The sequence below is a fragment of the Lemur catta genome, chromosome 10 (assembly GCF_020740605.2).
Source record: "Lemur catta isolate mLemCat1 chromosome 10, mLemCat1.pri, whole genome shotgun sequence".
Classification (NCBI taxonomy): Eukaryota; Metazoa; Chordata; class Mammalia; order Primates; family Lemuridae; genus Lemur; species Lemur catta.
In genome coordinates, this window is record NC_059137.1 from 5,957,895 (window position 1) to 6,525,971 (window position 568,077).

Genomic DNA, 568,077 nt, shown 5'->3' on the forward strand with positions numbered 1-568,077 from the left:
TGTCCATGCAGTGTTCACCTGGATGAACAGAGGGAAGTGGATTGGCCTGGGAGGGTCTAGACAAAGAGTCCAGTGTGGCCTTCCCTGGCATCCCATCTAAAATGTCAGCATATTTTGAGGCCTTTCCTGTCGTCCTTCCCAGCCAGATTTTTCTCTCCTAGGCTCTGTTGCAAGCTTGACCTAGGGTTTATTCCTGTGCTTTTGCCGTCTGCACTGGAGTACAATGTCCCCGAGGGTAGAGGTACCGCCAGCACCTAGAAGGCCGCCTGAGGTGCAGTAGCCACTCAGCAAACCTCTGTGAATAAGCAAGGGACTGGAGCAGGAATGACACCCATGCTGGGAGTCCTGGTGGGGGAGCAGGGGAGGGTGAGGCAGCAGTCCCTCTGGGCCAGCAGGGGTGAGGCGGTGCGCAGGATCTCTTTTTCTCTACTTTGCACAGTGGTCAGACCTCAGGAGGCCCAGGAAGCTCAGAGGAACTCTGGCCAGGGCTGAGAGTGCCTGTCAGCCCCCAGAGGTCTCTCCTATCCCCCCCAAACATACACTCTTCCTTCCCGCTTTCCCCCGAAGGCTTTGCCAGGCCGAGCCCTGGGCCCGAGGAAGTCTTCAGATGGGACATACTTGCTGGCCTGAGGGGGCCCATTCTGTAGGGGTATGGGGAGGGCATGGGTCCCAAGGACTTGGGCCGGGCCCACAGTCAGGGGGTCTGGTTTGGACTTGGGAGCAGGATGCCGCAACCTTGAGGACCAATTCAGAGTGGACACCGGTGAAGGACCCACAGAGAAGGGCTCAAAGTTGACCAAACTGGCCCGAGCAGTCTGGGAGGAGAGAGCCAGTACAGGGACCAGGACCCCAGCCTGGAAGACAGTGACAGCTTGGGACCAGCCAGCCCCTCTTTCTTGACCTGGTTTTCAGCCTAAAGGGTCCCCACCCACATCAGTGGAAAATGCCTAAGCTGGAGCCACCTGGGACAAAGGGCTCAATCCATTCTCTGATGTCCTGGTCGCTCTCTGAGAGCAGAGGTCAGTTCCTCCTGCCACAGGACTTTGGGTTTTGAGTGAAAAAAGTGTGCAGCCTATGTTTAGGTTGGAGCGTCATGACCAGATGCACAGGTTACAAGGATCCTCCTGGCTGCTGTGCAAACTGGAGGGCAGGGCGGAGGCAGGGACGCCGTTGAGGAGCCTGGAGCCAGGCAGGTTGGATTGCAGTGGGGGTGGTGCAGAAGGAGAGGGGAAGGCAGAAGAGTGTGTCCTGGGGTCACATGGCTCCCTGGTGGCAGCCTGGAGCACCTGATGGAGGGATGCATTCTCAAGGTGGGGTCACCTGAGGAGGACCAAGTTTGGAGAAGGGTCGCAGTTCAGATGTCAGATCTGAGATGTCTGTGACACGTCCAAGGGAGGATGTCAAGTTCTATGTTCAAAAAAAAAGTGAGTTATATCAGTCATCAGTAAAGGTGAGATTATATGTCATTTTTTTTTTTTTTTGAGACAGTCTGGCTCTGTTGCCTGGGCTAGAGTGCCATGGTGTCAGCCTAGCTCACTGCAGCCTCAAATTCCTGGGCTCAAGCGATCCTCCTGCCTCAGCCTCCTCAGGAGCTGGGACTACAGGTGCACCACCATGCCCTGCTAATTTTTTCTATTTTTAGTTGCCTGGCTAATTTTTGTCTTCTATTTTTAGTCGAGACGGGGTCTCACTCTTGCTCAGGCTGTTCTTGAACTCCTGACCTCAAGCCATCCTCCCACCTTGGCCTCTCAGAGTGCTGGGATTACAGGCGCGAGCCTCCGCGCCACAACGATAAGTCATTTTTATTTTCTTCTCTCAGCTGCATTTTTATTGAGATAGCTAATAATTCACATAAAATCCATCAGTCAGCAGTTTTAGTATATTTTCTATGATGTACAGCCATTACCACAGTCTAATTCAAGAATGTCCTCTGTATTTTATTCAGACTGTTTTCTACAATTAGACGGGTGGCTTGTGAATGCAGCCTGAGGGACAGGCCTTCCGGAATCACTGAGAGGCGCCCGGGAGCTTGTGACGACCCAGATCCCCAGGCCCCTGCGGTGGCTGAGTGTGAGGCAGCGGCAGGCGCCTGGCCATGTGCATTCCACCCAGCCTGTCCCGTCTCTTGTTTCATAAGCTCCCCCGAAGAGTGACCCCAGAAGCTTGCTCGGTAGTTCTTCCAGAAAGCCCATGGAGGAAAAACTACACACACAGGGTGGGCAGAGTCTGGGTAAGTGTTCCCCTAAATCGCAGCACCCTGAGCTGCAATTACCGCCCCGGGCCAGATGAATAGCCTGGCCCCCTCCCTCTTCCAAGGCTTAGCCCGTGTGCCCATCCAGTGCCTACTGGTGCGTCGTTTGGGTGTCCCGTAGGCACCTCACACCCAACAGCCCGAAACATAACTCTTCACAGTTCCCCCAACCAAAGAACCTTCCCCAAACAAACGGCCCCTCCCGCAACCAAAGGCTCCAGCCTGAAGTCTGACGCTTCCGGGGAAGGCCCGTCCTCCGTCTCCGATCAACCACAGCGAGTCCGGGGCATTTCACTCCCGAAATATCCCCACCGTCACCTCTGGGGCCCGCCCACCACCCCCTGCAAGGTCTCCCCAGAGTCTCTCTTGCCCCTTCTCGAATCCCCAGAGCACAGCCAGGGGGAGAGTTTCCAGTGCAACCCCCCGTAAGGATCCCCCAGCTCCGCTTCTCTTTGCTCACAGGTGGAGGCCTGTGTCAAGGGCCGCAGCAGCCCTGTGAGGTTGGGGGGCAGCCCAGGGCACCCCACCCCCACTGACAGCTGAGGCAACTGAGGCCCAGGGCCCACAGCCAGGGCTGGCACTCAGACTCCTGGGGCAGGGGCCTTTCCACAGAAAGTCTAATTAAATGATTTGTTTATCCTTTATCAATAATAATTATATATATGTATATATATATATATATTTTTTTTTTTTTTTTTAAGAGATGGGGTCTCACTCTGTCACCCAGGCTGGACTGCCGTGGTATAATCACAGCTCACTGCAACCTTGAACTCTGGCCTCAAGTGATCCTCCTGCCTTGGCCTCCCAAAGTCCTGGGATTACAGGTGTGAGCCACTATGGCCTATATTTTCATTTTGATTACATATTGAACTGAGAATGTTTGAGATATAATGAGTTAAATAAAATGTTATTAAAATTAATTTCACCTGTTTTTTGGGTTTTTTTTTTTTTTTTTATTTGTTTGTTTGTTTGTTTTTGGCTAATGCACCAACTAGGAAATTGAAAATTACAGATGTGGTCATACTCTGTCTCCACTGGACAGAGCTGCCTTGGCTCCCTTCGAGCCTCCGTTTAAACACCGCCTCCTCCACAGAGCCTTCCTGAACTCCCCAGGTGAACTCAACCCCCTGCCTCCATTTTACACCTGCCCACACAGCACCTGGCCCTTCAGTTTTGCAGCACTTCATGTGACTTAAAGAGGAGGGTGCTGCAGAAGTCTTCCTGTCCCTTGGGTCTGGGTGTGTACAGGGAGGCAGGTAGAGCAAGCCCAGGGGAGTCAGCCACCAGGGCTGGGCCAAGGGGCTTGTTGCAGTTTGGCCCATGGAGGGGGAGCAGGAGGGGTCCCGCCAAACCCTCAGCATGGAGCAAGACACCCTGAGGCCCAGGCCTAGTCCTGGGCCTGTCACTCATGTACTGTGTGGCTTTTGGCAAATAACCTCCCACCTCATAAACAAGTCTGATCTTATGGGGGAAGGGTTTATAAAGATCAAAAGTGCTTTGCACAAGCTCATGACAAAGAGTTAATATCTATAACCTACTAAGAGCTTTCTGAGCTAATAAAAAAAAGATGAACCCCTCCACAGAAAGCCCGGGAAAGGACGTGAGGGGGTGACAGACCAGGAGCAGATGCAAGTGGCCAGTCCACAGGAAAGCTGTCCCCCACAAGTCACCAAAGAGAAACAAAACAAACTGGCAAGAAAAAGTTAACGGTCACCCCAGTGTCGGCAAAGGAGCCAGAAAGTGGGGTCTGGACACGACCAGGCAGGGTGCGAGTCGGTCCAACCTCTCTGAAGAACGTTTCGCGATAAATACCCACTTTGACTCAGCAATCTCACTTCTAGGAATTTATCCTAAGGCAGAGACCTACACAACTGTTTAGCCTCAGAGACGTTATTGCAGCAGCGTTTATAACAGCAACAGAAAACTCTGAAAAGGAAGAAACCAACGTATCCAAATATAAAGGACTGGCCTATCCTTACCGTGGAATCCCGTGTAATAATATTAATTTACAGCATGGATGGACATTTATTCACATGCTATAGACCTGTTTACAGACATGAAGTACAGAAAGGTTTCAAAAACCCATAGAATGGTTTCAATGGCGTGAGGAAAAACATCCGGGTTCATCATTGCAGATTTTGGTTTTAATCATATTTTGTTCTCCAAATTAAAAAAGGAATGTCAGAAGTATGGAATCCAGTATCTCCTGAAGAAAAACCAGTTTCTATGGTATATACGTCCTGTGGGGAAAAGGGTTTCCTGGTCAAATAATGTTAGGGACCATCCCATACTGTCACCATCCTCTTGATAAGTCCCAGAGCGCACTAGCATAGCAAAGGCTAAAGTCCCGCGGGAAATAAAGCTGTTTTATCTAAGTAAGTATTTTACACGCTTATGGCTGTGGAACGTTTTTAAGCTCCTGTTAGCACTCTGAAGGACCAGCGTCCCGTGAGTCACCATGAGGAGCCCGTTATGTCACAAGTTCCTGCTACCCTGGGAGAAGATGCTGGGGATAAGGACAGCAGCCACTCACAGTGAGTGGGATGACCTTGAACCCCACCGTGAGGGCCGAATGGATGGAGTGAGCAGCTGGCCTTTGGCAGGTGCTGCGAGAGGTCAGGTATTCACAAGGTGGGCAGTGCTGGGGAGAGCCGACCCGGGCGCCAGCTCCTCGCCATCTCAGACGTCACATCCAGCAGGTGCCCACTGTGGGAGCTCAGCAGCCACCTGCTGGGGCCAGCCGAGCCGATTCTCCCTGTCCCCACAACATGCTTTAGTGGCTGCCAACTCCAGCCCGTGGGTAGTGGCTGCAGGACCCTTAGGTTTGGAGGGATACGAGGCAAGACGGGCTCAGCTGGAGAATGGCATGGTCCATGACACCATGGCCACGCTCACGGAGGAGGAGGAGTTGGCCTGGGCTGGGTGTCAGCGCTGCCTTCGGAAGAATCCCACAGCCTTTCCTACCCTCCTGCCTGCCAGGCAGCAGCTGCAATTCCCCTGGAGTAAATTACTCAGCGGACCAGCAGCTGGCCATCCCTCCACATCAGAGCAGTCCACCACAGTGGCCACACCCTCCCTGGGCCCTCTGGCCAATCCTTGTTTGTAGGAGGCTGTGTAAGTGGCCAGTCCCTTCCTCCCTGTGGAGGGGAGCGGTTGGAACAGCGGTTAGCACAGGTCCTGGAGCCTGACCGCACCTAGTGGTTGTGTGGCCTTGGGTAAGTTGCTTAGAGCCTCAGTTTTCTCATCTGGAAAGTGGGGATAATAAAAATACCCCCTCTTCCCGGGGTGGTTATGAGCATTAAGTGATGTATGTAGAATACTCAGCACAATCACCAAAGGTTGGCAATTATTATTATTACTGATAATATTTGAACAATATTATGATAATAATTGTTGACAAAGGAAAAAGAAATCATTTAATTAGACTTTCTGTGGAAAGGCCCCTGCACCAGGAGTCCGAGTGCCACCAGCATGTGGCCTCTGGGCCTCGGTTTCCTCAGCTATAAGTGGGGGTGGGGGTGCCCTGAGCTGCCGCTACCTCACCGGGTGGTCGCCGGAGGAGCTGTCCTCACCCAGAGCAGCGGAGCGAGTGGATCTGTGAACGCACATGCGGCCTGCTTGTCCTGAGACGGATGCAGAGCCCATCTGGCCTGGGGACCAAGCCCCCCAGCCCTCGTAGGCACCCTGCACACCAGAGGGGACCTCTTTGCTCACTCCCTTTCCAGGGAGCTCATGATCCTCAGGCCGTAGGACAACCATTAGCAGAAGCGTGTTCTGGTCCTCAAGGCCTCTCGGTGCCTGGGGAGGACGCACCCTCTGAACTTCACCTTCCCCAGTGGGCATCAGGCTGCACTGAGGCTCTTCTCACACGTGGACAGCTGCCCACGAGCCTCCTGGTGTCCCAGCACAGGGCAACGGTGAGCTGAGCGAAAGCCTGTCCCGGAGGCAGAGAGGAGCCGGCTGTGTTCCCCGGCGCTGCCGTTTCCAGCCTCACTCGCGGTTCTCATCTGTGTTTGGGGGGCAGGAAAGCTGTGCCTGCAAGGCTAGGCGCTCCCGAGCCAGGAGCAAAAAGGGGGACTTGTGAGAGGCAGGAGCGCCAACCCAGGCCCCTGTAGGTAAGGACAGCTGCTGGGTGGAAGCCAGGTTCTCTCTCCCGCTGCCCCGGCTCCAGGGTTGCCTGCAACAGAGACACAAGGCAGCTCGTGGCAGCAGAATTGGCAATATAGGTATGGAAGCACTCAGGGGACTGAAGGGACAGCTGGGGAAGAGGCTGAGGAGGGCAGGGCCTGGGAATCTCCAGGGTCTGGGTCTACATGGCAGGAGTAAGGACACTGTGTCTTCAGGCTGCCACTGTGGGACACAGCCGTCAGCTCTGGCCACTTTCCCTCTCTGCATGCAGCCTTTGCTCAAAATTCAGCCCTGGGAGAGACTGTCTGATGGGGCATGTGGGGGTCACAGGTCCACACCGGATGGGGGTGGCAGGGCAGCTTGCTGGATGGTTCCACCAAGGCTCCTCCAGTGGGGGAGGGGTAGTGTCCCTGAAAGTAACTTGGGTGCTTTGGTGCAGGGGAAGTCCCAGAACCCTGGCTGCCTGGGGCAGTTTCTGTCTGCAGACAGCTTCCCCAGCTCCTCTGCCCCGGCCTGGTCTCACCTGCCCACCTACAGACTGGGCAGTCATAAAGCCGAGGCTGGGAGGAAGGATCTGATTGGCCCACAGGAGCCAGGTGTTTGGCACGGTCCCATCAGCTATGGCCAGTGAGGGTGGGATCACGTAGTTACGGCTTCAGAAGTCCACCCTCGGCAAAGGGGGCTGGGAAGATGCCTCAAATACCATCTATCCCAGAATTGGAGAAGCATCCAAGCTGGGAGCCCCAAGGCCAATGCGCTCCTCTTATGGATGGGAAATGTGAGGACCGAGGCTCACTTCCCCTGTGGGGGAGGACGCTCGGGCCTTGTTCCTATTGATAGTTGAGCCTCCAGCAACCGGAGGGCTCTCTGAGGGCCAAGCTCAGAGACGCTCAGAGCAGGAGCTGGGAGGAGGGGCCCAGGCCCTGGAGCCCACCAGCACGCTGGGTGCCGGGGAGCTGCCCACCGCCTGGCCTGCCCCCAGCTCGTTATGTGATGCCTGCTGCTTTCCCCAGCCAGGAGAGCCCAAGCCAGGGCTGGGGCACGGACTCCCCTGGGCAGATCCAAGGGACAGGTCCTAGGAGAGCCCCAGAGGAGCTCTCCCAGGGTCTTGCCACATATGCCAGGTACCTCTGAGCCTACCCAGGAGCCCCGCCCCATGAGGGCCGGCTGCATGTGTCCCGTTGCTGCTGCTGCCCCTTGCCCAATCGAGGCAGAGGCCTGGGCAACACCGTTGAGTGGGTGGACGTTGACTCTTCAGCCTCCCACCCCCGACGCCTCCTTGGCTATGACATTAAGTCCATCCTTGAGGTCAGCCACACATTGAACCCAATAGTGCCCAGGCCGCTGTCCTGGGCTCCAGGCCCACAAACTTCTGGTACAGACTTGCACAATCACTCTTGCTCCCTGGGCCTCAGTTTCCCTATCTGTACAATGAGGGGCTTCACGGTTCCTTGAAGCTGAGACGCTGTGTGCTGTCACAGTTCTAAGTTGGGGTCCAGTCTTGAGGCAACAGACCAGACCAGGATGAAAGCAGGACCCTCTGCCTTCTCTGGAGTCCTTCAGCTTCCCTTGCTTTTGGACTTGAACTTGGGGTAGACTTGGTAAAGAGTTAGTCCAGTGGCAACAATGGCAGCTACTGCTTACTGCGCCTTGCAGTGCACCAGGCAGCATGAGGCAGTGCGTCAAGTGCTTCCCACGCACCAGTTTGCTGAGCCCTTGCAGGACCCTGTGAGTTGGGCAGCGAGGCCCAGAGAGGTTGAGGAGCTGGGGCCGGGCCACACAGCTGGTAGTCAGCCATAAGGGATAAAAGTCAGGCTCGCCTGCTCCCCCAGTCTGTGAGCGCTTGCCACTCGCTGGGCTCACAACATGGTGCAAAAAGAAATCCTGAAATCCAGCTACAAAGAGATGTGTGCCCTGCTGAGACCTCCAGTGTCACTCTGCCCAGTTTTGTGGGCACCTCACCAGGGCTGGCAGAAGGCAGGAGGGGTCCACGTGTCTGGGGCTACCAAGCACCTGGTGCATGGGTAAGTGAGCCTCCCCGTACCTGCCCTCCACCCCATACCCTCTTCTTTGGAGCAGCTCTGGGAGGACCTGGGCCCCCACCGGCTCCTGGAGTTTCCCCAATGGAGCCTGACAGCCCTTTCCTGGGGTCCAGCAACCAGTGACTGTCAGTGGCAGCTGATCTTTAAAACCCTCATTCTCAGTCGCCTCTGAGGCATCATTCGTTTGCTGTTGTGCCAGTGGTGATGCCCTGCTCCTGCCAGCCCTGGCTGGGGGACGTCCACGATAGATGGCAGCTGGCCGGCCGGGTGGCCCCGCCCAGGGCTCTGAGCTCAGCCCAGGACTCCTGCCTGGCCTCTGAAGACCGACCCGCTGCAGGCAGTCAGGGGGGCTGCATGTGGATTCTGCAGAGCAGAGAGGCAGAATATTTTAAATTACGATGTAGGAAAAGCTCCTCAGTTAGGTGGGAGGCACAGGGCTGAGAGTTCAGAGGCTGAGGTGGAGTCCTGGAACCTTCTCTTGCACTGGTAGCAGGGCAGGGGGCCTGGGACAGCCTCCCTGAGCTTCATTTGCAAAAGAATGCCATCTGCTCTCTGGGCTCTGAAATGCACCTGGGGCCTCTCCCTATGCCCCCCAGGGGTTAAATATGGGGGTAGGGGAGTGGAGAGGCCCCTCAGCCCCCACCCTTGTCCAGCAAGGCCAGCAATACCTGATTGTGGTTAGGGCAGGAAGGAGGAAGGGGCAGAAATGGGGGGGGCATCAGGGTTGGCCTCTCCCAGCCCTTGGCCCCCAGCCCTGCTCCACCTGAGGGAAATGTGCTGCAAAGGACTGAGTTTTTGGTGTCCCCCCAGAATTCCTATGTTAAAATCCCACCTCCCAAGATGATGGTTTTAGGAGGTGGGGTCTTTGGGAAATGGTTAGGCCATGAGGGTGGGGCCCTCATGAAAGGGATTAGAGCCCAGAGAGACCCGGCCACGTGAGGTCACAGCGAGAAGACGGCTATGAGGAACGCACTCACCAGACACAGACTCTGCCGGTGCCTTGATCTTGGACTTCCAGCCTCCAGAACTGTGAGCGATACATTTCTGCAGCAAACAGACTAAGACACCTGTCAACACCAAGCTGATTGCAGGCACTGCCAGCCACTGGGTGCCCTTCAGGGGGCCTGAGGACAGAAGGAAAATAGACTAGAGAGAAGGAAATGTGTAGGTTTTGGCTCCTTTATTTAGAGGAGCTGGCTGGTGGCTTGGGGGTGACTTAGGGGCCAGTTGTTCCCAACTTGTCTCTGATAGTCTGCAGGCTGGAGGGCGAGGCCTGGCCTTTGGCCTAAAGGCTGCGGGTGGAGAGGGCCCTGCACTCAGGCCCTTTGCGGCCTCAGCGGCCCGGGACCCCCCCGCCTTGCTGCGGGCGGAGGCTCCCAGCAGGCCCCTCCGGAGGGGTAAATACAGCCTTGTTAATAACCGTCTGAGCCGCCCGGCGCAGGGGCGCCCACGCTCCGTGTTAAGAGTGGTTCCAGAGGGCCCGGAGAGACTCAGCGCACGGGGGTAAAGCGTGATTAAAAAGCAACTGGCCACCTGCTGACAGAGTCTATGCGGCCTGGACAGCACGGAGGAAGAAGATACAGTCGAACTCACGGAAAAGCAGGGAGGGCAGAGGAGCCGGAGTGGGAATGCTGGATGGGACAAACGGGATTTTCCTCAAAACCAACAAAAGCGACCTCATTCCAGGCTCAGTCCTGGGAGGTTTGTGCCACAAAGCCCAGAGCGGTGGGCGGACAGGACTCGGCCAGGAGACAGTACCCCTGGGCTCCGGGGCCAGGACTTCTGGGGGTGCTGTCAGGGTGGGGCTGGGGGCACGGCCCTCTGTGACAGGCTGCTCTAGTGCCCCCATGTCTGTGGCCACTGACGGTGAAAGAGCATGTTATCTGCAGACTCTCAGGAAGGACACTGGTACCCTTCCTTCGCGAAAGCCCCCGCCCCCCTCAGAAGGCCGCCCTGACGTTTTCTGGGGAGCTTCCCGGATGCTCTAGGGACTGTGAAGTCGCCCCAGGTGCCCGGAGGCCTCCTGCATTCTTCTGTCGGAGCAGTTATTTGCAAAGCACTTCACAGCAGCAGAAAACCTGGCCGGCGCTGGCTAAGGTATTAATAAAAAGGGAACATTTGGAACGCTGGAGTCCGGCAGCACCTGCCTTTAGGCGAGGCTTGACCCAGGGCTCACGGGCTATGAGAATTGCTTTTCCTCGCTGTGGCTGTGCATCCTCAGTGCTGGGGCCACTCTGCTGCAGGCAGCCTTCGGGCTTCCTGCTGGGGGTTCACACCTCGCGGAAAGTGACCCACTTCTTCCCCTCCCCCAACCCTGCTCCAGAACTGGGTCTCATTGGCCCAGATTGGCCCGAATGGGGTCATTTGTCTATTCTTGGACCAATCAGTGTAGGGCATGGGGAGACGAGGGGTATGTGGATCAGCTTGAACCAATCAAGGTGCAAGCCCAGAGCTAGGAGGGGGCCAGTCCCACTGAAGCCACAAGCCTGAGGAATCTGAGGTCCAGTTGGGAGTAGGGAAGAGGGGATGAAGACCAGAGAGGCAGCAAACAGCTGTCCCCTGTGACACTCTCTCACCACTAGCCTTGGCACCTGCTGTTCTCCCTGCCTGAACATGATGCACTTTGTCAAGCCGATTCATCCTGCGCAGGAGGGAGGGATGGCGCTTTCTCCATGAAGTCCTCCTTGACCACACCCAGCCAGGGCACCTCTCAGCTTGGGTCACTGTATGTCTTATCTATTTTTTAAAACAGCTTTAGAGAGAGATAATTCACATACCATACAATTCACCCATTTAAAGTGTACATTTCAATGGTTCTTAGTATATTCACAGGGTTGTGCAACCATCACCACAATTTTAGAACATTTTCATCACTCCCCCCCAAAAGAAACCTCATACACCTTAGCATTTACCCCTCACAACCCCAGTCCCCCAGCTCTAAGCAACCACTAATCTGCTTTCTGTCTCTATAACTTGCCTATTCTGGACACCTATAAAATTAGATTGCTTTATGGACGAGTGGAAACTGGACATTGTATGGAATTGGAATCATACGGTATGTGGCCTTTCGTGTCTGGCTTCTTTCATTGAGCATCGTGTTTTCTAGTTTCATCCATGCTGTGGTGTGTAAAGTACCTTATTCCTTTTTATTGCGGAGTAATATTCCGTGGTATGGCTATGCCACGTTTTATTTAACTGCTTATTAGCTGATGGACAATTGAGTTGTTTCCACTTTTTGACTATTATGAATAATGCTGCCATGGACATGTGCACACAAGCTTTGCGTGGACATATGTTTTTATTTGTCCAGGCTGTCCACCTACCTACCAGTGGACACGTGGCAACGTTACACTTAATCTCTCGAGGAACTGCCAAACTTTTCCAAAGCAGAAGCCCCCCTTTACATTCCCACCAGTGGTGTGTGAGGGTTCCAATGTCTCAACATCCTCACCAACACTTGTCATTATCTGTCATTCTGATTCTAGCCCTCCCAGTGGGTGTAAGGGAGCATCTCACTGTGGTTTTGACTGACATTGCCCTGATGGCTAATGGCGTTGAGCCTCTCCTGCGTTTGCTGGCCATCTGCATAACCTCTTTGCAGAAAGGCCTACTTAGGGGCCCAGGCCAGTTGGTGGGGAAAGGACAGTTTTTGCAAACAAAGGTTGCTGGGAATACTTGATATCCACATGCGAAAGAATGAAGTTGGACCTTTGTTGTACAAAATGCAAAAACGCCTTACAAATGCAAAAATAACTCAAAATGGATCAAACCCCTAATATAACAGCTAAAAATATAAAAATCTTAGAAGAAAACACAGAAGAAAAGTTTCATGACACTGGATTTGGCAATGATTTCTTGGATATAATGCCAAAAGCATAGGGAACAAAAGAGAAAAACCAATAAATTGGACTTCATCAAAATGAAACACCTGTGTGCATGGAGGAACACTAGCAACGGTGTGAAAGGCAACCCACGTAATGGGGGAAAATATTTCTTTTGTTGCTCATGCTTTGGTAACACATCTAAGAAACCGTCGCCTCATACAAGGGCATGAAGATGTACCCCTATGTTTCCTTCTAAAAGTTTGGTAGTTTCAGCCCCTACATTTAGGTGGATGATGCATTCTGAGATAATTTTGAATACGGTCTGGGATAGGAGTACACATTTACTTTTCGTATGTGGATGTCCAGTTGTCTGAACACCATTGGTGGAAAAGACTGTCCTTTCCCCATTGAATTGTTTTGGCACCTTGGTTGAAACCAACTGACCATAAATGTATGGCTGTACTTTCACACTCTCAGTTCTATTTTATTGATCTGTATGTCTATCTGTCTGCCAGTCCCACACTCTCTTGATTACTGTAGCTTTGTAGTAAGTTTTAAAATTGAGAAGTGAGTTCATCAACTTGGTTCTTTTGCAACATTGTTTTCAGGATCCATAGCATTCGCATGCGCATGTTAGGATCAGCTTGTGAATTTATGCAAAGAAGCCAGGTTTACTGCATTCAATTTGTAGATCAATTTATATTGCCCTCTTAACAATATTGTCTTCTGATCCATGAATATGGATCTTTCCATTTATTTAGATGATCTTTAATTTCTTTCAATATTTTATAGTTTTCAGAGTATAAGCTTTGCACTTGTTAAATTTATTCCTAAGTATTTTTTTATGCTATTGTAAATGGAGTTGTTTTCTTAATTTTATTTTTGGACTGTTTATAACAAGTGTGTAGAAAAACAATTGATTTTGTATGTTGATCTTGCATCCTTGCTCACGTCTGTATCTCTGTGCTTTACACAGGGGCAGGCACTTCTAAAAGCTAACACAAGGCGAATAGGCTGGAAGCAGAGTGAGGCTGGGGGCCGGGCCACCATCCAGACAAGGGGTGGGCTGGCTGGCCGGGGTGGTAGCAGTGGGAGAGAGAAGTGGGTAGACCTGAACCACGGCCTGGGATGGGGATGGGGAAAGAGAAACAGCCAGGACAAGGGCTGGGTTTTTTCACCAGGATTGGGGAGGAGTGTGGTCATTCCATTTTCAAAGTGGGGCTTTGATGTGCCTTTAACACAGTTCAGGAAGCAGCTGAATGAGCCAACAGGAGCTCAGAGCAGCTCTCGGCGGAAATAAAATCCTGGATGTCAGAGAGGCAGAGAATGGGGGAGACTGCCCAGCACCCAGGAACGCAGCACTGAAGGGAGGGACACAGGAAGCCGAGCAGCTGGAGAGCCAGGAAATCCACAGGAAGTCGGACTGGGCTGGTGCAGAGTGTGAGGAGGGGGTGGAGAGCCTCTCAGAGGGAAAGGATGTCCCGCCGTGTCACAAGCTGCTAAAGTCAAGGAAACCATCAGAGGTGGTAAGTAACTTTAGCTAGATTGTGGCAGGGCGGAAAGCAGACCGCAGTGCATTGGGGTTAGCTGGAAGGTACAGAGGCAGACTGGGAAGTGTTTGGCCTAGAAGTGGGGGGAGGCTGCTGCTGTCCAGGGAGGCTTCTTTTTTAATGGGAAAAACTTGGACAAGCTTTACTGCCAAGAGACAGGGCCAGGCAATGTAGAGAGGGTGAAGACACAGAGTGGGGGGATTGAGCGACAGGAAGATTCCTGGAAAGGTGGGAGCCGGCTGAGTGCGGTGGCTCTTGCCTGTAGTCCCAGCACCTGGAAGGCCAAGGTGGAAGGATCACTTGAGCCCAGGAGTTCGAGGTTGCAGTGAGCTGTGATCTCACCACTGCACTCCAGCCTGGGCGACAGAGCAAGACCTTGTCTCAAAAGCCAAAATAAAACAAGACCCAGAAAGGTGGGAGTGCAGGAGGGAGTGTTACCAGCATGTGCTCTCCCTCAGTCCTTGTGTCCAGGAACAAAGAACTGAAACCCGATGCCAAAGTAGCGAAGCATGAGCAGAAAGTTTTATTTAGCAAACACACTCCCAAACAGACATGGAAGTGGGCTGTTAAAGTGATTGATAATCAGCAAAGTTATTTAAGCAAACATGACAGTACACTCGGAAGGGGTCGGAGCAGGAGCACATCCAAGCGGACAGTGGCTCTGGGGTCTCTCTGGGGTCCCCATTTCTTCCCTCCTTCCTGCACTGCTGTTTCCCTGACCCATGAAGATGCTGCCTCCTCCCCTCCAGCAGGCAGGAGAGGTTTTACTTTATTAGCTCGGGCCTGGGTGTGTCACAGTTTCCAAAGCCCATTCGAGGGGTAATAATTTATGGTAACGATGGTACAATGAAGTCGGAGTGACTTGAGGACACTTCTGTGCTCCATCTGCGTGGGCGCCCCGAGGGGCTTCCCCAAACTGGAGTGAACGAGGTGTTTTTGCAATGGTTACCATCTCAGCTGACCACAGCTTTTGTTTTCATTAATCTCTAGTCCAAACTTTGTTCCTATCATCCTGCGCACCTGTGTTCCGTACGTATTCTGAACTCCTGGCTCAGGTGTCGGGGGGAAGTGGAGGAAACGCCCCCGTCCCCATGCTGCCTCTCCTCCCCACTCTGCACCCTGATACTGTTCCCATCTCCTCATCCATCTGTGGCCCCCCCCAATACTAGGCGTGTTGAGAACGATGTTCAACCCTTGGTAGCAGGGCAGACTGGAACCACTGCCCTGATGATAGTTACCTCTACGGGGATCAGCTAGAATGGCTCACGAGGGGCCACAAGCTCAGTTCCTAAGGACATGTTTTAATGAGAAGATTCCTCCTTTTTACGGAGATCAGCATTTCCTTGCAAACTGGGAAGGAGCAGTCGAAGGCACAGTTCCCCGGGGTGTCACACTGACCCCCTAACAGCCAGTGCCCAAAGTGCTGAGCAAGCTTCTCTTCGCGGGCACAGGGGCAGTGCTGAAGGGCTCAGGCCAAATTCCCAGAAACGCCGGCCCTGCAGGAGAGCCCGGCCAGCGCAGGCCTGGGGAAGGCAGTCAGCACTTTTTCTCCTTACGGGAACCACTTCCCAGCCTCCTTGTACTTAGCCTGAGGGAGTGTGCAGCCCTCTATCTGCATCTGACAGATTCCTGGTGATGGGAAAGCCACCCAAAGGCAGGTGTGACAAGGGGCCTGAGGAGGGGCTGGGAAGACTCACCCAGAGTCCTGGCACCCAGGAGGCGGACATCTGCTCCGGACTTAGGCTCACTGCCTGTTTGATCAGAACCACCCAGAGCCCCCAGCCTCCTGGTACTCGGGACCCTGTTAGTTACTTCTCTGACTTCAAGATTTTGCCTACCAGACAGTATTTGTTGACAATGATGTTTTTCCATCAATGACAGCTGCTGATCAGAATGGACCAGCCTGAGATGACCCACACTGTGACAGGACTCCCGTACCATGGAAGAAGTGTCCACCCTCGGAATGTGTGTCCATGGTGGAGCTGGCTTCTAGATCTCCTGTTACAGAACTGCTCTTCCGGGGCTTTGGTGGCGATTTGAGTACCCAGTCAGTATTTCCGAAACACTTATTCTGCCCTGGCCTGGTACTTGTGAATACTACTCAGAGTAAGTGACTCAGTAAACTAGGTTGATGTGACCCCAGTCTTTGGGGCCAGCAGGTCAGGCTGGTCTTCTTGGCCTCACACTGGAGTTCTGGACGGGTTGGTGTCTATGCAGTCAAAGCCTCAGCGATGGAAACCTCAGCAAACCCCTGCCAAGAGGAAACATTCTGAAACTACCTCTCACCCTCAGCAGTGGGCTTGCTGAATGAAGTCCAGCCCAAGGGACAGGCACACACACTGAAGGGCTCTCATTTGCTGAGCACTCACTTTGTGCCAGGTGGCTCTTCATGACACGGAGCAAATGACGTGACGCTCAGCGGGTGAAGCTGTGGCCAGACTCACGGGCACAGGTTTTTCTAACGCCAAGCACGGGGGCTCCGAGGCTTCGAAAGCTGATCTTTCTTCAGCACCAACAGCTGTGGTTCTTACTGGGAAGCTCTGGCTGTGGGGGAGGAAGGAGTCCATGAGACCTGGAACACCAAGGGGCCCCTCATAAAATGGTTCGGGAGAGCAGGCCCTCCCAGCACCCTGCCTGCCATCTCTCACCTGGTTCCTGGTGACAGCAGCCGGCAGGCCTAGGGACGCTGACTTCAGGTCCAGGAGGGGTTCTGTGCAAGGTGAGCTCATACAGGTGCCAGCAGGAAGACTGACCAAAGACTCAACGGAGCTGGGTTGGGCCTGTTTCCAGGACAGCATCACCTGGAAACTTGTTAGCAATTCAAATTCTCAGGCCCCACAGAGGATTCGGATGCTGGCTACAGGGTTAAATGATCCCAAGGTCCTTTCCAAATCTTTTTTAGGCGACATAGGGTCTCGCTGTGTCACCCAGGCTGGAGTACAGTGGTGTGATAATAGCTCATTGCAACCTCCAACTCCTGGGCTCAGGCCATCCTCCTGCCTCAGCCTCCTGACTAACTGGGACTACAGGCGCACGCCATGACGCCCAGCTAACTTTTCTATATCCCAAGTTGTCCCTTTGCTGAGCTGCCTCAGCATCCCTCATCCTGGGCGCCCCACTCCTCACCGTTTGTTCCATGGGCGTCCTTGGAAGTCCAGGCCTCTGGAGAGCCGGGGCAAGAGCTGTGGGCGGGCCACGGAAAACGGTAGCACGGACATGGATTCTAAAGCTCATTTTCATTCTGAGGTTCTGTGACACGGTGACCTGAGGATCATCCTAACACTGTAATAAACACACGAGCAGTAATAGGGCTGCTTTCTGAGCCCTGACTGTGCCAGGCACCGGGCCAAGCCCCTGACTTAATCCTCACCACTCCAACAAGGCCGGGGCCGGGGGCCCTGGGTTCTCAGTCTCAGCTCTGACATTTATTAGCTGGGAGGCAGTGGTATAACCTTCTTTAGCCCCAATTTGTGTAGTTTTAAAGGCAGGGTTTTGGGTGGATGAATCACAAAACCAGTATGCTGCATGAAAGAAGCCAGATGCAAAAGAGGACATGCTGTACGGTTCCACACATAGAAGTTCCAGAACAGCAAACTAAACGATGGTGCAGTCAGAGCACTGATGTGGTAGTTTCGGAAAGTGGGCAAAAGAGAACGTTATGGGATGATGGAAATGTTCTGTCTTGACTGTGGTAGAGGCAATAGAACTGTATATACATTTGTCAAAACTCACTGAACTACACATTTAAAAAGGATGAATCTTATATGTGAAATACGCCTCTATTTAAACATTTCCAGTAAAATAAGAGGTTTGTGACTGAGTGAATTTTAAAAATGTTTTGAGTCTAGAATCCTGGATTTCTCTGCTTCCAATGTGGGATAACCCAGAGCTATTGACAACTGATGTCAGCAGGAGGGGCACTAAAGCCTGTCACAGTGTGCGCTTTGTCATCTCTCCCCAAGTGGCAGCAGTGCCCAGGGCCTGATTCTGAAGGCACCTGCCTGCCCCCAGGTAGGCAGGACATCAGTAACCTACAATTGGTTTCCGCTGTTTGCGTTTTAATAGTGGCGGCCATGGATCTGCCAAGATGCCTGGGACTTGTCTAGTAGGTGTCACTGTTTCCAGTGGGAGCAGGTGGGAGGCAGTTAACTAATTTAATGAACAAAAATCACGAGAGGGCGGTGGAGGAGAGAAAGCACAAGAGTCACTGACTCTCAGATTACAAACATAACTGCCGTCATAGAATCTTTATTTTACACATTTGCATCACAGCAAGAGAATTCATCTCATATAACGCCTTGACCTGATCCCCACCTATTATATGTGTACGTAAATACTCTTCAATGATCATTAGTGTTAAAAAACAATACTGAAAACCTGCATCCCAATCTGACCAGGAAAGCAAATGATATTTACAGACCTGCAAGCCTCCCTCCAATGAAATTTCTGGATTAAGTATGTCCGACTTCGAGGTCACATGACTATGCAAATGCAATTTGTCAAAGCTGCTTAAAGAGTCAAGAACCACCCGACTATGTGGACAGGATTTCTAGGTCCTGTAATAGGATCTCAAACGCTAAGGAGGCAGGCCCTGTGGCTCTGATTTGCCTGCCCACAAACATACATTTCTGCCCCAGAATCTTTATTTTACACATTTGCGTCATATTGAAATAAGCTGTCTTGGGGTGAGTTAGCTTTTCTGTTTCACACTGACCCTTACCGACTTCGCCCAGAACCACCCCCCGCCCCCCAGCCTGCAGACTTGCTGCCATCTGGGCCCCACAGGCCCCATCAGCACCTGCCCTCGCTCCCTCGCGCCCCTCCCCTCGGGGTGCTTTCTTCACACAGTATCTCAGGGACGGGCATGTCCCAGGCCCTAGCAGGGAGCTGTCTAAAAGCATTATCTGTTTTTTAAGCATAAACCACTCAGAGAGGGCACAAGTGCACCACCAGGCTACAAAAGCAGCCCCTGGGGAATTTGGACAATGTTCATCTTGCCGACCAATAACTACATTCCAGGTGGTGACAAGTTTTAGCATCAACTCAGGTGGATGTCTTTTAAAGACTCCTTGCCAGAAACACCCTAGGGAAAACTGGAGCAAAGAGCAGATCTTCTAGAACATTTGGTATGTTCCAGATGGATACCTCTTGATACAATGCGAGGTACTGAGTCAAAGTCTAATTCTGTTAGTGGGGAAGCCATTAACTTACTGAATCCCAATGGGAAAATAAAGCAGCGGGCCGCGGCACCCTGGACTTGGCACACTGTGTGCCTGCGTCCGAGAAGAGCACGGGGGAGAGGTGTGGAGTGTGGGAACAGGGGTGCAGGGGCGGGCGGGGGTCTGCTTCCTTTGAAATTCAGCGGCTTGGCAGTGTGAGGCATGAACCATTCGGCTGCTTTACTGGGTGTATGGAGCCGGGCCAAACACCTCATCAGACTGTCTGATGTTCTGAGAGCCTTCCTCGAAGCAAACGCTTCAGGATGGGGGAGACGGCCAGGGTGCCACTGGCAACTACCACAGCATCCTTCACACTCTCCTCGGCATGTAAGGACTGGTTCCTCATAGCAGACTCTTGCAAGTACTAAAATAAGACGTACATTTTAGTGTGAAGGAAGACCATCACATATAGCCCAAAGCAATAATATACGACATTAGTACGCACTCTCTTAATAAAATCCTCCTTAGCGTAGAAACTATATCCTGCTCACAGCTGCTGGGGGAAAACGCTGCAATGCACCAAAGCCTTTAGCCCGTATTCCTGGAGTGAGCCCTGCAGTGAGCCCGGGAGGCCTGGGCAGAAGGGGTGGAGGAGGGATGACGGAGGAGGGGAGGGAGGCGAGGGAGTCGGGGAGGGAAGGTTGCGGGACAAAGGGGGCAGAGGTTCTGATGAGATCACAATGCAGGAGTGGAAATTTCACCACAGCAGTCACATGAAGGGGACTTAGGAGGCTGTGTGCTGCCTCCGCTGGCTGGACATGTCGGGGCGGGGGGCGGGGGGAGAACTGAGTATTTTATTCAAAAGAGGTTTCTTGAGAGAAAACTGAACTGGCGCAGGCTCTGCTTGGAGCCTGTGCCTTTAACACTGGAGCAAGCGCCTCCTTATAAGATAGCAAGCCACCAAGTCACCAGAACCACATTCAACAGCACAAAATGCTTTTCTGCTTACATTTTAAAGCACTGAGAGACCAAGAAACAGGCTGAGCAAGTCCTTGGCCACTGTTAAGTGCCAGGATTAAGAGATCAATGATTATTCTTGCCCAAGAAATAATTTTCTAGCAAATACGCACCCTTTATTAAATTTCGCAGCCAGCAGCACTTTCAGTCCACAACAGATTTCTCAAAGGAAACATGGATATTCTGTGCAGGCAGGAACAGGGAGTAGGAGTACAAAGTGAAGCTATAAATACCACCAATGGCTCTGTGATGTGCACCCGATATTTTCTGCCCAATCCCTGACATACTGCACGGGCTTAACAGCTCAAACACCGTGTTACGATGAGCCTGAGCGCCCTGCGGGAAGCTGCAGGAAGGCAGCTTGTTAGCTGGTGAGGCTAGCTGGCTTTGGACCCCTGTAGGTCATCTTTACTGGAGGACAGCTAAATGCTGGGCACAGCTACTAAGTGATGGAGAAAGAAGACAAATTTATAGAACAGGATGGAGAGCTTAGATAATTTTTCAAAAGCCTGGAACCACCACCTGTTTTCCCAGTCCTGGGCTGGGGTTTTGATTTTTCTTATTATCAGCCTGACTTCAAACCTTCTACCAGTTGCTAGGACGTGGCCAGACAACCTGCCTGTTAGACAGGCTGTGGCCTTGACTTATAAAAGGCCACCCTGTCTTGTCTGTGCACTGCTGCTCCAGAAGGGTCAGGACAGTAAAGCTGCAGCCACGTGGCCCTGCTGGGGTTAGCCCAGAGGCGCCCATGGGATCTGAAGGATGCCCAGCGCCCAGGCTCACGGGCCGGCAGGATCACGCAGGCTCCAGTCTTGGCCACCCGGCCGGACAGTGCCCGTCCACACACATGCTCACCCTCCCTCTACTCCTCCACTCACGGGTTTCCTTGTTTCAAAACCCCAGCATGTGAATTTGGGACACCTCCATGGAGACCCTGTCTAGGAGGGAGGTCCCATCACACCTTTTGTTCCTGCCAAGGAGGCCGCTGCCCAGTCAACAACATCTGCTGGTAGGAGAAGCAGCAAACGTGTCCCTCTGAAGGAAGTACCCAGGAGGGTTTTGGTGGTCACGGCATGCGACACACGCCTGCAGCACTACTACTGTGTATGTGCACAGGAAAACAAAGTATTAAAAATACTCCCATCCTCCCTCCTTTATATAGCTCCAAGTTAATTTTTTAAGAAAGAATTCCCTTAAGTGAATCCTTTGGATGTATTTACCCTTCTCCGGAAGATGGGAAGTTACACAAACACTTCCCTAAAATCTCTGCCGGGAGGCAAGCAGTTGGGCCCGGGAAGAGGCTCACTCTGCCATGTGAGCCAGCAGGCGGGACCAGCCAGAGCACAGAATGCTGAGAAAAGTGCACAGAAAGAACACTTGCTTCCTCACGGGTCATTCAGGCAGTGAAAATGCCATGAGAGAGGGAAAACAACTGTTTGCTAAGCAGAGACTTTTCAGGTTCCCAACCCTGGGATAGCAAGTATGACCCTGAATCCCGTGGTTTCTGATTGGCCCTGCTGAGTCAGAGGTGACGGGTGACAGTCACCCCACCAGGAGGTCCCTGTCTCCTGCAGGGGCAGGCTCAACGACAAGTCCAGGCAGGAGTGGGCTCAAGCTTCTGGAAGCAGCCCTACCCAGCTGGCCCCCCAAGCAGCGTTCCTGACAGGGCCATGCTTGGGTCTCCTGGTAAGCTCATGGTCACAACGGACCTTCGGAGCTCGTCCCATTGATGAAGTGACTAATCTCTGAGTCATAACACTGCTCACTTCAGGCAACTGCTTGTGTTTAGCCCCAAGCTCTGAAGGTTTGGAAGGGAACTCCATTGAGTTTCTGTGAAAGATGTCACTCTCCCAAAATCCCTGAGTGTAAACAGTTTAATCACACTCATCTTCTTCATGTGCATACTCTTGGGACATGGGGACCAAGTCTGTTTAATTCCTGTACTCGAAAGTCATACCTAACCTATAGGAACAGCTTTTTAATGAGGATGATTTGCTTGTACTTATGTGTTTACTTAAACGCTGCCTTTCTGCCCCCAGCTGCCCTTAAGGAAAGTTCCTTCCCATTTTTCCCAAAATTCTTATCACATAAAATAGATAGAAGCCACAAGAGGAGAGGGGAAACAAGAGATGGGGGAGCCAGATGTTCAGGGAAGTCCTACAGGAAAATGCTTTTTGAGCTTAAAAATACATTTCTTTCCACCCACTAGGCAATACAGACTACACGCAATCAAGAAAACCATTTCCCATCCCCTGGTCCCATTTCCCAGGACCATGACCCTGACAGTGACATTGCAACCCTCAAATCTTTTGGAAAGAAGACCACTAGGCCTCTAGAGCTATCGGATCCTGGTCACTTTCAAAATCTGGAATAAAGGGCAACCTTCAGGGCCAGGAATGCTGGGGCAGGTGCCACAGACTAAACTGGGTTGGGACTTTGCTTTCTAAAATAACCAATTTCATTCATTTTTGTCCTCCCAAAAATGCAAGGACACTCTTGCTTTCCCTTCTTTGTAAGTCCTCAGTAGACACCTGACCACGTCCCACAGCCGGGCTTCTGTACCGTGACTGGCATCACTCATACCTCCCAGCCTCCCTGCCCTCCCACCAACACTCCTACGCTGCCACGCGTGGGGTCGCAACTGCACACACCCTAGAGCTCCCACCTGAAAAAAGAATTTAAATTAAGAACAAATTCTTGCTATTCTCTTCCTCCCCGCTCTCCCTCTATCCCTCCCCGCCACTCCTTCCTGCAGGAGAACTCTAGCTGCCCGTCACCAGCCACAGACACAGCTTCCATAGGAGAGTACAAGGTTAGGTTTCTGTGGCACTTTGCTCCCAGCCACGTGCTCTGTGGTGTCACTGTCGGAGATGCCAATAGTTCACTGTCAGGAACTGCTCTTGCTCACCAGTAGGACTATTAATAAATTAAAAGTTTTCTTTGACGGTGCGCCATCCTCAAAGTCAGCCCCATCACACGGCGCCTTCCCAGTCAGCCTGGGGCTCCACAGAGCCATTGGTCACCTTCTTGACTTTCTTCACGTTCTCCATCACCCCTGACGTTGTCACTCTGAACAAGGAAAAAAGAAGAAAACAATTAAGAAAATCTCACAGTCTGATAATAAAAGGCCACCTCCACACAGCACTGTGGTTAGTTAGGAGCAGTTACAGGTGTTGGCTCTAGAACCAGACGTACCTACGTTTGAATCCTGGCCTGCTCTTGCTAGGAGCTGTGTAACCTTGGCCAAGTCACCTGAGCTCTCTGTGCTTAGGTATAATAAATTTCACTTTCCAGAACTGTCATAAGGAAAAAATGAGATTCTCCAAAGTACCTAATCAATAAATACCAGCTGTCATTATGATCATCACCAATCTTTCTGCCATGACCTCCAGAATTTTTATGTTGCATACATACATGGTAGTTATCGTTATGAGATTGACATCTCTACCATAATTAACAATCGCAAAAGAAAGCTAATTAGCCACACAGACATTTATAATAACCAGCCACAATGGATCATTTCTGAGTCATGGGACAGAACCACAGGTTTAGAGGAATCTTCTGGGCCCAAAGATTCTTTGACCACTACAGACAGAGAACTAACAGCTTTCGGCAAATCCAGGCCCTGGTTCCTGCAGGCTGGGGCCTGGCCGTGCTGTCAGCATGTGGCCTCTGTCCCACTCCGAGCTCCCATTCTGTCTGCCAGCGCTTGGCACTGAGGAGGTGCCACAGAGCCGCTCGCTGAACACGAGATTTAAAGATGGAAGAACCCTGGCTTCACAAGGTGCGCGGAGCTAAGTAAGGCAGCCATTTCGGCAGACTGAATCACATCTCTCAAGAGGACACAATCTCCAAGAAGACAACCTCCTCCCTCACAAAAGGTGAGCTGGAAAGATTCTAAGGTGCTCTGCATCTATGAAGCAACTGGCAGCTCTGTAAGTAGCAGGAGAAACCAAGCGGACGTACTGAGTGTGAAAAACCACCTGGCCCAGGCCTGGAAACAATGAAGCACTTATGTTCCCCCATCATGGACCAACAGGAATTTCCTAATCAGTAAAATAAATTCCATCGATCAACTCAATCATCTGGAGTACATCCAGCTGGACTTCACAGTAGATGTTTTTATGGGTAAGAGAGGAAACCTTTCTCCCTTTCTTCCTCCTGCCATTCCTGCCCACACATTGCTGCTGTGACCAGGCTCAAAAGCCACCCAGCCCTCCCCAGAGTCAGGACCTTTCTCAAACAAAATCTTTCAGACTTGCAGGTTATTTGTATTTGTGGCAAAGTTGGGACAAGATATGTGGCCAGAATGTGGTTCTCATGGGAACTGAGGGAGTCCCGCAGATGCTGTGAGCGTGAAAACATCCCCCAAGACAAAGGAAAACACCTCAATTGACCACCCAGCATCACGTCCGGCCTGACCTCCCCCAGAGGTGACACTTCCCCCAGAGGGGCCGAGGCACACAGGGCTGCTCCAGGCTGGGCCACGGAGGCAGGGCCTCGCCAAAGCCCACAGCAGCCCCCACGCATCTCCATACCTCTTTATAGCAGAAACGAAATGCAACCTCAAGTCTTCCAGAAACACTCCTGGTAATAACGCAACTATCCTATGGTTACAGCACCTTGTTAAAAAAGGACAAGCAGTTCTCCACACATTGGCACTGAAAGGAACGTACACTCGCGGCAACCCAGGTACGGCTGACAGTGTGCTTGGCAGAGACATTTTGCACCTTTTTCTCCTTAAGAAAATATTCCTTTCCAGATGGTGGACCAAGTGAGAAAACAGCTTCTATTCTTTCAAGACAGGCCTGGTGCTAGGTCACAGAGGAAAAAATGGAATTGTTGCTCTTGGGGAGGCCACAGCCCAGTAAAACAGACAGTTTTCCCAAGCAACGACACAAAGCCACGTAAAGCACACACAGCAGAGCCAGGAACCAGGCTCAGCAGCGGCTCAGGATGAGAAGAATCCCCTCAGCCCGGGGAACTGGGGAAGCTGTGCTGCCTGTACTGAACGATGAGGAGCAACTGGTGAGGAAGGTCGGGGTGGGGGTGGACAGTTTCTGAACAGAAGAAACACAGCAGGCAAGAGGCATGGAGGAAAAAAGCCACCAAGTTTCCCAGAGCAGTCAGAGAATGCTGAGTGGCCGCAGTAGGATCCAGCCAGGCCACAAAGGAAAGGAGCAGAGGAGAGTCGGGGCGGACATGGGCAGGGCTGCGGGAGGCCCGGTCTGCCTTGTCTGGAGGACAGACGTGATTCTCGTTCCAGGGGTCTCAGCTCTCACTCTGGCTCAGGGTGCCCTGGGGAGTTCAGCACAGATACTGAGCCCTGGGCACTGAGAATCGGTCTCCAGGGCAGTGGCTGGGAACCTACACATTGAAAACACTCGCCACGTGACCCTGGCAGCCCAGGAGAACAGACAGGAAAGGGAGGCAACCAGAGGTGAGGAAACCAGCCCTCACGCTGGAAAGGGGAGAGGGGCTGAGAGACATGATGCTACCTACGCCCACGAGATGTGGCCACTCACCCACACTGGCTGAGGAAGAGGGAGGTGTTTCAGCCACCACCTGCCTTCTGCTATTGGCAACTGGGTAGATGGTGGTGGCCCTAAGGCCTGTGGGAAGACCAGGGAGAGACACACAGAGGGACTTGCTGCTCAGGAGGGCGACTGGGCTGGAGCTGGGGCGTGGCAGCGAGGAGATGGTTGGGGCACCTTGGGCTTGGGTGAGTATGAGGAATGAGAGGGAGAACAGGAGTAAGGGTGTGTGGGAGCACAGGAGGATGTCAGAGGTGGGGCAGGTGACAGTGAGGTTCAGTGTGTGGCCAGGACTGGGAACAGCTGAAGTGAACTTAAATAGATAAAGAAACCTGATGGCAGATGGGGTGGGGAGGAGACTGCATCCCACTCCCCCAGCAAACCTGGGAAGTTAAAGGGCCGCCTGGGGCCCCAGTGCCGCAGGTGAGCCTGGCCAGCCCCTGCAGACATGGCTCCAGCCGTCCCCCCTGAGCTCAGACACTGCAGCAGTGAGAAAGGACACCTAAAGCCTCCCCAGCAGGGACACACGGACGTAGGGCTTTAACAACTTCGCAGGAAGCTCCCTGGGTGCCCCAGTTTTGGTGCAAACACTTACAGGGCCAAACAGCTGAAGAGCCAACACCCAACCAGCAACCTGCGCCACAGATCAGCATCTCGAATGCCCTGTGGGGCAGCACAGGAAGGCGCTCTACGAAGGTCAGGTTAAGCAGGGAGCAGGGTGATTCGCAGTGTGAACTCCAACTCTGCAGATCTAGTTGACGGGCCTGGAGCAGCTCAGGTCACAGAACCAGAACCACCTCACTCTGCAGATGGAAGTGAGGCCTGCCCTTCTTGCTCTGTGTTCCTTCCTCTCACCCCAGGTGCACACCTGCATCACAGCACGGCGACATGACACTTGGCCACGCTGTCCCCACTCTGGAGAGCTGATGGAGCTGCTCACAGCCAGGTGCAAGCAGACTCAGTGCATGGGGACACGCTGGCTTCTCTACCTGCCAAACCCCACTGCCTGCTTCCGGCAGAAGCTGTTTGTTTCCTCTGGTGCTGCTCAGGTAAGCAGTTCTTTGAGCCACTACTGACTTCAGGAAGCTGCCTCAAGGGCCAGCAGCTCCTAAGCCAGCCAAAAGCGAGAGACCTCAGTGTCTACGCCAAGGGGAGGTGCTGCCTGAAGGCCCAGGACAGGTGAGTCTGCAGAGGATGCAGGGGAAGCTGAGCAGACAAACCCAGGCTGCCTCCTACTTTCTCTCCACATCTAAATGGTGACACTCTTCCCCTGCCCCCCACCACCATCTTTTCCTTGTAAAGCCCTAGTGTCTGTGCTTATGAGCAAAAGTGCCGAATGGAACACAGGCTCCTTCTGCCACACGAGACTGCCATCAGATGTGGCCTGAGTGGCCCGTGGATGCATGTGTTTCAATAAGTAAAAACTATTTTCTGGACTTGAAATGTGGAGAGGCCCAGTTAAGAGAGAATTCTATTAGTCTCCAATTCCTGTTTTCACTTTTGTTCCCACCCACCTGATAGAAGTAGTGATGGTTAACAGTAACCTTTAGGCCAGCATCCTGGAATGGGAATCCCAGGGAGACAACTTCCTTGCCTGCGAACCCACAGCAAATATTGCTTCCCACTCTCACTCCTCACGATCACAGAAGTAACTCAGATCACTAAGGATATGCATAGCAGAGGAGGCAGCTACCAAATCTGATCATTAAAACTGCATTCAGTACCTTTTAACGTGCTGATTATTTTAACAACAAATTCAGTAACCAAAATTGGTATGCCTAAGGAGAAATGTTCAAAGAAACAGAAGGAGAAAGAGACAGAAAGTTAGTCTGACTTCTGCTCGTGCCCTCATTCCCAGGCTCAGAGAGAAGCTGTGTTAGGCCTGGTGGGATATCGCTGTGTGGCCCTGCGGACTGCGTTGGGCCTGGGCTGGGGGCGGGGTGGAAGCAGCTAGCCTGGAAGCTCTCTGCCCTCAAGGGGAGCACGGCTCAGTCCTGGGCTCAGCCAGCAAGACACACTTCCCAACACGCTGCAGTCCCACAGCTCAGCTTCAAATAAAGGTGAGAACAGACGCAAAAGAAACTGCCAGAATCTCAGTCATAAGGTCAGTGAGTGACCCAGGTCAGAGTTCATGTCCTCCCACTGGCTAAGAGTCATTAGGAAGAGCGTGGATTTGTTTGGGGGTGTGTGTTGAGGGAAACAAGAGGGTGGAAGTCCTAAAAAATATTACGTCCCATAAAGAGGTACTTTGTTCGGTGGCAGGGATTGGACCTGGCTCCCCTTTTCAGAAAACACCTACCAATGTGGATGACACTTTACAGAGAGCTAATGACCTTCTAGAACACAGAGGCAAGGGCTCTGCTTGCCTCTGGCTTGGGTTATTTCTGGAGGACTGAAGTGGTGGCATCCAGGAACAGCACTTCCAAACAGAAGAGGGAGACGACAGCGTGGCCACCGCACCGCCCTGAGAAGCTGTAATTAGCCTTTGCGCTCGCTCACTGGCAGGTGAACGTGGATGGCAGGTGACGGCAGTGCCTCCATCTCAGGCCCCTTCTGCTCTGTCACATCTCCTACATCCACAGGACTTCCCTCTTATTCTTAGCTAGAGAAACTCCACAAGAACTTCCCCAGAACCATTTCCTTGTTGATTTAAAAGCACTTTGCCTCAGTGCCTCCTAGGTGACTTGTTTCATAGGCTAGCCTGAGCGAGCGCTCACTGGGGACACCACTGCCCTCAAGGAGCCCTCCCCTGGGTGGACTCTTTCTAGCTGTTCCACACGCAGCCGCTGCCGCTGAAGAGCTCACCTCACATTTATGGTACAGCTCACTCTGCATGACCGAGCGCTCTTCCCCTTGTCACACAGGAGTGTAAACTGAGGTATCCCTGACTCTACCACGCCAAGCTCTCCCAAGTCTTGCCAGAATAAAGAACACGCACTCTAGTTCCCACTAGGCTGGTGGTTGTGCATCTACGCCCTCCCCCACTCCTCCCCTGGTTTTGCCACACAGAGACCCCCCTGCTAAAATGACTGCCACTAGCATCAAATATCATCAGAGAGAAACAAACACTAAAGCAAAATTTTAAAAAGTTTTGCCATGAGACAAAATGCCTTCACAGTGCATGCAGGCTTCAAGATGCAATGGCTGAGGGAAAGGACGTGGGGGACGACTGAGAAAAGCAGAGATGCTACGACCCCACCGTTCAGCTTCCAGCCGCCTGCCTGAGAAACTGCAGACTGCTGCGGCTACCGGAAAAGCTAAAGGTCTCCCAGCAGGGGATGGAGAAACACACCGTGTTTAGGTTACTGACGCTGCTGCTTGCCAGACTGACTCTCATTTGTGTGTCTTCAACCAACAGTCACTTGCTCAGACCCTGCTACTTCTAGAAAAGGCACGTCTGATGGTCCTCTACTCTCCCCTCCACTGTCTATGAAAAGGTCTTTCTTCCTGTGCACAGGGACATGCTGTTTGGGGCCCACCAGCAGGCCCTGCCTTCTATCGTCCCAGCAGTGGAGCTGAGCACAGAGAGCCGCCCTGTGCTGCCTGACACCGAGCAGAGGCAGCAGGGGCTGAACCTCAGCCTCTGAACTGAGAAAAAGCAAAAGGCTGCCAGTGCTGGGGCGAACACTCCGTACCAGTGACACGAAAAGGGAAGACTCAGCCATAGGCTAATCACCACACACAACTGACTGGGCTTATCATACTGCAGAGTTCACACACAAACACACATAATCACTATTCACATTTCTAGAAAATGATTGCCCTTTCCCAGGAAATAGGGCCCTAGAGTCACTTACCCTTACTCAGAAAAGCCCATATGACAGGGCAAAGTCACTGTACTGGCTGTGAAAAGCCACTTAGTTATCTGATGACAAAGGATGTTTGAGCATCATTAGGAGACTCACACATGACTCAGAAGATTATATTTTCAGAGACAAGCCGAGGGTGAGGCCTGACAGGAAGTGCAGCTGCCTGTTCTCAGCAGTTCTGACCCAGCCGAGTACCCTCCCAAGTCCTTCCCACTGAGTTACTGAAGCGGCAGGTACCAGTGACGCTTAGGATGGCAAGTTCCATCCTCCCCAGCAATACTGAGCAATTGGCAAATACGGTACTTCAAACTGAATAAGAGAGCCTAGGGCTAGAGTGTCCATTTCCTGCTGCTAAAAATAGAAGAACCACCTCTGGAGCAACAAAATGCTGAGAACAGCTGGTCCAAATCACACTGTGCTGCCGTTTGGTTAGGTAAAGGGGTCAGGGCACCGGAAGAGAGGAAAGAAAGGGGATTTCTTACACAGATTCCATTTCCAAGTCATCTTCTTCCTGAGAAAGTTGCAGGTAGGGGTTATCTGATGCTGGACGGAATTTATACCCCGTTAGAACAAAGAATACCAGCGTGGCCATTTCATCCAGGAGCTGCAAGTTTAAAAACCACCCCAAAATAACGAGATTAGCAATGCTGTTCTTCAGAGAGCAGTATAACTAAACAAACGGACGTACTCCCCCACAACCCACCCCTGCTGACTACTCACTCGCATGTCAGAGTTTACGCTAGAGAGCATTTTCCTCAACTTGCTGAAGCCTAACCCAGGAGCATCCTGCTCAGAAACAGCAGTCGTGCTTTTCCTTGCTCGACCCAGTCTTCACTGGTAGCTTTTAAGAGCTCTTTATATACCCACATTTTCCTAAAGCACCCAAAGCACCAAGTTCTTCAAGAAAAAAGTCTCTAAATCATGTGGTGGCTTACTCACCAGTTAAACTAGTTCTAACATATTGCAAAGACACTTTAATACTGAAACAATGATAATCAGCAAAGAGGAAGGGAGGCTGACTTTAAACTGTCCTAAGCCCTGTGACTGAAGGCAAAGACCACGCCTCATCTAAATTCTAATTATACAGGGAAAGTCTTACTCCCTCTGCCTGAAGCTTTGCTCTTCAAAGACTTTTAAGATTGAAAACTAAAATCAATAATGCAATTATTTTCAGATTTCTCACATAATCCAGCAGTTTTCCTGGACAAACAGAAAATCCCAATTGTAGTCCAGAAGAGACAGATGTCTTACTGGTCGTTCCCAGATAAATTAATGACAACAGTAAGTTACAGATCCTCCGGCACTGTCCCCTGTGAACAGCATACCTGGTAGAGCCACTTCCACTGGAATGGAACAGCGAGTTTGAGGAGGAATGCAATAATCCTGGTGAAGTATATGTAACACACAATCTATATGAAGAGGAAAGAAACAGAAAATAAAATCAGCATAAAAATCAGGGCACCACTTTTACTTTCACAAATTAACTATGGAGTAAAAAAGACATCACCCAAAGAAAAGCATCTGACACTTACAGTGCTCAGCAATAAACGCAGTGATGCTGCTCTGCCACTTACACCTGCAAGGATTTCTTCACTGTCTCCAGGTGGCCGAGACATTGACAACAGCCACACCCACAGGGAGGACGGGACACTTTAGTATGGTTGTTGTTAACCTTTCCTCATCTTAATCACAGCCCCAGATTTCAGTCTCCAAAGGGTAGTATTTTTATTCCCAGGCTCTGAGGAATATTTATAGTAGTAACAGCTAAGTAGAGCCACACAGGGCAACACTAACTTCCAGTCTCGTCACCAGCACATGCTGCAAACGTTTGAGGAAGGACAAACACTATCAAGTACTCTAGCAAGGAGGGATGGCCTTCATTTCTTCTCACTGGGACGAGGACTCAACCTGCCCGCCAGTAGCGCACGGGCTGCTCACAGGGACTAAATTCGAGTGGCCAGCTTGCGGGCCGGGAGGCACACTTGGGTTTCAGGCACGAAGGCCGAATACCCAGGCCTGGCCGTTGAGGACTGCTCATCATTGTCCCCACATGCAACAAGAGAGGCTCTGTGGCAATGCCTACACCCATCACAAAAATCTACAGAAAAAAAAAACCGAGTGGGTGGTCTGCCCCTGCTTCTCTATTGCTGAAGTCTCTAACTCAGGCAAAAGAATTGCCCCAAGTGACAGTCAATGCCAAAACTACAGATGGAAGACATGGAAACTTTCTTTTAAGAGTCAGGAAGCAAACTAACTCTGGAAGACCCCTACTTTATATATTCTAAGAAATTATAACGCTAATGATTTACAGCAGGTGCAGTGTTTGGCACTATGCTGATAGGACTTTTCATGTCCCTCATAACCCTGTTTTTAGATTTTACAAAAACTGTCTCAATTTTTCTGTTCTTAAGGTAAATATTATTACCATAACATGCAACTAGTTTTCTGTAGGGAAATCTGAAAGAAGAGAGAGGTACATACTCTAATAATTTTTTAAATGGAAAAAAAAAAAGGCTGAAGAGCATGATGATTTGATCCCATTTTTCTAAATGAATAAAAATAGCAAGTCAAATGAGCAGCCATGTATGGCATATGCCTAAGAAGAAACCTAGAGGAATAACCACTCAACAGCTAACAGTAATTACCTTGGGGAGGGCAGGAAGAGGGAAGTGGAAGACCAGGCTCATACAGGCTCCACTGTGTTTCTGTCATCTCTGCATTTTTTATTTTTTTACATCAAGCTTGTATTACTTTTCTAACTACTTAAAGCCAAATTTAAAATTAAAAGGAAGTAATCCAGATATTTACTTCCCCATCTTAAGAGACATAGCTTGATTTTACGAAATAAAACCCACACAGCACCAAGTAGAACAACATCTTGTGTTCTCACCAATTCTTCAGAAGTTCATTTGCTCTACTCCTTGAATTAATCTCATTCACAGATTTAGTATTTTTTTTTACTCACCAAGACGTAATAATGTCTGAAAAGTTTCAGCTTTGCTAAGTTAATAGCAGCTAGGGAATGGAAAGAAAAAAATGAAAGGCTCATTAACTTTTCTCATTTTGAAAAGCAAGTCCCACTCAGGCACCCTCTCAGTGAGAGGCCACGTCCAGCGCGGACGAGCACCAGGCACAGGCACGTGCCTATAACTGGACACCAACTCCCTGGGCAGGCTCTCCCCAGTCACCAGGAGGAACAGGAAGTTGTGGGGCAGCACAGCCCCGGTGGTGAGCTGGAGCTGGCTTTGCACCAGCGACCCCTGCTCTGGGGTCAGCAGCTTGAACCTGGGAGCATATTTTCATCACAGGAATCAGCTCACGCTACACATCGGGACCCTTCCCACCTCCAGAGAACCAGCAGTAAACATTTCACCTCTGCACAGAGCTGTGCCCTCCACTAGGACCAGCCTCAGGTTGGTCACACAGTACCATCTGGGGGAGCCTCCCACTAGCTGAGGGTATAAATTCAATAAACCCACAGGTGCATTTTGCAAACTTCACTCCAGTTTTCAGTGACTTGTAATGAGTGAGCCCTTTGAACACAACCTCCCTGACTAGTCTTACCTTCACAATTGCTCAAGGTCAACCCCGCCAGGACAGCTGACTTCCTGACACTGCCTCAGGCTATGAAATATTGATGACCAGAGGGCAGCCTGGCTCCCTCCCAACAGCAACCCTTTCATTCACCAGATACCTTCCTGCAGGAGGCAAATTAATTTTGCTTAATAGCATTCAATTACTGACTCAGGTTAAGAATGGGACTGTGGGTGGTGAAGGTTCGAATTTCCTCTTCCTCCTCCTTCTGGCTCACGATTAGTGGCGGGCACTCAAGCTTAGGATGCCAAAAGAAATTCCTGGAATCCTAAATTATCTTCAAGACGATTATCAACTAACAGTATCTGCAAGAACCTCCTCTGAGAAACTGAATGCATTAATGAGGGGATGTTCAGAAAGTCTTTCAGGGAAATTCTGACTCTCACAGTTGAGAGGATAGAACACACCCACCCCTAGTGCTGCAGTGGCCCCATCTTCAGATGCACACATCTGAAGCAGCAAAATTACAGCAGGCAGATCACCAATGGCTTTCTTATCTAGCAACCTCTCTGGCAGTCTTGTTACTATTTTTATTATTATTATTAAATCTCTCTGGTTCTCCTCCCTTTTTTAATTCAGTCAATACAAACTTACCAGGCCCCAACCGAGCCAGGCCCTGGAATACAGCCGTGAATGTGGTAGCTGCAATCCCGTGGGGAGAGAGGGGCACTGAAGCACACGCTATCCCCTCCCTGAATGACATGCACACAGAGCATGTGCCGGAGCATGCAATCGGGTGCTCCTACTCGGCTGGGGGGATGGGAAAGGCTTCATTGAGGACAAGATGTGAAAACTGAGAAGTGTTGTTGGATAAAGAAGAGCTCCCGAAGACTTAAAACTTTCCCCATTTGTAGGAACCTTCTGTGTCCTTTTTGGATGCAGCTCTCCTGCTCACACTGGCAGAGGTCAGGGAAACGAGCAGCTCATGCTGCACCTGCCCCATTAAACCTGCTGTCCGACAAGAACTGCAGCCCCCCCCAAAACGAGCTAAATACTTCTAGAATGTGAACACTCAATTCTCTTTGTGAACAACTGAGAAAAATGGCACTAATAATTATAAAAATGCTTTAAAACTTTCTTCTAAATTTTGCTTGCTGAAGTAAGTCCTGACAAATGAAACTCGTACCTTGCTTCACTAAGAAGCATCAGCCAGACAGAGAAGTGTCATGTTTTTATTCCTGGATTTCCAAGTGCCATGACAGGGATAAGCCTGGGCTTCCAACCAGACTGGGGGAAGGGCGAGAGAATTTTCCAAAGGGCCTGGACACAGCTCAGGAGTGAGGCGGAGTCGGAGAATCCAAGTGGAGAGAATGCTCGGGAACAGCAGGTGTAAAGGCTCAGAGGCCAGACAGCTTCATGGATCAGGAAGGGAAGGTGGCTCAGTGCGGCAACCCTGTGACTACGCCACAAAGATGCTAGGAAATGGGCCTGGGCTAAGAGCAAAGCCAAAAATTAAGATGCAGAAGACCATGAGCTTGTTCTCCTTGTTGGTTTTGAGGGGCTCCAGGGAGCCTCTAAGTGGTTTTGTTTTTTTTTTTTTGGACTAGTCAAGCAAGAAGGTGATGAGGAAAGAGGAGAACAAGGAGTTCAATCTGTAACTGACTGTGAACCATCAATTGATTCAAGACGCCAAGTATTGAGTGTTCACATTCAAGAAGTACTAAGTGTTCTATCTTCGGACCATCCTGCAAAGGGTTTTAAGCAGGATAAAGCCATGATCATATCTACATTTTAGAACAATCTCTCTGTGGAGAAAGCATGGAGAGAAACAGGAGTGAGAGCCCAACTGAGGTCAAAGAACTTGAAGGTGTGGAGTCCTCTCTAGAAGGCAGGGAGATCTCTCTATCTGTGTGGAGCAATTGAGGTTCGGATGTGAACAAGCTGACTGCTCCGGGGGCTGGCTGGGGACGAGGACGCACAAGGCAATAAAGTTGAGGATCCCAGAAAGAGTACCAAGTCTGACGGTCCCTTCCTTTCACAGGGAAGGAAACAAGGTAGAGGACTGAAGGTACTGCAGGTAGAGGGGTAAGGAACGAGTGTGGGGGCTGAGAGCAGGGGGCGGCAGGCAGGCTGGCATCTCCCTGGCATCCTGTGCCATGGTCACAACCTCCAGGCTCCCTCCTGCAGAGAGGCAGGCTATGAATCGCTCCATGAATGGGCCTGTATGCCCCACATCCAGGCACTGATGAAGAAACATCACCACGTCACAGATGCCAGGACACATGCTAGTGTTGATGAACAGACCTTGGGAACAACCAGTGCTGTCTCTGAGAAACGCAGCCACAATAAACACAGTTTATGGTTATTTCCAAAACCCACCAGGCACGATGATGTCATTTCCAGTCACACATCAGACATTCGTTGACGAGACTGCTGCTGGCGGGGCAGGCTCTCAAGTCCCACTCTGGTGTGACTGGTGTGCCAGTCACAGCCGGGCCAGCAAGGGCAGGGAGTGAGCTTACTTAGTGGAAAGCAAACAGGAGAGCAGAGTGGTTAAGAGCACAGGCCCTGCATATCTGGACATCCTGGGCTCAAATTTCAGCTCTGCTGCTTACTGATCTGTGACCTCAGATGAGTCACCTAAACTCTCTGAGCCTCAGTTTCTTCATATCTTAAGGCAGGAATACCAACCCTTAGGGTTGTTGGGAGAATGAATGAGACAGCGCACAGAAAGCAAACAGCTCACAGTCAGCAGTCGAGTATCTGGTGTTACAGTATTAGTATTATATAGGATTAGGCCAATACCAAATGTGGCATATACTGTGTCACAGCAGCTGCCACATCTGGCAGGAATCCAATGAGTAAAACTGGAGCAAATGGGGACCTGGGGACTGCCAGAGCCCTGGCTCTCCTGGAAGCAGCGCTGCCATATGCACACAATGAGTAAGGATGTTAAGCAGGGCTGAACCAGTTCTAGGAGGCGAAACCTCACTCGCGTTATGCAAGGATCAGCAAGGCAGCAGGTCACAGCCTGGACTCCCAGGCCTCCCTTTGCTTTGCTTCCAAAGATTTCTCCAGAGTGAAGAAGGCTGACAGCTCGCTGCTCACTGGACTCTGGGGCGTAGGCTCCCCCAGGCTGGGCTATTCCTGACCCCACCACAAGGAGCAGCAAATATGGGGAAAGAACGAGCCTGGGGAGAGGACAAATGCCCAGGAAGGAGGCAGGAGACGTGCAACTCCATCCTGTACCATCAGGGCTCAGCATGCCTGCCCTGGCCTGCTTCCTTCTCCTGGCATCAGTCTCCGCATCTGGAGAAATTCTTTACGGTGGGTCAGAATTTCTTCATGGCAATGGCTCCTAATCAAGGCGAGCACCAGAATCACCTGGAGAGCTTTATTTAAGCACAGATGCCCAGGCTGCCCCCTAATTCTTACAGAATCTGGCCCGGCTATGATGATTTTGAAACACCTGCAGGGGAGTGGGGGAGGAGAGGGTATCGTGCCCACTTGCTCCACGAGATCCTACAAGATTGACCTCTCGTGCATTCCTCTTCCTCCCACTCACGCTGAGGAAAATGCCCATGACTCTTGATTTTGGCAAGTACTTACTGACAGGAATGGAACAAGTGCCCACTGAGGCAAGAGGTGCCACAAGAGCAAAAGAGCCAAAGTGCACCCTCTGTAGGATGCACTGGTCCTCCCCTAGATGGTCACCTGTCCTGTCTGTGTCACAGAGGAACTACGCAGGCCAGCAAAGAGACAGATCTCCCCCTCCTCACCCCTAGCTGACTTCCCTGGATGATCCTGAAACTGACAATGACCAAACAACAGCATTAGCCGTCACCACTGACTGACTGATCACCATGTGCCAGGCATTAGGCTGGGCACCGCCCCTGCTTCATCTCACAATAACCTCTCTGAGGGAAGCAGTCTGGTAAAGTTCAGGCCTGGAGAAGTTTAGCAAATTACCAAAGTCAGACAGCTTGCAGGTGGAGAATCCAATACTCAAACCCAAGTCTACCTCCGTCCAAGGACCAAGCTCTCAACACCTAAGAGCTTTGCACTAAGAGAAAGGCAATTCATAACTTTATAATTCACTGGTAGTTCAGGGAGAAGCAATCATGATTCAAACTGCCGGGCAATGCCCAGGAGCTGCCAGCCATCCATTCTAAGGAGTTAGTACCATATGATTTATGGGAGACACAGAAGCAAAGGCCCATGACAGCCTCTTAAAGGGTGAAAAATTTCCAAAACAATACTTCCCTGGATGTTAAGGAAAGCCTTAAGGCTTAAAAACATCTCCACCTACCCATCATCCTTTATTCCTGCTTCCTCTCTGCTGTGCTTCAGGGGAATTTTGAGTCAAACAGAAAAATTAAAGAACTAAAGATGACGGCAAAGCCTAGATGGCATTAGAGTCCCTCTGACTCACTCTGAATCTCAACGTTTCCACAATCTGCTTAAGCTCTGGGCTCCAGCTCACTCTGCATGGAGGACAGGCGTGCCTCCTCCACTTGTGGCCACACATGAGCTCAAAAGCCTGGCTGCATGGCTTTTCTCTGTCATTATAAAGATGCCAAAAGGACGCAGGCCACACGCTAACCCAGGACCACACTGGTTTGGGGGAGGGGGTAAGCTCATGTGGTGTCCTCTGGCCTCCGCTAAGAAAGGTCCCACTAACCCATCTCAGAGATGGTATCAGTATGTCAACAGAAAAGAAGCCAAGCTGTAAAATATTTTAAACAGGTTTATTCTGACCCAAATTTGAGGACTATGGTCCAGAGCCACACCCAAGAAGCCTTGAGCAAGTGGACTTGCTGTGGTTGGGTCACAGTTTGGTTTTATGTATTTTAGGGAGACAGGAATTACACATAAACTCATAATCAATACATGAAAGGCATACATTGGTTTGGCTCAAAAAGGTGGGACATCTCAAAGTGGGGGCTTATAGGTGGGTTATAGGTGGGTTTAAAGACTTTGATTTATAATTGGTTAAAGAAACGAAGCTTTGTCTAAAGGCTTGGAATGTTTTAAGATAAGGAAGTCTGTTAATCAGAGACAAGTCATCGGATTTATAGCCAGACTCAAGCGATCTGTTATATTTGAGGACCTGTAGCTTTGTCCTATGTAGCCTTAGGCCTATTAATGAGTTACAGAGGATATCTCCAAGAAGGGAGGGGGGCATGATGAGCCATGTCTGACCTCTCTACTCATGGCTAGTAACTCAGTTTTAGGGTATTCCTTGGCCAAGAAGGAGTCCATTCAGTCAGCCAGTGTCGGGGAGCCTTAAGATTTTATTTTAGCTCACAATTCCTCCCTTTTAGCCAAGATCTGCAGCATCGATGGCCAAATTCTTATTTTGTCTCATCTGTTGTCGGGGTGGTGTGGCTACCTGTCCTGAGTCCATCTAGGCCCTTGTGGCCAAGAGGACTGAAGAGTCAAAAGGGCTTACGGTCAATTAAATGTTTTAGGCCAGGTGGGACTGCAGGTCGACAGGTGCTCATAACCCTTGAAACCTTTTAGCCAACGAAAGGGTAAAGACCAAAATGTTAAAGGCAAGGCTATAAAAATTAATTTATCTATAAGTGGTGAGTTACTATATTTTTGGGTTTCGTTGTAGACTTGTAGTAAAAGTAAGTATTGTTCACCATTTAAGCTAAGGAATTTAGAGACTTTTGTTGTGTCACAATATTTTAGTCTCTGGTAATTTGTCTTAAGGTGGCTGATAAATTTATTATTTTTTTTTTATATAAACCCCACAACTGAGAATAATTCTATTCAGGAAGCTCTAAGTCTATGGGAAGCAAGAAATTTTTTATAGTGGGGATGGATGTTTGTACCACGTGGCCCAGAAAGGTAAAGTCTCTCATTTAGTATTTGTTTAGGCTTTCTGTGTCCATTCTTACTCTGGAGGGTCTAAATTAATTCCATTCCTCCGAATTGGCCCTTAGTCTCACATGCCCCACCCACTTTCGTGATAATCCCTGGGCCTAGAGGCAGGATGTTTGTAGTTGGCAGTGAATAACAGGTTGAGTCCAGTGAGATTTAATAATTTTAAATCTTGGAGATAGCAGGTAAACTTGTTATTTACTTAAAACTTGTCATGACTCTGGAAACCAAAGTAAGAGAATCAGTAATGTTTTAAATAAAAAGTCATAAAAAATATTTTAGTCTTTTATTTTTCTTTTCTTAACCAGTTATTTTAGGACAAAAAAAAATTCAGTGAAAACTTAAGTCGTAGGAAATCATGAACTGTCTGTCATGAAACAGGATCACAAGTTACTATAAAATTAGTCATTTATTTAGTCAAACTGATAATTAAAAGATTTTTAAAATTAAAAATCTCATTTTTTGATACAGAAGAGACTTAGTTTTTCAAACAATCATAAGACCTACTATAGAGAAACTGAAATACAAATTAATAAGACAAACTGAATTTGTCTCTCTCCCCCCTTTTTTGTAGTTTATTCAAAAGGTGAACAAAAATCTTGTTATTTCTATTAATCACATGAAAGGAAAATAATAATTGTCTGTAGATGATAAAATCTTATGATTAAAGATGCAAAGGAGATTTGGTTATTTTTGTGTCACACAACAATTTAACATATATAATTATTATTATTTTTTTTTTGAGACAGAGTCTCACTTTGTCGCCCGGGCTAGAGTGAGTGCCATGGCATCAGCCTAGCTCACAGCAACCTCAAACTCCTGGGCTTAAGCGATCCTACTGCCTCAGCCTCCCGAGTAGCTGGGACTACAGGCATGCGCCACCATGCCCGGCTAATTTTTTTTTCTATATAGATTTTTAGCTGTCCAAATCATTTCTTTCTATTTTTGGTAGAGACGGGGTCTCACTCTTGCTCAGGCTGGTCTCGAACTCCTGACCTCGAGCAATCCACCCGCCTCGGCCTCCCAGAGTGCTAGGATTACAGGCGTGAGCCACAGCGCCCAGCCAACATATATAATTATTATTAATACATTATCAAGGCATATTAGAATTTTAGAAATCTCATGAAAATTGTTTGAAAGAGAAAAGCAAAAAAAAAAAAAAAAAAAGAAAGAGAAAACCAAACTTTTCCTTTGTATTAGTGTATCACGGAAAAGCTAATTTTAATAAAATCTTATAAACAAATCTATTTAATTTTAATCAATTTTACTGTAAGATTTTTTATAAACCTTTTATAATCTTTATTTTTAACTTTTATATCTAATTTTACTCATTTATTTAATTTAAAAGTCTTTAAAACCTATAAATTAGATAAAATTATCTTTAACAAAACGATTTCTATGTCTTATAATCTTTATTAAAAAATTTTTTATATTGAATTGTTTTTCTTTTATTTAGTAGTTTTAATTACATATATTAATCATAATGTCAACTCTTGGAGAAACCTAAGAAATTAAAGTAACCTTGACCTGTTATCAGCCTCTAATTTTATTAGTACTCTTAAATATAAAAATAAGATATCAAGGTATGTAAACTTAAACTTATGTTTAATAATGTTTTAGTATTTTATCTTATAAATGACATTTTAGGATCATTCTCTTAACATGACTTTAAGATTTTAAATTACATGAAAATTTTATTTGTGTTTATCTCATTTATATTTATCTAATTTACCTATTTATCTGAACAGTTTACTTAGATTCTAGTTATCATTTTAAGTTATTTTTTTGTTAACCATTTTTACACCATGTAAATTAGGTATATAACACAGATCATGGATCAAAATATAGTTTTAATTATTATTTTTAAACTTATAAATCTTATCAAGAAAAACAAACGTGTTTTAGTGAGACTTATTTTAAATGATATAACATCATTTTTAAGTTTTATAAATATAGTAGATATTTTAGAATATACCCTGTTTAAAGGTGTTAACTAACTAGATCCATTTATTTATTTATTTATTTATTTATTTATTTATTTATTTATTTATTTATTTATTTATTTATTTATTTATTTATTTATTTATTTATTTATTTATTTATTTATTTATTTATTTATTTATTTATTTATTTATTTATTTATTTATTTATTTATTTATTTATTTATTTATTTATTTATTTATTTATTTATTTATTTATTTATTTATTTATTTATTTATTTTTGAGCTACAGTCTCACTCTGTTGTTGCCCAGGCTAGAGTGCCATGGTGTCAGCCTAGTTCACAGCAACCTCAAAGTCCTGGGCTCAAGCCATGCTACTGCCTCAGCCTCCCGAGTAGCTGGGACTACAGGCATGTGCTACCATGCCTGGCTAACTTTTTCTATATATTTTTAGTTGTCCAGCTAATTTCTATTTTTTTAGTAGGGACGGAGGTCTCGCTCTTGCTCAGGCTGGTCTTGAACTCCTGAGCTCAAACGATCCACCCGCCTTGGCCTCCCAGAGTGCTAGGATTACAGGCATGAGCCACCACACCCAGCCTAGATCCTTTTAAAACACCACATTTCTAGCACTCTGGGAGGCCAAGGCAGGAGGATTACTTGAGCTCAAGAGTTTGAAACTAGCTTGAGCAACGGTAAGACCCCATCTCTATTAAAAATAGAAAAAATTAGCCGGGCATGGTGGCACATGCCTATAGTCCCAGCTACTTGGGAGGCTGAGGCAGGAGGATTGCTTTAGTCCAGGAGTTTGAGGTTGCTGTGAGCTAGGCTGACACCATAGCACTCTAGCCCGGACAACAGAGCAAGATTCTGTCGCAAAAAAAAAAAACAAAAAAACAAAAAAATAATAAAACACTACATTTCAAAACAAAATCTACTGACACTATAGGGATCAAAGTGTCCCTGGCCTCTCACAGTTTAGCCAAACTGTAGGGAGTAGAGCAAAGCCCACTGTTTGCATAAAGATTTGTTGAAAATTTATTGATATGAGGCAGATTAATAGGAGGAAAAAAATTACAAACTTATACATGGGACTCTTTAGAATGAACACTCAAAAATATAAGGGAAATTGTCCATTTTTATGCTTAGAGTCAACAAAGCATAGACAGCTGTGTAGAAATATGATTGGACAAAAAGGGTGTGATCTACTGCTAACAGGCTGAGTAGGGAACCCAGTAAGGTCTTTTTATCTAGATCGTGTTTGGCCTCTCTGAGTGTGTATTCCTTTCTTTTAGGTGTGGGCCAGGCTCTTTCCAGAGTAGGGGTTTTACAGTAAAACAAAGTAGGTCAGATCATTACTTTATGGCAAGTTTTTACATAGAATAATTTTAGGTTTTATGAAAAAAGGGGTTCTGGCTTTTATGACCTATCTTGGGGAAGAGGGATTCTGATTTCTATGGCTAGCTTTAGGCAAGTATGGAACCAAAAGGTACGAAGACAAGGGAAAGTCAAAGAACTTTTGTTTTTGAGGCCTTTATTTTAAGGTAGTTTTTTGAGCCCCATCAACATATCACTTTGACTTCAGACTGAAAAAAAAGAAAAACCTTTGGCACCAATCCTTAGCACCTCAAATAATGACACAAAGTTGTAACACGTTTTTCTTACGTGAGGATCAAGATTAAGCTGTTTTAAAAACCATCTAAATTAGTCTCAAAACATTTTCCAACTTGGGTGTAAACTTGAGTACACGTACTATTTCCAAAGAGTAAGACTGTTTTGAGATTCTCTTTGGATTTTAACAATCTTTTTTTTAATCTTAAAATAAATTAATATAGGCCAGGCATGGTGGCTCACGCCTGTAATCCTAGCCCTCTGGGAGGCCGAGGCGGGTGGATTGGTCGAGGTCAGGAGTTCGAGATCAGCCTGAGCGAGACCCTGTCTCTACTAAAAAAATAGAAATAAATTATCTGGACAACTAAAAATATATATAGAAAAAATTAGCCGGGCATGGTGGCGCATGCCTGTAGTCCCAGCTACTCGGGAGGCTGAGGCAGTAGGATCGCTTAAGCCCAGGAGTTTGAGGTTGCTGTGAGCTAGGCTGATGCCATGGCACTCACTCCAGCCCGGGCAACAAAGTGAGACTCTATCTCAAAAAAATAAATTAATTAATTAATTCATTAATATATATAATTTAACAAGTAAGGATTTTTTTCCTAGGCAAAACCTTTGTTATAGCAACAAAACGTACATATAATCGGTTAGCAAATCAAGAGTGGACAAGACCAAGGGAAAACTAAAGCTTTTAAATTTAAGTTCCTGTAACTACAATTTTTAGGACAGCTTTGAATCCCTAACAGTACTGTTACTATCAGATGACAGAAAGAGTGAGTCAGAAACACGTCTTATGTGAACCTTTTCAGACACTGAAATTAGTGGAAGAAACTGTATCTGCAGCTAGGATTAAAAGACCAAAACCAATATATTTTTATAAACCTTTGACCATAAGTTTCTGTTTTTATGTTCTATATATTTGGTGTTTTATTTATTCTAATTTGTTGACACTTATTTTTCATTTAGACATGTCTACATTTTTACCTAATTAAGAACCTTAAGGTTAAAAATAGGCATTTTTGTTGATAACTCAAGAAGATTTAGCCATTATCATTAGACCAACAATATTAAACTTACTTTACTTATTAAAAATTATACAAACACAGATCATTTTGTCTTTGGCTGGGTTTATAGTTTTACAACCTTTGTGTCAAGCCCTGACACTTTTTTTTTTATTCTCGGCTAGACAGAACCTGTTTACCTGATACCTTAAGAAACATAAAAATGTTCAGTAAAACCCAGGCAAAAAATGTGTGTTGACAAAATTTTTATTTCTACTTCATCAATATTTTTAATAAACCAGCTTATTTATCAAATATTACTAAATTCAAGTGAACTAGAAAAGTCATTTGGGTTTAATTAATTTATGACCATTCTTTTATAAGCCAGCCCAGAACCAGGTAGGCACACAAACATATATTTTAGAGACAAACACAAAACACATCTAAACATATACATTCATCCATACACAAAGTTTCAACAGATTTTACCTCTGAATTCTAGCCATGAGATGGTAATACAAACTCACCAGTTTGTAAAAGATACTGGATCCAAATTTCTTCTGACAAAATTGGAACTTGTTCAGGTGGCTAAACTGTAGTTGCCCTAATAGGTAACCTAATTACATCTGAGGATCAAAGTTTTGGGTAAAGCAGTTTTTATGGCAGTTGGATTTTTTACCCCCCCCCCCCCCCCCCCGGCCGTTTAAAATGAGTTTTCAGTGTTTACATTTTAGCTAGAACTGGCTGTAAGATTTCCAGGTAGTCTTTCAATTGGAGATATATAAACAATGACTTTATTTCACCATCAGTAGAAAAAGTAAGTTTAGAATAGCCAGAAAAGAAAGAGAGAGCGCTTGAGAGACATTTTAACTCTATAGTGGCAGGTCCACCAACTGAGCTCTGAATTTCTTGATGTAATTTACCCTTCAGTAAAATCTTGTACACAGGAATTGGCCATAGGCTGGGCATGATGGCTCACGCCTATAATCCTAGCACTTTGGGAGGCTGAGGCGGGAGGATCACTTAGGCTGGGAGTCTGAGACCAGCCTGAACAAGAGTGAGACCCTGTCTCTACTAAAAATAGAAAAAATTAGCTGGGTGTGGTGGTGCACGCCTGTAGTCCCAGCTACTCAGGAGGCAGGAGGATCCCCTAAGCCCAGGATTTCGAGGTTGCTGAGAACTATGCTTAGGCCAACAGCACTCTGGCCCAGGTGACAGAGCAAGACTGTTTCAAAAAAAAAGAATTGGCCATAACTGGCTGAAGTCCTAGAAAACCCAGAAGGTCTTTGAACTTTTTCATTTACATAAATATGTGCAGCTAGAGGCGCCATTCACCAACTGGGGTGCCCAAAGGGGGTCGTTCTCCTTGTCTTTCCTCATTTTTACAAGATTTTTTTCCTATTTTTCTTTAGAAGAAGCAACTGAACTGTAGTCTAGGGTTTAGGGCCGGGCAGAGCGTGCTGACTGTGGGTTGGGGCTGCACAGTGTTTCACCACTGAGCCGCTCCTGCACTTTACCTGTCTCAGTTTCTCTCTTTGGGGGTCTACCACCTCTGAGAGGGCTCAAAATGCTGAGTGGTCAGCTCTTAAATGTGTTTCCTAGACAAGCCTGCTATTAATTAATTTTGATGGGGGGTTCCCTACAGGGCCTCGCAAGCTGTGGGCAATCACCCCAGGCAACTCCCACTCAGGTCCCCCGTCACCCAGGGGTGCCTTTCAGCCGGGAGGAATAAAATGCCCTTTCTCTTTAGAGCTGAGAACTCAGGCTCTCATTTATCTACAAACAAGACAGTTCGGTTTCCTCTTTCACAAATGCGCAGAAAAGCCAATTGAGATTAATTTTAGGAGGAAGAGACAATGGAGAAGACACCTTAGAATGTACCTCCAAATCAAAATTAGGATCCCAAACAACAAATTCCTAGGAAAAGAACCAACAGCTCAGAATAAACCAGGACCATCAACCAAGAACGGGAGGTCCGGAGCTCAGGAGGACTTACCAGTTCCGCCCAAGGAGAAGCTCGGAGTCGGGGGGCCCAAAAGGGCCATGTCGGTATCTGGTGCCGAGTTCGGGCTACTCCTTCGGGGAGTCCTGAGTCTTCTCTGAGCCTCACGTTATGCAACAGTCTTGTCAACGGAAAAGAAGTCAAGCTCTGTAAAATAATTTAAACAGGTTTATTCTGACCCAAATCTGAGGACTAGGGCCCAGAGCCACGCCCAAGGAGCCTTGAGCAAGTGGACTTGCTATGGTTGGGTTACAGTTCGGTTTTATACATTTCAGGGAGACAGGAATTACACATAAAGTCATAAATCAATACAAAGGCGGCCAAAAAAGGTGTGACAACTCAAAGTGGGAGCTTACAGGTTATAGGTGGGTTTAAAGACTCTTTGATTTGTAATTGGTTAAAGAAATGAAGTTTTGCCTAGAGGCTTAGAATGTTTTCAGTTAAGATAAGGAAGTCTGTTAATCAGAGACAAGCCAATGGATTTATACCCAGACTCAAGTGATTTGTTATGTATATTGAGGACCTGTAGCTTTGTCCTATGTAGCCTTAGGCCTGTTAGTGAGTTACAAAGGATATCTCCAAGAAGGGAGGGGGGCATGATGAGGCATGTCTGACCTCCTTTCTCATGGCTAGTAATTCAGTTTTAGGGTATCCCTTGGCCAAGAGGGGGCCCATTCAGTCAGCCAGTGTGGGGGAGCCTAAAGATTTTATTTCAGTTCACAAGGCACAAGCATGGGAAAGGCAGAGTGGTCAAGAACAACTATGCAGAAAATGAACTTCTTTGATCTTCAAACGGTTAAGGGTCATGTGAAAAATGATTCAAAATACATCCCCAATATATTTTGGTAGCAATGACTCAAAAGACATTAAAAGTCACCAAATTCAACAGTTAAGTTAGGGCTATGTATCTTATCACAAGCAAAACTGTATTTTGCATGATAAATCAAAAGCATCAAAGAAGCAAAAATGGCCCACAAGAGCAGAACTTGAGACCACATGACACCAGGAAAGATCAGCTCCGTAAAAGACTTCTGTGTCAAGTCTGTTAAGTTTCCAGCTTCCATTCCCTCCTCCCCCATTCTAGAACCACACTGAGATGAGGGGTGTGAGAAGGGCACGCCAATCTCAGACTCTGCTCCTGTCAGCCCCTCCTGCTCTCTGCCTGCTGCAGTCTGCAGCAGCAACACTGTGAGCTACATCAGCCAGACATGGCGCCTGTCACCTCTGCCCCACCCCCAGCTATTCACTGCACCGTCACAGTTGGCAGTGACCTAGGCCAGGACGAAGATCGGACTTCCCAATGCTTGATGACAAAGGCTGATTAACAGCTGGCAAAATCTTCTGAGGAAGAGAATCTGACCTTCCCCAAATACTGCAGTAATCAATTGAGATTTGGTTTCGGCAGTTGTCTGAAGACACACGGAAACCAAAGGCATGCCAACACCACTAGGCAAGAGAACCAAGCCCAGGCAGGCCTGGGGAAGGCACACCACCACGAATCACTAACCAGGTCCTCTGGGTGGCTGTGGGCCCCCTAAAGCACTAATACATTAAAATTCTAATAACAAAAATGGCCATGTGCCCATGACAAGGCTGTTTCTCAGCCTGGTGAGAGGAGAAGCCTCTTTGCTTTGGTTTGTAGCTTATATTAACTCAAGGTGGTATCTCTGGTTAATTGATTATTTTATAATGCTAATTAGAAGCTGTCATTAGGTTGATGAGATTACATGAATTCTGGGTGATCTGTTGAGGGAAAATAATGAAAGGAGGCTTTTGGTGATTAAAAGAAATTTAAAACCACAGTATTAAACCAGCCAAATAAAAAATGCACACACATACTTTCTCTCATTCTCTCTTTAAAACTGTTTATTTAGCAGTGGCTTTAAATCTTTCTAGGTTCACAAACTCTTCTGAAAATTTGCTATAATAAAAGCCACTAACCTTCTGCCCAGGTAAATGCACGCACAAAATCTCACCTACAGTTTTTGGCACCCACAAATCACTGTGTAATACATTCATGGATGCCATGCAAAAACCATCTGAATTAGAGGGTCACCCACTTAAGTGAGGTGGTCCTGAGTACAGGGCAGAAACATATGAGGGTTGTAGAGGTACCACTTCATCTCATGCAACACAAGAGATACAGGAGCTCTGTAAGTGCTCCCATCGCAGTGCATGAAGAGCAAGTGTCCTCTGACTGCCAGCCTGCCACTTGTCTGTAGGGAAGACAGCTGGCAATGCTCTGGAGGTGCAGCTTCAGACTTTTGGGACTGGAGTGAAATGACAAATGTATCCATAGGGACAAAAGGATGACAATTTTCAACCCGATCAAGGAAATCTTATTTCTTCTGCCTCCTTTCTCCTACATCATGAAACCCTGCTCCAGAGGGTGGGGTCTCAACAGACCGTCCCCAGTAGCAATGCAGATGACAGCATGCTGCAGTGCTATGGGAAATCAAATACTCACTCTTGACCAGGCGGCACCCAGTTCTAGAGCCATCCCCACATTCTAGGGAGGCAACATCACGGCAAACTGTGCAGCTGGGGGTTTGCCTCTCTCTCCTGACCTCCTCCTTGCTCTGGAGGCTTCTGAGCTGGAGTCTCCAAGTTTAGCCTTATAATAATCCCCCCTGCCAATAGCATCAGTGGCTTTAGGGCTACCTTAGTTTCTGCTTGGAAAGCAAAAACAAAAGTTAGACAAACCTATATAGCACAAAATGCTTCAAAATCTGAAACTTTTTGAACACCAACATGATGCTCAAAGAAAATGCACATTGGAGGATTTTGGATTTTCGGATTAGGGATGCTGAACCAGTTAAGTATAACGCAAATATTCCAAAATCTGAAAAAATCCGAAATCTAACACACTTCTGGTCTCCAGCATTTCAGATAAAGAATACCCAACTGTCACTGCACTGGGCACTTGATGGGAAGGGAAGGATTATAAACCTCCTGGGGGGAAATTTACAGCCCAAAGCTCTGCTGATGAATTTAGGGTAATCAATGGTAAAGCCAGCTTGTTAGAGGCAAATGCAGATTCCCATCAGAGGGACAAGTTAGGTAAAAGCTTAAACATAGCTCTGGAGCAAAGCTGAAGTTCTATTAATACTTAAAAGCAGTAATATCTTATATCTACGTAAGCTTTACGGTTTTTAAAGTACCTGAGTACAGAATAAAGAGCCAGTAATCACTATCCCTCTATAACATATATGATTTTACAAATGGTTTCCCTCAGATAGAACTTTTTCTGTAAAGGGCTGGACAGCAAATGTTTGCCTGTGTGGGCTGGACAATCTCTGTCCCAATTACTCAACTCTGCCTAGTAGTGAAAGCAGCTATGGGGCAGCATGTATACAAATGGCCATGGCTGCATTAGAAAAAAACTTCATTTATGAAAACAGGTGGGGGTGGGATTTGGTCCATGGGCCATAGTTGGCCAACACCTCCCCAACACCAGAATATTATAATCAAAAATTATCCTCCTTTTCTCAAAAAGAGATTATATTTTTATTTAGTAAAAAGTTAGATGACAATATCATGCAATACCCAAAGGCAGCCAATGGCTTATTTGTGAAGTATCCACCACTGAAATTCCTCTACAATAAGCAGACAAGGGCAAATCTTTTCATGCCAGGTAGAGTTTTCCAGAGTAGCAAGTCCCTGCACATTCATCTCTGCATTACATCTGTGCAAAGGGAGCAGGCTGCCCCGTAGGACCCCAGATAAATTCTCAACAGCTTCTTAAAGTAGTGAACTATCTAGGCAAACAAGAAGACCCCTGTGTAGCAAAACAAAAAATCCAATTAAAAAATGGGCAAAGAACTTGAATTGACATTTTTCCACAGAAGATATACAAATGGCCAATAAGCACATAAAAAGATGCTTAACGTGGCTAATCATTAGGGAAATGCAAATCAAAACCAAAATGAAATACCACTCCATATCCCTTAGGATGGCTATTATAAAAAAAAAAAAAAAAAACAACCCCAAACCAGAAAATAACAAGTATTGGTGAGGATGTGGATAAAATGAAATCCATGTGCACTGCTGGCAGGAATGTAAAATGGGACAGCCACCACAGGAAACATTATGGCAGTTTCTCAAAAAATTAAAGGTAGAATTACCCTGTGATCCAGCAACCGCACTTCTGGGCATATACCCAAAAGAACTGAAAGTAGAGACTTGAACAAATATATATTGTACACCAACGTTCACAGCAGCATTATTCACAATAACCAAAAGGTGGAAGCAACCCAGTGTCCACTGACACATGAATGGATAAACAAGTGTGGTACACACATACAGTGGAATATTATTCAGCCTTAAAAACAAAGGAAACTCTGATATAGGCTACAACATGGATGAACCTTGAAGACATCATGCTGCATGAAATAAGCCAGTCAAAAAGACAAACATTGCATGATTCCACTTACTTGAGGTCCCTAGAGTAGTAAAATTCATAGAGACAGAAAGTAGAATGGTGGTTGCCAGGGGCTGGGGGGAGGGGGAAATGGAGAGTTAGTGTTTAATGGGGACAAATTTCAGTTTGGGAAGATAAAAAATTCTGGAGATAGATGGTGGTGATGGTTGCAAAACAATGCAAATGTACTTATTACCAATGAACTGTATAATTACCAATGAACATAGTACATGAACCAGTACTATGAACTGTACACTTAAAAATGGTTAAACTGGTAACTTTTATGTTATGTATACTTTACCACAATATTAAGAAAAAGAAAAGAAAAAAATACCAGAGCAGAAATGCTCTTTGAGGTATATTCCAGTGGAAGGGGTAGGAAAGAAAAAGCAAGAAAAAAGCAAGCGGAAACTTGCCACAGAGTTCAATGCATTCTGTATTCTCTCCGATCTCTCCTGGGAATCTCACATCATAATTATGCTGATGTGTTTCCATCCAAATCACTGTACAAGAGTAATAAAATGATTTAAATTTATCTTAAAAAGGGGTTATTAAACCTGGGGTCCACAAATCCCATGAAATTGCACGAAAAACTTTACATATACATGGGGAGGGTTATATTCTAAGTTCTCAAATAGATCTAGCACCCCCAGAAAGGATAAGAACCACCAGTCTAAGGAGAGCAAGAATGAAAAAAAAAGGACTATATATACATGAGTTGCAACCAGGATGCACACAATGATTATTTCTCTTGTTCTCTCTCCAGTAGGTTTTTCATTAGGTCTTTTCATGTGGACGCACCCGAATAAAACATGTTCTTTGGCATGTGTTGTCCTGAGCTAACGGGCATCTTAAATAACCACAAGCATCTGGTCAAGGCTGAAATAAGCTCAATAGGAAGGAAGAAAATAACTAGGAAGACTTTCACTCATGTTCATGGTCGCCATGACCACAAGACACGTAAGGGACCTCATCTTTAATATGATGGTTCTTCATCTTTTGGTCTCAGGATCCCTTTATACTTTTAAAAATGACTGAAGATCTCAAAGAGTTTTTGTTTATGTGGTAACATTTATGTTTATTTATCATATTAGAAAGTGAAACAGAAGTTTCAAAAATATTTAATAATCCATTTAAAACAAACCCATTACATGTTAATATAAATAACATTTTTTGTTAAAAAAAAAAAAAACCCTCTTCCAAATAATTAATAATAAGAAGAGTGGAATTATTTTCCACCATTGTAACTCTCTTTAATGCCCAGCCTAATACAATGCGGCTGGGTGCTCGTGTTTGCTTCGGCATCCAGTCTGCTGTGAGGGAGCATTTTGGTTGAAGTATGTGAAGAAAATAAGGCCAAGTACAGGTGGACGTAGGCCTTTTTAGATAACTAAATAGTCTGATTCCACATTAAAAGTTGACAAGTGGTGGCTTCTAAACATTAGTGAGGTGGGGGAATCTAAAACCACATCAGTGAACTTTTCACTCTGTTACATTAGATTCCACTGCTCCATCCTGCACTCTGAATGGCTCTTTTACCCATGCATGACTGTGGAACATCATGCACTGGTCTGGCGGAAGATATTTTTCAGTGAGTTATGCAGCTCTCCCAAATATTTTATTATAAAATTTTTAAAAAATCACATTGTTAATATCACACCTCTGCTTACATCAGATGTCTTATAAGAACTGGGAAACTATCATGCTTATAGTGGTAGATACAAGTTTTCCTAAATTCTAATTTTCACTTGAAAGCACAAATTTTATCACTGGCAACAACTGTCAGTTATTTTTCTTAAAGTGTTATGTTCATTTCATTTATTTTTAAGAAAATCTCTGCAAGGCCGGGCGCGGTGGCTCACACCTGTAATCCTAGCACTCTGGGAGGCCGAGGCGGGAGGATAGCCTGAGGTCAGGAGTTCGAGATCAGCCTGAGCAAGAGTGAGACCCCATCTCTGCTAAAAATAGAAAGAAATTAACTGGACAACTAAAAATATATAGAAAAAAATTAGCCAGGCATGGTGGTGCATGCCTGTAGTTCCCAGCTACTCGGGAGGCTGAGGCAAAAGGATTGCTTGAGCCCAGGAATTTGAGATTGCTGTGAGCTAGGCTGACGCCACGGCACTCTACCAGGCAACAGAGTGAGACTCTGTCTCCAAAAAAAAAAAAAAAGAAAATGTCTGCCAAAAACCCAAGTCTGAGTAACCATAGCAGTCAGTCATTCTTTCAAATAAAAATGGTGTTCCATGAGAAAAGTGGCTAGTTTAGCTTGCAACTCAGATAATCGCACACAGACTTTTCCTCAAGACCATGACGATCATACTTCAAGGACTTCATGCATACTTCCCATTTTGTCACAAAGAATATCACAAGATATGGACGCAAGGGCTGAAATTTAATAACATTAACAGTTTTTATCATTTCATCAAGTCCATTCTTAAGTGAAACACGGCTTTTTCACCCCCTGTAAGTAGGTGGCAGTGAAGAATGCAATGGCTATTAGTAGAGTTCAGTGCCATAGCCCTGAATCATGTGAAGGTGCCAGCAGTTTTACCCACTGTTGCTTTTGCACCATCAGGCCAAACATCAACAGTAAAAAAGGCTAATAATGTATGATTATAAAAATAGGTTTGACCCTGAGGACCCCCTTGAGAATTGCTGCCCTAACAACACCTCTCGTGGCCACAGCTCCTTTTAGAACATGGCAGCAGCTAAGAATGAAGCCACTCCTCCGTAAACCCTGCAACTGGCCAACTGTCATTTGTTTAAATGTTTCTGAAGCTCCATAAAAGCTAAGATTCTTCAGAATACTTCTTCTGACTTTTCCTCCGAAACACAAGGCCAAAAAAAGGATGATCAGAAGCAGAGACTATAATTAAATTTATGGTGTATATCTCCAAGCCAGTCCTATATGGTAATGACAGAAAGGAGGGGAAACAGGGAAGCAACCTTAAGGGCAGGAACAGCCAGTAAATCTTGGCAGGAGAAACACTGTGGAATGGAGCTAGGTGTGCCTGTCCAAGACACAATGAAGCTCCCTCTCAGGGATGCAGTGCAGCAGTGAATCTAAATAACAGAGGATCTGAGAGAAGCCATAGCATGTGATATAAGAGACAAAGACATGGCCTAAGGATAGTGGGCAGCTTCAACCTTAATGTTTTATACTACCCTCAGGTTCAGTCAAAAGGAATCCAGAGACAAAGAAGTAAACAAGGCCAGTGCGGTGGCTCATGCCTGTAATCCCACCACTTTGGAAGGCCAAAGTGGGAGGATTGCTTGAGGTCAGGAGTTGGAGACCAGCCTGAGCAACATAGTGAGACCCTGTCTCTACAAAAAATAGAAAAATTAGCTGGGTGTGGCAGTGCACACCTATAGTCCCAGCTAGTCAGGAGGCTGAGGCAGGAGGATCACTTGAGCCCAGGAGTCTGAGGGTGCAGTGAGCTATGATCGTGCTACTGCACTCATGCCCGGGCAACAAAGTGAGACCCTGTCCAATAAAAAAAGTAAATAAAGTCCAAACAAATACCCTCTGAAAGCTATCTTCAACCCAAATGCAGGAAGAACAACAACAAATAGCATTTTGCTCACTTGCAATTACTCAGCCTGGACTGCACCTAAACTGAGATTCTTAAGCCCAGGTTACTGTCAAGGCCATGCAATGAGTCAGTGGAATAACGAAGCTAAGAACAGGAATCAGAATGTCAGACACTATCCAGCAAAATGCTTCTAAATCCAACAGGAGACGTTATTGCTCCTGGTCTTCGTGCTCTCAGGGCCTCTAGGATGAGCCAGATCTCAGGACGGGTGAACTGAGGAGCACAGTGGGTCAATGGGTCCACCGATCCCGGACCCAGTGGCTGGCAGTACGGTCATTCCACCTTTCCTGGCTGGGGCATACTGCGGCCACACCTGAGACCGGCCTGCCAGCACACAGGGCTACTCCTGAGACTTCTCTGCAGGGGGGACTTCAGCTGTGGACACATGGCTGCTCTCACTCTGGGAGTGTCACAGGCATAACCATTCAGTAATGCTCAAAAGCATCCCATGGCCCAAATCAAAATCAATTCAGAGAAAAGAACGTGAATTGAGAAGATACTCCCCTTCTAATCTACTCTGTCTCCCCTTCAAAGAGTTTATAGTATCTGCTGATGAGAAACGGGTGATTCCTTAACATACATCATCCTGAGAACAGGGGATATAAGCCCTGGTTTGCCTACATGATTTCCTTTTACATTCATTCCTCAGAAGAGGTCCCATGCTGTCACCTGGTGGAAAAAATGAGCAACTACCTAATGTGCCCCAGGCCAGGACAAAAGCATCCATTCTGGTTCTGTAAACTTTCTCTTTACTTCACACGCTGGAGGGCAATGCTGACCCCATCTTGGGCCTCACCTGCTGGGCTGTCTGTCCCAGGCAGGGCACTTTACTAAGATCCTCAGCTAAGGGCCAACCTCGGGTGGAGTCAGTGGTCACTGAGACAGTCACCACGGCACCCCCAGCCCACAAACACAAGACGAGAAGGTGAAGAGGCAGCAGGGTCAGAGGGACGAAGGCGGAAGGGAGCAGGAAGGAAGGGCCAGAGTTCACACAGGCGGCAGGGCGGAGCCAAGAAGAAAAATGCAGATAAACCTTAGCAACTTGGAAAACACTGCCCTTGGGATTTTTTAACATTTTCAGCCAAACAGCCAGGAAAACTATCTTGGAAATACTGAAGGGTATCAGACAAAAAAGTTAAAAGGTCTCATTGCATTATATTAATATAAGAAAAAAACCTATTCACTAAGTTACAAAAATAATAAAACCACTTTTTAATATAACATGGATACAAGTGGGGGAAAAAGACAAGAATATCTCTAATTATTTTCAGGAGGTAGATTTTTACATTTTTACCTTGGGTTTTTGTGTTTGTGGCAGGATGCTTTCTTAAAATTTTAATTGATATTTTGTTTTTTGTGTTTCCTTTACCCCATTCCAAGAAGGCAGGAGCCTCCAGGAAAGGCTATGTAGCCAATCTAAAAGCAGAGGCTTTCTGCAGACAACATTCCAGCTTAAACTCACTGAAAAGAATTTATCACAGAAGATATTCCAGAGGGAAAAGAAAGGAATCCAGTGCCTTTGAGGGAAAAAATGAGGAGAGAAGAGAGAAGGGCTATCTCCCAGGACTAGAAAGAAGACAAAAGCAGGCACAGGCCACACTCGAGAAGCTAGGTAGGCCTAGGGAGCCTGGCCGGGGCTCCCAGCCTGCACAAGACCCACGCACACAGGCCACCCAGCAGCAGGAGTTGCGTGAATCGAGACAGCAAGAATCATGACGTAAATATTCTGGGCCAAAACTAAAGAGATCTTCCAGAATACTGTGCTCTAAATAAGAACCCAGGATCTTACCTGACCCTGGGTGAAGCCCTGAGGTCATGTTTAATTCAATTTAAAGAAATAATGTGATATTAGTTATATACCAACTTTGTGAAATAAGATTTGTAACCACTATAATGCTTTCCAAATTTCTAAAGATAAATCCATATTACCTTTATAATCAGAAAAAAGGTCAGCAACAAAACTTTATTAACCAAAAAAACCTATTTCTTTTTATTATTGGTATTAAATAATCTACCTTAAAGAATGTTAATATCAGCATTAGGTGTGTGATTTCATGGATCCAGAGGCAGCTCCAGCCTTCCACAGAGCACTGCCGTCTGAAATTCCCATTTGAGCCATGGCAGCCTGTGGCAGACATTATTCAAATGGGCCCAGAAACATACAAAATATTTTCTTTGTAGCTTTTTTTCTGACTTAGGAGGAATGGTTGCAAAATCAAGGAGATACAAAAGGGTTATAATGGCAGGACTATTTAAATATCAAATAGTTTTAAAGGTTCTTTCTGGCATCAGAGACTCATTTTAAATTAATACCGACACATCTATTTTGAAAGTGTGTTAAGTCAGCAGGAAGGGCTGCTTTACACATAGCCATCTCCAATCCATTATACCTCCTGTTCTCACAGTAAAGTGTCATCTGGGCCTTCCAAGACAAGATTTTTTTTCTGACTCAGTTTTGAGAAGATGAAAATCACAATCACGGGTGGAAATGAAATGAATCATCTCAACAAGCAGCAGCTACCCCCAAGCCTTACACCCCCAGTCTCTGAAGTGTTCAACATCTGCTTTTCCACCCAACAGCCCCTGCTGCTCTTACAAAGTGGGCCCCCAGGACTCCCGCAGCCTGTCCCCCAGGAAGACGGTACCTTGAGACTCAATAGGCCTGCCCCCACCTCTCAGCCATGCCCCGCATGTGGGCTCAGGGAAAGCTGAGCAGCACAAAAAGAGCACGAGGGAACTTGCCTTTTCCATCTGTTGCTGACGCTTCTTGTAAATGTCTGATTGACCTAAAAATAAACATTTGCAGAACAAAAGGTTAGCTGACAAATTTGCATTCCTCTCTATTTCCAGCACTAGTAACTTGAGGCCTTGAATTCCTCAATTATAAACTGAAAGGTTGGACTAGATAATTTTAGAGCACTGTCCCTAAAAAAGGGATCTGGGATAATCAACACTTGGCCATGTATGGTGCTCAAGGCTGAGAGGTAAAGACGCCCTCTGCTGGCGAACATGTAAGTCTGCAGCCGCTAGAGTGTGAGGAGAAAACACACTTTTACACTCCCACCCTCTACTGAGCTTCTCATCCCCACAACCATCCCCCCACCCAACAGTCCTAAGACAATGAAGCATCTCTGAGCTCACCTGCCATGGGGAGAGAATCGACCCTAGAAGAAAGTCACAGGACAACTTCTAAAGTCTAAGTCCTGGACCTGGGAACACAAGGCTTCCTGCAAGCTCATTTCATTGAGTGGAGATTTATAACTCCACTGAAAAATGCCAGCCTCCAGGGAGTCTTTTTTTCGGCTATGATGTGCCAGTAATTAACTACCATCGTGATAGTTCAGGCAGGGGAACAATAACACTATTAAAGAAGCTGTAGGCCAGGTGCGCGGTGGCTCACGCCTATAATCCTAGCACTCTGGGAGGCCGAGGCGGGTGGATCGCTTGAGCTCAGGGGTTCGAGACCAGCCTGAGCAAGAGTGAGACCCCCGTCTCAACTAAAAGAACAGAAAGAAATTAGCTGGATAACTAAAAATATATGGAACAAATTAGCCAGGCATGGTGGCGCATGCCTGTAATCCCAGCTAATCTGGAGGCTGAGGCAGTAGAATTGCTTGAGCCCACGAGTTTGAGGTTGCTGTGAGATAGGCTGATGCCATGGTACTCTAGCCCAGCAACAGAGTAAGACTCTGTCTCAAAAAAAAAAAAAAAAAAAAAAAAAAGAAGCTGTAGATCAGAGTTCTAGGCATAGTCCAAAGCAACAAATGGAGAAACTGCCCTAAGGGGTGAGCAGGGTGTAGGCAGACAGGACTGCGCCAGGGAAGGAAGCCAGGGTCTGACACTGTCACTCTTGTTGGCAAAGAAATCACTTCTCCTAAAGCCTCAGTTTGCCCACCTGTGAGAGTGGGCTGTTTGAGAACCGAATGGAGCAGCATTGGGAAGTTAACCAGCACAGAGCTAGCCCTGAACCAACACTAGCTAAACAGGAATATTTAAAAATATTATAGATGCCATTTCTTAAATCACTTCTCTAGTACTTATTGATCTTTTTTCTATTTTACAGTAATTTTTAGGACTTTACCTTAAGGACTCTTGCCATTTGACATCTATTCATTAGTGCTATAATTAACAAGTGGCAGGAAAGGGCCACTTGTACTTCTATAGCTCATCTGGGTTCCTTATATTTGACTGTTCTAACAGTGGTGTATGTTAGAGTAGGGTCTCCAACTCTGTTCCCCAATAAGATGCTCTCTTCTATCTGGAGATGATGCTGGCCACCCCATATTACAGATGCCCGAGTTACTTATTCCCAGACAGGATGGCAGAAGGTTGTGGTGATTAAAAAGATGCTTCAGTATTTCCTCTTCTACGCTGGTAGCCGTCTGCTGAACTGACGCAGACCATGTGTGAAGTATGATGGAATTAGGGTGAAGAGTGAACCTAACTGGCTGGAATGAGGATTACGCCCCACTGGCACCATGTTCTAAATGATCAAAGTAACTGACAAACTCCAGGAGCCTAAAACATATTAATTTACTGCATGGGGCATTGCAATACGAAGCATCTCACTTCTAACAGAAGGCAGGCAAATCTATTTCTTTAAATTTTATTTCAAAAGAATTAATTACATTCAAATAGCCAAGGAACTACTAGATCACAGATAAAGGTGAACTAAGTGTTTTATTCTTGCTAGCCTTCTTTCCTCTACTAGGTTCTTACTGAACCAAGAAGGTCCATCACTTTGCATGTGATTTAACAAGGATATTCTTTCTCATCAACCACTGACTGGGCACCTACACTTCTTTCCACGTAATCAAAACACAATCTATGCATCTAAACTGCCATTTCCAGGAATGGAGCAAACTGTTCTGAAAATACTGAAAATGTTTACGTGCTGAGAACTATCACTAGTTTTGTTAATGTCCCTCCTCATTTCCATGTAACTTGGCAAGAAATGGCTACTTATGGGATTTCTCCAACTCTCTCTCCACCAAGTTCAGGCTGCCATTTTATATTGCTACTAAGTTCTCATTTCCTAACTCTTCCCTGTTGTCTTAGAACTGTGCTAAATGGCTCTGTGCTAAATGGCTCTGTCCTTTTTCGGCATTCAAGATGTAAAGTGAGGACATGATGAGTCCTCTGGTGCGAAATTCCAGATTTCCCTGGTTCTTCCGGTAGGAGCTGTGATCAATTGTGCTGACAATACAGGAGCTAAAAATCTGTATTATCATCTCTGTGAAGGGGACCAAGGGGCTGACTGAACAGACTTCCTGCTGCTGGTGTGGGTGACATAGTGATGACCATAGTCAGAAAGGTAAACCGCAGCTCAGAAAGGAGGTGCATCTGGCAGTGGTAATTTGACAACAAAAGTCATACGAGGGAAAAAATGGTGTCTTTATTTTGAAGATAACACAGGGGTCATAGTAAACAATGAAGGCAAGATGAAGGGTTCTGCCATCACAGGACCAGCTGCAAAGGAGTGTGCAGGCTTCTGGCCCAGGACTGTGGCCCACTCTGGCAGCACTGCCTGATTCTCCTCCAGTATATTATAAAAGACATTAAAAAGTAGTTGCTCCCCCTCCCCCTGCCTCAAAAAAAAAACTATACTACATGACCAGCCCATGGTGCCAGACTAGCTCTACCAGAATCCCCGGGGTAACTTGATAAAGACACAGGGGCCTGCCCCTAGAGACTGATGAAGGTCAGTCTGGGACCCAGGAAGTTCTACTTTCAAACACATATCCTGTATGATTCAGATCAATTTGGGAATGGCCAGTTCAGCTGTCAGGCTTGACAGCCAAGCTGTCACGTCATGAAACTCCCGCTCTGTGGGTTACTTACCACACCACTGGGAAGAGGATGGCTCCACAGCACAGCAGGTCAACTAGAAACAGAGAGTCCTTCCATAAGCCATACTCGGTCGTGCCCTCCTCAGTGGACTCTATGATGATGTAGGCTACGTTTGCCAGGACCTGCGAGACATAAGATGTTCCTGAGGCCCCTAAGCATGGGTGGATTGTTACAACGACAGCAGCCCCAATGTGGGGTGTACATGGGCCTACAGACCCCCAACCTGTGGCCACATCATTATTTCCAGTCCCGTGTGCTCTTGCAGAACTTTATCATTTTGCTATTAAGAAGCGGAGTCTCTGTGCTGTCCCCTTGAACCTGGGCAGGCTTGTGACTGCTCTAATATGTTAAGGAGGAAGTGATGCCATGCGATTTCCAAGGTAGATACAGCTTCTGCCCAGCTTTCTCTTGGGACCTGTGGAGCCCTGAGCTTGTAAGAAGACTAGCTACCTGAAAATGCCATGCTAGAGAGACCATGCAGAGGCAGAAAGACACCCCAGGAACCCCAGCTGTTCCCAGCCCAGGAGACAGATTCAAGTGAAGACTTCAAGGTGCTCCCAGCCGCTGTCTAACTATACCCACATGAGACCTCAAGCCAGACCTATTCAGTTAAGCCACTCCTGAATTCCTGGCCACAGAAACTGAGAGAAAAAGTTAATGCTATTACTGTGCTAAGTCACTAAGTTTTGGGGTGATATTTTTTATATAACAATAGATAACCAGGACACTTTGCCTTTTAGGCACCCTGACCCTCAGCAGTCACTCAGATGCTGGACAGGTGGCACTTTACATGCCATTTAGCCACGATCCCCACACTCCTTAGGCCCAACTTCTCCAATAACTCTTCTACATGCCAGATAATGGGACTGTTTTATCAGACACTCTGTATTTGAGCTTCCTCACTAAGAGCACTATTTTGTTATATGACAAACGGACGCAGAAGAGAAAGCAGTGTTATATGTCTCTCTAACTTTTCAGCAGCTCTCTATTCAAAGTTGAGGCATTCACAGGCCAGTTTAAAAGATACTAATGGTCAAATATCTCCCAGTCCAACAACCAGAAATCTAGGTCTGTCGGAATTCAGAAAGAGAATACCAGTCTTCAACCCCCAATGGCAGAGACTGGGGTTTCTGGGAGAGGAGACTCCCTGCTCCCACAGAGGCATAGAGCTGAGCCCTGCTAAGTGCCCAGAGAGGAAGTGACAAGCAGGATTAGGGTTCCTTTACCTGGAGTGGGATGACAATCATGAAGATCTTTTTGTCTTTATCAGAAAGGATGTGTTTAATGAAAGCCCAGCCAGTGCCGATGAGTGCGATAGTGATGAACAGTAGTGCTCCTTTCAAACTGGAAGAGAACAATGGATAAACACCAGTGGGTCTCATTAGACTCTCACTCTGCCAGTTACACTGTACAGCTCATTCTAAGACATGCTTCTTGTAAAAGACAGGCAGCCAAATTCAGGAAATGCATCATACGTGCGCAAAACTCCTTTCAGGGCACACAGTTAGCTCTGTACCCACTACCTGAACAGCTGATGGCTGCAGAGAGGCAGAAGCAAGCCAACAAGCCCAAATTCTCAAGTCTGGACAGCCACCTGTGCACTACACACCTTTAGTATGGCAAGGGCCCAGACGGCCTGCCACAGGGGGACAGGGCCAGTAAATGTGGGGCAGGATGCTGCCTAGCCCCACTTCTCTTGTATGTCATTCATAGTATGAGTATTTCACATGTACCTGCATACTTACAGGTGAGTTATGTAGTACACAACAGCCCAACCTTCAATAGGAAAGCCCTGGGAGGAGATGTAGTGGTAGTCAATCTGAAATCAAACAACTGCATTTCAGAAAGGTTGATGTACAACATGTCTTAGAGCACAGTGAAACATGAAATGACCTCGGAGGACCTCAGGAGAGGAGATGTCCTCCCCCACCACTGCCTAATGCCTCACTTCTCAATTCACAATTAAGCATGTGAGTGCACTAACAAATACCAGGTAGCTTAAGAAACTCGACACAAAATTTTAATGTCACTACCACCCAGCCCAGGTCTCTCTCTTGAAGGAAGTAATTCACTGTGGCAATGCTGTCTATTCTTTTCTTAAAAACCTCCAAGGTTCAAATGCCACAACTCTTGTCAATATCCTGGCCAAGAACTTTATGTTTCATACTCCTGCTGTGTACATAAATAAATAAGTCAATCAATTGGTAAAAAAAAATCTATGTGGAATCACCCAGTTTTAACTATTTTTTCTTTAAAAAAATCTGTAAATTTAGAGCTATTTAAAGCCACCAATGCATTTTAACTTAAGTGGCAAGTTTCAGTAGAGCATCCAAAATGCCTCTTGGCAGAACTCACAAAGCTGACGTCAATTTATACATCTTTCATTCTATCCAAATGGCTATCCAGATATTAAAGTGACTCAAGGGCTCTATCAGTCATTATCTATATGGCTCCAGAAAGCATCTTTTAACTTAGACTCAAATGGGAAATTATCCAAATAACTGTCAGTTCTTGACATTGTAACTGGATATATTATTGCTTTTTCCTATGAGGACACTTTCCAGTGGAGCAGGAGAGCGCATGCTTCGAGACTATCCTTACTAGTGCGGTTGGTGGGTACTGCGTAGGCCCAGACTGGGGAATTTGTGATCTTACCCCACTGGCAAGTTCATTTCAATTCACATCAGTCCTAAATATTCAAGCTGAAGCTCAATTCTTATGCCTCAATCTTTATATAATAGAATCAATTTTCTCTCAAATTAAGTATGCTAATGCTTAACTTCAAATCAAGTAGGTTCATGAGGGAATATTTGGAAACAAGGAAGTCATGGAAACATGGCAGGTGGCACTCTCATCTCAAGAAATGACAGGAGGATGTTGGTACTGTGAGACAGGAGTCTGCCAACCTTCTCTTTGCTGGCAGATTAATAAACTTCTCTTTCCTTCTCCTCAAACCTCTTATCCTCATTCTTCTGATGCGGCCTCGGGGACAAGCACCCAACTTTCAGTAATAATACCGAGGAGTGATCTGGCCCTTTGACAGGGGACCTAAGGTCTAAGGTCACCTTTTCTGGAAAAGGTAACTGATCTCCAGGTCTGTCTTCTATATGCAGCTATCTCATAATAACCCATACTGAAATGTTTGTTTAGCTGATTATTTAATACACCTCACTCATGGAAATGGAGGGTAAAAACAACAACAAAAAAGAAATGACAAAAATGACAAAAACAAAAAAATAAGAACAAGTATCCTAGAAAAATTGTGCGTCTGTAAGTAGTATCAGAAGATATCTTAAGTCACGTATTAGGAGAGGTGGTGAACATTTACTGCCATGGCCAGTCCCTCCCAGACAAAAGGGGGCTTTATGAGAAATGTACGCTTTCACCATGTTTCCCATCAATCTATTCCTTTTCTTCTAATTTAGTTTTCTTGCTCATATAGACATTGTACATCATGTCATGAATGACCCCTAAAATGCTAATACATACTGCATGGAACACCAAGGAAAGAGACTTGGTGAAAGGAAGAGCCGCCATCAACCAGTGAATTTTAAATACATCATTCCTATAAAAAAAGAGAGAAAAGAATTAAAAGACGATTCTATCCGCTCAAGGGACAGCCAAAGCTCTAGGCATCAGCTATGTTTATAAGGAGATGCAGTAAACATAATCTGGCCGAACCACAAACACGAAACCTTTTTTTAAAAAAGTAGTTTTTGCTGGTAGAAAAGGCCTCGAATGGAGTCGTACAATCATCTCTAACATCCAGCTGAATGTATGAATGGAACTGAGAGTTATGCTCTGAAGCCAGACAGGATGGTTCCGAGTCCTTAGAGGATGGAATTCTAGCACAGGCTGCCGGCATCCTCCCCAGAAACCACCCTGGGAAAGCCAAGAATGAGGCAGATGGATCTGGAATCCCTAGGAAAGCAGAAAGCGATCTGGTACAGCTACGGGGGAAGCCTGAAGCCCAGAGCAGAGGAGGGGTGGGAGTCAGCAGCAGGAGGGCAAAGGGAGGCACAGGGGTCATGCCCCTCCCCTCCAACGGCTGGTGCCTGCCAAACACCACAGGCCGGGGGATAAAGCACCCACTCACATCCCAGTGCCTCCATAGGGCCTAGTCTACCTTTGGGCTGCCAGGAACTAAATTCCTCTATTCCTTCCCACCTGCCCCTAAGACTTAACTTAATAGGACAGATAAGACCATTATGCAAGAAAAACGGAAAACTCTATTAATAAAGTATTAACATACAAAGACTTGAGTAAGAGCCACAGGGAGAGAACTCACACTCTCAGATATCAAGATGTTCTGAAAAGCCAGAGCAGTAAAAAATGTGTTAAGAGGTACAGTTTATTTGTTATTCAGACCAATGGAATAGACTAGAGAACTCAGAAATAGATTCATGCGTGTATGGAAGCTTGTTATATGATAAGCTGACAGCAAATTGGCGGGGAAAAGATAGATTGTGTAATAATTGACATGGGAAAAAATCAGCTCGAACTTATACGAAAGAACAAAGCTGGATGTCTACTCCACATTTACGTATAAGGGGATTCCATATGGATTTCAGCTCTAAATATAAAATATACATTTTGTGAATATAGATTAGAAAAGGGCTTCTTAAGATCCAAGAGGCACTGCCCAAAACACTAAAATTACAGCTTTGACTCTACTAAAATGAAAGATTTTTAGTCAGCGATGAATACCATAGACAAGTTTAACAGACTAGAAGAAGAAATCTGCAATATCTAAGACAGACAAAGGATTGATACCCAGAATATGCGAGAAACTCAAAGCAACAAGAAAAAGAAAACCCAACAGAAAAATATGCAAAGAATACAGGCAGTCACAAGAAGGAAAACTCAAATGTTTAACAAGTCCCTGAAATTATAATCCACATCACTAATATCAAGAAAAATGCAAAATAAAACAAGGTACCAGTTACACCATTAGACTGGCACAAATTAAGGCATCAGTACTGGGGAGTACATGGGGAAACAGGAACTCTCATGCACTGCTGACAGAAATACAAACTGGTGCGGCCATACTGCTGAGCAACCGGGCAGCACTTAGTGAAATTAAACGAGAGTCTACCTACGACCCAGCGTGCCTCCTTCTGGGACTGTAGTTCCTGGGCTGCACAGACCCACAGGGGATCTCAGGAGCAGGAGGGAGGTTCATGACAGCACTGCTGGCGTAGCAGGGAGATGGAAGCAACCTAGGCATGTGTCTATCACTAAAGGGACAGAGCAGTAAAATGTGGGGATGCAGGGTATGGCATGCTCTGGAGTAGGGTAAAATTCAATGAACTGGATGCACATGTAGCCAGGGGGCCAGATCTTAAAAAAGGTATTACTGAGTGAAAAATGTATAAGAACAGTACAGTTTATATATATCTAAAATACACACAACACCAATAAATATTCTCATTTATAAAAAAACACATATCCAAAAATGCATTTTAAACACATCTGAGTGGCTATCCATGCTGGGAAGGAGTGGGAGAGGGGACAGGAAGTGAACGGGAATAATAATAGGAAAGGGACCTTGCACAGAATGACAATGAGAGCATGCCACAAACTGATGCACATTCAGTTTCCAGGCTCATTTCCTCCTCAGTACTTTCCTGTCCCAGTGCCCACCTACTTGAAGGTCAAAAAAGAAGTTAAGGCCAGAGTAGTCTGTCACTACTGAATGGCAATGAGACTTACCCACGGGCAAAACCTGTGCTCATTCACACACCCTGGCAACCTTGACTTGCAGTCCATAGTTAAAATGTCGATGCTGGGGCAGTGCCGTGATTGAAAGAACAAAGCTCTGAAGCCACACCAACCTGGGCTCAAATACTAGTTCTACCTACACTCAGAGTTGAGACCTAGGTTTCAATTCCAGCTCTGTCAGATGACGCTGGCCATGTCTCTCACTTCCTCTCTCTGGCCCTCATTAAATGAAGCAAAGATCTCTCAGTTCCTTCCAGTTTAAGGGGCTACAGCCTGTGAAATGTACCTGGCATCCATGAAGCCACATGCCTTTATATCACCTGGATTTCCAACCTACCAGAACTGGCCGTTAAGACTCCTGGGAAAATGGGGGGTGGCGGGGTGAGGGGTTGGGGAGTGGGGAGGTCAGGTCTTAAATGAGATGTTCCTGTATATACTCTACACTCCAACAAAAGTTAGAGATGAGACTTGTACAAAGTAGGTCAGTTTCATTTAATGACAGATTTAAAACTGTTATCATAATTTTATATAAGGGAACCAGCACTACTGCCATCACTAACTAAAGGAAAATTAAAATACCACTGAACACCAGGCAACTGAACTATTTTATAAGCACCTCACATGTGCATAGCACCCTAACTTGCAAAGCTCTCTCATATATATTATTCTGGGGAGAATCACATAACCAATCTAAGAATCTAAGACTCCTAGAGGAAGGCAGAGCAATTATTATTGTCCCAGTTTTGCAGCCGGGGGGAAAAAAGAGACTTAGAGTGAAGCAAGGCACACAGGCAGTCACAGTCAAAGTTTACACTCGAAATCAGGTTTTCTGACTCCTTGTTCTGACTTTTCCAATAAAGGCAGAAGTAAAACTTTCTTTAAAAAAACAAAACCAAAAACCTTCTATGGGCTAAATTGGTAGGATACTTTCTTTCTTAGTAATGGCTGCCTGATAACCTAGTCTAAACATGATTGATTATGTAGGTCCTTCACAAGTAAACAAGAAACCCTTTCCATCTGGTGGGGATACAGGATAGCACAACAAATAGGTGCCAGCAACTGTACCCAGCTAGAGCTCATATACTAGATTCTGAGTATGTCCCTTAGAAGACAACGAGGCCACTAGGGATTAAAGAGGATTCAATTTCTGCCCCCAATGCTTCAGAGAAAGAGGTATTTGGCGATGATTATTTTATGAATTTAAATAAATCCATATCATATTATCATACCATATTCACATACCATTATGTACTGAGTTTACAGGCCTTATAACAAATACATTACACTATTCTCTAACTGAATAGTAATATTTCATTTTCAATTTTCTCAGAGAGAGACAGAGAATGCAGGGGTATGCAGCTGCTCCCTGAAGAACAAGAACAGGAAGTTAAAGCCTCGGGGGTTTCAGAAAAAAGGCCAAAAGGCAGGCAGATGCTTTGAAGATGTTTTCTCCAGTGGCAAGCATCTGGAAGTCAATACAGAGATTTATCCCCACCAGGCCTTGAGCCAATGCCTTCAGGACTAAGCAGTGAGTTGATGCTCTTGCCAAGCAGTGGGTCACAGTAACTAACTTTCTCTCAAGAATAAACAGCCCTTGAATGGAACCAATGTGCTCCCTCTCAGTCCTGGACTGTGGGGTTTCTACTATGGAAACACTTTGCTTATACATCTTATTTTGCTTGTATATTATTGAAATATTCAGATTTGCTTTTTAAACAAAAAAATGGGACATGAATAAACACCAAGGCTGGCAAAGCCCTCCCAAAAAGTAAGGCTCCTGGCACAGTCTCCCTGGTGTTCCAGGGAAGATGCCCTTGGAAGAGAAGGGAAAGAAAACAAGATTGCTTAGTGCCAACTCCTTCCAGGTTCAGAAGCCAGCAAATTACACAAATCTGAACACATTCTAAGTTGAAGGACTCGAAGAAGTAATAGTTTACCGTCGTTTTCGAAGGATGTGAATCCAGATGGTCCCAGAAAGGAAGAAGAAAAATGCCATAGAAATGTACAATTTGGGCAGAGGAATTTCTCCTGCTGAGAGGTAGCTATCAGGATTCTTCTCTGTGATATCAATCTGAAACCAATATAAAATTAATTTTTACTTTTCAGGAATAGATTGTCCCTTATTCAGCAATTTGGAATCTCAGCTATTTCACTTAAGCTTAAGAAAGCGAGGCCACGCCTGGTGGCTCATGCCTATAATCCCAGTACCTTGGGAGGCTGAGGAGGGATGATCTCTTGAGGCCAGGAGTTCAAGACCATCCTTGGCAACATAGCAAGACCCCATCTTTACATAAAACTTTGAAAAATTAGCCAGGCCTGGTGGTGTATGCCTATAGTCCCAGCTATTCCAGAGGTGGAGGCAGGATTGCTTGAACCCAGTAGTTCAAGGCCCGGTGAGCTATGATCATGCCATTGCACTCCAGCCTGGGGGTCAGAGGGAGACATTGTCTCAAAAAAAAAAAAAAAAAGAATGGAGTACCAGCAGATAACAAGCACATCACATTCTTAATGCATAGGTTGAAGTGTGTAAACTCATCTTAAATTGCTTTACATTTTCTTATTTACCAATCCTCTGCTGAAGCATCCTGCTCACTGGCAGGGATATGTGACTGGCCACATTTTACCCTTACTTACGTGCTCTTAAAACCAATTCTTATAGAAATATAAATGCCTCACATTTTACACTGAAAAAATCCACGTGGAACAGTATCCATATGGTACTCACATCAAGGCTGAATGAAAACTTGTCACCAGGCCGCAAGTCCTTTCCACGGCATTTATGAAAATAAAGACTGTACAGGCCTTCTTGCTCATCAGTGCTGATGTTAAAGAAAAACTGAAAGTAAAGGCAAAAAACATTTAAGGGTACCCAAATCCTTAGCTACATTTTTAAATTTTAGAAATAAACTGAACACACCCGATCTCGTCTGATCTCAGAAGCTAAGTAGGGTCAGGCCTGGTTAGTACTTGGATGGGAGAAATAAATTGTAAATTTTACTGGACAGAAGAAAATAGACAGCCTAAATTAAATAAATTCTCCCAGAGCAGAGTTTAAACATGTTTTCTTATTCTATGATCTCCCTGATATTTTGCTAAGATAGTTAGGCAAATTTGTTAGGCAAAATGATCTATGGTGAAAGAAATCAGAACAGTGGTTGCAGGGGTGAAGAGACTTTCTGAGAAGATAAAAACATAGAGAATCTTGATGGACAGTGGATTACATGGGTCAAAACTGATCAAACTGTACACTTCAGACCTGTACATTTCACTGTAAGCAAATTATACCTCAATTAGGATAATAAAAACTGGTTAGAAAAGAGGCAGTGATTCTTACAAGTTAATAATAAAACATTATGTGCATAATGTTTTACAAAGCACTATTACGAAAAAAAAAAAAGGCTCATAAGAATCCTATGAGATGGGTCTTACATTTTTTATTTTTGGATGATTACGCAGTGAAATTCAGAAATTAAGGGAATTGTCCAAAGTCACACAGCTAGTAAGTGGGTTCTGAGACCCAGTCCAATATCTTGTCCCCATATATAAGCAGTGATGCTTCCAAAAAACACTCGTGCAATTAGTAACTGTGACAGCTGAGCAGGTCACTCAAGGTCTCTGAGTCTCAGTGAACTCATCTCTAAAATACATCACCCTAAATCATCACCAACAGTCCTTTCTGGTATAGGATGCTATGCTTCTGGCACACTCTAAATGGGACATAGCATGGGCTCAAAGAGGCAGAGGGGTCACAGGAACAGCCTGGCAGAACTGGATTGGGACCTGGGCCTTGTCATTTATACTGGCCATTCACAAAGTTATTCATTCTCAGAGACTTATAATGTGATAAGTGGGTGGGTAATAAATAATATCTGCCTTGTAGGTTTGTACAGAGAAAGCTACTGCATTTAAGTGACTGATACATGGTATGCCTAAGTTATTATTCTTAAATTCAAAATTACTTCTAAAAATTACCCTTTTACATGATAGAGATAAATTCTACAAAAAGACGTACCTGAAATGAAACTGCCCCATCATTATTATGAATAGAAAAGGATTGCTCTCCCATTGCCTAAAATGACATAACAATCTGTTTAAGGATGGTACTGGCAAAAAAAAAAAGGTATGTTAATTAAAATTAAACTAATTTAAAAACCAAAACCACCCTGCTCTTTCTTAAACCCTAAACTTACTGACCTTCAAAAGCTCTCTGAAAATCAAATTCACTATTCTTTCAAGATATTTGAAATCCCCTTTTCACAGAGAATGGTAGTTCTTCACCTATTTCCTTTCTTCAGCTGTCTCTTCTGCCTCTCCAGGAACATTCTACCTCCAATCCCCTGCCCCAAAATCTTCCTGCTGGAGTGCTTCTTTGCTCTTGAAGCTTTAGCAAGACTAAGGATGCTAAGCCAGGCCACATTCTGACATCACTTGAACTCTATTCCTGACTTCAAATGATCAAAATATTGCCCTTTGTACAATGGACTAATTCTAAACAATGAAAAGAAACAAACTATTAATACATGCCACATTGTGGATGAACTCAAAGTAATTATGCTGAATAAAAGAAGAATAAAGAGTACTGCATAAATCATTTATACAAAGTTCTATAAAACTATACATACTATAGTGACAGATCAGTGGTTACTTGGAGATGAGAGGATTACAAAAAGGCAGGAGAAACTTGTGGGGCGATACATTCACTATCTTGACTGATAATCAAATATCAAATTGTCACTTTAAGCATGTGCAGTTCATTCTATGTCAATTACATCTCAACAAAGCTGTTAAAACAAAACATTGCCATTTAGATGCCCCCTTCACTGAAAAGTCAAGATATTTCAAACCAAAACTTTCCCAATTTTCCCACTTTTGCACTTCTACCACCCTTTCCTCTGCTCTTCTCTTCCCTCCCACCAGCCTAACTGGCCTTCGAGAGGGTGCCTTATTTTACATCCCAAGGCCTGGCACTAGGGCAAATCCTCATCACTTAAACCTGTATTATCCTGACAGTGTCCTGGTCCCTCTCATGTTACTCTCTCCCTCTTCAAGGCTACCCCCTACATTACTTTCAGAATGATGATCTTCAATAAACACTATTTGTATCACATTCTTTCCTGATCAAGAACTCATGACGACTTCCTATTCCCTAAGCATCAATTCCTTCTATTGACTGGCCCTATTGTCTGAGATCTCTCTTTCTGCTCCCAAATATGTAACTTTTACTTCAAACAGGCCAGTGCCCAACGTCTGTCATGCACATTCCCACTGTCTAGTCTTTCCTTACGATATTCTTCGACCCCTTCCTTCTTGCCTCTGAACAAACCCCAAGCCCAGCCCTGGTGACACCTTCCTCCAGAAGGCTCTCCAAATGACTTGGCTTCCCCCTCCCCAACCACCTGACTCTATAGCACATAAGTGCTGTGCAACTTGGTACTCAATTTTCCTCTGAGATTGCTTTAGTATGTCAACACTATCTTCCTAAACAGAAGACAACTCCCTGTAGATTAGGCATGTACGTATACACAGTTGGCCTTCTGTAACGAGGGCTCTGTATCTATTGATTGAACCAACTGTGGATCAAAAATGTTTTTTAAATAAATAATAATACAAATAAAAAATAATAGAATCTAACAACTATTTATATAGCATTTATATTGTATTAGGTATTATAAGTAATCTAGAGATGATTTAAAGTAAACAGGAGAATGGGAGTATACAAATACTATACCACTTTATATAAGGGACTTGAGCACTTGATTTCAGTATCCAGGAGAGTGAGAGTGGGTCCTAGAACCAAACCCTCATGAACACCAAGGGATGACTGTATATGTATGTGTGTGAGCGTGCATATCTGTAGATATATAAATACACACAACACACACACATATATAATGCATATCCAAAAGCACTGAGCACGGTGGGCGGTCAGTTCTTACCTTTGGATCCACCGTACTTCTTTTAGACTTTCCATTGTCTAGGAGCAGACATATTAAAAAGATATTACTACATAATTCAACAGTACATATATATATACACACACACATATTTACACACACATAGACTTTTATATATAATAGGATCATTTTATGAGGCTAAAGATTGTCTAATATCAAATAATTAAAACAAACAAAAAAAATCTTATGGACTGCCATATCCTCAGGTGCCAAGACATAATTCTTGAGCTGTAGGAGCAGTAAATCAGAACTTATTATTAATATATTTTAAATGGTATCTAGTAAATGATACTAGTACCAGCAGAGAAACTCATTTCTGAATAATGTCGTCTATGGCATTGCCAGAGATGCCACATGGAATGGCTTTCCTTCCTAAGTCATCACATTTGAAAACAGATAACTTATTAAAAACATATAGTGTGTGAGACTTATTTACACATGTGGAAAAATTAATAGCAAATAATATTAGCATAATGCATTTTTTACCCACAGCAAGGAGTGTTAAGATTGCTAATGGCTTCTTTCATGGAACAGAGTGGGTATCTATGCCTTATTTTTACATAAGATACTCTTCACAGAGAACACAGGATTTCAAGCTCCCTGCAGGAAAGGAGAGAGTTTCAGAATAAAAAGAAAAGACGAAGACTATTTTCTGCCCAGGAAATGGTTATGAGAGCACAAGGAACCTGGACAAGAAGGAGATGGTGCACAGACATTAAAATCCACACCATCACACAAATGTAATATTTCTGTATAACATTTAATTGATGTCAGGTTTTGACAAACTGAGAAGAAATTGTATAAATAATACAGTAAATGCAGTAAGTCATAAATTATCTTTAAAGAACCCATATAAATCATTAGATGAACCTGACAATTCATAAGAGATGATAAATATAAATTGATTAATCAACGTATAGCAAAAAAATGCAGCCTCAGTAATAAGAGTAAATATGAGAACAGGAATACCTTTTTTGCCTTTCATTTTAGATTTTTTTTTAGAAAAGAAAATACCCAGTATTGGCTAGGACCAAGGTGATGTGCACAATATTCCTATATATTTCTGATAGGAGTATAAATTCACACAACTCATTTGGAAAGGAATTTGAAAATATCAATATTCTCAAAAGCATTCACATCCTTTGAACCAGAAATTCTAATTCTGGGAGCCCATGCTAAAATAAGTTATCTATATGAAAAAGTTCTATGCATAAAGAAGTCCAATGCAGCAATATCCACAATAGTATAAAAATGGAAATGCGTCTCCTTAAGCAAATTGCAGTAGACACTTAACAGGATATTTGAGATGTATGAAATAGATTAAAGTTAAGTGAACAAGTATGCATATAAAATTATAAACATGACTACAAATTTTAAAAATCAAATGTTCTAGACTTATGAAATAAGCTTGTAAGAGAACATAAATTACCAAACTTCTAACACTGGGAATAAAGAGAAATGACTGTTCTCTTCCCATCTTCTCTGTATTTTCCACATTTTTCTTTAATGTTTACATGTTTTTGTATAGCATCCAAAATAAAATAATGCTAAGACACAGAACATGTCTGTTTTTACTTAGGAACAAAAAAGGATCTACAAAGCAGGGTATGAAAATTAAATGCCTGTTTCCACCTTATATAATAGTTTACCTTGTTTTTTCTGAGTCTGGTTGCCTGCTGAAACAGGGATAACATCGGGCTGCTGGCTCTGACCAAGGACTTTCTCATCCTTGCTGAAGATGATCTTTGGTAACTGGGTACCAGCTTCTGGTGGAGACTTTATTCTTACTCTGCATTCAAATAACATAGAAGGAAAAAAGTTCAAAGCAGTGATCCTGGCCGTTTATTAAGTGCTGCATGTTAGGTACTGTGTTAAGCTCTTTACAATGTCTTTACATGTTCTATAGTGTAGATTAGTCTTTACAATGTTCTATAGTGTAGATTCTATTATCCACATTTTACAGATGCTGAAACTGAGGCTCAGAAAAGGTAAAAACTTGCCCAGGGGCACCAAGCTAGGAAGCCGCTGGTAGAATATCCAGGCAGCCTCACTCTAAAGCCTAAGTTCTCAGCAACCACACAATTCTGCTGTACGTATTTTCCCCTAAGTATCTTTAAATGCTCAGCAAATTGATGCACAAAGTAAATGGAACAAGAAACAAGAAACCAGCAACAAGAGGCAAGAAACCAGTAAGACATTAAAGTGAAGTCTTGGGGAGCACGAGAAGGGCAGTGGGCCCCATCAGTTGCCTGCCTAACATCCATGTCTGCCTTTCCCCTTCTTAACAGACTGAACTTTGTTTACCCTATCTCACCCCAGGAGGGGCCAGTGACAGCTTCCACGCATGCGTGAACATGCGACCTAAACTGGCACATTCAGGCACACCTCATCCTGACTAGGGGAGGAGCCTTCTCCCTTTCCTTTGGCTGGATACGAACGATGAAGCAGAGCCATCTGGTGATGGCTGGTGAAACCCGCCTGAGGAAGAGGCTAACACGGAGGGCGGCAGAGCAGAGAAATGAAAGGCACCTGAGTCCCTCATAGCAGTAAGCCACTGCTGACCTGCCTCTCACCTGGAACCCTCCTGCCCCACCTCAGCTAGGTGAGGTGATCAATGTCTTCACTGTTGAAGCCAGTCTAAGTCTTTTGTTGCTTGGTGCCAAAAAAAGCATCTTATTAACTAACATAAGGCACTGTCAGATTAATTTTCCTAAATAAAAGAAGACATTATCACAAAGAACATAAAGTTAGAGTCTACAGCGGTTTTATGGCAAAGTACTTTTTTTTTAGATGCTTCTTCATCAGTCTTTCTACCACCAATCTTATTCTTCTCTCAAATCCATGCTCTTCTGGGCTGCTAGTGGTTCACCTTAAAACCAAGTCTGAGCACACTATTCCTAGTTTAAAACCTGTCAGGGACCTATCAAGTGGCCAGGTAAATGCCAGAAATCCTCATCAACAATCTCATGAGGCAGATACTATCATTATGAGGTAGGTAAGGACACTGAGGCCCAGAGTCAAACAGCTGCTGTGTGGCAGAAGCCATTGTTTGAACCCAGTCCTTTTTCTTATCATGTTCCCCTCCAACTGTATTCTCTATCGATAATGCACCCAGCTTATTGAGCAAACCATGCTATTTCATGCCACGCTGCCTTTGTAGGGACCGTTCCCTCTGCCTGCAATGCTCTTCCCTTTCTTATTCATCTGGTAAAAGCCTGCTCCATAGAAGGCTGCTTAGGCCAATTCTTTCCTGAAGCCTTCCCTTCCGTTCTACTAATACAATCCATGAATTTTCTTTCCCACTGCTTCTCTGCTCGGCTGTGATCAGTTGTATTACTGTCCTGTCTCCCTCACTCATCTATACAAACCCCTCAAAGATGAAACCTCTGTCTCCCTCACCTTGTTTTTTAGTCTCCAGCACTTATACAGTACTTGGCACATGGCAGACACCCAAGGAATGTTACTGTACAACAAATTCTCCCCAACTCTACTCTAGGACTGAACTGAAGGAACGTTAGAATTACTTACTCACTTCTGGAGATGTCTAGGATTAGAAGGGTGACAGAGGCAGACTCTTTCTTTAAAATACAGTAATTCACATCTTCATCCTGAGAAAGGAAGAACCAATCGTATATTATCTTATTCCTTCACATGAGAACAAGAACAGAAAAGTTTCAGGAACAAGGCAAATGAGTGGCTCAACCTCTATTCCAAACAGTAAACCAACTGTGGGTGCTCAGAAATGCTTGGCAGTCAAAGCAGCCACTACCTCCAGAAAGTGGCACTGCAAGAAGTTCCATGTAAGTGCTTCCACTCAATGGCTTGGGCTCAAGTAAACGGAGCGATCAGGTCATGCATTTAATACTTACCAGGTAAGAAGAAAAGCCATCATTCTTTGTACGGTCTAGGCTGAATCCAACCTAAGAGAGAGCAGAGAAGAGAAGTAACTTTCCTGCTCAGAGCAGAAAAGGTGATTCTTCTGGCCTGGCTTCCTCTCAGCTTTCTTAGAATTCATTTTGCATTTACCTGCTCAAGTAAAACCACTGATTACTAGAATTATTCAAGAATTGCAACTTAAGTGTTAAAAGTAAAACTATCTGATGTCTAATATATAATTTGGTACTCACAAGTTTACTTTTCCCCATATTCTGATACTTTATATTTAGGCACTGTGGTCAGAAGGTGACTCTTTCACCTAAACTAAAAGAGTAAACCCCTTTATCTAATTAAAAAGTACTTACAGTGGCATCCTTGCCTCCTTCAGGCTCCTTCAGTGACAGGCTGCTGACGTTAACAACCATGTACCCATCCTTGAAGAACCCAAAGGTGTTCAGATGAACCTTATGCCTCACATCATCCTAAAGAGATTTGTAGTGGTGAAATTAGCAATATGGAAAAATTAACTTTTGATTATTTAACCTATTCATTTGCTTGAAAAACTACGGTACCTGGTGTCCTGTTAGCCAGCCAGTATTTTCATAAGCTTAATTATATACATAGCTGTGATAATTATCTTTCTCTAAAAGCTGAAGACAATGCATCAGAAATTCAAAAGATATCAATATTTTTAGTGGAAGGAATCACAAAAATGGAGTCAATCCACTTGAGTGCATTTGTGTGGGTTCTAGGGGCAAACTAGGTGGTCAGCTGGAATGTGAACCCCAAAGCAGAAAGAACCATGATTCAGTCCTATCTGTAGCCTTCCTGACAGTACAATGCCTGGGATCCAGTAGGCACTCAAAACATGTTGGCGGTAGGGAGGAAGGAAAGGAGTGGCCAACACCGCTCCAAGAATATGTTCATTTATATAAATCTTCTTATCAGTTTGTGTGTATCTGACTCCTCCCTTCACCTTACAGGATGAAGAGTGGTACCTGCACAATAATTTTCTAACAATAATTTAATTGTTTAAAAGTTCATTTACAACTAAAAAGGATACAGTATACGATAGGTTTTCAAGGAACAAAGCCTTATGCAAGAGGAATCCCAGGAACCAGTCACAGGGAAACAGAAGCTTTTGGATACAAGATAATCATGAGCTTTTTTTTTTTGAGACATGGTCTCACTCTGTTGCCCAGGCTAAAGTGCTGTGGCATCAGCCTAGCTCACTGCAACTTCAAACTCCTGGGCTCAAGTCATCCTCCTGCCTCAACCTCCCGATTACCTGGGACTACAGGCATGAGCCATCACACACCCGGCTGCTGAGCTTTGATAAAATTGCATTATGTGGGCAGATGGCTATCCCAACTGTGTGATACTGTCTCAACATCAAGATTCCAATCTCAAGTATGTCAACACATTGTAAGGCCAATAGAACAATGGTGCTAATGAATACTTCTAAGACTGGAGTTCCACAAGGATACTTTTTATTGTGTAAAGTTGAGTTTTATATTGAGATTTATTTGCCTAAATTGCAACATCTTTAGTAAGTATGCAGTTTCTTTGTATGAAGGGTAATTTTTTATTTCTAGACTTGGGATTTCCTGGGCATCAGAAGTAGTTTAATGGCAAACACCAAAGGCCTGTGAGGAGAGGCTGCGGATCAGATCTTCAGCAGAAACAAAATAAACTTCATCCCTTCCTCTCACCCACAGAGTCACAACACATTGTATCGCCACTAGGAGGATTTTACTTCCTAGCCCTTTCTTCCTTCCATTCAAGGAACATAGCTTTTTGAGCATCCTAGATTATGGGCTGAGGAGGAGACGGACACAGTTCCAATGTGCCCCTCTGCTTGGGCCTAAGGCTTTGGTCTCGGTTTCCCCTCAACACCTGTTAAAAATCCAAGGCTCTAGGGTCCAAGTTCCTGCAATGCCTCAGGGCAGCCCTGGCTTCCCTGCTCTTTTGCCTGCTGGGGTTTCAGCTCCTTCTGCCCTTTTTTTGGCCCCTGGGAATTTCCCTTATTTTCTTAGGAACTCAGCTGTGCACTGAAGGCATGTTTGCCGGACTTGCACTGCCCAGTGGGACGGAGCAGTTTGCAGCAAACCAGCACTCTCACAGAGAACATCTAGAAAAGCCAGATAAGTGGACAAAGGTCATCTGCTGGAAGGCAACGGAGAGCTGGCAGATGGTAAAAACCAGAAAAGCTAAGGCTCACAGCCTTTCTTGGGATTCTCTGAGAAAGTTAAGCCCTACGGAAAATGATTTAACTATTTTCTCAATTCTCCCAGGGATGGTACGTGGCTATTACCATCCTAGATGCACAGGAAAGAAACTAATTCAGCTACGTACAGTGAGTTCCTTAGCATATGAGGGCTTAATTCTCTGGCAGACTCCCCAGCTGAGCAGGGCTGCAGAGAGAACGAAGAACAAACGTGTAACTCCTGCCACACATGATAACATGGGTGAATCACACAGATATAACACTGAGCAATCAAGTCATATTCATGCAGACCAAATTCAAATGCAGGAGGGAATCCTCTGTAGTGATAGAGGTCATGATAGTAATTACTCTTGGGAGAAAGGGACTTTCCTGTAGTTTGAGGGAATGGGAGGCTAAAGGAGCTTCCAGAGGGGCTTAGTAATGGTTTCCTGCTGGCTTTGAGAGTGTGTTTCCACCATAGAAATGCACTGAGTTGTATGTTCATGAGTAATTTTTAGAACGTACATTATACTTCAATAAAGTTTAAGTTTTAAAAGTATGCTTCTTTTAATTTTTCCAGCATGTAGATGCTTTGTAGCAGAATGGACTATACTCATTATGGTTTCTTTTTTTTTTTTTTAGAAAATGTTTAAATTGCAACCTTATAGCAGTTCTCTGCCCCCCCATATAAACAGTACATCCCTTTACTATTTTTTCTTACCTTCATATCATCATTTCATTTGACGAAACAATGTCATTAAAAACGGTTTTTGAATAATATTATAAACAATAAGGGCCGGGCCTGGTGGCTCTCACCTTTAAATCCCAGCACTTTGGGAGGCCGGGGCAGGAGGATCAATTGAGGCCAGGAGTTCGAGACCAGCCTGAGAACACAGCAACACCATCTCAACAAAAAAATTTTTTTTAAATTAGCTGGGCATAGTGGTGTGCACCTATAGTCCCAGCTGCTCAGGAGGCTGAGGTAGGAAGAAAACTTGAGCCCAGGAATTCAAGGTTACAGTGAGCTATGATCATGCCACTACACTCCAGCCCGGGGAACACAGCCAAGACCTTGTCTCAAAAACAAAACAAAACCAAAAACAATAATAATGGTATCACAACTCCCAGTTTTCAGCACTTTCTACTAACTGGGTTATGTGCCAAGGGCTTTACCTGTGATTTCTAATCCTGATTCAGCCTATTGCAGCTAAGAATTGTATCCTCATGACAGGAATGAGACACAAGTTCAGAGAAGTGACTACTCACGACTATGAAGACTATAAACAGTAAAGCTGGGATTTCAACACAGATCTGATATGAAAGCCATTTTCACACTATTGTCTCCTAACATGGGAACGTAATCATGATATAATATTAAATGCAAAGAGCAGAATCCAAACTATGTATAGTAAGATTTGAGTTCTTGAAAAAAAATTAAAAGGCATATACATTTACCCTTTTTTATTTATAAAAGACTTGAAAGAAACTCACCAAACTAAGAAAAGGTTAGTGCCAAAGGGATTGTGGAAAATAATTTTTCTTTACATTTTTCTACATTTTCTAAATTTCTAACAATGCTCACTTATTAATTTATAATTAGAAAAAAAAATCAAATGTTGTCTGTAAAGAAAGTATTACCATTTGCCAGTAATCTACCTGTAGGAATCTCACCTAACCTGACCCCTACCTCCATTTTAAGTTATAATATCACCATGTCAAATAAGATATGTATAGAAGTGACTCTGTAAACTAGCCTTTGCTATGCAAGTCATATAGACGTAGAAATCTCGAGACTAGAAGGGAGACACAAGCAAGGAGGGTTTGCCAAAGTAGTGTGAGGGTGACAACACCAGACACAGCAATGGAGATTTAGTTACATCTTCAATCATTTCCATTAGCACTGACACAGCAGTAAAGTTTGCTGGTTTCACCAAGGATTTCAGAGATTGCAGGCACTTGACTTTGTATCCAGTACTGAGCTAATAGCTTCACATATTAATGTGTATTCTTCTAACAACTCTATTAGGCAAGTGTAACTATGCCCATTTTACAGATGAGGAAACAGAGGGTCAGAGAGTTAAAACTTGTTTAAAATCAAAGGCTAGAAGGTTGCAGGGCCAGTATTCTAACTCATGATTACTTAAATCCCAAACCTATGCTTTTAACCACCTCGTACTTTTTACAACCAAACAAATGATATATCTTTTATTTGTTTTTTAAAACTATTTTAGTTTAGAAAATTTGGGGCCAGCATGGTGTGTCTCAAGCCTGTAATCCCAACACTTTGGGAGGCTGAGGCAGAAGGATTCTTGAGCCCAGGAGTTCAAGACCAGTCTGGACAACATGGTGAGACCCTATCTCTACAAAAAATTTAAAAATTAGCCTAGCATGGAGGTGTGTGCTCGCAGTCCCAGTTACTTAGGAGGCTGAGGCAAGAGGATGGCCTGAACTCAGGAGTTCGGAGTTACAGTGACCTATGATCGGGTCACTGCACTCCAGCCTGGGTAACAGCGAGACTCTGTCTCTGAAAAATAGAAATAAAATGAAAATTTGAAGCTATCAACTCATGGTTAATTTTGTTCCTCTATACTCTTCCCCACCTCCACTTTCAATTATTTAGAAACAAATCCCAGATAGCCTATCATTTCATCTACCAATATTTCAGGTATATCTCTGATAAGGGCTTTAAAAAAAAATCACGACAACATGGTATATTATCAATCATAATAAACTACTTATCAAGTTAATGAAACAAGATTTTTCACCCATGAGAAGTCAAGGTTACAGAACACAAACTATATTAATAGTACTATTCCCAGATACATACCTATAAAGTTGGTAGTAAAAACTTATGGTTATTTCTGGCTTTCCTCAAAAACATATCTGAAAGCAGTGGGAACACAATTGGCCCTGACACATTTATAATCTTGCAAGTACTGATCCAAATGAGGGAGCAGCCAGGCGCGGTGGTGCATGCCAGTAATCCCAGCTACTAGGGAGGCTGAGGAGGGAGAGCTGCTTGCGCCCAGGAGTTCAAGACCAACCTGGGCAACATAATGAGACCCTGTCTAAAAAATGGGGGATGGGGGTGGGGAGCAAGCATTAGTTTGATGGTGATGAAGCAGTGTGAATTAATGTATACTTAATTCACCATAGAGGCTCTCATTAGAAAATTCAGTACCAGCAGATTATTCTGGATAATTTCAGATTATTCTGAAAAGCTTCCTCTTATTTTCAATAAATTATTTTATAAAATTAAAGCTTCATTTTAGGATTTAAGTTTTAAAAATCAAATTTAACTTTTTAAAATTATAAAGGACATTAGAGAAAAGAACCAAAGGGGGAGAAACTCACCTTTTATTTCACCACTTTGTGTAAACCATTTAGAATTTGGAGATTTTCTTCTAATCTCTTATGTTTCATCTTAATATCATTTGCTTATTTTGAATTGTAAAACCTGTACATTTTCATATAAAATATAACTGAAAAAAATATAGAAAACTAGCTGTCACCTCACCGTTCAGAGATAACTACCAATAATAGTTTGGTGTTTTCTTTCTACATCTAATAAATATGAAATATTTTTTAGTCATTGTAGCTTACTTTTAAGTGATACTAAGCAAATAAAATATCACATTAGCTAGAAAACTATAAGCAGAGCCATAATTTATACTTTTGCTATCTGATGGTATCTACAGCAAGATCAGTCATGTATTGAGCACTCATGCTGTAGCAGAAGCTATACCAAGCCCACCACTCAGGTGTGGAGAATTTCTATTTTTATAAAACATGGCAACAATACCTTTTCCAGTAATAAGTGCTCATTTTAGAAAAACTAGAAAACAGAGATGCATCCATTCCCTCATGCAACATATACTTCCAGAGTCCCAGTATGTGCTGACACTGTGAGATCAACGGTCAGCAAGACATGCAAGCCCCTGCCCTCAGAAGGCTTGCAATCTCGGGGAAGACAAGCGGTATCTTTTTAAAATGTTTTCTAAATTTTAGAAAAGAGGAGTAACAACAAATACCCATTTTCCCACAATCCAGAATCATCAACTGTTTACAGTATAGTTGCTTCAGATCCACAGGGAGGGAGGGAGGGAAAGAAGGAAAAGAATAAAGCACTAGCAATAGTCTGAAGTGCTTTTGTACTTCCACGGAATCCTATTCCCTTTTCATCAATCTTCCTCATGCTCATGAATTGTTAGGTCCTTTTTTATTTTTAAAATAACTTTACCACATATATCCATATAGCCATCATGTAGTATCATTCTATGTTTCTAAATTTGGATAAACTGTGTCATAATGTTTAGGGACTTTCACAACTTGCATTTTCAGGCAACACTGTACTCTTTGAGGACTCTGTGTTGATACGTTTGGTATGTTCTATCTTCTCATTTTATGTGCTTTTATTCTATCACCCTTACATCACAGTATGTATATCCATTTCCCCTTCCACGTGTACTCAGGCTATATCCAATGTTTTGCTGTAACAATGCTGTTATAAACATTCCTGTACATTTTCTTACACATTTGTGTGCAGATTTCTAGGGTACATGTATCCAAGTATGAAAACCCCAGGTCATACAGTGTGTACATTTTCAATTTTACTAGAAATTGCCAAATTGATCTCCAAAGTATATGAGAGCTCCTGTTCCTTACAGCCTCACTGAATCCTGATGTTGTCAGACTTTTCATTTTTCCCAATCTTAGGAGAAATCAATGCTGATATAGACTCAATTTGCATTTCCTAATACTTTGTGAGTTTGAGCACCTCATCTGTTTTTTTAGCCACTGGATTTCTCTTTTGTGAAATACCTGTTTTTACATTCTATGCTCATTTTCCTATTGGATTTTTTTTAAAGTTCTTTATATATTATGGCTACTAATCTTTGATTTTTATGTTGCAAGTATCTTCTCAGTTTTTTTTTTTAACTGTGTGGTATCTTTTGCCATGTAAGTCTTTTTATTTTATTTATTTATTTTTTTGAGACAGAGTGTCGCTTTGTTGCCTGGGCTAGAGTGAGTGCCGTGGCGTCAGCCTAGCTCACAGCAACCTCAAACTCCTGGGCTTAAGTGATCCTACTGCCTCAGCCTCCCGAGTAGCTGGGACTACAGGCATGCGCCACCATGCCCGGCTAATTTTTTTTTTTTTTCTATATATATTTTTAGTTGGCCAGATAATTTCTTTCTATTTTTGGTAGAGACGGGGTCTCGCTCTTGCTCAGGCTGGTCTCAAACTCCTGAGCTCAAGTGATCCACCCGCCTCGGCCTCCCAGAGTGCTAGGATTACAGGCATGAGCCACCACGCCCGGCTATATGTAAGTCTTTTTAAATTTTGAAGGAGAAAGCCTATAAACTTTTATTCTTGATAGTATTTTTTAAATGTCTTTTCAAAAACATCTTTCTGTATTGCAAGGTCATAAAATATTCACTGATATTTTATTATAAAAGTTTTAGAGTTCTGCTTTCTCATTTTGGTCTTAATCCACCTGAAATATATTTTTTGTGTATGGTATGAGGCAGGCACCTATTTCCTTTTGGTCCACATGGAAAGCCACTTATCCAAAGACTACTTCAGAGCAATCTGCAATCTGCCCTAACCTCTACTGCTCTGTGATGCCACTTCGGTTGCACATTAAGCTCTCTTTAAGACCTAAGTCTCTATCTGTGCTTCCTATCCTGCCCTGTCAATCTGTTTGTTGACTCCCGCTCCAGTACCAAATGACACTGAGTAAGATAAGAACTCTCTCTTCCTCCTTGTTCAGATTTCTGTTGGCTACTTCAGGACTTTTGGTGACTGGGAGGAAGATCCAGGGAGCCTTCTGGGTACTAGTAATATCCTGTTCCCTGACCTGGGTGCTGGTTACATGGGTGTGTTCAGTCACAAAAAAATTTCATCAACTTGTAGTCCCAGCTACTTGGGAGGCTGAGGCGGAGGATCACTTGAGCCCATGAATTGGAGGCTGTAGTGCACTATGATAGCACCTGTGAATAGCCACTGCACTCCTACCTAGGCAACACAGGAAGACCCGAGCTCTAAAAAAGAAAAAGAAACTCAGATTATCCCTTTTTATTCCATTAATATGAATTAGAAAATGACTATTAAAGTAATATCAATGGCCATTTAAATATTACCATTTGTTAAAAGTTATGAGTAAAAATAAATGCTTATTGAATAAATGGAAATCATCCATCATCCAGAAATGGCTAAATTACATTCTACATCTTAACTCTAAGAAGTCAAGAAGTAATAAAATATTTAAGAAAAATTCTTGTCAACACAGGAAATTCTGTATTGTACTCAGAATATGGAAGACTATATCTATTTTCTTTGTTGCCCTAAGACCTCCATGGGGGTAAGGATTGTGCCTAATAACACCTAAAAAAGCTTCCTGAGCATATGAATGCCTAAGGAATGATACTTGTTTGCACTTTATATGCATTTCTTTTGTCTTAAATACCACACTGGAAAAATATTACAAGATCCACTACACAACAAAATATATAACTTAATCAACAGTCCTATCCTTTGACACTGAACAGCACAATTAAAGATCAGTGTAACTAATAAACAAAGGTAACCACTGGGCATCAACAGGGGCCAATATCACAAAAAGAAAGACAATCAGACACTGGCCTTTGACATGGTCTTGCTTTCAAACTTGACCATGACCAAGTTTCTGGATCCAATTTCCAACTTACAGAAAATACAGAGGTTAGATGAACATATTAAACTACACCATGAATTCAGCAAAATCTAGTATGCGGGACTGGGAGGAATGAGATTTCCTATATTAAGAGACTTAACAAACATTAATCAATCACAATGTGGGGATGCTATTTAGATCTTGATTTTTCAAAAATTTTTTAAATCCATTTGACCAATGGAAACTTGAACCTGATTTGATATTTGCTGATAGTAAGGATTTCTTTTTGTTATAATGGCATTGTAACTATGTTTTTAAAAGAGCCCTTATTTATTACAGGTATATACCAATATATTTATGGATGAAATTATATGATGCCTTTGATTTGCTCTAAAATAATACAGGAAGACAATGACAAATGCTGGCAACAATTTGGAGGAGAAAGGGAAACACTCATAAATTGCTGGTGGGATGTAAAATGGTAGAGCCACTTTGAAAAATCGTTTGGCAATTTCTTAAAACACTAAACATAAATCTACCATATGACCCAGCAATTTCATTCCACTCCTGGAATCACCGAAGAGAAATGAAAACATATGTCCCCACAAATACTTGCAAGTGAATATTTAAAGAACTGTCATTCACGATGGCCAAAAAGTGGAAACAACTCAAATGTCCATCCACTGGTGAATGGCTAAGCAAAATATAATGAAATCCAAAACAGTGGAATACTATTCAACAATAAAAAGGAACTCATTACTGATAGATGGTACAACATGAATGAGCCTAAAAAAAAAAAAAAAAAAGTAAAAAAGAAAGGAGCCAGACACAAAAGACTACCTGCTATGAGATTCCATTTATATGAAATATCCAGAAAGGACAAATCCATGAAGACAGAAAGAAGATTAGTGTCTGCCTGGGGCCAGGGGTAGGAATGGGAATTAACTGCAAACCAGCACAAGGGACCTTACAGGATGACAGAAATGTTCTATTGCTGGATTGTAGTGACAGTTGTACAACTCAATAAATATACTAACAATCATTGAATTATACACTTAAAATAGGTGAATTTTATGGTATGTAAATTATACTTCAAAAAAGTTGTTTTAAAAAGGCAAGGAATACAGATAAAGGTCAAAAGAAAAGAAACATGAGAAGATTGGAAAAACCAGAAGAATGATGTAAAATATAGCATATAATAAGTGAATAAAAAATGAAAGGATTCATTTCTAATTTTAAAAATAATGAAAAATAGGCCGGGCGTGGTGGCTCATGCCTGTAATCCTAGCACTCTGGGAGGCCGAGGCAGGTGGATCGCTCAAGGTCAGGAGTTCTAGACCAGCCTGAGCAAGAGTGAGACCCCGTCTCTACCAAAAATAGAAAGAAATGATTTGGAGAGCTAAAAATCTATATAGAAAAAATTAGCCGGGCATGGTGGCGCGTGCCTGTAGTCCCAGCTACTCGGGAGGCTGAGGCAGTAGGATCGCGGAAGCCGAGGAGTTTGAGGTTGCTGTGAGCTAGGCTGACACCACAGCACTCACTCTAGCCCAGGCAACAAAGCGAGACTCCATCTCAAAAAAAAAAAAAAAGAAAAGAAAAGAAAAAGAAAAACAGGGAAGTGATGTATATGGGCATGGTGCAGAATTAGCCACTGGGTGATGGTGATGGAAGTTGGGTAACAGGTACACGGGATTTCATTATACTATTTTGATTACCTTGTTAAATTTGAAATTCTCCACAGTAAAAAGTTTTTTAAAAGATCAATGCATATTCCTGGTACTCAGTGACTTCTTCATGTAATTCTGGCTAGCGTGGGTCTCCAACTCGATTTAGTCTCCTATTTCTCTCAGTCTAAAGCAAAGCAACACAATCTAATGTTGCTGCTCTAACAGGCTCTCTTCAGGTGATTTCCTTGCCCTCCTCGGGAAAGAAGTTAGAGTATTAAATGAAACAATTACAGTACTGATTATGGAATGAGCACCACAGCAGTTACTAAACATGTTACAAAGACAGAAAACCATTAAGTAATTTAGCACAACAGAGAGAAATCAATCACCAGGATTATACCAATTCAGTTTGCCCCTACACTAAGGTTGCTATACTTTTCCACTTATACCCATATTGCCAGCATTTACCTAATGATGCCACCTGGCATTTTAATTATAGAAATGTACAAAGAGCACTGGATTGGGAGCCATAAGACATGGTCCTAGTGTGTTCTATTACCAGCTTTGTCTCTAATTTGTAAGTTGTATGAACTCAGGCACATTACTTAATCTAAGACTCAGGATCTTAATCAGTTCTTAACCTGAGGTCATAAACCTGGGGCTGGGACCCATATGTAAGCTTCAGCAGGACTATAAGGCCTCAGAAATTCCAAGAAAGTTTCCTCTACCTATACTTCTCTGGGGGAAGGTTTTACAGCTCTCAGCAGATTCTCAAAAGGAGCCATGATTCACTTATCCTCCTGTGATTGAACCACTTTATTATTTATCATTTTTATTTACAAACAACAAACGCTAATACCCAAAAGTATGGTTGTATGGATCTACCTGGCCAGGCTTTTAAATTCAGATTCTGTATTCTTTAAATTCTACATTAACAAAATACAATGCTTCATAGTTTGCTAAAGCAATGTGGTTTTTACAAGATAAACTTTCTAAGGCCGGGCGAGGTGGCTCACGCCTGTAATCCTAGCACTCTGGGAGGCCGAGGCGGGTGGATCGCTCGAGGTCAGGAGTTCAAGACCAGCCTGAGCAACAGCGAGACCCCGTCTCTCCCAAAAATAGAAAGAAATTATCTGGCCAACTAAAAATATATATAGAAAAAATTAGCTGGGCATGGTGGTGCATGCCTGTAGTCCCAGCTACTCGGGAGGCTGAGGCAGTAGGATGGCTTGAGCCCAGGAGTTTGAGGTTGCCGTGAGCTAGGCTGACGCCATGGCACTCACTCCAACCCGGGCAACAGAGAGAGACTCTGTCTCAAAAAAAAAAAAAAAAAAAAAGATAAACTTTCTACAATCCCACAACTTCTTAGAAAACCATAGTAGGGAAATAATGTACAAGGCTTTGGGTACAACAATTTACTTTTCTATTCCCCAGATATATTAACCTGCTGAACCATCTAAAGGTACATGTAAGCCTTAGAGGACTTTTAACTGTGAGTTATAAAGCAAGATCCGGGGGATCATTCTAGGCCTATCCTAATTCTCTTCCCGAGACAGACAAGAAAGAAAAAGAAAGTTCCCTAGTTAGAAACACATTTTTAATGTTGGTTTTAAATTCTTAGTCACATATCTCAAATGACACTTGAAATTCCTCTTGCAGTTCCCGCTTTGGTCCACAGAAAGCCATAAACCAAACCGGGAAACTGAGTCTGAGGTTCCGCGTACCTTCAAAGTACCAGGTACAGTACAAGGACACGGAAGAGACCGCGGACAAAGGAAGTCAGGATAAAAGTTAGAAGTGAGAAGGGCGGTGGAAGAGCAGGTTGCTGTCGGCGAGGAAACCAGCGAAACCAGCAGGGATTGCAAGAGCGGCCTCCCGCGTCCCTCGGAGTTACGCCACAGTTCAGCCCCTTCCCCTCCCTCAGCTCGAATCTTCCTGATCCCACCAGGCGGCCTGAGGGCCCCCGCGCCGTCCAGCCCAGCCTTCCCCACAGACCCCGCCAGACCCCTGGAAGAAAAAGGCCGCAGCCAAATGAGTAGCCCAATAGCTCAGAGGGCCCCGCTGGGCCACAGTTGCCCTCCGCCCCGGGAGAGTGGCCTCGGCCTCCGCCCCCTGGCCCGGCCCTGGCCCGCCTTACCTTGAGTGCCAGATGGTGGACGCGGCCCAGGCTGGGCTCAGCCAGAAGCTGCAGCAGCCCCAGCATCGGGAGCAGCTGGAGTCCCGCGGCCAGCGGAAGACAGCCGGAGCCCGAGAGGCCCACTGGCGCCGGGGCGGCCATGTTTGCTCCAACATCACCAGCCGCTTCCTCTCCCACCCACTTCCGAGGTTAAAGGGCGGCGGCCGCCGGAAGGGCCTGGGGAGGGGCGCGGCGGCTAACTCTGCTAACCCTTTGGTGCATTTACTGGAGTGTGCGAGCCGAGAAGTCGCCGAGGGGCCTAAGCTGGCCACCGAAGGACCCTTCTGTCGGCCTACCCTGTGAGGACTTTCGGTTTAGCCGGAAGAGGTGAAGCCACCTCCCCCGTGGCAGTTGCTATGACAACGGTGGCCGAGAAGGAACAGCCCCGGCCTCACCTCTGCCTAGCGGAGCTTTGGAAGCGACCTTGGGCCCCAGGGACCCCTGACCTCAGGGTGGGGATATGCTGTGGCTGCAACACGGTGCTTGGCCGTTGATTGGACTTACTTCACTGAGGGTTGACTCGGCGGAAAATATCTTAAAATTCCTGGCTTGTCATAGGGTCCCTTGGTTTTTTTCCAGGCTCTTCACCCTCAAATTTCAGGCGAAATTGCAATAATACAATTTACTGAGCCGTTATGAGGCAATTTCTTAAGCGTTTTGTTGCATTTAATCCTGGAACAATCTGATTCGAGATAGGAGGTAGGTATTATCATTATCCCCACTTTACAGGTAAGCAAACTGAGGCTTTTGCGAAATTAAGTAATTTGTTCCAGGTTGAGCTGGGAATCACATGGAAGCTCTTAACTACTGTGTTACATTGCCTCATGCTATTTCGTCTGACCACTGAAGTCTGAGTCTTAACATTTTTCTCTTATTTCTGCGTGGAAATTGTCTTTGCTTCTAATTTTTACAACTTATAAGGACCTCTTTAATGGAAGGATTCAATAGTGGGTGGGTCCCCTCCTACTCATCATTCTTTATCAAGGAGTTGTAGAAGAATATGCTTATTAAAATTGCCAATAGACTAGCCAGGTTTATTTAGTTTTTAGAATCTATTTTAGCTTACGACACAAGTAATGCATGCTTTTTCCGTATAATCATTTAAGCAAAGGAGGAGAAAATAGAAACCACCAGGAATCCCAGAACCAATTAACTGTCAGTGTCCTAGTGTGTTTTATGACAGAAGCAGATTCTTAAAAGTTTTTAACTGGAACTAGGAACTGAAATTAACGTGATGTATTTTAATGGTGCTAATGTCCTACACTGAGTTTTAAAATCAATTGGAAAGTACAGAATGGGGAAGGGGGAGGGTCTTAGATTTATTTTAATTGTGTGCAACCTTAAAAGGCACAAATCTATGAATTCTTCTCTTGACTCAAAAGCCAGTACAAGTTCTGTCACACTCTCTGCAAGAGCAAAAGTAGGGCACCAAGATAAGCCAGCAAGATTGTAGTTTATCCTAAAATACCTGCGACGATCACTCAAGGGGAAAGCAATGATTACTAGGTGGTGGAGAATATCCTCTTTCTTCCCCAACCTCTGCCGTGTATTGCAAATATGTAATCTTACATGTTTAAACAGAATTTTCCTCTGATTCTGCTACCCCCTTTTACAGATAAAGAAACTGAGAATACGAAACTATAATTATTATTTTGTGAATCCACATAGAGAGATAATAGATTTATTTACTGAGCAATTAAAAATGTCACGTATTCTGTTAAGCATTTTATATATACATTATCTTATTTAAAATCACAAAGACCTTATTTATAAAAGCCCCAGCTGGAACCCGTATCCAGGGCCCTGCCCACAAAGCCAGCACATAATCTCTCTCTTGCATTGTTGTAAAGAAAAAGCATTTGTGTATTAGGCTGGCAGGATCCTTAGATAATCGTGAGATCCATCCACCTTATTTAACAGATAAAGAAACAAATCCAGGGAACTTAAACAACTTGCTCAGTATCACACACCTAGTTGGGTGATTTTCAGTAAGCATCTTTAAAACCAGAACTGGAACTTCAGCTGCTTCAGAATTGGATCTGTGCTTCTTGGACTATATAGCACATGGCTTTCTAATTCTTACCATTTTAATTTTTTAAAAAGATAAAAATCCAGAGTCTGAGTAACCAATGTGTTTCAAACAAAATGCTAGAGAAACTTTCAGAATGCCTTTTAAAAATTAGCAATATCAAAGAACATAGTAAGAATGTAAAATAAGTGATATTTCCTTTTAGGTATCAAGAGGAAATACTAAAGGCAGTGGATTCTCACTTCAGTATGAAACTAGATGTTAAAGAGAAAGGTGATTTTTAAGTGCAATTTCATTTTTTAAAAGCAGTTTGCAATGTTTGGGTTTTTTTTTTTTTTACTTTTTAAAGTTAGGTGCCTTTTGGAGTCTCTGGTTTTAAATTTGAATATAAGACTATACTAAAAACAGAAATGAGCAGGTAGAATCTTAATTCCATTTAATAATGCAATAGTGATCAAACATTTAAAATAGTTTAAAATAGAAGACTTTTTTAGTTTCTGGAAAACAACTTTACAAGGGCTTAAAGTTGGGTTCTTAGGATTCCTTGTTTCTTGATATTTGGGAATTATGATGTGTGACCTTCACAGGCTCATACCAGTGGTATATGCCCAGGGGGTAGAGAGGAATATATTCCTGAACATATTTGAGAGCTATATTGTACCAATCATTATTTTGCAATTGAAAGGAATAAGAATGAGGAAAAACTGGCTACAAAGACTTAATGTGGAACACTTTTTAGACAGTTACTTTTTAAATTCTGAGAAAACTGCTACTTTTGACAATTATATTAGTCATGTGACTTTATAGTTTCAAGAAAAGATTATTTGCATAATCATCATACTGTAACTGAAAGCAGACATGTTGAGTAACAGAACAAGTTATGCCTGCTTCTCCCTGGCAACATTTTCAAAGGGACCTTAAATTTTAGGTATTGACTGAAAAAGCCTGCAGAGGCTGGAAAGACTGATCTTCTAAACTTGGCTTTTAGCTTTACTCTCTTAGTCAAATGCATTTTATTTTCTATTTTCTCTAACTTTGCAGAGTCAACTAAAAGTTGCCACTAGTAGCAGAATGTGTAGCTTGAATCTAGTGCTATTAATAATTATTTGGTGTCAGTTTAGACATTTCCAGAAATCTTCTAAGTATTTAAAGTGCTAATATTCTCCAGTCTACCAAAAGCCCTGACTTAAGCATTATGCAAGATATCCATGTAACAAAAACACTTGTATTCCCCTAATTAATATTTTGAAATTAAAAAAAAAATTCTCCAGTTTAATGAGGTATAATTGCCATTTGTTTTTCTTATCAAAAGGGTTGTATTTCAGACCAAAATCCCCTATAAAAACAGTATAGGGAACTAGATGTCAAATTAGGGCCTGGAAATGCATTCAGAAGTCAAATGTCACTTTGACTTGAAACACCATTTCTTCCACAATTGCAGCTAAGGTTTTCAAGCATTTCTTGGGGTGTGGGGGAAGCCCTTGAGAGTATCTTTTTGCAGAAAGTGATCTTCATGGACAAGCCAGGTCCTGACAGGTAGGATGTCAGCCCAATGCCCCTAACCCTTGAATCCTGTGGGTTGGAGATGAACTTCAAAATCACTTTTCAACCTGGTGGCGCAGTGTGTATCTTCTTCAGCTACAGAGCAGCCAGTTTTTCTTGATTTTATGTACATCTTTACAGAGACCTTCAGGGGAATTTGATTATCCGTTGTAAAAATGGGTTGCAGTTTTAAGATTCTACTCACCACAAAGTTCCTAGTTTTATCCCATGCCAGCTGTTCCCACTTGAGTGCTTTCTTGGGCCCTTAGTAAGTAGTTTGCTAAAGAAATGGGAAATTTTAAGCTAAAAACAGTTAAATAAAAAAAATTTCTGATAATTTCATTAGGAGTAGTACTTAACCAATAGACAACCAATCAACTGTAGTTCAGGCAAGCTGTCCTGCTACATCAGAAATGCTTAAAGGATTATTTTCCTTCATATAAGAAGTAAAAATCCTCCAGAAAACAGGAGGAAACGGAATAGGGACAAAATAAAAAAAAAAAAGAAACGAGGAAAGGAAAGGGAACCGATACTTGTGCCCATATTATGTGTTAAGCATTTTACATATATTCTTTGAAGTAGCATTATTTCTGTTTTAAAGAGGAGGAAACTGAGGCTCAGAGAAGGAAAGTAATCAAGCCAAAGCTGTAGCGCTACCTGTATAGAGCTGTCCAAATCTAGCTAACATCAAAGCCTGTGCTCATCCCAACTCCTTCATTTCAGCCTGGTAACAACCTATAAGGTCCCTGTTTTGCCAATGAGGAAACTGAAGCTCAGTAAGGAACTTGCAGAAGGCCACATGCCTAATAAGGAGTGGAACACTGTGATCTCAATTTAACAATTATAAAAACTCTGCTTTAAAATCTCATACCTGTGTATAGCTATGTAGATATCTGTATATCCAAGTAGATGTTTATTAAATACAAGCAGGGTTAGAATTGCCAAAAATTGCTAATACAATTGTTTGCCTCTTAACACAGCAACCTATACAATGTCTGTTCTGTTTGTCCAGATACTTTATTTCAGTGCTAATATTGTCCGTGTGATCAGATTATTCAGTGGAAATATATATTTGAGTCCCCCACTGAGTGGAAAAAAACCTATATATAAACTTAAAGTATTTAAAAAAATTTTTTTCCTTAATAATAATTAACACAAAAGACTTTTTTTGTGACTAAATAAATGTGTGAGGATTTTCCCCTACCACCAAGTAAGTAAGTAATTTTGTAGTGGACAAATCTGAGTGTCTTCTAAATTAATTATATTTTCACACTACCTGGAGATAGCATAGTGTCAGGTTTCACAGGTTGAGGGCTCAGTCCCCAAGATTGTCCCCCCCTCCCCCACCATTTATGTATCAATCATAAGTTTTAGGTTGTTTTATCTGTGTTTTTGACTGGTTATAAATCAGGGATCACATGGCCTCCTTTTTGGGTTTGATTAATTTGTTAGAGTGGCTCACAGAACTTAGAGAAACATTTATGTTTACTGGTTTAGGATATAGATGAAGAGATGTACAGAAGGAAGTATATGAGAAGGGGTATGCCACCCTCTAGAAACTTTTATGTGTTTAGCTATCTGGAAGTTCTCCAAACTTTTTTTCCCTTTTTTCCAGGGGGCGGGTGTTATGAAGGCTGTATTACGTAGTCATAATTGATTAAACTGTGGGTCATTGGTGATCAACTTTACTTTTAGCACCTCTCCCCTCCCCAGAGGGTGGGGGGGGTGGGGGTAAGAATAAAAGTCCTGAGCCTCTAATCTGGTGACCAGCCCCCATCTTGAAGATACTTAGGGACTAACAGCCATCAGTCATCTCATTAGTGTGTAAAAAGATATCACTTTAGAGTTCTTAAGGATTTTAGGAGTTGTATGTCAGGTTGAAGATTAAATATGTATTTTATAATATCACATCCACCAAGGTCATAACTTTGTAAATCAGTGTTCTTTAGGTATTACTGAGAAGTGAAACCAGTGTACATAACCTAAACCAACCTTCTAGGCAATTCCAGCATTTACATAGAGAGGGTTTAGAATACCCCTAGTGAAAAGTGATTCCTAAGTAGGTCAGTAGTTTGTTAATAGTGAGACTTCCTTGTTTTAGAGTCACTCCCTCTTATTCTAAGGGAAACTGAAATGGATTTACTTCTTCCTAAAAAATGCTGTATTTTATCCTTTTTCCTGCTGGCTTATTTCATTTTATCTTGAACCTGTTGTTTCCATTGGTTTGAGATCATTCATTGGTGTCTTCTTTATTTTTTGAATATTCTGACATTTGCAAACATTTTTCAGTTACTACCAAAACTTAATGAAGTTACAGATATTTGCAGTGAGTATAATTAACTCAGTTCCACAAAGTTCTGCTGCTGTTACAATGGGTTCCTATAACTTAACAATTTCCTGCTTACTCATCTTAAAAGGTTTCATCTTCATGTGGTCTCTTTTCTTCTGCTGCTGTCTCTTCCTCTTTCTCGTCTGTGAAGCATCAAGTTGTTTTACCTCTTGATTAACATTTTCACAAGTGGTCGCTCTGTTTTTGAGAAGTCTCCAAGAACTCAAGTCAACTCAGATCATTGTATTTGAAAAAATATTCAAGCCTTGGCAGGAAGGGAAATTGAGGTGATTATCGAGGCAAGGAGGCAAGGTCTTGTAAGATAAACCTGCATTTAATTTACCATTTCCAAATTTTAGCATGCTAAATTGTGCAGCATTGTTTGAATTTCCATCTCCTCCAATTCATGCTGGCTATTAATCTGCCTTGGGTGGCTGGCGGTGGTGCTGTTTTTATTGTTATTTATCCAGCAGTCCCCGGAGTAAAGAGTACTCAGACCTGGTAACTGTGAGAGCAAAATATTAAACAGACACAAAAATGGCAGGGGGCGGTCAGGGGCTTGTAACTGAAAAAAGGCAGACCAAAACGGTTTTGACAGTTTAGATTTATTGTAACTGTCCGGCAAAGGAAGTAGACTTGGAGGTTTATCTACCAGGTTTTTTAGCTCCACCCTTCCATGGAGGAGAACGATAAACAGGTTAAGAATTGTGGGTGGGATTGGAGAAATGCATCATCGTAAAATATTTTTTTAAATATGGACCCATTTGGGAGTTCATGGCTACTCAGAAAAGGATCCAGCATTAGCATTAACTGAGGAAGAGAGGTAAGTTGTAGGGAAAGGGCCTAGTGATTACAAAGAAAGAGTTGGAATTCCAAAAATTCTCCATAGCCAGGAATGGCATTTGTGCAGACCTTTGGAATATAGAGAGAGGGAGTCAACATCTGCACATAAAAGGAGCTCTCAGTTTTCCAACCTAGGCCCTGGCCCCACCGCCGTGACCCTCACCGCCACACGGGGAGACTGGTGCCTTATTGCCTCCGTGTGGCAGACAGGACTCCACTTCTAGAGGTGGCGGCATTGTCCAAGGCCACCCAGCTGCTACGTGCTGGATTTGAATCAAACTAGTATGTGTGGCCAGCGCCTTTGCTTTTACCCACCGAGAGGTAGCATGATTTCACGTCTGAGAGTTTCTTGGCGAACAAGTTGGAAATCACTGGTTTCAGAGATTAGAAATCACTGGGAGTACGCCCCTGGATTCCTCCCCTAGCCGCATGGTGGCTGTTTGCCTCGACGTCCCCACGTGCGCAGCGCAGACACCACCGTCCCTAGCCCCAGCCCCCGACGCAAGGCTGCGGGGCTCTCGGGGCCTCGGCGGTCGCTGGTGGTGGGAAAAGCGCTCCCGAGCAGACTCGGCGTGCAAGGCTGCGGGGGAGGATGTTGTCCTTACACCTAAAGCGGCGCTCCGCGCGGTGGCAGCCTCGAGCCCAGCAGAGCGGCGGCAGCGCGAGGGCTGCTACGTTCGGGGGCGAGAGCCGTCCTGAAGCCGAGAGCGTGCTGCTAACCAGCAGAGCCGACAGCGGCGCGGAGGAGTCCTCGGGCGCAAGGCTTCGCCGTGCCCGCCTCCCTCCGCGTCCTTCCGGACTCCGGGGCGATCCGGACCGCAGAGGGGGCCTGGGGGGCCGGCCGGGGGCGGGGCTGGCGCGCGTGCGCGAGCTGTCAGGCAGGCCCCGCCCCTCCCCTCCCCTCCCCCTGCCCGCGCTCCGGTGTGGGGCGGGAGGGCGCTGCGGCGGCCGCGGCTGCTGCTTCCCCGGGCCATTTTGCTGTGGAGCGACGGGAGGAGGAGCTGCCGCGGAGACCCCGGGCGAGGAGCGGCGGCCGCGCGGGCACCGGGCTTTCAGCTATCGCGGGGATCTCGAGGGCGAGGGGATCGCCGGGGAGGGGGCCGAGAGCCGCGCCAGCCACGCGGAGCGCCCCTGCCCGCCCCCTGCACCATGAGCTGGGGCACCGAGCTCTGGGTGAGTGAGTGGGGCTGGGCCGCCGGCCGCCGCGGGGATGCCGGGCGCGGGCTGCGCTCCCCCGGCCTGGGGAGGGGGGGTCCCGGTGCCGCTCGTCGGCCTCGGCCCGAGCAGGGGGTGCGGCCAGCTCGGCCTTCGCGGGCGAGGGGCTCGGTGTGGCCCCGGCGGCCTGAGGGGAGGCGCGGTCGGGTCTGGCCCCGGCGGGCTGAGGGGAGGGCGGGCCGGCCCCTCGCGGCGCCCTGAGGCGGCGGTGCGTGGAGGGAAGAGCCTCGCTCCCGCGGGGCGAGCGGCAGATGCCCGGGGGCTCGGCTGGGGGCGTGGAGGCCCCGGCCCGACCCCCGCGGCTGCCTTTTCTCGGTTCGGATCCGGCGCTCCCCGGGGGCGGGGCGGCCGCGCGGGGCCGAGTCCCCGGTCTCGGGTTTGGGGGCGCCGGGGCGCCGAGTAGTGTCTCCCCTCCGGAGGCGGGGACTTGTGACCCGTGGGGGCTCCGGGCGCTTGTTCCTAAGGGCAGCTCAGCTCCCGAATTCGATGTGAGGACTGCGGCGTCTGGCCCGGAGGGGGAAGGTAGCAGGAGTTGTTGGAAATCGTAGGTTATCGCCCTCGCGAAGAGGCTTTCGAGGGTAAGCAGTTCTTTCCCCGCTGCTCAGAGGGGACAGTTCAGATGAGGGTGTCTGGCGACGCGGCGTCTGGCCGGGATCCTTGGGCCGCAGGGCGCGGGTGGTAAACAAGCCGTGCGGGTCGGGAAGCCCCCTCCGGGCCGAGCGGGGGATGCCAGGGCGGGTCGCGGCCGACGCTGGGAAGGAGAGGCTGCCGGCTGCGGACTGGAGCCTTCCCCTGGCTTCCCGGGGAAGTCACTGGGCAGGGAACGGGCAGTGCAGTGGCCAGGGGCAGGACTAGACGAAATCCAAATTACTGCCTTGAAATGCTCTCAAGATGAGCCGTTTCCCATGATGAACTCGAGCGTGCCTGCTCACTACCTTTCCTAAGTCCATTTGTAAAGGGTGTGGAGGAGAAAGTGTAGGGTGGTGGTGTTATCCGAGATGAGGCCAAGAAATCTCCTGTTGAAATAAAACAAGGTTAACAGCACTTACAGAAACAGAGCCCATCCTCCCTTAATTTGGGCGGAGGGGAGGTAATTGTTTTTACATAACCATTTGTTAGACTCAGAAACAACTACTGTTATTAGTACCAAAATCCTGAGAGCAGTAGCTCCCTTAAATTAAGATAATTCATTTTGTAAACATTCTCTGCCTGAGAGGAATTCATGACAAAATTTCCTCTGATGTTTACGAATATTCATTTTGAAAATAAAATGACAGTTTCAAAAATTTGCACACACCAATTTAAGTAAAACCCACCACGTTAAGTGCTATATTAAAGTTTCTTTCCTCTTCTCATCCTTTTCCACTCCCTTTAACTCTTTTTAGCCTATTTGTGGTGAGGGAACAAATCAGAAGTAATCTTTATCAAGAGAATAGAAATTTTGGCACAATTTTTTTCACTTTTTCAAACAGAATGGAATTATGGAGGGAAAACATACAATGCATTTCTGAGTGAAATAAGGACTGAACCCAGTGGTGGACATTTCATAGTGACGTTGGCGAATGTTATAGAAGATAATCCGGAAGACAGGAAGTGGCTATGAAAAGAACTGATAAAATTGCCTTCAGTTAGCCTGCATTATTTTGTACATTTCTTTTTGGGGGTGAAGAAGTGGGAAGGAAGGCAATGATAGGAGTTGTTGAAAATAAACCGGGACTGGAGTATGTATGAATGATTTGAAATCTTGGATTTGCTTCACAATAATTGGGGTGTTAGATGTGGGATAGTGAAACAAAACTGGTCTTGAATTAGTAATTGTTGAAGCCAGGTAATGGGTACAGAAGGGTTTATTATACTATTCTTTCTATTGCATATGCTTGAAATTTTCTACAATAAAAATAATTGGAAAATAATTTTACGGGAGAAGGGTGTGATCTATTTGAATTTTTTTTGACTTGGTAACTTATTGAGGAAGAATGAATCAGTTATCAACTCTATATTTGCAAGTATATGGCAGTGAAGAGTTAAAAAAAGACATTCTTACAAGTATTGGCCTTTGCTTTTGAGTAGCTTATAGTTTAATAGAAGAAAAAGAATGAAATGAACATATTAGTGCACTAAGATGTGCAAAATCCAAGTTTTAAGAGGAAATTCAAAGGCGTATAGGGCATACAAAATGTCTCTTTTCAGTTGCCTTATTTTATTAGGAGTTTTTGAGATTAAAAAAAAAAAAGCTAGAGTAATGAAGGATTCTAAAAAATAAACCCCACTTTCTCTGGCCGTCAGAGACTTGGTGATGTGTGGCATGTCGGGCAGCCAGCAAAGGGCAGTGATTCAGGGTTTTCCTTGAATGGTGGCTTTGGAATTGTGCACATGTGTAATGAGATAATGATGGAGCACTAAAGCCTAACTTGGCAGAATTATTCTTCTAGAAGGAGAGAGATGGAGCTATGGTTTGAGTGGCCATAAGTTATTTCTAACAGATGGCTACAGCTTTCTTGGACCTTCACAAATACTATCAGATTTTACACACATTTTAGGACTTTAGTCAAACTCCATATAGGTTTTTTAAAACTATAGGTTTCTAATGTGCATTTTACATTAAAAGCCTCTTAGCCACATCCTGCTTTGTGGAGGGAGTAAAACCTTTCTCTTCCTCTTCTTCTTTCTTTTTTAACCTTTTTATAAGAATAAACTTTCATGTTCTTTTTTTTTTTTAAAGACAGTCTCACTCTGTCACGCAGGCCAGTGCTATCATCGTAGCTCGCTTCATCCTTGAACTCCTGGGCTCAATCAGTCCTGCCTCAGCCTCCTGAGCAGCTGAGACAATAGGCACACACCACCAAACCCAGCTAATTTTATTTTTTGTAAAGACAGGGTCTGGCTGTTTCCCAGACTGGTCTTGAACTGTCCTCAAGTAATCCTCTTGTCTTGGCCTCCCAAAGTGCTGGAATTGCAGGCATGAGCCACCATGCCTTAGTCTAAACTTTCATATTCTAGGAAACTTTTGAGAAATTGTAACATGTGAGGAAGTTATCATACAGCTATGAAAATAAACTCAAAACTCATAATTTATAATAACTTTATTGGATTAGTCTGTATTTAAATTGGGGCTTTCTATTTTTTCATCAGAGAGTCATAACAAAGTATAAGTGGCTGTTATAAAGTGATTAGGTTATAATGCAGTTGTTTCTGTGCAGTTCTTCATAACATTTTCTTTTAGTCAGTTCTTAAATTTTTTATTGAACAACTGTGTGCAAGACACTGGTCTGAGGCTGGGCGTGGTGGCTCACACCTGTAATCCTAGCGCTCTGGGAGGCCAAAGTGGGCAGATTGTGCTCAGGAGGTCGAGACCAGCCTGAGCAAGAGCGAGACCCTGTCTCTACTAAAAAATAGAAAGAAATTAGCTGGACAACTAAAAATATATAGAAAAAATTAGCCGGGCATGGTGACGCATGCCTGTAGTAGTCCCAGCTACTTGGGAGGCTGAGGCAGAAAGATTGCTCAAGCCCAGGGGTTTGAGGTTGCCGTGAGCTAGGCTGACGCCACAGCACTCTAGCCAGGGTGACAGAGCGGGACTCTGCCTCAAAAAAAAAAAAAAAGACTGGTCTGAGTCTAAGTCACATTGTGTACATTGAAAGATATCTACATATTTCAGTGGAAACATCTAAAGTAGGTTTTACCTCCAGTCTGCAACATCAGAGTCAAAAGAGAAATTTATGTTTTTATGTAAGATTAACCAAAATGCATTTACTTAAGACTTTGTTAAAAAGGGAAGATTAATAAAGTAAATATGTTCACTGATTTGTTGATGTTGTGCCTGGTCATCAGAGAAATGTAAAAGCAAAAGTTGGTTACATTTGAGTGTTTTTTTCTTACCCACTCATTGAAGGAAGTCACAGGTTATCAAAGTGTTAGTTCAACTTTTTATTAGCTTGCTCATTAGTGTGAAATAAATCTACTGGAAACTTTAGCTTTCCTCATAATTGTTCCACTCTTTGCACCTAACAAATTACTCAGTGACAGAACCTGAGTCTGTTGTTTCCTAGTATCCTCTCTGCTATCTTTATTTCTTTGCTATGGTACTAATGAGAAATGAAGTAGCCCAGCATACAAGCAAGGGAACAGAGAGAGACCTGAATAATGCATATTAAGCATTAGCATAGTAAGAAGCTACCTGTGTTGTTTGTAATCTTGTTACCTGTGTTTTCAGGACAGTGCCAAGCATATAATGTCCATTCAACTATATTGAGTATGTTGACATTGATTGTGGTATGTACTTTTAAGAGGCAGCAATGTACCACCTGTACTGGCAACAATGCATCACTCAATATGCGTTCAGTCAATATTTATTAAATGAATTAATAAATCCCTTTTTTCTTTTTGTTTGAAAATTTGCTTTTTAAAAATAATAGGAAGGTTATTATAATACCTTTCTGCACTTTGGCAGTTGTAAAAAATTTTTATAATTCTAGATACCTTTTAAAAAAGTAGACTTTATTTCTTAGAGCAGTCTTAAGTTCACAGCAAAATTGAGTAGAAGGTACAAAGATTTCTTGTATACCTTCTACCCCCAAATATACACAGTCTAGGTACTTTTTTTTACCTTTAAATTAGGGTTTAAAACGTTATTCCTTCTCTGTTCATGCTACCTATCTTTGAAATATACATATGTGTATATATAAGAACACTTTATAGTGTGTTAAAATTTTAAATTAGTTTGTTTTTTAATCTTGAAGTAATTGACTATTAATAGTTTCAGGTTTTGGAGAATTATTACCTCTTATGGCCCTTAAATACTAAATTGGAGTACGGTATTAACAATAGTCCATAGCTCTTCTAGTATTCTTTTTTCTTAACCCTTCAGAGAATTCTGTTTGAGATAAACATAGCAAGACCAACAGGGGAGAAAATATTCCCAGAACTATGGACACTAGAGCAGAACTACCTACCTCAGAAGACAGAAGAAATCAACTTAATTCGGTCATCCTTCTCCATTAGAACAGACTTTGCACACAGCCATTTCTGCTTAGTAGATATTAAACAGAACGAAACATGGAAGGTCTGGTGGTTGATATTTACATATTAGCTGGTTGCCTTCACTTTATACATTAGACATAGTCCTGAAAATTTGTGTAAATTGCATTTTTGGTAGATAAAACATACTTTAAGCACCATAAGGGAGTTTTGTAAGTGTCCTTGCTTACTGTGTGAACACATTACAACTCATGTTTTACATTGGTGAGACGTGGAAAGTGCTTCTTTGAAGGACTGTTCAAGTATCACCCACTTCCCAGCTAAAGCTAATATTGTGTTTCCTGCAAGTATTACTCATACTTGTTTCATCAACACCACCCACATTTAAAAATAAGGCTTTATTTTGACACTTAAAAATTGCAAGCTACCAAGAATACATGAATGCCCTGGGAAATTAATTTAATTAGATTTTAGAATGTGGGTGTGAAGTCTTCTAGAATTAGTGTTTATAAAGAAATATTCGTTTCCTGTTTTAGTAATGTACATGCATACTAGCTTGAACCTAGTGACATGTCTAGTTCAAAAAATATAAAAAAAAGTCATGAGGCCAAATATATATTGAGAATAATTTGGGTATATACAAGTTTTAAGTATGGATTGATCATGAGCTTCCAGTTGGGACCAACTTTGAACTCAAAAACCTCATCCTATTTGTAAAATGCTATGTTAAATTTATGTACAGCTCAACAACCTCAATTGTTTAATACTAGAAATAGATTCAAACCACCACCAACAACAAAAAAGGTAGATGGAACTTCCATTTTCTCATTGCAAAAGTCATTCACATTTAAACTATAACATCATATAAACTCTTTTTTTAAACAGCATACCATTCTAGTAATTAGAGTTACATTTTTCATAAGAATTAGTTTTCAGACTAACAACACCTATGGTTTCCATGTATACAGTTCAGCAACTATAGTTTCCATTCATACTTTTCTGTTCTGTCTGTGAGTTCTAAAAATGTAAATAACTTACAATTGCATAAACTCTATAATTCTTCTAATATTTTCATGTGAACCATCCCCTACTGCCTTAAACACTGTTGAATAATTATGATCATCATTTGCCATTTATTGAGTACTTACCATGCCCCAGGTGTTATGCAAAGTGTTTTACATCCATCACCTCATTTATTCTTCACAAGAATCCAGTAAGGTGAGTACCCTTTGTTCCAGTATCCAGGCAGAAGATGCTGAGATGGAGTCTGGAGCAGAGAAGGTTCACTGGGGAGTGACACTCATGAAAGGAAAAGGAAGGAAGCCATCAGACTGTGAGGCCCACTTGACAAAGTCCCTGCCAGGCCAATGAGGAACTCTAGAGCAAAGATTACTCAGTCAAAAAGTCTTGCATTGGGCAGAAATGGCCAGGACCCTGTATCTCTGCTTTGCTCACTCTTTGGCCAACAGCTGCCCTGAGATGAGTGTGACCTTGGCTGCCATCTTGCAGGGCTATTGCCTAGGGCATGACCTCTGTTCAAAAGATGAGGTGGACCTTAAAAGAGGCTCTCTGCCGGCCATACTCCTTGCAGCTGGGCAGCAAGTCCTTTTTTTTTTTTTTTTTGGCACACCTTCATGTCAGCGACACCATTATTATTCCCTTTTATAAAAGAGGCAATTGAAGCTCAGAAGGGTAAAATAACTTGCCCAAGTTCACAGAGTACAAAACAGGGATTCAATCCCAGGGCTTTGAGAATTTAGAACTCTTCTTTTTGTCCTTTTTTAAGTTGGTACCTTTAAAAATTATTGATATTGTTTGAACTTTTTATTAAAGAAAATTTCAAACATACTTAGAAAAATAGTATTATGAACTGTCATGTACTTATCACCCAGCTTCAAGAATTACCAAATTTTGGCATTCTTATTTCATATTTTTGCCCCCATGTATTCCTTTAGAGTCTTCAGTCTTCTCTGCCACACATTGTCATGCTAGTCTGCTGCCTTGCTTTTGTGAGGAATCATGCATGGAACCAAAATTCTTCCCCTGTCTTTTACAATGTGAAAATGGAAGAGAACCAACATTTAAGTGCATAATGCACCTTTATTAGGAGATTTAAATATCCTTTCATAACCTAATAAGGACCCTGTGAGTTTCCTAGTTATTTCAATTTTACAGATAAATCTCAGAGAGATGAAGTTACTTACGGGGCTCACTCAAACATGCTACTGCTGGCATTTACATACAGTTTTGGGTTTTTTTTTCCTTCTGAAACCAAACAAAGCCCATGGTAGTTAAAAAAAAAACTACATGTTTTGTATTAGTGCACAGTTGCCTTTTATCCTCATATTTCTCATGTCCCTGCTGTAGGTTTTGCTGTATAAAACATTTGATGTTATTCATTTGAGAATCATTGAGAATCAATGACTCACGCTGCTAAATGCTGCAGACCCAGCAGAAGCAGTCATGAATGAAGTTTACATTCTAGCAGATGTTTCACAGATGTCTATTGATCTCTTCATTCTTTCAAATCCAAAGCTATTGTTTTTACTTTTGAATTTAAAGAAATTAATTTGTGTAGGGATTAATTAGTAGGAGTAGTATCAAGTTTTTGAATTTGTGTTTAATAGAAGTATGTCTTGGTGAAATGTATTTTTAATTAAATTGAGAAAGAACAGGAGGAATATAGGTATTGGCCACTTCAGGGGTACGCAGGATATCACATGCAGGGCTGTCATATGGAATAAGAAACTCAACATTTTCTCTATCTGTGGCAAAAGAAAACTTGGCACCTGTGAAGGAAGCTATTCCCCTTGTACTTCCATTTGCACACCCAAAATTGACAGTGAGTTCCTGAAATGCATTTTATTACCGAAGGGGTTCTTGGGATAAATGGGGTGGGTGCTCCCAGTTGCATGAGGCAGCACTGGAAGGCTCAGCCTGGGCTGCATTGCTTGCCTCATCTAATATTTATCAGTGTGGGGCAAGTCCTTGCATCTCTGTTCCTGCTTTCCGCATCTATAAAGCATGGTGTGATGATGCTTGCCTTTCGCTTCACAGGAAGGCATAAACATGAGTGCTTGTTTGTAAGGTACTTTGAGACTGTTGGATGAGAGGTGACGGGCAAATACAAATTACTACAATGATGGAGAGGGTTAAGGAAAAAACCCTGTTCCTTGGGAACAAATTGTAGAACTCTCTTGCTATAAGTAGAACTGTGAAAAATGAGCAATTTACTGTCCTAGACTTGTAGTTTTCAGTGAAGTTTCTGTATTTTAATGTAAATTCTGTGTCCCTGTTAATAAACTAAATAACCTAATATTAAGAAAATACTTGGAAATCATTGCTTTGAAAAGGAAATAAATCTGGATTTTAAGAGGTCATATCAACTTCATGTTTATCTTTTTCTTTTCTTTCTTTTTTAAGAAGTATAAAATGTACTCCAGAACACTAGCCATACTAATCTTTAGCAATATACTTGAGTTTACCTATGATATAATTTTAATTTGTGCCTAGGGGAAAATAGTTCTCTTTGGCCATTACTACCACTTTTTGAAAAAGTTCTACTGAAGTCACATTATTTCCCCCCCCAAAAGCTACTTGAGACATCTAATGAATTATACTACATATCAGCTTAGTTCACAATTTATTTCTTCTTGGCAAAGATAACTAAGAGGTTTAAAAAGATTTGCATTAGGACAGATATATATGGAAATTTCTGGCAATGTTTGGGCAAAGACATTTGGATTTCATGAGAGTGTATGTGTATGTAAAATATATTTCTCACCATGACTCTGAATTTTTAAATTTAAATTTTACTTAGCCTTAAAAATAGGCTATTTGCATGTTCGATTTTCCAAAAGATGGTAAGCTGTGCACGCAAAGTCTTCCTGTCATCCTGGGACCTATTTATTTCTCGTCATTGCCAATTTTGGCACAAGGTGTGGTGGTGGAAAATAATTATGACCTTGAATATAAAAGAGAAAACCAAATGAAATGATAAAACATTATACCAAATAAGAGATACAGATACGATGAGTGTAGTAAGACTTACATATTTTACCCACAGTATGTTTTTCTGAGCATCTAGTAAATGCCAAGACATGGTTCTTGCTCTCAAGTACTTTATAGTTTGATAGGGGTGCAGAGATTACAGTATGATGTGGTAAGGACTAAGATAGAGTAAGTACATGAAAACTTGTTCACAGGAGTGTAACTCAGTTGGGGAAGAAGTGGCATCCAAATGGAGTTCTGAAGGATTAGGGAGTTGTACAGGTGAAGGGGGGATCTCAACTGAGTCCTCCAGGAAGAGGGAGTAAATGGCATGTCCAAAGGCTCGGAAGTGTCAGAGGACACTAGCTCTCAAATGAGCAGAGCATGTGATGGGGTTTTCAGAGGAGCCTGAAAAGGTACACTGTCACTAAAAACCATGTGAGGACTGTGGCTTTACTTTGAGAGCAGACGAGAGATACCCTTGAACTACTGCAAGCAGGTAGCTATGGTGCCCGTGTTTCAGCATGGAGAAAGTTGGATAGGAGCTAGGTAGCTGTGAGCTGCGCTAGACTAATGGGCTGACTGGATAATTTGTGTGGGTTGGTGCAGAGAGCCTTTCTGTTTATCCCACCCCCCAACATTTTTATATGGGTGGAATTAGGTTAAAAGGAACTGCTAGGGAGCCTTGGATGCCTTAAGATGGCTTAGCAATGAACATCCTGAGAGGTGAGCCAGAGGGACAAGGCAGGTTCCCTGCTCTGGCCTGTGGGCTAAATAGTGTATCAGCTGCAGGTCCTTTTTCCAGCAGCTAGGCATAAAACCCAAGCCCACTGTCACTTCATTCTAGCCCTCTCTGTCTCTCTCAGCTGGCACAGCCTTGACAGGGGTATCAGGGTTTGCTCTTCAGCTCTTTCGAGCTAACAGATTTATTATTTTCAGTATGACTGGAGGTGGCTCACACTCACTAAATTCCCAAGACTGTTGAATAAAACAATGCAAATGTTAATAGTGAGAAGTATATTCATGAGGAGACTGGATTCATATTTGCTGATCTGTACATTCTCCCCCTGTAGGCTAATCTGTGTGGAAATCTAAATCCTCTACCAAGTTTCTTGGAGAGCATAAAATCAGAATAGAATTGAATGAGTTTAAGGGCTGATGACAGCAAGCTATAGGATTGTAAGGCATCTATCTCCTCTAGAGGGATAGAGCTACATTAAGAATAGGATAGGGGCTGGATGCAGTGGCTCACACCTGTAATCCTAGCACTCTGGGAGGCCAAGGTTGGCGGATTGTTTGAGCTCAGGAATTCGAGACCAGCCTGAGCAAGAGTGAGACTCCGTCACTACTAAAAATAGAAAGAAATTATATGGACAGCTAAAAATAAATACAGAAAAAATTAGCCGGGCTTGGTGGCACATGCCTGTAGTCCCAGCTACTCGGGAGGCTGAGGCAGGAGGATTGCTTGAGCCCTGGAGTTTGAGGTTGCTGTGAACTAGGCTGACGCCATGGCACTCTAGCCTGGGCAACAGAGTGAGACTCTGTCTCAAAAAAATATATATGTATATAGGATAGTATCTATTTTATAGATGCTACATAGATGATTCCTTTCCTGTTAACCCATTCTTTCTCTAGGCAGGCTATACTGTAGCAAGAGTAGTTATGTTTAGATCTTTTAAATTACAATTTCTATTCAATCCTGTATACCTGAGATTACATCCAGGGACCTAGATTGGATTTTGGGTGTTCATCATCTCATCCGTTTCAGCATTTCCCAAACTGGCAAGCCTGAGAATCTATAGTTTGTTTGTTTGTTTATAAGGATCTGTCATTTTAAAAGCTCTCCTGGACGGACAAGGTGGCTCATGCCTGTAGTCCCAGCTACGCGGGAAGCTGAGGTGGGAGGATCCTTTGAGCCCAGGAGTTCAGGGTTACAGTGAGCTATGATTGTATCACTGCACTCCAGCCCGGGTGACAGAGCAAGGCCCAATCTCTAACAAAAAATTTTAAAAGCTCTCCTAAGTAATTTTTTTTTTTTTTTTTTGAGACAGTCTCACTCTATTGCCCGGGCTAGAGTGAGTGCCGTGGCGTCAGCCTAGCTCACAGCAACCTCAAACTCCTGGGCTTAAGCGATCCTACTGCCTCAGCCTCCCGAGTAGCTGGGACTACAGGCACGTGCCACCATGCCTGGCTAATTTTTTCTATATATAGTTTTAGTTGGCCGGATAATTTCTTTCTATTTTTAGTAGAGACAGAGTCTCGCTCTTGCTCAGGCTGGTTTCAACTCCTGACAAGCGATCCTCCTGCCTCGGCCTCCCAGAGTGCTGGGATTACAGGCGTAAGCCACCACGCCTGGCCTCTCCTAAGTAATTTTGATATGGCTTAGGTAGCACTGTTCAACACTGATTCCTTCCCATGTATTCTCAGTTTCTGCTCTTTTATTCTTTATAACCAATTTTAAATCTAGCAATATTTTGGAGCTACTTTCTTACCCCACCAGCCACTGACAAACATTTATAACCATTTTAAGGTACTCTTTGTTCCTTATGGCTTTCTAGTCATGATTTACTCAGATACCCAGATAAGTCATCATTCATTAATTGATTTAAAAAATATCATTGACTACTTACTATGCGCCAGGCATTGTTCTAGGCAAAGGGAAATGGCAGTGACCCAAATAGTAAAAAATTTTTGCACATATATGTGATCTCCATTTATAGTGTGTCAGATAATGATAAATGCTATGGAGAAATATAAGAGAACGAGAGACTGAGAATAGTAGGACTGGGGTTGATGGGGAGAAGAACAGAAGTTTAGTGCTGGATATTTTACAAGATGCCTGTTACATATCTAAGTATCTGATGATATCTTTTTTTTTCTAATAATATCTTGTAGGTAGTTAAATGTATGTATCTGGAGCTCAGGGGAGAGATCCAAGCTGGAGGCATAAATTTGTTTATTTCTTTGTTTGGTTTTTTTTGAGACAGTCTCACTCTGTTGCCCAGGCTAGAGTGCATTAGTGTCATCATAACTCACTGCAACATCAAATTCCTGGGCTCAAGTGATCCTCCTGCCTCAGCTTCCCTAGTAGCTGGGACTTCAGGTATGTGCCACAACACCCAGCTAATTATTCTATTTTTGGTAGAGATAGGGTCTCGCTCTGTTGCCCAGGCTGGTCTTGGACTCCTGGCCTCAAGTGATCCTCCCACCTCAGCCTCCAAAAGTGCTAGGATTACAGGCATGAGCCACTGCACCTGGTCAGGAGATACAAATTTGAATAATCAGAAAAGCTAGAGTTAAGATGGTAACATTCTAAGCTCTTGTCATAGCTATAGTCTTTCAAGCACTGTTATTTAACTTTAGAACTCTGTTGCTTAGTACAACTGTCATACTATGTTGCCCTTTTGGACAGTAACTGTGCTTTCTATTTGCTGAAGTGTTTACCTCACTGAGAATCACTGTGTGAAACTTGTTTTAGATTGGGAAGGATATAGACTATTAAGAGTTGATTAGTTGAGTAAATTGTTATAAGAGCACAGTAAGTGGAGCTTGAAGCTTTGATAGGCTTAGAAGTAAAACTAATGTACTAAGTCATAAATGGAAAAATAAAAATAAATGGCCACTGATGGGCATTCAGTTTTTTATATTAATAGTAATCTGAAATGAATGTCATACATGCATCATTTTAATTGGCTTTTGCAGACAGTCTAATAGTATAGACTCTATTCCTTTGAAAGCTGCCTGTGAGCTTATTCTGACGTGGAGGTGAATAGAGAAAGTTTAGAATTGTTCAATTCACTAATCAACTAATCAACTCTTGTTGACTGAGATTTCTGTTGTACCTGATACTGTTTAATTTTCCTTTTTATCTTTGTCTGAGGAAGTTTCACATTGTTAATACTAGATCACCAAATAAATCAGATTTTGGAAGAACTCTATCTCACATGTGTGACAGCTTCATTTTGCAAAGATGTCCATAACATCTCCTATCCCAAATGCTCATCTTACAATGTGCCCTTAGGACTCCTCCCATTGAGTGGTGGGAGAGGGCTTATGTCCCTTCCCCTTGGACCTTGGGGTACCTTCGTGACTGCCTTGACCAATAGAGTATGGTGAAAGTGAGGCCATATGATTTCTGGGGCAGGATCATAAATATGCCATACACTTTTGCCTTGCATCTTTTGAGATGCTTACTTTTAGAACCCAGTCTCCATGTTGTTAGGAAGCCCAGACAGGACACATAGAGAGACCATATAGGGATGCCAGCTGTAGAGGTTCATGTTGACAGCCCGACAGTCATAATCTGCTGCCAGCCATGTGAGTGAAGGGCTTCCAGATGATTCTAGCCCTCAGAAGTTTAGTTCCCCCAGCCTTAAAGCCTTCTCAGCTGGGGCCCCAGCCATGACAGAGCAGAGACAGATTGTCCCTGTCCAAGTTCCTGACCCAGAGTGAAATGGTTGTTTCCCACTAAGTTTTGGGGCTGATTTATTGTACAACAACAGTAACTGGAACAATATCCCTGCATGTTGTAGTAGAGAGTAGTAACACTACTGCTTCTTCATTTATTAAAGGACAGGGCTACCATGCGTCCTTTTATTCTATATTAAAGATAAATAAGATCATTTTCTCTTTGAAGAAATCCTTACAATACAAAATTGAAGAGTTGAGGAACATTCAAGGAGTTTTTATACCTATTTTCTCTGAAGATGACAGAATAGGAAACTAAGCAGCTCTGACATGAAGACATTAAGATTTACTATAAAATAACAAATCCTTAAACGGTGTTTGTTCTAAGGTTCTTATCATAAGATTATACACTTTGAATATGGTGATTCTGTGTCACTCTTCATAAAATCTCAAGATTTTTACATTCTTTTTTCTTTTTTTCTTTTTTCTGTTTATTTTTACATTATTCTCATAACCATGGAGTCACAAAAGAGGAAATTTATTGCAATTTCTTTTGTAAGAAGTATTTTTGCCAGTTTCTTCCCTAAATTTCATTTCTTTTTCTTTAATGTGTAAGCCATGCAAATCTACTTCAGAAGGGTTGTTCTGAGGAATCTTAAATAAAATGCAAAACTTTCTATAGCTTTAGTTGTAAGATTGAATAACTGTTCTAGAGGCAATAGATCTGCCTGACTAAAGTTAGGCATATGGATCTATTGATAGTTCTCTCTGCTACTCATGCACTCTGTGTCTTCACTCACTGTCTGAGTAGAAGACTTAGGCTAGATAAGTCTCTGAAAGCTGTTTATTTTTAAATTCTTTTATTTGATTCTTATAAGATTTCTACAATTTGGTCAGTGTCATATTGTTCAAGAGCATGGATTTGGCCAGGCACGTTGGCTCACATGAGTAATCCTGGCACTTTGGGAAACTGAGGTCGGAAGATTGCTTGAGGCCAGGAGTTTGAGACCAGCCTTGGCAACATAATGAGACCCTGTCTCTACCAAAAAAAACAAAAACAAAAACAAAAAACAAAAATTAACCAGCCATAGTGGCATGCAGCTGTAGTCCTAGTTACTTGGGAGGCTGAGCCAGGAGGATCACTTGAGCCCAGCAGTTCAAGGTTACAGTGAGCTATGATTATGTTACTGCACTCCAGTCCAGCCTGAGCGACAGAGTGAGACCCTGTCTCAAAAAAAAAAAAAAAAAAAAAAAGAGTATGGGTCTGCAACCAGACTGTTTAGTTCATATCCTGATATTAACTGAATGATTTTAGACAAGTCATTTAACCTTAGTTCATTCGTCTGGAAAATGGGGATAATGTGATGACATTTTGTCCATGTCTTGCATTCCATGTCAAGAAGACACTGAATGAGCACTCCCTTGTTAGGGTTATTATAGAAGTGATCAATGAATTGGGTGTAAATTAGACTGCATGACCCCTGGTCCCTTCAACCCAAGTGTTCTAAAGTAATCTGAGTTCTAGGATCAACTGACACTGAAATGTTTGTCCCAGGAGTTCATAATGAACAGAGAATATATCAATGTCAATTACAGTAGCGTAACTACTTCTAAGGCTGGAAACTCTATTTAGACATTTTATATTTGGTTCCCACAGAGTAGCTCAAAGAAATACTAATAATGTTAATAGGAGGTTTGTAAAGAGTTTAACAATTCATAAAGTGACACATAAATAGAATCCTTAGGCACATTCCTTAAGTTGTTAGGCACTCTGTACGTAGACTGAATGTCTTGGGTGTGATTCCACAGGCAAAAATACCAGGGGCTATTGCTGAACAAAATCTTTTTGGCTAAGAAACCTGAAAATCTTATTGCTTAATTTATTTTATAAGATCAGCAAGTAAATAAGAGAGATAAATAATATCATTCCAGAAAAACTTTAGGTGGTCAAGTGCTTTATTTGATAAAAGCATTCAAGTGCCTGGTGGAACTGAAAAGCAGAATGATATGATGGCTTCTTTCTTCACTTTCTGGATTTACTTGGATTATGAAATACCAGTAATTGTCTGAGAAGGTGGGAAACAGCCAATTAGATGGAGGAAAAAAAACCCTAGAAAGAAGTCGGAGGCAGTTGGGTGGGATAAAGACTATTTGTGATAACTTCAAGCAGATCTGTAAATTGTCATTTGATAATTAAAGAAAGATTGAAAACATAAGAGGTTAATTGCACAAATGGGCAAAGGATACTCTCCATTAGCAGTGATCAGTTAGGTGTCACCAGTGTATGATAGTCTACAAAAAGATCTGTTTATTTAAAAATAGATAATATTTGCTTGAGGTATGGACCCTATCCAGCTGACATGCTTGGAGTGAAGGGGCTGGCTGTTCAATGACTGCAAGTATAAGCCAAGCTAAAGATTATTGTGTCTTGATTCTTCAGTGTGGCAGAGATCAGAGTAGCTTGAAAGGAGATTAGAGGATACTATATTATATACTATGTACTTGGTAGTCTTTAAATTGTGGGCCAGTTCTAGGGATGAGGCAATCACATGCAACAAAAATAAAAAAAGTAAAGGAAACAAGAAAGAGAGGGCATGTAAGATAGGCTATTGTGAGGGGAAGGGTAGGCTCAGGGAAGCTGAGTAAAATGCCAAATTCTCAGAATAAAAGGATGACCCATCTGAGGAATCCTATGGGCATCACTAAGGGGTTCTGTCAGGAGAACATTTAAGAACCTAGATTACCTAATACCGAGTGGGTGGGGCTCGAGCCTGAGCAGAAACCCAACAAGGCCTTCCCGTCTCAGGAGTAAAAGCTAAATTGAGACAGTGCTGGTCTGTCCTGCCACGTACTGGGTCTTCGAGCCACAATGCCTTCTCATCCTTTATACACACCAGCCTGTTTTCACCTCGGGATCTGATCTCCTTTGTCCTGGCTCTGCCTTGACCTCTGCCAAGAAGACTCTTGGCCCAGGCAGCTTCACGTCCTTCAACCAACCTAACTGAGTGTAGGTTTGCCCTCCTGAGACCTCTTCATGCAGCTGCACACTTAACTGAGCTCTGCCAGTACAGTCATAATAGAGGACAACTCTGTTAAGGAAGCAGAACACGAGAAAAGTCTTGATTTTAAAGGCATGATTTATTTCTTATTTGTTTATGTATTTTTGAATAAATAGACCACATTTGGCCATGGTGCCTAATCCCTCAGTTACCCCTTTTTCTTCCCTGGAGGCAACCACTGTTGGTAGTTTTTTGTGACTTCTTCCAGAGAGCTATCAAGCATTTATAAATAAATGTCCCCCATCCCATTACAAATGTTAGCATCGTATTCACACCTTTTGGTACCTTACTTTTACCACTTATAATTTCTTGGTGGGCTTTGTTTTCTTTGGTCACCTCATTCTTTTTTTTTTTTTTGAGATAGAGTCTTGCTCTGTTGCCCAGGCTAGAGTGCTGTGGCATCAGCCTAGCTCACAGCAGCCTCACACTCCTGGGCTTAAGCGATCTTCCTTCCTCAGCCTCCCGAGTGGCTGGGACTACAGGTGTTTGGGGCAGCCTCATTCTTAATGTAAATATTAATTCTTAATTAATGATTACATATAATTCTGTTGTACAGATAGACTGAAATTTATTCATGGTCATTTGGATTATTTTTGATATATTTTTCTATTAAAAATAGCACACTATAGAAGGAACGAGATTGAAGAGAAAACAAATAGTACAGGCCACCTGCGATGGTGAGTACCTATAATCCCGGTGCTTTGGGAGGCAGATGCATGAGGATCACTTGAGGCCAGGAGTTTGAGACCGGCCTGGGCAACATAATGAGACCCTGTCTCTACAAAAAAAATTAAAAATTATCTGAGTGTGATGGCATATGCCTGTAGTCCCAGGTATTTGGGAGGCTGAGGCAGGAGGGTCACTTGAGCCCAGGAGTTTGAGGTTGCTGTGAGTTACAAAGATTGCACCACTGCACTCCAGCCTGGGCAACAGAACAAGAAGACCCTGTCTCTAAAATAAATAAATAAAAATAGTACAGATTAATAGTTTGGCATGTATTATTTTGCATATGTGTAGGTACATTGGGAAGATCAATACTGAGAGCTTATGTGTTGCCAAACCACCCTCCAGAGAGGTTCTCATGGTTTAAGCTCATCTGTTAGAGTTCCTATGGTCCCATATTCTCCCCAACACAGTGTATAATCAGAGGTTTTGATATCTACTAATCAGGTGGAAAGTGGTATTTTGGTGTAGTTTCAATTTTCATTTCTCTTTTCAAAGTTTAAGAAACATTTTCTGTGAACTGTTCACATGCCCTATTCATTTTCTCTCAGGTAGTGATGCAGGGTATGAATGTCTAATGCAAAATGATTTCATTTTAGGTGTTGGCATAGTGATAACTTACAAAATAGAAGTTAGGTTAAATTTAATCTTCAAGAGTATTTTATTAGAAAACAATTAGACTTAGATAAAATGTCTCTTTTAATGCCATACCATTCTGAATTTAGATTGACTACCAAATGTGTGTCCCTTTTTATCATACTCTTACTGAAAAAGTATCTTTTAAAACAATAGTTTATAATCATATCAATTGGTATAAAATAGCAGTTATATTTCTAAAAATTTAGTTCTTGATATAAAAAGGAGAGTGCTATTTGTCTGACATTTTTATTCTTGGGAATATTAAGATAAAGTATATTTTTCTGTACTTTTAAACCTAAAGTCTTATAAACTCATAGTAAATTGTGTATTTCATAGTTGTTATTATGTAAAATGTGTCTAATTAGTATTCCAAAGAGTATGCTTTTTTGCTTTTAATATCACCTTTACTGGTTCGACCAAACAGTATTCTTAACAAAAGTAAGATATTTCTTCTATGCTATTTAATAACCATTCACAAGCACCATATGTGGGCTGTTTGTGGGTTCTATATTTTAAGATATTTCTATGAAAACTTCAACTTAGCCATTTTACTATGTCCATTTTCCAGGCTAATAGATTTAGTATTTATCGAACTTTCTTTGTGAAGTAGCTTCCATGAGGACAATGGTTTGTATTTGTTTTGTTCGATGCTGTATTAACAGCACCTAGAATAGTACCTTACACATAGCAGATACTCAGTAAATGAGACAGTGACCAAACTGAAAACCATCTTGGATTTTGCCCTTTGACAACACACCAGTTCAGTCTCTCATTTAATTCACGTGACTTCCAAGCATATTTAAGAGTATGCGTGTGATAGTAAGTGATAGAAAAGATTAAGATTATTTTCATTTATTGTCACGGAAGTGGTGAATAAAAGCAGATTGGCTCTCCAAAGAAAATGTGCAAATGGCTAACAAACACTTGAAAAGATGCTGAGCATCATTACTCATTTGGGAAATGCAAATCAAACCCACAATGAGATACAACTTCATACCCACTAGGATGACTAGAATCAGAAAAGTGTAGGGGAAATAGCAAGTGTTGGGGAGAATGTGGAGAAATTAGAATACTTGTACACTGCTGGTGAGGATAGAAAATGGCTCGGCCTCTGGGGAAAACTATTTGACAGTTAAGTTAAACATAGAATTTACCATATGATCCAGCAATTCTACTCCTTGGTGTAACTCCCCATCCCTGCCCCCAATTGGAAATAGGTATTCAAACAAATACTCGTACAGGAATGTTTATAGCAGGACTAATTACCGCAGCCAAAAGGTTGAAACAACTGAAACATCCATCAACAACAGATGAATGGATAAATAAAATGTCATATATGCATAAAATGGAATATTATTCAGCCATAAAATGAAATACTGATTCATGCTACACCTTGAATGAGCCTCAAAAACATTATGCTAAATGAAAGAAGCCAGACACAAAAGGTCACATATTATATGATTCCATTTAGATAGAATACCAGAATAGGTAAATCCAAAGAGACGGAAAACAGGTTGGTAGTTGTCAGGGGCTGGGGGAGGGAGGAGTGGGGAATAACTGCGAAACGGTACAGGTTTTTTACCTTGGATAGTGAAAATATTTTGTAAATAGATATAAGTGGTGGTTGCACAACATTGTGAATATACTAAATGTTACAGAATTGTTCACTTTAAAATGGTTAATTTTATGTTATGTGAATTTCACCTCAATTTTAAAAAAGAGAAAAAACCAGATTGGTACTGGGCATCTTAGTTAGCTCTAAGATGACAAAGAGCTAATTTGGGAAGCTCCTTGATCTTCAGAAATTTCAAAGGTAGTGTAAATGCTATATAAAGCAATTGATCTTTGACTATTCAGAGGGTTCTATGAATTTTCTCCAGAAAATTCAGAGTAATGAAAGGATTGTTGTGTTTGAAGTCTCCTTAATGATTGTCTAAGTACTTACTCTTGTTGCAAAATAGGTTATAAGGGTATATTAGGTGCCATTTAAAAATATACCCACAATATTAAACCAAACTCAAAGAATTAATTGGGAATTGTTCTCCCTGCAAATTAATTTCCGCCAAATCAGTTGTTAAGCTATCTACTGAAGCCAGTATTTAGTGGCTTTTAGTCAGGTCAGCTGATGGTAATCTCAGAGCATGTGGGAGAAGCGAGAATGGTATTTGCAGTGAGTGTTCAAGGTGGACTTTTTTAAATACCTTATTGTAATTACAGTATGTGGCTGAAAATAAGTATTTGGTTCTTTTTTAAACCACTATAGTTAGATTGTCTATAAACATCATTCAATTTATCTGTGTTGTAATTTACTTCCACAAACAGGTATTGTGCAAGGCACTGAGCTGGGTGCCATGGGGAATAGATATGAAGTGGCTTGACCAACTGTCATGAAGTTTAATAGGGCTGAGATTTCTAGAAATTGCTATAATAACTTCTCGTTACCTAAAACTCATCTGTTCTGAATGACCAGTTTTATATTCTCTTTCGGAAGTACTTTGAGCCAGGCATAGAGGCTCATGACTGTAGTCTCAGCTCCTCCAGAGGCTGAGGCAGGAGGATCGCTTGAACCCAGGGATTTGAGACCAGTCTGGGTAACACAGCAAGACAAATTTTAAAAAAAACAAGTACTTTTGAAAAAATAACCAGCAATTTGATTAGTTTAGAGAAGTGCTTTGTAGTAGAACTACCTGTGTCTAAAGAAAATAAAAGGGAGAAAAAAATAAAGAGAAGTACTTTGTCTTTTTCAGAACAGAAAAGGACATCTATGTGTATCTATTTAATAGTGATTTTAAGTAGTTTCAGTAATAGAGGATGTTAGAACTAAGTCTGCCTGTGTGCCAGCATCCATAATCTAAAAGGGCTGGTCTCATTTTATTTTATTTTATTTTTTATTTTTGAGAGACAGGTTCTCAGCTCTGTTGTCTAGGCTGAAGTGGAGTGGCATGATCACAGTTCACTGCAGCCTCCAACTCCACTAGGATTACAGGCGGGAGCCACTGTGTCCGCCCTGATCTCATTTTGTATTCTCTATTTCTGCAGTGGCGATGAAGGCCTGAAAGCTGCCTGCCACTTGAAAAAATGGCAGCTTTTCAAAGTTCTTGAGTGTTAACCTCCCTTGAGTCTGTTAAGGCATTCAGAGCAGAGTACAAGAAACTTACGGTTTGAATTGGACTCTATCTCTGCTGAGCTGGTGTTGCATATTAATTCTCTATTTCTATTGGTAACTTTTGGTGTTGTTACTAAATTCTTAGTACCTTTTGGTTTTATGTTGATATGAAGTAGTTTAAATGTTACAGAAATAGTAGTGTTAAAGTTATCATATTGTTATTTTCACATAGGCAACACTTAGTAAAACAAAAAGAAGAAAAATGCCCAACACAAGAAAAATTAAAAGGTAATTCTAGGGCTAGGTGTGGTGGCTCATGCCTGTAATCCCAGTATATTGGGAGGCCTCTGCAGGAGGATCCCTCGAGGCCAGGAGTTCCAGACCAGCCTGAGCAACATAGCAAGACCTCATCTCTATAAAAAAAATACAAAAATTTGCCGGGCATGGTGGTGCGTGCCTGTAGTCCCAGCTACTAAGGAGGCTGAGGCAGGAGGATCACTTGAGTTTAAGGTTACAGTGAGCTGTGATAATGCCACTGCACTGTAGCAATTTTAGAATATTTTGATTACATGAGAAAAGTACACATTTATGTATATTGTTTACATGAAAATGAATGTAAGTCACACTGTCTCCTAGACAGAATCACTACTATTGCTGCTATTTGTGGTAGGGTTTTGACAGCTAACAGAGATTTTCCTTAGTATTCTTAGAAATGTGATTAAAACATTGTTCTGTTACTTAAAAGGCACATCACTGGAACAGCTTTAAAGGGGACTGTTGAAGTCACTTTCAAGTTGTGTAGCCTTTTTTTGTTTTGTTTTTAATCTAGTGAGGTCCTATGAAAATAGTCACAGGACTATTTGTTTGTATAGACAAAATCAGCACTGTGCATTTGACCACTTGAAAAACTTGAGGTTTCTCTCTGGCTAGCCATCACTCCAAAGACCAAAACAAACAAAAGAACAAGCAGGAGTGGTATTATTTGTTTCTTTCCGGTTAATTATCACCAATTTTGAATTTGTGTGGCAGATTTTGGTTCCAGATGGAGCAGTCATGATGATCTGTTTTGAGAACTTTATTCATTGGTTTTTGTAAACATCAGAGCAAATTACAAAATTTATATTCCAAAATATTTTCTTAAATCACTGCATCAATCTATCTTTCATCTGACACCACTGTTAAATCCATAAAGACTTTTTATGAAATCAATGCCATCTAATTGTTAGTTTAATCCAAAAAATCAACCTGTCTGGTTTATACTGGCTTTTATCTGGGGAAAAATATAATGATTTGATCATCTTTTTTGAAGTATTATTTTACTATTTCTAGCTAGCAGAAGATGATTCTTGCTTGCTTGAAATGAAGTCCCCACTTCAGGTTTTCAGGGGACAGAATTTTCAGAGTTTGTAGAAATTCTCCTAGTAAAATTTAGCTACATTATATTCTTATTGTGTGAAAGTGGTAAGTAACTGTATAAAAGTGGACTGTTTTGACTGCATTTGAGGCAATCTAGGCATTCTGTATATGCTGTGTCAGGTATAAATATAAAATTTTGAGACAGTAATAATTACAGTAAAGCTTAGCGATTCTTTTGTCTCTTCCTTCTGCAGTGGTTTTTAATTAGCTAAGTATGAAATGTCATTTGAATCTTCTCAAAACTAGAAATGTGTTCATAAGTTTAAAACGTTTCTCACTTAACATTGACTCCTTAGACAAAATAGTCATTCTTCCTGTTCTTCACTGGGGGAGAAGAGGGGTGAGCACAAACAGACATGGTGTCTGCCCTTGTAGAGCTTATGGTCTGGTTGTGAAGACAGACATGAATCAAATAACTACCCACATAAATGTCGATTTATACTCTTATCAATTCCACAAAAGAAAGGAACATGATATTATGAGACCATCTTTGGGGATGTCGACTAAGGCCAGGGAGTTCTAAATGGCTTTCCTGGAGATGTGAATATTGTCTTTCTAAATCATACTATCTTTTACAAATAGTGCCTAAAAAAAATTACACAGCATGCCTATAATTTACCACACGTTAAACTATTCATAATTCTTAAACAAAGGCTACGTGTCCTTTTTCTTCATTAACTTTTTTTTTTTTAATTTGGAGACAGGGTCTTGCTCTGTTGCCCAGGCTGGAGTCAGTGATGCAGTTGTAGCTCACTGTAATCTCAAATTCCTGGGCTCAAGCAATCCTCCTTACTCAGCCTCCCAAGTATCTGGGACTATAGACGAGTGCCACTATGCCCAGCTAATTTTTTAATTTAGTTTTTGTAGAGAAGTTGTAGAGAAGCAGCTGTGTTTTTTAGGCTAATCTCAAACATTAACATTTGTTTTGAATGCTTGATGGCACCTAGAGAGCCATCCAAGAGAAAATTTCGTTAATTTGAAGAATTGTACTATAATTGTTTTGCTATCACTGTTTCTTTTAAAAATAAAGATATAAGAGAACAACCCCAGGAATGAAAAGGAATTTTTTTTAAAAATAAAATACAAGCACAGACCTGCACATGGATGTTTATAGCTGCTTTATTTATAACTGCCAGAACTCAGAAGCAACCAAGATGTCCTTCAGTAGGTAAATGGATAAACAAAGTTTAGTACATCCAGATGGTGGAATATTACTCAGCAATAAAATGAACAATCAAGCCATGAAAAGACATGGAAGAACCTTAAATGCATCCTGCTAAGTGAAAGAGCCAGTCTGAAAAGGCTATACACTGTCTGGTCCCAGTGGCATTCTAGGTCGGGTGAGGTGGCTCCCACCTGTAATCCTAGCACTCTGGGAGGCCAAAGTGGGAGGATCCCTTGAGCTCAGGAGTTTGAGACGAGCCTGAGCAAGAGCGAGACCCTATTCTGATAAGAATCAGGCACAGTGAAAGAGGTAACTCGTGTTAGAACTATCTGAACAGTGCTGAGAGCACTTCATGGTCAATAATACAGTATCATGAAGGTAGCAGCACTTGGCAGCAGATTGAAAAGCCAAAATGAAAAGGCAGTGGAATCCTGGGTTTCTATTTAATATTAAATGACATGTCAATAGAGACATTTTTACTTTTAGTAAAAATAGGTAGATGTATATGTCTCTACTAAAAGTAGAAAAATTAGCCAGGCGTTGTGGCACATGCCTATAGTCCCAGCTACTTGGGAGGCTGAGATAGGAGGATCACTTGAGCCCAGGAGTTTGAGGTTGCAGTGAGCTATGATGATGCCACGACACTCTACCCAGGGTGGCAGAGTGAGACTGTCTCAAAAAAAAATTGTTTATTAATTTAAAAAAGGAAATAAATCAGGCCAGGCGCGCTGGCTCACGCCTGTAATCCTAGCACTCTGGGAGGCCGAGGCGGGCGGATTGTTTGAGCTTAGGAGTTCGAGACCAGCCTGAGCAAGAGCAAGACCTCTTCTCTACTAAAAATAGAAAAGAAATTATACGGACAGCTAAAAACATATATATATATAGAAAAAATTAGCCGGGCATGGTGGTACATGCCTGTAGTCCCAGCTACTCGGGAGGCTGAGACAGGAGGATTGCTCGAGCCCAGGAATTTGAGGTTGCTGTGAGGTAGGCTGACGACACCATGGCACTCACTCTAGCCCGGGCAACAGAGTGAGACTCTGTCTCAAAAAAAAAAAAAAAAGGAAATAGTGCAGTAAATTGAGGTCTTTAAGTATAAAGCTCTTGCATCTCCTTGGATGTGTTGTTAGAGAAATTAGCTTATTGCCATGGAAAACAATTGTCTACAGGTTTTTATCTTTAAACTTAGAATCTGCATTGGTTCCCCCCCATCTTTTATGTATTTATTTGTTGTTATTTTTATAACCAGCTGGTCACTTGCTAAAAATCCTGCCTTTTAAAAATGACTTTTTTCCCTAGAGGATAATGTTTTGTTGATGTACAATTGCATAAAATAATTCTTTCTGATGATTCCACTGATGAGTTAAGTATTTTCTCTTTTTATAAAAGATAAAGTGAAGTTATATTTTCAGGAATATTAAAAATTTGAATTCATAATAGTGTTATATTACAATAATGAAGTTATGATTTACCCACTCAGTTGGGCTATATTTCTAATCTTTTGTAGAGACAGAGTCTTGCCGTGTTGCCCAGGTTGATCTCGAACTCCTGGCTTCAAGTGATTCCTCTCCTGCCTTGACCTCCTAAAGTGCTGGGATTAAAGGTGTGAGCCACCTCGCCCAGCCTTATTTTTAATAATAAGTAAACAAATTTTCAAGCAAAATTTTATGTTGGAGGCACTTTGGGTCACTGCAATGAGAACAAGAAAGTTAATAATGATTTGTTTTAAATCTTTCTTGAAGCAAACTTGAACTTGACTATTTTAATTGTTATTTATAGTATCATTTATTATTAAGATTATAAGGTAACAACTTCTTCTTGTATTGTTGGAATTTATTTCCTTTTCCTGGAATAAATGTTGGTTTAAAATGCCATGGAAATTTGCATTGTACTCCCTGAAGGACATGGGAAAATGTAATAATTTTGTTCCAATATCTCATAAGGTAACAACTATAGTAGACATTTAAAATTTTACATTTTGTATTAGCATTAAACTCTACAGTTGAATATTTGGGACTATTACTAATATCCTTATGATTGGGTTCCCTCCTCTTCATTTAAAAATTTTGAATACACACACATATTCAACCTATAATAATGGTTAGTGGATTTTTTCACTCTGGTGACCACCACAAAATACCCTCCAAACCCTCAACAAAACAGATGAGTCTTTCACTCTTACCAACTTTCACGAATGTTTCTCACCTTTTTTTTCATCTCTATAGAGGTTAAAATTATAGACTTTGGAATCATACCTGGGTTCAAATTCCAGTTCTGGTGCTTACATCTTGCTCTGTGACCCTACGTTAAAAATGTGCATAATACTGACTCTGCCACGGAATTGTTACGGGGGCAAAAAGAATAGCACAATGTAGGCAACCAATAGTAGAAGAAACCAAGAGCAAGGATCATTTTAAACAATCTAGAATATGTGTTAGGCACAGACTCTGGAGCTCTGGGTTCAAATCTCATCTCTTCCAGTTAATAGCTGTGTGACCTTGTGCATGTCCTTTAATCTTTCTATGCCTCATTTTACCCATCTGAAATAAGGTGACATTAACAGTGTCTCCCTCTTAGGATGGTTGTGAGGATTAAATGAGACATGTGAATTGCTTGGAGCAGAGCCTGGTACATAGCAAGGACAGTAGAAGTGGTAGCTATTAATTCTTATTATTGGCTGGGTGCCATGGCTCATGCCTGTAATCCTAACACTCTGGGAGGCCGAGGCGGGAGGATTGCTCGAGCTCAGGAGTTCGAGACCAACCTAAGCAAGAGCGAGACCCTGTCTCTACTAAAAATAGAAAGAAATTATCTGGCCAACTAAAAATATATATAGAAAAAATTAGCCGGGCACGGTGGCGCATGCCTGTAGTCCCAGCTACTTGGGAGGCTGAGGCAGAAGGATTGCTTGAGCCCAGGAGTTTGAGGTTGCTGTGAGCTAGGCTGTCACCACGGCACTCTAGCCCGGGCAACAGAGTGAGACTCTGTCTCAAAAAAATAAATAAATAAAAATCTTACTATTCATGACTTGAATAATCTACACTCGAAGAGACTGAGAGCCCAAGAAAGATGATGTCTATTTCAAATGATCTTACCAACTCTTTCCTGTATTTGGGGGAAAAAATGGGGAAAAGACTAGCCCAATTCATATTGATAACAAAATAAGATATGTTGGGATTAAACCATTAACACCCCTTCCAAAAACTGTGGGCAGTTACATTTATTATGCAGATTATTATCTCAAGTTGTCAGCACCTCCTGGACCAATAAAATCCCTTGCATTTGCATCATGGTTCAAGGAATTCCTGGAATACATTCACTTCCCTCTCAATTAGGGGTTTCCTATGGTGCTGTCAGAAATCCCTGGACCACAGGGATTTCTGTTTAACTTAGACTCAGGGCTATGGCCATAACTACTAGCTGTGTGGGATTCCTTACTGTAATTGCTTATGCTATGACTAGTTAAGGTGCAGAAAGTGGGAATGAAATCTAGTTATAAAGATGGTTTTACTTACTCTTTTATAGTCCAAATATTAATCATTTGGCCTCTGTTATGATAATACTATGATTCTTAATTTTTTAGTAATAATAGCTGTTTATGTACTTATTGCCAGTTTTAAGCACATGTATTAGCACATTTTATGTCCTAATAACATTACCATGTTGATACTTTTTTTCTTTCACTGCCTAATATTTGCTTTCCAGATCTCATTACAGTCCATCTTGCTTGTGAAACTTAAACCCACATCCTTACATGCAAGAAGTCTGGGAAATGTAGTTTTTAGTCTTTCAGCCCTCATGATAAAGGGGAAACATAGAAGGGGTGAGGATGGATACTGAGAGTTAATAAACCGTATTGATATAATTTCAGTATTCTCAAAGTAATTCAATGGCTTCCCAACTCCAAAATTCCTTTCAATGGCTATTGTGTGATCTTTCTGACCTCATCTAATACATTTCTTCCGATTTTTTCCTGTTTAAAAAATTGTGCCAAAATACATATAAAAGTTGTCATTTTAACCATTTTTAAGTGTACAGTTCAGTGGCATTAAGTATAGTACTGTTATTATTTCTGCTTGTGAATGAGGAAACTGTAACATAGAAGTGAAGTGACCTCCCACTACCAGTGAGGCAGGAGCGCTGAGACTGAGCACAGGCAGCCTATCGCTAGCGTCTCAGGCTGCAGAACTTGCAAACCTCCCCCTGCCCTGCAATACTTAGTATCACCAGCAGTGCTGTAGGATTTTAGTTTACTCATTTTGGTTTGTTTTTAAAACATAGTATTCATGTGTTGGTTACATTAGCATTTGCCCAGAAGAAATTTGTAACACAGAAAAAGGAGCTCAAAACACTGAAATGAGATGAAGCCAGAGATAATTTACAACCACTTAAAAATAGAGCCAAACATGGTGGGATTTCTTTGAAATATCTGTTAATGTTTATTTTTAAAACCTGAATAGCTTTCAGTTGTTGAGCAGAACTGACTACCCGTGTATAATTAATGAAACGAAAACACTTGTGCTAAGTTTATAGGTATATAAACACTTAGATATCTCACATCCTTTGGGAACAGCTTAGGGAAGACAAACATGTGCTAGAGATTTTTTTTTTTTTAACTTTTTTGTACCTGATCTCAGGGACTGGGAGAGCTCCTAATGGTAAAATCGAAGTTTTTTTTTTTTTTTAAGAAAAAGATTATCATTTTTTATATGTAAAATCCTCATATTATTACATGCTTTTCATAAATTACATTTTTAGTAGCTCCATGAGACCAGGGTACTCTTCAGCTGTTGTTCACACTTGCATCCCCAGCACCTTGCAGAGTGCCTGGCACACGTTATCCTGAAACCTAGGATGATAAACTATGTATGTGAACAAAACTGACTCTGACCATGGGCTAGAAGGAATTCAATAGCAGAAGTTTCCATTGACTCATTCATGCATCCAGCAAATATTTATCAAAGGACTCCTAGGTGGAAGTGCAGTGTTAGTCTTGCCTGATGGCACAGAATGTGGTGAATCAGGCACAGTGAAAGAGGTAACTCGTGTTAGAACTACCTGAACAGTGCTGAGAGCACCTCATGGTCAATAATACAGTATTATGAAGGTAGCAGCACTTGGCAGCAGATTGAAAAGCCAAAATGAAAAGGCAGTGGAATCCTGGGTTTCTATTTAATATTAAATGACATGTCAATAGAGACATTTTTACTTTTAGTAAAAGCATCAGACTTGAATAAAATGGTCATATTTATGCTACTTTGTCATATATTACTGCGTAGAAGGAAATGATGATACAGTAAAGGTAGAAATTATTTCCATATTAGGCATTTTTATTTCCTTATGTTATTTACTTAGGTGTCTTTAAAATAATAAGTCATGAGTTAAATTAGTATTGTACTAAATTGATAATCACAAAAAGCGGTCATTGAAGAAAATTTGGAACACATAGAAAAGTATAAAATGGGATATGGGAACCCTCATAATTCTAACTCACTGAGATCACCAAACATTTATATGTGTGTCAAAAAATATAATTTTCTTAGTCTGTTTGGGCTGCTATAATAGTACAATAAACTGAGTAGCTTATAAATAACAAACTTTTATTTCTAATAGTTCTGGAGGCTGAGAGGCCCAAGACCAAAACACCAACATGTTCAGTGTCTGGTGAGGGCACATTCCTGGTTCATAGATGTGTCTTCTCACTGTAACCTCACATGATGGAAGGGGGAAGGGTGTTCTCTGGGGTCTCTGTTAGCAGGGCACTAATCCCATTCATGAAGGCCCCGCCATCATGACATAATCACCTCCCAAAGGCCCCATATCCAAATATTACCACATTGTGAATTAGGTTTCAACATATGAATTTGGGGGACAGGAGGATGCACGTTCAGTCTCTAGCAATAATTTACAAAATTTTCAATCAAATTAGGAAAAACATTTATTCAAAATATGAGTTACCTTAATATATGAACAGCATATGCAAAACAATAAGATAAATACAAAGTTTCTAATACGTAAATGAACAAAGATTAAGAAGAGAACAGTTACAAGAGGAAATTCCACAGGCTAATGAACATATCTAAAATGATTAATTTCATGTAATCAGAGAAATACACATTAAATCAATTTGCATACTAAATAAGCAAAATGACCCCCCCCTTGGTTGTTTTTCATTTTGCACATGGTGGTATTCAGTTCTAGTCAGGGTTCAGCAAGATAGGGATCCTTGTACACTGTTGGTGGGTGTGTAATTGTCTCACCTTCTCTGGAAAAGCCTTGGCCAATGGACAAGGCTAGATTTTTAGCCAGGATGCCCCAGAACAGCTGGCCTCTGTTCTGCTTGGACAGGAAGTCTATTGATGACTGATAGATTTCAAGGGGCTTGAAAAATGTTCATATCCGGAGACCTAGTAGTTTTCCTCATGGAATTGTATACAAATTAATTTTGAATTAATATTTCTGAGGTTTCTTTATAGCTTTGTACACTAAAGATCTAGTATGTAAGCTCCATGAGAACAGAGAATTTGTGTCTTCTTTTTACTGCTATGCCTAGTTCCTGCAATAGTGTTTGACACATAGTAGGTGTTCAGTAAAACATTTGTTGGAAGAATGGATGGACAAATATGTTTTTGGCGTAGAGTAGAAACAGCATATGTTGCTTACTATAATGTTTTGTGTTCTCTTAACCTTCATGAACATTTTATTTGAGAGGGAAATAATCTATTAAAATTTTCCCCCAAGTGTAAAGTCTTTTTTCAATCAATCATCAATCCATACTTGGGTATTAAGTGATGCCCATTTTCTGAAGAACATTTTATATTATTTTATGGGAACAAAATAGAAAGCACATCAATCAGGGAAAAAGTAATAGTCCAATACTCTATGTAATAGATTTTTCTATCGACTTCAATTTCTGTTTCATAAATGTTTTATCTTCATTTTTGATTTCCAGTTGGCAGAGGCCCAGGTGATCTTGCCTCTTTTATCCTGAACATTTTCCCATCAACCCAATTGTAAATTAACAGTTAAATTATGGCATATTACAAAAGAATGTATGAAAATGTATATGTATAGAATGCTATGTACAAAAATAGCAGTAAAATGAACATCCACGTATATGCCACCCAGGCAAAGAAATAGACCATTACCTCGGAATCTCTGTGTGACCCCTCCCCAATCACATCCCTCTTTTAACCTCTCCCACCCTAATTGATTACTATCCAGAATTTTGTATTAGAGGTATTCTTTTGTTTTTCTTCATGCTTTTTTATCGCTTATGAATATTTTAGTAAAAATACATTGTTTAGTTTTACCTATTTTAGGACTTTATATAAATGGAATCAGATGGACAGTTGGATTGTGTCTTAGTCTGTTTTGTGTTGCTATAACAATACCACAAACTGGGTAATTTATAAATAATAGAAATTTATTTGGCTCACGGTTCTGGAGGTTGGGAAGTCCAAGAGCATGGTGCCAGCATCTGGTGAGGTTCTTGCTGCATCATGGTGTGGTGGAAGGCAGAAGGGCAGGAGAGCAAGAGGAGCCCAGACTTGCTATTATAACAGACCCACTTGCTCGATGATGACATTAATCCATTCCTGAGGGCAGAGTCCTCATGACCTGAGCACCTCTTATTAGGCCTCACCTCCCAACGCTGTTGGTATTTATGGATTAAGTTTCCAGCACATGAACTTTGGTGGCCACATTCAAACCATAGAAGGTTGTTTCTAGTATTTTGCTATTATGAATTGTGCTGCTATAAATATTCAGATGTATGTCTCTCGTTGCACACAAGAGTTTATTGTCTAGGTTCTAAATCTTAAGATATATACCTAGAAAATTGCCAGGTCACACAGGAGGATAAGTTCACCTTTACTAGGTAAAACCAATCTGTTTCCCAAGGTCTCCAGCAGTTTGTGAGCATTTCCATTGTACCACCTCCTTCTTAACACTTGGTGTTTTCTGACTTTAAATTTTTGCCAAACTGGTGGATATGAAAGGGTATTTCATTGTGGTCTTAATATGCATTTCCCTAATTACTAATGAAGCTAAATATCATTTTTTGCTTAAAAGTCTTCTGCATTATTTTTTGCCCCCTTTCCTATTAGGTTATTTGACTATTTTTAAAACAATTGAAGGAGGCTGGATGCAGTGGCTCATGTCTGTAATCTTAGCACTTTGGGAGGCCAAGGTGGGAGGATCATTTGAGGCCAGGAATTTGAGACCAGCCTGAACAACATAGCCAGGCCCTGTCTCTACAAGAAACAGAAAAATTAGCCTGGCATCCTGGCACGCACTCACAGTCTCAGTTACTCAGGAGGCCAAGGTGAGAGGATTGCTTGAGCCCAGGAATTTGAGGTTGCTGTGAGCTATGATGAGACCATTAACATTTATTGAAGGTTTACCATGTGCCAGACATATGCTAAGCATGAGATAACTTACTAATCCTTTTAATCCTTACAGTAACTCAATAAATAGGTTCTGTTTTTATCCCCATTTTTGAGATGAGAAACAAACACAGAGATGTTAAGTAACTTGCTCTATGTGACAAAGCTGGTACATCAAAGAGCCAGAATTCAAACCAACTCATTCTAGCTCCAGAGGCCAGATTTTTAGCTGTTAGACTCTGCATCTTTTCTGAATAGCTACCTCTATCCTAACTCGAGTCATTTTTGCAGGGACCTGATCTTGGCCTTTCTGTTCTTTGTATTGGCCAGTGTTTCTATCCCTGGTCAATCCCACACAGACTTTGAATTAACTTTCTAATATCTGGTATGGCTAATACTTCTACCTTGCTCTTCTTTAACAGTGTTTTAACTATTAGTTGACTTTTCCATCTCAATTTCAATTTTAGAATTATTTTCTTCAAAAAACTTGTTGGGGTTTTAATTAGAACTCCGTTGAATCTAGATAATTTGGGAGAGAACTGATATATTTATAATATATAGCTTTCCAATCCATGAGCATGGTGTATTTCTCCATTTATTCTGGTTTTCTTTAATGTTGTCTTAGTCTGTTTGTGCTGCTATAACAAAATACCAGAGATTGGGCAATTTATAAACGATAGAAATTTATTTCTCATAGTTCTGGAGCCTGGGAAGTTCAAGATCAAGCAAAGTGCCAGTAGGTGCAGTGACTAGTGAAGGCCCATTTCTCATAGATGATGCTGTCTGGGTCTCCTCACATGGTGGAAGGAACAGAAGGGCAAAGACAGCTCTCTGAAGCCTCTTTATCAGACATTAATCCCATCCATGAGGATGGTGCTCTCATGGTCTAATCACCTCCCAAGGGCTCTACCTCTTAATACCATAACACTGGGGGTTAAGTTCCAACATGAATTTTGGAGGGAAACATACATTGAAACCATAGCAAATTGTGTTTTAATAGTTTTACAATTTTCTCCACAAAGTTTTTACATATCTTTTATTAAGTTTGTTTCTGTCTACTTGTAACTTTTCATGCACTTATAAATGATATGGTTTTTACTATTTCATGTTCTGTTTGTTGCTGATGTGCTGATGTGCAAAAGCAGTTGTATTCTATATGTTAATTTTATATCCAGCAATCTTATTAAACTTTTTTTTACACACTTAAGTCTAATTATTTATCAGTGAATGTTTTGTCTGTGCTACATAATTTATTATATCATCTTGTCTTATTGAGCAACTAATTTTCCAAAATTAGGTCTACAATACATTATCCAAAACCTTCGGGGTCAAATGTGTTTTAGAATCCCAGGTATTTTAGAATTTAGAAGAAACTGTAATAAATATAATGTGTCATGAAACATTAATATTTTTGCCATGAAAGGTATGAATAATTACAGTAAATGGGATAAAGACTAAATAGCCTCAGTTGAGGTTTGTTAACAGATGTGTTAAAAAAAACTTTTGGTTTTCAGGGAGGTTTTGATTTTGGATTTGCAAATAAGGCTTACATTAAGAGAATCATATTTGCCCATGCGTAATCCTAGCACTTTGGGAGGCCAAGGTGGGAGGATTGCTTGGGGCCAGGAGTTCAAGACCAGCCTGAACAACATATTGAGACTCCATCTCTACAAAAAATAAAAAAAATAGCCAGACGTGGTGGTACGTGTCTGTATTCCCAGCTACTCGGGAGGCTGAGCCAGGAGGACCTCTTGAGCCCAGGAGTTTGTAGCCCAGCAACAGAGCTAGACTGTGTCTCAAAAAAAAAAAAAAAAGAAGAAGTCATATGACCCCTGTCCTAGTATTTACCCAATAATTTATTTTAAAATCCAGCCTTTGTGTCTGATTGTTCCTTCCTATCAATCCCATTCTCTCATTTTAGTTCCTCTTCTGAGAATGTCAGTGTCAGGACATTAGCAGTTTTGGGACTGCAGAACTAAAATAAATTATATGTCATAACATTAACAGCTCAAATAACAAAATCTTACATTTTGTGTATATTATATCATTGTATTTTATTTGAGACAGGGTCCGCTCTGTCACCCAGGCTGGTGTGCAATGCGTGCGTAGTCATAGCTCACTGCAGTCTTGAACTCCCGGGCTCGAGGGATCCTGCCACCTCAGCCTCCTGAGTAACTACGACTACAGGTCTTAGTTGGTTTTTTTCTTTTCTTTTCAGAGATGATCTCACTATGTTGTCCAAGCTAGTCTCAAACTCCTGGTCTCAAGTGATCCTCCCGCCTCAGCCTCCCTTAGTGCTGGGGTTACAGGCATGAGTCACCGCACCCGGCCTGTCATTTGATTTTTTAAAGAACTTATAGAGGGAGACTGTTCTCCCATTTTTTGGAAAACTGAGGCTTAAGAGAGAAAGGATCATGCCTAAAGTAATATGACTTGTAACTATTAGAATCAGAATTTGGACCCAAGTGTTCAGGCTCCAAGTCCAAATCTCTTATGTTACACTCTCCCAGTTAGGAATGTTTGAGAAGATGGAATTTAAAACTTCTCTGCTGAGTCTGGATTATTAGCCTAAGCAGAAGAAAATATTAGTCAATAAGGCTTTTGATTTTTCTCAAAAATTAGGTTTCTCTTCTTTTGGGATCATGGGCTTCATATAATAAAAAACTCTTCAGAATTGGTGTATCATAGCTTATATCTCTAAACCTCATTAAATTATAATCATAGACTATATCTCTAAACCTCATTAAATAATTTAAAACACAGGCTGTAAGTCAGAAAGAAGGCTTAGAGAGAAAAGAGATTGTATCAGTTGGCAAACACTCGTCGCCAGTCCTGTGAAGTCCTGTGGTCCCCAAGGCCTTGACTGATCTGGGCCCTCTCCCCACCACACTATTCCCTGTCTCTTCACATTCCAGGTACACTGGATATCCTCCTTTTCCTTCAACTTGCCATGTTCTGTCCTTCCTCCGGCCTCTCACTTTCCCTTCCCTCTGCCTGGAATGTCTTCCACTTTCCCACCTTCTGTCCCTCCTTCTCTCTGTTTTGCCTGGATGACTTTTACTTATTCTTCTCATTTCATCTTCGAAATCACTTCCTCCTGCCTAATCCCATATCTAACTTGGGTCTTACAGTTATGGGTTCCTACTGCTCTTTTATTTTATCCCCCCTCAAAACTCTACTGGTCTCCACTCTAATTCCAGTGCCTGGTACAGAGCTTGGCTCATGGGCAGCTCTCAATAAGACTGGTTGAATTATTGTAGTTTATTGAAAGGAGGCAGAGGTGTATGAGTTAGGCCAAAAAAGACCCAAATAAAAGTGGCTTAGACAATAAAGGCACATATTCTTTTTTTTTTTTTTTTTTATTTCAGCTCATCATGGGGGTACAAAAGCTCAGGTTATATACATTGTCCATGTCCTCCCCAGCCCCCTGAGTCAGAGCCTCAAGCGTGTCCATTCTCCAGACAGTGTGCCTGGAACTCACCATGTAGTCATACCTCTATCCCCTCCCCCCACCCCCCAAGGGCACATATTCTATCTCACATTACGAGGAGTCCAGAGGCAGGGAGTTTCCAGGTTGGTATTGCAGTTCAATACTAGTGTCACTGAAAGGCCAGGTGCTTTCCGTCTTTTGGCTCTGCCATTTCTCAGCATATCAATGGTGCTTCCTCCTCATGGTTGCAGGATGGTTCTGGCAATTCCAAGCATCACAGGTGGCTATGACCATATCAAAGAAGAGGAGGGGATTATTAGGGAGGAAAACCTTTCTCAGTACCTGCCTAGTAGATAACCCCTACATCTGGTTAGCCAGGGTGATGTCACATGTACGTGTCCTAGCTGCAAAGGAGATGGAGAAAGTGATCCTGTAATAAGACAGGTACTCTGCCAAGGGGAAGACAGGATGGGTGGGGGATAGAATAGCTGCTGGATTGTCAGCCAAGAGTGTCTGTCCCAAGGGATGTCTTACAGAAGAATCAGGGGCTGGATGAATAGGCCAGTCTCACAAAGGACTTGAATTGCCAGTGGAAAGCTCACAGGTACGTCCGTTTTGAATCCCCAGGGTAGTGTCTTGCATCTGCTTTACTCTTTGTCTCTGCAGAGTACTATTTTTTCCCCCGTTTGGCATGCACACGGACAAAAATTGCCTCTTAGCAATTTTTACCTTTTAGCTCCAACACCTATTCCCAGAAAGGTTTTTGCTTGGTCCAGTCTAGCCTGTCATGTAGGTCCTCGAGTCATACGCTCAACTGTGCCCGTGGGGTTCAGAGTTGGGATCCCTTCTCTTAGAAGGGGTCATCACCTATGTGTGCACTTAACCTTCTTTATTTAAAAGTGGAAATGAGTTCATTGATAAGTATTTTGGTGGAAAATCTCTTTCATTGGTGTTAACTAAGTTTCAAATGCCAGGGCCTGAGACATTTTTTCCTATGATGTTTTTGTAATAATTTGCATCCACTCTACCTCCCCTCCCCCCAACTTGGAAATTTTTATAGAATTTAGAAATATGTCAGGGCTTCAAAAATCTGCCTTTTCTTCTCAATAAAGACTTAGCTTGTATACTTGGCTCTTCTCAAGTCTTTGGATTGCCTTCAAAGTTCTTCCTGGTATTTAGAGTATGGTTTCTTCCTCTCTTTGTCTCCCCCTTTTCTTCCTTTCCTGGGTGGGTCTTGAACTTTCTCGGGGAGAGAGTATACTGTGGAGAATAGGGTGGGATGTTTGGGGGCACAGTTAGTTCTCTGGGGTTACAGGAATGTGGGACAGCTGGAGGAGGGAAAGCTGACCGAACCTTAGCACCTGCTGACTGAGCAGACTCAGGAAAGAGAGCAGTTCACGGTTAGACAGCCTTCATTGCCAGCCTCTGCGTAGGAACCAGGAAATAAATGGACAAGTAGATTCCATTCCCAGGTCAAAGCCAGATGCTGATATACTGAACGTTTGTGTTAAAAATGGGCATCTTACAATCATGACTTGACCAAGCCCCTCGAGTTCTGCCACAATGAAACAGCATTTTTATTATAAAGAACAAGATTTTGCTTTCAGCAATTAGCTTCTTTCGTTTATTAGAGTTGAGTCAGCCCACCACAATTGCAAGTTAGACCCATCTTTCTGAGACTAATTTTTTTTTTGAGGCAGGGTCTCACTATGTTCCCAGGCTGGTCTCTAACTCCTGGGCTCAAGTGATCCTCCCATCTCTGCCTCCCAAATAGCTGAGATCACAGGCACAGACCACCATGTCTGGCTCCTGAGACTAATGTTTGTAGCTTCATCATCCTTAATACTTTTCCTGTTCTACTTAATATATTTAACAATACCTATCTGGTGGAGTAATTTTTTTAATGTTTTAAAAATTAGTTTTTTTACATTAAAAAAGCACTTAAAAATTGTTTTCCTTGAAAATCTTTATTCTTCACAATCTCTTTCACTCAGCATGTTTGGAGTAGTTACAGATGTTTGTTTTTGTTTGTTTGTTGCTTTTACTGTATCTGAAGAAACAGAGAGAGGAACCAATAGTGACTAAGGTGTTCTAAGAACATTGAAATAGGCTAGAAGCTTATTTCTACTTCTTAAAGGAATATATTCTATAGCAGTTTCCCTTCCAAATTTCATCCATTCAGACTCCAGCACAGTAAAAATTCTGGTGTTTTTATACAGGTTATATTTCTTCCTCTCTCTTTTCCTTTCAGGGTGTAATGTAAAATTGCTTACGTTAGAGCATCTCTGCATTCATTAGCTCTGAGTCTCTACTTTCTGTGCCCTTGCATTTGTTGTGTATCCAACATCAGCCTCCTTATTGCCCTTTTACACAGTGTAATTATTGTTATAACAATACAAAAGTGTAACGTTTCATATTCTGTATATCTTTCCTCATTCTTTATATCATTAACTTCATCTATATGCTGTTGTTGTCCCTTAAACTTCAGCTAAGTTTTTCTGTTGGTTTTATTTTTTTAACCCATACATATATTTTCATCTTGTGTTTGTTTTTTTTTTGAGACAGAGTCTCACTGTGTTGCCCAGGCTAGAGTACCATGGCGTCAGCCTAGCTCACAGCAACCTCAAACTCTTGGGCTCAAGTAATACTTCTGCCTCAGTCTCCTGAGTAGCTGGGGTTACAGACATGCGCCACCATGTCCGGCTAATTTTTTCTATATATTTTTAGTTGTTCAGCTAATTTCTTTCTATTTTTAGTAGAGATGGGGTCTTGCTCTTGATCAGGCTGGTCTTGAACTTCTGAGCTCAAATGATCTACCTGCCTCGGCCTCCCAGAGTGCTAGGATTACAGGCATGAGCCACCGCACCCAGCCTTCATCTTGTGTTTGATTACATTCTTATCTCTTGTGTTTAGAATGCAATTACTAGAAAGAGCCATGGACACAGAATAATTTCCTTAATATTTTCATTTCTACAACAGAAACAGACGTGACTAATTAAAGCAAGTAAGCCTCAATTTTTACCTGTCTTAATGGCAACTTGTAGAATTGCATTTTAAAGAGATTCTGAATTCAGTAAGACCTTGCATTTTGTGTGCTTTCCCTTTCTATTTATAATTAAAATCTGTTGTATTAACTTAATTGTCTAACCATGGCACTGTGATGTTGAAACCTCTATTTTGTGACTTACAGCATAGGCCCCTGCTTTTGAAGGCATTTGCAACCCAGGGAGCACACCACCCTAATTCAAAAGCCAGTTTCAGAAATAGCAGATGAATATATGATTTTGTGAAATCTGCATCTACTTATATTGTCAAGACATTAATGAATCTGTGCTCCTTGAGATAAATCTTCTAATTCTGGCTTTTTTGAAGGCAAACAATGAAGTCACTTTGGGTAATGCTTTTTTTTTTTATCACTTCAATGTTTGACACTTTTATGTTGAGCAAACATACTTGGGTATTTCTGCTTTTAATATAGCATATAAGAAAAATCCGTAATTTGTCCATGGAAATTAATTTAAATCGTTGTTTAAAGCTTGAGAAGTGTAATTTCAGGTGTTATTTCTGATATCACATTTTTGTTTCTGTATATATAGCTTCTGTAATATTAAGAACCCAATTGATTTTTAAAAACATTTTAAATGGAGGTTTTCTTACAGTTACTCTTTGGGTAAATCTATACCTTCTGACACTTTCCCCTCCAAGTTAAGAGAAAACTAATGCCAGTAATATCATCCTAAGGGATTCCATTTAGATACAGTCATTTAAGATCTGCTTCTCAAACAGCCCAAGTCCTCAGGAAAGTGAATTTATCAAAAATTAGAGCATCCCCAAATAGTATTCTAGACAGCACAGACTGAAGTAGACTCAATAATATGAAGGGCATAATTCCCTTCACTGAGTGAATAATTTGAGCAAAGGGAGGAGTTTGCCTGTGGAGGGGGAGTCTGGCCTCAGGCTCCCCTTTCTTTGAGTGTATGCCACTTATATAGAGGAAATTTTAGCAACTTAGTCTCTTATTAGATTGGCTTATTCCCAGGGATTTTGAATTAATGTTGGTTTAGTACACTTTTCAACCACAGGCAGCATCATGTTAAAAGTCAACCTATATTTTGGAGGAAAACTTCCTTGACAACTGATTTGTGTTTCATCATCTCAAAGCAAATGACTTTTCTGAATGTAGTTCCTGGGTCAAATCTTTTGTATAATTTGAAAAAAAGTCAGATTCCAGAAGACGTCCTTTAACCATTAGATACTGACCTAGAGAGACCACTCTTACTATTGATTGATGGGTGTGTATTGTAGGTTTGTAAAGGCAACATTTGTCTCTACTGAACTTCATGATTGTGTAAGAATTCTGATGAAGATGTAATATAATGACCCAAACCAGTGCCACATTCACAAGTTATTCTGGTTCAATCTTCACCGTATAAAAGAACTTAATCATAGTATAGTACATAAAACCAAACCAGAAAGTAATCATAAATTTGCATATTGATTAACAAAATTGCACTTTCATCATTGATCTTTTCAGCTTATTCAGTTTTTCATAGCTGGAAATACCTGGCACAGACTTTAAACTGGTTTGAATTTAAGGAGCAGAGTTGTATACTACCTGACTTTCTTAATCTTCGGAAATGTGCAACTTTGAAATAGAAATTTTAGAGTATATATTATATGATAGTGGTTCTCAAAGTGTGGTCCTTGGCTTTCTGGAGGGTTCTGAAACCTTTGACAAGGTCAAGACTATATTCATAATAGCTGTGTTTCCCACTGGGTTGACATTTGCCCTGATGGTGCGAAAATCGACGGTGGGCAGAACTGCTGGCACCTTAGCATGAATCAAACCTGCGGCTCCAAATTGCACTGATAGTTACTATATTCTTCATCATTAGTGGTTAAAAAGTTTTTCAATTTTAGTTTTAAATGTCCTTGATGAAACAGCGAATATTATTAATTTTATCAAATCTCAACTCTTTTTCATAGTATGTGTGATAAGATGGGAAGTATGTGTAAAACACTTTAATGCATACCAAAATGCTTATGTGATTGTTTAAGTCATAAGCCAAATGAGTTACTTTTCTGGTGGGAGACCTTTTTTGTTTTAAGAGACAGGGTCTCACTCTATCACCCAGGCAAGACTCATCAGAAAAGATGAGATAGGTAGTGATGTAAACAACTGTGGGTTTTTTGATATTTTATAACAAAACGTGCCAACACTTGGAAGAATTGCATATATCAGTGAGATAATATTTTCTGAATAATCAATGAATAATGTTACACAGTCATGTACATGTAAAAGACCCATTCAAAGTGCACGATAGACCTGTGGATTTTATTGTAAATGAGCGTGAAAAGGTGATTGCTATGGTTTTAGATTTCACCTTGTAGCTAGCCTTTGAGAAACTACTATTTGTCAAGGTTTGGTGTGGTATTAAAGAGGAATATCCACAATTATCTAAAAAGGGTATTGACATACTCCTTTGTTTTCTAGCTACATACATATCTGTATGAAATTATATTTTTTCATATACTTCAACCACAGTAAGGAGTCATAATAGATTGAATGCAGAAGCATCTGTGAGAATCCAGCTGTCATCTACTAAGCCAGACATTAAAGAGATTTGCAAAAATGTAAAATAGTGCCACACTTCCTACTATTTTTTGTTTTGTTTTGGAAAGTACCATTTTTAAAAATAAAAAATATTCTATTTCTATTAATGTATAATGGATTTTGTCTTTTTAAATGAATTAATCAGTATTTTAAAAAATCTGTTTCTAATTTCTGATGGAGCAAATATTGATAAATATAACTCACTTAAACAAAGCTCTTTGGGGTTCTCAGTGATTTTAAGAGGGCAGAGGGGTCATCAGAACCACTGTCATGAGACATCCAGCAGGAAGGAATGCATTTTGGATAATGGCACCATCCCCAAAGTAGCAAAGAGTATTTTTTAAAGAACCATTTATAATATTTGCTCACAAAAGAGTCTTTTTAAGATTTGGAATTTTTTTCCATTAAGTTTTCCACATTTTAGTCAAGAATGTGAGTGGGTTGATTAGTTTTTCATCTGTTTTGAATTTTCTTTTAGCTGTTGTCAAAAAAGTCCATGCTGTGGCCGATCCATGTGATAGCAGGAGTAGGGTGTGGTATCATTAGAGATGTTTTAATACAGCATAAAAAGAACCATGCTGTAGTCACAAACAAGCACTAATTCATTTGTTACTGAGTCAGGTTTTTATTATTAAGATCTTCTATCTTATTTAGACCCCATCATTTTGGTAAGTGCTTTATTATAGCTTGCAGAATAGTCTTGAATACAGATAACTTTATGGAAAACATTGTTGGTGTGAGGCCAGTAATTTTTAAGGTGGACTCAATTCAAATGTAGATGGGTATTTTTGTTGTTGTTTTTGTTAGTAAAAGTTTTAGTATCAAAAGCTGTTGCTTTATATTGTACATATCAGGGCTGAAAAGAACTGCAAACTAATATTTTATAATAGGAAAAATATGTAATCAGATTGTTAATAGGACAAGAGTGAAATCTAAGAGCACATGCTCTTAGCAAGTTTTTAAGGTAGCACCTATGACTGCTGAAATTAAGGCTTTGGAGATGAGAGGAAGTAATATAGAGAGAGGGTTCATAAATAGAAAGAGGGGTCTTTATCATTTAAAAATAAAAAATATAATTGCTATGAGACTAGATCAACAAAGAGTTCTCAATTAGCAGAGGGCTTTAAAGAAGGCTTGCTGGCCCAGCGCGGTCATTCATGCCTATAATCCCAGCACTTTGGGAGGTCAAGGCAGGAAGATTGCTTGAGTTCAGGAGAGACCAGCCTGAGCAAGAGCGAGACCTCATCTCTACTATGATAAAAATAGAAAAAATTAGCCAAAATTAGCTGGGAGTGGTGGGGCATGCCTGTAGTCCCAGCTACTCGGAAGGCTGAGGCAGGAGGATTACTGGAGCCCAGGAGTTGGAGGCTACATTAAGCTGTGATGACACCACTGCACTCTAGCTAGGGGCAACAGAGCAAGACGGTCTCAAAGATATAAATAAATAAATAGAAATTATAAAAAATTAAAGAAAAGAAGCCTTGCTCTAAATTGCTAAGAGTGACTTGTAACCATTACTTGAATTGTTTGTATTTTTGTTCTCTCAAGTAGTTTAAAGAGACTTACCATCTTGTTTGTACTATTAATTTCCTTGACAACCCTTGTCTTTATAGATAACAAATAAATAATCTTCCTGAGCACTGTTTCTCAAAGTGAAGTCTAGGGGTTTGTGGAATATATATTATTGAGGACCAAGAATCAAAAAGAACTTTAAATATTTATCCCTTATTTTTATGATAATATTAAAAATTATTAGTTATAAAGACAAACATTTTACGGTGGTTTATTTTTAATTAGAGAAACATTTTAGTAAAGTAAGACCTTAGTTTGATAAATTGATGGTTCTTCAACAGTTCTGTGGGCCTGGGTGAGATTAAGATGGAGGAAATGATTTTTTTTCAGACCAGGATTTCTCAAGTTTGAGAAATGATGTTTTTGACTCCACCACCTGCCCACCTCGTACTCCACAAGTTTTAAGTAGATGGAAAATCTACTCATTTTACAGTTTGCACTGCTTTGAATGGAAAGTAGTGAAAGCACAATGACAGACTTAAAATTGATGCTGGACTTAAAAGACAAGCTCAATGGACAGCATAGTGCCTATACTTAGCTATACTGTATTGTATACTTAAAAATCTGCTAGGAGGGTAGACCTTAGGTTAAGGTCTTATCAAAAATAAAAAATAAATAAAAGGACAAGAGGAAACTTCTGGAGATGATACATATGAAAATGGGGTAGATCATGGTGATGGTTGCATGGGTGTTATACTTATCCCCAAATTCATCAAGTTGTGTACAGCTTTTTAAATATACACGGCTTTTAAAATGTCAATTATACCTTAATAAAATAGTTTTTTAAAAAGCTGAAGCTGACACTGAATGTGTACTGTTAGATTGCATGCGCCTGTGATAGAATTGAACAGCAGCTTTATAATTTTATATTTGAGGTGGCTTTTCCCCATTTGGCATGATCCTCATGACTGACTTATGAAATTAGGTAGGGATGCTATCTGCATCCTACAGGCAAATGACTACAACTGAGAGACATTTGGGGGCCTGTCTCTGTGCAGTCCCACTGCTGGGGCTAGAACCCTCATCCTCTATCACTGTTACCTCTCAGGAGGCAGCGAACTTCCCAGAGAATTTTCCACAGAGAATGCCATTTCTGCTGAAATTCTCCTTTCCCTGTGCTGTGCTAATGCTCTCTCTGGCTCACTCCCACAGTCCTTCCTGGGCTCTCCTTCCTGGGCCAGGCCCTCTGTCCTGATTCTGTGCAGAGTTGCAATGGTCTTTAGCATTCTGATGCTTGGCCACTGCTTCAGGTCCACCTACTCACTAGCCTCCCTTCTTGAGCTCTGAATGGTTCTGTGTTTCCTACTCTCTTCTCCTGGATGGACATATCAGTACCTCATTCAACATGTCAAAAATACATTTAATTGTCACCCCAGCTCCTCTTTCTCTGAACTCTCTAATCACCGAGAGCAGAACCTGAGAGTCACCCTGGAATCCTCCTTGCCCCTCATGTCCCTCCCAGCCTCCTCATCCAATCAGTCACTAACACTAGTTGATTCTATTTGTTAAATGTCCCTAAAATTCTTCTCTTCTTCCATTTCCTTTCTTCTGGACTATTGGAGCCATCTCCTGACTTCCATCTCTGATGATTCTAAATATCTGTGGTTATGCCACCCCTTTTGCAAGTCCTACTTGTGCCTACTGGAGAGTCTAAGCTCCTTAGCTTGGTGTTCAGGGCCTTGGGTGATCTGGCCCTGGACTGTCTGTAGTCTTACCACCCACTGCTACCAATTTCCTTGTGCCCCACCCTCCCCCTACCTTGCACTCAACTGGGACAAATCCACCGGATTCCTGAATATCCCCATGCCTTTGCATTAGCTGTTGCTGTCACACCTACCCCCTCTCGTTCTTACAGACTTGGAATCCCAAGGCACTCTGCAAGTTGGGGCTATATTTCTGTTCATTTTGGTTCCCCAGCGCCAAGCACTGTTCCTGGCACACAACGTGGGCTTGTTGTATGTTTGAGTGAATAAAGGCCCCGTGAGAATTTCTTTATCATTTGAAGAAGCAGAATTTTGTAACCCTTCTCCTCTCTGGTTTCCTTGCTCCAAATTTAATCAACTATTTTGAATGATTGCCCAGGAATAACAGTTAAGGTGCCAGTGGCATGTGTGGCTGAGCTAGTGTGTGTGTATGTGTATGTGTGCATGCATTTCACCTGTCAGTTTTTGGCATCTGGGAAAGACATTTTCCTTTTTACTGGGACATCAATTATATCCAAAAACTGTGTTTCTGAAAGGAATAGGAAACATGAATGAATGGGTCAGAGTTCAAAAAACTCCAGGCAGTTTTCAAACCAAATATGGTAATGTTGATTTAAAACTGCTCAACAAAAAAGCACCCAAGTATAATCATGGAAAATATTAGTGCTACTTTGTATGTAGCAGTATACTGTTAAGAGACTTGTTCGTTGAAATTATGTTAATCGCAGAGAAAGACTACAAACTTTCTCTTTGTTTGTTTTAACAGGATCAGTTTGACAACTTAGAAAAACACACACAGTGGGGAATTGATATTCTTGAGAAATACATCAAATTTGTAAAGGAAAGGACAGAGATTGAACTCAGCTATGCAAAGCAACTCAGGTAAGTTATTGATGTTGAAAAAAGGTTATTTGTTAACTGTAAAATGGATGTAAGGATAATAAATACATAGTCTTTAAAATATTTTTCCTTTTTATATAAGGAAGTATTTCAATAGAAACAATTGTTTTTAATACAGAAAATTAATTTTCATAGAACAGTAAAAATAAAAACTAAGTCATTGCTTTTAGGCTCAGTTTTTTTCAAAAGGATATTTGATGAATTTTGGGGCAGCTTGTTCTTCAGTAAACTCTTTATTGAAATATAACATCTGTACAGAAAAGTACACAAATCGTAAATGTACATCTCCATAAATTTTCACAGCATGAACACACCCATATATCCAGCACTCAGGTCAAGAAACAGAGACTAACTGGCCTGAGAGGCCACCCTGGCCCCTTCCAGGTCACTACCCTCCCCAGCAGGGTAATCATCTCCTGACTCTAACTACATGGATTAATGGGACCTGTTTCTGAATTTTATAGTGTAATCATTTGGTATGCATTCTTTTGTGTCTGGCTTCTTCTCATGCTTGTGAGATTCAGCCATGTTGTTGCATGTAGTGGTAGTTTGCTTATTTCACTGCTGTTTTTAGTATTTAGTATTTTGAACGTGTCACAATTCATCCATTCTACTGTCACTAGGTATTTGGTTGTTTCCAATATGGGGATATAATGAGTAGTGCTCCTAGAAGCATTATTGTATAAGGCTTTCTGTGCATATGTGACTGCATTTCCCAGAATATACCTAGCAGTGAAATTGCAGGGCCACAGGCTACATGCATGCTTAGTAGCTTCAGTAGATAAGGTCAAACCATTTTCCAAGGTGCTTGTACTAACTCACACTCCTTCCAGCAGTGTGTATGGAACAGTATTTTAAAAGTACTTAGGACCTCCTTAAATTTTTATATGTAATCTTTATAAATACAAATCTTTAAAGATTTAATGATTTTAAAAGTTGTTGGTAGACCTAACCTTGAACTTGAAATGACATCCAAAATCTTTAATGATTTCTTATTGTGTAGTTGAATTGGTTTGTGCATATTGCTTTAAGACTTGTTAAAGTGTTAGATGATTTTTGGTGTAGAGTTATTTAGTTTTAGTCCAAAGAACATCTACATAATGGATATGTCATGTGTCATTGAAAGAATATATGTTCTTACTGGATTTTTGTTGTTGTTTAAATAAGCACCTAAGTGGTACATATGCGATATTTTTAGGGATAACAGATTTTGTTTCCATTGAGTAAATAGTATGTAAAACATTGCTCAATGAAATCATTTTTATAGCCGGAGGATGCAGATCGTGTGCCTGTCAGCCTCATTAGCAGTTTAAGGCTTTTAGAACTGAAAGTAGAAATAGAACATAGTCTGCTTCACATTGATTATTTAAGTATTGCACTGTTAGTCATGAAATGTTGTCTTTCACGTGAAAATGGGCCACACAGCAGCGTTAGCACAGCCTCCAGGTGTCCTTCCTACCTCAGTCTCCCTTGCAGCGGGCCCCTGGTCTTCCTGCCTCTTCACATCGAGGTGCCCAGCGCCCAGTTCTCAGTCATTCTCCCTCCTCAGTCTGGATTCCCCTGATGACCTCATCTGTCTCATGGCTTTAGTCATGATCCATTTGCAACAGCTCACAGATACGGATCTTCAAGCCAGGCTTCCCTCCTGAGCACCAGAAACAGCTTGCTCAAAATCTCTGTTTGGATGCCTAAAGCACCTCTGAAACATAACTTGTCTGAAACTGAGCTCCTGATCTCCACTATGCAACATCTGCATTTCCTCGAGCCAGCTTTCCCCACTCACTTGAGGGCAGCTGCATCCTTCCTGGCTTAGGTCAAAAACCCTAGAGTCATCTCTGGCTCCCTCTTTCTCCCACACTCCCCCATCTAAGCCATCAGGAAATCCTGGTGACTCTATTTTCCAGATTTATCCGGGATTCATCCACTCCCTCTTGCCTGGATTGTAGCTCATTGTACATAAAGGGTGACTAGGTAGGAGTCATTTTATAAAACATATTGCATATTGTATGTATCAATGTATCATATATATAAAGAACTGAATTTAAATTTACTTTAACAGTAAAAAAGACAATAAAGTGAAACTGAGAGATTTGCTGAACTTTAAATATTAAACTCTGGTAAGATATATCAAAAAGAGTATGAAAAATTTCCATGTTGCAATTTTAAACAGGCTTAATCAATCAGCTCACTGCTATGAAACATAAAGAAAATAATATTTATGTGCCTTGTTTCTTCTTCCAATTGCATTATATGATTTGGTTCTGTAACACGAGTCCCCAGTTAATTTGTTTAATAGAGTTATGCTCAACACCATTCCCTCTACCATAGCTTTTCTGCTTGCTTCTGGGTATCAGAGAAAGATATTTTCCCCCAAGGAGAGCTTGTGTCATGTTCCTTTAGTTCTTTCTTGTTTGAGAATGCCATTACACAAACACTTTGACTTGATTGTTTGTTCTCTCGTCATACTTCCTCTCCAAATATTGTTGCTGCATCATCTTTTGATGGAAAAGTCTAGGGCCAGCCAGATTTTTTTTCTTTATAACTGTCTTGGCTTTTTCTGAGTAAAAAGAATTTTTTTTTCAGCTAAGTTTGTTAACTTCATCAAGCATGGTGTTGATCATTCTTTATCAGTTTTTCTTAGAACCATTTCCCATGCAGATTCTATTCTTCATTTATTTCAGGCAACTTTCTTCATTATATCTGAATGTTTTTTCTACTCTACTTCCTGGTTTATATAGTTTAGAGATATGAGTTATCCTTATATTACATCTTCTTATTCTTTAGATCCTCTTTTTTTTTCTGATTATGTTAGTTGTTTTCATACTATGACTATTTCAAACCTTTCTTCTATTAAATGTGATATCCAGCCTAATGTGTTAATTCTATAATGATATGTTTTGGTCCTTAGTTCATTTCCTCAGCTTTGCGTCTCCCTTTTCATCCCATTCTGTTTTATCCGGTAGTCTTGGGATTCTTGCTTTATTGGCTTTGTATTTTCATTAAGTTTGTCTATAGTGTAAAATAATCTGGAGGAGTCAGAGTTTGCTTATTTCCCTTATATGTTTTTTTTTTTTTTCAGTCTGAGTTTCTCTCTCTCTCTCTCTCTCTCTCTCTCTTTCTTCTGTATTATCTGTCATATCTCACCTCTTTTCACCTTGATTATATTTAGTAAGGGCACTTTAGTGAAGTGGCTGAGTTTCAGACTCTAGAGTCCCAATGCCTGGGATAGAATCCTGGTTCTTCCACTTTAGTAACAATAGGATTTGGGGCAAATTACTCTCTGTGCTTCATCTTTTTCATCTGTAAAACCTAAATCATCATCATAATAATCCCCACCTTACAAGGGTGTTGAGGGGACTTAATGAAATAAAGCATGTGATGTTCTTAAACTGACACCAGGCTGGTTTGTTTTTGTTGTTGTTGTTGTTGTTTTTTGTAGGCAATACCAGTGCCCGTTTGCTCTGATGGGGTGAGGGGTGTAGGCGACTGCTCCTTGCTCTGCTTCCTTCCTTCTCTGGTACTGGTGGCCTTTCCCTCTGAGTTCCATCTGAGGTTGGGGCACTGTAAGTTCTGCCCGACTTGCTGAAAGCTGAGGACAGGTGATTATAGAGTCAGGGTTCAGGAAAGGGCCTGGCTTTGAGACTCTGAGCTCTGCTGTCTCTTCTGAAACTTTGTTAGAGGTTCTGTTTTGGGGTTTACTCCGTTAGGCCATACATGTGCCCTAATGCTGTGGAATGAGGTTTGGAGTGAATCCCCCACATACTCAGTGTGGAGGCCTGGAATGTGGGGCCCCTGCTCCTGCCAGTCCCCAAATCCCTCTGGGTGGTCCCCATACTTTTGTCACTGTTCCCTGAGTGCTTATCATGCCTCAGTTTACTTCTGTTTGAATTGATTTTCAGGGTTTGTGGACTTACTTCCTTTCCTGTGCCTGTGAATGTGGGGTCCGAATCCCTCCAAACCTGCCCCAGAATTTTCTGTTCCTCTCCTTGGTCGCCACTTTCTAAAGTGTGTGGACTGAGTTTAGACTCCTTTTTTCATTTGTTTGTTTTCTGCCATTGAAATTTTTCCTGGCTTTTGTTTTTTACCTTTTGTGAATGGGAAAGCACAATTCTCTGACTGAATTTTATTCTGCCATCTTTATCCAGAAACCTTGTGGTAAGCTTTTACAAAAATAAAAGAAAGAGTGAAAAAAAACACAAAACATTCCTGGGCCCCACCCTGGAGTCCATTTCCAAGGGTCTGGAACAAGGCCCAAGCATCTCATTTTGAAAAGCCTCCCTGTGGTTCTTAGGTCAACCAGGTCCAAACCCAGCATCCTTATTAAAGGATGTCTATTTTTCTCTTACATTTTAGTCTACCTGAAGAGCAGGTTGAGTATAGAAAACAATTCAGATTTCAGAAAGACAATGTAAATGTAAAAGGCTATGTTTTTTATGGTTTATTTGCTGGTTTGTTTTTTAAATAACTTGCTACCAATAGAGGGGAGAAGCCTCTCCCAAGAGAATGGAAATGGAATGTTGATCTTTTTTTAGTAGTAGTTCTTGAGAGAAGTATCCTTAGAACTGAAGTTCACTTCTAGATCTCCTAGGCTTTTAGGTGTCTGGTGGTATTTATGGAGTGAATTATTCATTAGTGCCTTTAAGAAGCACTTTGAATGCTATATATGCTAACATTGTCAAAGTGATGTTCATCAGAACCTGATGGGCGTTACAGAATATCACCTGCAATGGGTCTTTAATTCTGTTTAGAATTTGAATGGTGAAAGGGAACTATAAAGAACGCTGGTTTTACCTGCATCTATTCAAGCTAGGCTTCTTCAACTAGATGTAAAATTTAAATAATTTTTATGGCTGCTAAGGACTGGAAGCTAAAAAGAAAATGTGGATTTACATAACCTCTAAAATAACAATTTTGAAAGAATTTTTTTATGAGGTGTGAATTTAGAAGTGGTATTTTAGATTTATAAGTTATAGGTAACAGCAGAAATGGTTAATATTTAAAACCATGCGCTCAAAACATCTCACACGCAGCCGCTGGACTTTTCCAGTACTCCAGTCTCCCATATGTGCTGCTTTCAATGTGTTTGGAAAAGAACCTATTGATCATGGGGTCATCTGCTTTGCATGCAGCTTCTCCTGTTCCTGGTCCTGTGGTGGCATTGTTTTTACTACACCTACCTTTTAGGGAGCAGCTGTGACACACCAACTCAAAAAACTATACTGTGCTTTTTTTTTTTTTTTCTTGAGACAGAGTCTCGTTTTGTTGCCTGGGCTGGAGTGAGCGCCGTGGCGTCAGCCTAGCTCACAGCAACCTCAAACTCCTGGGCTCAAGCAATCCTTCTGCCTCAGCCTCCCGAGTAGCTGGGACTACAGGCATGTGCCACCATGCCTGGCTCATTTTTTCTAGATATATTTTTAGTTGGCCAGATAATTTCTTTCTATTTTTAGTAGAGTCGGGGTCTCGCTCTTGCTCAGGCTGGTCTCGAACTCCTGAGCTCAAACAATCCACCCGCCTGGGCCTCCCAGAGTGCTAGGATTACAGGTGTGAGCAACCGCGCCTGGCCTATACTGTGCTTTTAACATAAAATATTTCTCCTTTTTGCGTTTTTTTCCTAAGGCACATCCTTTAAGAAAATAATGCTTTTCCTCATCCTTTTGGATCTAGATTTATTAAATAAACTCTGCTATGTACCCACAGTATCTGTAGATACTGAGAGAGCATGCTATAGTTTATATATTTAAATGTATGCTCATGTGATAGCAACCTTCAAGTAAGTACATTCTTCTTTCAGTTGGCCTAATTAAAGTTTTTAGTCTATTATATATTCACGTCTTAATTTTTAAAAAATAATTGCAACAGTTGATATTCCAATGGATGTTAGATATTAGATATTCCCTCAGAATTTCAAAACTAGAAGGGGCAATAGAGGTCATGTTGTCCAAGCCCCACCAACTTACACATGAGGAAGCACAGACTTGTTTATTTGTTGATGTCGTGCCGTCCAGGCACAGGTCTCTGGATTCCCAGCACAATGTCCTTTTGACTAAAGTCCATTGCCTCTCTCATCACCTGATAACGTTTGTGAGAGATGAAAACACATTTCACTCTATGTAAAATGTGCCATGATTAAAATTGTATAAGTTTATTATCACATATTTTTCTAGGCAAGTGTGTAGGTTTTGGGGAAATGAAAGAAATAGAAGTAAAATAGGAAATAATGACGGTCCTCCTATAAAAGAAGAATAGCAACAGAGAGTAAGGCAGGTGGTAAGTATGGAGATGCTGACGAAGGGAAGTCAGTGGGTCCTCGGCCAATGTCCTGTGGGCATTTCTCTGACTGCAGTGGCCCAAAGTCAGGACCCAGGAGAAACCAGCCAGTAGAACCAATGTCAGTGAGTCTTCTTTCTTCCTGATTACCTCTTAGTTTTTGTGTATATTTAAGCGTGCTGAGTGTAGACAAAAGTACTTGAGTTCTTAACCTGGAGATGGGATTAGGAAGGGAAACTAGAATGATTTTGACTAATCTGAGTGTGTTCAGTGCAAACCTGCTAGGCAGGTTAAAAGTCTTCCTAGTTTTATGTCTTAGTATGAACAAAATATCGTCTCTACTTCCTTCAGGAAGACTTGTTCACAGTTTTCATCAGCTCTTTGATGGAGCAGCCACACAGCCTTTGAAACATGCCCTGGGCACTTTGATTTTTAATTTAAACATGTGGACACAGTTTTCCTTGGATTTGGAGCAATAATGCCCCCACGAAGGATGATCATGGGGGAGGGAGTGGTAGCCTGGTAAGAAAAGCAGCTCAGTGCCACAAATGGAAGCCACTGCATATTTACACATGGTCAAGCCAGGTCTTACCATCCAGTTAAATGACCAGCTACTGATCATTTCTGGTTTGATTTGCTATACCCTTGAGGCAAAAGCTTAAAAGCTGCAAGTCCTTAATAATAGGGGCTTGCTCACACATGTTGACAGATCGAAGGAAATAAATGGATTTCAGCTATGAACATTTTATGATTTTTTTTTTAAACTTGTAAACAAAAGCACTAATTTCATCTTTCATTCCTGATTTCTCAATTATCTTTCTATATAAAAGTAACATGTCTGCATTTTTATTTTAGGAACCTTTCAAAGAAATACCAACCTAAAAAGAACTCGAAGGAGGAAGAAGAATACAAGTATGTTTATCATTGATAATTGTGTGGGACTATCTGTATGCCATTGGTGATGATTATTAAAGGAAAGAAGAAATACCTCTCTATAAAAATAAGTTGCAGTCCCCATTCATATCTGCGTTGGTTTTTAAATTGGGGGAGAGAACAATAATAACAAACTCAATTAGCTTTTCTTGTACTAAGTCCTTAGACCTATTCCAGATTGTTTCAATTAAAGTAATTAGGAAAAGTTTAGAATATAATCTAAACAAATACAAGAAGTATATTTGGATACTTCTTTTATGGAAGTAATATGGATTATACATTCTAGAGTCTAGATTTGGTTTGATAATATCAGGAGTCTCCTGAGTGTCATACCACTCATTCATCTAAGAAATGTGTCCATTTCAGTAAGCAATTAAGGCATTTTAACATGGACAGCCCAAAATATTATGTCTCTAATTTAGACCTAAATATCCTTTACGTTAGTACATATAGCATGTATATGAATTTTGGGTTATTTCTGGATTTAGTATTAACAAAGCCAAATATTGCATTACATAGAGCAATTCAGTTTCACAAAATGAAACGTGTTTTGATTGTAATTAATTCTGAGCCATTTTGATGAGAACACTTTATATGTAATGAATTGTCAGGATCCTATGGGAGGTTGATGCAAATTAACCCAATTTTAATTAATATTTCCTCGGCATTAAGCAGTGTTCGGACGGATGTGGCCTTGGTTGAAAAGGAATGGTGTTCTGTTCTACAGGTATACGTCATGTAAAGCTTTCATTTCCACCCTGAACGAAATGAATGATTACGCAGGGCAGCATGAAGTTATCTCCGAGAACATGACCTCACACATCGTTGGGGACTTAGCACGCTACATTCAGGAGCTGAAACAGGAGAGGAAATCGGTAATAAAAAATTTACTTTTTTCTTCCTAAAAGATGGACCAATGACAATGGGAATATCCTAGAACATTTCAAATTGAATGGAGACATATAAGATGATGGGTCTTAAACTGACTCCTTTGAGAATCATATAAAAGTTATAGGCCCTGTTGCTAGAAAGTATTTTTAGGTCTCTATGTATAATTTCAAGGGTGCCCCAGATACTCTGAAACATATCTGCAGACCCTAGAATATAAATCCCTTTGAGGAGTTAAAATATATTTGAGGATATCAGATGTTTAAAAAAGTACGCACTATGATATGCTATATGCTGTGTGGAATAAATAGTATTAAAATAAATGCTTATAAGAAAGTAAAAAAAAAAACAAACAGAAGGATGACCTCAGTGCATCCATTCTGTTCCTTGGCCCATTCATTGCCATCTAATGAAGGAGACCTCATGGTTCCTCCTGCTCCCATTGCATGCAGTCTTTTCATAGAGAGCTTTTATTGTTAACCAATGAGAAAAATGTACACTCAAAGTATAATCACAGTCAAGATTTTGCCTTAAGAAATTTATCTTTAAGTCATGGTCTATATCATTGTGCTTTGATTGCTTGTAAGGTGCATAGCAAATTATTATTAGTAACAAAGTACCAAAGTTGGGCAGTGATACACATTTTTATATAAACTTGGTTCTACAATAATTCTTTTAGTGCCCTGGAGATACACAGGTCAACAAGATAGATATGGTTCCTGCTGAAGTGGAGGAGGCATTAAGTAACAATGACAAACATGATTATTTAATTGCAATGATGGTTGCTACAAAATAGGAGTACAGATAGTGTGAGAGCATATAACAGGAACACCAGACATGCTTATGCTCTAAGATCAGGACAAAGCTTCCTGGGGCTTAGCAGTTAAGGCCTTGAAAACACTTGAGGGATGCATAGGAGTTGCCTGGGACAAGCATTCAATAGGAAGTAGGCAGTGCAAAGGCCCTGGGACAGGAAGGTGTTTGGAATAGCTGGATTGAGTTCTTTCTGAGCTATAAATATGCATATGGCTTTGGATATGTTTAAAGGTTAGGAAGAGAAGATAAATGCCTTAAGATTAACCCATTGTGTTAAAACAGCAACATGCCAGTAAACTGAGATGAAGAATTTTTATCCATGCTGCCTTTGAGCCCCTGTCATGCCTGTGAAGAACCTGGCCTCACATCACCACCTGAGCTCTGCTGCACACCTCCCAACCCCCATCCATGAACCATTCCCTAGTGGCAAAAAGGTTGAGGACCGCTGGTCAAGGGAATGATAGCTGGGGGATTGCTACAAATATCTAGTAAGTAGAGGCCCGCGAGGCTAGTAAACATCCTGCAATGTGCAGGATGGCCCTCAAAACAAAGAATTACATGGCCCAAAATGTCCATGTTGCTGAGGTTGAGAAACCCTGCACTGGAGCCCAGAATTAGATGACAACCTCTGCTAGACCATTCTTTAAAGAAGATTCTTTTCTAATGTGACAGAAAGGACACAGTGAAACGGAATACTAAGGTTCAGAATGAAGTACAAATATCTAATATCATGATAAAATAAACACAATAAATCTTAACACAGTGTTGGACTGCTTCCCTGGTTCCTGAACTGCCCTTGACCTTGCGAAGGTTTGTATCTTCATCCTGTTTGTTACTTTGGTCAATGCTTTGTGTATCTTGACCAACCTTCTCCACCCATGTAGTTTAGTGTATCAGCCAACTCCCTAAACAAAACCTCTGTGCATTTACCTTAGTAGGAGTATAAATTCTATTTCTGGAGTGAACCATGAGATATGAAGCTTGCATAATCTGGCCTCCTATGTCCTCTCTGAATCCCTCTCCCCCAACCAATGGCCTCCTTGCCACTTCTCACCCCTGTGCGGGATGTTCCTGCCTTCCGGCCTCTGCCCTGGCTTTTCCCTCCTCAAAAAGCCCTTTCCCCAGAAATCTGCGGAGTTTGCTCCCTATCAGGAATGTTACTTTCTCATTGAGGTCGTTCCTGTCCACCTTCTTTAAAACTACAGAGTCCGTCTGCTCCCCCTTCTCTGTCCTCACCACCTTCCCCTGATTTGCTCTTTCTGTAGCACTTACCGGCATCTAGCATTCTGTGTGTTTCCTCGCTGATTGTTCTCTTTCACCCCATGCTAGAATGTAAGGTCGATGAGGGCAGGAATTTTCTTATCCACTGTTGTACCCTGAATACCTAGGAAAGTGTCTGTGTGGCACAGAGCAGGCCATCAATCAGTACTGGTGGAGTGAAAGAAGTAATTGAGTAGTAGAAGCAGCATCTTAAACTCAGCTTAGGGCTCAGACTCTGGTGAGGATCCTTGTATTCCATTGTTGTGTTATGACTGGGTTGTTTTATTTGCTCACTGTTAATCATATCTTTTTTATAGTCAATCGTATCTGTATTTTGAATTCTGTCCCTTTTTTAAAATCAGAAATTATAGTAATTTATGGAGTAAATTATAGGTGGTAGAGATACACATTAAATAATATCTTGGAATACGTAGTGTTCCTTTTATTTTAAGGAGAATTACAAGTACAGGTCTCTGAGTCAGATGTTCTGTTGAGAGGAGCTGCAAACTCTCTTGAAACACTCCGTAATTAAATTAAAATGACATTTTAGAAGATCGTGAAACCTTTTGGAATACTAGAAAGCATCAGTAAACAAATGCATACTTGTGGTATTTTAATATAATGCCTCATGAACATTTTTCCTTTTTCTACATTATTTTGAATGACTGCATAATGTGGCATTATGTTGTATTCTAATCACTGTAATTTTCAAAATTATTCTGATAATATTGGATATTTAATTGTTTAGCCTCGAGTGTTCCTTTTTACAGATTAAAATAGCTAACCTCGATTGCACTTTACATTTAACCCTCACAATATCCTTTGGGGATGGGGACCATTATTTTACACATTTTACCCAAGACGAGGACCCTGGAGCACAGGAAAGTGAAGTGAGTCGGGCATGTTGCACCCAGGGTGGAGCTGGGCCCCGCTTCTCAGGGCAGTGTGTGTGTGCATACACGTTTCTGCTTCCATTGAGTTATTTCCTTTAACTTACATTCAAGGATGCTGGATTAAATAGTGTGAACATCTTCATCTGCCATTAGCTTTAGAAAAGGAGCTATTTGAGATCTTCTCATAGTAACCAGTATTTCTCCTTTAGAACTTTTACTTTTGGCTACTCTGACTTTTCTTAGTAAACTCTCATTTTTGTAAGGATGACTTTTAAAACAACAGTAGAATGCTATCATTTCCATTTTCTGGTGAGGTTAATTATCAGGAGAAATGGCATAATAGAGTGAAAACTCAGATTCAGGTCTCCTAATGCCAAATCCAGTCACCTTTCGCTGTGCTACTATGAAAAGCTGATAGGGAGCTTCAGGTCTTTCTTAGAGAAGGGGAAGCCAGCATCAGGGCGGTGTCCACAGAGCTGGAGCTCCCTGCTAGGTGGTGGGGAGAGGAGTGGAAAGGACACAGGCTTTCTAGCCAATGACCCCTCTCAGGACCAGCTGTGACATCTTCGGAAGGTTCTGAAAACTCTGAGCTCCCAATTCTGAATTTGTAAATTGAGGCCGATTATATCCACCTTAGAGAGTTGTAGGGAGGATTGCAGGAAGACAAGTACAAACCACCCAGCACAGCATTCAGGTATATCGCGATACAGGCACTGCATAACCGGTTTCACTTATAATAGGTCATTCTGTTTCTCAACACAGAATCTCATTTCCACCCCAGAGCTTCTTGATCAGGGTGTATTACAGAAAACAGGCTGCTTGTGACCATATGTCATAACAGTAGTTGTCCAGTCAATTTAAAATGACCTTTCTAAAAATGTTGAATTGGTTGATGGCATTGAAAACAAGCTGCTTTTAAAATTTTAGACCTAGCTACTATTTCTCATGGCTGACTAGAAATAATGCCTTGTTTAAGTCCCATTCTTAACAATCAGTATAATACAAATTGGGCCATTCAATATAGTGGCAGAATCCTGTCTGCCCATCCAAAGGGATGATTTAGAATTTACAAGATTACTGCTGGATCTCATTACTGCATGTAGAAAGAATGCCCAAGTGCAGTTGAGAATACTGGTAGAAAATTAGTTTTCATCTAGGTTTCGCTATGTTTGAACAGGTAAATCTCCAATAAGGGTCAGCATGATGAAGAATGAATGGTTCATTGTGCAAAAGGTGAAGTTTCATTCTCTTTTTGTACAAATTTGAAAGGAAGTACAAGAAAATAAGGTAGAAGGGGAGATTGACACTCTCCTTGCCTTTGTGGCCATATCAAGATAACAAGTGTGCTGTTTGATCTTTAAGTCTTCAAATCTCTAACTGTAAAATAGGATCAGTACTTCTATTTATGTTTCCAGGAGAAAAGATGCTTTTTATGAAGTACGTATGCTATATTCGTATATCACAATGCAGTTCACTCCCATAATATTATGAGTAACCAGTGTTTGTCCTGACACACAAATCTGTAGGCTCATTTTGGTGAAAACATGTTATATTTTTTAAAGCAATTTCTTTCTTTTTTCTTTGTTCTTAACAAGTTCCTAGGTGCCATTAAGAATGAAAGCAAATTCTTTAAAAAGAGAACCTTACCCTCTGCAAGAACTTAGCAGTTTAGTTTCTTTCCTGCCTGATGCCTGAGCCTGCACCAGTTCTCATTAGGAAAACATGACGCTCCTGAAAGCCCAGGACAAGGGGGCCTCCTGGTTTCTTACCTAATGGGCTGCATTTAAGGCAACTATTTTCAGCGAGATGGTCATGTTCTCTTTAGAGATAACGGAATCAGTGGCCCATCTTTGGGGGTGAATATAAATCAAAGTATACAGTGATGAGTCCTTTTCTTTGCCTTCAGTCCTTCATTCACAAGCGTAAATTATCAATAAATCTGTGCTCTGCAGCAATGCCTAGGATTTATTGGCATTTACTGGTGATGAGTAGAAATAACTGGAAAGTCTACAGTTCTTTATAAAACAGCATGATTAGTTTTAATGTAGTAAATCTGGAGATTTTATACTTGTCTGATTTTTCTAGATTTTTTTACAAATTTACAGCGAATGTTGTAGTTATCATCTTTTTTAACTGACTGCATACAAAACATTTTAAAAATTTACTCTCCTTTTTTGGGGGGACAAGAGAGATGGTACTATGATTCACTTACAAGTTACCAAAATTTTAAAAGAATATTACTAAAACTGAATTAAAGGATAAAAAACCCACAGTCCCTCATAAATCAAAATTCTTATTTTTCCAAGTTTTTTTCCTGATGTCATTTGCAGATATACATAATATTTAAGAGTATTAGTCCTAGTATAGATATAATTTATATTCTTCTTCATTCTTCATTTAATATCATAATCACTTTCCATGTTTTTACCTGAAAAGTATAGTTTTAATAATTAGAATTTTAATAGCTATGTTTTGTTCTAACACTATTATAATTCACTTAATTCTGGAACTGAGTGTGGTGGTGCACACCTGTAGTCCCAGCTACTCAGGAAGCTGAGGCACCAGGATCACTTGGGCCTCCGTGTTGGAGACTGGCCTGGGCAACATAGTGAGACCCTGTCCCCCCAAAAATTAATAGCCAATTCTTTGTTGTTTGATTTATAGGCTATTACCAGTTTTCGATTTATTTACTCATTTAGTTAGTTAGTCTATACAAATAATACGGCAGTGAGCTCTTTAGTTTATAGCTGTTTTTGTTTTTGGTTTTTTTTTTTTTTTTGAGACAGAGTCTCGCTGCATTGCTCGGGCAAGAGTGAGTGCCGTGGCATCAGCCCAGCTCACAGCTACCTCAAACTCCTGGGCTTAAGCGATCCTACTGCCTCAGCCTCCGCAGTAGCTGGGACTACAGGCACGCACCACCATGCCCGGCTAATTTTTTCTATGTATATATTTTAGTTGGCCAGATAATTTCTTTCTATTTTTAGTAGAGACGGGGTCTTGCTCTTGCTCAGGCTGGTCTTGAACTCCTGACCTCGAGCGATCCACCCGCCTCGGCCTCCCAGAGTGCTAGGATTACAGGCGTGAGCCACCGCACCCGGCCTATAGCTGTTTTCTTTGTGTGCGAGGTGAGATTATTTCCCCAAGCTAAACACCCAGAAGTGAGAATATGAGGTCAAACATACATGATTAAACATATGTTATTTATGGTTCCTGATAAAGCTCTGATCATTTATGAGATTAATGGTTTTTAATAGAATTATAGATGAGATTCCCAAAGGTTGCTGACATGATCAACTTGGTTGTGAATTGGCTTATCTGAGATGTGGGCAACTCAGAGTTGATAACAGATAGGTTCCTTGATAAGAACTACTATAATTGTACTCTTATTAGCAACTTCTGCACATTGAATCAAGTTATTAAACAATTTTAGAGATGGTTTGGTTGAGCTACAACTTTTGAGTCTGTCTAGGGTTACCCACAGTGATCACCACTAATCACATATGAGGAATTTATGGAGCTTTGTGGCTCTAGTAGGAGAACCAGGAGGTTTTCACCAGCATTTTCTGGAATTTCAAGAAAACTTCTCTTTGCAGGTGGAAAATGTGGTTCATTACTCACAAAATGTTGGCCAGAGGAGAATCAATTTTTGGCAGTAGTTATCTGCAGAGTTCTAGAGGAAACAATTATACAATGCTTTCAGTGACTCACTAAAATTTTTGTAAGCCTCAGACCCATATGCCTACAGACCCCACATTACTTAGAATTGACCGTTTAAAATTTTTCCCAAGGTTTCTGAAATATTTGAAAATTGATACTACATTAAAAGTTATAACATTCTTTTTAAAGTTAAGTATTGGATAGGTCCTATTTATGGACCTTTTGAAGGGGCTTAATTTCCTACAGGGCAGTTCTGAGGCATGGACTGACTCTAATATATTTAGGAAAAAAAATGTTTTTTTAAGAGATTACAGCAAAGAGATAAAACTTGGCATGAAGAAAAGCAAAAACTAAAAGGAGTTTATGTATATGATCTAGCTAATTACAAGTCCATTTCTGACTTATCACTCCTGTTGATTCAACTGTGGTACTTACTCTGTTATAAATCCAGGACCTGTAGAAAGAAAACATAAAACCAGTACTGACTTTAGGTTTCATGACTTGGGAAAAGGAGCAGTGGGTTTTCATAACATTTCTTCTGTACTGGTGTCATTACATCTGTTTAAATAAACCAAAAAGCAAGAAGCCCTTCTATCTTTTAGTTGTTGGTCTTTTCCATGGGTCTTACTAATACACTGGCCAGCCCAAAGAATTAGGAATTCTCTTTGTATCACCGCCTAGCAGACATTTAAAAATCTTTACTGTTTAGTTTCAGACTCCCTCTCTCCAACATGGGCAACATCCCCTGGCTTGATGTATCTCTAGAAGGTGTTTTGTTTTGTTATGTCTTCTTTGTTTTGAAAGAACATGCAAAAGTGGCGTTCTGTTCATTAACATGGGCCCTTTCACCACTGTGGTTCTGTCACCTGCAAAACCATTGATCTGGTGAACCAAAGAAATTTTATGTCATCATTCATGGGATAACATACTTAGTTAACAGGACACTTGATTCTCTTCCTGGACTTGAAATATGACTTTGGGTTTTGTGTTTCTCTCTTATAAGTTGGCATGATACATTCTTTTTCTTCTGAAAATTCTGAGAATTACTTGACTAATGTTTTGTGCCTCACCTGACTCTCCTATATCCAACCATCTGTTTGACACCTGTCCTTAGATGCCTGATGCAGAGTCACCCATTGCATCATTGTCAGCAGAGGCTTGAGGTCCAGCAACAGTATGAATGATGCCCCCAGAGTTGTGCAATGCAGTAGCCCTGTTAACTCTTCCAAAAATATACCTTCTTTCATAAAATAAACTTTTTAAAACTAAACCCCCCCAAAACCAAAAACATATCTTTGATCCCCCAAACTCCTTTACCATGCCCCATTCCAATGTACACTTCCTCCAGTTCTCAGTAAATGGCACCTTTTTTAACTTGGTTCCTCTGGCTAAAAACCTGGAGTCATCCAGGACTTTTCTTCTGCCTTACACTTCCCGTGTTACCTATTACCAAGTCCTGTTGTCTCTGCCCTCAGTGCTCTGAATCCAAATGCTTCTCCCTGCGTCCTCCACATCTACGCCTAGTTCAATTTATCATCATCTCTCAGCTGGAGGACTATGCTGAGCCTAATTCATCTCTCTGCCTTCATGCTTGCCCTAGGTCAGTGGTCAAGCTGTCCATCTCTGATCCACCACTGGCTCTCCCATCCTCCAAACCCTCACTACTCTCTCCCCGTTCGCTATGTTCCCCATGTAGCAGCCACCTCGACCTTGCAATAAGGCAGATCAGACCATGCCACTTCCCTTCCTAAATCTTCCATCAAGCTCACCATGGCTGGAGGGGCTGTCCGTGGTCAAGCCCCTGGCTGCTTCAACTGCCTTGTCCGTATCAGTCTAATGGCACTGGCATCTCACTGTTTTTGAAAAGGTCAAGCCCTTTCACACTCACAGCATCTGCATTTGTTCTTTCTGCTTCCCGGAAGGGTGTTTCCCCAGACCTTCGCAAGTTCACGTCTACATTTTATTCAAGTCTCTGCTAAATGTCATCCCAGATTGCCCTGTCTAAAATAGCCACTTTCACCCACAACCATCCCTCCTTATTCCCCTACCCTGTTTGTCTTACCACTGGATCTATTAAGTTTCACTAGGGCAGGGGACTTTGTTTTATTCACACTGCCTTCCTCATAACCTAGAGCAGCCCCATGCACATGTAAACATACAATTGACATGTGATGAATGGATTACTGAAGTAGACTCTAAGATCTCTCAGCCCCAGGAAGGATTATTGTACCTAAAGTTTTACCCATCGACCTGGCACTCCATCTAAAACTCTTGTTGATGGAGATTCTCCTTGTTTTGGTTTAGAAATAACAGCTTTATATCCTCGGAAGGGATCAGGTGAGAGACATGAGTCATTCCATGTTTAATATTGGTCATTTTAAGTTGATCCTTTCAAGAATCTGTAAGAATTAATCGAGATTCTACAGAGGAATTAGAATTTCAAGGAATGTGGCCAGGCGCGGCAGTGGCTCACACCTGTAATCCTAGCACTCTGGGAGGCTGAGGCGGGAGGATCACTTGAGGTCAGGAGTTTGAGACCAGCCTGAGCAAGAGTGAGACTCATCTCTACCAAAAATAGAAAACATTGGCGGGTGTGCTGGCTCAGGCCTGTAGTCACAGCTACTTGGGAGGCTGAGGCAGGAGGATTGCCCGGGAGTTTGAGGTTGCTGTGAGCTATGATTGTGCCACTGCACTCAAGTCAGGGCAACAGAGTGAGACTCTGTCTCAAAAAAAAAGAAAAGAAAAAGAAAATGAAAAGAATTTCAAGGAATGCAAAGACAGGATTATTTTGAAAAACGGATAAAAGATTACTGAAGTCTAGGTAAATTGCTGGCTGCAGAGTGTTCTAGGTGGCACAGGGCAGCCTGAGAACAACAGGAGCAGTGAGCAAAGGCCATGGGAGAAGGAGAGAAGGACACTTGGCCTCGTCTGCTGCTTAGGCCTGACCCAGGCTGTGTGTAGGTCTCCCGCCTGGTGCCTAGATGGTCAGTGTTAGGGAGGAAGTTAAGCAACTGAGTCTGACACTGGAGGGTAGGCATTTTAGGAAACTAAACAAATTCATTGAGAAGGTATTTTTATTATAAATGAATTTGGGGAAAATAGGCTTTACTGAATAAAAGCAGAATGCATGTCCTATCACGAATGTTTTGGTTTCTGTTTTAGGATTTAAGTAGGGTGTGAAGTGCTCACTTGAACAGGACTGGGGTGTTTCACCATAGTCCCACAGGGTCCATGGAAATGTCTGCACCATTTATATTTACAGTTAAATTAAAACTGGAAATCCCAAGTCAGGCTTGGCAGCTGCTAGTGTCCAAACCCACTACACTGTGGGTTTTGAGAAAATTACAGTATTTGTCACAGACATGTTTTTTGGAAGCGCCTTCCTTCTTTGCCCTTTTCAAGTCTTTATGTTCCTTTGTTTTCATCTGTGGAATCTGAGTTTTATTTAAAATTCCAGATGGTTGACTGTTCTCAGTTGAGTGTTTATTCTTTTTTTTCTACTTTTTATTCTGAAATAGCTGTTCTCACATCAGTGCCATATTTTGCCGTTTTAATTGTTAATGGTTGAATCTCTCTACATATAGTAAAAATGAGCAGCTGTTGTACTAATTGCGGAGTGTGAATAATAAACATTTTCATACTATTTGTGTGAGTTTGTCCAGCCTAAGTATGATTTCTTGTAGTGCAGTAAAATCTTCTCAAAAGCTTTGTCATTTTATTTTTCTTTACATTAATGCTTGGTTATTTTTGGTTCTCTGATTTTTTTTTCTATCTCAGCTGCCTCTGGTCACTGGGAAATTTCTAAAAAAATTTTGAAGGATGATTTTATCTGCCTGAAGTTCAGCTAACAAGCTGAAATGAAAATAAGTGCATGTAACTGTCACTCCAGATGCCATTAGGCATTTTCTTTAAGCCTATTATTATGTTTTAAAAGAAACTAAAAGCATCTTGTTACAGGAGAATTTCGCTGGGTCTCTAGAGATGGCATTTCCTGTCTCTGGTCTGATAGGAGAAAGGAGCTATGATGACTTCATTCCATGGCTCCAAAAGAAGTACTTATTATCTTTGTTCGGAGAACAATTCCTCCTTATTTAGAGATTGGAGGCACACTTTTTAGACACACATTTGCTCACTGTCCAGAGAAGAAATGTTCTGCCATTGTTTGTTGATAAACAACAAATACATCTGGCAAGCTGGTTTATTTGTTTAACTTTGTAACTGTTAACATAGCTTTTCCGGTGAAAAGAGGGAAGATAGAATTAGTAACAAGTGACCCCTGCTCTTCAGGTCACCCTGTGCACAGAGCGGGAAGGAGAGCTTTTGTTTCATCCTTAATTTCCTAAGAGATCACGCAGCGCAGGAAGTTTTTTCTGTTTTATAGCCAAATAAATGATGGAGGGACACACACTATGAAAGACTGAAAAGAAAATCAGTGTCACCTAGGTCTCAAGCCACATGAAATGGTAGGGTCGTAATTGCGTATTTCCGGTGATAGTTTAATCATGGAAGGAGAGTGTAACTGAGGCGTCCCTGTGGGAGAAGGCTCACCAGTACAGTCAAGGTGCACACTGTGCCTTAAAGATAAATGAATATTTATTAAACATTTACACTAAGGAGTGGCAAGAGGATTTACTATATGGATTTTTCAGTCAAAATCATTCCTAGTGCTTCCAAAATTAAGACCTTTTTTTTTTTTTTTTTTTTTTGACTCTGGTCTTCAGAGATGATTCCTTTTATAATAAAATCCAGTCAACCTGTTCTGGGCAGTGTCTGTCACCGTCTGCGTGTACTTCTGTGCGTTTCCTCTCTCCACCCACAGCGCTGCCCTAGGCTGGAAGGGAGCTTTCATTTTCTTAACATCCATTTTAAGAGTTGCTGTAGAGACAGAGCACAAACCTAGAGTACAGCTCTGAATTTGCTGCTGAGGTTTTCTTTGTCTTTTTGTGCCTGTCTTTGAATCTCAAAGTGAAATTTCTGGGAATGGTGGTAACCTTTCAGCAAACTGCAGAACTGTGGTCCTGCTTGGGAAATGGGGTTAGTTCTGTTGACAGAGAAGTCACCAGGTATGAACTGTCAGACCCAAGGGGCCTCCCTGGGAGGGCACAGTGTAGCCCAGGTGGTTTGAAATGGACACTCCTGTCTCTCCTGGGGACTCTCCCCAGCCTGTTCTGCCTCCCTGTCTGTCTCTTCCCCAGCCCCAACCCCCTCACTTTCCCTCCAGACTTTTTAAAAGTGATATATGTGGCTTCCTCCAAGTTGCAGAGTTTTCCTAACCCTGCTCTCATCTCTCCTTCTTAATTCTTCCACAGCCTTGGTCTTGTCTTTTCTGTTTTGTCTTTGTGTCCATTATGAGAGTTGAAAAATGAAGCCCCAAGGGGCTCCCCTTGGGCTTGTAGAAACCAAAAAAAATTGCTGGATAGATAAAACTTACTGCAAAGAGGTGCTTAAAACAGTGAAACTCGACCTCCAAAGAGAGGCAAGAAAACATTCCCTTATAAAGGAGCACTGTTCTTAAAAAAAAAAAAAATCTGATGTTGTCTCCTCCTCCCTTGCCTTCCCAGTAGTCAGCTATCTTTCCTGACTCTAAGCTATAGGTTCTGATGAGGTCAGGCAGACTCAGGGGACCTTCTGTCACCTGACCTTCTCCACAGTGCACCCTACCACCAGTGCCTGCCCTGTCAGCCAGAAAACAGGCAGCACATTCAAGCCAGGAACTGAAGGAAGGTCGCTTATTGAAAGGAGCATTTACAAGGTTGTAGGTTCAGGAAAAGCTGTAAGGGATGGTGCAGCACTCTGGGGCCAGTCACAGTGGGGAGCTGCTGTGGCCCCCAGGCCTCAGAGGGCAACTGGGGAGCCTGGCAGGAGCGTCATAGCTGAGCTGTGTGCAAGGTCTAGGGACCCAGCCAGCCTGTAACATCTCAGCTACGGGAGGCTGCAGGCACAGATTCCTGCCCTCCGACAGGCGGGAACCTCTCTGTAGCAAATCTAATCCAGCCAGAGGGCAAGGGAGCCCATGCGCAAGGTCCAAGCAAGTTAGCCTCTGGGGACACGGAACAGGGTGGAGAGCGGGTCTGGGAAATCCCCAGTACGTTGCCCAAGACAGTGAGGTCACAGTGGAAGGATGTTAAAGGATTTAGGGAACTGGTGATATTAGGTCACTGAATAAAAAGAAGACATAATTTTCTTAATATTTCTATATATTTCTAGTATTTCTTTCCTTAGGATCTTTGTCTTCCTTGGTGATCTCATCCCGTCTCCTGGCTTTAACTACCCATTTTATGCTCCCAAACATCTTTGGTGCTGACCCCTTGCTGAACTCAGACTCATGCATCCAAGTACGTGTTAGGCTTCCTACTTGGGAGTCTCATAGAAATATCAACCTTACCCCATCTAAAACTACGTGTCTGATCTTCCCTCCTCAGACCCATTTCTCTGAGACATCCCTCTCCTTCTAAAGCTCAGACCAACACCCTCATAGTCACTCTGGGCATCTCATTTTCTCATATCTGATTACATCCCCCAGAAAATCCTGGTGGTTTGATCAAAAGGCACCCAGAATCTGAACCTCCACCCCCACCCCCCAGCCCTGCACTACCACCACCTGGTTCGAGGCACTGTTATGTCCAGGATTGCTACAACAGCCTCCTTTCTGGAATCTTCCCTTCACAACACCTATACTCGGAGTCACCCATTGGCTCCAGCTCATTCAGACAGAAAGGCCTGTGAGACCCTGCACATCTCCCCCTTTCTTCTCTGGCCTCATATCCTAATATTTTCCATGTGACTCACCTGGATCTAGCTTCCTGATGTCCTTGCTGGCTAACACTACACCAGTGCCTGCCTCAGGGCCTTTGCAGATAGCAAGGAGGTGACTTTACATTTAAAAAAAACATTTAAGCCAGGTGCAGTGGTGCACGCCTGTGTTCCCAGAGGCTGAGGCAGGAGGTTCACTTGAGTCCAGGTGTTAGTTCTGGGCTGTAGTGTGTTATGCCAGTTGGTTGTCTGTACTAAGCTTGGCATCAAATGGTGACCTGGGAGCAGGGGACCACCTGGTTGCCTAAGGAGGCTGGGCTGGCCCAGGTTAGAAACAGAGCAGATCAAAATTCCCATGCTTATCAGGAATGGGATTGTGCCTGTGAATAGCCACTCCAGCCTGGGCAATGTAGCCAGACCCCATTTCTAGAAAAATAATAATAATAATAATAATAATAATAAAAGATCCAAGTAATGAAAACATCCATCCATTCAAAAGTCTTACACAAATGCAGCATTATTCATAATAACCAAACCTGGGAACAACCCAAATGTCCATCAGCTGATGAATGGATTAAAAAAGACATGGTATAGCCACATAATGGAATAATCATGTGGCAATAAAAAGGAATAAAGTACCGGTACATGTAACGGTGTGGATGAACCTTGAAAACATCATACTAAGTGAACATCATAGATAGCGAAAACATGCCAGTCACAGAAGTCGTCACGCTGCATGATTCCATTCATATGAAACTTCCCCAGTAAACAGATCCATAGAGACAGAGAGTAAATAAATGGTGGCTGCCTAGGACTGGGGGAGGCAGGGAATTGGAAGATAACAGCTAAGAGGTATAGAGTTTCTTTTGGGGGGTGATGAAAATATTCTAAAATTGGTTATGATGGTTGCACAGTTTTGCAACTCTATTAAAAACCACTGAATTGCACAATTTGAATAAGTGAATCATATGGTAGTGAATTATATCTCACAGCAATTAAAAAGATGATCAAAGTGATTGCTGTCTTAATAAAACATTCCTGTTTTTACAAGTGGTATGTATAAGCCTTCTAATTCAATATTATTGCATCTGAAGTTTTAAAGGGAACTCTGTGACTAATTTTTTTTCTCCAAGTAAAACCCATTTCATCTGTGATGACTATTCTTTTCATTTCCTCTTTATGCTTTTACTCTTAAATTTCTTTGGACTGCACATACTAGATGTTCAACATTTAAATGTTATTTAAGTGGATGAAAATTTGTTCTTTTGTGTTCGTATGAGGAAGAGGGGTACTCATCACTGGTGTGTTTTCCCTTCCCAGAACTTTCATGATGGGCGTAAAGCACAGCAGCACATAGAGACTTGCTGGAAGCAACTCGAATCCGTAAGTGAAGAACAAGCAGCTAAAGAAATGTCCTTATAGATTTTCTAATTTAGATTTAATTTAAGCTTGTATTGATCAGTAAGTAAAAAACATACAAAGAGAAACACTGAAGAGGCATCCTTGTGGATTTTTCCCATTTGAATTTAGTTTGTTTCCCGAACCATTATTTAAAATTTGAGCCAGAAGAGCTCAAGTAGAGTCTTTTTCTATAAGTCATACGGAAAGAACAACAATTAGACAGTTTTTTTTTTTTTGGAGACAGAGTCTCGATCTGTTGCCCGGGCTAGAGTGCCGTGGCGTCAGCCTAGCAATTAGACAGTTTTGATGGAAACAAATGCAGTTTTAAAAATCACTTTCAGAATATATGACATAAATCATTTCAGAGAAGAATTTTTTTTGGAGTTTAGGTAAAGTTATATCTTCTCATAGGAATCTCACGGTTTCATAAATAATTATTTTCTTCTGATTTTAGAGTAAAAGACGATTTGAACGAGATTGCAAAGAGGCTGACCGAGCACAGCAGTATTTTGAGAAAATGGATGCTGACATCAATGTCACAAAAGCAGATGTCGAAAAGGTGAGGTGAAAGCGGGAGTCTCTCTTTCATTTCCCTTGTGAGCATTTGACAAAGACAGCCCATCCCCAACTTCCCCTTTCTGATGTGGTCACAAAAGGGCACCCAACTGGGGCTGCGTGCAGCCATGTCTTCCCCAAGTAACCCACTCCTGTGATAACCGGAGTAGCTTTCATTTTGTGTTAACCATTGTGGGGACCAGAAGCTAAATTTGGGGGGAATTTTCAGTGTTAGGATTTGAGAAGTTTATCTGTTTAGTCACCAGGACGATAATGCGGAGACTTAGATCATGAGCAGGTGTGGGAAGGTGGTTTCAGGAGGTTGTGGCTCTTTCTTAATGGCTTTTCAAAGAGAAAGTCAGTTTCTTGAGAGCCGAGGAGACGGTTCAGGGCCATCTGGAAGAGCTTGGCTGTTGCTCATAATGTTTCCTTTAAAAAGATGAAGAGCCTCATACTGCCTGCCTGGCTTCTAATTGATTCCTGCAGGTTGCTAGCAGGGAGGGTGCAGCTGAAGGCATGCGTTTGAAAGTCCTCTCAAGCTTTTCTCTAAATGGACTTGCACAGGCAATTAGGGTATTATAAAGCTTGTACTGTATCTTCTTATGGCACAATATGTGTTTTTTCCCTAGAAGCTGAGATTTCTTTTTATAAAAGTCATCAATACAGTGTAAACAAAATTAGGCTGTTACATAACAGGATTCATTCATTACTGCCCAGGGCTGTCTTGTGCTGCATATGGGTGAAAGCCCTGTGTTTTCATAGATTTCTCTGCTTTTGCCAGATTAGTTGGAGATGAGTTTAGCTGGGTAATAGTGTGAATTAATATTTGCCCAATTCTGCCAAATACCTCACTTAAAGATTAGGTCTATGTTAGTATACCTTTCTGTAAAATTATTTAATATATTAAAATACATATTCTCACTAGGTATGGTGGCTCATGCCTGTAGTCCCACCTATTCAAGAGACTGAGACGGGATGGTTGTTTAAGCCAAAGAGTTCCAGTCTAGCCTGAGCAACATAGCGAGACATAATCTCTATATCTGTGTTTGAACTCAAAGTGGGGCTATTTATTTTACCAAAAGACATATTAATTTGCTGATAAAGTTACCATAATTATTATAAATTCACCATAAGTTCCCATTAAATGGCTAGCTCCCCAAATTATTTAAAATGTTATTCAACTAAAATAAGTTTGATTAATTCAAAGTTTATTTAAAAAATATTTTAGGTTAAATAAGGTAAAATCTGTATATGTGTCATATATATATTGTGCTGCATACGTTTGTGCAGAATATGTATTAATATATTTATAATTAGGAGAAAGATGAAGTAATCCTTCTCCTAATTTCCATCACAGAGGTAAAATTTATCCTGAATTTGTTGTTAATTATTATTCATAGCTTTAGCACCTGTGTATGAATCACCAATGGGTAAATTGTTATAATTTTGTCTCTGTTTCATGTTTATATAAACAAAATCATATTTTATTAATTTTTTTCTAACTTGATTTTGTTTCTTTCAACACTAGATTTTTGAGACTTAATTTATGTGGAGCATAGAACACATGACTTTTATATATGAATATATACTGGGGTTGCAGTGAACTATGACAATGCCCCTGCACTCCAGGCTGGGCAACAGAGCAGGACCCTGTCTCAAAGGAAAAAAAAAAAATTAGAGCCAGGTGCCTTCGTAAATGATCTTTTCACTTTTATTTTGATTTTTCTGTAGAAACAGTCATATCACCAGCAAATAATGATACTTTTATTTCTTCTTTTCCAATCTTTATGCCTTTTATTTATTTTGATTATCTTACTTTGCTGGCTGTGACCTCCAGTATGCTGAGGAGAGACAGTCATTGTGGACTTCCTTATCTTGTTCTCGATTACAAAGAGAGTGCTTCAGATACTTCCCCCTTCAGAATGATTTTAATATACCCTTTATTGGAGTAAAGAATTTTCTTTCTTTTCCTATTTTGCCAAGAGGCTTGTTTTTTTTTAAGCCTGACTTGATATAGAATATCATTAAATATTTTTTCTGCTTCCTTTAATTCATTAAGTGGTAAATTACATTAATCGATTTTCTTACATTGAACCAAATTGGCATTCCTGGGACAAACTCAACTAGATTATGATGTATTTTTTATACATAGCTGAATTTGTTTTGTTAATATTTTACTTAAGATTTTTCACAGAAATGGTCTATATTCATGAAATTGGTCTATAATTTTCCTTTCTTGTGTGTTCTACTTTGCCTTACTTATGAGTTTTGGTATGTTTGTTCTTTTTTCTGAAATAATATATATAATACAATTAACTATTTCTTAAATGTTTTATGATATTTCTTTGTGGGAAAGCTTCTAACTACTGATCTAATTTTTTATTGTCTACTTCTTCTGGGTTGATCCTAGTGGGTTATATTTCTGTAGAAATATATCTATTTCATCATAAGTTTTTAAACGTATTGGCAAAAAGTTACCCATAATATGCTCTCACTTTAATTTTTGCTGCATATGTTATATCCCCACTATTTATTCCTAATATTCCTAATATTGTTTATTTATACTTTTTTCTTTTTCCTGGATTAGTTTTTTAAATATCATTTTTATTAGTGTTTTCTAAGAACCTAAAAACCAAATTTTATCTTTATGGAGCCTCTCTTTTCTATTTTTATCTTCTATTTTTTTTTTAATTTCTTCTTCCCTTCCTCTTCCTGCCTCTCCTCCTCCCCTCTTCGCCTTCCCCTCTTCTTCCTCCTCCTCCTCTGTCATTGTCTTTGGTTTTATTCCATTGCCCTTTACTTTTTTTAACTTTATTTTTGTAGAGACAGAGTCACTCTCTCACCCAAGCTGGAGTGCAGTGGCGTAATTGTAGCTCAGCAGCCTTGAACTCCAGGATTCAAGTGATCCTTCCAACTCAGCCTTCCGAGTAGCTAGGACTATAGGTGTGTGCACCATGCCCGGCTAATTTTTAAAAATTTTTTGTAGATATGGGAGTCTCACTATGTTGCCCAGGCTGGTCTCAAACTCCTGGGCTCAAGTGATCCTCCCACCTCAGCTTCCCAAAGTGCTGGGATTAAAGGCGTGAGCCACCTCGCCTAGTCCATTACCCTTTAAAAAAGTTCTTTCTTTAGATGCTTACCTCAACCTTTCTTCTTTCCTAATACAAATATTAAGTTTACAAATGTCCTATTTGCCTGCATCCCACAAATTTTGATATGTAGTATTATTGTTGTTCATTTCTAGATATTATTCATTTCTTTTACTATTTAATCTCTTACTTATGATTTATTTAGAAACATGATTTTTAAATTTCCAAATGTATGACCTATTTACACTTAGCTTTGTGTTATTAATTTCTAATTAAATCACACTATGGTACTAGGAAGTCTATATGAGTTTGAGTCCTCTATATTTACTGAGACTATCTTATGGCCTGGTTGCATTTTTATAAATGTTGTATAAGTAGGTGAAAAAAATGTGTATTCTCCAGTTCTTAGTTGCAGAGTTCTACCTATTTTCATTAGGACAAATTTGTTGATTGCGTTATCCAGATGTTCCTATCATTAAGGGTTTTTTGTCAGCTTGTTTTAACATTTTCTGAGAGAAATGAACTCTGAGGAACAGGACTGATGCGAGTATTAATTGAGTTAATATGTAAACGGTACTCGGAACCATTTATAGGATGTGACCAGTGATCCATAAGTTAACTATTATGATGACAATGGTGGAGGATTTGTTGTTTTCTGTCAGCTTTGCTCTTTTATTATGAAGTTTTTCTATCAAACAAAGTTAAAAATTGTAATATCTTCAATATGATTTAATTTTTCATCAAGGTATAGCAATCCTCTTTCCCCAGTTATGCTTTATGCCCCAGAGTCTGTTTTACCTGATATAGACCAGATTTCTTTAGGTTGACACTACCTGGCAAATGTTTCCTATACTTTTTGACTTTACACTTTTCTTTGTCCTTGTATTTAGATGTGGCTCTTGCAAGTGGCATATGGCTGATTTCTGATAAGCTCTGTGTTTCCCCTGGAGAGTCTGGAGTCATGTATACCATCTTATTTCATGTCTTCCGTTAGTGTCACTTTTTCTGTTTCCTTCCCTCTTATCCTCACTGCACTGAGCATTAGCATCTTTGCCCTCGTTGCTTGGAGATGCAGGTCCATGAGAACACTTTGATAGAGACTCGTTTCATCAAAATTAAAAACTTGATCCAGGGTATAGCTGTCTGCATTCACCCATTGTTTTACTATAGGGGGAGATACTGTCTCAATTTTTGCATTCATACTCCCAACTTCACCAGGTAGTCCAACGTAACGGAGAAGCCACTAAGCCAGCCACCACTGGCAGCTCTATACATTTTTAGCCTTTTTCTTAAGATCTTCATGATATTGCTAAAGAGAAAACTTACTCATAATGTACTGTGAGAAATTACGTACAGACCAGCAAGACTTCTATGTTATGCTACATCATTCCCTATATTTCAGTCTTATAAGATGGTACAAGTCACAGCAGAGACGTGTGAGGTCCAGAGCAACTTGTGAGTGATTATGAAAGTGTGTTTCTTGGAAATTTATCTGTGGTGGTGGAGGCCTAGGTTGAAAGTGGGTTTTGCAGGAAGCAGGCGTACTTGGGGGCACTACCAAGCTGCATCAATGTAAATTTTCCACTTAGGGTTTAGAGTCCACACATGCTGTATGAATTCTGGCCCCTTTGTAGTCCAGAAATTTCCAGGATGACTTTTTTCCTCCATTTTTCTCCCTCAGGCCAGCTCTAAAGCAGTTAACGTAAAAAAAAAAAAGTACTCTTGCTGGATCCAAAGGCAATGTTAGGACTTTTGTTGTATACTTCCAAATTGAATTGCTATCCTCAACTATGTGAATATTTCCAAAGATCTAGTGTTTTTTTCTTATACCAAGAGCATCATTTTGTACTTTTTATGAAAGTACTACATACCTCCTCCCCAAGGATATGATAAGCTACTCAATTTTGGCATTACAAACATTGAAGCTGATAGAGCAGTGTCTAAACATTGAAATTCTTAAGTTATTTCATTTCGAATGTGACTTGAAACTACAATTTCCCAAAACATCCAGTAGTTTGTTCTATCAGTGTTTTGCTTTATTGCCTGTGAAGCCGTGTCTGTATCGAGATAAATGGAGGCAATGTTTCAGTTCTTATCATTGCTTACTGTCATTTCCCACCATGATTTCTGACAGTCCTTGAATCTAACATCAATGTCTTTCCCCCTAGTTTCTGAAAATGATTGAATTATCTAATTACTTGACATGGCTCATCCTCCTTTTTCTGGCAGCCAGCCACACTAGCCCTGGAATGATAAGCCTGCACTTACAAAGACATGTGGCTGTAGGGTAGACTTTTCTCAACTGTGTTTGGTGCCTGACTATACAGCTGATGTGAACTCCATGCAGGTGTGCATTTTCTAAATCTTTGAGGATCTGGGATGAGCCTGATCTTTTCTTTCTGAAGTTAAATGTCTCAACATATGGATTGAAACCACACTTTTTGCAAGTACTGTGTTCAAATCACCTAAACTTGTCCCTTACAAGAGTGTGTGTATCATCCTTGAGGCACCCAGTTTAACTAAAAGTAGACGCTGTTTATATGTATAAAGTATACAAGAAAAAACTGGCAGTTTTATCTCTGGGCAAGAGTGCATATTTGGATGTATGAGCATGCCATGTTCCTTAGAGCAGCAGTCCCCAGCCTTTTTGGTACCAGGGACTGGTTTCATGGAAGACAGTTTTTCCACGGGGGTGGGAGTGAGGGTGTAGGCAGAGCTCAAGTGGTGATGCAAGTGATGGGGAGCAGCTGTAAGCAGGCCCCTCCCCCTTTTCCAGAGTTTCATGGAAGACAATTTTTCCACAGGGGTGGGGATGAGAGTGGGGGGGGGTGGAGCTCTGTGGCTGGTCCCTAACAAGTCTCGGACCACTACAGGTCCTCGGCCCAGGGACTGGGGACGGCAGCCTTAGAGGAACAATGAAGGAAAGAAATATGCTTAATTGACTGGTCTTTATTGGCAATGAAAACTCAAGGAACTATGCAGTCTCTTCTTTGCCAAGATGCAGCCGTCATAGAGTTTTAAATTTGAAGACTTCCAGTGAGCTTGAAATGGTTTGGAATTAGTTAATCTGGGTTTGTAAATATGTTAACCGACATATGTTAAAGTAGGTCATCCCCTGGCTCGTGTCCCAGGTGTTTGAGCTGAAAGTGAGGTGGAAAGGAAGGTAACTTTACTGTCTGTTTTGCAATATTGAGAAGTTGAGGGACAGCAAGGGAACGTGGGAAACTTAAACCATGTGAATCTTACTCAAATGTAGGATTTTCTTGTAAAAATAAAAACTTAAAACACTGAGATAAAGCTAAAGCATGCTTTGTCATCCTCCTTAAGCGTAGGTACTCTTATTCCTTGGTTTGTATCCTTCTGGACCTTTTTAAAATAGGTTGTTATTGAGGTATGTTTTATATACAGTGAAGTGGCCACCTCTTATGTGGATATCTCAATGAATTTTTGTGTATGTATGAAATCGTGTGCCACCAACCAAGATAAGGGACTTTTTAGGGCCCCAGCAGGATCCAGTGAATACCCCAGGCCAGTGGTAACTGTTATTCTGACTTCTATCGCATATTGGTTTTGCCTGTTTCTGTACTTCATATAAATTATACAATATATATTTTGTATCTGACTTCTTTAACTCAACGTTTGGGAGAGTCATATTTTTGTTGCATATAATGGTGTTTTGTGTTGTCCATCTTTAATTGTCACATGGCTTTCCATTGTGTGGATATACTGTAATTTGTTTATCCACTCTTCTGTTGATGGGCATTTGAGTTCTTTCCAATTTGGGGGTATTAAGACTAAAGCTACTATGAAAATTCTTATACATGTCTCCCGTTTTTCTTGGGTATATACCTATGAGTGGAGTTGCTGGGTCATAGGTATGTTTAGCTTTGGTAGATCCTGTTGAAAAGCTTGACAAAGTGGTTATACCTATTGATGCTCCCTGCAGCAGTTGCTCCTCATCCTCATCAGCACTTGGTACTGTTAGTCTTTTTATTTTAGCCTTTTGATGGTCGTAGAATGGAATCTTGTGGTGGTTTTATTTATTTATTTTTTTTGACAGAGACAGGGTCTTGGTATTGCTCAGGCTGGTCTCGAACTCCTGGCCTCAAGCAATCCTCCTGTCTCAGCCTCCCAGAGTGCTAGGATTATAGGTGTGGGCAACTATGCTGTTCTGGTGGTTTTAATTTGCATTTATATTTCCTTCAAGAAAAATGATGTTGAACATCTTTTCATATGCCATTATCTGACATTTGAATAGCCTCTTTTGTGAAGAGCCCAAATCTTTTATTCATTTTCAAATAGATTTTTTTCTTTCTGACTTGTAAATGTTCTTCATATATTCTAAATATGAGTGTGTGTGCATATGTATAATACTGTTTGCTTTTGTTCTGCCTTCTTTTTATGAACAGAAGTTCTCAATTTTAATGAAGTCCAATATACCAGTCTTTCATTTTGTGTATAAAAAATACATGGAGGCCAGGCGCGGTGGCTCACGCCTATAATCCTAGCACTCTGGGAGGCCGAGGCAGGAGGATCACTCGAGGTGAGGAGTTCGAGACAGCCTGAGTAAGAGTGAAACCCCATCTCTACTAAAAATAGAAAGAAATGATCTGGACAGCTAAAAACATGTATAGAAAAAAATTAGCCAGGCACAGTGGCACATGCCTGTAGTCCCAGCTACTCGGGAGGCTGAGGCAGAAGGATTACTTAAGCCCAGGAGTTTTAGGTTGCTGTGAGCTAGGCTAACGCCATGGCATTCTACTCAGGGCAATAGAGTGAGACTCTATCTCAAAAAAAAAAAAAAGAGAGAAAAGAAAAGAAAAAATACATGGATGTATTTTTTTTTTAAATCTTACCCAATAAACTCTTTTGGTATGCCTTCAGTTGACATTTGGGTGATCATTTATTTGAAAATTTTCATCATTGCTATCAAAATATTGTTGTACAATTGGAAAAGGCCTAGACAACCAGAATGTGATAGTTTCCAAGTCACATGTTTATAACGATCATGCTCCAGGAGTATGGAGAGCCTGGCCTCTCTGCAGCCCCATTTCTCAGAAGCCCAGTGACATCAGAATTGACCTGGCACCAAAGGACATTGTTCATTGTCATCTTGTGCAATTGACTTTTCAGGTGTTCTTGATTATTTTTTGTGGATTTGGAGTGCAGTATGTGGAGAAATGGATAAGAGACTTTTTTTTAGTAGAGTCAACAGTTCAGGCTTTGTAGTTTGCAGATTTTTTTTGGAGATAAGAACCAGAATTCTAAGTAACCACTAATTTATTTTATAAAAGTGTTTCTTGGCCAGGTGTGGTGGCTCACGCCTGTAATCCTAGCACTCTTGGAGGCTGAGGCGGGCGGATTGTTTGAGCTCAGGAGTTCAACACTAGCCTGAGCAAGAGTGAGACCCCGTCTCTACTAAAAAAATAGAAAGAAATTAGCTGGACAACTAAAAATATATAGAAAAAAATTAGCTGGACATGGTGGCACATGCCTGTAGTCCCAGCTACTCGGGAGGCTGAGGCAGAAGGATCGCTTGAGCCCAGGAGTTTGAGGTTGCTGTGAGCTGATGCCACGACACTCTAGCCTGGGCAACAGAGTGAGACTCTGTCTCAAAAAAAAAAAAAATAGTTTCTAACAATTTTTTTTTCTGCTTACAGTTTGCTTCTGCTTGATACAGCTTTTTATCCAACTAAATTCTGAATTTGTCTGTTTCTGTTTTCACATAGCCCCCAAAATATTTTTCTTTAATTTAAGGGGCTTATAATAGAATCATGACTTCATAGTCTGCTTTTGATTTTTAAAAAAATACTTAGCTTGTTGATGGAATTCTTAAGTTGTGAGGTGTTCTCATTCATTCCCTTATTCATTGTTCATTGACTATCTGCTGAGGTGTGGAGGCAGCGTAGATACCAACGTATAATCACCTATAATCACCCAATCGCTGGCTTTGAGGAACTCACCTTTCCTTTTCTTCCTAATGCTTAGTTTACTGTGTTGTAAATTCTCCCATTTGCCCCACAGGGAACAGTTGAATGACATTTTCGGGACAAAGACATTAAAATCAAGGTTTGTCTGTCATTCTGTTTTGGAATAATACCATATTAGACAAACTTGGATGAGAGGCAGTACCTAATCTTTGTGTGCTGATAGTACTGTGGTTGGTTTAGTGTGGTATTGGGATGAAAAAGGAAAAGGTTATCAAAATGAATGGAATGTGAACTAATATTTCTGAACAGAGAGAACAGTGTTTTCTAAATGCATGCATTAAACTGAGTTCATCCATGTCAGGCAATGAATAATTCCCTTTCTCTAATTCACCCTTGCCTTGTGACTGTTGGCTCTTACATAATTTCTAAATGCAAAATAGGATATTGTTTAACAGAAACTGCAGTTAGTGGTTACAAACAGCTGCAGAAATTGTTAGTTGAGTTCAAGTTATATTTTTTAAACTCCAGTAGCAATTTCTTCCTTTTCTTGTAGGTCTAGTTTCATTTAACTTGGATGATTCTTTTACTGCTAGAGTCTCCATTTATGAGTGGCTGTTTTCCATGACAAGTTAACAGGACTTTTTCATTCAAATTCATTGCAATTCTGAGTGTCAAGTAACCAGAAGAGTTCTCTATACAATGTGAGAGGTTTCCTTATTTCTGGCTTAATTATGAATTTTTATTATATAACCCCATTTGAAGAAATTTTTTATGTTAAATTAAAATCCTGACCATACGTACTGAATAGCATGGTTTTTTGGGGAGTTTGCATTCCATTTTTTGTATAATGTTATGACCTCTAAAAATATCTGGCTTTGAATATTGGTAGCTTTTTAATTCTACATAGATGTTCGTATGGTGTAGTAAAATAGGAAATCTTGAGTGATTTATGAATTAAGGTAGAATTCTAAGAAGTATGTGATAAAAAATGAAATTTCATGTTTATAATTACATAAAATGTACTCTTTATGTGTCATATGTAGTAGAATCTTTTAAAGAGAAAAAGAAAATTGTATTAAGGAATCCTACTACAGTTTGCCAATTTTGGCAATTTTAAGCAAGAATTTACTTTGAATAATTATCAGTTTGATAATTATCTCAAGAAAACAAATGAAATTTAGTAGTCTAGGAAGTTTTCCTCAGTCAGAATCAGGCTTGCAGGCTCTGTGAAGCACAGGCAGGAGGGAGTTGATTCTATCCTAACTGAAGCCAGCTGAGTAGCAGAGTGTTAAATTTTTTTACCATTTGGGGAAACAGTCTCCAGCAAGATGACCACTTTAGTTATTGTACATATAAGGAATTGTACTATTAAATTCCTTGTGTGCGTTGCTGTAACTACTAGGTTAACATCTTTGTTGTACATGTTAATAACGCTAGTGCTTTCCCCAGATTTCTGTTTCATGTAAAATGTCTGACTCTAGTTAGCTGAAGGAATTGTTCACTGTAACAATTTAGAAAGCAAATTTTTTCAAAAAGAGGAAGTGGCAGTAATCCTAGCACTCTGGGAGGCCGAGGCGGGTGGATCGCTCGAAGTCAGGAGTTTGAGACCAGCCTGAGCAAGAGTGAGACCCCGTCTCTACTAAAAAATAGCAAGAAATTATCTGGCCAACTAAAAATATATATAGAAAAAATTAGCCGGGCATGGTGGCGCATGCCTGTAGTCCCAGCTACTCGGGAGGCTGAGGCAGTAGGATCGCTTAAGCCCAGGAGTTTGAGGTTGCTGTGAGCTAGGCTGACGCCATGGCACTCACTCTAGCCTGGGCAACAGAGCGAGACTCTGTCTCAAAAAAATAAAAAAAAAAGGAAGTGGTTAGTATGAATGCAGGAAATAAATTTTGCAACTGCAGCTTAACCTTTTAGGCTTAAAAAGTTTAAAATGCTTTTTATTTAAAACAAGAAAAAATATATAGAATTAAAAAGGTCCTATCAAAAATGAATATTGTTGCTATGACTGTTCTTTTATAAGTGTGTCAATGTTCAAATCAAAGATCCTAGAAAAGACACTTTTGTTGTTCTCTTGTTTATGGCTACCCTGTAAGCAGTCATATCTCTGGAATTTATATTTACTCATAACAGCATAATCATTAACAAACTTGTAAGTTAATGTGCAAAATAGCAATAGAGCAGAGGGAAATGATAGGTCATTCTCATACCCTAGATCTGAAGATAGATGTGAATTCGCTGAGACATTTATTTATTTGTGTGTGTGTTCGGCTGTCACACTTAGCACTTACTATGGCCCCAAACTGCTCTAAAGGCTTTTATATGGTAACTCATTTAATAAAGTGTTTTAATTTTCACTGATAGTAAAATGGCCTAGTCCTTGGCCAAGAGCTTTTTCCTAATCTTGATGTTACACAGAAGTGGGTTTAGATCTTGTTTCTACCACTTACTAAATGATATGATGAGGCAATTTATTTCATCTCTGAATCTGTTTCGTATTCTGTAAAACAGGAGTACAACGTTACACTTCGGGGCTGGTTGTGAGGTTTCCGTGGTATGTGATACATGTAAAGTGGTGCCCTATTTTTGGACTGCAGTTAATTGGTGGACACTGTTGTTGTCATCTGCATTTTGCCTGTTTGTGTCCTTCTCCTTGGGTTACCCCTGGCTCTCCCTCCTCAGTTCTTCCACTTCTGTTTACTGTTAACATTCTAGGCATTCAACAAGAATATTATTTAGACAAAGCGTGCAGAGCACCCATGGGATTATAATAGATACCTTTCATGAGGGCCCCAGTGAGCAAAAATGATGAGACGGAGAGGCAAGGAAAACATGAGTCAATGGAGAATAAGACAGAGCATCAAACGTAACATGCTAATTGTGGTGAAAATAATCAGAACGATAGCAGTTAAAAAATGATTAATGAGGTCCTTCATACATGCAATCACCTAGTCCCACGATGAGCAAACACTAGGAGCTCAAGAGTTGCTCATGGAGTCTGCATCTGAAAAAGGTCTGTGCGGATTATAGTCTGCTGGGAGAGGCCCGCAGGAGGGATTGGGACTTGAACAGAATGATGGGTGGAAATGGAAAAGACGGAGCAGGGAGAGCAGGTGAGGCGGGGAGCCCCTCGCTCAGGGCACATGTTGAGGGCGTTGACCTGCCCGCCAGGACGGGGCCTCCGTAGGGTCCAACTGGAGAAGTGAGATGGGAATGGTTTATGAAGGATGTCAAAAGCCAAATGGGATGAACGTGACCCTGATGAAACCTACTCCTCGAAAATCGTACACTAGAAAAGTGTTTTATATTTTCCAAAGGGTTTTTAATTCTCTACATAATTCTCTTATCCCTTTATAGATACAAAGGGTAAGGCTGTAAAATGATAAATTATCATTAGCCTAAAGTGGCCCTGCTGGGTATGTTACAGCCACGACTGAAACACGTTTCTGTGTCCAAGTGCAGTGTTCTTGACCACATGGCTTTGCTACCGGATTATATAAATAATTTTTTTTCTTTTTCTTTAAGCCTATATCTTGGTAGGATTATATTAATATTAAATGAGCTCCTTACTCTTAGCCATGGCTCCTGCCTACAGAATTAGGCAGGTTAATAGACATGTGTGAAACTGGTGGGTTGGGGTAAGGTGACAGCTATTAGCACGGGGCCTCAATATCAGGACCCAGTACGGACAGGTGTGGCCCTTACTAGACGAGGAAACACAGGTCCCATCTAAAGGGGGCAGCCATTATGCACCATCTTTACACAGCTGGAGCCATGTGATACTGCAGATCAAGTGGTGTTACTTCTGGTGTCTCATTCTTTCTGAGTTAAATTTCCTTCTTCCTGGATGATAGGTTGTTTTAATTTTTTTTCCAAGAGGGTTTGTGAGTGATAAATATTCTTTATTCATTTAAAATATCTTTATTTTGTCCTTAGTCTAATGTGATAGTTTAGCTAGATGTAGAATTCTTGCCTGGTACAGTGGCTTGCGCATGTAGTCGTAGCTACTTTGGAGGCTGAGGCAGGAAGATCACTTGAGCCCAGGAGTTTGAGGTTGCAGTGAGATATGATCACACCACTGTACTCCAGCCTGAGTGTCAGAGTGAGACCCTGTCTCTTGAAAAAAACAGAAAGAAAGAAAAAAAAGAAAAGAAATAGAATTCTAGACTGGCAATTATTTTCTCTAAATATTTTGAAAATATCATTCCATTGTCTTTCATTGTCAATTGTTCCTCTTGGAAAGTTGGCTTTCTATTTAATTGCATTTCTTTGTAGGCATTTGACTTTCTTCTCTAGTTGTTAAGACCTTGTATTTGCCTTTGGTGTTCCATGGTGTCACTATGATGTTTCAAAGTATAGACTTTTTTGTTTTTAATTTACTCTGCTTGGGGTTCCTGGAGGATTTGTTCCTTTCATAAATGTAGGAAAACTCTCAGGCATTGACACTTCAAATATTACCTGTTGTTAATAATATTGTTGGTTCTGGAGCTCATATTCGATGTGTTTGAAACTTCTCATTCTGTTCTCATGCCTCTTAAGACTCATCTGATGAATTGTTTTAAATTTCAGTGACTTCATTTTTCATTTCTAGAAGCTCCACTTGATTCTTTTGCAGATATGCCTGATCTTTATTTAGAGCATCTTATTATTTTCTTGTGATTTCTGTTGCTACTTTTATTTCCTTTATCCTTTTAAATGTTCTAGTTTTATATTTTCTTTCAAATTGTTTTTTTTAGCTCAAGTTCTAATTTTTTCTCTCTTATTGCATTAGTTCTCATGGTGGTTTATTTCCTTGTGCATTTATATTATTATTATCTTTTTTATATGAGCATAACTTCAACCAGAGATTGTTTTTTCCTCTGGGAATCCTATTAAGGCAGGATTATGGAAGTATTCTCCCAGCAAGGTCTTATATCGTTTCTGCCAGACAACCTGGAACTAATTTTTATGTTAATTTCTTGGCTTGGGGATTCTTGCACCATCTGTATAGTATGCACAGGCTTATGGTTTTGTTTTTCAGAGGACACTCTCCCCCTGTTCCACTCCATAGCCTGAGACCTAAACAAGCTTCCTTGTTATCTTCTCTGGTAACCAGGAAAAGTTTTGCCGGGCATTGCCCAGCTTAAAGAAAGCAGAAAAACTAACATGAAGGTTAAATGGAGGAAAGGCCTGTAGTCTTTATCTTGGCCTCATTGATAGCATATTACTGAATAACATGGGTAAGATTTTAATATTAAACATTCTTGATTAAATGTCTATTGTGACTTGGAGACTAAGGGTGAACAGCTGCTAACCTACCACCAAACACTTCAGATTTCTTCAGAAATGGAAGTATGGTATTTCATTTCTTTCCTTGGGTTGTGTAACATGACTAATATTTTTACTTTACTAAGGAACATATCTTTTCTAGAACTGCATTTTAAACAGTGCTTTAGGCATTTCTGTACTTCATGTAACTTCATGGCAATAGAGAATGGTGATCATATGGACATTAACTTTGAGCCAGAATCCAGGCTATTGTCTTCAGCTGTACATATATGAAACTTTGTGAGTGTCATATTCTGGGGTGAGGGAAAGGAATAAGCAGCTTCAAACCCACCATAACAGAAAAACTCAAAGTCTCTACAGCCAATGGCAATGCATTAGAAACTAGGGAGGAGGAGGGGCCGAGTCTTGGAAGTCATGATTTATATCTTAACCAAGAGCTGTGAGCTCATACTGAATTTGTTTTCACTGGCCTACCTTGGAGATTTGCCAACATCAAGATGAACGATATCAACGTTGGCTTCTTCTCCGTTAGTAGAAATTGTCACTCACCTTGAGTAGATAAATATTTCAAATTCTACTTTTCAAGTAAGGCAACCAGGGTATAGGGAAACAGAAGGGCTTTTCTTAACTGTTTAGCAAGTGAATGGCCCATGCAGGATTGAGATTCTGGTCTCATTTGCTATCTTTTCCGCATTCTCTCCTTCTGTTTCAGCCACTGACACCTACAACACAGGGGCTAGGAAGTTATAAGACTGTTAAAAAAAAGAGAGAGAGAAAGTCAGGAAATTGCTGGCATATTTCAAGCATATTTCTTTGGTTAACTTATTTTGAAGTTTTTCTCTGTTTTGTATTTTAGCTGCTCTTATAAATTTATCAAAGACAGACTCATTGTTTTGGCAAGCCCCTGGCCTGGAAGTCTCCAACAAAAACTCACAGCACTCTGTCTGAATAGGAATTTTTAACTGCATTCTTAGTCTTGAACTTGAAAATGTATTCTAGATGCTCCAATGTGCTGGGAAATTTAAACAATGCCATTTATCGTGTAACAACATTGCTCCAGACAAAGAGCTTTTTCATCTCTTCCTTTGTTAGTGTCCGTCCCACTCCATTAGCTTTTCAGAGCTTTTTTTTTCAACTGGACCTCAAAGGCAAGCCATACCTCCTCAGTCTTTCACCATTTCTGGGATTCAGCAATAGAAAATGTCTCTTTTACTAATATTTTTGGTAAAAGAAAATATTCCTTAATCACTCTTTTCAGAAGTGACCATTATTGATGTTTCATTTTTACAATAATGAGGTTAGGCCATAAATACTGTTTTGAAAACTGTAAAAATTTTTAAAAATTTCATATAGCTTTTACTTCCCCTTATCATTAAATATTCCTTTACATTGGCTATACGTTAGTCCATCGAGGGTATGATGTAATATTTAACCAATCATTTGTTTCAAATTATTATTTCAAATTAATAGCTATTATAAACAATACTATGATGGGTATCTTTTGTGATTATTTCATTAGGATAAATTCTTAGAAACAGAATTGCTGGGTCAAAGACTAGAGTAAAATTAATTTTACTCCTAACCATTAACAGATCCTGTAGAAATCTAATATACCAATTAGGGTTTTCAGGGATTCCCAACAGGTTGCTGTTTTTCTGATCTTAAAAATACCTAGCAAATATTCCTTCAGAGTAGAGGAGGGAAAGTAAAAAAAAAACAAACAAAAATACATAGAAAATAGGTAATAATATCCAGCACCCTCTACCTCGCTTATATGCTACAAAAATCCTGTGCTTTCTTCTCATTTATCTGGCCATGTCCAAAAGTCAGGATCCTCTCATTTTCAGGAAGTGGAATGTGCAGGAACCCTTACTTTTTAAACCATACAGTTCTGTAAGTTTGAATTATTTACAACAAACAGATTTTTGTAATCAGGAGAGAAAAGAACAAAAGATGGGGAAAGGCGGCCAGATAACCCAGTTTGTTGCATTAATAAGTTTAATTTTATCTACAGTGTGAAGTCAGTAGCTCAGGTAGTTTGAGGAGGAGTGAGGACGTGCAGTCAAGTGCTGTGCTGGATTCGTGCTGTGGCTCCAGCCTGTGGGTGGTGGCCAGGCCCATCTGCCAGCTAAGCAGAGTGGCTGCAGGTTGCTGGTTGTTGGATAACAATTCGGGCATCCTATCTGTGGTGCAAAATAGCACATTCTTAGATGAAAATGAATAAAATCTAGATTTAACCCCCTTTTCCATCCAGCCTAACATATAATCGGTCTCTTCTTATGATAATAATGAAATACAATACTGAAAGTGCAGCTGTTCCAGAGAACATTCACTGTTGTTTAGGCAACCAGTAATAACTGTAAAATATTCCTCATTGCTCTCCCCAAACTTTTCATAATAAAAGATGGCCATTTATAATGTGTTATATCCTTTAAAAAAAGAAAAGTGACTTTTAAAAAAGTTCTGGACACTGCTGCATTAAGTAGTTTACCGTTTAAGGAATATCAATATATAAAATTCTGAGAAGTCCAAGGCCATGTTCAAAAAATTAATAAATCTCATTATTTTATTTATTCAGTTGATATATAAATGGAACTAGTCCATATTTACTCATTTTGTTAGAAGGTCAAAAGCCATGAAAAAAGATGCAAGGGTATAACTTAAGAAGCAAACCTACCATGTTCCCACGTGAAAGTGTCGTAGTATACTGTGTGTACGCTGTCTGTGACAGTCGAGATTCAACCAGCAATGTTATTCTCCTTAATATTTTGAAATATTAAGGAAAAAGTAATATGGAATTAAGCCAAAAATAGCTATATACTTTGGCCATGCTAATAATCTAAATTTAGCTATTAGGTCATTAAATATTTAAATATTAAATTAAATATTTCAAATCAAAAGTGTAGTTTATTATATCATCAAAGGCATTTTCCCACAGCTTGTCGAGAATTGAATGTTTTTCTTTGCAAGAAGTGGTTCTAAGTCTGGAAGAAGTGCTAGTCAGCTGGTGCAAGGTCTGATGAACAAGGTGGGTAACAGAGAATTTCCAAGTCCAGTTTCTGTGGTTTGAGTAGCATTGTTTGTGCCACATGTATTGGAGCGTTGTCTTGCAAGAAGATAGGCCTGTCTCTATTTACCAGTCTCAGCTGCTTAATTATAAGCATCCTCATCATTTCATCTAACTGGTTGCAGTAGACATCCTCTGTAATTGGTTACATGAAGCTGTAGTGGATAATAACAGTGCTGGACCACCAAACAGACACCATTAGCTTTTTTTGATGAATATTCAGTTTTGGACTGTGTTTTGGCACTTCATCTTTATCCAACCATTGTGCTGAACACTTGTAATTGTCAAAAAGAATCCATTTTTCATGACACATAACAATACAGTGTAGAAACGGTTCACCTTTATATTGTGACAGCAAAGAAAGGCAAGCTTTGAGACGATTTCTCCTCTGATGCTCTTTTAATTCATGTAGTACCCATCTATCCAGCTTCTTTACCTTGCGGATTTGTTTCAAATGGTCCAATATTGTTGGAATAGTAACGTCAAACCTTGCTGCTAATTCATGCATAGGTTGCACGCGTAGGTTGAGATAGATTCGCTTCCACTACAGCTTTCAGCTTATTATCTACCTTGGTGTCAGGTCGCTCACGTGGCTCATTTTCAAGATTAAAATCACTAGAACAGAACTTCTCAAACCATCGATGTACTGTGTGTTCATTAGCCACATCCTTCCCAAACACTTTGTTGATATTTTGAGCTGTCTGCACTGCATTGATTCCACGACAGAACTCATATTTGAAAATAACACAAATTTTTTACTTAACCATGGTCCCACAAAATTTCACAAAAATTGCTCAGAGATACCAACTGTCAAACTTAGGACTTAACAAAATCAGACGTTTTATGCTTAATATAACCTAATAAATGGATTACAGTATTTTCATCTTTAAACCGTTAGGATTTTAAAGTATTGGGCTGCAGTTTAATTTCTAAAATATTGTTTTCTTTATTTAGAAACTGACCTTTTAGGCAGTACAGTTTTACTTCCACAAGGACATTGAGAATGGACTATGTAAAGGATTACCAAGAAGTGAAGTCATGTGTAAGCAGTACATACTTAAGACCTCTTTGGATTTATTTGGGGAGATTCCCAAGGGTTTGTCAAAGAAATTCTAAAGTTTAAATTCAGTCTTTCTGTTGAACATGAAAGTGGTCTAGATCTTATTCAAAGATGTTTGTGACTTACAGCTTCAGACAACTGTGGTCATTTTGCACTTTTTAGAACATTATCTCTAAATTTTGACTCTGACTCATTGAAAACAAGACGAAACAAACCAACCCTCTGTACGTCTTTCTGCCCTATAGTAATGTTGCTGTAAATTGCAGCATCTTTTATTTTTAGAATGGGAAATTTAATTAAAAGAAATAGCTTATGATCTGGTATAGAATGGAAATAGACTGACCTAAAAAGAGATGAGAAATCATGATGCTTATAATCTTTATTTAGCTTTAGATGTAGGCAATAGTCTCTAAAATATGTAGTTACTTAACGGTTACCCCAGATAAGTTTTTCAAAGTATTTTAAAAATATTTTTGTAATAATAAGTAATAACAGTTTCCTAATCAAAAATAGATTTTACATTGTGAAACTTGGTTAGAACAATGGCACATTCCTAGGCCAGAGATTCAAACGTGAATATTAATTCAAAGCAACTAGATGTAGGAGCTGAGAAAAAGACAGTCCTGTTGTCCTGCTGGGGCTTTGCAGAATTCGATGTACAACCATATTTTGCTGCTTAAGCATTTCCCTGTCCTTTGGTGGGGAGGGGAGAGAGACTGTGAAAATAGATGGGCTTTTGCAATCTTATGTACAAGCTTTTGCATTCAAGAAAAACTCCCAAAGAGATAATGCTTCTTTAACATGAAAAGTAGACCTGTTCCCTCTAAAGTTTTGTTTGTCTGGTTTATTTTCTGCTGCTCAGCTATCTTTCCAGGCTAGATTTTAGACCTGCCATTCTTTACTCATCTTTCACGGTTCACACCTAGTGGTCTCTAGTTATATTATATTTCAAGATTACTGCATATAAACAGGGTAAAGGGCAGCATGAAAGTATTAGGAGTTAATATGCTTACAAAAGCAACTATACAGCCAAAGCTAAAACATTATATGAGGGATTCTGTGGAGCCAAGAGGAAGAGGAATCACAGGCATTTCCAACCAGTGGGCGCTGGGGCACCTGTGACACCAGCTCTCATAAGTCAGATATCCCACTGTTGGTATAAGCAGGTTTATTGTCAGGAAGTGTTTATTTGCTCATGTGGTGGTGGTGTGTGTGTGCATGTGTGTGTACATACATGCATACGTATTATATATTACAATGACATTCCGATCTCTGTTTCAGATTCACTAAGAATCTCCAAAATACATAAGGGAGCTCTCTATCTTGTCACTGTTCTTTACATAAGAGATGAGGAAATCCCCTGCTGGATTTTTGTGAGACATTTTGAGGAAGGTTCGTGAATGAAATAGAGAATATTTTAGAAATTTGAGGTCTCTGTGGGAATTTCCTTGGTTTTTTGTTTTTTCATATTCATAACAAAGTGATAAATGATGAAACTGACAACACTGGAAGAGTTAATGGGGTTTTTGTGTTAGATGCCTTAGGGGAGCAGACGGAGTGCCCGCAGGTGGGAAGCTATGGTTTAAACAAGCGAGGGCTACTGTACACTGGGATGGATTTTTGAGGATAGCTGGGTACTTGACATTTTGGGGACTACAGTAATATATTTACTAATGGACACAGTAAGAAGCGGAAGCCAAAGCATATGTCAGGAAGGGAGTTAATAGGCTGCCAACAAAGAGAAGGAATGTGTCAGCTAAAATAAACCAAGGGTAGATGAAAAGTGGATAAAATGGTATTGAGATACTTAAAGGCCTTAAGAAACTAAAAAACCTCAGTAATGAGGAAATTAGGTTGGAGATATTGATATAGTTACCTTCATTTGGGAAGTGTTCATGTAAGAATAGGGAAGAAAATAAAGGAAGCAACTATGAATTACCACCTTAGGCTTTTGCCAATATGCACATGAGTGAAATGTGAAGTGAAAATCAGGTTAAGTCTTCAAGTCACATAGGCAGGAAGCCAATAAAGAATGTTGAGATGAAAAAAAGCCAATACTAGATGTTACCATCAGACAGAAAGTAGGACAAACGATTTCAGCATATCTTCTTTGTGTTTATACGAGAATGTTTCTATGTGCTTTCTTTCTTTAACTATTAGGTCCTAATTTTCTATAACATTGGTTCAGTAAAACAAAATGAAAACATGGAAGCAAACAAAAGGTTGCCTTGGTTATGTTGGAACACAGCCCTTTTCCTGTTGTGTTTTTGGCTCAATGCAGTGAGTTTGCCAAGTCACCTAAGGACCGAGCTGTATCTTCATCTGGCAGGGGGTAGTTTTGTGCCCTGTGGATCTCAGATTGTGTTAGAGATTCTTGAGATAGTATTTATCAAGACCCTACTAAACCAGCCTTAGCAAAGGTGAGACCCCATCTCTACAAAAAATAAAAAATTAGCTGGGTGTTGTGGCACATGCCTGTAGTCCCAAGATACTCAGGAGGCTGAGGCAGAAGGATCACTTGAACCCAGGAGTTTGAGGTCGCAGTGAGCTATGATGACACCACTGCACTCTAGCCGGGGCAACAAACTAAGACTCTGTCTCAAAAAAGAAAAAAAAAAGACCCTACCAAAGTGCTACATGAATCTAAGGTGGTTTTAACAGTGTAACAATCTCTTGTATTTGTGGATGACTTTAGAGTTTACAGATATTCTTGTTTGAGCTTTAAAATCTATTCTGCAACTTGTCAACAATTGCCCCTCTGCCTTTTTATAGGTATGTGATTAACCAAAATAAGAATTAGAAGAGAACATTTGTAAATTTTATTAGTGTTTTTTTTAGGAGAAAAGCAATGCAATAAAATGAAGTAGCACCCCCCAAAAACATAAAAGGCACAAAGAGGGTGCCATACTTAACTGCTTCTTTAAAGTATATACTAACAATAGACATAGTGGAGAGTTTCAAAAAGGTCTACTTAGTTCATGAGCCCATTGAGAATTGGATTTTAAAAAGTATGGGCTGGGCATGGTGGCTCACACCTGTAATCCTCGCACTTTGAGAGGCTGAGGTGGGAGGATTGCTTGAGCTCAGTTTCACACCAGCCTGAGCAAAAGCGAGACCCCGTCTTTACTAAAAACAGAAAGAAATTAGCCAAACAACTAAAAATAGAAAAAATTAGCCAGGCATGGTGGCGTGTGCCTGTAGTCCCAGCTACCCGGGAGGCTGAGACAGGAGGATCGCTTAAGCCCAGGAGTTTGAGGTTGCTATGAGCTAGGCTGATGCCATGGTACTCTAGCCCAGGCAACAGAGTGAGACTCGGTCTCAATAAATAAATAAACAGAAATAAATAAAATGTATGGATTTCCCCTCCCCTCCTCAAAAAAAAAAAAATATATATATATATAAAATATGTGAATAGAGGTTCCTACAGGGTCATCCAGGTAACATAAATGTGTGAATTGGCCAACGGGCTACATTAAGACAATAGAGGATGGTGAGGTTTGAGAAAACTAGGATATACATACCTTCCTTATCTAAGTAAATTCAAATACAAAACATTTTTTAAAAAGATAGCATCTGCAAAATACAATAATTTGAGGTAAATTTGGCCCCTAGGTGCTCCATTGTGCAGTTCCAGGCTTCTATTTATTATGCTCATGCTTTTATTTATGATGTATAAATGTGGGGGTATTTTCGTTTTTGCCCTAAGGCCCGACAACAAGCTCAAATACGTCACCAAATGGCAGAGGACAGCAAAGCAGATTACTCATCAATTCTTCAGAAATTCAACCATGAGCAGCATGAATATTACCATACTCATATACCTAACATCTTTCAGGTAAGCCATTCAAATCTTTCAGATTTCTTGTTTTGTTTTCCTTAGGAACACATTGCTTCTGAATCAAGATTGCTGGGTTTGTATTCTAAGTGTTTATATAATTCCAAATTTCCGCTAAATTTATTTTTAAAGAGACTGGGTCTCACTTTGTTGCCCAGGTTGAAGTATAGTGGCTATTCACAGACTCAATCATCAACAGCCTTAAACCTCTGGCTTCAAGGAGTCCTCCCTCCTCAGTCAGCCTCCCAAGTAGCTGGGATTATAGGTATCGTGGTGCCCAGCCTCTTCTAAATATTTTTTTTTTTTTTTTTTTTTACCCAGGCTGGTCTCAAAGTTCTGGCCTCAAGTGATCCTTCTGCCTTGGCCTGGGCATCCCAAAGTGTTGGGATTACAGGCATGAGCCACTGCACCCTGCCCACTAAGTCATTTTTTAGAGCATCTAGATCAAGCATTGACTATCAATAAGAATGAAATATAATATTAATCTCAAGGTTAATCAGGAGCCTTTGTAAACTTCCATGGTTTGTACCTGCAACTGTTTTTTTCGCCAGTCTTAATTAAACTGTGATTCTCCAATTAATGCTGTCTTTGCTAAAAGAATGATTCTGGTTATAAAAATGCCAATTTTAGGAGTCAAAGCTGCATTCATACAATAGGATTTGAACAAATGATAGTTCTTTCTTTTGGACTTTTTTCTTTTGGTTCCTTAGATTGTCAAAAGTGGTATGAGAAAAGATATACACATGTCCTCCCATTTAGGGAATCTTTTATGACTTTTAGTCCAGTTGTAGAAAAGAATATTTGTTTCTTGGTATCTACACACACAGCAAACAAGAACTTCCAAATTGTAGTAGAAGGTACGCTAGTTATATCTCAGCCTGTGCTGGGTTGAGACAGTTAACTGAATACTGTGTTTTTGGTGAAGGGTTAAGTGGATCAAAGGTGGAGAAGGTGTTTGAAGTATATTACCAAATAGTGTTAATGATAAAACTACCGAGTTTGGGGATTCTTACTGAAATTGAAATGGAGTCGTGTAAAGTGTATATTTGGCAGCCTAACAATTTATAAAATATGTGTACAGCTGGCTGATACAGAGGCACAATGAACTCAGGTTGCTCTAACCCTAACCGCTTTCTCTTCCTAGAAAATTTGTTAGAGGTAACAATGTTGCCGAAAAACAGCTTCCTTAAGTGACAGTGGACCACATTTATTTTATACAAAATCTAATGTTACAGAAAATACAGGAGATGGAGGAAAGGAGGATAGTGAAAATTGGCGAGTCGATGAAGACGTATGCAGAGGTGGATCGGCAGGTGATCCCAATCATCGGGAAATGCTTGGACGGCATAGTAAAGGCAGCTGAATCAATTGATCAGAAAAATGTAAGTATTGTTGTTTGGGCTTAATTTACGCTGCCCTCATTTAATTGTCTCGTGGGAGGAGGTGCAGTCGGTGCTCACAGTACTTTTCAATACAGGCCACACCACTTGAGAGTTCTTTGATTCAGCCCTCTGTGTTTTGGATTTAGCTCTCTAATTCCTTTTGTGGAAAACACATTTAAGTGCTAAATTGTCCAAGACGTTACAGAATTAAATTGAAGTGTTTTCTTGTCATTTGACTGAGTAACTCCACAACTTGGGATCTGATTGATTTCTAGAAAAAGGCAAAGCCTTTGTTTCCTCTAGGGCAGAGTTTCTTCAGGGCACTTTTGACATTTTAGGGCAGATATTCTTTATTGCGGGGAGCTGTCCTGTGCATCATAGGATGTTTAGCAGTGTCTCTGGCCTGTAACGTTCAGATTCTTCATTGCCCCAAGAGCATTTGATGTATAACAACATTTAAGACCATTTGTGTAAAAGTGTTTGTCAGTCCAGTGTGCACCAATGCTTCCAAACATGTTACATGGTAGAATAGATACCTGGTAGCAGTTTGTGGTTTTTGTTTTGTTTTGTTTCTATTTGATTTCAGGATTTCTTGCTCCTTATTTTGTTAATACCTATTAACCTAGAGCCTCCTACTTCAGTGATTTCAGCTAACTTTTTAGGGAAAAATTATTGATGCTCCTGAATTATTGGCACCCTCCCCCCAAACTATATTACACTAATAAGTTTTCTTCTAGAAGTGATCAAGCTATCCTTTTTATGAGCTGAAAATTTTTTATTTGATGGTTTCTTTATCTGTTTTAAGCATCTCAAAAGAAATAGTCTCAATGAGGCTTTCTCTCATCACCCTATTGAAAATTTCAGTAGTCATTAATAAATTAAATTGAGAGTGAATCTTTTAAAGGGTGAGACTAATAGTGGGTTTTATAGGTTATGCGTTGAAAGATGAGGTCATCTCTGTGTGATTCTTGACTTTTCTTTCAGCTTCATTGACTTAAAATATTACTTGATTAAAATCTGAAGAAGGCTGATATTAATTTCTTGTGTTAGAAGCTTGGAAATTTCTTTTCCCTTGAAACCTTGCAATTTCACAGCGTTATGTTTCAGTGATGGTTTCCCTCAATCAGTTTTATCTGGGAAATTATAAGTCACCTAGATTTATAGGATTTTACTTCCCATTATGGGAGCCTAGTTTTCTATCACATCACTGATAATTCTTCTTCACCCGTGATCCTTGGTGCTAAATGCAAGGGTCCATTCTAGGTAGTCTTCTTACCCAAGCTGTTGACAGCACTGCACCCCTTGCCCACCCTCTTACCTGCTTCTCCTCTTGGTTCCCAGGAAACCACTGCAGTGGCATTTCCTCTTCTCATGGGTCTTTATTTCCTTTGCATGTTCTTCTTCTTCCTTCCATTTAACTTTGTGGTGCTCCAGGGCTTAGATCTCAGGCCTCTTTACTCTCCACTTTCACTCCTTTAGGTGATCTGTAGACTCTTGGAGCATTAGGTCCCATCTCAACACTGACTTGCAGATTGTACGTTTCCAACCCCGACCTCTGCCGCACACTGCAGCTTCATATATTCAATTACCAGGTGGCCTTTGCATGTGGAGGTCTTAAGAGGTACCTCAGACTGAACATGTCCAAATGGAGCTCCTGCCCTGCCTTGCCCAACCCTCTCCTCCCACTCTTCACTGCCTCAGTTGATGGTACTTCCATCTTTCCAGTTGCTCAGTCTTGGAATCATCCTTGATACCTCCCTTTTTATCACACCCATATCAATTTGCAGCCAATTCTGTTGACTCTACCTTCAAAATACATTCAGAACCCAACCAGCTCTGGCCACAGCCACCGTTACCCTCCTAATCCAAGGCTCCTTCGTCTTGGATTATGCAGGAGGAGCCTGGGTCACTGAAGAGGCATCTGACTAGTCTCCCCACCTTTGCATTTATGCCTCCTCCCCCCGCCAGTACTTTCTTAACACAGAGGCCAGAGAGAGGCCTTTAAAATAAGTTGGTTCCATGTCCCTCCTCTGCTCAGAACCTTCCTAGAGTGTCCTTCTCACTCAAGGGAAAAGCCAAAGTCACCTGGGGCTGCAAAGCACTAAACCATCTGGAACCTTCCCACTACCCTGTTTATCTTTGCTCTGTTCTCCCAGATGCTGCAACCACAGTGGCCACCTTGGTATTCCTTGAAAACTGCAGGCATGCTCCTACCGTGCTCTTCCTCTGCCCAGGATGCTCCTCCCCTGGGTTTCTGTGTGGCTCACTCTTACCTGATATCTCCTTTGGGTCTTTACTTGAATGGACAAGTTTGATTTTGCTGTAACTTTGAGAATTCAAAGATGAGATCTTTCTTAATCCTTATAGGTCATCATTCCTTGTATATTCCCTTCCCCTTTCCAAATCCTCCTTTTATGTTTCAGATGGTTTTTCAAGTTTCTCTTCTTTTGCAGATTCCATTCTCGGCAAAGTTAATTATGGTCTTGCTGCTTTGATCTTAGGTATTTTTATTGTAGTTTTCATTTCATTGTACCCATTTTATCTCTGCCTATTCATTTAAATGCTGTTATTTGTATCCTTTTTAAAAAAAATTCATTTTGAGAAAAGTTGTCTTAGAAAGTGGTTCACTGCATATTTAGCAAACACCTGCTGTATTCTAGGCCTGTCGTCCTCACCATGACCTGCTGAGGAGAACCCTAAACTCAGAGCAGTCCCAACCTTGCCCAGAGTAGTGAATATGTCCATCTGGTTCCAAAGCCCAGGTTCTTTCCTCGAAGCCCTGCCACCTTGCTCTTTTTATTTCTAAAACAAGAGTTTTTGGCACATATTTGAATCTGCTCACTCACTCACAAGTGCCAGGCACTATTCTAAAGGGGGAGACAGACAATAATAAAATTAATGAGAACATTATTTAGAGTTGAAAACATGAGCATTTTAGAAAAGATAAAGCAGAAAAGGATGATAAGAAGTGCCTGCATGGAGTGGTGTTGGGAGTGGGGACATTAGACCAGGAAGTTACATTTGAGCAAAGACTTGAAGGAGGTGATTTAATAATTATTTAAATGGGCCAGGCATGGTTGCTCACTCCTGTAATCCCAGCGACCTGGGAAGCTGAGGCAGGAGGATCACTTGAGCCCAGGGATTGGTGTCTAGCCTGGCAACATAGTGAAACCAATCTCTAAAAAATAAAATGAAATAAATAACTGGTTTATTTATGTAAGGCTAGTTTCCATTTATATCAAATTATCATGTTTTTACTAGACTATGTTAATGTACTCATTGTAACATTTACAATGATTGTAGAACTGAATAATATAGATTTAGCTTCATGTAACAAGAATAATAGGTGGTTGTTTTTTTTTCTCTCATGTAAAAGATGTGTAGCGAGGTAGAGGGTCCAGCAATGGCAGGGATGGGCAGTCCATAAGCCCCATCCCAGGCTCCTTCCACTTTACCGATATTTGATGATGTGACCTTCAAACTCAGGGTTCAGAATGGCTTCTGGAGCACCAACTGTCACATCCAAATTCCAGAAAGCAGAATATGGAGGAGGGCCCCTGCCATCATTTTAGAGACTTCTAAAATTGTACACTGTGCTTCTGCCTACATCTCAGAGGTCAAAATTTAGGCATGTGGTCACCTCTTGCTATACAAAGGCAGGACAGTAAAGCCTTTTAGCTGGGTGGCAATGTGCCCAACTTAATATCCGTTGTTATTACTAAGAAGGAAGGGTAATTGGCATTCTGCAGCACATCTAAAAATTAAGTATTAGCTAAAATAGCTATGGCTAATTAAAATGTAGTCTCACAGTAAGAACCTGAATTTTTTTTTTTTTTTATCTATCTACAACACTATGGTTATAACTTCTGTATGATTTTGTCTCTACCAGATAACTCTGAGCTCGCTGGGAAGCTGTTGGACCCAAAGCTCCTAGCACAGTACACATCATAGAGCATTCAGCTCATTGATTTATTTGGCATTTATTGTGTGCCATTATCACATAGCACCATCTAGGTGTACTAGGTATATCTGGGTGTACTGTACTAGGAATACAGTAGAAAAAAACAGAAGAGAGCTTACATTTTAGTGGGGGAGAGACTGAACAAATACACAGTAAAGAAAAATTAAGCAAAAAATTAATATCTTTGAACCACAATGGTCTAAGAAATTAGAGAGCTTATTTCCTCTTTGATTTGACTTTGTATATGCTGAATTGCTTTAAGAACCTCTGATGGGAACCAAAGTTTTTATTACTATATTTTTCAAGGGAATTGCAAATCATGGCCCATTAATTCTTCTGCTTTTAATAAACTAGCTCTTAACTAATATTTATTTCTCCAATTGTAGAAAAATGATTATTGAAAGTATGTTCAAATCTTAACTAGAGATATTGATTTATGGTGATACTTATTCCTTCTCATGATAAAAGTGTTACTAGAAAAGATCTATTATTAATCAATATAGTTCCCTCAGAATATCGTCTGTATGAGCTCATCATAATTCATTGTGTAAAAAGTACTTGCATGCATTTGAATGTATATGTGTCTTCATGGGTATAATTTCAGGATTCACAGCTGGTGATAGAAGCTTATAAATCAGGGTTTGAGCCTCCCGGAGACATTGAATTTGAGGATTACACTCAGCCAATGAAGCGCACTGTGTCAGACAACAGCCTTTCAAATTCCAGAGGAGAAGGCAAACCGGAGCTCAAGTTTGGTGGCAAATCCAAAGGAAAGTTATGGCCGTTCATCAAGAAAAATAAGGTACTGATGGTTGGATCCTGTGTGAAATGACTTTTATAAGGTGTGGAGATTTTTACTTTATCTTTTAGTCTTAAAAAAAACTACGATCTTAAACCTGTAGTTTCAGAAAGGAAAAAAAAAAGCTAATGTGCTATTTTATCTTAAAAGTCTTTCTTTTTGGTGGTGGTATGTTTGCCATGGCCCTTTGTCTTATTTCAGATGCATTATCACTTGTACCGTGTCACCCACACTAACAGATTACTGACCTCTCAGCCGTTCTGCATCATGCTTATCACCCCAAAATCTCCTAGACTGCTGGGTACCTTGGCTGGGAGAGAGGATATGTCGCAAAATTTCTTTAACAATATATCAGTGCATCTAATTGAAATTGTTACCATGTTTATAACTTGGTTTTGAATTCATGTTAACATGTATTTCCATGAACATTTTTCATTTTCTTTTCATAGTGTGATAAACAGGTGCATGACAGCATTAACCTGGGGACATAAAATATGATCAAGGCAACATTACTGCTTTAACCTTAGGATGATTTAATACTTAATTTTAAGAGACTGTCTTGCAGTTTTCATAACCTTAGCATTTAAGGGCTTTCATTTTCTCCCATTGAGCTATGTTAGTTTAGGTGGTATAGAAATATTTACCCTCCTGGCTTAAACTGGTTAAGAATAACTAATTAGAGTTATAGTTTGCATGTGAAAGTCTGCATGAGCTTCTTGTCAACTATTTCTTGCTCTTCGTCTGTTGCATTACTTACTAAACCTCCCACTTTCATCACATTCTTCATTTAACATGTTCTACATGTTTTCTTTTGGACCATGGCCTAAATATTTAATTGTTTGTGTTTTTCTTGCTTTGGATTTCAAATATTATTTGATGCTTATTTTTGTTTTGTGTCTTATCTTCTTGTTTCTGATTTTCACTCTATCACTGCTCCATCTCTTACATGTAGCTTGTGTCCCTTTTAACATCCCCCCATCAGCCTCCCCCTCCTCCCCCTGCCTCTGCCTCACCCTCTGCTGTTCCCAACGGCCCCCAGTCTCCCAAGCAGCAAAAGGAACCCCTCTCCCACCGCTTCAACGAGTTCATGACCACCAAACCCAAAATCCACTGCTTCAGGAGCCTAAAGCGTGGGGTAAGTTCTGCTCTGGAATCCTGTCTCTCTTGAGCGCTTTGTGGCATGTTTTGTTCTGCATAACTTATTTTGTTTGTGAATGAATCCATTGTGTTTTCCCATAACATAAAAAAAAATAAGAACCTATGATTCTTTGTAGCTAGAAAGAAGAAGAAAGAAAGAGGAGGGAAGAAAGAGGGAAGCAGGATGGATGGAAGGAAAGAGAAAGCAAGCCAGCCAGCCCAGAGTTCTTTCTGTCTCTGGTACATTTTGAAAGGACTTTACCCCACTTCCCCTTTAAAGTGTCCAAGTCATTAATTTTTTACCTTGATTTTACCAAAAAAGGAAACTTAGATTCCATTCCCAAAACTAGCAACATATGAGATGAGGAATTGGAAGTGACTGTGTAGTCAGAAAGTATTTGCTTAATAATTACTACAGCAATGTGAGTGTAGCGCTTCCCTGAGCTATGCCCCAGGGTTCAAAGGGGAATGGTCACGGTGGTTTCATTTGCCATTTTGGTGAAATTATAAGAAGTTGATAAAATATCTGTTGACTGGAAAAGGCCTAATTCAGTATTTCCCTTTAAAGGGTGAAATAATAAAAGTGGCCGATATTTATCAAGCACTTATTATATGTCCTGCTCTGTTCTGTGTGCTCAGAACAGTTTTTCAACCACCCTATGAAGCCTAGGTGGCACTAATATTTCCTTATTTTGTTACTGCTAGGGAAATTGAAGTGTAAAAAGACAAAGTTAGGAAGGTGTAGAACCAGGATTTAAAGCCAGGGAGTCTGTTCATAGAGTCTGGGATTCTGTGGCATCCACATTCAGGGAAAAGGTATTATAATATAGTTGACTCATAAGTGGATCTTATTAAGACTCCAATTTGATGTCCTAATTAAGATTGATGTGCTTAAGGCACAGAGCTTGATGGACTTGATACAGCCAGCCAACATAGATACCAGTTTGGTTTACAGAAAAAGGTTGCAATAAAGTAACTTGTAGCCTCCTGAATCAATCTGAGTGGTCAGGCCAGCCTAAGCCTTCCCAAACTATCCTTTCTAATGAAGAATAATATTTGGCAGTCAAAAGTAAAGAGGTATTTAGTGCATTAACATATCCAGTAAGGTTGCTTTGTTTTAATCCTGTCCTGTGGGAGTTGTAATACAGTTGTAGTGGAATGCTTTCTTTTACAAACATGATTTTTATTTTTCCTGTTTACTGGGATCTACAGCCAACTGAGAGTTGGGTTACTTCTTTCCAAGCAGCACCTCATAGTTAAGTTATCCCTAAAGCCAGAGTTGCATGTCAGTCTTGAGGCTAAATAAGCTGCATTTGCAGGTAAAGGCAAGCCCAGCATTAATTCTAAACTAAAAATTCTTGAGTTTTGTTTTTTTTCTTTTTGAGTGTCAGCTAATACATGGATATAGGAAGAGATTCTAAACCATAACTTCTTAATTAGATGAAAGGTGTCCTTCTCAGATTTGGAACCAACAGCTGGTTACCAGTAAGAGAGAATAGTGGTAGTCATTGTTAACCTGACAATCACATTTCTTTGAGTCCACAAAAAGTACTTCATCTAAAAAAGAATATAAATATATAACAGATAAGTATAAGTGATAATAGATTGTTACCTTTTTAAAATAAGGGACAAAATATTTCTTTATAGGCAGAGTTCCTTTAATAAGAGAATCTCAAAGTTTACATACAGTTGGTGGAATTATCTTGTTTTAAGGCTATCCAGCAGATCAGATTAAGAATTAGAAATTTAGTTTCCTAAGATGTGAAAAGAGCCATTGTTAGAAGACAGAGCGTAGCTTCACAAGTGGATGATGGATTGTGCTGAGCTCTATTATTAGGACTTGCTGAGGAAGCTGCAGCTTCAGAGCTTGATTATGATGGCTTTTAGAACTCCACTCACTGTTCATCAAGGAATTTCCAACATAGGATAAGGGCGTTTTTGCTAGACTATAAGGTTTTTATGTTAACTGTAAATAAGCTAACCCACCTGTGCTACTTCCAAAACCTTTACAAAGCACTCATGTATTATATTTATGATAAATATCTTTGCATTTGTCTTTTGGACTCTCATGATGAGTTATGTTGAACGTTCATGATTGTTTAGCATTTGTTTATGTGTCTATTCTGGTCTTCTCTCAACATTGCACAGTCTGTTGATTGCAAATAGTTTCTGAATCCGTGTTTCACGATATTCTCAAAATGTTTAGGAAAAGACCAAAGAATTCAGTAATCAGTAAGTGTAAGAAAAAGACGGTTAGAAAAAATGTAACACTTAAAAAAACCGTGAGATGGGAAACTGGTTATTTTGATGATTTACAGAAGATCCTTTTTTTTTTTTTTTAACCATAATCAGCAATATGAATTTTATTTCCTAATCCTCAAATCTGTGCTCAGCAAATCTTTGTTAAGAAAAATTTCCTAAATGGTGATTTTGTTTTCCTGAGGGTAAACGATATACATATACCCATTAGCAGCATTAGTAAAGAGGTAGAAAAATATCATTCATTTCTGGTCAATCTGTTCTTACTTAGGGTAAGATTTGCTGTTCTTTCCTCCAGGAAGTAGCAGTGTAAAAGAAAAAAGTTCAAGAAACAAATCTATAGTTTGGAGAAATAGATTTGACTTTTAAGCAATCTCAACATAGAAAGTGCATGGTTTACAGGCCCATGACCAAAATGATACAATTCTTGCTACCATTTCATTTATTCCACTTTTTTACTTAAGACTATTATGTCTCATCACCAGGAAATGGAGGCAAATTAAAAAATATATTAAAAAAGACTATTATCCCAGAGATAATTTAGTTAGGAAAGTTCCTAAAAGAATAAAAAATCTGTGCCTTTTTAACTTATGTTTTGCAACTTTTGGATTCAGATTTCAATAATTTATTTCTATTATCAGAGTATATAAGTCCTATACAAACATTTCTCGGTATAGCTGATTTTGTTTCTAAATAATTAAACAAGGTGAAATATTTTTTATTGTAAGCTGTTGACATTTGTAAGAAAATTTTGTTTCACTGAACATCTTTAAAGATGCCACCAGAGCATTAACCATTATTTCATATTTACATACATCAAAGAAAAATGAAACTAAATAGTATGTTGCCAATTTGCAATCTGCAAAATGTAATTTTATTACCTTAAATTAAGATTTCATTTTCTGGCTTGTGTCAGAGATTTTTCTATATCTAAAATATGGACCTTTTTTTCCATATTTTAATTGTATGGAAAAATACCATCAAAGTTGATCAAAAGATTTTGAAAACCTTTACCAATTGTTTGTCAGATGTTAAAGTCTTATGCTTACTTTAATTTTATTTATCTTGTTCTCTTGCTGGTTATTGGCAGACTCAATCTTTCTGTTTTCACAAAGAACTCATGAAGAGGACAATAGGGAAACCCACGTATGCCTTTGAGGCTAGGGACTATGTTGTAAGTTTACCTGTGACGGCCAGGTCATGCAGTCACGGCACAGCCACTAACCCCATTCAGAGCACCAAGACTGGGGACCCAGGTGCACGCTGTTATGCTTCTAGAACAACGTGAAATGAAATTCTTAATTGAGAGAACTGGACAGCAGGGAAAAAAAGTCTAATTGTGTAAATTCAACCTTAGGCTACTTCATCTGAAAAACTTGCATGAAAAAAGGAACCAAACTTCCTAATAATAATCAAACTTTCCAAGAACATCAGTGAGTTGAGCTTGTTATTGTTTTTTTCCCTTTTCATTCTAGTGCTGGTAACGTCTTTAAAGGGATTGTGACTGCTGTCTGAGATGTTATTGGGTATGATTTTACAGCAATATCCCACCCATGAAAGGTGGCCGCAGAGCGTGGTCACAGGAGAATGACGCTCTTACAGATGGCAGTTGTATGGCACAATTATCCTCATCCATGTTTGTAACAAATGGATCCATAAGGGAGTTATGCGATAACACTTGGAGAACAACAAAAGAAAAAGAAAATCAATGAAGCATGAACAATTTCATAGAGTAGTAAAACGATTGTACTTAACTATATATACTTCTATATTTATTTTCACTGTCCCCTTTCTTTGTACTTGAGGTTAGTACCTGTGACTGTCCGATAACACATGGACTCGCTAGCTCTGTGTTCCCGCATGTGTTATTGATGCCTGTGGCTCCCAAGGCTCTTTGTCGCCTGAAACTGACAGCTTTTTAATTCTTCAGGTGTCTAGTAATGCACTTAATGGAATTTGCAAAATTATTCTTTTAGCCAATGATTAGCTTTCTAGTTTTAAGTTATCTAATTGGCTGGCTTACAACTGAAGACTGGAAACCAGTTTATAACTGTTAAAAAAGAACTGCCTATACCATGCTTCTTGTAGATGACTGCCACTGCCCACTTCAGAAAATTGCATTTGCCTGAGAATTTGGTATTTCCTATTTCTATTGGGATTTATGTTCAATCCTGAAGTGGTAATCTTCCTATACAATATTTTGATGTTAGAATTCTGTGTTTGGGATGCTTGAGAAAGAATATATAATTTCAAGTAACAAAAGTAGCCAAATAGCAAAATAGTGTACCTAGTTGAAATGTTGGTTATTTGAATTAGCAATGTTTAGACAATAATGCGTGAGAAAATATTTGTATATGTTAGTGTGCCTTGTAGGTAGGAAAGATATTTGGAAAGTTTTCTGCTGTGCGCCATAAGTGTTGTCTGTATGTGTGACAAACTCAAATTGCGATGAATAGACCTATGCTAAAGTTCACAGGAGGGCTTAAATAGTTGTAGACTGTCCACATCAAAGCAGTCAGGAATGTGACTGTATATACCTTTTTTTCCCCTCCAAAAGTTTGTCTTGCTACCTTTTTCCTTAAAAATCATGTTTTTCCTCATAGGGCCAATTTCTTTAAAAAAGTTATTCTCTACATACAAGGAAGTATCAACTTTTGAGTCGATCTTAAGAATTAAATTTTAAAAATCCAGTTAAGGAAGTTGTTTTTTGTTTTTTTGTTTTTTTGAGACAGAATCTCGCTGTGTTGCCCGGGCTAGAGTGAGTGCTGTGGCGTCAGTCTAGCTCACAGCAACCTCAAACTCCTAGGCTCAAGCAATCCTACTGCCTCAGCCTCCCCAGTAGCTAGGACTACAGGCATGCGCCACCATGCCCAGCTAATTTTTTCTATATATATATTTTTAGTTGACCAGATAATTTCTTTCTATTTTTAGTAGAGATGGGGTCTCACTCTTGCTCAGGCTGGTCTCGAACTCCTGACGTCGAGCAATCCACCCGCCTCGGCCTCCCAGAGTGCTAGGGTTACAGGCGTGAGCCACCGCGCCCGGCCCAGTTAAGGAAGTTTTAAATGCCCCTCCACCTACCCAATTCAAAATCAAAGGGCATGTTCTTTACTACTTTATCTCCGAAGTATTTTTGGATCCTACTACAAATTGCCCAAACTTTTAGGATTGATAGCAGCTACGTGAGTATCGTGCACTGAACTCTCAAACTACTGCTTTATAGCCATAGAGCAAGTCTCACCTGTTAATGAAGAGCCAGATGTTTCTTTTTCTAATTTTGAGATACCTTTTACTCTGTTTTGGGTCCAGTAATCATGATACCTTTACTCCTGATAATTCTCCAAATGCTGTGTAACCCCTGTGGAGAAGGTGCAGAGCTCCATTGGAGACGGTAGCTGGTTCTCAGATGGGAGGGAGCATTGTCTCTTCTTCCAGCCTGTGCTGAGAGGCTTTCTGGCACTGGCAGGTAGTTTCTTAGAGCACCTTCTAGTCTTTGGTTACCCATTCACCAATTTCGGAGTTTGCCTCATGCCTTTAAGAAATGTCAATGTTTAATTTATTAGAGTTCCTTAAGATAAAAATATTGCACGTATGTCATGGAAGTAATTGGTGTTCAGACTCTTTTTAGTCTGTGTAAAACTTTCCATGGGAAATCTGATGAACCGGGCTGTGTCATTATATTTGTCTTTTACAGTCATCACATAGCACCAACTGCACGCTTACTTTAGTTTACGTCAAGGCTGAGGTGAGCAATACAAAACTGTAGCAGAAGCTCTCCTTTGCTATCTTATCTTTACTCTGGCAATGTGGCAGCCTCAGAAACGTTTCATTGGGGACCAGCCTTTCTTGTGAACTTTTGCACAGATCTGCTACAAGTCATTTTCATAAGTCAACAGGTGAATTTGTCTTATTTTAATACGGTGGAACTGACCACATTCCTCTTATTCTGATGTGTTGTTGTTTTTTTTCTCTCTCTCTTTCTTTCTCTCTCTCTCGTTACTATTACCTCTTCAATTTTTCCATGAAGCTTTCTCTCAAGCTGGTAAGCACAATTACTCCCTGCATGTCCTGAGTCTAATCAGGGTTTTGGTGTGTGTTAGTGGATGCTATGCCATGTGCACCAGATCTCCCAAGTTAACTGCTAATTGTGTTTCTCTTATGTTTGCTTCTGTTGGTGTTTCTTTATCAGACCTTTGGAACACAAAGGTCTGGAATCTCATAGAGGTGATCTTAATCTTTTCAAGTTGCTAAGAAAATTAACACTTAACTCATGACTTGGTTTTCTTTATTATTGGGGCCTTAAGAGGATGACAAATGTTGGTAAACTGTCTATATAAATATGAACATAAATATTAAATCTTGAGGAGATATTTATGGGAACATTTTGAATAAAAGTAAATTTAATAGTTGAAAAATGTTCCCGTCTGGGAGCCATAGAAGTAGATGAAAAACTCTGGGAACCTGAAGGAGACAGGCAGTAATGGTACCAGCCTGCAGCAGCTGCTCAGCTGTAAGGCAGCCTGTGAGAAGGGAAGAATGTAGAATGTTTCAGGTGCTACATAGGTATGTTGGTACCTTGCACATAGCTGATTCAAGAGGCCACAGAATGATTCCACAGACAGTAAAAGGAGCCTCCTAGGCCTTTTTAGAATTATTTACTTAGTGTTTTGTGTTGTTTCTACTTAATTGTATAGTCCTAGTAGACAAACTAATCATTAAATTTATTAAAAGAAAACTTAACCAATATAACCATAACTATACTCCAAATATGTATAAGAGTTGCATAGTCTTCTCAAATGACACAGCTGAGAATATCCTAAAATAATGGACAATGATGAACTGTGACAATTGAACTAGGAGCGAGATCAGCACTGTATGCACTGCTGTTGATAGCCTAGGACATAGTATTTTATGGTGATTTTTATGTACACATTTATATGTGAGTAGGTATATACATACATGAATATACATAATTTTTTCAACCTGACTCAGTATTTGGCAACAGACCCAACCCTAATGAAAAAGAATATTTTATTAAACATTTCTTAGATGGTGAACTAAAATCCTGAGAAGAATCTTTGATTAAGGTCCCTACAAGAAGGAAAGAGATCTAGACAAATAAACTATAAATACATCCACAGTTTGAATTCAGGAGAAATTGGATCAATTAACTAGGAATCTCTCCCAGCTGCCGGAGTTTCTTTCTTACCCTTTATTCATTCTTTTGCTGGGTGCTAGCAGCAAAAGGTAATATTTTTAGACAATCTTTCTGTTTGAAATACAAATTATTTTACCAGTTTGGTATTGAATTGTTGCTTTGTACCATTACTTTGAAGCCAGTAAACAAGTGAAGTGTTTCCATAAAGACCGCTTGGGTGCTTAAAAAGAATCTCAGGAGGCAGTTTACACAGGGCTTGTGCTGTTTGAGGAGAGTTGCCTACAAGCAAGTGCTTTATTTTATGAGTATGTAAAACCAAATCATCTTACAGAACTCCAGCCATTTAAAATACATATATGTATATGACACACTCTTCCAATACCAATCCCACCTGGTATAACCAGTCTCTCTTTGGTTTCATTTTTTTCTTTTAAGTCATCAGTACAGTGTGCTTCACTTACAGATTTCTTTGCACCTGTTTGTAACAATGTAAATCTCATACCTGCACACAGGCTAGAGCCGTGACATCCGACATGGTAGCCACTTACCACATGTGCCTATTAAATTTTAATTCATTAAAATCAAATAAATTTTAAAAATTCAGTTCTGTGGTTGCACTAGCCACATTTCAAGTGCTCAGTAGCCACCTGTGGCTACTATATTGGACAGTGCAGCCGTAGAACATTTTCATCACCATAGAAAGTCGCTAGACTCACAGTACGTAGTAAAGCTCAGCAAGTGTTAATGAAATTAACATTGACTGCTCACTAGGTTTCCTGACTTCTGAAGCAGTGTCTCTTACATTGTGTTTTGTTGCATTACAGCTTTAAAAAAAAAAAAAATCTCAGTTCTAGAAAACATGCTTGTTTGGAAAAACTCAAACCACTTTTTCTCAGCTCTCACACCATAGCAACAGTCAACTCGGAAGACTTCCGTGACTAAGTGTGTGGGGACTTTTCCCCACATACCACGCAGCAGACACCACCAGCTAGGTGTCCTATAATTCAACTCAATTCTGAAGCTATCTATGTGGAGACAGGGTCAGATCCCACAGGTTGGGGGCTCAGTGCTACAAGACCACCCTCTCCTTCCCGCCAGTCACAAGTCTAGGCCTCCAGAATTTCTGACAAACCACCTCCAAATTGGGGTTTCCACAATCCACTCTTTGGGTTTGATCAATTTGCTAGAGCGGCTCACAGAACTCAGGGAAATACTTACCTACGTTACTGGTTTATTATAAAGGCTATGACAAAGGATACAGATGAAGAGATGCCCAGGGTGAGGGATGGGGATGGGGCGCCACCCTCCAGGAACCGCCACGTGTTCAGCTGTCCGGAGCTCCCCAGGTCCTGTCCTCTTGGACCTTTTAGAGAGATGTCATTGGGTAGGCATGGTTGAAGCATGGACAGCTGTGTTTCAAAGTGATTGGACAAAAAAGGTACAATCTACAGACAGACTGAGTGGGGAAGCCCAGCAAGGCCTGTCTGTGCAGCATCCTTCGTCCAGGGTACGGGGCAGGCCTCTCTCTGGAATGAGGGTCTCATGACCACAATCAGATTCACATCCTGCCTTGGGCAGGTGAAAGACGGGCAAGGGAAGGTCAGAGAGAGAGATTCTGCTTTCTGAGGCCTGCTTAAGCACCCCAGCATTCTAGCAGAAGACTGTAACCAGGGTTATGGGAGCCAGGAACTGGGGACAAAAACCCGTATATATGTCATACTATCACAGTGCTGATTTCTTTTTTTTTTTTTATTTCAGGATATTATGAGGGTACAGACATTTTGGTTACATTTTTTGTCTTTGCCTACAGTGCTGATTTCTTTTAAGTAAATTCAGCATGAGCACAAACTATTTTTTTACCTCAATGATTGAATTGAACAAACTGAAAAGCCAAATAATGTCTCAGGTTTCAAATATTATAACACCATTGTATATGGAAAAGAAAATAAATCTTATTTATTTTTATGTTGAAGATTAGTTTTGCTTAATATTAGAGTCAAATTAATCTCCTTCGTTTGGTATTAGAAGTAGGCTCTTCCATTCTGGTTACACTCAAATCCTATCTCCACACTCACGCGCACACACACTCACACACACACACACACACACACACTCAACGCACACAGGCATACACTAGAGTGAAAGCAACCAGTATGTCTTAACAGGTGCGTCTTTGAGAACATTAGCTGAAAGGTCTTTGTGTGGCCTTTGTATTCAACTATTTGCTGAATCACACACTTCCAGCACAGCAGCCTGGCATTTTATGATAATCAGCCTAGAGACTCAGTCACAAGCCCCCATGTAAGCTACTTGGCAAGTTCAGCTTGATTCTGGAATGACATTAACTGGGTCCCTTCTTTCTACCCAGCCCCAAGCCAATCTTGCCCTTGTTTTAAAAGAATTGAGGTTTTAAAGAAAAACGTTTTTTCTAAATTCCCTGGCTTATCCCTGGTTAGTTGAATAAATTTCTCTTTCTTTATGAAAATAGCTTCACTTAAGTAAAAGCACTTGATACCACAACTTAGCCACACCTAACAAGTAAGCATAGGCCAAAGTCAGGAGACTTGCTGTTGATATTTTCTGCTTAAAGCACTTGCACAGAGGAAGATAGCAATTGCTTTTGAAAAGGGAATTGAGATTTTGAAATACACTTCTTCTGACAGTTTGAAACCAGGAGAGGTCAGTTTTGCACACCGTGGGAAGTTGATTTTGAGGTTGGGAGGGCATTCTATCTGGATCCTCAGAGACTACCCTAAAGGTGTCAAAAAGAAGTGACCAGCCTTTCAGAGGTAGCCGAGGGAAGCGGGCATGGGGTTGGGGAAGGGAGATATATTTTCAAATGTTCTTCTCACCCACATTCTCTGAGGAACGTGGTGTCCCAGCTGTCACTTCACAGGGATGGAAACTTTTGGCCTCAGCCTCTTATGCAGAGACAGGAAGAAATACTCAGACTTGGGGAATAGCCGGACATGAAGCCCAGTGTTGATGGGATTGCATTAAGGAAACGTAAACTTCCCTAAAGCGTCAGTGTTGCCCCAGACACTGACGGTAACACTTTGTAAGGAAATGAAGAAGAATCTGGCTCAAAATTTGTTTTTCATGGATTCTCACTGGAGTCAGAAGTATTTCTTCTTCTCTCTCCTTCCTGTGGCATTGCCCCTGCCTTTTCAGAGGCATCTTGGCTAGTGTAAATGGAATATGCAATGGTTTGGGGGACTTCTGCAGGTTGCATGCATTGATTCTGGCATCTCAGCTGGGTGTAGTGGGAAAGAGCTTAATTTATTTTGTGAAGCCATATGCAGATGGCTGCATCTCCTGTGTCTGCAGGCTTTGCTTGGGATCTTCTATCCAGGAGTACCTTGGGGTCTTCTGGCTTCTCATATGTATTTGCATCTGCAGGGTGCGACGCCAGAGGATTTTAGCAACCTCCCGCCTGAACAAAGAAGGAAAAAGCTACAGCAGAAAGTCGATGAACTAAATAAAGAAATTCAAAAGGAGATGGATCAAAGGTATAGTGGATCGGCATGACTTACTAAGAAATTCACATTCAGTTTGGAGAGAGGGGAGATCTTTAATAGATTTAATAGAGGTTTTCATGGTATGTTTTGTCACAGATAGTTTACTGAATCCCTTTATTATGCTCTGTGAGATCCCCATTTACAAATAGGTTTTATTCAGAGTTTGAGGAGCAAAGTACATTTGGCCCTCTTTTATCATGAGTGAATAAGAAGCTTATTTACACAGATGAGGAGGAGAAAAGCAGCATGGCCCTCACCCTGTCCCTCACCCCATATCCTTGCTCTGGGTCCAAAAGTTCCTTCCTCTATTTGAGGACAAGTACACAACAGCTTCCTGGAGTAGGTTCTCCAGGCTTTTCCTAGAGTGTATTGATGGTGTCTAGAAAACAAATCACAGCACATCTTATCGGATGATCCGCTGCAGGAGGCTCCGGCTGCGGGGTTCCCAGATTTCTGAGCTGTTTTGCAAGTTTGCTCTTAGGGGTTGGTAGGTTGGTGCATGTGCCAAAAAAAAAAAAAAGGTACAACAGACTTACTGTCTCTTCTCACTTGAGTTCCTCTTCCCACATTTGTAACCTATAGTACTTTCACATCATTTTGGGGGTGTTTGCTAATAATTCTGATTGAAAAGCCACTTTATTGGCTCTTACCTTATGTGTTCTCACTGAGTGAATTAGGTGAGTCATTGATTTTTTTTGAGATTTGCACTTAAAAGATAACTTGATATTTTGTGCTCTCAATAAGTAGGTCAAATGGTGATCACACATACAATGTAGTTGCATTGAAGCTGGGTTAAAATTTGGTTATGCAAGAAATAAGCCTCCAACCAACATTGGTAAGGCAGTATAGTTTAAGTGCATGCAACAGAAAAGTCTGGGTTTTTTAAATTCTTTTACCCCAGTAGAGCAACTCCTTAAGAAATAGGTTATTTTATAAACAGTTTTCACAGCATATAAAATGTAGGAACACACATAATTGATTTTATTCTAGTTTTGTATTATAAATATATTTTAGAAAATGGATATTTTGCTTTGTACTTTTTATTACATGTGGAACCAAATATAAAAAGGGTTAATGTATTATAAACTGCATGCTTTTTAATAAATGAGCAGTTATATTTTCTACAGGAGTAAGAAGTTAGGATTTGAGTATTTGAAATGACATTTTAGAGGTTGTTAACAAACTTAAAACAAATCTACCCTTTCTCTCTAATAGTCCAATATCATGTAGAAAGTTTTCTCTGTCATTTGGGTTGTGGCCATGGAATCTGATTACCCTTTTAAACTCTGTGATAGCCCTCGCTGGTAATAAGGTAGATTGTTCAGCTGTTCACTTAACAACTGCTTATTGAACACTTACTGTGTGCAAGGAAATAGTCTAGGCACTGAGGGTAAAGCAATGAACAAAAGGTACAAAAACCTTTGTTCTTGTGCAACAAAGAACACAGGAAAAACAAATAAAAAGACTTTGAGCAGAAAATTAGCATGATCTGGGATTTTTTTTTTAAATCAATTATAAAAAGGCAAGAAAAGGATAGGAAAAGACATAGAACAGGCAGGACAAATTAAAAAAAAAACCTACTCAAAGTATAGAAGATTTGAATAATACAATTAGTAAAATGTACGTCTTATAACTGCAGCGTACACATTCTTTTCATGCCCACATAAGAACACTTCTAAAATTGAGCGTATCCTGGTTTCATAAAGTAAATCTCAACAAACATCAAAGGGTAGATATCATTCAAGGTGTATTATCTAAACTCTGCAATTAAGCTGGATACCAATAACAAAAATTTAGAAGTTAAGAAATATACTTTTTTATAATCTGTAGACTAAAGAAGAAATCATAATAGAAACTAGAAAGTTTATGAAACAGAATTGAACTTAAATATACATTCTACATATCAATTTCTGGGATGTCACTAAAGCCATGCTTATAAAGACAAATTTATAGTTCTAAATGCTTATTAAAAACAAAGAAAGTGGGGCCAGGTGCAGTGGGGTCATGCTTGTAATCCTAGCACTTTGGAGGCTGAGGCAGGAGGATCGCTTGAGCCCAGGAGTTCAAGGTTGCAGTGAGGTATGATGATGCCAATACACTCTAGCCTGGACGACAGAGTAAGACCCTGTCTCAAAAAAGAAAAATAAAAAGAGGCTGGGTGCCATGGCTCATGCCTGTAATCCTAAGGTCAGAGGATCATTTCAGGCCAGGAGTTCAAGACCAGCCTGAGCAAGAGCAAGACCCTGCCTCTACCAAAAAAATAAAAAATAGAAAAAATTAGCTAGGCTTGGTGTGGTACACCTGTAGTCTCCAGCTACTCGGGAGGCTGAGGCAGGAGGATCGCTTGAGCCCAAGAGCTTGAGGTTGCAATGAGGTATGATGATGCCACTGTACTCTAGCCAGAGCAACAGAGTGAGACTCTGTCTCAAAAAAAAGAAAAGAAAAGAAAAAAAAAAGAAAAGAATGCCAAAATCCAGTGAGCTAAGGATCCGTCTTAAGAAGTTAGGAAAAGGTGTGGTGGCTCACGCCTGTAGTTCTAGCACTCTGGGAGGCCGAGGTGGGAGGATTGCTTGAGCTGAGGAGTTTGAGACCAGCCTGAGCAAGAGCGAGACCCCATCTCTACTAAAAATATAAAAATTAGGCTGGCATTGTGGTACACACCTGCAGTCCCAGCTACTCGGGAGGCTGTGGCAGGAGGATCGCTTGAGTCCAGGAGTTGGAGGTTGCTGTCGTCTAGTCTGATGCCCCGACACTCTACTCAGGGCAACAAAGTGAGACTCTGTCTCAAGAAAAAAAAAAAAGTTATAAAAAGAACAGCAAATCAAACCCCAAAGGAAATAGAAGAGAGGAAATAACAAAAGAAACAGCATAAATGAACTAAATTTGAAAATGTACAATTCAACAGAGAGGACCAACAGATCCAATCAACTCTTTTGAGGAGTTTTGCTAACAAACAGGGAGGTAGCTGGAGGGAGGTGTCTGCCATGGAGTCAAGAGAGAGGTTTTGTAAAGTGCATAATAAGGATAGACAGCATCACAGTCTGCTTCTTGTTAAAATATTTGTTCATTCAACAAATATTTAATGAGAATCTACTATGTGCCAAGGACTGTCCTGACACTTGGGAACTCACAGAGTTTTCTCCCAGAGCTTCCATTCTTATGGGAGGAGACAGACAGTAAATAATAAACATAAAAATAAGCGAATCGTACAATGTTGGAAAGTGATGCATGCTATGGGCGGGAAGGGAGGAAGGGAGGAGGGGAGAGAGGAAGTCCAAGTGGATCTTGCATTCTTGTGGAGGGGTGACCCTGGGGAGGAGCTGACAGTTTGTCAGTGCCAGTGGATGGGAGCAGAATGTGTGGGCTCAGACACAAGTAGTCAGGGAGAAGGGTAGTGAGGACTTGTGGAAATTCTGTTCCTGTTATTTCTATATTTTCAGTTAAACTATTTCCCATGACCCAAAATGTATCTTTTGGTGTGTTTGAAGGCCTTGTATTGTATGATTGGTTTGAATTTTATTTTGCTGAAGTGCATTCAACTTGTCTCCTTACCTCTGCAAAGAGTCATTTGCTCTAAACCTTTAACAACTCAGAGCCTACTAGAAGTACCTTAAAGCTAAGGTTAAAGTTAGTAGAGCTCTTTGGTCCTAAAGGTAAACCCCAACATGCCTATAAACTTCTCTGGGGATGCCTGCTCGGGCTGCCGGGGGCAGCGTCCAAAACATGATTTCAGGAAAGGGCTGGAATCTTGCAATATGCAACTTTAAAGCTCTGTTGTCTGCCTATTGTAGATGCCAACTGTGGAGTCAGTTTCTTAACAGTTGCAATGGTGTGTAATAAAATTTCCAAGGCAATTCACTGTGCTTCTTTATGAGGCAAACATATTGCAACCCACAAGACCCAGGACGCCGGTTGTAGGTTTGGTTTGTGTGAAGAATGTGCACATGGAAATACTCGGGAGTTCTTTGTTTTTCTTGTTGTTTGGGGCAAAGGGAGGGGTAGGATTAATTTATGTTTCTCCTTTGCTGGAGATAATAGAGAAATACCATTCAGAAAAGGCAAATGAAATTTATTAATAAAAATCAGCCTCTGGAGTATGCGGACCTTGTAGCAGAATTCTTACAGAGAATTTCTAGAATGAAAGCTGGCCCGGTAGTCCCTTCAAATCCATGCTCAGATCCATTCTTCCCACATTCCTGTTCATGTGGCTGTCAGAGTGGTGGAATATAATTGGCTGACAACAGCAACGTTTACTGTTCTGCTCTTTCTTTTTTTCAGAGATGCCATAACAAAAATGAAAGATGTCTACCTAAAGAATCCTCAAATGGGAGACCCAGCCAGTTTGGATCACAAATTAGCCGAAGTCAGCCAAACTATTGAAAAGCTGAGACTAGAGACCCAGAAATTTGAGGTATGAAAACTCTGTTGTTGAAAAGCTTTGTTGGAAACAAAGAGACAGAAAAAGGAACAGGTGCCGCTCTGCGTGTATCGGTGCAGACACCAGCAGCTCTTTCACTGGGCAGGTGGCAGCTGGGACTGCCAGGCTGTTCCATGAGTTACAGTAAAAGAAAAAATACACTGTTACCTGCCCAGTGTTCTGCTTTTCAGCATATCCAGTTTTAATTGTGTCTCTTAAAAGTGACTGTGTTGAAAGTTGTATTTATATACAGTGTTGTCTTTTAAGTGTTTCACTTAAGTTTGGCCTGCTTCATCTCATGTTCATATAATTGGGAGTATCGAGCCATCCATCAGCATAGTGATTCAAAAAGACAATGAAAAAAATCACCTGAAATATGTTATTCTTTCAGAGGACCTACTCTGGAAAGGTTATATGTGTAAAAATAGGTAGGGTACACAAATAATAAATATGTTAAGGAAAGAGAGGTAAACTCAAAAGCTATAAGCCACTACCCCCACCAGATTTAAGGACTAGAGAGCCGCCGGAGGCAGTGGCTGATACCTATAACCCTAGCATTTTGGGAAGCAGAGCCAGGAGGATCACTTGAGCCCAGGACTTTGAGGTTGCTGTGAGCTGGGATGATGCCACTGCACTCTATCCTGGGTGACAGAGCAAGACCCTGTCTCCAAAAAAAAAAAAGAGAGAGAGAGAGACTAGAGAACATGAAAAAATAAATTAGCAACTGCTGATTCTAATCAGAATAGATTATTTCTAGCAATGAAGTGTCAAATACGGCCTTTTTTTGCATTCTTTTTAGAATTCGTTAATAAGTTATTAATGTTCCATTGAGCTTTTGCAACCTAGAAATATCCTTTTCTGATCATTTTTATTCCTTTGTCTTCTTTAAACTATTTCAAATAATGCTGAAGATAATTTTATCCACTTTGATTTCCTACATACAAGTTTCATCACTATTACAAAAAATTGCATTGCACTCCTGAAAAATGGGAGTTGTGGCTTTCAGATCGAGTCAGTGCATAAGTGTAGCTGTACCCTCATGTATCCCAGGGTAACCTCATGATCACAGAATTTTTGGAACCAGTAGGAACTGGAAAAGACTTATCCAAGATCATACAGATGCTTAAAGCACAAGGGTATAAAACAGAACAGTATTCTTTCTGCCACGTTGTGGGCAATTGCATAAATATGAGTTTGCTTCCACTTCTCCAACTTCGGGTGAAATCGAAGCAGCTACCTTTGAGTACATCTATACAGGCAAATGCGGGTGATGTAGACACCCTGTCCCCATGTGGACCTTCTTGCATCAGTTTAAATGACTGAAGAGCAGCCCCTGCATTTGGGGCATTAAGACTCCATGGTCTGGCCTTCAGATGAACTTAGGCCAGAGTCTTTCATTGCTTTGTTTCCAGGCCTGGCTGGCTGAGGTTGAAGGCCGACTCCCCGCACGCAGCGAGCAGGCCCGGCGGCAGAGTGGCCTGTACGACAGCCAGCACCCACCAACAGTCAACAACTGCGCACAAGACCGGGAGAGGTACAGTATCTGTGTAGCGCCTGTGCTCTGGCAGAGATTTGCTTTGCATTCATTGCTAAATTCCAGAATTTGGAAATGAGCATAAGGCACTTGTTAGATGCCAAATATCTGTTAGGATTGACCTCTGATTCTTCCTGTGGTGCAAATTTATAATTGAACATGGGTGGTGATCTAAGCATGTGGGGTGATTTAAAAGGGTCTTAATGACAACACTGGAGGGGGGTTGCATGCGGTCACAGGACTAAATTCAAGTCCTCCCTGGGGTCGGTCGCTATAGTGGCTGTGTGTTTTCCTCTCTTGAGCAGCCCAGATGGCAGTTATACAGAGGAGCAAAGCCAGGAGAGTGAGGTGAAGGTGCTGGCCACGGATTTCGATGATGAGTTTGATGATGAGGAACCCCTTCCTGCCATAGGGACTTGCAAAGCTCTCTACACATTTGAAGGTGACACTTCATGTCAGCTGGATTCCCCTGCCTTTTATAAACCATATCTGAGCCACTCTTCTCTTTCTGTGACCAGACCTTTCCTTAGAAGCCTTGCAGCTCTTTCTCTGCTACGCTTTTGTCCTACTGATAGTCGTAGTAGTTTTATAGAGACAGGGTCTTAGTTTGTCACCAGGCTGGAATGCAGCAGTGTGATCATAGCTCACTGCAGCCTCGAATTCCTGGGCTCAAGTCATCCGCCTGTCTCAGCCTCCTGAATAGCTGGGACTACAGGCATGTGCCACCCAGCTAACTTTTTTTACTTTTTGTAAAGATGGGGACTCACTATATTGCTCAGGCTGGTCTTGTCCTGGACTTCAAGTGATCCTCCCACCTCAGCCTCCTAAAAGTGCTGGGATAACAGGCGTGAGCTACCGCACCTGGCAGGGCCTCATCTTTTACTACACTCATTTCATCACAAAGATTGCTATTTGCTTTCTACCTGAATTTGACAAGACCCCTAAACTATTCTGATATTGCTTTTTCAGGTCAGAATGAAGGAACCATTTCTGTAGTTGAAGGAGAAACACTGTATGTCATAGAGGAAGACAAAGGTGACGGGTGGACCCGCATTCGGAGAAATGAAGATGAAGAGGGTTACGTCCCCACTTCATACGTCGAAGTCTATTTGGACAAAAATGCCAAAGGTGCTAAGACTTATATTTAATACCACTTAAAAAAAACTTTTAAAAAATTGGAGTTGTTTCTTCCCACAACTGTGGCTGTTACAGGCAGTTCTTCATGAGGCTGGACGGAGAACGCCACGTGCACGTTTCATGTAGTCTCCCGGTGGACTTGCAGGCACTGTGCACCTGAGCTGCCTTGTCTAGTTTGACTATGATCAAGCTTCTCGCTGATGAAATTTTATGTGGAAAGCTGCCAACTGCCAATTTACAACTATGTCATTCAAAATCCGATAAACGTTTCTTCCTTTGGCAGCATCTGTAGATAACAAAGTTTTATTCTAACTTCCAATCAATATCTCTGAATTAGAAAGTCCACACATGTCACTTGGCTGCAGAAGACATCAGTTCTCTCGTTTCTATCTGGTATCCACCATAAATTGAGTTACGTTAGGAGGTTACATTTTATAACTTAATAAATAAACTATGCTAGTTTGTTAAATTTTATAATCATTCACTTGGGAGGAAGTCATGATTAAAATAAAATTTCCCCCTTCTTGAGTACAGAAGTAAATAAGATTCTTATATTGGTACCAAAGTATGTATTTTTACTTAAACATGGTTAAATCATTGTTAGATCATCATGATTATCCGATAATGTCTATATGATCCCAAACAACCAATTCAAATGTGGAAAAATTTGGTCAATTAACCAGTTGATTTTCACAAGACGTTACTGATCTTCCACCAAATTGACTGTTGATCAGATATGCCGATGCCGTCTAGATCAGCTTATTTAAAAGCAGGTCATGGCTACACCTCAGCTCCCTTTGGCTGTGATTTTCTCACGCTTGGTCGTTGTTTCTGCTGGAGTTTTGCGGCAAGCAGAGGCATTCAGCTCAGACTCGCCGGGCGGGGCTGTCGGTGGAGCATGGTGCAGGAGCAGCTTCTCCACAGGCGCATTACTTTGCAAAGGGGGGAGTTTTTTTTTTTAAATCATGGGCAATATTTGAATTTCCTGGAAATTGTTTTAGAATGTCTGGCTCATTTTATATAATTAACTGTAGCCAGATTAAAATAAAATGTTTCATCATCTTTAAGGAATCTGGGCCACTTGGGAATTTACGTTTTTAAATTGGCACTAAGGCGGGAGGGTAGATATGAAATTGGTCACATGCATAGACGGTTACCAAGCCCAGAATTTTATTGTGCCCATTGCCAGAATCTATACTGAGATCACAGAGAACCAGTTATACATGGGTCAGAATGAAGGTGTTGGGTTAAGATTCTCTTTTTATTTGACTTTGAAAATTCTTTATGTGTGTCCTTCTTACTTTTAAGTAGGAAATTAGCTTCTTGCCTCTATGTTGTGGGCTCATTTTATAAGCTCAAGTCAATTTCAAGCTGATTTTCCAAAGCAATAGCTGCACATCCGGGCTCTAGAACCTGGCAGGAGTCATAGGTGCTTGTTGTTGTGTTTCAAGATTCCAGCAGCAAATTCCCTTAAATTTCACAAGAGCCACCAAAATGGAATTTAGTCATCTTTACTTAATGACAGCCTGATTTTTTTTAAAACACACTTTTCATTTGGAAATAAGGACAGACTCTCAGGCAGTTGCAAAGACAATACAGAGAGGTCCCACGTACCCTCCACTCTGTTTCCCCAGTGGCTGTATCTTACACAGCTACAGCCCAGTATCAAAAGCAGGAAGCTGTCGTTGGTCAGCATGATTTTTCAAATATATGTGAATTTTGTAGTTAAAATTTCTTTGGAATACTTTCCCTTACATAACATCCGTAAAGCCACTCCTCCTGACCTTGGGCCTCTTTGGGGGAAGTGTTTTCAGTTCTCCTTTGTAAGAATTGCAGCAAGAAAAGAAAATCAGCTGACCCTTTAACAACAGGGATTAGTTTTAATGAGCAGTAGGAAGTTTCCAGCTTTTTGTGTGTAACCAAGTGAATGGGGAACCTAAGATATTAAAATCTGACCTTTCTATCCAATCATGAACTCATTTCCAGCCTATGTACTACGGGAGAAAGCCAACTAGACACTGAAAAAGTCTAAAATGGGGTAAAACAACATTAGCCTTTCAAAAACCTGCTCTGAAAATAGGGCATTCTGTCAAGTTGTGTTTTTTTTTCTTTAGAGCTATGCAAATTTGATTCAGAAAATAGCCCAATTGGTTTGTGAGGAGGGGGTGTTGGTTTGGACACATAAATTTACAATTATTAAGGTGTATGCCTCAGTAACTAACCAGATGCACCTATATAATATTGACTAAACAGTGAAGATATTTTGTAGTTTCGGTTCCATTTAGTCCATGCGTGAAGTATTAGAAAACGTTGGAACAATTCCCAAAGAATCAGGAATCTCCATTTCCACCCCAAGTATACTAGTTTTCTTGCAACAGTTTTCTGTTAAAAATAAAAGAAGCAAAATCTCAGCTGTTGGTAAAGTTTTCACCTTTTACTTGACAGCTACACTGAGAGGTTAATAATGTGTATGTAGAAGCCTTTCCTCCCTACCTTCCTTAACGAGTCTGCGCGACTTCCCAGAAAACACCGCTCCCCTTAGACTCCTCCAGCCTGAGCAGGGCTGCTGCTTCCTGCTGCCTGTAGCCGGGGCGGTTGTTTTTTTTTAATAATGCCGGTGCACTGTGTGTGTGTGTGTGTGTGTGTGTGTGTGTGTGTGTGTGTGTGTGTCTCTACAACGTGCTTATTTAATAATTGCCAAACTATTTAGACTGGAGTAACTTCCAATTGGTCAACTGGATTGTGACTTTCTTCTTTTGTGGTTTTGTTTTTGTTTTTTCAAATTGCTTTCTGTTAAACATGTCCGTAATTCCCTCCACAGAATATATTTGTATATGCTGCAATTTAAAAACTAAAAGAAGTACTTGAATTAATTGATTTCACGTTTTACTCTTTTATCTGTTTGTTTTATTGGTGATTCTGCTGCCTAATGACCTTTCTGTTTTCGTAACTGCTGGGAAGCCTCCTGGCCTCCTGCGCTGGTAGCCAGGTCCCCTGCCGGCTGCTCTGCACTGAGTTTATTATAAACACTTGGGTTCTGAGTAAGTTTTGTTTTAATGTGGCCAAAATGATTGTTTCTTTCTATTCTTATCCTAAAAGAAAAGAATCTGTCTGGCATCTTTTAATTGTACCCTCGTATCTGCCTCTCTAATAAACGTTATGTTTTTCCTCATTGGTGTGTATTTTAAGTGATTTTTCACCTTTCCAAGAAAATTATCCTGTGTAATATGAATACTTAACTCTTTCATCTTTAGTAATGGGGAATTTTTCTGGCCAAATGCTTTTTAAAAATTCTGCCTTCCACCCCCTTTTCAATGATGACATCTTCCCTGTTTCTTACCCTGTGTGGACTCAAGGGCCTGAACAGTCTGTGTGTCGTGTTTCTCTCCTCCCACCCGAGGGTAAAGAACTTTCACTGTTTATTGCTGAGTGAACATAAGAGTGACCAGTTTTCCTTTTCTCCGAAGATTTTACACTGTGCAGCTAAAGAACCAGGAGTGTCAGTCAGAGAGGGAATCAGGCCTTCATCTTCCTTGCACCATTCTAAGAAACATCCATTTGTTTCCCTTGAAACTAAACTTATCAGAAACGAGAGTTGGGATGGACGGCTGCATCAGCCTCTGTTTTGGGCTTCTCTTAACCCTGAAGTACAGACTAGCTAAGGGTCCAAGCTAAACCGTGAAAGTTCCTTACCTGGGATGTACCCTGTAGTAACCCATTGCTCTAAAGCCCCTCCTCTCCCCCTCCCTCCCCTCCCTCCCCTCCCCTCTGCCCAGGGCGGAGCAGTTTGCAGCCCAGAGCAAAATGCCCGCCTCTAACCTGCTGCCTTCTCTAACAGAGGCTTTCTCTTTTTCTTTTTGTGTTCTAGATTCCTAAAGGTGGTGTACGCCTGTGCAAGCCTCGGGTGAGCCTTCCCAGGAGAAACCCCTCGGCCTGGCCTGCTTGTCTCCACAGCCCCCAGTGCCCCTGCGGCCACGGTGCCCTGCCCGTGCTGCTGGGATGCGGCCCCCACCTGCAGCCACATCCCCGCGTGTGGCGCTGGCCTTTCCCTGTCCTCTCTTTGCAGCTTGCTACTTGTGGCCCAGCTCCTCCCACGGCCTGTCTGGCTGCCTTGAGGGGGGCCAGGCCTCTCCCCCACGTTCCCCTCACAGCAGGGTCATCCCCATCGCTCCCCTCCCCACCCTCGCAGGCCACCAAGACGGTGGGACACACGCGCCCACCCCTCCCTTGCTCCCTCCTGGGCCCTCAGTCCACCCGGGCTCGTGCTGGCCGGTCCTTCCGCATTTCACACTGTGCCTTCTGTGGAAACTTCGCCGCCGCCGGTCTCCCGGGGAGACTGACAGGACAGGACCTGCAGGGTCAGACGTACACCAGGTAGACTGAGCTCCCAGCTGTCACTGACATGTCCGGGACGATCACCTTAGGAAATACTTCCTCCTTTCCCAAGACCGTTAAGTATTCAGTGGTCCTTCTCTGATGCTGGGCTCGTGCCTCGCGCTAAACATCGCCTGCTCGGCCTCGGCGCCCGGCGGGCTCGGGGAACAGGCACACGTTTTGTCGGGAGCCCTGTCTCCAGGGCCCGGCCTGCCGTCTTGCCTGTGTCCACCTCTCACGAGGAGCACCTCGGCCTGCCCTCCCTGGCTCCCTGTCCCCAAGGCCCGCGGGGGGTGGCCGTGAGCATCTCCCGTCTGCGCCCGCTCACTGCAGAGCGAACACCGCTCCTCCCTGAGCCCTCGGTGAGCATCTTAGCATTCCAGCGCAGCCATCACCAAAGACCCTGTGCCTCTGGTCCTTCAGTGTCCTGTGGCCACCGCTTCTGCATTTTATCACACGCTCTTCAGGTCGTGCAGAATTAACAGAGTTTGTGTCTGGAGCTAAGTTTCCTTCCCCTTATGGATCTTTGAGGAGAAACCAAGGTCCTGTAGCCTGTGGCCCCCACCTTAGAGCAGCTCAGCCTCTCTCCTCACTCGGTGCAGACACGGTCAAGGGCAAGAGTCGGCTGCGAGTTCCTGCGGACGGGCCGGCCGGCGGAAGCGGAAGGGTGAACTGGGCACCTCACTCTTCTGCTTGGCTTTGTAACTAGGCGGTCACCTCAAGCATCCTCAATTCTTCTTGACGTCTATGAATCTAAGACAAGGAAGTCCCACAGGAGCCAGAGGGACAGGGACGGAAGCGCCAGGCCCTGAGAGTCGGGCCTGTCTTTGTTCGTGGCTCATCCCGTGTGTAGAAACTGGGCAGTCGCTTGTCTCAGCAAAGCAGGGTGACCACACACCACCCTTCAGGAGCAGCTCGGTCGACCCTCGGGAACAGGCCTGCACCACAAGGACGTGCCAGGGTGAGTGGCTGGAGAGGAAGTGGCTTCAGGGTTAAGAAGTGAGCAAGCATGAGCCTTCTCTCGCTCTTTCTCCCCCAAATCGAGGCTAAGCCCGGGGCACTGACCACGGCCGGCTGGAGAGCCTCTGCGGCCTCAGAAGTCTCGAGGCTCCCGTCTCTGCAACAGGCAACCCTACTGTGGCACACTCCGCAGTCACAGGAGAGAGCGGGCTTGGCGGATGAGACGGAAGCTGGCAGCCGGGATACTGAAGGGCGAGAAGAGACAGGGCCTGACCTCCGTCCCTGCGAACCAGCCGGTGCGTGGCCGGCACGGCGGGCCCCGCGCTCCAAGAAGGGGCCCCTCCGCCAACAGGGTGCACAGGTGTCTCCAGGGACTTCGAACTCTGCCAAGTCAGGCTGACCACTCTCCACCCACAAGGATGCTCAATGAGTTTTTTAAATCTGATTTTAGAACCTCGGGAATGCATGTGCGTCGCATCTTTCCTGTTATGGGTCCAAATAGATTAGTTTCTTGCAGCATAGGGGAAAAGGTATAAGCTGTAGTGATTTGTTCTTTGAATGTCTGTCACATCCAATATAGGATATGCTTGTATCCTCGTGTCCCTGTGTCCTTTTTTAACCTTCTGTACCACCTGTGTCCAAAAAAGAATGGACGACGAGTGCGTTTAACTGTTTAACCTTGGCGTCTGCTTCTCTGCCAGTCTGCGTGGCTTCGTGGAGAGAGCACCGCTGTCCCAGCTGGGCTCATTAGAGTAAACGAGTTACTCCGTGGTAGTCGAGGTGCATCATTCACTCTGGGATCCTACTGTGAAATCCTGCACACGTGACTATGGAGCCGCTGCGCAGAGTAGGCACGGGCGCTTTCCCGCGAGCTTCCCCCCACCCCCGTCCACGGCCTGTCATTCCTCTGCCAATGCTAGAATAGTGTTGTGTTGTAAGATGACTAATTTTAAAAGAACCTGCCCTGAAAATGACTTAAAAACAAAATGAAAAGAGAGGAACTTGTCATTTACCCAGTTTTTCCATTGCAGGATGGGAGAAAATGAAAAGGCCTGGGAAGCGGTAGTGGGATTTCCCTTTGGGTTTTTATCACGCTCGTCTTGGAGATAAGCCTGTGGCTTGTCTAACCAGCATAGCACAAGGGCCTCTGATGCCTTTTGGTAACATCTGTGATTACAGAAGAAAGTTTACACAACATAAAAGAGTTATGTTAATACTAAATATTTTTCCAGAAATTTTGGTTTCATGTTTCTTATTGGCTCTGCCTGCTGGGCTTATGTCATCCAAAAACTTCTTTTTAAAAAAAGACCCAAAATTCTATTTTAACCTGATGTTGAGCACCTTTAAACTTTTTATGTGTGTTGCACTAACTCTGAACTTTGGAGGCATGCCACCGTTGTGAAGGCCCGTCGCCATTGTGAAGGTCCTGGGATTGCCCATTTGTCTCTGGAGATGGAATTAAACCAAATAAAGTGCTTCCATTGGAAGGCTTCTATTGACCTTGTAACTATATGTTCATCCTCTAAATGTTAAATAAAAGTATAACTTCTGGCACAGTGTCATGGGACTGTTTTGTTGCGTGAAGAGGCGACTAATTGTGCAAGCAGCCCAGTGTTGTCAGAAGCCCCTTGGGCTGGAGACCTAGCCAGCTCTAAATGCCAGCCCCAGCCACTGAGGGGAAGGCTGGCGGACACTGATGGGACATCCAGGTGCGAGGATTTAGGGAGGCTCTTTTTTTTGGCATAGAGATTCAGCTGGTGGCCACTCTAGCCTTTTGGGGGACACCGTTGCTTGGGCAGGGGCGGGGGGAGGTGGTGGCATGTGACCATGTCTGAGTTCCATGGATGACCTGGTGTCACCAGCACCCAAGCCCATGCTCTTGGTAGCTCGGCTGGAACCACTGGTGTCTGAAGCTGCAGGCAGCACGGAGCGGTTTCGGGACAACTATAAAGGGTGGGCTTGGCACCCGCAGGGCGTGTGCTACTAGCAGGAGGCTGTTTCCACAACCAGGTTTGAGAATTTCACCCCAGCCTTTTGGGGGAAGACATGATGGTTTGTGCCCACGCTTGTGTTTCCTAAGGTGTTTCAGAGCTGTTTTAGGAAGACAGTTCTCCAGGGAATGAAATATTAGCAGCTACAGCAAGCGTGGGCAGGGCAGCCCTGCTGGGCCAAGGTCAACACACGGAGGGTGGGGGCGGCGCCTCCTCCCGCAGGTGCAGGTAACCGGCTTCATGAGCACCTGGGGAGGATGGGCCGGGCCACAGCTGCTGGTCCTCAGCGAGAGCTTGTATGGTGCCCGGGCAAGGTCAATCTATCATCATACTAAGTGGAACGCGCCTGTCTGGGTTCTCAGCATGTTCTTTCTGGACGCTGACAGCCGTGGACAGGAGATGGGGTGCTCCCAACTGTCTCCCCGGGGCCTGCCTTCTGCGAAGGGCCTTGCCACCACACTGAGGCGCCTGGAGCTGCATTTGCTGATTTGGGGCCTCCGTTTCCTCCGGTGTAGACACCATTCCTCATAGCTTGGGAACAGTGGAAGCCACTAGGCGATGTGTTGCCACACGATTCCTTTTGGGGTGCACTGAGGAAGCCTCTTGAAGCCATAGTTTCAAACAGCAGGAAACTCCTGACTCAGAGGCTCCGGAGAGGCACAGACCTGTGGGCCAGGCTACTCCGGTAGGTCAGGAAATACCAGCCCGCCCGGCCGCCCCCGCCAACCCCACCTGCCCTGGGCGCGCCCGGGCATGGGCGGTGGTTTGTCCGCAGGGCCAGCGGCGCCCCCTCGTGGTAGCAGGAGGCAGAGCGTGGACAGGAGCCTGAGGAGGCCCCCAGGGATGACCAGGAATGAAATGGAAGGGGTCAGAGGCCGGGGGTTCAGGTATGCCCCTCCGTTTTGTTTTTATTAAAGCACCTCCCTTTTGTTTTTATTAAAGCAAGAGATTCTGAAACTTTGAAATCCATCCGACAGCCCGAAAATCGAACTCGGACCTGCTGCTGCCAAAGACGAACCGCGGAGGGAAAAAGCAGGGCCCAGGCAGCGACGCCCGCCTAGATGAGGCCTCGTCCCTGGCCCTGTGCCCTTTCCCGGGAAGGGCAGGGGTGAGCTGTGTGGCCAGCACCCTCTGAGACCCGGGAGTAAGGCGTGAGGGCTGCCAGCTGGCACCTGGCGCCCTCTGCACATGTCGGGAACTATTTCTCCAGAGTTGCACCAAGTGCTCATTAGGCATTGATATAAACACTTCTCCATCCAGACGGTATGTGAGTGACATCAGCTGGGGACATCTCTGGGCCACAAAAGGTACAGAAGCACAGAAAGGCCCCCATGTACCTTTGTCCTCAGTGCTAAGCGGCCAAAAGCTATGGGGCGAAACACTCACCGGGATCCACCCTCCCTGGCTGGGGAGCAAGAAGGATCCTCTCCACCCAGGCACCCGCGGGGCCCAGCCCCAGGGTGGCTCAGGGGTGTGGTCCTCCGGCTGCGCTGGGCAGCTGCGCTGGGTGGGCCCTGCCTGCATCCTTCAGGACCCCCTCCAGTTGCAGCTCTGGGCTGGTCGCTGGGATCTGATCAAAGGAAGGGCTGGAGGCTACATCCCTGAGACCGCTTTCCAGAGCATAATTTGCCCACAATGTTTGCTGCTTTTTCATAGCTTTCCCCACAGGCACTAATTTCTTCTGCACTTGAGCTGCCTGTAGTCCCAGCCACTCCAGAGGCCGAGGCGGGAGGATGGCTTGAGGCCAGGAGTTGGAGGCTGCAGCGAGCTCTGATCCCGCCACTGCACTCTAGCCTGGGCAACAGGGTAAGACTTAGTCCCTCTTAAACAAAAAAAAAAATTTCCTACGCACTTGTCTCGCCCTTGCTACAGCAAACAAGTTTGTGCGTCAGCAGGTAAAGTTGTAGCACGGAATAGCCAGAGGGAGGTGCCATTCCCAAAGCCCACTTACTACCCCCAGAATGAGGCAGCGTGAGATTCTGGGGATGGGGATAGTTTACGTTGGCACTGAATTTGCAATAGAACTAAGGTAGGAGACTACTCTTTCCAGGCGGCTGCACCTTGCAAATGTATTTTCTGGGGCAGGTTTGTGAGAAGAACCACAGGCAGGTGGAGAGGCCGGTGCCTAAGGCGACACCTCGCCTGTAGATGCCCCCACGCTGCAGGGTGGCTTCCCAGCCCCTCTAACAGGCCTGCTGGCGCCACGCCCAGGCACAGAGCAGCGCACGGAAGGAGCCAGGGCGCAGAGCGTTTCCTGCCCAGCTCGTCTGAGGTGAACCACCACAGACTCCGGAAACTAAGTCTGACTGAGCCCTAAAAGCCAGGTGTCTCAGTATGAAGGAAACATTGAGACAAACTGGTACCTATTTCTCTGTCACCTTCCCATAGTGCAAGAAATGTCTCCAAACCTGCAAAGTAAATCCTCCAGACAAAATTCATTCTCATCTTCCATGTTAAAGAAACGTCAGTCACAAAACATGGACCACGGCACTTCATAGCTATATAACCTTCAAATGTGAGCGAAGCTAAAAATATCGCAGAGCTACACGCATAATATAACTAAAAGAGGGTTGAGTGACATGCAAGCAAGGAGGGGTCAGCCCCGGGGGCAGGCCCTTGTCACCCATCTTTTCATTCTTTATGTTGAACATGTTTCTCTATATTCATATCTGATGGGATTTTACAAGTGTTTTTAAAGTAATATATAAAGTCTCAAATTCTTACCCGCCCCCAAAAAAAAAGCCCAAAAAGTGAAAACCCAGTGAAAAAGGCAGGACTGTAGAACAGCAGCACCGGGAGCCCCCAGCGCTGACAGCAGAGGCTGCAGTGAGGAAAGGGCCGCCCTCTCCAGGGGCCCAGGCCCTGGGAGGGAGGCAGCCACCTGTCTGGGTGGCCAGTGGCGGACCAGCCTATGGGATGTGCTGACTTCGCCCACTGCCCACACCTGGCTCTGCTTCTCTGGGCTACAAGAAAGGCAAGGCGCTGACGGGTGTCAAAAGTGGCCTGGCCTCCGCGTCCCCCAGCCTTGGCAGCCTCCATCCAGATGGGCCCTGGCTTCAGGAAGCCCTGCACAAAGACCCCGCCCACGCCAGTCACTTGTAACATGACCACCACGGCTGGACAGACCTGCGAGGACAGAAGACCCTCCACCCTGCCCCACAGGTGCGGGAGCGCCACCTTTCCCTCCAGGACAGAGTCAGCCGCAGGGAGTGCAGAGGCAACAGTGCGGGCTGCAGGGACGCATCTGTTTATTATGACATTCTGAGCACAAGCCGGACCTCGCAGACCTGGGGCAGTCACAACCTGCACAGTGGACTCCACGGCCGAAGTGCAGCAGCACCACAAGGGCTCTGCGGTGGCAGCTCTGAGAAGACCGTGGCCCATGTGAAGAAATTCCACCAGCGGCCGCCGACTTGGCGGGGAAGGAGCAGGCTCCGGTAAAGCAAAATCCCAGCAGTGAGGCTTGGGCCTGCTGGAATTCACCAGCGTCGGCTTCTCCACACATGAAGGCCACAGCAGTTTGGGGGCTTGGCCCCAGGACCCTTTCCCCACCCCCATCTGTTTCTCCCTCATGAGGTGAGGACCTCGCCCTGGGGGCTGGGATGCCACTGGGAACAAGCCTCAGCCTCGGCGCTTCCAAGGACCCACGTGTGGGAGCTGCCCCTGCGCTCAGTCCCCAGGGCGGGCAGGCCCGTGGGGCAGAAGGGAAGTGTCTTCTGCAGCATCAGCCCCAGGGAAGCTGCATCAGCAGCTGTGAGGTATTTCGGTGTCACCATCTGGGTCCTTGGTGGGGGCTTGGCACACAGTCCACGGGGAGGGTCTGCTGAACTGCAAGGCGAATGGCAGCCAATCAGGGGCAGGCTCAGCAGCACGGGGTGACTGGCCTGGCTCCTCCAAACATCCCCAACTGGCAAATCCAGCCACTCGCGTCCCAATCACCGAGTCCAGAGTCTTTAGTCTGCAGGAAGACGCGAGTGCCCAGGACTTCAGGAGCCTTTCTGGTAACAGGCAGGAGGTGCAGGGGTGAAGCGGGACCACCAGGAAGGACAAGCACGAGGCCCTCACTGCCCGGAGCTTTCAGCTGCTCCGTGCCGGCTCTGACCGCTCCCTCTGCACATCTTTGGGGACAACTCCTGCAAAGCAGCAGCAACTCTGTTCCAGGTCACAGCCTCAGAGAGTAGCATCGGGCTCCAGGAACAAAAGCTGGGCCCGAGCTAGCAAGAGGGCAGGTTTGGGGGACACAACAATGACAGTGACTGACGTGGGCACTGCCAGGACTAAGACCCAAATAAATGTCACTGGTCTTGGTCCTTTAGACAAGCCTGAAGTGAGCACGTTTCCTAGCGACAGCATCACTCGCTGAGCCAAACCAACCTGCCCGCGTGTCTACGCACCGGGCTGTCTACAGAGGCCGGCTCCGCTGCGAGCAGGCGCGCCCTGCACAGGGAGGGGCACACGTGGGGCCTGCAGGAGCGCCCGGCACGCAGCTGGCACACCCAGGGTTCCTCCCCAGCTGCCTGGAAGGTGTGTTCTGGGACGTGCTCTTTGGACATTCAAGGGGACAAAAGAGGGAGGAGAGGACCTGAGTCCCCTGGAGGGACGCGGCCAGGACAACTTACAGGCTGACCCGCAAGTTATATGGCCCGGGTCTCAGCTTCGATTTTTTGCTCCCCATGTAAGCTCTCCGGGTCCTGTAGCTGGGCCACGGTCTGCCGGATGGCGATCTCGGGGCCACCTCCATACAGGTTGTTCAGGTAGGTCCAGGTCTCCTCAGAAATCTGCCCGTAGTCAGCTCCTGCAGGGCACAGAGGCAGCACAGCTGGGCAGGGGGCTCCAGAGTGCCAGGCCCCAAAGGGGTGGGAGGGCAACCAAGGGCATCTATGCAAAGCTGTCAAAGTCTCAGAACTTTCCAGGAATATCCGTTTTGCCTCAGAGGCCCCAGAAGCCCCACTCCGGCTGTGTTCCTTGTTTCCCAGGGATGGGGCTGACAAAGGGCAGGGCAGGCAGCAGCTGGTGGGAAAGGCGGGGTGGGATGAGGGGTGAGGGGCCCGCACCCTCAGCCTGACTCTGGGACAGGCTGCGACGAGGCAGCTCCCTGACAGCCGGAAGGGCAGAGGGAGCCTGCGGGGCCAGGGCTGGGGCCATGAGACTCACCTGGCTTCAGCTGGACGTGGCCGCTGCCCTTGACCTGCGCGATCCTGCTGTTGTCAATGGGCCCGGGGGGCTCTGGAACAGACGGGCTCAGGCTCAGCGCCCCCGGGCCCCTCCACCCTCCAAAGGCGGAGCCATTCTCAGGTGAGACACCAGCACCCGCGACCACAGAGGGTGCCCAGGCACCCAGGTCGGCGTGAAGTCTTTAACGGGGTGGCGCCTGGGGCACCACACGCTCCTCTACGGGAGGTGGGAGCGGCTCGAGGCACCCTTGGACGCCCCCCCCACCCAGAAGGAATTTCTAGGACACACGTGACAGTTTTAGACTCCAGCGTGTTGCAGTGGGAGCCAGTGGCGCGTGACAACAACCTCATCTGACACAGCTGCCCTCGCTGAGCCCCTTCCCAGGCACCCACTGTCCCACTGGATCCTCAGCAACTGCATCCTGGTCGGTGCTCGTGCTCTGCGCAATGGCCAACACCCTGTGAGCGGAACCCGCTGGCTCTGCCCACCCTGCTGGGCCCCAGAAGGCTCAGCTCTGCTGCTCTTTCCTGGGGACTTGGGGAAGCCTGGGGTCCCTTGTGATGGGGCCTGTTTCCGCCTCTGTCCATCCAAGGGGTCAGACAACACAGTCCAAGTCACTCCCTGAGAGTCTGAAACCATCTGTCAACTAAAACCTATAATCTAGGCCAACGGAATCCCCTAAGGAAAGGGCCCCGAGATGACAGCAGCCTGCCCTGGGCACCTGCGGGGAGCAGAGAGGGAAGGGACAGGGCAGAGCAGGTACGGCCTACCGTCATCCCCTGCAGCAGGCTCTGCAGCGATGGGAGGTCCCACCTCGGGGCTGGAGGAGCACCCAAGCACTCTACTCCCCACTGCAGAGGGGCACAGGCCCCAGGCTCCCCGAGAGGATGGAAGAGCCCCCTCTCACCACCCCTCATCTTCCAGCACGCGGCCTCCCGGGGGTGGGCACCAGGCCCCGGCCAACTCACCACTGTCCTTGCCCTTGACGAAGGCCTCCCACTCCCGGAACCACTGCATGCTGATGCAGTAGATGACGCTGGGAGACTCCTCGGCCTGGAACGCCTTGTTCAGCTGCGCAGGGCCGGGTGGAAGGGGACAGGGGCGGGGTCAGCCCCTCCTTTCCCCTCAGCTTGCATTTCCCAAGGGCCCACCCCAATCCCTCACCTCTGGCTCCTACAGGAACATCCGACACTCAGAGTAGAAAACTTAGAGCTCCTGGACACGTTCAGAGAAAATGAAGTGTCCCACCACTACAGCACTGCTGGTAACACTCTGTGAATCTCTGGCAACTTGTAACCCAACTGAGGTCACGTGGTGGACGCCATCTCCCCCACTTACTAGAACGTGCCATTTGCTCACACCACTGACTGTTCTCACGGGATTTCCCGATACACACAGAGCGCGAGTCCCTCGGCCTCGACCCTCTGCTCTGCTTGTCTCGGGTAGGAGACACCGGCTTAGAGTCGGGCCGAGAGTCCAGGTCCAGGGGCTTGGCCACTGTGAAGGCCCCACAGGCCCCTCAGCCCACCCCCCCTTCCCCCTCCACTGTAGTGACAGGTCCCCCGAGAGAGCAGCACTGCAGGGAGGGTGTAAGCCTGGGAGCCGCGTGCTCAAACATGGCTTCTGTCACAAAAATCCCTCCTCTAACCGGGATCGCACTGAGTCCTGTTGCGTAACTTGCTGTCTTCACTTACAGCTTATCTTGGGCACCTTCCAACACCCGTCAGCAGAGCCCAGTGGTTCTCAACTAGGGGGGGACTCTACTACCCAGGGGACCCTTGGCAACGTCTAGAGGTCATTTTGGTTATCACCGGCACCTAGTGGCTAGAGGCCAGGGATGCTGCTAAACAACCTATAACACGGGACAGCCCCATAATAAAGAATTATTAGCCCAGAACAACAGAGCCGAGGTTGAGCACAGGACACATCGACTCTATTCTTTCCATAGGTGCCAAGTGATGGGCCTGCACTTGCTACACCCGGGAAAGGTCCTCTTAAACGTCTGACGGTGTACTCGCCTACAGAACTCGTCTTCCAAACAGTCTGACTGCTCAGGGCTCTTTTGTCCCCACGTCCCCATATGTCCCCCAGGCTGCCCTCCTGTGTGCACCTTGATGAAGGTGTCGATCTCTGTCCTCCTGCGCTTGGCCAGCGCCTCAATCTCCACCTGGCAGATGGAGCACACGTACAGGTGGTTCACAGCAGGGCCGCCCCCAAACCTGCACCCAGGGTGGGAGGAGAGAAACAAGCCCTGAAGGGAGGGCTCCGCGAGGGGGGCGGCGGGACCTGCCGGAGCAATTACCACCCTCCACTTGGCGGCTGCTCCTGCCCCACCCGTCAGCACCTTCCCGGCCTGTGTGCTGCTTATCTGTCATCCTCACTAGGCTGTGGCTCACAGAGCCAGCAGGGCACCTGTGTGTACACAGGGCCCAGAGCACCTGCTTCGTGGCTGGAGGGCAGACTGGCGCTCTCGCCGCATCTGCTGGCTCCTGGGCAGAGCAGTGCTGGCCAAGAGCTGCCCCAGCCAGACCCTCAGGACGACATCACAGGGAGGCTGCAGGTAGGAGAGTAAGTGTCCCAAGCATGGAGGACCCCACAGGATTTGGGGGCACATCCCCCAGAGTTCCTGACCCCCCCACTGGCAGCTGGGCAGGGAGAAGGCTGCTCCTGACTTGGCAACTGGGTACAGCAGGGCCGCTCCAGGGAGACGCAGTCGGCCCCTCCCAGCCCGTATGACCACATGCTCGGCTGTGACAGACCCCACCCCCTGGCTGCAGAGTGACCCAGGCCTGGGCTGGTGCGTGACGGGAGAGCCCTTGGTCTTGACAGACTTCAACGTGGAAGCCCCCAGGCTAGAGCAGCTGCCCCCACCCTGCAGCCCAAGCCAAAAGCCACCTGAGCCAGGCACAAGGCGGAGGAGAGAGGCCTGGCCCCCTGCCAGCCCCTGCCCTGCAGCCAGCGCCCCCAGGACTTTCCGTGCAATAGGCTAATATGCTCGCTTTTGCTTGGGCCAGTTTCCTGTCCCTTGTGACTAGAAGGATCCTACTGGATTCCCACAAGCAATGTGTCATTCTCACGAGACACCTGGAGGCAGGGGCTGCCTCTGCCCAGGTAGAGACCGCGTGGGGTCCTGGTGGCGTTCCTCCCCTGCCTCCTTCCCCGCGCAGCTGGGCCCCGGCCAGGCCTGAGGCAGGCTGGCCGTGCGAGCACCTTACCTGTTGTAGAGGTGTTCCCAGACGTTCTGGGGCAGGATGACGACCAGGTCGTCGATGTAGTGGTATTTGTTGGGAGGGATGCCTAGGGAAGGAGCACAGGAGGGGAGGGCTGGGGGCTTGGCCCGCCTGCCGTGCACCCTCCCACGGGAAGGGCGCCTCACCTCCATGCGAGCAGAGGAAGGTCTGGTTGGTGATGGGCCCCGGCTCAGCGAAGGTGTTGAACTTGTTGAGCCACTCTCGGGACACATAGAACCGCAGTAGGCTGGGCTCCCGCATGGCAGCCAGGGACACCACCTGCTGCCGCTCACGCACCGCCTCCTCGCTGCTCTTCCTGGGGAGGGGGGTGCCGCTGTGCCAAGGCCGCTGCCATGACCACCCCAGTGTACCCGCCCAGCTCTGCCCACCACCTCTTGAACCCCTTGGTGACTGTCCCCGCCCTGTGCCACAGGACCCTGCAGAAGGCTCAACCCTGCCTCCTTGGGCTCCCCACAGCAGCCAGAGGGCTCTTTCTTAAAAACCCGAATCCGTACTCCACCCTCAGCTCAAACCCTTCCAGGCTGCTCCCCCACCCACACCCAGGGGGGCACCCTAGGAGCAGTGGCAGGACGTCCAGGCCACAGGTCCCAGGGGACTGGGGCACCCGCAGACCCATGCGGACCTGCCCAGCGCCCACCTGTAAAAGAGCACGTAGCCCTCGGCGTTCTGCACCACCGTCTCGTGGACCTCGGTGACATACTGGTCGTCGAACTCGTACCACTGCCCATTGATCACGTTCTGGCAGTAGGCGATGTAGTGCCCACCTGCGGCGGCAGAGCAGGTGGGTTACAGGGACCCTGGGAGGTGGGAGGGTGGGGGAGGAGGTGCCACTCACTGCCTGCTGTGCCATGGTGGCAGATGACTGAGAGGAGGTCATAGGTGGTGATCTGGGACGTGCACTCCTTGGCCAGGAAGGGGCGCAGGTCGAGCCCCTCGAGGGGGAAGGAGACGTGGCTGTTGATCTTGAATGAGTACGTCACCTCATGCCGAAAGCGCTTCAGGTGGACGCACAGGATCTGCGGGGAGGAGGGGAGGGTGCCGGTCATGCTAGGGTCACCTGGTGGAAACAACAGGAACCCTGGCACAGAGGCCTCAGCCGGCTGATCCCACAACAACAAAAGCATTCCACATGGGAGCCACGCCAGGTTCACTCTAAACCACACGATCACTTTCGGGCTCCGCTGCTGAGAGGGACCATCCCCTGCTAGCAACGGGAATCCACACCTGTCTTACTTGAGGTGGCACCTCAGCACCCCCACGCCTGCCTCCCGCTGGGTCCTCACAGAACATGCTGAGCGATGAACGAGCTGAGGCCACGAAGTCACAAATTGAAAAACCGCCCTCTGCCACCCTTCCCAGGAGGTCACTCAGCCAAAGCAACGGACCCTCCTTGGGTCCCTTAGCGTGGCAGCTCTGGAGCAGTGAGACGTTGGCATGGAGGGGCCGGGCGAGCCCCCCACTCACCTCGGGCAGCCGCAGGACTCTGCAGTACTTCACCCCGTTCCGTAGCCTGGGGAGGGAGCGTGAGCAAGGCTCACTGTCAGTGCGGGGTGGGGGCGGGGAGCAGCCCTCCCACCGGGGGAACTTCTAGGAGGTCCGGATCTCGCTCTCTGGGGGAACCCCGAACGCACACTTACTTCTTGCACCGCTCACAGCTGTACATGTTGTCACCTGGGGTGGTAAAACAAATGGTCAGAAGTTAGCAGGGAAGGGAAATGAGGAGCAGAAAAAGCAAATATGATGATTTATGCTTAAGGAAGAAAACCCAAGAGGTATGGGAGGGAAGGCCTGGGCTGGAACCCCAAAGACAGAATCCATAAAAAGGAAAAAATGGATATATTTGATCCTACAAACACTTCAACACCTGTATAGATATCACCAAAACAAAATTAAAAGACAAAAGGCAAAATGGGAGGGAAATGCAACATTGAAGACAAAATGTATTGAAATCCTTTTTTTTTTTTTTTAAACAGGGTCTTGCACTGCCACCCAGGCTGGAGCACAATGGTACGATCATAGCTCACTGCAGCCTCAAACTCCTGGGCTCAACTGATCCTCCTGCCCAGGCCTCCCAAAGTGCTGAGATTACAGGTGTGGCCGCCACATCTGACCAAAATCTTACTGTATAAAGAGTTTCCCCTTACCTCTAGCTACAAAAATTAACTCAAAATGGATCAAAGATCTAAATTTAAGAGTTAAAACTATAAAATTCTTAGAACAAAACAGAGAAAAGCTTCATGACATTGGATTTGGCAATGATTTCTTGGATACAACACCAAAAGCTCAGGCCACATAAGCGAAAGTAGATAAACAGGACTCCATCAAAATCCAAAACTCTGTGACTCAAAGGAGACAACTGACAGCATGAAAAGCAACCTACAGAATGTGGGAGAATATTTACAAATCATATATCTGATAAGGCGTCAATATGTACACTATATAAACAACTCCTACAACCCAAACAACAAAATAACCTGATTACAGGTTATGTTCAGTCAAAGAAGTCATAAAAAGACAAGTATTGCATGATCCTACTCCCATGAGGCATCTAGGGTAGTCAAAGTCACAGAGACAGAACAGAATGGCGGGTGCCCAGGAAGAGGGGAGGGGAAACGAGGGAGCTATTTAACAGATACAAAGTTTCAGTTTTGTAAGATGAAAAAGTTCTGGAGATGGATGGTGGTGATGGTTGCACAACAATGTGCATGTAGTTAATGCCACAAACTATACACATTATATGTTAAAAATAACATGAAAAATGGTTATGGTGGTGGCTGGGTGCCGAGGCTCACACTGTGATCCCAACACTTTGGGAGGCTGAGGTAGGAGGATCGCTTGAGGCCAAGAGTGTGAGACCAGCCTGAGCAATATAGTGAGACTCCAACTCCACAAAAAAAAAAAGTTAAAAAAATTAGCAAGGCATGGTGGCTCACGCCTATAATCCCAGCTACTCAGGAGGCTGAGGCAAGAGGATCACTTGAGTCCAGGAGTGTGAGGCTGCAGTGAGCTATGATCATGCCACTCCAGCCAGCGTGACAGAGACCCTGTTTCTCAAAAAAAAAAAAAAAAGTTGTGGTGGTAAATTTTATGTTATGTGTATTTTATCACAATTAAAAGTTGAAAAAAAAAGTTTTCCCAATGGTTAAGATGACAAGTAGTACATAAAAACAGGAAAAGGATAGGAATGGGAAATTTCAAAATAAGAAATAAAAACAAGGCAGGGCATAATGGCTCACGCCTGTAATCCTAGCACTCTGGGGAAGCCGAGGTGGGAAGATCGCTTCAGGACAGGAGTTCGAGGCCAGCCTAAGAAAGAGCGAGACCCCGTCTCTACCAAAAATAAAAAAAATTAGCCAGGCGTGCTGGTGTGCACCTGTAGTCCCAGCTACTCGGGAGGTTGAGGCAGAAGGATTGCTTGAGCCCAGAAGTTGGAGGTTGCTGTGAGCTAGGCTGACATCACGGCACTCTAGCCCAGGTGACAGAGTGAGACTCTGTCTCAAAAAAAAGAAAAAAGAAAAGAAAAGAAATACAAACCGCCACTACACTTAACAAAAAGTGTTAAAACTCAGCAATAATCAAGAAAATGCAAAATTTAAGCACATAATTTTTACCCACCAAATTGGTAAAAAAATAAAAATAATTTAACACCAAGAATCACAAGGCGGTGGGACTGGGAGAACACAAAGCCCCAGCCTGGCAGGCAGCAGGAGTGGGAATCCAACTCTGGAAGCAAGTCCAGTGGAGCATCCTGCCAGCCCTGGGCTGCACACCTACCTGCACGTGACCCCCCAGGACCCGCCTCCGCCAGCCAGGCCACTCACCCTTCAGCTCATCAGCGGCGAAGAAGGCAGCGAGGCAGTCTTCCAGAGTGACGACAGGCCCCCAAAACCAGCTGGGGGTACAGGACACCACAAACCTACAGAGACAAAAAAGGGAGCCAGGCGTTGCCACGGCTGTTCAGGTCTGAGCCCCAAAAGGACCGTGAAGGCCCAGAAAGGTAGCCTGGCATGGCGGGTGGGGGCAGAGGTCTGGAGCGAGACAACTCCGTGCCCTTGGGCGAGTGACATCCCCTTTCCCTGAGCCTGGACTTCCCATCCGTGACAGCGGGTCTCTGGCATCAGGCAGGCAAGGCAGCCCCTAGAAAGCTGCAGCTGCCCTTCCCACTGGCCAGGGCCGCATCTCGCTGCTGCCCTCCCTTCTGCCCGCCACACAGTCACCTCCCTGCTGTCACTGCCCTTCAGCTCCGCAGGACCATCCAATCCTGGCCTCCCCAAAATGGCCAAGGAGCCCCACCCCTGCCATCTAGCAAACTCCCACACAGCTTCGCCTCCAGCTCCTCCAGACTCTCCCTGGTCCCTGAAAACGCTGGGACTTCACTGTGTAGTGTGTCTCCAGCCCAGGAAAGCCAGGACAGGGCCCAGCTCATGCCCCCAGCTGGCAGGAAGGTGTGCGCACCGTCGGATGTACTCCATGATGAAGGCCAGCCAGCCCTGGGCAGCATAGCTGTCCCCACAGGCACCCGCCTTGGCCGGCACATTCTGGTAGATGGCTGAGTGGAGCTTGGCCAGGTCCTCCTTGCCAGGAATGGGCAGTGACAGGTCCTGGAACGTCTCCACTGTGGTGGACACCTGTGGGGTTGAAGGTCAGCCCAGTGCCCACCTTCTGGCAGCGCCTGCACCCCAAACCCCTGCCGGCAGGTGAGGGACAGGAGGGCCTGCTCCCTAGGCCCCGGACACAGGAGCCCCACACCAGGGCCCTCCCTGGAGAAAGGTGGGAGAACCGACGGAGAGCCCAGCCCACCCCAAACGGAGTGACGGCTGCTGGGCCGCTGGCAGCCCGGTCTGGCCCTCCCCATCCTTGGGGCACCCACCCGGTCACAGGTGAGACACTGCACGAGGCTGAGGATGGAGCCGTCGAAGATGTCTGAGATGACACTGCGGTAGCACTGCTCCTTCCGCCTCCGGCTGCCAGAGCTCATGACCTGGGCTGGGGACACAGCACAGGACTAGGCCCAGCCTCCAGCCACCTGGCTGGGGTAAGGCACAGGCACTGGGGTATCTGTAAACAGGGCTCCCCGACTCATGTCCCAAAGTGCTGTAAGGGTTCAGAGATGACCCATGAGTACACGACAGAGCCCCTGGCAACAGGTGGTTAAAGACGGCAGCCACAGGCACGGCTTACACCCCCTGCCCCGATGGCCTCCCCTCCCAGTCGCCCCCGAACCTTTCTTCAGCACGTAAGACGGCCCCATCCTCACGGGGCTCGCGTGAGGAGGGCTGCTGGACAGCTTGGCATGGCCCTCGTGGTGGACGGGGCTGCAGGGGCGGGAGGAGCTGCGCAGGTGGGCATCGTTGTCCGGCTCTGGGGACAGACAGGGGACTGTGCTGCGCCAGGGCATCCAGGCCAGGGTCCCCCTGCAGCTCCATGGCCTTGGCAGGAAGGATACCTGCCAGCACCTCCTAACAGGATGAAGGCTGAACCCAGTGTGTCTCCTCTGTCCTGTGCCCACCCCTGACCCCAACGGACATTCCAGAACAGGGCTGTCCTTTCTGTTTCCAACTGATGGCTCAGGGTGCCAGGGCAGGGCTGTCCATCAGCTACGTGACCTGGTCACATCGGCCGCCCCGTGGCTGACTTCCCCCTGCAGGCTGGGTCTAGTGGAAGAAGCCACCCCCCAGGTGGGCTCCTGTGCGTCGGTGCGTGGCACACAGGAGGGACTAGGCAGACGGGGCTGTGATTTCTCCCAGCAGCCCTCGGCCACCTGATACCTGGCGTCCGGCAGGGGCTTGTGGGCGGTGGTGATGGTGGCCGCGCGTCTGTGGGCTGGTCATCAAGGGCAGCCATGGCCGTGTCCACATCAGCGTCCTCATCCACTTGCTCCGAGTTGGTGCGCTGCTGGCCCCAGGAGAACTTGCGGTCCTTCATCCGCTCCTTCTCGGAGATGGCGCGGCCCGCCTCGTCCGGGATCAGCAGCTCCGTCTCCTCCTGCGAGCCGCCCCCGCCACGACCCTGTCCGTCACCCTCACCCCGGTCGCTGCTCGAGTCACAGGACAGGAACTCGTCCTCTGACGGGCTCCGGTCGCCCTCCCGCTTCTCATCCATGTCGCTCGAGTCTGAGTCCCGAGCCTCTGTCAGTGTCACCGTGGCCACCGCCGGCTCTTTGAGCTCCTCGTGCAGCTGGTCCATCAGGCAGCGCAGGAACTCCTGGGTGTCCTAGAACCAGCAGCTGCGTCAACAGGCCTTGCCCGGGGCCCAGGAGGACCCAGCCTCTGCCTAGCAGGTGCTCACGGGGACGGGCTGCTCAACCCCCCACAGCAGCCTCCGAGGACAGTCTGTCCTAACGCCATTCTGCTGAGGACACTGAGGCTCAGAGAGGCTAAGGGACTCCTCCCAGGGCACACAGCTGTAAAACGGGAGGGACAGATGCGTACCTGGGTCCGTCCGACCCCCTGGCTCATTCTCTGAATCACCTACAATGGCCGTGAGCTCAGCGTAGGAGCAGAGAGGGAGGTATCACATTCAGCCCTAGAGTCACCCTGCTCCCTAAAGGTGGGGGGGCCCAGGGAAGGATGAGGGAGCATGACACTAACCGGGAAGGCTCAGCCAAGTCCCACACCAAGTGACACCACCCATAGGTCAGGCCAACCTCCATGATCCACCCTTCCTCTGCCTCCTGCTTCTCTCCCAGTCCCTCTGTCAGCCCCCATGTACCTCTCTTGTCCCCCTCAGCTTGTGTGCCTGAATCTTCCCTTGTGACACTGTGGCCTGAGTACAGGCCTGGAGGCAGCTCTCACCTTCCCACAGACCTGAGTATGACTTGGACTAAGCTGCCCCTGCAGGCTTGGCTGGGTCTCAAATCACAGCGGTGACAGTTTTATTCTGACCACTCTGTGACTGGGCCACCAGCCCAGCAGGAAGCCAGGGCAGCAGGAGGTGCTCTGCAAGGTCAGATGGCAGCGACAGCGCCAACCCGGATAACTGGAGGCACCCGTGGTGGTGGTGGCGGGCCATGAAGGAGGATCTTGGTTCCAAGGCCAGCTCCGCCCATGTCAGAAGCAGGCCCCAGCCCAAGTCCCGATGGGGGAGGGAGGGGTCGGGCAGCCCCCAGAGCCAGCCTCGAGCCTCGGCAGGGCTCCGGGTGCATTTCCTTGGGCAAAGTGTTGGGTGCCGAGCACCAGCTACGCTGCAGTAGGGAGAGGGACCCGTGTCCTGTGTCAGGCGTACTGAAAAGCCCTTTTAAGAACAAGGCTTTAATATGCCATCTACTTCTCTTTCTGGTTCTTCCTTTCAACAAAAGTACTGTGTTCCTTGCCAAAATTTCAATCCAAGCGGAAGCACGAAACCATCCTCTGGCCATCGAGAGAGGCCCGCAGCTGTGTCTCCGTTTCAGACTCAGAAAAGTCCCCTGCATTATGCCCAAGAACCAGAGAAAGGTACTTCTGCTGGAGCCCAGACAGATACCACGCGGCCCTACCTAACAGCATCCTCACCCAGGGCCGAGGGCCGGCACGATGCCTTGTGCAGACACGGGGCAGCGCTGTGGTGAGGGGTGGGCTCAGCCGGCCTGAATCCCATCCTTGCTACCGTGCGCTGTGTGACCTGAGTGAGGTGTAGAACCTCTCTGAGCCTCAGTTCCTTACCTGTAACACGCACGTGGGTGACAACAGTACCCACTTCATCAGTTCTGTGAGGATTAAAAGGGCTGCATTTGCATGGGACGTCACGACCACAGACCACAGTACATTTGGACCACTGTAGATGTTATTGTTCCACAAAAAGAGGTGTTTCAGGCAGCCCTGGGCTTCTCAGGCAGGAGCAAACGCCCAGCAGATCCCACCCTGGGACAGGACAGCAGGCAGGGTGATGGCGGCAGGAAAGGGCCGAAGGCACCCGCCACGTGACCACCTCTCCAGCCGTGGTCCCAGGTCAGGCAGCCGCAGAGGCAGCCCAGACAGGTCCGGCTCTGCTCGCAGGCCCAGCAGCCAAAGCCCCGGCCGTGGAGCAGCGCTGGGCGGGCACCCGCTTGTCTTGCTCTCGTAATTTTATTCAATAGAAAAACATGGTTGATTTCAAAGGCGTTTATCAGATTAAAAACTTTTTTTAATCAACGTTTTTATATTAGTAAAAGTGAAATTTTGCCTGTGGTTTGGGGAATAAGAAACCAGGTGCCATTCTGAGTGCAGCGCTGAGGGACATGGACTCAGGCTGGGCTGCCTGAGTTCAAACTTCCCCGTTGTATACCAGCGGTGAGACCTGGGCACGGGACTTGGTCCCCTGGGCCTCAGTCTCCCCACCTGTACGGTGGGGATAAACACCAGCAGGTTGCTGGGAGGCTCCAACGTCCTTGCACACATGACGGGTCAGACGTGAGAGCCCGGTCTGCGGGGCCTGCTGGCTGCTCAGCTCCTGCCGCCACTTCCACTCTGGCTTTGGCTTCACAGCCAGGCCTGGGAACAGCCCAGGTGTCCCCTTACCTGCTGGGCATAGCCTCGAAACATTGGGTTGACCAACTTGATCCCGTGAGACAGGCTGGTGGGGACCACGTAGCTCGGCCTGTGGGAAGACCACACCTCAGCACAGGAGGCCTCGCGGGGCCATCCGACCCTGAGAGAAGCAGGCAGCCGGACGCTGGACAGACTCAGAGGTGTGTCCTGAGGTTTGGGGAGGGGCCTCCCCGCCAGGGGCCCCAGCAGGCTCACACAACTCCATGGACAAGAGGGGAAACGTCAAGTCACGGTGGCCTTGCCCAAGCAGAGAACTCCTGACTGGGATGGCATCATTTCCCACTAGTCCGAGACAAGCCCACTCTAAACGCTGTTTTCATTCTAAAATATTTATTGTGGTTTTTCTCATTTCAAAAGTCTTATGTTCATTACTAAAAAATCTAAAATTTCAGAAAAACACAACAAAGAAACACTACCACTGATGGCACCATCCCAAGATAACGACCATTAAGATTTCTAGATTTTTCTGTGAAAACACAAACAAAAGTATATACAGGTAAACACTTAAACTTGGCTTCTGACATAATTGGAATTATATCGTATGTTTTTAATCTGCTTCTATACGTAATATATTTCTATGCACTCATTTTCAACTATGCCCAACTAAGACATTTCCTAGAGAAACAGACCTCGTCCAGGCTTCTGGTCTTTAATTCATTTCACACCAAGCCAGAAGCCCCGGCCCAGCTCCACACGTGCAGAGTCGGGTGGAGGCCCGGCACCGGCCACGCACCTCTCTTGGCACAGACGCCGAGCAGTGGCTGCCAGCCAGGGTCAGCACCAGGTTCAAATTCTAGCTTCCCTTTCGCAGGCTGAGTCACCTTGAGCAAGATACTTAAAGCTCTCTGCATCTTGGTTTCCCCATTTGTAAAACAGGGTTGGGGGCGGCCATAGCCCACAGGCTTGCAGGGGCAAGCATTTGCCAAACCATCACCTGGGGCAAAGTAAGGCCAAGTGCTGGACTCGGGGCCAAATCCATAGGAAGTGCTCGATCAAGGGTGCTGCCAGAAAACCCAGTCCCCGCATACTGCCCAAGGTCAGGGCCTGGGTCACTCACCGTTTCTTGTGCCAGACCTCAGAGACCAGCTTCTGGTAACTCTTGCACAGGGCTGGCTTCTTGTCTGTGCGCACCAGGCCTCCACACTCCAGGAAGAACTGGGTCAGCGGCGGGCTGTGGGCAGGGGAGAGGGAGCCGGGTCAGGAGGGGAAGAGGCGCGTGTGGCATTGTTTATGAGGAGCTGGGTACAGAAGAAGCAAGAGCCCGAGCACTTGTGCAGGCACACACAGCGGCCCCCTAGACCCAGAAACGCCTGCAGGTGACTAGAAGGATCCCACTTGTATAGGCTGGCTTGTGTCCCCCTAAAATCCCCAGGTTGAAGTCCTAACTCCCAGCATCTCAGCGTATTTGGAGACAGGGACTTTAAGGAGGTCACTAAGTTAAAAGGAGGCAGTTGGGGTGGATCCTGATCCAACATGACCGCTCTTCTAAGAAGAGGAAACTTGGACACACAAGGGAGACACCAGACACACGTGCACACAGAGGACCCAGGGAGAAGGTGGCCGTCTGTCTACAAGCCAAGGAAGAGGCCTCGGAAGGAACCAACCCTGCTGACACCTTGACGGCAGACTTCCAGCCTCCAGAACTCAGAGACAGTAAGTTTCTGTTGTTGAAGCCCCCCAGACTGTGGTGCTTTGCAGGGCTGCCCCAGGAAACGAAAACGCCCCCTTTCTCTCCTGGGTTAGCTGCAAATTTCCTGAGGGAGGCCCACAGGCCTAGGGACGGCTGTGGCATGAACAAGAGAGGAACCAGCTCCCCCTCCTCCCAATGGCCCATTCTGCAGAAGGCGTCTCCCCAGCTGAAGTCACCCCCCACTCCTCTTTTCCTTATTATGTATTTATTTATTTAAGAGACAGGGTCTCACTCTGTTGCCCGGGCTGGAGCGCAGGGGCTGTTCCCAGGTGTAATCATAGCGCACAACGGCCTCGAACTCCTGGGCTCAAGCAATCCTGCTTCATCCTCCCAAGTAGCAGGGACTACAGGTGTGCGCCACTGCACCCATGCCTTATGTTTTTAAAAGTTATCTTATTACATAAGAAAAATACATTTATTGTAAGAAAATTAGAAGATATAAATAAGCAAACAACAATAATTCACCTTTGTCCTTCCAGACTTTTCTACGCATACGTATCCATTCTCTCTCTCCTTCCTTTAACATATACAGGCTGAATGCTCGCTGGGTAGGAGACCAGGAGCTTGAGGCCATTGTGCGCTGCGATTACAGACACAGGAGACATCCCTGGCCTCACAGCTGCTGGCTCATCCTCGGAGGAAACTAACATGTCCCCCACGATGAGACTGTGCCACACAAAGCTTTATAGCCTTTGTCCCACACTCGCCAGCTTCTGAACCCCTTCCTGTTGGAGGGACTGCCGTCCTGCATTCACTGTGAGGCTGGGCCACAGTGAACCTATATCCCTGGCAGTTGGGCCTTTAAATTGTTTAGAGCAACGAGCATCCTGGAATAAACAACTTTCTTCGCATCTCTGGTAACATCCTTAGTATAAATTCCGACCAGAGGGACTGCTGGGTCAAAGGAGATGCCTGACTTCAGGGATTGATGCATCTGTGCGCAACACGGCAACACAGCTTGGGGGCTGCTGCTGCTCCCAGGGCTTTGGTAGGGTCAGTCCCCGGCGCCCACCCCCAGGCGACTGACACCTACCAATTGGACAGGGCCTGCAGGGCGGCATTCATGTAGCAGGAGTTCCCGAGGTTCTTCATGCCCGTGAGGCCTGGGGAACAAACATGACAAGGGAGAGGAGGTGAGCGCCCTGGAGGAGAGCCGCAAGTCACACTCGGCTGTGGCTCTCAACCCCGTCGGGACCCAAGCAGACGACACGGGTGCAGGTATTCCACCTCAGAAATCTTCCAAGTAAGTTAATGTGGTTCCTGCTCACACGGCTACAGTTACCTGAGTGTATTTAACAGAAAGGCTCCTTTGTCCTCCCAGCCCCGCCAGGCCCGCTGTCCATGCCATACGGACGAGGAGGCCGGGGGGCAAAGGGGCCATTTGCCCAGGGTCACACGGCTGAGAGAGGGCAAAGGTCAGGTCTCCAGGGCCTCAGCTAGGCTGGCTCTCCAAGGGAAGCCACCACGCTGTGCAGCTCACCCGCCACCCTGCCCTTCCCCTCGGGCAGCACGGCGTGAGCAGAGATGGAGACGAGACCCTGGTGCTTTCCCGCTTCTGGCTGAGGCCCCAGCCTGGCCCCACAGCCTCCCCTGCTCTGGGGGCCGTTACCTCGGGGTTTCAGGTCATCGTCCTCTGACTCAGACTCTCCTTCGTCAGCCACGGCGATGGGAACAGCTTTCAGAGGATGGGAGGGTGGTGGAGAGTCCTGTGTTAAAGACCCAGAGGAAAAACGGGAGGAAGAGGGAGAGGGGCGGGGTCAGAGGCCCATGTGCCCCGCGGCCCATGTGCCCTGCTCCCGAGGGAGGGAAGCCCCACAGCCCCACGCCGGCCGAGTCAGTCCATCTGAGCAGAGGACTCTGGGCTTGGTGGCCTCACCCTGGGAACTTCCTGACTTGTATTTTTTATTTGCGATAATGAAATAATAATTTATTTATAATTTGGGAAAAAAATAGAAACAGAAAAAACATGCAACCCCATTTTCCTGAGAACCACTGTTAATAGTCTGTATGCATATATGTAGACTTAGCTGTTAATACAGCCATAGATACATAAAAACAGGACATTGCATGTATTATTTTATAGCTTTTATAAAAACTCAGAAATATCCACCACGTTCACAAATGTATTCAGTAAGCACTTATCGAGCACCTCTCAGACCGTTCAAATGGGGCGGAGACAGCAGCGCATACGCGTACCACCCCGGCGTCCCAGCCTCCGCTGCTCCAGGGGCCATTCCCCAGGGGCCGGCCGGCCGGGGCCCTGCAGGGTGTGGCTTGCTGACCTGCCATCCCCAGGGGCTGCACAGCACCCTGCTGCTCTCTGGCCAACACGTCACCCAGGTTTTTCCAGTGTTTCCCACAGAGAAGGACACTGCGGTCACTACTCAGGATTCTCTCAGGAAATCTTTTGGATCTGGGATTGCCAGGGCTGTGACCTTGTTAGCCCTCTCCACAAGGTCTGGAAGGGTCTACACTCACGCCGTGGCCCTGAGCCCATCCCAACCCTGTACGTCCATGTGGCTGCCCCACAACCTCTGCGCTCCTTGAGGGAGGTGCCACCCTTAGTCACCTCTGCACCTCGCAGCCTCACACGAGCCTTGGCATATGGTCAGGCTCAGTGAGCAGTTGCTGACACGAGCTCCTGAAAGTCACCTGCACACACACCAACCCAGGAACAGGCTACGTCTGAGACCCACAGACCCACGTTCCACCAATGCACCGGTCACACTGCCCCGGTCCTTGACAGTGTCGCCAACAACCAAAGTGGCCCCACTGCATCTATTACCTGCTCTGAGAACTTGCATGCGCAGCTTGGTGGGGGTGCTGGCAGCCGCTGCTGCAGGAATACCTCCTTCTCACAGGCATAACACCACACGCGGAATGTGGTCAGGTTCACTGTCAAGTTATGCTTTTTTGCCTAGAGGGAAGGAACCTAGATAAGGGCAGGGTTACACAGGCCTACCAGGTGCCCCAGCGTGCACTGGGGCTGCCTCTGCTCCCCAGCCTCAGTAAGAGGCCCCGTCAAGACAGAGGCTGGAAGCTCAGTTTTTGCTCACCCTCCAGCCAGGAAACCAAAGGCTGCCATTTACCAAATAGGTACACATGCAAAATGCTTTCACCCTCACTCTCCTGCTTCTTTGCAGCACCCCTGCTACGATGACTCCATTTCGCAGCCCAGCCACTGAGGCCCAGAGCAGGCAGATGGAGCCGGGAGGTGGCTGGAGCTGGGATTTGAGCCCCAGGCAGTCTGGCTGCAGAGGCCATGCTCTCGACCACCACACTCACCTGTGCGTGGATGGTGCTGTGGTCGGCAAAGGACTCTCCGCAGCCAACATAGGGGCAGGCAACCTGGGAGAGGGAGGGAGAGTGAACTGGGATTGGCCAAGAGCACAGTGTCAAAGCAGTGTCTCTGACTCCACCCCAACGTCAGTCAGCGTCCCCCAATTCTACCAAACAGGACCCACAAGGGATTGAGGCTCTCCCACCCCAAAGGAACACAAGTCCCTACACCTGAAGCTCATACTGGGCAGGGACGGCCACCGTAAACATTGCCCCTGTGTCTTCTGCAAAGACTGACTGGATGTCTTCACCCCCTAGCTCTTTTTTGCTTCTATTTGTGAGGTTTTGTAAACAAGAAATTTTAAGTAATAGTCATTTTTAGTATGACTATAAAAATATGTATAGAAAAATCTTAAGATACTACAAAGAAAAAAAGAAAATTACCTGTAATTCTACCACCCAGAAAAACTTGTCATGTTTTGCCACATCTGCTGCTTATTAAAAAGAGTAAAAGGAATAAGGCCGGGCGCGGTGGCTCACGCCTGTAATCCTAGCACTCTGGGAGGCCGAGGCGGGTGGATCGCTCGAGGTCGGGAGTTTGAGACCAGCCTGAGCAAGAGCGAGAGCCCGTTTCTACTGAAAATAGAAATAAATTATCTGGCCAACTAAAATATATATAGAAAAAAATTAGCCGGGCATGGTGGCGCATGCCTGTAGTCCCAGCTACTCGGGAGGCTGAGGCAGTAGGATCACTTAAGCCCAGGAGTTTGAGGTTGCTGTGAGCTAGGCTGATGCCACGGCACTCACTCTAGCCCGGGCAACAAAGCGAGACTCTGTCTCAAAAAAAAAAAAAAAAAAAAGAGTAAAAGGAATCAAAGCATTTCCGGATTCTCTTGGACACTGTCTCCGGGCCACGCACCATGCTACGCCCATCACAGGTATCTGTCCTGTGAGTCACACCCCAACCCAGGAGACAGGGACAGCTGTCAGTGTGCCAGCGTGGGGACACGCGGAATCAAAGGCCCAGGGAAGAGACCAGACTGGCCCAGGGAGAGACTGCTAGGGCTCAAAGCCAAGACGTCCATGTCGCCTCTCACACGTGTGCCGGTACAGAATCTTGCCTCTTGTGAAGATGGACCATTCAGTCCAGAGTCTCCTCCAACTTGCTTTTATCCTGTCATTTCATCCTGTCAACGGCTTTCAGAGTGTCCAGCCCAGGCACTTGCTATCTCTGGAGCCCTGTGCCCCTGCCCAAGGTTTCTGGCAGTGCCCACGAGGGACAGACGTTCCCAACCCCAAGTCCAGAGTGAGCTCCATACCCGCAACAGCCACAAGGATCCTTTACCTGGAGACAGGCCCACAGGTTTGGTCCAGCGACACCACAGGACTGACAGGTTCCCTGTGTGAGTTAAGGTGAGAGAGAAAGAACAAGTGTGAGCGGCCCAGGGGGGCTGAGCGCAGGGGCTGCTCCCGCCGGAGGGTGCCCCGCCTGGCTCCACCCGGCTGACACACGCTGAAGGTCTCAGCTTCAAGGCCCTGCCTCAGAAAGGCCTTTGCTGCTTTGCCCATCTAAGTCGGGATCCCCGTGGGGGCACTTTATATCTTACTGTTTGAATTTTTATTATGTACCTATAAAAAATTTTCAAATAAAATTATTTATTTAAAACTTAAACAGACCCCTTCATATACTCTCTCATCACCCCTTCTACTCTGCCTTCATGAAACTTATTTATTTAAGCCTTTCTCCCCATTTAGACTCTAGGCTCCATGCAAGAGGGATGCTCTGTTTGACCTACCCCTGTGAATTCACAGGGCCTGGTACAAAGTAGGAGCTCAATATACCTGCTGACCCCTGCAAACACCCAGGTTTCTGGTGGTCTGGCTGATAGAAACTGCTCCTTGTCTGCCAAGATCCTTTCTCCCCATCCTGCTTTAATAGTAGAACACATGAATGTCAGCTGGGCACATAGCCAGCCAGCTACAGACTGTTTCCCAGCCTCTACTGTGATCATGTGGCTGTTCTAGTCAATGAAATGACAGCAAAAGTCATGCGCGCCATTTCTGAGCTGTGTGCCACCCTTGCTCTTTCTCCTCTTACATTGGCTGGAATATGATTGTGATGGCAGGAGCTGAAGCAACCACCTTGGACTCAGAGACGAAAGCCACATGTTAAGAACAGCAGTGCCACCCTGCCAGCCCTACCTACCTCTGGTCTGTTCTATGAGAGAGAAATAAACTTCTGTCTCATTTAAGCTACTGTATTTCAGGGTCTCTTTGCTACAGCAACTTAAACTGTGCCCCAGCTAGTTTTGTCTGTGCATGTCTAGAACAGCAGTTCCCAACTGAGATCGTATAGCGTCTGCCGTGCTCCCGTCAGTTGTGAGATGAATTCTATGTGACAGTCTCTGGGGCAGATACAGTGTTAGGCTCTCTCAGAGTGGGGACGGACACCTGGTGAGGGACTGCAATGAGCCGAGTCTCCAGCCAAGCTCCTTACACGTTGCTCACGTGATCCCCACCAGTCTGTCCAGAGGTCCCACCAAGATGCCCTTTGCACAGATGAGAAACTGAGGCTCAGAGAGGTCACACCTCGTTACAGAGCAAGGTCAGAAGGTGAAGCCCAGGATCCTGGGCCCCTGAGCAGCAAGGTCCCCAAAGCTCCCACCAGGAAAGGCCAGTATGCCCCTGCGGGTAGCCATGCTGGCCCCCAAGCCTCCAGGGAAACTCCTCCTCCTCACCAAACGCAGGTTCTGGCTGTGTTTGTGAAGAGCCTGCACACAGAACCCTCAGGAGGGTTGAGGAGAAGCAGCTCCTCCCACACAACGGGCCTGAGATCTGCAATCTGAGATTTAGGGTCTCACTGGGGATGCTGCAGGCAGGAGATGAGCTTGTCTGCTGAGCAGACTCAGAACAGCCCCTGACCTTCTGAACTGTAATCTCTTGTGAGTTTTTAATTTCACATTTCACTCCCATCTTCCCAGCTTTTTATTTTCACTCCAGTCATTTGATTTACGAAAGTATTACGTGCTTACTGTAGCAATTCAAACTGTATGCTATATATGATTTGAAGTATAGTATATAAAGTACATACATACTGTAATAATTGAAGTACATCCCTCTGTTCATTCTAATACAAACATATACACTTAGATCTTCAGGGGTGATTTTTAGTAAAAATAAGATCACACAACATATACTTCTTTGTAGCATGCATTTGTCATCCACTTATGGTCACTTTTCTAAGTCTGTACAGAGGCCACATCTCATTCTTTGCAATAACTGCACCGTGTCCCACACTACGGACACACCAGAATTTATTCACCCGTTCCTTTCTTGATGAGTATTCGGCTGCCACCAGTCTTTCCCTTTTACAAATAATGCTCAATAAATCCTGCTGTATCTGTCTCTTTATAACGATACTAATGTTTCTACTGGATAAATTCCCAGCAGCAGAACTGTTTCCCTAAAGGTCACAGTAATTCCCATCACAACATGAGTGGTCCATTTTCTCCAGCTGTGAATGTGCTCAGTCTGTTTTTGCCTATCTGAAAAATGGTATCATCCTGTTTCCATTAGCAATATCCTTGCCCACTGGTAAAGTTAAGCATCCTTTTCTAAAAGTTTCTTGTCCATTTGCATTTCACTGTGAGCTACCTGCTCATATCTTCCCCCTTCTGAGTATTTTAAAACAGTGATTTTGTTTTGTAATTTTCCAGATACTCAGAGAGGTACCAAAGATGTGCTTTCTGACACATAGGCACAGGGTGCCCCAGATACATTCAGTCTCTGGTCCAGAGGCACTAACATGCTTCTAAAAGGGTGCCAATCCCAGCCCAAACCCTGCCACATTCTACCTCCCTCCTCCCACCCACCTCACGTCCCCTCTGCTCTCAAATTCCCCTCAACTCAGAAAGAAACCCAGCATCAGACAATGATCACCCGAGCCTCACTCTGCTGCTCCTCCACACCAGGAGAGAAGCAAAATCACTTCAAAAGCAGCCATTGACATTTTGAAGAACTGCTCCCACACCCAGGCCCATGACTAACCAGCTCAGGCCAAAGGCCACCAAGAACCCGCTGGTGCAGTGAGGCCAAACGACCGGCATTAGGTGTCTGGAAAGACAACTTAGCAATATGTCTAGGAATCTGACCCAATTAGCCCACTCCTGGGAATGTGCCTGCACATAGCTCTCGTGGACATGATGACATTTCTACAAGGCCATTCATTGCAGCATCGTTTGTACTGGCAAGAGGCTGCAAAGAGTACAGTCATCAACCCATGGAGGATCAGTTATCATGTCCACACGATGAAATATGATGCAAGTTCTAGACAAAGAACGAGACAGCTGTCTCTGTACTGATGTCGAAAGAGCTCCAATACATCACTAGGTGAATAAATCAAGTTATAAAACAGCAACTATAGTACACTATCTTTTATGTAAGAAAGGGCAAAATTTAAAATAAGGTATACCTGCTTGTATTCACATAAAGAAACAGAAAAGATACAAAAGAAGCCAACGAATGTGATTACCTAAGGGTGGGACAAGGAGGGTGGGTGCTGGGATGGGGGGGAATTTCTTGACATTTATGTTCTTAAATTGTTTCATTTTTCTACCATGTGATAGTGTTACCTTTTCAAAAATTTTTAATTTAATAACAACAAAAAGAGACAATGACAACACATCCTCCTACACAGAGAAGAGGCCCAGCCTCCCACTCAGGCCTCCCTGAGCCCTCTTCAGGTCACATTTGTAACACACCCCTGGACTGTGAAAGCAGCATTCATTCCCTGCTTTGGCAAGGCTCTGGGCACCGCCCCCCAACAGCTAATGGACAGAGACCATTAGCGGCTCCCAAATGGCCTGGTCTAAACTATAATTAACGGCTGTGAGGACACAAGCCCCGGAACAAGGCCTCCCAGACAGACGCCAGTGTTTCCATTTGCACAAAAGCCTGAGCAGAGACTGTCAGAGAGCCAGTTCTGCTGTGTCAGAAACATCCACACCCCAGGAAAGCGGTGGCCCTAGGTGTAGGCCTCTGCCCCAGAAGATCTGACCTCTTACCTTAGATTTGAGCAGCAAGTCCTCTTTGGTCACCTCTCCTATGGAGTCAAGGTGAGGGCAAAGGTCCCTGGAGTCCCCCATTCTGGCCTGGACTCACCTACGGGAAGACACAAGCAGTCCTGCGTTAACGACAGCCACTGTTGGTGGGAGGCAGAGAGGCAGTGGTTAAGTGCACAATGTTGGCCTTGAGTCTGAGTCTGCCACAAACCAACCAGCGATCCAAGGAAATGGCTTAACCTCTCTGAGCCTCACTCTCCTTGTCTGGGAAGACAACAGCTACCCTAGTGGGTTTCTCTAAGAATTCACAGAAACAATGTATGCCAGGGCTAGGCACAGTGGCTCACGCCTGTAATCCTAGCACTCTGGGAGGCCGAGGTGGGAGGACTGCTTGGGCTCAGGAGTTTGAAACCAGCCTGAGCAAGAGTGAGATGCTGTCTATACTAAAAATAGAAAAATCAGCTGGGTGTGGTAGCTCGCGCCTGTAGTCCCAGCTACTTGGAAGGCTGAGGCAGGAGGATCGCTTGAGCCCAGGAGTTGGAGGCTGCAATGAGCTATGACGACACACTGCACTTTACCCAGGGTGACAGAGCAACACTTTGACTCAAAAAAACAAAAACAAAAAAAGTACGTCAGATGCCCAGCACAGGGAGATACCCAGTAAGCATCAGGTGTGATGATCAGAATTATTGGTAGGAAAGACGCAGGAGTCCAGCCTGAATTCACGGAGCTGTATGCCAGAGAATCCAAAACCATGGATGCTTTGTTAGAAGGAAGACAAACCCATGTCTGGGAGCTCACTCCATCCACTAAAAATAGAAAAACCAGCCAGGTGTCATGGCACATGCCTGTAGTCCCAGCTACTCGGGAGGAGGATCGCCTGAGCCCAGGAGTGTGAGGTTGCTGTGAGCTAGGCTGACACCATGGCACTTACTCTAGCTCAGGCAACAGAGTGAGACTCTGTCTCAAAAAAAAGATACATGTTCATGAAAAAACTAAGATGATATAAGAAAGAACAAAGTAATGTAAAATAAATTGCTGATGACATGGTGCAAGTATCTTGACATTCTACTGCATATAATTTCTCTTTTAAATCAGAAAAAAATGATTTCTATCTTGAAAAATAATGTTTCACTCAAGGGAGCTCCTCAGTGGTGGACAACTCTGTATCTTGACTGTCACAGTGGCTACGTGGATCTATGTGTGTACTAAAGTGCACAGAACTGAACACATGCACAACTCACACACCAGCCTGCAGAACTGGTCAAATGCGAACACGCTCTGCAGATTGTGCCAACGTCATTTTACTGGCTATACTACAGACACATCAAAGATGTGTTACAATTAGGTCAAACGAGGTGAAGGGTACAGGACCTCCTGGTAAATTTTTTGCAACTTTCTGTGAATCTTTAATTATTTTTTTAAAAAACATTTAAAAATAAATAACTAAACAAATGCTTCAGCTATTTGATATTTTAGCAGAATCATATCCAGGAATCTGACTGATTAAAGTTCCAAACTGCTGCCAAGTAAGTTCCAAACCAACTAAAAATGTAAATGGAACCACGAGTGGTTTAATCAAAGAAGCCACACTGTGCCCACCTGATACTCCTGTAATCCCCTTGCCCAACCCCAGATAGCCAGGGGTCCACCGGCCAGACACCGAGCTCAGCGCCTTCATGCGTTATTTCATTAACAACACTCCCAGCTATCTCCATGGCAGCCTGACTAGCCCCACTTCACAGACCAAGAAACGGGCTCCTTGTTTAAGATCTCGTGGATAGGAACGTCAGAGCGAAGGCCAAAACCCAAGCTGGTCGGGTTCTTAAGGCCTCACTCACTTGCTCTTTTGAACTTATAGAAAATGTAACACGCAAGAGTAGGCAGAAGTGTATGACGCGCTCTCACGTACTTAGATTCATCAATTAACACCCACAGCCAATCTTACTTCATCTCAACCTCCTACTTCCTCTTGCTTTTGTAGCAAGTCCCAGATGTGTGAAATTACATTCCATTCATATATATTTTTCTAACAAATAAGAACTTTAAAAAAAAAATCCATTCCATAACCACAATTCCATCATTTCACCTAAAGAGAAAAGCCCACACTTCCTCCTCAGTCCGTGTCTAGGGGTCCAGCTGAGGGGAGGGGTGGGCTTACCTCTGGGTGAAGCAGCCAGCCACCAGCACTCACATCCTCCTTGACAGCTGACAGGGACGGGCTGCAGTGGTCTGGAGCGAGTGGAAGCCTCTGCAAAGAACGTGGGGGACGAGCCAGTGCATATCACACCATTCTGTTATTTCAAAATCACTCTTAGCACCAACTAGAGGCTAAAAATAGCCCAGAATTCCTCCTGGGAGGGGCAAATGAGTTTCGTGCTAGAGACACTCCCCAGTGCATCCACAGGGACAGTAAAAACACACTACTGCTGGGACAGCTACGGAAGGCTTGGGAAGAGCTGGCAAACACGATCAGCCCCTCCTAGGGGGCACCAGACCTCTCTTAGTCACTGCCAGGACATTGCCTTTGTGATCCCCCAAGAGGAAACCTTCAAGGGTCTGTAAGAGGAGACTTGGGGCCTCTCCTATTGCCCCCTCAGGCTGCCATAGCCTGTCAACCCTCTGAACAGGAAGGCCTGGCCCCTTCCATGCATGACACTGGGCCCCTCGGATCATCCTTCGAGCCTCTCAAGGAGCCCATGCTGCTCAGAACCCCCAAACCCCAAGTCTTAAGCAACCCCAAGCTACAGGCCCAAGCAGGTTCATCCACATGTCACCACTACCCCTCTATCCTTGACGGGCCACAGTATCCCAGATGTGGGCAGTTCAAAGAGGGAGAGGCAGTTAGAAGCTAACATTCAAAATAGGCACATGACAATGATGGGTTCAAGATTCTAAAGTTCAAACCTCCTCACCTGAAGCTGGGCTTTTACTTTTTTTTCCTCGTTTCTGCTGAGGCCAAGTGCCCTGGGTTGGCACTAGTCCTGCACTATTTTAAGCTGCAGTGTGTGGGCTTGTTTGGTGTCTTTGGTATGTGCCCCACCTCTCCAGCTGGATGGCTGGGGAGGCAGAAGCCAGGTGGTGACCTTGGAGCCCAGACCAGGATGACAGTGACAGGCCCAATCTTGATTCACATGTATAATCAACTTAAGTTCCTGCAACACCCAAGAGGAGAAAAAAAGCCTTGTGGCTACCAACCCTCAATGCACTCTCACTACCTCCATTTTACAGATGAAGAAACAGACCTGGAGTTTTCAGTAATGAAGGAACCTCGCCAAGGTCAATCACCTGGCCAGTTAGCAACGGAGGTGGGGGTGGGGTGGGGGGGCGATCAGACCTGTGCCCTGCAAAGCCTGGCTCTAAATCTGAGATTGGCAATTTTCAAAGGACCAGATAATAAATATCTTAAGCTTTATGGGTCACATCAACCTTTGTCACACAATCTTTTTTTCCAAATCCTTAAAAATTCTTAATTTGAGGGCCATATAAAACAAGCCTAGCCAGCTGCCATAGTTTGCCAGCCCGTTCTAAATCACCATGCTGATGGGCCTCCTGAAAGCAAGCCTACATCACTGGTACTCCACATCCAACTACAACAAATTACCAACAGTTTAAGGCAGATAGCAAAGAACAGTCAAGAGGGTTAACTTGGCTCCAGACTTATTCCAATAATCAAGGCTGTGCGCAAAAACGGCATAAAGATATTCACTGTAGTACTGTTTATAATGGGGGGACAATGGATGTAATCTGGATGACCAACAGGCAATTAAATAAGTGACAAGACAACACACTATTGTACTAAACAGTGATTAAAAATGATGATTAATATTGAACATTCCTATCCATGAAATTAAATTAGATGTAAATAAATGGAGAGATATACAATATTCATGGATTAGCAGACTCAATATTGTTAAGATGTCCATTCTCCACAAATTGATCTACAGATTCAAGGCAATCTCAATCAAAACCCTGGCAGGCTTTTTTATAGAAATTGTCAAGCTGATTCTAAAATGTACATGGAAACACAAAAACCTTGAATAGCCAAAAAATTTTTGAAAAAGAACAAAGTTGGAAGACTAACAGCACCTGACTTCAAGACTTTCTATAAAGCTACAACAATCAACACAGTGTGGCATCAGCTCAATCACAGACATGCAGCTCAATGCAAAAGAATAGAGTCTAGAATTAGACCTGTTCACAGATGGCTAATTCATTTTCAACAATGCAAATTCAATGAGCAAAAGATGATCTTTTCAACAAATGGTACTGGAACAATGATATCCATATGGGAAAAAGTTAACTTTAACCCTTACTTCATATTATACATTAAAAATTAATTAGAGGCTGGGCGCGGTGGCTCACGCCTATAATCCTAGCACTCTGAGAGGCCAAGGCAGGTGGATCACTCAAGGTCAGGAGTTCGAGACCAGCCTGAGCAAGAGTAAGACCCCCGTCTCTACCAAAAAAAATAGAAAGAAATTAACCAGACAACTAAAAATATATAGAAAAACTTAGCCGGGCTTGGTGGCGCATGCCTGTAGTCCCAGTTACTCGGGAGGCTGAGGCAGTCAGATTGCTTGAGCCCAAGAGTCTGAGGTTGCTGTGAGCTAGGCTGATGCCATGGCACTCTAGCCTGGGCAACAGAGTGAGACTTTGTCTCAAAAATAAAATAAAATAAAATAAAATAATTAGAAATGGATCACAGACTTTAAAAAAGGTAAAACTCTAAAACTTCACAAGAAAAATATACAAAAAAAATCTTTGCAACTTTGGAGTAAGGACATAAAAGGCACTAATTATATAAGGAAACATTGATGAATTGGACTTCATCAAAATTAAAACTGTTTTCTTTTCACAAGACACTTAAGAAAATGAAACGGCAAGCCACAGACAGGGAGAAAATGTTCACAACACTTATATCTGGCAGAAAGCTTATATTCAAACTATAAATGTATAAAGAACTCTTATAACTCAAAAAAGAACAATCCAATTTTTTAAAATGGGCAAATGGTTGAACAGCTACTTCACCAGTTAAGAATGGCCAATAAGTTCATGTAAACATGCTTTACAACATCAGAGAAATGCAAGTTAAAACAATGAGGTAACATCTCACATCCCCTAGAAGATCTAAAACTAGAAGGATTTACTATACCAAGTGCTGCTGAAGACGTGACAAATTCTCACATATTCTGATGGAAGTTAAAAGAGTATGAAAAGCTTTGGGAAACCATTTGGCAGTTTCTCACAAAGTTAAACATACACTTGTGTGACCCTGCAATTCTGCTCTCAGATATCTGCTGAGAACTGAAAACACATGTCTGCGCACACATTCATAGCAGTTTTAGACATAAGAGCTAAAACCTGGAATCAACCCAAATGTCCAACAGGGGACTGAAGTAAATTATTGCTATATCATGGAACAGTACACAATAATAAAAAAGAACTACTATATACACAACATGGATAAATCTCAGAAACATTAAACTGAGCAAAAAAAATCAGACACAAAAGAATATATACTACACGATTCTATTCATATAAAATTTCAAAACAGACAAAAGTAATCTATGGTGATAGAAATTGGATCTGTGGTTGCCCGGGGGAAAGGGTGGGGCTACACTGCAAAGAAGCAAGAGGAACTGTACTGTGGTGCTGGAATGTTCTAGATCTTGAGTGGAGTGGGGTTTAATCAGGTCTATATATCTATCAAATTTTATGAACCATATTTTTAAAGTGTATGCATTTTATTGTATGTAAATTATATCTCAATAAAGTTGATTAAAAGGATTTTAAATCAAAAAAGATAAAAACTGAAAACAACCTAAATGTCCTAGCTGGTGAATGGACAAACGGCGCTATGTATGTACATGGATGGAACATGACTCGTCCATCAAAGGTCAGCTGCTGATAAGCACCACAGGGGGGAATTTCAGAACAGTAATGCTAAGTGAAAAAAGCCGGCACAGCCGACCAAAAAGAATATAGTGTATGACTCCATTTACCTAAAATTCTACACATGGTATGCACGTATCAAAATTTCACAGGTACCCTATAAATATGCACAATTACATATCAATTTTTTAAAATTCGAGAAAATACAAACTAATCTACAGTGACAGAAAGCAGTTCAGTGGTTGCCTGGAGGTAGGATGGAGAGAGGGAGATCGGCTGCAAAAATGCAACATTTGACAAAGAGTTGAAAGATATAGTATAATAACATCGAAAAGATTTGAAAAAGGGGGGATTATTATACAGTGAAATATTCAATGACCAGAGAAGATGCTGATCACTGTATCTCTGTCCTTTCTCATCCTGCAGGTTGCAGCTTGATTGTCCCCTGATCAGGCTGGCCACCCCATGGAACCCAGCCACACCTTATACTGCTACTCCCTCTCCCAAGGAAGGCCCTCTGTCCACCCTGGCCCATAGTTGACATGCTCTGTCATCATTCTGGTCATTTATCTATTTTCTTGTCTAATGTCTATTTCATCTCAACAACATAAGGCCCCTGAGGGCAGGTATCTGTTTTGTTCGTTGCTGTATCCCAAGTACCTGAAACAGCACCTGGAACACAGTAACTTCTTAAAAAATACTTGCTGAATGGATCAAAAGTAAAAAGTTATAAAACACTATTATAGTAAAATCCCATTTTGGTGAAATAATGTGTTTTACACCTAGAGAAAGGATACTATTATCATTCCTGTAAGGATAGAGTCAAGTGATTTTTATTTCCTCTTTTTGCTTGTCTGCATTTTCTACAATGAACTTGTGTTGCTTTTGTAATAAGTAACCGAATAGGTTACTTTTAATTATTTTTAACGTTTCTAAAATAAGAAAATAAGAAGAGTGCGCATCTGGCCTCCTTGGTAGGCTCCCTCTTCCCCAGGCCCCCCGAGGGCACTCTGGGGACAGAGCCTCCGTGCCCTGGAGCTCCCCAGTCCCCTGTACCAGGTACCGCCCTGGGCCTACACAGTGTGGTTTTCAGAGAAGGGGCAACAGTACCTGAGTGGTCCCAGAACCTGAAGGCTGCTACCTGGACATCTTAAAAGCACACCTTTCCGTCGGGCTTGGTGGCTCCCACCTGTAAGCCTAGCACTCTGAGAGGTCAAGGTAGGAGGATTGTTTGAGCTCAGGAGTTCAAGACCAGCCTGAGCAAAAGCGAGACCCTGTCTCTACTAAAAATAGAAAAATTAGCCAGGTGGCATCATGGTACACACCTGTAGTCCCAGCTACTCAGGAGGCTGAGGCAGGAGGATTGCTTGAGCCCAGGAGTTTGAGGTTGCAGTGGGCTATGATGACCCCACTGTACTCTACCTGGGGAGACAAAGCAAGACTCTGTCTCAAAAAAAAAAAAAAAAATTGAACCATGGATGGGGGCCAGGCAGAATGCCACAAAGAATATTATTGGGACAACTGGCAAATTTGAGTAAAGACTACATATTAGATGATAGTATTTGTTACGGACCGAATTATACCCCAACCCCAATTTGTATGTTGATGTCCTAAGCCCCAGAACCTCAGGATGCAATCATACTTGGAGATACACCTTTAAAGAGGTAATCAAGTTAAAACGAGATCTTTGGGGTAGGCCCTAATCTAATCTCACTGGCATCTTTATGAGAGGAGATCTGCAGACACACAGAGGCTGGGTGCAGACACACACAGAGGAAAGACCACGCGAGGACAGAGCTGGGAAGGCCAAGGACAGAGGCCTCAGAGGAAACCAAACCCACTGACGCCTTGACCTTAGACTTCCAGCCTCCAGAACTGTGAGAAAATAAATTTGTTGTTTAAGCCAGCCCGTCTGTGGTATTTTGTCATGGCAGCCCTGGAAAACAAATACAGTATTACACTGACGTTAAAGTTTCTGAAGATGAAAGTCATTCTCTAGTTATGTACGGTAACATCCATATTCTTGGATGATTTCCCTGAAATATTTAGGGGTAAAGGGCCGTGATGTCTGCAGCTGACTCTCACCTGCATCAGCAACAATAAGCCTGTAAATACAGAGTTACAGTAAATAAGACAAACATATTGATAATTGCCCTATTATTGAATCTAAGTGAGGGATAAATGACAATTCATTGCATTATTCTTTTCTTTTATTTTTTTAAGAGACAGGGCTATGTTGCCCAGGCTAGACTCGAACTCCTGGGCTAAGGGGATCCTCCCACCTCAGCCTCTTGAGTAGCTGGGACTACACAGTAGGCACATACTATACCACCCAGCTATTGTATTATTCTTATAACTATTCTGTAAATTCTTTTTCAAAATAGAAAGTTTTTAAAAGATTCCTTTTCTCTCATTTGAGGTGGGGGCAGGGAAGGAGTCTTCTGGAAAAGGCAACCCAATCACAGGATCCAGGACCTAGCCTGAGCCAGGCGCGGTGCCCAGCACTTCGTCCTCACGTCTTGTCAAATGCTCGCCCATCCCTCTCAGGCAAGGATGGCTGTTTCTCATCTCACAGAGGAAGAATGAAGCTCTGACACAGAAGCCACTGCCTGAGATCACATGGCGAGGAAGTGACACAGCTGGAACAGGGCCTTCACGCCCTTCCCACCTGTGCCTCTGTGCAAGGAAATGCAGTGTGCAGAGCAGGCACTGAATGAAGGCTGAAAGGGAAGGACACCTGCACTGCAGGGAGAACAAGGCCCCGGGTACAAGCCCCTTGAGAGCAGCCAGACTGGCTGTGCTGACGAGTCAGTGAGGCGCCTGTCCCACAGCCAGGGGCACCTCTCCCCTGGCCCACCAGACCCTGCGGGAAGACAGGAGGCAGGGCTGGTATCTCTGGCAAAGAGCCCACCACTCCTGGCCCTGGGTGAGACTTCCAGGATGTGTCACCCTGAATGAGGGCTGGCACTCTTCTCTCCCTGGGCCACCCCACAGGGGCAAAGCTGAGGGCAGGGCCTGAGAAGGGGCAGGCCTGCAGCGCATCTGCGCCTGGCTGCCACACGTGCCATTATTCATCACTTTCCAGGAGGTTCTGGCTCCATCCTCCTCCTCCCAGTGAGGACCAGTCCCTCAGGATGGGGAAGGGGATGCTGCTGAGCCTCCCACCCATGCAAGGATGCCCACCAGCCCTGCCCATGCAGATCCTCACCACATCAGCCATCCCGCACTCCACACACCCATCCCTGCACCCCTCCATGCTCCCCGGTGCCCCCAAGAACACACACCCTTTCTCTTCCTCCTGCTCTCTTCTCTCCATTCTAAGTCACAAACACACCTCACCCCTTCGCTTCACCCAGTCTCAACTCCCCAAGACTCCACCATCCTTCTGACTCCAAAAGCTGAACCCTCAGGCCTCCAAGCCTGGCCAAGCCTTGCTTCCCACATACCTCTAAATCTCATCTGCTCAGGACTTACCCACTTGCCACCTGCTTCGATGGCCTGAGTACTGGAACTGACACCAACAGCTCAGTCTTGAGCTCTCAGCTGTGACCTCACTGGAGCCCTACAACTACCCTGGGAGGCAGTAACATCCCAAGCCAAATCCATATCCATCACTAAAGATGGAGAAACTGAGGCCCAGAGGCAGAATAACTCGCTGAGGTCACCTAGCAACTGAGCTGCAAATCAGAACTCAAAGACTCCCTGCCCTGGAGCCAGCACTTAGAACTGTTGGCTCTACAACGTCCCAAACAGCCCCAGCCAGCCTGGCATGGGGATGATCTTCACCTCCCCAGATCCAAACACACACACTCCAAGGGGCGCCTGCTCATAGAGCTTCTTCTGAGTCATTTTTCTGCTCAACTTAACTTCCTTAAGCCTAGGATGGTTATCTCTGTGAGCCCAGAGCCTGATACTGCCTCTGCTCTGGGCTCCGTACGAGCCACTTAATTGGAGAGGACATGGATTTGGGGGCTACCTCAGGTTGGTAGCGGTGACTAGCTCAGGTCACAAGAAGACTCACACTCTGTAAGTAGAAGCAGAAACTGACGTTCAGACCTAGAAATGTTGGGAATAATCTAAACTCATAGATATGGAAACTAAGGGCCAGGAAAATCATGACTTCTAAGGCCTGAAATCAGAACTTCCCTTTTCAGGTATTGTGATCCGCAACCAGCTCCTGCCATGCAATCTTCAATAATTCATCTTCCTCACGAGGAAGGACTCTGCTCTGTAAAAGCCCTGTCGATCAGTTGTCCAAATCCAGTTTAAGCACAGTAATTGATGATAAAAATCACCCTTTTCCCAGACGGCAGCTCCGGTTGTTTCAAGCCAGTCTTTACAATAAATGGAAATTGGCTTTCCTGAAATTTCTATATATTGATCCATAGATCACTGGATCCATTGATCACTGGAACCAAAGAGAACTGTCAACTTTTCTATGTCTTTCAATATTTGTTGTCAATGTTCATGTCTTCTCTTTACACTAATGTGAACCAGCTGGATTTTTATTATCTTGATAAGTTGAAAAGCTAAGAAGGCCAGGAGCATGGCTCACACCTGTAATCCCAGCATTTTGAGAGGCTGAGGCAGGAGGATTACCTGAGGCCAGGAGCTCAAGACCAGCTCGGTCAATATAGTGAGACCCCCGTCTCTACCAAAAAAACAAAACCAAAAAACACTAGCCAAGTGTGGTGGTGGTGTACACCTGTAGTCCCAGCTGCTCGGGAGGATCACTTGAGCTTAAAAGTTTGAGGTGACAGTGAGCTATGATTGCACCACTGCACTTCAGCCTGGGCAAGAGAGCAAGACCCTGTCTCAAAAAAACAAAAACAAAAAAACACCAAGAGCTTGGCTCTTTCATCACTGTTATATATCCCACTATCAGGACTTGAGCTCTGTGAAAATACATACACGCTTTTGTAAAGTATTAATTAAAAAGTTCAGACCTAAAGACCCCTAAAACCACTGGCAGCTGAGGGTAGAGAGCTTCACACCAAGTGTCACATGGCCAGTAAATGGTAGAATAGGGATTGTGATAGAGAAGGAGGCTCAGAGAAAGGAAGGCTCCTGCCCAGAGTCACGTGGCAAGCTGGCAGAACTGGGACCCAGAGCCTATAATTCAGTCCACTGCTTCATCTGTCATGTTACCAACCAAATCGCAAACCAGAATACGCTAATTTAAATTTGTGACGCAATCCTCCCTCCCACTGCTGATTCCCTTGCCTTGCTCTATTTTTTCTCTTTTCCATAGCACTTATCACCTAACACATTTTACATACTTTAAGTTATTAGAAACGAACCTCCACTAAATCTTTTGTCTCTTTTGCTCACGGATACATTTCAAGCACCTACAACAGTGCCTGCTTATTATAGTAAATGCTCAGTAAATATCTGTTGAATAAATAAATCGGTCCAACAAGCATTTATGAAATACTGTCTATGGCTGGGCTATGAACTGTATCACTTTGCGTTAATCCTCCCAGACATTAATGCTCTCTAAACCCTGAAATAAGCCAGCATTTCATCTGGCTCCAGAAAGGAGCTAGCAAACCTACCCAAGCCTACACATTTCCTTAAGACAACTAAAGTCCCTAACAAAACTAAGAGTCATCTTTGAAATGCACAAAACCTGTATTTCCTGGAAGTTCCCTCTGAGAGGCAGTCTCATCCCACACCTAAAAGGGCCCAGCAAAACTTAGAGGGGCTGCAGTCTCTCCACACAGACACCCACCGCTAGATTCACCACTGCCGTGTTTTCAGCATTACTCTTCTAAACAACTCCATTGGGTATGCCACAGCACAGGTGGTGAGTTATCAGTGGGCACTCTGACCTCACAGAGTGGGCGGGAGGGCAGCTCATTTGTACCAGATGCTCCTCCCTGGGACTTCAAATAAGGAGCAGAAGAGTCCAGAAATGTCGTTGACCTTCTAGCCTTTCCTTAGTGGTGTCCAGTACTCCGTGGTGGGAGGGCTGCTGGGTGGGCAAAGCAGAGCCACCTCAGAGTGTGAAAGCTGCAAACATCGACTCCCTGGGCTCCTGAGCAACTCCAAGGAGGCTCTCCATCAGTTGACAGGGACATGGTGTCCAGTGAGTGCTATGTGCATCTGGGTTTGGCTGAACCGGTCTACTGAAAGCAAGACTTTGAGAAATTTTTTTTTTTTGAGACAAAGTCTCACTCTGTTGCCCGGGCTAGAGTGCCATGGCATCAGCCTAGCTCACAGCAACCTCAAACTCCTGGGCTCAAGTAATCCTCCTGCCTCAGCCTCCCGAGTAGCTGGGACTACAGGCACACAACATTGCACCCAGCTAATTTTTTCTAATTTTAGTACAGACAGGGTCTCACTCTTGCTCAGGATGGTCTCGAACTCCTGAGCTCAAGGGATCCTCCCGTCTTGGCCTCTCAGAGTGCTAGGATTACATGCCACCACCACACCTGGCCTGAGACTTTTAATATATGGCTTTTGACCAAAGACATAAAAGGCTGTTCTGAGAGAACAACAATCTCAGAGGAGACTGTTCCAGAGAAAGGCATTCCAGAAATGCTGCCCTGCTTCAGAATGGTCTTCCAGAAGAGGAAACCAAAAACTGCCTCCATCAGCCCCTCCCCACTAGCCAAAGAGCTGTAATAGTGGCTGCAGCAGCAAACATTTACTGAACTCCTACTGTGCCAGGTCCTGTGCTAACCGTGCAGCCCAGACAGCGCTGTGACTGATCCCTGCTCCACCTTCTAGCTGTGAAACTGGAGACACATACGCCCCTCTGGGCCTCCGCATCCTCATCTGTAAAATGAGAAACTAAATCTACCTCCTAGGATTGTTGGGAGAATCCAATGAAATAATGCTTAGCCCAGTGCCTGCTACATAATAGGTTCTTAATAAGAGGTAGTTATTTTCAAAGTAAAGGGCCGGCCCATATTAAAAAAAGGAAAACCGCTATTATTTAAAGGGTTCCTAAAAGTCCTATAAGCCACTATTTATGTATTTAGTTATTTTGTAAACGTTTGCTGATACTCGTTTTTCAAATAAACTTTATGCTCACAGCATCTTTGGGGTGGATTGGGGTGGAAGGGGCGGAAGGCAGAGTGACGAACCTCCTGACAAACGGAGGAAAACAAGACCCGAGGGGGTCCAGGGAGGCGGCCGGCAAGTACCGAGAAGGAGCCCTCCTGAGAGGCTGCAAAACATCAGACGCGCCTCTCCTTGGGAAGAAGCTGGAGGCCATTATTTGCGGGGCATTCGGCGTTGGGACTTTAATCCGCCACCGCAAAGAAGCGGTCATCTTTTGTTCCTAAAGAAAAAATGCACGTCAGGGCTCAGAAGCTCGAGGAGATAAAAGTCAGCGCCCGGAGACGCCACACGCATGCTTTCAACGCTGGGGCAGGCCCGGCAGAAATAAAAACGATGGGCGGCCCCTGTTCCCGAGAAACCGCGAGCCCCCAAGGGGCTCCAAGTGGGGTGCCGGGGCCCCAGAGGCCCCCTGAGCGCCGACTGGAGGAGGGGAGAGGGGCGGCGGCCAGGGGGTCCCGGGCTCCGCTCACCTTGCCGCGACGTTCGGCGCACCTAGCATGGCCAGGGCCCGCCACCTCGCAGTCGGGCTGGGGTCGTCCCTGCTCGGAAAGGCCCGGCCCCCAGAAGCCGCCGGCTGTGAGCCGGAACTCACCTGCCGTCGCAGCCGCGCCGCCGCCGCCTGTCAGTCAAGCGCACCCTCCGTGGCGCAGCGCAGGGCTGGGGGATCTGGCCGGCCGCGCCCCGCCTCCTCCTCTCGGCCGTCCAATCGGGAGACGTCGACGTCGTGGGGATGGGGGCGTGTCCACGTGGGCAGCTCGTTTGAGGGGCGGGACCGGGCGGGCGTGGGGCGGGGCCAGGCGGGACTGGCGCTCTGACCGCACTGCGGCGCGCCGGAAGCAGCGCGGGCCACAGTGCAGTGGAGTGGCGGCTGGACCGCGGGACCTGCGCCACCATGCCGGTCACCGGGAAGACTTTCCGTCGGCGCCGAGCCGACTCGGAGTCGGAGGAAGATGAGCAGGACTCAGAGGAGGTTCGGTGCGTATGGGGCAGGGTTTCCAGAGGCCAGGAAGAGAAAGACTGGGTTGGGGCACTCACCACCCCCCAGGTCCCTCGCTGACATTATTACTAAGTGTGAGCCGGGGTTGTTGTCCCTTCTGCGGACAAAGAAATTGAGACTTCTGGGGGATGAGGCCGCCACCCCGAGGCCGCACGGTTGGTAGAGATGCCCCCGGGATGCGCAGTGGATGTGACTCCCGGTGGGTCTAGGCGCAGGCTCGCCCTCTGGACCACTGTTCTGGCAGCTCAGCAGCGAGCGGGGCAGGGATGCCCTCAAAGCTGCCTGTTGGCTCTGGGTTCGCTCTTAGTCTATGCATTGCCATTTTCTTTTTAGATTAAAACTAGAAGAGACCAGAGAGGTTCAGAACTTGAGGAAAAGGCCCAACGGGGTGAGGTGGGTACTGCGGGGGACAGGGGGAGGGGGAGGAGGAAGTGGGGATGACGGACACGCCCCCGCCCGGATGGCTGTCACAAATACTTCCACAGACATAGCTTCTTCTGTTGACACACTATACACCTTCCACTGCTTGAAGAGGGAACCAGCGTTCTTTGCAGATGTTTAACCAGGCCATGCCCTGAGCCATGTGGTCTTGGGGTGTGCTCCAGAGGTACAGAAACAGGTCACTATCTCATGTTGTTATTGCATCCGATTAACTGTGAAATGCACGTTGATCTTTAAGAGTGAAAATTTTAGAAAGGTATAATCAAGAAAATAGACAGCATTTATAATTCTGCCATCCAGAAATAACCAGTGTTAACATTTAATACTCTTTGCAATCTGTTTCCCCTCTCTTTCGTTCTCTCTCTTTTGTAAAGATTGTGAGCAACTTAATATATACTTTTATTCCCTGCTATTTTCAACTCATGATGATATTGTGGGCATTCACCCGTATTGGGGAATATTTTTCAAAAATTTCCCCTTTTTTTCTATCTCACAAGGACAGCAGAATAACGGCCTTTTGAATAATATTCCACCAGATGTATGTACCATAATTTGTTAACAAATCCCCTATTTTGGGACATGTAGGTCGTTTTGCAAATTATCACCGTCAAATAAGGCTGCAGTAGATACTCTCTTACATTTGATTTGTCTTTAGCTGCATTTTCCCTGAAGGCAAAATCTTAGAAATGAGATTTCTAGGCCAAGATAATGCCAAGTGGCTTTGCAGGAAAGTGTAGCACTTCACTCACTGCCATCGCATCTCCCACCCCAACATCCGCAGTGCTTGTTGAGCCCCGTTTTATTCATACGGGCTTTTCCAGCTGGCTTTCTTGCCTACCCCTCATGTCCCCCCTTGCACTAACGTTGCAGCCTACAAACCTCCTGAGGGTTCCCCCTCCTCTCTGAATTGTGCCGTGTTTTTCTCTCTCTCCTCCTTGTTTGGTTTTGCTTAGTGCTGTGGCCCTGCTGGTGGGAGAGAAGGTACAAGAAGAGACCACGCTAGTGGTAAGTGACAGAGTCTTCTCTGGCAATTATGGAAGTCCTTCCTGTGGTTGCTCTTCAATTGGGTGATTGTGCTTTAAAAAAAAAAAAATTCCATTGCCATTTATATAGATACTTCCTCTAAGCTGGGTTTGTTTTCTGCAGGATGATCCCTTTCAAATGAAGACAGGTGGTATGGTGGATATGAAGAAACTGAAGGAAAGGGGCAAAGATAAGTAAGTGCAGAACAGGGTGAGATGCAAACTCACCTTGTCCCTGCCTGAGTCTGTTTGCCCTCCGAGAGCGGGGCCTGCAGCAGCAGAGTCCATGGGCCATCTTGAAGTAGCCTTTGTGTTTTGCAGAGTATCTTACTTAAAAACAAAAGAAGACAAAAACTCTTTAAAATTTAGCTTAGAGCTGAGTAGAAGGACTCCATCTATAAAAGTACATTGTTTATTGTCTTAGAAACCCATATGTAAGTTTTGTATAAAAACACAATTACAGACCAGGCGCTGTGGCTCACGCCTGTAATCCTAGCCCTCTGGGAGGCCGAGGCAGGTGGATCGCTCAAGGTCAGGAGTTCGAGACCAGCCTGAGTGAGACCCCGTCTCTAGTAAGAATAGAGATAAAAATTATCTGGACAACTAGGAATATATATAGAAAAAATTAGCCGGGCATGGTGGCGCATGCCTGTAGTCCCAGCTACTCGGGAGGCTGAGGGCAGTAGGATCGCTTAAGCCCAGGAGTTTGAGGTTGCTGTGAGCTAGGCTGACGCCACGGCTCTCACTCTAGCCCAGGCAACAAAGTGAGACTCTGTCTCAAAAAAAAAAAAAACAAACCACAATTACAAAGTTTTACAAACTAAAAGTACAGTCAGCCCTCCATTTCCACTGGTACTTCATTTGTGGATTCAACCAAATGCAAATTGAAAATATTCAGAAAAAATAAAAACAACAATACAACAGTGAAAAATAATACAAGTTAAAGAGTACAGTATGACAGTTACTTAACATACCATTTATATTTTATTAGGTATTATAGGTAACCTGGAGATGATTTAAAGTATATGGGAGTCAAGTCCTGATACTGTGGCTGCATAAGAAGAAAAAAAGAAGAATAAAAAATTGAAAAAAGAAAAAAGAAAGTATATGAGAGGATATGCATAGGTTATATGCAAATATTATACCGGTTTATATAAGGGACTTGACCATCCACAGAATTTGGCATTCTCAAGGAGTTCTAGAACAGATACCAAGAGACAGCTGTGTCCACTCATTCCTCAGAAGTATCACTGGAGGCCAACAGTTTGCTTGCATATATTTCTACAGCTGCTTCTATTTACATATCATACCATACCGTATATTTTCTCCCGGCCATAAACAGGATATTATAATTTTTGGTTGTGCCCTTGTTTTTTCCTTAGAAAATAAAACTCAGCCTCATTGAGTTGTGACTTGAAAGCTCTGCCTCATTTTTCTCTCGCTTCAGGATCAGTGAAGAGGAAGACCTACACCTGGGGACTTCATTTTCTGCAGAAACCAACCGAAGGGATGAGGATGCAGACATGTGAGTGTCAGTCTGTCTGGTTGTGAGTGATTGGAGCTGGGCTCCAGTCAGATAGGTCCAAGATATTTAATCACAGATGACATTTCTAGAATTTTCTAAAAGGTGTCAAGTTGGCCCCTCTCTCCCTACCTCCCAGGCCTGAGAACTTTGAAAACCTCTTAAAAGTTCTCTAAAAGGGGCTGAGCATGGTGGCTCACACCTGTAATCCCAACCCTTTACGAGGCTGAGGGGGAAGGATTGCCTGAGCCCAGGAGTTCAAGACCAGACTGGGCAACATAGTGAAACCCTATCTCCACAAAAAAGATTTTCTTTTTAAGTTTTTTAGAAGGGTAGTTCTTGGGATTTTAGATTCCATGGCTAGTAATATTTCCCCCAAACATTGCAGGGATAAATGTGGGCTCGCCCACTTGTTATTTTGCCAACAAGGCTGTTAAACAACTGCCATCTTTCTGTCTTCAAAGAAGCTTATATATGATAAAACCAATAGATTAGTAGGACATAATCTCATAGGTTGGTGTTTGAAGTTGAAAATTTCTAACTTAATGAAAAAACTTAAGTTGTTTTTATTTTTCTCATTTCTCCATGGACTGTCACCTGTCTGTGGGCCAGTGTCAGGGACCACTAATTTAGAAGACACCTGTTGTGAGCTTCCCATTCCTCCCTGAGACCTGTGGGTTTCTCATTTCAGGATGAAGTACATTGAGACAGAGCTAAAGAAGAGGAAAGGGATCGTGGAACATGAGGAGCAGAAAGTCAAGCCGAAGAATGCAGAGGACTGTCTTTATGAACTTCCAGAAAACATCCGTGTTTCCTCAGCAAAGAAGACTGAGGAGATGCTTTCCAACCAAATGCTGAGTGGCATCCCCGAGGTGGACCTCGGCATTGAGTATGTTTCAGACCCCATAGGCAGAAGGAAGAGCTCTCTGCTTTCCAGTTAAAAGTTATAGAGACACAGTTTCTTACCTGTGTCCTTGGGAACCTACAAATAAAAACTAGAATCTCTCTGGCAGATTGTCACCGGGAGTTACTCTGAAGGCTTGGTCAGAGGAGTTGAAGAGACTTAGGGGACCCTGACCACTGAAAGCAAAAGTGTGTCTTTAGCCTTTGTTCACAGCTGTTCAGTTGTTCTAGTCAGGCCCTTTATTCTGTTTTCTTCTAGCAGGAGCCATGTTAAAGGCTCGTCCACCCCTCCTGCCATGATCCTCCTTTCATTTAACTACAAAACATCTGTCAAGGGGGTTGTCGTGGGAGAAATACAACGGTCAGAATCATCTTTGGGTACAGTAGAAAGTTGGGAGACTTCTGGGTTCCCTCTTTTGTCACTAGCTTTAAGCCTTAGGCAGTTCACTTTACTTCTCTGAGGCTTCATTTCTTCTTGATCAGAAGAGGAAAAAAACTCCAGTTCTTCGATGGCTATGAGAGTGCCTTAAGAGTGCAACTTTACAGGTGCTTGGTAAACTGCAGAGAGCTGTGCCCTAGGACAGATGCTTTCCCTATGCAGCGGTGGGCCACCAGCCTCACCACTCAATTCCATCGAGTACTAAAGATGCCGTGATCTAATATGTGGTGTGGTTTCTTTCTCGCCATAGTGCTAAAATAAAAAATATCATTTCCACGGAGGATGCCAAGGCCCGTCTGCTGGCAGAGCAGCAAAACAAGAAGAAAGACAGTGAGACATCCTTCGTGCCTACCAACATGGCTGTGAATTATGTGCAGCACAACCGGTGTAAGCATCTCAGGAAATGCAACCCTGCCCTTCTTCCCCTGTTTGGATTGAGGTCCCCAGGAACTCCGTATTCTGTCTGATGTGTCCTCTGGTCTCTTGGTCCAGTTTATCATGAGGAGCTCAATGCTCCCATACGGAGAAACAAAGAAGAGCCCAAAGCCCGACCCTTGAGAGTGGGTGACACAGAGAAGCCAGAGCCTGAGCGTGAGTACACCTGAGGCCTCAGGGCTGCCCAGAGTGGTCAGTGCTCTGGGGGCCCATGGAGGCAGGGTGGGGCTGGGCAGGGGCGGAGCTTGAGCTTTGAAGCCAGGACATCTGGGTTCCAGTCCAAGCTCTAGATGCTGACTGTGCGCCTTCCCCTTTCCAAGCCTCAATTTTTTCATCTATAAAATGGGGATAGTAATAGAACCTACCTCTTGGGGTTGCCCTGAGGATCCATTGGGCTATCAAGCACAGCAGAGACCCAAGAAGTTAAAAATTTTTAATAAACAGAAATAAAATAAAAGTTACTCATAAATAAGAGTTATTTACTGAGGCCATACTGTGTTCCTGTGCACTGGGTTGGGCTTGGGGCTCCTGTCGGGAACAAGACAGGCATGGTCCTTGCCTGAGTGCAGTAGAGTCTAGCAGTGGGTTCCAGCAGGCCAACAGCCTTTGCTGTTCTTTTCCATTTAGGGTCCCCTCCTAACCGCAAGCGCCCTGCTAACGAGAAGGCCACTGACGACTATCACTATGAAAAGTTCAAGAAGATGAACAGGCGGTACTGAGGTGTGCAGACTGGCATGTAAATAGCACCTTTGTCTCCTTCCTCTCAGGAAAGGCTTCCTGGATAGAAGCCTGCTCATTTGCTAGCAGGCAGTTCCAAAAACAGACTGATGAGTCCGGCTGCTTACCTGCTGGATTTTCCAAGCACTAAATTTGTGACTTTTTGAAACAAAACAATGTGTAGTTTTCCTATTTGGGGGCAAACTCTGTGGTGAGAATTATTAAAACTTGTTTGTAAATATGTTGACTTTCTCTTAATATTCTGAGTCAGGAGGAAACAACTATGTGTACATAGTGTGATAATCCCCTTTAGATAGTGCTTTTATTGTTAAATATACAATCATGTCTTTCACTTTCGCATATTTGAAATGGGGGTCAGAAATGCATCCTTGATTGTTTAGGGTGGGTCCAGCTGATGGCAAAAAAATCTAGGATGGGATCAAAGGGATACTGGTATTTTCTGATTTTTAGAAAGTTACCTGTTTCTTTAAAAAAGTAAGCAAAAGCTACATTTCTTACCACTTTTAGAACTTAATTATTAAATATAGATGAATCTAACCTTATTGTTTGTATTGTGTTTCCTTATACCAACATCAGATGATGTTTTCAAAGCCCAGAGTTTGATTAGCTCAAATGTAGAACTGAATTACTGAGAGAGCTTTTCTCATTAAGTTCAAAAGTCATAGACATGCTCCAACCTGCTGGCTGTGAAGTCCAAGTCATTTTTCCTGAGGCATTTACATGGGCTGGGATGAGGAAAGAGCAGGTCGTTTGACTTCTGGGCTGACTTACAGCAGGTATTGTGGTTACAGAGGTTTGGCTCTGAAGTCAGATCTGAGTCCTGCTCACAATTGCGTATCTGGACAAATCCCTTTTCTTCTTAACCTCAGTTTTCTCATCTGTAAAATGAAGTATCTTTTTTTTCTCCACTAGAATGTAAGCGCAATAAAGCCAGGAACCAGGTGTGCCTCAATTTTTCTTTGAATCACCAGGCCATAGCACATAATGACACATAGGCAATCCTCAAAGCTATGGATGAATGAATGATCCCTATATGCAGCATCTGGCTTTTAATACGTGTGCAAAACTCCTTTAATATACAATATGAAAAAGTAGAGCATTAAGAATGTTTCCAGAATATTTCAACAAACATTTATCAGGTCCCTGAAACATGCAAGGGGAACCACAATGAATTTTAAAAAAATAGTAGTGTTGGGTTATTACTCAAAATATAAAGTCAATAACCATGGGTCCATACTGATATAAATGGTTTAATAAATAAATAAATGGGGGAGAAGAGACAAATCTCCCATGCTGAAGAATTCCAAATAATTTCTGGTGGAGCAAAACTCCCCACTCCTTAGGTGTGGGCTTTGCATATGACTTCCTTCCAAAAAGTACAGTATGGAAAGGAGGAGTGGGGAGAAGAGTAACTTTACAGTGGAGAAACATGACAAACACTACTTCAGTCCAGTGACCAAGGTCAACATTAGCAGTGCTAGGTCATGTTGATAGTGCCTATACTTGGTAAAATAGCACTTTACCTCTGTGATCATCCCTCCAAAAACCCATAGCCCTATTCTAATCCTGAGAAAAATGTCAAACAAGATCCAAAGAGGGGCATCCTGCAAAAGATTTGACCAGTACTCCTTGAATCAAGGTCATGGAAAATAAGCAAAGTCTGAGAACCTGTCACAATCGGGAGGAGTCTAAAGAGACATGACAACTAAATGTAACGTGGTATCCTGAATGGAAACCTGGAGCAGAAAATGACATTAAGTAAGGAAAACTGAATAAACTATGGACTTTAGTTAATAATAATATAGCAACAGTGTTTCATTAATTGTAACAAATGTAGCGTACTAGTAATGTACGATAAGATTTTAGTAATGGGGAAACTGTGCAGGGGTGGTATATGGGAACTCTCTGTACTATTCCCAACTTTTCTGTAAATCTAAAACTCTTCTTTTAAGAAATGTATTATTTAAAAAAAAAACCATTAAAAAAAACCCGTGGCCAACGGGGTTTCTGACAACCAACCGGCAGGAAATGGCCCGGAACAAAGATGGCGGCCTCGGATTCTGGAAATGGCCTGCCCCAAACAAAGATGGCCTCCGCGACGGGAGGAACCGGAAGCGCGAGTCTGGCTGCAGCGCGGGTGCGCGGTAAGCGCGAGAACGCGCAGGGCGGCGCGGTTCCGGGCATGAAGCTGGGCCGGGCCGCGCTGGGCCTGCTGCTGCTGGCGCCTTTGGTGGTGCGGGCGGTGGAGCCCATCAGCCTGGGCCTGGCGCTGGCCGGCGTCCTCACCGGCTACATCTACCCGCGCCTCTTCTGCCTCTTCACCGAGTGCTGCGGCCAGAAGCCGAGCCTCAGCCGGGAGGGTAGGTTGGGGCCGGGGCAGGGGGCTGGCATGAGGGCCGGGCTAGGGAGTAAGGTCCCAGGAGGGCCGGGCCTGGGCAGAGCCCAGCCCGGAGGGAGCCGGACCGAGGGAGCCGAGCGGCCCGGGCTACAGGATGGGGCCTGGCTTCTTGGCCACGACCACACACGGCCGGACTTTGGTCGGAGGCCTGGGGAGACGAGCTTCAGGTTGGGCTTCTCCACGCAGAACTGGGGGTGGACCAGTTGTAAACTTCCTCTGAAGACATTTCAGCCACGTCCTAGCTGGAGACAGGAAGGATGGTGGGGACCCTTCCGGAGCAGAGCAGAGGTTGTCAAGCTACGCCCTGTCCCTGCCCTGCCTTGGGGTGGGAGGAGCCACGCAGGAGTTAGGGGTGCAAACTGCAGGCAGCTGCAGTGGAGCCCCGAGGCCTTTTCAGGAAGGATGGGGCAGGGCTTTAGAACAGGTGGGACCAGCAAAGGGAGGGCTCCCTGGACCATGGTTCCCCTCTGGGCCAAATACTTACAGCCCACTGTACCTCAGCGTTTCACAAGGTGCATGAAGAGGGCTTACCTGGCTTTGCTGGCTTTCCCAAGGGCCTGTAAATGTGGCTACGTTTTGCCAGCTGTTTCTTTTCCCTCCTGACTGGCTTTGTCTTTCTCAGCGCTGCAGAAAGATCTGGACAGCAAGCTCTTTGGACAGCATCTTGCAAAGAAAATCATCTTAAATGCTGTGTCTGGTTTCATAAACAACCCGAAGCCCAAGAAACCTCTCACCCTCTCCCTACATGGGTGGACAGGCACTGGCAAAAATTTTGTCAGCAAGATCATCGCAGAGAATATTTATGAGGGTGGTCTGAACAGTGACTATGTCCACCTGTTTGTGGCCACGCTGCACTTTCCACATGCTTCGAATATCACCCTGTACAAGGCAAGGGCAGACATTTGGAATCCTTCCTGGATGATGCCAGGTTTGAGGTTCCTTTGCTGTGGGATGGGATTTGGGAATTCCGTGTTGAAATGAGTGAGCCCTGAAAATGGCTCCATGTGTCAGTTCTGCTTTGAAAGATGGGGAGGTGAAGTTACAGAAGGTTTGAGATGCACAGAGCAATCACACCATCAAAGCTCTGTGGAGGCTTCTGAAAATAGGTCCAGTGATACTCAGTTGAGTTAGTGGAGTCATAGAATTTTAGATATGGACATAATCGAAATTAAAGATCATCAAATCTAACTCATTTTGTGAAAGAGGAAGCACTTCTATAGAGGCCTAAATTCGTTTATCGTAACTGTTGCAAACTGCTTTGACAGTTTAACTCACTGGTTAATAGCCTGGGCTTTGGCAGCAGACACACCTGGATTTGAGTCCTAACTCTCCCCTAGCAGCTTTGTATCTTGGGAAAGTTGCCTGCCCTGGGACTCACATTCTTCATTATAAATTGGTGCTTGTGAGAATTCAATGAGCTCTGTTAGTCAGGCATGTAACATGGTGCCTGGCACATAAATGTTCAAATAAATTAATTGTTGCCTTTTAGGATCTGTGTAACAGATCAAGATGAGTTGGTCATCCTAGTTAGGATTGTGGCTCCACTAATTTAATAAATGTGTGACTTTGGGCAAGTTATTTAACCTCTCTGTGCTTCAATTTCCTCATCTATAAAAGAGGGTACACAATAGTATCTACCTTGATGGGTTTGAGGCGGTCACAGTAAAATGTTACATGAACAGTGCTTAGATTACATGTTCTCTGCTATTGCATGTAAAGCAGGGTAGCAGAGTGGGAAAAGCTTGGCTGTTGGAGCCCAGCCGGTGTGAGTGAATCCTTGTGTAAACAGTGACTCACCTCATGGCCTCAGCAACCACTTCAGCTCTCCTGAGTTTCCTCTGTAAATCCAGGCTAGTCCATACCTACAGAAAAAAATTGCTGCTTATGTTAGATACACACCTAGAACATTGTAACCATGTGCCCTAGTAGCCAAGTAAATCCCAAAGTAATAGTAGGCCCAGACCTACATTGTAACTTCCAGAGTCTTAGAAAACAAATAGCTAATTTCCCTGCCTCACTGTGAGGGGAAAAAAATATATATAGATTTTCTATTTTCTGATTAAAAGGCTTCCAAAAGTCTTTTCTCCTTACCTTGACTGCTTAGTATTATAAGAAATACCTAAATATGTTCTTATATCCAAGGACAGAAGAAGAAGAAGAAAAAAATATCTGTTTTTTTTTTTTTTTTTTTTTGAGACAGAGTCTCACTTTGTTGCCCAGGCTAGAGTGAGTGCCGTGGCATCAGCCTAGCTCACAGCAACCTCAAACTCCTGGGCTTTAAGCGATCCTACTGCCTCAGCCTCCCGAGTAGCTGGGATTACAAGCATGCGCCACCATGCCCGGCTAATTTTTTCTATATATATTTTAGTTGGCCAGATAATTTATTTCTATTTTTAGTAGAGACGGGGTCTCGCTCAGGCTGGTCTTGAACTCCTGACCTCGAGCGATCCACCCGCCTCGGCCTCCCAGAGGGCTAGGATTACAGGCGTGAGCCACCGCGCCCGGCCAAAAATATCTGTTCTTGTAGAATATTTCTGGTTGGACAAATTTATTTCAGAAACCTCCAGGCATTGTTCCAGGAACTCAAGTGTCACCTCACCAGGCTCATCCCAAAGCAGGAGAGCTCTCTAGTAAAGCTACCTGGCTTAAGTGAGCCTGTGTTCACTACTTTTCCCATCTGAGAGTTGGGGCACCTGCTCCAGGCTGTTCTGGGGATTGAATGAGAGAGTGGGTCACTTGGCCCCTGCCTTCTTCCAAGAAGACTGGTGTACACAGGATATGTGTTAACGTTGCCATTTTGATGACAAAAGGCCAGCAACTCTGACACAGCATCTATGTGGTATCTCCCAGCACATGAATTATAATCTAAGTGTGGGGCTTTGGAATCAGGCAGGGCTGGGTTCACATCCCAGCTCTGCCACATACTAATTTTATAATCTTGGGCAAGTCGAGTAAGCTCTCTCTGCCTCGTTTTCCTCATCTGTAAAACAGTATCATAATGCCCACGTATGGTTATTAGGGACAGAAGAGCTTGTGCATGTGAAGTTCTTAGCACTGAGCACCCAGCACTCTATAAGTGCAGCCATTGTATTTAGTGGTAGCAAGAGTTGTTTCGATGGCCCTTGCTGAGAACTTTGTGTTGGCTTTCCCCTTGTAATTCAGGATCAGTTACAGTTGTGGATTCGAGGCAACGTGAGTGCCTGTTCGAGGTCCATCTTCATATTTGATGAAATGGATAAGATGCACGCAGGCCTCATAGATGCCATCAAGCCTTTCCTAGACTATTACGACCTGGTGGACGGGGTCTCCTACCAGAAAGCCATCTTCATATTTCTCAGGTAAGATCAGGGTAGGACATGATTGAAGGGCTCTGAGGCTGAGGCTCCAGGAGAATCCCAGTCCTTACGGGAACTGTCTTGCAGCAATGCTGGAGCAGAAAGGATCACGGATGTGGCTTTGGACTTCTGGAGGAGTGGCAAGCAGAGGGAAGAAATCAAGCTCAAAGACATCGAGCATGCTTTGTCTGTGTCGGTCTTCAATAACAAGAACAGTAAGTAGGGCCACCTGCTACTCAACCCCATCTTGTTCATAATCCTGCACCCTAAATGTTAACATGTCAGTGTCACCGTCACCATCACCATCACTTGGCAGCTGAGTAGAAATTCAAATTCTCTGTCTCTTCCTGAGTCAGAATTCCTGAAGGGATTCTATGCTAACAAACTCCAGGTGGTTTTATGAACACTAAAGTTTGAGGAGCACTGTTTTAAATAGAGGAGATCATGATGGCTTATGCCCGTAATTCCAGCACTTTGAGAGGCCAAGGCAGGAGGATTTCTTGAAGCTGGGAGTTCGAGGGTGGCCTGGGAAAAATAGCAAGACCCTGACTCTATAATCGAAAAATTTAGTCTGGGTGTGGTGGCTCACACCTGTAATCCTAGCACTTTGGGAGGTCAAGGATCACTTGAGGTCGGGAGTTGAAGACCACCCTGAGCAAGATAGCTAGACCCCATCTCTACAAAAAATTTAAAAATTAGCTAGGCACGGTGGTATGCACCTGTAGTCTGAGCTAATTGGGAGGCTGAGGTGGGAGGATCACTTGAGCCTAGGAGTTTGAGGTTGCAGTGAGCTATGGTCACGCCACTGCCCTCATGCATGCCTGGGCCACAAAGTGAGAACCTGTCTCAAAACAAACAAACAAATGTAAATAGAGGGAAATTGTTCATCATCACGATCTTGAAAATTAGTTCCCCCATTTTCTTCAGCTAAATGATTTTCTTTATAGAAGAAAAGCAGGTAGTTGAACAGGGAAGGCTGCTGTGGGCAGCTCATTGAAGGAGATAACCTGTTAGGTCCCTCCCTTTCTTTGCATTGCCCAAGAACAACAGCCAGATGTGGCTGGGCACCATGTGAAGCACTCTCCCTGCATGTTTCATGTAATCGTCACAATAACCTGGCAGGGTAGAAACTGAGACTCCGGGACATGTCACAGCTGGCCCTGGGCCATTCAGCTGGTAGGTGTGTCTGATTCCAGAACCTGAGCTTTTAACTTTTAGCTCACTGCTTCTTCAGCGAACGTCACAGACTTTTGACCTGGAACCCTGGGAGGTGGAAAGCCATCGTGAGGGAGGCTAACTCACTGGCTAAAACCTGGGAATTGGGCAGGCTGGCCATGCACGCCTTTGCTCAGGTTCCTGAGGTGGCAAAACAAAAGGTCTCATTTAAAACAGACTAGTCAAGAAATTCATACTAGAGTCCAGTGAACAGTATGGGGTATTTTATGTAAACTCGTGCAATATGTTGAATAGTTTCTCAGCATGCCAAAAAATATGAACATATGAAACAGAAACCTTAGCCCAATACTGTGACAGGTGAGGCCAGTTGCCTGAAACCCACATTGTGGGAGGTTGCAAAGCGATTCAAGAGCACATGCTTGGGAGTTGGGCAGACCTGGCTCAGCAGCTCCCTGACCAAGGCCTCAGGTAGGTGGCTGAACATTCGTGCAACAAATATTTATTGAGCATCTACGGGGTGTCAGGGACTGGGGACACAACAGTACACAAAAACAGAAGTTCTTGCCCTTGTAGAGCTTACGTCCTGGCACAAGGGCCCTGAGGTGGGCATGTGCTTGGGCCCTGTGGCTGGTCCAGGATGAACAGGAGAGGAACGGGAGGTGAGATAAGAGGCAAGATTTGGGGTGGGTGCAGGTTGTGGAGAGCCTGGGGGCCGTGGTGAGCCACGGGTTGTACTCAGGTGGGAGAGCGAGCCTCTGTAGGGTTCTGAGCAGTAAGCGACACGATCTGAGGGGCATTAGCAGGACCTTGCTGGCTGCTGGGTGGGGAGTGGACTGAAGGGAGCTCAGCGTGTCAGTGGTGGGTGGTGAGACAAAGTGGATTCTGGATGTGTTTTGAAGGTGCAAACGGTAGGATTTCCTGCAGCATTGTATGTGGGAATGAGACAGAAGGAGCAAGAATCTGGCTTGAGTGACTGGGAAGGGCACTGCCATTGGGGGGAACGGAGGGCAGGACGGGCATGTTTGGGGACAGCCATGTTCAGTGAGGATGACGTGTTGGGGGCATCTGAGCAGGGATGGGGAGCCAGTGGTTGGACCTTCCAGTGGAGCTCCAGGGAGGCATTCAGGCTGAGGGGACAAATTTGGGAGTCAACAGTAGATGGTTTTTAAAGCAAGTCTGAGGTCCCTTGTCTTGCCAGAACACTCTGGCCGGGCCACCGCATGGCCTGGTCCTCCTCATCCAGGCTCTGCTCAGAGGCAGCCCCTCAGCCAGGCCTGGCCTGGCCACCCTGGCCCTTGTTCTTCTGCTGTCCTCACCTGTCTGCTTCATGGTGTTCACTGTCTGTGTCTCCTCACCTAGAATGGAAAACCCATGAGGGCAGTGTCCAGGCCCAAGGCCACCCAGCACAGAGTAGGCCTTCAGGACTGAGCTGTCCCGCTTGTTATGTTCACAGTCCACACACTCCACCCCATCCAGTCAGCCCAGCATTTACTGCGCACCAGTTGTGAGCGAAGCACTGTCGGGAATGAAAAGCATAAACCCCAGGCATCAAGGAGCTCGCATTAGGGAGCTGAGTCACAGAATTAAATGGCAAAGTGGAGGGGAAACGTTTCATGTGAAGACACATTGTGGCTCAGGGGTGACCCACTGGGTGCTGTGTCGTCTCAGGAGGGAGCAGGTCCTGGCTGGAGTTCCAGAAACCAGGAATAGTGGACCAGGCAGGTGCAAAGCCAGGCCTCACCTGGGGTGGCGGACACATGGCAAGGTCCACGCCCTGTGCTGAGCCGTGGTGTCGTCCCCACACACCGTCACTCGTGAGATGCCCTGCAGGGGAGTTGCCGGTGCGAAGGGACGTGGCTGGTAGAGGCCCTCCCTGGGAGCTCTTCTCACTTTTCGCTCTCTTGAGGCGCTGCCAGCTGGTGAATCTGTGCCCTTCCCCACCCTGCCTCTGCTGTGACCCCTCCCACCTGCCATCGCCAAGGCACACCTTGCGAGGCTTTCCCGCGCCCACAGTGTAAATGTGTCCCTTTCCACTCTGTTGAGTCACCCTGCCCTTTGCCATCACAGAGGTGTCACAACATGGAGGCGTTTGTTAGTGAGGTCCCCTGGCAACATCACCTTCCTCTCTGGATCAGGCACTCCCTGAGGGCCGAGTGCACTGCTCTACCTCCAGGGCTCAGCCCAGCCTGGGCCGGAGCGCACACCTAGCAGACTCGTGGTGGGTGGGTGACACTCAGTAGATGTGTGGTGGGCGGGGTGTGGATGCACGTGCATGACCAGCACCTTTTCTCTTTCCCCAGGTGGCTTCTGGCACAGCAGCTTAATTGACCGGAACCTCATCGATTATTTTGTCCCCTTCCTCCCGCTGGAATACAAGCACCTGAAAATGTGCATCCGAGTTGAAATGCAGTCCCGAGGCTATGAAATTGACGAGGACATTATAAGCAGAGTGGCTGAGGAGATGACATTTTTCCCCAAAGAGGAGAGAGTTTTCTCTGATAAAGGCTGCAAAACTGTGTTCACCAAGTTAGATTATTATTACGATGACTGACAGCCCAGGAGTCACTGCTTCGAGTTGAAGAAACAACACTCGGTCCTTCCCCACACCTCCCCGCTCCTGTCCCTGGGAGAGGAGCGAGATGGGTGTTCCCTGCCTTGTGTGGCAGGGCTACTCCTGGGCATTGTTTTCACCTGGAGCCTGCAGGCCATCACACCCTAGGGACCATGGGCAGGACACAAGCCTTCAGAGGAGGACAGAGCGGGCTCCCAGCACACCCATTGCGGGGCTCGTGATTTTTTTTTAATTATGTTTTAATTTCAAGTGTGTCTGTTTTGAGGAGGGACAAATAAGTTTTATTGAAAATGTGATACCTTTATTTAAAATGGTTTTTAACATTATGAGAAACTTCTTGGATTCTAAGTAATCGTTTTTTTGTGTTTTTTATGTTCCCGTCATTATAACATACACTGTGATATCTTTACTGCAAAAAAGCCCAAGCACGAGTCTCTGGCGTGGATTCCATAGAACAGCATTCCTGGGGACAAGGCTGGAGCACTGGCCGGATCTGCCCCAGAGTGACCAGGGGCAGCACGGTGCTTGGATAAACGGACAAGTAAGAGGACACGCTCAGCACCACAGATGAACCCGCAATGTCCTTTCCAAGGGAACGGTCTCAGCAATGCTGTGAGCATTTGTTAGAACCAGAGTCTTTTGGAAGAAAAGTATTTCCAGCTCGTCACTTGCCAGTGCTCGGCTTTGCAAGGGCAGGCCCGTCTCCACTCTCTGTTCCCGGGTGAGCCGTGAGCACTGCGAGTTCTCTGCTGGATGCAAATCATCACGCGGTGATTTTGCTGCATTAAAACATTTTTCCTCATTTATCACTAGTTTTTGTTACGTTGAATCAGAACCCCCTAAACCTAGGAAGGCTTAGCTGACCCTTCTGAGAACAGTGTTTTCATTTATAAATGCAAACAGATACCATTTTGCAATAAAATTTTGTGTGTGAAACTTCTGAATACATTTTTTAAGGGGGACACGCTCCCCCACCCCGAGCCCTGTGAGCTCAAGCCATGATCCCGACCGAGCAGGTGCAGTTCAGGTCGGAATGAAACGAAGTCTCGTGCAGGACTCTGAGGACCCTAGGACAGCTCTGGCCCCTCGCCCAGCTGCACTGGAATCGCTCTCCTGTTACCGGGGCTTGTGGAGCTCCGGACACCAGCTGTGGAGTTCAAGTCCAGCTGAGATGCCAGGAGTACAGAGCTGTAAGAGACTAAACCTGCTTTGTTTTATGCAGCATGCCTGTGTGCCTACAAATGGGCAGGGCTCCGTGATGTGGCTGCTGTGCGGAGTGCTGGCAGGGACAACTTTGCAGGCACAGAAGACAAGCTGGCAGCCCAGCAGGTCTAACGCAGGACCCCTCAGCCTCTTGGCCCCCCTGCCTGGATGGGGTTCTTCTAGGGCGGCCCAAGTTCCAAGTCTTACAAAGCTCTTGGTGTTGAGCTGAAGCTGGCCTGCTGTGTCCCCAGGGGTCAGATTAGGTTTAATCACTAATTCGAAAATTGCAGCCCCAGCACCTGGGAGCCCCTAATTAGGGAACATAGGGGTCCCCTGACAATTTTGTTAAGTTCAGTCTTTGTAGATGAGGCAGTGTGGGGTGGAGTAGAAACTGCATTAGGCTGAGAACCAGAGCTAGGAAGGTGGCCTCATGGGGCTCAAGAACCTTCAGATGAGAAATTAAGGGGGGTGGTGAGAAGGGTTTGAACTTCCTGTTTAATAAATCAGCTAATCCTTAGTCCTGAGAAGAGGGTTGGTGTTAACAATTCACTGATGAGATCAGGTTAGGTGTGATTGAGCTAAGACTAGACTAACGTGACTAGGATTCCACTATTTACCAGTTTGGGGCGGGAAGATGAGGCAGTTAGGTTTCCTTATCCAAGATCAGTTCAGCATGTCAGAGTGTCTACGGCCGAAAGACCCTGAATGCGCCCGATGTCTTCTGATCTCAGAAGCTAAGCAGAGTCAAGCCTGATTAGAACTTGGATGGGAGAATGTCAGGTGAGTCATATTTTCCCAGTGCCTCAATTTCCTTCCTACATTAATTTTAAAATATATTTTTTAGAAAGAAGTCCTTCACTTTGGTGAAAATATCTATCACCTAATCGAATTTAACTTCCTATTTGGGCATAACAGCCTTTAAGGTAAATACTGATTCTGTCCAATGTAAAGGCTGCCAACCTGCACATCCAGGGTACAGTAAATCTAACACCTGAGCTGCTGAAGTCTTTATTCCAAACTTTGTTACCAAATAAACTAGGGGAGAGAAGTTAGCGAAGGACATCTCATATCATAACATCTAGGCTTTATTATATTTTATATCCAGGTCAATTCAAACTCTTGTCCATGTTTTATGAAGGCTGGGGGAGGCCGGGCCGTGGCCTCTCAAGCTAGTCACAGCAGTCCAAAGGTGGCCAACACGTGTTGAGTTTATTGCATCACTGTAAACAGAAATCTTGTCTCTGCTTGACCAGAGATCCAAAAGGTTATAAAACAAATGTAACTTAGCTCCAATTTGAGCATACGTACTAAAAATTTTAAGCCTTACCTTGGCGTTTTTCAAAGACTGTGATACTCTATGAGGCAGTTCCATGTCAAAAATTCGCTCTTACCACACTTTATACATGAAAATGCTGCACTGTTCTAAGGGCGTGTCTGCAGCTGCACTAACTACAGGGGGACACAGAATGAGTCGCACTAGGTGGAACCTGAGTCTTACTTCCCAGTGATCGGGCCAGTCCAGCCTGGCACTGCCACATAGGGAGTCCTTATCAGATGACCTTGTTTGATCTATGATTGTGACCATACATTGCCACACATTCGACAACATTCATATCATTTAAGAATATCTGAGAAAGGAATAAGCAGTTATTCCATTTTATGTCCTTCCCATGTTTTATTATAAAATAAGCAATTTCCTATATTTCTATTATCTGAGGTTCAGAAGACATTATAAAAAAAATACATATCCTTGCAAACTCTAGCATTTCTCGTGTACAGTACTCCCACTTCTTTGGCAATGCAGAATCTGCAGCTGACTGCTCAGTGTGGGCACATGCCAGTCGTGGAGAATGAGCGTGTTGTACAGATTTCCAATGGTTCTGGGGAGTCAAGGGAGAGACTGACCCACATATAAAGTGTAAGAGACAAGGCTCACCATGGGAACCAAGGACCCAAACTCAAAGCCAGTGGTCTCACTCTGATTCACTCTATGATATGGCTGGGGAAATCTAGCAGCGAGTGAAGTTCAGGACAAGGTGTGGTCCAAGGCAGGCTGGGGCTGACTCGGTGAGATGGGTGAGGAATCCCACGCCCAGGGCTGGAATCAGTGGCCAGAGAACAGACAGGAGGAAGGGACCTGTCTGTCCCGCCTGCTGCAGAGGCCTCAGGTCGAACCCCTATCCCACATGGGGACAGTTCAGCACAGGTCAAGAGTGCTCAGCAGTCACTGCGCACACACTTTGATGTCTGCGATGGTCCAGTGGGCCCTGCTCCTCATCCGGAGCCTGCCAGCTAGAAGCCCCATGAGACTCTGGGCAGGGACACTGCCCATAGACCTGGAAAAGGCCAAAGAGGGGGTCAGAGAGGGTGGTTCTTTGCACAATTAGGGTTGAGTAAGTCTGCCCAGTGTCCACTGGGCCCTGATCCTGAAGTTCTTTACCCTTAGAAGGGCCTGTTCGCGTTTCCTGGGAAGGCTTGGGGCGCCCAGCTTGGGCTTCGCCTCTGCAGCTGCTCTCCCCTCGCTGGATGGTGTAGACTGGAGAAATGTAGAATTTCCCCCTCGGTCTGAAGAAGCCTTTACCAAAACATTTTGTCAAAAATAATGCAGCTGATTTTGCTTTCCAAGGTTAGGTGGTTTGGTAGATTTCAGGGTTGTGGTTCAGAATTTCTGGGAGCGTGTTCAGATGTCTCTCCCAGCTCCACCCCTCAAAATGCAATTCAGTAGAGAGCAGGAGTGGTACGGGGTAATCCGCATTCCAGCAAATTCAGCAGATGGCATGGCCACCTTAGGCCGTCTGTGTCATTACCTTATCTGCTTCTTTAACACGCAAATAGTTGACTCCTTGATAATGAATTGGCGTGGATTTGACGATTAGCAGTTCACAGCTGAACAAACTTTACCTTTCATAACTAATTCAGTCCAGGAAGAATTTGTGCCTAGTGTGTTGGGAGAAAGACTAGCTTGGGTTTGAGTTAAAATTGGCTAAATGCTAAAAGCTTTGAGGCAATCTTAAAACCACTGATGTTAAAAATGGCAATTTAAATAAGAATGCTATCTGATCAAAAGAAAGAGTGCTGGCCATCTGCACCTGCAGGCACCACAGACTCCAACTGAAAATCCTATAAGTCAGTGAAGGTTCCCTGTGTAAAGAAAAGGAAACGGCCGAAGAGTGTTTTCTGTAGGAGAAGACCGACTGCTCCTCAGCTGCCACCCACCCGGGAGCTGCTGAGCTGTGGGTCCCGTGGGTCACAAAGGATCCCTGGGCCTGCCTCGCACAGCTGTCTTCAGGCACTTTTGTTAAGGCAACCCTAAGTGTGAAGCTGGACTTCTGTCATGTCGTGAAACGACAAGTGGATGGGACAGATTAGCACATTGTCATATTTTAACTCTTAGAAACTTCTCTATCCCGAAAGTCCATAGGTGCAAATGTGCAAAACCCTGAAGAGGTTTCAAAGTGCTTCTGGAAGGCAGGGCCCTGGTGTGCTCAGCCTCCCCGTTGCCTCTTAACCCATCTGGGTAAGAGCTCAGTGGAAATCGAGCCGTGACTGCACAGTCTTGCAGCCCTTGTCTGAGTAGATCTTCTCGTCTTTGGGGAAAAACGTCATTTCCTCTGCCACTCTTGTGACAATGTCTTCATCTATGGCAGAACCTCGCGCCCTCATCTCAGCCCGCACACACATTTTCACGTGTCTGTACTCCAGGGGCAGGAAGGGGATAAAGTAATCAATGAGGTTCCTGTCGATCAGTCCACTGCGCCACAGGCCACCTGCGAAACAAGACACAGCTACGTTTCCTGCCCATCACTGCCGCTTGGCCAAGCTCTCACGGGGCCTCTCTGATCTTGACCCACAGTACATCCTTCATGTCCTTATCCCTTCAGAGATTCTTTTTTTCTTTTCTTTTTTTTGAGACAAAGTCTCACTCTGTCACCCACTTAGAGTGCTGTGGCATCAGCCTAGCTCACAGCAACCTCCTGGGCTTAAGCGATCCTCCTGCCTCAGCCTCCCAAGTAGCTGGGATTACAGGTGTGTGCCACCACACCTGGCTAATTTTTCTATTTTCAATAGAGATGGGGTCTTGATCTTGCTCAGGCTGGTCTCAAACTCCTGGCCTCAAGCAATCCTCCCTCCTTGGCATCCCAAAGTGCTAGGATTACAGGCGTGAGCCACCGTACCTGGCCCAGAGATTCTTTTTGTCAGTGCAAAAAGCTGACATAAGACTTGGCTAAACGCCTTGCTAACTGGTTTTTAGAATAAAATTGCCCTAAGAAAATTCCTTACTTTCTTTTAGCAAAGCCACTGAGGTGAGTGGGATTCTGTGGCTTTGGGAAACACTCAATGAGAGAGGAGACGGCTTTCTGCTGGCTGAGTTAAGGGCTCGTAATTCTTGTGGACTCACTGTGTTTATTATTGAAGACGCCAACAGACAGCACAGGTTCCAGGTCCTTCAGCTGAATGTCTTCCCTCTTTCTTCCTGCCCGCCAAAAGTCAAGAGCTGTCTTAGTTATAAGGTCCCCACCTGCGTTGCTGAATTTGCCAGAGAAACAAAAATTAAAATCACATATTAAGACTTCTGTGTCTTACCAGGAAATGAACCTGCTCTAAGGTTTATTCTTTTTTTTTTTTTTTTTTTTGAGACAGAGTCTCACTCTATCACCCTGGCTAGAGTGTCGTGGCATCAGCCTGGCTCACAGCAACCTCAAACTCCTGGGCTCAAGCAATCCTTCTGCCTCAGCCTCCCGAGTAGCTGGGACTACAGGCATGCGCCACCACGCCCAGCTAATTTTTTCTATATATGTTTTAGTTGTCCAGCTAATTTCTTTCTATTTTTAGTAGAGACGGGGGTCTTGCTCTTGCTCAGGCTGGTTTCGAACTCCTGACCTCGAGCGATCCTCCTGCCTCAGCCTCCCAGAATGCTAGGATTACAGGCGTGAGCCACCGCGCCTGGCCCTAAGGTTTATTCTTAATCAATGAATATCTACTATGTGCTACCAGACAAAAACATTTAAAAAAAATTAAAAAATAGTGTCTGCCCCAAAGGCATTTAAAAATCTGTTTCTTCCGAACTTGCTGGGATAAAGTTCTGGCTTTTTATAACCCTCAGAAACACACACGCAGTGAACAAAATTGCTTGTTATCAGCAATTATTTCTTTAGCTCATTTCTTTTGCCCACGTTCTGTGCCACGCTGAAACTGGCAACCAAAAAATAAAAAAGTGGGCAAGTGACTTTTGCCAAGCTGGCACTTTTGTCCTGGTAAACAAAATACTGGCGCTTGCCAGAACTTCATCCCAGCATTGGGAGAATGAGGGCTTATGTGCCCCCCAAGAAACCGCCGCCTGCTCACCTGAGAAAGATGAAGATGGCTTTGCGGTAAGACACTCCATCCACCTGCTCGTAGTAGTCTAGAAATGGCTTGATTGCATCGATGATCCCGGGGTGCAATTTATCCATCTCGTCAAATATGAAAACAGAGCTCGCACATGCACTCACATTACCACGAATCCACTTCTGCAACTTGTCCTAGACTCACCGTAAGAGAGACAGGATGCAGAGGCTCAAAGGATGCATTGAGAAGAGCAGAAGCACTACACTGCTGCTTGTGCCGAGGGCGAGATCAGAGCTCTCAAGGATTTAAGGAAGAGCTCTTAGAAACTGCACCCTACCTCCATTCATTAGCTTTTCCAAAACCTAATCTAGAAAAAGTAGAAATTGGCAGAGAGATCGGTGCTAAAATGCAAAGAAGTTTTTTCCTAATTCAAATGACATGCTAAATGTGATTTTTTAAAGGTATAAATGGTACAAGATCCATGATCATTCATTGTTAACCATCCCATAGTTTTCATCTCACTGTGGACTTCAATCTCAAATATTACCAGACATACTGAGGAATAGGGAACTAGATTAAGACCTGCACAGTGCCCAAGACCAACGCCTTGTACTGATGCAATGAAGAAAGGGGCTGACATAGATGACATTTTATGAAAAGCATTTGTTCCAATGCTTTCTTGAAACAAACACAAAAACACATAAGCAACAAGCCCTTACCCCTAAAATGTGAAAGGCCATGATCATGAAAGTCCCCCAGACCCACCCTCATCTACCTTATTATATTTCTAGAGATTTATGAAAGAATGTAGGAAATAAGAAAATTATTCCTTCCTTTTGGTAATCTGCCCTGCTTACACAGTTTGTATGGCAAACTCCCACTTCCACTTCCTTGTTCAGTTAAGTTTCTCTTTCTTTTTTCAGTCCCCACCTAACAGTAGGACTATTAACCTTGACAAGAATAACATTCACTTAAATGAGAATTAACCTTCCTAGACAACTTTATATAAATTAAATGTGGAAAGAATATCTCAAAAGGAGAAGCGGTCTGAAGGTTTAAGTTCTCTGAATCTTTCTTTGAAGAAAGCAGCATCAAGGACTTGAAAGATGGGAGAAACACAGGGAATAAAACTGTTTAGGAGAAAAAAATCCTCGAATCTATGTTGCAAAATGCAGAGACGACACTCTGTACCACAAGTGGGGAGCACTGAAGCCACACGCTAACACATCCCTGAGACTGCCCCACCTCACACAGCGCTCGGCTGGGAACGCTGAGTGCCTTCATTCACTGGAGAAGGTGGCTACCATGCAGCTGGGGGATTTGGGTTCCAGTTCTTGCTCTGCCACAAAGTCACAAAGATTATAAGGAGTAAATCACTTTGCCTCTCTTGGCTCCATCTTTTAATAGAAATAATATCCCCTATCCCACTGGATTATTTTGGAACCGAGTAAGAAAAAAGTTGTAGGAGAGCTTCATAACCACCCTGGACTAAGTGTGCCTTAACTCCGTGGAGCCTGGGGCTACTGCAATGCAAAGGAAAGAGAAGCAGAGCCAGAGTTAGTGAGCAGGTCGCCAGGCCAGTCCAAGTGGCCTGTGGACTAGGTAATAGTGGGTTCTCTTGCCTGGTACAGTTTTATCTTCTGCTCATGAGGGAAGTGCAGAGTCGATACAAACAGGTGGACAAAGTTACTCTTCAGGCCTTTCGGGTGAAGATTTTCAGCCACAATTTGGCTGACAAAATTCTTGCCTGTGCCAGCCCAGCCGTGTAAGGAAAGGGTCAGTGGTTTCTTGGCATTTTTGTTGTTCTTGAAGCCGGTCAGCGCCTTGAGAATCACTTCCGTGGCCACATGCTGTCCAAACAGTTTCTCCTCCAAATCCAGCTTCAGGGCTGCAGGAGCCACGCCAGAACAGAGAAAGAAACACACATTAAAAATGCACCGGAAAACCAGCACTTTCCCAAGTGGCCAAAGTGAGAGGCACAGATTAGGGAGGGATCCAGCCAGACCCCAGGGCCAACAGAGGCAGAGTCAAATGATGCCACTTCCAAGGAAATGCATTCTGTGGATGTTCTTAACACTTAAGTGTCTGATAAGGCAGCTAAATGTATTCATTCATCCAAGGATGAACTCTGTCTTGATTGAGCTGCATGCTATTTCCCCAGTCACCCCTGATGGCTCGTAAGAAAACCAAGGACCAAATGTGGGCTTCCTGGGCCATGCCCGCAGGTCTGAAACCTACTTAACGGAGTTGACCTGGCGCGGAAGGGCTGGCCACGCTACTTCGGTTTCTTCGCCCGGTGATCCCAAGGAACGCAAACGTTTAGAAAGGTACTTGGGCAGAGCCCCGCAATCTGGAGACTTTCTGAAGGCACTGCTGCCAGGGCTGGAGTACGGGCAGAGCTCCCGCGAACCACCCCCAGGCTGCCCCGTCCGTCCTCCCACCCTCGCGATTGGAATGACGGCCGGTCTGTGTGCCGCACGGCCGACGCGTCCGCGGGAGCCGCCCCCGAGCGCAGAGCCCCCGGCGCCCCCGCCGTACCCGAGGCGTTGAGCGGCTGCTCCTCGCGGCAGCACTCGGAGAAGTGGCAGTAGATGTCCTTGTAGGACAGGTAGGTAGTGAGGAGCGACGCGGCCCCGATGGCGATGCCCACGCTGATGGGCTCAAACGCCGCCACCACCCGGGCCGCCAGCAGCAGCTGCAGCACCGCCGCGCCCCAGAGCCGCTCCGTCCGCCTCATCCCCCGGCCTCGCAATCCGCTGCCGCCGCTGCGCTGGGTACCGCACGGCCGAGCGGCAGGCCGGACTTCCGGCTTGCGTCACTTCCGCCCTTAGGGCGGCCATGTCAGCGAGGAGCTGGGAGACGGGGCTGTGCGCCGCCATCTTTGTGAGTGACCCGGTCGTGTCTGGTGACTCAGGTTCAGTGTGTCCCCACCCTAGGATTTTTTTTTTTGAGACAGAGTGTCGCCCTGTTGCTGGGGCTGGAGTGCCATAGCATCACCCTAGCTCACAGCAACCTCAAACTCCTGGGCTCAAGCAGCCTCCTACCTCAGCCTCCCCAGTAGCTGGGACTATAGGCGCGAGCGACCACGTCCAGCTAATTTTTTTTTTTATATATATATATATTTTTTTAGTTGCCTGGCTAATTTCTTTCTATTTTTAGTAGAGATGGGGTCTCGTTCTTGCTCAGGCTGATCTCAAACTCCTGAGCTCACGTAGTCCTCCCGCCTCGGCCTCCCAGAGTACCGGGGTTACAGGCGTGAGCCACCGCACGGGGATTTTAGGGGTTTGTTTCATTAAGAGCTTCCCAGAGCCCCCAGACTTTGCTTTGTCATCCCTCCCTGCCGTCACTGCCCCGGAGCTATAATGAGCATTCCTCAGGTCAGCCCACCTGCCTGCCTTTTTCCGGAAACAATGAGTGCTCTAGGTGCTGGGCCTAGGCTGAGCATTGTGGACACAGCGGCCCCAAGACAGCCCTGCCAGGCGACCACACTCAAACCCAGAAGTTCCCGCACTCAGCATGCCACGTGGCAAGCCGCTTGCTGGATGCCGGCAAGACAGCAGGAGGGACCGAGTGGGGCTCTGCCCTCTCAGAGCCTGTGGGTTATGGGGGCAGCAGAGAAAGGAGCAAGGACCCATACTGTGAGAGTGGAGGAAGTGCAGGGAAGGTGGAGTAATACGCTCCATGAACAAATTTCAGTGACCCTTATATGTTTTTTTTATAATCCTCTACCATAACTAACTACTTGACTTTTTGACTTGCGAGTTCCATAACAGTGGGGAAGGGAAAGCTTTTGTCTAAGCTGGGAACTAAGGGTTTAGCCAGGCAAAAAGTGAGGAGTAGAGTGGTCTATACAGAGAACAGAACAGCCAGTTTGAAGAACTGAAAGTATTTCACATGGTGGAGGGTGGTGAGAGATGGGGATGGAGAAAGAGGCAGAGACTGGAAGGTGAAGACCATGCTAGTGCAGTAAGGAGTTTGGCTTCTGTTCTGGGGGATAATAGGGAGCCACAGAAAGTTTTACACAGGGAGTAAAATGGTCAGATCAGAGATCATTCTGGCTGCTGGGTTCACAAGGGATAGGCAGAGGACAGGGAACCAGCTAATTTTTCTATTTTTTGTAGAGATGAGGTTTCAACTATCTTGACCAGGCTGGTCTTGAACACTACTGCCCTCAAATGATCCTCCTGCCTCCCAGCCTCCTAGAGTGCTGGTATTACAGGAGGGAGACACCATGCCTGGTCCCTCTTTGGTGACTTTTATTCATTCTTTAGGACACTGCTGAGACATGGAGGAGGAGGGCTTTCCCCCCTCTGCTGGCCTTGTGTTTTTGCATCACAGCCCTGACCTCCCTGGGCATCAGCCTCCTGCTTGCCAGGCTGTGTCCCTGACTAGGCTGAGGACTCTGTGCGGGCAGGGACCATGTCTGTCCCATTCCCTGCTGTACTCCAGCATACAGCACTGGGGCTGACACAGAGCCAGGGTTCATTAAATGTTTGTTGACAGACTGGCTGATGGATGAACTCAACCAATTTGGGCAAAGCCTGGACCAAGGTTCCCTGGACCACCATAACAGAGGTAAGGATCAGAAAAAGGGCAACAATGTTTTACGAGTTGTCTCTTTACCCCGCGCCCCATTTGGGGAATTAAAACCTGCATTGCTTCCCAAGGCCAGTAACCAAAGGGGCAGAAAAATGTTCTTTGCTGTTTGTTTCCTAGCATCTTAAACCACAAGAGATGGCACAACGGAATTGTCACAAGATCATAGTCAAGGTCTATAGAAACTACCAATTATAGTTAAACAACAATAGCCCAAAGCCACAACATGTGACACTGGTCACACAGACCCGAACCCAACCTCCACTGCAAACCTCCCTTTAAAAAGCCCCATTTTTCTGCTTAAAAACAGGATGCTGGTCGGTTGAGATGACAGCCTGATGCTCTCCTCATTTGCCAGCAAATGAATAAACTTCTCTTTCCTTTTCCTCAAATGATTTTTCCTCATCTTGGTGCTCACTGGTTCGGCCTCGAGGACAAGTACCAAACTTTTGGTAATACCACCACAACCAGTAATACCACCACAACCGTCTCCCCACTGGTTCCCTGTCCTCTGCCTATCCCTTGTGAACCCAGCAGCCAGAGTGATCTCTGATCTGACCATGTGACTTGCCAGGCATCACACACACAAAGATGAAGTTATCTTTTATATACAAAGTCATCCCTGGTACCCCAGAAGCCAAAGAGATAGGAAACTCAATGCAAAAGCGAGCAGAGCTTTAAACCTGAGAGAAGTCTGCCCACAACTCTTGGGACTGTGTGAGGGAAACAGAAGACCCCACAAAGTGAGTGTGCGTATGTGTGCATGTGGCAGCTTTTTCTGTGTTCCTCAGGGGGTCTCAGGGCCACCCGAAGTTCCCTTTAGATTTCTATGTGTGGTATCAAAGATGACAAAAGGAAGCAGGAGTGGAAGTGGAAGGAAATAGAAGAAAAAGCCTCACTGGAGCCAATTTGGGGAGATTTTAAGCTTTTAAAAAGCCAATAAAGTTTTACACTTTTCTCACTAAAAATCTTGCCAACAAGATGGGAAGCAAACAGAAGGACTATACATTTTTTTTTTAAAAAAAGAGGTTTCACCAAAGGACAGTATTATATGTTTAACTGTGGATTCTCCTAACATTATGACTACCTTCAAGCGTGACAAAATGTACGCAGTTGTGTCTTTTGTTGATAGGAATATGCAGCCAGGCACACCCACAGCCAAGGCAAAACGGCTGAAGCTGGCAGCAGAATGCCTTCCATTAGATAAATATTTGCAATGGAACATGAGAACTAGTAAATAAAAGTCTCACCTTAGATCAAATGAATTGGATTTTTAATGTCTGAAAAACACTGGTCCTTGGGAGGAGGTTCTGAAGTCTGTTTCCAGGAGAAAGTGGTTGTCTGGAGATATCCCAGTGTTGTCAAGAGTCTGTCAATACATCGAAGAAGGCAAAGCCTTTGAGTTCATTTTCAGAAGGCTGTCTGCATGTACATACACAGAAAAGGAGGCTTGAATGAGAAAATCTGATAGCTTAAAAAGTAAATGGATTAAAAATACAAAAAAATAAAATTATAAAAAAATAAAAAGGGGTTTCAGTTGATTAAAAGAAATCCCAGAAACAGGATCCAAATGAGAAAAACCAGAAAAGCTTTTAAAAATATATAGAGAGAGCTTAAATATCAGCTTTTAATTAGGCTGACTTCTGACCATAGAGCTCCTTTTTATTTATTTATGTATTTATTTATGAGACAGGGTCTTTGTCACCTGGGGCTAGAGTGCAGTGCATAGTTGCAGCAACCCCAAACTCCTGGGCTCAAGCGAGCCTCCTGCCTCAGCCTCCTGAGTAGCTGGGACTACAGGCATGAGCCACCGCGCCCTGCCAGAGCTCTTTTAAAAAAAAATACTTTTGTTACCAAAAGCTCGGCCACTTGTCCTTGAGGGTACATCAGAAGAACAAGAACAAGTGGTTTGAGGAGAAGAAAAAAAGAAGTTTTATTACTTTGCCAGCAAAGGAGAAGGATGGAGACTGCTGTCTGAAATGCTATGTCTTACTAATCAGCAGAAATACAGAGCTTTTAAAGGATGGGCTCTCAGCTTCAGGCAATTACTGTTCAACTGCAGTGGATGATTCTGATCATCCATCTCTGCTGAAGACACTCTCGTGACCTCTGCCCAGGACCTCCCTTTACCAGGTCAGCTGGGCCATCTCCTGTTGCATAGATAACAAAAGATTTACCCTGCCCCTCCCAACCAGTGGCCTGGGAGAGGGATGCAGGCTCTAGTTCTCAAAAAGGGATGGAGGATGTTTTAAAGAGACAGAAAATATTTTCGCCGTTTTTTTTTTTTTTTCAGGCCATTCCATTCTCTCTGTTGCATATTCCCCACTGTCAGAATTTCTCTTCCATATCTATGGGAGGGGGATGACTGCTCTGCTCAAATCTCTTATTATCGGATTTCAGCCAGGACAAACAGAAGGTATGTTTCCCATTCAATTCGTCCCAGCTTTTTCCAGTTGTGCATATAAATGAATTATTTTAGGCATTTCAAAGGACCCCTGTTTGGGACATTGCTGCTTGTGACCATCTTGGTTCATGTGGGTCCATTTTCCTGGATATTTGTAAGAGGACATTCCAAAGTGTTGTACATGAAACCAGCTGGTGTTTCCAAAGGAGGTTGACCCTTAAAAGAGCGCTCAGATTTTGGAGCTTGATTTCCCATAATTTAGGAACTTCCCAAACGTGACCAAGGCTGGAAATGTGTTTTGGGTGGAAATGTGCTGCTTATGAGTTCCGCTCCTCAAGGTGTCACCCAAGAGCCGTGAATCACCCCTTACGCGGGTCAGACCTCCTCCGACCACCAGGTGGCAGCAGATACTCACGGTATGGGGTGAGCTGTCGCATACCTTTCCAGACCAGCAAGAGTCTCTAAAATGTTCTGGTGAGGAATCCCCTGTGAAGCCACTTTGTGTCCTAGACAGCAGTCCTGACACCTCTGCAGAGTCTAGTCACCTCCAGCACCCCAATGGGTCAGAGAACTCACATCATACACCTTTTGGTTTGGAATTAACAGGAATTGGTCATAAATGAAAAAAAAAAAAAAAAACAAGTCCGAATTACAAACAATGAAAAGCAGCTGCAATTTTGAAAGCGTGAATGTAATTGTAGGCCTACAGAGTGAAACCACCGGTGCCAGACTGCCCCGACCCTCACCTGAACCTTCGCCACGAGGCGGAGGCGAGAAGGTTCTTTGCTGAGCCTTTTACCCAAATCTCCTGCCCAGAGACAGAGACCAAAGCCCTAGATCTTAAAGGAAAGAGAGGGCTTGAAAAATAGTCCAAATAAAATCTAGACCTCAACAGAAAAGAGAAGGGAGGTCCCTATCCGGGAGGACACCTGTGCACCCAGAGAAATCTCTGGAGCGGGAGGAACACAGCGGGCTCGTGCTGGTACCGGGCCCCAAGTCTGAGAGGGAGCAACAGTGGCTGGAGGGCGTGTCACCCTCAATCCTGCCAATTTATACCGGAAATGTCAACCTAAAGGAAAAAACTGAGGTTATTTGGGCCAAGTTTGAGGACTATAACTTGGGAGCATAGATTCAACTTGCCCTGAATATATGCTTTGATTGGCAGCAGTTACAAGTGTAGGCAGTTCCTAAGTTGATTACCAAGCCTTTTTTTTTTTTTTTTTTTTTTTTTTTGTGGCAGGGCCTCACTCTGTAGCCCAGGATGGAGAGCAGTGGCACCATCATAGCTCACTGCAGTCTCAAAGTCCTAGGCTCAAGCCATCCTCCCACCTCAGCCTCCCCAGTAGCTGGGATTACAGGCACACTCCACCACACCTGGCTAGTTTTTAAATTTTTTTGTAGAGATGGATGTTGCTATATTGCCCAGGATGGTATTGAACTTCTGACCTCAAGTGACCCTCCTGCCTTGGCCTCCCAAAGTGTTAGGATTACAGAGGTGCCACTGAAGTAGCCACCAAGAATTTATTAATACATGAAAATGACATAAACTATTGATTGGCCATACGTTGTTCTTTGTATCACCAATTCCAGGAACATGAAGATACTGGGTGAGGATGCTACAGGGAGAAAAAGAAAGAACAAAATCCCTTTACTGAGAGGCTGAGGACAGTCTCTTCAATATTGGTGCTAGGAAAACTGGATATCCACATGCAAAAGAATGAAACTAGAGTCCCACCTCTCACTGTATACAAAAATCAACTTATGGCCTGGCGCAGTGGCTCATGCCTGTAATCCTAGCACTCTGGGAGACCGAGGCGGGAGGATCGCTTGAGGTCAGGAGTTTGAGACCAGCCTGAGCAAGACGGAGACCCCCATCTTTACTAAAAATAGAAAAATTAGCTGGGCACGGTGGCGCTCACCTATAGTCCAGCTACTTGGGAGGCTGAGGCAGGAGGATCCCTTGAGCCCAGGAATTGGAGGTTGCAGTGAGCTGTGATGATGCCACTGCACTCTACCCAGGGTGACAGAGCAAGACTGTGTCTCAAAAAAGAAAAAAAGGCAAATAATCTGAACAGACATTTCTCAAAAGAAGACATACAAATGGTCAAAAAATATATGAAAAAATGCTCAGCATCATTAATCATCAGGGAAAGGCAAATCAAAACCACAATGAGGTATCATCTCGTCCCAGTCAGGATGGCTATTATTAATCAAAAAGACAAAAAATGACTGGGTGCAGTGGCTCACACCTGTAATCCCAGTACTTTGGGAGCCTGAGGTGGAAGCATCATTTGAGGCCAGGAGTTTGAGACAAGTCTGGGCAACAGAGAAAGACCCCATCCATGAAAAAATTTTTTAATTAGCTGGGCGTGGTAGTGGAGCACACCTGTAGCCCCGCTTCTCGGGAGGCTGAGGCAGGAGGATCCTTGAGCTCAAGTTTGAGGTTGCAGTGAGCTATCATTACGCCACTGCACTCTGGCCTGGGCAACAGTGAGACTGTTTCTACATAAAACAAAACAAAACAAACAAAAAAACCAAAGCCTTGTAAAGGATGTGGAGAAAAGGGAACTCTTATACACTGTTGGTTGGGATGCAAACTATAGCCACTATGGAGAACAGTATGGAGGTCCCTCAAGAAACTATTAACACAAATAGAACTATCACTGGATCCAGCAATCCCACTACTGGGATATTTATGCAAAGGAAAAGAAATCATTATATTGGAGAGACACCTGCACCCCCACGTTTATTGCAGCACTGTTCACAATAGCCAAGATATAGAATCAACCCAGGTGTTCAACAACAGATGCATGGATAAAGAAAATGTGGTATATGTACACCACATAATACTACTCGACCATAAAAAAGAATGAAATCCTGTCATTCTTAGTAACATGGATGGAATTGGAGGGCATTAAGTGAAATTAGCTGGAAACAGAAAGTTAAACACTGCATGTTTTCACTCGTGTGAAAGCTAAAAACAGTTGATTTCATAGAAGTATTAATAGAAAGTAGCACAGAGGATACTAGAGGCTGGGAGAGGTAGGAGGAAGGGAGGGATAGGGAGAGATTTGTTAGGGGATACAAAATTACAGCTAGGTAGGAGGAATCAGTTCTAGTGTTCTATACTACTGTAGGATGATCCATAGTTAACAATAATACATAGTTGCAAATAGCTAGAAGGAGGATATTGAATGTTCCTAACACAAAGAAATGATAAATGTTTGAGATGATTGATATTCTAATTACTCTGATGTGATCACCATAAATTATATGTATTGAAACATCAGTCTATTCTCCATGAATATGTATAATTATTATTTGTCAATTAAAAAAATAAAGTAAAATTTTTAAAAATGTGTAAATTGCACTTGATGGGCAGAAATGCTCAAATGACTATATGTGAAGTGGATAAATTACTCTATATCCATGAAAATAAATATTTGAAGCAATAAAATAATTTTGAAGCAGCAATAATTATGAAGCAATAAAATAATGTCTCCGCAACAAAAGTAGAACTATAGAGTGAAATCTGATAGTGTACAAAAAGGTCCTATGATCATTATGCTAAGTGAAATAAGCCAGTCACAAAAAACAAATCCTGTATGGTCCACTTACATGAGGTCCCTAGGGTAGTCAAACCCAAAGAGACAGAAAGTAGAATGGTGGTTTCCAGGCGCTGGGGGGAGGGGAACTAGGGAGTCATGTTTAATGGGGACAGAGCTTCAGTTTTGCAGCATGGAAAGAGTTCTGGAGATGGAAAGGGTCCTGGTGGTGACGGGTGCGCAACAAGGCGAATGTTCATGCCACTGCACTGTACTCTTATGAATAGTTAAAAATGGTTAAGATGGTAACCTTTATGTTATCTATATTTTACCACAATTAAAAATTCAAAAAAAATTTTTTCAGTCCCTGTGACCATGCATCTGTGAGTGTTAAAATTCTGGATCATCATTCCAGTGATTATAATTTGCCCAGTCGTACTGATACGTTTTTTAAAACTTTGATTCTCACGTGCCCCAAAATGCAAAAAAAGGAAAAACTTTGATAAATGATCAGTATGTCTCTGGGTGAGGTGTCTGGGGGTGAGTAAGGGCTTGGTAGAAGGAGGCTCCGCTGATGCCCTCAGCTGCGATTTCCCCTGTTGTGGGGGTCAGCGCTGGGTGCTGAGAGCTGGCCTTTCTTCCCAAAGTGGGAGGTAGAAGGGGAAAGGCGAGGCGGTTCAGATCTAGGAAGGACTTTGGTGAGGACTAAGCATCTGGACGTGGGGTCCCCCCACCGTACTCATGCTGTGCACTTGGGGAGTCTGTGTGAACCCTGATTTCTTGCGGTGTCAGGCTCCTGCTCTGCTTATGCCAAGGGCCCTTGGATGTCCCAGGACAGGGCCGGTGTTTGGCCCCGGTGTGCATTAATCAACCTGAAACCCACCTGAGCCCCGGATGCTGGTCCCCTGAGCTGGCCCCTGCATGCAGAGTCTCCTGCATATCCCCACTCCCCTCAATCCCACCTGCCCTTGTTGGCCACGCAATAACCTTCAGAACCCATAGTTCTCACCTGCCATTGCCTGAGTGGACCCCCACAGTTTCTGCTGGAGCTGATGCATCTGTCCCACTCAGATCCTGCATTTCCCCCCCACCAGGCCACGCCAAGGCTGAGTCTGGGATCCGGAGGGACTGGGGCCGGGGTAGGAGGCAGGTTTGGAATTTTGCTCTCTGGGAAGGCATGATGGCGAGGGCATTTCCGAGCTCACTTGGACTTCTGGGTCTGCCACACCCTCCAGGTGCCCAGGGTATCCTGCCTCCAACCGTCCACATCCCGCTTCTTCTCTGCTAAGGGCCTGGGAAGTGGAATTAAACCGTGACGGAGTTCAGCATTCACAGGATCAGCCTCTGAACGTGTTTGCCAGAGGTCTCGGCCTTTGGGATGAGGTTGGAGATTTTTCCAGACAATTTTTCACGGAAAGCCCTGGGAGTCTCTTAGGCAAGATGTAGAGATTCGCAGGTACCTTCCACTGGCTTTCAACTTCCCTTGCTAGGAGCCCCTGCCCTACCCCGGTTGGGGGGAGGGGTCTCAGCCTCTCTCGCCCCCTTGCATTGGCCTGTGGGGGCAGCTTCCCAGGGCCCTGGAGCTCCCCCCTCAGGGGCCACATGTCCCCAGGGGAGTCCAGGTGGTACTTGCTTAGCTGCTTTGTCACCGGTCTGTGATACGCTCCTGTCCCAGAGGAGGGACAGTGGAGGAGGAGAGCACCTCCCTGCATTTGTCTCCACCTAGGCTCGGTGATCAATTCCAAATCCCCGCATTTCCCCAAGCACCTGCCCCCACCCCAGTCTCGTACCAGTTGCTCTACCAGTCGAGGTTCTTTGTTTCCAAGCAACAGGAGCTGACCCTGGCTTGGACTTTTCCAGGACTTGTTAGAGGCATACAGATGCCTCATGAAAATGTAAAAGATGCTGACTGACCACACCTTGGGAGGGGCAGGGTCCCAGGGGTGGGTGTGTAGAACTCGGTGACGGAAGCCTGGGGACCTGGCTGCTTGGGCGCTGCCCACGGGTGCATCAGGTTTGGCAACTTCCTGCACCTGTGCGCCTGGGTCCACGTTCAACTCGGTGGAGAGAGGATCCGATTGGCCCAACCTGGGTCAGGGGACCGTGGATCAGCCAGCCATGCGCTGGGGGATTGTGCCTGGGTACCCCCTGCCCCCAGTTTGTGCTACTCTACATGCTTGCATAACATTTTGTTTCCTTGAAAGTGTGAATATTTCCTGATTTTCACTTGATCATTTATCCCGAATTTGCCACTGAAATCCATGGAAGGTGAGAAGACAGCAGCAAGGGCAAAGGGCCCCCCAGACCCCTCATAAAGGGCTCTCTGGGCGACCTGGACACACCCGAACCCCCATTATACAATGATCCTGACACTGTCTTGTGACCCCTTCCCCCTCTTTTAAAAAAGTTAAATTTTTAAAATAAAACAACGTATATTTCAAATTGACAAAAATTAGTATCATCTGTAGTGCCTTAAGATAAACTGCCCTTGAATCGAGCGGAGGGAAGGGCCTGTGGTTCTTTTTGATGAACTGCAGTGACGCTGTCCTTCAGACGTCCCAGGGAGTTTCACAGCGTCCTTGGCCATCGTCGGGTGCTGGAGCTCTTGCCGGGCGCCGCTGCAGTCACGTGAATCTGCTGTCTTGCTAGTACCAGCGTGGCTCTCGGGTTCACTGCTACGTTAGAACAATTAACTCCATGTATGTTGATTTTTTTTACAAATCTTACAGAGGGTGGCAGTTCTGGGTATTTAGGTCCACATTCTATTTTAAGACTGTACATTTGTTTTTCCTAAATGGTCACAGCCCATGGTGGCTGCTGTCCTGTCACGGGGGCTGGAGGGCCAGCACCTCCCTCTCACCACCCCTTCCCCCCCTCCTTGACTCTTTCTGTAATTGCACTCGTGGAGCTCGGCCTGCATCGTTCAGCTGATGCTCCCAGAACTTTCACAGCTACCAGCTGGACTCCTGCAGGCCGTCATGAATTGAAGGAGGAGCCAGGACAGGGGTGGAAGGGTGATTCGGCTGCGGGCAGGGCTCTGCACTTTGCTTTCGCGGCTGAGACTTTCAGGACCAGAGACAGCGCCCCTGGCCACACCTGTATCCCGGGGAGCCTGGGGAATTGCAAGGAGAGGTGTCACCCCGCAGATAGGCTGGGAAACAGCCGGGGTGGGGAGACCTCATGTGCTTACACCAAGGAGCCTCAAGGGGGTGCTAGAGAGCTGCAGGTCTGAGGACTCAGATGGTTCAAATCCCAACTCTGTCACTATCTGTAACCTTCAGGTGGTCACAAAAAAATAATGACTTAGAAAAATCTCAAAATCCTACGTTATTATTTAAAATGCCAACTGTTTACATTAAGCCCTGTCCTCATCCAAATTTTAGTGTCTATATTATACAGAGGGGCTCTGGTGGGTTACATGGTATTTAGTGTTCTTGTCTTGTGTGCTGTGTATCAGTAATACACAGTTTATTTCTATAATTTTTTTTTAGACAGAGTCTCACTCTGTCACCCCCAGCTAGAGTGCAGTGGGATTATCATAGCTCACAGCAACCTCCAACTCCTGGGTTCAAGCAATCCTCCTGCCTCAGCCTCTTGAGTAGCTGGAACTATAGGCATACACCACCACACCTGGCTAATTTTTCTATTTTTCAGTAGAGACGGGGTCTCACTCGTGCTCGGGCTGGTCTCAAACTCCTGACCTGAAGCGATCCGCCCACCTCGGGCTCCCAGAGTGCTGGGATTACAGGTGTGAGCCACCGCGCCTGGCCTATGCAATCTTAATAGTTATATCACATGAGCTTTCAGGCAGTTTTATTGAGGTATAATTATTGTAGGACAAACTGTACATATTTAATGTGTGCAATTTGGTAAGTTTTGACGTGTCTATACCCACAAAACCATCTCCACAAAGGAGGCAGTGAGCACAATCCTCACCCCAAGAGATTCCTGGTGCCATTTTGTCATCGTTTGCCCTCATCTCTCCCCTCACCCATCTTCTGTCTGTCACTGTAATGTGCTTTTCCTAGACTATTATGCATATTAAAAATGCTATCACTATACACTATTTGATTTGCTAAGTGCTTGCCAAGAGCCTGGCTCTGGGTGCATCACAGTCGTCGTCTCATTTGATTGTAAAGCAAGGCTGCGAGGCGGCAGAGATCTCACCTTACTGCCAAGAAGGTGAGCTTCAGAGAGTAAGCAGCTTGCCCAAGCAAGTCCCCACAGTAGAAAGTGGCGGAGCCCAGAAGGACGCTTGGCCCGTGCGAGGCTCCACCTTGCCGTCCTGCCCCTTCCTCCCCCAGCAGAGAGACAGGCAGGAGGCTCACTGCTGGGTTCCATTCTGCCTCATGGACCATAAATATGACTCTGGGCAGGCTGCCCAACCTCTCTACACCTCAGTTTCCCCATCTGTAGTGTGGTTGCAACAGTAGTCCCTGCCCTGTAGGTTGCCTGAGGGTCCTGGGGTGACGAGTGTGGGGGCCCTTCAGCAGAGGGTTGGGCAGGACAGACCAGTGAACAGGCAGTCACGGTGTGGGACAGACATGCTGGGTGTGGGGAGGTCCGGGAGGTAATCAGGGGGACAGTTTCGGGAGGCAAGACTTCCAGAAAATTCTCTCCTTGAGCTCTGGACCACTATTGCCCGTCCTATGCATGCTGTGAATGCACTCACCCACCCACAAGTGGCCGAGGGCTTCCTTGCATCAGCACTGGGATTCCACAGTGAATACAGAGGACTTGGTGCCATCCAGCAGGGAGCCCCTCTGGTCAGGGGCAGGGGGAGTGGGGCAGGTCCCCAGGGAGGCCAGTGCTGTGGTTGCAGGGGGTACTGGTAAGCATTCTCCCACCTTATAATCCCTCCCAGCTTCCTTCCTCCAAGTTCTACCAACTTCATCCGAGACTCCCCCCTGCCCCATGGGGGATTCTTTATGAATCTGACAGTGTTGAAACGCACCCCGGGGATGTGGCTACTGCTGCTGTCAGCCTCCCAAACAAGTTCTGCCTCTCCTGTCTCCCACTACTGTTCCCTACCCAAGTGCCACCTCCAGAGCCCAAACCGATCACAGACTGGACGGCCAAGAGCTTGGGAATGACTGATTCGAAACCTGGCCACACCACTACAGGCCAAGGTGCCTTTGGCCACGGCCACCGTTTATTTTCAGTCGAGTCTCAGTTGTTCACTTGTGAATTCTCTGCAGAACATCATTAGCCCAAAGCTGGCTTCTCCCCTTGGGACCTGCCCACCCCCTTTGACCTACCAATGGGTATGGACTAAAGGGCTGTCGACCCACCTAACTAGCAAAATGTAACAGGGAAAGGAAATCTGCCCACACTGATCACATACCGCCAAGGTGCAAATCCAAGGTTGGAGAAGGAGATTAATGGGTTGTCGCCATAGGGACTTCAGGTTTCAAGTGAAAGAGCTGGATTCTTAGGCCCACGGGAGTCTCACAGTACCCAAGTGCTGGGGTGCCGGGGGACCAGGAAGGACCTGAGCCAGGACCGGAGGCCCCCTCCGCTGCCCTCCCCTCCCCTACCTCCTCCTCTCTCATCGCCTTCTCTCTGCGGATCTGCTCCAGCCTCTCTGCACAGCAGCAGGTGCTGCTTCTGCCAGGAAGCTGAGCAACAGCGTGAAATCTGGACAGAGACTGCTCACTCACTATCTCCTTCTCGCCATCCCCCCAACAATCCCAATTCCAAGGTCCCAGGGAAGAGATCTGGTTGGTCCTGCTTGGGTTTGGTGCCCACTGACCTGATCGTCTGTGGCCTGGGGTGGGAGCAGCATCCCACGGAATGAATGTGGCTGCCACTAGGTGAATGGGCAAAGGGCGGTTCCTGCAGAGGGAGCCTAATACGTACCCCCCACATGGCTTGGCTTCTGTGTGCCAGACTCCCCTTCTTCCGTCAGTGCAGGCAATGGCGTGATGACGGCTCCACAGGGACGTCCTCATGCTGAGGAGGTACCTCCCGCTCTCCTCTGTATAAAGTGTCCATGCCTGCCAGGTGATTCTTGCTTTGCACAGCAACCCTGCTCAGTCCTGGTTTCAACACCTACGTTTGTTCATTCACTCACTCAACTACTATTCTCAATGTGCGGGCACCATGTAAGTGTGAACAAGACCAGCCAGGGACCTCCGGACCTCCCCTCCTGGTACTGCGGTAGATAGACAATGAACAAAGGAACAACTACACTCCTATTAATATGACCATTTCAGATAGTAATGAACGCTAACAAGAAAAAACCAGGGTGCAGTGCCAAAGCGACTCCCTCAGCTACGACCCCCTCACAAGAGGCCATGGGTGAGCCTTTTCTTTTGCACCCTCCAGGGCTTAGGGCAGAGCTTTGCATGTGGCAGGAAAAGGGAGGTGTCTTGTCAAGAATTCAGAGGGTCTGAGATTTTGCCCTGCTTGCAAGCCAACAAGTTAGCCTGCCAGTCTCATAGTGGCTGACAAAGACACAACCCTCCTGGGCCAGAGACAAAGGACTTTATGACTTGTGGTATGGCAGATATCAACAGACCTTTATGCAATGAATAGATGGTTGGATGCTCTTCAGTCCTAAGCTACATACCCCGGAAATGGCAGTCCCCCAGATGTCTTGGGGGCAGCAAGAGCCCCTGAGCTCAGTTAAAGAGTTAAGGTGGAAGACAAGACCAGTTTGGCAGTGTCTGGTGAAATGAAGATGTGTGTGCCCCGCAACCCAGACGTTCCACTCTTCAGGTCTTTATTACATTATGGCACACGTAGAAAATATGAGTGCAGCCCACTGGGGCTGGGGGAGGAGGCTGCTGGTGCTGCTCCCTGGCCCACAGCTCTGGCTGCCTCGGGCCCTTCCTATCTGCCACCTGTAACCTTCATGCAAGGAGGGTGCAGAGCCCGCCCTGCCCTCTGGGAACCCATCCCTGTGCACAAGGAGACAGGTTCAAGGAGACTCGTTGCAGTGCCATTTATACTCATAACATTGAACACTGGAATCAAACCCAATTTTCCATCACTAGGGGGATGGATAAGCAAACCACTGTTTAGTCCTACAACGGAATATTATATGGCAGCTCAAAGTGGACGCATGAGAACTATGTGTACCAATATCTGTGACTCTCAGGAATCAAAGAAAAAGGCAAAAGTAGCAAGAGGATGTGCATGGCGCCTCGATTGTTTGCACGGCATGCTACAAATTTTATGGACGCACATATGTGTCAGTAAAGTAAGAACAAAACACAAAAAGGAGCTGCTATACTTCAACTTAGGACCGGAGATGACCTTTGAGGAGGAAGGCTGAAGCGATGGGGCTTGAAGCTTTAGTTTTATTAAAGATACACAGATCTGAAGCAAATATAGCAAAATATAACATCCGTTAAATCTGAGTGAAGAGTAAATGGAGAGTTTGTTATTTAGACACATCTGGAGAATCTGTCTCTGGTAACCTGAAGAGTGTTGCTATTTTTGTCCACCAAAAAAGGGCTAGAAAGCGTTCGTCTTCCCCAAGCCCAGCCTTGCCAGGGACTTGTCAGAGGGGGCCGGTGTACTTTCCAAGTGTGACCACTAGATGGAGCAAGAGCTCAAGGTTAGAAGCAGGGAGACCGCGGGAGGAGCTCAACCCAAGAAGGAATCAGTTTTTTTTTTTTTTTTCAGCATATTGTGGGGGTACAAAAGTTTAGGTTACATATATTGCCCTTGCCTCCTCCCCCCCAAGGAATCAGTTTTTGCAAGACAGAAGCAGAGACAGAGAATTTGAGTGAGAGGCCGGCAGAGGTAGAAAAACAGCGGCCAGGTAGCAAAAGCAGCCCAGGTTGAAGTAGAACTACCATTCACAGGTGTTGATAATGTACCTATTTTCTGGTCCTCAAAATTATACAAGGCGCAGTTGTTAAGCATTAAAGCAGATTCCAACAAGGGGTTCAGAGAACTTCCAGTTCCTATACCATCGTGTGATCCATGGATTTTTTTTTTTTTGAGACAGAGTCTTGCTCTATCACCCTGGCTAAAGTGCAGTGGTATCATCATAGCTCACTACAGCCTCCAACTCCTGAGCTCAAGCGATCCTCCTGCCTCAGCCTCCCAGAGTAGCTGGGGACTATAGGTGTGCACCACCACACCTGGCTAATTTTTCTATTTTTAGTAGAGACGGGGGTCTTACTGTTGCTCAGGCTGGTCTCGAACTCCTGGGGTCAAGTGATCCTCCCCCCTCGGCCTCCCAGACTGCTAGGATTACGGGCGTGAGCCACGGTACTGGCCCATTGTCTGAATGATATCTTTCCACACCTGTCCACTGAACGACCCAAAAGTGTGTGCACCTTCTGGAGGCTGGAATGATCCGTGTTAGTCCCAGGTGCCTGGGATTTGGCATAAAGGCCCCGAGTTCATGCTCTACCGCTGCTCTGCCCACTGCTGCCCTCAGGAACGTGCCAGCTGCCCTGGTGCTCGGCTAATCATCACGTTGCCTGGGCGGGGTCCTCACTGCGCCAAGCACCTGTGTGCATCATCTTGCTGGGTCAGGCCCACAGCCCAGATGAGGGGACGGGGAAGTGTGGGAGTCACCGGGCCATGGTGGCAAAGGCAGGGAGCGGTGGAGCTGGAACACACCCACGGGTTGTCTGACTCCTGAACCCAGATTTTAACCACTCGACGGCCTCTCCATGAATGAAGGCATGAAGGAATAAACAGGTGATCTATTGCCAGGCTTTCTTCTTCAGAAATATGGCTAATCTTTGGAAAAACCATACGTCCCATCCATCACTAACCAATTGAATTTGGTTATGAGGTCACTTTCTGGTCAGAGAAGAGGAAAAGGGAGGGGCAGGGGAGGGGAAGAGGAGAGAGGAGAAAGGAGCTCCGCGGGGCCAGCAGTGCGGGCAGGGGTGTCTCTGGACGGAGCTTTCCTTCACTGTGGCAATTTCCTGAGGGCTGGTCATGACCAGGGCAGAGGAGGGGGCCCCCCCAGGGCCTGCGGTTTGGGTGAGGAAAGCAATTGCTTAAAAGTGGAGTGCCTTGCCACAGTCCCTGCCTGAGTCACGTCTGGGAGAGGGAGGGGAAAGTAAGAGCCTGAAGCCCCTTGGATTTCAGGCTGGCCAAGGCCTCCGGAGTGACGTCACTGAGGTCAGCCGGAGGTGCCCGGGGGCAGGGTAAGAGGTGCAGGGGGGAGGGGGGGGAGGCTGGCGCAGAAGACTCCAGGCCTTGTCAGAGATGATCTCGGAGAGAGGTCGACGCCACCCCCCCCGGGCTGCGGTGCTCTCTGGCCTCCCACTCTCGTGGCTGTTCTTCTGGGGCGTCCCCTGGCTTTCTGGTCGCAGCCCCACCACTTTCACCTGCTCCAGGTGTGGAGCTCAATCTGTGCACAGCTCAATCTGGGAGCTGCTGATGACTGGGTACAAAATGGCTGTCAGCCAGGGGGAAGCATTTTTTTCCTGCTAGGATCATGTTGTGCAATTCAGAGGCCAAAACCCATGGTGTCCCCGGGGGCTGGGTGGGTCACGGATGATGACATGAGAGGGTCAGGGCCTCCCAGGACCGTCAAGCTTGGCTGCATTGGTCCCTGGCTGAAGCTTATGCCTGGGGCAGGGGTGTGGAGGGACGGCAAGAGACATATCTGGTCCCTTCCAGGCTCTAACCTCAGAATTCTTCAGGGACAACATTCCCCAGCCCTGTGCTCTGGTCTCAGCAGTCGACTCCAGAGCGCGTGCTCCTTAATCGTGGCTCCGACATAGTTTAGATTGGAAACTGAGGCCCTGGGTGAGGTCGGAGCACCCACACTGGGCCCAGCCTGGGGGATCAGCCAGCTGGTGTAACTCCGTGTCTGTCTGTCTGTCCCTCCATTTATCTTCCTGTATCTCTGTCTCACTGTGGTTCAGTACAGACATTGGTTGAGTCATGTCACTCCTTTGAACTTCAATTTCTTCATCTCTAGGATGGGATAATAATAGACCCACCTCCTAGGATTGCTACCAGAAGACAATGAGATAGTCCATCTCCAGCACTGGGCAGTGTCTGGCAGGTGGAGTTGGCTGGTATCATCGTTAATGTTGTTATGTAATAATTATCATCATTAGTTTTATGGCCCAGCCTGTGTCCCCAGACGGAGCAGAAGCTCTGTCTCCCAAACACCCTGTCCCGGAGGTCAGAGCCTGTTCTCTTTGGCCGAGTCTTGTGCTTTGGCCTGAAGCCACTTCGTGCCTGCTCAGCCTCCGAGTCTGGCCCTCCCCAGAGAGCTGCTGGACTCTTCTCGCAGCTGCCACCAGCAACATGCTTAACAGTGACACACCTGCAGCCACGTGGCCGGAATGGTTCCTGGAAACAGCCTGGCGGGAAACACGCAGTGAGGAGGGCGCACTGGCGGCCAGGAACTGCTCAGGGTCAATCCTGTGCTCTCTGTGCCGGGAGGACCAGGATCTGGGGCCAGGTGTGGTGCAGGTTGGGTGTGGGGGAAACAGGGAAGCAGGGAGGGGCTGGCACCAAAAATGTCCTCTTTCCCTGGGGTCCCTAGAGGACAAGTGAGACCTGAAATGGCTTTGGCAGGAGTGAGCTGGGGACTTGGCTTCTGGTGGACCCGAGCGTCTGACAGAGCAGGTGGCAGAACCTCGCAAACTGGGTCCGGTTTGTGGCAGTTGGTTGGTTTAGTTGCCGTGGCTGGGGCAGAGGCACACTGAGGACCCTGGATGAAGCAGTTCACAGGGAGGATGCCGGGGCCCACGGGAGCCAGGTGAAGACCCCATGGCCGGTCGGAGCCAAAGCGGATTTCCTGGGGGGCTTTCTGTGGTCAATGGGTGCACGCATTGCTTGGGCCGAGCCCCTGGACCCAGCTCAGCCCCGTTGGCTCATGCACAGGCGCCTGTCCGCCTCTCCCAGGCACCTGCAGTTCATACCTGGTGAGGACCTGTTTGGGCTGCTGTTGTCATTGGTTGTTGCTAGCCTCGTCATTGGCTGCCGTGGTCAGGTGCACCCGCTGCCCAGTCAGCTGTGGCCATGGTGGTGGGACCTCGGCGAGGAACATGTGGCCCATGCTGGGGAATTGCCGAGGGCTGCTTCTTTGGAGATGTGTCTACCTGTGTGGGGTGGGGCACCCCTTACAGTGGCCCTCGCGGTGGGGCCACATGCTGGGCCTTGTCCTCTACACACTCTGGCTTCCAACCAGCCAACCTGGCTCCTGGGGACTCACTAAAACCCCCCTTCTCCACTATGCTTCTCTCCTCAGCTGGTGCACACCTGTCCTTGTTATGGTTCTCATCCTGTCGGGGGGAAATTCTTTCCTCACCAGTCTCTACCCTCTTTGGACTGATAGTTCGTGGAGGGCGGGCCTTGGTCAGGGCTTGCTGGCTGTATGCCCGCTCAGCAGTTGTGGTGAAGGGGGCGCTAAAGTCACTGCGTGCGCGGGGAGGGCGTTGTGCAAAGCCCACTGAACTCCCTCCTCCCCGGGCGGTGCCGGCCAGACTGCGGCTGACCCATGTGCTGGCCCTGACTTGCGATTCAGAGTCATTCTGTGGATGAGTTAACTTCCTTGCGCGTCCTAAGTGGCTGCTATGTATTTGTTGAGTCTCCCAGAGTAAATACTGTTGGTGCACTCACTTCCTACCCCTTCTAGCTTGGGGGGGGGGTCTCAGTAACAGCTTGTCCTCTGCGTAAAAGCTTTGCCTCTGGAATGACACTGGCCTGGTTGAATCTCAGTTGTTTCGATACCAGCAGCAATCGCAGTAGCGGTGATAGTATACATTTAATCCCGGGCACAATCCATGCTGCCTGGATTATCTCAGGAAGGTCCCTTATCACACCCACTCTCGAGACAGAGGAAGTGCGGCTCAGTGCGGTGCTCAGATAGGAGGCAGCAGTGGCGGGCGGTAACCGGGTCCTGGCCCAGGGCTTGTCTCCTGTCTGCTCCTTGGCTGGTGGGCTGTCACGGGCGGTTATTTGGCCTCTCCAGAACTCAGCTTCTCCTTCTTCACACGTGGGATAAGAAGATTTAATGCATGAAGTAGTCACAGAAAATAAGCACTTTTCAAACTGTAAAACTCAACCACCAGTTTGGCATCATTATCTCAGATGAGAAGAGGAATGTTAGCTGGTCTTTCAGCATTAAAGGGTTGGCAGACTTGACCTCTGAGACCAGCTTGTTCAAAATTGGCACACGATTTGGCCACCTATCTCAAGGGCAGCTGCAACATCTTGTTTTGTTTTATTTTTTTGAGATGGAGTCTCACTGCATTGCCCAGGCTGGAGTGCAGTGGCTGTTCACAGGTGTAGTCATGGCGCACTGCAGCCGCAAACCCCTGGACTCAAGGGATCTCCTGCCTCAGCCCACCGAGTAGCTGGGACCACACGTGTACGACACCACGCCTGGACATGGCTTCAATTTCTTGGTTCACAGGTCTTGGGGTCCGAACCAACGGACACGTGCTTCATTTGAGATTCCAATTACATCTGTGATCTTTGTACCATGTTTCTTAAAAAAATAGAAAACCAGACAGACATATGAGTAAATCCTAGAACACTATTGCACAATGAAAAGCAAGTGACATTAGCCCATCTCTTTGAATAGGACTGTGCTGTCCAGTACGGCCACCAGACGTAGTCACTGAGCACCTGACAAATTGAGTCCAATTGACATGTTCTGTGGGTGTAAAGATCGTATCAGATTTCAAGATCTAATGTGGAAAAAATTTAAACTATCTAATTAATAATTTAAAAATATTGATTAAAATGTTAAAATGATAATATACAGATGTTGGTAAAAGAAAAGTTCTTTTCTTTTCTACTACTCACAACACTTCTGACAGCAAATGTGTAGGTTTTCCACACCAAGCAATTGTAACACTAACTGCGAAGTCAGCTCAGACCCACAGGCCTGTCCCTCATGCCAGGTGCCAGCCACAAGTCCACATTGTCACCTGTGCTTCTGACCAACTGGCTATACACCAGAGGTGCTTATGATACCCTCCTCAGGTTTAGGAGTGGGGAAGCGTGTTATGCTCCAGAACAACTATTGATACTTGGGTTTTCCAATTTATACAGATGGCAGCGTGGGGGACGTGCGTGGGAATGGATGTTAAGGGTGTGGGGTGATGGTGGAAGGATCATAAGGTGTGATCAGGCCAAACTTATCGATATGGACTTGCTAAGTAGAGATTCTACATTTCGTGTTGCCGCTCAGGGAGTGAGAAAGGGCTCTAACAGTTTGGTGGCCGGTTAGCTGAAACGTGGACCTAGAGGTGGTCCATTGTGATCAAACTAGAAATGTCAGATGTGCCTTGATTAAATGGAGAGGAAGGAGGCCGGGCACGGTGGCTCACGCCTGTAATCCTAGCACTCTGGGAGGCAGAGGCAGGAGGATTGCTTGAGGCCAAGAGTTTGAGACCAGCCTGAGCAAGAGCGAGACCCCATCTCTACTAAAAATAGAAAATTACCTGGTTATCATGGTGCATTCCTGTAGTCCCACCTACTTGGGAGGCTGAGGCAGGAGGATCCCTTGAGCCCAGGAATTTGAGGTTATAGTGACCTATGATGACACCACTGCACTCTACCCAGAGTGACAGACCAAGACTCTGTCTCAAAAATAAATAAATAAATAAATAAATAAAATAATGTAGAGGAAGGAATTCAAAGGCTTAGAGAGATTAGAATGTTAGAGTGGAGTCGTGATGTAAGACCCACTAACTGATCACGCCACTGCACTCCAGCCTGGGCCACAGAGCGAGAGCTCGTCTCAGAAATAAAGCAAAAGACCTACTCACCCACACTGGGAGGGTCCAGAAGATACAACTTTACAGATACTGTGAGGAGTGAATTCGTGGGGGGAGCCCAGACACCCTTGATCACTCTGTGAGCACTCTTCTCTGCAGGCCAGACCTCACGTGGGAACTGTGGTCACTGAACTGGGACACCCAAATGCAATGAAAGTGACGGGATCCCGGAGGCCAGCTGGTGGCACTGCACTGCCAGAGGCAAGGTGGGTGTGGCTACCGGGCTGGACGGGATCCCGGAGGCCAGCTGGTGGCACTGCACTGCCAGAGGCAAGGTGGGTGTGGCTACCGGGCTGGACGGCAGAGTCAGGCAGCAACCAGAATAGCCTGGCTTGCACGGACCATGGCATTGGTTAGTTGATCGCTAGCTCCTAGAAGTGAAGACAGACAGGAAGCCTACGGAATTCTTACTTGATCCATATGGGCAGAAAAGTTATAAACCAAATGAACACAAGTTCAACTTGAATCATAAAAACAGTCATGGCCCTCAATTAATTCTCAGACTTGAGCCATTTATAGACCCAGAACCCCTTAAATGAACAGAAGGCTGGGTGCCCTTGAGGAAGGACCCCGATACGCTGCTGACAATTTATACTACTCGTCTTTCTCCCAGCTGTCCCCAAAGGCCTTTAACTCGGGTAAGTGCACATTAGAGAAAGGACATGATCAGACCTTGCAGGGGTGACTGGACACTGGCTCTGAACTGACACCAATACCAGGAGACCTCACACGTCACTGTGAGCCGGGCACCGTGGCTCGCACCGTAATCCTGGCACTTTGGGAGGTCGAGGTGGGAGGATCACTTAAGGACTTAAGGCCAGGAGTTCGAGAACAGCCTGAGTGAGACCCCCTCTCTACAAAAAAATAGATAAATTAGCCAGGCGTGGTGGCGTATGTCTGTAGTTCCAGCTACTCAGGAGGCTGTCTCAAAGGAAAAAACAAAAATCATCACCATGGCCCTCCCGAGAGAACAGGGGCTTCTGAAAGTCAGGTGATTGATGGAGCTTTAGCTAAGGTCTGGCTCACAGTGGGTCCAGTGGGTCTCTGACCCCATCTGTGGTTATTTCCCCGGGTCCAGAATGCATGATTGGGATAGACACGCTTAGCAGCTGTCACGTCCCCGCACTGGTTTCCTGACCTGTGGAGTGAGGGCCGTTATGGTGGGAAAGACCACGTGGAAGCCACTGGAACCGCCTCTCCCTAGGACAATAGTAAATCAAAAGCAACACTATTCCTGGCGGGGTTGCAGAGATTAGCGCCACGACCAAGGACTGGAAAGATGCAGTGCTGGAGACTCCCGCCACATCCCCACTCACCTTTCCTGTTCGTCCTGTGTAGAAGACAGTGGATCCCGGACACTGACGGTGGATTACCATAGATTTAACCAGGTGGTGACTCCAGCTGCAGCTGCTGCACCAGCTGTGGCTTCATTGCTGGAGCAAATGGATACTTCCCCCGGTACCTGGAATGTAGCTGTTGATCTGGCAAATGCCTTTCTCCCACCCCTGTCCATGTGGCCCCGAGAAGCAGTTTGCTCCCATCTGGCACGGCCAGCCCTGCACCCCCACTGCCCTACCTCAGCCCTCCAGCCCTAGGTCATAATGCGGTTTGCAGACTCTTGACTGCCTTGCTCCCCGACAAGGTGCCACATCGGTCCGCTGCGTCACGCTGGCTGAGCTAGGGAGCAAGAAGTAGCAACTACCCTGGACTTACTGGTGAGACATTTGTGTGTCAAAGTTGGAAATAAATCTGATTAAAATTCGGAGGCCTTATACCTCAGTGACATTTCTAGGGGTCCAGCAGTGTGGGGCGTGTCAAGATGCTTCTTACAAGGTGAAGGACAAGTGATTGCACGTGACCTCTCCTACAACCAAGAAAGAGGCACAGTGCTTCGTGGGCCTCTTTGTGTGGTGGAGGGAACATATTCCTCATCTGAGTGTGTCCCTCCAGCCTGTTTACCAAGGGATCTAAAAAGCTGCTCGTTTGGGGTCGGGTCCAGAACAGGGCCTTAGTAAGACTGAGCACTTAACCAAGGGCCACCAAATTACCGCCGTTGTCTGCCCGCCGAGCCGCACAGTTGGTGGCGCAGCCGCACCGCTTCATCGAGCAGAAGTGGCGTAGACATGATTGGGCCCAAGCAGGCCCTGAGGGCACAAATAAGTTACGTGCCGTGGCCCAAAGGCCCCTGGTCCCCACTTCTACTGTTCTGCCGTCTCTCCTCCAGCCTGCACCTGTGGCCTCCTGGGGAGTTCCCTGCCACGGGGTGACAGAGGAAGGAAGATTTGGGCCTGGTTTACAGGTGGTTCTGCACAATACCTAGGCACCATCTGGAAGTGGACAGCTGCGACCCCACGTCCCATGTCCCGGACATCCCTGAGGACAGTGCTGATGAGAAGTCCTCCCAGTGGGCAGAAACTGGAGCCGTGCGCCTGGGTGTGCAGTTTGACTGGAGGGAGAAACAGCCGGATGTGCAATTGTGTCCTGATTCTTGGCTGTGGCCAGTGGCTTGGCTGGATGGCCGGGGCTTGGAGGGAACACGACTGGAACATCGGTGAAAGGAAGAGGCCCCATTCGGGGAGAGGTGTGTGGACAGGTCTCTCCAGATGGGAAAAGGGGGGGCGGTATTTGTGTCCCATGTGAATGCTCACCCGTGGGCGGCCTCAGCAGAGGAGGGTTTTAATAATCAAGTGACAAGATAACTTGTTCTGTGGATGCCAGTGAGCCTCTTTTTCCAGCCACCCTGTCCTTGTTCAATGGACTCATGGGCAAAGTGGCCGTGGTAGCAGGGGTGGAGGTTACGCTTGGGCTTAGCAACGTGGGCTCCCCCTCACCAAGGCCAGCCTGCGTACAGCCATTGCCGAATGCCCAGTCTCACAGTAACGGAGACCAACACTGCGCCCCCGGTGCGGCGCCGCTCCCCACGGTGGTCACCTGCTAGCTGGCGGCAGCTTGGTTACGCTGGACTGCTTCCGTCACGGAAGGGGCAGCGTTTGGTCCTCACTGGGACAGACGCTGACTCTGGATACAGAGTTGCCTTCCCCGCATGCAATGCCTTTGCCAAAACTACCACCCGTGGACTTACAGAACGCCACCGTCATGGCAGTGCCCACAGCGTGGCTTCTGAGCTGGGAACCCACTTCACAGCCGAGGAAGCACGGCAATGGCCTGTGCCCATGGGCCTCACTGGTCTTACCGCGCTCCCCACCGGCCTGAAGCCGCTGGCTTGGCAGACAGTGGAAGGGCCTTTTGAAGACTTGGTTGCAGCAGCAGCGAGGTAGCAGCACCTTGCAGGGCTGGGGCACCTTTCTCCAGCAGGCGTGTGTGCTCCGAGGCAGCGTCTGACACAGGCTGCTGTTTCTCCCGTAGCCAGGAGTCGCAGGTCCGGGAGGCAAGGCTGGGAACTGGAGTGGCACCATCACTGTTACCTCTAGTGACCCACGAGCAGGATTTTGCTTCCTGTTCCCGAGACTTTATGCTCTGCTGGCCTAGAGGTCTTAGCTGTGGAGGGAGGGGTGCTCCCACCAGGACACACGACAATGATTCCATTGAGCTGGAAGCCGCCCGGCGCTTGGGCTCCTCATGCCTCTGAGTCAGCAGGCTGAGAAGGGAGTCCCTGTGCCGGCTGGGTGACTGCTCCACAGGGAGGAAGGGAAGAGTATGTCTGGAATGCAGGAGGTCCCCCAGGCCATCTCTCAGTGTTATGTGCCCTGGGATTAAGGTCACTGGAAAATGACAACAATCCAATGTAGGTAGGACTATGAATGGTCCAGACCCTTTGGGAATGAAGGTTTGGGTCACCTGGCCAGGTAAGGGACCGTGACCAGCTGAGGTCTTGCTGGTGGCAGAAGGGATGCAGAGTGGGCAGCAGAAGGTGGTTGTAAACCCCAGCTACGACCACGCGACAAATTGCAACATGAGAACTGTAACTGTCATGCGTGTTTCCTCCTTATCTGGCTACAGATGTGGGTGTATCTGCTTTCTGTCCTCTCTTACTCCCTTATCACGGAACGTAAGATGTATTGACTTCACGTCACAGTGTCTAAGCTGTGGGATAGCAAGGGACAGAGCAAAAGCCACTCGAGGACTTCACCTCCTCTTCTGCGGAAGTGGTTCATGTGTTTTTGGTCGTCTGCAGGCCCGTTGTGTCATGTTAGGCGGAACTACGGCTTTGCTGCTCTCTCTGCTTGGAGATTAAGTGGCTTAGGAGCCGCGTGCGGACTTGGGATGGTTAATGTGATTGTCACCTTGGGCCATGGGTCTCTGGGCGTGTCTGTGACAGCACTTCCGAGTGGGTTGAGTCCACAGGCACAGCCGAGACCCCCTGTGCGGGCAGGCACCGTGCCACCTGCCCGGGCCTGCCTAGAGCAAAAGGCAGAGGAGGAAGGAGTTCGTCCCTGTGCTCCTGCTTGAGCTGCAACGTCTCACCCCATCTCCTGCCTGTGGCCTGGAATTCACACCAGGGCTGCCTCGTTTGCAGCCCTGGACTCAGGCCGAATTATGCCACTGGCTCTCCCGGGTCTCCAGCTTGCAGACGATGGTACTTCTCAGCCTCCATGGTCATGTGAGCCAATTATAAATCACAACAAATCTCCTTTTATATATTTTAATATAAAAGGATATATATATATATATATATATATATATAGCCATGTGCCACATAATGACATTTGGGTCAACAATGGACCACATATATGATGGTGGTCCCGTAAGATTATAATGGACCTGAAAAATTCTTATCACCTAATGACGTCTTAGCCATGATGCCATTGTAGGGTTTATATTAACATCTATATTTTTTTAAAAGTTAACTGTAAAACAGCCTCAAGCAGTCCCTCCAGAGCTGTTCCAGAGGCTGTGTGGTTACCACAGGAGACAACAGCTCTACGCATGTTCCTGCTCCCAAAGCCCTTCCGGTGGGACAGATGTGGAGGTGGAGGACGGTGACACTGGTGATCCTGACCCTGAGCAGGCCTAGGCTACTGTGGTTGTTTGTGTCTTAGTTTTCAAGAATAAAGTTTGAAAAGTAAGAAAAAAAAAAGTTTTTAAATAAAAAAGCTCATAGAATAAGAACATAAGGAAAGAAAATATTTTTGTATAGCCATACAATCTATTCGTGTTTTAAGCTAAGTGTTGTTACAAAAGGGTCAAAAAGTTAAGAAAGAATTAAGAAGTTTATAAAGTAAAAAAGTTATAGTAAGCTAAGGTTAATTTATTATCAAAGAAATAAAAAAATTTTAAACAAATTCCGTGTAGCCTAAGTGGACAGTGTTTGCAACGTCTGCATCAGTGTGGCGTCCTGGGCCTGCACATCCACTCACGGACTCGCCCAGAGCATCTTCCGGTCCCGCGAGCTCTATGCGTGGCAGGTGCCCTGTACAGGTGCACCACTTCTCATCTTTTATACTGTATTTTCATTGTGCCTTTTCTGTGCTTAGATACACGAGTACTTACCATTGTGTTACAATCGCCTACAGTATTCAGTACGGTAACATGCTGTACCCGTCTGTAGCCTCGGAGTGACAGGCCACACCATGCAGCCCAGCCCAGGTGTGCAGGAGGCTGTCCCATTGAGGCTGTGTGAGTACGGTCTGTGATGTTTGCACGACAGTAATGTAGGATGTACATTGGTTCTGTGTCTCTGGAGAGCCCTGCCTAATACAGACCCTGTTTCCAAATCAGGTCACAGTCACAGGGACCAGGGGCTAGGACCTGGACGTGTCTTCTGTGGGGACACACACAGCTTGCTACAAGCGTGTTACCCGGGTCCTTGGTGAGGGCTGATTGCCAAGGGGCTCAGAGCGGGCTCTGGATTGCAGTCCCGCCCTGGGTCCCTGCACTGCTGCCCATGTTCCCTCTGAACCTCAGGCGTCCTCTCTGAGAGCTGGTGGTGACCCTGCTGTGAGCATTGACCCCAAGTGGTGGTTGTGAGACCACTTATCAGCTATGTGCCTGGGTACGTTACTCAGCTGCCCCGTACCTCAGATTTCTCCTCTATAAAATGGGAACAATAATAGTACCTAACTCATCCTGTTGACATGAAACTTAAATAAGTTAAGGTTTCCCAGGCACATGGTATGCATTATATAAGTGTTGTTTTAAAAAAATATCGCACGTTGCTTGGCTCAGGGGAAGTACTACAAAATGCTAGTTGCTGTTATTACTCATGTTGCTATTCATAATGAAGTGTTTGGCGTTCATTATATAAGACAGAGATAACGAAAGGCCCTGTCAAGCTCTGATTGTGTCTTAGCTCTCTCCGATGTTATCCCTGTGTGGGTTTTGATTAGGACACGCCTGCCTTGCTCGCTCCGTGTTGAGTCACCCTGTGCTCGGAATCAGGGCCAGCTTCATGCAGTCACACAGGGCCCCCTGCTCGGATTAATGTTTTACTGCCCCCATCTTGAAATTCTTAATAATTTTCATACAAGGAACTTTGCATTTTCATTTTGTGCTGGGCTCCGAAAATTCCGTGGCCAGACTTGCTCGGAGTCGTGATTCTTCTTGTGCTTACAGCAGTGGGGGCCTCCAGCAGAGGACGGTGGTCCCTCTAAGAGGGATCTTTACAAACTGGGACGATCTGGGGGTCACAGGGGCTGGAAAACACGCGATCCAAGGGCGAGCTGATGGGGCGGCAGTTGTTTTGCCGGGAGGACGAGATTTAGGGTGGACCCAGTGGTGTCCTCCAACTTCTGAAGGGCAGTGGGGAGGGGAAGGGAGTGTGTGTGTGCTCTCTGGCCCCCAGGGGAAGATCTAGCTCAGCATAAGGAAGGAATTTTGAACAAGGAGAGTTGTGCAAGAAGGGAACGGCTGGCTTGAAGTCAAACCTCAGCTCTGCCTGGGGCTTGAGAGCACGGGCTCTGGCTGGAGATAGCTATGACTGTCCAGATCTGTGACCTTGGGTAAGGTCATTCGCAGCCCTGAGCCCATGTCTCCATCTGCAAAATGGGCCTGCTAGTGCTCTACAGTACAGGGCGATGACGCTGACTGACAAATCAGACAGCGTGTAAGGGCTCCCGGCTCACAGGAGGGGCCTCGTAGGTGACAGCTGCTGCTGCTGCTGCGAGTTCCCTGTGCCTGGCAGAGTCGAAGGTGAAATGGATCATTAGGGAGCTGCAGAGACGACCCTGGCACCGAAGTAAAGGGAGACGCACACGTTTTGCCCCTCGACAATCTCAGCATCTGGCATATTTGGATGATTAGTGAAAAACAGTCATATTAATAAAATACTGTCTCGTGACAAAGGCCCGGAGGGGGAGGGGTGGTGCTTCTTGTGGAGCCGAGGTTGTTTTGGGTTTGGGTTTGGAGGCTGCTGAAGTGGGAGCGGTTCCCATCGTTCCTGCGTTTGGAAACCCCAGCCAGCTGTCCCTGGAGCCAGCTCTGGCTGACCCCATCTGAGGAATGCAAACCTCCCCCGCAGGGCCTCCTAGGAAATGTGTCCCTGGTGTGCCTGGGAGCTGCACACCAGAGTCGCCTGTCTCCACCGAGGCCCCGGGAAGCAGCGTCCGCGCGGGGTACAGGGTGCGGGGTGCGTGCAAGCGTGAGACTGCATGTGCCTGGTCCACATGCGGGCAGCCTGGGCATGGGAGGGCCGTGGCTCCCCCCACTCTGGAAACGCTGCCTCGAGCCACATGCAGTGTGACAGCAGCTTCCCTGGGAATGTCTTGGCAGTGGTTTGTGCTGAGACAAACATTTCTCCTCCCCCTCCCCTGTCCACCTCTCCTGTCAGCTGGGTCCTGTCCCAGAGCTGCATGCAGGAAATGCTCCCTGTGTCACCACAGCTCTGCACACCAGCAACGGGATGGAACGAGAGGCCCAGAGTCCGAGGAGCAGCTGCTGGGCTCCATCAGGGCAGCCACGCGTGTGTGGGTCTCTCCTGAGACAGAGAGGAAGACACACCACGGCGGCTGCAGGGGTACCCCAGCATTCCGCACACACAAGACACTGCAAATCCAGCCGTGAACAAGATAGGGGCCTGGCTTTTCTTTCTTCTTCTTAACATAAAACTAAGCCTTTTAAAGCATGCAATTCAGTGTCATTAATACAGCTACAATATTGGCAACCGTCAGCACTATCCATCTCCAGAACTTTGTCATCATCCCAGAGGAAACCCTACATGCATTAAGCAGTCACTCGCACTCCCACTCTGCCCACGCCCTGGCTGCCAGCAGTCTGCTTTCTCTCCCCGTGGATTTGCCCTTTCTGGACATTTCATATAAATGGAATCAGACAGTAAGTGCCTTTTGTGTCTGGCTTCTCTCCCCTGGCGTGATGCTTCCCGGGTTCCTCCTGCTGGTTGTGTGCAGGGGTCAGGACTTCATGACTTTTGGTGGCTGAGGCATATTCCGTTGCATGGACATCTAGTCTAGCAAGAAAAGATCTAGTCTTTTCTTGCTGCTGGACTTTCCAGCCGAGCATCTCTGCTTTTCCTCATTCCCAAGAGAACGAAAGAGCTCCCTTGGAGTTTCCTGACCTAGGACGTCATGAAGTTAGTGAGGGGATCTGACATTGCACATCAAAGGCTGTCATCTCTTGAGAGCATACGACATACCAGGCATGAGCTCACAGCCCCACAGCTAGAACAGGGCTGCCTCTGGAACAAGCATGTCCACTTCTATGCAAGGCCAGCTGTGGGATCAGGGCAAGTACAACCACCAGCCTGGGCTTCAGGCTCCACATCTCTAAAATGGGTCTATTAGTCACACCTCCCTGGAATCCGATGATGTCTGTGATTAGCCCAGTGTTGGGTGAAAGGACAATGCCTGGTGACCTTGTGGCCATCACGCAATCTAGCTGCTGTTGTTAAGTGGGGTGGTGTCATCCCTGCAGGCCATCTTGGCTGTCTCAGGAATGGGCCTCAGGGGCCAGGCTGGGCTTGGGCGGCAGGCAAGCAGCCTGGCACACAGCCCCAATCAGCTGGGCTCACTGACAGGCAGCTTCCAGTCCTTCCATTTATTTAGACTTGTCAATAGATGCGGATGGGTGTGTGTGGCGTCTCCATGCAGCCAAAGGTAAAATGCACGGCCTTTTCCAGTCCTAACTGCATGGCTGTCCAAGGCAGTTGCACGGGGACAATGCCCCAGTGGGCCTGAGCTGGGCGGCCAGTCCCTCTCCAGACACACAGGCCTCTTTTCTGGGTCTTTCTTTTTCTGGGTCTCAGAGGACCAGCAGCCAGGCTCCCCAGGCCCTGCAGGAAATGGGCAGGTGGAGTCAGGACCTGGAACAAACTCCTGGAAGAGAAGTGGAGTTTTTCACTTGTCTTTGTCTAGACTCTTTTGGTTATAAGGGACAGAAATCCAGATCAAATGAGCTTAGTTCAGTTCAACAGATCGTGGTAGCGGCTGTATGTCAGGCTTGGTGCTGGTGCCCACAGTTCATCCATGAACGAAGACCCTGCCCGGGGAGGCTGGGTGTGGGCGGCGAGGACAAGAAACTACATGGCGTGTCATTGGGTGCATGTGCCATGGAGAGGAGAGAGGAGCAGAGGCAGGTGGTGGCCTTGGGCAGCCAGGGGTGGGGCAGACTGCAGAACTGACACGGGGGCCAGGCTGAGCCTCCGGAGAAGGTGAGATTTGAGCAAAGATTTGAAGGCGCTGAGACGTCATCCTGGAGGAAACCTGGGGGATAGGGCATGGCCATTGTCCTTGGCTTTTACTGTGAGGGAGCTGGAAGCCACTGCAGGGTTTGGAGAAAAGGAAGGATGTGATTTGACTGATTTTTTTTTTTTTAAGCAAAAACGAAAACTCCTGGATTTCTAGGCCTGTGTGAGTCAGAGGCGGGCATCATCCTCTTCCCCTGGCTTCAGGCTCCCTTTGCGTGGGGAGGGGCCGGCCGCACACGGCCTCAGGTCAACACCGTCCAGGCTGGATCCCAGAGCCAAGAGGGGTCTCTCTATTAGTGTCCTGCACTCCCAGGGAAGATGCCAGGGAATCCAATTGGCTGGCCTGGGTCACATGGCTGCTGCACACCAACAGGATGGGGTGCTCCCATGGGCAATCCCACCGCGATTACACTTACCAGGGTAAGGTCCTGGAAAAAGGCTCTGGTTTCCCAGAAGCTGGGAGGGAGAGGTGACTGGCAGACAAGAAGAATTGATCCCACCTGGTGTGCCTGTGTCCCAGGAGGGCTGCGGAGCCATTGGAAAGTGCCCACTGAGCTGTCTGCACAGCACCACGTCTGCACACCGCAGACCGCATTTTGCAGGCACTGCTTCTTAACGAGGGCTGATGCCACAGTGATGACGCTGTGCAAGTCTGACTTCAGAGGTCACTTCAGCTGGTCCTTTGTTATTCTTTTTAATCCCGTCACATTATTTCCCCATCACTGGCTACAGAAAGCCCAGCAACATTCCCAGAGGTCAGGAACCAGCTGAGGTGGGGCCGCTTCCTCCTCTCTGAGCCTCTTCTGATGTTACAGACAATTGGCCGTGTGAGGACGTGGGTTCCCATCCTCAGGAAATGCCAAGGAGGGGCTGGGATAAGCCCCATGGCAGCTTTGGACACAGCAGCTCCTCTGCTCAGGGCTGTAGAATTGCGATAGGGAGGACTTTCATGGTTGTAAAAAAATATGGAAAAGTAACAAGGTTTGAAGATTCATCTCAGTAACTTTTTCCACATATACCCACATGTGTAACCACCACCCAGGTCAAGATAGAAAATATTTCTAGGGGCTTCTCGTGCCCTCATTTTTGTGTGCACACTGCTGTAGTCCCCAGGGGCTCCCATTCCCCTGCACTGTGCACACCACATCCCCAGCCCCCCCCCACACACAAGGCACGGGGCACCAGTCCTATCTCACAGGCAAGGAAACTGAACTAGGCTGGGCAAGGTGGCACATGCCTGTAATCCTAGCACTCTGGGAGGCTGAGGCAGGAGGATCACTTGAGCCCAGGAGTTTGAGAGCACCCTGGGCAACATAGCAAGACCCCATCTCTACAAAGAAAGTACAAAAATTAGCCATGGTAGTGCACACCTGTAGTTCCAGCTACTTGGAAGGCTGAGGTGGGAGGATCGCTTGAGCCCGAGAGTTCAAGGCTGCAGCGAGCTGTGATCGGGCCACTGCACTCCAGCCTGGGCAACAGAGTGTGTCTGAAAAACAAAAAAAAAGACTAACATAGAAAAAACAAAACAAACAAAACAAAACAAAAAAATGAAACTGAAGCTCGGAGAGAAGCAACACCCACCCACCCCAAACCACAGCAGCGGCTCCCGTGGACTGAGGGCAGCTTTGGGGAAATTCTTGGCCAGAGATCAGAGAAGGTTTTGTCCTCCTTGCCAGGCTCTGGCTTAACTGGTTCATTTCAGCAGACAATGAGGAAAAGATTCCTACCTCGAAGTCACGTACGTCAGTCACAAGAGTTTCCCTACAAAGTCTCTTTTATTTTCAGCGCGGGGTAACAGCAGACAATCGCGTGCCCCTCACCCAGGCTCTGCTGGACAGGTTTCCCTCGTGTGGTTTCAGAAGACCAAGCAGGGCACAGCACTCCCTGTTGCCAAGAAGGACAACCAGGGGCCCTCCCAGGCTGTGTCTGGTCCCCGATTCTGGGGGTGGCACAGCCACCAGACCCCATCCTCACAACTGAGCTTTTCGACACAGAAGGCGGCTACTTCTAGGGGTTCCCCTGAGCTGGGGGCGTCCTATTCTCGCACAGAAAGACCAGCACGGGGCAAGCTTGCACAGCTCCTCAACACACGGCCAGAGACAAAACATGTTTCAGGACGTCTCATACTTTCCACGTCCCGTCCCTGACGGTCTGGTGACCTATCACTTATCTTGTGGGGCTGGGACGACTCGGCCTGGCAGTCCCCCATGCCCTAGAAACATGGAGTCCATTTATCAAGCACATATTTTGTCCGGATGAAGGAACGCTCTGCACGTGGCAGAGGGGTGAGAAGCCACCCGCCCGCTGCCCCTAGCAGCAGGGCAGGGTTTTCCGAGCATGTCCCTCCTGACAAGGTAGGATCATTACACCCGTTTTGAGGAGGAGGAAACTGAGGCTCAGGGGACTGCTGCAGGCCAGGTGCTTGGTAATTGTGACTTGTAGCCAAGACTCCTTTTAGTGTCCACGACTGCCGCGGGGAGTGACCAACAGCTGCGTTTAGACCAGTTCAGAGAGGGAAACGGCTTGCCCAAGGCCACATGGCAGGGCTGGCTTTGGGATTCCAGGCCAGCCCTCCCTTTGATCTCCAACACCCACTGCCCCCGGCCAGGTGTTGTCCCCAAGCACCTGGTCAGGCCCCAGAGGGGAGCAGGCAGGCACGGGATGTTGATTTTTCCCTCTTTACCACTGCCCCGGGGCCCGTCCCCGCAAAGCCAAAGTGTTGGCAAAATGAAACAAGCAAGAACCTGCCTTGGCTAAGGTCCTGCTCCAAATCCCGGGAGGGGGCAGGACACAGCATAGGGAGGATTTTGAGGTGAGAGATTCAAAGGATCTTAGGGCGGCAGCTGTCGGTGCACTCTGTTGAAGAGTTGAGGGGTCTTTCAGGAAGGTCTTGTAGTGAGCGATCAAACCATCTGCCTGGAAGGTCTCTGAGCAAAGTAGAGTGAGGCTGAGGAAGAGAGTGTGTTGGTTTCCTATCACTGCTGTGTCAACTTTCCGCAAAGTAGTGGCTTAAAATGACACAAAGTTATTATCTTACAGTTCTGGAGCACGGGAGTGCGAAGTGGGTCTCACCGGCCACCGTCACAGTGCTGGCCGGGCTGCGTCCCTCCCGGGGGCTCTCGGGGAGACTTCGTTTCCTCACTTTTTCCACCTTCTAGAGCTGCCCGTGACTCTCCCTCGTCTTCAAAGCCAGCCGTGCATCTTCTCTCCTCGCTGACCTCTGCCCTGTCCTGACATCTCCTCTCCTAATTCCGTCTCTGTTTCTATGTCTCCCCTAACCTACTGCCTGCCTCTCGGAGGGGCTGCTGCCACTAACTGGGCTCAGCCAGGGAACCTAGAACCATCTCTCCCATCTCAAGGTCCATACTAGATGCCATCTGCAACGTCCCTTTTGCCACCTCAAGTCATGTATTTGCAGGTTCTAGGGACTGGAACGTGGACATCTTTGGGGGCGTTTTTCAGCCCACCACAGACAGCGACGTCACATTGGTGCAGGTGTGGCTGTGGCTCCAGTGTCCAGGCTGACTGAGTGTGGGGCAGATGTCTCAGTTCTCAGCCCCTCCTGTCCTGAGCCCCCGGAGGTGGGCACGAATCAGTGACACCATTGCGTACAGAGGTGCCCAGCCTTGTCACACCCCCAGAAGGAGGGTCCCGCAGCACAGTTTCATACCATAGATGAGGAAACGGATTTGACAGTGTTGGAGGGTTTGCTAGGGAGGGGAGGGGCAGGGACAGCTCCCGGCTGTTTGCTTCTCCCAGCATCTGGGGCAGAAGTTGCTCTTCTCCCTCTTCCCAGCAGAAGGGGCCGGCGGCGACGGGGCGGGGGAGTGGGCGGGCGCTGACTGCGGAAGGACGGGCCTCCCCAGGCTCTCCCCGCCTCCTCCCTGCTCTCCTGCAGGCGCCGCTCTGCTGATCACACCTACAGTTGGGCCACAGCTGAGCCAGAGATGCCTCCCCACCGCCTGGCGATGGACAGCCAGGTGCTCCCGGCCTTCCTGCTCTGCAGCTCGCTGCTGGTCATCAAGATGTACGTGGTGGCCGTCATCACGGGCCAAGTGAGGCTACGGAAGAAGGTACGTGCCGCCCAGGGGCCCCCCATCCCGGCTGTGCTCGCTCGCTTCTCTCACTGCCCTGCCTGGAAAGTCCAGGGACCGGGAAGTGTGGCCAAGGTGTGCGCAGGGCTCGAGCCAGGCACCTCTCCCAGCCCTGCTGAGTGGCTCCCCGCTGGCCCCGGGTCTCGGCAGGGCTTCCACTCTCTTGTCTTCTGGTTTAAGAGCACTTACTCACTTGCTGTGCCACCAGGCTGGGCTCTTGGCGCCGGGTCTCCCAGAGGAGCAGGTCCTGGAGGGTGGAGCATGGGAGCGTGACAGCACACAGCCTCCGTCTGACCTGGTGGCTTCCTGGCATGGGAGAGCCGAGGCTTGGGTGGAGTGGGAACCGGTGAAACAGGAGCTCGAGAAACATTTGAGTGGAAATTCCCACTCCCTGGCCAGTGTCGCCTACAAATCCACTGCAGCCCCCAGAGGCCAGGTCTCAGCCAGGCCCCAGCAGGCTGTTCAGGGAGGAATTTCCCCCACCGAGAGTCCCTGAACCAAACAATAACGAGGCCAAGATCTGGGCCAGGGTGAGTGAGCGGGCAGGATGACCCGTTCCAGCAGGCTCTGCTGCACGGACGGCTCTGCTGCACCGGACAGCCCTGCAAGTCCACAAACTTTCAGGCCAAGCTCACAGCCGTCCTGCCAGAATGCAGAAAGGTCCAGGGTCACCTGCTGGTCATCTTCCCAGGTATCTGAACAGAGGAATCATTTCTCCCTCTTTGTCCCATTCGAAGGCCAGGCAAGGCTGGCTCTGGCACCGTGTGCGGGTGGATCCTGGGGAGCGAGGACCCTGCCCACGAGCAAGGCTCAGGCCCTGGTGCAGGTACAGGCAGGAATAAAGGCAGGGCAACTGCCCAGGTGACAGGACTGTGCCCAGAGGCCACAGCATACTGATTGCTTCTGACTTCTCCCCACCTCGGCTGGCCCTGGGATGTGGGAACCGGGGCTAACCAGCACAGCTGCATCCACTGGACTCCTTCCCGTGTGTGGCCTGGAGCTGAGCACTCAGTCCCCACCGCAGCCCCGGGGGAGGAGGAGGAGGAGCCACATGCACCTGGTTTTCTAGGTGAGGAGCCTGGGCTCAGAGAGGTGGCATCACTTGTGAAGGTCGCCAGCCGGGTTTGAGTTCAGGTGTCTGGCTCCAGAGCCCACGTGCTGCCTGGGGGCCTGGGGGCCTGGGGTTCCTAACAGCAGGGGCCAGTGACTTCCTTTTAACATGAGTCCAGGGAAGGGTATAGGTTCCCCGAGTGCCTTTCTGCCTGATCAGCCTGGAACTGGCAGGAGACCTTCTGTCCCCGGGCTGCCCTGGGGTGCTCATTGCGACCACGTGGCTCCCTCTCGTCTCTGCTTTGGGCACATGGTGCCACCCAGGAAGGACCTGGGAGAGCACGCAGTGTAGAGGTGACAGGCACAGGCCATGGCTCCTCCACCTGCCGGCCTGGGGACCTGGCAAGTCTGGGTGCTCAGTGTCCTCTGTGAACTGGGGATGGTGACAGCAGGGCCAGGAGAATCCAACACCCAGCACAGAGCAAACGCTCCGCCAACATCAGTCCTTGTGACTTATAGTAGCTGAAATGAATGTGAACAGCAGCAGCCATCGCTCACTTCCAGGAGTGCGTCAGGCCTGGGCCCTTGCCCCAGCTGGAGGTGGCACCTCAGCCTCTGACACCAGGGGCCTTCTGGTCTTCCGCTGCAGCGGGCTCCTGCAGGCTGACTTGTGTATTTGAGTTCTGTCTGCCGGCATGAGCAATGCGGGGACCGTTTACCTCAAAGCGGGTGCTGGCTGAATGCTGAGGCCCTTTGAAAGTTGTCACGGATTCAGGGACGTGGGGCAGGGCCGTCAGAGTCAGTGATTCGCTGACTTAGGGGCAGTGGAGAGGAATTCTGGTGCGGGGGTTCCAATCCCACCTATGACTGACACCAGGCACAGGCTGTGTTCACCTCTGGGGCAGGGCAGGGCAGGCCCACCAGGCTGGACAAACCAGCCGTGGGGGACAGTCGTGAGTCAGACGCACAGGGCTTGCGTTGGACGAGCCATTTGGAAAACCTGCTGCTGACATTCAGATTCCGCCGTGGGCTGGTCACCTTTGCCTGGATCCCCACAGGGGACAGAGTGGCAAGAGACATGGGTGTAGGCCTTCGGTGACCCGAGCTCAACCTCATGTCTTTGCTTTCCAATGAGAGAAAGTGACAATTCACTGAGTGTTGTCCTCATGCTTGGTGTTGTGACAAAGTCTCCTCCAGGACTCTCCCTCACTCTTTGCGTGGTCCGTGAGCTGCGTTATATCCCAAGTTTACAGACGAGGAAGTTGAGGCACAGGAAGTTCAGGAACCTGCAGTCAGAGCAGAGCTGGGTTTCCAGCCTGGGGCTCGCAGTAGCCTTTCTTTGCTTCTAACACAAAGTCCAAATTTTTTTTTAAGAGATGGGGAGTCGCTCTGTCGTCCAGGCTGGAGAGCAGTGGGGCCATCATAGCTCACTGCAACCTCAAACTCCTGGGCTCAAGTGATCCTCCCACCTTAGCCTCCCGAGTAGCTGGGACCACAGGTGCACCCCACCACTCCTGGATAACTTGTTTTTTGTTCTCTTTTTACTTAAAAAATTTGTTCATTTTTAGTTAAAAATATTTTTTAGAGATAGGATCTCACTGTGTTCCCCAAACTGGTCTCAAAATCCTGGGCTCAAGTGATCTCCCTCCTTCACCCTCCTGAGTAGCTGGGGCTATAGGTGTGTGCCACCATGTCCAGTTCAAATTCTTAAGGTGCCTCTGGCACCTCCCTGACCCCCATAACTTTATCTTGGGCCCCCTGCCTTCCTCTCTGTGCTCTAGCCATGCTGGTTTTCTGTTCTTCAAACATATCCAGCTTCAGGCCCCAGGGCCTTTGCTCGTGCTCTCTCTGCCAGGAATGTTGATGCCCCAGCCCTCGCTTCCTCTGGTTAAAGTCAACGCATCCTTCGAACCTCAGCTTTAATGTCACTGCCTCAGAGAAGCCTCCTTTGACCCCAGACTCAGTCATGTCTCCCATGAACATTCTCAAGGCCAACCCTGTCTTCTTTCTTACCAAGTGACACCACCTGATCTTCCCTGGTGCCCAGGCAATTCCCCCATCTGACTGTGAGCTTCACAAGGGCAGGGACAGGGAGCCTTTCTCGCAGTGAGGCCCCTGGCACAGAGAAGGAGCTCGTGGCTGCTAGTTCAGTGGCTGTGGCCGTGACAGCACCGCTGCCTTGTGAGCTCTGTCCATGGATGAAACACAGACCCAGGCAACCGGGCCACCATCTCCTGAGCAGTAATTCTCAGCGGATGTGTTGCAGGCTTTTGCCAACCCGGAGGATGCCATGAGACATGGAGGCCTGCAGTTCTGCCGGACCGACCCCGACGTGGAGCGCTGCCGCAGGTGAGTGCTGCCGGGCCGCTGGCCACAGACCTGGCCGTGGCCTGTTCTCTCAGACCTTCTGCTTCACGGAGCGCATGGAGGACTCCCAGGAGCTGAGGTTTGCTGTGTTCCTCATCCTCTTAGACTATTTCATTCATTGATTTAATTTCTAATTAATTTTGAAAAAGTAATACAAGGTCATGACTCAGAATTACAAAGTTAGGAAAGGATATTCCCTAAAAATTCAATCTCCCTCCAGGTTTTACCTGGGTCTCTCCAGGGGCAGATGCTGTGACCAGTGTCCTGTGCTGCTTTCCGGAGAGATCTTCTGCACTTGCAAACACACGTGCCATGCTTTCCCTTCTTGCCTCTGAAGAATCACCCTTTACCCACTGGCCTGTACTGTGCTGTTTTCACGTGACGACAGGGCTTGTTTCAGCACAGAGGAGCCTCGTTCCGTGTTGGTGCCGCAGCACTCAGGCTGCTACCTTGCTGCGTCGGTGGCTCACGCCTTACCTAACCTATTCCCCCTGATGGGCACTGTTCTCCGTCTTTCTCTGTTATGAACAGAGCACATCAACACCTCCCATCTGCCCTTGTGTGTCTGTGTGAGCAAACCTGCAGGACGCAACCGTGTGGTGAGACACATGGCCACATGTGCACGTCTCACCCCGCTGGCACATGGGCTGTCCCTCCCTGCCCCGGACAGCTCAGTCTACTGTCATACTTTTGGGTGGATCCCTGCCAACATGATACGTGAAAATTCACATCATGTTTTGGTTTTACTTTGCATTTCTTTCATTCTGTGAAGTTAAACATTTTTTCATGTGCTTAACATCCCCCAGCCAATTAAAATCAATTTTTCTTGCTATAAAAATCAGAACTACTCATTGCAGACAATCTGGATAATACTGTAAATACACAGACAAGAAGGAAAACCACTCACCATTCTAATCACTGTTCCCATTTTCACCTCTCTCCTCTTTTTCTTTTGTGTCTAAATGTTTTTTTCATAAAATTAGGCATGCATTAGGTATACCCAACTTGGAGCTCTGATTTTTTTTTTCGTTAACATTATTTCATGAGCACTTTTCATGTCAGTAAATATTTCTTAAAAATGGTTCTTAAAAAATGGCTGCATAAAATTCCATCAGAGACTGAATGTTAATTTCATGTCACCGGTGTCAATGTTGGATTTTTGGCGGTTTATGCTTCTGCCATTTTCCACCAGCAGGCTGGAGGGCAAGGAGGTGATGCCCCAGGGGTTGGGGGTCGTCTGAGGACAGTGATTGGGGGGAGGGGGGAGCTGGACAGGGTGAGACAGGAGACAAACCGTCAACACATTTCTATGCGTCACAGCCAGAAATGGGTGGGACGCTGTTATTTAAATAATAGAAATTCTTTTATTGAAAGACAGTCTGTGGGGTTTTTTGCTTATGTTTTTCTTGGCCATTGACAATAATATACACATCTGTGGTTTTAAAAAATTACAGAGATGTGTAATGTAGGAAGTGAAATTTCCTGCCATCCTACCGTTTCACGCCCTTCCCATGGAGCGCGTCCATCCACCCAGGTGTCCTCTGCTGAGCGCCCACTCAGTGCAATGCTTTCGTGAACAGCAGCCTTCCCCACCCATGCCCCACCTTGGTGACCCTTGTCCCTGGTCGTCTCGGCTCTTCTGGACAGCAGGGAAGGACATGACGAGCCACCGAGGCCGAGGGACCGCCAGCTCTCGGCAGCCACCGGGAGAACATGTTGGATGTAGCAGAGCTTTCATGTGGCACAGGGGTAGCCACGCGGGCTCACAAACACTGGGTTTATTTTTACTCGCTGTGACCAGGCCAGGGAGAGACCTTTCCACCCACCCAATCAAACTTTTTCCTCTCAACAGAATGACCCGTCATCTGTGGTACTGGTGCTTAAGGGGTTGAAATTCAACCCAGCCTGGCTGAGCTGCTCTTACCTACTAACGTTTTCTATCCATCGGTGCGGACTGATTGGGAACCTATTGTATACCGGGCTGTGCCGGACCTGGGGGGGCCCGGGTCCCTGACGCCCCTCCTCCACCACCTGGTTTCACAGAACACCGTGGAGACTTGAGGGGGCACAGTGAAGGGATTGTACGTCCTGCCGTCCGCTGCCCGAGAACTGGCCGGAACCTGAGTGGGGAGACCCCGGAAGAAAAGTTGGTTAAAGATTAGACCAGGGTTTATAGCGCAATCGGAGTTGCCCTCTGTCAGGTAGAAAAGCGCTTGGTTCTTGGAGTATGATCTGCCTTGCGGGTTAGCAGGTTAGCACAGGCACAAAACGTGAGCCCAGCCCGGGGGGAAGCGGGGCCCAGGTCTGAAGGGTGAACCCAGCCACCTTTTCCCGATCCCGACCCGAATTTCCTGGTGATGTGTGTTCTGACCCAAACCTGAGGCTGTGTGTCTGCACCTGCCGTGAGGGGCTCTCCGTGTGGTCCGGAAGAAGGAAGGCAAACACTTGCCCCAAGCTTTTGCATTTCTCACTATTTGGAGTGTGTAGACTTAAGCTGAGTGAACTGGTTTGTCAGGAAATTGGGTCCCAAAATGTCAGCCCCAGAAGTCCCTTAGACATCACCCAACATGTTTGTTTTGGAGACAGTGAACAGAGGCCCAGACAGAGAGGGAGACTGGCCTGAGGCCGTGGCACTAATTGGCACCACGGCTGAACTGGAGCACCCCTCCCCCCGCACCGTGAAGTGCTGTTTATTAACCTGCCCGGGCATCTGAGGGTGGTCGGCATCTGAGGGTGGTCGGCATCTGGCAAAGCCAGGAGGGTGAAATTAGCTTTAACAACGTGCCCAGGCCAGGGCTGGTGACGGTGGCGGTGACGATGGTGGTGATGATGATGAAGATGATGGCAGCTAACTTAAGATGCACCTACTCAGTGTTGGGAGTGTTCTAAGCACCATCCGGCTGCCAACTCTCTCAGCACTAGGAGGCATCCGGGGTTCCCGAGGGGTCTGCTCCGCACAGAGGCGACTTTGCGGTTTTACTCTGTCGTGTACTTGCCTTTACGAGTAAGCAGCTGCTGCGCGGTATCGATCCCGGATTCAAGGAACCCGCCAGTGGGGCTGCAGGCGGGAAGAGGAGCGGCCAGCGGCTGGCCCTGCCCCAATGCCTGGGGGCACCTGTTGCTACCTGTCACCTGCTGCAGTGAAATGCAGATGGAGTCGTAATGTCTGTTGAGGGCAAGGGGCAGGCCTGGTGCCGCAGGAGGCCGCAAGTCCAGTCTAGCAGGAATTTGCTTTGGGTGAGTTTTACCTTAAAAAAGTGGTTATTACTGGAATGACACATTTTGCCCAAGCATCTCCCTGGTACGTGACTCCCTCCACATCTCCCAGTTTGGATCCCGGAGGTGGGGAGGAGGGAGGTGAGTTTTCTTGCATCATTCCTTGATTTCCCCATTTCTCTCTGTCCCTGGCTCCACTGTGGCTTCGTGGGGGCCCCACTGTGGTTTGAGACAGACCAGATTGGGGAGGGAGGGCTGGGCCAGCCCCAGGGGCTGCGAGTCAGAGCTTTGGGCTCTTTTAGCTACTGGCCACCTCTCCTCCCACGCTGGTGACCTTGTGTGGTTGCCCGGTTGCTGCAGCAGGAGGTGAGGCCCAGTCCCTGCCATACGGTTTTGTGCGAGGCCCGCCTGTCCCCACCCTTCGCCCGCTCTCTGGGCTTTAGCCATGTTTGTGTTCTGCCTGTCCTGTGATTCTCTTAACAGCTCTCTAAAAGTTGACTCACTCTTAAAATGTAAACACATACTTTCAGGAGAAATGTCTGGATGAATGGCTTTCACGTGCTTGTTGTGCTTCTCCTGGGACTTTCAATACATTTTACCAAAACGTTCATCCAGGCGGCACCATCTTGTGCGTCCCCTGTGGTAGGCAGACCACATCTTGAGACATAACTTAATCTAAAATGGGCTTTCTGGCTGGGCGCTGTGGCTCGTGCCTATAATCCCGGCACTTTGGGAGGCTGAGGTGGGATGATCGCTTGAGCCCAGGACTTTGAGACCAGCCTGAGCAACATAGTGAGACCCTGACTCTACAAAAAAATAAAAACTTAGCTAGGCATAGTGGTGCGCGCCTGTAGTCTCAGCTATTTGGGAGGCTGAGACAGGAGGATTGCTTGAGCCTAGGAGTTTGAGGCTGCAGTGAGCTGTGATGACGCCACTGCACTCCAGCCTGGGTGACAGAGCAAGACCTTGTTTTAAAAAAGGGGGGGTGGTTTCCAAAGGTGTCCGTCTAATCTGCATATGGGGACTATCGGTTCCCGCAGCTCCATTTCCCCAGGATGGAGGGATTTTGGAGGAACACTTGCCTTTTCTGTCATGATTCCCACGTAAGGTGAGGGACTTACCTGACTGGGGCATTGGAGTGGCCCCGTCCTTGGTTTCTCCCTCTTCTTCTTCCCCGTGCTCAGCACCCTAGGATCCCCCAGGGCCTGCCTCTCTCAGGTGTGGGCAGCCTGCAGTCTTCCCCACAGCTGCTGAGACCTGGCCTGTTGCCGACTTGCGTTCCCTGTGGCTGGTTTGCAATGTCAAGATGTGGGGAAAAGGAGAAGGAAGCCTCACACTGGTGTCAGGGTATGGGACACAGATGCCAGGTGCCACGCCTTGAGTTTGGCCTGAGAAAGATCCAGGCCCTGCTGGGTTTATGGGAGTTTTTGTATGCTCAGATTGAATTCCAGTCCTGCTTCCTAAGTCCCCTCTCCCGCTCCTATTCTGCCTCACTCTCTCTTGTGCACCACATTCTAGCCACAAAGGTCACTTTTCTGCACTTCGAATATGCTATGCTTATTCCTACCTCAGGGCCTTTGCATGTGCCAGTCCTGCTCCTGGAAGGGTTTTCCTCTGCACGGCTGGCTTCTCCTCATTCAGGCTTCAGCACAAATGTCTCCTCCACTGACCACCCCCACCACAGTCACATGGCAGAGTCCCCTATGGTGTGGGGTTCCTGAGCACGCCAGGCCCCTCCCTGCCCTGCTCACTTTCTCTGGGTTGGGCTGGTACACCATGGCCCTTGCCTAAGACTCACCTTGCCAGTGGGAGGGAAGAGGAGGACTCCACAGCAGGTCACCACATGGGGGCTGGGCTGGCCACTGCCGCAGTGTGTTGGGGAAATGCATTCTAGCCAGAAGGCCTGGAGAGGGGCTTCTATTCCAGCATGGTCCCCTTGCCTCACACATGTGGCCTGTCCTTGGGGGAGGTCATGACCCGGGCACTGGATTCCTGTTTATTTGAACTTCCAACGTGGCCATCTATGGCTTTAGTCGCTCGCTCGGTCTCTAATTTACAAAGTCTTCCCTTTGTAAAGAAAGCTGACCATTAGTAGGAGTCATGGAAAATGTGAACCAACTCCTAGGAGAAGCGGGTGAGCTTTCTTTCTTGGTCATTTATTTATGGCAGGGTTATACACAACACCTCCCCACCCCTGCCACACAGACACACATATTTGATTACTTTAAACAAAAAAAGAGGCTGGAAACACGTATGAAATGGGAGCGTCCCAGAGGCTGGTGCTTGGCTTCAGCGGGTGGAAGCTGATCTTGTTATTGTTGTCCCTGAAACGACGGGTGGTGCTTATGTTTTGGGCAGAAGGAGACGGAGCCAGGCGTCGGTTTCAAGTGCACACTCTCAGGCTTCAGCCCCTCCTATTCGGGAGGGGTCCCGGAAGCTGCATGCCGGAGAGGCAGCCACAGGCCTGACTCAGAGAAGCCCTGCCCTGGTTCAAATCCCAGCTCCGCTACTTACTGGCTCTGCAAAGCACTCAACGCTTCCGAGCCCCACTTTCCTGCTTGGTGTCCGATGGCCAGAGGGGAAGATGGGGAGAGTGTGGCAGGGCCAGTCCCAGCAAGCCCTAGAGCCATGGTGAGAAAACCGTAAACCAGCAGCCCTGTGGGACCCCTGGCCCATTACTAGGGGCTTGGCTTTCTCAACTGCCTGCAGGCATAGCTTGGAGCTGCTGTCCCTCTGGACTCTGGGGCATCTCCTGTCCTGGAGTGTCTGGGACCCCTGCAACGATCCCCAGTGGGTCCAGGCCCTTCCAGGGCAGAGTGCCTGCTTCCATGGCATTCTCAGAAGAGTCCATGGCCCCAAGCTAACGCCTGGCTGACCGCAGCCCCTTGTCTCCCCAGAGCCCACCGGAACGACATGGAGACCATCTACCCCTTCCTCTTCCTGGGCTTCATCTACTCCTTCCTGGGTCCTGACCCTTTTGTCGCCTGGATGCACTTCCTGATCGTCCTCCTGGGCCGTGTGGTGCACACGGTGGCCTACCTGGGGAAGCTGCGGGCGCCCATCCGCTCCGTGGCCTACACCCTGGCCCAGCTGCCCTGCGCCTCCATGGCCTTGCAGATCCTCTGGGAAGCAGCCCGCCACCTGTGACCAACAGCCGGCGCTACCTTGGCCACCAGACCATGGGCCGAGAGCCACTGTAGCTGTATCTGGGGACTTGGTGTCCCTTCCAGATTGTGATAGGCCCTGGGTCCTGGTTTCCTGGCAACCTGCTGAGTGTGTGGATACCTGGGCCCAGTGGGCCTGTGTGTGTGCATGCGTGTGCTCGTGCACGTGTGTGTGTGTATGTGTGTGTGTGTGTGTTTCTTAGCCCCTAGGATTCCTGCATGAAGTGGTTGACTGGACCCATTTAGAGACAGGTTGTCAAGATCGACAGTCCTTCAACTCAAATAACAGAGCATTGAAAACATCGCGCCCTCCCTCCGTAAGGGTGGAAAGAGAGGGAGACTCCAGGGTCCCAAACCTAAGGACCATCCGAACCCAGGCTAAGAACATGGACCTCTCAGCCCACCTTGGAGGTTCCTGCCCAGCCATCTGCATTTGACAAAGGCTCCCACGTGAGTCCCTGCGATGGCCACGCCCGGGCACCACTGCCGGTTCCCTCGGAGGTGGGCTCGGGAACAGCCCAAGCTTCTCCCGGGGTGGCGTTGAGTGCAGTGAGGGCGGGATTGTGCTCCTGTGTTCCCTTTGACGCCTCCCCTGCCCTTTGCTCTGGATTCCTTTTCTGGAGCCTTCTCTCTGGCTCAGGAGCAGATGGGTCCACAGTAGGGTCGGCCTTCTCCTCCAGGGCTTTAGTCACTACAAAGGGCTGTCAGTCGAGGACAGTAGCTTTGAATGACCAATCACTAAAAGGAACTTTCTGGCTCCTTCAGTACCTCTGAGGTTTGAAAGCTGCGAATGTCCACCCCTATGGGGAATCCGCGCGCGCGTGTGTGTGTGTGTGTGTGTGTGAGAGAGAGACTGTGTGTGGCCTCTCCTAGACTCACATGTGATTTTTAGTCATTAAATGGAAGTGCCTGATCAGTCTGCCCACTCGGCCTTTTGGGCTGCTCGTTCCTGGTGTCACGGCTGCCGGGCTGGCCTGGCGCTCCGGCGTGCTGGGCATTTTTGCTGGTGTGTGTCTAGGGCCACGTTGGCAGGACACGGTCTCTGGCAGACACACAAATGCACCTGACTGGGTGTGAAGTCACACAGCCATCAGGGGCCTCCTGCTCCCTGCCTGGGACGGGTGAGATGGTATTTGGCAAGGGGACCGGGGACGCCCGAGTCCTGCCCTGGCCAGGTCCCCACTCCCCACAGCGTCCCCCCCACTCAGCCAGTCATGGCCGCCTTTCCCAGCTCCGTGCTTGCAGACGAGGACACCGGGGCCAGGAGGCGCCCACCTTGTAGGGCAGGGCAGGGCCGGCTCCCCAAGCCTGACTGCCAGGCTCCCAGAGCCCCCTGTTGGGAACCACTGTGACTGGGCCGTACTGCCTCACTTTTCCCAAACGCTCCCTCCCAGCAACCGGACGCCGCGTCCCCTCTGACTGCTGAGACCTGCATGTGAGGGCCTGGGGGGCTCAGGGACCCCAGGTCTCCCTAAAAAGCAGAGCCTGGAGCAGGCAGTGGGGAGCACTGCCCTCTGGTGGTGAGGTGGCGCCTCTGTCCGTGGGCCACTGCCGCCACCCAGCTGCAAGCAGGAAGGGCACAGTCAAGTATTGAGCACCTGCTGTTTGCTGAGCATTGTGCTGGACACAGAACTTACTTTTCTCCCCACTGAATCCTTAAAGCAATCCTAGGAGGGAGGCCCTTCAGCTTCTCAGGTGAGCAAGGCAAAGCTCAGAGGGGAGAGGTCACTGCCCGGCATCCCTGAGCGAGGGCGCGGAAAGGGAGAGGGAGGAGAAACCCCAGAGGGGACCGCCGGGAGGCGGACCCAGCGTACATTGGGACATTTTCCCTCCTGGAGAAAGAGGGGCTCTGTGGGCAAAGAGCCCTGCTCGGAACCTGCAGGACCACGAGCCGGGGTGCAGGCGACCTCCTGAGCCTGGGGCCGGGGGAGGGAGCCAGAGCCGCAGGGCAGAGCGGCTGAGCTCCCCGCCCCGTCACCGCTGTGCAGCCTCCTGCACTGTGCAGACACCAGGGCGGTGACAAGCCAGGCGCTCAGCACCCTGCTGGGGGAGGTGGGGCAGTGGGAGTGCAAAGGGGGCCCCTAACCCCTGCTGGGGGTGCTGCCTGGAAGGTAGGAACTCGCCTGGGATGGGGGTGAGTCAGACTGGTTTGGGGGGAATGTCCAAGCTGGGAAAATCAGGGTGCAAAGGTGAGAAGAGCTCAGCCCCTGGGGTCTTGAGGCTGGAAGCGGAGGGAAGGAGGGAGAGTGGGGGTAGAGCGGGCATGGGGGGAGTTGTGGGGGCTGGAGGGTGTGGAGGGGGTGTGGGGAATGGAGGTGTGGGGTGAGGTATGGGGGTGTAGAGGGGAGGTGCAGGGGTGGGTATGGAGGGGCTCATTGGAGGCCTTGGTTCTTGTGAGCGACTTTGGGGGGTCAGGCAGGGGCGGGCTTGGTGCGGTGCCTCTGTTTCCTGAGGGGACCTCTGAGGCAGCTGTGGGGACAGCAGGGAGGGGCTGGACAGCTGGCAGTGGACACAGTGGGCTATGGCCTGGCCCTTGCCCCTCAAGTGGCTTGGACAGTGCCCTGGCTGCCTGCCCAGGACCCAGGGGAGAGGGGCAGGTGTGACCGAGGGCAGGGGGGGCGGTGCCCAGGGTGTTGGCAGGAGCCCAGAAAATTTTCCTGGGGAGAGAAGGAGGCCCCGGGGGCCTACTCTCTCCCGCCCCTGGGGCAGACCCAACTCTCTGGGGTGGGAGGGGTGGGGAGAGGCCTCCTGGCTCCACAGAGCACGGCAGGCCAGCGAGGTAGGGAGGGTGCCTTGCAGCTGAGGGCACCTGCCCCCCAACCAGGGGCAGCAGCCACCCCGAGCCCTGAGTGCAAGTCGACCTCAGGCACTGGCGAGGTTCTTCCTGACCCCCCCTAGTCTGCAGCTCACGTCCCGCCCAAGCTCCACCCTGACGGGCCAACCCCAGCAGCTGCCCCCTCCTCCTGACCCTGCAGTCGGGGTGCTGGGAAGTCGGGCTTTGGCCGCCTGTGGTCCGGCGGGGTAGGAGCGACTGAGCGGCAGCCTGGGGAGGCAGGTGAGGATGGTTTGGCCTCTGGGGCAGTGAATGGTGCTGAGGCCCACGCCTGGGAAGTTGGTGCTGCCCCTGGTCGGGGCCTGGCGTTTCTCCGAGTGTGCAGGGGAGCCTAGGGCTGAGCTGGGGTTCACGCAGACGCAAGGGGTGGGGGCAGGGTTGCAACCTGAGGATCTCCCCTCAAAGTGTGCCAGTGTGATCTCATGTTAGGGAACCCTTCATTCCCACCCCGAGGCACATGCCTTCTTAGGAGGAAGCCCAAGACAGGGGACGGCTGGTGTGCCCTGCCCACCAGGGCTCCCCAATCTCCCATGATGGCCCCCCTGAACCCCCCCCGGCACGTGAGCAGTTTGGGGGCAATGGTGACAGTGGACAGAGGGGCCTGCATTTCAGAGTTCTGGGTGCCAGTCTGTGGAGCAGGGACAGCAGCCTGGGTCCCGGGAGGCAGAGCTCCGTCCCCACAGAGTGGAGCAGATTCTTGGGCCTCTGTGTGTGTCCCCGGGAGGCTGCGGCCATCGGGAAGGGGCACCCAGGCTGGCCAGGGCGGAAGCACCGACCCCTTCTAATCCCAGGCGGGCTGGGCCCTGGGCAGTCACCATCCTCGGGGCTGTGCGGAGGCAGGCAGCCTTCCTGAGAGAGGCATTGTTGGACTCGGACCCTGAAGGTGAATGGGGTTTTAAAAAATTGTTAGTGATATGTACGCACGAGTGATGGTAAATGTCCGGGGTTTAGAAACTACAGAAAGGCTCACGGAGGAAAACAAAGCTCCAGAGCTCCCAGCACGCAGAGGCTGCCTGGGTCAGGCTCCGGCGCCCTGGGACTCATGTTCATGCACGTTGCTGCAGGGTCCCATGTCACTGCAGTAGCTCCCAGCTGAACCCTGCGTCCCCCTGACCCCCACAGTATCACTCCCCACCCAGGGGTGGAGGCTCCTGTCACTTCTGTGTGCAAAGCCCTCCAGTGGCTTCTGTCCCACTGGGAGGGAGGCCAAGTTCCCATGAGGCCGGCGAGGCCGCACGAGATTCCGGTGGGCAGAACCCCTCTGTCTTCTCTCTCTTCACCTCCTTTGTCTGTCTCTCCCCCAAGGACGTGCGCCAAAGGGGGACAGAGATTCAGGTTGGTGCAGCTCCCTGCTGTGCCTGGCTCCTGGCCCGTTAGGTGAAGGAATGGACGTGTGCGGCGGATGTGTGTGCGTGTGTGTACACACACGCTAGAGACAGATTCACAGCGGTTCTTATTCCACAGCACAAACACTCAGGGAGGGGTTCTCAGCACCGGGGAGACGTGGGAAACACCTCCAACTTGCTCTTCTATCCTTGCTTGGGATTTTTCCTTTACTCACACATCTGCACGTCCTCCCAGGGCTCTCGAAGGCCAGTCACGCACCCTGGCGCTCCCTCATCCTGGCACCCTCACCTCTTACTTAGTCAGCCCTGTGGCTGGATAATTAGTTTTCCAGGCTGCATCCGCACACACCATGATTTCATGGGCATCTTTGCACACCCGTCTCTGTGCACGCCCGTTTCTTTACAGTACATTTCTAGAAGTAAAATTCCTGGGTCGAAAAGTCATGTCTGTTGCACGTCCTCCAAAAAGATGGTTCTAATTTGGATAGGATTTTTAAAAGATTTTTGTCAATTTTTAGCACTCAAGTAGAGAAGTTTATAAGTGTATATATAAAAAATGGAGACCACCCAGAATCCCACCTCCCCGAGAAAATCTCTGGTCGCATTGTGGTTTATGATCTTCCAGATTTTTTACTGTGCATATTAAATATATAATCTAATATACGTGTGTGTGCGTGCACATGTGTGTGTTTTCTCCAAAAGAGGGAGCGCCTGTGAGGGAGGCCGTGTTTCTTCACCTCTAAGGAACTGCTGGTGCTATTTTGACACTCCCTGGAGACTCTGCCTCAGGGCCACCCATGTGACAATGAGGCCACCCATGTGACAATGGTTGATCCTTTTGATATCTGCACCTTTGCTTTTTAAAGTTTGGATTATGAAAATAATAGGGTTTTTTCCACTTTCCAAATATAAAATTATGACATTGAGTTATATATACCTATTTTATTATATTTGCTGTCTAGAATTTAACTTGTTTTTTTAAGAAGTCGCCGCTCTATGGGAACCCCCACTGGAATGGATCTTCACTGGCAGAGAGGGGCTGGGTGGGATGAAGTCACGGTGGGCAGCAGGTGGGGGCACAATGGGACCAGGGCAGTGAGTTTCCGGGGCTGTCTGAGGACTCCGGGGTGGGGGACGAGGTGGGGCGAAGGCTGGATGGTGGAGCCGCAGACACCTGGCTGCGGGGACTGAACTTGTCTGGGGCCCTGAGGAGCCACAGGAGGCTCTACGCAGGGCAGGGATGCGATCAGGGCCGTGTCTGGGGACCATGAGCCTGCTGGCTGTGCAGAATGGCCTGGAAGGAGATAAGACAGGAGGCTGTGACTGTGGCCGGGCAGATAGTTGGAGCAGGGGCCTCATCACCTAGTCTGCTCTGCGGCAGGCCTGGGGGGTACCACGGCCCGAGGGCTGAGCTCCAGGGGGATGCGAGAGCTTCGTCCCCACCTGTGTTAGTTTTGCTGTGTAACAAGTTGCCACAAACTTAGCAACTTAAAACGGCATGTACTTATGGTCTTACAGTTTCCATGGCTCAGGAGTCTGGGCAGGGCTCCGCTGGCTCCTCTGCTTGGGATCTCACACGGCTGCGGTCAAGGTGTCATCCCAGGCAAGGCCCACCTGGAACTCAGTGTCCTCTTCCAAGCTGGTTCAGAGTGTCGGCAGAGTCTGGTTCCTTGCGGTTGCAAGACCGACGCGCTTAGCTCCTAGCGGCCGGCCCTGCACAGGCGGCTCACAGCACAGCTGTTTGCTTCTCCAAGGTCAGCACGGCAGCCCCTCTGCTTTGAATCTGTTTCTTTGTGGAAAATCCGGTCCGTTTTTAAAGGGCTCACCTGGTTAGGTCAGGCCCACCAGGGTACTCTTCCTTTTGAGTAAGTCAAAGCCAACTGATTAGGGACCTTAACTACATCTGAAAAGTCCCTTCACCTCTGCCATCTTCTGTCAGTTAGAAGCAAGTCACAGGTTTCACTCACACTCAAAAGGGATTATGCAAAGGTGGGGCTGGTGGGGTGGGGACCCCAGGGGCATCTTGCGTCAAGCCTACCGCACCACCTCTCCCCTGAGTCCCACTCTGATTTCAAGGTGTGCGTTCCTGACCTCCTTATAGCCCAAGCTCCATCCCGTCCCACTTCGTCTGAGGCATGAACTAAGAAGCGAGAAGTTCTCAAGTGCTTGCAGTGTGTAACTCAAGGGAACTTCTGAAGGTCACAGAGCTTCTCCACCCTGCCCAGCAGGTCTCCAGAGACACACTCAGGCCCCGAGAGGGACACAAAAGACGGAGAGCTCGTCATGTGTTTCAGACTATGACACTGGTCTGCTTTTTTGGGTAAGATTGTTTTGTTTTTCTTTTCAAAAAATAACGTTATTACAAAAAATATAGAGACTAGTAGAGTGTAGGCCACCCTAAAATTTAAGCTGTTTACATTTTGGTTTGTGTCTTCCCCCCGGACATTTTACATCGCACGTATAACATACATGATAAACATCTCTGTGCACGTTGCCTCCCCCCACCCGCTCAAGCCCCCGCTTTGTGTTATTTTTCAAAGTGGGGCTCAGGGATGGAATTGCTGGGTGAGAGCCTATGAACATTTCACGGCTGCTGGTGCATGTTGCGGAAGGCTGGTGTATATTTTTAGGCTGTGACCCGTGCTGGCAGTGTGGGATTTGTTTCTTTGTCTTTCAAGAGGAGGCTGGAGAGACCGGGACGGGTTTGTTCTGCCAGGACCAGGGAACCCAGCTCCGCCCTGCGGTGACCCCACAGCGCCCTCCCGGGCCGGCAGCAGAGGCGCAGGAGCTGGAGATACTGCTTTGGTTTCAGTTGCCAACCCGAGGAGTGTGGGCACCAAAGGAACGAGGGGGCAGAGCCCCCGAACCGGGTGTGCTAGGTTCTCCGGACAGAGACAGTGCCATTTCACCCCAGGACAGGGAGTAATCCGACTTCCTCAAAATCCACCCCACCCTCTGTGCCTCTCCACCAGCAACACCAAAGCACCCGTTTACACTGGCAACCCTGTTAGGTGGGTTCTGTTATTGTGCACCATTTCATAGAGGAGGAAACTGAGTCCCAGAAAGCACCTCGCCCAGGAAGGGTCCCAGAACCAGAAACTCCGGTCTTTATTTCTCTGGTTTTGGCTTTTGCAAGAGCCAGACTGCCTTTCCTTCACATTCCACCCCACCCCCACCCTCGAGCGCCTTCATTTCATATAAAACATAAAAGCAGACTCATGCAGTGCCCTCTCCCAAGCTCACTCGGCCAAATGGGCAAAGGCAGGCAGCGAGGGACGGGGCCCTGCATACCTCGTTCTCACAGAAAACTGATATCCCGGGAAGGGTGCCCGGGAAGCTGCCCACACAGCCCTGCAATTAGGGCGACAATGGCAACAGCAATGTTTGAATATTGTCTCTTTCATGGGGAGGGCACCCCCTTCAGCTTCCCGGAGCAGCATGTGTAAACGATTAAACCGGTTTGTTTTCTCTAGAGCACTCGGGAGGAAGTGACACTGACATCCCGGCGGTCTGATGGCAGCGCCAGTGCCTCCGTGGGAACGGCCCCGGCTGCTTCTAAAGCTGGTGTTCCTGGGACTGGCCTTCCAGGCCCCCGCCCGGTGTGACCCCATCTGCGGCAGGCGGCCCCCCGCCTCCCCGAGGCTCGGCATGGCGCCCTCCAACCAGCCTGGAGCCCTGGCCAGTGCCTGGGGGCCTGTCCACTCGCCCGCTCCCAGGTTAGCGCTTCTGGGGGGGGAAGAGGCCGCTCTTCCTGGCTGCCCATGAGGGCACCACTCTGGGCCCCCGTGGGCCGGCCTGTCACTGGCACAAATCCCTCAGGTGGGGGAAGGGGGCAGGCTTTGTGCCAGGGAGGACGCTGCTCAGGCCAGGATGTCCCTTAGCTCTTGTTCAGGTGGAAAGACAGGCCAGCATCTTCCGGAAGCTTCCATCAGAAAGGTCCCGTGTCCAGGGTCTCTTCCTCCTGGGCACTCCTGTGTGTCTAAGCCAAAAGCCCACCTCAAACCCCCCCTCCTCCTTCAGCCCATCACCCAGTCACCAACTCCTGCCCTTGCTGCCTCCCAGACAGCTCAGAGTCGGTGGCCCCAATCCACCCACTCTGTCCCTGTCATGCCACTGCCCCTCCCGGCTGGACACCTGCCCCAGCCTCCTCAGGGCCCCTCTGCGTCCACTCCCAGCCCACAGTTCCTCCTCCACATGGAGGCCAGGGGCTGTGTCCTTCCCCCAAGCAAATCCCTCCATGGCTCTCCACAGATGGGATGACGTCCGAGCTTGTAGTCCCAGCCACAAGCCCACTTCAGCCAGCTCCGTTTCTCTCCCCCTTCACCCTGCACCGGGAGATCCGGCCTGGGACCTGCTGCCCCGGCCCAAACAGACAGCCTCTCCCTTGCCCCGGACCGCACACGCTGCCCTCTGCCAGCAACACCGCTCCCTCCCTTCGTCTGGTGAACTCTTCAGCCCGCCAGGCACAGCTCCTCAGGAAGCCTGCCCAGATGCCTCAGGCTAGCTTTGGGCCCCCTCTGGGCCCCTGCACATCCCCTCAGTCATGTGGCGACTCCTTAGTGTTTTGCTTCCCTGGAAGATGGTGCATCCTTTGTGGCCGGGGACCCTGTGTCTCTCCCCAGGGCCAGGGCGGGGCCTGGGTGCACAGCAAGTGTTTCATAATATTCGTTCAGTGCGTGAGCAGCAAAGGAGGCCCCGAGAGAACTTACCCAAGGCAGAGGCCAGACTGTGCAAGAAAACACAGCTGTGACCACCAGCACCCCCGCCAGGGCCCCACGGTACCCACGTTCTCCTGCCGCCCGGGAAAAAGGCGTCCATCCACCAAACAAGGAAGTTACACGGCAACCAGGCTGTCACCCATCCCCAGGTGTGTTTGCACATCTGAAGGGGGCAGTGCTCACCCCCCAAGAACGAGGTTTCCACGGCGGGATTCCAGGTGGAGTGCGGGAGGACATTCGGGGATGTGCTGGGGGCGGTCCTCACTGCACTCTAGGTGCAGCTACTGTGCCCTCTAAATAAAACTGGGGCGTCCCTCATGGAAGGACAGACATTCATGTGGCTTCAGCCTGTTTGACGCCATCTAGAAGATGCGGCCACGGCTGGCACTTCGGGGCACTTTGAGGTGACGTGGGCAGGGTGGAACACGGGAAAATCAGCCAATCTCACGGACCCCGTCAAGGTATGATTGCTGTGCCACCTGCCACCAACTACCCCAAGGGCTGGGGTCTCACTCCCCACTCTCAGGGGCGGGTATCTGTGTGCTGTCCTCCCTCCTGGGGGCTGGACGTGGGGTTACTTTCAGCATTGGAGCTCTGCTGACTTCCCTGGCTGGTGTGCCCATCAGAAGGGGTGGCGTGGGGCTGACCTCAGACTACTCCCCCAACCCTCAGTTTTCTGCAGACCCCTCAAGAGTGATGTTGTTGGCTGGGGGCACACATATTTGCTGTCACCCAGTTACTGTCTGTGAATGGGTGGGTTAGGGGGACTTGGGAGGTCTCCTGGTGGTCCCAACTGTCAAGGATCACTCTGCTGAACTGTGAGCTGGACTGGGACCCCCAATCTGCACCCCAATTTTCTGGGCCATTTGCCCAGCCCCTCCAAGATCGAATGCCTAGAGGGCTCCCAGGCCTGCTGTGTGCCCGGAAGCAAGGTATTTAGTTCCCTGGCAGCTGCCCCACATGCCCTCCGGCCAGTCCAGGAACCCATGCCCACCCACCCTGCCTCCCCCAGTAGGGCAGGGGACATGCGCCCTGGCCAGGCTCACACAGCAAAGCTCTTCCCAAGCACCTGGATGTCCCCCGGGGGCTCAAGATAGAAGATGGGGTCTAGGACAGGTTTCTGTCCTCCCAGGCCACTCCCCACCCCCTGGGGCCCTGCAGGGTGACAGAGGACTTCCTTCTGAAGACGGGTGCATACAGCTGGGCAGCAGGCCCCACGTGGCTGCGGTTCTGAGCTGGGTCCACAATGGGTGCAGGGCAGAGAGGGGCCCCGGAAGTCCAGCTCCGAGGGGGCCCAGCTCCATCCCAATTGCCCTTATTCACCCTCCCACAACCTTTGGGGGCTTAAAAAATGGTTTTATTTCTTAAAGACAAAAAGCTTTTTGGTTTTAATACACGAAGTAAATGAAGTCCTTAGCGGGCACCTGGTCCGCCGTCCGGCCCAGCCCCTCTGAGGGTCATGGGCTGCAGTCCCCGGTGGCTGTGGACAGAGGGGCTGTGCCGGGCTGGGGGCGCCTCAGCAGCCCCTCGGGCTCAAGAGTCCGGGCTGGAGACAGGGGTCAGAGAGCCCAACCAGGAGAAGGTTGCCTCCTGGGCGTCTGCCCTCTTTGCTGCTGATGTCAGACCAGGGAGGTGGCTGGGCCGATGGGCTGGCCATCAGTTCACGGTGGGCACCTGGCTGTGGTGCAGGCTGAACTCCTTGGCCTTGAGACGGAGGCTGGCAATGCTGTTGGCCATGTTGACCCCCGGGGTCGCCGGGCCTGAGCCCCCAGGGCTGTAGGGCGGCACAGTGCTGGGGGCAACAGGAGACACAAGGACACGTGGGTGTGCTGGCCTGCTGCCTGGAGCCAGGTGCTTCTGGCTGTCCGTCCTTGACCCCAGCCTCTGGTCCCGCTGCCCCCCCTCCTCAGCTTGCTCTCCCAGGAAGCCTTTACCCAGGGCTGGGCCTGGTCTGGGGCTGCAGGATTTGGGGAGGGGTCAGAAGCAGCACCTAGGGTCAGCGCTGGGACAAAGGAGCCTCCCATGGGACCAGGGCTCCAGCAGAGCCACTGACACAGCCTAAGGGGCAGATGGCACTTTTGGAGTTGTGGGGTATGGTGGCCCAACCCCCTAGCACCTCCTAGCTCTTCCTTCCTGCTGGGTCACGTCAGACCCTTTCTCCAGCTTTGATCCAGACAAAACTGCCCCAGAACCTGGCTCTGGACCCCAGTGAGGCCCAGGGGACAGGGAGGGCATTCCTGAAGGCTTCCCACCCTGTTTCTCTCCTGGGGGGTAGACACAGGGTGCTGGGCTTCGGGTGTGCCTAGGACTCTTCCTGCAGTTTTTCAGCTTCCCCAGGGTGATGCCTGTACATTGCGCCCACTCCAGACAGGCCTGTCCTCTCCCCACTCCATGCATTCACGCACACACATGCATACACACACACATGTGCATGTGGACACATGCATGCACTCACAGTCATGTGTCCACATTGATGAGGGGACACACACACTCACACGCACATGCTCGTGAACACGCACTTGTGGGCACACGCATCCAAACATCACTTGGGGGACCCTAGATCCAAGGGGCACCCAGACACCATTCAAGCTCCTCTCAGACCCTCAGAGGAGTCTGGGCCCTAACAGACCCCATGGGATCCCTGGCTGCCCTCTCTGGACCTGAAAAGGTTCCTGCTCTCACCTGTAGGGTGACGAGGCTGTCCAGGAGAGATAATCTGGACTCAGGGCGGTGGGCCGGGGAGCCACAGGCTGCTCGATGGCGGCCTCCTGGCTGTAGGACTTGAGCAGCGAGGCGGAGCGGTTGGCCAGCAGGGCCCGCTCATTCCGGCGGAACTTGGCACGGCGGTTCTGAAACCAGACCTGGGGACGAGAGGGTGTGGTGAGCGGGGGCATCAGACGTGGAGGAGACCCAAGGCCCTTTGGACCTGGGTGTGTGCCTGCTCTGCCACCAATGCTGGGCTGGCAGCTTCATCTCTCTGAACCTCAGTTTCCTCATCTGTAAAATGAGGACGATAGATAGTGCCGGTTTCTAGGTAAGCGTGTGCTGGGGAATGGGCACACGAAGGAATGAACCAAGGGGCATGAGCTCAGAGCTGGCATGGAGTACGTGCTCAGAATTGTAAAAGGACTTATTTATCAAAACCCTTTGTGCCAGGCACTGTTCTAAGCACTTTACAAAAATATTAACTTTACCCCATAAAATAGACCCACGCGTGGCCAGGTGCAGTGGCTCAGGCCTGTAATTCCAGCTCTTTAGGAGGCCCAGGTGGGAGGATTGAGCCTGGGCGACAGAGGGAGATCTTGTCTCTCGTAGAAGAAAAAAGACCCATGTGATCCACATTTTACAGGGAGGCACGTACTGCATAGAGGAGTTAAGTAACTTGCTCAAGGTCACACAGTTAGAAGGCAGCGGGGCGTGGATGTGACTCCCAGCCTCAGACGCTCCTGCTCTTAAATTCCCCACCCAGCAAGTGCGCGACCGCGGGGACGGCGGCTGCCCGCTCCTGGGGCCACTCCCACGGGTGGCCCGGGACGGAGCGCTCACCTGGACGCGCGCCTCGCTGAGGTTGACGCGCCGGGCGAGCTCCTCGCGCACGAAGGCGTCGGGGTAGTGCGTGCGCTCGAACACGCGCTCCAGCGCCTGCAGCTGGCTGCTGTTGAACGTGGTGCGGTTCCGCCGCTGCTTCTTCTTGCGCTTGGCGGCGCCGCCGCGCCCGGGGCTGGGACACTCACCTGCAGAGGGGCGGGAGGGTCAGCGCACGGTACCTGCAGCGCCCGCAGCCCAGCCCGGGTACCCTCACGCCCGCCCCAGATCCAACACGGTCGCGATGCAGCCGCCAGCTCAGCAGTTTGCTCAGCGCGCTTTACTTGCGTCTGTCTCCCTCTGCACATGGATGGTCTAGACCCAGTGCAGGAACACCTCCCTTTAACTCGCGCCCTCGTTCATTCCTTTGTTCACCCTTCCATTCGTTCATTCTTCAAGACATATTTACTGAGCACCTACTATGTGGCAGGCACATTGCTGGACCCTGGTGATACAATGGTGAACAAAGGCAGCCAGACCCTTGTGCTGTGGAGCCCACAGTCTGAACAAACAAAGATGGGGGCCATGGTGAGAGCCCAGAGGACAGGCACCCACTCCATCAGGGACAACTGACCTGGTCAGGAGGGCCCAGGAGACATTTGTGTGTCCCCAGCGCCCAGCCCAGGCTCTGAGGCATGGTAAGCTCTCCATCAACATGTGTTGTTAAACACCAGTAATAATGTATAATCAGAGCAGTAGGAGTCACGGTTCTGAGGACCCACAGATCAAAGGATGCTCACGGGAACCCTAAACACGGGTGCTGTGGTCCTCATCACTCCTAATTTACAGAAGTGGGAGGGAAGATTCAGAGAGGCCAAGGTCTCAAGTTCAAGGTGCCAGTGAAGTCACTGGTGGAAGATGGCTTTGAGCCCCTCAGTCTGGCTCCAGACCAAACCAGGCAGCTGTTGAAAACAGCCTTCCAGAGGGCCCCACTCTGCAAGGGGCTTCTTCCAGCATCCTCAGCACCTGTGAAGGCAGGGGCTATGCTGGGGGTGGGGATAGACGAATCAGACGAATTCGTCAACGGGGGAGGCAGCCCCCAAATGAGACTTCACAGTGCCACGGGGCAAGGTGTGGGCCAGGGCTCCAGAGGATGCTCCACCCCGGTGGGCAACAAGGAGACAGTCAGGGGAGGCCCCCAGGGGAGGTGGTACATGCACTGGGTTTGAAGGATGTGCAGGAGTTCTCCAATCAGACCAGGGCAGGGAGGGCAGGCATCCCAGGCAAAGCCCAAGAGGGTGAGGTGGAAACAGCTGGGTGGTGAATCCCACTAGGGATTCCAGCAGGGGACTTGGCCAAGGGTCAGTGCTGGCCTGGGGTGGGGGGCGTGTCCAGCTATTGTTTCCACATTTAAATTTCATCCAGGGGCAAAACCACCTACCCTTCATCCCCCAGGACCCAGCCCATTGCCCACTCCTCCAGGGAGCCCTCCCTGAGCACCTGTGTCCCTGTGGAACCCCCTTGGCTCTGCTGTGCTCACCTGGCATTTAGAACCAATGCTGCCCAGTTCCACACTTCCTTGGGCATATAATTTTTTAATCAAAAATGTATATTTTAATAACAAAGTAATATCTCTGTTTGTCACAGTAACAGATTCAAACAACACAGAAGGGTACAAAGTCAATGCTCTCCTCTCCCCAGTCCCTCCCACGGTTTACAAGATTACAAATAGAAACTGACAACATTTGCAAGCATGAGGTCATGTTGCACACGCTGGTGCTTCAACTTGCTTGTTTATTTAATAACATTCTGGGTCCCTTTCCATCTCAGCACAACAAACAACCTTCTCTCCTGGGGTTGTTTTCCCCAAATGTATTTTCCCTCTGGTTCCCTTCCCTCCACCTGTAGGAACCATTTTTAAATTAGTTTTTGCTTTCTCTCTCCAGCACTGCTCCTTGCAAATATAATAAAATACGTGTAATATTTTCTCCCCCTCTTCTATCAGAAGAAAGCATAGCATGTACCATTCAGCTTTTTCCCCAGTAATCAGTATATCCCAGATTCCTCCACGTCCCTTTTCCCAGCTGCATAGCGCTCCACCCGCGACTGCTGTTCATTCAACAAGAGCCCTGCTCACCGGCACTTGGCGTGTTTCCGGTGAGTAACCTCGTGCAAACATCATCTTCTATTTTTTGCCAATGCATGCTTGGGACAGATTCCTAGAAGTGGAATTTCTGGGGCAATGAGTAAATGCTAGATGTGGCCAAATTCCCCCTAAGGCCTGTACTCTGCATTCCCACCAGCAGTGTATGGGCCTGTTTTGCCCCCAATTGGGCCAACAGAGCACATCATCGATGTTTTGGATTTTAGTCCATACCTTGTATTTTTGTTTCCCTGGTTACATATTCCCTTTTTATATCCTATGCACAGTGTTGGGCAATTGTTCAGTTAACTGTTACAGAGCTTCCAGAACATGCCGGGCCCAGCAGGCCCAGTAATGGATGCCATTCAATCCCTGCTTTTATTTTTTAAGTTATGTATCCTTGATGTACTAAATCCCTGCTTTTTTCAAAGAGACATTGTCCACCCAGGCTGGGGTGCAGTGGAACAATTACAGCTCACTGTAACCTTGAGCAACTGGGCTCAGGTGATCCTCCTGCCTCAGCCTCCCCAGTAGCTGGGACTACAGCTGTGCACCATCATGCCCAGCTAACTTGTTTTTTAATTTTGTAGAGACAGCGGGGGAGGGGTGTGTGTGGAGGGGTTTGTCTCACTACATTGCCCAGGCTGGTCTTGAACTCCCGGCCTCAAGCGATCCTCCTGCCTCTGCCCCCCAGAGTGCTGGGATGAGAGGTGCAAAGCCACCATACCCGGTCTAACCCCCTTTTAAACAGCTCCCAGGTTAGCAGGGTTTACTGACTCTTAAGCATCTCTTAAGTAACCAACTGGTTTGATTTAAGGTTAAATTGTTCTGAGACTGGTAAATGATTGTGCATGTGGGCGGGGGCGGGGGCAGGGGTATCAGGCAGGAATGGGGGGGTGCCCAGGAAAGATGACCTTGAATCTGAGTTTGGACCAGTGATTCTCAACTGAGGGCAGTTTTAACCCCGAAGACATCTGACAATGTCTGGAGACCATTTGGATTGTCAGGACGGGGAGGGAGATGCTACTAGGATCTAACGGTGGAGCCAGGATGCTGCCGGGTACTCTTCACACAGGACAGCCGCACGGCAAGGGATTGTCTGCCCAAAATGTCAGTGGCTCTGAGGTTGAGAAGCTCTGGTCGAGAGGGGTGACTAGGAGTTTATGTTCAATATTTTCCCCCTCGGGGGAAAAACTTGCAAACACCCGAGACAACGCGGGGAAGGGCAGGCAGGGCAGGAACTCGCCATGCCCCCCCCCTCCCCGTGAGCTGGCCTCGTGGCCTGGTCAGCTTCGCTCTTCACTCCTCACCCCTTTTCTCCTAGAAAAGGCAAAGACAGATGAGAACGCCTGGTGCCTGTGACTGTCTCTCTGTCCCCCACCCCCTTGGTGGAGAAGAAACCTTAAACTGAACCAGGGGCCTCTCGCTGAACACCCGGTGGTGATCGATGAGAGCAGGGATGGAAGCTTCTGGAAAGCCAGCCATCGCAGCGCTGGTTTCCACCCCCCTTCAGGCAATGCCGCTTGGGCACACACCCAATGCAGGAGGCATTTCAACCAAAAAAGGAGACTTTTTCAGGAGGTTTCTGAGCAATGCAAAACTGGGGGTGTTTAAATGAAAACCATTTTGCAGCCTTCGCCTCGCCGAGTGGGCGCCGGAAGAAACAGCTCCGCTCTTGTGCCAGTTAAGCTGTGTGGTGACTTGGAGCCAAAACCCTCACACAAAGGCATCTACCCCACCCCAAGCAGCCCCAGGCCCACCCCCAGTGCCAGCTGGTGTCCACAGTGGGTCTCAATCAGCGCTCCCCTGGGGTCGTGACAAGGCAGCTGGATGGGATGCACTCAGCTGAAGGGGGCTGGAGCCAGAAGCGGTGCCAAACACTCCACACGTTTCCACCCGGTGACTCCCCGTGCCCACCTAGGAGGCATCTTGCCATTTTGCACACAGGGAAACTGAGGCTCTGACAGTCTTGCCCAAGGCCATACAGCTGGGATTGGAATCCATGTCTGCCGGGAGGCTTGGCCAGCCAAGGCTGTGAGCCCATCTCTGCGGGGGTCTCTTCCCTCATCCACCTCACTCCTAGGCCAGGTGACAGAGGGGGTCTGTCACACGCTCAGTCCCAGCTCTCTGAGCCCACAGGTGGGGTCAAGGAGATGTCCTTAGGAGGGGCCTCCAGCCTCACATCACCTCGCCGGATGCCTGTCTCCATCCCAGCCCATTGTAAGCGTGCCCTCGGGTACCCCTTTGTTCTAAAGGAAGCCCTCACCACTGGGGACGTTCAGGACAGCAGCTTGCTCAAGGACACATCAAGGTGTGTGCGTTGCACTGAGCTGAGTTTAGCTGAGTGCTGAGAGCATAGTAATTGCCAGGTAAATGTCCACTCGCCTTAGCATCATTGCTTTTGTGCAACCAGGTTCGTATCTGAAGGCAGGGACCCTTCTCCCTGGTCCTTTAGTCCCTGCAGCCCAACCTACAGTCAAAAGATGGGTCTGCATTCCCTTCTGTGGGCTGAGACTGAGGACAGCAGCTGAGGGGGAGAAGGACTCAGGCAGCATCTTCCAGGGGACCAGAACTTGAACCCACGGCTTTGGCCTCAGCTGGGGGCTGCGCTGGCTTCTGCCTCCGAGCGGAAGTGCCGAGTATCTGTTACCCCAAGTTCCTGAATCACCTCCTGAGCAATGTGTTGTGGTGGGCGTGTGTATTCCTCTGGGGACTCCAGGCTGGGGCTTCAAGCATTTAGAAAATAAATAAATACGCTCCACGCCTCAGGCCATCGGCGCTGGGTCCCTGCCTTCGCACAGCGCCCCTCGCCTCGGGCCAGCGGGCGCCGGGCCTGCGCTGTCCAAGCGAGGCTGCGCCCAAAGTTTCCTTTTGTTCAATAAAAGTTCTGCTTTTCTCTGAGATTGAAAACGAAGCGTGCAACTGCCTCCATCCGACCTGGCAGTTCCGACGCTGTTGTGAGGGGCCGGGGCCAGGCAGAGAGAAACATTCGGATGGGGGAGGCTCGTTTCAAGCTCTCACCCTTAAAACCAAAATTACATCGTTCCCGATTACATTACAATGAAAAAATGACTGGTGCACAGTTTTCTGCCATTAAATTATTTCACACGTACCATTTATTTGGCTGACTGCGGGCCAAAGGCATTTAAAACCCTGCTCGCAGCCAAGTGATCAAGTGTTCCTGATGCCCCTCCCCTGTGCCCACAGTTTTTCTTATTCTGTGTAATTTAAGGGTCTAAATAGTCTGGAGGGAATTAACTGCAAATTCTTCCTAAGACAAATAAACTCAGCCTCTTCGTTTCTGCCTTTCTCAAGCTGTTGAGAGACATTCTCTGTTTGTTTTTGCTTCAAATAGTCAGTTTACGCCTGACCCCGGGGCTGCGGCGAGCTCCAACCCAAATAAATAACTTTTATTAATTAACATTTATTCTGACCAAATAAGCAGCACCCCCCGCCCCCCATGTGATCTCTGCCAACACGATCGCAAAAACAAACAACGGGTCCTTGGGACCTTGAGGGGGATTTAACAAATTAACACGGGGCCTTTCGTTAGAGCACAGAGCAGCCTCGTTGCTGCAGAAATACTTGCAGCTGGGAAGGGCCGGGCAGGAAGTGGAGGTGGGCCGGGAGGGCTGCGGCTTGCCCCACCTCAGGTCTGTTGGCAGAGATTTGGGTTCCTTTCAAGGGCCCCTGGGAGAAGGGCTCAGATGGGAACTCTGGAAACCACATCCTTAGAGGCTGCCGCATTCACAAGGACACAAGTGCCCTGGCAGGGAGGACCTCCTCCGGTAAGCAATGGGAGGCGGTGCAGCCTAGTGGTTAGGGAATTGGACGGTCCCAGGGCTGGATTTCAGGTGGGTCCGGCTCATGAGCAGAGTGGCCATGGGTGAACCTGTTAATGGCTCCTGGCCTCAGGAGTCTCACCTGAAGAGCTGCCGCATTTAACCCCTGTAACCATCCTACGTGGGCAGTTCCTGGTCGGATTTTACATACCAGGAATCTGAGGCACAGAGTGTTCAGCAACACGCCAAAGCCACGTGGCTAGCAAAGGCCAGAGCTGGGATTCGAACTTGGAGACCAGCACACGGTCCAGGGTCTCAACCACCTCCCCACGTGGCTGCCCAAGTCACCTTGGCACAGGCAGCCGCCCCCAAGAGCCTCCTGGGTCCTCACGTGGTGGGACTCTGAGGGTCTCCCCAGGGCTTAAGGGCCCATGGAGAAACCAAGAGGAGGGATGCTGGAGGCAACAGAAGCATTTCTGAGCTGGGGCATGCGCTGGAGTCTCCTGTGAGGGAAGGGACACGAGCAGGCCCGGCACGGAGCTGGGCTCAGCAACGTTTGAAGGCAGGAGGGAAGGGAGGAGGAAGGAGAAGAGGAAACAAGGTCCCTGGAGAAGGTGCCTGGGCTTCCAGGGCGCTCTGGCCCCACCCAACCTGCATTCCAAACAAGGGGCCCGAGAGCGGGTTTTCATCCCAGGCCACGCTGGCTCAGCCCCAGGCACTCGGGGACCAGGGATAAGGCACGCAGAGCTCAGGTCCTCTGCTGAGATTTATACAGGCCGACGTCCATCATCACGTCCCTGGAGCCCACTGCTGGCTGGGGTCACCCAGGCCACCCCGGAAGGTGGAGCCAGGGCTGGTGCCTAGCTGTTGTCCCATGTTCATGACCTCCTTGGGATCAGTGCTCGCATAGGACATGCCACACGCTCCCATCTGTGGAGCCCTACCTGAGCTTGCAACCTCTCCTGAGCTGTGAATCTCTCCTCTCTCCCTCCCTCGCTCACTTTAGGTCTCAGCAGAAATGCCACCTCCTCCGGGAAGCCATCCTGGACACCCAGGATTAAGCTACCAAAGACTCCTGCGCTTCTCCCATTGTAGCTCTGTCACACCGTAGGGTGAGTGTGGGGTCATTGGTCCAGCAGGGACTTGAACTTACTGTTTTTTGTCTCCTTGGAACCCACTGCAGGGCCTGGCACAGGTGAGCAAATGCAGAGTGTTGAAAGAATGAATGAATGAATGGGGGGCATGGGCAGTGCATGGGAAGGGGACGCCTGGGGAGCCTGCCCTCCTGCCGGGGCTCTAGGTTCCTCCTTAGGGAGCCATAAAGGGCTGGCCGAGCTGAGTCACAGCGGGAACCGTCCTCAGGGCTTGAGGAAGGGGCTGGGGGCTGGCGGGGGAGGTGTAGGCCGGCTACCGCCAGCCACCGCCAGCCACTGCCCTGCCACACTTTTAAGGATGTTTCACCTCATTAATTTTGAACAAAAACCCAAAATGCCGACACATTTTTAGAGCTGCCAGCCTAGGGAAGGAGAAACACATTTCAGGAAGGAAGGCAAGGAGGGAAGAGGCAGTGGGGCCCTCGGGGTCAGAGAGGTCCCCTGGGGGTCCCACCGCCCATCTCAGGGCCTCACCAGGCCTCGACACAGCATGTGAGAGCCCAGAGGCATGGGCCACCCTGCCTGGGACTGCCTTCCCCTCCCCCAGCCCGAGACTGGTGACTAGTGGGGCTCAAGGAGGCCTCAGCAGGCTCAGGATGACCCTGGAGTTCATAGGAGGCCGTGTCCCCTAGGAACCTCCGTGGAGCCTCACCTGGAGGCAGCTGCGGCACATCTGGGTCTCTCTGGGGTCTGCAGCCTCTCCCCTAAATGCATGACATGCTGCAGACATTTCCTTGGGGCCACCAGACCCCCAAGATACCCTAGTAGAGGGGCCAGTGTGACAACAGGAGCTGCCCCCGGCAGGCAGCACAAGCTCCTTCCCACCTCGACGCCTGTGTTCACCCTGCCCCCTCTGCCGGAGCACTCCTCCCGTCCCACCGCCCCTCGGAGCACTCCTCCCCGTCCCACCGCCCCTCGGCCTGGCTGACGCCCACCCAGCCTTCGTTCTCAGCCCTCACGTGCCCTGAGATGCTTTCCAGCCCCCAGACTAGGGCTGCCGCCTTGCTTAGGCTCTAGGCCCTCTCCCTCCCTCCCGCACTCTGTAATTACCCAAAACAGAAAGTCCTGCGTTTTGGTTTCTGCCTCACGCCTGTCTACCTCATTCGATTCTAAACTCCAGAAAGGCAGAGGCTGGGTTTCCCTTGTCACTGCTGTGTGCCCAGCCCTGGGCAAGAAGTTTGGTTTCAGAAATATTTCTGAACGAATGATTATGGAAACAAAGGAATGCCTCTTGCCAGGCAAGGATGGGAAGTCTCCACTTCCAAAGCCAGTTCCCTTTGTCTTCAAAGGGCCAGATGGTAGTTTCTTACATGTGACAACCAAAGCACAGCGACTAAAGAAAAAAAGATAAATTGGACTTCATCAAAGTTAAAAACTGTCGTGAATACTATTGAGAAGCGAAAAGGCAGCGACAGAATAGAAGTCCCTGCACACCCTGTACTTGGTGAGGGGCTGGTCTCCAGAAGGTACGAAGAACTCCTACAACTCAATAATCAAAATACAAGTAACCCACGTTAGAAATGAGAAAAGGATCTGAACAGACATTTCTTCACATAAATACACAAATGACCAAAAAGCACATGAAAAGATATGCTCAACACCATTAGCATCAGGGAAGGGCAAACCCAAACCACAGTGAGACACCACTTCGCACCCACCGGGGTGGCCGGTGGCCGGGATCAAAGGCCCGTGAAGATGTGGGGACACTGGAACCCTCACGCTGCTGATACAAATGCAAAATGGTGCCGCCCTTTGGAAACAGCCTGGCGGTTCCTCACAAGGTCAAACACAGAGTGACCACGGGACAATTCCACTCCCAAGTACAGACCCAAGAAAAGAAACTTGTCCGGACAGCCTCTTATACACAAATGTACATAGTGACATTAGTAATAACAGCCAACAAGTGACAGCAACCCAAATGCCCTTCAACTGGTAAATAGATAAATAAAATGCGGTCTATCCGTACAGTGGAATATTATTAGGCAACAAAAAGAGATGAAGTGCCTGCGTGTGCTCGTCGTGGATTAACCTTGGGAACGTTTTGCTAAGTGAAAGCAGCCAGCCAGAGAGGGCTGCACAGAGCATGATTTCATTTACATGAAATGCCCACAATAGGCTGGTGGCTGCCAGCGTGGAGGGGAGGTGGGAGGGGGATTGGAGAGTGACAGCTAAAAGGTGCAGGGTTTCTTGCTGGGGTGTGAAAATGTTCTAAAATCGGCTGTGATGATGGTCGCACAACTGAATATACTAAAAATCACTGGACTGTACACTTTAAATAGCTGAATTGTGTGGTATGTGAATTACGTCTCGATAAAGTTATTTAAAAGAACACAGAAAAAAGGGGGGCAGAGAGAGAAACACTGAGATTGGCAGAGAGCGGCTAGCACGGGAGACCCCCGACTGCCCCGTGCTCAAACTGCTGCGGGGAGGGGGTGGCAGGGAGCGTGGGGGGAAGCAGGCCAGGCACAGACCCCGGCCCAGCCCCGCTGGGAGACCCCGGGCCAGCTCTGGGTCAGGGTCTTTGGGGAAAACCTCAGTAAGGGGGCAGGCAGGAGGCGTGGTTTTCAAACAGAATGTCCCCATGTGGTGCTGCCACAGCCAGAGGTGGGGACAGGCGAGGCCCGAGGTCCTTCTGAGGCCCAGGAGCGTTGAGAGATGGGTATTTGGGCCTGGGGGAGCAGGGACAAGGCAGCCAGGCAGAAAACATTTGCTCCCGGTCTCAGGCACGTCAAGGGGCCAGGAGGGCAGAGGCTGCTACAGCTGACCGCCGCCAAGGCTCTGGCTCCCGGCGTGGCATAGTGGCAGCCTCCCCTGGGGCCCCCGCTGCACCAGGAGCCAGGGTTCAAAGTTCCAGGCGCCTCTGGTCACATTTGTGTTCAGCCCAGTCTCCTCTACTCCTGAGACCCCAACACAGAGCTCCAGAGAGCGGGGTACCTGCTGGAGTGGGGGTGCAGGGGTGGGTGAGAATCAGGGAGTCCGTGTTCCGGGGGGAAGAGGACTGGCCCACAGCTCAAAATTTGGTCTAAGAAGGGGGTTAGTGTCTGTCCCGTCTGGTTTTAATCTAAAGTTGATGGCCAAATGCCAAATTTATTGTAAAGCCTACGTTTTAATAAGGGGCTGGTATCTGGAGGAAAGCTGCCCTCATTAACCATTTTCAGACCAGGGTGCAGTTTTCTGCTAAGGACCCAGTGTGGGTTTTTCTCTGCCATTTAAGAGCTCCTGGCCCCCTCAAAGTCTGCAGCCAGCTGGAAATTCGGGGTGAGGGCTGAGGGCCGGGCACAGAGACGTTCCAGTTTCGTGTGGTTTGGTTTTGAAACAGACCTGCAAACAGCTCTGGGGCCTCAAACCTGTTATTCCTGCCGTCTCAAGGACTCAGAGCATCAGGGGACCTTAGAGGTCATCTGTCAAAGCCCCTCGTTTTGCAGATGGGAGAGGGACCGTGACTAGCCAAGGGCTCACAGCAAGGCAGTGGGACCCCAAGTTCTGCCCACTGAGGTCTGATGCCTGAGGACACACACTTTGCCCTGTCTGCTCCCACTTCTGTTCCTGGGCTTCCTGGGAGGATGCGGGAAAGCGTATCCCCACCCCGCAACTGGGTTGGGGGGCAACCAGCAGCCCACCCGGACAGCACATGCCTGCTTCCCTGAGCATCTGAGAATGGGAAAAATTGCTCGCTGAGTCAAGGGATTTCCCCTCGTGGGTCCTCAGTTTCACCATCTGTACTTTGGGACAAGGACAGCATCTATACCTTTCTCTCAGGTGGCTCAGCGAGGATGGGACAGCCCAGTGCCGGCCTAAGAACATGTAAACACAGTGGTGCTTCAAAGATGACTGTCGTCCCCACCATTCTCTGTCCCAAATGAAACCGGGCCTGGCTCTTTGGTTCTTCCCACTTCAATCATGAGCTCCTTGAGGACTTCAAGGAACTCTATGGACCCTTCCCCAGAAAAACAAAAGTGCACAGAAAAGCTCATATGTGACTTTGAATCTTGTCCACAGGCCCCACCCTAAAGAGTCAGCTTGATGGAGAATCAGTTCTTTTGCCCCGGAAGAACCTGCGCGTCTGCCCCTGCCCGTCCTGGGGTCCCCTGGCCAGCCCTGCACGAGAGCAGCCGGGACAGAGGCAGGGCCCGGAGTTCCCTCGGCTCTGGGCGCGGCTGCTCCCAGAGAGGCTGCACTTTAAAGCATCACTGGGGGTTTATGACCCGTCTGTGAGTTCTGGGCGCGCTGGCAAATGTGAGTCTGAGCTCGCTGGGTGAAGCTCCAAGGGCGGTCTCGAGCCCTTGCCGCAGCGTGGGCCTGGTGAGGCCAGCAGGACTGCCCCACCCTTTTTTCTTTTTGGCTTCCATTTACTCAACTTTTGTTATGTGCCGGCACTAGGGTTTTTTTGTTTGTTTGTTTGTTTGTTTTTAATTTCAGCATATTATGGGGGTACAAATGTTTAGGTTATATATATTGCCCTTGCCCCCGCCCCCCCAAGTCAGAGCTTCAAGGGTGTCCGTCCCCCAGACGGTGCACACCGCACCCATTAGGTGTGTATATACCCATCCCCTCCTCCCCACTCCCATCTGCCCGACGCCCCATGAATGTTATTCCTAAATGTGCTCTTAGGTGATGATCAGTGAAACCAATTTGATGGTGAGTACATGTGGTGCTTATTTTTCCATTCTTGGGATACTTCACTTAGTAGAATGGGCTCCAGCTCTATCCAGGATAATAGACACAGATAATGCTGTCACTAAGCCTCATTCTTGGTTAGAGACAATGAAATTCAGGAATGTAAAGTAACAACCTAGGTCACTAGCCAGGCAGTGACCGGGCAGTGATTTATGTCCACTCTGTCTGTCCCAAACGGCTGGACAAAAGCTGCCCTTGGAGAAGTTAACCATTGCCAGACCAGGGTGGGGTTGCTGCCAAGGGCCCAGGGTGAGGCTCCCCTCTCCTCCCGAGGTTGGGAGGCAGCACCTGCAGGGAGGGAACTCAGGGTGAGTGCCGCAGGCCAGGTGCGGAGGCAGTTCCGACTTCGGTGGCTTAGCTGGCCACCGCTCTCAATCTGAACAAATCTGAGCACTCTGCCCACATGTACCTGCCAGGCTCCCCTGCCGTGTGTCAGCAGGGTAGGTACCTGTCTGCGTCCCAGCCTCCGCCAGGCACTGCGCCAGCTGCTGCGATGGTCCAGCACAGCCTCACCTGCGGGGTGCACACGCAGCACCTGGGCGCGGAGCCATCTCCGACATCTCTGACGTGTTCCCAGGCACATCCTTGCACAACAGCCAGCCCTGACTCCAGAAAAGTCAGCCTCATGGTGAGTCCTAATCCCTTTCCCTGTGGGTTCCCCCAGTACGCTGGGCCTATACTTTGACGGGCAGCACCTGGGGACTGTCTTTCCAAGACCACCTTGCTAATATCTGAAGGCAGCTTTTCCAGCACCTTCAGCCACGACTCTGGGAGCAGCCCTGGCCCCCTTGCCACGCCGGAGGCCTCCCGGTGGAAGGGCAGATACCAGATCTTCTGAAGTTCTCAAAGAGGTGTCCACTGACAATTCACCTGGGAATTCCCTGGGCAGCTTATTAAAAAGGGACATTCCTGTCCTGAGGGACCAGCTGGAAATCTGCAAGATTCTTCCTCACCCACAAGTTTAGGAACCACAAGCTTGCAAGCCGCCATCTGGGAATGACATGGCTCAAAATGAAAGATGCTGACCCGCCGCGCTGTCCGATACGGTAGCTACTAGCTGCACACAGTCATCTCAGTTTGAATTTTCATGGACTAAAATGAAATAAAAACACAAATTCCACTCTTCAGTCCCACTAGCCACATTTCAAGGCCTCAACAGCCACATGTGGCCAGGGGCTGCCATATTCAGCACCACAGATACGGAACATTTCCATTATTACAGAAAGTTTTATTGGGTAGAGCTGCTCTAGATATTCTAATTTTTCTTCTTTCCTTTTTTTTTTTTTAAGGAGGGGGAACAATGACAACAAAAACCAGCATTGGAGGATATTTGAGAAGAGAAAAATCTCCTATAAATCCTACCATGCCAGTATACCTGCTTAATTTTTTGCATCTTTTCTGTCCCCTGTTCACACATATCCAGCTATCACATGACTCCACTTACAGTGTACATGAATATCATTTTCTTTTTTGGATGGGGCATAGATTAAGAGTCCAGGATTAAGATCAGACACACCCAGGAATGCTGTGTATGGTTGCACAGGTTGTGCACTGCACAACTCCAGGGGCATGGACTACGGTGTGACTGCTTCCCCCTACAGTTATGCAGTGGACAATCTGCCCAACACATTCCACTTTCCTGGAAATAGCTGCATTCAAGTCCTGGCTTCATATGCCAGCTCTGTGAACTCCGTGAACAAGGCACCTCACCTTTTTGAGACTCAGTTTCTTCCGTATAAATCAGTCAGCAGTACCTAAAGTGCTTGGACAACACCTGGCACCCAGTTAGTGCTCAAGTAACATTAGCTGTTGTGCTGGTCACTGCTACTACCTCGCCATCGAATGGAGCAGAGTCAGTGTGATGATGCAGGTAGGGTGCTTCTCGCTGCGAGTGGCCCTGAGCAGGGCAGGCATGTGGTCACTGATGGTCACTCAATCTCTACCCTAAACCTTTTGCCCTATTTCTTATCTCCTTTCTCATGATCGGGGAGTAGCTACATCCCTTCACCAAGTGGGGATGCCGAAATTGCTTACCCAGTCATTCCCCTCTTATTGGACACTGAGGTTCCTTCCAATTTTCCTCTACTATAAACATTGTGAAAAATGTCCCATTTCTTTGTCCCTCTGTTGGATTTCCAAACCCTAACTGCTGCAGCAGCTCTTCCAGCAGCATGCTCCTCTCTAGCAGGAACGCTCTCGCCCCCAAGTTGGTCAGAACAGGCTAGCCCACAGAAGTACGAACGGTGATTCACCCTGCGCAGTGGTTACGAGCTGGACTCTGGAGTGAGGTTTCCCAGGTTCAAACCCCAGCTTCACTGCTGAGAGACCCTGCGTAAGTTACAACCCCTCTGTGCTTCAGTTTTCCCATCTAGAAAGTGGGGGATAATGAAACTATCTCCCTCGTAGGGTTGTTGTAAGAAGTAAATGAGTGAATAATACATGCAAAGTTCTTAAAACAGTGCCTGGGACATAGTAAGTGAAAAATCACATTAGCCATGAGTATGTTTATCTGGAGTCAGATGGGTATGCAGTCTAATCCCAGACTTGCCATATATTGGCTGTGCAACCTTTGGGCAAGTTACTTAACCTCTCTAAACCTCCGTGTTTGTAACTGCTGTTAGGCTGCCGAGAGGCAGAAGCAACCATATGCCTGGACACTGAAATCTTGCTCCTAAACAGCTGCTGCCAGTGCCTCAGAGACCAAGCTCTCTGCTCCTCGGGACACCTCCTCCCCAGACCTGGTGCTGACATACACACAGAAAGTGGAGGCTGTCCCGAAGGTGCCAGAGGAAAGACCTCACCCTTCCTGGATGCCTTTTGCACCAGGCAGGAAGCTGGGCCACAGCCACACACTGGATCTTCTTTGGTCTGCACTGGCACATAGTAGGTCTTTAGTAAGGTGAGTATGTGAGTGAATGAATGAATGGAATTTGGGTCCCGACGGGGAAGTAACCTCAATTCTCTGCCTACCCAAACACATGAAGGCTTGTATGCACTATACACTGTTGGCCCTTCTCACCTTCCAGACCATCCTATCCACAAAAACTAGTTGATTGATTGATTTTTCTTAAATTTAATGGCCAGAGCATGAGCCAGAGAAATCCCTCCCAAAGGGAAAGGCTTCAGTCTGGCTTTGCTGGGGCTCAAGGTCAGAGGAACAGGAGCAGCCGCCTTCCTGCAGGGGAGGAGCCCCTAAGCCTGCCCTGGGAGGGAAGGCACGGCCTGCACCAGAGGGGCAGGCCCTGGCTTTCCCAGTGCCCCCTCCAACTAGGCCCAGGACTCTCCCTCTACTTCCTAAAGGTTAGGAACAAACCACCTTGTTTCTTGAGCATCCAAGAATATCTGCCTCGGAGCCCAAGGTTTGCTCTCCCAAGTCCAACAGCCTGGGTGAGAATCCTGCCTCCTCCACTTCCCAGCTCTGCCACCTTCAGTCTGTGACTGCTTCTCTCTGGGCCTGGGACTCAGTGACGTGGGCCGGAGGGATGGGATGGCAGCGATGTGAGGGGACCTCCACCCCACACGCACCTAAGGGGGTACTGCTATGGCGTTGACACTCCCCTTCCCCCACCCAGCAGCCCAGCGCCCTGTTTCCAGAACAAGGAGGCTGGCATGGCTGGGAGGACCCGCTCTTGCCGTGTATTTTCTATGAAACGCTCTTCCCCCGAGCTGAGGAAGAGCTGCAGACCAAGGGGGCCTCCGCAGCCCAGAGGCGCTGGGGGAGGCGTCTCCTCTGTCGCCAGACGGGGCTGGCCTGGCTGGGCCACCGTCCTGCGCCTCCTCTTGGCTCTCAAAGTGGCCTCCGTGGAGGTGGGACCTAAGTGCCCTCTCCCCACCCAACCCCCAGGGGCTTCTTAATCTCCCCTGCTGGGAGTGGTCACCCCCAGGCCAGGGCGTTATTCACTTCGGTCTGCAAGCGCCGAGCGCCCCAGGGATGCCTAGGAGGGGGCTGGGGGGCCTGACCCACAGCCAGGGCTGAGGACCATCCTGCGGTTGCCCCAGATTTGGTGCGAAGCGAGGACAGGCCTCAGTGAAACCCTTGTACTTACCCCGTGGGTGAAAAGCCCCTTCGGAATCCCTGGGCTTAAAAGCCTCCAACCCCCACGTTTCCTCCCGCCGCCCCCAATTTTGGCATCTCTCAGTTTGGCCCAAACGCCTCATCCTAGGGGAAGCTCTGACTCAGAACCTTGAAAAATCTTCCGCACAAACTTAGGAAAATAAACTTTGGGGGGCGGGGAAGAGTCCCCAGCGCTGGTGGTGGTGGGGGGCACCAGCACGGGGCGGAGCTTTCTGAGAAGCCACCCTTCCCTCCCCGGGGACAGCAGCAGTGGGCGAGGCGGGTCCCACCCGCGGAGCCCCGATCCCGGGCTCGCTTTCCCGCCGGGCGGGGCGCGGTCGGCGCGGGCCGGGCGGGGGTCCCCATGCGGCGCGCGCGGGGCTGGGGTCGGCCGGGAGTCCGGGGGTGCCGGGCCGGCGCGCCAGCCGCCTCCGCCCCGCCCGGCCATGTGCGCGCCAGCCCGTGCGTGCGAGCGCGCCGCGCCGGTGGCGGCCAGAGCGGCGCCGCGGCACATCTGGTTCCAGGCGAGCCCCTGGCGCCTGCCTCGCCGCAGCCCCGCGGCCCAGACACACAGACGTTAATAGATCGGCGCGCCCAGCCCCGCGCGGCCGCTCCGCTTCCCTCCGGCGCAGACACCTCCCTCCCCACCCCCGCTCCCGGCCCGCTCCCATTCGGCAGTCGGGGACTCCGGCCCCAGCGAGTAGCAGAGGCAGTTCCCACGTGCCCCGCGCCGACCCCTGCCAAGGGCTGGACGCGTCTCCACTGAGAGTAACCCTGTGAGGCGGGTACCGCTGCCATCCCCATTTCACAGCCGGGAAAACTGAGGCTGGGGCGGGAGGTCAATCGCCCCCGTCACACAGCGAGAAAGCGCAGAACGGGGCATTCGCCTGGACTAGGATTCTCCAGCCCCCCGGGAGGACCCCTCCTGCCCCCGTCCTCAGCTGCCAGCGCAGCGCGCGCCTGGGACCCGGGCGGCCCAAAGTCGCCCTGGGCGGGCGCCCTCCCCGGCCGGCCCTTTCCCGGGAGGGGCCCCGTCCGCAGCCGCAGCCCTGATCCCTTAGCGGACGCCCTCCGACCTAAGCTCCTGGGGGAAGTGAGGCTTTGTGGGGACTCTCCAGAAGTTGGGGCGACTCCTTCCCTTGGCAAGGCTGCAAGGTGGCTGCTTATCCGGATTCCACCGCAGAGCGAACCCGGAACGGAGGGCACACTCCAGGACCGGAGAGACAGCCCTGATTCAGAAACGTCTTTCTATTATTCAAGGGTATATGTTTGTTTTCTTTTTGAAAAGGGGGCTGTGATCTTTACGGACAGCCCCCCACGCTAGATTACATGATAATGAATCAGCCACCTAAAGTGGGCTGGTGAGTGGAGATGGGCTCTCTCTCTCTCTCTGTCTTCCGCCCCACCGTGGCCTTGAGCCCCCACCTATGGGCCAAGCGTGTGCACTTGCAAATTCCAAGTAATTTGTCACCTCCAGATTAAACTTTACCTTTCCTCCTCCTCAGAGGGGGCTTTATAAGGAAATGGCCACATCAAAGTGCCACACTCACCCTGAGCTGCTTACGGGACAGAGCAGAAGTTCTGTTGAGAACTTTCCCATTAATAGCCTCTCAATTCACTCCGGGGGGGAGTGGGGGGTTTGTTAACTCAGGCTGTCAGAAATTCTGGATTTTAGAACAAAACCACACTTTTTAAAAGCTCCCAGCCTGAAGGTAATAAGCTCCACAGTGGCCGTGGCAAACGTGCCCAGGCCTCCGAACTCGGCAGGGACAGAGTCTTTTCCTTTCCCGCCAAGTCTCATGTTAAAGGTCCTGGCTGGTGGGGCCCTTGCCCCTCCACCCCCAGGATTCGGGGGCCTGGGGAAGGGCAGGGGGTCCAGGAAGGGGCGGCAGCTGTGAGTGCTGCCATCCCAGGACTGAGCTCCTCCCAGGCAGGCTCAGCAGGGGGTAAATAAAACAGGGCTGGGGTGTGGAAAAACCAAACCAAACAAGCAATGGGTCAAGTGGAGCTCGGAGCAAGTGACAGGGAGTTTGGAGGGACGCCTGCGCTTCAGGCATTGGCCACTTCACAGCCTGTCTCTTTGAAGCCAGTTTCCTCTGGTACCACCAGAGCTTGTGGCGATTTCTGGTCACAGAACTCTGGCCCCTTCACGTTCCATCTGCCCCACGGCCCCCTCCCTGTCCCTCTTAGACACCTCTGGAGGGGATGTGAATTGCAGGTGTCCCGTCCACACCGGGCTGGGGGTGGAGGAGGGAGTCCTAGAACTTCAGAATGACTCTGGATCTTCATGAGGTCCTGGCCCTGGCCAGGCCCCGTCACTTTCCTGTGGGGTGTTGAGCGGGTGCTGTGACCCTGCCCCCAGCCCTCGTTGAGCCAGCCTGCAGCCACCCCATTCCTCCTCCATGGTGTTCCCCTTCTATCTGGAAGCTGCAGGCAGGTGGAGGGTGGTGGGGTGGGCTGGTGAACTGCCAGGGGCTGGTGGCCTGGCCCCGCCATGAGGCCTTCATTGGACCACCAGGGTCGTGTGCAGACACCAAATTGGTTACCATGACTACTCTGCATGAGGCTCCCCTAGTTGCCCCTCAAGGGAGCCCCCTATGTGCTAGGCACTTTACACACACACATACACACACATGCACACATGACTTCAAGGAATCCTCACACCTGCAACCCTAGGAAGCAAGTATCATCAACAAGCCCTTCCTACAGAGGAGGAAACAGGATCCGAGAGGTCTAGTAACTTCTCTAAGGTCAGACAACCAGTTAGTGCAAGAGCTGGGACATACCCACACACTGATGCACCAGACTCCAGCACCCCAGCTCCTAAACACTGAGCCCACGCTGCCTCCCTGCCGAGCAGGGGTGAGTCTGCCCTCGCCTCCTCCCCAGGCAGCAGCCCACGCAGAAAGTCCGAGTCAGAAGGGGCTGTAGAGAGGGCTCAGACCAGGACTGGCTCACAGTGTCACCCCCTGCCACTTCTGGCTGCCAGTGGCTGCTTGAAACACTGCATTAAGGAGGATTGTAAGGAGCTCCGGTTGGTTAGCTGCACCTGCCACCGGCCCAGGAAGAGTTCCAGAAAGAGCCAGAGTGGGACACGGCCTTCACTCCCCACTGGGGGCTTTTCCCACCTCAAGGCACACAGCAAATCTTGTCACATGTGCCACGATCTCACCACCTCTTGTCCCCTGACAGGTTCATTTTGGGAAGCTCACATAGGTGATACAAGTACATTTGAAGATAACTGTGTTCAGTTCTGCCTCTTAAAGGAAATAAACGAACTGCAATCTGGCATTGCCAGGAGGCAAACCCTGCGCAGGGCCTCAGTGGTGGCAGGAAAAATGACCCAACCTCTCTCAACGTATTTACAATAGGGACAGTATTCTACCTCCTGCACATAAATGCCACATTGCTAGGTAATTATGGCAAGGCAAGCTTTGCCACAAGAGAACAATTTATTCTTTTTAAAAGACTACCTACCATGAGAAAACATTTTTACAAACTTAAATTATAAACAAACTGATTTAAAAATGGACAAAAGACCTGAGCAGGCACCTCACCAAAGAAGATATACAGACAGCAAATGAGCTATGAAAAGATGCTTCGCGCATATGTCACTAGGGAAATGCAAATTAAAACAAGAGTGAGATACCACTCACACCCATCACAATGGCCAGAATCCAGAACGCGGACACCAAATGCTGGTGAGGGTGTGGGGGCGGCATCCTGCCTTCACTGCTGGTAAGAATGCAAAATGGCGCGGCCACTGGGGAAGACAGTTTGGCAGTTTCTTACGAAACTAAACATACTCTTACCGTACAATTCAGCAATTGTGCTCCTTGGTATTTACCCAAAGGAGCTGAAAACTACATCCACACAAACCCTGCGCACGGATGTTTATAGCGGCTTTGTTCGTAATTGCCAGAACTTGGAAGCAACCAAGGTGTCCTTCAGTAGGTGAATGGGTAAACAAACTGTGGCACCCCCAGACAATGGAATATTATTCAGTGCTAAAAAGAAGTGAACTAACAAGTCATGAAATGACACAGAGTAACCTTAATCCGAAAAGTCTACAGACTGTGTAATTCCCACTGTATGACGTTGGAAAAGGCAAAACTATGCGGACAGTAAAAAGATCAGTGGTTGTCAGGAGTTAGGGGAGGGAGGGGTGAACAGACGAGCACAGAGGATGTTCAGGGCAGCGACACTGCTCTACGTGGCACTTTAACGGTGGATACATGTCGTCACACACTTGTCCAAACCCACAGAATGTTCAGCACCGAGAGTGAGCCCTGATGTGCACTGAATCTAAAACTGCTCTGAAAAATAAAGTCTATGTAAAAAGGAAAAAGAAAATACAAAAATAAATTTCACAACTGGCTTGGGGCTGGGGGTGGGAGACCTTTAATTCACAGTGTGTGCCAATTTCTGGGATATGTTTGCCAAACACTGGGGTACGAATACTTCCGCTTCGGCCAATTGCCAGCTACGTGACATCAGGGAAGGCAAACTGAGAAGAGGTGACCAAGCGCACCAGCATGTAGTCTCGCTGCCACCCGTCCAGACACCACAAACGCAAGTAACCGCAAGAGCATAAATAATAGTAAAGTGTCAAATTATTAGAAAGGGATGAGTTTTGAGTATATATTGCCCATGTTTTAAATATAATGTGATTGTAAGTTTATATAATTTAATCTTTCATAGCATTTGTGTTTAAGAACCAGCTTCCAAAATTCTGAAAACTTCACAATTGTCTCTCAAGCGCTGGCACGAGCTGGCACGAGCACACCGCTGTGGTTCACAGCCCACCTAAGGGAGGCGGTCGCCATCCGTGTCCACATGCAGACGTGTTTAGCTGCAGCTGGCACCGCGGTGTACAGCCCACCTTGGATTTGTTACGGTGAGTCGTGTCTGTCGAGGACTAGCAGCCCCCAGAACTGCTGCCCTTGGCAGGACCCTATCAAGCCCCTAGATCCTGGGTACCTTGATCAGGGTTCGAATCCTTCCTGTCAACGTGATACAATGTGTGTGCCTAACTCCATCACCCACTCGGAGCAGCAAGGGCCTGTCTGAAATGAGTTGTTACCCTCAAAAGTGTGCCCAGAGGGCTGAAAATTTCATACTGGAGAAAACTTAGGCCTGCAGCTTTTATCCCAGCTCTCAAGAAAAGAATGATGGACACCCCCCAAAAAACAGAGGACAGGGTGGGGGGCTGCTAAGGTGGGAGGGATGGAGGCAGCGAGGGGGAACTGGGGTGCTCAGCCCTAGCTGTGCAGTGCAACCACTGGATGGGGCAGGGTGGAGTTTTTAAAATAAGATGCCAAACCACCCCCCAACCCCACCCCTCAGAGTCTGACTCAACAGGTTTGGGGTAGGGCCTGGCCATCGGCAGTCCTGCTGGCGTGCAGGCAGAGTTGAGGACCACTGGCTGACAACGTCAAGTGCATGGTCTTCGGGCATCAGAGTCCCAGCCCTATGGCCATGGGCCACTGACCCCAAATGAGCCTCCGTTTCTTCATCTGTAAAATGGACATCTCCCTACAGGGTTGTTTTAGGGATAACTCAAGTAACCAAGCACAGTGCCCGGTGCGAGGTGGGAGAACGGGAGGCAATGGATTCTGCTAACTCTCGTGGAGTGACTCCTGTGTGCAGGGTACTGCGACAAGCATGCCGTCTCACCAAAATCTGGCACCGCCCTGGGAAATAAGCACTGTCATTTACTCTCCTTTTACAGACGAGGAAGCCAAGGCTCAGAGAGCATGATGTCTTGCCCAAGGTCATCCAGTTAGCTAGGGGCAGGGCAGGATTCAGAACCGAAGCAGGAAGGCTTCTTACTGAAGACACAAGTGCTTGCGAGCTCAGAGAAGAGCTGGTGGTGGAGGAGGCAGGGAGGTTGAAAGAGGAGAGATTTGGAGAGGAGGCAGGAGTGTGTGCCATGAAACCAGCCCCCCAAAGCCATGAGCCTAACTGAAAGCAACAGGGAACATTCTAGACCTCATTCAGACCCCAATTTGAAAAGGTTACATACCGTGTCATTCCAATAGCAGAACAGGCACTTTCCATTCCACTCTATGAATGAGAAGCCTGAGGTCACTGAGGGGAGGTTGCTAGGCCCAAAGCCACACAGCCAGAGGGTGGTGCTGCGTGAACCAGTGAAAAGGGCAAACAACAGGCTCCTACTTGTCCTACAAGACCCTACTTGAAAAGCCCTCCCCCGATGCCCAGAACCCCTAGTGTACAGGCCTGCCTCAGCCCCCACATGCAGGCTTCTAGGCTTGGTCTCCTGTTCAGGCCCTGCTAGGCTGTGAGCTCCCAGGATTCGGGTGCCTCTCTGGGCCCCACGCCATCGATGGCATTAGGCAGAGCGGGCCCAGTGAGCCCTCCTGGCCTTTCTCCCTCAGGGTCAGACAGACCTTGTCCTGACATTGATGGTGCCCACGGGGCAAATGTGAGATTGGTGTGGTCTTGCACGTGTTGGAGGGGCACAGAGAGGGACAGAGACTGAAGGTCCTCAAAGACTCTCCCCAGGTACCCTCAGTAACTGTGCTGGGGGTACTGTCACTGACTTGCATCATCCAAGGAGAAACTGAGGCTCAGCGAGTTGATGCTGCCAGCCCAGCCTTGGCCGGCGGGGGTTTGGGCCAGTCTGTCATCGGCCCTCATCTCCTAGGCTGTGCTGCCCTTCTGCTCCCCAAGCCTCAGGTGGGCATAATGAGAGTACCACCCCGACCAGGGTGTCACGATTCCACGGTACAGTGACAGAAAGGGGCTCAGGCCGCTGGCTCTCCGTCTTGCAAGTTGCTTTCGCCTCTGTGCCTCAGTTTCTCTGTCTGTAGAGCTTGTTACTCATGGTCATGTGAGGATTCCGTGAGATGATGCCTGGATGTCAAGAGATGGGACCCACAAGTGTCACCATGGCTAACAAGCACCTACCCAAAGTGGGTGGGCTGTGCAGCCAAGTCCCTGCCCTGCCATGGGCCACTTTTGCCCCTTTCCTTCCATGCACCACCAACCGCCAAACACTTCTCCAGGCTCCAGCTGAAGAAGCAGACCTACCCCCACTACTCTCCCCACCCCCTGCAGGTGGCTGTCCCTCAGCCTGCACCAATCAAAGGTGGAAGAGAGCCTGTAACAGGTTTGTGCATTTGCCTTATTCTCCACTACCCTGGGCCTGGCCCCACCTGGGCACCTCTGATTCCACTGGCATCCTGCCAGAGCCCCCACCCATGACCCACGTTGTGTTTTCAGGAGAGGAGGGGGCTGGGTGGAGGAGGGGCTGCCAATCTTGAAGGCAAATTCCAAAGCTCCACATATGCAGGGAGCTCCATTGTGTTCTCCGCAGGTCCTGGGGGGTGGGGGAGGCGAATGAGGCGTCCAGGTGCAAAAGTTAAGGAGGCCCGCACCGCACCCGGGGCCCTCCCCCGCACCCGGGGCCCCCTGCACCGCACAGCCTTGCATTTGCACCTGAGGCGTCTTACTCCCCTTGCTGTGGTCCTGACCTTGGTTCTGAGCAAGACCCAGAGGACAGCTAGCAGGCCAAACCAGGGTCCCCTTCCCGGCATCAGACCCGCCCGCTTCAGCCTCGCTGGCCTCCCTGTGCTCCTGGGACGCTTGCACTCTGTCTTTGCACATGCTGTTCCCTCTGGCTGGGATATTGTTCCCACCTCTTCATGAAGCCCAGCCCAGCTTTCACCTCTCTTCTTAGACACCACTTCCCGTAGGAACCCTCCCCTTGCTGCCCTGGAAAGGCGGGGGGCCCGTGTGCCTCTCCCAGCCACTTCACCCCAAGGGCTGTCTGCGTGGTGGCACCTGGCACAGGCAGGTGCTCAGTAAACACGGGACGGCTGGATGGATGAATTTGTCACATCCTAGGACCATTTAGTCCCTTGGTGCACAAGCCCTAAGGCCCAGGGGCTTGTCAGAGGCCCAGGGATGTGGGAGACCGAAGAACAGTTTTCAGTTAATGCCAGAGCACAGCACAGGAGGGCAATTAACACACGGTTAACGAAGTATTGGCCGCACGTGACGGCGCGTCAACCGGACAACAAAGTCCACCATGGCTGTGGGTCAGGTGTATTTGCCGCCGTGTTTAACGTAATGAGGGGTTGCCGCCACCGGAGGGGGGCCCTGGGCCAGGGGCCTGTGCTGGGGCCAGGTAGGGCGGTGATGCAACCCCTCCACAGCTTCCTGTCACCACCCCTCTGGGCACCGCTCAGCCCACAGGGCCCACACTCGCCGGATGGACACCCTTAGCCCAGGAAGAGGGTGAGTGGGGCCTCAGTGACACAACTGCCTGCACCGGTGGAGGGGACACGATGGCTGCAGGCTGGCCCAGTGCCACCCAGCCAGGCCTCTGGGGCAGGCTTTGGTTGTTTTGAGAGTCATGGTGTGACAGAGGCCCTGGAGTGAGTGTCCCCTACTCCACCATAAGCTGGGTGACCTTGGAAAAGTTACTTGACCTCTCTGAGCCTTGGCTGCCTCATCTCTAAAGCAGGCACAATAAAGGGTCTCTCCGTGAAGAATGGGTGAGATAATTCACCACGGGAAGTACTTAAAGCAGGGCCCTGTGCTGTCTGTGGAACTCTTCCTCTAAACTGAGCTCACTGGGGTCCAGGAGCACCCTTGGGAGAGCAGCCTCCCTCCCTTCCTGGTCCAAAGGGTTCTGGTGAGGCCCCACCCCACCCTGCCCAGACCTCGGCCAATCAGCACTCGGCTTCTTGCTGCCGCTGGGATTGGCTCAGAGGTGGGCAGGGACTCCATCATGGCACAGTGACTTTCGCTGAGACTTCTGGTTTCTTTTCTGTTGGCTCTATGCACACATGGGTGTGTGTCTCTACGTCTGTGTGTCTCTCCTTTATAGGAAAGGGTGGAGCCAGGGACGGAGAACCCAGGTCCCAGCGCCACTGTTTAAGCCTGGATCCAGTTGTGCCTTAAGTCCACCCCGGGTGTCTGTAAGTTGTGCTATCAGCATATCTTCATCTTGCTTAAGTCACTGGGGACCGGTCTTCTATCCTTCACAGTTGACGGTATTTACTGGCACACTGCCCGGGCCCAGCCATGCCTGCACCCTTGTCCTCACTCTGGCAGAACTTGAGTCGTGTGCCCCCACCTGGGAACCCCTCACCCCCAAGTGTGCGGGGAGCACGGTGCCGGATGGATTTGGGGACCCGCCTTTGGAATCCTCTCTCCTCTGCTCCCAGCCCCACCCTGCCACATGGGCCGGTCACGGGTCTCTCCCTAGGAATGAATTTGGGATGTGAGTCCTTGCAGCCTGCTGGGCGGGGCTCCCGCTGGCCGCAGCCTTGCGCAGGGTGGAGGGCGGGTGGCAGGGCTCTGGAGGCCGAGCCTGGGCTTGAACCCCACCTCCGCCAGGTGCTGGCTGTGCAGCCTTGGGGTGGCGACTCCTGGTCTCTGAGCCCCGGAGGCAGCCCTGCAATAAAGTACCGTGTCGTTCTCAGTGAATTGTCCGTTTTCTGCTCCCTGTAAGTTCCCTAAGGGCTGACGGTGGATGTCTGCCCAGGGCCTCCACACCGTGGGGCGCAGGAAGCACAAGCGGGCTGAAGGAGCCCATTTCTCACCTGCAAAGCCCAGGGGAAATCATGTGTGTCATGAGCTTTGTCAGTAGTGGCGGCCTCCCTGTGGGCAGTCCCTTGTGCTGGTGGCCTGGCAGGACTGGCACGGCGGGCAAGGTGAAGATGGCAGCCGTTGCAAGCCCCGAGGCCGGAGCCTCTCCCTGGGGCTGCCCCTGACCCTGCCCGAGGGCCCAGGCTTTTGTTCATCCTCAGGCCAGGCTGGGAGGGCTGAAGGGACATCGCCTGCACCCCCACCCCTCCACCCTCCCCTGAAGGACAAAGGGAATAAACAAGCCCCTGCACCCACCGTCCCGCCCCAGGGTGGGGCTGGGGGCGGAGGGATGGGGTTTTTGCCTTAATATGGAGCTAGTTTGAGTTGGGACAGTTCCCCAACCCCAAGCTGGGAGATGTGGGTCCCTGGGGCCCTGCGGCTGCCAGGGGTGTGGCTGGGTTCTCAGCCCATCCTCGCTCAGGGGCCCACAGAGGAGTTGCTAATAATAGCGATGGCAGTAATAGTAACATCAGCAGGAGCAGCCGCGGCCGCTGGCCACGCCGTACCACATGCAGCGCTCCCCTCTCTTTGCAGCCTCACAGCCCACAGCTCTGGGGAGGTGCTGGCATTATCCCCACTTGGCAGATGAAGAAACTGAGGCTCAGGGAGGGGCAGCCCCTTGCCCCAGGGAGCCACGTGGGGTTGGTCTGACACCCTGTCCCCACGCTGGACCTCCTCTCCCTGGGGCCTGTGGCACACATGAGGTTCCCAGAGCTGCCCTCCTCCCGAGTAAGACCCTGGCTGCTGCCTCCTCCAGGACCTGCCTGTTCCCGCGGGGAGGTGGGAGAGGGGCAGCCCCACTGCTGTTGCTCCCCGTTTTGAATAAAGCAGCGAACATGCGCCCACGATCCCCACAGAGCCCTGAGGTTCTTCTGCGGGGGGCTCTGAGCTGGCCCCGGGTGCTGAAGGGGACACACCCGGGCTTCGGCCTTTCTGGAATGGGGCTCACCCAGCTTTCCCACGTCCCCCAACCGGAGCTCCCCTCCCATGCCAACTGCTCTGCCCTCAGACGCACTATTCGCTTAGATTTCCATCTGGTTCTGGTTTGGGGAGGCGGCGGGAGGGGTGGGTTTAGGCAGCAGCTGAGCGCAGGCACCCAGTGGAGGTAAACCCGATCCTGTTCACCTCTCTTGGCGCCTCCGGCTCTGTGCGTTTCCCTCCCTCTGTGATCTGCTGCCACCAACCCGGGGCTGCTTTATCATCAGGCGGAACCTGCTTCTGATGGCCCTTCGGACACAGCGTCCTGGGCAGAGGAGGAAGCCAGCGTGAGACCAGCTTTCCCTTGAGTGCCAGCACCGTGCCTAAACCAGCTCTGCAGGAACCAGGGACTGGCTATGTGCGTGCATGTGTGTGCGTGTGCATGTACGTATGTGCACATGTTCTAGGCATGCTGGAGAACCCATCTGCAATCCCAGGAGGCATATCTGAACATCTCAGCCTTCCTCCCCAGGCCATCTTATCCACACACCTTCTAGAAGCCGCAATTAATCTCTAATTTGAGTTTTTAACCTCAAACACCACATTATAAAAATAGTTGTGTTTTCTAGACGGTATTTGTCAAGAAATTATATATGGTTATAATTTGTGCCATGGAAAATAAAGCAAGATGCTCATTCTGCACAGGAGCAGCAGTTAGGTCCAGCCGGCAGCCAAGCTGGGCTGCAGGAACTCCATGCTGTCCTTCCAGAGAGGGGACCTGGGGCCACCAGGCAGGGCTGGGCGGGGCGGAGGGGTCTGGGTCCTGTGTGAATGTGGAGGGCACTGGCTGGGTGACCTGTCTCTCTTCTGGAAAGCGTGGTTAGGTACCAGCAAAGCCCCTGGGCCAAGTTCCTGGGACCCAGGACTCTGCTGCTAATCTCAGCACCTCTTCCCTGGGGCCCTGGGAATCTCTCCCCTCAGCTTTTCCACCTGGGAAGGGAGTTGATAGTCCTAACCTGTGCACCGTCCTCCTCCTGAGTGTGGGGGGCATGAGAGAGAAAGCAAATGGTGTCTGCTGAACACCTTTCGGGGGCCAGGCGGGCGGAAAGCTGAGCCCCGACCTGAACAACTCCCCTGAACAGCCCAAAGCCAGGCACTATTATGATGTCCATTTTGCAGATGAGGGATTTGAGGCCCAGGGAGATGAGCACCTGCAGAGACCACGCAGCAAGTGAGGGTGAGGTTGGGCCAGAATCCCGCAGCAGAGCCAGGCCACTGCCTGGTGCACCCTGCCCCTGCGGGGGCCCACTGAATGCACTGGGCCGACTCTCTGAGTCTACTGAGCTGCGTGGGGACCACAGGGCTGCCCTTGCCCTAGGATCCCAACCTGCCTGCCTGGCCAGGGCAGCTGTGGTTTCTGTCCAGCTACCCCTGCCCCAGCACTGTGAGGTCTCACTTTTCCTTCCTAAACGAGCCTGGGGAGGCTGCGTGAGGTCAGAGGAGCCCAGCCCGCGGGCTCCGGGTCAGCAGGGTGGGAGCAGACCAGGACCCATGGCCTGGCACCCCACGCCCTTGCCGCGTCACTTGTCTCTGAGCCTCAGCTTGCTCGTCTGGGAGGTGGGCCACGAGACAGCCTGCCTCCCGGAGTGTCGGGGAGAATGTACTGAGCTGGTCCACACGGAGGTGTAGCACATGCACATAGCAGGGGCCCAATAAATGGTCCTGCCAGATCACAGTGGTGACGATGACGAAGCTGAGCACCCTCACCACCACCTCCCCAGGTCACCCAGCCCAACTGTCCCAACCGCCACAAGCACCCCAAACGCATTCCTCGAGGGATGCAGGCTTTGCAGTCAGACAGCCTGGGATGGCCTCCCCCTTCCTGTTAATGAAACTCCATCCCAGTGTCTTTGTGCGTCTGGAACACACAGCCCTGGTGTTGGGCCTGTGACATCACGAATTAGTCACCAGTAACAGCTGCTCAGCGCCTCTCCTTCCCCACCTCCCGACTGGTGCAGCCATCCTGCAGACCGTGGACTGCAGCGTGGGGCATGGAGACCTGCCCTGCCTCTGGCTCCAGACGGCTCCGGAGCTTCCCCTCCCTGACTCAGGGTCTGGCTTCTCCGTGGCCTGGATCTCACAGCGGCTGGGCCAGGGCCGGACAGGGCTGGGGGCAGCCAGGGACCAGGAGGCTCCTGGCAACCCAGACACAACTGCTGTCCCCAAGTCAGCCGCTCGCTCCCCGGGGAACACTCGCTCACCGAGCCCCTGGGGAGGGCCTGGGGGGTGTGGACACACGGACACACAGAAAATGTTCCCACTGCTCTTAATACAAAAATCACAAATCTTGAACACGGTCTGTTTGGCAGGGCCTCCCCCACCCTTCCCGCTCCTGGGCCAGCCAAGCCCTCCCCCACCTGTGAGCCTCTGCCTCTGCCGTTGCCCCCACCTGGAGCACCCTCCCTGGACTCTTCTGGCAAACTCCTCTCGGCCTTTCTGTCCCTGCTGAAGTTCAGCTTCCTCCGGAAGCCTTCCCTGAACCTCCAGACGAGGGAGGGGCCACCGTGTGTTCTCCCAGCACCCAGGATGTCCCTGGTGTAACAGGGACCACGCCTCCCTCGTTCCCTGCGGGGACCCCAGAGCCCAGCCCTGAGCCTGGCACGGAGTGGGTGCTTCACAGACATCTCTGGACGGAGGGAAGGGTTCAGGGGACAGAGCAACTAGCCTCTTGCAAAGAAAAGGTGGCCCCCTTTGGGCTCTGCTCCACCCCAGACTTGAAATCGCTGCAACAGCAACAGTTTTCTTTAAACAACAACCCAGCTCTCGGCTAGTATTAGATTCTGCCTTTTCTGCTTTCCTTCCCAGTGAAACCAGAGCAGTCGGTTTTTACTTCTTGTCTCCAGCAATTTCCCGCTTGGAGCCCTGACACTCTCCTCGCCTGCCCAGGGCTGTGGCGGCGGGCCGTGGCTCTGCGGGAGAGGCTGGCCTTCCAATTAAAACACGATGTCTCTAGGAAACTGGAGCTTCCCCAGGGCAGGGGCCCCTCCATCACCACGTGCCCCAGAGGCCCCTACCCCTGACTGTGCCACAGGTCAGCGTCTGCACAGGTGTGCCCCTCGAGAGCGGCCCGGAGGGGGCCTTCCTCAGGGCACTGCACAGGTTCCCAGGTGGGAACCGGGAGACGTGGGAGAAACAGTCCCTCCCTGCCAGGGCCTGGGCTGCTCCCAGCAAGAGGACACTGCAGCTCCTTGGCCCTCCAGGGCACCGGCACAGGGTAGCCAGGGTGATACCCGGGGTCTGGGGATTGTTGCATATTTCCTGGGTGACCTTGGGCAAGTCACTTTACTTCGGAGCCTCAGTTTCCTCGGCTGTAAGATGGGATGATGCGTACCTCCCCATGAGGCTGCTGGGAGGAGTCAGCAAGAGGCCGTATGTGGATCCAGACAGATGGTGACAGCCGAACAGACGGGAGACGCTGGCCTTGCCGTTAGGGACCAGGCTGGCCTGCCCACTGGGACTTGCCCAGCACGATGCCTCAAGACAACAAACATGTGCTGAATGAATGAATGAGCGAATGAATAATCTCACCCAGTGTTCTTGGAACCAAAAAGCAGGGCACATCTTGGTAGGGCGTGGGGAGGCCTGGAGTCTGACAGCTTCTCTGGAAGGCAGGGGGCCTCTTTGCCATGGCTTTGACATGAGGGGAAATAAAACCCAACGCCAGTTTGTCTTTCCTCCCAACTTTGGGATGTTTTCTCTGGATTTTCCTCCCTGGTTTGGGATGCAGCCCTTCCCTCTCTGGGTTTGAGGCGAGACCCCACCACCCTGAGCTGCGGGCTCCCGGCAGGCTCCCTGGTCTCCCAGCCCCAGCCTGGAATGAAGGCACCTGGAAGGCTCTCTGGCTGCCAAGCCCACGGGTTAAGTGCTGGGGACCTTGGGGTCCCCCCAGCCTCAGTGAGGGGAGGGGGAGCCTGCACTCTCTGGATTGAGCCACCTCTGCCATCAGCGGTAGACTGGAAGCCTTCGGAGGGCAGGGCCGTGCCAGACCCCTGACGAATGCCCACCACACCCAGCCCCGCACGCTCCTCACTCCATGCTTCAGTGTCCTGAGAGCACAGAGGCTCTGGCTCCTAGCCTGGCTTCCCCACCCGCCGCGTGACCTTGGGCAAGTCAGTTAACCTCTCTGAGCCTCGGTTTCCTCAGCTGTAATCGAGATAGCACGTGTTCACCTGCTGAGCACTCTGCCTCTGTGACGTCCCAAATCCTCAAAACCCCCCTGCGAGGAGGCACGATTCTTCTCCTCGGATGACAAACGAACTCAGAGAGAAACACTGGCCAAGGTCACGCAGCGGGTCACGGGCTTGGATGGGGCTCACAGTCTGGCCTCTGGTTCCCGTGTTCTTGACGGTGCCACCCGGGTGCCACTGTCCAGGGCCCCATCCCCTTGTGAGCAGACCCTCAGTGAGGAGGAGGGTGAGTGACTGAGTCGGAGGGAAGAAAGGAGGAGAAGGAGGCTCCCGGGCCCCGCGGGGTGCAGCAGGCGGCCCCGGGAGCGCAGGGGTGCCAGGCTCTGCTCCCACCTGGGGCGGGGACGGCCAAAGCCCGAGCCCACGGCCCGGCTGCCCACTGGCTGGACTGGCCGCCCGCGGCCCCATCTTGAGAGCATTAGGGGCTGCTGTTAACAGCTGTTTTCTGTTACGTGTTATTTGTTAGTCTAATGAAAGGAGGTGCACTGGCTTTCAAGACCTCGGCGTTCTGGGGGTTTTATATGGGAGGCCCGCGCGGAGCTCTGGCGGCGAGAGGAGGCCGAGAGGCCCCTGCCAGGCGCGCCCGCCCGGCGGCTCCTGCTTTGATTCCGAGGTTTGCAGCCATCCGCACGGTAATTCCAGCTCTGGTTAAATGTCATTTTTAATAACGCCATCTCTGGCGTGTAAACGTCTGTGCCCACGGCAAGAGGGGAGGCCGGTGAGGGGAAGACAGGCAGGGGCGGGCGCGGGTGGACAAAGTCTGGGGCGGAGTGACTGCCCCGCTGGGGACAGTGGATCTCCAGCCCCGCGGGGGCCCATTGAGGGGAGCCGTGGGGGTGTGCTGGGCAGGAGGAGTGAGGGTAACAGGATGCCAGGAGGGGGCTTTTCCAGTGATGGGGTGACGGAGACCCCAGCTTGGCGGTGAGGCTTCCGACTGCCCTGCCCCACCCCAACCTTGGCCAACGCAGCAAGAGGGGGCAGGATGCGCAGAGACAAGGATCTTCCCCGATCACAGCACCCCTTCACCCCAACCCCCGGGGCTCCCTTGGGCTGGTACTCAGTACGTGCTTAATGAGTGCTGGTGGATAGTCGGGAGCAACTTCTTTCTCCTAGAAGCAGCAGGCAGTGGCTTCTATGGCGAAGTCAGTTCTCTGGGGACACTGGGGCTCGGCCTCGGAGCAGCTCCCACCCTGTCAGGCACACTGGGCGCTTCCAGATCCATGCCAGCCTCATGCCCCGCCTCTCCACGCCCCCAAGAAGACCGCTGTCCACTCGGGTAAACTGAGGAAGGTGAGGGAAGAACAGAGGCAGCTCTGGGAGAAGCCTGCGGCAGGGTATAGAAATCGCCGGGGGCCCTGTAAATGCAGAGGCCCAGGCCTATGGGTCGGGGTGGGGCCTAGGAACATGCACCAGCTCCCCGGGTGATCCCAATGCAATGGACATAAAATATGTCCACAAACAGATGGCCCAACCCTCGTTTACAAGGGGGACACTGAGGCTCAGACCAGCGACACGGTGTGTCCTGAGTTGTAGCGTTGGGCCAGTCAAGGTGGGAACCCCGATGTCCTAATTCCTAGTCTGGGGCCCCTGTCCCTGCCTCCTGGGCAGCAGTGTCACGGGAGGCAACTTGCCCTCACCTTGTTGAATCTGCAGCAACTGAGGTGCTCATTCAGCTGTGGGGTGGAGGGTCCCTCTGTGGAAGTTTCCAGGCCTTGCAGCCCCTGGGGCTCCTTCTCGTTCACTGTCTTGCTGCCAAGACCTCTCCAGAGACTAATCCTGGCAGCCCCCGGCCTGGCAGGCCCCGTTCCCTGGCTGTCCTTTGACCTGAGGCCCTTGCTCCCTCCTAACCCCCCCACCGCTCCCCCGAGCTGGAAGGTTCCGGCTGCCCATCCCACACATAGAAAAGCAGAGTTGATCACAAAGAGAGACCAAAAATAGTATCTTCCAGAGCCTGCTTCATTTTTAGGACACAACAAAAGATATTACACGTAAAGGGTCCCATGGGGACCCATCCTGTCGTCACAGTGGCCCCCAAACCCAGCTGGGAACAAACAGCTTCCCAGATGCAGAAGGGACACCAGCTCAGGGCAGCGAGCAACTGGGGAAGCAGTGCTTTTTGGTCTTTTCACGACCTGTATCCCCAGGACAGGGTGAGACGCCGTGGCACCTGGGTCCTGGCCAGGGTGGGCTCTCCCTGCAGCACCCCGCAAGCCACTGCTCCCATGGAGCCCACGGCCCCTTCCCGGGCAGCTGCAGCCAGCTCTGGCCCTCCCGGGCCGGGACATTCTACAACTTGCCCCTTTCCCTGTGTCACCTCCCCGACCCGCCGGACACTGCCGGACAGGCACCCAGTCTCTTCCTCGGCTCAGCGTGGGAGCCAGGCGAGATGACTTCCCCAACCTCGTCCGTCTAAACAGGAAGCTCCCACAGTTCCCTCCTATTCACCACCTCGCAAAAGGCACTTAACCCCTGGCCCACGCCGTGCAGGCACGTCTGCTCGTCTGTGCGCGAGCTGCCCGAGGCCCCTGGACCTGGGCCGGGCCGGAGCCCTCGTGATGGGGGGTGAGTGTGTGCGTGTGCAGCGTGGGGTCTGGGTCTGTGTGTGCCTCTGTGTCTGGGAGTCTGGGAAGCCCGGACCACATGTGGTGCCCAAATGCCAGCCTGTGACAGAGTTTTCACCCACCTACTGCAAAATGAGAAAATAGGGGCCATTCGTGAGTTGTTTAGCTAAATTAAGTCAATTTTGAGAATCTTTCTTTACTCAGAGATGAAGATGCTAAAAGGTTCCTTCTTGGAGGAAAGAGTGGGGGCGACAAGGTGATAGCTGTTGTGAGTAAATGGCTTTTCCCGGCACACCTTTAACCCCACCCGCGCCACACCGGCTCCCCCACGTTGCTGGGGCCGGGGCTGGAACCTGGGTGTCTGGCGGCCGCGGGCAGGCAGTGGGGCTCGAGGCTGGGCACAGAGTCGGGGCTCAGAAAATGACTGTGGGATGAATGAATGAATGAATGAATGAGTACAGAAGCTGGGGAAGGAGGGGGAAGGGCCTGTCCCATTGCTGTTCTACAGCGACAGGGACCCTCCATAGCTCTCCCAGGTCCAGGTGGTGGGAGACAGGTCTGCGGAGGGGAAGGGCATCCCCCACTTACCTCACACCCCCGACACCCCCACGCTGCCAGGCCTGACCCGTCTCGCACATACCTGTGACCCAGGCCAGGCTGCTGAGGACACTGAGGAGGCCCCTCCCCTGGCCGCCTCGTGGCCCCCCGAATGCTGCCCACACCTGCCTGGGGGGGACATCCCTGCACGGGCCACCCCAGCATTCCTGGGGCCCCAGCAGTGGCTTCCAGCAGTGGTGGAAGCAGGAGCTTTAGAACAGGAAGGCCCAGGCTGCAATCCCACAGGAATGGGAATGGTGTGACCTTGGCTTCTCTGAGCCTCAGTTTCCCTCTCTATGAAATGGGGATACTCAAAGGACCCACTTCACACAGCTGGTGGCAGTACATCTCCAGTGAGACCCACGAAGCTCCGGCCCACATGTAATAGGCTCATGGCTGACACACCTGCCAGGGCTCCTGGTCACTCTCACCATGTCCCCTCGAGCCTCCTTGGGCCTCATCGTGGCTGTGTCCCCCTGCTCCATGCCCACAGCCTCCCACCCACAGCGCGTACCGGTGTCCCTTTTGTAGGATGTGTTCAGGGAAGCACTGGCTCCCCTTGGCTCACCCCCAAGGCCCGTGTCCAGCCTGGGTCAGCCACTGTCCTTTGGGCCTGAGGAACCACAAAAGCCCCAGGTTCTGCCTCGTCCAGGCTGACCTCAGGTCCTTGCCCAGGACAAGCCACCGAAAACCTATCCTTCCTGCCCTGCCCACTCAGAAACTCCCAACACAGGCACAGGGTCCATCCCAAAGGCCCACGCTGTGCCGGCCTTCGAGGCCCATGCCCCCTTCAGTCCCCGAACCAACCTCAGCCAGAGTCTCCCCGACTCCCATTCGGGGCTTCCTCAGCCTAAACACGGGGCTGTGCAGGAGCAAGGCCTGGACTCGGGGTCCAAAAATAAACCCCACCCCTCCCTTCCCAGCTGTGTAGCCTTGGGCAGGTTGCTTTGCCTCTCTGGGCTTCCAAAAACTAGGGATGGCCTTCGCTAGCCCTGCCTGATTCACAAGGTGTTCACCGAGCACCTACTGGGTGCCAGGCACGGTGCCGAGTCCCCACATCCACTCCGGGCTCCCCACAGCCCCTGCTCCCATTCCGCAGATGGCAACACTGAGCCTCGGGGTTCTTTGGGGGCCTCAAGGGTGGTGTGCAAGCAGGTGTCATCACCACCGCTCCAAAGCTACTATTCTGGAGTCTTCCGGGAGGGAACAGTGATGGCTCTAGCGTGTTAAGCTTCTGCCCACGGGGAAAGGAAAGTCTGTCCCAGGTCGCTGTACCTGGCCCCCAGCTCCACCCAGATGATCTACTGGACACAGGAGCAGGACCAACCTGGAACCGTGAACAGTGCCCTGGACAGCGAGTGCCCTCCCTGCTGACAAAAGCCAGAGGTGCAGACCCTGCTCCCCACCCTCACCGTGGCAGGGCCAGCAGCTCCCAAACTGAGGGCCGCTGGGCTCTGGGCCTCTCGCTCACTCCTCTTCTCTCCCTGCACCCCGGGCATGTGCTGAGAGACACTGTCACCCATCTGAGGGTTCAGGCACCAGCTCCAGCTGAGACCCAGGCTCAGAGCCTCCACATCCCTGGGAGATGGGCCCACTGGGGGGTTTTTCTGGGCCTGGGTTGAGTCATGACCACAGTCAGGAGGACACCTGTGTGCCATTCCACTGTTGGGGGCGGGACAGAGGCCCAGAGAAAGGATGTGACATGCCCAAGGTCACATGCAGAGAGGGAAGCAAAAACCAGGACTGTTCCCCCAGTGTCCCAACCCCCTGTGCAGTTGGGCTGACGGCACATGACTCTGCCCCGACCAGGAGACCGATGGGGGAAAGGAAGGTGCGGGGAGGGAAGGACATCAAGCTTGTCTGTCCAAGGCCCTGTTCTAAAGGAACCTTCTCCTTCCTCCCCCACAGAGTTCCTCTGTTTCGGCAGGCTGGCTCATGCCCGCGCCCCGTTTCAGAATCAGTTACAGGGAGGCCGGTCAAAAACTGAAATCAGCTGTGGACAACAGTATTATGGTTCTTTTAAAAATTAAACCCAGAATTACCCTCTGATCCAGCAATTCCACTTCTGGGTATACGCCCCAGAGAATTCAAGGAAGGGACCTGAACAGGTAGGTGGTTGTACACCCACGTTCACAGCAATGTCACACCAGGTGGCAGCGGCCCGAGTGCCCGTCAAGGGGTGACGGGCAAACAAGATGTGGTCCATCCACACAGCGGAATATTACCCAGCCTTAAAAAGGAAGGAGATTCTGACACAGGCTAGCCAGACAGACAGACGAATGCAGTGTGACTGCACGTTTAGGAGGCACGCAGAGGGTCAAATCCATAGAGACAGACAGAAAAATGGTGGCTGCCGGGGCCGGGGGAGGGGTGTGGAGTTAGTGTTTGTCGGGTACAGAGTTTCAGTTTGGGAAGATAAAACAGTTCTAGAGCTAGATGGTGATGGTGGTTGCACAACAGTGTGAATGTCCTTAATGCCATTGGACCATACACTTACAAGCAGATTTTGTTGCCAGTCTCTCAAACTCAGTGGTCCCGCCAGGCCCTGCCCGCTCCCGGCCCAAACCAGACCCACCCCCATTAGCAGATGCAGCCCAGCCCACCCGGGGCTCATCCTGTGCCTTAGGCTCCAAGCACCTCATCATCCCGCATCTCTGAAAAGTGGATCCACTTGGGATCCACGCTGTCTCTCCCGCAGTGCGTCCTGGGGTTTTCCAAACAGGCACCAGCCCTGCGCAGTGGCTCCCCGGCCCAGGGGCTTTGTTTGTTTTCCCAGCGTGTCCACGTCCCTCTTTCCGCCCTGCCCACAGGAGGGAATGCTTTAAAGAAAATCTCAGTTATTAATGTGGTTTCTTTTGTTGTAAGTCATTGCAAAGGCAGCAAACGAGGGTTTATTTTCCTAACGTGCTTGGCATAGCTCAGCGCCCGGCACAGCCCTCGGAGTTTGATTTGGGAGGAACCCGAGACCATGGTTGGTTCTGAGTCACTGGCGAAGCCACAGCCCTCCTGGCCATTTCTGGCGGGAGCCTGGTCTTAGAAAGTCATTGGCGGGAATAGGGTATACCTACTGGCGGCTTTGTGAAACAAAAGATTTTTAAATAAAAAAAAAGAAAACCTTTTTTTTTCAGGCCAGCCCCTGAGTGCCCCACCTGACCGCATACCCAGTGTGTCCTCTGTCCCCAAGCATGCCAGTGCCTGCTATTCCCAGCCTGCTAACTAGCAGGTTGAGCATGTATCCATTTTCTAACTCATTAGTTTCCCCATTAACTGCTCTTTTTCCGATAGGTGACACCCCGTCTCTCTTTGGTGCCATCTCTTTCTTTGGACCTAGAAACGGCTCCAGAAACCACAAGAAAACCCACTTCTACACATGTCTGAATCCTTGGTGAGGGGCCAGGGCTCCTGCAGGCCCAGGACTGGAGGACAACGTCGCAGCCCAAGGGCCACACCCACCGGCCTGGGGTCCTGCGTCCTGGCACCCAAGGTTTGGTTGCTCACATTCCAAAGGCTCCAGTGGTGCAGGCTGGGCTCGCAGGGAAGAGGCGGAGAGAGGTCCCTTCTCCCCACCTTGGGAACCTTCTGGCCTTGGGAATCCACAGTAAGTGGCAGTGGGATGGAGGCACCTGACCTTGAGGAAGAGCAGGAAACTGGCCTCTGTCCAGTGCCCCTTCCCTCCCCTTCTGCCCACAGACCCAGACCCAGAGGGTGAGCCGAGGGACCCTCATGGCCAGACCAGAGCTCCACCATCCCCAGGCAGAGAGGGGTGGGCTTCCAAGGCAGGGGCCAGCCCCTGAGTGCCCCACCTGACCCCACATCCAGTGTGTCCTCTGTCCCCAAGCATGCCAGTGCCTGGTATTCCCAGTGTGCCAAAGCCCCTCCTCAGGAAAAGGCCTGCAGGCCTCAGGGGCTCTCAAGGAACGTGGATGGTCCTGGGGTGGGGTGCTGGGGAAGCCCACTGCCCACCCAGCTGCCTGGAGGGCCCCGTCCAGGTGCTCACGTGCCCGGCTGACACTGGCTGTTCCGGGATTCCCAGAGGAAGCCTCCATCGGAGACCTGCTACACTGTATCCGGGAAGCATGGCCTTTGCCAGTCTGTGCCCACACCAGGGGCTGGGCAGGAAACCAGCATCTGCTCCCCTGGCCAGGACCCAAGTACAAGGCGCCTTGGCCTCCCCTCTCTCCTCATCCCTCCTTTTACCCTCCCGCTCTCCCTCCTTTCCTTTTCTTCTCCCTCACTTCCTTCCTTCCTTCCCCTCACCTTCAATCTGTTCCTCCTCCTCCTCTCCCTACCCCCTGGAGTCTCCATTCATGGGGTGAAATCAGGGCCTCTCCTCTGCCCTGAGGGGAGCCTGCTCAGAGCCAGCTGAGGTCCTCATGTGACCTGGGGCTGCCCCCCCAGCCCCCCCAGCAGAGATCACCCTGCTTTGTTGCTGGCCCACACTGGCCCTCTCCCTCCACCTTTCCATGGGGTCTAAGCCCAACTCCAAGGGTGGTCTGCCCACGTCATGCTCAGGGTGAGGCTATCTCGGTCCTCTGTGCCTGGCGGGTGGCGGAGGCCGCTGTGAGGGGTCAGAGGCCTCACCTCCGCGCAGGCTGGCAGCATCTGGGCGTGCTGGGAAGGTGCTCTGTGAAGGGCAGGCACCAGCCCGCAGATGCACAGGCTCCTGGACATGGTTTCAGACCAGGCTGCAGTCACCTGCGTGTTCCCTGCACCTCCTCTCATCTGAGAAGCCCTGGCACACAGCCAGCCTGGGCACCCCTAGACCCGGAGGCTGGTGCAGGGAAGGCTGCTGGAGTCGGGCGGGCAACACTCGAGAGGCCCAGAGCCCTGGCAGGCAGCTCGGCCTACTCCCCAGAGCGAGGGGACAGGGGCCTGGTCTCAGACCACCTGGCCCTCTTCAGGGCACGCCTGCAGGGGCAAGGGGGGAGGGACTCTGGTCCTGCCGCAGCTCCCTCCCGCTGAAACTGTCCAGGCTGGGACCTCTGCTTTATTTTCACCTCTGGCTCTCTCCCCACCCCCCTTCTTACGGAGCTCAGGATCCTGCCATCCCGTGTGACTTTTTGAAAAAGGCCACTTGGGTGGGTTGTTTGTTTTTAAAGCCCCTTCCTGATGACCTTTAACCTCCGCAGGGGAAGAGAGGCCTAGCGGGCTCTCTCGAGCTGGCTGTCCCCCCTCAGAAGCTGCTCCCCGGGCAGACTGGCGGGAGGGCTGGGTCGGCATGGTCCTGCCGCAGAACTATCTCACCGCGGAGCGTAGCTGGGTGGCGGTCACCGGGCAGCGTGCGGGGTTGGAAACCCAGCTGTGCGACTCGGGCGCTTTGCCCCTCGAAGCCTCGGTTTCCCCGCTGTAACGTGGCAATGATCACACCCACTTCCCAGGCTACTTGGGAGCGGGGCAGCGAGCGCTGCCTGCAGGGCTGGGCGCAAGGACAGCACAGCCCTGTCCTCACGCACCGCGGCTTCAGGCAGCTCTGGCCGCAAGAAGATCCCCTCCCCGAGTGGAGAGTCCTCATCGACCGCAGCCCACCCCCGCCCCGACACGCAGCCCGACGGTGGCCGCGCGCCCGGCGCCCTCCACGGCCCAGCACTCCGCGAGGTCCGGCCGACGTCTCCGCCCGCGCCCCGTCCCCGCCCCGCGCGCCCACTCCAGGGTCCCGCAGCCCCAGCGCCCCGCGGCGTTCGCCCGCCCCGCGCCGCATTCCCACGCCGGCCGCCCGCACTCACCGTCCTGCGGCGCCGCCTCGCTGCCGCTGCTGCCCCCGGACGGCTCCCGCGCCGCGCCCTCCCGCGCCTCGGCCCTGGCTGCGGGTCGCGCCGCCAGCCGCCCGGCCGCCGCCACCTCCTCCAGGTCCAGGAGGTGGCTCACCGTGAAGTTCTTGCGCGCCTGGGCGCAGTCTCCGGGCCCCAGCGCGGGCGGCGGCGGCCCCGGGCCCAGCGCCGGCTTGTCCAGGGCGAAGGCGGCGGCGGCCGCGCTGTCCATGCCGCGAGCGGCCGGGGCGCCCGCGGGGTCGCAGGCGCGGGTCGGAGCAGGCGCCCCCGCCGCCCCGCGCTCTGCCCGCTCCGCCGCCTCCTGGCTCGGCCGCCGCGGCCCGCCCGCGCTGACGTCGGGGAGAGAACTTTCCGCCCTCCTTCTTGCCTCGGCCGCTCGCTCCAAGTTGCTGAAGCACAGGCTGCTCCGGCCACACGCCCCTTCTTGAAGCAAACCTCGCCCCCTCCCTCTCCTCGCCTCCTCCTCCTCCTCTTCCTCGCCCCCGCCCGGCCCTCGGGCCGCGGGAGGGGGTCCTCCGGGGAGTCCGCAGGGGCCGGGGCCGGAGGGGGAGAGGGAGGGGTGTCCTCCTCTCACCCTCCCCACGCACGTTTTAGGGAGTGGGAGGTTCCGTGTTTTGTTGTTTTTAATCCCCCAACAAGTGTCTGGGAGGTGACCGAGGAGGGATCGGCAGCCTCCTCTTCCATTTACAGATGGCCGGCAGGTGGGGGCGGCGACTCGGGGACAGTTTTGGGGAAGAGCTCCCAACTCCCGGTACCCCGCGCCCCCCGCGCCTCCCGCGCCCCTCGCGCCAGGGATCCAGGTCCACCTGGCCCCAAAGTTTTCCCCAAAAAGCAGAGAAAGCAGCGCATCCTCAGGCCTCTGGAATGTGCGCCACCCTCCAAGCCCTCCTCCCTCCCGTGCCCCGTCGCCACTGGACACCCGGTGGCCACCCCAGGATGCCCTGGGTCCTCCCCAAGGAAAACCAAGCTGGGAGGAAAGAATTTCCTTCCAGAACTCCCAGCGTACACATAGGACAGACAGCCAGACGACAGCCAGACTGACAGATGGGTGACGGGCAAGAGGCAGACCCGGGTGTCCACTCTTGCTTCTGTTTTTTAAGGAAGGCACAGAAAAGATGTGTGGGGCGTGCCCCACGGGGCTTTGCCCAGGACAGCTGCTAACTGGCTTGTCCCTCTGTCCCCTGCCATCACCACAGAGGCATAAAGTCATGTCAGCAAACATAAGCCCCCCAGAGGAGCACCTTCACAGCGTCCTTTCTGGGCTCCCGCTCGGAAAACCCACCCTGCGCACACCCCTGAAAACCTGCAGCCCTGCAGCCTCAGGTTCCACGTGAGTCATTTGGGTTTCTTTTCCCCCTAGAAAGGAATCACCCCTAAAATGAGGCTGAGTGGCCCCAGAGTGACTTTAGCCCCAGCAACCCATTGAGGCACATGGGTGGGTAGGTTGAGGGTTTGTGCTTCCTTGCAAATCCACTGCAAGAAGTGAGCAAGGCTGGCAAAGACGGGGCAGCCTTCCTCCTCCTGGGGGACCCCCAGTGCTGCCCACAGTGTGTGTGGCTGAATAACTTTCGGAGGGACTAAGCAGGGCGGAGCTGCTACTTGGTTCTGGAAGTATCTGGGAGGGCCCTGCCCCCGCTGGAGCACCCAGCAAGCCCACAGGGTGGGTCTCATCCCAGGGACAGCACAGCCCGCCGAGTGGAGGCTTTTCCCCAGGGTTCAGGGCCACTTTGTCTCAGAGACCAGGCTCCAGGTCCAGCTGTGCCGTGTACTGCCTGCCGTGTGGCCTTTCTGAGCCGCAGCTCCTCCTCTGTAGAAGGGCCCTAATGAAGTACCGGAACCTGCACAGTGTGGGGATTCCGTGGCAGGTGCAGTCCTGGGCCCGTGGCAGGTACTGTCCACATTGGCCTGTGGAGCTGGAAAGGGCCTGAAAGATCATCTAGGTCCCATGCCCTTGGATGACAGATGGGGAAACTGAGGCGGCAAAGGCAAAAGCTCCTCTGGAGCTGGAGAACCACTGGGATTGTTTGGTATGGGCCCTTTTGTGTTACAGATCAATAATGTGAGGCCCAGAACTGGGATGTGTCATAATAAGTTCTCTTGGTGGGACTGGCGGTCACAGTGGCTTCTTCCATCCACTCATGCACTCATTCACCCTACACGTTGAGAGGTCATGTCTGACACTCTGCAGGACGATGGTGCTCTGGCCAGACTCCTGGGTTCACATCAAAACTTTGCTGTGTTGGCCGGGCGCGGTGGCTCACGCTTGTAATCCTAGCCCTCTGGGAGGCCGAGGCGGGTGGATCGCTCGAGGTCAGGAGTTCGAGACCAGCCTGAGTGAGACCCCGTCTCTACTAAAACTAGAAAGAAATTATCTGGCCAACTAAAAATATATATAGCAAAAAAAAAATTAGCCGGGCATGGTGGCACATGCCTGTAGTCCCAGCTACTCGGGAGGCTGAGGCAGTAGGATCGCTTAAGCCCAGGACTGTGAGGTTGCTGTGAGCTAGGCTGACGCCACGGCACTCACTCTAGCCCGGGCAACAAAGTGAGACTCTGTCTCAAAAAAAAAAAAAAAAAAAAAACTTTGCTGTGGGCATTGAGCAGTCTACTGGCCTCTTTCTCTTGGGGGCCTCAACAGTAGAGGGAGATGCTCAGGGGATTAAATAAGCTGATGTATAAATAAGGGACACCTGGCACCTAGTGAACACCCAAAGGCAGGACAGTGAAGGCAAACTCGGACTCGGGCTGAGGGGAGAAGGGTTCCAGTGTGTTTGCTGCCATTTACTAGCTGTGTGGCCTCAAGGAGTTGTTCCTCGCTGAGTCTGTCCCATCAGCTGTGAAGCAGGGATAGCCAGGGAGCCAATCCAAAAGGTGCTGGGAATTTAGCATTACTATTGTTGTTGCTGTGATTCAGTTGTTACTGCCCTTGCCAATCCTGGCGGGGATTGGCACAAGGATGGCAGAGTGGGTAGCACAAGGATGGCAGAGTGGGCCAAAGGGCACGGGCTGCTATACCTAAGCTCAGCCTTGAGCAAGAGCTTCAGCCGAGAGCCAGCCTGAAAATGCACCGGAGGATACTCCCGTTAACCCAGGAAAGACAGAACTCAGGGACTCGTTACCCCAAAGGGATATGGCTAAAAATAAGTAATTTCCATGATGATTTAGATAAATTTGAGATGCTAACCCAGAGTGGGGGATGAAGGGCAAATATTAATAGGATCCCGGTTTGGAAGCTCTCAGTTCAACTGGTGGTTATTGAACTTGGCAGAGCTCTAAGCAGTGGGGTTGGGGAAGAAGAGAGGGAAGCTGAGAGTGTCCTGGCTCTCCAGAGAGGGATTCTGCAGAGAAGGAGCTGACTGTTAATTGGTGGCTCTGTGGGAGGCTAGGTCTTGGTTCTGACCTTCTGTGAAAATGCGTATTTACCCCAGTCTTAAAAGCTCACGTTTTTTTTAAAAAAGTTAACTCTTCTTATTACAGAAGTAATATGCTTACTGTTGAGATTTTAGAAAGCCTAAGTAGAATTAAGAGAATGAAAATCACCTATATCCCAACCCTAAAGGGCCCTACCACACAGCACACATTCAATACATCAAAAAAGGAAAATCAGGTTAATGAAAGGGGTTGGAGATAATCATCCTATTTATTCAATAGTGAATGGAAGGCCTTGAAAAAGCAATAAGACAAGAAAAAGGAATGAGCTAAAAATAATTTTAGAGTCTATCTTTCTAGCTTATATGTGCATATCTAGATAGACAGAGTTAGGTGTTTGTATCATGGAAGTGGAAGCACGTTGTACCTACTATTTTCTAACCTGCTTTCTGCCATTAAATAGTCTGTCTACCACTATTTTTAATGAAAGCCTAGCAACACATCACTCCTTATTGCTATACACCCATATTTGTTTTCTTAAGAATAAATACCTAGGAAATAGGATCTCTGGGCGTGTGGGCAAGCACAGTAATGGCCTCCCCAAGATGTTCACATCATAATCCCGGGAACCTGTGAATGTGTCAAAGCGGAGTTAGATGGAATTAAGGTTGTTCATCAGCTGATTTTATTTATTTTTTTCTTTCTTCTTTTATTTTTTTAGAAACCAGGGATGCTGCTAAAACAACTGACTTTAAGATAGGGAGATTGTTCTGGATATCTGGCTGAGCCCAGTGTAGTAATCACAGGGTCCTTAACTGTGGACGAGAGAGGCAATGGGGTCAGGGACACAGCAATGCGAAGTGAGAAAGACCCCACTGGCCATGGCTGCCTTTGAAGACGGAGGAGGCAGCCCTGGGCCAAGGAACGGGGGCAGCATCTAGAAGCTGGAAAAAGCAGGAAACAGGATTCTGCCCTACAGCCTCCAGAAAGAAAGGCAGCCCTGCCGGCACCTTGGTCTTAGTCCAGGACTTCTGACCTCCAGAACTGTGAGATAACAAATTGTGTTGTTTAAAAACATAGTTTTGCGATAAGTTGTTACAGCAACAAATAGAAAACCAACACACTGTGTCAAAGATTCTACAAAAATTTCAGACTTGTGATAATATTGCCGTACTGCCTTCGGAAAGGTTGCAGCAATGTCTGCTCCTGGCCGCTTCTCTGTCTCCTTGCTAGCATGAGCTATTATAATAACTTGCTTCAAATTTCAAAAGGCATTTTCTTGTTTGAATCTGCATATCTTGAATTCTTGCCAAAGGTAAATATCCTTGGAATTTAATGGCCACTTGCGTTTCTTATTTGTAAAATGTCTGTTTATATTCAGTACCCATTTTCCACTGGAATAGTTTTTTTATTTCTTATTGAGTTATAGGAGCACCATTTTTCAGGCTTCACAACCTCTGCAAGACACTTGACTGTCGTCAGTCACTCAGGGACTAGGCCCATTTCACAGATGGAGAAACAGAGGTCAAGGACAAGCTGGGATCCCGCAGCTCTTCCAGTTCCCCTGATCAGCCCCTGCCGCCACACTCGCAGGAGCCTATTTTGAAGTCAGCTGAGCAGGATGGCAGGCTAAGTCGTGCTCACTGCTGCACGTCTGGGGAATCATACACACGCAGGCTGCGGTGCCTCAGACGTGACCAGGAGTGACCGTGACAGATCACAGCGTTCTGCAAATATTGTGTCAGGCCGTGATCACAGACCTGCTCATCCTGCTCATCCCAGAGCCTGGTCCACCCTGCAGGAAGTGGGACTGAGCCCAGGGGGCAGGACTTCTGGGTCTCTCCCTCAGCTGCCCGGAGCTTTCCTAGGTTTCCAGCTGCTCGGTTTCCTTCCTGAGGATCTCCTGGCTGGGATACCCTGCCGAAGGGACTGGCTCTTAGCTCTTGGCGAGGTTTGAAATTTTTATGCCCCTTTGAAAAATGTTTTTGACCTACCTGCAAATTCAAAGGTAAAGATGTGCTGTATGACAGCAGGGGCTCCCATTTTATGAGCCTTTCTGTAAGCCAGGCAGTGTACTAAACCACATTATCTCGAAGCCTCCTCACAACCCTTATGCAAGGAGGGGAAACTGAGGCTCAGAGAGAGTAAGCTCTGTGTCCCAGTAAGTTTGTCAGGCTCTTAACCATCGTGCTAAGAATTAAGGGCTAGGAAGTTACCTTTTTCTCTTGAAGAATTATAAGAATTATAGTCTCTCTTTTCTCTCTCTCTCTCTCTCTCTCTCTCTTTTTTTTTTTTAGAGACAAGGTCTTGCTCTGTTGCCCAGGCTGGAGTACAGTGGTGCAATTATAGCTCACTGCAACCTTGACTTCCTGGGCTCAAGTGATCCTCCTGCCTTAGCCTCCTGAGTAGCTGGGACTACAGGTGCATACTACCACAGCTGACTCATTTTTCTTTCTTTCTTTCTTTCTTTCTTTTTTTTTTTTTTTTTAGAGATGAGGTCTTGCTATGTTGCCCTGGCTGGTCTCAAACTCCTGGGCTCACATGATCTTCTCACCTTGGCCTTCCAGTGCTGGAATTACAGGCATGAGCCAAGGTGCCCAGCCTATAGTCTCTCCTTTTAAAAATAAAAGAACCAAATAATGAGATCTGGGCAACCTGTTGCATTTCCCTTTTTGACTTGGCTACTGAGAAACCCTGAACTAATGTTAAGACACAATCACAGTAACTCTATCTGTCCAGGTGGCAAGTAAGTGTATTAGCTTCCCTTTTCTCCTTCCACATGATTCTTTGTTTTCTTATTCTTGTTCTAAATCTTTTGACCGTACTGGGCATGCACTCAACATTACCCAGCTGCCTGACATTGATTGGGTCACTTAACCTCTCCGGGTTTCAGTTTTCTCTTCTGCAGGTAGTAGGTAATAATGGCCCCTACCCCACAGGGTTATTGTGAAAATCAAGTTAAATGATCCACATAAATAAAAAGCCTAGTACGAGCCCAATATGTGGAAAATATGCAGTACACATCACCTATGGATGTGAAAAAAGGCTTTGAGAAAGCCATTGTAGAGATAGGACCTGTCCTAAGAGGGAAGACCTGGCTGGGCTCAAGGCCGGCTGTACCGTGGACCTGCTGTGTGTGACTTTGGGCCACTTGCTTCCCTCTCTGAGCCTCGGCTTCCCATCTATAAGCTGCTTATTGTGCCCTCTTGACACTGCAGGGGTGAGCCCAGGGACTCTGTCTATCCTTTATGCCACTGTGTCCCCAGAGCCTTACGCAGGAGGAGCTGATACAGGAGGAAGGAGAACAGGCACGTAGTAGGGCTGCATACATGGTTATCCCAAGAGTGACTGTCTGGTCAGACGGCTGGTGGCCAGAATCTCCATTGCCCAACTGACAGGAAATGTCTGGCCTGTGTGGACTGTGCCCGGCCAATGCCAGGGTGGCGTTAAGGTGGGTCCCAGGGAGAGGCCTGGATTTGGGTGGGGACCAAGTGACAGCAGGTGTGGAGTGAGTGCTCCTTGGCTCAGGGCTCCAGGTGGGTGGGTGGCGCTGCAGGCTTTACAGGGAGACAGACCAGCGGGAAACCATGCTGAATGGCTCTATCCATAGCGATTTACTGAGCACCTACTGCAGACTGAGCATCCCAGGAGAGCACCGGGCCAGGAACCCTGGTGGGACTCACGAGGAAGCGCTGTGGTCTGGCCGTGGTAGCCTGAGCACTGTCGACTGAACTCAGATGCGCTTGGCCACTTCATTCCAACAAAGACACCGGCCAGACCGCGGGCTTTGGGCTCCTGGGACAGACACAACTCCCGGGACAACGCTTGTTGGAGAACTCCCTCCTGTTACAGGTGGAAAACTGAGGCTCGGAGGAGCAAGGACCAACCGCAAACCGGGGACCCACCCCACACTGCAGCTCTCCAAATTCTCTCCTGGCAAACTGCCCCCACTGCCCCCGCCTTCCCTTCCCGGGGACTCAGGGGAGGGTGCCTGAGGCAGGGGGCACAGGCAGCCTCCGCCAAGCCTTCCGGAGCCTCGGGCCCTGCCCTCACCCTCCCCGGGCCCTGCAACATCTTGCTGTGATTACTCTGCGGTGAGGGGCAGCTATGGGCGGCTCTGCTCTGCACGCAGCACGGGGGGCACGTGCGGTGACGGTGACGGCGCGCCAGGGCTGAGGACGGGGCGGGGCGGGGGCCTGGGACAAGGCTTTCGGCTCACGGGCTTAATTGGGGATATAATAGTTATTATTATTTATAACTCACTCCTGAACCCTCGCCAGGAGGGTGTGTTCACAGCCTGCACGATCCAGGCAGGCGTTAAATAATTAAACCAAGGGCCTAATCGGCGGCAAAACTCCCCGTGGGCTGCCACTTCCTTAGTTCGCTGATTGCTGATATTTTGGGGGTGAAATATGACCATTTTTACGATCAAAGAGATCAGAGTTCCAAAGGAAAGAAACGGAAAAAAGGAGGGGGTGGGCCCTTCCAGTTTTCTTTTCCTCTGACTTAGTGGTCTGGTAAAGTTTCTTTAGACACGCAAAGATTTACACACCTTTCTGCAGGGAGCCTTAAATTACCCCGACCCTCGCGCATTCCCCGGCAGCGCAGGAACAGTAAGTCATTGAGGAATGAACAGGCCTCCCTGTAATCGCTCCGGCGGCCTTTGAGAAGGAGAATGTCTGATGACTTTTTTTGAAGTTGAGGTCAAGGTTTTTTAAATAAAACGATCTGTATTAATGCAATTTCCTTTTTAGCTGTATCATTGAATTTTTTTTCTTTTTTCTTTCTTTTTGGAAACGGGAGGCAGGGTGGGGAAGGACGTCATTTTTCTCCCACCAGACAACGCGTCCCTAATGAGATACATTTATTTAAAAATCTGTATATCATCACCCTGTCAGGCCTCCAAGCGGGACCTCGCGTCTCCTTGTTCGTTTGTTTCGGATTAGCGGGCGCGTGGACCGCCCTGCAGTCTGGCTGGCCCTCCCTGCTGCTGGTGCTCCCTCTCCTTCCTCGGGGGCCTGGGGGCAGCATTTGCACCCCTGCCACCCCCGCCCCATCCGATCACCCAGTTCTTGGTACCGCTCCTTTGGCCTCAGGTCCTCACCCCCCACCTGCCTCCCGCCACTCAGCCCTGGAGCCCCAGACCCCCGCCCAGGGGACACACTCTGGTGGCTGTGCCAGCGATTCTGCCCTGCACAGCTCTGGGTGCGGGTCCCAGCTCTGCCTCTCACCAGACTGCCGGCCAGCTACCCGCTTCTCCCGAGCTTCTCTTCTTGATTGCAAGAACAGCGTCACTGTGGGGCTGCGTGAGGCCTTCCTGGCATCCGCCTGCTCTCTGGCCACTAAACAGCACAAGGCCACGACACAGCAGCGGCCACCGTAGCCACCATTATTGCCCAGGGGACCTGGAGAAGAGCTTGAGGGTAGGACCCGGCCTGCCTCTGCCCCTGGGCTCCCAAGCAGTCTGCACCCAAGCTCAGGGCGTGGTGAGTTTCTCAACGCGTTTTAATTGAGCACCTTCCCAGAGTGGGGACCGGGCCGGGGCACAGGGGACAGAGCAGCGATCTGCTGGCCTAGACCTGCAGAGAAGTTGCTGAGCCCATGTTGGTAGAGAATGAAGTAGGGCGATGAGGCTGTGGGAGGCCTTCCCGGGAGAGGCGCTTCAGCAGGCGAAAGGGGGCGTCCCGGGGTGGCCAGGCAGCAGACCCAGCACGTGCAAAGCCCCCAGGCACCGTCCTTACCTGTTCCCAGGGGCTGGGGCCCTGCCGTGGGACTTTTTCTTTTATTATATTTCATTTTTGTTTCTCTGTGCCTCACTTTCCCTCCCATGCCAGAGGGCTCAAATTACATTTCTAAACTGCTCTGCATGTGCCAAGGTCATGGGACATCCATTCCACCAACATATACGAAGCGCCTTCCTCTGCCCGCCCCGGGCTGGGCCTGGGACCACAGTGGGGTCAAGGTGGAGCCAGCCCCTGCCCTCGGGGCCACAGCCTAGAGGGGAAGAGCGAAGATGGCCCATCCACCACAAGTGCCAGGGCCGATGCAGGGCTGGACTTCGGTCACCCTGGTGGGGTGGGGCCAGGGAAGGACCCCCAGGCTGTCCTGGGTTGAGGACCTATCTGGAGGGAAGTCTCTGCAGGGGCTGCGGCCAGCTTTGCAGCAGGTAGTAGAGGTTGGAGTTGGGACTTAGGGACTTGGGGGGGAAGGGAATTACCCCAGAGGCTGTTGGCTCAGACCAGAGACCACGTTCTTCCCCCACAGCTCTGGCTTGATGGGAGCTTGGGAGCCTCCCCAGACCTGGGACAGAAACGTGAAGCTTGGAGACTAGGGGCACGATGGCTCATGTGCTAGAAACTGGCTGAAAGAAGGGACTAGGCCAGTGTCAGATGGCTCAGCCTTGGGAGTCAAGGCTGTCCAGCCACTCCCAGGCCCATGAACACCTGGGGCTGGTGCCAGGGCCTGGGGCCTAGCAGGTCCCTGCTCCCCGGGAGCAGAGAGAGCCACCATGCTCTGCCCCCACCTCCTCTCTGTCAACTCCTGCCCAGGCGAGGGCCCACTGCAACCCCTGCCAACTGCGCAGGTCAGCTTGCCCTGGCTCTTGCCTGCACCCAGCAACTCAGCACATCCCGGACTCGCAGAAAGCCTCTGGCCCGACGTCTACACAGCTGCCTCCCTAGAGCCTAGCCCAGTGCCCGGCACCACCACGCACGAAATAAACAGCTGCCAAATGAAGTCACTACAATCCAAGTGACCCCCACAGCATGTCTAGACAGTATCCAGACAGGCCCAGGGCCAGTCCACGCTGCCACTCCTGCATCCCCTCTCGTCTGCAAACAGGGATAACGATGGTGTCCACACCCAGGGGTGTCAGGAGGATTCACTCCATGGGCCAGGAGCTTGACAGATGCTGGCTACGCAAGGGACACCTGGCCGGACACGTTGATTTCTGAAGTCCTCTGGGAATTACTCTCTCTGTCTGTAACGTGGACTTTTACCCCATGATGCTGACACCTCCACAGAGCCAGCCTGGCCCGCCTCCCTCCCCTGCCCCTGCGCCCCAGGTCTCTCCTGGTCTCTGTTCTCTGCCTCTGTGTCTCCGTCAAGGTTTCACCGCCTTTGGGTTTGGTCTTAGTCTGCCTTGTCTCTCTCCCTCTGCTCGGAATTCTGTCCCAGAGGGGCCGATAGCCAAGGCTCTGCTGCGTTCCCTTTTACAGCCGCGGGATGGGAAGAGGGAGAGAGAAAGAGAGAAGGAAAAAAAATCAAAGCCCACATATTGGTTCCAGATGTGGCCCCTCTCGCAGCCCTCTCCAGCAATTTAATTAAATTCCCCCAGACAGCCAGGAGGGTTTCTTAATGATCAAATTTCCCCAGCTCCCTCCTCGAGCAGCCCTCGCTCGGGCCCACTCTGTCTCCCTGACGGATGGCGATGGGATTCCTCTTGCCGGCAGCTCTGCCAAGCAGGGCCAGTGGGGGTGGAGTGGAGGCTTCCCAGGGAGCACAAAGGACCCTGCCCCCAATCCTCCTCCCCTCCCAAGGGGTCTGAGCCCTCCTGAACCTGCCCTGGGCAGAGCCTGCCGGGGCCAGGCTGCAGTGGCCGCCGGGGCCCAGCGGTCCCCTCCCTGGAGCTCTGTCCCTGAGGCTGGCCTGCCAGGGACTGGTACCAGGTGAGCACCAGAAGCCAGACGGGAATCTCTGGGCTCAGGACTCTGGGCCCACTTACCAGCCAGCGGTGCGGCTGGCTCAGACCTCCCAGCACCCTGGTGGGCCGGGAGAGCTCAAGGCCTGAGCTCCCACCACACAGATCCCCTCACTGGGTCTCCGCTCACCGGCTAGGAGAGGCGGAGACAGGCCAACCGGCAGTTAGGAGGCCAGGGTCCCCCGGGACAAGCTGGGGTGCTGGGTTCCGGGACGTTTCCCCATAGGAGGCTAAGGGGCGGGGGCGGCACCCTCACCTGCCATACACTCTCAGGAGGACCCCTGGCTTTGGGGGCCAGGAGGAACTTAGGGGAACCCTGAGCCCACCTCTGTGTGTGCAAATGGCCAGTGAGGCTGGGAGGGCCCTGGGCCAGGCCCCGACCCCAGACGCCCTCCTGCCTCAGGGCGAGGGGCCCTGAGCATCTCCCTACCCTGTTCTCTCGGGCTTCTGGGGGCCCTGAGGACTCAGCTCCCCTGGGAGAGGCTGGGGGCTAGGTGGGCACACAGGGACGGCAGAGAAAGGGGGTGTCCCACAGCGTCCTGTCCGAGGCTCTGGGCTGCCCACCTGGGGGCTCTGCCGGGGCCTGCACAGCCCATGCCCTGCTCACACCGGCCCCACAGCCAGACCGAGCACCGGGAACCGCCTCGCAGGGTCACAGCCGGGAGTCGGGGCTGGGGCTCCCCTCGGAGCAGGGCCCTGGCCACCAGGGCAGGTCTCCTAGTCAGGGCCGGCGTGGGGAGCAGGCAGCCCACTGGGGCACAGAGGTCCCTGGGGCTTGCCTCCCCTAGGGTTTGGGGTCCCCAAAATGCACTTTGGTGCTCCTTAGGCGAACAGAGTAAGGGAGGGGACAGAAAGCCCTTCACTGGCCCGGCCAGCGTCCTGCCACTCAGCTCCTGGTACCTCAGTCCCCCCAGCACCCCAAGCTGACAGAGGGTCGGGCCTCGGGGAGCCCCTGAATCCAGGCCCTGCCCCTTTGGCATGAGGACCGTGGCCGAACAGGCCTGAGTAGCCTGGGCCTCCTGGTCAGCGACACCCTCGGGTCTCAAGGGTCGGGGGTCAGGGTGGGGCCAGGGTGTGGGGGTGGAGGAAAGGAAGGGAAGCGGGCCGGGGCAGGAGGAGACGTGCAGACACGGGGGAAGCTGGGGGGCGGCGGTTCCATGACCGCATGTCAGAAATATGCCCAGCGCCTTCGTCTCTGCGCCGCGGTGCCCCTGGGACCTGCCCGGGGGCTAGAGCAGGAGACTCGCCACGGAGCAGAGAGAGGAGTAGTCCCCGTGGTGGATGGCAGGGCTTCCAAACATCCCGCTTCATGGAAACGCCGCCAGATTGGAAAAAAAGAAAACAGAGGAAATAAAAGTGGGGCTCTCTCCCCAATTCTCCTTCTCAAGGGCCTTCTAAGAGGCAGCCCCTCCTGGGCAGGGGGCAGGCAGGGGGCAGGCAGGGGGTGAAGGTGAGGCTGCCGGGATGGGGCCAGGACACTCCGCCCCAGAGCCAGCCCCCGGGCGTGTATGCACGGACACACACGCACAGAATACAGACATGCACACACACACGGACACCACGCACAGAATACAGACATGCACACACACACACGGACACCCACGCACAGAATACAGACATGCACACACACACGGACACCCACATGCAAGCACACACGCACGCACACACACGAGAGGCCGGGCAGTTTGTGGGTCCCCTGTGGGGGCTCCAGCAGAGGCAGAAAGCCAGGCCCTGGGTTTGAATCCCCCTCCCCTGGGGCCCTGACTCACTGACCTCGACTTGGTCAGCTGTGTCTCCCAGACTTGGTCTCCTGGGCTACGACATGGGAGCCCCGATACGATGAGATGATGTGTGTAGAGCTTCTAATGCGATTTGTGGGATGAGGACACACTCAGGCCAAGGCTGCTGTTACTGTCAATTGACTGTTCATGTGCTCCCTGCTATGGGGGAGGGAAGTGACCTGCGTGTGGGGAGATGTCGCCCCCAGAGATGGGGGTGGGGGAGGGAGTTCAGGCCCCGCTGTGCGGAGGCGTGCTGGGCCTGGTCTCTGCCCGGCTTATGTAGGTTTGGAGTGTCAGGTAAGACACACTCATCGGAGAAAAGGCAGAAAATACACAGAAGCACAAGGACGATAAAAGTTCCTGGATCCCAGCACCAAATGCCGCCATTAATGTCTCAGCATAAGGCCTTCAAGAGTGATCCATGTGCGCGCACACACACACACACACACACACACACACACACACACACACACACACACACTTTCCACGTGGGATTATATGCTACCTACTATTCTGAGATTTGCTTTGTTGAATTGCTTGGGAACAGGGTCTCATGTGTAGTAAGCCCCACATGTTACACACCAGCATTGCTGCCGGACGGCTGGACAGACCAAGCATCTCCCCTTATGCTCGTTGACAGTTTTTCATCCTCTGTGACTCGCCTGTGCCTATCCTTTGCCCATGTTTCCATTGGTGTTTTTGCCTTCTTGTTGATTTTTAACAGTTCTTTATATGTTATGTCCTTTATAACACCCTCTGTACCTTGGAGAGCGAGGGTGACTCCTAAACTGCCAGGGTCTAGGAGGCAGGGACAGACCCTGCCAGGGCCTGAGCTCTGTGTGCTTGTCCCCAGGATGCCCACTGTGCTGAGCAACCCTGGAGCTGGCCAGGCAGTGAGGGACAGTGACAAGGAAAGGAGAGAGAAGGGTCAGAGCTGAAACCCAGGGTCTGAGTGACAGAGCCTTAATGGGAGGCAGATGGAGGAAACAAGGCTGCCCTTGCTGACAGCAGAGAGGTCAGGGGTCATGGAGTTTTCAAAGATAGGAGCCCGGGTGACGGGCAGGCAGCAGGGCCTGGCTCCGCAGTGTGGTGCCCAAGGGCTGTGAGAGGGCAGGGGTCAGTGCCTCCCTCCTGCCTGTCCACACCCTCTCGGGCCCAGAGTCAGAGGAGCTGAGAGGACACTCGAGCCCCAGAGGCCAGATGTGTGCAAAGGTTGCACAGACCTGGGCTGGAGTCCCAACCTAGCAGTGCCACGGCAGGCAGGCACCCTGAGCCTCAGTTACCTTGCTTGTAAAGTGGTGTAATATTACCTGCTTAATAGGATTTAATGAGATCAGTATGTCAAACATTTAGCACAGTGCCTGGCACAGAGAAAGGACTCCATAAATACGACTCTTATTATTGTTACTATAACTGTCACCCCAAGACTGTCAGAGCTGGAAGGGCCCTCAGGTTATAGATGAGGAAACTGAGGCTCAGAGACCAGAAGGGCCATGCCTGGGGTCCCCCTTTATAGTGGGTTTAATTGTGTCATCCAAAAAGAGATATGTTCAAGTCCTAGCCCTGGTACCTGCAATGTGACCTTATTTGGAAAAAGGGTTTTTGCAGATGTAATCCAGTTAGGATGTGGTTGTACTAGACTGGGGTGGGCCCTCAATCCAGTGACTGGTGACTTTAGGAAGGAAGAGGGCAGTTTGGACAGAGGCACAGACATGGGGAAGAAGGCCATGTGAAGGCAGAGGTAGGCAGAGACTGGAGTGATGCCGCCCCAAGCTGAGGTACACCTGGGGTCACCAGAGTTGGAAGGGGCAGGAGAGGAACCTTCTTTAGGGTCTTGAGGGAGTGTGGCCCTGCCCACAACTTGAATTGGACCTTCTAGGCCCCAGAACTGTGAAAGAATAAATTTCTGTTGTTTTAGGCCATCAAGTTTGTGGTATTTTGTTAGGGTGTTGCTCCAACACTGATGAAACCGGGCAGAAGTGGGGCTCAGACCAGGTGGTCCCGCCCAGCTCTGCCCTGGACCCCAAGCTAGATGCACCTCGCCCCAGTTACCGTGTGCCCTTGGGCAATTCAGGTCTCGGTCTCCTCATCTGCGTGATGGAGCCAGCAACCCAGATTAAACGAGAGAAGGGCTGTGAAGCCCCTGGGTCACCTGAGAGTGGCTGCACCGTTCGGGGCCTTGCGCCCACTTAAGGGGGTGAGGGACAGGGAGCCTCAAAGCAGGGGCAGACATTTCCAAATCCCCAAGGCGATGCCTGGGCCAGTCTGAGGCACACCCGGAGCGGGTGCCCCATCCAGATGCTCATCGTTGCCAGGTGGGAATTCAGGCCTTTCAGATTTTTCAAGACAAGCTGGAAATCTCCATTTGTGCGTGAGCCAAGTTCCTGATTTCACTCTAGGAGAAGAGACTTCTTTCCTGATGGGAGAAGCAAGGCAGATGTGTGCTGGGAGCCGCAGACCCTGTGGTCCTGTGTCGCTTCTGGGAAGCCCAATCTGGCTCTGCTCTAAAGGGCTTAAATACAGCCGCCCACTCCCGCCCCTCCTTCCTGCTCCTTTAGGCGATGGAGGGGGAAGCAAAATACGGCATTTGGAGTGCCTGGCGGGGATCTTGATAGCTTATCATTTGATCTGCACTACAATTTTAACTTAATAATAATAGCAAGCGGTTATCCAGCCCTACCTGCACCTTCTACCCTGCTGGGTCCCCATGGCTGGACCTGGCAGGCTTTGGATTGGTTTTTCTCGTCAAGTCTGTGCTGTTCATGGTGGAGGGCCTTTACTCTGCCCATTTTTAAAATGTTTAGTTATAAGACATATCAGGTTATCTTGAAATGAGCCTTTATTTATTTATTTACTTATTTATTTATTTCCTTTTTAGAGAGAGAGTCTTGCTCTGTCACCCAGGCTGGAGTGCAGTGGCCCAACCCTAGCTCACTGCAGCCTCGAACTCCTGGGCTCAAGGGAACCTCCTGCCTCAGCCTCCCGAGTAGCTGGGACAACTACTACTACCAGGAGTTTGAGACCAGCCTGGGCAACACAGCAAGACGCGTATCTACAAAACTTTAAAATATCAGCCTTGCGTGGTAGCACATGCCTGCAGTTCCAGCTGCTCGGGAGACTGAGGCAGGAGGATCCCTTGAGTCCAAGAGTTCGAGGCTGCAGTGAGCTAGGGTTGGGCCACTGCACTCTAGCCTGGGCGACAGAGTGAGACCCTGTATCAATCAATCAATAAATGCAAATAAAGTTCATTGAGTCCATCAAGGCAGAAAGTGGAAAGAGCTGGCAGCCTGCCTGGCCAGGCGCTCCCAGGAACAGAGAATAAGGAACTGTCCCCATCGCCCATGGGGAGGGGACATGCGGGGGCCGTGATCCTTGTCATTCCAGTCAGCGTGCCCAGGTGGCGACAGAGGTGGCCGCAGCTCCTCCTCATGGGGAGGCGAGAGCCAGGCCAAGCCGGAAGCAGCGGCGGTCCGACCCGAGCCCAGCGCGGCGGGAGCGCCGGGGACACGCCGAGCTCGGCGGGGCTGGGGCGTGCAATGGGCGGAACTCGGACGGCGCCCAGCGGCCGCGGGCGGGATCGCAGGGCGATGCGGGGCCGGGCTGGACATTGGCAGGAAGGGGAGGCCCGTCCGAGTCTCGGATCGGACTTGGCTCGGGTCTACGCCCCCACTCCGCTAGGGCCGCCCCCCGAGATCCCCTGAAAAATAATCCCCTGGGTCCGTCCGCTAGTCTCGGTCCCGGCCGCGCCGGGGTCCTCCTAGCCCGCAGGGGGCGCTGTCGCAACTCGCGCACTTCCCCGGGCCGGCGCTGACCGGAAGTAGTGCGAGAGTCATTTCCGGCGCGGAGCGACGGCTTGGGCGGAGAACCGGGCAGGCCGCAGGGGCTGGAGCAGCAGAGCCCGGCCGGGTCCGCGGTCGCCGGAGCGCGTCCAGTTGGCGTCTCGGCCTCGGCGGAAAGCGCGGCCGCCCTGCCGTGCCCAGGGGCCGCCGCGATGCCGTTTCTGCACGGCTTCCGGAGGATCATCTTCGAGTACCAGCCACTGGTGGATGCGATTCTGGGCTCCTTAGGGATCCAGGACCCCGAGCGGCAGGAGCCCCTGGACCGGTAACTCGCTCTCTCCTGTCGGCGTGCCGAGGCCTCTCCGACCCGGCGCCGCTTCGCGCTTTAATTGTCACTACAGGCTTGGCAGAGTGGGATCGTTGTCCTTCCCTTTTACTAATGGAGAGACGGGCCGAAGCCGGAGTTGCGTGCTCCCAGCGCGAGCTCCTTCGCGCTGATCCCTATCCTGCCACTTGGCAGGGTGGAGGGTGCTCGAGACCAGCGCTGGCAAAGGGCAGGGAGGGTCCAAGGGTGAGGTGTCGGCAGGGCCTGCGCCTCAGGGCCCCACCCTGTGCCCTGCCTGTCTTGTGCCCTCCCCCACGGAGTTGCAGGGCAGCAGGGTGGAATCCGTGAAGGCTTCAGTTCTTACCCCAGAGCGGTGCGAAAATGAGCTTTTTGTAGCTGGGTTCGCATTTGTAAAGACAAAAGCAGGTCCGTTCGTGAACCTGTGGGATAGGTGTTGGAAAGTCAGTATTCGCTGCCCATTGTGCTGAGCACTTGGGGGGACATCAGTGGGCTAAAGAGATCCCTGGCCTTCATGGTGCTTATGCTCCATAGAGACTGACATACTGATTAGTAATCAGTACATCAGGTGTAGCGGAGAAAAGGGGGCTCGAGGGGACTCTATCAGTTGGAATTTCAAACACGGGGTGGGGGGGGGGGGGTCTGGAGTCTCTCCAGGGACTTTGATGAAGAACCCAGGCATTCTTCATCACTATATCAACTCTGTTCACTTTGAGGCTTGCTCTGAAAATGCAGCGCAAGGTGTTTCTTTAACTGAGGCTGTGCAGGGTAAGAGTAGGGCAGCCAAGCGGGACTGCATGGCCTTAGTGGTACCCCAGGCATCATGCAGGAACTGTCCCCAGTGCTTGATTTGCATCCATGGTGCTCTGGGCGCTCTCCAGGTGCAGGGGGATGAGATAGAATCCTGCCCAACCAGCCAATTGAAGGGGCACAGGTGGGTGAGACTAAGGGAGATGGGTGGAGAAGGGAAAGCTCACCAAGAGGCAGGAATGGGATGGTCCTCTGCATCCAAGGGCATGCAGCTGTGCCTGGGCCTGAGCTTTTGGGGAAAGCCTTAGCAGCTCTTAGTAGTTAGTGCTGGCCAGGGAGGCCAGAGGGGGTTCCAGGTGAGTCTGGGGACCAGGTGAGTTGGCGCTGGGATGAGAGGGGCCTTTGTGCACTGGTTCTTGGGAAGGCTGGGAGTGAGGCTGAAGATCTGTGTGAGGGGAGGGAGGAGGCTCTGCTAGCTGCCCTGGCATCCTGCAGCTCAGGAAGAGTCGGGGTCTATGAGTGAGAAGGACTTTCTGAATAAGGAGCATCAGAGACTGGCTCTGGCTCCTGGCCGCAGGGGTTCCCTTCAGTCCCAACAGCCAAGCCAGAGACCAGATTCTTTGGGAAACTTGGGATAAGACTGCAACCAGCCAGTCCTTTCTCAGCAAACCCAGGAGTCTGCTCCAGTTTAAAAGACCCAGCTTGGCCCTCTCTCCACTTTAGACTTTCTCCCAAGAGAGACTTTCTGCCCCCACAAAGCCAGGGCTCTGCCTTGGTGGGTGACTATAGCGGGACACTAAAGGCTGCCCACCCACAGGGTGCCTCGGTCAGCTGGTGCTACAGCTGTGCCTAGCCTCAACTGTCTCTCTCCTACTCCAGGCCCAGTTATGTTGCCAACGAGGAGAGCCGACTCCTTGTTCTCTCTGAGCTGCTGGAGAGGAAGGTCCACTCTCCCTTTTACCAGGAAGGTGTGAGCAACGCCCTGCTCAAGATGGCTGAGCTGGGGCTGACGCGGGCAGCAGATGTTCTTCTGCGGAATGGGGCCAATCTCAACTTTGAAGGTCAGCTGGAGCCCAGAGGGCCTGGGGGGTGGGCAGGAAGGTTAAGTGTGGCCCTGCTCTAAGTGGGTGAACAGGCCTTCGACCCTTCTTTTATCATCCTCTTTAGGAGTGACTTCTCTCATTTACTTCCTGGGTGGTGACCAGCAAAGAAACCCCCATTGGGTGGTCTCCCAACCCCCTGTGGGCTTTCAAATGGCTCTTACCTCCTCTGTTCCAAGAGCCAGTGTGTTGCGGTCTCTACCATGTGATTGATTTAGCAAACTTTTCCCAGCTCCCATATTAATCTTCACTTCCATTAATGTGAAAATGCGCCTGCTGGCACTGTGCCCAGAGCTAAGGAAAGGTAATTTTCTGCCACTTCGAGCCAATTTGCGTTTTTACTCATGCCATAGGGAGAGGAGAAAACAGATAAGCCACATTAGGCATAAATCACAGCAGGACCGTGTTGGCTTCTGGCTTGTGAGTGCCAAGGATGTGATAGAGCTGTGCTCCTTTCCTGTCTGGCTGTCACCCGTGGAGGGCAGGGCCAGTCAGGAGACAGGCTGCCTTGTGACTGAAGGGGGGGCCTGTGTTGACCCAGGACACAGCCAGGCATGTCTCCCTCCCCACTGAGGATGGGCTCAGAGTCTGCTGGGCTCCTGGAAGCTCAAGGAGCTGAGGAGGGAGGGCCCATCGGAATTCTGGCTGTTGGTGCCAGGCTCAAGGAGCAGAGCAGCCAGGAGCTGCCACCCAGAGTGTCCCAACAGTCCTGAGAGGAGATGCCCCATTTTACAGAAGAGGAAACCAAAGCCCAAGCAGGTTGAGTAGTATGCCCATCAGCACACCCCCGGACCCTACAGCATGTGGTGAGGACAGCTCTGTCCCGACCCCAATGGTGAGCCTGGGCCTGCAGCTTCTGGACATTTCAGGTGAGAGCTGGGCCTGGGCCCTGAGAGAATGCCGATAGGCAGGACTGACACAAGCTGTGTCTGTGTCCTCAGACCCAGTCACCTACTACACGGCCCTGCACATCGCTGTCCTGCGGAATCAGCCGGACATGGTGGAGCTGCTGGTGCAGCACGGGGCCGACATCAATCGAAGGGACCGGGTGAGTGACAGGTCCTGCCTGCTTTGAAGGGGGATGTGTAGGGGCTCGAGCAGCCTCGTAGGCCCCACCACACCCCCCAGGCCAACTTGGCTTGTGCTCCCTCGGCTCAGATCCACGAGAGCAGCCCCTTGGACCTGGCCAGTGAAGAGCCGGAGCGCCTGCCCTGCCTGCAGCGGCTCCTGGACCTTGGCGCCGATGTCAATGCAGCTGACAAGCATGGTGGGTGCCTCCTGCAGGACAGCCTGGGCCCTGGGCACCTTGTAAGGGACGCCCAGCGTACTCCAGGACAACGGCTAGGGCTGTCTGATGGCCCAGCATGGCTGGGTGCACAGGTGGATTTTGCTGACTTGCTGAGTCCAGAGGCTTTCGAGAGGCAGTGCATTGTCCCCAGGCTGGCCCTCGGCCGTCTATAGGAGGAAAAGGGGTACGTGTGCGCTCAGCTTCTAAGGGAACAATGGCTTCCTGCTGGGAGACCCAGCCTGGGTCTCAGGTAGCATCTCAGGGTCCAGAAAAATCCTATCTTCACTGGCCCTTTTGCTCCAAGTTTTGTGGGGGTGGAAAGAGAATGGCCAGAAGCCTGTCACCCTCAGAGCTCACTCTGAAAGCTCAGTCCTTTTGAGGTTCATTTTCTGACCCTGAGTGTCTGCTTTCCAGGGCAATCTCTGGGTTGCCCTGACCTGGCTTCTGGCCTCCCGCTCTTCATTCTCCCTCCCCCGCCCCCTAGGAAAGACTGCTCTGCTGCACGCTCTGGCCAGCAGCGACGGTGTGCAGATCCACAATACTGAGAACATCCGGCTCCTGCTGGAAGGAGGTGAGGCTTGTCCCGTGTCCCCCAGCCTTGCCCTTTCTCACCACTTCACTCTCTGCAGGCTCCCTGACTCTCTTAACTGTGTAGTGTTGCTTTGCAAGGCTGAAGGCCTTCTCCCACCTTCTGTTGTTCTAATGGCTCCTCTAGGGGCAGATGTCAAGGCTACCACCAAAGACGGGGACACCGTGTTCACCTGCATCATCTTCCTGCTTGGTGAGACTGTGGGAGGGGACAAAGAGGAGGCCCAGATGATAAACCGCTTCTGCTTCCAAGTAACACAACTGCTGCTGGCTCATGGGGCAGACCCCAGCGAATGCCCAGCCCATGAATCCCTCACCCATATTTGCCTCAAGAGCTTTAAACTGCATTTCCCTCTCCTGCGCTTCCTGCTGGAGTCTGGCGCTGCCTACAACTGTTCGCTCCATGGTGCGTCCTGCTGGTCTGGCTTTCACATCATCTTCGAGAGGCTCTGTTCCCAGCCAGGCTGCGCTGATGACGAGAGCCACGTGGACCTCCTGCACAAAGCCGAGACTGTCCTGGACCTCATGGTGACTAACTCCCAGAAACTCCAACTGCCTGAAAACTTCAATATCCACCCAGTAGGCAGCCTGGCAGAAAAGATCCAGGCCCTCCACTTCTCCTTGCGGCAGCTGGAGAGCTATCCCCCACCCCTCAAGCACCTGTGTCGTGTGTATATCCGGCTCTACCTTCAGCCGTGGCCTGTGGATGTGAAGGTCAAAGCCCTGCCTCTGCCTGACCAGCTGAAGTGGTACCTTCTCAGCAAGCACAGCGGCACCCTTGAAGATGACATCTGACAGGGCCGGACTAAAGGGAACAGGATCTGGGCAGCTTAAGTCAACCTGTGATGGACTGGAGTACCTGTGACAACCTTGGGGCAGGGTCTTTTGATCTGGGAGATGAACTGCACCCTTCATGAGTACAGAGCCAGCCAGGCAGATGCCACAGCTATCATCATCCCAGTGGTAAAAGGTATGGCTCTGTGTCTTCAGGAAAACTGTCCCCCTTCCCCCAGTCTCAGCCCCCATTGGAAAAGGGACAGGGCTTAGGTTTTGGACCAGTTCCTACCCTCTGGATTTGAGGCAGTGCCAAGTCTAAGCATCCCCAAGAGCTGTAAGAATCTGGTTTGTCCCGTGTGGAGGCGCAGCTGGAGCCAGAAGGAAGCTAAGGGTGTGCTCTGTGGCTGCCACCCAGTGAGGCCATACTCCAGATTCCGTCACTCAAAAGTGCTTTCGGCGAACTGGGGGAGAAGGCGCTGGGGGCCACCACCTACAGTTCTGGGGCGGGTTGTGCTCTAGTGGCAGCTCTGCTCAGGACAGCCCAGGGCCTCGGGGACCATGCCTTCTGCTAAAAAGCAATCGTGAGTGCATAACCAGGGACAGCCCTTTCAGAAGTATCTCGTTTTGTGAGGGGCTCGGCAGACAGAGCAAGCCACCAGGACAGAGCTGACTGCACGGCCCAGTGTGGAGGCCTCACAAACTTGCGTCCAAGTCACACTGGTCGTTGTGGGTTGTGTAAATGCCTTTGGGAAAGAGCTAAGGTAACTAAATGATATGTTTATATTATAAAATTAAACTGAGTCTCTTGGCCTTAAAGGTCCTTGTATGACATTTCTGCCCCCCGCCCCCCAGTTTAGGGTAAAGGATCCCGTGGCAGCCAGTAAAGGAAGAAGAGGTGGTAGGCAGGAGCAGATGCAACATTTGGGGGCAGGTGTGACACTTGTCCCTGTAAAGAAGCACCACTCCAGACTGGCTGGGGCCTTCACAGTATGAGGGCTCACCCCTTTTATTTCTGACTGAAAATGCCCACCAAGAAGGAGCCCCAAGCCCAGTGAAGAGTAAGGCCACAGACCTCTCCCCTTGCTGCAGGCTGTTGTGACCATCACTAAGGCCACCAGGACCTCATCACTGAACAGGGCTTGGCACGTGAACACTCCCACAAGCAGCAATTGGACAGATGCCCAGGAGTCCCACCAGCCCAGCTCTGTTCCTCCCCCACCAAGTTAAGGCTCATTCCCTTCCTCTTACGGCAGCCAGGCCTGTGGCTGGAAGGAAGACTGGAGACCCAGGGAACCAGCTCCCGGTGTGATCACTAGGGAGCATCTGGAGCCCCCGGGGGTGTACCCCCAGCCCCTACCACCCGGTCCCCACCTCTCAGCACAGTGGGGCCAGGCTCTTGCCTCCCTGTGGACTCAGTGGTGCCCCTCCCCATGGGCCCCACCTTGCCTTTTTAAGAAGAGTCTGTATAGTTAGTGGACTGCAGACAGGTATATTTAGCGGTCTCTCAACATTCTGAACCATCAGCGTGGAGCCTGGATCTCACCCAACTGCCAGCAACCCCTACCTGGGCTGTGGTTCCTCAGTTTCTCCTGCCAGCCCAGGCTTATCTCAGGGCAAAGCTGTAGACATGGTAGATCTCATCCGGGAGGTTCTCCTGCCTCTCCTCGGCCAGGAGGCTGAGGCCCGCGCTGCGGATGATCCTGCGGACCACCTCAAGGTCCCGGCACACGCTGCTGTCCACGTCATCTAGGATCACACCCTCCTGGGCCATGTTGTCTTTGATGACGATGATGCCATTGGGGCGGAGGCCCCCCTTGCAGCGCCGCAGGAACTCGGACAGGTGCTCATCCGTTAGGTGGCCTGGGAAGGGTAGAGACGAGGTTACCAGGGGAAAGATGCAAACGTACACAGGCCAGGGGATGGGGTGCCTTTTCCAGCCACTGCTCACTGAGCCCTTTAATCTGTGCCCAGCATCTGGTGCACACACATGGCCTCCCTGGCTCCCAACAGTCCTGAAGGGTCTACCAAACTGGCTCACAAGTCACCTACCCAAAGGCACACTAAGTACGAAGCTGACCTTGCCCAATACCTACACACTATGCCACCTACCTCTCCTAGGCCTGGATCAGGGGAATGTATGTGGGCTAAGGTAGTAGCACTGCCCGAGCTCCTAAAGCAGGTTTCCTTCCACACATTAACCGTCCACACAGAGGCTTCTTAGGGCCAGACCCAGAACGTCCACAGCAGAGCTGTGCTGCCCGCCTTGGAGGTGGCGGCTAACTACTTAGTGCAGTGGCCTGCCACCAGGGCACAGCATTTTACCTGTGCTGTTACGCTAAGCAGACACAGGACGGGGTAGCAAAGCAGGGATTGCTCACTGCAAACAGCAAGGGCAGCCGTGGCTTACACTTTTCATTAAAAAAAAAAAAATCCTCATACAACTCTTTCACTTCTTTGAATGCGGTTAAGTTACTGGCCATTTAAAATGTTTCAACAGAAAACTGCCCCCAAATGGATGGTAGCAGGTATTCAGTTGAGACAAAACCTAGAAGGAGGAGATCCACCTTTCAGGCAGAGTCTCCCCCGGAGTCCTGGAAAGCACAGGGGGACTGGGGATCCCTGTGGGCCCGCCTGATGGAGGAGCATACAGCCCCGCTCCCAAGGCCGTGGGGAACCCAAGTGGCAGGAGATGTGGGGTGGGAGGGGAAGGGCAGCAGGACCCTCACCTATCACCCACTGGATCCAGATCACGTCGTAAGAGTCCGGCTCCGGGCTGAAGTCCTGGAGACCACAACAGAAGTAGTTCCTCACCCTCTTGCCTTCCTCCCCCAGGTAGGTCTTGGCTTTAACCAGAAAGTCCTCTGTCAGGTCAACCATATCCACCTCCCTGAACAGCGGCAAGAGCAGCCGCTTGGTGATCCTTCCAATGCCAGCGCCGCAGTCCAGGGCACAGGAAGTTCCTGTCTTGTTCGGGCCTTCCTAAAAGGCAGAGAAGGCACGTAACCTATCAAAAGGACCCCTTCCTCATGAGCCCTGGGAACAAGACTCAAATCAGGCCTCAGTACAAGCTGGTGGCCAGCACTGCCAGGGAGGTCGGTAGTGGGGGTGGTGAGCATGGGACATTCTTTTTCGGGGCCACACATTTCTAAAATGAAAGCCACTTCTATCTACTTCAAGGTGGTAACTTGAACAGGTGCATTAATCTCTCCTGAGACCCCAGGAAAACAATAGCACAGAGAAGAATTCCGACAGAAGAATGGAAGAGGGACCAATTGCTGAACAAGGCTGGGGAGATGGAAAGCAGATGGAGGGTGATGCCGGATAGAGGACAGCAAGCAGCAGCCGCCAGCGCTGGCCAAGGGAGAGACTAGAAAGGGGCAGGCCCGGGGACCCCAGCCAGAGGTACAGAGGTGGGTGGGGGATGGGAGAGGTGAGGCAGAACCAGCGGTGAATAACTAGGAGTCTGAGTCCAGCAGAACAGCCAAAGCCCAAACACCCATGGACGTGGCAGAAGAGGAAGGGTTTTGTCCCTGATGAAACCAAACAGTTTGAGAGAAGTCTGCCCAATTCTGGCACCTCCATTCTGCCATAACAGCCAGCTGCTGTCTGGTAACCTTGAAGCTAAGTCCACAGTCCAGAAGTCACCCCACCACCCCAGCTCAAGGCCCTGGGGAAGGTACCAACAGATAACCAAAGACCCTGCAGCAGTGTTACATGTAAAAGGTGGCACCTCACACAGACCCGGCAGTGCCACCAGAGCCACAGCTTCTCCTGGAGAGCACACCAGGCCTGCCTACCCTCAAAAACCTCTGCAGGAACTTCCGGGAGCTGTTGATGTCGATGCTGGAGATGTGGCCATACCCCCCAAGCATGCCGTCCACGGTGGGTGGGATCTGTTTCCAGTATGTCTTGGCCTTCGAATAGAATTGTTTCTCATCTTCTATCACCTCACTCGTCATGCTGTCACCAACCAAGGCTCTGTTCAAGCACCACGATCAGCAATGGCACCTCTCCTGTGTAAGGAAAAGAGGAGTGAGTCAGCCCAGCCAGGGACCTGGCAGGAAGGCACCGCAGGCAGATGGCCAGTCTCACACAAGGCTTCAAAAGTCAAACAGTCCTGCCCGACCCAGAGGAATGTCCAGTATCCCCAAATCTGCTTCCCCCATTGGGATGACAGCATCCGCTGTCTTCTGTGCTCAAAGCATGAGCCCCAGCATCCATCCTGGCTTTGAGTTCTTGATGTGCTCTACATGACACCTGACTCTGGCTTCTTTCTGGCCCAGGGACAGAGAACCCCAATCTACACTGAAGAGAAAGGATCACAGAGCAGGGTGTGACAGCAGACCCTGGGAGGGCCTGCGGAGTTCCCACAACCCCTCCCTCCCACTCAGCACAGAAACAACTCACTGTGGGGTCCAGTCCTTCCTTAATGGGAAGCAGGGACTCTGCCAGGCATCGTGCTGTGAACTGGGGGCACAGCCAGGCAGAAAACTACACAGACACACACGACCACAACCGTGTCGAGGGCTGCAGAGTGTGAGATGCTAGAAAGGCACCCGCTTGAGGGAGCTGACTTGGTGGGGGGTTAAGGAAGGCATCCCCAAAGAAATGACACAGAAGCTGGAACTGACAGCGAGAATACTGCTCCTGGAAAAAAAGGATGTGCAGAGCCCTTGCGACTGGAAACTCAAGGTCTTACAGGTCAATTTCAAGAGCATGAACTTGAACCACCCTAAGGCTAAGCTGGGAGTGGCATGAGAAGATCTATGCTTCTGAAGACTGCTGGCAGCTGTGTAGACCACCGGGGCCACGGGCGAAAGCAGACACTGACAAGGAGACGGCTGCCAGGATGGACAGAGAGGAAACGACAAGCATGATGGGCCCAGGAGCAGAGCTAGGGCCCGCCATGCCCTTCAGGAGAGGGATAGACGGCTTGGTGGTTCCACATTCCACACAGAGCCAGCCTGGCCACATCGTGTCAGGGAGGGACAGAGGATCACATCCCTTCCCTGAGGAACTGGCACTTATCAACCAATGCTTACTGTCCTAGCTGTTGTGAGGCTTGCCAAGATAAAGCCCTGACCCCAGAAAGCTCACAATCCAGCACGAAACAGGAAAGAAAATGGCACCAACTAAAATACACAGCAGAAAAATGAGGACTGCGAGTCATAAAGTGGTAGGAAAACTCAAAGGGTAGAGGAATCTATTTTAAAAAGCAGATGGGGCAGCAGCCCCAAGACGGCAGCCCCTGGCTGGACCTTGAAGGACAAAGAATGCCCTGCATGGGACAAGGAATGCTGGATTGGGTGGGGGGGGGGGTACCGGCAGAGGTAGAGATGGTGTGACAGTGTGCCATCAGAGGATGAAAAGGAGACAGAGGAAGAGGACACTGTGGAAGACGAGCCTGGATTATGGCGGGCCCCGAGTGCAAGGCGCCACGGGTCTAGTCTGTCCATAATGGCAAACTGGTCCACTGAGAATTTCTGAAGGGCCAATGGGCGTGCTGGGTCCTAACCTGAGGGAGGCAGGGTGGGAATGGCAGCAGCCAACTAGCGGACATAGGACAAGTAGCAGCAGCAGTGGGAATGACAATGATAGCAGCTGCTACACGTGAGTTGGAAACACTGTAAATCGAGAATGCGTGGCTGACTGGGAGCTGCGGCTCGTTGCTGCCGTCCGGCATCAGGAGAGACACGGTCTGGACGTCCGCACGCTGCTCCCGCGCACTGTGGAGCTGAACCACTGGAAGCCCAGGACTGCACTTCATTGGGCTGTAGTAAGTCACTGATCCCCACGAGGACCTCCGGTATAGTCCTTAAAAACAACTAAAAATTTAAAAACCCTAAGACCAAAGAATGCTTTAAGGCTGTGGTCCCCAACTCCCAGGCTGCAGCCCTTTAGGAAACCGGCCACATATCACCTCCTGAGCGCCGCACACCTCCCCACACGACACCCCACTCCCCGACCCTTGGTCCGTGGAAAAACTGTCTTCCATGAAACTGGTCCCTGGTGCCAAAAGGTTGGGGACTGCTGCTTTGAGAGCTTTAAGAGTAGTCAGAGAGAAAATAGAACAGTGCCCCTGAGGAGCAGCATAAGGCCATGGAAATGTGACCGACAGACTACAAAGAGAGAAGGAAAGGAATAAAACATGAGAAAATCTGAAGAATTTTCATTGGTCACATTTGTTAGCCCCCAGCACACAACTGTACTCCAAACTTGTCCTGAGAAGGAACCTCCCAAAAACAGCAGGCCCAGCCCAGCAGCTCAAGATTGCTAACTAATGCAATCTTGAGCTGCTTGCAATTCTGCTTCTGTCACTGGTCAGCCTTTTCCAGATACCCTGCCAGCCAGTGGGGCATGAGGAAGGGCCCGCCGTGGCTGCCGAGAGCAGATGGGACGGGCCTCTCCTCTCCACCCGCAGACCTGGCTCCTCCAGCACCTTCGGGCATTCTTCACAGACTCGGTCACGCACTGGCCTTCTGAGGGACCAGAAGAGAGCTGATGACATCCACGTGCCCAACAGAGTCTGGTGCTCCTCAGATCTGTGATCGTCACCATATCCACCCTTAACAGAATCCTTTTACTATGCCCAGAGAGAAGCCTGCTGAGATCCCGCTTCAGACTCTTGAGGCAACTCCCAGACTGATCCCCTCACTTCACTGTTTGGGCACAAGGGTTTGGGGCCAGGAAAATGACAAGCTGCAATCACTGCACCAATGGAGGAGTCCTTTAGGGTAACAGGCCTGGGGAGGAACTTCATTCTAAATACTGCAGGCTCACCACAATGCCCCACACCAGTGTCCTAGCACTTGGAACTGCACCCCTGGAAAGAGAAGGTGGCACACTGCTTACAAGAATGAACGCTCGCTCCAACCAGACCTGCCAATCCCTAAGACTGCCAGCTGTGCCAGGGTGGGCCTTGAGCGCTGACAGGAAAGGGACCACGAGCCTGAATGTTGCCATGTAGCTGGGTCTAGGGGCTACTTATGTCATGGGGTCAAGAAGGTTAAGGAACCAGGCCAAGTGGGCTGCCTGCCCCCTGCCCACAGGCACCATAGCTACCATGTCACAGCTCCTCTATTCATCACATAGAGGATAGCATCAAAACACCAGCAGAACTCCCAGTAGAGCTCAACCCTCCCTCTCTCTTACCGCCCATTAGTCTTGGCAAACTGAAGGTTTTGTATTCAAATCTATCTCCCCACAGGACTGGGAGCTCCCTAGAGAGCAATGGCAACATCCAAGATTTATCACTGTATTTCTCTTGCATCCCACGTAGCACATGTGTTCAACAAAAAGTTCACTTCTAACCAAATGAATAGAATAAATCTGGAGCCCAACACTTACCGGGCTTTACTCTTCTCTGCCTGTCTGTCTGCCTCCCCTCCCAAGATGCAACCTTCACAGGGGCCAGGGACATTACTTTGTACACTGTTAGCCCACCACCTGATACAAGGTGGGCATTTACTAATTGGCTGTCGAATGAAAGAAAGAATGGGCTTTGTGTAGCTATAGCCATTTTCCACTTTTAAGAAAATCCTACAAAGTCCAACCATTCAAAACTGATAACACTGAAGGCTGTTACCGACAATATAATTTTTTGCTTTACCAAAAGCCTTACAACATGATTCCTTTAAATGTCAAGGTCTCCTGAATAATCCAATTTACAAGAATTCCACTTACACGCAGATTCTAGGAACAAGCCAGGGGAGGCACAGCTAGGTCAGGAAACAGCAAGTATAGCTGACATTTGCTCTAACAGCTGATTCATTAATAAACGTGATTCCTGGGGTCCTGTCTATGCTTTGCCTCTGGGTGTCCAGATTGGAGTGGGGCAGGAGGTTGCCAGGAGTCAGAAGGAACAGCAAGGTCAGTCAGCCACACAGCAGGAAGTGCTCCTCCATTCCGCTCCAGAGCACAGTGAGGAGCTACCTGGCTGCAGGGCCTGGGAAGGGGCCAGGGGCACAGCCTGGCCTTGTGTGCACACTAGGCTGGCTCAGAGACGAAACACTCTGCTCATAGGAAATGTCTGCTCAGCCAGTAGAATATGATCCTGCATCCTTCACAGTCACCTGGCCTCTTCCACCTCCCCCTCCAAGCCGTTTAGGGCAACACCCAGGCAGCTGCCCCAGCCACTGTTTCCCTTCCCCAGGATCCACAATACAGAATGGTGCTTGAACTCACTGGCTGACATTTGCACATGTCATCCTCCTCATCTCAGTCTCTAAGAAAAAACCTAAAAGCAACAGGAGGCAAAAGCCTGCCTAACGTTACCTCCTCCCTCTTGCAGCCCACCTATTCTCCCCGGATCCGTGTGCACAGCAGCTGAACATATGAGAATGGCAGAGTGCTCTATGAAAAAGAAGTGGAGGGAAATAGGGAGATAGACCAAAAAAAATGTAAGGAAAAATTTAAAAACTAACAGACTCTGGCCAGGCGCCATGGCTCATGCCTCTAATCCTAGCACTCTAGGAGGCCGAGGCTTGAGGACACGTTGAGGTCAGAAGTTCGAGACCAGCCTGAGCAAGAGCGAGACCCCATCTCTACTAAACATAGAAAGAAATTAGCTAGACAACTAAAAATATATAGAAAAAATTAGCCGGGCATGGTGGCACATGCCTGTAGTCCCAGCTATTCGGGAGGCTGAGGCAACAGGATGGCTTGAGCCCAGGTGTTTGAGGTTGCTGTGAGCTAGGCTGATGCCACGGCACTCTAGCCCGGGCAACAGAGATGCTGTCTCAAAAAAAATAAAAAAATAAGACTCTCATGGAGTCAGATGCATCAGGTGTGAATCTCAGCTCTGCTCAACAGCCATGTAGGCTCAGATAAGTCACTTAACCTCAGCATTCTCAGTTTATCTACACAAGGAACAGTAACACTGGCTGTATGTAAGCGCTGTGATGATTAAATGTGCATACGAAAAGCTTACAGTGCCCAACACAGTGCCAAGCAGATTGTCCCTTGAGCTTTAGAAACCTCTGTCAAAGGAGATTCTTGTCAACTTTGCTGATTGTGAAGATCAAGTGAGAAAAATGCATTGAAATGCCATATGAACTGCAGAGTGTCAGACACATCCAAGGGATAGTTAACTGGTATCCAGTAGACTCAAACAGCCCTGCAAATTGGCAGGGCTGGGAGTGAGCTTCCCCTCCATGTAAGCACTGAACCACTGCAGAGATTTCTGAAATGCTCTCCTCATTATCCTACAGCTCTGACCTCCACCAAAATGTTCCACCTGTATCTCCAACCCTCCCGTAGTCCCCAGTCTACAGACAGAAAAAAGAACACACCAAAGGAAGTATATGAAAACACACACAGGAAACCAGGAACAGAAGTCAAGGAATCCAGGCTCCTTGTCCCTCCCAGGGGCCCATCCCACCTCCCTGGGCAATCATTCTACACATCATAACCATCTGGTACACTGTCCCACCCCACCTTCAGGGCCTCTGATGCCACCTGTTTCAACTTCTTCTTGTACAGATAAACAACCAAGCTCCAGAGAGAGAAAAGACCACACAGTTGGTGGGCAGCAAAGCCTGGGCTTTTCGATATGGCAGCCACCCTGCAAACAGGCTGACCTTGGCCCCAAGAGCTCCTGACCTGCACCTGTGTGGGGCCAGAGCTGGGGCGAGGCCCACAGGTGAACACGATACCGACGGCTATGCCACGGACACTTAACTGTGCCAGGCTCTCAGCTGTGCCTTCTACTGATTCCTCACACCTACCCTCGGAGTGGGTGCTCTCCTTATTCCCGTTTCTCAGGAGGGAAACTGAGGCTCAGGGAGAGAAAGGGACTTGCTGTGGCCTGGAAACCGGCTGGGGGAGTGCCGCACTCACGCTTTGGGTGCCCTGGCTTTCCTCCTCTACCTCAACCCGTAGACCCCCGATGTCCCTACCCAGGTCCAGCCCAGTTACCTCCTGGGGACGCGCACTTGGGGCCCGGGCCGGCACGCGCTCACGCGCCTGGGTCACGTGACGAGTCGGGGCCTCCGGGCGCCGAGGCAGTTGGGGGTCGCGGCCTCCCCTCTCCTGGGGCTGCCTCCCCTCCGCGCCGCCTCGCGTCACTCACCCGGGGCAGGGGCTCCCAGGAGCCAGGAGAAGAGGAAGGGAGAGTGCCAGCGGCGGCGGCGGCGACCCCACACGCCCTCGGCAACTACGCCAAACCGGGACCACACGCCACAGCTCGCGGCGCGCGCTGCCTTTGTCCGCGCACGTCACTTCCGGGCGCCCGGGGGCCGGGCCATGGCTGGCTCCGCCCCTCCACCTGCTCGCCCCGCCCCACGAGCGCGGGACCCAATTTGACTTTTGCGTCTCCGGAAGGGGTCTCCCCGACTGAAAGAGCCGCCGGGGTACCCTCGCCCGGCCGCCAGCATGTGCACCAGTTCATTCGGAGGCTGCAAGGCTGGACTTCTAGAAACGAGTTGAGCGAGCTTTCCACTGGGTAAAACGGGAAAAAAGCCATTTGTCCTCAAACCCACCCATCTGCATTAGCATCTAAAAATAACATACCGACCGACCCCAAAAAATAAAGAAAAGAAAAAGAAAAAGAAATACCCTTGGCAAGGCCAGGGGATTGCCACGCCAAATAGGCAGAACAAGTCCATAAAGTTTCCATTCCAAAAAGGTCCTTCCCCGGGCTCCTCACATACATGGAAAGTCTGGAGCGGGCTCTGGGGCGGCTGTGGTGGAAACGCAAGCTTGCAGGTAGATAGACCCTGTCAACCTCTCTGAGCTTCATCCTCCTCTTCTGCCAGGCTGATGTAATAATTACTCAGCTTCCGGCGCTCTGAGGGTTAAATCTGTGGACTATTGCACGTCAAGCCTTAAGCCCAGTGCTTGCAGTGAGTTATCAGGAAATGGAAGTTGTTATAATGAAAATATTAGTCTTAAGTAGGTTCATTTTTCCTAAATTAACATCCTGGTATTAGATTTACAATGCCTTCCTCTGGGTGATGCACACAGGAGGTGCTTAAAATGTGTTTGCTGTAATATAGTGAAAGCTATAGGGGAAGGGGACCCTGAAAAGCCCCCTTTGCAGTTGAGTCCCCAAAATCTGTTTATGTACATACTATTTGGCATTCCCTCTAGACTATTCTAGGTCATACTTGCTTCACCTGGTCTGGACTCCTCTCTCAAGCTTCCTTTTCCATGTCTGTAAGGAAAGGGGATAGATCCTGGGCAATTCAGACACCCACCTGTGCTGGGGGTGTCTACAATTCTCTTTTGGGGGACAGCTCTGATCCAAGCTCTCACATGCCTAAAAGTCCACCCCTACCTTATTTCCTGTCAATGAAAGAGAAAGTCCATTCCCCTACACCCAGGCTCCAAGGCCTTTCCAGGGTCTGGACAGCCCCCTGACCTCAGCGCTTCTCACATCTCAGAATGCCGAAGCCTAGCACACACTATTAGGTTATTAAGTATGAAATATCCAATTTCCTTAAGTACTAAGTTTGACAGTTGATATCTCTGACATTTCACTTTGACATTTCTCATTTTATTTTTATTGTGAAGGTACATCTTCAAACGCACGTTTTGGCTTGTGATTATCTTTCAAATTTTTTTTAGAGCAATTTTTGTGAAACCATGGATAAGTCAAAAATTCATGTTATTTTTGAATATGAATTCCTTCGTGGAACAAATGCAGCTCAGACAGCTCAAAATATCAATGAAGTGTTTGGGAATGATGTGGCTAATGGACACATAGTACCTCAATGGTTTGACAAGTTCCATTCTGGTGATCTTAATCTTGAAAATGAGCCATGTGGTGACCTGAGACCAAGGTGGACAATGAAGAGCTGAAAGCTGTAGTGGAAGCGTGAATTAGCAGCAAGGTTTGACATTACTATTCCAACAATATTAGCCATGGGAAACAAATCAGCAAGGTAAAGAAGCTGGATAGATGAGTTCTGCATGAATTAACACATTGACTGCCACACTAGAAATTTTTTTCCTTGGGGCCACAGTGTTTTATTACGAAAATAGAATAAAAACTTCAAAAACAAAATGATCCTTCCTAAATTAATGAAAAATTTGTTATTTCTTTATTGTTTTCTGTGTGTGAGTTATATGCAACTTGAAAAATAGTTCTCCTGGATCCCAAGATGAAGAGACGTGTGAGTTACATATGCTTCTCAAGGCCCTGGGCTCAAATACAGCTCACATGGCAGTTTATGCGTTAAACGAGTATCAGAAGAGAAATTGTCTCAAAGCTTGCCTTTCATTGCTGTCACAACATAAAAGCGAACGATTTCTACACCATATTGTTACATGTGGATTTTCAAAAGTGGATTCCTTTTGAAAATGGCAAGTGTTTGGCACAATGTTTGGATACAGATGAAGTGCTGAAACACAGTCCAAAACCAAATATTCATCAAAAAAAGCTAATGGTGTCTGTTTGTTGGTCCAACACTAATATTATCCACTACAGCTTCATGAAACTCAGTCAGTCGATTACAGCAGATGTCTACTGCAACCAGTTGGACAAAATGATGAGGATGCTTGTGATGAAGCAGCCAAGATTGGTCAATAGAGACAGGCCAATGCTCTTGAAAGACAATGCTCTACCACATGTCTTACAAACAATGCTGCTCAAACTACAGAAGCTGGACTTGGAAACTCTGTCACCCACTGTACCAGACCTTGCACCAACTGACTACCACTTCTTCCAGGCTTTGAACCACTTCTTGCAAGGAAAACTATTCAATACTGAACAAGCTGTGGAAAACGCCTTTCACGATTTCATCACCACTGGCTCTCCAGGCTTCTTTGCTGCTGGCATAAACAAGCTACCATTAAAATGGAAAAACTGTGTCAATAGTTTAGGTGCACACTTTGATTAATTGTACTGCTTCTTGTTTGAGATATAATAAACTACACTTTTGATTCAAAATCAGACATTTCATATTTTATGACCTAATACTTGCTCAATAAATGTTTGCAGTGTGCAAGGGCCAGAGAACTCCTTAGAAACCATCTGGTGTTCCTCAACCATTTTTTTAAAACTCACATACCCTTTAAATAAATACAAAAACTTTCACCTCCCCTACTCAGTTTTCTAACTCCCCAAGGAAGTATGCCCCTCCATCCCTGGTTGAGGAGCATTTACAGAAAATGGAATACGTATTTGGCGATACCTCCTCCAGTGGTACACTGTGTAATATGAATTACAAAGTCATTTTTTCATTTTCAATTTATAAGATTATATCATGCCAGTGAAATACTCATCTAAACTATCTTTGTTCTCCAGCTGAGTTTCACAATACTATGAGCTTCCTCCTGGCCCCCTCCCAGCCAAGAGTCACAGATCAGGGCCATCAGTCCATTTTGCCATAGAGGCCTGAGAAGGAAGGCACTTGTTCAGCATCACACAGCAAAGAGAAGCAGACCATGGACTTGAAATTGGATCTCTTAGTTTCCAATATTTTTACTGCCCAGTTTGGGGGCAGAAATTCGACTTCCCAGAGTCACAGAACCAATCATGACCCACTTGAGCCTCCTGGATCTGGAAGAGGTGGACCATTCTGGGCCCTCCCTCCCTGGCTTAGGCCTGGCTGCCCTGGTCAGGTGTCCCAGTGCCCCTGGTGGCTGCAGCCATGCCATCCAGGGCACAAGAGCCCCGCCCCTGTCCCCCAGGCCTCAGCACCCACTGTGGTGGCCCGGGGTGAGGGATGGATCATAATGACCCTGAAGAGGCCCTGGACGCAGCAGGGAGGGGCTGGCAGAGGGACCAGGTGGGGAAGATGGGCTCTCACAAGCATTAGCCCACCTGTTAGGGGGCTCTGAACTCACGAGACCTTCTCTGGCCCTACCCAGAAGTCGTACCAGGGAGAGTGTGACCCCACCCAGGAGCCAGCTCAAAGCTGACAACAACCTGGGAGTTAGGTGTGGAGGGGAGGAAGAAGGCTCAGAGACCCCCCAGCGTCAGAACTGGGGGTGGGACTGGGGTTCTGCCTCCCAAAGGGGGAATTTGTTAAAAGTATATGTGTTGGTGCCACCTCAGACTTGCTGATTCAGAATCTGGGGTGGGAGGTGGGGGGAAGTCATCCGTATTTTCAACAAGCTCCCCACCTGGGGGCTCTGAGGCACCACCTGGATTGGGCGACTGCTGGTCAGGTGTCCCGTCCTCTCAGCTGGTTCTAGGTCTCCTAGCTCCCAGCAGAGCGCTAACAACCCTAGTAGATCTGAAGGCGCCAGCCTGGGCTGAGTGCCCGACCAGCGTGATGCCGGTTCACCTAACAAAGAGGCGGGCGCTGGCATTATCCCCATTCTGCAGGGCACAGCGCTGAGAGGAGGCTGAGAGAAGTTAACTGGCTTGCCCAGGGTTACAGAGCTAGTAAGTAGTGGAGCTGAGACTAAATCCTAAATAATAATTTTAAAATAATAAGAATGGCAGCCAGTCTTTAAGCATGTACAACGTGCCTGGCACTATTCTAAGTGATTGACACGTACTCACTCATTTACACGTCACAGCGACCCAAAAAGGTGGGCACTCCTGCCGTCACCGTTTTTCAGGTGAGGGAACAGACGCTCAGGGGGCTCTGGCCCGAGCCTCTCACTGCCTGCCGGCCAGCGGCGCCACCCCGCTCCGGGCACTATGGCCTGGGCCTGGCCTGCGCCCTGCCCGCCCCCGCCGGCGTGAGGATGCCCTGAGCCGAGCGCAGAGCGCGGCATGTTCCGGCGTCCGCTCAAGCCGGGGGCCCAGGGGGCGCGCGGGGGGCTCCCCGGCGATGGCGACTTCCAACGGCGAGACCCGCCGCTGCCCAAGCTGACCTCGCCCGACCTGCGAGCGGCCCGCCTCCCACGGGGCGCCGCGGGCTCGAGAGTCCCGGGGGGCGGCGCCGCGTGGTGGCAGGACTCGGACGCCGAGTCCCGGGGGTGCGTCGGGGGCCGCCAGCCGCGCCCGCCCTCCCTGTTCCCGGAGCCCCCGCGGGCAGCGCAGAAGGGCGGCGTGCTGAGGATCCTGCTGCTGCCGCCCCTGCTCGCGGCCAGCGCGCCCCGAGGGTCGACACCCCGAGGATCGGCACCCCGGCGCCCAGGGCCTGGAGGGTGCGAGCACCCCCGGAGGTGCGCGGCCAGGGCGGGGCCCGGCTCCTTGGGCGCCTTCATAGGAGAGCTCCTCCCTATCAGGTTCCGGGAGTTCCTGCAACAGCTCCAGGAGAAGTGCGCGGAGCCACCAGAGCCACTGAGTGAGGCCCCGCCGGGCCCAAGGGGGCGGGGCAGGGCCGAGCCATTTCCGGTGGGGGTGGGCCCTGGGGTTCCAGTGCTCCCCACCTTGGTGCTCAGAGAGATGCTGATGTTAGCTGAGTATCTCTCACGGAGTCCTCACAGCCACTCCCTGAGGGCTGGTCCACCACCGCCCCAAGGCTGTGTAACTAGGAGGGGCCTGATCAGGCCCGTTCCCCAGGAAGGCTCACCGCTATTCCCCCTCTTTCTGGCTCCAGCATCCTCAGCACCTCGACATCAAAGGGGCCGAGGGTCTCATCAGTGTCCCAACTGCTCTTTCCTCCCAGACCTGTGGTAAGTGTCAGTCCCCTTCTTGGTCAGAACAGGGTGGCCATCAATGCTTCCAGGGTGAGGGGCCCTGGCCACTTATGGCAGGTGTGGCCCAGGTGTCTTTAAGGGGCCAGTCTTCCTACTTCCAGGATAGTCTTAAGAAGATTTTGCTCCATCAGATCCTACCCTGGGCCTCTGAAGGGTGATCTCTCACCACTCACCACGGCCAACTCGCAGGTGATGGGAGGGGATGGCTGGGGGTGGGGGAGAAAGGGCATGTCTTTGCTTCCTTTGTCTTTCACCCATGGATTGATCCATTTATCCGCCTGTCCATCCATCAATCCAGCCATTCATGTGTCCATCTATGAGTTAGGTCTTCTGCCGAAGCTTTCATAATCCATCTGTGAATCCATTCATCTGTCCTTACATAGATCTATCCAAGAGTCAAGTCTTCTACCAACCCATTCAAAATTCATTCATCAGTTCATCTATGAATCCATCCATCCATTAATCAGGTCTTCTGCCAACACGTTCATAATTCATCCATGAATCTATTCATATATCCATTCTCTCATTCACCCATCCATCCTTGCATACATCTTATCCATCAACCAGGTCTTCTACAACCTGTTTATGAATCTCACCATTCATCCATCCATTCATCTATCTATCATGAACCCATGACTCCATCCATCCACCCATGAATCAGGTCTGCTGTCGATCCATTAATCCAGCCAGCCAGCCAGCCAGTCGTTTATCTAATCACAAACTCCCACACTTCTGTCCACCCATCTGTGCATCCAGTGATCAACTATCTTCAAATCCTTTCATCTACTTGTAAATCCAGGATCCCATTCATCCCTAATCTAGTCATGAAGCCTCCCACAGATCTACGTACCTATCCATGTAATCATCAAGCCACCCGTCCGTCCATCTGCCCGTCCACCCATGATTCAGTCCTATTCAGACTCTTTCCTAACTCACCCATTAGTTCATCCATCCATCAGCCCACTCACCCAGTCTTCCATCCTTTTACCCATCCCACCAACATCTGTCCATTTCTTTCTCTAACTTTTATTAGGTATTATTATATGTCAAATATTGGGGGAAATAAAATAAAAGATAGAGATAAGAGAAGAGCCTGGCATGAGAGCTTACCCGGGCCTAGATCCCATAGCTCTAACAGAGGGGGAAAGAAAGCAGAAAAATCCCTCCAGGTTAAACAGGCTTAAGCAGGGGTAAAGGGTGAAGAGCACTGCCTGTGAGTTTAAAGACCAGGGAGACTACACACATGGCATACGTGCCATTCCTCATCCTGTACCCATGCCAGACACTGGATCACAGCACATTTCCCCACTGAGCCTCAGAACCCTTCCTAACACAGAACTCCAGGCAGACCCTGCGGATGGATCAGAATAGGAAACAGAAATGAAACACATTTACCAGCCCAGGAACTTGAAACCAATCAGGCCAAATAAGCACACAACGCTCACAAGATATAATAAAAACTATGGGCCGGGCGTGGTGGCTCACTCCTGTAATGCTAGCACTCTGGGAGGCCAAGGCGGGAAGATTGGTTGAGTTCAGGAGTTCAAGACCAGCCTGAGCAAGAGACAGACCCCATCTCTGCTAAAAATAGAAAAATTAGCCGGGTGTGGTGGGAGTGCCTGAGCAGCTTACCATGTGTGAGATTCCCTGGTAGGTCCTGCTGGGGACACGAGGCTGCGTTAGAACAGGCTCCAGTGGCCCTCAAGTGGAGAAGCCAAGATTTCAGACTGGCCAGCGGAGCAAGGGTAGGCCTGTGTGTGGCCCTGCAGCTAGCAGAGAGCAGGGGTTCATAAACAGACACTGTTGGACACCTGGGTCCCAATGCCGGTGGCCAGGCACTGTCCTAGACATCTCGCAGTTGCTTGGCTCTTTGGTTGTGCTGATGAAAAGCACCCTCTGCATCTACACAGACATTAAGATATGGTCAGATAAATGGATGCAGACAGATAAATGTGTACTTAAGGTCAGACACGGCATTTCTGAATAACAGAACCATAGGTGGATCAAGCAGGCCCTCCATAGCCTTGACCTTGAGGCTGAAATTAATAACAATAAATGGAACAATTTTATCTATTCCATATAAATATAACAGATACTCTTTATTGAGCACAAACCTTGTGCCAGGCTCTATACTAGCTGCCTCACGTAAGTCATTTGTTACTCACCAGACTCATGTGAGGATGGTATTTTCCTGCCTATGATAAATAATTTAAAGGAGAAAACTCCTAAATGGAGGCTTGGGGACGTTCTGCCAAAGGTCACATGGCTGGCACAGGGCATAACTGAGACTGATGATTGTAACAGGAATAGCTCTGTTAGAGGTGTTTACTCTCAGCCCTGCAGACCCTGGCTGGGCGCTTCTGCAGTGCATCTCACGTCTGCACAACCCTGTGCAGCGGGCACCAAAGTCACATTTTACAGAGAAGAAAACAGGCTCAAAGAGTCAGGATTGACACCCAGGACTGCACAACCCCTCAGTTCGCATTCCTATTCCCTCTGCTAACTTGCCTGGTGTGTAAGAGTGCTGGCTCTGGAACCAGAATGCAAATCTTGGCTCCATCTTGGTCACTGTGTGACCTTGGACAAGTTGCAAAAGTCTCTATGCCTCAGTTTTCTCCCCTATAAAATGGGCATAATGATAGTGTTTCACGGGGGCTGTCTGTCTCTGGTGGGATGGTGCATGTTATGTATATGATTTGTAGGAAGTGCTCAGTAGAGGCCGGCTGCTGTGGTTGGCATTATGCCATGGCCTCATCTTACAGACCAGATGAGGTCACGCGTACAGGATCACACCGCGAGTCTGGGTCTAGTGGATGTGGTGTCGGGGTGGAGTGGGGGGCTTTGGGCTTGGGCCCCGGCCATCCCTGCCCCTCTCACCTCTCTCAGCAGGCCCCACGGTGCACAGGGCCCCAAAGTTAAGGCTGTGCTCACTCGAAGCCCCCCAGAAGAGGCCTCTGGGCCCCGCAGGCGGTGTTGCCCTTTCCGGGTTCGATTCGCTGACGAGACCCTACAGGACACTGCACTCCGCTACTGGGAGCGCAGCTGTGCAGGTAGGCAGACAGGATGGGGAGCCTCAGGACTCCGGAAAGTTCCAGCCCGGAGCTGGGAGGGCAGAGGCTATGGCTCTAGGCCCCCAGAGTGAGGGGCCGGCCTGCAAAGGCCAAGAGATCACTGACCCTGCAGAGGAAGTACCTGAACTGGCCTCCCTGGAGGATGTTGGGGTGACCTTCAAGGACCAAGTAGAGGGTCTGAGGTCCAGCAGAGGTATCCCAAGGTGGGTAGCACCAGGGAGCAGCTGAAGCGGTGGCCCAGGAAACGACGGCTATCCAGGTCTGGCCACTAAAGGACTTCTTGCTCCAAGGGGTCCCTACACACTGTATCTGCCCACCTTGGAACCAGCACCCATGGCTTCCCAAGCCCACGTCTGTGCCCCCCACCACACAGCCTAAAGGGGCTCCTCTAGAAGGGCCAGAAGCCACTGGAAGCATCTTCCTCCCATACCCATGAAGGCACCCCTCAGAGCCTGGCTGGGGAGGTACCCAGGAAAGTCGAGAAGAACCTTCTCTCTTCTGGGGACGGCTGCCACTGCCTAGTCTAGCAAAGAAGCTAAGAGCCACGAGGCCTGGGAGCAATGGCGTCTGTTATGCATACTCTCCAGCGAGCTTTCTGAGTGGGTGTTGGGAGGCAGAGGGAAGAGCACGTCCTTGCTCTGCTGTAACCTTCCCTGAGCTCCACCTTCTCCGCATGCCCAGCCTCTTCTCTTCTCAGCACCCAAGAGTTCCCAGAGCTTCCAACGGGCAACATCCTGCAGCTATTTACTGAGCACCTACTATACGCAATTTCAAGAAATGGGTGCCTCAAAGCCTAGCTGTGGGTAAAGCCCTACAAATCTAGGACCTCCACTGATTCAGGAGGGATCCTACCCAGCCAGCTTAGAGTGGCAGGAAGTTGGAGATGGAAACTGTGATCTTTGCCCAACTTCTGGTTGTTTGATGGGAAAACCAAGGCCCCAAGAGCAGAAGGGGGCTTGTGTATGTGACATGGCAGTCAGAGTGCCCCAGGCTACTCTTGGGAGTCCAAGACAGGACAAGCCCAGAAGAAACAATTTTATGCAAATGTTGGCTTGGCTCAGCCTCTGGCAGGAGGAGCTGTGGTCGGACCCCAGGTCCACAGGAGATGCAGGGCTCAGCCTGCTGCTTCCCAGCCCTTTCCATCCTGAGGCTGCTGTTGGGGAATTCGGGGTTCCTGAGGCAGCTGTTGGGCAGGAAAGGCTGCCAGCCCTCCCTCCACCCCTCAGCATTCTCAGCATCCTCTCTGGGATCTCCACGGGGGGGTGACTGGCCTTCCCACTGAGGGAAAGGGGGCCTGTTTGGGGCTGGAGCAGGAGTGGGTTAGTGGGGGGTGGGGCACAGCTTGTGTAATAACAGCAGAAGAGTCACGCAGGATAGTTTTAAAACCCGAGCTTTCTCTGGAGGCAGCCGGAAGGCACTGGGGAGCCCAGGTTGCCATGGAGACAGAGATCTGCCTGGCCTTGCCTGCCAGAGGGAGGAGGGGAGAGTAGGGGCGCCAGGGGGTCCCCTTCCCGGGTTGGGATCTCACCTTGCCCTCTCTCCTCCAGTCCAGCAGAACGTCACTGAGAACCAGACGTCCACCCTTCCGGCGGTGTCGGAGCAGCTGTTCAGGAGTATTGGGAGATGGCTGGAGAGTTTGCCCAAAGCCCTGTACCTTGGGGGCAAAGAGGAGGCCCTGCCCAGCTCCTCCTGCTGGAACTTCCCCAGCCTGTGAGGCTCTGCGGAAGGGGACAGGACTCAAGAGCATTGCCAGGGCTCCCCCATCCTTGCCCTCAGACCTCCCCATCCAGCAGTGGGCAGGCTGTCAGTCTGGGCCCTCAAGGGCCCTGCCAGCCCAGGGTGGGCCTGGGACTTAGGATCCACAAAGCTCACCGGCTCCTGTCTTTCCCAGGCCCACCCAGGAGCCGCAGGGCCACTTTTCTAAGGACACCCCCATGAACAGCAGCCTGCCCTTCATCCCTAGGACCACCACCCAGAGGCAGCGGGGGGACCTCCAAACCTTACTGGATACCCACAACAACCAGGAGCAGGTGGGCAAATCGCCCTGCTCCTTGGGTCCTAAGCTGGTGAGCACCTACTAGCAGCCCTGCTCAGTGGGGTGGCCAGGGCTGGGTATGCCCTCCCTGCACACTCAGTCACCAGGGGGCTCGCAGTGGCCAGGCCTGTGTACCTGCATCTCCCTCAAAGTACAGCAGTCAAGGGGGTAGTCTCTAAGTTGGCCCTCCTGGGTTCAGATCCCAGCGCCACACCTGCAGGAGGTGGGGCCTTTCTGCATCTCAGTTTTCTCATCTGTAAAATGGGGCTGACAGCCGCACCTGTGCCTTAGCGCTGTGGGGTACAGTCTGCTGGGCTCACGGAGCCCTATCCTCTGCCCGGAGGTCCCAGCAGCACCCAGCTGGTCCTCCCCCTCATTCTAGGAGTCTTTCTTGCCCAGATTGGTGCTGCAGTCGGTCCTGAGGCGAGGCCACCCTAAGGGGTACCAGCTTCTCCTGCCGTCCACAACACTGCAGCGGGCTCAGAGATGAATGCCCATGAACCCACACCCAGCAGCCCACATGGGCCGGGCAATGAGGAGGGCCCTCCCTTGCACCACAAATAAACACACACCCCAGGTGGCTGGGACCTGCCACTAGGTCTCAAGGTACAAGCCTCTCCGGGTACCTGACTGCTCGTCTTGGGGTTCCTGGACCAGGGGAGGAAATGTGCGGAATTACAGCTGGGATGAGGCTTGGGGTGGGGGCAAGGCATCCTCAGGGTTCAGGGCTCGTTCCAAGTGAACTCCACTTCTGGAAGGTGGGAGACCCTGCCACACACCTCAAACCTGGGATCAAGCCTCTGTGGAACTAATCAGCCCACACCTGAAGCAGGCACCCATGGTGACCTGAGCCCCCAGGCCCTCACCCCCACCAGCCTCCATCTTTGGCACCAAAGGCTAAGTCGCTGACCTACGATCGGGTGAGGGCGTCCAGACACCAGCCCAGGGAAGAGAGCCCTGTGTGTGGACAAACGTTAGTCTTCTGCGTTTTTCTGACCGCTTTCCTATCCTCTGGGCCCTTGAGGGCAAGCCTCTGGGTGGGCTGGCGACCGGGTGGGGGACAATGTTCAAATCTGCATCAGGAGAGCTGCCCTCGTCTGGAGTCCCAGCTACTGGGGAGGCTGAGGCAGGGGTTCAAGGGTTGCTTGAGCCTGGGAGTTCAAGACTAACCTTAAATCTGCATCAGGAGATGGCAAACGACAAGGCGGCATGCGCTGACCCAGCATCCCCAGTGCACCCCCAGGCCCCTGCCACACCTGTCTTCCTGGATGAAGTTTGAGCCCACTCCTCTCCTCGGAGCTGCCCTTTGTCCCCCTCCCCTCGCCATTGCCCGTGATCTGAGTCTTTATCGCCAGCTCCTGGCTGGGCAGGAAACAGCCGTGGAACCCACGCGGGCGCCCCGTTTTCACGGCGAAGGAATCGGCAGCTGCTGGTGGGTTGGGATGGACCGCGGTCGTTGGGTGGTTTGGGGCCTGGGGGGTTGTGGCTGGGTGAGGCCTTTTGTGAGCCAGGCCCCCTGGCTCCAGAAGAAAGGCGACAGATCTGGCATGAGCCTTGCGGGCGGGATGGTGGCCAGGCTATAACCGCCCCTCCGCGGGGGCTGGAGTGGGATTCAGCCCCTGGGTGTCCCCTCCCTCTCCCGATCTGGACTTTTCCCGCCTCGCCCTCCGACCCAACCTATTTCCTGGAAAGCCTGCGGTCCCAGAGGAGGCCTGATTCTGGCACCTACAGAGGGCCAGCGGGGACTCCCAAGGGCATCTCCTCCCGGTGGCCTTGCGCAGGCCCCTCTGCCTCAGTTTCCCCCACGAACTGCGCCGGGCCCCCACCCGCAGCCGCCTGCCGCGCCGCGCCGCGTCCACGCGGGGGCAGTGTTGGCCTGGCTTTGGCGCTGCCCGGCGCGGCCGAAACTTCTCAGCCTCTCCCGCCGGGGTCGGAAACTTTCCCCCGCGCCCTCGCGCTCGCGGCCGGGCCTGGGGGGAGGCGCGCCGCCCCAGCCCCAGCTTCTCTTCCTCGCTTTGTGGTTAACCCAGAACTGCTAAGCTTGCAGCCGCGCGCAGCACCGAGCACTGGGGGCCGAGTCCGCGAGGAGCGCTTGGCGGCCTGGGGGGAGGCGGCCGCGGAAATCCCGGGCGGCGTCTCGGCCCACCCTCGGGCCCGCGCTCTCCCAGCCCTTCCCGGGACGGGCCCACGCGGGGGGCGCCACGCGGGACCCCTGGAGGAGGGTCCGGGCCAGCCTCCCTCCCGCTCGCCCCAGCCCGCAGCGCCCTTGCTCGTTCCCGCTCGGCCCGCGCGGAGCTCCCCCTCCCTCCTCTGCAGACCACAAACCGCAGACGTGGAGTCTGTGTCCACAGGACGCAGAGCCCCGCGGCCCGCATGTGCCTCTCTGTATGGGAGCGCGTGCACACACCGCACACAGAGAGGCACAGCGCGCGCACACACACACACACACACACACACACACGAACGAGCATACGCACACCACAGGGACTCAACACACACAGACACCACGCATTTCAAAACACACCCCATGCACACATCACACACATGCACAGGTGCGTGCACCACAAACAAGCACACAGCGGAAACAGCACGGCCTCAGACGCCACCCAAGCATGCCCTTTCGCAGTTAGGGTCTCCCAGGGACCCCAGCCTCCACATTCTGGAGTCAACTGCTGACCTGGAGGCCACAGATGCCTCCCCACTGGGCCTCTGTAGGTGCCTGTCTGTCCACCAACATGCCCTCCTCCTGCCTTGAACTTGGCTGACCAAGGAGGGGGGTGAGGAGGAAGAGCAGGAGTGCTGCAGTAGGGAGGGACCCTGCCCAGCTCTTTCAGGTCCTCCATCTCTCACCCCTCCCTGTCAGGCACCCCACCCCCTCCCTGGCCATCCCAACAGGGCCCTCTTCACTGGTACATTTCCACTCAGGGCTGGCAGGTGGCCTGGTGGGTGGCGGCCCCTCCTGGGCTCCAGGGAGCAGCATGGCTGGAAGGCCAGGAAAACACCTGCTCCCCCCAACCCCAGACCCACCTGAGCTGCTGGGGGACAAGGCAGGTGTACTCCCCCAACCCCAACCCACCTCAGCTCAGTGAGGCCCTGCCTGCCCTTCTTACTCTGAGCAACCACAGCCCACCCCACCCCACCCCACCCCACCTCACCCCTGCCCCTGGCCACGGGCAGACCCTGTGCCCAACCAGGGCAAGGGGCAGTGGGAGCTGGGTCCAGTTGGGGGGTGGAGGGGAGGAACCAAGGCGGAGAGCACCGGAGAGGCAGGACAGTCACTGCTTTCTCCAGGCGTTTCTGCCTCACCTGGCCTCCGCGCCCCCGCAAGTGAGGTTCCCCAGCCCGGTTTGCTGATAAGGACGCTGAGCCCCGAGAGCTTAAGGGGTCTTACCTAGGCTGACCTGGAGCTGGACTGGCCCCACGAGTGTCCCGCACCAGCCGAGCCCTCAGCCGCACACACAGGGGATCTCTCATCAGCTGCGGTCAGTACAGGAAAACGAGGCCCAGAAAGGTTCGATGCCTTCTCAGGGTCTCACAGTTATCAGGTGCGGGAGTCAGGATGCAAACTCAGCGCACGTGAGGAGATACTGACACACTTCTTCCCAGGAGCAGCCCAGGTCTCTAGCTGAAGGCAGTCTGTGGGCGATCCCTCTTCCCAAGGTGACGGGGGGTGTCTGGAGGACCCTTCCTGCAGCACACGGGGCCCGTGGAGGCAGGAAGAATCAGGGCAGGGTCACGGAGGAAGAGGCGTTTATTTGGAGAAGGTGGAATTTGGCAGAAGCAAAGGGCCTGTGGGCACAGAAGTCTCACCATAATCCTGACAGGACAGGCGGGACCCCGACAGGGAGCAGGAGGGGCAGGGCCAACTCCAGGCCTGCTCCAGGAGGGGGGACAATGGGAGCCACTGCAGATGTGGACCCTGGGTGCAGCCAGCCCCAAGCGGAGCTGCAGGGGCGTGAGCTGGCCCAGTGGGCTCACTGACCGTCACTCTGCAGGCAGTTCATTGAGCACTCTTCTCACCCTTATGGACTGAATCTTTGTGTCTCCCCAAAATTCATGTTGGGACCCTAATCCCAGTGCGATGGCGTTAGGAGGCGGGGCCTTTGGGCGGTGATTAGGTCACGAGGGTGGCCCTCCTGAGTGGGATCAGTGCCCTTGTCAGAGAGACCCAGAGAGCGGCCTCACCCTTCCCCTGTGCGAGGACACGGCGAGAAGTCAGCGGTCTGCAAGCCGGAGGAGGCCTCTCCAGAACCCGACGGTGCCGGCGCCCGGACCCCAGACTTCCAGCCTCCAGCCCGTGCTGATGGTCATTTGTCACAGCAGTCAGAACAGACTCAGAGAAGCACCTACGCATGCTGTCCCCGTGCTGGGCTCTGAGCACACAGCAGACACCAGCATGATCAGTCCTGCCCTTGGAGTCTACAGTCGCTGGGGGCGTGGACTCAAATGGGCAATTCCAGGACACAGTGACAAGTGCTACCACGGGAGGCCCGGGGCTCTGGGAGCAGGGAGGGGGGACCCACCCCACTGCGCAGGGTACGGGGTGGACATCTGGACTTTCTCACAGCAGCGAGGTGGAGGCGTGCTCAGAAGTGCACAGAGGAATGAAAGGGAAGAGAGGTGACTGCCACGGTCCCTGCGCAAGGCTGGTGCTGCCGTTCTCAGCAGGGACCCAGGGAGGCAAGGGGCATAGGAGGGCTGTTGGCCAGGCAGAGGGAAGGTTGGTGTTCCCCTAGCCAAGACAGACAGACACGCATCCTGGTCCCAGCCACGCGGGGCTGCCCACTGCCCATTCCAGCTGCTCTGCGTTGTCCATGCCACTTACCAACTTGTTCGCCCCACCGTGCCCTCCCTCTCCCCTCATTTCTGCCTCTCTGGGTCCTTCTGTCTTCCCTCACAAACATGCCGTAAATGACAGACAGTCTGCACCTTCCAGGGGCTCCTGTTGGAGGCAGTCAAACCCCTCCATGAAGACATGTACCACCACCTCCAGGCAGCCCCACAAGCCTCAACACTGCCCTATAAATAGCTCCAGGAAAGCAGGAGACAAGTGGTATTCACTGTGCCACTTGTGCCCATCACAGCCAGCTTTGGGCACTAGGTGGAGTCTGAGCCAGAAGCAGGGACTAGACTCACTAGGCTGGGCCAGGTATTTCCGGGGCTCTGGAACTCTCCTGAACAGTGAGCCTTGGACCCTGAGAGCAGCAGCCAGGAGCAGCTCCTCTGCCCCTCCCATCATGGAGCCTGGGGACCCTTACAGACCCACCCACCAGGGTTTCCCTGGTTTACTGTCTGCACTTGGCAGCTGTGGGGGCTTCAGTGATGCCCCCAAACTCCCAGGGAGCCCCCTGCCAGGCTCTGGGCAGACTTCCGGCTCTCGTGGCTGCAGAGCCCAGCAAACCGCAAAAGAGTCTGCCTTTAGGAACCTGCTGGCCCAGACACTCTCCAGCCATCTCGAGGACCCAAAGCATATTCTTCAGGGAAAGCCACCTCCCCAGGCTGGGTAGTCATTCTGGCAGTGTTAATTAGAGCCACCAGGAACCCACAAGATGGACCTGGGCCCTGCCCTCACAGAGCTCAGAGTGCAGCGGGAAATCCCAGAGGAATCACGGTCAGTGCCGCTGAGCAAGTGCTATGTGCAGACACTGATCCAAACACTTCTGCTTAGGGTTTCCTTGCCCTTGAAGGAGGGCCCAGCTCTGGGAAGTAGGCACTGCTCCTACAGATGACGAAACCAGGGCGCAGAGAGGTTTAGTAACTTGATCAGGGTCACACAGCTGAGCTACAGATAAATCATGGTAAAAGCTGTCATTCGGGAGGCACAGGCCCCTGTGGAAGGGAACATGGAGCAGCTGCCTCCTCTGAGGCTGATGCGCCTTCCTCCAGGAAGGCAGCCCAGATTTCCTCCAGCCCAGCCACACAGGGGCATAGCCAATGTGTCCAGGCTGGCAATCTTAGCAGATGCTGCCCACTTTTTGGTTCCATTCCTCACTCCTCATTCCTTCATTTGTTCACAGAACACGTTCGTTGAGCAACTGCAGTGTGGTGGGCCCTGTGAATGAGACAGGAGAGTTCCTGCCTTGGGAGCCCACGTCTTGGTGGGGGAGACACGGGTGGGACTGGCGGCACACAGGGCCTGTGCTCAGAAGGGCCCTGCAATGGTTTCACGCCCTGCTCTTGCCATCTAGAAACCTATAGCACATTCTGAACAAGCGGCCCGCACCTTGTGTAGCTGCCCCGACACAGACGCTAAGCTGGCAAATGCTGGGCTGGGTCCACAGGGAGGGCTGGTGGGAGGGTCCCAGAGGGTTTCTTGGAAGAGCTGTCCAGGCAGAGAGGCTGAAGGGCCAGAGTGAGGCTCAGGGGATGACGGCTCCCTGGAGGTGACATCAAGGAGCAAGCTTTGTTCTGCCTGACCCCAAACCTCCTGTCCTAACTGTCCCTGGATCCTCAAGGCAGCTCCTCAGTACCAGCAAAGCTCCCGAAGGACTTTAAAAATACCCTCCACCTATGTATGGACTAGATAGAGCGCACACGCGGCACAGCTTTCGGAAGGCACGAACAAGAAACCAGGGAGAAGAAAGCCCCTCCCAGCCAGCCCCCCCCCCCTGGTCCCTCCCACTAGGTAACCCAGTTTCCTCTGCGCCTTCCAGAGATATTCTGTGCACATACAAGGAAGTATGTACATGCGTGGATTTTTATATTTTAGTGTCGATTTTACATAAATTCTGTATTGTACACACTCTCCTGCACTTGGCTTCTCATTTCACAATCCAACTAGGAGATCATAAAAGGCTCTTTCAAGGTCACTGGATTGTATAGATGGTGAAACTGGGGCCCAGAGTGTCATATGGCAAATATGGGTGTTCTGGTGGCTCAGGCATAGAGCCTGGCCTTGGCACGGGGCAGTCTATGCCCCTCGCTGTGCCCACCAAACAGGCCTCCCCACAGCCTCTCTCCTGTCCTAACTGCAAGGGCTGCCAAAGAGGTACGGTGTGATCTCCATTTCCACCTGTGGCTCAGAGACGCACAGCCACTGTCCCAGGGCCACACAGCTGAATCAGGGTTGGAACCCACAAAGCCGCACTGCCTTCCAAGAGCAGGTGCATGTCCCTGGGGGACACTGCCCCTCACCACGTACTCACAACCTCCGTGACATGACGCTGGATGTGGAAGCCCTGACTTCAGCAGGTGAGATTTGGGCAGTGGATCCTCCCAGCCCGACAGAGCCACTAGGACAGAGCTTGCAGGGGTCCCAGCTAGGCCTAGGGGGTGGGGCGGGGCCCGGTGGCCGGCTCGGGGGCAGGGCAGGTGTGGGTGCCTGGTCTCCTAGGCCCCAGCTGTGCCGTGAGGCTCCTGGAACGCCCCCAAGCCTGTCTGGTCGCCAGGGAGGGCTGGCATCAGCTGGCTGAACGTGCCTGGGGCTGCCATCCGATTCAGCACTCGGGTTTGAAGCATCATTTTTATTGTGTTTTGTTTATCCAAAGCTCAGCTTGGAAATCCGCTTTCGTGCCTCCCCATCCTAGCTGGTTTGGATTCAACATCCGCTGTTATCTCAGCCTTGAAAACAATTCCCCCTGAGTCAGGGGCTCTTTCCCCGAGCACATTTGGCCCCTCATGTGCGGGTGCCTGTGGCCGGGCTGCAGGACAGCACAGCAGCCACCTGTCCTGGCCAGCCTGGGGCACGGGGGCGCCAGCCCCTCAAGAGCTGTGTGATGAAACCTCCACAGCGCTGGGGGCACGACCCTGGGGGGGGTCATGAGACCCTGTGCTGAAAGCTAAGGGCCTTCCTTGCCCAGGAAAACGTCCCTATATACACTTTTCCATCAATTCAAGGAACTTCTAGGACCTTCTGAGGCCCATCCATGGACCCCTCCCTCCAATTTAGAGCCTGTTCTAAAGGAACCTCACAGTCAGCCTTTTGGTATCATAATCATAGCAGCTCAAATTGAACTGACGGTTTCAGGCACTGTGCTTTGGGATTTCTCTGATCAACTCATTTACTCCTCACAGTTGAGGCACAGAGAGGTTGGGTCACTCATCCAAGGTCACACAGCTAGGAAGTGGTGAAGTCAGGATCCCAAGCCCAGCCAGTCTGGCCCAGGACTGCACTCCTAACCTCACACACACTGACACACTCACACACACACGCACACACACGCACACTGCACACACACATACACTCACACACACATGCACACACGCACACTGCAAACGCCACCAGCACGGCGCCTGGCTCCTGAGTAAACCTGTGGGTGAGGCCCAGGGACAGCCTGGGGTGGAAGGGCCCAGGCTAAGCGCCCAGGCTTTGGGTCTGGCTAAGCTGGGTGACTGAGGTCCAATCCTCTATGAGGATCAGGTGAGGCCCCCTGGAGGTCCCCTGGCCCAGGGCCAGAGAGCAGGGAGGAGTTGATATTACTGTGAGGGAGTGACAGACAGTGGGGACACCCCTCACCAGGGACTGCCACCCAGCACAGGCAGCCTCTGCCCCCTCCTTCTCCCTCTGCCCTTCCTCTCCCCTCCCTCTTTCCCCCCTTCATTTCTCCCCTCTCTCCCCATCTCACCCCTACTTCCCACCCCCAATTCCCTCCGTCCCTCCCCCTCCCATCTTCTCTCTCTCCCTACCTTCTTCCCCTCCTCTTCTTCCTCTTCTCTCCCTTATTGCTCCCTCTCTCTTTCCTCCTCTCTCCCTCTTTCTTCCCTTCTCACTTCCCCCCTCCCTGCCTTCCTCTCTCCCTCTCCCCCCTCTCCCCACCCACAGAAAGGGGCAAGACTTACTCACCCCTACAAGCAGTCCTCTATCCTGGGGACAAACAGCCCACCTCCTTAAACAGCACAATTCTGAGAAGTGCCGAACCGTCTGGGGGAGCTGCTGGTTCCACCTGGGGGCCTGCGTTTGCCCACGGAGGAAAGGGAGGGCCACACAGGCTGAGCTGCAGACCAGGCCAGGCCACCTCCATGGATCGGATCCGAGGCCTCTTGCCCCCGTCCCCTGCCCTGGGAGGACAGGGAATGAATGGCCTGCTCGGGCCTTCCAGGCTGGGATTTCCAGCATTTGTGGAGTTAAGACCCTAATATTATTTTCCAACAGTTTTTGGTGGTTTAATAGAATTGAGGGTAAATCTAACTTGCAAATTTTCCCTTTTGATCTCTCTCTCTCTCTTTTTTTTTTTTTTTAGTAGCTCAACAGAATAGGGCTTAGAATAAAACTAGAGACTGCTCTCTTCTTTCTCCTGCTCCTGCCAGGGCTCTCCTGAGGTTTGGAGTCCTGGGGTGTCCCTGAGCATGGTCACCACAGGCTGGACTCCCGGTCTGCAGCCCTGACTTCCCCTGCTGCCCTCACCCCCATCTAGCCCTGACTGGACAGGCTCCTCCAAGCCTGAGATCCTGCCCCTCTGCCTCCTCCCTCCTCCCTTCCTCTCCCTCTGTGCTCCCCTCCCCCTCTGCAGTAGGCCTCTGGCTTCTGCTTCCTCTCCTAAGCCAGACCCCTTCGTGCCCCACGGCCTTTGCACGTGCTTTTCTCAATACCTGGAATGTTCCTCTCACCGGCTTCACTGGCTCCTACTTAGCATCAGCTTCAGATGTCACCTCCTCAGGAAGCCCTCCCAAATGAAGCCAGGTCCCCAGGGTTCTCCTTGCTGTGTGGCACTTACCACAATCGCATGTGAACAGTGGCAGCATTCATTACCGGTGCACAGAGGCCCACACTCGGCAGACCCTGGGCTCCAAGAGTTCAGGGACTGGACAGGCCCCTAACCCAGAGCCTGCCATGTAGAAGGGTCTGGGTAAAAGCTGGGGAAAGGGTGGGATCCTACCTGTGGGCATCTCCCTGCTGTATTCTCTGCCTCAGTTTCCCTGCCTATAAGATAAGGGGGAGGGTCCCTTACCTGCACCGGCCATGTGATGACTCCCTGATGTTCCCTCTGGGCTTCTGGCAAGGATCGCACTCATTTCACGGTGTTTGACTTCTTTGATTATCTGATTTTCCAGGGAGGAATTCTGGGCTGGCAAATCTGGGCGGGGGTGGCATCTGCTGGGTATCTGGGCACCTGTCCCATCCCACCAGCCTAGGTGCACCCAGCGTTCTTGGGGAGGCCCGCTAAAACTGCCCGCTCTTGGCAGATACGTCCCACACAGAGAAAGTCTCCCAGGGCTCGGTAACGGCCCATGACGAGAGAGACGCTGCTCTCTTTGGCCTCAGCTATAAAATCAATCAAGCATGAGGGCTCCGGAGACAGACAGGCTGGGTTCAAATTCTGACTCAGTCACTACAGTGAGACTGGGGCTCACCACTCACTTCTCTGTGCCTCAGTCCCTGGTCTGTATAATGGGCATAATCCCACACCTCCACCCTGGGGTTCTTGTGTTGACCAGATGGTTTCCTGCCTGCGCCCTGGGGGCCAGCAGCCCTGCCTCTCTCACTGCAGGGGCAGTGGCTAGGCCTCAAGTCTCTGGGGCCAAAGAGTCCCGGTCAACACCCAGCTCTGCTACTTAGCTGGCTGTGTGACCACCCAGTGCCTCAGTTTCCCCATCTGTAAAGTGGGGATAATATGTACACCTGCCTCTTAGGTTGGCTGCCTGCATTCAGGGTTATATCGTCATCTGCTTTCATTATTCCCAGCCTGGTCTCACGTCACCCCATGAAGGTCTTGCGGTCAACGGAAAGTCCAGGGAGCACTGCCAGGAGCCACTTCCCCTGCTGGCTGTGTGACCTGGGGCAAGCCCCATGCCTTCTCTGAGCCCCAGGATGTGCACCTGAGAAAGGGAGGGCGAGGGCGCCGGGCGCTGGAAGGTCTGCATGGGAGCCTGCAGGGAGAGAGGCGGGGACAGTACAGACTGGCAGGCAGCATCCATTGTCCCTTTCACTCCTGTAGTTACTCCAGACAGGTAGGGCCTCCACCCCTGCATTACCGGTGGGGAAACAGGGCTGCAAGAAGGGATGTGTTACACCTGGACAGGGAGGGAGGGCATTCGACGTCCACCCCTCAACACTCCACGACGCTAAGCCCCAGAGGGGGAAGACGGGACCATGGGTCACACAGGGGCACAGGCTTGCCTGATGCAGGAAGTGGATCCCGGGGGCGGGGGGAGGTGCAGGTACCCCAAACAGTGCCCGGCTCCCTGCTTGCATCCCTAAGATCCAAAGGCCACCGAATGTTCCCGAATTTCCCTCCCTAAAAGGCCCCTCCCCAAGAAGGTCTCAGCCAGGGCTTCCTGGGCAGGGAGGAGGGCAGCTGGGTAAGCCGAGGCAGGGGCTGACCTGGGGTCGCACAGCCCAGGCGGGGTCCGGAAGCCCGGCCGCCCTCTTCCCAAGCGGGGGCTCAGCCGTCGCCCAGCCCGCCGCGGGCCCTGCAGGGACCTGCCCAGCTGGGACGCGCCGGGCCTCCGGAGGTCCGCGCCTGGCCCCAGCCGGGGATGAAAGGGGAATCCGCCGAAACCTGCCTCCCTCCCGGCTCGCCCGCCCCTTCCGCAACCGGATCTGGCTGGGGGCGCCGGGCTTTGATGTCCGCGCCGCGGCCCCCGCGCTCGGACCGCTCGGGAGACTCCGGGAGGCCGACTTGAAAGGGCGCCGCGACCGGTCCCGGGACTGGGCGGGCAGCTGGGGAGGGAAGGAGGGAGGGCGGGGGGAGGAGGTAGACAGACAAGGGTTCGGCTCGACGCCCTGCCCAGGGGCCAGACCCTGCCCGAGGAGCAAGGAAAGGGTTGCCCCGGCATTCAAGGCCCTGCTGGGGGCGCCCTGCCTGCACCGCCCGTTCCCACGCTCGCACTCGGCCCCTTGGCCCGACAGGCTATTGCCCCATCTCGGGCCCTAGTTCACGCAGTTCTTTCTGCCAGAAACGCCCGTCCCATCTTTCCCTCCCAGGCCTCGGCTCCTTGCGGGTGTGGGGCTGGGGGCAGGGGTGGTCGTCTCTCTGCCTGCCGGGCCTCCGGAAGCCGCAGTTCCTCCTCCCCGGCTGCCCCCCCCCCGGGCTGCTCCCACTCCAGCAATCCCTTGCCCGGGACCCAGCTGTGGGTGCCTGGAGGGCACCCTTGCAGCCCCGGGCCTGGACAGCTGTGTGGGGGCGCTCAGGAGACAGAGAGAAGGGGTCTCCCTTCTTCCCACCTCCGGCCGGGGCAGAGGGCCCTCCTCCCGCCACTGCATCCCTTGGGCGCAGCCACTGGCAGTCCCCGGGAAGTCCTGGCCTCCGAGTTCTCTGCCCCCAGAGTCCCAGGAGGCTTTGTAGCTGCCTCCTTGGTCCCTCTCTGCTGCCCCATCCCACCGGTTTACCGGCGGCTCCCAGGCCCAGCGCTGCAGGCTGAGGACGGAGTTTTAGCTCCAAGTTGCAGATGAGGACACTGAGGCCCACAGCAATGTCAAGGTAGCTGGTTAGGCTGAGGTGGCTGTGCTGGGCATCAGGCCCCTGGGGAGCCGGGCGGGGAGGCGGGCACCAGGCTAGTTTCAAACCTAGGACTCTTCCACCAGAGCCTCCTGGGATGGTGAGAGGGCCCGGGCCCTGTCCGTTTGTCCATGGTAGGACGGAGGGTCGTCAGAATATTAAAGACAAGCAAATTGGCCTCGGGCGTCGGCAGGTCTCAGCGCTGCCTCTCAGGAATGGATGTTTTGGTGCACACAGAGCATCCTGAGTCTGGGCTGCACGTGCTGCGGGAACACACACAAATCCGACTAAATCTGCAGCCCTGACAGGGGCCCTCCCAAGCCCCCCAGGAGGGGAAGAGTGGGGTGTGGGAGGGTGGAAGGGGCAGTGGAGATGCAGGGATGGCTGTGCTGCCCGCGGGAGCTGCAGCCTGGGTGGGCGAGACCAGATGTGAGCTGCAGCCTCCCTGCCTGCTGGCTCCTGCTTTTCTGGAGATCTCAGAGCTCAGCTTTCTCAGGTCTGCCTCCCTGGGGTATTCTCTCTGCAGCTCCCACCGCCGCTCACGCTGCCTCTACCCCCACCCAACTCCACTGCCAGGTTCAGCAGGCACAGGGGAGGAGGGGAGGGAATGGGGGACTCATTCAAGGGGCAGCAGCAGGAGACCTGACCCCCCCCCGCCCCCCACGCCCAGCTTCTCAGCCTGGCTTCTCGTTCTTCCTGAAGGGCTAGACTAACTCTCCTCTTCCTTCCTTTAACAAGTGTTTACTGAGCACCTACTATGTACCAGCTCTGCACTAAATGCTGGGGATACCTCTGTGGACAAGGTAGACTCACCATATCATAGGGGAAACAGACACAAATCAAAGAGATCCATAAATCTGTGCTATGATGGTGAGACCACAGGCAGCTCAGAGAAAAGGCCAGAACCCAGCCACAGACATCAGGGAAGTGACATAGATGAGTTGAAAGCAAAGGCCAGGACCAAGGAGAGTGAGTGGTGGGAGGGGAAGAGTGTGGGGAAGAGGGGCAGAGGTGTGAGCTGGGGAGAGAGGAAGTCCTTGCCCAGGAGGGAAGGACAGGTTGGTGTGGCAGAGGAGGCAAAGGCGTGGCAGGGGGTAAGGGTAGGGCCCTTGGAGGACCCAGGCACGCATAGAATCCAGCCCAGGATGTCCCCACCCCTCAGTTGAGAGAACTCAAGGAATGGGACCCAAGAAGGAGGGTTTGAGTTGGGGTTAGAAGAAAATCCCAGCCTGGATTTCAGAGCCCACTTGGAATGGACTGGTCAGAGACTGACATGGAAAACAGGAAGCTAGGCTCTGAGGAGGTGTCCTGGGTGGGGCTGTTCCCAAAGTGGATGGGGAGTAGAAAGGGCTTGTGACCCACTCTCCTAGAATACCCTTTCTTCTCACTACCTTCATCAAACTCCTATACAACCCTCAGGACCCAATCTAAATGTTCTCTCTGCTGTGAAGACTTCCCAGATCCTCCCAGGCTTTCCCCTCCTGGGAAATGTGATTCCATTCACATTTCACCTATGTCTTCTAAAACAGTGATCTTTCACTGAACACCTACTATGTATCAGATACATGCTGAGCACTTTGCCCCAGAGAGGGGAGAGGGGAGTGGCTTGCCCAGGGCCCACGGTAGGTCAGAGGCAAGGCCAGGCTAGGGGCCCAGGAGCCCTGACTCTACTGCCTGTGCTCTGAATCGGAGCTGGGCTGCCTCCCTCTGTGCTCCCTTGTTCCTTTTGCAGGGACCCTCTCTGCTCCTCCCACCTGCTAGATCTCAGCTCTCTCCTCCAGGAGGCCCTCCAGGCACTGTCCTCCCAGGGTCCATCGGTGCCTCCACCCCTCATCATCTATCCCATAGTTTCATTCTCCTACAGCTGTTTTCACAACTACAATTATTTCCTTCTTTGTTTACATGGTTATTGTGTCTCCCTAACTAGACTGAGATTCCTAGGAGGCAGGACTGTGTATCTTATGGTAACACTGTGCTTGTGTTAAAAACGATTCTATTATGCTTCAAATAGGGTAGACCTCAAATAACAGTGGTTTAAAGAATAAAGGGTATTTCCTTCTCAAGTAAATACAAGCAGGGCTGTATGGGGCTACTGTCCTATTGCTCTGCCATCCTCAACACACAGCTTCAACCTCACAGTGCACAATAGCTGCTCCCGCTCCAGCCTCCACGCTCACACTCTGGTCAGCAGAAAGGAGGAAAAAAAGAAGGTATCGCCCTTGTCCTTTAAAGAAAACTCCCGGGAAGTGAGCCAAACCACTTCTGCATCCTATTGGCCAGAACTTGATCACATGGCCATGTCTAGCTGTAAGGGAAGCTGGGAAATGTAGTCCTAGGCCAGGTGGCCATCTGCCCAGCTAAGGATGGGGTGCTGTTCTTATGGAACAGGAGAGAAGAGAACCCACAGCTTATGTCATAGTCCTCACCTCTTGGCTCATAATAATAATACCTGACATGTAGTTAGTACTTTACTTTGTAGTCATTCACTTAATCCTCAAGGTCGGGAAACTAAGGAACAGAATTGGTCAAATCACCCGCCCAAGGCCACCCAGCTGCTAAATAGCCTAGCTGGGATTTGAACCTAGGACGACCTGGTTTGAGAGCTGATTCTTCCCTCCTTTGCCAATCCAGCCCATTCGCTGTGGAATGAATGACTTAACCTACTGAATTTGCTCTTGCCTGCGTGTGGCCCATGAATAGACTGGACCTCGGACAATGTGGCTTCCTCCCCCTGCCCCTTGGGCTGGCTTGGGGCCTGGGCTACGGCTTCCAGGACTGAGCTGGCCTGATCCATGAGGACTCGGAGAGGCCAGTTCCCGGATGGGGCAGGGCTTTTGCTACAGGGAGGGGAAGCAGGGGCAGGGACAGCTGTGAGGGAGGGTTCCAGAGAACCAGGGGAGGAGGGGCACAGAGACAGCCTTTTCCAAAACTGGGACAGAGTCAGTGTGCAAAGACCTTTCCAGGGCACAGCAGAGCCTAGGGTGTCCCCGCCAAGACTTCTGGGGTGACCTGATCTTGGGGTGGGGGGCAGGCTCTTGCTGAGCACTTTGGGGCCCAGAGGAGCCCGGGGATGTTGCCGGCCAGCGTTTCTCCAGCCCTCTCTTCTGAGCGGTGGCTGCTTCCCCCTGGGATGTCTCTGCCAAGGGACTCTTCCTGGGGACACTTTCCTGCTTAGCGTGGGTTTGGTGCAGAGAGAGGAGGCCACAGGGACCCTGGCAAGACCCAGCCTGCAGCATGTGGCACCGTCCTCCAGGAAGAGAGACCCCAGACAGTCAGAGGATGCCACTCTCTTCCTCACCCAGCCCTGGCTTGGGCTGCCATCCTCAACACACGGCTTCAACCTCATAGTGCACAGTGGCTGCTCCCTGCTAGGCCCCTGCAGTCTGCAGGCTTCCCAGCTGTGCCCTGGGAAGGCCGAGGGTCCTGCTCCTTGTCCATGTAGCCATGATCCCTGGTGCTTTTCTTTGCAGTGGGAGGTGGTGACCTTTTCCGTGCCATGGACCAACCTGGCATCTGGTGACACCTTCTCACCCTGTCTTGTTTGTAAATGCACAAGAAATACATAGGATTACACAAGAAACCAAGTATTTGAAATATGCCTATCAAGATATTTTTTAAAATCACATTTGTGATGTAATTAATAAATGTGCCTTTCTATTAAGCATTAACAAGGTCCAGCAGCAGGTCTGAAATGAAGGAACGATGAGAGAGCATTTGAGAAATCTGCACCAACTTTGATGTAATCCGAAGATATCAGTGATTTCTGTTGGGAACGAAGCCGCAGGTACTGCTGACTCCTGGCTCTGTCGCGTGTGTTCATCACAGAAGGAAATGCTAAACTGTGGTTAGAGGTTAGTGAAAATGGAGATGGAATTTTTTCCCACCCAAGTTCATGAATGCCCAGAATTCTATGCACGGCACACCCCAGGTTAAGGACCTCTGCTCTAACTGGGGCGCAGAGATGATGTTAGCGGAGCAGGGAGTTCTGGGAGGGCAGGGAAGGGGGGCTGGGGAGGAGCCCATAGCTAAGGGGGAGGAGTCCTGGATGGACAGAGTCCCCTGGCCCCCAAACCAAGGAATTTCAGAAATTAAGGGAGAAGAAGAAACCAACTTGCTTGCTGATTTCTTCAGCCTGGGGTCCTGGACACGAGGGTCCCCAAAAGCAGAGGGAGGCGAGGAGGGCAGACAAGGAGAACACCAGCTAGAACTGGATTCAGCCGGGAGAGAGTGGGCCGGTCAGCTCTCGCTGCGGTGAGGAGCAGCCCCCGCATCTCAGTGCCTTGTAACCACAGAGATCTAATTCCTGTCCCTGCTGGATGTCAGCTGAGCTGTGGGAGGGCAGCAGCTCTGCTCTGTGTCACCCTCTGTCACTGGTCCAGGCGGGACAGGGCTGTTTCCATGCAGAGTGGGGAAGCCCCATCCAGGCCCACGTCTGCGGAGTACACATGTTTGTCCCCAGCACCCGTAACTGTGCTTGACACGCGGGATGCACCCAACAAGCTGCACTGAATCCCCGGCTGCACAACCCCCGAGGAAGGCTTTGAGGTCATGCCCGTCTCCACACACGCCCCTGAGGCTCAGAGAGGGAGGGGAAGCCCTCATGCATGGCCCAGGGTACGTGGCAGAGCACGGATTCCCTGGTCCGAGATCCCTGGTCATGCCCCTGGTCCTCTCCCTTCTCCTTCCAGGAGAGAGGTCCAGAGCCTGGCGGGCCCCAGCGAATCAGCTCCTGGCAGCAATTCCCCAAAGGCAGGAGGCTCTGAGTGGCCTAGGGGTCCCCATCAGAGCAAACTTCAACTCCCCCTCAGGCCAGAGGTGAGAACCGCTGGCAATGGAGCGGGGGCCCTCAGATCTGGGGAGCAACTTGATGCCTTCCCAGGAAACCTGGGCGGGTCTCCCTGTCCTCTGGGAAGCGGTGATGGGCCCCCATCCCTGTCCTGGGCAGTGTGTGGAGGTTGGTGGAGGTGGATGTGGGAGAGCAGCCACCCGGAGGTCACAGTCAGGCTGGGGAGGGTGGGCTTATTTTAATCACAAAGGTCCTTGTAAAAGAGAGACAAGAAGGCGGGAGACAAGAAGACAGGAGGATGCTACACTGCTGGCTTTGGAGAAGGAGGATGGGGCCACAAGCCAAGGAATGTGGGCGGCCTCTAGAAGCTAGAAAAGGCAGGGAAACAGATTGCCCAAGGCCTCTGGAAGCCACTTTGACTTTGGAACTTCTGACCTCCAAACTGTAGGAGAATAATAAATCTGTGTTGTCTCAGCCACGGGTTTGTGGTCATTTGTTATGGCAGCAACAAGAAACAGACAGAGGAAGTTGTACCAGCTCTTCTTCCAGTTCTAGCCAGTTCTGATGTTCCAGAAAGAAAATGCTCTGTAAATGATTAAAGGGCGAGGGTCAGTGGTGGGAGCTTCCCAAGGCCACCAGGTCACAGGAGTCTGGCACTTTCCATCTGTAGTTTCTTTAGGAAACTAAACTGGCCTGTTCTATGGCCTGGGCCTGCAGGGAGAGCGAGAGGCTCAAGATTCCAAAAGAAATGGGAACTGTCCTTAAAAAGCAGAGTCGCTGGGTTTCCCTGGGCCAGGCTGCTCTCTGCCACCACCCTCTTCACCAGGAGGCCTCAGAGCCCAGCCGTCACAAGCCCAGGCCGGAGACCTGCCCTGGGTGCCAACTGTCAGCTCTGCTGAGTCATTGTGTGGGGTTGGGCAAGTCCTTCCACCTCTCTCAGCCTCAGTTTCCTCCACTGTAAAATACAGAGAATAAAATGAACTTACCTCTAGGACCCTATTGGATGTTATGTTTGTGAAGAGCTCAGCTCAGCGCTGGGCACACAGGTGCACCCCTGTGGGTGTCTGGGTGTGCAGGTACTCATGTGCAGGTATGGGTGGAAAGGTGCATGTGTGCAGGTATGCATTGCAGGTGTGTGTGTGCAGGTATGCTAGTACAGGCATGTGTGTGCAGGTACACATGTGCAGGTATGCATTGCAGGTGTGTGTGTGCAGGTATGCTAGTACAGGCATGTGTGTGCAGGTACACATGTGCAGGTATGCATTGCAGGCGTGTGTGTGCAGGTATATATGCAGCCCAATGAGCATTCTGAAGTTCACCTTTGACTTGTCACTTCCCTACTCCCAGCCCCTCACTACCCTAGGGAGCAGTTCACATCTTCAGCAAGGCCTACAAGACCCTGCCAGTCCATCATCTGCCAGCCTCTCAGCCTCATGCCCTGGCTCCCCAGCCTGCACCTGAGAGCCAGGCCTGCCTTCCTCCTCCCCATCCCTCAGGTGGGTGTGTTCCGTGGGAGTCCAGGCCTTCATGTGCACTAGTCCTCTGCCTGGAACATTTTCCCCTTCTCCTCCTCACTGACTAGCTCCTACTCAGTCTTTGGGTCCATCACCTCCTCCAGGTAGCCTTCTCTGACTGCCACCCCACAGGGGTGCTCCCTCTCCCCCTTGACCCCATGGTTCCTCCCTCGTGTGTGCTCCCCTGGCCTCAGCACTGGCCACATATGCAATAACCACTCCTGAGCACCCCTCTTCACTTTGAAGCCATGCACCTACTGGGGGCAGGAATGAGAATGCCTCACTTCTCCCCTGTCTGCTGTGCCCAGCACGGGCGTGGCCCAGAGTGGGGCCCAGCACCTCCGCTGAATAAGTGAACGAACTCACGTGTCTGGGTGCACAAGCAAGGCGGCTGCTTGCTGCAGGACAGGTAGCAGCATGTGTGTGCCAAGGTGTGTTCCTGTTTTGTTGACAGGGAAACTGTGCCTTGGAGGGGGGCTGGAGGGAGGACAGACAGAGTGCCCACTCCCCCCAACTCCCCACCAGTCCGCACCCCCCACGCAGACTGTGGGCCTATTGAGGCTGCCTTGCTGTGGGGGAGGGGGAGAATGTGGGGTGGGAGGGGGGTGGACACCTGCAGTCAGCAGCCTCTTCCTCCCTCCCTGACCTCCTGGTGACCTCCATCCGCTAAGCCTGGGCCCCTCCACTTAATGGAGGAGGGGCAGAGACTTTCCAGGGTCACCAGGGGACGCTCAGCCCAGTAGCCCTTCTGGTGTCCCCTTCCCTCCCACCCCCAGCTCTTGCTCAGGCCAGGAGGAGGTCAGAGTAGAGGCTCTGGGGGGAAGGGGGCAGAGAGCCTGGCCTGGCCCTGAAGCCCAGACAGCTGGCCCAGCCCCTCCCCCACGCCTGGCTGAGACAGCCCATGGCTGTGTGGCCTGGACTGATCGCTCTCCCTCTCTGATCCTAATCATCTGTAAGATGACACAGCAGCGATTCTTTGCAGCCCTGCAACAATTAATGAGCTTGCGTTTACAGAGGGCTTGACACAATGTCTGGCATTGGAAAATGCTCAGTAAGTATAATTGTGTCATCATCATTATCGTTTCCTCCCTCCCTCCCTCCCACAGCCTTCTCTCCCTTCCTTCCTTCCCTCTTTCCTGCATGGGGACCTTGTGGTTGTTCCCAGAGGGCCCCTGAGAGGGCGGGACAGGTCTGTCATCTCTACCTCCCCAGCCCCCAGCAAAATGCCCGGCACCTAGCAGGTCTCAATACACGTGTGCCCAGTGAATGACCTGGCAGCATCAGGGGCAGAGCACTTCCTCTCTCCCGGCCTCAGTTTCTTCATCTGTAAAAATGGACCCACAGACTGGGACTCTCCAAGTTCCCTCCGGCTTTGAAATAAGGCCTGGATGTTATTGTCACTACTGTGCTTGAGTCTTGGGTTTTGGGGGTTTTCTGAATATTAGTGCCAAATAATCACGCCCCAGGCCTCCTGCCTGGGCACTGTGTGCACCAGCCTCTCGATTTCCCATCTGCTTCCGTGCTTCGATGCCTATAGCTGGTGCAGGGGTTTTCAAAAACGATCTGTGCTGGATAAAGACAAGAGTCTTTTTTTTTTGTTTTATTTTCCTAGAGATGAGGTCTGGCTCTGTCACCCAGGCTGGAGTGCAGTGGTGCAATCATAGCTCACTGCAGCCTTGCACTCCTGGGCTCTAGCGATCCTCCCGCCTCAGCCTCCTTGAGTAGCTGGGACTACAGGCGCAGCTGGGATTACAGGATGTGCCCCTGCGCCCAGCAAGACGAGAGTTTAACACAGCCGTAGGACCCTGCAGGGCCAGCCCTTGGGAGCCTGTGCAGCCTCATCTGGAAGACTCACCTCCCCGCAGCTCACTGGGCTCCACCTCACAGGCTTTCTCTCACCCCTGTACTTTTCATGTCCCACCTGTGCTGCCCTTTGTACGTGCTGTTCCCCTCAAGCTGCAATGCTGTTCCCTTCTTCACCAGGGTAACGCCCACTCATTCTCCAGATCCAGGCCCTAGGGCCCCTCTCTCCAGGAAGCCTTCCCCAGCTTCCACCTGGACTGGGTCGAATCACGCCATTATTGACTGCCTTAGCTCCATGCCTCTCTCCCGCCAGTGTCTGTCCTGGTCAGAAAGTCACATCTGCTTGTGGAATAATTACGTTTCCTCCACTGGACACGAGCGCGGGCCGTGTTTGGCTCAGGTCCGTTGCTACACCCAGCCAGGAGCCTGGCACGTAATAGATGCTATTGCTACATCCCCTCCGGGCGCCGTGGGAGTCTTGGAGTGTCTCTGCAGAACACCCTGACACCTGAGGCGTCAGGCAGCCACGCAGGACCCGCCGTGGCAAGGATCAGGGCAGTGGTGGAGGGGTGACCTCTGCGTGCACATGCCCAGCTCCTGCCCTGCGCCCACATCACAACCTGCTCTCAGGCCAGGGCCTGTCTTAGCCACAGCATTTCGGAATAAACCCCATTCTCTGAGTCTGGCTGCTCCTGGAGAGCGACTGGTCCTGAGCCCAGGGTTGCAGCCCAGCACCACCACTCGCTGCTGTGCCTCGCCAGGCCCTGGTTCCTCACTATAAAATGCAGACAGTACTGGTCCCCACTGCAGGGGGTGAGAGTCAGTGAGACTGTCTGTGTGCTCCTAGCACTGTGCTCAGCACAGGCAGGAGGGTGATCACCTGGGCGCCAGTGTCAGATGGAGGCCTGGGGACATGGTCTCCAAGGGGAGCCCCCAAAGCCACTCCACTGCTGGTGTGCAGCAGGCATTAAGGAGGGCGGTAGAAAGAACCTCGAGTGGCAGCTGAAAAGGGGTGAGCGCTGAGCGTGTGTGTGTGTGTGTGTGTGTGTGTGTGTGTGTGTGTGTGTGTGTGTGTCTCGTGTGTAGCTGGCAGGAGAAAAGCCTTCAGCGGAGGGAAGGGAGGGAATGAGCTGGAAAAACCCAGCACTGCAGTAACAGCTAAGCCAGCAGCCCAGAAGCAGGTAAGTGGGGCGGGCGGGCTCCAACAAGGCCCAGTGAAGGAGGGTGGGCACTGGAAGAAGGAGGAAGCTGTCAAAATCCAGGAAAGGAGACTGGGAGAATTCTGGACCAGAGGGTCCAAAGACCAGCTCGGCTCCCTGGCATCCCTGGTGCCAAGAACTTGTACTTGCTGCCCCAAGACTTGGGTCTGAATTTAGGTTCTGCCACTGACTTAGCTGCATAACCCTCAGTGAATCCTTTGCCTCTCAGAGCCTCAGTTTCTTCACTTGTAAAATGGAGATGGCAACAGAGCATACCTGTGGATTCATTTCCCAAAGTGCCAGGGACTGGGTGTCTTAAACAACAGACATTTATTTGCTCAAAGTTCTGGGGGGCTAGAAGTCCAAGGTCAAGGTATCAGCAGGTTGGTTTCTTCCGAGGCTGCCCTCCTCAGCTTGTAGCTGGGCTGCCTTCTCCCTGTGTCTTCACATGGTCTTCCCTCTTCTGAGTCTGTGTCCTAATTTCCTCCTTATAAGGACACCAGTCATATTGGATCAGGGCCCACCCTAATGACCTCATTTTAACTTAATTATCTCTTTAAAGACCCTATGTCTTACTTAGTCTGTTTGGGCTGCCATAAAAAAATTACCATAGACTGAGTGGCTTATAAAGAACAGAATTTTCCACAAATGACTGATATCCAGAATCTATAACGAACTCAAACAACTCAACAACAACAACAAATAACCCCATTAGAAAGTGGGCAAAAGACACAGACATTTTTCAAAAGAAGACATACAAATGGCCAAGAAGTGGATGAAAAAATGCTCAACATCACAAATCATCTGAGAAATACAAATTAAAGCCACAATGAGACACCATGTTATACCAATCAGAATGGCTACTACTACTATTATTATTATTTTTGAAACAGGATCTGGCTGTGTCACCCAGGCCAGAGTGCAGTGGTGTCATCTAGCTCACTGCAACCTGAAACTCCTGGGCTCAGGTGAAAGTCAGAATGGCCATTACTAAAAAGTTAAAACACAATAGATGTTAGTGAGGATGTGGAGAAAGGGGAACGCTTATATGCTGTTGGTGGGAATGCAAATTAGAACAACCTTTATGGAAAACAGTATGGAGATTTCTCAATGAACTAAAAATGGAGCTACCGTTAGATCCAGCGATCCTTCTGCTGGATGTCTGCCCAAAGGAAAAGAAATCGTTGTATAAAAGAGATACCAACACTCTCGTGTGTTTATTGCAGCACTATTCACAGTAGTAAGTCATGGAATCAACCTAAGTGTCCAAAAATGGATGACTGGATAAAGAAAATGTGGTGTGTATACATATGGAATACTACTCAGCCACAAAAAGGAATGAAATCATGTCTTTTGCAGCAACATGGACTGAACCATTATCTTAAGTGAAATAACTCAGAAACAGTCAATTACCACACGTTCTCACAGGCAGGAGCTAAACAGTGTGCACACGCGGACACAGAGAATGGAATCATAGACACTGGAGACTCAAAGGGGGTGCGGGAAGAGAAGTTTCCTGAGGGGTACTGTGCATTCTACTCAGGTGATGATCACACAAAAAGCCCAGACTTCGCCACTGTGCAATATATCCATGTAACAAAATTGTACTTGTACCCCTAAATCTATAAAAATAAAAAGTAAATGAAGAACAGAAATTTATCACTCACCGTCCTGGAGACTGTGAAGTCCCACATCAAGACAGCAGCCGATTTGGTGTCTGTTGAGGGCCACTTCCTGGTTCATAGATGACGCTTTCTCACTGTGTCCCCACACAGCAGAAGGGGCACACAAGCTCCATGGGGACTCTTTGATGAGGGCACCGATCCCATTTTTGACAGTGGAGCCTCCTACCTCCCAAAGGCTTAATACCATCACATTGGAGGTTAGGTTTCAATAAGTGAATTCTAGGGGGGATGCAAATGCTCAGACCATAGAACCCTGTCTCCAAATACAGTCCCATTCTGGAGTATCGGGGGGTTAGACTTCAACATACGAATTTAGGAATGCAATTCAGCCTGTAACACCTGTTTTGGTCTGGGTTCCCCTGAAATAAAGGCCGAGGTACCTGTATTTTGCCTGGGAGTGTCCTCCCAGGGTGACAGTGAGGCACAGGGAGGGGAGAGCAATGCAGGAGAGGAGAGAGAGCCAATGCAACATGCATTATTGAGCTCACTTTTGTGCAGTCTGGTGCCCAGTCCCACGGGATCATCTGAACTGCCTTATGAAATGCAGCTCAGAATCGTCTGCCCCTGGGAGGAAGGGAGGAAGCATTGGTCCCAGGGCTTTCTTGCCCTTGAAGAAGGCTTGGCCTGTAGGGCGTTGCTATCCTGCACTTGCAGTTGAGCATGGGTAACTGCTGAGTGGGTTATTGCAGGGGGTGGGGGATCCCGCACTATGGCATCAGCAAAGCCCCGGGCAGGAAGCAAAAGGCAAGTGTGCAGCCCAGGGTGAGCCTTTGTCAGCCTGCAGCTGCACGAAGCCTGTCAAAGCCTGCAAGGGCTGTTTACCGCAGCTGGGCCTGGATTAAGAGGCAAAGCTGAGAGGTTTGAAGTAGACAGGAGAGCTGCTCAATGCAGCCCACCCCTCGCAGCACCCAGCTCTGCCCCACCCTCCATGGGGTCCACCCGCCAGAGTCCCCTTGGAGCTGCTGGCCATCTGCAGTCCCTGCAAACACTTCATGCAAAAGGGTGACTGAGATGAGCTAGAAGCCACACCTGGATGGTAACTCCTTTCTTTGCATGTTGGTCCTGGTCCCCGGCACAAAGACCCCAGTGTGACCAGATGCAGCCACAGCTTTGGGTTCAGGGGTACCCATACTGTGCCTGGTGGAGTCCTCCCCCACTTCCCTTCTCCCCGGCCCTCTCTCCCTTCTCCCCCTGTCCCAGCTAACCAGGTCCTCTCGGCTGACAAGCCTACCGGTGCAGGGATGACAAGTACAAATGCACAAGGGGGTCATGGTGGGGATGGGGGTTGATCCCATTTCCACAGCTTGCTCCTGGATCATGTGTTCCGGCTACCAGGGTGCAGCACCAGAGGCTGGCTGCTGGCCCTGTGCTCAGGGAGTTGCACAAACTGGCTGCCCCAACTTTCCATCAGGCCCATGGCTCCAGGGTGAGCCCCGTGGGCATTGTGCTCTTGTACCCACTGTGATCCTCCCTTGCCATAAAATGTGTCCCTTGGTTCAAGGCAGGATCCCATGTCCCCAGATTGGGCATTCAGAACTGCATTCTGGATGGAGCGGTGCTGTGGCATGCTGTCAGGTGGCACAGACCTGACGCCGTGGCTGGACTCTGAGGCCAGGTTGAGAGGAATGGGAGGTACGTAAGAGGTTCGTGCTGCCTCCTTGCAGGGCTCAGTGGGCAGGGGCACAGAGGGCTCAGCACGGTGTCTGGCATGGTGGGCTGTTATGGAATTGCCCATTTTATAGATGGGGAGCCTGAGGCTCAGGGAAGAAAGGCAGCTTGCCCAAGGGCACAGTGCCAGTGGGCAGCAGAGCTGGGTTGGGGACCCAGGCCTTACAAAGCCTGTGCTGTAACCACGAGGCTGCCGCACGGAGGGAGGGCACGTCTCTTCTCTAGAGGAGGCTCGCTGCCTGCGCTGGCCCCAGGAATGTCGAAGAGGCTGAAGTCACCCCAGGTGGCCTTCCAGGGGCAGCTGTTATTCTTATCGACAGAGGCCTTCCTGACGCGGCTAGCAGCCAAAGCCACCAACTGAGGGGCAGGACAAGGGGACTCGAGCCCTCCCCACCCTGTGGCCCCGTTTCTGTCCAGGACCCTAAGGTTCCTCCAGATAAGCACTCCTCCTCCTTGGGCTCAGACAAGTGGGCAGCGCTCCGGGGTCGGCCAGCCCTGAGCTCAGTGCACTGCCCTGCCCTGGCTGTGGGACCCGGGTGAGTCACGGTCTCCGTTCTTTCATCTCACTTCCTGGGGACTGAAGGAGATCCTGGGGCGAGGCCCTGGGCCCACAGCTGCTGTTAATCCAGGGCCAGCCTCTCTTAGGCAGGGCCCAGATTCTACTAATGCTCATTGGTCCACAAAGCACAGATGGGCCAAGGGGCCTTCCTGGGTCACCCAGCAGGCCTGAGTCCAGTCCTGACTCCTAGTCCAGGGCTCCCTTGACATACCCCAAAAGAAAATGAAGGTGGAGAGGCATGGGGGTGGCGTTGTGGGGAGGAGGTGAGGAGGGGAAGGGGGCCCTTATGCCCACCCCCTCTGCAGCGCCTCATACGTAGTGGCTGTTTACTAAATAGTTGCTGAGTGGCCGAATAAATGTTTAGATGAGTTGATGGATGGACACACGGACCACGGGCGGGCAGGACCCAGCTCTGTTGTTCCAATCCCAGCCCACCCGGTCCAGCCGGGCCTCCTCTGCCAACCTCATTTGGTGGCTAATCGCCTCCCTCTTCCATTTTCTGCAGAGTCACTGCACTCGACCCAGTCCTGGGGCCAGGCACGCCAGGCGTGTGCAGGGAAGAAAGATTGACAGAGCCTCAGAACCTTCCCACCAGCTCCACTTTTAAGAAGAGGAAACTGAGAAGGGGGACAGCCACAGGTTTGCTCAGCCCTGGCTCACCCGCTTCCCCAGCAGCACCAGGCACCCACCTGCCTGGCTCACCCGCCTGGCTCACCCGCCAATGTGAGGGCCTTACAACTGCTGTCCAAGTTTGGGTAACTGGGGGTTCGGAAGCCGGTCAGCAGGCCAATTCCCAGGGCCCACCAGACACGCTGAGTCCTGCGGAAGTCCCTGCACAACACTTGTGGCTCCCAGGAAGCCCCAGATGGCCTCCGAGACCAGACAGTACCTAGCGACCTCCCACCCCTGCCCCATGATTCTCTGTCCTCTCTTCTCTCGTCCTTTCCTCTCTGGCCCCTCTTCAGGGTCTGGTGGCAGGACCCAGGAGCCCCTCTCCATCCCCCGCATGTACTGTGGCCTTGGCTCTCTCTCTGGGCCTCACTGGCCCACCTGGGGCAGGCCTGCACCTGAGTCTCTTCTGACCTGACGCTCTAGGGCACCTTGACCATCGGAGCTCTGTCCACACCCCCCTGCCCCCTGGTGCCCTGCAGCCCCCACCTCGCTCTTGGGCCCTCTTGTGGGCCACACGGAGACTCTCCCACCGCATCCCGGCTTCTCCCTCCTCTCGCTCCCTGTCCTCTGTCCTCGGAGGAGAATGCCAAGTCTGCAGGTTTCTCATGACCTTGAACAGCCGGCAGTTTGGAAGCCAGCAGCTCAGAGCTTTGCAAGGAGAGCCCGGGGCTGGGCCTCCACTTGGTCCTGGGGGCTGCATCGCCGTGGCCCCCCCACACCCCATCCTGTTTACCTTGCCTTACTTTCCCCCGTGGCATGTGTTATCTTCCCACTATTTACTTGTCTTGTGTGATATTTATTGTCAGTCCCCTCATTCGAGTGTCAGTTCCACAATGGCAGGGATTTTTGTCTGCAGTGATCACTGCTCCATCCTCAGCCGAGGCCTAGAGCACAGTAGTCGCTCAGTGGATGAAGATTTCCTCCAAGCCAACGCCACCAAGCACTTCCTTGTACACCACCTCACTGTGTCTGAGCAACGGCTCTGCCTACCCAGGACTAAGCCAGGTCCCTTTGGGAAGACGGGGACACAGGCTCACAGAGGACGAGCACAAGGCAAAGAACGAATGCAAGGTCACACAGTGGTACATGGAGGAGTCTAGATTCGAACCCAGGCGTCCAGGCCCCAGGCCGGGGTGCCTGACTCTTAGCTCCTCCTCCCACCAGCCAGGGCTGGCCAGGTGTGTCCCCGGCCACCACCTCAAAAGCGGGAGGGATCCGGTCAGTTCAGCCCGCAGCCGACTTCCACAGGCCTTTAGCCACGTCCCTGCTGGTGGAGTGGGGACACTCAGGCAGCCCGGCCTCCTCGGACTCCCGGGAAAGCCTCCTTCCCAGCCCGCGCCCGTCCCAGCGCCTGTCCTCCCTGGCTTGCCCCGACCCCCGCAACTCCCCCGCAGCCCCTGGTCCGAGGCGGAGCTTAGCCCGCGCCCACCCGGAGCCCAAGCCGGAGAAAAATGAGTTTTCCTGCCGCCCGGTGGCGGTGTCAATTGATCGCGCGCGGGCGGGGCTGCGCGCCGGGCTGGGGGCCTCGCTCGCAGCTGCCGGGGCACAATTATCGGGAAAAAACTGGGGCGGCTGCTGCGGCGAAATTAGTTATCGATCCCTCGGCGGGGCCGCGGGGCCGCGCTCGGCGCTGACGGCTGCAGACCTGGCCAGGCCCGCTGGGCGTCGGGGGGGCTCTTCCTCCTCCTCCTCCTCCTCTCGCCGCCGCCCCCAGCCGCCCTGCGCTCTCCCCTCCCATCCATCCCGGCACTGCAGGGACCCGGGCCGACCCTGCGCCCCCGCTGCCCTCTCCTCTCCCGCTCCCGCTGCGCCCTCTGGCGGGCACCCAACGCCTGGCACGCACGGGCCCTGCCCCCCGGGGGGGAAGGGCCTGCACTGGAGGCCTCGTCGCACGCACGAGGGCAGGAGTGCGGGGCTGGGAGCCAGCCCTGGCCCCACCAGGCCCGGGTTTGGAGCCCAGCTGCCTGGGAAAGTTTCAAGACCTCTCTGAGCCTCAGTTTCCTCATTCATAAACCGGGGTGGTGGTCCCTGCGCCTTGCTGGTGGACAGGGTAAAATGGGAGGGCGCCTGAGAGTGCCTGCGCTGCTGCGGGACTCAACCCGGAAGCACGTCGGGGCTTTACTTGGCGTCCCTATGCCTGATTCCTCCCAGCGACTCTAGGAGATGTGTCATAACCCCCTTTTATAGAAGAGTAAACTCAGCTCAGAGAGGGAGACGCCTTGTCCGGGTACACACAGCAAGCAGTGGCCCAGGACTGCAGAACCAGCTCTCAGAGGGGCAAGGGGACAGGAACAGCTGGAGGTGACTCCTGACACCCGCAGCGCTGTCAGTCTGCTCGGGCTCTTCTCAGCCAGTGGTGCTGCCATATGTCAGAGCCTGGGCGGAGGGCGGAGGGGGTCAGGTCTGGGGTCCTCAGCCCTTGCTGAGCCGGTGGCCCCTCAGCCCCCAGGGAGGAGGGAAAGAGGGGGCGGGGAGAACCTTTGCTCAAAGACAGCGGCCACCCTCTCCTTTCCCAGGACTAGGCCGGGGGGGCTGGGGATCTGAGTTCTCATCCTGATCTTCCACTCACCAGCGTGTGACCTGGGCAGGTTCCTGTCCCTTCCCAGGCCTTCTACAAAGACAAGCCTCATGTCCCCCAAGGCTCTTTCGGCTCCTGCCTGCCTGCCAGCCACAGTCTCATTCATCTCAGAGGCTCAGCACATGGTCCTGGAGCATCTACTAGGTGCGGGGACTGTGCTGATCACAGCGGGTACAGCCACAGCAGAGGACAAGACAGCTCCCATCCCAGCTCTCTGGGGGCAAGACGGGTATCAAGCAAATCATTACACAGCCATGTACCTACACCTGTGGGGAGTTCAGGGGGGCTGTGGTGGGAGGTGGGTCACCAGGAAGACTTCCCAGAGTTGGTGAAACTGGTGGGAGGTGGCACGGGCAAGGGGGACAGCATGAAGCAAGGCTCAAGTCCACAAGGAACTTGGAACGTTGGAGAAACAGAGACAGGCCAGCGTTCAGGAGGCCGAGAATGCTGGAGGATGACAGCAGAGGAGGAGAGGTGGGGAGGCCAGACCACGTGGGCTTGGCACTGGGAAGGTTAGACTCCACCCGGAGGGCAGGGGAGCACAGAAGGGGTTTGAGCAGGGAAGTGACAGGGTCGAGGTCAGCCCCACTGCTGGAAGCCTGTGTCTTTCTGTTCATCCATGGGCTTGGCGTGCAGAAATCCTGCACTGGAGGCCCGGCTCCGTGCTTGGCCTCTCTGAGCCTCAGTTTCTTCTTCTGTAAAATGGCTATCATGATCTCCACTGCTGTAGTGGCTGTGGGTTTTGCGGGGACAGCCCTGGGTTCAAGTTTTCAAGGGACCTTAGGAGGTGTTCAACAAGTGCTCAAAGGGGTGCATGCCAGCACAGAAACTTGGGGTCTCTGTGCTCTCCCCAGCTTTCCTGGCTCCCCAGGTGGGGTTCCAGAGATGGTCCTCAAGATCCAGAACGGAGTATCCTCCATGACGGAGGAGGTGGCGGCCATCCTGCTGGCCACAGGAGCCCTGGGCTGGTGCCGAGGAGAGGCTGGGTGTGGGGGCTGGAGGCCGACACTGGGCTGGCTATCCTTGCCTCCCCCTCTTTGGGGCCCCTCGCTAATGTGAGATGGTGTGGCCTGGGGCAAAGGGAGCCGGGCTGAGGAGAGGAAATGTCCCCTTGATGGCTGCAAGGGAACCCAGAAAGCTACAGAGGGACAAGGTGGCCTGCTGGGACTGGGGCTGCCTTAGGTTGTGTAAAAACTGACCCTCACCCGGCTTCTGGGGAAGAGGTATGTTGTATTTCTCGATTTGGATGCTGGTATTACAGATGGGTTCCCTTTGTAAAGGTTCACACAACTGAACACCTGGGATGTATTTCTGCGTGTGTGCGTCACCTCGCAATGAAAGGTTCCACTGGTTCTCTTCTCTGAGCTTCTAGCAGCCCGAAGACAGCAGCCTGTGAACAGGAGCGAGTGTTCCTATAGCAGAAAACAGGGGCGAGGCCTGGGAGAAACGGGCCTCCTCACCTGACTGCTGGCGGTGCAGAGCCCAGCTTGTGCATGCTGGAGGGGGCTCTGTCTCCCGCTCCGCCAGGGCTGAAGAGCCCACCTGGCCGGTGTCTGGGATTCTTGGGACCATAGAATGTTCCTGCTGGCAGGGGCCAGTGAGAAACGACCGACTATGGCAGCCAAGCATCAAAACCCCCTGGTTTTCTCATTGGCCAGGTGAGGAAACTGAGGCACAGAGCAAATCAGTGACTTGGCCAGGTCTTCCAGTACTAAGATAGAGCCAAGCTTTGAAACAAGACCTGCCTACCTGGCTACAAGGCCGTATGTTTCCTGTGGCCCCTCTGCCAATATCTGACATTCCACCTGCCATCAGTATACACAGGGGTGAGCAGAGGAGTACAAGTGGGGAACGAGAGGAGGAAGAGGAGGGTGAAAGGAGGATGAACTTTGAGAACATGCATGGCCCGGAATAACCCACTCCCTAGTGCAACACTCAAGGCCTTGGCAAACCAGGCCCATCCATCCCCATTCCTGGTCTTCTTTCCTCCTCACTCCCCCGCCTTGTGACTGATTTCCTGCCACTCCCCACACTCACCTGTTGCCCTCCTGCCTCTGAGCCTTTGTCCAGGCTGTCCCCTGGTACCCTGCCCAGCAGACCTCTGTGCTGGGTATCAGGATGCAGCTGTGAACCAGGCAGCCATGATCCCTTCCTTCATGGAGCTCTTGGTGGTTTGTGCAAATGAGCATCTGGATGTGTATCTCTGTGTAGGAATATGTGTGAGTGCCGTTAGCTAGGCTTTTATAAGCATGAGGACATGTGTACATTTGCGTGCACATCTATGTATAGATATATGTGCATTGTTTCCATGGGCGTGACTGTGCATGTGTATGTACATACGTATAAGCATGAATAGCTCTATATATGCATAACTGTGTGTGTATTCACATGCACACGTGCATCTACATGTGTGCACATATGCATGTATCTTTGTGGATGTTCGTATGTGTGCCTTGCATGTACTGTGTCTCTTTGTACTTAATTTTCAATGCACATTTGTGTGGGGTGAACATTTCTGCTAATGTTTATGAACATGTGGAAGGGGCATCTCGGGGGATGCAGCAGTTGAGTGATGTGAACATGATGGCCGTGTGCACATCTGTACATCTGATGTATATTTGCAGGCATGGGTGCATAATCTCTGCACGCCTTTGTGGTTTCTTTGCATTTGCATTGTAATTCCTCTGCGCACATGCAGGCCGGTGGGTAGCTCCCTGCAAGGGCACAAACATTTCTGTGGGTGCTTGTGCTTGTGCCTCCGTGTTTGCCTCCAGGCACATCCCTGGGTGTGTGTGACCACACGCATTAGGGAGTGCAGCACAGTGCCGTGGGGAGGGAGCTGTTTTCCTGGGTTTCAGTGAAGTGCTGGAGGACATAGGGAACGCTGCGGGGCTTGGCTGCTGGTTGCTGGCTGGAGCTCGCTGAGAAGGGTGCCCAGCTGCCTCCTCACCCAGCCCTTCCCTGTGCCCAGCTGGGGTTCAGGAAGTGGCCTCCTCCAGCTCCCTCCAGCCCTCCAGGGCTGGTGGGAGCAGGAGACAGCAGCAGCCTTGATGAGCAGGCTGAGGTCTCCCTGGGCCCCTTGCCAAGGGAGGCTCTCTGAGCGTACAGAGCCGCGCCCGTGCCACTGTGTCCACCCCGTGTACCTCTCACACCTGCGCTCTGGGCCTCTCTGCTCAGAGCACTGAGCTCCAGTGTGGGGCCTGGCTGTGGGCCCGACTCCTCTCGAGTTTTTCTCCAGCCCACAGCCCTGGCTTCAGGGCCCAGGCTGGGGCTGGGCCAGGGGGTCTCCCCTCAGCAGCTGGAGATGCACAAGCGCATCCTTCCTCAAGCTGCCCTCCTGGCCGATAGTGATGGATGTGCAGAAAACCAGCATGTGTGCTCTCTCTCTCATACTAATTCTGCACCTGTGTTCCTGGTGCAACCCCCTCATCCTCTGCAGACTTTGGGGTCACCCAGAGTCCTCCTCTCCCTGCTCAGTGTGTCCCTTCTGGGCACCACAAAGACCCTCTGGCCTCCTTTCCTCTATGCCATAGTCCTCAGGGACCTCCACCATGTCCCCTGCACCAGGTCCACCCTGACTTGGTCATTGCTTGCTTGGCCCTGCCTCTGAGGTCCGAAGGTCAGATGTCCCTCCCTCCGTTCCATCTAGCCCTCACTCTCTTGAAAAGTAGCTTAAGCTCACCACCCTCTTCCAGAACTCTGTGCCCATACGTCCCACTCCTTCCCAGGACTCCTCATGTCTACCACTTTCCCTACGATATACTGCCACAGTCCTACCCTAGGGCCAGCCTCACCACACTTGACCTCTAAGCAATGGCATTGTCACTTTTGACCAATTTCTCATCACAGTCACTCCACCTGGACACCCCATCCTTCAGTTTCCCTGCTCCCTCTCTGCGTGTCCCTTCCTAGGCCCCCTAGATGGCCCTTCTTGCTCTCCCTCTTGATTAACTGATCCTGTGTCCCAGGGTCTGCCACTGGCCCTCAGCTCTCCCTGGCAGTGCCCACCTTCTGAATGCCAGACCCATCATGTCTGCTTTCTTTGGACAGCTCATTCGGTGTCCCCACAGCCCATTCAGGTCCTCTCCACCCAATCTCCCCCTGCCTGTCCCCCCCTGATGGTTTCCGCTCAGGAAATTGTACCCCTGCCAAGGTAGGCCAGCCAGAAGGCAGGACACCACCCTTGCTGCCTCCTTTTCCCTCACCCTCCACATCCTGTTGGTCACCAGGCATTTGTACTTGGGGTTTGTTGAGTTTCTTGGATATAGGTTTCATTAAATTTGGAAAAATTTTGACTGTTAATTCTCCCAGTACTTTTTCTGTTCTCCTTCCTCCTTTCCTTGTGGGACTCCAATTATACATATATTAGCCTGCCTGGATTATCCTGCAGCTCACTGGTGCGCTTTTCCTTCTTTCTTTCTTTTTGTTTCTTTCTTCTTTCTTTCTTTCTCTTGAATTTTTTTTTTTTCATTTTGTTTTGGATAGGTTTTATTGCTGTGCCCTCAAGTTTACAAATCTTCCGCGTTGTCTAATCTGCCCTTCAGTGTATTTTTCATCTCAGACGTTGTCATTTTCAACTCTAAACGTTCAATTTGGATCTTTTTAATAACTTCCATGTTTCCACTTAACTGTTTGAAAATGTGGAGCACGGTTACAGCAGCTGTCTTACAGTCCTTCTCTATGAGCTCTAACATCGGTGTCCATGCTGGGTCAGTGTCTACTGACTGATTATTCTCTTCTTTATGGGTCATATTTTCCTGCTACTTTGCATGCCTGGTAATTTTTTATTGAATGCCGGACATTATGCATTTTGGATACTTTTGTATTCTTATAAATCTTCATGAGCTTTGTTCTAGGAAGCTGTTAAGTTAGTTGGGAACCAATTGGTCCTTTTGGGTCTTGCTTTATGATTTATTCGGTGGCTCCGGAGCCGTGTTCAGTCTAGGACTAACTTTTCTCCATCTCCAAGGTAAGACCTGCGAGTTCTACCCAACCCCTAGTGAGTCATGAGTTTTCCGATCTGGCGGGTGGGAGCAGGCACTATTCCCAGCCCTGTGAGCCCCGGGCACTGTTTCCTCTGGTCCTTTCAGATGGGTCTTTTTCCAGCCTCTTGAAAACTACTATTTCGTGTATTTTTTCTGAATTTTTTGGTTGTTTCAGGTGAGATAGTAAATCAGGCCTATTGTTACTCCACCTTGGCCAGAAGTGAAAGTCGATCACCAATAATTCTTGAATCGATCAACTTTTCTCCCCCCTCCAGCCACAGGTCAGACCCCATTCCCTCTTGGCTAGGTGATTTCCGCAGTCGCCCAGGGCTTTGTCTCTGCTGAATTGAAGTCATTTTCCATGTAAAGGCTGCCAGAGAGATCTTTCTGGATTGCAGATCTGACTGTGCCCCTCCCAGCTTCAAACCTCTTGCTTCTCATTGTCTTTTTTCAACCCCTGCACCTGTGCTCATCAGGTCTCAATACAGCCAAGCAAACTGAGCTGCTTCTAACTTTCCCAATGCGTCACTCTCCCTCTGCGAGGCCTTTGCTCCTGCCTCCCCTCTTCCTTCTACTCCTCCTTTGGGCCCGAACACAGGAGAGCCTGCTGCAGGTGCCCTCTCACCTCCCAGGTAGGGGAAGGTGCCCCTCCCCTGTGTGAACCTGCCCTGAGCACAGAGTGCTCTGGATTGTGGCTTCCTGGCATGGTTATGTCACCTCGATTGGGCCTCCCCAAGGACAAGACCCTCCCTGGTCCACTCTGGCCTCTCATGCTGAGCCCCGCCTAATATATCAGCTGAATGAATGGCTGAATGAATAGAATAATGGACAAGGCCCAACAGGGAGGGCTCGCTCCAAGGGGAGGGAAGCCAGGACTGAGGTCAGGAGACCCTGTCCTCCTCCCAGCCCTGCCTCAGCTTGCTGCGTGATTTCTGGCTGGTTACTGCTCGGAAGCCCTGTTTCACACATGACAAAGTGGCCTCCAAGGCCTCATCTGGCTCCAACTGTCACCCTCCCCCCCCCATTTCCACAGCATCATGGAATGAATCACAGTGATGCTGACCCCATCCTCCTTGTGTGACCGCTGGGGAAACTGAGGCCCAGTCGTGGGTTGGCCAGGGGCATGGAGGAGAGCTAGATGGCAGCTGCTCAGTGCATTAGTGGCAGAGCCCAGCTGGGGCCCACGTGCCAGGTCTCAGCTCTGCTCCTCTGGGCTTTGGCAAGGAGTATGGAGAAAAAGGAATTCCCTCTCCCTGCATCCTGAAGGGGCTGTCCTCTTGGGCTGGCTAGGCACTCAGGGATTGGAGTCAGGACTCCTCTGTGTCTGCTCCTTCTCCAGGATTCAGAACCAACCAATAGGGAGGAAGAATAGAAGAGAAGGGTCACTCTGAATTAGTCACATATGGGGGTTAGGGGGACTTTGCAGGGGGAGCTCAAGGTCAGCCCGAGGTCAGGCCCTGTCCAGCGTAGTTATTCATTAACCAGGCAAGTCCAGGCATTGGGTTAATGACCAGCACAGGCTGGGGCAAATTCTTCCCCGAGGGTGGGCATGACCTGCAAGGGGAGGGAAGCCTGGGCGTGAACAGTTGCTGGAGAGGCTCCTCCTTCTTTCATTCATTCACTCATTCCCTTCTTACTCTATGCCTGGCAATGGGCTGTGACAACCAGAACTGGTGGGGGGACAGAGCCATGGAGACAAGAACAGCCCAGAGTGGTCAGTGCTGTGGCAGGGGCCTCACAGGGGTCTGAGGGAGCCCAGAGGAGCCCCCCACCCCAGGCAGTGTGTGTGAAGTCAGAGCAGCAGGATGGAGGGGAGGAGTCCTGAGGTCCTGAGCCATGGGTTTGGTGTGGCTTAGGGCCCCGGCCCAGCCCAGCCCAGCCCAGCTCACCTTCTGTAGCATTCTCCCTGCTCCTCAGGCCTGGTGCCATCAAGCCAACCTCTCTCCTAGTGTTGGGGACTGTCTCCAGTGGCCCAGGCCACCTGCCACCCCATCCCCAGTGGCTGGCCCTCTGCAGGATTGTGGGCTGGTGGGGGAGGAAGGGGCTGAGGGGAGGCCAGAGTGCAGGCTGGAGAGGGGAGGGCCAGAGAGGGGCTCTGGTCAGAGACCCTCTAGGGACCCATTGGAGGTCTAGTCCCTGAGCTTGGGGGCGTCCTGAGCAGATGACAGGGCACCTTGGGGGCTGGAAGGAGCTGGGTTCTCAGGGGCATGGGGAGGGCAGGCAGGAGACAGAAAGAGAGGAAAAACAGACTGAGGACAGTGGGAGTGAGGCCGGGACCAGTGGGGACAGGCTGAGACAGGTAAGAGTGGGGTGGGGACAAGGTGTCTCTTGGGTAAGTGGTGGAAGCCTCCTGCCAGCCAGGTCCCCAACCTGCGGGCCCAGGACTAGGGCCCCCACTCAGGTCACAGGCCCCCAGAAGGCGAGAGGAGAGAGGAGGGGACATGGGCTGTAGGTGCTGGGCGCGGAGGAGGGGTGAGGGTTCAGGTGGGCGTGTGACCCCAGCCTGGCAGGGCTGCCCTGGCAGGGGCGGGAGCTGCAGCGGCAGCCTTGGGCCGGCTCCCTCCCCTCCCTGCAAAGGGTGGGGAGGAGAGGGCTTGTGAGCCTGTGTGGTTACAGGCTGGGGGCGTCAGGGGGGCAGGAAGCGGAATTTCAAAGCGGGTTTCACCCTTTGTTACCCCTTCCCAGCCCCACCCCCACGCCCCGGGCTGCATTCCAAAACCGGAGGGGGTCCTGCCCTGGGAGAAATCCGCTTAGACGGAGGCTCCGGTTACAGCCCAGCTGCTGACAGAGGAGTCTGGCTTTCCCAGGCTGACACTGCAGCAGCTAGAACATTCTCGACTATGATCCCCTCGCAGGTCCACCTCATTCCCACCCTGGGACCCCTGTGGGCTCCCGGGGCTCAGGATGGAGGAGGAAGGAGTGGGAAGAGGAGAGGAGAAGTGGGGAGGCCGACCCCATCCTCTGTGGACGGGCTTTGGGTCGTTTTTTCCAGCAAGGGAGCGGAGACTGTTGTTTCTGCCCTGGGTGTGACCTCAGGCGGAGCTCGCAGGGAGATTCCTGGTGTGGGCGAGGAGGGCTGCAGGGAGGGGGTTCTTTCCTTCTGTGTAGATCACGTTGTATTCCATCTTATTTTTAGTGCTTTCTTGAGGTATATTTTACATTAGGTAAAAGGCCCTAATCTTAAGTGTGCAATTTCTTACATTTGTGTCCCTATGAGAAGGAACACGTCTGACAACTTCCATCCCTCCAGAAAGTTCCCTCCCAGCCACATGTGCACCCCAGACGGACCCCTGGTCTCACCTCTGTCACCATAGACAGTTTTGCCTTTTCGCACCCACAGAATCAGAGCCTGAGTCTCTCTGTATGTCCGTTGTCATTGCTCAGTAGCATTTCACTGCTCGTTCCTCCCTCCGGCCAGGCCCTTCGTTTCTGGTCCTGGACTGTGTTGCAGGAAGCTGCTGTGAACATCTGTTGTGTCCCTGTCCTTGTGAAGAGGCAGGGACTGGATGTGACTCTTTGTTTATTCCCTGATTCCCTATTAGGAACATGCAGAGACACAGGGCCTTTGCACGTGACATTCCCTCAGCTGGGACACTCTGCTCCCTGTCCTTGGACTGATTGGCTCCTTCTCATCATTCAGGTCTCAGGTTAAATGTCACCTTCCTAGAGACGCCCTCCCTGAGCACATCGGGCAGCGGACAGCATCTCCCTCCTCCTCACACCAGGTTTGTTCTTGGCGTTGTTGTCTTATGGTTCTCATTGCCCTTTGCTGCCACCTTGTCCTGGCACTATTTCCTGTCCTAGGCCTGTCGGAAGGCAGAGCCCGGCAGTCAAACGTCTGTGGGTGCCTCTGTGGGTGCTGGGAGGGGGAACCCTGCTGGGCTGAGAAGTGCGACCTCCTCTGGAGAGGCTCCTGCACCCTCGACCCAGGAGACCAGCCTGCGTGCGCCAAGGAGGGGTGGGAGATGTGTGGGCCAGACTCTGAGCTCGCTTATCTTTTGGCTAACGGTTTGCCAACCGAGTTGTGCAGCAAGAATGAGTGGGGGGTGGGGACAGGGCCAGCCTCTCCCCTCACTCCTGCCTCAACCCGAGCTGCTCAGCATCTACCTGTTTTACAGATGCGAGCGTAGAAGGAAAGTCTCCCTACTGAAAAAGGAGGTTTGGAAACCACTGCTGTAGGTAATGGGGAGCCCCCGAGGGTTTAAGGAGGGGAGTGACCTGGAGGTAGCCAGCAGCGGCAGCCCGGCCTGGGCTGGAGAAGGGAGGGCTGCCTTTGACTGTTTTGCCATTAGCCTGCCGTAGGCCTGGATGCTGCAGCGCCTATGAAGGCTGCTGTATGCCTGGGAGCAGGGTAGGGAAAGGCCCACGAGTCCGGGGAGCCGGAGCTCAGAGAGTGAGAGAATGGACTGGGGCAGCACAGCAGGGACAGCAGACCCAGCTCTGAGCCGGGGAGCACGGGCCTGGACCGAGGCGTCAGTGTTAACAGCAAACATGTGGCCACGGTGTCTTCCAGCAAGGGCACCCACAGGATCAGGGCACCCTGCTCCTGAGCTCCAGGGGCCACTGGGGTTGCTCACCATTTGCTGAGGGACAGAGAACCCAGGAGGGAAAGGGACATGCCCAGAGCCAGCCACACAGCTGGTTAGAGGCAGAGACAAGGTGAGAAACAGGTGTCCCAAATCCACGAGAGAGCTGCCCCCCGCCACTGCCCCAAGGAGCCAGGCTGGCGTGGTCTCTCTCTGTGGGCTTCTCCTCTCTTCACCTACAGGCTTGCCACCAGGCAGGGGTGCCGAGGCAGAGGCAGGGTGGGTGTAGGGGGCTTTGCCTGGATTCCTGTGGGGGCACTTGGGGTGGGGGGCTGGCCTACTTCCCTAGCCCCTGCCCAACGCCAGAGGCTCTGGGCAGGTAGATGGGCCGGAGACATCCTTGGGCCCTTCAAGTGCTGCCTGAGCCTCAGTGTGTGCTGGGAGTACTGTGACCAGGTGGGGATACCTGGGGTCGAGGTAGGCTGGGGCCCCAGGCCAGCGCTGTGATGGGGACACTGGCCATGGACTATGGAGGACACGTGGACCAAGGGAGCAGGAGAGGAGGGAAGGGGAGCACACACTTCCCCAGGGCAGGTGAGAGCAGAGCTCCTAGGAAAGTTGCAGGTGAGGCTGACAGAGCACAGGTGAGATCCACAGGGCTGGTCCGCAGGGCCCCAGCGAGGCTGCCATGAACCCCAGTTAGCCAAATGGCCAATCCTGGTCACATTCCCTGTCTGTTCCAACGCAGAGCTTCTCATACCTGGTGTGCCGTTCAGCATCCTGGGGCCTGCGCAGGAGGTGGGAGGGGCCTGCTTGAAATACAGAGTTTCTGGCCACCTCCGCACCCAGTCCAGCTGGGCCAGTTTGTGGGTGGGAGCCAGTAATCTGCATTTTCATGCCATCCTGTGCTCACTTCCTAGGACTGTGGTAAGAAATGACTACAAATGTGGTGGCTTGACACAGCGGAAGTTTATTCTCTCCCAGTTCTGGAAGCTGAGTCCAAAGTGAGTCTAAAATCAAGGTGTTGGCAGCGCTGGTTTCTTCTGGAGTCTGCAGGGAGGAATCCTTCCTTGCCACTTACAGGCTCTGGTGGCTGCCAGCATTTCTTGGCTTGTGGCTGAGTCACCCCACTCTCTGCTTCCATCTTCACGTCACGTTTTCTCTCCTGTGTCCATCTCCAGGACATGTGCAGTGACAGTTAGGACCTTCCCAGATAATCCGGGACAATCTTCCCATGTCAAGATCCTTACTTTGATCACACCTGCCAAGCCCCTTTTGCCATATAAGGCAACATCCAGAGATTCCGGATATTACAACCTGGATATCTTTTTTTTTTTTTTTGAGACAGGGTCTCGCTCTATCACTGTCGCCTGGGCTAGGGTGCAGTGGCATAGTCACGGCTCACTACAGCCTCAAAGCTGTCCTCCTGCCTCAGACTCCTGAGTGGCTGGGACTACAGGCGTGCACTGTCACGCCCAGCCAATTTTTCTATTTTTTTCGTAGAGATGGGGTCTCGGGTCTCGCTCTTGCTCAGGCTGGTCTCCAATTCCCGGCCTCCCGGAGTGCTGAGATTACAGGCGTGAGTCACCGTGCAGGCCTACAGCCTGGATACCTTTAGGGGCTGTTACTCAGCCTCCCAAACATCCCCCAAGTGACTCCAACATAGAAGGGACAAATACTGTCCTGGGAAACCCGAGTCTGAGGCTTGTTTATTTACCTGGAGGCTGCTTTCTCAGGATTCTGTGAGCTTAGAGACATGAAGCACCACTCAACATTCAGGTAACACACCTTCAGCGGAGCACCCGCTCCCTGCCAGGCTCTGTGCTGGACACTGGGGACACCGAGGTGGGGTGGACCCAGCCCCCCACCCTTTGAGCCCGGCCGGGGGAGAGATGAGGCTCCTGCCACTGCCCCTAAAGCTAATGGTCTTCATCAAACAGGAAGAAAATATCCTCCTTTTTCACGCGTGTGGTGCCTCCCAACGTCCAGGCCCACCCCCACTCGTGTGCGGTGGGACTGGGGGATAGCCCAGCTCTGGGGCCTTCTTTGGTCTAAGGCAATTCCTGGACAGTTGATTGGTCCTGGTCTGAGCCAATCGGCGCGCAGCAGCATCTTCTGGTGACCTAGGTGGGTTCAGGCAGAAGGGCCAGGGAGGCCCTCGCTCCCGCCTCAAGGACTCAAGGAAGGAAGCAAGTGGCCTCCACTGTTCCCTGGGGCATAAGCTCTTGCTGGAGAAGGGACAGCAAGATCCTGAGGCCTGTCCCACCTCATGGCTTCCTCTTGTGTTGTGGTATAGTGTCCTTATTGCTTAAAAGCCAGCCTGCATCTGATGCCCTGTTACTTGCAGCCAAAAGCATCCTCACTGATGCGGTGTGTGGGAAAGGAAGCCAGACCATCCAAGCAGACTCCCTGTGCGGCCCTGAGCAGAGCTGAGATTGGAAGAGGCAGAGCTGGGATTAGAACTCAGGCCTCCTGGTCCAGACTTGAGCTCTTTGTACTGTACACTGCTCTACACTGCTGCCCCCATGAAGGGCCTGCTAACCAGTTCTCAGGACAGAGGTGGGGGCCAGGGGGAGGGGAAAGGAGAGGGCAGCCCTGGGTTTCAGAGCCTGCTCTGCCTGGTCTCAGAGGAGTGACTCCAGGCAAGAAGGAATTTCACTTTTCTCAGCCTCAGTTTCCTAATCTGTAAGATAGGCACAGTACTGGTGCCTACCCTGACAAGGTTATTGTGAGAATGACAGAGACTTTTCATAGACTGTTCCCTCTGCCTTTGAAGTTCTTCCTGGCTCTTCAAGGGACTAGGGCCTTCTCACCCTTTGGGTCTCAGCTTGAATGCTCCCTGACCACCTTTGAAAGTGTCCCTGAAAATTCCTGTTGAAATTTAATCCCCAGTACAATAGTATTAAGAGGTGAGCCATTAGGTTGTGAGGGCTCTGCCCTTATGAATGGGATTAGTGCCCTTATCAAAGGGCTTGAGGGAGTCTGCTTGGCCCTTTTTGTCTTTCCGCCATGTGAGGACACAGCATTTGTCCCTTTCTCCGTGTGAGGATGCAGCAAGAAGGCGCCATCGTGGAAGCAGAGGGGAGGCCCTCACCAAACACTGAATCTGCCGAAGCTCGATCAGATCTTGGGCTTCCCAGCCTCCAGAACTGGGAGAAATAAATCTCTATCGTTTGTAACGTATTTAGTTAGAGCAGCAGGACGGACTAAGATACCACCCTAATCAAAGTAGCACCCCTTGCCCACGGCTGCTGTCCACCCCATTTCGCGGCGTATTTCATTCCCAGCCCTCGTCACAGGGTCTCCTTAGTTCTTAATTCAATTCGTTGGTTCATTGTCTTTTCCAGCAGACCGTGAGCTCCGCAAGGGCAAGGGCTTTTCTGCTTCCGCCTGGCACAGCCAGCATCTGTCTCGGCGCCTGGCAAGAGGAGGGCGCACGAGCGAATGCTTGCTGCGGTGAATCAATGAAGGAAAGATAAAGCACACAAAATGCTCAGGACAGCACGTGCCACATAGCAAGTGCTCAATAAATGCTAGCTGGTGTTCTTACAACACACAGACTCAGAACTGGAGCCTGTCTACACATAACCCGGAGACCTGCGGGTCACCCTGAGCTCTGCTGCCTTGGAGAGAGCAGAGGGTGGGGTGTAGTCGGGACCCTCACAAGCACGTTTGAAGGCCCTTTGCCACGGCTGTGGGAAGAGAGGAAAGGGTCACAGTCCTATGGCAAATGCTGGCAGTCGGGGAAGGGGGCAGGTCACGTAGGTGCCAGTGTACCTGTGCAGTCCTCAGACACACCTCTGGCAGGTCCTGGCTGGGCCCACCTGTCATTCCTTCTCATCCCTCTCCCCAGCCCCTGCCCCTGTAACGACTGTCTCAGGGGAGGTCCTTGCGTCCCTAGGACTTAGCAGGCACCTGGCTCTTACTAAGTCTCAACAAATACGTGGGAATAGATGAGTAAGATGCGTGGGAGGCGACTCTAGAGCTGTGAGTTTTTAACCTTTCTCAATCACTGATGTCTCCGAAAAACTCTCGAAACCTTGGATCCCTCCCCAGACAAATGCACCCAAAACGTGACATGTTTCAGGGACCCCATTCCCACCAGAGACTCATCCTTCGGTAAAGCTCAGCTTGAGAGGCGTCTGGGGAAGGGGGTCGCTCCCTGACAGCCCGGGGAGGCAGTGGGGAAGGTGTTGCCAAGGGGGGGACACTGGGGAGCCCGACCTTCCCCCAACAGAGGGAGGGGCACGAACCCCTTTTCCTGTACTTTCTGCTCTCTAGGGGGGAAGCAGGCGAGGAGGAGGCGACGTGGCAGGAGGGGAGGGAGCGGGACGCGGTCAGGAGGAGGCGTCTGAGGGAGCAGAAGAGGCGAGCGGGGCGCGCGGGGACAAAGCGAGCGCGGCGGGCGGGTCGCCGTGACCCCCGGCCGCCGTCCCCTCCCGCGGCGTTCCCAGCTCCCGCGCGCGGGGCGTCCCGGCGGGGCGGGGCTGCGGAGAGGTTCCGTTTGCCCCCTGCTGGGCGGCCGCGGGCTGGGAGAGAAGGGGCCCCGCTAAGGGAAGATCCCTGCGGGCCGCGTGGACAACTATCCGGTTACAGGAGAACTATCCGCCGCCCTCCGAGCCGCGCGCCCGGCCCTGCCCCCGGGGCGGAACCTCGCCCTCGCGGCTCCTCTTTTGTGCCCCAGAAGGCGAGGGAAAGGGCGCCGCTTTCCCAAATCCCGGTGCCCGGCGGTCCCCCTGGAAGGCTGGTGTATGGCCCGAGCCAGGCCCTGCAATGACGGCTGACCTGATCGGTCGCTCTGACTTGGGAATGGGGGCTGCCACTTGCGTCTACCCCGCTTCCCTCATGGTTGGGCGGGTCTGCCCAGCTCTGTGGGATTGGGCTAGTGCCTCTGGCATCCAATTACTCGGTGCAAGCAGTGTCCCTTCGCTTTGCGTCACTCCCCTGCTCTTGGACCATCTGTGGCTCCCCGTTACCACCTTTACATTCTAGCTTACACCCTTGAGTTGGGTCCAGCATCGCAGGTACGGTGGGGTGTCTAATTCTCCAGCACCTGGGGTCCCCCCAGCCCCCCGTGGGGTTGGAACAGTGAGGTTGAAGGGCTCCAGACCAGACACCTGTGTACCCTATGAGCCTCCTGTTTCTCTCTCTCTCCTCTCTCCTCCTCCCCTTCCCTCCCTCTGTTTTTCTGTCTTTCTCAGGGCACTGGTTCTATCAGTAGACTCTGTGTTCATTTGATGCCAACTAAATACCAGCCAGGTTCTGGGCCTTGCACAGGGACCTGGAGGGAGCCGGGGCTGAACCAGAACAGCCCCCTGCCCTCAGGGAACTCGGCTCTGGCAGCAGAGTGGAGGCCGCCCTGTGAGGAGGGTAAGAGCCCAACCCTGGCGTCCAGTAGATGTGGCTTTAAATTCTGTTCTTCCACTTCCTGGCTGTGTGTGTCCTTGGGCAAGTTATGCCCTGAACCGTTTGCCGGGCTGTCAAATCGGATGCAAGAGGGACAGAAGAGCAGTCAGAGCACAGCGACCTCATGGCGCTTGGCCTGGAGGACTGAAAGAGATAACACAGTAGCTCTTGGCACGGGGCACAGTGGCATTCACTGAACGGCAAACTTTATTACTATTAGGGCTATAAAAAGTCCGCAAAGAACTGGAGCCTGGCGCATGGCAAGGAAGTGTGTCAGCTGAGAAGCCTGAGCACACTGCTCAGAAGGCAGGGTGACCGGTGGGGCTGCTGGGTGTGTCATGGCACTCCAGGTGCAGGCACATCTAAAGGTCCAGAGTGACTTCCCGGAGAACACACACACTTGGACCAACCAAGGTCAAGGCTGCAGTTCTCCTTTAACAGGGCCTGGGGGAGCCCAGCAGCTTGGCTTGGAGACAGTAACCCAGGAAGGCGCTCCCCTCCACCTGGCTGGGACGTTTTCTCTGAACCAGCAAAGCAGCAGGCAGGACAAGCTGCTGCCTCCCCACAAGAGCTGCTGGCCTTGCCAAACCCAGGGGAGGGACAGACTAAGGAGGGAGGGAGGCCCCTCCAGAGATGAGTCAGGTCCTTGTAGAGCTTAGGGCCCCATGGGGTCCTTGGCTTCTCAGAAAAAGTTCCAACAGCAAGTTGGAGGGGACGTGTGTGCGCACGTGCGTATAATGCCTGTCCTCACTGCTGCCTTTGTGTCACTCCTTGGGGCTTCAAGATCTGGTTAAAGGGGGTTCTGTCTGCTCTAGACCAATACGGTTGCCTTGAGCCCAGAACCCTCAGCCAACCACACTGACCCAGCACTTACCGTGTGCCGTGAGCTCAAAGGTGTTTTCTCCCAGCAATCCTTGGAAGCAGGTACCTGCTTCATTCCTTTCTACGGATGAGGAGACTGAGAGTCAGAGAGCTGGCGCTCCTGTCACACAGTTAGTCACTGGTGAGGCTGGACCCAGAGCTGGCCTTGCCAGACACCCAGGTCTGAACTCTTAACTGTGAGCTGGGATCCACCTCCATGGGGGGCCCAGGAAACCTGCAAGGGGTGTGCTGGGGCGAGAGTCCATTCCGGCTGCCAGGCTCCCTCTGGTGATGTGCCCATTTTATAGATGAGCTACTGAGGGCTTTGCTTTGGTGACTGGCCCAAGGCCACATTGCCCCAGAGTGGGGTCCATAAAAAACATCTGAGCAGATTGGAGCTGGAAGGGGTCTCTGAGTTCTTCTAATCTGAAGCTAATTTTCCAGACAGGGAAACTGTGGCCCAGAGAAGGCCGGGGGCCTCCCGTACCTGCTGAGCTCCTTCTCCACCATCTTGGGCCACACGACCCGCCCCAGTGGGTAGTTTACCCCTAACCACAGAGCATTTGAGGGAGGATTGTGGAGAACAACAACTAAATCAGAGAAGCTGGTTTTATCCAGAGGCTGAAGAGAGAAGCCCTTGACGTCCAACTCCCTGTTGGAGTTTCCAGGGATGGGGAGGGAAGGAGGAAGGAGCTGTGGGGAGGAGGGAGAATGCAGCCTCAGTGGCCACGTCCCAGAGCCACCTTGCCTCCCTGCCTTACGGAGGGGATGGTGGGGGCAGAGTACCAGAGGAAGGGTTCTGGGGCCTTTGGGGTGAGGGGGCTTCTGTTGCTGTCCTAGCTCACGGGATGTCCCTCGATAACCAGGAGGAAAGACTCTTCTCTCACCCCTCTCTCCCCTCCCACAACCAAGAGAAGTGCCAGGCAGAAGCCCCTGAAGCCACAGTTTCCCAGTTTCGCATCTGAAAGAAGCAAAGAGGCGGAGCTGCTCACCTCGCCTGGTCCTTGTCTAAGATGCTGGATTCCGACAGTCTGGGACCCTCATCACATCCTCAGTGTTCTAACTAGGGGAGACTGGCGTTCTTGCTCATCCATTCTACCAAGATTCTTAGGCAGTGGGGCGCAGCCGTGAACAGGGAGACCCACACCTGCCCTCGCGGAGCTCCCAGCCCAGAGGTCTAGTTCTCAGTCTAAGAGTGAAATGTTACGAGTCTATGAGCTGTGTTCACACAACAGTGGCTCTTCCAGACCCGTGATGTTTCTGGAAGGAGGAAGGGGGACAGAAGGGGTGTGGAGAGAGGCAAGGTCACACAAAGGCACTAATTTTAATGTTCACTTGCAGCAAATTTAATCTTCTGGGATCTGTCACACCTACAGTTTCAAATGCCTTCAAATGCTACTGCTAATAGAATAATAGCGCTTGTGTCTTTCAGGGGGCCATTCACCCAAGAGTCTCAAATGCTCTGGTGAACATTAATTAATTAGGCCCCAATTAAACAATTATCATTGACTGAAAATATATTTACTGCAGCTCATTCAACTGGCCACTGGTTTACTGATTGTGGCTTAACACCGGCCATCATTGCACTTGAATGATGACCACATGACACGAGGTGTTGGAAAACCAGACTGTTCTCTGGTGACATGTGCAGGTCTGGGGGTCTGTCTACTTGAGGACATTGGTACTAAGGACTCCGACTGGGCCTTCAGGTCTTGTCCAGTTGCTTCTTTGCGTGGTGAGAGCTTACTAAAAGGGACCCTGGATGTCACACTCTTCCAGAAGAAGAGTTCTAGGTCAAGCAGAAGCCTGGCTACTCAGTCTTGAAGGGCGAGTCCTTCCCTTCCCACTTCTTATTTAAAGAGTGAAAGGGCCTCTGAAATCTCTTTAAACTCTGACTTTCAGTAACGCCCTGGAGTCTCTTATCCAGTGGTCTGAGCACCTCGTTTTCTCTGCCCACCATTAGAGGAAACTTTTCCCTAGAGGAAGCTTCGCTGTTCAGCCAGGTTCTGTGTTAGCCAAGAGGATGCTAGCCCCTCCCTGGGGTGGAGGACAAAGGAGATGTATTAATGCCATGTACTGAGCAAGGCCCTGCTGTGTGTCAGGTAGGGGCTGCATACCTTGCACTGAATTTCCCCAAGAGCTCCGAGAGGTGGAGAAATTATCAGGGGTCTTGGGTTCCAGGACAGTGGGGAGGCTGACATTAGCTGCTGGTGAAATTGCTCACCAGCATCGCCCCAGGGCACTGGGCGGCTGGCATGGAGGTCTGAGATCTCTCACCATCCTAGAGCAGCACGGCAGGCAGCACCAGAAGCCCCCAACCCAGGACTGGGCCGAGGTGGCGCAAAGAAAGGAGAAGCAAATGGGGTCAGCTGGTAGTCAGGGAGCCCAGGGAGCTGTTTGAGAAGCAGACGGAGAAGGAAAGTTTGTTTTAGCAGTGGCCACACATGTGGCCGCGTCTACATTATGTTTTGAAAATGACTGGGATACTTGCTACCACTGTGTTTATTTGGGTTATACAGAGTGACAGACACCAGGCTGAATTTGCTTCAGGAAAAGGAGGAACTTGAGAGCCCACATGTGCAACAAAACAGTGATCAGGACAGGAATGGGCAGAGCTCAGGGAGGACGGGCGTGAGGCTGAGATGCGACCAGCTCCCTGGCTGGCCCTGCCTCTGTGGAGCGTCCGGGACTCGTTCCTCTCCACGCCATCTGGGGTTTCTTTGGGGAGGTAGAGAGTGGAGAGGGGTGATTTTTTAAAATACTGATTTATTTTCTTTAATGGTCATTGATTTATTTAGGTTTTATCCCTCTTTTTGAGTAAACTTTGATCATGTATATTTTTTTGTAAATTCTCTTTCATTTATGATTCTTAAAACTTCTACTGTATCTGTAGTTCATCCTCCTTTCATTCTTGATATCAGATATTTGTGCCTTTATTCTTTTCCTTGATTACCTTGCTGTATGTTTGTCTATTTAATTTGTCATCTCAAGGAACCAGCTTTTGGCTTTGTGGATCATTTTCATGATTGTCAATTTCCTTTTCATTCATGTTCTTATCGTTATTGTTTACTTCCTCCCAAGGTATTTCTTTTTAAGCTTCTTTAGTTGGTTGAAAGCTTTATATATGTTTGTTTGAATCATTCTTGTTTTAAAGAGAAGGCACTTAAGACTATATATTTCTCTATAAATGTTGTTTTAGCTGTGTTGCACACATTTTGTTTTGTCTTTATTTCTTTCCCATACTACCAAAGACTTCATAGTTCCCATTGCGATTTCTATTGATGTCTTCAAAGGGGCTCCGTAAATGACTTCCCTTTCCTCTCCTGGATTCTGAACTAACTGAGAGATGAGACAAAAAGTCAGCAGAGGAGAGCAAAAGAAAAAAAAAAGAAAAGAAAAGTCATTATTTTTAAAAATCTGATAAAGATAAGGTTGGAGGATGAGGGTAGGTATAAAATCCCAATGGGTTTCCTAACACCCAAAATGAGGATTTGGCAGCCTTAGCCCTCGTTTCCCTGATGCTGGGGTGGTGGGCACGGGGGCAGAGGGGACCACTGCCTGCGGGTGGCTCACTCCTGAGAAGAGAAAGAGAGCTGGTGGTGAGGCACAGGGTTCACCAATCAGGCGGTTCCTCCTCCCGCTGGGGCAGGCGGTATAAAGGGGAGAGGCTGGGAGTGTTACATGGATCCAGCTCCCTCCACGTGGAAGGATTAAGAAAGGTTCCTACAGCAGTTTCCTCTTGAACCTAGGAGTGTGCCCTTTAGTTTTCAGGGATATCGTTGCTGTTGTTTTAAGCTGCCTTTAAAAAATATGTGTGTGGGTCTATTTCTAGATTTTCTGTTCCATTGATCTGTTTGTCCTGAGGCCAACATCCCATTGTCCCGATTACTGTAGCATTATAGTAAGTCTGGAAATATAATACATCTTTAAAAATAAGCCTTGTTACTTTTGTATGGAATCTTAACTGCATACTTTTTTTTTGTTTATAACAGGTGGATAATGTATAGGTTTACAGCATATCAACTGAACCTGATTTGCCATATCTTAGTATATCAAGCGAATTCTTAATGTTGTCCCTTGGACCATCTTCTGTCTTTGTGGAAGTCTTAGTCTTTTCTTACTATGTTCTAGATGAACCTCTTGATTGTAGTTGGAAATTTCACTCTTTTGCAGGCCCTTGACTTTGAGTGAGTGTCATTTTGCAAACCGCATGTGTGATTGCTGGCACACCACATGTCCCTATTCCAGGCTTTTTGCCTAGATACATTTCCTTCCTGCTTTAATTATATTCATCCGGATTATATAGATTTTACAGTCAATAGTTGTGGCAGAGTAGCTGTTTGTCCCCCAATATCCATTCTCTCTGCCTTGCAAAGTAATAGAAGTTTTTATCTGGACACCTGGTAGTCTTGATAAGAACTACATTTCCCGGCTTCCCTTGGAGCTAGGTGTGGGTTATGGGATGCGAGTGAGAGTGACATAGTCTGTGCAATTTACAGGGCGAGCTCTTAAAAGGAAGCAGTGTGCCCTGCCCTTCCTGTTTCTGCTGATGAGAAGGTGGATGTAGTGCTGAGCTGTTTTGGACTATGGGGCCACAAAACATACGGAGCCTGAGTCCTCCACAACTTGGAGCTGCTCTATGAGCTACCAATGGCCAGACTGTTACTTGGGGAGAAATAAAATATATCCTTGTGAGCTGTCAGCAGCGTGGATCTGTGACAGAACAGCCAAACCTACGTTGTAATATAATAGTTAGATTTACCAATGTCATTTGCTAGACTATTTGTTCATTGTTGCTTCTCGAAACTCTTCTTTTGATTTATATTTCTTCTTGGCAGAGAAAACCTCTTAAAGAGTTTTTTGCAGCAAGAGTTTAGGTATGATGAACAATTTCTGGCTTTTGCATGTTTGAAAACGTTTTCCTTTTGCTTTCACTCTTTAGTGATAGTTTAGTTAGGTATATTATTCTAAGTTGGCAGCTAATTTTCCTTAACACCCTAAAGGTGTTATTCCATGGTTTTCTTGCCTCTTTTGTGGCTGGAGAGAATTCCACTATTGGTTTGTCATTTCTTTGTGGGTGACTATTTTTCTCCCTCAGTGTTGCTTTTAAGATTTTTTCCATATCTTTGATATTCTGAATTGCAGCATTATCTAGGTGAAATTTGTATTTTTACTTATTGAACATGGCTTTTGTTGGGCTTCTTCATTCTGAGAAATCATGTCTTTACGCACTTTTTGAGAATTCTCAGCAATTATCTCTTTGAATATTGCTCTCTTGTTATGCCCATTATATCATACTTCTGGAAGTTCCTGTCAGATGGATGTTTGACCTTCTGTTGTAATATTATCCTCCATTTCTCCTACTTCTCTTTCATATTTTCATTACTTTTTCTATGTTGCCTTTTCTGCGAATCTTCAGTGCTGTCTTCCTCTTCCCTGGCTCTCTTTTTGTGTGCAGCCAAGAGTTTATTCCATCCCTTGAGCTTTTATATCAATGACCACATTTTTCATTTTCAGGATTAAAGCATTTTTAGGCCCATTTGTTCTTGATTCATATCTTCTTGTTTTGTATCATATTTTTTGGTATTCCTTCCTGTATCTCTCTGAGGATGTTAAGCATGTTTAAAAATATATTTTATACAGGGTTTCATTATTTGAATTTCAACAGTAGTGAGTTCATCTCGTGATTGTTGAGTTTGTTGAGTGTTGTGGTGGCAGCCTCTATGGGGTGGTGTGATCTCTCCTTGAGTGTGGGCAGGACCTACGACTTGATCTAGTCAACAGGATATGGCAAAGGTGATGGGATGTCAATCTTGTGATCATGGTATGTTATATAAGACTGTCTTGCTAGCGGACTTGCTCTAGAGACTCTCCCTGCCGGCCTGATGAAATAAATGGTCGTGTTGGGAAAGCTCCGTGGCAAGGAACTGCAGGCAGTGGTGCCTCTGGGAGCTGTGGACAGCCTCTGGGAGCTGAGGGAGCCTCCAGAAAATAGTCACTGAGACAGTGGGGCCCTCAGTCTCACAACAGCAAGGATATGAACACTTCCAACTATCTAAGTGAGCTTGGAAGTGGATTCTTCCCCACTCAAGCCTCCAGGTGAGAACACAGCCCGAATGACACTTAGCAGCCATGTGAGACCCTAAGCAGAGGAACCAGCTAAGCTCTGGCTGGACTTCTGATGCACAGAAACTGTGATATAATAAATGCTGTTGTTTTAACCCACTAAATTTGTGGTAATTTGTTTGAAGACTAGAGGACTGATTATACATGTCCCTCTAGCCTTAACATTTGATCTATAGCTTATAAAATTTTGTCTTCAGTGTGAGTGAGGCTCATAGAACTAATATATGCTGGCCGGGCCCGGTGGTTCACGCCTGTAATCCTAGCACTTTGGGAGGCTGAGACAGGAGGATTGCTTCAGATCAGGAGTTCAAGATCACCCTGAGCAAGAGTGACACCCTGTCTCTATAAAAAAATAGAAAAATTAGCCGGGACTATAGGCATGATGGTGTCAACCTGTAATCCCAGCTACTCGAGAGGCTGAGGCAGGAGGATGGCTTCAGCCCAGGAGTTTGATGTTGCTGTGGGTTATGATGATACCTCTGCACTCTAGCCCGGGCGACAGAGCAAGAACTTGTCTCCAAAAAAATAACACACACACACACACACACACACACAAACTCCCCCAAAACAACTTATATACACTGAACGGGGTAGTCCACCAAAACGTGAGCAATAGTGGAGAATATGGGTTTTCATTCTCCTCTATACTTTTTAGTATTTACCAACTATTTTAAAAATGGTATCTGTCTAAAACCGGCCACAACTGTTAGCTCAAAATAAACATTTTATTAAAGAATAACATACTCACAGAAAATAGCACAAATCTTAACTATTCGGTATGAAGAATTTTTACCAAGTAAACACACCTAGGTAATCACCCACATCAAGAATTGGAACCTCATCAGCATCCCATAAGCCTTCCTCGTGTCCCCAAAGTCATTAACTCCCCCAAAGATAACCATTAATCTAACTTTTATCACCATAGATAAATTTTGCCTGTTTTCAACTTTTTGTAAAGGAAATCATTCAGTATATTCGCTTGCGTCTGACTTCCCTCGTTTTATGTTACATCTGTGAAGTTCATGAGTGCTGTTCTGTGTAGCAATAGTTCATTCTTTCTTGATAACTAATGATGCTGAGCACCTTTTATATAGTCACCGGTCACTTGGATAGCCTCTTTTTTGATGTCTTTATTCAAGTGTTTTGCCCATTTTCTAAATTGGGCTGCTGTCTTTTTCACTTTACTTTGCAGGAGTTCTTCATACATTCTGGACATGAGTTCTTTGTTGGATATATGTATTGCAAATATCTTCTCCCACTCTTTAATTTGCATTTCATTCTGTCAGTGGTGTTTGTTGGTGAACAAAAGTTCTTATTTCAATAAAGTCCAATTTGTTAATTTTTAAAAAAGACTGGAATCTTTTGTGTCCTATTTAAGAAATCTTTTCTTAGTCTAAGACAATTGATTTTTTAAAATGTTGACATTTTATCCGCGGACTTTGCTAAATTCACTTATTAATTCTAACCATTTATTTGTTAATTCATTTGTTTGCCTTCTATGTATACAATCACGTTGTCTGTGAATAGTGATGTCTTGGTTCTTTCTTTCCAATTGTTATACTTTAAATTTCTTTTTCTTGCTTTATTGCACTGAATGAGCTCTCTGGGGTAATGTTGAATAGAAATGGTGACAGTGAACAGCCTGTCACCTGTGCCTGACCTCTAGAGGAAAACATCCACTATTTTTCCATTAAGGATGATGGCTACTTTATGGTCCACACTCTTTATCAGATTAAGAAAATATGCTGTTCATTTCTAGTTGTTAAGAACTTTTATCTTGCCTGGATATTAAATTTCATCAAATGCTTTATATGCATCTACTGAGATGATCGTAGGATTTTTGGTCCTTCATTTTGTTAGTGTTGAGAATAATGTTGATTGATTTTTTTTTTTTTTTTTTTGGCAATCGATTTTTAAAACTCTTATAATTGTTAAATCACCCTTGCTTTCCAGGCCTGTTGGGGCCTCCCTCCACCACCACCTTGAGGGTACCCCGTGCGTCTCTTCTGCATCTGTTCTCCACCTTCACCCCTTTCTTGGTTTATTCCCTTGTTTTGATGGAGCTTGTCCTCTAGTGAATTCCCGAGAAAGGATGGGTGACAGCTTAACTTTGTGAGTCTGAAAATGCATTTATTCTATCCTCACAATTGATTGATAATTTGTTTCGGTATAGAATTCTAAGTTTGAAATATTTTTCCCTTGGGATTTTGAAGGCATTTGTTCCATTGTGGTCTAGCCTCAGTAGTACCATTGAAAAGTCTGATGCCATTCTGATTCCTCATGCTTTGTCTAAAATCTGTTTTTTTCCTATCTGGAATCTTGTGTGATCTTTCATTTGTTTCCAGTGGTCTGAAATTTCACAATGATGTGTTTTAGCATGCTAATATCTTTTTATCCACTTTTTTTGACACTTGGTAAGCATTTTCAATCTGGAAACTCATATCATTTGATTCAAAGAGATTTACTTGAATAATTTATTGGATGATCCCTCCCCTCTCTATTTTCTCTGTTCTTTCTGAGACTCCTCATATGTGGATGTTAGATCTCCTAGAATGAATCTCTAATTTTCATGTCTTTTCTCTGCTATGTTTTGACCTTTTGTTCTTTCTCTGCCCTTTTTTTTTTTTTTTTTTTTTTTGAGAGAGAGTGTCTTGCTCTGTTTCCCTGGCTAGAGTGCAGTGGCATCTTCACAGCTCACTGCAACCTTGAACTCCTGGGCTCCATTGATCCTTCTGCTTCAGCCTCCCAAGTAGCTGGGACTAGAGGCATGTGCACCATGCCTGGCTAATTTTTTTGTTTGTTTGTTTTGTAGATATGGGGTCTCACTATGTTGCTCAGGCTGGTCTCCAACTCCTGGACTCAAATGATCCTCCTGCCTCAGCCTCCCAAAGTGCTAGGATTACAGGCATGAGCCACTGTGCTTGGCCTCCACTAAGCTTTTTATTTGTGCTACCCAAGAGATATTTTTTTGTTCTCAGAATGTTCCTTTTTAATAACATCCTGTTCTTGTTTAATGTATGCTGTAACATATCTTTGGTGATACTAATAATTTTTTTTGGCATTTTCTTCTGCTTATTATCTCTGTTTCCTCCAAGTTTTTTTTTTTTTAATTGTTTTTCTCTGTGTGAAAACCTCCCTCATGTACCTGGTGACCTTTGGATTCTGCACACAGGGGCTGCTCGGAAGCACAGAGCTCAGAGTCGGCTGCACACCAAGAACTACAGTGTTGGCTGGTCTGGCTGGGCCCTTCCACTGGACAGCTCCTGGTGTTGGTGCCTTTAGGTCTCTCCTCTTGGATTTCTCAGATGCCCAGCGAATTATCTTTGAATCTCCTGCCTTCAGTACATGCTAAGCCTGCCTGCCAGTCGGGAGTCTCAGTATTCAGTATAAAGCCCTTCACTTAATTCCTCTGTTCCCAGCGAGATGCTCCTGCCCTCAGTGGGGCCTGCCTTTCCTCAGTCCAGAGCCCCTGGGTTTTGCCTGCTCCACGGAATCCACCAGCCGTCTGCTGTGGGCGTGTGGTAGAAACAGTCACCTGGGTTGGGGGGAAGGGATCTCGGTTACTACCTGCTGTTTAACTGTCTCTCAACAAGTCCCCTGTGGTTCGACCTGCCTCTTACCTCTGCTGCGGAAGTACCTGGTACCCGATTCCTTTGGGCCTTTCCTTTTGTTTCCGGGCAATGCACTGCCGGCTTCAGACTCAGTTTTTTATCCACTAAATCAGTTCCTACTCATCAGTCTGCTTTCCAATTTCAAAATTTTGTTTCTGTTGCCTCATAGCCTGTCGTCTTTGTCACTGTGGTGTTGTGAAAATGCCTTTCTGCCACTTTAAAGGATTTCAGAGCCAGCAGGGATAAATGCCTGTGTTTAATCTGCTGTCTCTAACCAGAAACTCTGCTGTTCTCTTTTCATGATATCTAATTATTTTTGATATTTCCCCAAATTTCTTTCTGTCTTCAGTCATTTTAGGCACAGATATTTTCTGGTCTCTATCTCCTGGATCTGTCGTTGGAGGTTCTCAGGGCGTCCAGTCGTACTTTCGGTTTTGCCACCAGATCTCGCTTAGGACGGCTTTTGTTCTGTAATTTTTCCTTTGTGAGCTCATCTGCAAGGACGTTTGTCTGTGGGAGCCCTGGGCCGCGTAGATCTAGTGAGTGTCTGCATCTGTCCCTGCCCAGGGCCCAGGGCTCCCTTTTTGTGTTAAGTTCTTGCTCTGGCAGTCTCAGAGCAGGGAGTGGCAGTCTAAATTTCAATTCCTAACCCCCTGAGGCTAAGTCTCTGGTTACAAATTCCCAGAGCAGCCTCGTTCCCCACCCGAGCCCAGGCTGTGGCAGGCGGGCTGCATGGTGATCGGAGCAGAGAGCGGGTTTCGTCCTTGTCCCCTTTTCACTGAGAATGTAACTGGAGAGTCTGGCTTAGGGGTGGGTCTCCTTTACAATCCCCTGTTTTGTGGAGCCCACTTGTCCCCACAGGGGCTGTAAACGCCAATTCCCAGGCTGCTGAGACCAGCGACCCCCGCCCGCCCGCCTGCACCACAGAAACACCAGCCCCCGTTCCTGCTCTAGTTTTCAGCTCCTTCTGTGTTTTTGTCTCTGGGGAGTTCCCTTCCTTTCTCGCAAGCTCAGCCATGCATTTAAAAGGATATTTGTTGTATTTTAGCCACTGTTCCCATGTAGTATTTTGTAGCAAGAGGGTTTTCTGCTGTCTAATCTACCATATGGCTGGAAATGGAAATCTGAGGGATTTTTGGTTTTTTAAAAACAGTTTTTTGCATCATCTCTGTCCTCTGCAGGCCCATGGCCCTTCACTGTGGCTGTTTGCTGGCTGTGTGTCCCCTCCACCAGACCGGCACTCCCTGGGGGCGAGGCTGACTTGCTCTTCTCTCTGTGACTCCAGCATCCTCACAGAGCGGCATAAACATCCCAGGCTCCCATAGATGTGTCGAGTGCACAACCCAGCAAGCCGGCGTCCCCACTGCACCAGCTCCAAGCACCTACTTTGGACTTTATGAAATTAAAGCAGACGTTACAGCCGCATCACTAAACCCAACCTTACCCTCCCTCCCAGTCCCAGAGGTCCCGATGGTTGATCCCAGATCCTGTAGGAGAAGAACTGTCCTCCAGCATTTTAATAGGGAGGCGACAGGTCATTTGGGTTAAAATGGACTCTAGCCCTCCCAAGAGCTTAGCCTGGGGACAGGGCGAGAGAAGCAAGCTTCTGACAAGGTGAGAGAGCCTCACCTGTCGGCAGAGAACTTCGGGTGGCAGACGTGTCAGGGTGGATCCACCACTTGTAGCAGATGGACCTCTCTGGTGGGGGACACTGGTGCTGGGGAGGCTGTGCCTGAGTGGGGACAAGGGATCTGTGGAATATCTCAGTACCTTCCTCTCAATTGTGCTGTGAACCTGAAACTGCTCTTACGAAATTTGTCTTTAAAAGAAAGCGCAGTGAGCCGTGTGGTCATTGGCTCCGCCCCAGCCCTCCCCTTCCCCCTCCTGGGCGAAGGGTTCCAGGTCCCAGGTTTGGGAAGAGAGACCCGTTCCACAAGGGGACTGGGTACGTGGCTCCCCAAGCCAGTGGCCCCCCCAGGAGCAAAAGCTGCATGTTCACGCTCTCTGTGGCTCTCTTGGCTGCCAGGGCAGATGCTGGAAGGAAGGTCACGGTGACTAGCTCACGGTGAGGTTACAAAGCGCTTTCCCTCTGTGATCACTCTCTGATGAAGACACACTGGCAGGAAACGGCTACCCTCACCTTCCAAAAGAGAGGCCTAGAGAAGGGAAGGCACTTGCCCAGGGTCACGTGGCTGGTGGTGGCCCAGGGGGCTCGGGCTGCACTGGCCGGGATGGAATTTGAAATGTGTCTAGTGTGAAGTGAGATGTGCCTTGAGTATAAAATACGCACCATATTTCACACACTTAAAAGTAAATAACTCATTAATAATTTTAAATATTTGTTATATGGATATATTAGGTTAATGCAGATATTGTGAGAAAGAATCCCACCAGTTTCTTTTTTTCTTTTTTTTTTTTGAGACAGAGTCTCACTTTGTTGCCCGGGCTAGAGTGAGTGCCGTGGCGTCAGCCTAGCTCACAGCAACCTCAAACTCCTGGGCTTAAGCGATCCTACTGCCTCAGCCTCCCGAGTAGCTGGGACTACAGACATGTGCCACCATGCCCGGCTAATTTTTTCTATATATTTTTAGTTGTCCAGCTAATTGCTTTCTATTTTTTTTTTTTTTAGTAGAGACGGGGTCTTGCTCTTGCTCAGGCTGGTCTCGAACTCCTGACCTCGAGCGATCCACCCGCCTCGGCCTCCCAGAGGGCTAGGATTACAGGCGTGAGCCACCGCGCACCGGTTTCTTTTTACTTTGTTTTAATGTGGCTACCAGAAGATTGAAGATGACATACGTGGCTTGTGTTTGTGGCTCGCGTCCCGTTTCCACCGGACAGCACTGGTCTAGAGCTCGGGGCGAGCGGCTCCAAAGCAGACGCGAGTGCCCGGCTGCCTCTGCGCGCTCCGGATTAGATGCTATGGGTTTACGTCTCAGCTGCACACTTAGGAGCCGTCTGACCTTCCCACACTGACATGTCCCTACACTCTGAGCCCCCGTTTTCTCATCTGTAAATGGGCACAGTTGTGCCCCAGAGGAACTGAGTGGTTTGGTGATTCAAAGAAATGACGAGCCTGAAGGCGCTTAGCCACAGCCATAGTGGACAGAGGACACGAGTGATTTCTGGCCCCGTCTCTGTGAGTGTCGTGGGCCGGGCCTTGTCTGCCGTCTGCCTGTGCCTGGCACAGATCAGGGGGCCGAGAGCTCCGTGCTGAAAGGGTGGACGAATGGGTGCCTGCTCAGCAGCGCTCAGCGCTGGCCTACGAGCGGCGGAATCCACTCTGGCTGTGAAGACCAGCCATCCTCAATCTCCTTTCCACCTGCACGTTCATACCACATTCAAGAAACCTACAGCCATGGGCGTCCCCAGATTTTGAGAACTGCCTCTGTCCTAATTTGGGGTCCTTTGAGAGCAGAGCCTGAGTTAAGGACTTGGGGGTGACCCCAGGAGGCAGGAGAGCGTGGCTGCCATGGGGAAGCTCCGGAAGCTTACGGAATGCCTCCCTTCCTCCTCTGGAAGCGCCTGTCTGCTGGCTCCTGTCCTGCAGAAGTGGCTCCTGGGACCCTGACTCTCCACACTTCTGGGCTGCGCTGGTGGCTTCAGGAGGCCTTGGGGAAAGCCCTCAGGCAGAAGGCATCTGCTGGAGGTGGCAGCTTGCCAGCAGGAGGTGGAACTGGTGCTGCAGCTGAGATCAGAGGTGGGCCGAGGGGACGTGATGTGGCACAGAAAGTGTCTGCTACAGTTCCTGGAGTTCATAGCACCAAAAAGAATTCGTAATTGCTACGACAAATAGATAAAGATCAGAGTTGAACTTCAGGCTGTGGCATAGACAGAATGGTCTATGGCTTATGGGCATGTCTAGCAAGCTAGCGCAAACCTCATTGGTTCATTCATTCGTTTGTGAGCCAGTATTTATTGTACACCTGCTCTGTGTCAGGCCCAGCCCACCCCAGAAAGGAAAGCAGAATGAAAGAGAAGATAAAGATGTCGTGATACCAACTAATTCATATATTAAGTCAGTCGCTTGCAAACTTGAGCCATCTAATCTTCATTGGTAACAAGGTACTGATGCTGAATGTCACCCATTGTTGGGTGACGGCACAATCAAAGGGCCCAAAGGGGGCTCAGCCCTGGCCTGGGCCAAGGAGGACTGAGAAATGAACTCACCCGCCCATCCTGCCTTGCCACGTTCACTCGGCCCACAGCCCTGACTGCCTAATCGCTGCCAGGCTCCTGCCAGTCCCGGGAGTGCAGTGGTGAACAAGAAGGAGCCCCTGCCCTCGGGAGCTCACAGTCTGGGGGCAAAGAGGGAACCATCCCTGGGATTATCCAAGGCAGACTCCTTGCCCTGGGGAGAGGAGGCAGGGGGCTGGGACCTGCTGGTCTTGGAAAGCTTCCCAGAGGAGGTGCAATTGCACATTCACCCCAAGGCCGCTGGGCCCCAGATGTGAGCTTCTGGCACAGATCAGACCTGGCTGAACCCCATAACTGGCTGCTTGGCAAAGGACATTGGCAAACCCAGTCTTACTCTGGTCCATTTGCATATCATTTGCATCTATCTGCATATGTGGTGGCACAGCCTGGTCTCTTATGCATTTAAATTGCAAGTTATTTGTCTCTCTTTGAAAGCTCTCATTTTTTTTCCCAAGGGGAGCTGGCTCCATTTCCCCTAGTTGCCCTTATAAAGCAAGACTCTGTTGAGTTTGCCCAGCACGGTGCAAGGCTGTAGATCTCGGGGTACAATACGTGTTTGCTATTCTGGTTTTCAGAGAACCTTATTTTTTTTAAAGGACTCTTGACAACCTGATAGAGAAGGAAGTGTTGGGCATGTGCACCCTGTGTTACAGATGGGGAAACCGACTCAGAGAGATTCAGTGGGGTGCCCGACTTCACTTACCATGTTGGAGACAGGACTGCAGTCCAGGGTCAGGGCTCTTGATTTCCCGTCCCATGTCAAGAGGGCCCTTAGAAATCACCTCTTTGTGCAGATGGTGGGAGCAGACCCAGAGAGGGGCAGGGACTTGCCCGAGGCCACACAGCTAGTCCAGGAGGCAGCAGCGGCTCCCACAGCCCTGCCTGCAGACAGCTGCCCCTCTGCCCAGGTGCTTGTTTTGGCTTCTTTGTCAGTGGCCTGTGTTGCTTCAGAGGGTGACTCTCCCCATAAATACCATCTGCTTTGACTTCTTCCTATTCGGGTTGTCATTTAAAGCCTGTTGAGTAAGTGTCATCCAACTCAACTCATTCCACATGATCATGACCTGGTTTAGCCCAGACATGAGCTGGGCAGGAATCCTTGTTGGTCCTCCAACTGGTGACTTTCTACTACCCAGGAGGCACACTTTGGGCCATCCCAGAGGGTGCATGTCCCTTCCTGCACTCAGCAGATACACCCCTGACATGACAGTGAAAACCTAACTTTTGGACATCGGCTTGCATTTAAAACATGTCACCAGAGTAGGGTAGGGACTTATTCAAAGCCAGCCTTGGGCCTAGCCAACTGTCATGTCATTTGGGGATCTTTACCTGTAAGAAAAGAACTGTGTAATTCACTGTTAATAACAGCTCTCATTTAGTGAGCACTCTACCACTGTGTGCAGGCGTGGGGCTGGCCTTTCACTCAGGTTACTTCTATTCATCCTGCAAGACAGGGTTATTCCTGCAATACAGACGAGGCCACCAAGGCTCAGCGTGGTGAAGAGCTTTGCTGAAGGTCACACAGTGAAGTGTCAAGGCTAAGGCTCAGCATTAGGGTTGCCTGGCTCCAGACCCCAACAAAATGGCCTATACTTTCCACTAAATCATATCACTTCCAATGTCAAGTCTAAAACTAGACTTAACATGAGTACTAAATTATGTCTTAGGTAGCATAATGTAGTGATTTATGAAGCACAGACTTGCTGGTAGTGGAGCAGTAGCTTATATCGGATTAACTGTCTGCGGGTTAACAACTGTAAAATCTGGGAAAAGTATATGAAACATATTTGTTTGAAAGGACTGAAGTGACCCCAAACAGGCAGAACCTAGGGGGAATATGGCCCTTGAAAGAAGGAAATCATATGGAGGAGAGACTCATTTATCTGACGTTTCCCCCAGGGGCATTCCCTAGTTTATGTAGTATGTGGGGGAATAACTCAAGCACAAATCAAAAGCTTTATCTGCACAAGAGTAGGTAATTAGATTTCAGGGCCTCCAGAGCAGCTGAAAATTGAGAGAGAATAATCCCAGAAAAGAGAGCCACAGAGGGAGTGAACCCCGCTTGAATCCTTGGTTGACTCTGGCATGGGGCATGACTCCAAGAAGCCTAGGGGAAGACACAGCCGGAAGACTGAATGAGGTGAGCACAGATTTCTTTAGATGCTTGGTACTGGGGGGACAGATTTTCTAATTCAAATCTCACCAAGTTAGAGGGGTTTGGTAAACACACCAGGCTTTTCACTGAGATCCTGGGAGACCATGACTTAGGAGTAAGCACTAAAACAAACCTGCCCTAACCAAGTCTAAAATCAAGACTCCATGAGGATTGGCAAAGTTTATCATGATCATCAAGGTTAGTGGCTAGCCAACTAATCAGAAAAATATACAAAGGTCTTCATAGGAAGATAACATAATCCAGAATACCTACACTGTACCATTTGCAATGTCCATAAAATAAAAAATTACTAGATATGTAAAGAAACAGAAAAATGTGACACATAATCAAGATTTTTAAAAAAGCAACAGACTCTCACATGATGGAATTAATAGGCAGACTTTAAATCATTATAATAAATATGTTTAAGAATCTACAAAAGCTGTCTCTACAAAAAATATGAAACTTAGCCGGGCATAGTGGTATGTGCCATAGTGGTATGAGTCCCAGCTACTCAGGAGGCTGAGGCAGGAGGATCACTTGAACCCAGGACTTTGAGGTTTCAATGAACTATGATGACATCACTGCCCTTGCAATAGAGCACGATCTTGTCTCAAAAAAAAAAAAAAAAGAAAAAGAAAAGAATCTACAAGAGCCAGGTATGGTGGCATGTACCTATAGTCCCAGCTACTTGGGAGGCTGAGGCAGGAGGATCCTTTGAAGCCAGGTGTTATGATCATGCCTGTGAATACCCACTGTACTGCAGCCTGGGGAACATAGCAAGATCCCATAAGAAGGAAGAAAGGAAGGAAAGAAAGAGAGACAGAGAGAGAGAAAGAAAGAGAGAGAGAGAGAGAAAGAAAGAAAAGAAAAGAAAAGAATCTAAAAGAAAAGGCACAAACTTGTGCCTGGATAAAGACAAGGGAAATTTCAGGAATGTATTGGTTTCTTAGGGCTGCTGGAACAAAATACCACAAGCTAAGTGGCTTCAAACAACAGAAATTTATTCTGTCATAGTTCCAGAGGCTAGAAGTATAAAATTCAGGTATCAGCTGGGTTGGTTCTATCTGGGGGTTCTGAGGATGAGTTTGTTCCATGCCACTCTCCTACCTTCTGGTGACGGCTGGCAATCCTTGGCATTTGTTGGCTTATAGATGCATCACTCTAATCTCTCCTTCTGTCTTCACATGGCTTTTCTCCTGTGTCTCTCCTCTTATAGGGACACCGGTCATATTGGATTAAGGGTCCACCTTATTCCAGTATGATCTCATCTTAACTAACTACATCTGCAGTGACTCTATTACCAAACAAGGTCACATTGTCAGGCACTGGGGGTAGGACTTCAACCTATCTTTTTTTGGGGGGAGGAGTATAATTAAATCCATGACAAGGGGGAGACATGGCAATTTTTTTATAAAAAAATCAGATCAAATTCAAAACTAAAACTACAATATCTAAAATAGAACATTCATTGGATAAGATTAAAGCATATTAGGCTCTATTTAAAAAGGACCAGTACATTTAAAGAGAGGTCAATAGAAATTGTCTACTCTGAAGCACAAAGAGAAAAATGGTTGAAAAATTAGGCCTCCTAATATCCTGTGGGACAGGATAAAGCAGTGTAACATACATGTAATTGGAGTCCCAGAAGAGAAAAGAAAGTGAATGAGACATAAAAAAAAAATCGATTAAATATTGGCCGAAAATATTCCAAGTTTGTTTGAGGAAAAAAAAAAATTAACCTACAGATTCAGGAAGTTAAGAGAACCACAACCATGATAAATACAAACAAAACCATATTTAGGCACATCATGACCAGACTGCTGAAAACCAAAGATAAAGAGTCTGGAAAGCATCTATGGGAAGGGGATATGGGGGAGGCAAGGAAATTGCGTATAGAAAAACTATGATGCGAAAGACTGCAGACTTCTCATGAAAACAATGCAAGTCAGAAGACGATGGAACAGCGTCTTAAAAATGATGAAAGAATAAATATGTTAACTTTGAATGATATCAGCGAAGATATCTTTCAAAATGGAAAAATAAAAACTTTGTTTGGATAAATAAAACAGAGAATTTGTTGCCAGCAGACCTGCAGTATAAGAAATACTAAAGAAAGGTATTTAGGCTACAGGGAAATGACACCAAATAGAATTTCAAGTTTATAGAAAGAAAACCAAAACAATAAAACAAAGAGCACTGGGAATGGTAAATATGTGAATAGATACAAAAACTATTCTTCTTTTCTTAACTTCTTTAAAAACTAATCAACTCTTTAAAGCAAAAATAACAATGCATTTTGGGATTTATAACACATATAAAAATAAAATGTATGACTATGATAACACAAATGACAGGAAAGGATGTGATAGCATTATACTTTTGTAAAGTTCTTACATTATCCATGAAGTAGTGTAATATTATTGGAAGATAGACTGTAGATATTTAAGAGTGTGTATTGTAACCCCCACTAGAGCAACCAAAAATATAAAGAGGCATAGCTAAAAGCAAATAGAGGAGATGGAATATAATTTTATATAAAGACTCAATTAACCCAACAGAAGGCAGCAAAGGAGGAGGAAAGGAATAAAGAAAAGAGGGGACAAATAGATAACCAATATCAAGATGGTAGACTTAAACCCATCCACAACGGTATATATATCAGGTATAAAAAAAGACTAGACTGCCCAGGTACGGTGGCTGATGTCTGTAATCCCAGCACTTTGGGAGACCAAGGCAGGAGAATCACTTGAAACCAGGAGTTCAAGACCAGCCTGGGCAACATAGTGAGATCCTATCTCTATAAAAATTTTTTAAAAATTAAAAAATATTAAAAAGTACTAGGTACTCCAACTGAAAAACACACATTGTCAGACTTGATTCAAAAAGAATCGTGGCTGTATTTTTAGTCTGTATATGGAGAGAATTAAGTGAGATTGTGCATCAAAGTATGGAGCACAGTGCCTGGCCCACATGGGCACTTCTTAAGTGAAAACTCTGAATTCCTTTCTAATGTGAGTCCTGCTTTCCTTGAAGTCTGTCAGTGAGCCCCCTGCAGGGAGGCCCCAGTTGGCCACCCACACAGCATTCAGCCCAAGCTGGGCATTCATCCCATCGCCTTAGTTAGCACCCACTTCGTGCCAGACAGACAGGCCCTTGTCACTGGCAGCTGCGTGTGGGTTATATGTCTATTTTCCAGGAGCACGGACATGACCCCTCCTCCTTTGCCTGTTCCAAAGAAGAAGAGGGGGAGGGGCATTCACAGCACAAACAGATGGACTCTCAAAACTGTGGCTAGAGCTGAGATTTCCTAGGGCTGGCTGGGGTCACCAGCTGGTGGCCAGTGTGGCCACCTCATGTGGCCCGGCTCCCTCCCCTTCCCTGGAAGCTAGTGCCAGCGGTCTACCCACGGGGCAGTGCCCTAGCTCTGCAGCTGCTCCAGGGCTCCAGGTGCGGCCTCTTCTCCCAGAGAAGCTCTTGTTTTCTGGTCTGGAAGCTCAGCCCCTATCTCATCCCTGGGGTCTAGCTCACTCAGGTCAAGCCAGAGCAGCAGCCTTTGGCCAGCAGGAGGTGGGCGTGGGGCAAGGCAGTGCCTGGGGGGGCTGGAGCAGGGCAAAGCCCAGTGGGGGCCACGCCTCCTAGGTCACAGCTTGCTGCTGCGCGGTGCTGGTGGTGCAGTGGTGAGCACAGCTTCCTTCCCAGTTTATCGCTTGCCGGTTGGTGGTCCTGGGACCCTGAGGGGCACTTCTCATCCCCCTGTGAGAAGCCCCACATCTGGCCTTTCCAGACAGACTCCACATCAGACAACAGCTGGATTCAGAATCTTAAGGACCAGATTGATACTTCCAGCAACGTCTCAGCTGTCCAGTCCACTGGGCTTCCCCTGTCACTAACCCTCCCACTGCAGGAGGAGGGCAACCCCTTCGCTTATTTCTGACACCATGGACTGGTGTTGCCTATTTTCATCCTTTATATAAATGAAACTTTTTGCACATTACATTTGTGACATTCATTGGGCATAGTTTGTTCATTCTATTCACTGCATGACTAGTCTACACTTTGCCTATCCGTTCCACAGTGGACACACGTTTGGATTCTCTTCTGTTTAGGGCTATTATGCACAGTGCTGGTGAGAAGATTCCAGGTCATGTCTTCTGATGAACACATGGATACGTTTCTGTCACTTGTATGCCCAGGACTGGAAATGCTGGGTCAGAGGGCAGGGCGTGTTCCACGTGAGCAGACCTGCCCCACGCTTTCCCTCATGGTTGCACCAACTGACTTCCCACTGGCAGCGCCTGGCAGTCCCTGCTGCTCCTCGCCCTGGCCAGCACGTGGCATTGCCAGTCTGGTTCGCTGTGGCTGTTCTGGCGTCTGAAGCGGGAGCTCACTGTGGTGTTAATTCGTGTTTCCCCTTGCTGGGGTCTGAATGTCTCCGTCCCCACAATTCATAACTTGACACCTAATCCCCACGGTAATGGTATAACATTAGGTGGGTCTTTGCAAGGTGATTAGGTCCCAAGGGCTCTACCCTCATTAATGGGATTCACACCCTTATAGAAGGGGCCCAAAGAGCTGCCTTCCTCATCAGCCATTGAAGACATGGCAAAAGGAACCATCTTTGAGACAGGGAATACACCCGGAAGCCCAATCTAAGGGTACTGGTGCTTTGATCTAGGGTTTCCCAGGCTCCAGAACTGTGAGCAGTGAATTCTGTCATCTGTAAACTGCTCTGTTCAAGGCATTTTGTCACAGCAGCCTGAACTGACTGGCACGCCTGATGAGTCAGGAACTAGCACTTCCTCGTGCATGTGTTGGTCGTTTGCATATTCTGTTGTGAGATACTTTCAATCAGGTGCCCCCTTCATTCTTCTCTTGACTTGTGTGCCTCTTTCTTTTTGACTTGTAGGCATTCTTTATATACTCTGGGAAAAAAGCATCTGTCGGGCGCGCACGTGTGTGTGTGTGTGTGTGTGTGTGTGTGTGTGTGTGTGTGTGTGTGTGTGTGTGTTTAAAAGACCAACCTGAGGCCGGGCGCGGTGGCTCACGCCTGTAATCCTAGCCCTCTGGGAGGCTGAGGCGGGTGGATCACTCGAGGTCAGGAGTTCGAGACCAGCCTGAGCGAGGCCCTGTCTCTACTAAAAATAGAAATAAAAATTATCTGGACAACTAAAAATATATATAGAAAAAATTAGCCGGGCATGGTGGCGCATGCCTGTAGTCCCAGCTACTCGGGAGGCTGAGGCAGGAGGATCGCTTAAGCCCAGGAGTTTGAGGTTGCTGTGAGCTAGGCTGACGCCACGGCACTCACTGTAGCCCGGGCAACAAAGTGAGACTCTGTCTCAAAAAAATAAAAATAAAAAACCAACCTGCCCCATCCGGCACACTCACAGCACCATCGTGCTCAGGCCTTGGTTGCACTGCAGGGTGGTGGCGGGGCAGTGGCAGGGCTTCCAACAAACAACATAATGTGTCACATAAAATCAACCTGATTTAAGTTGATTTTGTGTTTGATCGACCAATTTGTCTTCATTTTATGGTTGTAGAAGAGCTACCAGGAGTGTGGGGTCTCATTTTTGCTTGCACATATTTAAGTGATGCACAATAGAAATCATTTAAGGCAATGACGAGGCCCTGTAAGATCCCCTCTCCTCCTGGCAAGTAAGAGGAAATTTTTGAAACACAAATCCGGGTCACCCCCCTGCTCAGTGCATCTCAAAGGACCCTTTTGTGTAGGGTGGAGATGAGGCTCCAGCCTCCTCCCCACCTGCTCCTGTGTCCTTCCTGGAAGCTGCTGCCTCTTTCTGGGCACGATGTCTCTCACCTGTCCCGTCCTTTCTCTGCACAGACCCCCGGCTCTTGATGTTCCCTGTTTGGGAGCAGCCTCCATCTGTGGCCGCCCCTTTTGCTTCAAGTCAATCCAGCTCAATTATCTTTCTCAGGGAAGCCGTCACTGTGGCCGCCGAAACACACCATCCCAGCTGAGCACTTCCCTCTTCGCGTAATCTCAGCTGCGATTTTTAATTTGTTTGTGGGATTCTTTCCTCCCAGACTGTAAGTTCCATGAAGACAGGGAGGGCATTTTTTTTTCTCCTCACCTTTTTTCCCCAGGGTCTACTCCGGCATGTGGCATTTGGTGAGTGCTCAATAAATGTTTGTTGCTTGACTTGCTGACCTGAGTTTGTGTAACCCTTTCACTGTATTGATGCTAAAAAGCAGAGAGGGCCCAAGGTCACATGTAGGGAAGGACCAGAAGTGGGCCTGGAGCCCCACAGTTCTCGTCCAGCCACACAGAGTGAGAAGCAAGGTCCTCTTTGGCCAGCAGCTCAGGAGCCGGGCCCACCTAGTCACCAGCCTGGAAGACCCTTAAGGATAATCTAGTCCAATTCTTTCATGCTTCAAACGAGGCACCTAAGAACCAAAGAGGGGACAGATACTGTCTAGAGTCACACAGTGAGTTAGAAGCTTGCCTACAGAACCAGGTAGCTTCTACCCGGGTTGCTTGACACCCAACATTCTTCCTACTACTCCCAACCCTCCCAGAGGTGGGGGACTGAGGGGGCAGGTGGGGGCCGTGGCTCTCATAGCTGACTGAGCCTCCATGGGTGGCTGGACGTCCCAGCCTGAGACAGACAGGAACTGTTGGCAAAGGCCTTCTTCATTCTCTCCAGAGCTTCCTCTAGAGCCCCATAAGGTGGCATTGAATTCCTGCACACAGGAAGGTGGGAGAGGACAGGAACATTCTGGAACAAAGACTGGAGACACCCAGAGTGACACACGAAGGACAATCCACAGCCGAGGAGAGCCCCAGCTGCCCAGCAAATGCCTACTGGTCCCTGGCCTGGTCTGGGCTTGTTGGGGGGGGGTGGGGGGCGGGACTAACTGCAGTGACTCACTTAACCCTGTCTAGGCAGAGGAAGGTGACATTATTTTGAGTGAAATTTTTACTGAGATAATTGTAGACCCCCTTGCGGTTATAAGAAACAATACAGAGAGCTCCCAGGCGCCCCTCCCCAGTGCTCCCCAGTGGGACACCTTGCAGAACTGTGGGACGACAGCCCAGCCGGGAGCCACCAGGCCCGCCCAGATTTCCCCCGTTTCACTCCCACGCTGTGTGTGCTCAGCTCTTTCCATACACTGTCCTCACAGGCTTGTGCACCACAGGGTCCCCCCTGCTGTCCTCTGTGACCACAGTCCCCCACCCTCACCTCCTTCCAGCCATGTGAAATTCTGTTATGCCAAAAATATTATCTTAACCAAATCAAGGAGTATGTTAACCTTTTGGGATTGGCCCTTCCCATGGGCAGAGGCCACCTTTCCCGAGCGCCTTGTCTGCAGGATCTCACAGCCCCAGGGTCAGCCTCTGTGATGATTCCCATTTTACAGCTGTGCAAACTGAGCCCTTGAAATTCCAGAGCTGGCACTCTGGCTGCAGCAGGGAGCATTTTCCATGGATGGGGAGCTGGGCTGGAAACACAACAGCCCCCTGAGCTGTCCTCAGCCCTGGCTCCTGCCTGCTCTGCCCCACAGCAGCCAGTTGGGGGGCCGGGGGTGGGGGGCTGGTCTCCTCTGTGCCTCCTACCCCCTCCCCAGGCCTATCTCTTCCCTGAACAGAGAGGCAGTGACCGGGGCGGCTGGGGCCGAGTCTGCTGACCTGAGGCTTGGCCGCCGAGAAGCTGTGTGACTTGCACAGTGGCCCCATCCTCTGAATCTCGGGATCCCCCTGGGTAAAGTGGGGGAAAGATCACACCCTGCAAATCCATGAAGATGCAATGAGGCGACGTGCGAGGAGCAGTCAGCAAAGTGCCAGGCGCAGAGCGAGCTCCCAGCATGCCGAGCAGAGCCGCCCGCGGGCCCCATTTGGCAATGAATTATGTATGCCCTTCTGGCAGCCTGCTCACTGGGCTGCAGCTCCCTCTGCTCCACCTGCCTTTCTCCAGTGAGGGGCGCAGGCTCCCCCAGGGGGGTGGGCAGCGTTCTTTGTCTCTCCTGTAGGGACCCCCAACCGGCCAGCTTCTGGTGGCCTCAGTCCCCAGGATGCCCATTTCATGGGCTGGAGAAACAAGGCTGGCATCAGCTCAGGGTCTTCAACACAATAATAATAATAATAATAATAATAATGCCACCATCGTAACAGCAATAATCATGATGGACTAGCTGGGCCCTATTGAGCCTTTATTTATTTATTTATTTTGACATGGAGTCTCACTCTGTTGCCCTGGCTGGAGTGCAGTGGTGCAATCTAGCTCACCGCAACCTCACACTCTTGGGCTCAAGCAATTCTCCTGCCTCAGCCTCCCAAGTAGCTGGGACTACAGGCACCCACCACCACGCCCAGCTAATTAAATTTTTTTTTTTTTGGTAGAGATGGCATCTTGCTATTGCCCAAGCTGGTTTTGAACTCCTGGCCCCAAGTGATCCTCCTACCTCAGTCTCCCAAAGTGAGCTACTGTGCCACACCTATGGAGCCTTTTTGATGTGCTGAATACATTTAACAAAGGAATCCTTCACTCAACAAAATCTGGAGCTGCTGATGGAGGACAGTGGCTCACACCTGTAGTCATAACACTCTGGGAGGCTGAGGTGGGAGGATCGCTTGAGGTCAGGAGTTTGAGACCAGCCTGAGCAAGAGCAAGAACCTATCTCTACAAAAACTGGAAAATTAGCCAGGCATGGTGGCACTTGTAGTCCTAGCTACCTGCGAGGTTGAGGCAGGAGGATCGGAGGATCACTTGAGCCCAAGAGCTTGAGGTTGCAGTGAGCTATGATGATGCCACTGCACTCTAGCCTGGGTGACAGAGCAAGACCCTGTTTCAAAAGGTGCTGGGGGCATAACTGGCAACAAAACAAAGTTCTGCCCTCATGGAGCTCAGATTCTACAGTGGGAGAGCAGGCAACTAATAAGTAATTGATTAAATAAAATAGGGGATAGGGGCTGTGCAGAAAGAGGAATGCAACAGGGATGGCCAGGAAAATCCTCTCTGAGGAGGTGGCATTTGAGCACCTCCCTGAAGGAAGTACAGGAGCCATCTCAGGAGATATCTGGGGAGGAATATTCCAGGCCATAGGAACAGCCAGTACAAAGGGTCTGGGGCAGGACACATACCTGTGTCCGAGGCGCTGCAGGCTGGCTGGTGTAGTGGGAGGTATCAAATTCCTAGGGCAACCGTGGGAGGTGTATACCACCACTGCCCCATTTTAGAGATGAGAAAACTGAGATTCGGAGACTATAACCTTTGTTCATATGCTTTGCTGTAGATGTAATAGTGTGTTTGATTACAGGGGCTGCCCATACTTTATTGGGGGTATTAAGAAACATGGGGTGTTTGTGTCATATTATCTTTCTACAGTTGGGAAAAATCTGAGTTCCAGCACCATCTTCCCCAGGACTTGGGTAAGGGTGGCGGGCCTGTGTGATCCTGTTCTTCACCATCGGAGCTGCCGTACCACTCCTGCCCGCCTGCGCCCACGCGCCTGCGCCCGTGTTTTTCCTTTACCAGGCTGTAAACTGCCCATGTCAGATTAGCTAACAGCGTTTCAGTCTACAGACACCGCGCTGGGGTGAGAGCTTGGGCTTCTGCCTCCCCCTGCACGGAGAGGTGCTGATTCCCGCCCCACGCTTGCCCCCTGTGCCAGGCCGAGGCAGCGCACAGGCTCTGTCTCTGCTTTTCTGCAGTTACTGATGAGGTTGGGGCTGTGAATTTGTCAAGTCTGGAGAATCAAAGACCCAGGACCCTGGCCGGCCACTCCGAGGCAGGCCCAGGGAGCAGGCGGGAGCTCATCGACGATCTGCCAGTGCAGCCCCCGAGCAGCCCCCGAGCAGCCCCCAGAGGTGTTCAGGCGTGCACTCCGCTGCCTGACATTTCCATCGATGGCCGGGATGCGGGATGAATGGTGAGCATCCTCCTCCCAGCTCCAGCTGGGGTGGAGGGTGTGAGCAGGACGGTGGGGAGGAGGCCGGTTGCAGAATCCAGGTGACTCTGAGAAAGGGAACGGGCTGGGAACTGGCTGGGGAAGGAAAAGCTACTGGGCAGCAGCCTCCCCCCAGCCTTCCTGCCTCCAGGCATGCCCCTCCGATCAGTTCCACAGGGGTTCTACACTAATCGTCCCAATGAATCCTCCTACTGGAGCCACCAAGCCTTCACTGTTGCCCCGACTTGCTTCTCAAGGCTGTTCGGTGCTTGGTCCTACCACTGTCCTGCGGGTCCCCTTCCTACCCAGTACACCCGGCTACTGGCCCCTCTGAAGTCTTTGTCCATGCCGTCCTGTGTTTGGAATGGCAGGGAAGGCAGACTTGCAGGCCAGCCCCCACATCAGGGGAGGCCACCTTTCTATGACTCCTTGGGGACTCCCCGGTCCCCCTGCCTGCTCCATTCCACAGCCTCAGGGTCATCACAGCCCTGCCTGCCTGGACTCTTGTGACAGTCTCCCAGGGGCCTCACAGCCTGGCACTCAAGGCCTTCCTGGCCAGTCGGGCTCCAGCCTCGGGACTCCCACCCACCGTCCAGCCTGACAAAGCTGCTTAGGCTCCCTGGTTGTCCCAGATTACCCTGTTCTTCTCTCACTTTGAGACCTTATGTGCGGGTTCCCTCCATCTGGAACGCTCTTCCCTTCCCTCTTGGCCTAACTCTTATTCACCTGTCAGGATGCCATGTTGATTCAATCTCCTCCAGGAAGACTTCTTGGATTTAGGGCCCTTCCCCTGGGTTCCCAGAGGTCTTGCATCCCTGGCATCATCATAATTCCCCCTCCAGTCTGAAGCTGGCTGACTTGCCAGTCCCCTCCAGGCTGAGGTCTCATGAGGACAGAGCCCCACATCGGCCTGTCCCCTAGCCTGGCCGGGCGGGAGATACTCAAGAAAGCCTAGGAGGAAGACGTGGGCAGTGGTACAGCAACATTTGTTGTGCTTCTGCTCTACGGTGAGCTTTCTACATGCGGCACAGCAGCCTGATGAGGGTCTCGATTATTAGGCCTTTCTGATATGGAGTTAGGGCCCCATCCGCACATACACGCAGCCCTGGGCTCTTCTCTTTCTATCTGTATAATAAGCATAATCTCAGGTCCTGACAGACTTGTGAGATGAAAGGAGATCATACATGTTACAATAAGTGTAATTTCAGTCCCAGGTATACAATAAGCACTTAATGTTCTTGTTATTGGTCATTATTGGGGCTGTGGAGCCAGCCTCTGTAGCTTCAAATCTTGGCTCCTCCACTTGCTGGCTGTGTGACTTTGTTAAGTTACTTGACCTCTCTGTGCCTCAGTTTCCTCATCTGTAAAATGGGATTAATCATAGGCCCATTCTCTCTCTCTCTGTGGTTGTCTTTTGGGACCCTTGGGGAGATTACATAAATGAATATGCATCCAGAGTTTGCACAGTGCTCCGTGCAGGAAGAGGGCTGAGCAAACGCTGGCTGCTATTATATCTGTCTCAGGGTCACCCTGGGCACCTGGTCCTGACCACCAGGGAGGAGACTCCAGCTTCTGGGGAATCTTCCAGAGTTGCTGATCTGAGTTGGGCAGGAATAGATCTTAGAACTTTTGAAGATTCTAACCCCTGCATCTCTTGAAACCACCCCATCCGCGTCTGTCATTCAGTCACCAGGATTCTCCTTGTGGCTATCCTAAATATTTTTTTTAAGAGACATGGTCTCGCTCTGTTACCCAGGCTGGAGTGCAGTGGCACGATCATAGCTCATTGTAATCTGAAATCTCAAACTCCTGGGCTCAAGCGAACCTCCTGCCTCAGCCTCCCAAAGTGCTGGGATCACAGGTGTGCACCACCGTCCGGCCCCTACATCTTCCCTCTGCTGATTTCTCTGGGTTCCCATCTAGGCCGATGGGAAGATGAGGGAAGGAGCTTTAAGGGTGTTTCAAGGATCAATCCCAGAACTTCCTGGCTTAGCCCAGAAGCCAGCAAGGTGAGAGGCCACAGCCCAGACCCTTTGAGGGTCTCCCAGCTGAGCCAAATGCAAAACCACCTTCGTTCCTGCATTTCCGCCCTTGGGAGTACCCGAGGGTGGGGGGAGAGGGAGAAGGAGAGGTGCGGTGGGAGCTGTGGGGGAGGCAGGACAGGCCCTGGGCAGGGGTGTGGGAAACGAGGGTGCAGAGCAGGGGCCAGCGGGCTGGGAATGGGAGCCTCTGGGAGGCCAGCGAGGCGCAGAGAGGAAGGCCTCATACCAGACACTGTCTAGACGCGGCAATTATCGTCAGCTCGGAACACCCAGGCTCTGCCGGTTCAGCTGAAAGGGAGCTTAACAAAGAACCCAGAGAGGGAGAAAGCAGGGAGAAAGGCCGGCTCCTCGCCTGTCGGGCTCTTTCTCTGCCTCTGCCACCCCCCTTTGTGCTCCACCGGCCCTGGGGAGGGACCCCCGACGTGAAAGCGCAGCTCCGAGATGCCTGATGGGGCTGTGGCTCCTCCTGGGCCCAGGGGGCCAGGCCAGGGTCACCGTGTGGATTTGGGGAGGGAGAGGAGGGAGTCCTGGTTGGGGATGCATCTTGCACGTGCATTTCTTTGTATAGAGGTTGGTGAGAACTGAAATCCCCGGATTACAGCAGGCCTGGGGGTTGGAATCCAAGTTCCCCACCTTCCTGCTGTGTAGCTCCGGGCCAGGTACAGATTCTCTGAGCCCTGGTCTTCTCACCTGCAAAGCAGGAACAATAACTGCCACCTGGCCGTGGTTAAGTCACAGGTGAGCCTAATTTTCTTCCTCCATGGAGGGCTGTAGCTCATGCCCTCATTGTTCTGCTGGGGATATTTTAAGGACCCCAAGTGACCAAAGGCCTTACCTCCATTGTTTCCCTGCTCCTGAGGATGGAGGGGCCATTATTCTTCCCATTTTGCAGGTGAAGAAACAGAGGCACACAGAGGCCTGAGCCACTTAACCAGAGCCCACAGCCAGTCAGCAATGGGTTTGGATCGAGTTTCCTCCCTTAACCTTAACCCTGACTTTATGCTGCACCCCCTGGAGGGTGGCTAATGGTAGGTGACAAGACTGATGGGAATGCCATTGTCCCACGTGGTCCAAGAGTCTGTAGGTGGGGTCAGAGCTGCAGAGACTCAGACCACCCTGCCCTTGTGTGGACAGTACCCTCTTCCTCCCTCTTTGCTCCCATCCCAGGAAGAGCCCTTAGTGCAGGGGGGTGGATAGGACACTCAAGGCCCCAGGTTTTTGTGGTGACCAAGTCAACTCAGTCATTTGCCAAACTCAGCAGACCCACAGATGGAGAAACTGAGGCATGCTGTCCCAGCCCTTCTCCCTCTCCTTCTTTGGTACTTTTTGGAGCTCCTGGGACTCTGGGCTTCTCCTTTCATCAACAGCCTCCCAGGGCTCTGTGAACATCTAGACCTTTATCCTCCTCTCACCGCCCAGGCAGCTGGCTGAGCCTGGAACAGCAGAGGGCAGGGGGCAGGGGGCAGGGGACAAGCCGCTGTCTGCCATCAGGCCTTGGCCAAGCCACTGGGCCCTGGTTTGAAGGGCAGCTCCAGGCTGAGCAGCCCTGGGAGAGGACGGACCCAGGCCTGAGAAAGAAGCAGGTGTGGGTGACCCTGGACGCTGCAGCAGGCCTCCTCAGCACCTTGGAGTAGTCAGGCATACAGCATAAATATGCCACTCCCCAGCCAACAACCTAGCACCCCCACCCTGGCTGATCCCAGGTTCCAGAGTGACCTGGCTGGGGGTGGATTTTCAGAGTGGCAGCCCGGGTCCTCCTCCCACCCACCGCCTCCTGGTCTAGCCTGGCTGGGCCATTCCCTGGTCCTGAAGGGGCTGGAGGTGTCCCACGGGGGGTGCCCCAAGTGGAAGGCAGGGCACTCAGCGCAAAGGACACGCTCATTCTCTCTCTCTCTCTCACACACACACACATGCACGCACAGAGGCTGTCCCAGGGCCAGGCCCCTAACGCGAACGCGTGCCCCATGACATTGCCCCCACTCAGCCTCCAGGTCCAAACACGCCTGCCCGAGACTCAGCCCCAGCTGGCCGGAGCCGCCCATTTGCTCAGTGCCCTCACTGTGTCCAGCACTAGAACCTTCCTCCCCTCCTGCTGCTGCCACACTGCACAGCTTTCCACTGTCTCCAGAGGGAGCGCAGTGCAGGCCCACGGCTGTCAGACTCAGCCCCTTCTCTGGAAAATTCCAGCATATCCCACCATACCACATACAGTTCCCTTTGCCTTTCTCCTCTCTGTGCCTTTGCTCAAGCTGTTCCCCCCACCTGGCACACCCTTCCTGGCTGTCCCCACCATGTCCCAAACAAATGTGTGAACTCCCACACACCTGCTCCCCTTAGCTGTCCTCTGCTCAGGGACAGCACCAGCCTCCCTCCATTGCAGGAGCCAGGGCCCAGGGCGTCTTTGGGCCCCCCCTTGGCCTCCGTCACCCCCCTGCCGCATTACACATCCAGTCCTGTCCTCTGTACCCCGAATGCCTGTCCAAGGCTAGACCCTCCCTGTCTCAGAGGCACCTCCTGGAGCAGGCTGCCACTGTCCTCCCCTGAATCTTGGTACCACAGCTGGCTCCCCCACCATCTTGTCCCCCACCATCCCATGTGAGCTTTGCAGATCTCTGTCCTTGCTCTTCTCTGTAAAACCCTTCCAAGGCTTTGGGCCACCACCAGGACAAGTGTCAGTCTTGGGCCACATGGCCCCCTCTCTGCCTCTGGCCATACTGATTGTCTCTCAGGCTCTCAGGTTCACAGCCTGGGGACCCCCATCCAGGCCATCCGTGCCCCCTCTGGCCTCCACCTGTCTCCCTTCACCTAGTTAGCCACCCTGGTCCTCAGGCACCCTTCTCGGGGAGATCTTCTGTGACCCCTACAGAGGTCAGGCCCCTGGGACCAGCCCCGCCAGCCTGCTGCCCCCTTGTCATCATTTAGTGTATTATTCGTAATGATTTGTGCAGCCTCTGCCTCCCCCAGCGGGACTGTGAGCCCCACCCCATGGGCCTGGCTCCGTCTGTCTTGTCGGTCAGTGTGTCCTCAGTCCCCCTTAGTTGCCCTCTCTGGGTTTGGCTTTCAGCCCGGCACCACCCAGAGGTCCCTGGCACCATCCCCTCCAGGAATCCCCCCCTGAAGAGGCCAGGGAGGTTTCAGGGCAGCCCTCCCTGGCCCTCCCCCAGGGCTCCCAAGCCCTGTGTCCCAGTGTGACGGCAAGGGCAAGGACATGTTGGTGTGCTGCCCACAGCTGGAGAGCACCCTAGCGCCCTGCAGAAAGCTGGCTCTGGGCTGGTGATCCCGGGGGGCTGCCCTCAGCTGGGGCACCAGGAGGCCGGGGTGAGCAGCCGGGAGGTGGGTCCAGCGGGAGGGGTACAGGCGGGGGAGGGTGGCAGTGCCCATTCCACATCCATTTCCCTCCCCAGACCCGCCAGCTGGCTCCCCCACTCCGACTGGGCTCTGCCTGCCCCTCTTCCCTCTCTCCCCTCCCCCTCGCGGTCCCCCTTCCCTGTCCTCTCCGCCTCCCCTCCCCACTTCTCTCCTCTCCTCTGCTCTTTCCTCTCCTCTCCTCTTTTCTCTGAGTCCTTCTCCCTCGCCTCCTTCCTTTCTTCTTCCTGGGTTAAAAATAATCAACTTTCTGGGAAGCAGCAGCTCCTGCTGAGCCGCCCTCCCCACACTTGGGAGCCCCTGAGAATAGCTTTCTGCGGTTCTCGCTCGGCTCGCCCCTCCCTCCGCCGCCTCCCGCGAGCTGACTAATAAGCCCGGCCGCGGCGGTGCCAGCTCGGCTGCGGAGGCGTTAACCGCTTCGTGCCCGGCCGCGGTGGGGGCGGCGGGTCGCGGGCGGCCCCGGAGGACTCGGCCGCGCAGCAGCCGCTCGGCTCGCGGCGGGGGTCGGAGGGATTCTGACCTCGGACCACCGCGCCGGCGAGTCCTGCTGCTCTGCTGCTAATTCAGGCCTTCGTGGCGGGGGATACCCGAGGGATAGGTCGGGCGGCGAGGAGGGTGTGGCTGGGCCGGCGAGGCTCCCTCCGCGCGGCCAGGGGACTCCTGGGTCCCAGGAGCCGGGCGCTGCGTGGGGGGCCGGGGTCCAGCCTGTTAAAGTTCGGGCGGAGGGCAGGGAAGGGCTGAAAACTGCCCCGGGGTCCAAGGACGTCCACTGCTGGCAGGACCTTTAGGGATCACCGCCTCCCCTTCTTGCAGAAAGGGAAACTGAGGCCCAGAGGGCGTGACTGAGGCCGGGACGTCGCTGGGTGCCTGCCGCAGACATCGCGGGAGGCCAGCAGCCCCGGAGCTGAGGCCGCGCGAGACCCCCACCTCCAGCTCTCGGGAAATCGCGGGCGCAAGGCTGGGGGAGGGGCGAGAACATCAAGGTCAAAGGTGACGGGTAGGTGGGGAGAAAACTAACGCGGAACGCTGCGAGTCCCTGACGGCCCCGCCCACTCCGCGAGGCCCCAGCATTACCTCATCGCGGCGCGCGCCCATTGGCTGCTTCCCCCGGAGGCCGGCCCAATGCGGCGAAGCCCGTTAACCCTTTCCGCTCTGCCCTGGCCTTGCCACCCGCCTCCGTGGCCCCCAAGCGGCTTTCAAACGCCCGAGGGCCACCGAGGCCGGGGAAAGGTGATGTGGGAGCCGACTTGAGGCCGGAGAGTACAGTGGTTAGAGCACAGGTCGGCCAAGCCTGTCTTGGGCCCCTGCCCCGCTCCAGACTGTGTGACCTTGGGCAATTGGCTTCCCCTCGCTGAGCCCAGGCTTGTTTTCTCAGCTGTAGAAAGAAGTGAATGATGTAACTCCTGCCCTTCCTAATTCCTTCCCAGTGTACTTGCCAAGTGCCGGCACACGTGGCTCTGCGCTCCACATTGCCTCCTCACTGCAAGAGGAACAGTTACGGTTTTCAGAAGAGGAAACAGGGCTCAGAACAGCAAAGCCACCGCCCAAGGTCACACATCAAGAAAGTCACAGCGCTGGGATCTGACCCCACGTGTGTGTGAGAGCCCGCACTCCTGCCCTGTGCAAGACACAGCTTCTGCTGGGAGGTGCCACTGCAAGGAGCTCTTGATTTTTCCCACAGGAGGGACAGGACTCGTACCCAGCTGGTCAGACCACAACACATGCCACAGTGACCAGTGACAAGCTGGAGAGTCTAGGACGGGAGGAGGAAGAAGGGTGGGAGCAGGGAGAGGCTGGAGTTGAACATTCAAATGGAGGCAAGAGGACCTCAGACAAAGGCAGAGGGACTGGCTGAGCCTGGGGGTGGAGTGCGGAGTGGGCCACCCCCCAGAAGCTCTGAAGGAAGCCTGCAGGATCCCCAGGGACCCACCTGCTGGTCAAGGGTCAGCTGGGGGAGGCCACCTGGGGCCCAGGGAGGCTGCTGCTCTCTGGGCAGCACTGAGGGGTCAGCCCGGGGCAGGAGTACAAGCTGAGGCCCACATACCTCATGTCTAGGTATTTACAAGTTATAAATCACGCTAACAAACTGCTAAATAAAATATGTTCTGTCCTCCTTCCTTGACAAATACCCCTTCATAAGGACAAATACACCTGGAAGGCTGGGTTTGTGTTTAGAACTCTCACAGTCCTTGGCGTCCACACCAGAAGCTGCAGCCCGGGCAGCACCAGCCCCTGGCCCCAGGCTTCGCACTGCTCCTCTTTCTTTCCCCCCAGGTTAGTCCTTTTCCTGAGGGGTTGTGGATGTGCAGGTGTGGGCACTCCAGCCTGCATGCATAAGTTCTGTCACACCCCCTGCAAATGCCACCTCCTGGCTACCCCTAGGGCTTAGGGGTGCCCAATGGTGGCTCAGACAACCTCAGGAGAATGAGCCCAGGAATTGGTCAGGGCGCCATTAAACAGGGAACTCCAGGGGCCCAGGGCTCCAGCTGGGCATGCTGTACCCCCCAACCCAGGAGTCCAGGAGTGTCGCTCTCTGAAGCACAAGACTCGAGTCCGAGGGCCCAGGCTGCTGCAGCTGGGGTGGCTAGAGCTGGATGCAGGGCCTCCTTTCCTCGTTGAACCTGCTCCTGACCATCACTTCTGGCCATGAACCCCCACCCTGGCCAGATCCCAGGGGCCCTCCCAGACTCCTCCTCCCCACCCCCAGCCAAACGCCAGCCCTGGGGAGCTTCCTACCTAAATGCCTCAGCTCCCTTTGCCCTATCCCCACTGCCCCCACCCTCCTCTTGCTGCTCCTACCGCCTCCCTGGCTCCCTGTCCCCACTCTCAGCCCATCCCCCCATCCAATCCAATCTGCCCTCCCTAGGGCAGCCGGCAGAGCTTTCCAAAATGCAAGGCTGCCCTGCCCTAGCTGCCCCAGCCACCCCGCCACATATCAGCTCAGGCTCAGGATGCACCTCCACCTTCAGCTTCGCTTCTGAGCTCCAGCCACATCTTCTCTCCAGTTGGGACAGCTCTGTGTCCTTTCTTCCTCTACCTGGAGCCACATTATCTGCTCTTTAGCCCTGACCCCCCAGACCAGCAGAAGCCACGCGGCAATGAGCTGATGCTCCCTGGAGTTACCTGTCCGTGGTGTATTTCCCACCTGACCGTTGGCACCGGAGGCCAGCACGGCCAGTCCTGTTGGCTGCTCCGTCGTCAGCAGCAGCAGAGTGCCTGGCACAGAGCAGGCATCGCCGGAGTTTCAGCAGACGGATGTGTCTGCCCTGGGCTCGAAATCAGGAGACAAGAATGGCAGCTAATGTCTGTTGTGTTTACTGTGTACCAGGCCCCGTTTTTAAGCATATTTTATGTATTAATTCACTTATTTCTCACAACAGTCTTTGAAATAGAAACTGCTATTATCCCTATTCTACAGAATGAGGACACTGAGGCACAGAGGGGTTCAGAGACTAGGATCACAGCTGGCCAGTGACGGACCCAGATTTGAACCCAGGCAGTTGAGCTGCAAAGCTGAACTGCCTTCCCCCATCTAGCCCCAGCTGGGCCAACGCCTTGCCATGGGTCCCTGGACAGGGTCTCCACCTCTCCAGGCTGGAGCTTTTCTATGTGTGCAAGGTGGGGTTGGCGAGTGGTGATCCCTGAGACCCTTCCAGTTCTGATATTCCAGGAACTCATGACTGTCCTGGAAGTCCCACTGATGATCTGCCCTTTGGTGAGCCCCTGCTCTCAGCCTCCCTCCGCAGGACTCTCAGCGGAGGCCCTACGGGTGATGCCCAAGGGTTGGCTGGCTGGAGAACAGCTGGGTGCGAGTTAGGCAAAGTGGGCACTGATCACATCTGTTCCATGCTGACAAGACAAAGGCAGAGGGTCACCTGGGAGACGGGTGAGACCTCAGGGTTGGCGTCAGTGCAAATTCTGGCTCCCCTGTGGAGCAGCTGCATGGACAGGGGTGCGGGACTTCCCCTCCCAGCCTCGGTTTCCTCATCTGTTGTGCCTCATTTGAGTTGTGTCTCATGGGGCCCTGGGGTGGGGTGATCAGGGCTTAGGAGCTCTTCTTCTAACAGTGGGCCGCAGCAGGCAGGAGGTGGATGCATGGCTCCCACAACCAAACTACGCATGTGGTTCTAGAACGCATCTCTGAAACATTCGACCCCCCAAGAGACTGGAGACCTGAGTACCTGGCCAGGCAGCAAATCCTCCCTGGCAGTCTTGCCATCATGAGTAGCCTCCATCTCACTGGGCCCAGGCTGGGCTATGCATGTGAGCTGAGCTGCCAGGTACTGAGGTTCGGGCAGAGACGGGAGGCAAGAGGTTTAGGGGCCTGAGTACAGCGGCCAGGGCTTGCGGGACAGAGCTCGGGTCCCCATGCCAAGAGCTTCACACACATCATCTCACCTTCATAACTCCACCCAGCAGGAACCCAGTGGCTGTGCTAATAATGTCCATTGTGACACTTCTAGTTTCTGCAAGGTACTTTTCAGTGTTACCCGATTTTACAGATGAGAAAATCAAGGCCCCAGTCAGAAGTGACCATAAGGCTCAAGCCCACCCAAACCACCAAATGTTCTGGAGGCCCTTGGCTGGTCGTGGGGCACACCAAAGCCCCGAGGGTGCCAGGTGGGGCTGGAGCAGCATCGGAGGGAGCGAGAGCAGCCCCTGGCAGAAACGGGAAGGATGTGTTTGAGAAGGCCTGGAAGGAGGTGGGACTGTAACTGAGCGAGCCATGGTGCGGGGCCTGCGCTGGAGTGGAAAAGGGTCCCTGCCCTCACTGGGGAGAAGTACCCAGGGCTGGGACAAGCCGAGGCTGTAGGAGCCCACTGGGCAGCACCAACGCAGCCCTGATGTGTGCTGTGTGGTCCGTGCGTGTTTACTGCGTGGTCAGGGCATTGTGTGGTATGTGTGTTGGATGGGGTGTGTGATGGGGGGCGTGTGTCAGCCTATGGAATGTGTGCGTGTGTGTGTGCAAGGGGGCAAGCTCCTCCTTTGTGTCCATGCCTGTGTGTGCTGAGGTCCGTGTGATGTGGGGAGTGCACGCTGCTGTGTGCGTGTGTGTTGTGTGGTGGCACTAATTGGGACACTCCCCAGGGGAAGAACAGAGGAGAGATGGAGGCAGAGGAGTTAACCAGGAAAATGGGACAGGAGAGGAGTGTTCCAGGCAGAGGGAACAGTGCATGCAAAGGCCTCAGGCAGGAAGAGGCAGCCTGGGGCACAGAGGACTTGAAAGGGTTCCAGTAAGGCTGTTGGGGAGGGAGAGGCAGGGTGTGGGGGACCCGGATGGCCTTTCCCAGCCAGCTGTGAGTTCTGTTGGCTTGAGGGTGTGCGTGGCTGGGGTGGTGGGCTGAGGGGAGGCCAGAACCACCCCTGCCCAGGAGGGGGCCAGGCCTGGAGGAGGGGCAGGTGCTGGGGGAGGTGGGGTGTGTCTGGGGAAGAGCCAGAGCCCTCAGCCAAGCGTGGGGAGGCCACAGGGCCTGGGATCCCAGGCCTGAGCCCAGTCCCTGCGCAGCAGCAGCCAAAGGTTCTTAGTTCCCATCTATAAACTGGGTCCCGAGACGGTGTGCCAGGCGTTTCTGGAGTACTTGCTGCGTGCAACTGGGTGAGGGACGGGGCAGACATCTGCATGTAAACGCGTCTTCCCTGTACCACTGGCTGGACGGCACAGGGGGGAAGGAGGGAGGACAGGGGAGGGCCAGGAGCAGGATTTGAACCGGATGACCTGACTCCTCTCTGACTTCAATGGTGGCCCCAGGCTTAAACTGCCCTTTGTCTCCAGACTGCTGTGGGGGTTTTCTCAGGTGACCCTCTATCCTCACAGACTCCACGTGGGCACTGCACTGTCATCACGCTTTTCTAGAGATGAGAATAGTGGGGCCAGTGGCCCCATGGCCTGGCCACCCCCAGGCGCCCCTGCAGGACTCCTCTGCCCTTTGCACAACGTGGGGCAGTTTCCGCAGCACCTGCCAAAGGGGTCTCTTAGGTAACGCGTGGGAAACAGTAGTGACGTGGCAGAAACCTTGCAACTCAGGGCCTAGAAACCCAGCTCTGCCCCTGAACTGCTTATGACCTTGGGCTGTCCTTTTCCCATCTCTGGGCCTCAGTTTACCTAGCCGACTCACTCCACGAGTCTCCCAAGGTTTGTTGAACATGTGCTACGTGGCAGAGGAGGAAAGGTAGGGAGGGTTTTAAGGACTTGGCCAAGGTCAGGCGACCCCCGCGAGGCGGCGCCGGATTTGAAGCCGGAATCCGAGGGTGTGCCCTCCCCTGTGCCCCCAGCAGGACCGTCCTGCCCCCCGGTGTCCGCAGCGCCGGGCTGTTCCAGGCCCAGCCAGGCTGACGTCAGGCCCGGGCCGGCAGGGCCTCGCTCCGCACAAACAGACGCCACGGGCCAGTGCCGGCCGGGGGCGGCGATGACTCAGGGCCCCGAGACGGGCCGGGAAGCGGAAAGTTTTGTGCAGATGACATCAGCGGCCGCGAGGGCGGGAGGGGGCCGGCTCCGGGAAGCGGCGGCCTGGCGGGCGGCCCGGCCGGGGCAGGGCAGCGAGCGGCGGCCGCCGGGCGGGGGCGGGGACGCCGGAACGCGCCGCTCGGCCGCGCCGAAAGCCACCCCTGCCCGCCCCGGATCGAGGCCCCAAGCTCGGTCCCGCTTCGCGCCAGCGAGGAGCGGGCTCCACCCGCCTGCGAAGACGCCGCGCTCCCCGGCGCTCCGGAGGCAGCCGCATCCATCCTGCTGCGTCCCTGCATTTTAATTACCGCCGCATTAATATTCATGAGCCGGGACTCGAGGGGGACCGCGGGCTGTCATTTCCCTCGCCCGCGCCCCCCACCGCACCCCTCTTCCCCGGCTGAGTCGTGGTCTTTTTTTCCCTCCCGCTCCCAACCCCGCCCGCGCCAATCCTTGGTGCTCAGCAGATTGGGGGGGTGAGTGTGAGCGGGTGTGGGTGCCAGGGAGGGTGAGAGTGGGGAGGATGCAGGGTGGGGCTGAGTGTGAGGGGGTGTGCCTGTGTGGTCTGTGTGAGTGTGCCAGTGTGCGTGTCTGTGAGTGTGCGCCAGTGTGTGTGTGCCCGTGTATCTCTGGGCAATCCCAGGGGCTGTGTGTGCACTTCTCTGTGCTGGGCTTGGAGTGGGGCCAAGGCTGTCCAGGTTATCAGGGCCTGACTGTACAAATGGGGAAACTGAGGCCTGGAAAGAGACTGGGCCTTGTCCAAAGTCACCCCATGAGTCAGTGGCACAATGGGGCTGGGGCCCAGGGTCCAGCGGTTTGGCTGTTTTCCTCCCTACACCTTCCTGTACTGTTGTTTATAACAATGGCAGACACAATGTGCTGAGCTGGCACCTCTCACCGTGCCCTTCCCAGCGAAACTGTGCAGCAGGTGGTGCTATCCATCCCCTTTGCTGATAGGGAAACTGAGGCAACTGGCCTAGCAAGGGGTAGAGCTGGAGCCCAGAAATGTCTGAATCCTGAGCCCTTGGCTTTAAGGCCTTCACTGTGATGTCCCCTGTGGAATTGTAAGGGAGTGCTCACGGGGGTGATCTGGGGGTACCTACAAGTTCCTCAGGGTCCCAGGTACCACCAGGTCGGAAGGGCACTGTCTGTTCTCCCTCCCAAGTGAGGCATTGCCTGCCGCTGCTTTCCCCTGGCCCCTCCCTCCCTCCCCCATGCCTGAGCCTGCTGGGAGCCACCTTGCACAACAGGGGCTCCATGAAATTCAGGGGACAAGCAGAGAGACTTGAGGCTCCTCCTCTCTGGGTCTGGGGCCAGGTAATTATTCATTCATTCATCCAACAAATGCTTGAGTGCCTACTATGCGCCAGCCACTGTGCGAGGAACTGGATTCCCTGTTCCCAACTCTGGTCATCTCCGCCTAGGGTAGGGGCCTCTGGCCCAAAGGGGGGCTTTGCACTTCTGTGTGAACGCTCTGAGGGATGTGGGTGTAGGGGCGCCTGTGTGCAAAGGACAGCTTCCCACCCAGCCTTGCCAGGTCTGCAGTGCACTTGCCCTGTCAAGGGCCAGAAAGGGGCTGTGGCCACCTTTGGGCTGATGGGGAGGTGGTCACGCTGGAGCCTGAATCCTTGGTCCTCACTCCTGGAATCTGTCCTCCTCCAGCCTCCAAGGCAAATAATCCCAGGGGCTGGTCAGTCTGTCTTTCCCTGGGCTGAGCCGAGGCCGTCCTCCATCTCATGTCCATCCTGCCCCAGAACATGCTGAGTGTTCCCTCCTTCCCACCCACTCGGGGCTGGACTGGAACTCATGTCCCAGCCACGTCCCCTGAAGCCTTGTCTCCCTTCCCTTTGGGAGCCTCACAGGAACACAGACAAAGGGACAGGGGTGCAGTCAGGGGACTCTTTGAGAGGGAGGGATGGTTTAATTGGGCTTCACAGGGTGAACAGGAGTTTGCCTAGTATTCCTCCTGAGGGAGGAGAGCCACCCCATGCAGAGGGAACGGCTCAGGGGGTGACTGCAGCCCCCATTCTAGGAACCAGAGTAGGCCAAAGGCCAGAGAGCTGGGGAGACTGGAGGGACAGATTTTCTCCTGAAGGGCCCGAGGCAGCACAGCCTAATGGTCTGCGCTGTGAGGTGAGATCCCACCCTCCTCACTGTGAGGGCCGGGCAAGCTGCTGACCGTTTCCCCGTCTGTGCCACAGGGAGAGAAACACAATTTTTGCTCGATTATATTCAGGTTAAGATACACCACCCATAAAGCACCTAGCACAGTGGCTGGTGTTCCTACACGGGACAGTCTGTCCTCAAGGACATGGGGAGGACCCTGGAATAACTGTCCCCATTCAGCCCAGAAGGAAGTTTGAGGATCAGCTGGATTCCCACAGCCTAACCAGTAGGGAGGAATTTGGTGGGGACAGACTGTTGGGAGGAGTGGGGACAGGCTAAAACCACCACGGGTCAGGCTAAGGCTCTAGGTAAAAGAGGGTGTCTCAAAGCCCCCATGGTCCCTCCTGCTGGGCTCCGTGTAGACCTGTGAGATGGGCAGCCAGATAGCCCACAGCCCAGAGAGCCAGCGTCAGGGGACAGCCTGGCCACCAGCTCCAGGCTTCCTCCTGCTGCACCCCCCTGTGCCTCCTGGGTCCTCTTTCCTTTGAAAATTTCCTTTTTTTTTTTGTTAGACTAGTCATGCCTGTACATGGCAAAAACAATTTTTTTTAAAGGAAGCACTGTAAAAGTTCATGCAACGCATCCTGAGCCTGTCCTTCTAGTTTTTGTGGATGTTTCCAGGACATTTCTCTTCCTACAGAGCTGTCTCTCTAAACTCCTGTAGGATGATGTCCACCTCTGCTCAGAGGCCTTCCATGGCTCCCTGTGTTCACAGAGCAAAGGCAGCTGTCTCAGGCCTCGGCAGCCTGGCCCCAGCCTCGGCAACAGCACTCCCCTTCCCCTCCCAGCGCCCTCTTGACTGACACCGGGCTGTCGGCCCTTCCTCAGACATGCTGTGCCCACTCATGCCACCGTGCCTTTGCCCTTGCTGCACCGGCCTCCAGGAATGGCCCTGTGCCCTCCACTAAACTCCTCCTCATTGCCTAAGAACAGCCTTCACTGTCCCCTGGCCTCCCCCAGCTCTCCCCATTTCCCCATCCCCTACATGGAACCTACCCCTTTCCCGGTGCCCCACCCCCCAGCATTGGTGGACTTTTTTGGTGACACTTTTCATATCTAACTCTCCTGAGAGTCTCCTGTCCCCACTCAGTTACGACAGTCTCAAAGGCTGGGGCCCTGGCATCCTTATTTTTATTGCCACCTACCTTGATGTCCTGCACATAGGAGGCACTTCAAAATGTTATATTTTAAAAAACATTCAAGTTGTTTTTTCTATAGGGATTCAGGCTCTAAGCCAGTAGATCAGAATCTGAATCCTGACTTTATAATTTCCTAGCTGTGTGTCCTTGAGAAAGTGAATCAACCTCTCTGAGCCTCAGTTACCTCATCTGGAAAATAAAGTTAATAATAAAATCTCCTTCCTCCAGTCACAGTGAGATAACAGTGTATGTAAAACATGCAGCACTAACCCAAGCAGAAGGCGGCCAACAAGCCCTCATCATTAGAGTCATTCAGTCTCACTCAGACTTGTCCAAAGTCACCAGTTTGGGGCAGTGCTGGAACTCAGTCCCTGTCTCTTTCCACTCCAATGCTACTTCCCCCACCCCCCAGAGGGAAAGAGACAGGGACTGTCGTCTCTGCTTTGCAGATAGAGAAAACAAGGACCAGAGAAGCTGAGTTGCTCACCCGGGGTTTTTCAGCCCTGTGAGCAAAGGTTTGCCAGGCTCCTTAGGACAGGGACCCCCAAGGCTCCCAGTGAGCCCCAGCCTCCTGGGGGTGTGTGAGCCTCAGGGAAGGCCTTGCTCCTCCTGGAGGCACAATCTTCATGGCGACTGTTACCCCATCTTCTGAGGGCGGGTGGGTGTACACTCAGATCCCGGGTGGGGGGCTGCCGAAGGACAGGCAGAGGCAGCACCCAAACCTGGGTCTTGCTCCTGGCCGGAGCCCTCCCGTGACCACCCAGGACAGTGGGCTTTGCCTGTGCTGTAGCAGCTCTGAGGCTGGAGATGAAGGCCAGGCTCGCACCACCCTCCCACGCCACACCTACCCCCAGGGTTGCAGAACATGCTGGGGGCCCTCCCCGGCGGTGGCCCCGCACAGCCTGCCCAGCTGCATCTCTGAGCCGCACCCAAAATCTTCCCAGCTTTGCCAGGGAGACTGGAAATTTCTGCTCAGCAGCCTCGTCTGGGATGATTTCGACACTTGGCTAGGCGGGGGACTGGGAGGAGGAGCCAGGCAGCTCAGCCTCTGGAGGGATGGCCCCCCATTCTCTGGGTGCCGCTTGGGGGCACAGGGAGGGGGCTTTGCCAGGCCTAGGTGAGTCCCTGAGAAATAGTAATAAACAACAGTGACCGTGTGCTGAGCGCTCACCGTGTGCCAGGCCCTGTGTTAAGCAGGGACTTTAGCCTCATGGAAGCTTCTAGCGCCCAGGCAAGGCTGGCACTGTTCCTAAGCCATCTCACAGACCTGCTCATGACTGGAGTCTCTGTTAGTGGTCTGGCCGTCTCCTCTTTAGATACTCCCGAGAGCCCCAGGAGACCCCAAGGGTCTGCATTCCCTCTATTGCCCATCTCTGGTAAACCAGTAATTCCAGACACCTTCCACCCACACCTGCCCTGGGGCTGGGGGCCTTTGGCAGTGTCGGGGCAAATTCAGCCAGTGGTTAAGGCCCCCCTACTGTGCGCCCCCAGGGCTGCCACCAGGCCCAAAACCGCATGGGGGAGCGGGAAAAGTGAAGTCTCGGAGCAGGAAAAATGAAGTCTCAGAGCGGGACAAATGTACGGGGAGGGGATCAGACACCCAGGGCAGGCCGCGGTGGCCCTGACCTGCCGGGTGACGCGCAGCGGCGGCGACCCTCACTGGGCTCAGGCTCCCCACCCGTTAAATGGGTATAACAACCCCTCCCTCCCTCCCGAGGAGCCGAGGACACAGTGAGCTTCTGGGAAGCAGCGCTTGGGGCGGGGGGGCCAGCCCAGGCCTCGCCCCCCTGCCCGGCCCGGCCCGGCTGCCGGGCGCGCTCCATGCAGGGCGCGGCGCGGGCCCAGGCGCCCGGTTCAGCGGAAAGGAATGTCTTGCTCGGCGGGGGAGGCCGTGCAAACCCCGCCGCCCTCCCCGGGCCTCGTTACCGCGGCTCTTAAGCCGGGCTCGTTCCGCCCGCCCGGCTGCGCGCGGTGACTCACCCGCACCCCGCCGCCCCTCGCCGCCCCTCCCGGCCGCCCCTCCCGGCCGCCCCCAGCGCAGCCCCTCGCAGCGGGCGCCCGAATAGGGCGCGACAGCAGGGCCGGGCGCGCGCCCCTGCCCGCCGAGCCCGCCGCCCTCCCCTCCCCTCCCCTCCCCTCCCCCGCCGCCCGCGCCGCCCCTCCCCCCGCCATAACTCAAAAGCTTGTCAAGCTGGTTCCAGACTCCTGGCGCCGGGCTCAGCTCCAGGAAAGAAAAAAAGGAAAAAGAAAAAGGGAAAAAGCCGGCGCGAGGGAGCGAGCGGGGCCCGCCGAGCGAAGCAGTGCGCCCCTGCACGCACAGGCCCGCGGGCCCCGCTCCCCCTAACCCTAACGGGGAACCCCACCCTAGGGGCAGAGGGCGCGCGCGACACAGATCAATTATTTATGGTCGAATCAATTATTCAGCGGCCCGGGGCAGGGGAGGGGCGGGAGCGGGTAAGGCCTGGAGGGGAACTGTGGCGCGGGGACCACCCCGCCGCGCCTGCGGCTCTCCCGCTGGGCCTCGGGGGTCGCGAGGCGTCCCCACGCCGGGGTGGGTCCTGTTGTGAGAAAGCTGCCTCGGGGTGGGCTCCGGGAGGCGCGCGGGGGAACCTGTGGAAGCCGGAGAGACGACTGGGGACCTCCTAACTGGGCGGCGAGTGGCGTGGGGGGCGGGCGGCTGGGGCTGGAAAGAGCTGGCCTGGGGGGGGCGCGGTGTAGGCAGAGCCCTACCTGTGAATTTCTTTCCTTTCTTCACTCATTCCCTGCTTTATTGCGAGCCCACTGTGTGCCACTGTGCCCACGGCAGAGGGCGGTAGTAGGGAGGGGTTAAGAGAAGGAATTTCGAGTTAGAGCTGGAGCCACATCCTGGTTTGTGTCCTACTCTCCCCTGCTGTGTGGCCTTAGGTAAGGGGCTTGCCCTCCCTAAGCCTGCACTTCCTCCTCTGCCTGTGGACTCTAGGAGGTAGGAGATGCGGCCCTTGGGCACCGCCTGGCACAGAGTATGTGTGTGGGCAGGTGGGGGTTCAGCTCCTTATTGGGAAACTCTTACATTGAGGGGAACATGCCCTCGCCCCCAGCATTCCCCACCCCTAACTGTGGGTTCTGGATAACTTGCATCCTTCCCTGGGCTCAAACATTTGAAGGTCATTATCAAAGACAAGTCACCCCCAAGGCCACTGCCCAGCGCCCTCACCTCTGGCTGGCTCCTCCTCAGCCTGGCCCCTCAAAGGTCGTGCATATGGCAGCCAAGGGGTCTCCCTGAGGCTGGATCTGAACCCCTTCTCACCACCATCTCTCCACGCCCACACATACCCCTTCCCTGGCCTCATCTCCTTCCTCCTCCTTCCCCCTCCTTGGGTCAGAGCCCTGAGGCAACTAGGGCAAGGGGGTTGTGAGGACAGGGATGGGGGTTCATCTGGCCATCCCTGGACAAACCTCGCTCGTCTAGGTGCCAGGGTGTTCTCGTTCCAAGACTCAGAAGTTAAGGAGGCTTCCATTCCCCAGACACAGGATTCGGACTGTCACCTGTTTTCTCTCACCAAATCTTGCAATCGCTCTCTTAGGTGGGTGGGGCAGATCCAGGTTTTGAGTGGCCTGAAGATTTTACAATCTTGGGGACCAACCTTAGGAAGAATGATGCCAAATTATGAATACATAACTAACCCCAAGGCCTTGGTAGGGCCCCTGCAAACGAGAGCCCCTGGAGTTAAAGCTTCATTAGCCTCCGGGTAAGTCGCCTCTGAGATGGCTGGCAATTGGCATCCCTTTGCAGAGGTGGAAACAAAGCTTAAGAAAGGGAAGTCGCAGGCCCTGGCAACACAGGGAGAAAGGGTGAAGCTGGGATTCAAACCCAGGTCTTACTTCCCAGGCAGCACCCTGAAAGGCCTTAGGACACGTGCCACCTTACATGTGTCTACCCCATGCCCCATCCCAGTCCCCAACAGTGCCCAGCCCACACAAGGTCAGTGAGAACAGCCTTTGCCTCCAGAACAGTCCATGTCCCTCCTCTTAAGGACTCCATGTCCCAAGGCTCAAGCCTGGGAGGCCTTCTGTCTTGTGACAACAATCACAGTTCTAGGAAGTGGGCCCCTTCTAACCATTTAATCCCTGCGGTGGAAACTTGATCACTCCAGAACTCCAGCTCCTCAACCCCTAGAGGGTGGGAGCTCCCTGGGGGCTGGGGGGCAGCTCTGTCCTCACTTGACTCAGTATCCCCAGCTCTTGGACCAGTGCCGGTACCTAGCAAAGTGCGCTTAGCAGTAACATCTCTTCCTAGCCTTTGGGGGGGCAGGAGGTTGTTAAATCGCAAATTCCTGGGCCTCCCCGGGCCCCACTGGATCAGGCTCTCTGTGCACAGGGCCTGGGACTCAGGATTTATACAGCTGCTCCCTTGGGAGCATCTCAAGGCACAGCACAGTTTGAGGCCACCAACCCCACATGTGTGTCTACCAGGCCCTTCTCACAAGGGGGGCTCGTTTCCCCTAAATCTGACCGCTCACACCGGTGCCCCGAGCTCTTACAGCTGAGAACCAATTGTTTTGCTTATTAAAGACGCACTGTGTGCCTGGGACCAGGTCTGAGGCTTTGCAGAGCATGGACCTCATCGGATACTCACAAAAGCCCTGAGAAGTGGGGACAATTATTGTTCCCATTTTACAGACGGGCAGTCGGAGGCCTGGGGAAGCACAGTGACTTGCTGGGGGACACCGCACTGGGGAATGAAGAGGCTGGGATGGCAACACAGTCTGCAGGACCACGGAGCTCACACCCTTAACTCCTTCCCTCGATAGCCCACAGCCCACGTGAAACAGCAGGCAGATGGCCAACGACCTAGGGACTGTAACTTGCAAGGGTCCTTCAGTCACATCCAGAGATGAGAGTTTGCACATCAGTCTGTGAATGGCTTTGAGAAATCAAACATGCTGCAGAGTCACTATGGGGACCTCAAGCTAAGATGTGCAACAAAATTAGGCGACAGGCCCCAAAGAAATCTAATCAAGTAGGCCTCTTCTCCCTGGTATCTTCCGTGTCAGCGTGCAGGGGAATGTGTGTTTGCGGAAGGATTTGGTGTATTTGCTTCAGGCAAATCTTTGCCTTTTGTCTGCTTGCAGTTCTGGTGCAGAAGGGAAGAGGCCGGGTGCAGGCAAGAGAACCAGAGCCGGTGGCTGGAGCTGCGGCCCGTGGCTCCTTGGGTGTCTCCAGAGGGCTGTGTTGCCGTGCTTCCTGGGAGCCAGTGCTCTGTGAAACGCGGCCTCACTCTGTCCTGTTCCAAGACGATGGTTGAGGCACTAAGGGAGAAATTGATTTCGTGCTCACTGTTCCTGAGGCTGGAGGAGTTACCTGGGGCAGAGGGGTGGATTTGTCCCAGGAGGACCCAGAAGTCAGAGCCAGGGGAGGCTGCCCAGAGAGGTCAGTTATGTCTCACAAGATGAACTATCCAACAGTCAGGGCAGCCTTGGAGGTAGTGAGTGCTCCATCTGGGGAGGTAGTCAAGGACAGGTTGGGATGGAAGATGGTGGGTGTGGGAGTGTAGAGCCATGTCTCAAGAAAAGAATTGGCTGAGAAAACTTTGAGGTCTTTTTCAATGTTGAAACTCCGGTAATTTCCATTCCTAAGGTAACTGAGCTGCCCACATGGGTCTGAGGGGATAAATGAGCAGAGGGGAGGTGGCAGGTCATGGTGCCCAGGCTGGGAACCCACAGACCTCAGAAACACCCAGGGAGGTCAAATCAAGCTCCCAGCCCTTGGTCTTCCAGTAAAACTGTTATTGCTTGACATTCAAATATGCTCCTTTAGGAATAAGTGACAATCGATAGCCATGCTGTCCATAGCATTAACTGACACTGATGAGAAAGGCACTGTTTTAAGCACACTGCATGTACGAATGTGTACAGTCAGTGCGACAATCCCATAATAAAGGTCTTGTCTTTCTTTTCTTTTCTTTTTTTTTTTTTTTTTGAGACAGGGTCTTACTCTGTTGCCCTGGATAGAGTACAGTGGTGTGATCATAGCTCACTGCAGCCTCAAACTCCTGGTCTCAAATGATCCTCCTGCCTCAGCTTCCAGAGTAGCTGGGACTACAGGTTGACACCACCATGCCCAGCTAATTTGGGTATTAATATGTTTTTGTAGAGATGGGGTCTCACTATGTTGCTCAGGTTGGTCTCAGACTCCTGTCCTCAAGCAGTCCTCCCCCCTGGGCCTCCCAAAGTGCTGGGATTACAGGTGTGAGCCACCGTGCCTGGCTTTTACTATCACTCCTGTTATAGGGATGCTGACATGGAGGTTCAAGAGCTGACATGCCAAGCACTGGGGCACAGGAAGGCAGGCCTCTGCCTCTGTCTCACATCCCCCAAAGCCTCTGGGAACCACAGCTGGTGGAGGTTCTTGTCACCTGTCTCTGCAGCTCATCCCCCAGCAAAAGCAGAGGGTGAAGCCCTGCATTGCAGGGCTGCTCTGACCTCAGTGCTGGGGACCCTGCCCACTCTCAACCTCAGGGACACGGAGCAGCAGAACCCAGAATGGGACTGGGGAGAGGGGACTGTCTTCCTCATTTTACACCAGGAAAATAGGCATTGGAGAAGGGAAGAGACATCTCAAGATCAACAGCAAGTCCAGCAGCTGCCGGCTCTTCTGAGTCCTCCATGTGGGCTTCTCCTACTCTCCCATATCCCATGCCTCCAAATATTTTTTTAAAAATTATTTGTAGTGGGACAATACTAAGAAAACATTATTAAGAGGTACGAGAAGGCCAGCCATGTGCTGAGCGGTTACTGTGCACCAGTTAATGTGCCCCAGGACTGTTTTCTCATGTGTGAAATGGAGATAGTAATAATACCTCCCCCTGACCTCATAGGAAAGGGGCAGGGTTAAAGGTGACAGTGGACGTGAATCAGCATTTTATAAACTGGAAGGCATTGTCACCATGGGTATCTTTGAATGTTGGGCACAGAAATTAGAACTAAGTGCCGTAGCTCCTACCAGGATAACCCAGTGGCATTTACAGCCCAATTCTTCTGGGGTTAGATCCTCCCTAGGACAGCACGTTGGGCCACCTGGGCCATTTACTCATCCATCCACCTGACAATCATGTGTTGGGCATCTGCTATGTGCAGCAGGAGTTCAGCCCAGTGGCTTTCAGCATAGACTCTGGACCGTCCCTCCCAGGCTTGGGTTCAAGTCTTGCTTCACCACTTCCCAGCTAACCATGGACTTCTGTCTTGGAGCCTCAGGGTCTGGCTTAGGATGCTGGTCCAGACACTCTAGCAGAACCCAAGTAACAGTGGCTACAAGAGAAAGGACCTGATTTCTCTCATTTCAGAGGTTTTTCTCCTCTCAATCTAGGGTATGGGAGGCTGCCTCGTCAGCTGGTCTAGGCTCCTTTTACCTTTCCCATCCCTGTAGGATTGCCTCTGGCTACAAGGTTGAAGGTAGCCACCCCTCTCCCTCCTCATTCTTTTCTCTGTGTGTTGGAGGGGACCAAGGAGGCGGAGGCCATCCCTTCCTTTTAAAGGCCAGCTGGAAGGTGCAGGTCATTGCTTGTATTTCATTGGTGAGATCTGATCATATGACTATACCTAGCTGCAAGGGAGGCTGGGAAATGTAGTACTCACCTGGTGGCCATGTGCCTCATTACGACCCCAGAGAGGGGTGTTTTGTTACCAAAGGGGAGGTGGCAAAATGGGCACTAGGTAACTGCCAGCAGCATGTGCCACACAGGATTCACGGAGATACTTTCTGAAAGCAGTTAGCACAAGACCAGGTGCATGGATGGTGCTCAGGAAATGTGAGCTGTTATTGGTATCACAGGTGAGTGCTTTCCGCTGTCCTAGGGATGCTGTGGCCCAGTCCTGGGACTGCTCTGCCTGCTTTGTGGGGGCCTTCATCGCATACCCTGCATCCTCTAGGTGATGAGGAGAAGCACCAGGAGATGGCAACTCCCAGCGCGACCCCTTAGGAAGCCATAGCCCAATCTAGGGAAGACCTCAGGCCTCTGTTCTTCTGTCAAAGAGAAAAGAGGAAATTAGCTTTGTCCTTGGGGTTTGGGACCCATGAAGAGACACGGGTGACGTGGTGGCCTTGCAGCCCCACCTGACAGCTGCCTCCATGGAGCATGACAGACAACCTCTGCCAGTCTGGGGGAGAGGCAGGCCCACCTGGTAGCTCAGGCTCTCAAAGGCTGGTTAGAAGCCAGGCAGGTGTCTTTGTTCCGCTCCCTCCTAAGGCAGCACCAGCTGGTTTGGGCTCCGAGTGTCCTCTCTCTAAATTTTCCCCTCTGTGCCCGAGGAGCCCACGCCTCCCCAGCCCAGGGAGAACTGGTGGGTGACAGGAAGGAGGTGCACCACCTCCTGCAGGCACCATGTCCCAGCGGGTCCAGCTCGCCCCAGCCCTGAGCGGAGGGTCTCTGTCCTGCAGATGCTGGGGTCAGGGTCAGGAGCTGAGACCCCAGATCAGAGAGCCCCTGGCCCTGCTTCTTAGCAGCTGTGGGAGCCTCAGGCTCTCCAGTTATCATAGAAAGCGCTTGGGCGCCATGTCTCCATCTCATTGTCGAGACATGTGACAACCCACGCAGCGTGCTTGTGGAGAGAGCGGCTCGATGAGGGTTGCCTGCTCAGCCAGGATTGTGACTATTATTTTCTTTCATTGGTTCCGCAGACCTAGACTTCCTGCCTTCTGTCCACACCGCTCTGCAGTGACGCCCTCCCATCCTGCAGTCTGACACTAAGCGTTTTCCGAGCCCGGGAGACGGGGCTGGTCCGCTCCACGCGCTGTGCACTCCAGCTCTCCCCGTCCCAGCACCTCCAAAATCGTGATGGATTCATTACTTGGGTGGAGGCTGCCCTCCAGCAGGGACTGTGATTATTTCATTCATTGCCACAGACCAGTGCTCAGCGCAGGGCGTGGCACGGGCAGGTTCTTGGGAAAGGCTTGCAGAATGAATGAATGGCTAGGTGAATGAATGAACAAACGGATGGAGAGTGAACAAGGCCTTTTGCCATCAGCCTGAGAACACATATTTAAGTTGAGTTTATAAAGCTGAGAAAGACTCTGGATCTTACTTCTGTCATTCTGTCCAGGGTGACCTGGAGCAATAGCTTCCTTCTCCTTTAGCCTCAGTTTCCTCATCTGTAAAATGGGGCTAGCCCAGCTCTCTTCCAGTGTGGTGAGGAGTCATTGAGATAGCAGGAATATAATGCAGAGATACTGAGCGCCCAGCACCCAGCAGTCACTCGATAAATGCTGGCTAGAATCATAGTCTTAGTTATTGCTAATGTTCTCCTTGAAATAACAACAGGGTCTGCTCTGCCCTTTTATGTCAAAAGCCCACTGCTTGACTGCTGGAAAGGTCAGGAACGACTGATAAAAGTTTTCATCCATTCATTCATTCATTCATGCCTATGGTGAATCAAAAACATTTTCTGAGTGCCCCCTGGGTACCGGGCCGGGGGCTGGACACCGGTGCTTGGAGGCAGCAAGGTGGGCCCTGAACTAAGGAGAAAGCCATGAAGTTTTTCCCCTTTGCAGAGGGAAGTGGCTGAAACCCTCTCCCCACATCCTGTTACCCCCCTCCCCTGTGGCTGGTCCATCTGTGTCCTTTTCCTGTGCCTCTTTCATCCTGGCCTGGGCAGGGGGCTCTGCACCCCCACCCTGCCATTTCCTGCCCTTCTGTCATCTGCTTCCTTTGATCCCTTTGTCAGAAGCCTCTTGGAAGCCTCTGAACCATTGGCAACCCCGTCTGCTGGGCTGGGGCTGGCCTGGTGACCCCACAGGGGCTGTGGCCAAAGTGACCTTCTCTTGGGATGCTGCTCTGAGAAGCAGATGGATTCTGTCCTCATTCATTCATTCATTCACAGGTTCCAGGGCCTGTGCTGGGCCCAGGGCCACAGGTGAGCAAGACAGGCCGGTCCCTGCCCCCATGGGGCTCCAGCCCAAGAGAAAAGAGCCCATGTTGTACCAAGGGGATTGTCCCCAAACTCCCACAGCAGTGGTGATCTGAGGACCCAAGCAAGGAGACAGGACTAGGAGTCCCAGCCTCTCGTGGGTGCCTGTACCTCTGAGCCCCAGCTCCACACCCGGAGGGTGGGGGTCACTGGGGAGGGGCTGGACTCCACATTCTCTGAGGTTTTCCAAGCTCAAAGACTGTGAGAGGCCAAGGTGTGGCCAGGACATTGCCAGAGCAGGCTTCCTGGACACAGGAAAGGGGCCCTGGGCCCAGCAGGGGGGCAGGGGGAGGGCAGGGGACAAGGGCACCCAGTCATGAGGGGAGGTGGCACACACATCATTGGTCAGAAGGTGAATAGAGCCTTAGGCTCCAAACACAAGCCTCCTCTCTCTCGCTTGCGCAAGGCCTCCACAGGGGCTGCCGTTTATTGAACAATTGCTACGTGCTGGTACGCTGGGCTGGACTCTTTCTGCCAGGCACGCATCTGTTGATCCTCATCCCGGCCCCACAAAGTAGGTCTGATCACTCTTCCCAATCTACAGATGAGAAAGTGGAGGCACAGGGAGGTGGAGGGGTTCGCAGCTTGTAGACGGCTCAACTGGGTTTTGAACCCTGTTTGCCTGACTTCAGCCCCCACACTGTTCCGTCCCCTGGTGAATGAATGCAGGGTGGGATGGGGGTTTTTAGGCAACAGGACCCCCGGCTGCGGAACGCAGAGGACCTTCCCTTTCCGTGTCCGGCCTCAGTGGTTCAGCTGGGTGGCCCGGGGGTCACCGCTTTCCTCAGGAGGTGGGAAACAGGAGAGAGTGAGGCCCACCTGCCAGGGGAAGTCCATCAGAGGACAGTAGTAGGGGCTCTGACAGTGGTCTCCCCATCTGCCCATCTGAGGCTCTGGGGGTCCCAGCAGGGCTGCCACCAGCTCCCTCAAGTCCTTTTGGGGATTTCCCAGTGGCCTTTGCGGGACAGGGGAAGAGGCTGAACTTCCCCCCAGTTCTGTTGGCATGAAGGACTCCAGTAGAGCCCCCGACACCCTGCTCAGGTGTCCCCCCAACCTCCCTCCCTGATCCCTGCCCTCTCCGGATGCTCTCCCGCCTTCGGATAGCCTTCCCCACTGCCACAGCGACACTCACCTGGAAGTTGTGCACTTTGTTGACAACGCAGCCGTCCCAGCTCCTTGCTGCCAGCACTTCCCTGTGCCAGGCCCCATGCCAGGTGCACAATGACCCTCACCAGTGCCAGGGACTGTTCCTATCCCCACTTCATGGATGAACAAGCGAAAATACAGAAACATGGAGGTGTCTTGTCCAGTGACACAGCGAGCACCTGCAGGGGAGCTTGTCCCGGCCAAGCCTGGAATTCCACCCAGTCGCTCAAGCTGTACCTACCTTCTGGCCCCTGGGCTTTGCTGCCTGTGGGCAGGGCAGGCTCCCGCACTCCTGAACTTCAGGACAACGTCCTTCTTACCTTCAAACCCTTAGTACCCAGCCTGGCCCACAACAGGCCCTCCATGAATAATTGTTTGATGAATGAATGAATGAATGAATGAAGCATCCATTTTCTCCAAGGTGCTAGTGGCTGACTTATCCCGACCCCAGACCATGCAGCTCCACCCCCCTCCTTCCCTCCTTCCCTGCGCATCTCTCCACTGCCCACTGATCTGGGTCCCACTGGATGGCAGAGACCAGAAGCCCTGCCTCTCTTCTGCCCGACTCTCAGTGTGACCTTGGTCAGAGGAGCAACCTCTCTGGCCTCCTCTTTCTTCTAAGCAGGAGTCCCCGCCCAGTCCACATGGCCCAAGAACTGACATCCCCCAGAGCTGACACCCTTTAAAGGCTCCTAGGTTTCCCTGGGGCTGCCCCAGGAGGACGGGGGATGGACGCAGAAAGCCTTGGGTGGCTGTACTTGGGGGTGGCTGTGGGGAGGGAGAGGGGACAGATTTGGTGGCAGAGCCAACAGGACTTGTTCAAGACAGGGCAGGGGTGAGGGGTCATAGAGGACCCCAGGTTTGGGGAGCTTCACTTTTCAGCACTTGGAGCCAAGGAAGAGAGGCGGTGCTGAGGGCATGGGGTTGGCGAGAGGGGGCCAGTGGCCAGACCCCAGGACCTGGGGGCTCTCACCCACCCCCCATTCTTCTGTGAGCAGTGAAGGCTGCGTGCTGTTTGCTCAGCTGTCTGAGGCCTCTGCGTGGGCAGCCGGACTGTCCATCGGTCCATCTGCGTTTGTCTCTCTCAGAGAGGAGGAAACCTGAGGAGCAAGAACCTGGCCCCAGGCAGAGTGGAGCCAGGCAGTGGGGTGACTCATCCGGGAAGCGGAGTGTGCAGGCGGAGGCTCTCTCCTTGGCTGTAGGTGGCCCCACGCCTTGGCACTGCCCCCAGGCCTGCCAGAGACCCCTGGGTTTCCATCTAGGAAAGCCCCTTGGGGCCTCGGGAGGGCAGATCCAGAGTTAGGACCGCACTGTGACCACCCGGATGAGCCGCGGGAACCAGGGCTGCGGGGGGCCCTGTCCTCTTCTCCTCTGTGGTCTGACTCAGGGATGGCCCCACTATCCACCCCACGGCCTGCCCTCCATCCCTCTCTCCTTTGCCCCCTTGTCCAGTCAAATCTACCCCTTTCAGTTTGTGCGCCTCCCCCCACCGCCTGCCACCCATCCAGCCCACCTTCTCACCTGGACGTTTGCAGCAGCCACCTGAAGGTGCCCCTGCTTCTGCCTCTGCCCCTGCAATCCCTTCTCCTCAAGACAGCCAGAGATCTTTCTGGAAGGTGTTTCTGAATGTACCACTCCCCTGTCTAAAACCTGCCATGGCTCCCCATTACCCTACTGGGGGATGTTGACACTAACATTCCTGCAGTCCTAGAAGGGCCCAACCCACCCCTTAGTGCTGCTTCCCACTGCTCCCCACCTCGGACTGAACACTTTCCTTCCTTCCATGAATTAGCCCTGTTTTACCTTCACTCCCAGCCTTCGCACCTGCGGGGAGCCCTCTGCCAGAAGTGTCCCCATGGCCTCCGCCTGGCTGACCCCTACTTGAGCTTTGGGGCTCAGGTAAGACTGAATCTAGAAGCCTTTTCTGCCCCCTCTCCTTGACAACAGGCTGGGCAGAGGCCTCGTCCAGGCTCCCACAGACCGAGTGACCCTGTCACAGCCCTGCCCACGCTGGCCCTGTCCTCCCCTGCAGTGCCTCACCATGCCCGCCACACAGTAGGTGCTCAGGGACGAGTTGTGGGGTCTGGAAGGAGGCTGCAGGGACAGGTGGGGGATTCCTGGGAGAAGGGGTGAAACAAGCCCCGCTCAGACCTCCTGTGAGGGGGAGAGGGGAGGAGCCCCAGCTCCTGTGGGGGCTGGACCCTCAGTCCTGGGACTTGAGACACTATTGAATAGTGACAGTTGTCACAGCAAATGTATTAATAATTCCTCCTCTACACAGCCCAGCACAAAGTGAGAAGCCAGCTGGAGGGACCGGAAGGGCACCACCGTGTACTCCGCACGCCCTGCTGGGAGCTGTGCCCTTATCCCCCGTCAGCAGAGGACAAGACTGAGGCCCTGCAGGGGTGGGCCTTGCCCAAGGCCACTCAGTCACACCGCAGCTGGAATGGGAACCTGGGACCTAGTCCAGGCCTCTGGCTGCACATGCCACAGTCACCACCTGGCTGGCTTTGGACCCTTCACCTGGACTCTGTGGCCTCAGTTCTTTCTCTGTGAAATGGACATCTTAATAATAATATTTGTGAAATCAGCCACGTGAAAGTACCTTCACGTTAGTGCGATGCCAGGCAGTTTTCAGAAGAAGAGGTTCAGAGAGGGGCAGTGACATGGCCATGTCACAGCGCATGGAGGCATCGGGGTCAGCCTCTGAGGACAAGGCAACTGGTATCTGGTGAGATTTTTTTCATTAAACTTCTTTCTGAAACCACAGGCTTCGGGCTGGCCAGGGGGGTTGGCCCGTTCAGCCATGTCGTGGGAGAGCCCAGGAGACTCAGTGGTGTCGGGGCTGTGGCCTCTGGCTCCCTCCCGGCCTGGCTGACCTCTCACAGCTCCGGGGGCGGGAGCAGGCGTGGCGGGAGCAGGCGTGGCGGGCTGGTGCGCCTCCACCCTGCTGGTGAAGAGAACTTTGAACGGGGTCACGAAGGCAGGCACCACTCTGAGGCCAGAGCCCTCCTTCCCAGCAAACTGCCGGGTCTCAGCTTAGTGCTTTATTCTCCTCCCTGGCACAAACCGGGGACGCTCTGGCACCAGCCTCAGTGGCTGGAAAGGAATCGCAGGCTGTGGCACGTTCCGCTGCATGCCTGGCCCGGGCCTGTGCCCACTCTGGCATGAGGTGGGGGCTGGCCAAACCCCTCCTGGCCTGGCCCCGATGGGACTGTCTTAGGTCAACCCCGTCCCACCTTGGAGATCTGGGCAGGGGTGGGATTGTCTGTGAGGCAGGAAGGGCAGCTGGGCCTGGGGGCTTTAGACCCCTCCTTTTCTGGGCCTTGTGAGCAAAGGGTGAACACCTGGCTGGGCAAAGCTGTTCACGAGCGAGGGGCAGAACCGAGCGCGGCTCAGGAAGCCTAGAAAATCGCCCGTGCTTGCTGTGAACTTGAGAGAGGCCTTAGAAACTGCTGAAGGCGGCCTGGCAGCCTTAACACCTTTGAAGAACTCCTGGGGTCCACACCTGTCCACTGCAGAAGCAGTTGTCTCTTTGTCTTCCGACCGGACGGTGAAGCCTGTGAGAGCAGAGCTTTGGGGCCTCAGTTTGCCTTCTTTTTTTTTTATCTTTTTTTTTTTGAGACAGAGTCTCGCTGTGTTGCCCGGGCTAGAGTGAGTGCTGTGGCGTCAGCCTAGGTCACAGCAACCTCAAACTCCTGGGCTCAAGCGATCCTACTGCCTCAGCCTCCCGAGTAGCTGGGACTACAGGCATGTGCCACCATGCCCGGCTAATTTTTCTTATATACATATATTTTTAGTTGTCCATATAATTTCTTTTTATTTTTTAGTAGAGACGGGGTCTCGCTCTTGCTCAGGCGGGTCTCGAACTCCTGAGCTCAAACGATCCGCCCACCTCGGCCTCCCAGAGAGCTAGGATCAGTTTGCCTTCTTAGGTATTTCTTGGGTGCCTGCTCTGTGCTAGGTACGGAGGCCCAGAGGGGAGGGGCTGCAGGGGCTGCCCCCAGGAGCACACAGGCCAGGAAAGCTACTCAGAGCCTGAAAATTATACCAGGGTGTAGCAATGCAAGGAAATAGGACGCAACCCGGACCCCAGTCACTGAGCTCTGTGCCAGGCCATGTGAAAACCACAGGCAAGGGCTGGGCAGTCCTCACAAGTCCCACCCCCCACCCCTGCCTCACACTGACTCCTCGGCAGGGCCCCAAGATGTCCCATGCTAGGCCTGTCTGTGTCTCGCTCGCTGCCTCCATTTCACCCACAAAGATCCTTCCTGTGGATTCTGGGATATATGGTTCTCCCACCAGCTACAGGGCCTTCGCACATGCCCGGATCTCCCTTCTCCATGTTGTAATTGTCAGGGTGTGTCTCTGTCACTCAGGATGGAGACAGGGCTTATTTCTCCCTTGTTTGTCCGGGAAGTGGCCAGCTCTGGCATGGAGCAGGAACTCCCCTTCTCACCGGGCGGCATGAATGAGTGGTGGGGCCAACCTAGAGCAGGGCACATCTTGCAGTCCAGCGAGGGACAGACAGGTCCCACGCTCCTATTCTCTTCTGCCTTAGATGGGGCACCCACAGATTGCCCTGAATGGAGCCATTTACCAACATTGTCTTGTGGACTGCTAAGCACCAACCCATGAGGTTGTGCTACCATTATTCCATTTTGTAAATGAGGTTTGGAGAAGTAAGTAAGGTGACCCACCCAAGGTCATTTAGCCAGTGAGTGGTAGGGCAGGAATTTGCCTTTTCAATTTGTTTAGGTATAATGGACACCGAATAACTGCACATATTTAAGTTGCACAATTGGATGAGTTTTGGCGTATGTATCCACCCTTAGAACCACCACTACCATTAAGACAGTGAACACATCCACCGCCACCCTGTCACTGGCCCCAACATCAATTTCCTGGAGCCAATCTGTAGTCCTTCCTGGACCCCAACGTCCCCAGGCAACCACTGAGCTGCTTTCTGTCATTACAGACTAGTTTGCATTTTTGGAATTTTACAGATACAGAATCCCAGGTCTGTGATCTCTGTTGCGGCTCCTGGCACTCAACTGCGCTGTCGCGGATCCCGCCTGGTGCTGTGTGTGGCGCTGTGTGTAGCCGTGGTTCATTTCTCCGGGTTGCCGAGTGGCCCATCCATCCGTGGATACACCACAACCTGTTGATCCGTTTCCCGTTGCCCTACAGACATCGGGTTGTTTACAGTTTTCGCCTTTTACAAATAAAGCTGCTATGAACATCCGTGTACAGGTCTTTGCGTAAACATGAGTTTTCATTTCTCTGAGATAAATGGCTAGGAGTGCAACAGCCAGACTTGTGGTAAACGCATGTTCAGGTTTTTAAGAAGATGCCAAATGTTTTCCAAAGTGGTTGAACCACTTTCCATTCCTACCAGCCCCCAAGAACGGTCCCACTCGGGGGCGGGGATTTGAGCCCAGGCCTACCGGCTCCAGGGCCTGTGCCCCCCACTGCCAAGCCCCCAGACCTCAGGGATCATCCCTCCCTGGGCTGCTGGCAGGAGAAGGACGCGCCCCACCTCCCCTGCCTGCATGGCTGCCCCTCTCTGGTAGCTGGCTCTGCCTTCCTCTTTGAGCAGAGAGTTGCCTTCCCAAGGGGCCCAGCGGCTCCTGGATGGCAGAGGTGGGCACACAGCGGTCCCCCTGCGCACCCCTGTCTCTGGCTGAGTCGAGGAAGCCTGGGGTCTCCCAGGCCAGTGCCAGAGGCGGGGCAGGGGAGCTGAGGGTTTCACGGGGCTCCCTAGGCTGGGAGAGCAAGTGCGTGCGTGCAGGCGCTGGGAAAGGGCTGGTCCCTGCCGGCGCTGCGAGAGGAGAAAAGGAAGCCACTAGAACCCAGGCAGGGGCGGGGAGGCGGGGGAGAGAGACGGAGAGACAGAGACAGAGACAGACGGGGAGAGAGAGAAGCCGCCAAATCGGGAGGGGCGACCCTCCCCTGGCCGACCCCAGGGAGGTGGGCGGACGCGGGTGGCGCGAGAGGGGCGCGGAGACTCGTCATTAAAACCGAGCCCCCGGAGCCCGGCCCGCGGCGGAGCAGCCGGGCTGCAGGCGGCCTCCCTCTCGCGGCGCGCAGAGGCCCGCGCCGGCTCCAGCCGCCCGCGGCCGACCTCGCGCGTCCTCAAAGCCAGCCTGTCCCACTTCCCCCGCCGGTTGCTACAGCAACTGAGCTCTGAGTAATCAGCTGCACGGTGACCTTTCTTCCCCCCGAGAGCGGGAGGGAGGGAGAGGGAGGGAGGGGGGCGGAGGGAGGAAGGGAGGGGAGGAGAGAGGAGGGAGGCAGGGAGGGGCGGGGGGGAGGCGAGAGGAGGGAGGTAGGAGGAGAGTGCGGGGGGGGCGGGGAGATGGAGAGGAGGAGGGGGGAGGAGTGGGGGGAGCAGGCGGGGGAAGCGGGGGAGGCTGAGCCGCTGGTCAAAGCTGTGAAAACATCGCAGCTGGGGTCTGGGGGCTTCGCGGGGCGGAGCCGGCGGTGGGGAGGCGGGAGGGAGGAGGGGCAGCTGGCAGCGCCGTGCCGGGGAGGGACGAGCGGGAACTGCGGGGAAGGAAGGCCGCGGGATCTGACCTGGCAGATTCCTGCCCAGACACCTCTGGCGCCTGCCCCCAGCCCCTCCCGGGCTCCCCTCCCAAGTCCTCCCTGGTGGAGGGATGTGGGGCCCGTGAGAGAGTGACAGGTCCTCAAGTGCCCTCTGGCTCCTAGAACGAGCCCACCCCCCCAGCAGTCTTGACTCCCCCATTCCCCAGATGGGAAAACTGAGATGGGGAAGCTTGTTTACAGTTTCAGGGCTCCGGCACTTGGCCCCTGTGACACCCCTCCCCCTCCAACCGGGACTAGGAGGAGGCAACGGGGTGGAGGTGAGTCCTGCTCCACCCTGGCCCTCCCGCTGCCCTGCTCCCTGGCCTCAGTTTCCCTGCTTGTAAAGCAAAGATCCTCATGGCACGGTGCATGCTGCCTGGAGGCAGCCACAGTAGGGAGGATCCATGGAGCCCCTCACGCAGGTATTGATTTGAAATTCTCTAAGCAGCAGAAGCAAGGCGGGAGCATGTGAGAGAGCCGGAGCTGGAGCTGCTGGGGTAGGGGTGGGCACAGTTGGGAGAGGGGCCTGGACCTGCCCGGGAGGCGGGACACTGCCGAGGCTCCCAAAGGCTCGGAACCCTCAAGGTACCCGGTGTCCTGCCTGCCCACCGGTGGGCTCCTTCCCAGCTCCGCTGCCCTCAGGGCCCTCCAGCCCCAGCCTTTGGCTGGGCATCGGTGCCAGCACCAGGCCTGTCACCCGCTCGGCCCTGGGGACCCGCCAGCCGCCTGTTTATGAGACAAGCCAGCCCCCGAGTCACAGCCGTGCCCACGGGTGGGGGAGGGATGACAGATGGTGGAGGTGCCATTTTAACCAGAGTCAGTAGCAGTTGGGGAAGGAGAGGAAGGAACCCAGGGCTGGAGGGGGCTGGGACCTTCCGTTGTTGCTGCCCCTGGGGCTCCTCTGTCCCTACCCTATCCACGTGGACACCTCTCCCAAACTGAGGTCTGAGGGGGCACCAGATCCAACAACCCTGTTACTTGGGCTGCCTAACCTCCCGTGGACTCTGTGGGTGTCCCTTGGGTCAGCCAAGTGTTGGGGGGGTCCCCTGGGAGTGGGGGGTCATAGACAGTTTCTTAAGGCTCCACCGCGAGGACCCGTTGGCAGGGAGCAGCAGGAGGAGGGGTCATGGGTTGACGAGGGCTCCAGAGCCTGGCCATTGGCTCCAGCGGGGTCCTCAGGACAGGTTTGGAGCAAAGCCCCCCTATTCCCCAGCCAGGCGTTCTGCTTTTACCCTAGCTCAGCACAGGTGTCAGCCCCGGAACCTCTCTGTAGCCTCAGTGTTTGTAGCTCCAGCTGGGAAGGGTGCTGACCTCACCCTCCTTGCTAGGCAGCAAACCGGAAGGGGATATGGAAGCCAAGCGCAAAGCATGTAGGTAACTCTGGGCCCATCTTTTACAGGGAGGAAACCCAGACTCAGGGAGGTGGCATGGCTTGCCCAGGGCCACCCAGCTGGTAGCAGGAAGCACCAGCCCCTGGTTGTCCCCGACGAGGTGCATGTGGTCCTCAGTCTGCAGAGCAGCCACACAGAGCTGGCGTAAGAAGTGGCTGCGGTGGCGGGTGAGCCTGCCTGTTCCTCAGGGTTCCCGATTCGCTGAAACCTTCCCCATCTGAGAAGCCCGTATGCACCCAGGTTTTCATACCGCACACAGGGGACACTCATTTCACAACAGGCGGAGGTTGTTTGGTTCAGAGTGGAGATGACAGCAAGGCAGCTGTGCCTCCCTGAGCCTGGCCTGGGCCCCGCACTGGGCTGAGCACCCCACATGCATTTCATGGTGGAGCCTCCTAGCCACCCTGGGCGATGGGTGCTGCTGTTATTCCAGTTTTCAGATGGGGAAGGTGAGGCTCGGGGATGTGCCCTGACTTGCCACAGCACTGAGTGCCAGAGCTGGCATCAGAATCTACTTCTTGACCTCATAGATGGCCTCTTAACCCCAGCCCACACCAGCCAGGCTTGCCCAGGTTCAGGGGCATGGATGTTTCCCGTGTGGGATTTTGCTGTGAGCACAATTCGCCGAGTCACTATTAGAAAATGTTTACGGAAACTGCACGGAAAGGCCCTGTGGACACAGGAAAGAGGAAACTCATCACAGGACAGGCACGCGGGCCAGGCGGGCTGGGTCAGTGGGGTTGGTGAGGCCATGGTGCCTGGGGGCACTCATAATCCAGGGATCTTACAGTGATCCCTGGGGAGTTGGGGACAGGGACTACTGCCCTTTAGCAAGATAAGGAAGCTGAGGTCCAAGAAGGACAGCTGACTCACTCCACATCCCATAGGCATTAGGGGGAGAATTAGGGCAAAGGCAAGATTTTCTGACCCCCATTCAGAGTGCTTTTTGCTATGTGCCAGTGCTACCTCCACCTACCTACTCACCTACCCGCCCATCCTCCCACCCACTCATCCACCCTTCTGTACATCCATTTGCCACTCATCCACCCACCCATGATCCCATTCACCCATCCACCTTCCCATCTGTACATACATCCACTCATCCATCCATCCGTCCATCCACCTTTCCACCTGGCCATGCACGCATTCATTCACTCACCCACCTACCCATATAGCCATCCGCCCTCTGCCCAGCCATCCACCCATCCAGCCAGCCATCACCCATCCAGCTATTACACAGACAGCCATGTTTCCATCCGTGCACTTGCCACCCACCCACCATCCATTCATCCATTCATTTTATTTTTATCCCACAACCATTCTGAAACATCTGTTTACGTGAGCTGCCGATGTGTGCTCCGAGGAAGTGCACAGCTCCCACCTCCGGTCCAGCTCACGACTTCCAACCAGTCCCACCGAGGCTGCAGCTCCAGGGGCAGAGGTTCAGGCCACCCCTCTTCCCTGCTCCCCTCCACTGGGTGGGAACTGGACTCTGGGTTCTTTTGCTTCTTTCCTTTCCTGAGTCAGTTTACTTTTCTACCTGGGGATTGCAGCCTCAAGAGGGAGGCCTCAAAGATGTGAACAAAGACCAAAGCGCTAGCCCACTCCCAGAGCCTACCACCCTGCAAAGGGACTTGGGTTACCAGGGGACAGGCGAGCAGGCCATGGGCACCAGAGGCTGCCACGGTACAGGCCAAGACCCCCAGCTCCAGGGCCAAGCACCAGCAGGACAAGCACTGGGCTGGGCCAGAACTGGGTGGCCTCCCAGTGCTGTGTGACACTGGACAACTGGGAAAGGAGGGTCCTTCTGAGGGTTGGAAGGGAAACATTGAGGCCTTAGAAAAGGTGACAGTCCTTCAGATTTCTCCTCAGTGAGAAGGGGGGAGGGGGCTGATCTCCCCCAGTAGCTACTACGTGTCAGGCCCAGTACCAGGTATTCCCATGGCTTCTCACGGGATCCCCCCAACAGCTCCACAGGGCTGGCATGCTATCCCTTTTCACTGATGAGAAAGTTGAGGCTCAGAGAGGGCCAGCAACTCTCCCATGGTCACACAGCTTCCATATGCTGCATCTGGGACATCTTTGCCCACGTCCCCACACCCTGAGCATCTCCCCATCAAGGTGAGGGAAGGGGAGAAAGCGCCCTGTCAGCATTCGCCCCTTTCAGGTGCTTTGGTGGTTCCTGCGTTCATTCAATTAACAGCTATTTATCCATCCTCCTCTGGGTCACGCCCTGTGCTGGACACAGGATGACAGGACAGGCCCTCCCTGTCCTCCTGGGGCTCCCTGGTGGGGAGCCGCTGTGGGGACTGACTGCAACTCCTGGCAAGGCCCTGTGCAGCCAGGCTTAACAATGACTGCTGCTGCTGTCCAGGCCCAAAGAGTCCAGAGCCGGCGGGGGAGGCAGGAGGCAGAGCTGTCAGCTCCGAGCAGCTCCTCTCATCAGCATGGGCCCCAGCCTCCCAGCTTAAAGATCGCCTCGGGCGCTCTCTTAAAGATGCTAACGCTGCAGCTGACATTTGGGAGATCCTGGCAGCCGATCAAACCCGAGCTGAAAATCGGAGCTGCCGGGCGGTGGGGCGGGCGGTGGGGCCTGCTGGAGCTGAGGGCAGCCTGGCTCGGGAGCTGGTCCCAGCTAGGGTGTGCCTTCAGCTCGCCCAGCCCATCTGGGTATCCTGGGCTTTGCTGGAAGGACACGGGATGAGAAGGAAGAGGGGGAGGAGGGGGAGGAGGAGGCAAGAGAGGATGTACAGAGAAGACCTCAACTTCCCATCCCCAAGTCCAGGTCGTTACCAATAATCAGGCCAGTTGGCAAAAAGCCGCCCACAGGGTGAAGAGTTATGGGGAAGGGGTAACATGGAAGAAGTTTTCGGGTGCCAGTGCCTGGGGCTCGGTTCTGCCCAGTGTGGGGAGGAGAGAGCCCTGAGGAAGCTGCAGGGAGAGACGCGCCAGAAGATCCCTCCACCTCTGCCCTGGGTGCCATCGGCCTCCCGCAGGCCTCTGAGAGCCTGAGCCAGCCTGGCTCCCTTCCCTGTCCGCCCGGCCAGCATCGCCTCCACCGCCCGCCCATCCCTCGGCCCAGGCTGCCCCCCCGCCCCACCTGCCCGGTCCACCCGTCTGCTCTTCCATCCGTGCATCTGTCCATCTAGATCCTCAGTTGTCCCCCTCTTCCAGCCATCCATTGATTTGTCCCCCGTCCAGCCACCCCCCCACATCCACCCGCAGACTGTTTCCTCAGCGCCGTGGTGGCTCCCGCAGCCTCAGGGCCCTGGGAAAGGCTTCGAGGAGGAAAAGCTGAGCAGGGCGGGAAGACGAGGCCAGGCCCGTGGGTTACTTGTGGGAGGGAGGGGATTCCCCACGGTGAACAGGAGGCAGGGGACAAGGGACTGAGGCCTTAGGGAACATCAGGGCATCTCTGGCTGTAGCTCCAGAGAGGGCGGCTCACTGCAGCTCCAGAGAGGCTGACTCGGAGGCCGGAGTGGGCAGCAGGGCCAGGCCGTGAGGCTGGGACCGCCCACCCCGCACAGAACCAGGCACGGGCATGGCGGGAGAGGAAGGGGCCATACAGCAGCCAAGTCCTGGTCCTAGTCCTCCGCCATTTACCACCCACCCTCCCAAATAGGCCCCGCTGGCCCGAGTCCTTTGCGTTTTTCATGTGCCCACGGTCAGAGCCCCGCACTTGCACCCTCGCGGGTCTCCCTTCAGTGCGTGACTTCCAGCGGCCTGGGCCAGGGCTGCACCTCATCCTTCTTGGTGTCCTGCCCACGGTGCTTGGCCAAAGCTCAAAACATACTGAAGAGATAAGAAGTATGTATCCTCGCCCTAATGCCTTGTGCGCCCTTGATCCTCTCGGGGACCCTGGGTGTGGGCCTCCTCCCCTGTGTCCCTCCATATCCAGTCAGTCACCTGGACCCGCCCATTCTGCCTCCTGCATACCTCGAATCTGCGACTCCCCCCTGCGCGTGCGGGACGTGGATCCTGCGGCAGCCTTCTCTCCGCAAGGCGCATACACTGCGCAGTCAGGGGGGCTTCCTAAAATACAGGCTGGACCACTCTGTCCCCACTTCAACCTCTCATGCTCCCCACTGCCCTCTGGGTGAAGTCCTAAGTCCCTGTCACGGCCCATATGACCCTTCCCAAGCTGGCCAGTGCTGACTTCTCTGGGCTCAGATACAAGATCCATCAAGTTCATTGCTGTCCACGCTGCGTCTCCAAAGCCACGGTCCTGGCTCCAGCCACTAGACCATCATGGCCAGAAGCCTAGGAAAGTCCTGAGTCTGCAATGCCTGGTCCCCCTACACTGACTCCACTTGGGCGCCCGCGTCCTCCTGTCCTAGTGAGCCGGGGGCAGTTGCATGTTCTCCGTACCATGCCCCCCACCTGGCTGGCCCTCAGGCGAAACGATACTGTTATAGCTGCGTGAATATTACAGTTTACCCTCAGACCCTCCATCCCCAAACCTGACCATTTTTATTTGCTACGTGTGTCTTAAACCAAAGCCAACTGCTTGGCCTCTCTCTGCCTACAAAACATTTTTACTGATTTTATGGCCGCAAAAATTTCCTTCCTGTCTTCACATTCGCAGGAAAGAGCGAGCTCTGGCCCTGACTCAGAACTGGATTCTAGCTGGAGGCGTCCTCTCCGTGGCTGGCTCCAGGGAAAGGGTTTATCTGTTTGTTCCTTGACCTTGAGCTGAAGCTGAGGCAGCCAGAGGAGGAGAGCAGGGCTGGAGCTGTGGCCAGGGACCAGCTGGTGACGGGAAGTAAGTCGGAGGGTGGGGGCAGGCCACGGACACCCAGAGGGACAGGAAACAGGCACCTCTGTGCTGTCCGTCCTCTGCAGGTCCTGAGGCTGTGCTGTCTGCTTTCCCTGTCCCTCGTCCCCCTGGGAACGGAACAGACCAGACACTCAGAGAGCTGGGAGGAGACAACCATCCGGGCAGAAGCTGACTCTGCCGTGCACACGGGAGCCAACTGTGGCCATCAGAGACCCAGGGTCAGCAGGGGGAAGCAGCCTGGCCTTGCCCACAGCGAGCTTCCAGACCAGGGACAGCAGCACCACAGGGACAATAGATAAAGAGACAAATAAAGGAAAGGAACCCTTCTAGGCAAGGCCGGTTCTTCCTTTCCCACCCGGTGCATGACGACATCTAACCGAAAGCATTGCCTGGGCACCTTCTGTGCACCAGCATCCTTGCCCTCCACGAGCCAAGCGTCGTTTCTCCAGCCCGACTGCTGAATGTAGGGCCTGGACTGCTTGTTTCTGCCAAAGTAATCTCATTCTTATTGTAAAATTAATACCTGCTTATTGTAGAAAAAACAGCTAGGCCCCATGAAGATAATACAACCTCTCTCATCCATCCCCCAGAGAGGGCCACTTCTGGTGTTTGGAGGTGTTGGTTCCCTCCTCTCTAGCATTTGCTTTGAGCCTTGCACACAATGGCATGTAAGGACAACTTTGCATCTGATCGTTTATCTGTTTATTCATTGAAGCCTCAGGAGGTAACAATTTAGTGGTGTTTTAAAACCTTTGGGAGTGGAAAGAGAGGTGCAGACACCTAAGTTAATGCCCCTGTAGCCCAAATAAAAGGCGGGGTTCCACATGGCCCAGTCTCTGCCCCAAGGGACTTGACAACCAGCAGTCACAGGTCATTTAAATGAATTTTTGAATGTACTTGTGACTCCCAGAGAACCACGAAGGGGTCTAGTCCACAACCCACATGCGTTGCTCTTGCCAGCTTGTGTCCTTGCTCCAGTTATCTCAGTAGAAGCCCTGGATTTTCCCACGTGCCCAAACCCCCTGAACAGTCCTGAAACCAGTCTGTGGGCCTTTTCTGTCCCCCGCTGTCCTCTCCCTTCTTCCTCGGGTATTCGTTATATAATATATTCAGTGGCCAAACCCTTCCCTGTGTCTCCTCTGGGTGTAGTGAGTGGTCCACAGCCCAGGCTGGGTCCGAATCCCGGCCCCAGCGCTCATCTGCCGTGTGGCCTCTGGCAGTCATTTGACCCCGCGCTACCCAAAGCGTGCTCTGCACATGGGTGCTGGTTCAGGCACTGTTTGTGGACATGACAAGATAATATAAAACTGAGAATAAGCATTTAGCTACTTTCATAGCAATTTGACACAGCCTATATCCCTTTGTGACTGTGTATATTATAAAAATATTCCTGACAGATTGGAAAATTTTGTCTAAAAGTTCCTGCACCAGGTGTGGTGGTGCATGAGCCCATAATCCCAGCTACTCGGGGGGCTGAGGCGGGAGGATCGCTTGAGCCCAGGGGTTTGGGTCCAGCCTGGGTAACATAAGGAGACGCTGTCGCTACCAAAAAAAAAAAAAAGTTCCTTCATCACAGAGAATTTGATAGACATGGACTTAACCCATTCCCTGCCTCAGTTATCTCATCAGTGAAATGGGAATAATGATGGTTGGTAACCTTATTACATCCCTGGAAGATTAAACGAGTGAGTTTATGGAAGGCTCTGAGGATAGTTGTTAACAGTGGCTGGGCATTGCCATCTCTCCACAAATGTCAACGTCACTACTGTTTTTACACATTCTCCACATTCTGCATACAAACACCAAAGGCTCCTCTGAGGGCAGAGGAAGGAGAGGAGTGGACCCCAGTTGGTGTATCCTACCCTGCCCCCAGTTTCTGTGAATTTTAGTCAGCCCTCGAGATTGGGACACCTCTGTCACCGCATGCAAAACCTTTCAGGTTTCCAAAGGAACCTCTGGGAGGTTTATTCATCCACTTGACAAGTATCTATAGCCCACTTACAGGGCGAGAGGCAGGAGAGTCTTCGAGAATTCTGAAGCAAGATAGCCAAGTGGGTTCCGATCCTGGCCCTGGAGCTTACTAGCTGAGTGACCTTGGCAAGTCACTTAACCTCTCTGAGCCACAGTGTTCCTGGGTGAGAGCCAGGAGGAGTCCTGAGGTCAGGACTTGGCAGAGGGTCTACACACACCTGCAGAGAGCCAACTACACAGGGTGCTCACTGCATGCTCGGACATGACGGTGGGGTGACCTCCCAGGTTCTCTGCCCTTAGTGAATTCTTGTGGAGTAAGGAAGACTGGGTGGTGCCTTGAGATACCAAACTTGCTAGGTGTTACTTCCAGAAAAACAAGTGAATTTAGGGGCTTTCAATATTTGAAAATGGAGAGATGTTGTAAAAATATAAAGGTCTCAGGATGGATACAAGTCTTACCAACTGGATTTGTACTGTATGGAACAGGGGAGCTTGTCTCCCCCCCACCGCCCCCTCGGAAAACACTGTTCTCTTCACGGGGAAAGCACAGGCGGGCCGGCCAGCCCACGTGATGGCTCTTGAAGTGTCTCCTCTGGATGTCCTGCTGTGACTTCTGCTCCTGGTTCACTGGCTAAAGCAATTCACGTGCCAAGCCTGGTGAGGGGAGGGGACGTGCACTGCACCCCCTGAGGCCTGTGGAGATGGGACAAGCGTGGGTAATCCTCTCACTGGGAGGACAGTGAATTGTTGGGAACAATGACCAATCTACTACTGTTCCCCCTCTGTCTTGGTAGCAAATATTCGGATGCTCTCTTGCGCGGTTGAGGTGGGTTGGAGATGGCTGCAGACTGCCATTCCTCGAATGGAAACATGGGGTGTTTTCCATTGCACCTGGGCTGGCCTCAGGCCTGGCTTTCAACAGCCAGACGCAGCAGAAGCGATGCTGTGTGACTTCTGGGGCTGAGGCTGCAGAGATTGGAGGCACCTGCTTTCTCCTTGCTTGAAGTGCTTCCTCCTGGAAACGAGCCACTGTGAAAAACCCGCCATGCTGTGAGGAAGCCCAAGAGGGCCACCTGGACAGACAGAGGCCTGTGGAGGAGCATCAACGTGCCACGCACGTGAAGCGAGCTTTTGTGCACCTGCCAGCCTGGCTACCAGCTAACGCAGCCAGGCGAGTGACTCCAGCCGAAGCTTCTCCTGACAGCAGACCTGGAAGCGGTGCCGGTGGTGGGAGGGAGTTTTCTGGTCTCACACACTGTTAATGGCTGAGTTGGGGCCTCCCAAAATTCGTATGTTGAAGCCCTGTATTTGGAGACTAAGATCGCCACAGAGGGACGACCACGTGAAGACCCAGCGAGAAGGCCGCCGTCTGCAAGCCAAGGAGAGAGGCCTCAGAAAAAACCCACCCTGCTGACACTGTGATCGTGGACTTCTGGCCTCCAGAACTGTGAGAAAATAGATTTCTGTTATTTAAGCCACGCAGATTGTGTTACGGCAGCCCCAGCGAGCGGATACACACACTCAACACATGGTGGGGTGGGAAGGCTGCCCCGCAAACACTCCCTGTTGGGAAGGGGAGGAGCGGAGGCCAGTCGCGGGTACAGGGCCACCGCAATTCTGAGTGGTGGATACAGCGAGGACCACCGACCCTGGGTGAACGAAAACTCATCAGGCCCACTGTGCCCTCTCAGAGCTGGTCCCGGCCCCGGCCCCTGGGAGACCTTCCTTTTTCATCTCCTTGGCCACCTGGGATGAGGACCCTGGAGAAGGGGCCCCTCCTTGGGGCTGAGCGTCTTCCTTGGGCTGCTTTCTGCCCACTGGGGCCCAGAGGGCTTTGAAGTTGCCAACAGTCACGGCCTCTTTCAGGGCAGCTGGCAGCGCAACCCTCTTCAGAACGTCACTGTCCACCCTGCTCCTTATGCTAAAGACACACCCAGCTTTTTCCCAGACCCTTCTCTCTGAGCTCTCCCGAGGTTTCAACAAAGAGCATGATGGCCACGCCCCGGCATAATCTGTACCTTGAGCCTGAGTCTTAACTGGACTCGACCACACACAGCATTTTTTAGTTTTATTATTTTTTTCTTAAGTGCCGGATATTCCTTGTTGACTATTTGTGGAGTACCCACTTTGAAGAGTCTACAGAAAGTTTAAAATTCACAATCAGACTTCACAAACAATACATTTCTGGGGACACAGACAAAGATAAATTTAACACTCTTATCTGCTCCAAGATCATATCTTGTGTTCCAAGCGCAAATATGTCAGAAGTTTTACTAAAATGTCATTTGGCACTTGAATTTTGCAGAAGCGACTGACTGCCAGAGGGGCAGGGGCTGTGTCTGCTTTACCCACTTGCTATGCAAAGAGCAGGATCTTCCAGAAACGGCCCTGGGTTCTCGACAATCCCACTGGGTTGTCAGGGTGGGGGATCGGATCGCACCTTTTCCCAACACGGAGATAAGGCGTTTGTGCCCAAGCTCAGCTTCCCACGGGCCACCCCAGCCCTTCTCCCAGCTCGGGGCACAGGACCGAGCTCAGCTTCCTGCGGGACAGGTGGCCCTGCTCCTGACGGTCCTCTGCATCCTCCCACGGGCTCTGCGGCCTTCTGGCCCTGGGCAGTCACATGGTTTCTCTTTCACTGGACAGAGAGGAGAAACAGTTGCATTTTTCAACCCTGCAAATTAGGAATTTCTGGGTTTTCTCTTTCTCTTTCATCCTTGCTTGCAAACAGGCTAATTCCCTCAGAGCGCATCTCTGTCTGTAGGGCCTGTGACAGGCAGTGGATTGGTTTGCTAGGGCATGCTACCACAGACTGGGGGGCTTAAGTTTATTGTTTCACAGTTTTAGAGGCTAGAAATCCAAGATCAAAGTGTCAGCAGGTCGGTTCCTTCTGAGGCTGCGAGAGAAGGAGCTGTTCCAGGCCTCTCTCCTCAGCTGGCGGATGGCCTCACGTCGCCTTTCCTCCGAACACGCCTATGGCCAAATTTCTTCCTCTTCTTCTTCTTCTTCTTCTTCTTTTTTTTTTTTTTTGTTTTTTTTTGGAGACAGGGTCTCGCTCTATCACCCCTTGTAGAGTGCAGTGGTGTTATCATAGCTCACTGCAGCCTCAAACTCCTGGGGTCAAGCACGATCCTCCTGCCTCAGCCTCCCGAGTGGCTGGGACTATAGGTGTGCACACCACACCTGGCTAATAGACTTATTTTTTTGTAGATGGGGGGTCTCACGATATTGCCCAGGCTGGTCTCAAACTCTTGGGCTCAAGAGATCCTCCTGCCTCGGCCTCCCAGAGTGCTAGGATTACAGGCGTGAGCCATCACACCTGGCCCAAATTTCTTCTTATAAGGACACCAATCATATTGGATTAGGGCCCCCCTGATGACCTCATTTAAACTTAATTACCACTTTAAAGACCTGGGCTCCACGTACAGCCACATTCTGAAGTACTGGAGGTTAGGGCTTCAACATATACATTTTTGGAGGGGGACACAATTCCGTCCCCAGCAACGAAGACATGAGAGACATGTTCTGTTTCCCAGGCTCTTCAACCAAAGCCACAAGTGCAGAATAGTATCAGCTTTGGAAGTTCTTGTAGGCAATAGTCTTACCAAATGTTGCCCACTGTATAACATGGGTCACCATCTTTCCTGCCTTCAATAACTATTTGCTGGTCACCTGTTACCTGCCCCTAGAGCTGAGGCTACATATCTGTTGTAGCCCATTACTTCTAGGTACCAATTTCTGTGTTGGTCAGCTTTTGCGAGGTTATGCTGCGTAACAAACATCCCCTAAGCATCAGTGGGTCAGCATAGCTAAGGTTTATTTGTATCCAGGGTTAATGTTGGTGACAGTCTGCCGCACTACTCAGCTTCACTTCCCATCTTCACTCTGGAATCCAAGCTGAAGGTGCGGCTTGTGTCTGGAACGTGCCAACGAGAGAGACAAGAGCCGGGTGGCTGGTGAAACCACAGCTTAGCTTTTAGAGCTTCTGCTGGGCATCTCTGCTCCCATTCCATTGGCCAGAGCAAGTCACAGGGCCACACCTAATGTCAGCGGGCATGGAAGGATGTTCATGGGGGCAGGAGATTGCTGGGTACAACCAACCCTCAACTACAAGAGTTAACACTGTTGAAGGTTTGCCCTGTGAGGCTCACATTGGCAGCTTCACACCCTTAGCTCACTGACAACTCACTATAGCCCCATATTATAGATCAGAAAACTGAGGCTGCGAGAGGGGGAGAGACTTGTTCATTACGTAGTGTTATAGACAAGATCTATGAGCAGACTCAGGACAACCCAAATGGTCCGCACACGTGCCAGGTCTCAGCCCTAGTCTGTCTTTTCTCTCAGAGGCCAGGGTGAGAAGTCGCTTGGCTTAGGATGGCCCACATGGAGAGCACACACATATCAGTGGTGCTGATGTCCCGAGTCAGCTGGGGGCGCTGGAAGAGCCTGTCCCTGGGGAGCCTGCAGCCCACCTTTCAGCTCAGCCCTGCCCTGCCCTCCCACCTGCGAGTCCAGGTTCTGCCAGAGCCACATGGGGCGAGGGAGGGCAGAAGGTTAATGTAAGTAAAGCCAGCTGCTCTTGGAGGAGAAGGGGAGAAGGGGAGGAGGCCTGCTCATCCCAGGAGCAGTGCGGAGTCTCCGCTGACCACCCCCCTCCAGAATCTCTTCCTGAGCCCAGCACCTCCGGGGGGCTGCACATTTTCTGCTTGTTTCTTGTTTCAACAGGGCTGAGGCAAGGTCTTAAACAATCTATGACCTTCAATACTGTCCTCATTTCACAAGGGGAGAAACTGAGGCCCAGGGAGGTTAAAGCCACTTCCCGCAGCAAGGGGTGACAGGCCTAGAACCGAAACCCTGGACACTGTGGCCCCACTCAGACCTGCACTCAAGGAGGCTGGGGGAGGCCAGATGGGGAAGTGGCCAGAGGATGGGGTGGTCTCTGCTCTTCCCAGCCACCCAGGTCACTGAAGGGTGGGAAGACGGGTGTGACAGTGAGGGACACAGACTAGGGGGTCCCAGATGATGGGAGAGAGTGCCAGGCAGGGGGCAGAGGCCACTTGCAAAGGACAGTGTGAGAAGGACACCCCGATACACACTGTACACAGCCCCCCACTACAGACACACACACACACACACACTGCACCACAGACGTTTTCTTGGTTTTGACACTCAACTCGGGAGGTCTTTTTTCTCCAGAATTTTAAAAACGCCATTATTAGGAATAATGATAAAAATAAAGATAGTGAGCCTTCGCTGAGACCTCGTGTTGTTTCTGGAAACTTGCCGAAGGCTGTGTGTGGACTCCATTGCCGAGTCCTCACGACCGTCTGTGAGGGAGGCGCCATTATTATCCCTATTTTACAGGTTGGGAAACTGAGGCTCCGAGGAGTTGGAGCTTGGATTGACGGAGCTGTAACTGAACGCAGGGACACCTGACGCCAGCAGCCACGCTGTGAACGGTCCCTCAGATGCACAAACAATAAAATCAAGGACAAAGGCCTGCCTTGCCGCAGAGCTCTGGGCGGCCGCCCGCTCTGTGCTGCTGACTTAGGCTGCTCTGTGGACATGAGCTTCAGGTGTCCCCAGGCTCACGGAGGCAGTCTGGGGAGGAGGAGGAGGAGGAAGGGGAAGAAGAGGCTTGCTGCTGACCCGCCCTCCACCTTTGGAACAGAGACCTCACTCACCCTCCCGGCGAGGGGAGGCTGGAGCCAGGGGCGTAGTCCTGGGCCCTGTTCCCAGAGGCCTCAACATCTCCGGGCCCCCGGTGGCCAGGTAGGGGCTTCCTTCCCTGCAGGGATGAGGGCTGGGTCCCCAGGGTGCTGCCTTCCCTGAGGCCATTTCCCTCACCCAGCCCGGCTCTTCAGGGCCCTCACCTGCCTTTCCCTGTGAGAGGGGACGGAGCCTCCCACCGCCGCCTGCCTCTTCCCTGCACCTGTTGTGCACATCCTGATACCCACTGTAGCAGGCCAACCTGACCTCTGCTGCCCTGAGGTCAGAGGGCAAAACTGGACACAACTTACATGCCCATCCATCAGGGATTGGATGGCCACATGCAGGTACAGTCACACAATGGAATAGTATGCAGCCATGAAAAAGAATGAGGTTGAATAAATTGCCAAACAGGAAATAAAAGTATGGACTGACTTAGACAAAGAAGTTTTCGTGTTTGTATGGCCAGAAAAATCTCAACCTTGAATATGCTAATTACCCTGTCAAGTCATATACAATGACTTGACCATTACATGTTATATACGTGTCCCAATATCATACATACTGTACCCCATAAATACGTACAATTGTTACGTGTCAATTAAAATAATAATGAAAGCAGAAATATACATATCACACTGTGCTAGAGGCCGAGATACAAAGATGAATAAGGCACAGTTAAAACAAATCCCAGCGTCACTTTAGGCAAAACTAGGAGGCTGGTCACAAGGGCCTGGGTTCTCTCCCGTCCTGCTCACTTTCCTGCCATCTTCCCCAGCCCGGGCACTGCACGGTGCCTGTGTGACACCCCTAAGTTAGGCCCAAGAGATGTTCGAGCCAAACTGCAGTCCCACCTGGAGAAGCCTGGGACCCAGAGAGCAGGACACTGGGCACACGTCATGACAAACAAGAATCGCCATGGCTGGGGGGTACCTCCAAGTGCATGGTGCCCTCTGTGCCACTGACTCCACTTGTGTTAACTCATCGGACCCCGACAATAATTCTATGAGTTCCATCATTTTACCAGTGATGGAACTGAGCCTCAGAGAGGGTCCTGGGGGAGATTCAGCCTTGCCCGGGGGTCTGTGCCTCAGCCACAGAGCCTTGCCAGGGACAGGCTACTCTGGCCACATCACCCCCGAGAAGCAACAGAGACAACAGGCAAGAAAAGCAGGTGAGTGGCACAGTGGACACAGGACGGTCCGGTGACTGACGCCCCCCATGTGCTGAGCACAAGGCACACATTGATTTGGTCCTTGTAGCACACGCCCTCAGGAGGTGCCTCGAGCTCCATCTGAAGGTCAGAGAGGGTACAGTGGCCAAGCGCACCTGCTGGAAAGCGTCACAGCTGGCATTCGAACCCTGGTCCCTCTGATCGCAAAGGCCTTGTGGTCTAGCGGGGCTCAGCGTCCAGCACTGTCCAGAGACCCTTGTCCTTGGCACCCACACAGTGCTTGGCATTGAGCATGTGCTGAGCACGTAGTTAGCCTCCTTCCTTGTCCTGGTTCTGCCATTGTGTGACCTTGGCCACATCCTTCTCGGTGTCCAGGCCCCGGTTTCCCCATCTGCAGAGGGAGGGGGTTGACCCAGGAGTGCCCAAGCTCCCTTCGAAGCCCCAACATCCTAGACTTCCACTGGGGAATCTAGGAAGGGCTGGTGGGGTCCCCTGGGGCTGGAGCAAATTTGGGGACCAGGGATGCTTTCTGGGGTAAAAGCTTGGGGCCCCGCGGGCAGAGCCCCAAGGATGGCCCCAGCAGCCCGCGAGTCTCCCTCCCTTGCCACCCAGAGCCCCTTTGAGCAGACTTGGCCCCCACCCCACAACGGCCGCACACCTTGCCCCTGGCCGGGGCAGCCCCACCGCCGAGCCCCTACCCCTCCCCTCCCGCCCGGCTCGGGAGCACGGGGAGCGAGCGAGGCGAGCCCTGAGCCGCCGAGTGCGCGGCGGCAGAGGGGGGGAGAAATGCAAATGGTTTTTATCCTCCTTTCTTTTAAATGCTGAAACCAGCCTTGACAGCCCCTGAAAATAAATGGCACCGACTCGCTGGGATTTCAAATTCCGTGATTAAGGGCTGAAGCAAACACTTTCCCCTCCCTCCCCCGCCCGCCCTCCCCGTGGGCTGACGGAGCGGCGGCGGGCCGGGGACAGCTCTTTGCGCGCCTGCCAGGAGCTGTGCCACGCAGCCCCCCGCCCGGCGGCGCGGCTCGGCTCCGGGCTGTTTATCAGCAGCGCTCACGCCGGCAGCCGAAAGCGGCTTTAAATCCCTGCCCGCCCGGCGCCCCCTCCTCCCGCCTGCAGGCCGAGCTCAGCCGCACCCCCACACGTGTGCACACGGGCGCACGCACGTGCACATGCGCGCTGCACAATGCACACGTGCACGTGTGCACACACATGCACACAAAATGCATGTTGTGTGCACACGCAGAGGCACATTTGTCCGAGTGCACACTGGCGCATACACATGCACGCGCATACACATGCACACGCACACATGAACACCCTGTGCCAGTGGGGCTCTGCCTGCTCTCCAACCAGAGGAGGTGGCCCAGGATGGCTTCAAGGTCAGGGGCTGGGGTGGGGGGTGGAGAGGAAGCGTGGAAAGAAGAGGGGAATGAGGAGGGGGGAGGGGGCCAGGAGGGGAGAGGCTCTCCGGCTTCACAGTGTGCAGGGGCTGCCTTCAGGCGGCCTGGTGTGGGGGCTGCTTGGATGCAGCAGCGAGTCCTCCCTCCCCTGCTGCAAACCGCACCCCACACCCCAACCCCACACCCCAACCCCGTGACTCTGGGCCGTCTCAGTCTCCCTCCTTCCTGCTCAGATTCTGCTGCCACGGCGCCTGGCCCCCAGAGCAGAGTCCTGGCCTTCCCAGGGTCTGGATTCCCCGTCCAGAAGACGTGGGGCTTGCACGAGACGGCTCCAGAGATGGGTCTCACGGTGGCCACCAGTGCTGTGCACCTGGGAGGCACTACCAGACAGACTGGCCCCACCAACTCCGTGAGGAGGCCACTAACTGTCCCCTTGTACAGGTCAGAAAGCAGAAGCTCAGGTAGACTCACACAGCTAGAAAGAGGGATAGTCACGCAAGTGTAGGACAGAGAACCCTACAGGCCACCTCTGCTCAGAGACAATGCTCCAAGTACCGCCCTCCCTGCCCCCCTGCTGGGCTCAGAGCTGTCTAGCCAGGGCTGATGATGGGTGACAGCAGGGGCCCACTGGAGGTGGCTCCACTCCCCAGGCCATCATGGGAAACAGGTGGGAGGCATGGAAGCCAGGCCTTGTGGTGCCCAGCAAAGGGGAAAGGTCAGCGCAGCCTTCCTGGGCAACCTCTGGAGGTGCAGGGGTGGAGACGCTGGGGTAGGGGAGAAGAGGGGAGGGAGGGAGCCACAGAGGGTGTGGTTGGTCTCCAGGCCAGCTCTGCAGATGTGGGTACCCTGGAAACCTGTGCCTGCTGAAGGGTGAGGGGGGAGCCACCTCTAGGAGACAGGCAGGCTTTACAGAGAGAAACAGGGACAGTGATGAGGCTGGTTGTTTACTGAGCTCGCTTCCCCACTGGGCATGGGGCCTTCGTGGATTCCTCGCTGCCATCATATCCCTTTTCCAGGGGAGGAAAAGCTGAGGCTCAGAAAGGGGCAGTGACTTGCCCAAGGTCTCCTGGCTGGGAAGAGACCGAGTCAGCATTCAAACCTGCATTTACTCCATTCTGCCCCAAAAGGCAGACATGTTGCAGAAACCCCATTTGTTCTTTACGTGCAAAAGTTTTAGGCTGAACTGTATGAAAGTGATGATATTCAGCCATTTTGACCTATAAAAATGTCAATTGTCTACAGCTCAACCAGGAGCAGCACTCGCCGCACATCAGTTCGGTTCCTGCTCAGTCAGGCTTTAGAGCACAGCAACTGGAAGGCAGACTGGGCCTCCCCCACCATCAGAGGCTCCGAGGGTTCTCTGGGGTGCCCCACGGTGACCTGGCCCTGCCAGGGGTGGGAACCTCCAGAGTGAGTGACCTCCATCCAGAGACAGTGACACTGGAATTCAGAGGAGGAGGAGACATTCCCAAAGCCACACAGCAGGGTGGTTTTAGGCCCCTCCCTGCGGGGGCCCTGGCTTCTCCCGTCTGCGTCCTAACTATCCATGCTGCTGCTCTGGGTTTAAGGAGTCAAGATCCAGGACACCCAGTGAAACTTGCATTTCTATTAAACAATGAATGACATTTTAGTTTAGCATGTCCCCCGCAAATACTTAGAATGAAAACTTATAAACTGTGTATCTGAAGTTAACATTTAACCAGGTGTCTTGTATTCTATCTGGCAACTCCATCTGGGGGCCTTTCTCTGAAGACAGGCTTGGAAACAGGGTGCTTTTCGATCCAGAGACCCAACCACCGGCAGGAAACAACACTGTGTTGTCGAAATCAGGACCAGTCTGGAGAGACAAGGAGTCCAGGGTTGGGGGCTGAGATAGGGCTCCCCTATTCCTGTGTAAGGAACTGAGAGCTGGGGACCACAGGAAATCCCGAGAGCCTGGGATTCCACACACGGACTGAGTGTGGGACGGAATGAATGAGTCCGAGATGGATAGCTGGGACACGCGGGTGGATGGCAGATGCTGCTGACTGTGAAGTTTGCCTACATTAGAGATTTCCCAGCTTCTCTTGCAGCTAGGGGAGGGCACGTGACCCAGCTCTGGCCAAAACCTCAAGGAACGTTTCCCTTCCCGAATTAAAAGTCAAAATTTCAAAGAAACTATGTTTCTCCTTGCCCTCTTATTTCCTGCCTGGAATGTGGATGTGATGGCTAGAGGTGGAACAGCCATTTTATGACGATGAGGACAAAAGCCAGATACAAATGCTGGCAGAGCAAGAAGCCAGGGTTGCCTGGATTCTTGGGAACTCTCTTGTACCCAGGCTGCCACAGCTCTGGACCACCTCTCTCTTGACATTGTGCACACACACAAACTTTTTATTTGCTGAAACCATGCTTGGTGGAATTTTCTGTTGTGTGTAGCCCAGTGCAAGTCCTGGCAGATTCATCAATCTTGGGGCCTGAGGGAGGATGCTAGACCCTACAGACCACAGTTTGACCGTGAGTGAAAATTTACTGGTTTATGTGAAGTGTTTGCCAGGCACTGACAGCTACAGTGACTCTGGGACAGATGTTCCCAAGTGCTCCATTAGGGCGCAGTGCCTGGTGCTCAGCTGTGGCAACCCTTTCCCAGGTCTGCCGCAAAAGACAGTGTGAAGTCACCACATGCTCTTTTTGGGGGAAGATGTTCCTTCATCCTAAGATTATGTCCTCCATACTTTTGGGGCTTTAAAATGCAATTTATTTTGTGAAACGAAGCAATAGTTGATGATGGGATTTTTAACATGTGTAGTTTTTGTCTTTGTTAACATCCTTCCCTAGCAAAATTAAAAATTGGCATCTTTGCTATCAGTCCCCCAGATTTTCTTTGGAAGTTGCACTGGTCTCTGGGAGTGTGCCCAAGAAGCCCTCAACTCACTCGCTCGCCCAGGCCCAGCTGGGAGAGCAGCCGAGGCAGAGAGGAGGGGCAGCGCCTGCCGGGAGCCAGCAGCGGGTGGATGGCCCCGGGGTAGACAAGCACAGTTCCAGGTGCTGCACGTTGGGCCCCACGGGCCTGGCACTGGGAGACTGTTCCCAGCCTGCTCTGTGCCTCCTGCTGCCCCCGCCCCACAGCCCTACCGGCTCATGCGTCCCCAGAGGAGCTGGGACAGCTCCTTACAGCTCCCCGGAAGGTGCGGCCGAGCACGCCAGGTTCTGGAGGCCAGAGAGGGTGTGGTGGCCTACCAGGTCCCTGCTGGGGACAGCCACACTCAGCTCTGCTGGACGTTCAGCCCAGTAAGCCTGGAGATGGCCAGGGATAACAGGAACTCATGGGAGAGTCCAGGCCACCCCAGGGGCCCTGCAAAAGGCCTCGAGAACCCAGCGATAGGGGAAAATAAGCCTGGAGAGAGGGTGGCAGAAGCAGCACTTGGGAAACTGCTCAGCGAGGGAGATGAAAGGCGAACACTGCGCTGCACTCACAGCATTTTAAACCTGGGCTCCCAGCAACTCTGCCCTAATGAGAAGCAGGAAGAACTGCGGCAGGCAGGGAGGAGAGTTGCTTGGAGGTGCAGGAGAAGGAGGGGCAGGAGCTTAGCCAGATCTCTGTGCCCTGCCACCCTCGGAGCTGTCCTGCCCCAAAGAGCCCCCTGGAGAGCGTTTCCAAGCAGGGGAGAGCAGCCGGAATTCCTGGGCTGCATTTTGGGCTCTCATGGGACAGACTGGAATGCACATGAGGACCAGGTCCATGCACGGGAAACACTGGGGTACAGCTATGGGTCATGCCTACGGCACCTGCATCTTGCCATGAAGGTCCTGCCACTGTTATAGCAAGACCCAGCCTTGCCCCAACCCCCCAGATATTAAAATCACACAGCTGGGGAACAGAGAGGGGTACCTGGGTCCCCTTCTTCGGGTGAGGCCAGGGCCATCTCATGAAACGCGTCTGCTTTTTCCAGCCTCGCCCTCACCCCCAGCCCCAGGGCCGGCCTGCTTTTAACAAGGCAGCAAAACGTGTTAGTTAAAGGTCTGGTGGCATCAGACAGTGCTGAATTCAAACACCAGCCAAGCTAAAAACTGCCAGGCTGGGTGACCTTGAGCAAGTACCTTGTCCTCTCTGAGCCTCAGTTTCGTCCTAGTAATGGGGAAGATGATGTCTACCTCCGACAACTGCCACGAGGTTTCGTGTCCAGCCTGAAGAGTGCACAGCCAATAAACATCGGCGCCAAGGAAAGCCTTTGGCCTGCCAGTTAGAGAAATGGCCTGATTCCTTCCAGAAGTTTCCAATGTTTCCAAGCCAATGGGGCTCCTGCGAGATACCTCCAGATCTCTTAATGTTCAGGGAAGCAGGGGCTCCACTTGCATTAAGGAGGATTTATTTTATTTTTAAAGGAGTTGAGGCTACTTTGCAATCAGAGCCTTGGTGGCTGGAGCAGGGAAGAGCCTGGGAAGGGGTATTAATCAAGACGCCTAAGGACATGCAAATCAGGAGAAAGCTCAAGTGATTAGGGTTTGCTGGGGCCTGGAGTCCAGCTTTTATCCCCGTCTGAGAAGAGAGAGCCGGAGCCAGGCGAGGTAGCTCAGGCTCGGCTGGGGGTGGCAGCCACGGGCGCCATGGGGATGGTGCGCTGTGAGTGAGCAGAGGCAGCGGGAGGAGAGCCCCTCGAAAGTGGTCAGAGTCAGTCCCTGATGTCCCTGCTGCCCACGTGGCAACCTAGCTGGCTCTGCCGCCTCCCCTGCAGCTGCAGAGCTTGGAAGGGCTGCTCTGGCAGGACTCCTGCCTGGGCAAGAAGGCCCCTCTCCCTAAGGATTGGAGAATGGCCGTTTAGGAGAGACTGGCACCGCAGGGGCGGGGCAGGGAATGTGGTGCTGGCAATCTGTGGTATCTACAGGGTGACAGATGTGCCCACCCCACGTGGGAGCCAGGGGTTCCACACCTACAGGCTTGACCTCAGGAAGCAAGCCGGCGTGTGCGCAGGGATGCCATCTCGGGGATGTGCCCGTGAATAAAAAACTGGAGTCAAACAGTGTCCGACAAGGGGATTGTCTGAGCTGGTTAGGGGACATGTTTACGATGGATTTCCGCATCCTACTGAGAAACGATGACCTAAACACGGGAAGATCACGGCAACACAGCACTCCTCAAAGGAGAAAAAAAGCAAGTTGCAAAACACTGGGTAGCGTAGGCTTATCTTTGGGGAAAAAAAGACATATATCTAGAAAAATCTGGAAGGGCAGTCACAGAAACATCAACAAAATAGTAGGTACTTTGGAGGGGGTGGACTTCAGGTTATTGTTACTTTCCTCTTTTATATTAGTTTTTTAAAGAATGAGCATATGTATATTTGTAATCAATAAAGTTATTTTCTTTTCTCTTTTTAAGAAAAAAGGCTTTGTTGCTTGGCCTCACATCTCCCCTAATCCCTTTAATATAAAATATCCCAGTGGACCACAAGAGGGACAGCTGGCCACCCCCTCAGGGCCCCCCTGTCTAGCACAGAGCAACTCTCCAGCACCCAAGGGCCCAGGATGGGCCTTCTTTGGATGATACAGCGAAAAGTGGGGTACCCAGGGGCCATCGGTACAAGGTATTGGGGCAGGTCCTGTGTGGGTCCAATCCCTTCTCCTACACCCCTGGGCCTGAGGGGTTTAGAGTAGTGTGGGGCACAGAGTGTATATTAGGTAACCCCCAGCAGGGTCTGGGGAGCCCCCACAATCAAGCACGTTGTTAGCTGTGCAGTGAAATGTACCAGCATTCACATGGAAGGGAAACAGAAAGCTGTAAACAGCTTCCCGTCCGTTGAGGTCAGATTTTGCCTCCAAATGAATTTGCCACCATCTTAACAAAAGGACTTTGGATTTTCCGATCTTTTATGAATTTCCGAATTCCAGTTAAGGGATTGGGAGCAGATGAGGATCTGGGAGCCCAGGCACGTCGGTTGGCCTGTCTTCCAGCGAGGTCTCCCCAGCAGCAGGGCTGGCTTCCAGGGTGCACAGAGACCTCCACAGCCTCTCAGGGCCCCAGGCTTGGTTGAATGTTCTGTTGTCACCATCTTGAAATTCACAATACTGAACATTTTTAAACAAGATGCCCTGAATTTTCCTTTTGCACAGAGCCCCACAAATCACGTAGCCAGTCCTGCCAGCATCCCCAGCACAGGGCAGTTGCTGAACAAGTGCTGGATGAATGAATGGATAGGTGGACAGATGGATGAGTAAAATGTCATCCCTGTCCCTCTCCACTCAGCCCCTTCCTGATTTTCTGGCATCATGGGCAGTGGAGAATCAGCCCTCACCAGTGTCCTGACTGGCACTTACCTGGAGAGAATCTGATGTCTACACAGATCCTTGGGGCACCCAGACCCAAATACAGAACCTCAGAAGTGGGCATTTGAGTTCCTAGCTCACACTCAAATGATGTGGACACACACGACACTGAGAACCAACCGGGTGCTGTTTTGAGGACCACCTTGTTTTCTCCCTCCTTGTCCAGCTGTGTGATCTGAGGCAGGCTGCCAAACCTCTCTGAACTTCCCCAAATGGACAAGGGGTTGACACGCATCCTTCCACCCTCACAGGCCGTTTGGGAATGAGCCCCTTCCTGCCAGTCTTCGGAGAGCTCCTGGGGTAGGCTGGCCCTGAGTCTCCTGTTCCCTGTGTGTCCCCAGCACTCAGCCTGGGGCATGGGAAAGGAGGGTGATTCCCCAACCTCACAGGGCTGCGTGGGGAGGGTGAGGGTGGGCAGAGGGCTTTGTCAGCATATGCTGGGCACACAGTAGGTGCCACATAAATGAAGCTGTCATATTTTGGTTCCACACTCTTCTGGGGCTGTGGCCTCAGGTGCTGTACCCTCCCCAAGGGTGGGCAGCAGGTGAGCCTGGCAGGGGTTGGTGGAGCCCAACAGGGTGGAGGAGGAGGTGGCAGGAGGGGATGGAGGCAGGGGCCTGGCGGACAGAGTCCAGGCACGTCCTGATACCAATTAAGGCAGCTCTGGCGCAGGGGGCCTTGGACGGCATTTATCAGCCAGCCAGGGAGGGGCCGGCAAGCTGTCCTCTGGCTGACAGATTAGACAGCGGACAATTAGGTTTCAGGCAGGCGCTCTCTTGCGCTCCCTCTCTCTCTCTCTCTCTCTCTCTCTCTCTCTCTCTCTCTCTCACACACACACACACACACACCCTTTCCCCATCAGTCTGCAAGGCCCAGTGACAGGGCCCAGCTGGGTCTCTGCCCAGCCCCAGTGGTAGGGACAAAATAGATACAGAGCCCCCGTCTGAGGGGGAAGGAATCCCCCCAAAAGAGAGTAGGGCAGCCCTGGGGGCGCCCGACCCAACTGGGCTCCAAGCCCCACGCGCTGCCCCAAGCATCCCGTCCAGCGGGACCGGGGCTGGGGCTGTTCCTGAGAAACCAGCGTGCAGGAGATGACAGGACGGCGACACTGAAAGCTGATCCGCGGGTGGACACAGGCCTGGAGGTGGCTTTCTTCCTGAGAAATAGCCTCTCCCCTTCCCTGCTCAGAGACTCTGATCCACAGATCTCAAAGGGAGGAATGTGCGGGGCAAGAACAGCGACTGTGAAGGACTGCTCAAACCTGCAGGAAAAGTCTTCAAGATTCTGGAATGTTCAACACTGCCAAGGCTCTGGGATGAGTCAAGAATGCTAACAGGGAAGGATGACTCCATCCCCTTCTTTGGGAAATGCAAGTCAGGTGAGACCCTCGGGCAGCTCTTGCTGGTGGCCGTAGGTCACGTCTCTGTCTGCCCGGGTGTTCTCCACCTCTATGCCAGGCTTGGATGCAGCGGCCACTGGCGCCAGGGCCTTGCTGCTAAGATCATCTCAGGCGTCCAACGCTGGGCAGGCTCAAAGCCGAGTTCACCAACCTCCCCAGCCTCTCCACACTGGCAAATGGCACCATTGTCACCCAAGGCCCTGTCCAGAAATCTGGGTTTCAGCCTCATCTCTCCACCCCTCACCCCCATAGCCTCAGTCATCAAGTCCTGTCCCTTCGCCTTCTAGACAGTTTTCTGACCTGCTCTCTTCTCTCGGTTCCCATGGCCACCGCCCTGACCCAAGCCACCGTCTCTCCCCCGGATGCTCCGTCGGCCTCCAGTCCTTGATCTTTCCTCCTGCTCCAGGCTCCATGCAGCGGTAGAGGTGTCATCTAAAACCCCTCCAATCTCGCCACTCCTCTGCTTTGGAGCCCTCTGTGGCTCCCGCCACCCACAGGAGGAAGTCCCGGGTCCTGGCTGCAGCGTCAGGATCAGTCCCCCACCTGCCGGCCTCACCGGCTTCCTTCAGTCTTCACGCTCTGCAACTATCTTGTCTATTTGTTTGGTGACTTGGCTGCTGTGGGTTCCCCTCCATTTCCACTGCCGTGTGATTTGGGAGGGCAGGGACCAGATCCCTCATGCCCACCCTGGTCAGCACTCGCCACCCAGCAGGGACTCCACGCGTCTGCTCTGCCCACCCCCAGTCTTGTCTCTCAGTTCTCTTCTCTCAGGCCCCCCTCAACAACCAGCACTTTCCCGAGGGCCACACTAGTCCACCCTCCATCCCACTGCCGGGAACTCTCCCTGGTTTACTGCACCCCGTCGGCCACCCCTGACCATCCGGCTGGATCAGCCCAGAGGCCACGGGCTCAAGGTGGCCAGGCCAGTTCCCTTGTCTGCCTCCCCCACTGCCCGGGGCTCCCTGGGCTGTCTCCTTCACAGTGCCCGGCACAGTCGGTGCTCAGGACGTATTTGTCTCCCAAATGAATGTGCCCAGAGCCCCGCTCTATCCCTGGCAGAGCCCCTGCCCTCCTCTGGCCTGGTCTCCCGTCCTCGTGGGCCCTGAGTGTCCTGGGGCCAGAGTGGCCACCACCAGGCAACCAGGCTGAGTGGCACAGAGAGAAGTGCTCTGGGGGCACCTGTAACTGGGACTCTGCATGGAAAGGGGTAAAAGCTTTGGGATGAGCTGGGCCTTGAAGGGTGGGAGGACAGCGTGGGAGAACAAGGAGGAGCTCTTCCGCTGTTCCTGGACTAGGAGGCCCGACCGGCCCTCGGCCAGGAGCAGGTGTGCGATGGCTGTGCTGGGGGTTGGGGATCATGGCTGAGGCAGGTCCTTGGACGCCCTGGGGTGGCCCCGTGAGGCCCTAGGCCTAAGGCCGGCAGGCGCCCGCTCTCCCCTGGTTATGGGAGGCCCCAGGTCTAGCCCCGTCTGGACCCATGGCAGCTGAGGGAATGAGCTCCCTTCTCCTTGTCACTCGAACAGGCCACAGGTGCACACAGGCTCAGGGGTCAGACCCCAAGAAATGAGAGGAGGTGAGGGAGGTTCCCCAAGGGTAAGGGTAGACTGTCAGGTGAGGGGTGAGTCCCTGCCACAATTAAAGTCTATATAATCATAAAGACACCCCAAGACAGAGGGGTGGCAGGAGTTCCTGACTAGGTGTCACTAGGCTGTGTTTTTCCATTCTAACTCCACCATTCACTCAGTCACTCATTCAACAAACACAACGGGCACTGACCTACCCCGTGCCAGGCCCACCCTGGGTTCTACGGCATAAGGCTGAGCGCAAGGACACGCCACCTGCCGTGGGCCACTCAGTCCAGGGAGGGAGGCAGACAGTGAAGAGAGTGGCACACTAGGCCGGCTCAGTGTCACCACCACAGCACCCTGGGGAGAAGCACAGGGGCCACACCGGAGTGGGACAAGGTCCCGCGCGGAGTTTGAGCCAGTCCTGGAGAGCGAGCAGACTCCTCGGGAGGCTCAGGCAAAACTCGGCCTGCTCCTGCATCCACATCGGGAACTGGGCGGCACTCGTGCTTGGGGGCCTTGGTGAGTCTGTGACCCCAGAGATAAGGAACATGGCTCTCTAACAGATCGTCCCTGGGTACTGGTTTACTTGTTAATTCCTCCAGTGGGGAGGGCATTGCTAAGGCCAGGAGGCACGGTCATAACCCGGGGGTCAGTGATCCGTACCATGACCCCAACAGGCCAAGGTCAAAGGCAGAACTCAGGGCTGTCGGAACCCACAGAGGCCATGGCTGAGTCCCTTAGCCCTCTGTGGGTCCCCTGGCCTGGACCCCTCTCCTCTCACTGCCCCTGACTTTGCTCCCGGGCCTGTCCCCTCCGTCCCCTCACTCCTGAAGAAGCAGCCATAGCCGGGAGGGCCAGAGCTCTCTGGTGCTGGAAAACCCCCTCTTGGGCTGTCAGTGTCATTCTCGCTGGACCGCCCCCCACCCCCCACACCACCGACCCCAAATACAGAGCCTCCACAAAGCCCCTTATTAAGAAATTGGTCAATTTCCTTCTAATTAAAATAAACACTATGCCAAATTAAAGGCCAATTAATTTTCAGAGCTGTCAGGGAAACGTTGCCTGGAAAATGCACATCCTCCTCCCCGCCCCTCCTCAGCAAAGGGCAGCCATGCAGCGCCCCGCCCCGGCAGCAGCACTGGGGTGGGGTGGGGGGGGTGGGGGGGGTGACAGCTTCCAGCGGGTGGGGAGGAAGGGATGGCCAGCTGTGGACAGGGCTGTGGACAGGGCTGCCCGTCTCTGGAGGGACCCCACTCACTCAGCCCAGGATCTCCAGACCCCATCCGTCCCAGGAAACCCAGGCCCTACAACCGGGTCTGCCTGGCGTGCCCCACAACCAAAGACAGCGCTTTCTCCATGAGCATCCTTAGTTGGCGGGAAAGATGGGCTTTTGGAAGGCTTGTGATTGCCAAGCTTCGTACTCGAGTCATCTCACTAAGCCCCACAGCAGCCCGTGCATGGAGGTGCCATTCTCCCCATTTTGCAGACAGGCAAGATGAGTCCTGGCTTCTAGGGGCAGAGCAGGATGTACCCCTGTCCTGCCTGACCACACCCAGCTGTATGGGCAGCTGTTCCTTTTCCATCACAAGAGGTCTTTCCATAATGTAAAAAAGGGCGGGACGCTGCTGTGTCTGCATAAAAACAAATGTCATCAGTCGTATTTGTTCAAGGTGAGCAAATCCTAAGGAAAGCTCCCTAATCCTAATGAAAGCTCCTGCTTCTTGAAAGTTAGGGATGTGCCAGGAGGCCTGCCAGGCCCTGTCCCACTGTCATCTCACTGAGTCCTCACTAGCACCGTGTGGCTCAGCAAGGCTAGTAACACGCCCAAGGTCACATGGCCTGCCCACATCCTCGTCATGGCAACCTCCTGTCTTCGAGGTCCAGGGTTTTCCATTTCCTCAAGGTCAAAGCCAAGGTCTTTGGGTCTTCTCTCCTGGGAGGACAGTGAGCCATGTAGAAAGAATACTAGGATCCCTGTGTGAGCTTGACAAGCCTCTTTGCCTCCCTGGGCCTCAGTTTTCTCATCTTCCAAATGGGAGGGCTGGAGCTGCATCCTGCAGAGGCCCTGGTCTGGGGCAGGTGGGGTCAGGGCAGGCCAGGAGCGGAGCATGCCAGACAGGCAGGAGCAACAGACAGACAGGAGCAACAGCTTGTCTTCGCTGAGACAGGGGGGACCTGGCTGCCTTGCAGAGAGCGGTCCAGTGGCCAGTGGGGACAGTGGGGACAAGGGCTCAGCCCTGGCTGCCCCCGCACTGCAGACAGCTCCCAGGGCATCGGGACCCCCAGCAGCGCCTGTGGGATCTGGGAACCTATCCCTGTCCCTGGTTCTCCACTCCTCACCCAATCCCAGGCCAGCAGGAGGAGGCAGGGAGGGGCCAGGAGAGGAGGAGGTGGTCGGGGGGTCCCCTCTGACCCTCCATGGGGCCTCCATGCCTCCCCGGCATGCCGAACTCTGACTGGGAGGCCCGAGCATTTCATAGGAGCTTCTCCCAGACGTCCTGTTTCTCCTTGAGGAGACGGAAGGAGGAGGAGGAGGAGGACTGGGAGCAACCTGGTGGCCTCTTGCTGGGCAGGTCACTGTCTGGGGACTGATTGTTTCAGCCGTTCAACCCACTCTGAGGAACACCCACGGTTGTGACAGGCACGGCGCTGGGCTCCGAGGACACGAGCACAAATAAGCCAAGACGAGCGTGCCTGAGAAGTCACAGTGCAGTGGACAGTCAGACAGAGCGGAGCATGGAGCACACCAGGACGGCCACCGCGTGTGCACAGAGCTCTGGGTGCCAGAGGGCGGGTCCCAGAGCACTTGGCACCTGACTGAAGCCTGCGAGCAGCCGGGGGCAAGGGCATTCCTGGCAGGGGCACAGCACAAGCAAAGGCCCAGCGGCGCGCAAGCACAGGGTGTACTGGGGGGGAACGAGCACCTGGTGTAGCCAGAGTGGAGGAAACGGGGTCGAGCCGGGGCTGAGACACAGAGGCAGCCGGGGTCCACACGGCCAGGCCCTGCGCGCACACTCTGCCTTGGAATCGGCGCAGGTAACAGGAGCAGCCCCCCTGCTACTGAACAGTTCCCACGAGGCCCCCACTGTGCTGAGCTCACCTCAGGTATTCGCTCACCAAACCCTCCAACAATCCCACCTGGCCCAGAGAGTTCTGCAAGTCGCTGGTGGTCACACAGCTGATGGTGGCCAGGCTGGAACTTGGACCCAGGCTCCCGACTCTCACCCACCAGCACGTGCTGCCTCCGAGGAGCCTGGACTTCCCCTTCCTGGCAACTGGGAGCCACGAGGGATTTTAAGGGACATGGGTAGCATAGTCTCAGTGCCCCGAATCCCTAAGTCAGCCTTGTGAAAAACCCACTGTGTCTGCCTGGGAGACTTGCCAGGTCCGTTTTCAGGGTCGGCAGGTCACCCCCGCCTCCCAGGAGCTGCCCTTGTCTTCCCGTTGCTCTTTCCTGAGCACTGGGCTTGGCCTGAGTCTGCTGCCCAGGCCACTGCTCCCGAGTTGCAGCCTCAGGCCTAGGGGCTGCCAGGGCCTCTGCACAGCCCAGAACTCCCCTGTCAGGGGGCTTGGCCCCTCCTCGGGTCCCATGCTGCCCACTCTCTTCCCTCCGCCCCTCCTTGCTCAGGGATGGCATGTACGGGGCATGCACCTGGGGAGTGACCCCTGATGGAGCCGGACAACCCTCAGAAAGACCCAGCAGGAGTGACCTTTCCTCGGGGTGCAGTAGCAGCCCACTGCCCCTTCCCCACTTCCTCCTGGCTCCCTCTGCTCATCTGGCCTCCTGCAGCCTGGGGCACTGGAAAATTCCTCCACCGGCTTCCCTCCAGGGGCCTTTCCACCCTGCTCCCCGCCCCAGGCCTCGGCGTGCAGGCATCACAAGACAGCAGGCTTTGGAGGCCCTAGCACATTTCCCTCCGCCACCCACAGCACCACACGTACGGAGCAGCTAGGACCCCAGCTCGCCTGCGCTCTTGCCACAGCTCCAGGCTCCTGGTCTGCCACCCACCACGCATCTGCCGAGCGCTACATGTTTCTACAAGGGGACATCTCACACATCTCACTTCAACCCAGAGCAGGCTGGGTTAAAACAGGAAGGCTGGGCCATCCGGCTCTAGCTTCTCCTAACCTCTAGAATGCCATGAGTCTGTCAGCATCTCTGCTTCACAAAAGGGTAAAATGAGGCAGGCAGTAAGTCAATGACTCACCATTCCTGGTCACGTATCAGGCAGCCAGTCTCAGGGGTCTCCTGTTTGAGGTCCTTCCTGCTTGGGTGTTAAGGCCAGCAAATGTCCGTACTATCGCTCCTCTCCCCGTGCCTGTGGCAGACATTACTAATTGATCACAGCACTCTTTCCCTCTAGGACCTGATGCAGCCTCAGAAGCCTTCTCACCTGTGGAGTTGGCAACTAAGGTGACACCTGTTCACCACCCTTCTTAGACTACAGGATCCATCTAGTAATCTACCAGTGCCTGGCTCAGAACTCAACACATGGCACAGATCATGGTAATAAACTTTTAATGAATGAGTGGTAAACAAATGGTATCTATTGAATAAATGATGCCTCCCAAAGCCACTCACTCGATACCCAGCTTCCTTTGTGACTGGGACATGAAAGCAAGAATAGTGTCCCCAACAGCTGATATTTCCTGAGTCTCTAGGGTACTTCATCCGAGCTGATGGACCACCCTGGGATGTCATCTCCCCAGGGTCACACATCACAGTACAGAGCTGGGGCCTGACTCGTCTCCTGCCTCCGAGTCCAGTGCTCTCTCCCTGCCCCCACCTCGCCCAGCCCCACCTCAGTGTGCTGTTCAACATCCGGGTCAGTCAGAAAGGACCTGGGCCTCAATCTGGGGACTTGAAAGGCACTGAGGGAAGATTCCTGGGACTAGGGTGGGCACAGGTTCTTGCAAGAGTAGTTCACTGGGAGCTTACTCATCCCACTTGGAATTCTGGAATCCCAGAATAGGAGACACCACAGTGTACCATCTTGCTATGATCTGAATATGTCCCCCCAAAATTCATACATCAAAACAATCTGCAATGTCATGGTATTAAGAGGCAACGATTTAGGGGGGTGATTAGGTCATGGGGGCTCCTCCCTAACAAAGGGGATTAGTGCCCTTATAAAAGAGGCAAGGGAGCTTGTCACCCCTTCTGCCATCTGAGGACATGGCTAGAAGGCCCCATCTATAAGGAACAGGCCCTCACTAGACACTGAATCTTATGGCTCCTTGATCTTGGAGTTCCCAACCTCAAGAACTGTGCGTGATACATTTCTGTTGTTTATAAATTACCCAGTCTAAGGTGTTTTTTACAGCAGCCCAAATGGATTAGGACACCCTTCTTTGTGCAGGCTGGGAGAGAGTGGCCCAGCGGGGGAGTGACCTGACCAAGGTCACCTAGTGAGCTTGTCTGAGGCAGGTTTGCAGAGCCCAGTCTCAGAGCCCCCAGATGCCCTCTCTTGTCCTGGTGCCTGTGTGTCTGTAGTCAGCTGTTCAGCATCTTTTCTAGAATGTGACACCCTTGGAGGGAGGAACCCCAGGCACCTAACATAAGTCTTGGCTCAAGATGGGTGATCAATAAACACTGGATGGATGGAAGGAAAGAAAAAGGGAGGGAAGGAGGGAGGGAGGGAGAGAATGTGTAGGTGGGTGGATGGATAGAAGTGAGGGAGGGAGGATGGGTGAGTGGGATGGATGGAGGGATGGATGAAAGGATGAAAGCAAGCATGGATGGAGTGAGTGATGGGTGACTGTCTCCTGCACCGGAAGCATCCAGTGGCTCAGCCACAGAGGTCAGGAAGATTGAGTGGGACAGAGACATGAGCAGGCAGCTCACCCCATCGTCCCCCGCTCCCCACCCAACATTCTCATTAGGACGCATCTGCTGCACCTGGACCCCTGGCCCCTGCCCTGGGAGGCTGCAGACGCCTCAGCAGGCTTTATTAAGGACCTATTAACCCAGCAGCTCTGGGCAGGGCTAAGGATGCTGTCACTGCAGACGCTGGTGGAGAGCCTCAGAGGGGCTGCAGCAGGAGGGCCAGGAACCTAAGGTTGCAGCGAGGTCTTTAGAGCTGCACGGGCCTGCCTGGTTTAATCCCAGTTCTTCTGTTAATTGGCTGTGTGGCCTCAGGCAACTTACTTCCCTTCTCTGAGTTGCAGCTTTCTCACCTGTAAAAGAGGTGCTTGTTTGAGGCTCCACTGAGCTAATGCATTGCAACACCTTGCAGGAGTAAGCACGTGCTATAACCAGTAACACACCTGGGGACCCCCTGGGAGCGCTCAACACAGCAGCCCCCGACCTTCATGGGACAGGCAGGTGCTGTGACCATCCTACTTTACGGATGAGGAAGCTGAGGATAACAAGGAGTATAAGTGCTTGGCCAAAGCCACACAGCCAGGCAGTGAAGGGACCAGGACCCAAATGCAGGCCGTGGACGCCAATCCTGGCCCATTTCTACCCGGCTGCCAAGCAGGAACAAAGCCAGGGGTGGGTGGGCGGGGCTGGTGGGGGCCTCTCCTACCAGCTCCTCTGAGGTGACAGCACAGAGGAGGGGAAGGGGAGGGGGACAATAAGCCTGATTTACAGCTTCCAGTGCGATTAACTGCACCATCTGGATGCCACTCGTCCACCCGGACGTGTTAGGGACCCCAGCCCTTCATTGTATGGCAGGGAGAGACAAGGTGGATGGCAGAGCTGTCGTAAGCAGCTGGGTTGACCGTGGGGACTGTGTGGGGCCCACCTGGCTCTCCTCAGCCCTCATGTACCCCTGAGCATGTTTCCCACCGAGAAAGCTGGGTCTCTGCCAGTCTCTGCCAGAAGAGTCCAGAATGGTTGGACCCAGGGGTTCAAATACAAAAGTAGGGCTGTAGTCTGAGCCACCAAAAAGGGCAGGGGATGAGCAGGAAGGGTGGGGGAAATGACGGTGACACACCAGGATGACAGATGATCCATGCCACCTTCTAGCTGTGTGTTCCCCGGCAAGTGATGGCATCTAAGGCGCTGTCCCCTCCTCTGTGACATTGGGATCACCATGGTATTTACCTCTCTTGGTTGTTTTGAGAGTCAAATTAGATAAGGAAATGTACAGACCTCCACGTGGTGCATGGCACCAAGTAAGTCAGTGGTTGTTGCAATTAATATCCCCATTTGCCAGATGGGGAGACTGAGGCCCAAAGAAGATAAGTGACTTGCTTCAGATTACATGGTGGGTTGGTGACAGACCCCTTGACCAACTCTGCTTCTCCTGACCCCAGTCCAGTGCTCTTTTCCTCTGGTCTGTGCCAGAGACCAACCGACCTTGGGACATAGCCAGTCCCAGAATCTCAGGGCCCCAGGTGGCAATCCTGGGTCACGCCAGCCCCAAGAACAGCTTCCATGTGCTGAGCACCTACCATCCACCAGGCACTGTGCTTCAGCTCTTGCACATTACCTCAAGGAACCATCACAACCTGCGAGGTGGGCATGGATTGCATTGTCCTGTAGTCTAGGTGCACAAGCTTTGGCTGTGGCAGAGCCGGGATTCACCACCAGGACTGTCTGGTCCTGGAGCCCCGGATCTCAGCACAGGCTACCACCCTCTGCACCAAGGTGGGGCTTCCATCGACTGTAGCAGCTGCTCCAGCTCCCTTCTCCCCGTGTCTTCATTTCGTCCTCCAAGAAGGAGAGAGATCATCACTATGATGCCAAGACGGCCACAGTGGACCTGAAGTCTTCTGGATACAAGTTTCCCCTTCAAGGCTGGGGCACCTCTCTGCCATCTCAAAAGGGGGAGGGAGGAGGGAAAAAAAAAACATCAGCCCCAGCCCCTCCCTATGTCCTTATTCTTAGCAACCTGTGCTGAGCGCTGAGCTGAGCGTGGCTGGGACCCTGCAGCCTGCACAAGGCCACAGTGGGGGCCCAGGCAGGCTGGTGGTGATGGCAGGGAGAAGGTTTGAAGCAGCCGATCTTCCCCCTACCCCACACGCTCCCTACATTCCCATCTGGTCAGCCTGAACGCTGAAAGTTTAAGTCCGCCCTCTGCAAAAAAACAAAAGGATCTCCTTTCCATTGTAGAAAGCCCCAGAGACCTGGGCCACTCTGCTTGCCTCCTCTCTTGGCCAGTGTGGCCAAGGCAGGGGCCAGGGAAATGACAGCTGTCCTGCCCAGGGTAGAGAGATGTCCGAGTCCCTGGCCTGGGCCCTCTCTGGGGCCACACCCCAGGAGCAGCCCAGGGGGCCTATGACTCTTGGGGGGGGGGACTGCAGGAGCACAGCCAGATGGGGCGGCTCTGGCTCCTGGCCTCAGCAGTGTAGGCCCAGTGACCCGTCCTCCCCGCCCCCACGGGGACCTCCTGGCCTGGCCATCCGAGGTGACCCTTGCCCCTTCCCCACAGAAGCCCAGACCTCTGACCCTTATTAAAAACAAGCCAAACAAAATCAGGAGAGAAAAAAATTCTCCACAAACAGCCTCAGAGGTTATCGCGTGCCCCCCCAGCACACACACACACACACACGCACACACACACACACACACACGCACGCACGCACGCCCTGATTCAGACGTGCAGGGCTGCAGTCAGCTTCCACATAAACAAGTTGTTGGAGGGCGGATTTTGTTTATGAAACATCTAGGTTTCGCTCAACTTTGGTGGGGGAGGTGTGGACTGTTTCAGAGTTTTCTGATGAAGAGGGAGCCTGGGGTTTGACATGATCTCTTTTCTCCCTTTGTGCTCCTTGCTGGCTACATCTGGGGAAAGGAGCGTGTGGAGAAAGAACCAGGAAACAGGAGGGGCCGCGGGGCGTCCCCGGAGAAGCACTCCCACCCCGCGGGGAGCTCGGGCTCAGGGAGGGCCGCCCCAGGCCGGGGCTCGGCAGGACAACGCTGGCCGGCCGCGTCCCCTCGGCGTCCCCAGGCTCAGCCCAGGGTCTGTCGCTCAGAAACGTTTGGGACCGCTGGGCCGGTGTTCCTGCCCCCTCCTCTCCCCGCCTTCCGCGCCTGGACACCAACGGAGCCGCCCAGAACAAAAGCGGGGCCGCTTTCCAAACACAAACAATGAACACTTTTGCTCCCCGCCTCCCCGCCCCAGGCGAGTGGCCGGGGCAGGTCTGGGGGTCCGTGCGGACCCCGGGACGGCTGCAAGGCGCCCCCGCGACGCCCGCGCGGTCCGGGCCCGTCTGCGCATGCGCGATCCGGGGCGCAGGAGGCCGTGGCCGCCCGCGCAGCCTCGCTCAAGCCCGGTCTCCGTGGCAACGGGCTCGCGGGGGGAGGGGCCGGGCGGCGCGGGCCGCCGCGACTGCTATTTCTGCCGCTTCCTGTTCCTCGCGGCCACGTCGCCATGGCAACGGTGTTACTCACCGCGGCCGCTTCCCGGCTCGGCTGGCGCGCGTGACCCCGGCCGCTCGCGCCCCCTCGTCTCTCGCTCGCTGTGTTTGCCCCTCTTCCCCCGGCGGCTGCCCCTCGCGCGCCCCGGTGCCCCCCACCCTGCCCCTCCTCCCCGGTGCCCGCGGTCGGGGGAGGAGGGAGGGAGGGAGATTGATGGGGGACGCTTATTAAAAAACATTGTAACCGTTTCCGTTTTTATTACGTTGACAAGGGAGCGTTATTTACTGTTATTGTTTGCCGAGCGGAGCGCGGGCAGCCCCGGGGAGCTCCCCTTCGGGCGGCGGCGGGCAGGGCGTGTGGCGGGGGGCGGCCGCGCACCCCGGGGTCCTGCCTCTCGCCCGGTCCTGCGGCCTGCGCGGCGGGTGTGCGCGGGGAGGGACCGCAGAGGCCCGGTGACTCGTGCTGAAGGAGAAAGGCAACAAAAAATAAAAAAGGAACAGATGACTTCATTCTCGGGAAGGCTCCGTCCTACATGGACCAATTTCCTGGGGACTGTGGTGGAACAGCCCCGCTGTCGTTGGAAGCACTTTAAACCAGATAAAGACCAGAAAATTCTCGGCCCTGCCTGAGCCAAGCCTGGGCGGACGGGCGGGCGTGTGACCTCCCTCCGCCCGGAGGCGGGGCGCATTCCTCCACCCGCGCCCTGCGGCCTGGCTTCCAATGTCCTGGGATTGCCCCAGACCTCCCCACTAAGACTCCCACACCCTGAGAGGGTGAGCAACTGCCCCAAGGTCACACAGCCAGCTTTTCTCCTGCTACCACACCTGCAGGGACAAAACCAGCAGAGGCTAGTTGGACTCCGGGCCTTGGAAGCTTGTGAGGCTCAGCTGGGGGCTGGCAAAAGGAGATTAACTCGGCAGGTCTAAGCCCTGGCTGGCCAGGCTCCTGCTCACCCCACCGGAGCCCTCCACTGGGGGTTTTGTGGGGAGGTGTCCACTGGGATCAGATGGGCCTGAAGGATGCCCCCACCCCCCAGCCCCTGCGGGGATGTTAATCTCACCGTGCTAATTAAAGTTTGCAATTCTGTCCCTAACTCAACTCCTGGCCCTTGGACATTATTAGCTCGAATGCAAACAGTTGCTGCTCTGGACAGGGAAGCCAGAGGAAAAGGCCTCTGGAGCTCACACTATTAAATGGATTTTAAAAAAATGTTTACGCTTATGAACAATTCCTAATAAACGGCCCAGGTTTTGGAAACAACTTTCAGAGATCCCCTCAGCCTGTTTTATGGTTTTTATTTTCCCCTGCCAGGGGCATGAGGCTTAGGATTTGTCACTGACACCTTTTCCCATCTCGTGGTCTTAGATGATCCTCCTTAGAGGATGGATGAGAGCTTTTCTGGCCCCAGGATCCGTTCTCCAGACACTCTGGAGTCTAGCACCCAGGCCAGTTCCTGGCTACCGCCTCAGACTGGGGCTTCGCAACAAGATAAAACTATCTCCCCTCTGTTCCCAGCACCTGGCAGCCCTCAGCTGCAGAGCCCTCCCTGAATGCACGAATGCATGAACCGAAAAGTCACCGGTTCCAAGAAGAGAGTGTCCCCCTTGCCCCTCCCCCACAGTCCTACACAGAGTAAGACAAAGAGCTTCCCAGCCCCTTGCTGCCTGCCCTGGTGCACCGACCCCTCTCTCCACTCCGCTGGCACCAGTCCTCACCCTGCAGGCACCAGCCCTCCCCTGGAGGCTGACCTTCCAAGAAAAACTCTCTGGCAGCAGGTAGCAGGTTTAGAGGATTTAGCTGAGGAGAGAGTTGTGTCTCTCTTGTGGCAAGGTTTGACTATGACTGAGAGATGACAGTTGACACCCAGTAGTCACAGACCTCCAGAGCTGGGAGGACCTTGGAGGTTATTCAGACCCACCACCCCTAACTTCTTATTTTACAGTTGGGCAAACTGAGGCCCAGAGAGGGAAAGAGAACTGCCTGACATGCACCATGCTGAGTGGCAGGGCCTGGATGAGAACCCAGCTGCCATGCCTCCCCTTCGGTTGCTCATGCCCCTCTGTTTCTTCTGTGGAATTATCTGTATGATCAGAAGTTCAGGGGCGGGGCGGGACAACCATGGTTAGGCAGGGGGCCCTGACATCAGCCTGCCTGGGTTCAAATCCTTCCTTCCAAGTGAAACCTTGGACAAGCAAATTCTTCTGGAGCCAATTTCCCTTAAATTAATTTTGAATTATTGATAGCCTTATTTGTCATTAGAAACTTTGCTAAATCAGTTGTATAAGTGCAAACACTTGCCATGACAGATGTGCTCAGTCTGTGGCTCCACAGCTGTGGTTGTATTCAGACATGGACATTGAATTTGTATTCACTGGTGCTATTGCAGTTATCCAAGCAAAATATGCTAGTGTAGAAGCAGTGTCAAGAAGAATAGACAGACTTGAGATATATTTTGGAGGTAGAATTGCTGAAACTTGGCTATATTTTGCATCCATTAAAGTACAGAAAAGGAGAAAAAAAACTAAAAAAGAATAAAAAAATCTTTAAAAAGTTAAAAAAAAAGAAACTTGGCTATAGAGTGTATAAGATGTGTGGGGTAGTGTGGAGTTGAAGGTCAAGGGTAACTCTTGAGTTTCCGATATGAACAACTATGTAAGTGGAGGTATCATTCACCAAGAGGAAGAAGACTGGAGGAGGGGCAGATTTGGAGGTGGGCATGGGGGATGAAGCTGCACCTGCCCTACTTTTGTCTTCAGAAATGAAGGCCGTGCTGCAGGTAAAGCACCTGGGTAGCACCTGTATGTATGGAACTTTACCAACCTTGACAACGGCGGTGATGCTGGTTGGTGTAGCAGGTTGAATGGTGAGCCCCCCTAAAGATTTGTCCACGTCCCAATCTTTGGCACCTGTGAATGTGACCTTATTTGGAAAAAGGGGTCTTGTGGCTATAATTAAGGATTGAGAGGAAATCATCCTGCATTACCAGGGGGCAGGAATCTAAATGCCATCACAAGTCACAAGTGTCTTTGGAAGAGACAGAAAGGAGAAGGCCATGTGTAGACTGAGGCAGAGATTGGAGTGATGCAGCCACAAGCCGAGGAACACTTAGAGCCACCAGGAACTGGAAGAGGCAAGGAAGGACTCTCCCCAGAGACGGGAGGCACATGACCCTGCTGACCCCTTGGCTCCAGACTTTTGGCATCCAGGACTGTGGGAGGGTGAGCTGTGCTGTGTTAAGCCACAGAGTTAGTGGGAGTTTGTTACTCAGCCACGGGAAACTGACACAGTGGGGGTGAGGATGAGGACGGTGATGGTGATGGTGATGGTGACGCTGATGGTGGTTGTATTCCTTTGCTGGAGCTGCCTCAGAGTTCAGGAGGCCAGAAGTCCAGAGTCAGGGCGTCGCAGGGCCACGCCCCCTCTGAGGGTGCCAGGAAGGGTCGTTCCAGGCCTCTCTCCAGCTTCCGGCAGCCTCAGGTGTTCCTGGGCGTGTTGCCCCATCCTCCTGTCCTCTGATTTCATGGGGCTGTGTCCTCCCTGTGTCCTCACATCGTCTTCCCCCTGAGTGTCCATCTCTATGTTCACATCGCCCCTTTTTAAGTGACCCCAGTCTCGTGGATGAAGGCCCACCCTAGTGACTCTCCTTCACCTGATACCTGTGATACCAAATGAGGCCGCATGCTGAGGCACAGAGGTTAGAACTTGATCCTATCTTTTGGGGGGGGCACAATTTATCCCATAACTGGAGATAATGGAGGTGATGGGGTGACAGAGGTGATGATGGTGATGGTTGTCATGGAGACAAGAGTGACAGTGAGGGTGACGGTCGTAGGCCTCAGTCCTGGACCCCCCAACCCTGCAGGTGCTACTTAGGGCACAGAGGTCAGTTCACAGGCTCTCCAGAGCTCAGGAGTCTGTTCTGGGTGGTCAGGAGCAGGGTTGGAGCATCAGCTGAAGGAGCAAAGAGGTGAGAAAGATGATCCCAGGACACCATTGCCAGGTCCGTGCCCCGGGAAGAGCCAGACACTCTTCTCGAAGCTCTGCTCTTCACCAGCTGTGGGGCGTCATGCACACACGCACCCCTCTGGCTTCCCTTGGCCTCCGGTCGGGCCCCGGTGCTGTGGGGCCGGTGCTGGCTGCTGCGGTGGGAGCCCGCCCGCTCGGGCCAGGGAGCAGGTGCAGATGAGAGGGCTCTTCCCTCCACCACCAGCCTCTTCCCTGCCACGGGCAGCCACTCACTATTTTTATACACAGCTAAATCATGCTTGTCTCCGGCCCCTCCCAGCTGCCGGAAACCTCCCTGAGCATAGGGACCAGGGTTTGCACATCTTTGGGTCACCCGGGGCCTGGCCTGGTCCTCCGCAAGTGCAGAGTGAGTATGGAGCATTTTTAAAGGACAGCCAGCCCCTCTTCTCTCCTTCCACCTGGGCATGATGGAGAAAAGACGAGATGGGGTCAGCCACCTGTTTGGAACGTGATCTTTCTCCCCCAGACCCTGGGCCACCCGGGGAAGCTGGGCAGAGCAGCAGGGACAGCCTGGCCTCGCCTTTCTTCTGGAGCCCGCAGAGCCTGGTAACCATGGCAGCAGGCAGACGGAGCCCTGAGGACAGAAAGCCCACTGGTCTTTGGTCTTTGCCAGGCGACAGGCAGGGTTGGGCCATAGTTTGTTGTTGTTGTTTTTCCTTATTAGACACAATTACATTAACTCTTTCCTCTATCTTTCTCTAGCTTTTGCCGAGCGATAGTGATAACAGCAGTTAGCATTCATTCATGCACCCGTCCAGTCAGTATTTATGGCACCTGCCCTTGCCAGGCACTCTTCTGTGCACCGGGGGACAGGGGACAGCAAAGCAGAGCTCACATTCTAGGGAAGAGGGAGACAAGAGCAAAGAAACCAGCCAGTGCTATGACCCAGGGAGCAAGACCACTTACAAAGGAAGCCGGAACAGGGTGAGGGCTAGACCAGGGGACAAAAGCGTTGGGGTTTGGCCAGAGGGTCAGAGGTGAGGCACTGACACTGCAGCCAAGGCTTGGGTGAGGCAAGGAGTGAGCCTTGTGCACAGCTGGGAGCAGAGGCCCAGGGCAGGGCAGCAGGTGCAAAGGCCCTGAGGCAGGGCATGCTGGGCAGCCTGTTTCTAAGTGTATCTGAAGCCAGCGGAGGGTAGAAGGCAGAAGCAAGCCCAGGGTTGACTTGTGTTTTTAAATTCTGGTTTCTGAGTGGAGAATAGATTGAAGGGGCCAGAGGGATGCCAGGAGAACTGTCATGTGCTGACGGAGTCCAGAGCGGAGATGGGGATGGTCTGGTCGGAGACAGCGGCGGCGGACGAGATGCAGATGGCCGACGGAGTGTGTATGTCAAGCAAAGCCGCCAGGATTTGCGAAAGGATCAGATGCGGGTGTGGGAGAAAGAAAGGCACCAGGGATGAGTCCAGTGTCATGGACAGTGGGAGGTGCCATTTCCTGGGATGAGGAAGACCACAGAAGCTGGGGGGGGGGGGGTCAGGTGGGACATCAGAGTTGGGATTTGGACAGGTTATGTCCCCCAAAGCTCATCTGATACTCATCTGTTATGCACTTACAGATGTCAGATGCTGTCCTGAAATCACTCAATCCACATAACTGCCCTATGAGGTAGGTACTATTATCATCCCCATTTTATAGATGAGAAAACTGAGGTCCAGAGAGTTAAGTAATTTGCCCAAGCGTCAGGCTGGTAAAGGTACAAAGCCAGTCAGTCTAATTCCAAAACCCCCCCTCTTGTGTGTTCAATTGTCCCTTCATCTGTTCTTTCATCCCTTCGTTCACCTGTCTGCTAGGCCTCGCTGCTGTAAGCTCATGTTTTATGCTGGGGGGGACCGGTGGCGGGGGGCAGTGGCAAGCAAGCCAGCCCAGCCCAACCCACATGGAGCCAGCGACCTAAGGAGGAGCCAGCAGGCGATGAGAGGCGCTGGCGAGAGACGCTGGCAGGCTGCGGAAGCTGCTTCCTCAAGGAAGTGCCGGGCACACACTGCAGTGCTGGGCTGCCTGGGAGGAGAGGACGGGTCTCGGGAGCAGCCCTGGCCAGAGCGGGAGCGGGAGGAGCGGCGTCCCCAGCGGGAGGCGTGTGCAAAGGAGCTCTCCGTGGGAGAGTGGGGGGAGGGGAGTGGCCGAGAGCTCTGTCCCCAGAACCAGCCGCAGAGGCAAAGGAGGGACACCAAAGCAGCAAGTGAGGGGCGCCCATCTCACAAAGGTGGCAGCTCTGAGGCTTCAAGAAGAACTTGGAGGTGGCGCTGACCCCAAACCTGCAACATGCCAGTGCTGGCGCCAGCTCCAGCGCAAACCAGGAGAAAGGCTGCCCAGACAAGCCTGTGCCGCGGGGATGCCGCCCAGCCCGGCCCCGCCCTGCCCGCCTCTACTGAAAGTGTCTGCGGCTGGAACCCGAGCTGACCCCACCCCTGCCTGAAGCACCAGGCTGCTCTGCCCCGGGCGGCTGTGGCTTCCAGGGAGACCAGCAGGCCAGCGTCCACGCTCTGTCCACATCTAGAAAGGGCCAGGCGAGCTAGAGTGCTCTGCCCAGGAGCCCCTGCCCCAGAGGTCATGCGTTCACCCTCTCACTCATCCCACGGCTATC

The 568,077-nt window shown here is 49.6% G+C and overlaps 11 protein-coding genes, 5 long non-coding RNA genes and 1 pseudogene across 41 annotated transcripts; 10 read left to right on the forward strand and 7 right to left on the reverse strand.

Moving 5' to 3' along the window:
* Positions 1-5,585: 5,585 nt before the first annotated feature.
* GPR107 (G protein-coupled receptor 107) lies at positions 5,586-87,704 on the reverse strand. Of its 3 annotated transcripts, XR_006737872.1 has the most exons (20): positions 87,370-87,704; positions 75,072-75,188; positions 74,700-74,750; positions 74,359-74,438; positions 72,480-72,619; positions 70,813-70,850; positions 68,889-68,945; positions 67,602-67,712; positions 66,814-66,947; positions 62,645-62,720; positions 60,901-60,974; positions 60,382-60,499; positions 59,147-59,277; positions 56,048-56,091; positions 32,280-32,329; positions 30,640-30,723; positions 29,797-29,918; positions 22,880-23,040; positions 9,399-9,545; positions 5,586-6,428 (listed from the first exon to the last, which is right to left on the reverse strand). XR_006737872.1 is itself a non-coding variant. In XM_045563189.1 (18 exons), exons 1-18 carry the CDS (start codon positions 87,508-87,510, stop codon positions 22,944-22,946), a joined length of 1,665 nt encoding a protein of 554 aa, XP_045419145.1. In that variant the 5' UTR covers positions 87,511-87,704; the 3' UTR covers positions 18,028-22,943. The 3 variants fall into 3 exon arrangements, 2 of the variants coding, with proteins under 2 accessions (XP_045419145.1, XP_045419146.1); XM_045563189.1 differs by lacking the exons at positions 5,586-6,428; positions 9,399-9,545 and having other exon boundaries at positions 18,028-23,040; XM_045563190.1 differs by lacking the exons at positions 5,586-6,428; positions 9,399-9,545; positions 75,072-75,188; positions 87,370-87,704 and having other exon boundaries at positions 18,028-23,040; positions 74,363-74,438; positions 74,700-74,711.
* LOC123646318 lies at positions 57,652-58,836 on the forward strand (annotated as a pseudogene).
* A 7,369-nt stretch (positions 87,705-95,073) lies between the features above and the next one.
* Positions 95,074-218,316, forward strand: FNBP1 (formin binding protein 1). 15 transcript variants are annotated; one of them, XM_045563194.1, is made up of 18 exons: positions 95,102-95,324; positions 140,321-140,436; positions 147,577-147,633; positions 148,382-148,529; positions 163,242-163,304; positions 163,777-163,881; positions 186,001-186,129; positions 187,365-187,511; positions 192,077-192,274; positions 193,224-193,406; positions 199,695-199,709; positions 204,225-204,334; positions 208,622-208,754; positions 210,173-210,294; positions 210,597-210,736; positions 211,264-211,422; positions 215,300-215,335; positions 216,515-218,316. In XM_045563194.1, exons 1-17 carry the CDS (start codon positions 95,301-95,303, stop codon positions 215,305-215,307), a joined length of 1,857 nt encoding a protein of 618 aa, XP_045419150.1. In that variant the 5' UTR covers positions 95,102-95,300; the 3' UTR covers positions 215,308-215,335; positions 216,515-218,316. The 15 variants fall into 15 exon arrangements, with proteins under 15 accessions (XP_045419147.1, XP_045419151.1, XP_045419148.1 ...); XM_045563195.1 differs by having other exon boundaries at positions 95,101-95,324; positions 210,600-210,736; positions 215,300-218,316; XM_045563193.1 differs by having other exon boundaries at positions 215,300-218,316.
* Positions 218,317-221,987: 3,671 nt separating this feature from the next.
* On the reverse strand, positions 221,988-259,340 carry USP20 (ubiquitin specific peptidase 20). 3 transcript variants are annotated; one of them, XR_006737874.1, is made up of 26 exons: positions 259,149-259,259; positions 245,719-245,815; positions 242,001-242,054; positions 240,662-240,724; positions 240,162-240,293; positions 238,986-239,082; positions 238,410-238,479; positions 236,744-236,857; positions 235,657-235,735; positions 232,951-233,395; positions 232,406-232,543; positions 232,053-232,168; positions 231,638-231,810; positions 231,004-231,098; positions 228,820-228,853; positions 228,647-228,692; positions 228,018-228,198; positions 227,820-227,946; positions 227,308-227,477; positions 227,147-227,228; positions 226,042-226,150; positions 224,900-225,002; positions 223,911-223,982; positions 223,376-223,551; positions 222,696-222,889; positions 221,988-222,584 (listed from the first exon to the last, which is right to left on the reverse strand). XR_006737874.1 is itself a non-coding variant. In XM_045563208.1 (25 exons), exons 2-24 carry the CDS (start codon positions 245,797-245,799, stop codon positions 223,391-223,393), a joined length of 2,742 nt encoding a protein of 913 aa, XP_045419164.1. In that variant the 5' UTR covers positions 245,800-245,815; positions 259,271-259,340; the 3' UTR covers positions 221,988-222,889; positions 223,376-223,390. The 3 variants fall into 3 exon arrangements, 2 of the variants coding, with proteins under 2 accessions (XP_045419164.1, XP_045419163.1); XM_045563208.1 differs by lacking the exon at positions 259,149-259,259 and adding an exon at positions 259,271-259,340 and having other exon boundaries at positions 221,988-222,889; XM_045563207.1 differs by having other exon boundaries at positions 221,988-222,889.
* A 128-nt stretch (positions 259,341-259,468) lies between these two features.
* C10H9orf78 (chromosome 10 C9orf78 homolog) lies at positions 259,469-265,712 on the forward strand. The gene is made up of 9 exons (XM_045563209.1): positions 259,469-259,653; positions 260,009-260,068; positions 261,070-261,121; positions 261,263-261,333; positions 262,586-262,663; positions 263,352-263,549; positions 264,253-264,389; positions 264,495-264,593; positions 265,065-265,712. Exons 1-9 carry the CDS (start codon positions 259,571-259,573, stop codon positions 265,154-265,156), a joined length of 870 nt encoding a protein of 289 aa, XP_045419165.1. The 5' UTR covers positions 259,469-259,570; the 3' UTR covers positions 265,157-265,712.
* A 1,502-nt stretch (positions 265,713-267,214) lies between these two features.
* On the forward strand, positions 267,215-275,592 carry TOR1A (torsin family 1 member A). Its single transcript, XM_045563210.1, has 5 exons — positions 267,215-267,535; positions 268,196-268,461; positions 270,736-270,911; positions 270,996-271,123; positions 274,385-275,592. Exons 1-5 carry the CDS (start codon positions 267,220-267,222, stop codon positions 274,633-274,635), a joined length of 1,137 nt encoding a protein of 378 aa, XP_045419166.1. The 5' UTR covers positions 267,215-267,219; the 3' UTR covers positions 274,636-275,592.
* A 1,922-nt stretch (positions 275,593-277,514) lies between these two features.
* On the reverse strand, positions 277,515-283,988 carry TOR1B (torsin family 1 member B). Its single transcript, XM_045563211.1, has 5 exons — positions 283,726-283,988; positions 282,810-283,075; positions 281,206-281,381; positions 280,259-280,386; positions 277,515-279,626 (listed from the first exon to the last, which is right to left on the reverse strand). The coding sequence occupies exons 1-5, from the start codon at positions 283,922-283,924 to the stop codon at positions 279,385-279,387; spliced, it is 1,011 nt and encodes a 336-aa protein (XP_045419167.1). The 5' UTR covers positions 283,925-283,988; the 3' UTR covers positions 277,515-279,384.
* Positions 283,989-283,998: 10 nt separating this feature from the next.
* On the forward strand, positions 283,999-338,173 carry PTGES (prostaglandin E synthase). 2 transcript variants are annotated; one of them, XM_045563212.1, is made up of 10 exons: positions 283,999-284,070; positions 285,691-285,762; positions 288,077-288,199; positions 318,956-319,130; positions 322,468-322,550; positions 328,682-330,643; positions 334,646-334,881; positions 335,229-335,447; positions 336,601-336,843; positions 337,379-338,173. In XM_045563212.1, exons 4-6 carry the CDS (start codon positions 319,005-319,007, stop codon positions 328,929-328,931), a joined length of 459 nt encoding a protein of 152 aa, XP_045419168.1. In that variant the 5' UTR covers positions 283,999-284,070; positions 285,691-285,762; positions 288,077-288,199; positions 318,956-319,004; the 3' UTR covers positions 328,932-330,643; positions 334,646-334,881; positions 335,229-335,447; positions 336,601-336,843; positions 337,379-338,173. The 2 variants fall into 2 exon arrangements, with proteins under 2 accessions (XP_045419168.1, XP_045419169.1); XM_045563213.1 differs by lacking the exons at positions 283,999-284,070; positions 285,691-285,762; positions 288,077-288,199; ... (4 more) ...; positions 336,601-336,843; positions 337,379-338,173 and adding exons at positions 324,759-325,805; positions 328,143-328,415 and having other exon boundaries at positions 328,682-328,771.
* A 1,011-nt stretch (positions 338,174-339,184) lies between these two features.
* On the reverse strand, positions 339,185-381,123 carry PRRX2 (paired related homeobox 2). Its single transcript, XM_045563215.1, has 4 exons — positions 380,848-381,123; positions 341,392-341,579; positions 340,528-340,706; positions 339,185-339,637 (listed from the first exon to the last, which is right to left on the reverse strand). Exons 1-4 carry the CDS (start codon positions 381,101-381,103, stop codon positions 339,502-339,504), a joined length of 759 nt encoding a protein of 252 aa, XP_045419171.1. The 5' UTR covers positions 381,104-381,123; the 3' UTR covers positions 339,185-339,501.
* Positions 381,124-397,564: 16,441 nt separating this feature from the next.
* On the forward strand, positions 397,565-403,182 carry ASB6 (ankyrin repeat and SOCS box containing 6). Of its 2 annotated transcripts, XM_045563216.1 has the most exons (6): positions 397,570-397,845; positions 399,493-399,674; positions 400,655-400,761; positions 400,872-400,980; positions 401,486-401,572; positions 401,717-403,182. In XM_045563216.1, exons 1-6 carry the CDS (start codon positions 397,733-397,735, stop codon positions 402,382-402,384), a joined length of 1,266 nt encoding a protein of 421 aa, XP_045419172.1. In that variant the 5' UTR covers positions 397,570-397,732; the 3' UTR covers positions 402,385-403,182. The 2 variants fall into 2 exon arrangements, with proteins under 2 accessions (XP_045419173.1, XP_045419172.1); XM_045563217.1 differs by lacking the exon at positions 400,872-400,980 and having other exon boundaries at positions 397,565-397,845; positions 401,717-401,821.
* Positions 403,183-403,835: 653 nt separating this feature from the next.
* Positions 403,836-412,578, reverse strand: NTMT1 (N-terminal Xaa-Pro-Lys N-methyltransferase 1). 3 transcript variants are annotated; one of them, XM_045563219.1, is made up of 5 exons: positions 412,436-412,578; positions 407,882-408,191; positions 406,164-406,379; positions 405,093-405,345; positions 403,836-404,226 (listed from the first exon to the last, which is right to left on the reverse strand). In XM_045563219.1, the coding sequence occupies exons 3-5, from the start codon at positions 406,323-406,325 to the stop codon at positions 403,970-403,972; spliced, it is 672 nt and encodes a 223-aa protein (XP_045419175.1). In that variant the 5' UTR covers positions 406,326-406,379; positions 407,882-408,191; positions 412,436-412,578; the 3' UTR covers positions 403,836-403,969. The 3 variants fall into 3 exon arrangements, with proteins under 3 accessions (XP_045419175.1, XP_045419174.1, XP_045419176.1); XM_045563218.1 differs by lacking the exon at positions 407,882-408,191; XM_045563220.1 differs by lacking the exons at positions 407,882-408,191; positions 412,436-412,578 and adding an exon at positions 412,282-412,391.
* A 4,456-nt stretch (positions 412,579-417,034) lies between these two features.
* Positions 417,035-423,572, forward strand: C10H9orf50 (chromosome 10 C9orf50 homolog). Its single transcript, XM_045562097.1, is given in 10 exon segments — positions 417,035-417,551; positions 417,807-417,882; positions 417,986-418,043; positions 418,045-418,095; positions 419,561-419,651; positions 419,742-419,829; positions 420,796-420,956; positions 422,525-422,687; positions 422,869-423,043; positions 423,395-423,572. Coding segments are annotated over 10 exon segments (1,488 nt in total). The 3' UTR covers positions 423,503-423,572.
* A 3,182-nt stretch (positions 423,573-426,754) lies between these two features.
* LOC123646363 lies at positions 426,755-434,352 on the reverse strand. The gene is made up of 3 exons (XR_006737875.1): positions 434,273-434,352; positions 432,900-433,818; positions 426,755-429,064 (listed from the first exon to the last, which is right to left on the reverse strand). It is a non-coding gene; the product is annotated as an uncharacterized LOC123646363 (long non-coding RNA).
* Positions 434,353-492,981: 58,629 nt separating this feature from the next.
* Positions 492,982-495,415, reverse strand: LOC123646364. The gene is made up of 2 exons (XR_006737876.1): positions 494,356-495,415; positions 492,982-493,697 (listed from the first exon to the last, which is right to left on the reverse strand). It is a non-coding gene; the product is annotated as an uncharacterized LOC123646364 (long non-coding RNA).
* A 3,454-nt stretch (positions 495,416-498,869) lies between these two features.
* On the forward strand, positions 498,870-501,150 carry LOC123646365. Of its 4 annotated transcripts, none has more exons than XR_006737880.1 (3): positions 498,870-499,004; positions 499,851-500,034; positions 500,465-501,150. It is a non-coding gene; the product is annotated as an uncharacterized LOC123646365 (long non-coding RNA). The 4 variants fall into 4 exon arrangements; XR_006737879.1 differs by having other exon boundaries at positions 498,870-498,989; XR_006737877.1 differs by lacking the exon at positions 498,870-499,004 and adding an exon at positions 499,500-499,635.
* Positions 501,151-519,071: 17,921 nt separating this feature from the next.
* On the forward strand, positions 519,072-525,105 carry LOC123646367. The gene is made up of 4 exons (XR_006737881.1): positions 519,072-521,069; positions 521,664-521,770; positions 522,153-522,602; positions 524,878-525,105. It is a non-coding gene; the product is annotated as an uncharacterized LOC123646367 (long non-coding RNA).
* Positions 525,106-566,782: 41,677 nt separating this feature from the next.
* Positions 566,783-567,299, forward strand: LOC123646368. Its single transcript, XR_006737882.1, has 3 exons — positions 566,783-566,817; positions 567,049-567,098; positions 567,284-567,299. It is a non-coding gene; the product is annotated as an uncharacterized LOC123646368 (long non-coding RNA).
* Positions 567,300-568,077: the final 778 nt, after the last annotated feature.

Bases quoted from the DNA above. Each gene is read 5' to 3' on its own strand.
- GPR107 (XM_045563189.1), bottom strand. From the start codon at position 87,510: ATGGCCGCCCCGGCGCCAGTGGGCCTCTCGGGCTCCGGCTGTCTTCCG. The intron at 60,500-60,900 runs GTAAGTATGCAG...GTTCTCTTCCAG, and splicing joins GTGTACTACATAACTCACCT to TTTGAAAGGAGCACTACTGT. The intron at 56,092-59,146 runs GTAAGTAACCCA...GTTTATTTTTAG, and splicing joins ATCCTCTTCCCAGTGGTGTG to GTCAATCAGACATTTACAAG.
- FNBP1 (XM_045563191.1), top strand. From the start codon at position 95,301: ATGAGCTGGGGCACCGAGCTCTGG. The intron at 95,325-140,320 runs GTGAGTGAGTGG...TTGTTTTAACAG, and splicing joins GCTGGGGCACCGAGCTCTGG to GATCAGTTTGACAACTTAGA. The intron at 210,295-210,596 runs GTACAGTATCTG...TCCTCTCTTGAG, and splicing joins TGCGCACAAGACCGGGAGAG to CAGCCCAGATGGCAGTTATA.
- USP20 (XM_045563208.1), bottom strand. From the start codon at position 245,799: ATGGGGGACTCCAGGGACCTTTGCCCTCACCTTGACTCCATAGGAGAG. The intron at 228,854-231,003 runs GTGAGTGGCCTG...TTACCACCCCAG, and splicing joins CGCCGCTGATGAGCTGAAGG to GTGACAACATGTACAGCTGT. The intron at 227,229-227,307 runs GTGAGGCGCCCT...CTCCTTCCCTAG, and splicing joins CTTCCTCTGCTCGCATGGAG to GCATCCCTCCCAACAAATAC.
- C10H9orf78 (XM_045563209.1), top strand. From the start codon at position 259,571: ATGCCGGTCACCGGGAAGACTTTCCGTCGGCGCCGAGCCGACTCGGAG. The intron at 260,069-261,069 runs GTGGGTACTGCG...GGTTTTGCTTAG, and splicing joins AAAAGGCCCAACGGGGTGAG to TGCTGTGGCCCTGCTGGTGG. The intron at 261,122-261,262 runs GTAAGTGACAGA...TGTTTTCTGCAG, and splicing joins AAGAAGAGACCACGCTAGTG to GATGATCCCTTTCAAATGAA.
- TOR1A (XM_045563210.1), top strand. From the start codon at position 267,220: ATGGCGGCCTCGGATTCTGGAAATGGCCTGCCCCAAACAAAGATGGCC. The intron at 268,462-270,735 runs GCAAGGGCAGAC...CTTGTAATTCAG, and splicing joins CGAATATCACCCTGTACAAG to GATCAGTTACAGTTGTGGAT. The intron at 270,912-270,995 runs GTAAGATCAGGG...ACTGTCTTGCAG, and splicing joins GCCATCTTCATATTTCTCAG to CAATGCTGGAGCAGAAAGGA.
- TOR1B (XM_045563211.1), bottom strand. From the start codon at position 283,924: ATGAGGCGGACGGAGCGGCTCTGGGGCGCGGCGGTGCTGCAGCTGCTG. The intron at 283,076-283,725 runs GTACGGCGGGGG...TGGCTCCTGCAG, and splicing joins GCAGCCGCTCAACGCCTCGG to CCCTGAAGCTGGATTTGGAG. The intron at 279,627-280,258 runs GTGAGTCCACAA...CTTGTTTCGCAG, and splicing joins CGTCTTCAATAATAAACACA to GTGGCCTGTGGCGCAGTGGA.
- PTGES (XM_045563212.1), top strand. From the start codon at position 319,005: ATGCCTCCCCACCGCCTGGCGATGGACAGCCAGGTGCTCCCGGCCTTC. The intron at 319,131-322,467 runs GTACGTGCCGCC...GATGTGTTGCAG, and splicing joins AAGTGAGGCTACGGAAGAAG to GCTTTTGCCAACCCGGAGGA. The intron at 322,551-328,681 runs GTGAGTGCTGCC...TTGTCTCCCCAG, and splicing joins GACGTGGAGCGCTGCCGCAG to AGCCCACCGGAACGACATGG.
- PRRX2 (XM_045563215.1), bottom strand. From the start codon at position 381,103: ATGGACAGCGCGGCCGCCGCCGCCTTCGCCCTGGACAAGCCGGCGCTG. The intron at 340,707-341,391 runs GTGAGCGCTCCG...TCTCGTCCCCAG, and splicing joins TCAGCGAGGCGCGCGTCCAG to GTCTGGTTTCAGAACCGCCG. The intron at 339,638-340,527 runs GTGAGAGCAGGA...TGTTGCCCCCAG, and splicing joins ACAGCCTCGTCACCCTACAG to CACTGTGCCGCCCTACAGCC.
- ASB6 (XM_045563216.1), top strand. From the start codon at position 397,733: ATGCCGTTTCTGCACGGCTTCCGGAGGATCATCTTCGAGTACCAGCCA. The intron at 399,675-400,654 runs GTCAGCTGGAGC...CTGTGTCCTCAG, and splicing joins GGCCAATCTCAACTTTGAAG to ACCCAGTCACCTACTACACG. The intron at 400,981-401,485 runs GTGGGTGCCTCC...CCCGCCCCCTAG, and splicing joins CAATGCAGCTGACAAGCATG to GAAAGACTGCTCTGCTGCAC.
- NTMT1 (XM_045563218.1), bottom strand. From the start codon at position 406,325: ATGACGAGTGAGGTGATAGAAGATGAGAAACAATTCTATTCGAAGGCC. The intron at 405,346-406,163 runs GTAGGCAGGCCT...TCTGCCTTTTAG, and splicing joins TCCTGCAGAGGTTTTTGAGG to GAAGGCCCGAACAAGACAGG. The intron at 404,227-405,092 runs GTGAGGGTCCTG...TACCCTTCCCAG, and splicing joins CTGGATCCAGTGGGTGATAG to GCCACCTAACGGATGAGCAC.